This window comes from Pleurodeles waltl, chromosome 3_1 (genome assembly GCF_031143425.1).
Source record: "Pleurodeles waltl isolate 20211129_DDA chromosome 3_1, aPleWal1.hap1.20221129, whole genome shotgun sequence".
NCBI classification, from domain to species: domain Eukaryota; kingdom Metazoa; phylum Chordata; class Amphibia; order Caudata; family Salamandridae; genus Pleurodeles; species Pleurodeles waltl.
Window position 1 is genome coordinate 654,218,641 of NC_090440.1, and position 576,716 is coordinate 654,795,356.

The window sequence follows — 576,716 nt, forward strand, 5'->3', positions numbered from 1 at the left end:
ATTACTTCTAAGGGTATCTGGGTGCAGTGTCTCTGTCGAAAAGCTTCGTCTTGATCCTTCTTCTTAAGTCCGCCAGGGAGGAAGCTGTTCAGAGATGGAGGTACAGTCTGTTCCAGGACCTGTCTGGTGTGTAGGAAAAGGAGCGGCCTTTGCTGTGGCTGCGATGGATGCTGGGTGTGTGTGCAAGGTTGAGCATAGTTGTCTTGCTGGGACATAGAAGCTCAGTCGATGGTTGAGGTAGGAAGGCCTTAGGTTTTGGAGAACCTCGTATGTGAGTGTGAGGATTTGGAAATGGCATCTCTTCTGGGGAGCCAGTGGAGGTTCCTGAGGTGTTGGGTGATGCTTGAGCACTTGGAGAGCTTGAGGGCGAGTCTGGCTGTGGTGTTCTGTATAGTTTGGAGTCTTTTGAATAGCTGGGAGGACACTCAGGCGTAGAGAGCATTGCCATAGTCGAGGCGGCTGGTGCCGAGGACATGGGTGACTGTCTTTCTGGTGTCGGCAGTGATCTATTTGAAGATTTGGTGGAGCATACAGAGGATGTAGAAGCAGGATGAGGCAACTGAGTTTACTTGTTGATTTATGGATAGTTGGCAGTTGAGGATGACGCAGAGGTTTTGTGCATGGTCCAGTGGGGAGGGCATTGATCCGAGTTGTGCTGGCCACCAGCTGTGATCCCATACAGAGGTGTTTATTCTGAGACAGCTGTTTTTCTTCCATGTTGCTACCTTGGTCATGGCATTGGGAAAGTTGGCTTTGGTGTGGGGGTGTTCGGTGAGTGAGAGGATTAGTTGAGTGTCAGTGGCGTAGGAAACTACATTGAGTCCATAGGATCTGACAATGTCTGCAAGTGGGGGATCATATAGATGTTGAACGGGGTTAGGCTGAGATAGGATCCTTGGGGTACATCACAGGTGATGTTCTTGGATGTAGAAGTGAAGGGATGAAGGTGGATGCTCTGCGTGCGGCCTGAGAGGAAAGAGGCAACACACTTGAGGGCGTTTTCTTAAATGCCTATATTGTGGAGTCTGTTGAGGAGAGTGTGGTAGGAGTCTGTAGCGAATGCTGTGGAGAGGTTGAGAAGGATCAGAGCTGCCAACTCTCCTCGGTCGAGGAGGGTCCTGATGTCGTCTGTGGCAGTGATCAGTGTACAAAGAAAAATGGAGCTCCAAAAATGGAAGCAGTGGATGGACACAAGTACTTAATCCATGTTCCAGAGGAGGGACAATCACAAGAAGAGGAATTGACGCCCCATGCTGTAACAAACAAGGACAAAGGAAATAAGAGCCACTCTGAAGCTAACAAATGGTAAGCTATGGGCAAGCTGTCATCCCACTGTATGTAAATAACATGTTTTGCATGGGCTGTCTAGGCAAACCTAAAACGGAATATTCATATACCAACACAAAGTAAAATATGGCATTCACAAACTATAAATGCTGTCCCTGAGGTCAGGTGTTTCAATAGCTGGTTTCTGAGTCCCACTATCCTCTCGCTAGCAGTAGTGGTTATTCCCCATTCACTACAGGGGATATTCAGGTTAATCTCCACCAGTAGTGTGAGTCTCAGGAGTTCCACTCTGACTTCAATTAAAGTTAAAAGTTTTTTTAACACCTGAGCTCTGTATAGCAGGCAGGCTCCCACAGGGCCTTCTGGCCCATTTAATCAGTCTTATCTGCACCTGCAGAACTTGCATGACTGGAGGCTCCAAGAGCACTGTCCTCGTGGGCAATGGAGCTTCAGCATATTTCTCCAGTGAGCACCGCACACAGCCCTGCAGGGGCAGTGATTGAGTGTCCTCGAGTTCCCTACATGCGGTCCTGTAACGACAGCAGCCAGGGATCCTTCATCTTCCTCTGATACTGGGACGTTTCCTTGGTTTCTCCCCACAGGTGTGGGGGGAGGAATAAGACACTCCTGATGCAGATCCTCAGTCAGGGTTAAGGACTCCTCAGGTTGCCACTGCGGCCTCTTTTTCTCAGCGACAGTCTCAACCAGATCACGCTCCTTACCTGTTTTCCTACTGACCCAACCTGGCATAAGGGGTCACCATCCTTGCACAGGCTACAGCCCAATCGGCAAGCAGCAATCTTCATGGTGGCTACACCTGGCATACAGGGTCACTGATTTTACTACACACATAGCTACAGTCCGATCAGCATGGCAGCAATTTTCACAGTGGCCACACCTGGCATATGGGGCTGCTGACTTTACTCTGCGCATGGGCTACAACCCGACTGGTGCAGATCCAGATCACACTTCGCTTCAAAGATCTTATTGCTATGATCTCCCACTGGACTGTGCTCCCTTCAGAGTGCTTCTTTTCCTCACAGAGCACATTGGTCTTTTCAAGTAGGCAGACACCATGCTCCACGCACCAGGCTGGGAAACTGGTAGACCTTACCATTCAGTCCTGGTCACAAGCAGAAGATTTGCAGAGCTACTCTTCCTCGCATATCCCAGCTGGCAACTTAACAGTTGGCAATTTTGGGGGCCTTGACCTCCACTAGTTATAGAGGGGCAGCAGTTGGGTGTCCTTGGGGCTCCTTACACATGATCCTGCATGGGCAGTGGCTAATGGTCCCTGATTCTCTCCCGACGCTGGTATATTTCTTTGGATCCTCCCCACAAGTGGAGACGCAAAGCCCGATTGGCTGCTTGGCAGTTGACAATTTTGGGGGGCTCGCACTGCCCTTCTTTTAGTCCTTTTTCACATACCAAATGTGATTTATGGTCTGGGTTTTTTAGATTTATCTTGGGGATCTGCTTCCTTTTGATGTGCCCTCTGCTCTGCCCTTCATCCAGAAAGCAATCTGTCTCAACAGGAGTGACTCCAAATCTCAACACAACACAGGCCGTGGGAGTGGCTAAAGGTTCACCCATGGGGACAAGTGTATAAAATGGTTCCCCCAGGGCCTCAGCCCTACTCTTTATGATTCTCTTATCAGTCCCATCTTCTTCCTGAGATGTGCCTGGGCTCCTTTTCAGTGACCTCTTTATCTCTTAAGTATACTGAAGAGCGTTGATCTCCCTTCTTCAATTTTTCCAGTGTGTCCCACTCAGCTCACAGGAATGCAGCAATTCAACAGTCAGTTTGGGGGAGTCCTCAAAACTTCTTCATGCTCCCCAGTCAGTCCTTGTGTCTCTAAATGGAACCTATAATCTTCTATGTACTATACCATTCTCAGGCACGTATGTACCCAGCTTATGCCTTTAACACACATGTTCTGCACAGCACCTTCCATGTATTGTTCTAGTCACAGGCGCGTACAAACCCGGCACGTGCCTATAACACATATGCACAGCACTACATCTTCCATGTATTAGACCATTAACAGACAGACGTACTCCCACCCAGCACAAGCATATAACACATACACACTGTACAGCACTACATTTATAATTTATTGTATTATTCACAGGCTCGTATACACCTAGCACATGGATATAACACACATGGACTGCACAACACTACATCTTCCATGTATTAGACCGTTCACAGACACACTTACACCTCCCCAGTACATGCATATAGTACAAACTCTGCATAGCATTGCATACTAACCTGATGTTGGCTAAGTGTGAGTTAAGCACAGAGCAGTAGAACTTTGTGACAACAGAAAGTTCCTGTGCATCAATTAAACCACTAGCCTCCTGCTAGTTCCTGGCTCAGGGTTCACCAGATCACTATAAAGTAGGCCATCCTCCCAAGCCAACACAGTGTTTCCCAACCCCTCCTTTGATGACCTCTGCCTGGGCTTTCTTCTTTAGCACAAGCATAGAGCACTCTTCCTGTGCCTTGTGTAAATCTTCTGAGGTAGGCCCTTCAGCAACCAACAAACTCTGCAGCTCTGGAAGTGACCCAGACTTCGGCACCTGGTCCACTTTAGGAGCCCCATCCCCCTCTCCCTTTGAGCAGAAGCAATTACCTACATGGCTACTTCCTTCCAGAAGTCTGTCCAATTCTTCAGCCTACATTGTCCTGGTCCCTGCAAATCAGAAATGATCCCAAACCCCCTCTGAGGCTGATATGCAGCCTGTGCTCTGGTCAACACAGTTGTCCAAGGCATAAAAGTTTCTGGTCCTGGCACTAAGCCGGGGGTAATCAAATCATTGCCTGAGACATCTAGAACCTTGCTTTTCCTCTACTCTGCCAACTATGGCCGTACTTGCTATATAGCTTAATCCCAACCCTTGCGAGTTAATACTCCATGCCCTCTCCACAAGCTACCAAACCTGTACCCGTGGTACCAGGCTGCAGCCCCTCAGGCTTAAGGTACTTCCTCTCAACCGTAAGGCTCCAGTATCCTCAGGGCAGGCACCTTCCTCCCAATTGATATTAACTTGCTGCACAAACCTCATTGTGTTGGGATGAATGTGCTTCATAGCATATGGGTCCCTCTCCCTGATCTCCATTGCTAATTGGAGCGCAACCAGGCAGTCTCTAGTCCCTTCATCCACATGTAACATGCTTGCTATCAAGGGAGTCACTGGGTAAGGATATTTTGCCCGACAATCCCTCTTGAAGTGTCCCAGGTCCAGTAGTTGAAGCAAGTCACCACCTTGGACTTTGAATAACTACAGTATCCTCTCTTCTCATGATGTCCTTCCCGTACCCACCATTACCATTACCATTTCACGTCAGCCCTCCTTGAGTCCCATGGGAATTTCCCTGGCCTTTACCCTCTGGTTTGGAACCAGTCTGTTAAGCGTTCCTCTCCCCTTTGACTCAAAACTGTGCTGTTCTGGTCCATTGTGAAACCTGTTAGCTAACAACTTGTCAGCCATCACCACAAGCTTCTCTGGACCCCTCTCTGCCATATCAGTCAGGTATTGTCTAAGTGGGGTAGAGTACTCCTCCTTGAGTCCCTCTGTAACCATCAGCTGGTTAATGGACTGTGTTAGAAATTGGCTTTTTAGTTGGCAGAGGCATGCACCCTGTCCAAAAAGGGACGACAATCCTAGTCAGGGCAAGTCAATGACACAACATAAATTAGCCTGTGCTCATCCTCTGGTAGGTTGGCGCAGAGCAGGCAGGCCTAACTTACAGGGCAATGTGTAAAGTATTTGTGCAACACACACACAACAACCTCAGGAGATACACCAAAGAAAAAGACTTCACACGGATGTAGAAAAATAAAGCTTGTTTATCTGGTTAATTTTAAGATCAGAACGGTAAAGATCCAATTCATAAATAGGGAAATATTTGTTTTGCGGACTCAAAAATAAAGTAAGGTTGATGAACAATTGCAGAGATCAAAGGGGACTTGTGCTGGGGACTCCTTGGCATGTGTGCATGATGTTTTGATGGACTCCGGTACTGTCCTAGTTGCGGTTCTCTCGGGGAGCTGTGTACAGGTAAGTTGGACAAAGTCGCTTGGGTTGACTGAAAGTAGCGAGTGGAAAAGGGAAGGAGGGTCGCTCCTAACCGTTCACAGGTACAAGCGGCAAAGTTTGGCAAAGTTGCTCTGGTTGACTGAAAGCAGCAAGCTACAAAGGAAAGCAGGGCCTCTCTGGACGGTTCACAGGTACCAGCAGCAAGGTTTGGCAAAGCCACTCGGGTTGAGGGGAAAGTAATGAGTGGCAAAAGGAAGCAGGGCCACTCCAGGCAGTTTACAGATGTGAGCAGTAAAATTTGGCAAAGCTGCTTGGGTTGGGTTTGAAAGTAGTTAGCGGCAAAGGAAAACAGAAGCCGCTCTGAGTCACTTTGGGTTTTACGAGTCTTGGGCTACCAGGAAGAGATCAGCAGGCAGCTGGGCAGTCCAGCAAAGCAGGGCAGCAGTTTCTGAGAGTAGTCAATCCTGGCAGAGTGGCAATCCTGGCACATAGTAGTCTATTCTCCAGCAGAGTTCTCTTGAGTCCAGAGGTGTATGGGTTTTAGTGGGTCAGGGATCCAGTACTTATACTAAAAATTGCATTTATTGTGGGGGGTGACTACAAAGATTTCTTGTGAAGTGCACAGGTCCCTCTTTTTCAGGTCAGCCTCAGCTCCAGACTATCAGTGGGAGGTAATCAGCCTATTGTAAGGATTCTGGTTACTACCCTTTGGTGAGCCCTTCCCAACCTCCTCTCCAGGAAGACCCATCAGTATGCAGATGCATGAAGATACAGTTGAGTATCCTGTGTTGTGGGTGTCTGAAGGGAATGCACAAGTGTAGCTGTCACCTAGCCCAAGCCAGATGTGTATTGGAGACAGGCTGTGGGCACACAGGGCAGTGAGTGCAGAGAAATGCCCACTTTCTAAAAGTGGCATTTCTAAAATAGAACTAACAAATCTGACTTCACCAGTGAAGAGAATTTATTATTCCAATGGTACTAAATATGATACATCTACTCCGCTCAGATCAGGAATTACAACTTAAAGGTAATATAAGAAAGTCTCAGTGCTTGCCTATGAGAGGGACAGGCCTCACAATAATGAAAAACAAAGTTAGGGGGTTTTCATTACTAGGACATTAAAAACTTAAAAGTATATTTCCTGACTTTTGCTTACATAGCGCCTTGCCCTCTGGGCAACATAGGGCCTACCTTAGGGTGACTTATATGTAAGAAAAGGGGAGTTTAAGGCTTTGCAAGAGGTTTTAAATGCTAAGCCAGGGTGGTAGTCAGAGCTCTGCAGTGGCAGGCCTGAGACATGTTGGCAGAGCTAATTAAGTGAGTGGTACAATCAGTGCTGCAGACCCACTAGTAGCATTTAATTTAGAGGCCCTGGGTATATCGTATACACCTTTACAAGGGATTTACAGGTAAATTAATTATGCCAATTGTGGATACACAAATGTAACCATGTTTAGGGTAGAAGCACATGCAGTGTAGCACTGGTTAGCAGTGGTAAAGTGCTCGGAGTGCTAATGCAATCAAAAAGATGGTCAGAAAAATAGGAGGAGAAAGGCATAAAGTCTGGGGTAATCCTGCAGAGAGGGCCATTCCCAACAGACTGAAAGTCATCAGCCTCCGTCCCTCCCACCCACTCATTCCAATCAGACAATACACCTTGAATCCAAGTCTCAAACAGAGCACCATCAACTCTTTTGCAGTCCTGGGGTCTCTGAAGGTACTGAGCTGGCTTCAACCCAAACCATCTACTCAGATCCTTTTTCGTTCGCTAGTAGACCATCTGATCTGCTACAGAAAGCCTTCCATTGACGGCTGCCCCTTCCAATTGCATGTGCCCCATTAAGGGAGCTGCCTTACACAACTCATTCATTACCTATAACTTACAAATAACCTTAAAACTCACAAACCATTTCTAGATGTCCTGATCTTCTAAATACACCTGCACAAGATCTCTTTGAACCTTGGCCACAACCTGGCCTGAACTGGGTATAGCCTCACATATCCCAGATGGAGTTGTCATTGCTGCCTTCCTAGGTTTTTCTGCCTTTCAAGAACTAATCTTTTCTTCTCCAGGTCTCTTTTCTTTTCCTTCTATTTGTCTTCTCACTTGCTCTGTTTTTCATCTCATGCTATTTCTTTTCATGTGCCCATCCCTCCTGTCTCTCCTGCCTCCTCTGCTCTTGTTCCTAGTAAGTTAGTCATAGCTTCTCCTCCTTAAACTCTCTGGCTTTCTCATCTTCCTCAGACTTAGCTTTTTAAAGAGCCAGCCGCAAGCTCATGTTCTCTGCTAGACTCAACCCACCCAATGAGTTTAATCTTAGAATTATTAAAAATGGTACCTTGGAAACTCAGGGTGGTGCACACATCTGGGGCATTCTAGAAACTAAAGTGGTAAGTGTCCTGTGGGAATTCTGTAAAATACATTAGGGGACACAAACGGTGTGTGTGTCTGGGATAGATCTGTTGTAAGGGCATCCTAGAGCCTGAGTCCACAGTGTTCTCTTCCTGGGATGCTTACATGATTTAGTCCTCAGAGTTAACTGCAGCCTCTTCTTTTTCACCGAGTGGCTCTCCCTGGTTCCTATTGAAATGAGTAAGGACTTCTCTGTCCCCACTCTTTGGAATCCTCCAACCTCTGTCCCAACATAAATACTTCATCTGATCTATGGACTTGGTGCTGAGGTCTATTCCCAATCCTGTGTTTTCAATCACCTATGTATGCCAACTTTGTGTGTAAAAACTGGACTTGTTTTATTAATGGCGTCAATCAGAAATGTCCAATGCCACTCCTGTATCCAAGGCTCTTAAACATCAGGCATCCCACCACTTGCCGCCAATTGTCAGAACCCTGTTCAGAGAGCCACAAGGCAAGCAGGAGCTACTGGGCCCTACCACAGGGGTTGAGGCCTTTTACTCCTGATGTTCCAGAGTCCGATCTCTTCTGGATCTTGAGCAACTGGACCAAGTAGTCCTTCAGCATTTGGCTCACAGTGGTAGTGCAGTTGAGCAGTCAAAGGCTTCTCTGGTGGGAGGTAGGATGAGGTGATGAACACAGGCTCACAACTCAAAATATGTTCAATAGCAGCAATAAATTATTGTTTTTTCAAATACTTGCTTTTATAGAAAAAGATTATTTATATACCAAGACAACATAAAGTAAGGCATTCACAAACAGTAAACACGGTCCCCCAAAATCAGGACTTTAGTGTTTCAATAGGCATTTCTAATTAAAGTCAGAAGTGTCACAGCGCAAAATAGCTAGCAAGTTCCCCTGAGCCTTCTGGGTAGGCCTTGGTGGTATTTCAATTACGCTGGAGTAAACGGAGAAATTCTGGTAATTCCATGTTACTCTTTGATACAAAATTACAGTTAATAGCGCGATTATGTCCACCCAAATAACTAAGAGCAATTTGGGGGGAAATATGCTACAGTGAGAGTACATTTAGAAAGTATGAACAGCTGCTCGCACCACTATTTATATTCTTTTGCATTTAGGGCTATTTTCTTAGCGCAAAATGCATTCTTGCTTTCAATTTGGATGCAAGAGTGGATTCTGTAATAAGAAAATAGTGCTGGATGCAGCATTACTCTTGTTGCGTGATTTCATGTAATCTCTCTGAATTATGGGGTAATTTTACGTGATTACGCTACATGGAACTACGCAAGTTATGTCTACCCTATGTCTGGCCCGTTAATTAGCCTTACACACACCAGCAGGACCTGAACGGCCGGAGTCTCCAAGAGTACACCCTCACAGGCAGTGAAGCTGCACCAGCTGTCTCCAGTGAGTACTGCACACGCAGCCCTGCAAGGGCATCAGTCTGATGTCCTTGGGTTCCTCACACACAGTCCTGCGTGGGCAGCCACCAATGGTCCTCGACACTCCTCCGATACTGGCAAGTTTCTTTGGATCCTCCTAGCAGATGGGGGTCCAAAGGCCAACTGGCGTCTTGACAGTTGAGAATTCTGGGGGCCACGCATGGCCTTTGATATACTCCATTTCCAGACACCAAATGTGATTTAGGGTCTGAGTCTTTAAGTTTATGTTGTGGGTCTGATTCCTTTTCAAGTGCCTCTCTTCTGTCCTGTCCTTCCTCTAGAAGGTAGTCTGTCAAAGCGGGAGTGACTCCAAATGTGACAGCTACACAACACAGGCCATGGTAGTCACTAGAGGTTCACACTTTGGTGACAGCCACAGTGTTTTGTGTATTTATGTTGCAACACGATCTCAGCCGTATTGATTCTCTAATCAGCCCCATCTCCATCCTGTGATGTGCTCTGGCCCCTTTCCAGGTACCTGTCTCTGAATCAAAGAGCACCCTTTGAAGTATACTGAAGAGTCTGGCTCTCCATTGTTCCAGTTTGTCCCACCCAGCTCACATGAATGCATCAATCCACAAATCTGTCTGGGGGATTCCTCTCCATCCTCATGCTCCTCCAGTCTTCCCTGGGTCTCCCAAAATGGAACCCATAATTTTCTATGTATTGTATCATTCACGGGCACACATACACCCAGCACATGCATATAACACACATGCAGTGAACCGCATTACATGCTAAACTAGTGTTGGCCAAGGAGGAGTTAAGCACACAACAGAGAAACTTTACATGAGTGAGCAATAGGACTCACTCCAGTGACACAGGTAAAAAGGCCTGTTTACTTCTATTGGTAACTACATGATAGGCTGCCACCACCACACTTGTTCTACTTAACTCCCGGCAAAGGCAGTAGCCTTTCACCACTATGAGCGTAACACTTTGGGCACCTGGCACAGTCCAGTAGGACTGCAATCAGTGCCTAGCATGGACCTATATCATGCTGCACACACATGATCTGTGTTCGCCTATGACAACAAAAATTAGCATCATGGGGTCCAGACTTGATTGCAGTTGGGAGGATTTATGGCAGGGGTACACATTCATCACTATGCAAGGAACTTTTTGGTTGCAACAGTAACCACCAAGTAATAGTTTCATTTGGATTCATGGAGCACAAAAGGCTGCAGCTGCTGATCAAAGTCACCATTTTGGATCCACAGTTCTGAATTAGAAAATTTTTAGGTCTATGATTAAGGGCCATGTGCAATGGCTTCTGCTCACACACGGGCTCGCTGCAGGACCTGAACGCATTTTCTGCTGCACAAGGCTGAGGGCTCTGCACAGCAGCTTGTTTCCATGTGGGGGCTTTTATTGTTTGTTTTCCAGTTTGGAGCTTGGAAGTTGGTCTGTCTGGAGACTGGGGGCAGATGGGTGGCTACACAGTGGCTTGATGAAGGATGTTGCCTAGATTAAGCTTTTACCATACTCAGTAAACTTTAGGATTGGTACTGCCTTTGAACTAGTCCTGAAGTCAATGCGAATGGTTGCTGAAATCAGAGCAAATTTTACTGGTAACCAATAGGCTATGGGTATATCCTCCTTGAGATCCATGGTGAAAAAATAACACACGCAAAGCCTTTTCAACTGGTACTGGACATTCTTTTTAATCTGAGATGCCCAATTAGGAATCAGATTTACTTTTTTTTAATTTCTTGTTTATATATGGTCAGCCTTATTGCTTTTCTGACCCCTCACCAGCCTACGTTTTCTCCTAATCCTTTTTATGGCAACTAGAGCACTAGTACTTCTGGGCTTTATGCCTCACAAAATGTCCTGTGTGTGGGCCCACAAGTCCTTCTACTGGATCCGCAAACCCCACTTCACAAACCAAACAGGATTTTATTCACTTACAAAAGGTGACTGTGCACTTCTGGTATCCTCCACCTTCTCCCAGGGGATGCTCCCTTAGGTTCCTCAATTTTGAGTTGCTCAAATACCCATGGCTGCGTCACGATGGGTAATGGCAACCCCAATTACATTTTTCAGTCACATTTAGCTAATCAAATAACTTGAATCCACAGGCTCTAGATGATCTGGCCCATGATTCCTTGCTCTAGAAGCCCTTGGAAACACAACACAAAGACAAGCTGCATGTCTCTATGATTGGAGAAAAACCGAAACATGTATGAAACTGCCATATTTGTTGGCTCAGGCTTACTGCATGTGCCCCAAAGTGATGATAATAGTTCCTTGCTCACTGTGCCACTGGATGCAAGCTAGCCTGGCTGATGAGGGGTGATACCCTGAAACTGGTCCCTGGATGCTTTTTTGCTGTCCAGGGAGGACCTGGCCTGGCAGTTTGGGCTGGAATGGTCCCATGGGGAGCAGGGTCAAGACTGATTTGCATATGACTGGGTACAAACTGGGGCGGCATAGTGAGCAAAAGAGCGATGGATTTCACTTGGATCTTTGGCTGGAGGTGATTGCTTGAAAACTTTCAACACTCCATCCATCATCCTTTTGTGTTGCTAATAATAGTGGGCCTCCATATCCAGTGAGTTATGTAACCTTTTATGCATCCAGGTCATTCTGCACCCTGCAAGGCAGGCCTGTTGCATGGAACTAAACACCTATTGCTTCCTAGCTTTACTATGCAGCCACTGGACAAGCTCGGACCCACTACCTTCAGGATGCCCGTGCCACCTTTTCCACAGAGATAGATAGACCAGAAAGCCATACGCCTTTAGGCCTCTGACATGGGATCTGGGTGTATTGTCTATGGTAGATTAACCTGATTCTATGACATTCTGAGCCATCTTTCTAATCCTTGCAGAGGTTAAGAGAGCATCACTTATAGTTGCAGTTGGCCCCAAACTGTATAGTCTTGTTCTCAGAGGCAACTGGTGAACCCTGGGATTCAGTCAAATATATGTGTAACCCTGTGAATAGTAGATTATGAGATGCACTCACTTGTACAGTTTAGGACTCGGTGGTGGATGACATCCACTTTACACCCCCCCCCCCCCCCCCACCCACAATTATTCTTAAAAAACAATTGAATATGCCCTGTCTGGATACCGGAAACTGGCCTAGTCACCAATTACTGAGATATTCACACTGAGAAAGAACTCTAAGCTGCACTATTGCCTCTACAGGATGGGACCCTTGTTCTTTGGGACATAATACAACATAACGTCACATCCTCACAGCATTTTCCACTGTGATGAAGGGGCTTGTATAAGTCATCCTGATGAGCCCCCTAAAAGTGAAGTGCAGAAACAAAACTCAAACCTAAAGATAAACATAGGCAGTTAGCACTATCTCTGCAGAGGGTTGTCTTTGTCCCGCACCCTCTATTTAAAAGCGATTTCCAGAGACGCGATATACACAACAAAAAAGAAGTCTTATGCTTCTGTTATCTGGGGAATCAAATCAACTCTGCTCCAAAACAACCGCATTTTAAGAATCTCTAGTTTTCGCGATTAATGAAACAGAACGAATACGTGAGGTTAAATGCAATGTAGAAACGTTGATATTAGATTAAATATCGGATTTAAACATCTGTTGCTATTGGAGGCTAAAAGTGAGTATGACACTTTTTTTGTAATGGTTTTAAGTAATCATATAATAAATATTTGCCCCCTATTTTGACAGGGGCGTGTATAAAGGGAGATCTCTCTGCTGGAACAGAGCCTGAGAAGACCAGCTGTCACCTTAAGGAAATCCACAAATAGTTCCGGGCTGTAAAAAGAGATGTCTGAGGTCTGCACGCACTTCTCTGCCTGCAACTAAATACGTCACCTGCAGGTGGCGGTAAGTCCTCATCTTTCTAGCCCTGCTCCGTAAAACTATCTGAGAAGAAACACCCCTGCCTATTTGCGTGAGTGTGTGAGGCAACAGATCAGATTGCATTTTAGCTATTACTACTAGCCAGTCATTGCGACTAGGAGAATCGAAGCACAAGCCCTCGAACAGCAGCAAGTTGCCGCTCGCAAGGCATACGTGCTATCTCAATGTAGAAGATGACTTGTTTACAAACTACATTAGGCATGGATTTAATTCACAGGAACGTAACAATGGCCACTGCATCCTCGCGGGAGGCACCGAGCTCCTGGGCCACCCTCAGCACAGCACCTGGCCCAAGTGAGTCCTGGCGGGGGCCCTCCATGTTCTGTGCAGGTGCCCCCACCCTCCAGTTTTCTTATGCCACTGGAAACGCACGAACCTGCATCCCCCACCATAGGCCCTATTCCACCCAAAGACTATTTTTGAGATATGGGAGTCTCGGGGCCCCTCGTCTAGGGGGGACCCGATTTTGAGCAGCAAAAACTGGAACAGGCCAGACATAAAAGTAGGACTAACCCTTTAGCCTTACTTCCATGTCTGACCCGTCTCACACACACACATACTTACGTTTACATAACATAATTTATAAATATATGCATATATATACACACACATTTACAAGCTACATATTAGCTGTTGCAGGACCATGACCCTGAGCCCCCTGCCCTCTTCCCCGCTCTGCCTCACCTCTGCTGCAGCATGTATGTAGCCGACCTTCTGCGCTGCCTGAACAAGAGTATATCTTTCAATTCTCCTTTGCAAAAACTGGGACATTTATTTAAAGTTTAGGAAAACACCGGGACAGTCCTCTGAAAACCGAGACTCTCCGAGGAAATCCGGGATGTCTGGTCACCCTACCCTCATCACATTCTACAGGAGGCCACCTCGCTTTGCGTTACGCCACTGTGCATATGTAGGTAGATAATTAATAGTTACTACGACAGGGGTCTCCAACTTTCTCTGTAGTGAGAGCATCTTCTGATCAGTGAAAATCATTATGAGCTATTGAAGGCTAAGCAACTCATGCATTGTTACCTGCAGGGGCGGCTCATCCATTAGTGCGGAGGAGCTTCCCCCCACCCACCTGCAGCTGCAAACCTTTTACCAAAAAAACTATAATAAACTGTGTTTATTATAGTTCTTTGGTAAAAGGGCGGACCTTCGGGGTGACGAGCAGTAAGGGGGAGTGCTCAGCACTGCCCCTCAGAGCACATGTGTGTTTGTCTTGCCGTCTCGGGCCAGCAAAACCCACATGCGCAGTAGGCTCTTACCAGCCCAGTAACACAGTTGCCGGGCTGGAGAGAGCCTGCACAGTCTGCCTGGGAGCGTCCTGGCTTGGAGCTCCCAGCCAATTCTGATGCTACTTTCAGCAGCATTAGGATTGGTCACAGGGCAGGCCGGGAGTCTGTGCCTGCAGCGAGGAGACGGAGGAGCGGAGAGGTGTGCGACGTTCCAGTAAGTGTTTTAAAAAAAAAAAATAATAATAATTTGAATTCCCTCCCCACCTTCTCACCACGCCTGCTGCCCACCCCTTCTGCTTGCCTCAAGCCGCAAATGGTTACCAGACCCCCCACACCCAGCTTCATTGACTTTAAGCCTATTGTCCATCAAGCCAGAATACTTTGAGTAGCGGGCACTATGACAGGGCTATTGTGTGTCAGAGAGTGTGGTCTGTTGGGTTGTATGGAAATGCGTGTGTATTCAAAGGCAACACTCAGAAACATAATTTTGCTCTCACGCCCCAATATTGAATGGACAAGTGCTTTTAGCTAGCAGTGAAATACCTCAGTGCTTCAGTTCTTCACCCCTGGACCCCACACTGGGACATAAATCTGTGTCAAGCACAGCTCATTATCAGGACCTGCTTTCTGCAGCCTGATGATAATAATGTAGAATAAACACAGCCTTCCCTTAACTTTAAAAGGAAAATGTGACCTGGTTCTTATTTAAAAATGAACTCAAGGCTGCAAGTTACTCTGAAGATGTTCCGCAAGCTACTGGTAGCTTGTGATCGACCAGTTGGAGATACCTGGTCTAGGAACTTTAATATGGCCAGGCAGTTCTAGCCAGTCACCTACAGAGCTCAGAGCTTGATTGTGAAGAACCATCAACTATAGCCCAATTGTCAGGTCGGGAGCAGCATAAAGTAATTTCACCTTGAAGGACAGCAATAATTGCACAGGACTTATTTACAGAATAGAAAGACTCCCTGAAAAAATACAAAAGAGATTGATGGTAAATCTTGAGACAGTCTGTAAGAGGGTTGCAGTAACACTGCCACAGAATAGTGACACGGGGCCGATATTATCGTACCCTGGGGGTCCCAGTGAGGGAAAAGAGGGCCGGACCTTTTTTGAGATCTCGGATATCCGGGATACCGAGGAGAGAGTGGCAGAAGAAGGCGCAAGAGAGAGAGAGAGGAAAGCTGGAGGAGAAAGAGACACCAGCGAGAAGGAGAAAAAGGAAGCTATCGGAGACCAAACGGTCCGCGGAGGAACAGGAAGAGAGGGCGGACACATCGGGAGACGCGAAGGAAGCCACCAGAGGTCAGGAGGAGGAAAGGAGAACAGAGAACGCCATGCTGAGTGAGGAGCCCAATACGCATTGTGGTGATACCAGCGCGGGACAAAGCGAAGAACCCAGCTCCTGCAGTTACTTGACTATATTCCCAACACCCCGAGATTTTGGTGGAAGTGGGGAGGCGGGAGGAATAATTTGTGAGACAAGGAGCAGCAGAAGGGCAAGGAAATCCTTTACACCCGGGTTTGCCCGAAAAAGCACTGATATGCTTTAAAATTGATTCAGGCACACAAAACAGTGACTATGCGGGGTCCCTCCCACATTCATGCAGGATTTTCCTTTTCTGTTGTTTCTTTGTTTATTCTCCTCACACTGTTTTGACCGCTCCTCCCCACTCTATTATTTCTACATAAAGATAAAGAAAATGAACGGGATTCACTTACCTTTTCTTTCCCTGGTTCTCCCTTCCCTCATGGTCCCGCCAATCTGGGAGCTGAACTCCGGATGAGATATACCTAAAAAGGAAGAGATGAAAAAGGAGGATTAACAGAAACAACAACCAGGAGAAACTGAATGACCAAGAGGATGACAGAATCAAAACAACCAGAGAGAGAGAGCGGGGTAGAGAGAGACTATGAAAAGATAAAGACAATGAACTAAGATTTATTTTTTTCTTTACGTATGAGACATCACCTCAAATAAACTAATTCAGGAAAGCAATGGGTCATAATAATTTCTGTGTCTTCCCTGAACAAACCCCAAAGAACCCATCACACAGTCAGACCACTGATAATTACTCTGGGGGCATTTCATTCTCTGAAGTTTTTCGTCTTGGCCAATACAGAAGACCAACCATGCATTTTTTTACTTACTGCCATGTAATTTTATGCTGTGGTTTTTCTGTTATAGTGGTTAATGCTGCCCTAAATTGGCCTCAAAGCACAGGGGACAAGATAGATGAAGGGAGATCACATACAGGGCAGGATATGCAGGTGGTCTGACCTTGCTGTTTCATGGAGGTTCTTGGTAAACCTCACTGATGAGGACGTTGTAAGACATAAGTAGTCTGGTGTTGCTCGGGTTCCCTCTCAGAGGAGGTACTGCTTAGCTGGCCTAGACTAGACTGCTTATTTTAGAAAAAGAGCCAATAATAATTTGGATGTGATTGGTCCCCTTCTGTAATGGAATATAGCCTAAATGAACTAATGGAATGGTATGCCACACAAGAAATGTCCATTGGACAGTGCTTAAAGTAAGATATAAAAAGTTGAAGGCCTAGGTCTCTTGAAGGAGTGTGGCCAAAAACATCTCCATTTTACAAGAGGTGTTGCCTATGTAATTAAGAAACAAACATGAAAAGATGGAAAAGAATGCTTGAATTGAGCTCAGGCACTGCCCCATTGGCTCCACAGAGTGTGACCCTTGTTGTTTGAGAAGTAACATTATACAACATAACATAACATTACATCCACATGTGACACATTTTCCACGTTGGTGAAGGGACTTGTATTAGTCACCCTGCTGGGCTCCCTAAATGAGAAGTAAAGAAACTGAACTCAAACCTCACTCGGGCTGTATCCCAGGCCATCATTCTTTGCCTACTATGCCAATTCTCGAAACACTGATGAGACAAGGAGCAGGAATGGGCTAGTGGATCACAACTGTGATGGTGGGGGTCATTTGCCTCTGATGTCCTGTGGCCCGCCCTACTGCTGCTCTGACATTTTGGGCCAAATACACCCTTTTTGTACTTGATTCTTAGGATAGCGAGGTCCAGCAGTCACCAGTTTCTTAGGGAGGTATTGTAAGGGACATAGTTAAAACGTAAACAGACACATTTACTTCCTTCCGGACCAGTGCCCATCTTAATCAAAATAAGTGTTTTAATGTCTCAGCTATACTAAATACTACACTGAGTGATGTGGAATCGGTTACAATCTCATCTACATGATCTAATCATGCTTTCTTAAAGACAGAGCCACTGGAATTATATGGCACAAGAGCACCAAATTGTGCAGCAGGGTTGAATAAATTATGTGGCAAGAAAATGCAATTATGCAGTGTAATGTGACATATTTTGTGACAGTATCATTTCATTATTTTGTCATTTTTACACATGGCAACACTGTCTGGACAAAGGTTTCACTCCATTGTTATTAGTTTAACACCCAAATACAGGATTAACCAGCTGAAAAGTGACCAGTCAACGTTTGGAAAAGGCCTTACACTGCATAGCAACACGAGTCACTGTTTTTTAGCAACTTTTCATCCGTTTGAGCTAAAAGCAACATATTTTGTTTGTTAAAATCTGCAAATTGTGCAGCAAATGATGGATTATGTGGCCATTGCTACAATCCAAAATTATCCTAAAAATGATGCGGCCGCAGAATCACATAATTCCTGTGTTCCTGCTTATAGTGGGATTGTAGTGTCCTGACAAAGATAAAAGGTCAGAGGGAATAACTAGGACAGGTGCAAGTTCAATATCAGTTTTGCATATCTCTATAATTTTGTTTTGATCTTGAGCAAAAGAGTTAATGCTACCAAACATTATACGCCTAACAGTGGATTTATCTTTCATGAGTTCAAAATTTGTCTTTCAATATTTGTTTTTTGATCATATGCCCCTTGTTAGCTGTTTGTATGGCCGTCACTTGGTGTGGAGGTCTGTTGTACATTCATTGTGGTTTCACTGTAGGTGTCGTTGTCAGAAGCACAGGATTGTGGATGGTAGTCTCCCTTCTGTGCCTGGCCAATGGGAATAGTCAGTGTCACAGACATGATTCGAAGTTGTTTGCCTGCAACAGTTGTGGCCTGTGGCCCATGGGGCAGGTCACTTACTGTGCCAGCTTGGGGCTTATCACTGAATGTACCATCAATCAAGGCAGCAAAAGCAGAGTCGCCTTTAGGCACACAGCAGGAGTGCTGGACAGAATGCTGTTACGTAAGAGTTCTGATTATTTCATGTAGTTCACCGCATGAAAAGTGCTGGGAGCAAGGATGACCCCTCATCTCGACTCAGCACTGGTCATGCTTCTGGGTAACTTGTCTTCTCCTGAGTGCTCCACACATCAGAAACATGGCTGGGCTTCTCTTCCTGAGCAGTATCTTCTCATGTATGGCCAGACACCACTCTCGTTCCCTCTCTGAGCAGGCAAGCAGGCCGCCAGGTTCTAGGCAGACAAACAGCATATTGCACAGACTTAAGGTGATATCCCCTCACTTTTGGAACCTGGTTGTGTTGCAGGCACCAGCCCTGTTTCACAGCAACTTATAAAGTTTTCTGCATAGAATTCCCTTCCTTGCTCAAAAAGAACTTGGAACTGGAGCAAAGTGGGATAGTTTCGATTATACGTTTGTTCTAATTATACAAATCGTGACTATTGAGCCACTGTCTAAATTCCTGGAATCATTTTGAGGTGGTCCATTTTCAAATGCCCTTTTCCGGACGCAGTACATACACAGCCTTTTGCAAAGTGGTTGCTCTCACATCAGGTAGTGATAGTACTGCTTTCAAGTAGGAGTATGGAAAAATATGAGCACAATGAATTGTGAAGACTCTGCGCCTGGCTGCCATTAGCCTTCATGAAGCAGCCGTCATGGAAAGATAGAAGAGCAGGGCCTAGAAACGTCCTCACCCTTAACAACATAACATGTTGTCTTGCCCCCTCTTCCAAAATCCACTCAATATCAGTGCTCAGGAAGGAATAATGAACAATCCATTGCTCCAGATGTTTTCATTGGATTTCTAAGGGCAACCCTGTCTCCATCCTGCTACACCTCAGTGTCTGGGTCTCTTCAATACAACTCCTGGAATGCAGACAATATAGTTTCACTGCCTGGGAAAGCTGCATCCCTTGCTCTGTCTTGTGCTGTGTCAAAGCCAAAGGGTATCCAAAATAGATCCCACTGGTCCCACCAGCCAGACAATCATGACATATTCGAGTCCTTCTACCAAGCACTGCATAATACACTCATTTGACATACACAGAATGACATCACCAGGGTCTGGGTGGGACTTTAGATGAGTGGGGCTGGTAACCCACAATCCTCAGGAAACAGAAAAAAACAGCTATCTATCAATTCACAAAATAGATATGCTGCTACCACATGGACAATAGTTCCCTGTCAGCAGAGAGGGCAAGCGTGGCGCACCCCTCCAAGTCACAGAAAAGATTCTGGACCTTGAAATCACCATGGGTAGGTCTAGGCCTCAGTGCACACCCTGCATTGGCATGCTGGCTGGGCCACAAAAATTAGAATACCAGTTTCATATGCCATTTACAATGCGGATGCAGTTTCCATTCCAACTCAGCTTTAGAACGAGATCAGCTGTATGCAAATCAGTATTGGCACTGCTCCAATTTGAACTACCCAGCTTGAACGGCCATGCCAAGTCCCCTGCAGATGGGGCACAAGCAATCCCAGAGAGGTTTTAGCATACGTAATTAAGTATACTCCAAAATGTCTTTTTTCAAGGGGTTACATCAAAAGAAATATTTTTATGTGTAACACAACCCCTTTCAACCCAGCACTGGCTCCAGCCATCAGTAGGGGGTAATTCAGCCCTTCGTCTGAGGGCATGACACAGCCTATACAAATGTAAGCTTGTCCCGCCTCCCTCTTTCCCAGCCTAGGAAGACTGTCAGTATGCAAATGGATGCAAATGCCTCTCCTGTCACACCTAGCCCCTATTGTGTTGTGGCTGCCTGGAAAGTATGCACAAAATATAGCTGTCACTCTGCCCTAAACGTGAATTGGAGGCAGGCTGCAAAACACTAGAGTTATAAGCATAGAGAAATGCCCACTTTCTAAAGGTGGCATTTCTAAAAGGAAATAGACTGTTTGTCACTAGTAGGACCTGTAAAACATAAAGGTACATGTCCCACTGTTTACTTAAACAGCACTCTGTCCATAGCATAGGGCTACCTAGGGCCTACCTTAGGGCTTACACATGTGTACTAAAATGGCAGTCTAGGCCTTGGCAAGTAGGTTCACTTGCCAATCATTGTGGCAGTAAACTGGGCACACAGGCACCGCAGTGGCAGGCCTGAGACAAGTTTGAAAAGCTATTTCTGTGGGTGATGTAATCAGCGTTGCAGGCTCACTAGTAGCATTTAATTTACAGGCCTTGGGTATATGGTATACCACTTCACCAGGGACGTACAGGTAAATTAAATATGCCAAACAGGTGTAAGCCAATCATATCAAGTTTTAGGAACGTGAAAGCATGTGCACTTTAGCACTGATTAGCAGTGGTAAAGTGCCCAGAGGCTGAAAGCCAACAAAACGAGAGTCAGAAAAATAGGAGGAGGAAGGCAAACAGTTTGGGGATAACCCTGCAGAAAGGGCCATTTCAGATAGTCACTATTTCAAGAGATGTCTACTACAGAATCATAATGACTGTTGCTACATACATGACCATTGTTGCTCCGTACATGCTTCTGAGAGGCCAGGGTTTTGAAGACCAGGTGGGATGTCTCATCCTCATAAACAAAGCACCTTTATGAGCAGTTCAGTTTCTCATAGTGCAGTGTAAGACAGATGTAGATTTTATTATAAGGTGTGTAAGGTGTGTCTTATGTGTTTTCCCTGAAATGCTGTCTAAGCAGCAGTCAGTAGAACATCATAACACCAGTGCTCCCTTTGTGTAGTATAGGCACTGCATCAGTGTGTGCTGCATTATCAAACTAGTGCAGTTTCAGAGCAAAACACTCATAAAGTCCCTAATATGCTGTCAAAAGAAGTATGAGCCTGTTAAAAGTAGCATAACTCTTATATTTGGCTGAAGGCTAATAGGGAAATAGTACTAAATAACTGCTCAAGAAAATATGCTGCTTTGTGCATAGCACATGCCAATAACAAGTGCATAAATCACGTTTTGGTATAATTAATACTAAATATTTAGGAACATCCATTACAGAGAATATGTATATTCTCCCCAAAGATGTTTTGGATAAATGAATAAAAGTGAAGAATTGTATAACCAACACCATTCCTGCAAGCTTTAAAGACAACATTGATATTTTAGTGGACCTAACAATTTCTGTGCTGTGAGCTTTAAAATAGATTTGAAAGCATGGTGGTTGCTGTTATAAAGTATGTTGCTAAAAGGCATCATTTCTGTTTCTGTTGGAGTGACCTGCTCTTACAATATTGCAGAACAGCTCACAAATTAAACATTTTATGTGCCCTAGACCTTGAAGGAATACTTGTATCCTTTGCACGTTTAAAACAACATTGTTTGCAAAGTTATTTGAAGCTCACTATTATTTTGCCATCTCTTGAGGCCTGGCGGCTGCCTGCATGGATTTAGCTCAAATATGCATTACATATGAGAATGGCTCAATACAGGTAGGGTAGCCACCGGGCCGGTTCATACCAGTGATACTGGTATTTTACTGTCCCTACCGGTACCAAAATCAGAAACATCACCTACAGCTGGTAATTTTCCACTTCTCTTTATTTACTTTAAATTGTAAGGACCTCATTATGACCCTGGTGGTCTATAGACCATGGGCAGTGTGGGGGCCCCCCTGGCTAGCCCCGTCACGCAAATCTTGCGCGCCGGGTGCTAGTGCACCCTACGCACTACAGCATTTCCTCTGGCTCTATTATGAGCCAGAATCAATATTGTTGTGCGTTTCCCACTGGGACAGTGGTGGGAAACTAAGTTTCCGCCTGCTGACCCAGCAGGAAACTCATAATAGGGCTGGTGGGAAGAAGACTGCACTCGTGGTCTCCTGACCGCGGGAGTTTGGTGGGCGGCCTTTTTCACCTGCCAAACTCGCAATTAGGGCCTAAATTTTAGAAGAAAACACTTTAAAATGTGTGCTACAGCTGCCTGGATGATCTCTGATTACTCATTAAAGTAAACAAACACAGAAATGGCATGTTAAAAATGAATACAAATGATTTCATATACAGTTCTACTTATTAATCATGCCTGGGCCTTCGCAGAACCATAAAACATAAACAAATGGCAGTTATGTTTCTCTGGTAAAGGTGGCAACCCTAAATACAGGGTGCTAACAACTATTTTGTTTTTATTTAGTTTAGAGGATAGCTATGCCACAGCAATTAAGAAGCAGTCTTATTTACAACAGAGTGGCAAACAATCTCAGTAGGAAAGAAAGATGAAACAGGAATCAAACATATGGCATGCCAGTCACACAACCTAGCAGCAGGTCTGTTGACCCACTCAGCTCTATATTCTTTAAGACCTGCATGTTCATGTGTAGCCAAACAAATATAGGCTGCAACAAGCAAAGAGCAGATTCAAACATTCTTTTGGTTAGTGCAGGAACACTTTTCTAGGCATATAATGATATATTCTTCATGACCACTGTGGCTTTTCACAGAAGGACTTCTCTGAGCACTGGCAAAGGGTTGTTCTCTTGAAATAACTTTCTGAAAACTGGTTCTCGTGTGTTTTCCTGTGGGTTTTTCCATTATGCTTAAAATCTGCAATCTGTCACTGTGTTTTTTTTTGTATTGGCTCCGATTATAGCCCCTTTGCTTGAAGCTGTAGCACTTCCCAACGTATAGGCGTAGTTGTGACCCCGTTTAGACACTTCTACAACCAACAATCTGCATGTGTTAAAAATACAGTACAGAGGTGGGAAGTATATCCTGTTCTAGGATGACCAGGCGTCTCAAATTTGCTGAGACAGTGCTGGTTTTTAACCAGCTGTCCTGGCGAGTCCCAGTTTTTTTTAGAAGATTGACTGAAAACATAGAGAGGCAGGTTTTTAGGTGCTCGAAGGCAGGAGGAATTTTCAGTTTTCCGTTTTTCTCAGAGCTCAATTTAAATAATACCCATGCTACTGAGTTGAAAAGTTGCTTTTAATTTAGTTCCCTGAGTGCCTCATTGTCTGTATTTCGGTGTTTATGTGCGCTGTCATTTAAGGAGGGTCACTGGAATTATGCGATTGTGCGGCCACAGCTATTTTTGCATAGTTACAGATTTGCTGCATTTGCCATGTAATCCATCATCTACCACATTATCTGCAGATTTTAGCAAACAATGTTTGTTTCTAGTTCAAAAGGTTCAAAAGTTACTAAAAATGCAGTGACATGTGATGCTGCTGTAGGAGGCTGGCATGATTTGTAGTTGGTACCTAAGGTATATACACCTTATACAAGGTCCAGTTATCCCTTATTAGTGAAATGTAGGCAGTGTTCTAGCAGCTTAGGCTGTGTAGAGGTAGCTGTAGCAGAGTAGTTTAGGCTTAACTAAGGGACATGCAAAGCTCCTGCAACAAGCCTTGGTTCCCGAAAGTTCGGGGCTTGCCTCAACATGGAGCTGCCTGGACCCAGGAGGGACCTGGGGGTCTCAACTCAGACTGAGGAGACAGAGGGGGCTCTCAGCACTCTAGAGGGCCCGCAGAAGACCAGGCAGCACCCACAGGAGTCCCAAGACACGGGGACAAAGAAGATCTAAAGTGCGGTTGTCGCAGCACAACAAAGGATGGTTCCCCGCCGCCGGGATACAACTCAGCAAGTTGGTGTGCTGGGGACCTGGGCTACTCTATGCACGAAAGATTCTTGGAAGAATTGTACAGAAGCCCAATGAGCTGGAAATGATGTGGAGCACAGGGGTACTGTTCCACCAAATTTGGACAGCTGGACCTTAGGACAGTCTGGGTCACGTCGGTCCACCACCTGTGTTCCAGGGAGCACGCTCTTGGTCAGGAGAGGAGTCACAGAGTACCAGTCGTTGTCACAGAAGGGTGCCTGCAGAAGCAGGGAAGTGACTGTCACTCCAGGGGAGATTCCTTCGGTTTTTCTGGTGCAGGATGAAGACAGGCAGTCCTCAGAGTGTGCACACCTTGGAGACTGATGCAAATGTTGGCTGGAACTGAAGTTGCAGGTCACAGGAGTCGTCCTGTATACTTTGTTGCAGTTACAGCGGTTCCTGGAGTAGTCTGCGGTTGATCCGACAGTCAGAAGCTGAAGCAGAGGATGAAGAGGATTTCTGGAGGAGACTTGCAAGCTGAATCTGAGGAAACACCCAGAGGAGAAACCCCAAATAGTCCTGAGTAGGGGATTGGCTACCTACCCAGGTATGCACCTATCAGGACTGGCCACTCAGAGACCTCCAGAGTGTTCCCACAATTTGGAATCCAAGATGGCTAATACCAGGGACACACTAGAGGAGCCCTGGGCACCACCCCCGGGGTGGTGATGGACAGGGGAGTGGTCACTCCCCTTTCCTTCATCCAGTTTTGTGCCAGAGCATGGACTAGGTGTCCCTGAACCGGTGTAGACTGGCTTATGCAAGGAGGGTACCATCTGTGCCCTTTAAAGCATCACCAGAGGCTCTGGGAGGCTACCCCTCCTAAGCCTGTAACACCTATTTCCAAAGGGAGAGGGTGTAACACCCTCCCCCAAAAGGAAATGCATTGTTCTGCCTTCCTGGGTTTGAGCTGCTCAGTCCCCAGGAGGGAAGAAACCTGTCTGTGAGGTGGCAGCAGCTGGGGCTGCAGTGGAAACCTCAGAGAGCTGGTTTGGCAGTACTGGAGGTCCATGGTGGAGCCCCCAGGATGCATGGGATTGGCCCCCCAATACCAGATTTGGAATGGGGGGACAATTCCATGATCTTAGACACTTCACATGGCCATATTTGGAGTTACCATTGTGCAGCTACATATATCTATTGACTACATGTATGTAGTGCACATGTGTAATGGTATCCCCGCACTCACGAAGTCTGGGGAATTGGCCCTGGACAGCGTGGGGACACCTTTGCTAGTGCAAGGGTGCCCTCACACTTAGTAACTTTGCACCTAGCCTTCAGTAGATGAAGGTTAGACATATAAGTGATTTATCAGTTACTTAAGTCAAGTGAAAATGGCTGTGAAATAGTGTGTGCACTATTTCACTCAGGCTGCAGTGGCAGCCTTATGGGTGGCAAAAGAAATACCACAGCCCATGAGGATCTCCTGGAATCCTAATGCCTGGGTATCTAAGTACCATATACAAGGGACGTATAAGGGGGGTCCAGTGTGCCAATTGGAATTGGAATATGAAGTCACTAAACTATAGTGACTAATTTGGTAAGTAGAGAGAGAATAAGCCCTGGAGTTCTGGTTATCAGAACTTTAGTGACACAGTTAAGCATACTGACAACACACACATTAGGCCACAAACTATGAGCACTGGGGTCATGGCTAGCAGGATCCCAGTGAGACAGGCAAAACACACTGACAGACAGGCAGAAATTGGGGGCAATATGCCAAGAAAGATGGTACTTTCCTACTGCTGCGCACTGGGAGGCCCTTTGCACAACTGCACTGGTCACCTTTCTGCTGCATATTTCTATATTTGGGTGTTATTGTGATACTAATGAATTGCAACCAATGCCCAGACAGTGTTACTAAGTTTAAGAATGACGACATAATAAAGTAATATTACTACAAAATGTGCTGCTATGCCGCATAATTTTCATTTTGTTGCTGCATAATCTACTCAACCCTGCTGCATAATTTGGCTGTCTCCTGCCACATAGTTCCAGTGGCCCTGCGTTCGTCTCATTTTGTGCCCCTAACTCATGAAAAAGTGTAGTTCTTCTGTGTTTGCTAAAATGTCCTGGTTTATAGTTTTCAACATCTGCTCACCCTATCCTATTTGCAAATATTCCATAAACATCTTGGCTGTGTCCCGTTCTAAGGACAAGCAGATTTAATTTTGGGTGGGACTGTGGGGGGGGGGAGGGGGTCAAAGGTAGACAGGGCTGACTTAAAATGGCGCTATTCAGACCGAGTTCGGAGTGCGGCTGAAAATCTGAGGACTTCGGAGCCTTCTAAGACCACCCAGTGGCGTAACAGAGGCCCCCCGCTGCGGGGGCGAGCTCCAGGGGGGAGGGGGGACTCGGTCCAGCACCCTGGGCGGAGAGTTGTTGAGTGAGCACGGAGAGGGGTCCCCCCGTGTTCTATGCGGGGGGGACAGAGAGGGGACTCAAGTTGAATTACGCCACTGGACCCACCTCCCGCGCTTCTCCACCCTGCTGCCCCTCACGGAGCTCAGCTGCTTCGTCTCTCCAGCCGAGCCTGTGACGGAGCGGTTCAAATTCCAGTCTTCGCCCGCGAGGGGCCGGAGTCAGCACAATCCCCTACATAAATAGACCCCTTTTTGGAAATTGCCTGAATTGTATTTTTATCAACAGGTCGTTCGTTACCCTGTTCTAGAGAGACATTGGGTCTGTGATAAAATACGTCGGTGCTCTGCGTTTTCACAGACACCAGCACTGCACCGCTCTTTTTTCAAAACAGCCTTTCAGGGCTTCAAGTCGCTAACTCAGCATCCCTCAACTCTCGAGAAACCAGTGCTGGAAATGGATACAAAAATACCCTAGCACCCCATACAATGGGGGAGTCACGAGGGGCGTAGTCAAGAAATGTGGAGTCTGACAGTCAACCTATATATTTGTTTTTTTTAATCTCCACCCCCAAAAAATGAGAAGGACAAATTGGATATATTTGTCAGGCTTACTTAATTGGTCACACAGATGCTTCACTTTAATATGTCGTTTACGGGTAGGGCACATGCTGAAGAGAACTTTGTGGACCCAACGAGCTCAAGGGCATAAATGTTGTGGGGGTAACTGTAGTGCTTAATGCACTTTCTGGAGAGATGTTACTTTTACTGACAGGTGTGATTCATCATAAAATAAAATTGATAGTCAATGTGTCTGCTGCAAATTACTCTGTATAGCATCAGGCCTGTCACTTCAGTGTCACCGTGCCACAGGCCATCATCTCCCTCCACACAATATTACATGGTGGGTCGAACGGTGAGATGGAAACCCCTCCATAGAGCGGGTGTCCAGCTCGTGTTTGTAGCCTCTGCAGAGCCGATGTCTATTACGGGCAGTGCTTAATTTGTGCTTGTTGTTTCCGGTGCTGAGCACCGGCACTTATTTGTGAGGGCAGGGGCTTATTCTTATGCCTCAAGCATTTGCTGCGAGCAAAAGACACATATGGGAAAGACGGAAGAAGGAAAAACGAAAAAGCGTCATAAAGGGAGAAAGTAGAAAGTTGCAGGATGAGCTGAAGGGGCAGGGGTGGCCGTAAATGGATTGAAGAGGCCTGAGATGGCTTCAGGATTACGCTGCCTCAGTATTCAGTGCTGGCAGATTTAAATTACAGCAGCCTCGTGTTTAAGAGAAGGGCTTTGAGCACCAGCGCCTCTTTTTTTTTTTTACAAATTAAGCAGGAGATTGGTGGCACACTGAGAAGCTTTTTTTGAGGGTGGGGTTTCGAAGTGCCTCACAAGCAGTGTTGGACACAAAACTCCGTCCCTCTACGGCCCCGCCCCCTCATACAGTGTGAAATGTTTAGAAGTTGGCAGGCCTGTAACATGCAGGTCGCAGTTTTATAGACAGCTCAGTGGGTTACTTGTTTTGCCACAGAGAGCCATGTGTTGTCTGCAAGTTACTGTTTATAATTCTTTGCAGTATAGCTGAACAAGCTTAGAGAAGTATTCATCCACGTCAGGAAGCTACATGTAAACTGCAAGGTATAAGTTTACAGTACCTTTTTAAAAATCTTTAATTATTCTAAGGTTTACACAAAGGGTTCCTCTCAGAAGTAATAAATATTCATTAGTATGTGTTTATTAGTGTAATTTTCATAGATGAAACTGACATTCTTACAGTGCATATCTATCTCTTACATATATAGCTTGGAACTTAAAATAAGAGTGCACTGTCACAGGCGTAAAAAGGACAATAGTAGGGCTTTTATTATTTTAAACTCCCATTTACTTCTGCAACCCGGAACTACCACTACATGGGTCTGGATAACTCATATCGTGTGAAGATGATGTGGGTTGTATGTTTTGTGGAGTGACTGCTGCAAGCAATGTGGTTCCATCAATGAAGTAAAGTCTCATTGTCCCTTTCAATCGAGGTGGTCTTCTGCATGGAAGAGTTAGTTTGCTGATTTCCATTGGGCCCGACATTTTCTGTTACAGTCACAAGACGTATACGCCTCTATTCACTCATGGTCCTCTAAACCTTGCAACCGTCCACTATAAGGAAACTTTCAAGCATAGGCGCTACAAGTAGGAGTACAGCACCCCCAAAACATCCATGCTAGAGTTCAGAAGGTGAAGGAGCCATAAAGATGCCTTTAAATTTTGTTTTTATCTCGTCAAATGTCCGGCTTTGTCTTCTGACAAACTGCTGCTTATTGGAGACTGGTGTTTACATTTCTTTCTTTGATGTGAACTATGTAACAATCTTACTCAGTGTAGCAGGAAAGGCTGTAGGATGTGTTTTTTTCAAACACAAAAAAATGTGAACTGTACACATATTGCAAACTACAGGGAGTGCAGAATTATTAGGCAAGTTGTATTTTTGAGGATTAATTTTATTATTGAACAACAACCATGTTCTCAATGAACCCAAAAAACTCATTAATATCAAAACTGAATATTTTTGGAAGTAGTTTTTAGTTTGTTTTTAGTTTTAGCTATGTTAGGGGGATATCTGTGTGTGCAGGTGACTATCACTGTGCATAATTATTAGGCAACTTAACAAAAAAAAATATATACCCATTTCAATTATTTTTCATTACCAGTGAAACCAATATAACATCTCAACATTCACAAATATAAATTTCTGACATTCAAAAACAAAACAAAAACAAATCAGTGACCAATATAGCCACCTTTCTTTGCAAGGACACTCAAAAGCCTGCCATCCATGGATTCTGTCAGTGTTTTGATCTGTTCACCATCAACATTGCGTGCAGCAGCAACCACAGCCTCCCAGACACTGTTCAGAGAGGTGTACTGTTTTCCCTCCTTGTAAATCTCACATTTGATGATGGACCACAGGTTCTCAATGGGGTTCAGATCAGGTGAACAAGGAGGCCATGTCATTAGATTTCCTTCATTTATACCCTTTCTTGCCAGCCACGCTGTGGAGTACTTGGACGCGTGTGATGGAGCATTGTCCTGCATGAAAATCATGTTTTTCTTGAAGGATGCAGACTTCTTCCTGTACCACTGCTTGAAGAAGGTGTCTTCCAGGAACTGGCAGTAGGACTGGGAGTTGAGCTTGACTCCATCCTCAACCCGAAAAGGCCCCACAAGCTCATCTTTGATGATACCAGCCCAAACCAGTACTCCACCTCCACCTTGCTGGCGTCTGAGTCGGACTGGAGCTCTCTGCCCTTTACCAATCCAGCCACGGGCCCATCCATCTGGCCCATCAAGACTCACTCTCATTTCATCAGTCCATAAAACCTTAGAAAAATCAGTCTTGAGATATTTCTTGGCCCAGTCTTGACGTTTCAGCTTGTGTGTCTTGTTCAGTGGTGGTCGTCTTTCAGCCTTTCTTACCTTGGCCATGTCTCTGAGTATTGCACACCTTGTGCTTTTGGGCACTCCAGTGATGTTGCAGCTCTGAAATATGGCCAAACTGGTGGCAAGTGGCATCGTGGCAGCTGCACGCTTGACTTTTCTCAGTTCATGGGCAGTTATTTTGCGCCTTGGTTTTTCCACACGCTTCTTGCGACCCTGTTGACTATTTTGAATGAAACGCTTGATTGTTCGATGATCACGCTTCAGAAGCTTTGCAATTTTAAGAGTGCTGCATCCCTCTGCAAGATATCTCACTATTTTTGACTTTTCTGAGCCTGTCAAGTCCTTCTTTTGACCCATTTTGCCAAAGGAAAGGAAGTTGCCTAATAATTATGCACACCTGATATAGGGTGTTGATGTCATTAGACCACACCCCTTCTCATTACAGAGATGCACATCACCTAATATGCTTAATTGGTAGTAGGCTTTCGAGCCTATACAGCTTGGAGTAAGACAACATGCATAAAGAGGATGATGTGGTCAAAATATTCATTTGCCTAATAATTCTGCACTCCCTGTATATCAGCAGATGGGAAAGCACAAATAAATCACTTTATTTAGAAATTCTGAAGTGTGATGGAAACAAATAGGATTAAAACAAGACCCGTTACTTGGTGATGGGTAAATGTTAAATATTCACTGAGATCTGATTACCACGTCTCACTTGTGTGTTGCTTAGTCTTATCAGTAAAACTGCATGTCTGTGCATATTTAGTGGCATTTTCAAAGGAAACTGCTGCCTATATACGACAGTGTGCTACCACACCACGTTTCTGTAATATATTGGTAACAGTGTGCTCACTCAAGCACCAAAAGCTACAAACCACATGCTTACCATACCCCTGCTCAATGAGCATGGCACATTTGCTACACTTTGAGTGATTCTTGGATTTTCACAATCCCTATGACTTCAGTGATGTAACACTGATGGCAGCATCCACACTATAAAGATTGTTCCAGCACCACTGCTTTCAAGTCATTTCTTGTATCTCTGCTCCCTTGGTGATACAAATTGTAGCCCCTATACACTAAGAAAAACATGAAAGTATAGGCAAATATATTTTTAACTCACCCTGAGTGCCCTTTTATGTTTTAGGGGGATTCACAAACAGGGGGAAAGGAAACAGGCCCAGAAGTATACTTTAAAAGCTTTGTTAGGTGCAGGTTTCCAAGCATAATTCTGGGAATATCAAGTCACATTTCCCGAAGGCTCCTATTGCTCCTGTGCAGAGTTCGCCATAGCTAAGAACTCCACACAAGAGGAGAGGAAACCTCTTCTCAAATGTATTTTTTATCTGCAGGGTAAACATTTTTTCTCCCAGTAGGGAGCTCCTTCTAGGCCCTCAGCTACTCAGGGGGCGATCCATTCCCACTCACATCTTGGAAGGGCAGTTTGCGGGCTTTCCCAAACTCTGTTCTGGCCCCTTTCAGCCATACAAATGGTCGTGGAGGAAAGGAGACAGAGTTAGAGAATCACCACAAATGCACATATTTGTGGGGGTTCTCAAACTTCCAAGGCAAACCATTCCTACAAATGCCTGCTTCTCACCCTTGAGTATAATTTACTACTGCACACTCGTGGCTTAGAAATCTGCAGTAATAAATGGAATTATGTCCACCAGGAACCCCTTTGTGGATTCTTGGCAGGTGGAAAATGGTAAATTTGTTTAATATTGACTTTACGTTTGTGAATAGGGTCCTCTGCACGTTTCCTTTCCACACGTATCTGCGGAAGTGTCTCGTGGTACTGAAAATTTATAAATATATATCTCTAAAACTGAAATATATTTCTTGTGATCAGCCAATAAAAGTTATAGTTTCTTGTATTAAAACAGTTCTGAAGCTGTCTTCTGTACTTGTTCTATCGGTAAAAGGCCGACTGGCTGCGAGGAAAGAGAAGACTTTACTGTTCTCTGACTTCATGGAAAGGTTCTAACTAATATTGTAAGCTGAAGAGAGCACCACATTAAACCTGACAATTCACTAAAGAACAACCAGGGGAGGTTCGTCAGTCACAGATGTGGGCATCGTCAGTGTGAAAGCTTCTCTACGCTTTAAGGAGTAGCAAGTATACCACAGGTTTTTACTAAAGAAAGCTACAAATAATAAATAATTATCATTTCAAGCAACTTCAATTTGTGGCGAGTCAAAAATTGAAGAAAAAAAACCTGTGAAATGGGTCGAGGGGCTGCAGTCGTTCTCAGAAAAAAATTAAGAAAATATTTTCCGACAGAAAATATGGATGGCTACAAATAACTAAATTAAGAGACACTACGGTTAGATCTTTAAGAGTTTAATTGCTTGACTAGTGAATCGAGAATCTTAGACGGGTTTGCTACTCAAGGGCATTAGTGGTCGAGAGCAGAGGTGCTGTCAGGCAGAGGTCTCCTAAGTTTTAAAGGGAAATAGGTCAAAAGGAGTGTGCATGAGTGGTTGCTGATGGGGGCACTTTGGGAATGATCTCTCAAATTCTGAAATGGTGATGGCAGTGCTCAGGTATCAGGACACTGGTCAGGACATTCAGTGGTGGCCAGGGTCGGACTGGAACAAAAATAGTCCCATCCACCAAAATAAAAGTGGCCCCATTATCAAAGTAGATAGCTATAAAAGTGCCAATATCAGGGAAATCAGTGATACGGCCCACCTGGCCATAAAACCAAGCCACAACTTCTAAAAAAAACAGCAAACACAATGATCTGTCAGACCAGCCCATGGGGCACTGCCTGATTGCCCTGTAGGCCAGTCTAACTCTGATGGTTGTCACAGCAAGAGCTGTGGACACGTAGGAATATGCCCAAATGTGAGAAGGTCAGAACCCACTGAGACGGTTCCCACCCAGAGACTACAGGTGCCAGGAGCTTCAAAGTCAGCTTTGGAAGAGGTTAAGGATTTGCCTCTCACCACAGGGAACTGCCTGACCTTCGAGTAGGAGTGGCCCCCAATGGTAGCTTCCTATCGGGTTCAGCAGGAGTTAACAACCTTAGATTTGTGTAGCTAGGCAGAACCCTGAGGCAAGAGCCTTGGAAGTATAAAGCCTATGGAAAGCTTATGCATAGACATAGCAGGTTGAAACCCTGAGTTCAGCAGTTAGAAGGAGGCTGGTAGTGCCTCTGTGTCACTCGAAGAGGTAAAGAAAGAATTGTCCAATCACCTAAACCTAGCACGACATTGTTGGGCATAAAGGAGAAGTCATTTTGTAGCTGCCTTTGGTGTCTGGTTGGAGGTGGGACTGAAATAAAGGCCAAGGCATCTGACAGACTGATAGTGATGAGTGACTTGTGATACAAAATGGAGATGGACATTGCTGGCATCGTGGGCTGATGAAAACAAATTTACATTTATAATTGTGGGCCACTCAATTCCTGCTTTCATTTATTCGGGTGGGGCGCAGCACACTCGTTTTTGGGAACCAGGATGTTTTTCTTCATCAGACTTTAAATAAGAACAAGATTGAAAAAAAGCAGAAAATGGAGAAAGGAGAGACAGTTAGGAATACATTGACAAAGGGAGGAAGCAGGAATACAAAACACCTGCAAGAGTGAGACAAGGAGACAGGAAGTGTAGGGTGGTGGAAGAAAGTGGCATGAGGTGGATTCTAAACTATGCAGCATTGGTATTCAGTAACCCTGGTATACAGCAATGCCTGATGTTGACTCCTAAGAAAAAATGTGGGCCTTTTCACTTTTTTTATTTTTATTTTTTTTATTTTTTTTTACAAATTATGAATTGAGATAATGCCACTTATTACCTAGTGTCAAACCCATTAAAGATGCTATCACCGGTAGTAAGAAAAAAGCCTAGTAGATATATTAATTGAGCACAGCTCAATCTTTTCAATAAACATATTGACACACTTATGAAAAGCTCCTGAATTAAATTGAAAGTGTGGATGAAATGGCACCCCCAAAACATTTATTTTTTGTTGAAATAAATGCTTTATCATGATGCTTTCAAACTCGCGGCTCGCAGTGGTAAATACGTGTGGGGTGGGTCACGGGTAAGGGATGGCGGGGGAATAAATTAAAAAAAAAATACCTGTGCCGCCACCACCATTCCCACCGCGCTACTCCTGTCCTCGGCTACAGACAGGCTGCAGGCACAGGCTCCCAGCCTGCCCTGCGGCTAATCCTGACACTGTTCAGAGCAGCGTTAGGATTGGCTGGGAGATCCCAAACAGGGCACTCCCAGGCAGACTTGGAGCCTGTGCCTGCTCTTTCCAGCCTGGCAACACAGAGAGAGCCTACTGTGCATGTGTGTTGGGCCAGCTGGAGAGGGCTGGCCAAACATACATGAGAAGTGAGCACTCCCCCCTCGGTGCTCGTCACAGCCTGTGGCCCCACCCATTTTACCAAAAAAATCGATAATAAACATAGTTTAATATCATTTTGGGGGAAAAGGTTTGCAGCTGCTACTGGCGGGGGGGAACGCTCCTCTACCCAAGCGGAGGAGCCACACCTGGTCACTTGACACATTGTTTTACCAAACTACCATGGCTGACCAACTAATACATACACTGTTCCTCCGCCTATCTTGCATAAAATGCTCACTTCTTGAGCTTACTGGCCTACACACTACCAATCAAGCTGTCAGCCACTCCGTCAGGGACCACTGAGTCACTCCTCTGTTGTCCTCGAACTTCCAGTCCTCCCTCGCCACCCTCTGATTACCAGTTATTCTTCCCCAGTCCCAACGTCACTGTAAGGATAAGCACAGCTTTTGGGGTCTCTATGAAGGGGAGCTCTCAGTCCCACTCGCCCTTCCTGCTGACACAAGAGAACAAAGGCTGTGGCTTGAACAGTTTTAGAGGAATATACAAAGTCAGAAACCACCTTTAAACCTGCCCCAGAGCTGGGCATGCGGAATACACAATTTCTCTCTACAAACTGAGTATAATTGTGGGCAGAATCCTTCAGACAATGTACCACAATTTGTCATCAGCCAGTGTCAAGGATCGTACACCAGTAGAGGCTAAGAAAGACTTCTGAGCTCTGGCTTTGGGGTCACTCTCTGTCAACACCCTTTGCCAGCTTTGCGAATATAAATCTGAAAGTTCTGCAAGCTTCCAGGAGGAGTTGCATTGACACCACAATAAGCTGCTGAAGAAGGGTGTTGGGGGTACCTGTGTTTGGAAGAAAGACTATCTAGAAAAGGACAGCCGTGAAGAGCTGTGACAGAAGAACTTAATTTGGTTTACTGTAGCACAGAAAAAGATTTGCACCACCAGACCAAGTAGTGAGGCCTTGTGACCCTAGTTCCGCAGCAGAGAACCCCAAAGCGAGTCTGCCTCTTCGCTTAATCAGTGCTTGTGTGTGGATGTTGTAATGAGGGCTTTCATCTGTAGTGAGATATGGAGTAGAATGTTGTAGATGTAATGGGTGATGTACGGGTGTTCTGGGTGGTGAGATCATTGGCTTCTGTAGCGGTTGGGATGCTCCTTGTGAAGGTGTCTAATGTGGCAGGCACAGGTTGTTCATCTGTCATTAAACTTAAGAAGAAGACCCTCAAGTGTTGGGTCCAGATTACAACACTTGGAGCATCTTGTCTAGTGAACTACAGAAGGCCTCTGTGATTACTAAGGAAAGACCACATCACAAAGCACCTTGGATTACTTGGCACTGAGAAGAATTTCAAGCACAGTTGACAGTTTTACCACAAGACGACAAAGAGCCTCTGATCCATTGGCACTATATAGGATCTTCAGTTCTTAAATCTCTATCTCTGACTTTACCGCTGCTTCGACTTGAGTGGGCTATTCATTTTGTTTAGGTGATTGGTTTGTGTTTGGCCCAAGAAAATACAACAAAGAAGTTTCCCCTGCCCTAGCTTAGAGAGAGCAGAGGGTGTTCTCCCCTACCTGTGCATATGCAGCCCTGTCTTCCCTGACTTAAATGTGTGTGCCTGCATAAAGCAGCAGGCACCAGAGATGTTGATGAAGTCAGTAGGGTCAGGTCAGAGTCTGTGGGGCCTCTCCCTGTGGTTCATGCGCACATTAGGCCTGGGCAGAGTTCACAGGTGACCAAAAAACTCTGTTGCACTATGGGGAATTCCGCAAGTGGTGGAGTGCGTTAGGTTGCGCCATTCATGCTGATTTTTAGTGAGGGTGTTTGTCCTGTGTTGTAAAATCAGTGAGAACAGCACCATGCGCATCAGAAAAGGGTGCTGCTTCTTTTCTGCCGCTCGAGTAGATTTTCTACTCGAGCAGCAGCTTCCTCAACGGGAACAGAAGGTTTCTCAACGGAAGCGGTAGAGACCATCTGTGACTGCCTGCATTGAGAAATGTCGCAGAGAGGTGGTCTGGAGTAAGATTTTCCTTACTTGCGGTCACCAACTTAACATTGGTGTGCAGAAACAAGGAAAAAACTCTGCTCCGTTTTGCTGAGTTTTTCGCAACTCTGTGCTCAAAGCGGAGCGTGGAGTGGGAAAAACTCTGCAAACTCCGCGAGCGGAGCGGAGTTCACCGCCCACCCCTAGTGCAGATACAAACCAGTGCAGCAGTGCACCCCAGTCCTTGCCACATGTGGGCTAAGCCTGCGCTTGACTTCTTAAAGGTACACTTCACAATTGAGACATTGCAGAGGCTGCAACATACACTGGGACATACTTTACCTATATAACCACTACAGATACATGTTGGGGGATAACTACAATGCCAGAGTAGTGTTAGGAGATTACAAACAACCAATCCTCTTGGCCAATTCGTTCTATTCGTATTGACTATGTTATACCTTTGGGAGCCTGGGAACAGACTCCCAAGGGTTGCCATGTCAGCTTCATTGGTTGCCATCTCGTCGCCATTCTTTGCGGTCTTCTGAAGCCATCCTCTATTGGTCCTGCGTTCTCATCACACTTTTCTTCCCAAGATATTGACTATTCCACTAAAATGGTGAGTTAATTCACGGCATGTTTTTTTTTATTTGCCTGTATGCCTCTTTTTGTTGAAGAGGGAATGCACAACTTGAAAATCAGGCAAGAATTACAGTTTTATTTGGATAGAATAGGGGCAATGCTTTACTTGTGCAATCTAGGGAGAATGGTAAAAGCAAAGCTGAAGCTAAGCTGCACCAATGTCATCATTAGTTTATTGCTGCTCTGCATGGGACTGATGCACCATCCTCTGTCTGAGCACGCCCTTCCTGAACTAAGATGGCCGCCGTGGAATTATCACCACCCTTTGTCAAAGCACACCCTCCCTGAGCTAAGATGGCCGCAGAGGCATTTTCTCCCCACCTGAGGTAAGATGACATCACACAGATATGCAGAGTGACTATGATGTATTCTGTAGGCACTACGCTTTTGGGGTTTTCTCGAGGAGTGATACACAATTTAGCTTGAAGTTCTCCTAGGCCTAAATTATCCTCCTCCCTCATTTTTTTGCTTTGAAATTTTTGCTGGGGTTGAGCATATCTCAGTTTCTGTCAAATCACTTAATTTCCCTGCGCCTACAAAAAATGAATGTGTCCTTGTGTAATGTAACTAGGGCTCATGTAAAGCAAGATTGAGCTACATAAAAAAAAACTGCTAAAAAAAGGAAATCTGTACTACTATACCCGAGTATAAGTAAAGTCAGTGAGACTTCTAGCGATATTCCAGTACTGGTTTATGGGAACACAATGCAAATTGGAATTAGACGTATTTTAAGGCGATCGCATAATGCAAGTCAGAAAGGAGGTGCAGTGTGAGAGTAGTGAGGTGTGTCAGTAGCGCCATACTAGAGCATACTGCAAGACGGGCGGGGTGTTTTACAGAGTCCGAGATATCTCAGCCCTAGTGTACTATTGAGTGACGCACATCAGGATTGATTGAGATATGTTGAGACCTGCGTAGGTGACTAATTTATCGTTATTTTAGTACATGATCAGGTCATGTGGGTGCATTGTGAGTTGCATTGATGTCCCGGTATTAGTATACTAGCGCATGATGTAACATGGATACATGGGTAGATGGACTAAGCATGATGCATGAGGATACTGAGGTGCATTGTGAGAGCTGTGCTGATTCAGTGAGGTGCTGAAGGGGGCGTCTATTGCAGGTCTGAGTAGGTGCGCGTGATGGTCGCCATGTGAGGGTCTCTGTGCACCAGGCGGCAGGTCAGACTACAGGTACATTGAATGAATTCTCTTGATATCTCGCTGGTGGGATAGTCGTAAATGTCGCGGGGGGCATACTAGAGCGCTTTGGGGGCCCTGCAAAGCTCCCGTGACTGTATGATACCTCTGCATAGTGCAAGCCAAAATAAAGAGACAATGTACATTTACTAAACAGGTTTACGTTGTAAACGGTCGGACTATGGATATTTTGTCACGTGTTAAAATCTAAATGTATTCCATTGTAAAGTACGAGAAAACTCTAGCACCTGCTATACTGTCTTTTGTATACGGATAATACATAGCATATGGGTGCTCTGTGTTTACCTGGGTTGCATCTTGTGCTGCTATATGTTAATGATGCAAGGAGTATCTTTCTGTTTCAGAATACAGGGTCTCCTCCCAGTGCTGCGACCCACCTCCCTTCTGTTGACCCAAAACCACCTCTGCTCGCTCGTCGCGCCCTCCATTCACAGTGGTAACGCTGAACTACTGGTGGAATCTGAAAATGACCCCTTACCGAAACCTCCCTGAAATACACCCGACTCCTGTATGTTAATGCCGAGGTGCATTGGCAGAGCTTCGTGTCACCCTCGGTGCAGGGACAGGAGGGTTCAGAAGGTTAAAATATGGATTCTTTGTTGGGGTCGCGACTGGCTTTCCGTGCGGAAACGGCAGGGGTGCCGTGAGTTAATCGTGACATGCTTCTTGGAAAGGGTACCTCAGAGTCTCGTTACTGGAACAGCAGGGGACTGCGTGCCAGTACTGGGGGGCATTGGAAGAGCTGTGTGTGTGTGTCACAATACTGGGAGGGCAGCGATGCTCAAACGATGTGGCCGGCATGGAATGGCTGAGCCACTGATTGTGAATGAGCTGCGCCGCTTCAGCCCCCGTAGAACAGGCCCGAGCTTGAGATCCATCACCGGAGCTGGGAATGTCTCGACTCTGCCCCACGGGCTCCTTCTGTCCCCTCCGGCCCCTCCTCTGCCCTGCTTTAAGGCCCTTGCTGGGATGCCTTCACGGGGGGCGGGGGCGTCAGTATTTCAGGACTCCAGCCTCCATTGGCCTGAGGAGCCTTCCATGCCCATAAAGAGAGGCCGGCCTCTGCTACCTTCTCGGAGGAGTCCATTTATACCCCCCCTGCCCCCCAGCTGCCCGTGCCTCCCAGTCTCTCCGGTCTCCACCAGCGTTGGGCTCTTTCTCCTGGGGCGAGGTGAGCCGTGTGTGTGTGCCAGCTCCGGCTGGCATCGGGGGTCCTACTGGTGGGGTGCAATTAGGGGAAGTACAGTAGAAGTAGAGGGGCCACTTATAAGGGTTTTAACGAGAGGGCTGTATTGGGGTGTCGCTAGAGCACTGTAGATGGGGCTCAATAAGGCTGTCTTTACAGCGCTATAGAGGTACGGGCTCTTAAAGGTGTTGTAAAGCGCTATAAGGGAAGGCGGTATAGAGGAGTCCTGCAGTGCGTTAGAAGGGCTGTCGCTAGAAGACGAGAGGATAGCAAAAGGAATTTGAGCGGGTCACAGCACACGGGAGCTTTTACAGGCGTAAGAAGCTTTTACGGGGCCCAGGTAGCTAACCAGTTTGTGGCCCCGTCTACTTAACCTGCGTCATCATTAATTTATCAACAAGCAGGCTAAGCTTTTGTGAAGTAGAAATACATTTGATATTGGCAGGTCGAGCCCTGAAATGAGACGCGGGCAAACAGCCCCCCACCGAACCCCCCAGGGGTTCCTTAGAGTGCCTCTTAGAAAGGGGGTGTTCTGAGGGGTCGGCTGGAGTCCCAGGGCTCTGAAGGACTTCGCACTGAATGTGAGCGGCACGGGGCGCCTCTTAGAGGTGGCCCAGGCAAAGCATGGCTCTGGGGGCTAAGGTCTTCGTAAAAAAAGTGTGCGGCGCTATGGGTGGGGGCGGTGGGCTCTGAGTAGACGGCTTTGGAGAAAAGGATTTCAGCTGACGGGTCCGGGAACAGTGAAGCTGTATAAAAGGAGCCAGGGGAAAAGAGATACTGTCTGGGGATCCAAATGTAGGGAGTTCAGTGCACGTGCAGAGGGATCATAGAGGTGGGGTGTTTTACAGGAGAAATGTCTGATTTGACTACAAAGGAGGGTGCTTAGAAAAAATTGATATATGGGTGGGCAGCCCCACACAGGGTGTGGGGGGGGGGGGGGGGCGGGGGGGGAGTTTGCCAGGAGCGGGGTGGCGAACAGAAGAGGAGGGGGCGTATTAAGCGGGTGCTCCTAACGATCGGACCTCTATAAGGGTGTTGGTCTAACCGGACCCTTGAGTGTTGTGTTTGTATAGAAATCAATTATAGATGAATCGATATTTCACAATTTATCAAACCTCCCTTGCCCCATAGCTGCCACTCATCCATACATCTCATCTCGTTCCCTCTTTCCTTACTGAATATGGCTAATCTTGCTGCATGATAAAATACGTATTTCTCTGTTTTCTTGTGCCTCTTGCCTGCGCCATTCTCTTGCTTTTCCTGTTTAATCCGAGCATTTGCCTCTCCCACCGTTGTCCCGCCCCTCTCCCAGAGATCCTCTGGCCCACGTCCCCTCCCTTCTTATTTGAGAAGCTCCTGGGGCTCATGTGGACATGGGGCCCCTGGCTTTTTCGAGAATCTTCCAAGACACACCTAGAGATTCCCAACAATATATGAGACTTAAGCGTCATTTATAGAAAAAAAACGTTGGCCTCCCACCTCGAGCGCTGCTTGTCAGCCAACTCGTCAGGATCTGCCATTTGAGGTGTCTGTCAGCTGTTCGCAGCGCTTTACCCTCAACTCCCTCGCAAAGTAAATAAATAAGAAACGCCACATACGCCAGAACTAGGCGTGGAGCAGTATTCGGTGGCGGAATGAGGGGGAGTCACAGTGGGCGACAGCAGTGGAGTAACAGCAGCCCCCGCTGTTCGTCGGGGGTGGAGGAGCTCCAGAGGACCCGCTCTAGCGCTGTGGACGGGTGATGGGCCTTGGCCTGAGAGCTCCTGACTGGGTTCGGAGTGTGTGTGTGTGTGAGTGGGGTGGGGGTGCATGTACTTTGCAGGGGGGCTCAAGTCTCGTTACGCCACTGGGCGGCCAGTCTGAGGGAGGCAGGTGTTTCACCTGTCGCTCTTGGTCAGTGACGGAGGGAGGCCTCGAGAAAGGCTGGAGGCTATTTCAGCCACTCCAGTCCATCTTGGAACCTCTGCGTTGGTCCAAAGATGTGCCCAAACCCCTCCCCGTCTCACTGGGGAGTAAGCCTAAGGTCTGGGGCTGTGGAGTCAGCTGCTACTCCTTGGAAGGGCTGGGGTCATTTTTAGAAGCAGCCTGAGACTTCCAGCACATTGCGAGAGGCTCGAGTTTCACCCAAGAGGGCAGCAGACTTGTTCTTCCATCAAAGGGAATAGGATGAGATGCATTCTCACCATTCTCGAAGGGCCACAGGAATTATGCGGCAGGGGAGGGCTAAATTATGAGGCAAAGTTGGCACCAAGGAAAGAAAAGTTATACAGCATAATGATGCAAAGTATGTAATAGTATTCATTATTGTGTCAATTTTTTACATGGTAACATCTGGGCAAGGATTTCACCTTATTAGTACCAGTTTAACATTCCAATGCAGCAATAAGCAATTGAAAAATGAGCAGCCACCCTTGCAAACGGTATTCCACTATGGCACGTGTTGCTAATCTTTTATTAACTTTTGGTCCATTAAAGCTAGAAACTATTTTTGTTGAAACATGTATACTATGCAGTAAAGGATGAATTATCTGGCACGTGTGAAAAATCTACAATTATGCGAAAAACGCAGCTGGCACAGAATTGCATAATTCCAGTGGGCCTCTATTCCTGAAATACATGCTGCTTTGAACGGGAGTGGTAGTCAACATTGATACTCCGGGTGATGTTCAATCGTGTGGCCTCTCTGGCACGTCACCAGGCCTCCCTGAAGCCTCCAGTGTAGTTCCTGGACACCCATGAGGCTTTCTTGTCACTGGGCCTCTGAATGAGTCTCCTGCCCTCTCCAGAATTGTACCTTTCTGGAAGCTTCTGCAGCACGAGGCCTCCCTGGAGCCTATTTTGTAAGATCTCTCTAGTCGGCCCTTGCCCAGGCCCGGCCTCTTTTGAATGTACTACGCCACATAACTTTTTTGAAGGCTTCAGACTTGTACACTGGCACTCTGTGACGGCTCTTGCATCACCAGCCGTCTTTGGGGGCCTTTCCTTGTCCAACATCTACCCTCTGGACGTCATGCCTTGCCCAGCCACAGGCCTCGCTTCTCTGTCCTGTTTTCATAATCCATTCAACACCCACTGCCCCACTCTTCTCACCACTGTCCCACTCTTCTCAATAGTCCTGCATGAAAACCCACTGCCCCACTCTTCTCACAACTGTCCCACTCTTCTCAATAGTCCTGCATGAACACCGACTGCCCCACTCTTCTCACAACTGTATCACTCTTCTCAATAGTCCTGCATGAACACCCACTGCCCCACTCTTATCACCACTGTCCTACTCTAATCAATATTCCTGCATGAACACCCACTGCCCCCTCTTATCACCACTGTCCTACTCTAATCAATATTCCTGCATGAACACCCACTGCCCCACTCTTATCACCACTGTCCTACTCTAATCAATATTCCTGCATGAACACCCACTGCCCCACTCTTCTCACAACTGTCCCACTCTAATCAATATTCCTGCATGAACACCCACTGCCCCACTCTTCTCACAACTGTCCAGTCTAATCAATATTCCTGCATGAACACCCACTGCCCCACTCTTCTCACAACTGTCCCACTCTTCTCAATAGTCCTGCATGAACACCCACTGCCCCACTCTTATCACCACTGTCCTACTCTAATCAATATTCCTGCATGAACACCCACTGCCCCACTCTTCTCACAACTGTCCCACTCTAATCAATATTCCTGCATGAACACCCACTGCCCCACTCTTCTCACAACTGTCCTAATCTAATCAATATTCCTGCATGAACACCCACTGCCCCACTCTTCTCACAACTGTCCCACTCTAATCAATAGTCCAGCATGAACACCCACTGCCTCACTCTTATCACCACTGCCCTACTCTTATCACCACTGCCCCACTCTTATCAATAGTCCTGCATGAACACCCCCTGCCCCACTCTTATCACCACTGTCCCATTCTTATCACTTCCGTCCCACTCTTATCACCACTGTACCACTCTTATCACGACTGTCCTACTCTTATCACGACTACCCCACTCTTATCAATAGTCCTGCATGAAAACCCCCTACCCCACTCTTATCACCACTGTCCCATTCTTATCACTTCTGTCCCACTCTTATCACCACTGTACCACTCTTATCACGCTCTGTCCACTCTTATCAATAGCCCTGCATAAACAACCACTGCCCCACTCTTATCCTCATTGCCCCACTGTTTTCACCACTGTTCCACTGGTATCCATAGTCTTGCTTGAACGCCCACTGTGCTGCTGTTTTCAGTCTCTGTGCATAAACATGCTCTGTTCCGGTTGCATCATTATTTCTGTGCCCAAAACCTTCTATTTAGTGTTCGGTGTTCCATTCTTCTGTGCACTATCACGCCTTGTCCTGTGTTCTCCAATCCCAGCGCATTCCCACCATATGCCCTGTCCTGAATATTCACTTATCCATTCATAAACACCCCTTCCTTGCTCTCACCGCTCTCGCCTGTGTGCTTTTGTACACCTCATCATGCTCCCACCGCTCTCGTCTCTGTGTCTTTGTACACCTCATCATGCTCCCACCGCTCTCGTCTCTGTGCCTTTGTACACATCATCATGCTCACGCCGCTCTCGTCTCTGTGTCTTTGTACACCTCATCATGCTCCCACCGCTCTCGTCTCTGTGCCTTTGTACACATCATCATGCTCACGCCGCTCTCGTCTCTGTGTCTTTGTACACCTCATCATGCTCCCACCGCTCTCGTCTCTGTGCCTTTGTACACATCATCATGCTCCCACCGCTCTCGTCTCAGTGCCTTTGTACACCTCATCATGCTCAAGCCGCTCTCGTCTCTGTGCCTTTGTACACCTCATCATGCTCAAGCAGCTCTCGTCTCAGTGCCTTTGTACACCTCATCATGCTCAAGCCGCTCTCGTCTCAGTGCCTTTGTACACGTCATCATGCTCCCACCGCTCTCTTCTCTGTGCCTTTGTACACGTCATCATGCTCCCACCGCTCTCTTCTCTGTGCCTTTGTACACGTCATCATGCTCCCGCAGCTCTGGTCTCTGTGCTTGTGTACCAGTCTTCATTCTCTCACCGCTCTCTTCTCTGTGCTTTTGTACACGTCACCATGCTGCTTTCTTCGCAGGGCATGTGCTTTTTTAAATCGGGTCTTATGATTTTCTAATTTTCTTCTTACAGGTTCTAGATCAAAGAAGTCAAGATGGGTGAAGAGTAAGTATCTTTCCCCTCCTGTTTCATTAAGGAAGTCACGTGGTCCGTGGTTTGCTAGCTTTTTCCGGCAGCGAAAGACAAGCGCTGGCTCTTGCAGGCGCCAGCCTCTACCTCTGCAGGCGGGATACTTCAGAGCCTTGTGCAGGCAGTATGCTGTCCATCATATGCCTTGTCTCAGAGGAAGGCAGAAGCCTGTTTATACAGGAAAATAGAAGGCCTGTGCAGGCAGAAGAACCTCTATCTTGGAAAATGAAGGCCTGTGCAGGCAGAAGGCCCTCTATGCAGGGAACAGGAGGGTTGTGCAGGCAGAAGGCACTTTAGAGGCCTGTATAGGCAGAATGTACCCTGCCTTGGGAGGTGGGGACCTATGCAGACAGAAGGCTGTCCCTTCTAGGCTTCGGAGGCCTGTGCAGGCAGAAGGCACTTTAGAGGCCTGTATAGGCAGAATGTACCCTGTCTTGGGAGGTGGGGACCTATGCAGACAGAAGGTTGTCCCTTCTAGGCTTTGGAGGCCTGTGCAGGCAGAAGGCACTTTAGAGGCCTGTATAAGCAGAATGTACTCTGTCTTGGGAGGTGGGGACCTATGCAGACAGAAGGTTGTCCCTTCTAGGCTTGGGAGGCCTGTGCAGGCAGAAGGCACTTTAGAGGCCTGCATAGGCAGAATGTACCCTGTCTTGGGAGGTGGGGACCTATGCAGACAGAAGGCTGTCCCTTCTAGGCTTGGAGGCCTGTGCAGGCAGAGTGGTGTCTCCTGTGGGCCTCGGAGCCTTGTGCACACAGAAGACTGCTGCTCTTACCCCTCAGAGACAATGAAGGCTGAATACTACCCCTCCCAGGCCTCAGAGGGTGGCTTTAGCTGAAAGCTGTCAGTTATAGAACTCAGAACTCTGAAGCCAAAATAATGTCTCTTTTTCAACTAAAGTGCTACCTGTGAAACTGAAAACCGTCTCCATGGGTGGCACGCTCTGTCACTGCAGATATATGACGGGCGGTCATAGGGCTCTAGATTTGACTGTAGGCAGGTAACCGGCACACAGCCGCAGATGTAGCTGTCTGTTTGCATGTTGTACATGGAACCTACACATCCCAGTAGGCTGCTACTAAGAGAGAAGATGAACCACATCCCACATTCTTGGCTTGGGTTGGAGGCCCTATGGATGATATGACTTTACATTGGCTAGTCCAGCACGATGAGCGTCAGTTGTACAGACAAGAGCTTGCTGGCATATCTTAGGATGCAGGGAAATTTGCTCAGGTGGAAACTCTCGATCCTAAAATCTAATCTCCTGTGCGGGAAATGCTTCTAAATTTACTTTCCTATGGTGAGCCCAGTGGCATTCTGCTACGGCAATGGCTTCAGGGTATATCTGGAGCTTCTGCAAACAATCAAGAGCAGAGTCCCAGCTAGTAGACAAGCTGGAGATGAGGAACGTTGTTTGGATTTTGGGCCGGTTGACGCCCAAATGAAGATAATATACACAAGTTCTAGGTGGGTTAGGGGATTCGTGCAGGAGCTGTGAATAGGCTAGGGGGTGGAAAGGGTGTTGGAGGTGGCTGGCTGGGTTAGTAGAAAGAGATTGGGGTCTTCATCTGGCTGAAGTCTTGTCTCAGTCAGCCAGGTTCTGGTGCACACGTGTATTTTTCTGATGTATGGATGCTGCCTTTACTTTCAATGTGGGGTGAAGAATGTGAGCAACCAAATGAACATATCATGACGATGATTAAGATGATAAAATGATACCCTTCTCTCTCTCTTTCTCTCCCCCTTTCTCCTCACGTTCTTCCTTGCAGCGATGATGTAAGTCTTCCTTATTTCTCATCTTGTCACCCGGGCATTGTTTAAGGGGCGTCTTGACCCTTGCATAGCACCTTAAGTCCTAGTTCAGCATGAACACGCACATCTGGGTGGTTCCTCCAGTGCCCTTGCATGCATTTCTTTCAACCAGGGCAGTGCCCCTACAGCAGCTCTTGGTACCTCCAAGAGCCGCTTTCCTTGTTCTTGGTGGGGTTGTGAAGGATCTGATGCATCAACACTCTCCTAAGAGTGGTGGCATCATTCTCCCTTTGCCATCAGGGGATTCTGAGGGTTGACCTCTCTGACACGCTGGCCGGGGTGCCTGGGTGGGTAACATGCGAGCATGAGCCTCTCTCCATGGTGCTCCCTTTAATCCATGCTTTGACTTTTGTTTTTCGATCTGCAGAAGAAGCCCAAGATCTCCAACCAGCGCAAGCAGCATCTTAAGGTGAGTTAGATCCATGGGAACGCTTCACCCACTGCCAATTCTACTGTTCCATATAGCACGATGGCCACAACAGCATCCCCAAGAGCCAGAACACCTTTGGCTTCTTGAACAATATCATTCGTACAGCACGCCACAGAGCCAGCACTCCTCTGCCTCCCCCAAAGTTAGTACCCCAACAGCAGCATATGTACAGCATGCCACACAGAAAACACTCATATATCATGCCACATAGTGCTTCAGCTACATCCCCCCCATCCTGTCACCCTGCACCGTCCTCACAGCCATTTCTCTTGCAGCATCCCCCACAGCCCACACTCCTGCAGCATCACCAGTCAGTTCTCCTGCAGCATCCCCGCAACTAGAACTCTCAACAGCACTCGTGCAGCATCCCTCACAGCCAGCTCTCATGCTGCATCCCCCACAACCAGCTCCCGTGCAGCCTCCACCACAACCAGCTCTGCTGCAGCATCCCCACAGTCAGTTCTCATGCAACATCCCTATAGCCAGCACTCCTGCATCCACAGACATCTGTCCTGCAGCATCCCCACAGCTAGAACTCACAACAGCACTGTTGCAGCATCCCCCACAGACAGCTCTTGTGCACCATCCTCCACAGCCAGCTCTCATGCCGCATCCTCCACAGCCAGCTCTCATGCAGCCTCCAGCACAACCAGCTCTCATGCAGCCTCCACCACAACCAGCTCTCATGCAGCCTCTACCACAACCAGCTCTCATGCAGCCTCCTCCACAGCCAGCTCTCATGCAGCATCCTCCACAGCCAGCTCTCATGCAGCATCTCCCACAGCCAGCACTCCTGCAGCTTCCCCCACAACTAGCTCTCCTGTAGCATCCCCACAGCCAGCACTCCTGCAGCTTCCTCCACAGCCAGCACTCCTGCAGCTTCCCCCACAACCAGCACTCCTGCCGCTTCCCCAACACCCAGCACTCCTGCAGCTTCCCTACAGCTAGCACTCCTGCAGCATCCTTCACAGCCAGCACTCCTGCGGCCTGCACCACAACCAGCTCTCCTGCAGCATCCCCAAAGTCAGTTCTCCTGCAACATCCCCATAACCAGTACTCTTGCATCCACAGCCATCTGTCCTGCAGCATCCCCACAGCTAGAACTCACAACAGCACTGTTGCAGCATCCCCCACAACCAGCTCTCGTGCACCATCCTCCACAGCCAGCTCTCATGCAGCATCCCCACAGCCAGCACTCCTGCATCTACAGCCATCTGTCCTGCACAGATATCTGTCCTGTAGCATCCCCAAAACTTGAACTTCCAACAGCACTCCTGCAGCATCCCCCACAGACAGCTGTTGTGGAGCCTCAACTACAACCAGCTCTCGTGCAGCATCCCCACAGCCAGCTCTTCCGCAGCATCCCCCAAAGTTAGCACCCCAACAGCAGTATATGTACATCATGTCATACAGCAAGTGCTCCTATGTCATGCCACAGTGCTTCAACTACATCCACCACATCTGCACCACTAGAACATCACCCACTACTGGTACTGGTATAAGCAGTGTTCCTTCAGCATCCACCAGGAGCTTGTTTATTGCATTTCACACAGCCAGCACATCTACTTCATACCCTAGAGCCACCACTCCTGTTGCATCCACCAAAGCCAGCACTCCTACAGCATCCCTCACAGTGAGCACTCCAATAGCATCCTCCAGAGCCAGCAGTAACATCCCTCACAGTGAGCACTCCAGTAGCATCCTCCAGAGCCAGCAGTAACATCCCTCAGAGTGAGCCGTCCTGCAGCAGCTCCCGCAGTCAGCTCTCATGCAGTATCCCCCACAGCCAGCTCTCGTTAAACATATCCCACAAGTAGAAGCCCCCACAACCAGCTCTCCTGCAGCATACCTCACAGCCATCACTACAATAGCATCCCCATGCAGTACTCCCACAGGATTCCGCTCAACCACCACTACAACCATCACTACCACAGGCATCCCCCGTAATTAGCCCTTCACCTCTGCTGAACTCACTGCAGCAAGCAGTCCAGCAGTGTAACAGCATTCACACTCCTGCATCACCCCCTCACATCCAGCGCTTCTACTATATACCCTACATCCAGCATTACTTCAGCATCACCCTCAGCAAGCACTGCTACAGCAATAGCGTCCTAACAGAACCCCTAAATCCTTACCCATGCAATCATTCCTCTAGCACTCCCCATCTTCAGCACTACAACAGAATCATCAACAACCACCACTCTTATTACACACCCCTCATTTAATATTTCCGAAAGTTTCCCTCAAGTCACTGGATATACGTCACCTCTTCACAGCCAAAACTCCTTCAGCACCCCCCACAGTCAGTGCTCCTACGGCTCCCCCTACACCCACCACCCCTACTGCATCCCTTCGTGGCCTACTATATTCACTGCTGCTATTACACCCACCTCAGGAACAACTCATCACGCTTCTTAAGCCCCTAAATACCCCCACACATAGGACCACCTTCTGCATTCCAAAAGCCGCCCCTAAATCTTGTATCTCACCCACTACTCTTGTCCAGCATCCCTAATATGGCTTCCTGTCTGCTTCACAGAGTTTGATGCTGCAAGTCGCTAAGACTGCACTAGAGAAAGAAGAACTAGACATCGCTGCTGAAAAGGAGAGTTACCTGGCAGAGCACTGCCCGCCCCTGAGCCTGCCAAGCTCCCTCCAAGATTTACAGGTTAGTTAAGTCAGTCAAAGCCTCCAGAGCAGAACTACTGCAGACAGAGTGCAAGACCAAGAAGTCAAGATATCTACAAACGAATATGGGCTGGGCCTTTCAGTGCATCAACCTATAGGGGCCTGTCCAGACTTCTCGACAGAGAGGTCTACCACTGTAGTATGTGGACTGCACCAACTACCAGGGATGCTTTTGTCATGTCCCATATGGGTATGGTAGTTTCTGGAGCAGCACATGGTTAGACCGTAGAGATGTATGAAGTCTTCAAGCCTTCCAGAGATGTCACTGATGGAACCCTGATTCCTAAATTTTGTCAAGACTCGCATTTGGGTGAATTTGTTTACCTTTTGGCTAGGGTATCAATGAAGGATGGGGTGGAGGGAGAATACTGGTCAAGCTGCGTGGATGGTGGAGACCTCCCTGAAACAATGTGGATTAGATTGAATGTTGGAGTTCGAGGGAGTGTGGGCCAAACTGATTTTTTTGGCTTCTTTTCTTTCAGGAATTTTGCAAAAAGATGCACGCCAAGATAGATGTGGTAGATGAAGAAAGATACGACATGGAACAGAAGGTTCAGAAGAGCACCAAAGAGGTAACTTCTGGATTCTTAAGCTCTTCTCATCATTTAAGGGGACCATTCCCCTTTGGCTGCTCTCATATCTAAACAACTCCACCCCACTGACTTGCTCCCAAACATACTATCCCATGTTATACTCCCTGCAAGAAAATCCTATCTCCACTCTGCTTTCGCTCAAACTATGCCCCGACCAGCCTGTATTTCCAAACGGATTATGCTTCGTAAACTGGGCTCCATTACTAACTATTCCCTACCTTGCCTTTGTTTCCAGCCACAGTACCTAAACTATCCCCCACATTGGTCATGCTTCCCAACTGAATCGTGCTCCCATCCAAACTACCCCTTCCATCAGCTGCCATCCAGAATATACCCCCAGACATCCCTGTCCACAGCCTGTGATCCTGGGAATGTGCTTCCACACAGACTCTTCTTCTCCATTAACTTTTTTTTAGAAACTATGCAGGCCAGAGGGAATGCCACTGGGCTAATGAGTGTGGGTTAAACGAGGTGAGGGGAGCCTTTAGCTGGATTGGGGCAGAGGATTCCACAGTTGAAAAGGGTTTCCATTCTAAGAAGATGTTGCCAGGTTGGCGAGACTGGGTTTCAGATGTAAGGCGAGAGGTTCCTGTGTTGAATACAGTTTGACTGACTTGAAGAGAGTCATTTAATGGGTTACGAATAGCTGTTTGCAGGGTTGAAAGGGGCTTACTGGATTGGCAACAATGGTTCTCCCGCCTGAGAAGGTTTTGCCCTGCTGATCAGACTAGTTTGCTTGTTTGAAGACAGGTGTTAAGGATTGATTTTTACAGACTTGAAAAGAGCAGTCACTTATGTTGAGAATGCGGGTGTGCAAAGCTCCCTGCAGTGACAATGCTTTTCTGATTTAAGGAAAGAGTTTCCATAATTTGAGGACGGTGATTTAGAGGGTGGCTTTCTGGGTTATAAGGGATTTGTCACTTAATTGCGCCTAAATACCTATTTTTGAGGGTTGCATTCTTCTGTTTGAGTGTGATAAAACGCCTGTTTCTGGGTGACAAGGTGAATTTCTTATTAAGTGCACTGTGCAAGGATAGCCTCTGTTAATAGTTGATGTTATGCCTCGGTTGGTGGGGAGTTTCCTGGATTTTGACAATACTAAGTATTTTGCTTGGTAACTCAGATAGTCTCCGTGCAAAGGTGTACCCCTATCCTTCTTTGACATGTCTCTTTCTGACCTTCTTTACTCCTTATTCAGCTGGAAGATTTGAACCAGAAGATCTTTGACCTGAGAGGCAAGTTCAAGAGGCCACCACTGAAGAGAGTGCGCATGTCTGCTGATGCCATGCTGCGCGCTCTGCTGGGCTCCAAACACAAGGTCAACATGGAGCTCCGTGCCAACCTGAAGCAAGTCAAGAAAGAAGACACAGACAAGGTACAAAGCCAGTCATTTGTCTTGGCATGGTCCTGAAAATCTACAAACACTGCTCTGCCTTTCTGCAGAGATCACCTCTAGTAATCCTGTCTACCAGAAAAGTCACTCCATGTCTTGGTATCTGTTTGTCACTAGTGTTCAGCTGTCTTTACAGCACTCCATGTCCTGCTAACTCCATGTCACTCCATGTCTTGTCGGGTTGGGAGTAAAAAAGAGCAGTCTGAAGGGTCCACATGGTCACTCCTATTCCCAGTGCCCCAATGCTGCTGCACTTTTGCCAGCTATGCACTCAATGCTTGTTCTGCTAGCTAAGTATTGCTGTGTGACCTCATAGCTCTGTCACTTTGTGCCCTATTGGCTCAGTGGCACTCCTTTTCCTGCTAGCTCTATGCTAGTCTGTTCAGAGACGTTTTAAGGCATGCGCAAAGTGGGCTGTGGCTCAGGGCCCCAGCCTTTCAGGGGACCCCCTGATAGAGTCTTGCCCTGATGACCTTGAATAATTCTTAAACTGATTAGGACTGATTTAGAATTTGGCAAAGAGGGTTTCTCCGTCACAGGCGTGAGGATATCCTGTCCGCCGTACCACAAGTTCCATTGGCTACAATAGAATTGGTATACGGCGGACGGTTATCCATCACGTTGTGACACTATAACCCCCTTCGCAAGACTTTTAATCAGGCTCATTGTTTTAAATGTTGTTTTCCTTTGAATTATTTTTTATGTGTGTGATGTTTGGGAGTCCATTACAAACATCGTGGAGAGAAATGTTGTGTTTATGTTTCATGCAACACCCATAAAAAAGGTTCTTTTAGATCAAAACAGGACTTCACATATGAGAAATGGGAGGATGTAACATATATTATTTGCAGTAATAACAATATTGAAAACACATCAACATCCCTGAATATTAAATGTAAATGCTTTCAGAATGTGTATGTGTGTGCATGTGCACTATCAGTGACCTGGTAAAAGAGGGTGTGAAAGAGCTGAAACTGGATCATAAAGTCAACGCTGTTATGAACAGGGGGCCCCAGACTACATGTGCCCTAGGGCCCCTAAAATCCTTAGGATGTCCCAGAGTTTGTTTCCTGCTTGCTCTGTGTCATTTCATGCCCTGCTGGCTCTGTCAGCGTTTGCCCTGGTAGTTCAGTGTCACTCCTTGCCCACTCGCTTTCTGCTTCGTCACTGCTTTAGCAAAACTCAAAGACATTGCATTTTTTATAATATTTATGTTTCTACTAACTTTATGTTAACTCCAAATTAATTCTTGACTCGCTATATTCTAAATGAGTGTATGTCCTCCTAGCTCAGGCTTGTTAGCTCTGTCACTCAGTGTCTCGCTAGCTTTAAGTCTCTTCTTGTCCTGCTAGTTTATTGTTATTCTTAGTTTCCCTACCTCTGTGTCATTGTTTCTGCTGGTTCCATGTCACTTCATGCCTTGCTAGCTCTATGTCTTTCTGTCAGGGTCGGACTGGGACATAAAAATAAGCCTGGGCCATAAAATAAAAGTGTCCCCCATTAGCGAAGCATACAGCAAAAACGTTATAATATCAGAGAAATGAACAGTAAAAACGGCCCATCCTGCCCACAGAACTAGCCCACAACGGCTAAAACAAAACTACACACACATACAGCATCCATTTTAGGACATCCTCATTCCTCACTCCTCATCCCTACTTCTCATCCATCATCCCAGCTTCTCTTCCATCATCCCGACTTCTCATACATCAACACTACTTTTCATCCATCATACATCATCCCTACTGATGAGTGAGGAATAAGGATGTCCTAAAATGGATGCTGTACACACACTTATTTGTCAGACCCGCCCACGGGGCACTGCCTGATTGCCCTCTAGGCCAGTCCAACCCTGCTTTCTGTGCCCTGTAAGATCAGTGTCACGTTTTATTCTGATGCGTCATTCCGTTCCCTGCTAACTCTACGCCACCTCACATCATGCTCACTCACATCTCTCACTGCTCCGTGCTGGCTATACCAAGTCTCACTCTCTCTTCATTTCTCTCCCTCTCAGGAGAAGGATCTGCGCGACGTTGGAGACTGGCGTAAGAATATTGAAGAGAAGTCTGGCATGGAAGGCAGGAAGAAGATGTTCGAGTCCGAGGCCTAAGTTTGCGTCTTCCCACTTCCTTCATGTATTTATTATTACAGTCTTACGTCCCCCCTTGGCCCCTCCCCGTTCAGCTGTGCTCTTCAGAGGCCCCACGCTGTGCCCTGCCTGACCACCAACCGGTGCCCTGCCACCCGGGTCGGCCTCATGTCTTACTGGGCCTTTGGTGACACAGAACAGCCCTGGAGCTTGAAAGAACTCTTGCCCGATGAAACGCTGTCGTTTTATAGGATAGTGTTGTTTCAAAGTGAACTTTAACGGTGTAAATAAAGCTTTGACAGCACGGTTACATTTTTAAGCCTTGGTTACTTCCTGGAGGCTGTCTTGTTTTCTCTTTTCACGTCGTCTCTTCTTCTGTCTTGCTCTTTGTCTCTCTAAGACCCTTTTAAAACGACCCCATAGTTGGTGTGATATGTACTGCACCTGATAAAATTTGACTTTGCCAAGTCGGAATTTATCGAGTACAATACATACCACACAACTGTGAGTTTTGGGGGGATAACATGCAGAATGTGTTGCTTGCAACATCAAATTCTGCATGTTCTGGTAAATGGGCTGGTTCGGCCTGACGACATTTATGTACACTTAGTAACTGCAGTTGTTGCAATTAACAGGGTTGCTCATAATCAGGGAGTAAGTGCCTGATTTCGGTGTCAGCAGACGGGTTACTCTTTCACAACGGTGACAGATATCTCGTCCATCGAAATCGAAATCCCCTTATTTCCTATGGGATTTAGAGTTTCATGGACTGATTATCCGTCACTGTTGGGACAGAGCAACCAGTCCGCCAATCTCTAAGTCAGGCCCGTAGTCTTTCACTTTTACTCTCTCACTCCTCTCTCTTTCTTTTCCGCTATTATTTGTTGCTGAAGCGAGTCAGCTGTGCTAAGGGTTTCCCCCATTTTAGAACTTTTTCTTTCCTAGTATTTGGTATTTAGAACTCGTTGTTTTGCATTTCCTGTGATTATTGGAGTCCAGAAGTTTCCAGCCATCCCTTTGTGAGATCACAGCGCATTTAGCTGACATTGCGTTTCTTTGTGGCACTTCTCATTTAACTTTTCCTATCAATAATGCATGCCAAGAGATATTAAAAGTAGTAGAAATAAATGTTTCTGCTCATTGGAGGCACCTCTGTTTATCATATAATCAATAGCTAAATTCAGGGGTCCCAAGATGCACACTATTGGTGCCGGAAATGCGACATTGCCTCCAATTAGTGCCATAATATCAAATTGTGGAATGCTTCTTATATGTTCCCTGTAGCCCTTCTATGGGAGCATGCTGAACTGTCAGTATTAAGATAAGCAGAGTTTTACAATTAATAAAAGAGAAATACATTTGACTCCAGGGCAGCAGTGGAAGAAGTCAAGTCTTAAATATATGTCCCTGAGTTGGAACAACTTGGGGGGGATGTGAGCCTCACATACGCATTGTCACGTCCTATGCTGGAAGATCAATCCAGAATCTGGGCTGTGCCAATGTGACCTGATTTCACAGTTGACGGCACTAGCGAGTATGAAAAATGAGATCTCAGAACAACCTAATAATAGGAAGCATAAGTTCATAGAGTGCAGGTGTACTGAAGAGTCTCTTGGCGCTGGACTGTGGGGAGTAAATCATATGATTATGCAAGCAGTTTACAGAGAAATACAAAAGGTCTCTGGAAAAGCCAGCTTTTAAGTGCTTGGCGGAAGCCGAGGTGATTTGTATGTGATCTATGATCACGAATGTTGGGGATAGGTTAGTGTGAACGCATGTCTTTTCCCATAAAATAGTCTAAAAAATCTAGGTAGAGCACATACTGAGAGGCAACGGCACCGTAAGAGGAATAAGGATTTTGCAGCTCCCTCCCAAACTATAAAACCAAGCACTTACATAGTTTGGCTCTTCTTTGCATGTGATTAGATAAGTTGAGTGTGGGTCAGTGGGAAAGTGCTGTGGATCGGAATCCAACACAACCGAAGAGTGACCGCTATCTTGTATTTTTGTAAAGATGGCATAATGCAGTAGATGGTAGATCAAAAAAGTCAAGGAATCAGATAAAAGTTTTTTTAGGGAGAGCGTATGTAATTGTGTCCATTTAAGGGAGGATTGCTGTTAAAATGTGAAATGCACAGTTTATTAACCATTGGGGGAGAATTTATTGGTTTTAGGAAGACAAGTTGTCTGTTTAATATACCAATTGTTACCCCCTTGAACCAGGCTGGCAGGGTGAGAGTTGGTGACAAGTGTTCCTTATATAAAAAATGCAAATACCTCAGATGTTTCTGAAATATTGGATGGCATGCAAACTCACTTGAATTAAGATGAATAACTTATGCAAAAGGTAATAATGCTTGAATTGGAAATATGTGCGAGTGAGCTTTCTGTGGGGGCTTTCCAAGAAGTTAGCAAACATTTCTATAATATTTAAGAGTATTATTTGTTGTTGAGATGGTTGTTACAAAGCTTGAAAGCTTGCCATGAATCACTAATACATGTTTCGCACTACACCAGGCTGACTGAAAAAATGGATTCTATGTTGTAAACCTTCTCTTTCATGCACTCTGTGGAATCAAGGTGTCTGTTGGGCCTTTTCCCCAGATTACGTTTCAAAGGTGATATTGCCTTTTGTGTTTACGTGCCGAGGACCACAAACACTAGCACTGCAGGGATTAGAAAGACTCTTGTTTGCTTGACTCCCCAGTGCTAGCTATTGTCGAGCAGCCAAGACATAGGTCATGGGAGGAGGTGTGAAGGTTGGTGTGGACACAGAGTAGCACATGCTATTGCAATCAATAAAGATTTTCAATCTCAAATATTGTTTTTAATAAAAATGTGTTTATTGTGCACCTGTATTAATAGAACAATTCAAACGATTTGTAGTGAAAACAAAAGTGTCTCTAGTATATGCTGTTCACATGATGCCCCTCCAAGCTGTTAAGCCACATCTGCGTCTTCTAAGCAGGCACTTCCACAGTGTTGAGAGATGGGGTTACCCGCCAGTTTCCTTGGCCCAGGAAGGCGCACTGGGCGGTTCCACCTCTCTCAGTTTGACTTGCTCATGTTAAGTCATCGTTGGTTAATGGTGTCTTTTGTCATTGGGCTAGAAGCCAGGCTATGAGAGATATGGAAAGCCGGGTTACCCAGAGATGGGCAGGTGCATTTGCAGCAGTAAGGCCATGGCGAGATAGAAGCTGCTGATTAGATGTCATCCCGCCCCTAGCTCTCCTAGGTTCAAATTAAGTAAACTGTGAGGCTTTAAGCTAAGGTTTCAAACACGCTCCAATCGGGCAGGTAAAAGAATCAAAGAAAGCACGACAAACAAAATAACTATCCTCTGAAGTATTTCTAGCATATCAAACTCTACTATCTGGTTTTCCTGGAGAAATAAGGTTTGACAGCTGTGGTTGGTCCTGAATTTTGCTTTACTGCTAGTCATTATGCTATGACACCAAATCCAATTTTCACTCCCAAGTACCTCAGTTCCCAGACAAATAAGAAGCTAAAAGAACCAGCTGGTGAGGATATTTTACTCCTTAAAAGGCTGCTGGTTACACATCCAGCAAGGAAGTGCTTGCAACTTCAGTGGAGCTCATCCAGAACTGTTCTCATATTAGACCTCTGAGAGTCAAAGCCTGCAGAACAAAGCATAGTGATTCAGTTTGGAGAAAAACAATCCCACTTACGATTGTGGTTTTGTTTTGGTAGTCTCAGATTTTGGTCCTCATCTGTATTCAATCAGGCTCTAATTCACGCCAATCCATTTAAACATGGACCTTGTAATTAACTCCCAGGGCTTCCAAATGACAAGGCAATGCTCAAATATTAAAAATCACCTTTGTTTGATCCTGATGGAAGACAAGGATCATGAATGAAGATCATCAGGCATAGGCATCTTATTGGCTCTAATCCCATCCCTTTTATAGAGGAATGTCTCTGCCCATATAATACCCACCCTCAAATGGCTTTATTGCCTCCAAGTCAAAGAGAGATTGCAGTTAAACGCTGTGCATAGTCCACGAGTCTCTCAACAGCTGATCCTGGTTTACAGAACCAAAAACATTTAATCCCTACCACTTATCGAGGCACAGGAGATATACTACTATGAAGTTTTTAGCAGTCTGCCCAAGAAGGCTTAAAACAATTCACAGCAGATGTCTCCATATCCAGAGCTGTTTCCTCTAGAACACTTGATAATGTAAAGGCCTGGAGAAACGTGAAGACACAGCTCTTCTCAGCCTAGTCCCAGGACACTTGCCACTTGGCCAACATACTATAAGAATACACATTCACCAGCTCTACCAAACAAACTGCCAATTACACAACTAAGATTTGCCTTTCAGTCTTGGATCAAGGTATGCAGAGCTTTCAAAAAAATAATTTAATACATTTGATTGCAAGTCACCACAGAAAAAGGTCAAGTCTTGTTCCCACCTGTGGCATGAATAAAAGTAGGTTTTTTGCATCCGGACATAAGGGCAGAGCACTAGGTTAGCCTCATGGTTGAGTGTTGGTGCTTCCAGGCATCGCAACAGAAGTATCAGAGGTCACAGGTGCACCACGTACTCATGGTGGCTGAGAGTATAAAGGCAGAGAACCCTGCGGCACCGGAGAAATATCTAACCAGGACAAGAAAGGGCTTGAGTTGGCCACCGTATTGCTTATAAATGAAAGCAATTGAACTCACTTTAAGGTTCTTTCCCCCCACCATGTAGCCCAGATTTGCCTATTGACAGTATATCGACCTGCAGTGATGCTGGAGTCATTTTCTGTGAGGAGATGCTGGCCTGAGGCGACACCACACAATGCAGGAGTCACCAAATCTGGTATCAATGAGTAAGTGAGCTTAGCAAGGCACCTAAGCCTTTCCAGGAGAGCCTACATAGAGTTTCAGGGTCTAAAAGTAATAGTGAACTTGATCTTTGGAAGTATATATGCGTCAAATAGACACTTTTAGTGTTGCCTCGAATCTACAACCTTCTCCCCATTCCTCACTTCGCCCAGTCACATCACTTCAGAAAAGAGAAAGACATTCCTGGAAGTTGCTGGAAGATAATGAAGGGGCGAGGCTGGGCAAGCTCATCCACTGTTCAGCCAAAGTAGCTACCACTGGTTAGGGAACCACCCGGCTGGTAGTTTAACACGATGGCCAACATTTTAATGTTAAGTCCAGTTAAAGAACAAGCAATGGCAAATCCAAAAGATCTCACATATGAGAGCTAATGGCTTTGCCAAGGTTTTGTAGCTAGAATGTACAGCAGGTTGGATGCTTTGCAGAGTGGCTGAAACAAATTTAAAAAAAGTTCTATGGCACAGCCCAGGCTAATGCACTTTGTTTTATAAAATTGCATTAGCGTTGGATCCATCATAGTCCCTTTTCTATTATTATTTTAGCCATGCTGCACCACAGCCACACTGCTACACAGCATGGCTACAATTAATTGCCAAAGTCAGCAATGCCAGTGCTGTACAGCAAGAAAAAAAGGTAATGGCAGAGCCAATAGCCCGAAAGGTAGGAACTATTCGCTTTGCCTCCCTGTGGTTCTAAGCAAATCAGTTAATCTACCCATCCGTGAAAGGGAAAAACCTATGACATTTGGCAAAAAATCCTATCACATAAAGAAAGCAATTGTGTTCATGCACATATTTTAGTGAAATACATTTGGAAGCAGATAACATTTGTTATCATAATAAAGCATGGATAGCATCTGTTGTCTCAATAAGCATCCATTTGAAAGGAGAAAATGGCTTCTTTGAAGTATGTGTGGCATAGAAAAGCATAGCTACAAATAGCAAGAGTTTCAACAATGACAACAGGAAATTAAAAAAAAAAAGCACTACCTCTATTACATCGCTATCAGTAGGAGGAGAACAATAAAGTTGAAGCAATCAGTACTTGCTCCATACTCCAGCTGAGAGAACAGGAAATGAAGCCAGCATGCAGTGGCCACAGTCACAGCTCGCTGCAAGCAGAAGGGTGGGGTGGCACACAGGGGGTGGGAATAAATAAAAATTAAATTAAAAATAATGGGAAAAAAAACACTTACCTCCTCCATTGCTGCTGCACCGCTCCTCTGTCCCCCGTCGCTCCAGGCTGCGGGCTCTTGTACCGTGGGTCTTGTACCTCTGAGCCACGGTTCCCAGCACGCCCTGTGGCCAATCCTGATGCTGCTCAAAGCAGCGTCAGGATTGGCTGGGAGTAGCTGTGCATGCTCTCTCCAGCCCGGCAACTGTGTTGTACGGCTGGAGAGAGCCTACTGTGCATGTGTGTTTGGCCGGCCCAAGACTGCCAACTAAACACACATGCGCACTGAGGAGGAGTGCTGTGCACTCCCCCTCACTGCTCGTCACCCCGTGGTGCCACCTCTTTTACACAGTTTATTATAATTTTTTTGGGTAAAAGGTTTGCAGCTGTTGCTGCTGTTGGGGGTAATGCTTCTCCGCCTTGATGGAGCAGCCGCTCCTGATTGGCCAATTAGAAGGCAGCAAATAAGAGTGACAATGAAGCCAATGAATCCTAAGCAATAGGTGGGCTACAAGCCCCTTGTAAACAATGTCTCTCGCAAGCGAGAGTGCATGCAGAACATGCACTGCCTCAGGCGAGACCTAAAAATGGGGAAAAAGGGAAAAGTCAGGTAAAGGTGAGTTTTTCACTTTGAAAGTTTATCTAAAATACACAATACAGGATTAAAAAAAAACTCTTCAAAATATTTTAGAGGTGAATAAAATAAACCCAAATGATCATTAATCCTAACAGATTTTGAATTGACAGCTAAGAGTCGGTTTAGAGGATTTTATTTAAAATCATATCCTAAAAGTACCAACTCCTGTCTGCTTCACGAATTTAAACATGTACAAATACCCAGTATTTTTCTCAGAGAATACCAACCCCACCTTGGATGCACAAGGAAGTATTCTAGTGCTTTCAGTTGCAAAAAAAAAAAGTTTATAAAGGAAACATAGAACAGGGATGTTTTACTCCTGATATATTTACCATATATTTCAAGGAAAAATGTTTGAAGTTTGAAGGAACAATGATTAAGAAATCAAATGAAAAAAGAAATGTGATGGAAACCCATTTGGCATTTCTACATGTGACATGCCCTTGTTGTGCCGCACCCCTACTTCAGTGCCACTGTCGGCCTGTTGCAACCGTTCGGAAAGCCAACCCAAAACTGACCTGTGGATGGAGTGATGGCAGAGTAGGCGCTAGCAGTTTCCACCACTGGCATCGCTCGAGGTGGGACAGATGGTGCTCGTACCCCATCTCTATCCCTGCCCCACTTGGGCCTTACTGCCGAAGCTGTTGAACGTGTCACAAGGCAACAAGAAAAAAACAGACAACGCACCTTGCCTCAAACATTTCTTTGTCCATTTACCTTTTACTACAAAGCAGTGTTTGACCCAATGCACACGATTTTATGCTTAAAATGTTTGAATCTAACTTTCTATTTTTGTGTGTTTATATGTGTATCGATATATACACACTAGATCCTAACTACAACTACCTAGTGGCGATGGCCACTAGGTAATAAAGATCTTTATACACATCCATTCAAGATAGATAGATAGATAGATAGATAGATAGATAGATAGATAGATAGATAGATAGATAGATAGATAGATAGTTATCAAAACAATGCCCTTTTAGACTCAGAGTGCTGCAAAAATTATGCAAACAAAAGAAGCAGGGAAACCTGGGTAGTTTACAAGTTTTAGTTGCAGAGCTGTTCCTTTATATGGAACACACTTCAACACCACTAACACTCCAAATCTGCTCACCTCAAATGTCTGTCTTCTAGTAGAGGTTTTAAGCCTAGGATTAGCACAGGGCCATTTGCACCAAACTAGAAAGTGACACAGCTTTTCACCATTTTTACAGCAAAGTGTTTAAGCATAGGATTAGCAAGTGCTATCCACACCTAGCCGAAAAACAAGCGTTTTACCATTCCAGGTATTCCATTGTATTTTAAAATTTCTTCCAAGCCAACCTGGATGTCTTATTTACTGCCTCCTAACTGACTAGTGAGTGCCAGTTTCACTTCCATTTATTTTGTGTGGAGCAGGGGCCAAGTCCTGATTGCTTCATTTTGATTAGTTTCTTTTACTGTGCTCACGCTGTGATTGAAGTGCTATTTTTTTTCTTATTGACCTATCATTCATCATTGTCCATGTTGCTTCTTCCCTCTCACCCTCATCCGTGTTGCTTCTTTCCTCTCACCCCCTCCCTCTCACCCCTCTTGTCTGTATTGCTTCTTCCTCTCTCCCTGCATTGTCCATGCTGCTCCTTCCCTCCCACCCTCCAGTTGCACGTGCAGCTTCTTCCCTTCCACCCTTCCATTTTCTGCGTTGCTTCTTCAAATCATGTTGTCACTGTTTCCCCCCTACATGTAAAACGATGTGCTATGATATGGCAGCGCTTGCTACGTCATAGCTTTTTTTTGTCCCCTGTTTTCTGTGTTGCTTGTTCTCTCCCCCTATTGTAAATGTTGTATATACCCTCACACATTCCCGTCTGTTGTCCCGTTGCCCACCCCCACTCGCCATAAGAACAAAGCACTATGACGTGGTCAGCACTGGCCACGTCTTAGCACCTTTTTTCTTTTTTTTTACTTTCAGCCAGGCTGCACAGCATGCCTTCTGCTCTAGAATATGGCTAAAAGCCATTTGCAATGCTAATGGCACTTGCATAGGTGAGACCTATTGTCTTTGCCAATGATTGTTTGTTTCACAGTCTGTTGTTGGGTATAGCAGCGCGCAAGCGCTCCTTTTCCGACATGTTGGTATCTATGTGGCTTTTAGCCATGCCCATCACTTTCACTCGTTCGTGGTCTTGCCTTTCAAAAATCCTTTGTTATCATTGGTAAATGCTTTAGGTTTGTCCCTCCTTTGGGCGGTTTTGTAACCACCCTGGGGACCAACCTTGTTACATGGATAATTGCACGTTTGCCAATATTTTTGACTGCAAGCAAACTTTTTTTTTTTTTTGTGTGTCTCCTTTGCGCTCATGGCGGCCGTGGCGCTTTGAATCGGCTTGCTTATGTAAACGGTTTTACTTTTATTTATGTAGCAAGAAAAGTCTAGTTAGGAATTTACAACGTTTTCTTTTGCCTCACAGCTAGATTTTGATTTCTTAATTATTAAGGTAGGCTTAGTTTCTGTTCGGATCTGCAATATAAATCCATAATTTTCTCATTTCATTCTAGGAATGTGACTTTTGCAAACATTAGTGAGTCCGTTCAAATGTCTACCGAGCATTTTTCTTCCAGCTCGCATTATAATATTTGCACCTTTCTCAGCCAATCGCTGATCGAGGAAACCTTTAATTAGAATACAAGCTAATGCAGAACTGGCTCCATTAGAGGTAATTACATTTTTTTTTTTTTTGCATTCTAGGTGTTTAAGCTATCCGCGCCGCCTCTCCCCGTTACCCAGGAGACGTCTGATAATTTGAGGCCTGGTTATTTTAATGTTCTAACCTTTGAGTGCAGAAGATGCTTAGAGTAGCACAAAGGTGTCATGGCAACCACTAGAGACAAAGAAGAAGGACTGCGCGAGACATAAGCTCGAGATGGGCCGATGTCAGATTGCTATAGTGTCACATCAGACTTCCAGGAGCAACAACAGAGAATGAGTTTACTAGGACCTCCTACATCCTTGTTAAGGAGAGTGTCAACAACCTCTTCTTTCAAACAACACACAACCCAGATCCATACTTAAGCACCGAGAATCTGATTTCTTCATTATTAGAATACGCTTAGTTCCGGTTCGTACTTAGAATACAAATCCATCATTTTTTCATTTTATTCTAAAAATTTTACTTTTGCAAAAATGAGTGACTAAGTTACTAGTCTACTTGGCATTCTTCTCCCAGCTTGCATTATAATATAATATTATATACGCACCTTTCTCAGCCAATCGCCGATCGAGGAAACCTTTAATCACAATACAAGCAAATTCAGAACTGGCTCCATTCGAGGCTATTGTGTTTTTTTTATTATTATTGTACGTATACGCAGGGCAACTGGAATTATGCGGCAAGGGAGACCAAATTATGCTGCAGGGTTGGCCAATTTATTTGTCAAGAAAAGTCCAGTTACGTATTACAACGCCAATAGCTCTAACCGAAGCAAATGCAAGACCTGTTGCATTTCAAATGCTTTTTTTGTATGATGCACGACTTATGGTTTCCATGTCGAAAGGGAAGCTGCTCATCGTTCTAGGGCTGTTTACATGATTAAACTTAAAACGGGGCAATAGTAGTAACAACTGCATTTATGATTTGCAATAAAATGGTACAAATAAAAAGTAGAATAGCAAAAAAGTAGACACAAAAAGTAGAAAATGCGAATACAAAATATAAAATATGCAATAAAGTAAAACTTATGTGGAAATAAACTCCATAGGTAACAGTTATTCTGAAGTATTCGGTTAGCAAGAATTTTCATTTCGTTATTTAGAGGTTTACCAATTAAGGTTAGAGTATATGAAAGTGGGAGGGGTGATGGAACGCATGGTGTGCAGGTTAAAGTAGCCAAAAAGTTAAGGTTAGACTTTCGTTTTTTACATACAATTATATTTTCATTAGCACCAGGCAGCAAGACTGCGGTGGATCCCACTTTAAGAACTAAGCAGTGTTATTAGAAGGAGAGAACTACTAGATGGAACAGGACTAGAAACAAACTAATGGCTGTAATTAACGGGTTACCTTGAGTTCTAAATGAAGCAACAGGTATCAGCACTGGTAGGATGAACGGCTAGTTTAACGTTGCAGGGATTTGAAGCTGAACGTGCGTGTCTCACAAAGGTATGCCCATCGACACAAAATGTATCAGCTATATTTTACATACTACCAAAATATGTAATTTGGTGGTTTAATGAGCCTGATTACATTCCAGCGAACCACGACTACGTTTCCCAGAATGCTACATTGGTTATGAGAAAACCCATGGCTGGCATTACAAAACATAGAAGCAGACTGTCGCTTGCCTGCTAGCCTTGATTAGATAATTTCCACGAAAATTGTGAAGCAGAAGAAATCCATCCAGTATTACACTAGGAAGTTTAACAGCCCAAAACGTGCTCCTACCAACGGACCCGAGACTCAATGAAGCAAACTAATTCCGAAGCCAATATGAGCACTTCTCTCTGGATGGCTGTAGTAGCACTGACAGAGAGGAAAGACTTTCACACTGGTTAATAATTTTATTTGGCGTTGAAAGTGCACGTGCCCGCGGCCTCCATGCGGTCAGACTCCACTTCACTTTAGGAATGGACGTGAGACATCCAGCTTCTGGGCTCACAGGTACGATAGTGGCAACACAAACACACGCTTAGAGGTTACATGATTAGGGAGAGTTCAAACCAAAACGCAGATTTGAGCATCCATGGCAGGGCATTACCTCCCGTCCCTCCCTCGCCTTCCTTTTAACCAATGAGGCCTCCCGCCTCCCCCCTAGACCCTCCCTTCCCCTTTCAAAACCCCCCCCCACCCTTATCCCCTCCTGTTCTTTTGTCTAGCCCACGCTAGACGTATCTCTTTCTCTTTCTTACCTGCACGGCGGGGCCTGGAGGTCGTCGGTGGAGGCACTCCTCGGGACGCGGAGCTCCGCGAGGAGTGCGCCGGCTGGGTCGCGTCTTTGACGAAGCAGCATGGCTGCTCGGGAGGCGTGTACTGGGGGCCGGCTGACGGAGTCTGCCGGCCCTCTGTGGCTGGGGCGTCGGTTTCCGGGTATCCGCGCCGCGGAGCCGCGGGGAACTGAGGGACTTCGATTTTGAGCTGCTCTTCAGGTAGGACGGGCGTTCTGCCCGTGGTTTTTATGAATTTGGCCACAGTAGTTGACCTTTTTAGGGATTGGTGGAGCCCTGTTGGGGGTGGACCAGGTGCCTATATACAGGGTAGTTTTTTGGGGTGAGTGTCAGTGTTATTTGGTGGTTTATCATGCCTAAAGTTGCAGCAAAAAGACGTAGGATTGTATCTTCCTCCTCCTCGGAGGAGGGAGGTGAGGCTAGCATTGCTACTCCTGAGACCTCACAATTACCAGACAGGGGTACTCCCCTCATGTCCAGAGAGGAGGTGCAGGATATGATTGAGGTGGCTGTTACCAGGGCACTGCAAGCAGCCGTGGCCAGGTCTGGTCAGCCTAAGCCTGCGCACTCATCGGTAGCGGCAAGGAAGTCCTCATCGGAGAGTGAGGATGAGGCCCCATCAACGTCATCTGGGGGGAAATATGTTTCCAGAGAAGAAATGTGGGAAGTGATGGCACATGTTCGGGACAATTTGGGTTTCCCAGTGTTTCAACCTAAAAACTCGGATTCTCATTTATTTCCTCAATATCAGACGCCTTCGAAGTTTGCCATGCCTTTTCAGGGACCTGTGAAGGATATGGTGTTTCGTGAGTGGAAGGATGTGGATAAGGCTCAGGTTCCAAGATTCCTTCAGAAACTTTACTTGCTTGAGGGTGAGGAGGTTTTACCTCCTTCAGTACGCCTGGATTCTATTTTGGCTACGCTGATTGGCAAAACGGCAGTCAATCTGGAGGATTGTGTGCCTACGGATGCCACAGACCGTAAAGTGGATTCAGGTCTTAAGAGGGCTTTTGCTGCGGAGAATCTGGCGCTGCGGGCAGGGATTTATTCTGCTTATGCGTCACAGTCATTGGTACAAGACTTTGATAAACTGGCGGTGGCTGTACAGGAAGGGGCGGAATGTTCAGAGCTCCTGGCTGGTATGGAGCAGCAGGCCAGATTGTTGGCTGATGTGTCTTCTGATGTGGTCCGTACTTCGGCTCTGGCGTCTGGGTCTTTGATTGGGGCTCGTAGGTCCCTCTGGTTGCGTTCCTGGAAGGCTGATCCAGGGGAAAAGGCAGCCTTGTTGAGACTGCCGTTTGAAGGTCGTACCTTGTTTGGAGATCAATTGCCATCCATGCTTTCCAAGGCATTTAAGGAGCGGAAGCATGCCTTACCTTATAAAGGGGGTTCTTCTTCGGGTAAAGGGTGGAAGAAGCATTCCAGAGCTTCTCCTACTAGGGATGCTAAATCCTTTTCATTTCGGAAAAGGCGTTTTCAGCCGCGTTTTTCGCCTAAGAAGTCTGCTCCTGCGTCCCGGGGTGGTTTCAAGAAGGGGTCCTGACAATCACTGTGGGCCTGGCAGAGGGCCGGTTGGGGGAAGACTGAGTCACTTTCTTTCGGCTTGGGAGGCCAATGTAAATAATCATTGGGTTCTAGACATTGTGAACAATGGTTATGTCATAGATTTTGTGAGGGTTCCTCCAGATTCGGGGGTACGTCCCACTCCTCTGCCTTCAGAGGGGTCACGGAGAAGAGCATTATTGGACGGAGTGAGGGACTTACTGGTCAAGGGAGCCATTTCCCCCGTTCCGCTAGACGAAAGGGGCCTGGGCACTTATTCGGTCTTGTTTCTTGTGCAGAAAGTTTCAGGGGGATTTCGACCGGTGCTCAATCTAAAGGAGGTGAATACCTGGATCAGGACAGTGCATTTCCGCATGCTGTCCATTCAGACTATTTTTCCATTGGTCAGGCAAGGGGACTTTCTGGTGTCACTGGATCTACAGGATGCTTACCTACACGTACCGGTGGCAAGATCCTCTCAAAAGTTCCTGAGGTTTGCTGTGGGTCAGGACCATTATCAGTTTTGCGTTCTACCTTTTGGTCTGAAATCGTCTCCTCGAATTTTCACAAAGGTGCTGGCTCCTCTGGTGGCTTTGCTTCATTCAGAAGGGGTGTTTCTGCATCCTTATCTAGACGACATTTTGATTCATGCTCAATCACGAGACCTGTTGCTGAGGCAGGTGGACCAAGTTCTGGGGGTCCTGCAAAACCACGGGTTTTTAATCAATTGAGAGAAGTCAGACTTAGTGCCGTCCCAGGATCTAGTTTTTCTGGGGGCTCGGTTTCAGACACTTCCAGGGTTGGTGACTGTGTCAGAAAATAGGTTGGGTGTACTTCAGGCTTTGGTAACGAAGGTATTGTTGCTGTCTGCTCCCCGAGCTCTTCTATGGTTGCGGCTGCAGGGTCATTTGGCATCGGTGATATTTCTGGTTCCTTGGGCGCGTTTCCATCTCCTGTGCTTGATGACATGGTTCTTGAGAAGGTGGGCACCAGGGTCCGGTTCTCTGGAGGACAGGGTTCCAGGGTCCGGATTGATTCACAGAGAGTTGCAATGGTGGTTGGATGCAGACCACCTGAGGGTAGGGGTGTCTTTATCACCTCTGAGACCCGTGGTGGTGACGACGGATGCCAGCCTCTCCGGTTGGGGGGCATGGATGGGGTCGGCTCAGATTCTGGGGTTTTGGTCCCCTCGGGAGGCGAGTCGGTCGTCGAATTGGCGCGAATTGAGGGCGGTATTCCTGGCTCTGGTCCATTTCCAGGATTCCCTGAGGGGATCAGCGGTTCTGGTTCGCACAGACAACTTAGTGGCCAAGGCTTATGTCAATCGGCAAGGGGGGACCAGGTCGAGGGCTCTGTTCAATTTAGTCAGAGAGATTTTTGTGTGGGCTCAGGAGTGGGTTCCTTCTCTCAGGGCTACGTACATTCGGGGGGTGGTAAATGTTCGGGCGGATCTGCTGAGCAGAGTGATTCCTTCCTCTCAACTTTTCTCTCTCCGGAAGTCTCTGTTTCACCGTCTGGTTCGGCTTTGGGGTCTTCCAGTGCTGGATGTGTTTGCGTCCGCAGGGAATGCGAAAGTGGGTCGCTTCTGCTGCCGGTTTCGGTGTCCCCAAGCATGGGAGGTGGACGGGATGTCGTGTCCTTGGCCGCAGGGCCTTTTGTATGCGTTCCCTCCTTTTCAACTACTCAGGGCATTTCTGTTACGAGTGAGGGATCTGGGGTCCAGGGTTATCCTCATTGCGCCACTTTGGCCGAGGGCGAATTGGTTCCCGTTGTTGAGGCTGATGGCGGACGGGAGGATGTGGCCTCTGCCCCTTTGTCCGTCTCCCCTGGAGTTTCCCTGCCTCCCATTGGGGTCATTGAGGAGGTTGCACTTGACGGCCTGGAAGTTGAACAACAGGGATTGACAGGTCTGGGGGTGCCTGTGGCTTTGAGTTCTACCTTACTGGCTTCAAGGAGACGTTCCACTTTGCTTTCTTATGGTCGACAGTGGAAGGTGTTTTCGTCATGGTGGCTAAGTCGGGAGTTGGATCCTACCTGCGCTTCTATCTTTGAGGTGATGCAGTTCTTGCCGGACGGTGCTCATTTAGGGTTGTCAGTGGCTTCTCTTCGGGTACAGTGGGCAGCTATTCAGGCTTTCAGGGGACCATGGCGTAATCTTCAGGATGAAGGGCGCTTGATGCCTAGATTTTTTCAAGGGCTTATTAATTTATTTCCTCGCCCGGTACGTTCTTTTCCTTCATGGGATCTGTCCTTGGTTTTGGATGTGTTGACGGAGCCACCTTTTGAACCATTGGGGGACTGTGATTTGCGCCATCTATCTTTGAAGACGTTCTTTTTGGTAGCCATTACTTCGGCTCGTCAGTTGGGGGAATTGGGTGCATTGGCTTGTTCCTTTCCTTTTTGTAAGATTTTTCACGATAGGGTGGTTCTGGTTCCGGTGCCTTCTTTTATTCCAAAAGTCAATTCTTCTTTCCATTCACGGCAGGAGGTCATCCTTCCTTCATTTTGTCCGAATCCCTCCTCAAGGGAGGAGGTCCGTTTGCATTCATTGGATGTACGCAGGGTTTTGTTGGAGTATCTGCGGGTGGTGGCTCCTTTTCGTAAGGGGGATTCACTGTTTGTTAATTTTGGTCCGGCTCGCAAAGGTGAAAAACCTTCCACGGCTTCCTTGAGTCGGTGGGTGAGATCTTTAATTCTATTGGCCTATTCCTTGAAAGAGGTGGTTCCTCCTCAAGGGATTCAGGGGAGATCTACTAGAGGCATGGCGGCTACGGTGGCGGAGCTTCAGGGGACGTCTGTGGTGGAAATTTGCAGGGCCGCCACTTGGGCTTCTCCTTCGACGTTTGTGCGTCATTACAGGCTGTCGGACTTGGGTAGTTTGGAGTCGGTGTTAGGTCACCGGGTCTTATCCTCTATGAGGTGATTTGTGGGATGATCTTGGTGCAGGATGTTAAAATAAAGGTCTTGCAACTCGATGTCCGTCTCCTGTGTGTTTCTTGCTATGTCTCATTGGTTAAAAGGAAGGCGAGGGAGGGACGGGAGGTAATGCTTCCATTTTCTTACGATAATGGCATTACTCCTAGTCCTACTCCCTCGCCTTCCTTTTCCGTTCCCTCCCACCCTCCTGGTACGGACTGTCCGAGTTGCAGCTTGGGCTTGGTTTTTGTACAGGAGGGGATAAGGGTGGGGGGGGGGTTTGAAAGGGGAATGGAGGGTCTAGGGGGGAGGCGGGAGGCCTCATTGGTTAAAAGGAAGGCGAGGGAGTAGGACTAGGAGTAATGCCATTATCGTAAGAAAATGGAAGCAATACCAGTTCTGCTAATCTCATTTTTATTGCTCCTTTGTAACCCGCGTTTGTTGAAATGTAAGTCAAAGGGGAAGTTACAGTCAACTCCGTTTTTGTTTCTGAATCTCTTTTGAGTGTCCCGAGATGTTAACCCTGGCCACGCAGAAATAGAACCATTTGTAGGGAGACCAGGTGACTCCATAACACATTGTGACAACTGTTATCACCTTCTGTGCTTACGTTCAACAAATTAGTGCATTCTGGGTGTTGTGGTTTAGGTTTGCTTCATTTCGACTAATGCGCTTGCCAACAATAATTTGTAAAGGCATTTTCAGGACTGGAGATCATGGACGTCATTTAGGGGTCACTGCCTTGGCCCTTGGCCTCATAGGTGGCAAAACCAGTGCCAGGAACATAGGGGCAGCTCGGCTGGTGCTCCACGTCTTGTTTTCCGCCAATTTATATTATTACAGTAATAGTGAATAATATTACTTTATTCACGATTAGTGTAATCAAAAAATGAAGTACCACTGCATAAGTCTTTAGTAGCTGAGGTAAGTAAAAATTGCTTTTAAATGTATGTTGTGTGCCTGCTTGCCGGTGAGCGTGTTTATGTGAGAGACGTTTTGAGTGTGTGTGAATGTGTATGCATGTGTAAGCATGTATGTGCGTAAGTGAAAGGGAAGGTCAAGGGGCATGTGATGTCACTTTCCACCACCCCTGGCATTTTGGTGAATTGAAGTCCACGCTGGAGATGCAAGGTCCCATCTCACCATCCTACAAACTTTAACACGTCTGGAGGCATTAGACGCTGGAAGTCAACAAATATGGAGAGTGAGCAGTAACTCCTGACGTTGGGTCCAGACTCAGAATTCACAGGTTTTAAGGAAGCAGAGCAAAGCCTGATAGATAAATTGATAACCAGAGAAGTACCTTATGTGGTAGCAGAGAAGTGAATGCTAAGGGGCAAGGGTTGCCACCTTAATCCTCACTATATTTTCAGTCCTAGGCGACCATTGCTATCAGGTGCGTAGATGGTTCCGGCTGCCTTGGTTGCAGTATATGTGTGTGAAGGGGACACATGGGATTGTTTGGTCTCCAGGGCAGTAATTGTCAGCACAGAGCTCATGCTGACAGCTCACCTGAGTAGTTCACACAAATATCTCACAGGCTCTTGTACCTCTGAGCCACGGTTTCCATACCCCTGCCTGTGGCCACCAAAGTCTTGGAGTGGCCTACAGAGCAATTGGGAAGTGCCAGAATGACTGGCCTGATGGCTCAGTGTGTAGGTCAGTTTTTTTGGCTCTCTGAGGGCCTGTTTATGGTCTGTTGCACCGATTTTTACTGATTATTTTCCTGATATTAAAACAAACATTGTCTGATTAACTCCATGCAGTCCCCCATACCTTGCAAAGCACTTACACAGCGTGTTTTTACCGGTTCAAAACTGCCCCAGTTTACAAACATGGGCCACCCTTTTTAGCTATAAATAATTCAGTAATGGGGCCACTTTTATATTGGTACTTGGGCCTGTTTTAGGTCCCAGTCCGACCATGAGCTGCCCCTAAAGGCGCTAAGTCGTCCTCTAGTACTTCCTTTCAATTATTTCATTTCTTTGATGATAATCATGATGGCTAAGCAGCAAACACCAGAGTGGAGCCCGCTCTACTCGGCGTAAGAAGCATATCCTGTCCCTCTTAATACTACAAACTAAACAAATTATTAGTTAGCTATACACATGTAGAAACAATGACAAATAGACATATTTCAATAAAGAATATTGCTGAAAATACAATGGTCAATATATAGACCAGAAAAGATAAAATGCATAAAGGAGGTGAATTATACAAATATTAATGCAAAACTGAACTAAAAAAAATGCACAAAACCGTCTTTAAACACAGTTCATAAATTAACCCCAATAAGCACCAAGTAAATGCCACCTGACTGTCCTAATAGTTGAAAACTCTTGGATGCAGGAACCTATGGTATGTCTCTCCTTAATCCGTGTTGTGCGGGTGAGGAAGATCTGGTCCACCGTTTCCAATTCTTTTTTGGGATATTTAGCAATAATGCTGATTTTGTAGTCCTTTGATGTTGGCCTGGTGTTACACATCAGATTAAAAAAACTTGAAACAGAATTTCATGATCATCGTTCTAATGCTAACGGATATTGCGTTTGATGCAGGCACACAACTGTGACTTAGAAAATGCCCTAATGACTGACTGCTTGTACTTCCTCATACTCTTGCTCAAAAGGTAATTGTTTCAGTTTCCGAGTTAATAACTTCACCACATCCTTTGTTCTTCGGTTAAAGACGAGGCGCTCTAATGTAACCATGGCTCACATTAATAAAAACAGAATTAACATTAGCAGTTGGATCATTTTAGTGACGTGTGCCAAGGCTTTAGTGCAAGAAGTGCTTCCTCTGCCAGGGAATGAAGTAAGTTTACACATGCACGTTCTGCATAACACAGTTTTGTAAGAGGTGGTATAAAATAAGCAACTTGGGCGTCACTATATATTTTAGGAGGCACTTCAACAGAGTACAAGTTCATGATAAATCAAATAGTTTTTTTTATGGGTTTTAGGGTTCAGGATGTTTCAGGCTAAGGCAAGCTTATTGACTGAGACCCCCATCCCCTGTTTCTTACCACATGGAAGTAACATGTCATGCCTTGATCTAGTAGCACATTTGTAGCGCCAGTGGTGGTGAGTCAAAGGCAGAGTTGATTTATTTCTGTACTCTGGCATCTTGACACGTGTTGGCCATAGATTCATAAGATAAGTAATGGAAGAGACTTGGGGCACGATGACCGGTGTTTAAACTGAGTTTACAGGTGTGGTGTAAGCACACTTAGACAATCCTTTCACTGGTTCGGTATTTCTAATGGCTGATGTAAATTATAGGAAGGATTGGGAAGGACGTGGCTGTAGGAAGCTCATCCACCCATCTATCCCTGCTGTCCCACCTTACCTTTGGCCCACCCACCCTCATGACATGGAGGGAACTATGGTGCACGTTCCATCTCGTTACCTTACGACTTGCTCCAGCTTTCAGCACTGTTGCTGCTTAGGAAGTGGTAACTTCCTAAAATTAAGAGTCCACTGTTCCTCTTGAGCAAGCTGATCTGCTCCTGTAGACAGCTGTAAGCCTGTATTCACAGGCACCTAATACCCATATCTGCAGCGGGATGCCAAGCCTGCCTCCCTAAAGCTTGCATTCCATTCAGACACACGCAAGATTCATTGGCAAGCCCTACTGCTATGTTTCAGGTGAACATATACTGGATTCTAGGTAATGCCGAAGAGATGATGCACCTCTGCTGCCCCAAGGAAGACCATGCAATGGCGCATGACATATACTCTGTATTACACAATATTTTCCCTGTCACTTTGGAGGCCACTTACTTTTCCATTTTGGTTGACGTGGGGCACCACCTCGACATTTTGTGGGGGTGGATGACTATGCACCCCTTGGTTCTTGACTTGAGTCGTCGTGGCTTCTGCTGTATCTTTCATGTCCTGATGGTGACCCTGCCAGTCAGTCTGTGCCCGAGTGGTTGAGACGCCGTAGATTACTTTTAGCTATTGATAGTCAGTGCTTTCCTTAAGTAATGCTATGAAGCTACTGTAACTTTGTCTCTTTTCTTAGCTGTGTGTTTTTCACGAGTGCACACGGATCACTGTTACACCTGGACTAACAACCTCCTTTACATATTAACACTTGACGAGATGTACAGGACGCATTTTCCAACCCTGCCGATTTTTTTACATTGTTTTTACCTTTTTTATGCTGGGACCATAAAAATAAATGACGAACTTAAAGCCTCTGTGACTAACAATAAACGGTTCTAGGGGCAACTTAGTTTTTCTGTTGTATTTATGAGGCCATAGCTTGTGAGTTATTCGTAATTTAAAGTCCATTAAACGGTCTCAAACACTGAAAGCTGCCCGCAGTGTGCAGGTACCCACGGCCCAGCAGGTGCTTACCGTAATAAAAACCCAGAGGAACAATGTCATGGCTAGATTCCTATTCTGGCCAATCCCCTCTCGCAGCACCGCCACATTGGGCAGAGAAGAGCTCTGGCACATAGGCAGCTCCGTGCAGGGGCACAGTTAATAGAGACTCAAAGGACATCCAGTTCCACCAGGTAAGAATGTGAGTCCAGTTTTGGTGACGGTGACCACCTACCTTTACGTCATTAGGGCACTGTTTGCAGTCCTGGACGTTTGTGTGATAGCCTAATGCATTCTGGGGGTTGCAGTCTTCTTTTTTGCTTCCATTGCACTAAGTACACCGATACGTCGTAAAGCTATGATTTGTAGATAAAAAGTTTAGGACTGGAGACGGCGTTTTTTGTGACCTAATTACCAATTTTGAGGGCTAACAAGTGACAGAACTGTTGCATATGCAGAAGCACTGGGTGTCCCACTGACATGCTTTGTTTCTCGTCATTTGAAATGGTTGGCCTCTTCTTTATGGAAAGGCTTCACCCATTGTTACAAACAAGATCTTGCCTTTCCATGTTTTTTAGTGGTTAGGCCCAACTTTTCAGGTAGAGAGAGTAGAGTAAAAGCATCAGGAAGTGAAAGGAGGCGAGTTGTCATGCCAACCGCTGTCTTGGCAACGGCACTACCTATGACTAGAAGGTCAGTTGAGTTTCAGGTTGGACTGTGCGGTGGGCGCCAGGATACTGAGTGTTGGCGCTAGGAGGGCCCCGAGCCTCTCGCGTATGCTCTCTTGCTACGCCTAAATTTGGTAGGCTCTCGTATGCACTTAGGGGCGCAAAAATAACAAGCACTGGAAAAACCAACACATCATAAATACAGTCAGCTGAGAAAAGACTGACTCAGTGAGTTCTAGGGCGGACTTAGCAAATTTATAAATATTTATCACAAATTTAAAACTGTGATACGAAAGGGCACAGTGTGTGCTGTAATAGGCAGTGGGCTGGCTGCGTACGATTGTCCTGCAAGCACTAACTGTCCCTTTAGTCTGCGGACCCGTAGAAGTCCCGAGTGCAGGGAGGACAGAGTGTAATGTGCGTCCCTGCTGATGTTGCTGAAGCTTTTGGCTTTCTAACAAAGGAACGTCTGCCTGTGCATCGCGATCATTTGCCCCGGGCGATGCCCTTCGCATACATCAGAACATGAGAACATTTGGCCTATACAGGAATGATTAAGGGCAACAGATTCTGATGTAATTCAATGCGTTTTCTGTATAGCACACCTTCACCAAATATTTGGAGAAGGCACGCTGCACCTCTGCCTCTCTACGAAATTGCGGTTGTAGTTTGCTATGGGTTGGGGGATGTCCCCGAACATGCTGTAGCCCAAAGAGTAGCGTCATTTCAGCGAGTGTGCCGGGTGTTTCCTGCAGAATGGGACCATAGGGCAGGCGGTTTTTGTGACCTACCGTCCAAACCCGTGGGGGGTTGTGTCAGGGTTATTTTTCCAGTACGCAGTTGGGTGTTGGTCTATCGAGACTCCACCTACCCCCTCCCCATGTAAAACGTGGACTTCCAGCCCAGTGCGGGGGTATCAACAGAAGAATTACTGCAAGGAGTAGTTTACTCCTTTCCCTATGTGTTGGTATGTGAATAAGCTGCTGATAGATTGGTGGGTAGTTCTTGTGTAGGTGTTCTTTGGCTGAGCCTAGAGCTGGCATATGAATAGGGTGGGGTAGTAATCTATGGGCAGTAATAATACCCGTACAAGGAAGAGCTTATACATAATTCCTTTAATTGAAGACACCTTGGTACTTGAGTATCCCCTGCGTTCAGCCAAGCAAGGATGCCGGCAACATTCTTAACTTCTATATTTATACACGGAATATAGAATATGAAATACGAGTACACATTCTTTAAGCCCACATACCTTACCTTACAACACATTACTACACAATGTCCCCCTTTTTTTAATTATAGCAGAATTAAATATACAATTTAAATTTAAAACAAAAGAAAATGTAAAATTTCAGTCACAAATAAACCTTTCTAATTGTTTGGTTTATTGATAATTTTTCCTTTTGAAGTTTTAACCACTATTGTCGCTAGAGCAAGTCTTTCACAATTGGTGTCTCTATGTTTAACTTCAGGAGAGGTTTGTTCGATCCAGGAGTGCAGCCACAGGTAGGTCCCATGCAGGGGATTGACGCCTTCCAATAATTATGCTTTCCCCTTGGCTCGTGTTTTCCTAGGGAGCTGGATCCTAAATGTGGAACGGTTGACCCTTACATTAGACTAGCCTGACCTGCAGCCTTTTTGTAGTAAGTGACTGAAGTTTAATATGACTGACAGTTTTGGGACACATCAAGGTCTTGAGATTTAGTCAATAGGAGAAGTGTTTAGTTGAGTTTTTTGGTCCTGATGAAGTGTCAGTGGATCCATTTGGACCGTTTAGACACGAAACATGTTGACCCTGTTTCCAGGGGTGTAAGACAATTCCTTATCCCCTACTTTCACTTGTAATATGAGAGTGTGTGAGCATTATCTCATTCCCCACTCTCCTGTATATGTTTTTATTACCTTGGCCATCACCCTTTCTAGATCATTAAAATTTAGTGTCCTGTCTGGGTTTTGAGCCAATTTTATATGTTTTCCTTCTTTCTCCTTCTCTCTTTAGTGCCCATAAGTAGACATTGATCTCTCTACCTTTGTTTCATCACAACACAGTGCTACTAAGAAAAGAGCTCCGGCAAAGAGCCCCCTTGTAGGGGTGCCCGTCAGACATTGCAGCACCGGTCTGACGAGGAGCTTGCCTGATGATGAAGCATGACATCCAATTGGGTGCGTGAGGGCACTTGCTTCTAGTATAAGGGTTGCCCTGTACTCTTCTTCTCTCTAAGGAACAGTGTATCTTGTATTTATTTTAAGAGGTTTGTTCAATACCAAGACTCAAAGTTGTACTTTAATTCACATCAGCATTACCATTTTAATCTGAACAATTTCTTGGGCTCCCATGATTCAGATTTGTACTTGGAATTCACATCAGCTTTAACATTTTCACCAAAGCAATTTCTTGGAATAATATTACTCTAATCCAACCACCAATAACTCTTGTTTCCTTTCACCCTCACACATGCTTTTTCTAGCCAATGTATGGCGACTTATATGCCATGCTTCACCATTGCCTAACATAATAAGTGCAGTATTATTCATCACTTTCACAACTTTTTTTGGTCCACTAAATTTACTTTCTCCTTTAGCAATCTTCCTTGCACTTTGTACTTGGACCAATTGACCAGCTGATAACTTTACTTGTCTTACCCCATGTTTACAGTCATAATGCAGTTTGTTTCCTTTGTGAATCTATGATGCATTTCCTTACTTGCTGAATATCACAATTAACCATTTCACTTTTCTTCACCCACCCTGGATTTTGTAGTCATGACTGAAAATGGCCTCTTACCAGTAGAACCATGGTATGTTGTTGTGTATGCCCACACCATTTTCTTTATTCCATTTCCCCACATGACATTAGTTTTATTAGAAACTTGTACAATGCCTTTAATGCTTCTGTTCACCCTTCCATTTCCACTAGGATGATATATGGCAGTACGTTTTTGCTCATGGCCAGAAGCTTTTAAGTACTCTTTAATTTCTGTGGATTTAAGTTGTACTCCACTATCAGAAAGTATGAATGCAAGAAAACCTTCCCGTAAAAATATTTAATCTAAGACTTTTATCACAGTGATGGTGTTAACTTTGGGCCTCATTTAGATGTTGGTGGTAACAGTCCCGCCCTCGACTTTTTAACTGAAAACCAGTCTACTGCCATGACGGTTCACCCACCGTATTAGATGTTGATGGTCCCATAGCCAAAGGCCCACATTTGGACTGTCATCTCTGCCAAGAAATATCGCCCACGTCGACTGCGAGAGAGGGAAAAGTGGATGCCAGACAGAACTCAGGCACCCATGCCGGAGTGCAATTTAGATGCCTTACCACCAAGAAAAAAGTTGTGGTTTGACCTCCTCTTCTGAGTTGGTGGATTGGAGATTCCACTTCTGTTTTCAATGGACCCGACTAGACAACACCTGCTGTCACTGCTGCCACCAACCCACCGAGAAAACACAACCCCCATCATCAGGCTCGAAAGAAGGGATGCTGTATTGCCAGAGTACTTTGGGTGGACAATGCATGGGAGATCGGGACTGCGGGCATATACATGTCACAGCAATTTTTTTAAATCACTGTAACATGCATATGTCGGGGAGACAATTGTGTCACACATGGATGGGAACACACTGGCACAGCACGCATATCGCACACATACACAACTGTCATTGTGGTGTCAGTATTCATTGCCAAATGAATGCTGGCACTACAATGACAGTACATTCACACTTGTCAATGGTGTCTGTGTGCGCAGCGCAAGAGGACCTGTACTGGTAGGTTTGTCTCATCTGTTGTGTATGTGAGTCAGTACGTGTGTGTGTATGTGTGTGTGGATCGGCTGGTTGAGGTGGAGGGAGCTGGAGTGGGTGGTGTGGTTGTGTCTTTGTCTCTTGCATGTGAGATCAATGTTATTGTGTATGTTGTGTTACTGTGTGACGCATTCAGGTGAGTGTCATTGTTATGTAATGGACTTTGTCATGATGTGTGTAGTTGTGCTTGTGTATGAGTTTATGTAGATGGGTGTGTAGTTGTGTTGGTTGTTGTGGTTGTCATGTGTGGGTGCAGTGTCAATAGCGTGTGTATGTTGTGATATGGATGTATGTCAGTGTGCTTTCAGCATGTACATATTGTGTTGGAATTGTAATGAATAGTGGTGTGTTGTGTAGTGCAGGGGTTCACACATGGCTAGGGGACAGTGTGTGTGTCACTTACCTCTATTCCATAGCCCCTGCCATTGTACCAAGTCCATTGGGTCCTGCCGCCGCCTCCCTCCCTCCCTCAGCAATCTGTCATCAGTTCACCGCTTGCAGGTCCGTAACATTTAAATAAGGTGGGCAGAACACTTTTGACTTTGGGGTCTTTTGGGGTCTGCTGCCGATGTGTTTTGACAGTAGCACCCCCAAGATCTAAATCATGTCCTTTGTCTACAATCTCCACCTCCAACCAGCGTGAGAACATGTCCACTAAGATTAAAATATGTATGTATGTACCAACCTGCCAATTAATATGTACCGTTCTATACAAAGCTACCTCTTCCCAGGATAAATCCAGACATCCGAAGGAACCTAATAGTGGATTAAAAGTTTTGAGGTTTATCTGGCACTTCACAGCTTGCACAAGATCTGACAAAGCTCTTTCAATCTCAGTATCCACCTTGGGCCACCAGTATAAATCATTCTGTCTTCTTTTTAGTATGAGTGATAATAGAATGACCTTTGTTGGAAATGGGTCTTTTTTGAAGGGGTATCCCCAAACATTTTGCCTTCTCCCTCCTATTTTTTCAGATCTGTTGTTGCTGGTTTATGGCCTCTGCACACTTTACCACTGGTGATCAGTGCTAAGGTGCAAGTGCTCCCTATAGAAATTGTACTGTTGATTGTTTCATCCACGGTTGGCATATTTAATTTACTGGTAAGTCCCTAGTAAAGTGCACTAGAGGTGCCTAGGGCCTGTAAATCAAATGTTACTAGTGAGCCTGCAGCCCTTGTTGTGCCACCCACATTAGTAGTCCTGTAAAGATGGTTCAGACCTGCCACTGCTGTGTCTGTGTGTGCAGTTTTAAACTGGCAATTCGACTTGGTAAGTGTACACACTTGCCAGGCCTGTACATTCCCTTCTACTACATGTGAGGCATCCCTAAGGTAGGCCCCAAGTAGCCTCATGGGCAGAGTGCAGTGTATTTTAAAAGTGGAACATGTACTGATGTGTGTTACATGTCCTAAAGGTGAAATACTGCCAAATTTGAGTTTCACTGGTGCAAGGCCTATCTCTCTCAAAGGTTAACATGGGGGCTGCCTTTAACACCTTCGCTGCCAGGCCTTTCCCCCCTCAGGTGCAAGGCCTTTTTTTGGCTATTTGGGGCAGTTCGCGCTTAGGCCCTCATAACCTTTTGTCAACATAAGCTATCCACGCCAAATTTGCATAAATTTTTTCCAACATCCTCGGGATTCTAGAGGTACCCAGAGTTTGTGGGTTCCCATGGAGGAGACCAAGAAATTAGCCAAAATACAGCAAAAATTTCGCTTTTTCCAAAACAATGGGAAAAAGGGCTGCAGAAGAAGGCTTGTGATTTTTTTTTCTCCCTGAAAATGGCATCAACAAAGTGTTTGTTTGTGGTGCTAAAATCACCATCTTCCCAGCTTTTAGGAACAGGAAGACTTGAATCAGAAAACCACATTTTCAACACAATTTTGGCATTTTACTGGGACATATCCAATTTTTACTATTTTTGTGTGCTTTTAGCCTCCTTCCAGTTAGTGACAGAAATGAGTGTGAAACCAATGTTGGATCCCAGAAAGCTAAACAGTTCTGAAAAGTAGACACCATTCTGAATTCAGCAAGGGGTCATCTGTGTAGAGCCTACAAGGTTTTCCTACCGAAAATAACAGCTAAAATAACAGAATATGGAAATTGAGGTGAAAAAAACAGCCATTTCTCTCCACGTTTTACTTTGTAACTTTTTCCTGCGATGTCAGATTTTTTAAAGCAATATACCGTTACGTGTGCTGGACTTTTCTGGGTGTGGGGATATATAGGGCTTGTAGGTTCATCAAGAACCCTAGGTATCCAGAGCCAATAAATGAGCTGCACCTTGCAATGGGTTTTCATTCTATACCGGGTATACAGCAGTTCATTTGTTGAAATATGAAGACTCAAAAATAGGTATCAAGAAAACCTTTGCATTTCCAAAATGGGCACAAGATAAGGTGTTGAGAAGCAGTGGTTATATGCACATCTCTGAATTCTGGGGTCCCCATACTAGAATGTGAATTACAGGGCATTTCTCAAATAGACATCTTTTTAACACACTGTCTTACATTTGGAAGGAAAAAATATAGAGAAAGACAAGGAACAATAACACTTTATATTCTGTGTTCCCCAAGTCTCCCGATAAAAATGGTACCTCACTTGCGTGGGTAGGCCCAACCCCCACGACAGGAAACGCAACATGGACACATCACATTTTAAATTGAAAACTGATGTGTTTTTTGGAAAGTGTCAAACTGTGGATTTTGATCTCTAGCTCAGCTGGCACCTAGGAAAACCTACCAAACCTATGCATTTTTGACAACTAGACTCCTAGGGGAATCCAGGATGGGGTGACTCGTGGAGCTCTCACCAGGTTCTGTTACACAGAAACCTTTCAAAACCTCATTTTGACCAAAAAAACACTTTTCCCTCACATTTCAGTGACAGAAAGTTCTGGAATCTGAGAGGAGCCACAAATTTCCTTCCACCAGCGTTTCCCCAAGTCTCCCGATAAAAATGGTACCTCACTTGTGTGGGTAGGCCTAGTGCCCGTGAAAGGAAATGCCCCAAAACTCTATCTGGACACATACAAATTATCAAATACGAAACTACCTTTTTTTGCAGGGGTTGGTGGGTGGGGCACCTGTGTTTTTGTCCTGGGCTCAGTAGCCATACAGGGAAACCTACCAAACCCAGACATTTCTTAAAACTCAACACCCGAGGGAGGCCAGGGAGGTGTGACTTTAATGGATCCCCTAGTGTTTTCTTACCCAGAATCCTCAGCAAACCTCAAATTTAACTAAATAATCAAATTTTTCTGACATTTCTGTGTGGGATCACAGCACTACCACCCAACGTTCCCCTCAGTCTCCTGGTAAAAATGATACCTCACTTGTGTAGGTAGGCCAAGTACCTATGACAAGGAAGAGCCAAAAACATGTCAAAATTGAGGGGGAACCAATGCAGGTCAAAAAGGGCAGTTTGGAAAAAAAACATTTCTAGGTTGACAAGTGGGGCCGAATTTTTATCGGTATAGATGAGACAATGCTGGGTGGTAGGAATTTTGTGGATTCCTGCAGATTCTGGAAGGTTCCTTCACAAAAATGTAGAAAAAATGTGTGATTTCCTGCAAAGTTGGAGGTTTGCAGGGCACTGTGGGTAAAAAAATGGTCCGGGGAGCATGTGAAGCACACCACCCTGGACTCACCCAGATGTTTAGTTTTCAGATGTGTCTAGGTCTTGTGGATTTTTCTACATGGCAGCGTCCCAAAGTCCAAAAAGTGCAGCCCTCACAATTCCAAGTTGGACTATTTTGATAGTTAGCCAAGGTCTCATGGCCTGTAAAACCAAAACCCAAAATAATCAAATGTCCTTTTGCTTGCCGTTGGATAAAATGTTTTAGTGTGCCGGGGGAGAGCTGAAAGACTGTTACCCCCTTCAGTTGGGGTGGGGGCATAAACATGCCCTTACTGGTTGGTAGCCACCGCCCCACTATTTTTTCTTTTTTTTTAATTCTGTGGTATCTAGTAGACTTTCAGCCCCCCTTCCCTGGGGTGTGGATCGGGGATAATTACCCCATCTACCCACTGGTGGGCAGAAAAATGTTGGCCCCATATATTTGGAGAGAGGGTGGGAGCCATACCCCCACCCTCTTATTTTGAAAAACAAAAAAGAATATTCCCTGGTCTCTGGTGGGCCCGTTGGGGGCAGATGGGCGTTCCAAAATAGTCCCCAAGGGGGGGGGGGCATATATGGCCAATAGAAATGTGCCCCCATGATGAGCGACCCTTGCCCAAGGGGCTGCCCCTACAAACAACACACACACACCATCCCTGGTGCCTAAATGGTTTCTGCGCCCCCCCCCGGGGGGCAGATCAGCCTAATAAAAATTGGCCGCCCCCTGGGGGCAGAAATGGTCTAAAATTAATTTGCCCCGCCCGCAAGGGGAGCGACACTTGCCCAAGGGGTCACTACCCTTGTGTGAAATAGGCACAAAAAAATACCCAGGGCCTCAGCGCTGCAGCCACGGACGTAACCATTTCGTCCTTGGTGCCCAAGGGGTTAAATAACTTTAAAGTGCAACTTCCCTTTGAGAGCAGATAGAAATGTAGAGTTTAGGACCTCTGAACTCACAATTTAAAAATACATCTTTTAGTGAAACTGGTTTTTAGATCGTTAGTTTGAAAATGCCACTTGAAGAAAGTAGGCATTTTCTTGCTTAAACTATTCTGTGACTCTGCCTGTTTGTGGATTCCCCGTCTGGGTCAGTTTGGCAGTTGGCCTGTTGTGAATCCCCTCTAAACAGTGACATAAAGGGGTGTGGGGTGTAGCCTGCATATCCTGATGGGCCATCTGAGCTAGAGAGGAGGGAGGAGTGGTCACTCACATCTGAAAAGGCTGTGTCTGCCCTCACACAGTGGAGACTCCAACCCCTTGGTGTGTGTCTGGGGCCTGGCCTGGACAAGGAAGGATCTTACAAACACTTGAGACTTTGCTTTGAAGTTTGCCAACTTCAAATGCAGAAAGGGGTATAAGTATTGGACCCAAAACCCCAGACTTTTAGAATCTTTCTAGAATAAAGAGGAACCTGTGCCCAGGAGAAGAGCTGGAGGAGGAGTACTGTCCCTTTGCTGCGTTGCTTTGCTGGACTGGGCTTCAGTTGCTGCTTTTGTCTGAAAAGAGTGCAAAGGGTGAATGTTGCTGTGTGTCCTGCTTGAGAAAGTTCTCCAAGGGCTTGGAGTAGAGCTTGCCTCCTATTGGAAGTCTCAGGGACACCAAAGACTTCAGTTTCCTCGACCTGCAGCACTGGGAACTGTGTCTTTTGTGCTGTTCAAGAGGAGAAACCACTGCGACGCCACCAACAACGCCACTGGCCTGCCGACGCCGCACGGAGCCGCACAGCCCCACTTCGCACCATTACCCTAGTCTCACCAACGCCGTCATCGGATGACTTCACCGAGCCGCTGCTCTCACCGTGACCTGTGGGCCACGCACTACGGCATCACCTGCTCACACCGGAGCCTGGGCATCCCTGACGCCGCTGCTCCTGCTGACACCGGTGCCGCTGCCTGCACCATGGCCTTTGGGCACCACTTGTGAGAAGCACAAAGCACCATCCCGTCCTGCATTGCAGCCCTGGCATACCGACGCCAGCACCATCGACTCCAGTGTCGCCACCAGGCATCCCTGCCCGCACCGTGGCCTGTGGACACCCCTCGTGAGGGTCACAAAGCAACATCCCATTCCACACCGCCGGCTTGGGCCTACCGACAACAGCGCTTTAGCAACAATAACTCTGCTGCCTGTACCGTGACCTGGTGACACCGCAGGTCGCACTGCCCTGCTTCACACCGCAGCCCTGGTCTCACCGATGCCACTGGACACCTTCACCGAGACGCTGCCTGCACCATGATCTGTGGGCACCACTCGTCTCATTGTCCTGCTTCGCACCTCAGCCCCGACGCCGTCCACGCGAGCGCTCCTGACTTTATCAGCCTGGAGTTCGATCCAAAACTAGTGTGACTTCAAGGGCCTGAGGACTCCCAGACCAACTCAGGAACCAAAACCGCAACGCCGCTCTCCGGAGCTAACTGCAAGGATCACGACAGCCTGCAATTCTAAAGGGATTGTTTTGCAGCTCTTCCCAACACCATAGCTGGTCCGCAATGCCGCTGCCGGCCTGAACTATTGGTCTTGTTGTTCACAACTCCGTGATAGCCCCAGGTGGAGCTATCCACTTCAAGGAACTGTATTTTTGAGTTAAATCGTGCAGAATTCATATTTTTATTACTGTAAAACTGGTGTGGTGTCCTTTTTTAGTGTTTTCACTGTTACTGTGTGTTATGTGCAAGTACTTTACACATTGCTTCTGAGATAAGCCTGACTGCTTGTGCCAAGCTACCAAGAGGGTGAGCAGGGGTTACCTGAGCGGGTATCTCCTTTACTCTGACTAGAGTAGAGGTCCCTACTTGGACAGGGTGCACACTGACTGCCAACTAGAGACCCCATTTCTAACAACCTTCATGCCACAATTTGATTTTTTTCTCACATAAACCTTTAGGTGGTATTAACTATTCCCCACATAATATTAAAACATCGTTCACACTTAACTCATCTCTCACTTCCCACAATCCTCAGTGTTCATCCCTTTGACCTATCTTTTCTGCATCACCCCATCCATTTACAATTTTCTCTGTGATTTCTTTCAAAACATCAATCTTTAGGCTTCTAACCACTCACTTCTGTCAAAAGTGTCATGGGGCACACTAAGTTGTGAAACATTAGCTACTAGAAATGTGTTTCATGGATGTCTATCAATTCTGTTAGAGGTAATCTTACCCAAACAAATCCTCTGTACAATTCTTTATTCCTTTCATCTACTGGATATTATACCTATAATCCTGTAACCTCATGGATAATATAGCTATTCTTCCTGTAGCTCTCAGGAGTCCTTCAGTTTTGAATAGTTTCATCAAATGTTTGTGGTCACATCTTAGTTTTAACTTTCTTTCCCACAAGAACCTCCTAAAGTGTTTCAATGATCAAATATTTTTCTTCAGTAGGAGTGAGCAAGCATGATGCAAAAGCAATCACTACCTCTTTACCATTTGTGTTCATTTGTATTAATACACCTCCCAGACCTTTGCCTTGTACATTTGTGGTGACAGTTGTGCTTGCATTAGGATCAGACCCTTGAAGGTTTGTCACTTTGCTAAAAGCATTCTTTATTTCCTACAAAAGACTGACTGACACTCGTCACTCCACTCCAATTGTACATTATTTTTCAATAGGGCTCTCATAGCATGAGTTTTTTTCTAAAAAACGTATCAACACATTTTGCATGAAATTTGCAAAGACCCAAGAACGATCAAAGATCGTCTTTGGATTTTAGTGAAAGAGGTTCCACGATAGCTTTTACTAATTTTTCTTTAGGTTTAATTCCACTGGCACTCACTTTGTGACCTAAGTAAGTAACGTTTTCTGAAAACCTACATTTTGGGATTTCCTACGTCAATCCCTTATTTGGTAGCACATTCAATATCTTTCTCAGTCTGTCTTCATGGATTTTTTATTACAACTTATCACCAGGATATCCTCCTGAAAAACACTACTCCTGGCACATCACCAAATATTTCTGTCATAAGTCTTTGAACACTGCAGCTGCAAATGCTAGTCCAACAGCATATACTCAAATTGAAAACATTACATACAGAATGCTGTCACACTTCTACTAGAGTGATGCAGGTGCAGGAACATTTGGTGAAGAGAGGTCTATGGTGGAGAACCACTGAGTATTCCTAGTCTCTGAGAGCATTTCATCAATTTTCAGAAGAGGCAATTGATCAACAAGTATATTGTCATTTACATATCTAAGATCAACACAGAGTCTGATATTACCATTGGCTCGTCTTGCAACCACTACTGATGAAATCCACTCAGAAGCTTCAACTCTCTGTAGGATGCCAGCATCTAGTAGTTTCTTGAGTTGATTCTTAACTTCTTCTCTAACTATAATATATTTTGCACTTTGTGAATCTTAGGAGATGCAGAAGGCTTTACCCTAATTTTATGTGTAAAATCTTAGAGTTTACCAACTTTTCTATTAAACACATCAGAGAATTCCTGAAGGATTCAATTCTTTGTTTCCTCCCAATCACTAGCCACCAGCACTTGTTCTTGACTGTTAGGGTTAGGAACAATGTGTAATGCTCTTTGATCTTTCCACCCTAATACTGATGGGCCATCAACTGCTACATACAATTTGCAAGTCGCTCTTCTGCCTTTGAATTAAAAACAATAGTAAACAGTATCACAACATGTCCATTTTTTCACCTGTAAAATGTTCAGGATTATCATCTGTACGTTCTAAATGGGAGACTATGACATTTACAAAATTTACTTTCTGTACCAAAATGGCAATAATAGTAAATGAAGAACCTGAATCAGCTGCAACCTGTAAAGGAATGCCACCAAATTTGATTACACATAAGGGTTTGTCACATTCAAAACTGCACTTTTATTACTACTACTTTTCATATGCTAAGATCCTTCAGATGCAACATCTGAGTCACTATCAGACGAATCCGAGCCACTTTCAGTAAGACAATCTGCTCATTTATTTTTCTTATCCTTCTTCCTGCAGACTCTTGTGAAATATCCTATAATTCCACATTCAAGACACTTTGCATTTTTAGCCGAACACTTGTCAAATCTGGCCGTATGCGTGCTACTCCCACAACGGAAACACTTACAAGCCAGAGCTACTTCCTTGAGTAGCTCTTTCCTTTCCACCAACTTTGTTGTTTTAAGCACCCATTGTTTTGGACGTCACTTTTACTTTGCTACTCCATTCTGAAATTTTGTTTACCGATGCATTTTCAGATGCTGGAGTCACAGCTTTAGCACATCTTTGCGTAAGTAATGATGTCTTTAAGGCTAGATTCACCTTACATCCATAACCTTTCTTGGAAACCATTGTTTCTTTTGCATATCACAACTTAATCTCTTATCAACTCGTCATGTAAGTTGCCAAATCTGTATTTTATCAACATATGTTTTTATTGCTCAGATGTGGTCTTCAATAGATTCGTTGTACTACTGCTTGCATTGAAAGAAAGCACATCTAGTAGCAGCAACACATACAATAGGTTAATAATGTTCTTCCACATCTAAAACGGCAGATTTAAACAGATCAAAGGCACCACCTGTTTCAGGCTTTTACATTTGATTGTAAACTCTGAGATTCTCAAGTCCCAAATAATGCAAGAGGCCATTTAATGTTTGCTTCCCCCCGGACTTGTTAGAAATTCATTGGGTGTGTTTAAAGTTATGCCAACATTTACTGTACTGCTTGAACTTCCTTCCATGTGTGCAAAGGATTTAAAATGCAAAACTGTTGAAGGACTTCAAACCAACTTTAAAATAAAGTACCTCAAAAGTGCTGGAAAACAAAGTAATAACGATCTCTTTCTTCTTTTCCGTTTTGCTGTTCTTCATTGTGTTTGATTTAACAGCAATGATTAATTAGGGAGATCTACTTAATTTCACAATTTGCATGTTTAATTTAATGGCATGAAGAAGCATCACACTGCGTGAGTAAACTGAACTAGATGCTTCCTACAAATATGACCAGTCTTCAGGTCACGTTGCGTGACCTTACGTCTTGAGAGGTGAGAACACTTAGGACAGTATACTGAGAGGCGTCGCAGTGTTAGCACGAGACAGGCGAGGACCCATTTGAAGGTAAACAAAACATTTGGAACGAACCGCAGTATTTTGTAGAGTACTAAAGAAATGCTTATAAAAGTACATCACCCACAAACGATCCAGACACATTTCATCTCCTTTCTCAATTTTCTTTATTTTCCTCCTTCTGCCATATGAGCTTCCCATAGCTGAGTTGTAGCATTGTCTAAGTTTGTCACAAATGTTTGCAGGTTCGGAATCCCATCCTTGTTGCCAAAGTGTAGTAATCTCTTGGCAGTAATAATATCCATACAACGAAGAGCGTATAAATAATTCCTTTAATAAAAGACACCTTAGTACAGGGGTAGCCCCAATGTTCAACCAAGCAAGAATGCTGGCAACATTATTAGGTCATATATTCATACATGGAATATAGTTGTTAGCGCACCTGGTCCTTAATAAGTAAACTTACAAGGGGACGTGCATAGGTCGATGAACCTTTTGATTTGCATGGAATATCCTAGCTAAGGTATGGTTGGTGTTTTCTAATAGTCAATACACAAAACTCAAACATTAGTCATCATCAATCAGAATCAATAAACATCACACCATGACCTTCCACTCATTGAATAACCTCAACTCGTTATACGTTTTAGTGTTTTTATTTCCCTATTTTTATTAGTTACAATACTAAGTCATGAAATTAATTCAAACTCAATTCAATTCAATCAAAATCCATATTAATTTATTAGAAGGCGCCAAAAACATAATCCTATCAAACCTTGCATCATAACATATTCTAAAGCATTAGCATAGGTCAACGGAAGAAACAAAGGCAATAGATCTTTTCTAATCATAGAGTTCAGCAAAACAGTCCGTCAACCATTTGTATCTGAATCTGTCAATGTCATGTAAGGAAAACCTCATCTAATCCAGATGAGCATCAGCATGTGGGACTTCATGCAAAACAATTTAGAAACATCTATCTAAGAGTACTATTTAGACAGCGCAGTTGGTACCTAGAAAGGAAAGGCACAAAAATATAATTCAGTCACATTGTCATATCTACCTATCCTCGGTATGGATCAGCAACAGAGTCAGTCTTCGTCTTCAGGTCATCAGTCGATCAGCATCACAGCAGGCTCTCAAAGCATATGAGCCCAGTGACAGAATCTCAGATCACCTCTACGATCTCCTAGTCTCGCTCCTTAGCATCTAACATCTTCATCTAGCATCTCTCTTCTCATCTCTCTGCCATGTTGTTATATGGAAGTTACCCAGACTATCCCCCAATTTCCAATTGGTCAATTAATCACAAGTTAAGACTCTACCCAATAGATGTACTATTCCAAATCTATGTATTCTAATATTTCACAGTACACATGTCGATGATTGGTCAGCTTTACAATGTCCTCATTATCCGGCTTGTCAGGTATCAAAAATGTTGCATCTTCTTCTCCAGTCAGTGTCTTCATTGTTCACGTCCTGGGAAGGTACATGTCATACATGTTATACACAAAAACGTTACATTACTTATAGCCTTGTCTCCTGTCCGTCTGTTCTCATGAATACTAAGCATTTTACTAAGACAATGAGCAGTTCATGGTCAGGTCATCTTGTCAGCATTTTTCTATTAGACACTAAGAAACCCAGCTCTGTGCATGAGGCCTGGCAAGACTAGGCCAAGACACTCGCTATGTTAAGGCCTACGATTATTGCAAGACATAGGTTATAACTCTCAATATGACATATTACTTCATAATTGTAATATGTTTTCAACATTTCATGTCTGTTAATAACTCCTTTAGTACATTTCGTGAAACTGGTGGCCATTCTCCGAGGTCACAATTTCAAACGTGCACATTATTTTTCTACGTTAATAATTTTCTATCATATTCATTATTCAGAACATATAAACTTCATTAATAATTTTCAATTATGTCATTGAAGTTAACATTGTGATATGAAATATGGAATAAGAGTAAACATTCTTTAGACCAACACACCCTACCTTACACATTACTACAAGTGGCCTGATTTTTCAGTTTTAAATAGGATTAGTTGGAGGGCTGGACTGAAAACCCAAGCAACCCTGGCAAATTTTGTCAGATCAGCCCCCAGAGTGTTTGGGGGAAAAAACAAACGCGGTGCATTCTACAACACATTTTTCATTATCTGTTCAAATGTATTAGTATTTAAAGCATAGTAAATTATGACTTTACAGTGAACCAGGATAGAGCAATCTTTATTGAGGTTCTTCAAAGATTCCCTCCCCATTACTCTCTAACAGTGCCTCTCATCTCTCCAAAGCCCCTTTCACATGTATTTAATTAGTTTTATAGCACCTCGATTTCCAGAGTAGAGCGTTGGAACACTTTACATCACACACACACAGGCAATGAATCGTAGGTGGGTAAATCAGTGATTAGAAAATAGTGACAAAGGGACCACAAGGTGTAGGATTCACCTGTCATCCATACTGGTAAGCATTTTTTATGAGTGCTTGATCTGGGGCAGCATAAACTCAGTATTTAGAATGAAACATAGTGGTTAGGGTTAACTTTACTAATAACAACTTATTTCTACTCAAACCATTTTAAACAAAATTATGATAATCAAATAATGGGGAAAACAAAATGTTTTAACCTGTACCATGCAGTTTGCATGCAGCTCTTTAATGGCAAATCATGGATTGCTGTGCTAGATTATGATTGCATCTTACGAACTGCACAGTAACAAAAGGAGCTCTGTGCCAAAAGCAGTATTCCACTGAGCTGTGCACAAAAAATACTGTTCTGTGATCTGCACAGTACACATTTTTTGCAGTAGGAATATTAACCTTTTGCACTACGTTAGGATGAGTCAAACTTTCCACTAGACAAAACCCATATGTTATAACCTGTAATGGTTGTAATGCATTCTATGCTCAGCTTCTCTGCTTGCCTCCCCTGCTCACCCAGTGTATGATGCCATAGAATGTTGGTGAGAGACTGAAGGAGTGAACAGTCGGGAGACAAAATTCTGCTCTTGGTGGGGTTTTCCATTAAGAAACCTGTAACCAAACCTGTAAACTCTTCAATAAACCTACAACCTTTTATCCTATATGAACTGGCTGCTTTACTCCTACTTACCAAGAAGGAATCTTCAATTACAACACTGGTGATGTCCTGAAAATGAACCGAAGTGTGAAGGGAACTCATGGAAACAAAGAAATGAAGGTACATTGAAGATGCAAGAAAAGAAAAAGAGATGCAAGAAGAGAAAAAGAGATGCCCTGACCCCACCAGTGTCTTTTCCATCGGACAGCCTACAGACAATGAAACCAAAGACTGTAAAACATAATAGTGTGGCCTACTGAACTCCGAATATACACAGGTGACAATTATGTAACCAGTGGCATCATTTTTAGACTTGGATTCAGCATTCGTCACTTTTCCAAGACATACTTGCAGTGAGTGTAGACATACCGGTGGTGAGTGAACCAGCAGTGAGTGAAGACACACTGGCGGTGAGTGAACCAGCAGTGAGTGAAATGCGGGCTCTTAGCTGTCAAGTGTTAAGCCATAGATGATTATTGTTGTCCTTACCCCATTGTGCATGTTGCTAGGAACACAAGTATTTGTAGCAGCATTTGAAAATGCCCACAAGACTGGTGGGTGCTGCTGCCAGTGATTTTCACTATGACGATTAAGTGTGGCGCTTAAAAGGACCGCAAGGCAGCGGTGCGCTACTGCTGAGAATTTAAGGGGGATAAGGGCATTTCTATCCCTGACACGAGTGCAGAACATTCACCCAAGCCCATGTAAGGTATGCTCATGCGGCTAACTGGTGATGTCACAGCTTAGTGACTGGAACCCGCACTGTTTTGTGTGACCAGGAGGCATTTGGCAGCGTTTTGTCCAGGACGTGCACAGCAGTGTATCAAGCGTCAGAGACAGTACAGATGGACAGAGGAGTCTTGCATCAAAATGGACCACCAAGGTGACGTTTGTATTGCTCACTGATTTATGGTGATTTCTACTGTCTGAACTGTGAATATTTTTTTGAGGTAAGGTGTTAAGTACAATTGGGCCTTGGAAGGGCCAGTGACCAGTTAACATACTTTCAGAAAAGTGAAAGGACTTCTCATGAGTTTAATGCCAGTACTGTGTAATTTTGGATCTACAGTCAGTGTTAATATGTGAAGGTTCGGGTGAGACGTTTCTCACCAGAGAGGAGGACTCTGGGTTTGCTGCCAGAGATTCTTTCAGTTGTATTGTAAATGTTGCTCATTCTATCCCTATTTGTGTGGAGTGGTCCGGAGAAAGTTCTTGTATGCAAGAGTCTTGTGCAGAGTTAGTGCTCCTTGTTTGAGTCTCTGCTCCTGTAAGATTATGCAGGAGTCTTATGAGGGGTAGTGGCTATGGGTGAGCCCATGTTTTTGTGGTGCTGGTCCTGTGAGAGTATGCAGTAGAAGGTGAGTGTCTAAAATGTACCATTGGTCCTGCAAGAGTGCACAGTAGAGGGTATGTTGTAGTGTAGTAATTGTAGACTGCAAGAGTATGCATTGGAGGGTGAACATGTATTATTCACTCCTGGTCCTGCAAGAGTATGCAATAGAGGGTGAACATGTAGTGTTTATTACTAACCCTGCAAGAGTACCCAGTAGAGGGTGAGTGTAGTGCTTGCCCATTGTCCTTCAAGAGTGGGCAGTAGGGGGTGTGTGGCATATATGTATTTACTGTATGTCTTCTGCTGGATGGTCTTTCTGAGTTTAAAAACACAAGGAGAGAACAAGCAGACTCCTAGGGCCATCCATACACAATGGACCACAGACATCTGTACATGAATAAATACAAGGGCAAGGAAATCCAATGTACATAACCAACCTGCTTAGCAACGAGTGCCCCAGACACCTGCCACCTGAAAGTGCTGCAGTTCCCAAGCTCCTTACTTGGAATTTGTAGATGCATCTATTCCCCTGGCCACCTCCAGGTCCCAGTTGATCTCTATTATCTACACTGATCCCCATGGGTTTCACCTTGTCCCTAAGCGTGTCCTCATGGAGTACCCCTGAAACTCTACTCATCGAATATAGCATCAAAATTTAGCAACACATAAATTAAATAACTATATTTGAAAAGCCTCTTTGCTCCAGAAATCTACTTCCTCAAACACTACCTTTGTCTCAGCCAGACCTGGATATTTAGGATCTACCTAAAGCGTAAAAACACACCAAAGAGACATTTCTTCTATTTACCAAGAAGCAACAGCAAGTGTGAACATGAATAAACAACATAAACCTGGATTGATTGAACCCTGTCTTTCACTCATTGCTGAGTCCCTTTAATTCACCCTTGACATCAGCCTCACCTTTAAGGTACATATCAACAAGAAAACCTTGATGACCTGATAACGTCTCTCTTTACTGAAGAAACTCTCAACAGTGCTGTTTGCGTGGTTGAAACAGTTTTGCCTCTTCCAACCAGTCCTGATACTCATACTCTTGACTCCTTTTTACATTCACTCTCCACTTCTTCTCACATTTGCTCTCCCTATAACTCCTGTCATACTTGCATTTCTGTCAAACTTGCTTTGTTTATGGTCACCTAAACCACAGTTCCACCCAACAGATGCCACAAAAGAAATATGGTAGCCACGCAGTGAGCAACCGCATTGCCACTGGGAAGGCCCTCACCCCCAAGTACTCTTCACACAAAAGTCCAGGCTAAGTGAAGAAGCAAGTACTACACCTCTCTGTACTATGGTAGTCCTAGGGCTATGTCCATGTCTTGGTCATAGACAATCAGCAACTGAAGGATGAAGAGTATCCGAAAATACAACCCACAGTGCAAGGCTCCGGACAGACCACTTCAGACGACCAATTTTTTCAAACAAAAAGACTCAGTAACTCCTCTTTGAAATAGCAAACATTGCACCCCTTTATCACTCCAGCCCCTACCCCCATCGCCCCCCTCACTAGACAAAACTGCCTTCCAGCCCAAGTAGCTAAGCACATCTCCTAAAGGGAGGCGACCTAGGTCTGGCACTGACAGAATACCAGGAATGGGAAAGAGCCAAGAGATCAGTCAGGAAAACCTGCATATGGCGAGGGATCTAAACTTACTGTAGCCCCCCCACCATAGGTGATCACCAACTTTCCACCATCAAACCTAGTTGCTGGGAGGCTCAGCTCAGTAGTACCACCCCTTTCTTCTGCTTATCCAATAGTAGTACTATCCCCTTTTCCACTTATCTGATGCAGGCTGAGCACCGACCCCCATTGGCTGTGATCAAAAATCTAAGTTCAGACACTGACCCAACCATCCTACCACATTATAGGGTGTCCCCGTCCTGCCTCTTCTAAAGGTTGCCACATGAAGCACCTGGGCTCCAGAAACAGGATAGTTGTGCCTCTTGTATTCTGAACATCCTCTCCTACCTAAACCAGTCTCTGCTCAGGGGCAGTTTCTCAATTAGGACTCTAGATCTGACCCCTCTGAAATTCCTACATGTTTACCTCAAAAAATACTAAACAGATTGATTTGTTTAGAGACAATTGTATCGCTAAGCAAATTGATGTATTTAAGTTTGGATTGTCTGTCCCAGGCTGCCTGCCTCACCCTTCTTTGAAGAAGGAGATGAAAGCCAGGCAGTAAATCAACATTCTTCAATGTGACGCACAATGCAAGGTTTACCTTTCTAAAGCCTTTCATTGTCACTGCCGTTGTAGTCTATGGTGGTACCCACTGTAGGCCAGTGATGCTGTCAGTGTCACGGTTTTGGGCGTTGGGGTCTGCATCCCTGCTTGAGGCCAGATGTTCGTCATTCACAGGCATAGATCCCACCCTTTCCCATTTGTCACACTGTAGACTGGATGCAAGCACATGTGATTTGCCGCCTTGTCCTCTGTAATGGTAAGTGGTATAACGCTAATCTTGTTTTATGTATGATGTGCTGTGACCTCTGGTCACGCTAACCTCGCCCGCTGTGACACACAAGGCCCTTCGGTTCACTGACCCCTTTAGAAATTGAGCTGCTGTATTTTTAACCCTTGATTCAAAAGACAGGAAGAGTTTTTGTTCCCTTGCAAAGTTGATCCAAATATCTGAGTATAGTGCAAAGGCAAGGGCGGTTCCTCCTTAATAGCCGAACAGCATCACTCCGTCTGATGCTAGCGCAGCAGGTAAACATAAATAAAATGGCACAATAATGCCATTTTGGTTTGCCCTCACGCTATGTACAGTATGAGGGAATGGGGCAAGGCTGAATCTTGCAATTTCAGGAACACTGCTGCCCCTTACAGTGCGCATGTCTGTTTGGTGGACTGTCTAGCTACAGCCAGCCTGACATGCTCACTGTACACCCAGCAATCCCAGGGCTGTCTAACTGCTAGGGGATTGCTGGCACAGGCTTCCAGCCTCCAAATGAACACAGTTAGCTTGCTCCCACCAGTTCTGGAGCTGCAGTCGTGCTGAAAACAGCATGAGAGCAGCTCCAGGATTGGTTGGAATCCCATTCCACTGAGCAGGTAGGAAGTCCTTCCACACCTGCTTGTGGACATAGGAGAGAAGTGCTGAACCAGGAGACCCTGAAATATAGTGAGTTTGGCGCCATTGCACCCGACAATATTTTATACCTGCAAGCTCCCACTGCGCAAAGGAGAAATATGTGCTTCAAGTAAAGATAGTTACATGCTGCATGCCATTGACACAGGCCCTGTCTTCATGCCCTTAACATTAATGCTAAAACCATGGATTAATTTATGAACAATGAATGTAAAAAAAGTTAAGGTAATGCACGTCAGTGATTTACTTCCTTTTTTATTTCACATGTTTTACTTAATCTTGCATTTCCCAAGAGTGTTAGGTATTTCATCATGTCGTGTTTCTGAATTTTTTTATGCATCTTATTACTCTTGTATAGTGCATACTTTGAGTCGTGTTAAAGGTTTGAGGGGCTTTGATTGAAAGCTCTGGTGCTGATGCTGAAGCCATAGCAAAGTGCCTGTCAATGAGCTGGCTTGCCTGCAGAGCACACAGAACAATAGCCATGTGTTCCAGTTTCAATTGAAATTCTGTGTAAATGTGTGTGAATGGGGTACACAGATGTCAAAATATTTACTAGGCAAAATTAAAAGAAATTAAAGTGCTTCAATGTGAGTGAGTGAAGAGTGTATTTTTGGGGGTGGTGAAGTCGGGGAGAATGAAAAGAGGATGCTGCAGAGGAAAGAGATGAGGTTGAAGATATACAGATGGACGAGATGTGCAGAGGAAAAAGGTCATACATAGTGCACTTAACTGAAGGACAATACTCCTTCCACAGGCCTCAATAATATTTAATTCATGGTCTCACAATTTCAGAATTGAAACATTTCCAATGTTAATTATTTACAACAAAGCATTGTTGTTACTCATTTATCTTAAACAGCTCACAACCATTGACCACCACTACTACTGGCAGGTTTTAGGTGTATGTCAGTTGGGGGAATCACAATGTACAATATGCACATTTCAGTTACTCTTAAACATATGAATGCAGTAAGATATGGAGCAGTTTTAATGTGTTTAAAACTTCAAGACTATACATTCCCATTGCTTTATAAACCTTGCTCCCCCTGAGATCCCATGTTTGTCCATTAAGCGTGCTCATTTCACTAGCTACATAAGTCATACCCAACCTTTACGTCCCTCCACTTTCAAATGTCACCAGCTGCCACTCCCTGATGGCTAATGGGCCCTACCCTCTTTCCGGCACAAACACACCCACACTGCACACCGCTTTACATCTGGCCATTGAGTACTGTTGTCCTGTCTACTCTTGCCAATGCCGAATCGCCCATTGGATGGATCTTGCAGGTGCAACCTAGGGTTTCCTACCCAGTTCTTCCCCTCTCAATCAATCAGTCAATCAATCAGGGATTTGTAGAGCACGGCTACTAATCCGTGAGGGTCTCAAGGTGCTTGGTGAGGTGGAGGGGGGTGCTGAGGATCAGTCGAAGAGCCAGTTCTTGAGGTCCTTCCTGAACTGTGACAGGGTGGGGGACTGCCTAAGGTGGACGGGGAGGGTGTTCCGGGTCTTGGCGGCTATGTGGGAGAAGGATCTTCCTCCGGCTGTGGTTTTCCAAATGCGGGGGACGTTGGCAAGGGCATGGTCGGTGGAGCGGAGTTGTTTGGCGGGAGTGTAGAAGGAGAGTCTGTGGTTGAGGTAGGCTGGTCTGGCATCGTGTAGGGCCTTGTAGGCGTGGGTCAGGAGCTTGAAGGTGATTCTCTTGTCGATAGGCAGCCAGTGTAGGGGTGGAAGTGTGGCTGTGTCGTGGGGCATTCTTGATGAGACGGCGGAGGCATTCTGGATGTGTTGTAGTCTTTTCCGGGTCTTGGCAGTCGTTCCAGCTTAGAGTGCATTGCTGTAGTCGAGGCGGCTGCTGACGAGGGCCTGGGTGACTGTTTTTCTGGCTTTGGTGGGGATCCACTTGTAGATTTTTTGAGGCATGCGCATGGTGTGAAAGCAACCAGAAGAGACAGCGCTCACCAGTTTTTCCATTGAGAGCAATGCATCTAAGATGACGCAGAGCTGGTGGGCGTGGTCAGGGGGGTGGGGGTGTTTCAGAGGGCAGTGGGCCACCAGGACTCGTTCCAGGCAGAGGGTGTAGAGCAGAGGATGAGGATTTCTGTTTTATCCGAGTTCAATTTGAGGCAACTATCTTTCATCAAGGCGGCGACTGCTTTCATTCCTTTGTGGAAATTGTTCTTGGCGATGGTTGGGTTGTTGGTGAGGGAGACTATCAGTTGGATGCAGTCGGCGTAGGAGACGATGTTGAGTGCATGGCTTCTGATGATGGTGGCCATTGGGGTCATGTGGAGGTTGAAAAGGGTGGAACTCCGCGAGGATCCTTAGGGGACGCCACAACTGATCTTGGTGGCTTCCAAGATAAAGGGGGGAGTCGGACCTTCTGTTTTCTGCCGGTGAGGAACAAGGAGAGCTATTGCAGTGCTGAGTATCGGATGCCGGCGTCATGGAGACGGGTGTGTAGCGTGTCATGTGAGACTGTTGAAGGTGGCAGAAAGGTCAAAGAGGATGAGGGCGACGGTCTCCTCTCTGTCGCGGAGGATGCGGATGTCGTCTGTGGCAGCGAGGAGGGCGGTCTCGGTGCTATGGTTGCTTATGAATCCTGACTCAGAGAGGTACAGGATGTTGTTGGCTTCCAGGAAGGTGGAGAGTTGTAGTTTGTTGACTGCCTTCTCGATGACTTTGGCCAGAAAGGGGAGCAGGTAGATGGGTCAGTAGTTCTTGAGGTCTGTCAGGTCGGTGGTGGGTTTCTTCAGTGCAGGCTTGATTTTGTGTGTTTCAAACTCTCTGGAAAGGTGGCAGTTTCGAAGGAGCGGTTGATGGTATGCCGGAGTTTGGGTGCAATGATTTTGCTGGCTTTGTTGAAGATGTGGTGAGGGCAGGGGTCGGTGGATGCTCCTGAGTGGATGGTTGCCATGATGTTGTGGGTCTCATTGTCGGTGATGTTGTTCCAGCGGAGGAGGGCGGGGGCCTTGGTGATACTTCGGTCAACGGGCTGGTGGCGAGAGTCGTGGGGGGACCCTGGGTGGTGAAGCTGTCGTAAATGTCTGTGATCTTGCGATAGAAGTAGTTGGTGAGGTTTTCGCAGAGTTTTTGCGACGGGGGGATGTTGGTGGAGTTGGGGTTGGTGAACCCTTTGACTGTGAAAAGTTCCTTGCTGTTGTGGCTGTTTTTATTGATGCATTGTTGCAGGGTGAGTTTTTTGGTGGTCCTAATGAGCTGGTGGTGACGTTTGATGGTGTTTTTGAAAGTTTCGGGATTCGCGGGGGTCTTGTCGGTGTGCCATTTCCTCTCTAGATGTCTGCAGACCTGCTTTGATTCTTTGAGTGCGGGGGTGAACCAGTTTGCTTTCTTGGCTGTGCCTCTGTGCCTTGATGGGGGGCAAGGGTGTTGATGCAGTTGATCGATTCATGGAGGTTGTGTGCAGCAGTGTTGGCGGCAGCTTGGGGAGGTATTGCGTTGAGGCCTGCGGTGAGCTGGGCTTCAGTGACCTTTTTCCAATTTCTGCGGGGAAGTTGGGGAGTGTGGTGGTCGACCAATGGGTTTTTTGAAGGTGAAGTGAATGCAGCGATGGTCGGTCCCTTGGAGTTCAGTGGTGTGGCTGATGGAGATGTGGTTGCTGGTGGAGAAAATGGGGTTCAGCGTGTGACTGGCAGAGTGAGTGGGTGCGGTGACGAGTTGCTTGAGTCCGAGGTTGGCAAGGTTTTCAATCAGAGTGCTGGAGTTGTTGTCATTTGGGTTTTCCCGGTGGAAGTTGAGGTCCCCCACTAGGATGTAGTCCTTGGATGTAAGAGCGTGGGTGGTGGCTAGGTCAGCGACGGTGTCGCAGAATAGGGGGCAGAGGTCCGGCTGCCTGTAGATGAGGGTGCCCCGCAGGGTGGTGTTAGGGTTGGTTCAAATATGGAAGTGGAGGAGTCCCATGTTGGTTGTGGAGTCTTCGGTGCTGGTGGAGAGGCCTAGGGACTCTTTGTGGATGATGTCAATGCCTCCCCGGGGCAGTTTGTGCGGTCTTTACAGATGATCTTGTAGCCGTCTGGGATGGCGATGTCAGGAGCGGAGGAGGGGTTAAGCCATGTTTCTGTGGGGAAGGCAACGTCTGGGGATGTGGAAGCAGACAAGAAGGCAAAAAACAGCCATGATATATTTTACATCTAGTACAATATTTAATTTGATGTGCTTTGCATTGTCTTACTTCATCTGAAATCCTACTCTGGAACAAGACAGAACGGTGCCCCATTCCAGTCCCACAGTTTTTCAGGATTCAGTTGCCCACCTCTTGCTCAGGATTTTAATTGTTCATCAGAATATGAAAGCATGCTGTTGGGCTTACCTCAAGGCCTTAGTGTAGTGACTCCTTATGACAGGAGGAATAACACTGTTACCACCCAATTATTATTTCCTGGGTACTTCTGCTGTTGTACAATGCTTTACGCTTTCCATGTAACTCTGCCTTGTTATGCTATTGAATAGAAAACTGTTAACCTGGTACAAGTGAGAATCGTATTTATACACAAATGGAGAGACAAGGGAGACAGACCAGGCCGTGTTCTCCACATATTAACATAAACAAACAAGAATGGCCAGGTCACTAGTATGAGGAATGCTCCACCTGAGTCAAAAAAGATTTTGGAGAAATCGCCTTACCCACAACTTCTTGTGACATGCTTCATCATAGACGATTTTCCACACTGTGGTAGGTAAATACCACTATGGCAGACTCAACCACTGATGGTAGTTCTTGGATAAATAATTATTGGATAATTGCAGGGATCCAATTACAGATACAAATATCTTGACGTATTCAGAAGGGTTTTCCTTTATTATCGGTACCTCAGACTTGCTGGCTCAATGGAGATTAGCATTTGCATTATCTGTGCCACAACATCACTTTCTCTATGCTAACAGGTTATTTCACCCTTTCTCCTGTTCCTACCTCCTTGTTTTTGTTTTGTTTTTGTCTTCAGTGTATGACAACAGGAGAGTGCTTCCTTGCTCCGACCAGGAAGATTTTGAACGAGCCTAATTTTAGGGTAATTGTATGTTGCACAAGCAAGTAAGTGTATGAAATGTACATCTAAGCATGCTCACGAGTGAAGTGTGCTTAGTAGTGGCTTTGCAGTGATTTTTTTTTTTGCATGTGACTCACTATTTCACCAAGATGGGTTCAACAAGGGGAAACACCCGGAACAACGACTCCCAAACCACGAAGTCGTGGAAAACGAAAGTAAAACAACGGTTTCGTTTTCCACGACGTCCTGGTTTTCGGGCCTTAACCACGCATGTGTGAACCACAGTAATTTTTAGGGGTGGGGGGCTAGGGGGAACTCATGCTGGAACCATGCATGCTGATCACTAATGCCTTTACCAGGAATGCCTTTACAACGAAAAATCGTTGCAAAGGCATTCGTGGTAAAGGCATTAGTGATACCAACGAGTTTGTTGTTCCAAACTCGTTGTTGAGCCATGGGTGCTTAAGCACTCGTGGTTTCAACAAATAACCTTCAACAAGTATTTGAATGGGGTTTTCTGCTGATCATGTCTGAAGAACAGGAAGAATGTACTGCAGTGTCTACAGAGTTTGGATGAGCATTCTACCTCCATGAGCAATAATTCACTCATGTTTTGTGTCCCCCTGTTTTGTAACTTTTATTTTTTTACAGGTTTATCTCTTCCCCTTACCCCCCCATCCCCATGGATTGATTTTTATTTATTTTTTCCCCAAAACCCTTAACTTCCCCACGCTTTGCCTTGTTCCACTCCTCCCTTCAGCTCATCTGTAGATTTTCCCACCTGTCTCAGTCAGGCTTTTTTTAACCAGCCCTCCCCTGTGCTCCCCGCTTCTCTCTGTGTATCTCCCCTCCTCACTGGTATAGACTTCTCTCCCTAACCTCCAAACCAGTATTCAGTTATTACCTCATCCCTTTACATTTGTATTTAGATGTTTATTTATTGGCCTTTTTTTACAGGACTGAGCAGCAGTGATTTACTACTTTGGCACTGCTTGCTCTTTAGTGGGCTTTTGTGTATATTTTATTGCTTCCCTTTAGTTTTGGGTTTGGCCAAGACCTTTTAATTTTACTTAAAAAAAATGTAAAATCCGTGTGAGGGCTCTCTGCCAGAACTCTTCATCCACTGGTCTACTGTTGTCATTTTTAGGGTTGAGTGTGCGAGCGCTCTACCCTGCTGCAATCTCGCTGGGGGCTTTTAACCACACCCACTGCACGCCCATCAGTTTCGTTGGTTCGTGTGCTTGCCTTTTAAAAATCGCTTGGTTTTATTTGTGAAAGGCTACATACGTTATGCCTTTTCCATGGTGTAGCCCTCCTCCAGTGCCACGGCATTGAAATGCGAGACCTATGGACTTTGCCAATGCTTGTTTTATTTGCAACGGGCGAGGCCTTAGGATGGCGAGAAGGAAACACTCTGAAATCAATCAGAGAACTGCTGAAAGATGGTGTTTTGTAATAATCTTTTTGATACTGTCCCGTTAATTTGTCATGAAAAGAGAGTTTGTGACAGTTTTCACGTACATCGAAAAGGGAACCGATGGGGACAGAAACAGCATGATGTAGGCTGCTTGGGCGGTGGTTGTTTTATTTTCACGTCTGCAGCTCAGCAACAAAAGACAACGCAGGCAGGTGCAGAGGCGAAGAGGAAAGGGAACCTCGTGCGAAGCCACACCGCAGCATCCGTTGTTGGGCCAGAGCACTTCTCTTTTTACTTTAACGAGAGGACTCCAGTGAGCGCCACGACTGCTGAGACTGCCAGGCACCGCCCCGCCATTGCAACAGCCCCCGCAAGCTAGAGCCAAGAAAGTGCAGTCGAGGCGCCGAAGCATAAAATGGGCGACAGTGAGGAGAGACCCACTGAGCAGAAGATTAACGAGGAGGAAAGGTGAGAGTCTGCCGCCACACCCCCACCCCTCCCTCCCACGCCCTAACCCCACTCTCCCCGGCAACATCCAGCCCCTCTGTCCCATCGACGCCTACATTATCCTTTGTGCATCCACCTGTAGTGTATTTGCATTTATATCGTGCTTACTAACTTTGACGAGGCGCTGTACCGCTTTACGACACGTTGCTCTGGAAACACAAGGTTGGTGGGTAATCCATTAGTTATTGTTGCGTAGTGTTATTATTTCTGTGCTTTCAATGAAGCAGTCTAGCAATTTACTCCAGTTTCTTTATGTAGTTTGCGTGGTGAGGCGTGACAGTGTATGTGAGTTCGTGGGAGTAATAGGCGAGCAAGAGTAGATTATTTTTAGGCTGCTGGGGTCTGACTTTTAAAGAGGGAGATGTGACCTTAAAATAAGGTGTGAGTAATTTACAATAATAGGCATTAAAGCAAACATGCATGTGACTTAGAGTAAACTGCGCTTAAGTAAAGGAGACATACAGGATGGAAAAGAGGGTGCGGTTTCAGAGAAAAAAGATCATCAACAACTGAAAGTTTTAAGTTGGGGGTCGCTTTTTCATGCAGTGTTTTTTTAGGAATTTTGTGGAGGCGTTTTGAAATAGAATTCAATCTGAGGATGGAAAACTGTAGAAAAACCACTGCTTCAGCAAGGGCAGCTGATCTGCTCAGTGCTGGAAGTGTAAAGTAATGGCTGATCGCAGATGCAGAGAGATAGCAAGAGTGCGCGCAGAGCAAGCGGTAAATTCATATCCACATGAGATTATGTGCAGAGTAAATAATTCAACATTGAGAAGGAGATCCACCTGCTGCCCGCTTCCAACGAGAGTGTTCTGGGTAGGGACCATCCTCTGATTTGGGGTGAACTTGTGTTGAGGGGGTGATGTATAGAACGACTTACCACCCTTTGAGTCGTTGATAAATAAACTGGATGTCCCTCACCGAGACTGTCTACATGACAGAGTTTGCCAAAAAGTGATAGGCAACAAAGTCTGGTTGTCTGCTCGCACTGCAAAGTAACGTGAGGTCTTAAGCAAGCACTAGGAAAAGAAGCATAAATAAATAGATTAAATGTGTGAGGTAGGTAAGAAGGTCTAGATCCAAGTCTGGCCTGCAAGCTGTGCCTGTACACAGCTCTAACCCGCAGTGCCCTTGGCTATTTCAGTACTGGAGCGCACCCACAGCTCTGCCAATGTGTCCTAGGCTGGACCCGCAGCACCCTTACTATGTTAGTAGGTGGATCCACATGAAGCATTACTACAAGTTGTTAACCCTGACCAGGAGCGCCGCTTGCTGTTTTCATACGTGTGCAGGCACACAGAGCTCTGGCACACATAGATAGATTTTTATGAAGGACAATCTGGCAAAGATGGGGATTATTTCCCCTTTGTGTGATGTCCCATTGGCCATTTAACTACTGAAACTAGATGCCATGTTCTGTGTGCACATGAGATAGCAGTATACAGGTCAGGACTGGAGGCACGGTCGGAGGAGTAGTGTGACTTCCACTACTCCCTCGTGAGTAGACAGGGTATTGGTGCCTCCCTACTCACCTGGGTAAGGAATAGGGTCGGTGCATGGTCAACAGGACACCATGTTTGCAGTCCTGGGAGTGTAATTTAAGAAGTCTATGTTAGCCATTGTCTTCCTACAATAGAAGGAGCCACAACCTCAGCTTACCTTTTGTTCTCGGGGCAACTAAAATGGCGCTGGCTGCTCTCTAGCAGAGAACAGTGGGTGGGTTGCCTTAAGAAGGCCCCTTGGGAGGAGAGGAAGATTAGATTACACCACTGGAGCGCATAGTGGAAACCATTCTGATCTATACCACCCTGTTTGGCCGAGGATAGTAAAATGAAGAAGGTAGATGCCGTGTGTAGTCTGGATTGCATTACTCGGAGTAGGCGAAAGCACACCCGGCGCTACCCCTTTGGTGGTGGAAATAAGGATAGATCGCAGATTCCTATTTGGCGCAGAGGGCTGTGGACTACCACACTGTGGCAGGGGGCAGTAAAAGCAATATACTGCTGACGTAGTCACACTGTTGAAAACCTGCATCTTCATACTGGATTAATTACCTAGTGTTAGAAAAACATCTTGTCGCACGGCACTCCAGTACCTCCTGCCCATACTCTGCTAGTGAAAACACCATAAGAAAATGAACATCTTGGCTTACCCTACGTTTGCCTCTAACTCTATTTATAGGAGACCCCACATCACAAAGGAAAGATGCGAGACCACAACTGTATAAAAGTTGGGGTTGACAATAAGGCACCTCAGAAGGGCAATAGGAGGGGAAACGGGAACGCGGGGGGGGGGGGGGGGTGGAAGGGCTGTATACGGCGCTTTAGATTGAGAGGCCTGTCTGGTTGTTCATAGGTGCATTGGAACGCACTTTCGCCTGCAAATTGGAGACTAAAGAAATGCCCTTTGTATTGATAGGAGCGTTTTTGTTTTCACCAGGAAAGATGCCGCCTTAAGCTGCTTAGGACGTTTGCTGGCAGAAAAGAGTTAATAGAAAAGGGGAAATGGCTGGAACAGGACGCACGAGTTCAGCAGAGCTATGTTGCAACTTGCAAAAAGCTTTCACAGTAACACTGTTTTAAGCAGTGAAGTGATGGACTATTTTAGTCAATTAAAATGAAAATAAATTCCAGAGAAGTGGATCCATGACAGCAGGGCTTTGAGAGGACCAGGTCTTGTCGGTGCTCAGCACCAGCAGTCCTAAAGACCAGGTGCACAGACAGGCCCCTGTTGGGCTTTCCATATGTGCTCTCATCCTCAGAGTGAATGACTATCTGGTAACTCGGCAGCAGAACCAGCCTTTGATGCAACTATAAAGAGACTCGTTATAGTTATTTCAGTCTCATCATTTTAGAATTTAAATATTTGCAATATTATATACAACAGAGTAATTGTTACTTATTTTTCTTATGCAACCAACAACCATTGACAAAGCCTATAGTCTGGCTTGCCTTAGGTGTAATGTCAGTTGCATTATATATTTGGATGCAAAATACTAGTCGGGCCACACACTATGCTAAGCACAGGTTTTTAGCTCACGTGTTTAAGCAACTCCCTTAATTACACTGGCCACGGCCGTTGAGAACCCCCCTCCCCAGTTTTTCTATCCCTCTTATGCCTCGATATAACAGGTACTAAATAAACTCAAACCTTAGACGGTTGTAAAACAGATTGAGGGGAAACTTCTTTTCTTCTTTTCCGAGTTAACGCAATGCCACGTGCACCCCGCCTATAAGGTGCAGCTCTGCTACAGACTTGCGCCATTTTGCGGCTTAGCCTGCCTTCTCCCGCCCCGTCCCTCTGGGCCGTTCCATTGGCCAGTGGTGGGCGTGAGTGGTGTTGGAGCGCAAGGGCTTTAGGGTCGTGGGTCCCGAAAGCTCCTGAGGCCCTGCATTTTCTGAAGTTTGTGCGGAAGTCTGTGTCTCTTCCCGCCATGCCGCCTGGACCTGTTCCACGTTGCTTTGTATTATCCCACCTCCCCTGCCCTCGTTTTTTTCATTTTGAGATTCTTTTTATTTTAAAAGGACTCCTTTATTGTTCTCAGCAAACGCTGGCTTCGTCCTGGTGTTGGACTATTATAAAAGATGTCTCTCTTAATGCAGTTATTAACGATATTTTTCTGTTTTATATCGCACTTTTGATAAGTATCTACAGTAAATAGCTAATGAAAATCTCATTTTGAAAGACAACTGCAAAAGAGTTCTGGGCCAATATCAGACATGTAAAAGGGCTTCTTGATCATAGAACTCTTGCTTCTGTTGAAATTAATAAATTATTTCAACAACTCTTTTACGTATATCAGAAAATGGGTAGCCCGGTGGTGGCATTCATAGAATGTCCACTACGGGATTCTTCTGGCAGGTGGTGCGAACCGGGCAGTCTGGAGATGACATTGGTCAATTAGGTCGTGGCGCGGGATTAAGGTGACAGTTTTCTGTCACTGGGGTTTAGTTCCTCTCTAGTGCATGTGGTATCGGTAGGTAGATAGTGGTTAATCATTGTCCCCTCCTTCCCTAGAATTTAAGTTAAACACGTTGGCTTTGCTGTGGTGAGTAGGCAGACTTTAGTTAGTTGTCGCTTAGGACAGGTTGCAGAAAAGAGTGGAGCTCAAGACAGGCTGGAAGGGTTGGGAACTTGTCGGTTACGCATGGCAAAAGGAATGCAGGGAGAGATGGTTGAGTGGAGTTCAAAGGACAGCGAAGGACGGAAGGGAATGAAGAAGAATGAATGTTTGGATGAAGGATGGGGGACTGATTACTGGCAGAAGACAGGCTAAAGGCCGGGGTTTTCGAACAATACATTTGTAAATAAATAAAATTGAGTCGGCATTCCTGTCGTAATAAAGCAGCCATTCGCCCTCAAAGATGGTCTGGTTATTTGCACCTTCCTGCCCAGATCAAGTTAGAGCATGGTAGATACCTGAATGTATTCCTGAAAGTGAAACAGACTTGCTTCTCTTCGGTATATGCAGCATTTTCTCACTGTCATGTAGGTCGTTGAGGCGCCAGTAGTCTGTGATGCCTGCTCGTAGGTGAAGGGCCCTGTTGTGGGCCTGGCTGTCACTTTCACCGTCCCTGCACAGACTCTGTGGCATGAACCTTCATGGTGAGGGTGCGGGAGCTGATGCATGCTTGGCTGCGAAGACCCATGGTGGTGAAGCATGTTCATCAGAGGATATCAGAGAGGGCTCGGGCAACGTCGCTAATAAATTGCTGGATATGGTTCTTACAGGGCCCACGGGAAGTTCTGTAATGGTATTTGTGATACCAGTGACTCTCCAAAATTTTCCATCCTCCATCAAAATATAGCGTGCAATAAAATGTGCCTAAAAATGTGTTCAATCAATTCAAGATAATTTTTCTGAATTATTTTTTCTTTATCTGGCATTCTTTCCAGGGCACTGTAAAATGCAAAGAAAAAGGAGCTTCTTTATTTGTACAAGCTCAATATTAATATTATCATAAAAAATGTGCCTCAGTATTTTAGACTATTGCTATTTAAGTTTTCTTATGTAATAGCTGTGACACCTAGGATAGCTCAGTATGGTGAATCTTGCAGAAACCTTCAAATTCTCGATTTTCGCTGATTGATCTGCTATTGAAAAGACAAGCGCAATTTGGGAATTGTAAATCCTATTTTACTTTGTCTCGCTGTTTTTTTATTTTCCACTGTTCACCTTTCCCATGCCTGTTATTAAAAAAAAAGCCTTAATGATTAGTAGTATGAGATTAGAATAATTTATAATCTGCTAAATATTATACACTGCAAGTCAAATATGCGCATCATTAAAATTGTTATGAGAAGCTCTACCAACCCATCATTTGTACATGCATTTTTTTCATGTTTCACCACATGAAAGCCAAAGCTGCTGGCTTTGTTAATGTTTGTTTTAATAGCTGCAGCAAAGTTGAAAATACAACTTGTTTGACCGTTTTGTCTGCTGGCGTTTAGAGATGGCAGGCTATGGGTATTGTGTGGCACGTGAATTAAGCGATGCAAAAGTTATCTTCCTGAGTCTCAGTGGCTCACTACCATGCCAGCATCCTGAAAACCTAAACATTTGTCTCCCTACTCGCCAATACCTGCCAACAAACGCGTAAGCCTCACTCCATCCAGAGCAATTTCCATTGAAAATTATACCCTATGTGAACTGCTGGAATGTGCCCCATTGGGTGCATGCAAAGGGCACCCATACACATGCTTGCTCCTCTGCACACCCTACTGCTCGAGCAGTGATGGGGCAGGGTGTGTAGCCTGGCACCAAAGGTCAGAGTGGGTGAGGTAGGAGGGGCATGATGTGCCCATATTTTTTTAAATTTAATTAAAATGGTTCCCCTACTTTTTGTGAATGGACAACCGTCCCGGTAAGGTTCATTCTGACAGCTGAATGCTTCAGCTGAAGAGTAAACTCAGGAGTCTTCTGTGCTGTGATCCCAAGGGAGGGACAGACAGCTAAACAACAAATAAGCCTTCCTGTCAGTGTGCCTGCTTGCCTGAAAGAAATGTATATGTGCATAACTGGTAAATCTTCAAAAATACCGCCTGGAAGACAGTATTGGCTTTCATTGATAGAATCACTTGGAGCTTCCTGATGCCACAGATTTAGGGCCTGATTATGACCCTGGCGGACGGCAGAGGCCGTCCGCCAAGGTACCGCCGCAAAATGACCGCACCGCGGTCAAAAGACCGCAGCGGCCATTTAGACATTTCCTCTGGGCCGGCGGGCGCTCTCCAAAAGAGCGCCCGCCGGCCCAGAGGAAATGCCCCTGCAACGAGGACGCCGGCTCAGAATTGAGCCGGCGGAGTTGCAGGGGTGCGACGGGTGCAGTTGCACCCGTCGCGTATTTCAGTGTCTGCTTAGCAGACACTGAAATACTTTGCGGGGCCCTCTTACGGGGGCCCCTGACGTGCCCATGCCATTCGTCAGGGGCCCCCAGGGGCCCCGCGGCACCCCCTACCGCCATCCTGTTCCTGGCGGGCGAACCGCCAGGAACAGGATGGCGGTAGGGGGTGTCAGAATCCCCCATGGCGGCGCAGCAAGCTGCGCCGCCATGGGGGATTCTAAGGGCAGCGGTAAACCGGCGGGAGACCGCCGGTTTGCCTCTTCTGAACGCGGCCGAACCGCCGCGGTCAGAATGCCCTGCGGGGTACCGCCGGCCTATCGGCGGTGCTCCCGCCGACCCTGGCCCCGGCGGTCTTAGACCGCCGGGGTCAGAATGACCCCCTTAGTCTTTTTGAGTGGTATTGCAAGGATGTCATCAGCTGAGCTGTGAAGTGTGAGCTTTTAATGGGCAGTTGTTCAAAAAAATAGCACTACGCAATTGAGTGTTACTAAAATCTATATTTTGGAAGTACTGTTTTTTTTTTGTTTTGTTTTTTACCTTAGACCTTTTAACACATTTTGCAGTAGCCCATCTTATACTGTGTGAAATGCAAGATTAAATGAGGACATATGTTCTCAATGCTTTCTGTCACAAGCTGGGACAAAACTCAGTACTCTCCATTGCATCAACCAGGGTTCAGTTCTATGGCTGTCTGGTCACACACACAGACCTCTGCAGTGCATTAACTAATAGATGTCTCATATTGTACGTTAGTGCATTTTCTACTCTTTTCCTTGACTTATAATTCTATTTCGTTTATGCTGTGTGATATTATAAGTGTAGTTGCCTAAAAGTGAAAGACTAAAAAAAAAGTTACACAATATTTTGTTTTTTAACCTGCGTCTGTGAAGGGGGCCCATGCGAAAGTGAACCTTTTCTCTATTTGACTTATGTTTATTCTATTTTTCTATGTAAACCTCTTTCACTCTCTGCCTTTCCCTACCTCTGATTTTGTCTAGGTTATGCCATCTTAAGGATTTTTCATGACCTGGGCAAGACCTATTTCCCCAGTTTTTGTGTGGCTTTGTTAAAGATTAGCATAATTTAGTATTGATAGTCATCATGCGGAGTTAAATTAGCAGGAAATGGATAATACATTTCAAGGTTGTTCTGTACAGGCCCCCTCAAAAAAAATGTTTTGCCCAAGTCCTAAAAATACTTAAAATGACACTGTATTTCCCCAATACAGAGGTCTGCAATGGGAAAGAAAGGCCCCGCGTTCTCGAGGGGATGGCTGAAAGGCATTACCTTCGGTTGTTCCTGAGGTGCCTTTCTCCAAGGCCCGCCGTTACTGCCGCGATTCTGTTCAGGTGCTTCGCATGCAGGGATGCTGCTGCGCCCGTCTCCTTCGAGGTCATGTGCTAGCCACTTAGGAGGATGCCTGAGTTTCAGTAATGGATTTTGAACCTACTTCAAGGGCCCTTGCTGTAAAAAAGTGGGCCTTTCTGAGTGCCCAGAACAGAAAGTGCACTTTGCAGCTGCTATTTAGTACATCTTTAACAAACCATGCAAAACCGCAAAATCTGCTCGGAGAGCCTCTGTCCTCCTACAGCTTGACGGCCCCATTCTCAACGTGTGCGCACCGCACCACCTAATGGCGGGATCCAGAAACTGCTTTTCAGAGCTGCCAAAGTGTGACGTACCGACAAACTTGTAGAATGCACTCAATGTTCACGTCCCTTCCGGTGAAAGTAGTCACCTTCTCTAGTTCCCTTTGTCCCTCCCCCATTTGTGTGGACAGGAAACTGTTTCTTACAGGTTCAGTGTTAAGTTGTTGTGAAGCCACAAACACGCCTTTTCTTTGAATTTGTACTATATTTCATCTTTTTTTTTCTAGCTCATATAGTTTATGCTTCAGAGCTCCAGGTCTGAGCTTGCTGCATGCACAACCTGTCTCGAACAGATCTGCCAACTCACACAGTGCTATCTCGTGTCCCATGATATCTGCTCTCTTCTAATGATCCTGGTGCAAACCAAGTTCCCAATATGCCATTGATGTAACCCGTCCGCCAAAATCTAAACCAGGCCCTAAATGTGGTCTGTTTGCTGGTCTAACTGTTGAAGTCAACTAACCCATAAAGTGCTGAAATCTAGTTCAGGCGGTTAGACTATTGTGACAATATTCAATGTGTAGTAAAAAACCCCAAGTAATTTGTAATTTTAATAAAAAACAATGAAGTACGTATATTTTCAAGTAATCTATAATTTTAATTAAAAACAATTGAGTACACATATTTCCAAAATAAATGCTATCACAAGCATAACAAATGAAACAAAAATATTCAGAAGTTGGTAACAAATACCTCCTCTAACATCATGCATTGCCCCCCAGGCCTCATGACGCACACTGGATTTCCAGCTATTCTGGCGGGGCAGTAGCACTGAACTAGATCTGCCCCTTTCAAATATAGTTTGCAAGAGTGAGGGTGGAGTGCATGTATGCCCCCTTAACGTGTAAATGTTCTTGTCCATTCGCAGCCATGGCTTCATAGGCATCCAGGACTGCCACAAGGGTCGTTAGAGGAGAAGGTATGCCTTGGTCCTCGCGCTTTCCAGGGCCATGCTCTCAAACATCAAAATGCATTTATAAATTTGTAAATGAAAGAAAACCTGTACTATTCATTTAAAATGAAACCGCTTACATGACCATACCACTGGACTGCACCAGATACAGTGTTTTTTTTTTGTTCTTCAATGAACTACATTTATTGTAATAGGTAGAAACAGGTGCTTATTGTATCAGACAGAAATGAAAGGAGCATCAAGTTAGCCCTTCATTGGCCTCATGCTTAGTTTTTGTCCCAGGCCTCAGAAAAACTTCTGACAAGCCTGCATGTAATCAAAAGATTAGATGTTCTGAGTCTAGGATGGAAGCCCACCAAGCGGTCACAGGACACAAGAAGGCAGTTCCCCATGAGGGAACCGCCCTTGATGGGGATGGGTTAAAAACGTCAAGGAAGAGGCAGTGACTGGTTGTTCACACATATACAAGTCCAGGAAGGGTCACTGCTTTCTGAAAAATGGCTTTGTACCGGGTCATCCACAGTTGCAACACATTATCAAGACACTTCCAGACACCTCCTAAGTTCTTCCACTAAAATGTGGTTGTTCCCTCCATTTGTTCAGGAGGTACGTGCATGAATCCAGGGTGCCCCCTCCAGCATGAACAATGAGGTGCCTTTCCTTGCTACTACTTTCAATACAACCTGCACCACATGGTATGATCTCAGAGATGTGCTGATCATGTTTCTCCTTCAGATCTACATTAGGCAGCAATGGAATACACTAATGCTACCAGAAACTGAAAAACTTGATTAGCCAAAGTAGAAAGATGCCTCATTTGTGACCGTTCATGACCTTGACATCTTCTCGACACCTTGTTCAGCACAATCGCATTTTATTAAAGCTTTCACATTAGAGCTCACCTATAGCAATACACTAAACCCACACACCATTCCATGAACAACTGCTGTTCCAGCATGGCATAAACACACTGCAGTCCTTCAGTTTGAGCACCACCTAGTCCCTCACATCCTCTATACTATCCGAGCCCTCTCTGTAGGAAAGTACCATCTTGCCTGGCATGTTACCCCCATTTTTCACTGTATATATGTTGTTTTAGTTGTATGTGTCACTGGGACCCTGGTAACCCAGGGCCCCAGTGCTCATAAGTGTGCCTGAATGTGTTACCTGTGTAGTGACTAACTGTCTCACTGAGGCTCTGCTAATCAGAACCTCAGTGGTTATGCTCTCTCATTTCTTTCCAAATTGTCACTAACAGGCTAGTGACCATTTTTACCAATTACATTGGCTTACTGGAACACCCTTATAATTCCCTAGTATATGGTACTGAGGTACCCAGGGTATTGGGGTTCCAGGAGATCCCTATGGGCTGCAGCATTTCTTTTGCCACCCATAGGGAGCTCTGACAATTCTTACACAGGCCTGCCACTGCAGCCTGAGTGAAATAACGTCCACGTTATTTCACAGCCATTTTACACTGCACTTAAGTAACTTATAAGTCACCTATATGTCTAACCTTTACCTGGTAAAGGTTAGGTGCAAAGTTACTTAGTGTGAGGGCACCCTGGCACTAGCCAAGGTGCCCCCACATTGTTCAGAGCCAATTCCCTGAACTTTGTGAGTGCGGGGACACCATTACACGCGTGCACTACATATAGGTCACTACCTATATGTAGCTTCACAATGGTAACTCCGAATATGGCCATGTAACATGTCTATGATCATGGAATTGCCCCCTCTATACCATCCTGGCATAGTTGGCACAATCCCATGATCCCAGTGGTCTGTAGCACAGACCCTGGTACTGCCAAACTGCCCTTCCTGGGGTTTCACTGCAGCTGCTGCTGCTGCCAACCCCTCAGACAGGCATCTGCCCTCCTGGGGTCCAGCCAGGCCTGGCCCAGGATGGCAGAACAAAGGACTTCCTCTGAGAGAGGGTGTTACACCCTCTCCCTTTGGAAAATGGTGTGAAGGCAGGGGAGGAGTAGCCTCCCCCAGCCTCTGGAAATGCTTTCTTGGGCACAGATGTGCCCAATTCTGCATAAGCCAGTCTACACCGGTTCAGGGGACCCCTTAGCCCTGCTCTGGCGCGAAACTGGACAAAGGAAAGGGGAGTGACCACTCCCCTGACCTGCACCTCCCTTGGGAGGTGTCCAGAGCTCCTCCAGTGTGCTCCAGACCTCTGCCATCTTGGAAACAGAGGTGCTGCTGGCACACTGGACTGCTCTGAGTGGCCAGTGCCACCAGGTGACGTCAGAGACTCCTTCTGATAGGCTCCTTCAGGTGTTAGTAGCCTATCCTCTCTCCTAGGTAGCCAAACCCTCTTTTCTGGCTATTTAGGGTCTCTGTCTCTGGGGAAACTTTAGATAACGAATGCAAGAGCTCATCCGAGTTCCTCTGCATCTCTCTCTTCACCTTCTGCCAAGGAATCGACTGCTGACCGCGCTGGAAGCCTGCAAACCTGCAACATAGTAGCAAAGACGACTACTGCAACTCTGTAACGCTGATCCTGCCGCCTTCTCGACTGTTTTCCTGCTTGTGCATGCTGTGGGGGTAGTCTGCCTCCTCTCTGCACCAGAAGCTCCGAAGAAATCTCCCGTGGGTCGACGGAATCTTCCCCCTGCAACCGCAGGCACCAAAAAGCTGCATTACCGGTCCCTTGGGTCTCCTCTCAGCACGACGAGCGAGGTCCCTCGAATCCAGCGACTCTGTCCAAGTGACCCCCACAGTCCAGTGACTCTTCAGTCCAAGTTTGGTGGAGGTAAGTCCTTGCCTCACCTCGCTGGGCTGCATTGCTGGGAACCACGACTTTTGCAGCTACTCCGGCCCCTGTGCGCTTCCGGCGGAAATCCTTTGTGCACAGCCAAGCCTGGGTCCACGGCACTCTAACCTGCATTGCACGACTTTCTAAGTTGGTCTCCGGCGACGTGGGACTCCTTTGTGTAACTTCGGGTGAGCACCGTTTCACGCATCCTCGTAGTGCCTGTTTCTGGCACTTCTCCGGGTGCTACCTGCTGCTGAGAGGGCTCCTTGTCTTGCTCGACGTCCCCTCTCTCTCCTGGTCCAATTTGCGACCTCCTGGTCCCTCCAGGGCCACAGCAGCGTCCAAAAACGCTAACCGCATGATTTGCAGCTAGCAAGGCTTGTTGGCGTTCTTCCGGCGGGAAAACACTTCTGCACGACTCTCCACGGCGAGAGGGATCCGTCCACCAAAGGGGAAGTCTCTAGCCCTTTTTGTTCCTGCAGAAACCTCAGCTTCTTCTGTCCAGTAGAAGCTTCTTTGCATCCACAGCTGGCATTTCCTGGGCATATGCCCAGCTCCGACTTGCTTGTGACTTTTGGACTTGGTCCCCTTGTTCCACAGGTACCCTAGATTGGAAATCCACAGTTGTTGCATTGTTGGTTTGTGTCTTTCCTGCATTATTCCTCTAACACGACTTCTTTGTCCTTAGGGGAACTTTAGTGCACTTTGCACTCACTTTTCAGGGTCTTGGGGAGGGTTATTTTTCTAACTCTCACTATTTTCTAATAGTCCCAGCGACCCTCTACAAGGTCACATAGGTTTGGGGTCCATTCGTGGTTCGCATTCCACTTTTGGAGTATACGGTTTGTGTTGCCCCTATCCCTATGTTTTCCCATTGCATCCTATTGTAACTTTACATTGTTTGCACTGTTTTCTAAGACTTTACTGCATATTTTTGCTATTGTGTATATATATCTTGTGTATATTTCCTATCCTCTCACTGAGGGTACACTCTAAGATACTTTGGCATATTGTCATAAAAATAAAGTACCTTTATTTTTAGTATAACTGTGTATTGTGTTTTCTTATGATATTGTGCATATGACACTAAGTGGTACTGTAGTAGCTTCACACGTCTCCTAGTTCAGCCTAAGCTGCTCTGCTAAACTACCATTATCTATCAGCCTAAGCTGCTAGACACCCTATACACTAATAAGGGATAACTGGGCCTGGTGCAAGGTGCAAGTACCCCTTGGTACTCACTACAAGCCAGTCCAGCCTCCTACACTCTCCTTCTGAACGGAACCCCCACTCTACACTCATTTCCAACCCCGCACTGCACAGTCCTTTTTAGGTCGAGCATAGCAGTGTGCCAGCACTGCTTTTCCGACGTGTTGGTAGGCATCTGGGCTTTTAACAACACCCACCTCACGCCCATCACTATGACTCGTTTGTGGGCTTGCCCTTCAAAAATCCTTTGACATTGGTAAATGGTTTACGTTTGTCCCTCCTTAGGGAGGGTTTGTTACGCCTTGGCCATCGTCCCTGTTACATGGCTAATTGCGCTTTTGCCAATAAATTTGAGCGCAAGCAAACTTCTTTTTCTTTTTGTGTCTTTCCTTATCGCTGATGCTCCTGGCATCCGTGGTGCTGTGATTCGGCTCGCTTATGTGAAACAGTTTTACATTTCATTTTCAATTTATGTGGCAAGAAAAGTCCGGTTAGGAGTTTACAACGCTAATAGCTCTACCTCGAGCAAATGCGAGACCCATAGCATTGCAAATGCTTGTTTTTCCTTCTCTGCACCCATGTGCAGTGCTGTAATACCACTTGCCTCTGATGTTTTGTATTATTATCTACGATTGGCTCTTTATAGAGTGTTATGTTGTTGTGGCATCATGGCACTGTACCAGAGTAACTTGTTAAACTGCAGAGCCTAATTGGAAAGTGAGAATGAAAATGTTTTTAGAAGTATGTTAAATTGCAGCGTATTTGTTTCTGCTCATAGACTGAGAGCAACAGAGTCCCAAATCTTAGAAGTGGCAATCAAGAAGGTTGTATGCCTAAAGGTGACTGTGCAGGTTCATGTGACAGAAACTAGACATAGCTGAGTTAAGCAAAGTGTGTGAATAGGAGTATTCCAATTGAACTTCTTGGCAAAGAAGTCAGGGAATGTGTGTATGGCTCTGTGTACTATTACCATAGCTTTGAAGTCTGCTTTTGTTGGGTACCAATGAGTTTGTTTCAATATATGCGGACTGTGTGAATGCTTTGGCATAGTAGTGGCAGCATTTTGCATCATTTGGAGGTGGTGTGTAAGAGCTTCAGTGATGGCAAGATATTACATTGCAATACTTTAATCTAGATTGAATTCACATATAGATTGCCATCATACAAACGTGGCTGTCAATGAACTATAATAAAGTCTTTAAAATTTTAAGTTTCCAAAACCAGACTTTTGATACTTTGGCAGACTTTCTCTTTAAAGCTAAAGTAGGGTTAATGTGCATGCCCACCAGGTAAACAGAAGCTGAGGGGGCGGGTCTAAGACCCATTGTAGGAGGCCAGATTAGAGAGTCAACCACCAATGGTCTTTGGGGAGAGAAAAAGAGTTCAGTTTTAGATGGGTTACATTTCATAAAATTAAAGGCCATTTACCAAAGGGTGATAGATAGGCCTTCCATCATAGATGACTGATCACAGCTTGGGGGTCCGGTGGGTTAGTGAGATTGAAGTTCACCTGAGTCATCTGTCTGGTATAAAAGTTCTGCCCCCCTGACAATGGAATAAAATATGTCTCAGAATCGGTGACAAAATGGAGTGGACCCCACAAGTGAGGATACTAAGTTCTCCTCAAGAAGGTAGGAGTGGTATAATTTACTTATGATCTTTCAAGAAAGAGTTAATCTATTTGAGAACTACTACTCTTGAGACTCCTGCCAACTTCTGAGAGCCTGGAGGTAAGCATGGGATCGTTGATGGTGTGTAAGGCAGCAGCGAGATCAAGCCGCAATAGTGATCCAGCACTGATTTTGTTTTGTTGCTTAGATATAAAGTTATGTTTTTGTAAAAGGATGGTATAGTCCACTGTTTCCACCAAAGAGTCATTGAAACTTTTCAAAATGTTCTCGTTGTTGGAATTTAAAAGCACTTCATAATGTGTTGGACATCTGATACGCTATTGAGCTAGTGTGTGTATCTATGTATATCGGTGCCAAAGTTAATAGCAAACATCAAAAAAATCACACTCTCGCTGATTTATTATATATATATATATATATATATATATATATATATATATATATATATAAGCTCTGACTTATGGTTCTAGCTGTACCACGTAAAAAGTTCGTCAGTTATGGTCGTCACTGCAGACAAGGCATGCCACGACTTGTAGCATTTGACTGCTTTATTTATTTATTTTGCTGAACTTCATTGGCTTATTTGCTTCTTTCTGTATGACCTAACAAGTAACAACCCCGGCTGCGATGGGGTTAACCCGCTGCGAGAGGTTATACCACGGATAGGGTGAACATTTTAATGTGAAATACCGGAACGTTTCATAAAAATAGAAAAAAGGACTACAATTTTACTTCAACCAAGCGAGCAGAATTACAGCTCTCATTAGCTCAGAAATGCAGCAGAGGCACTAAGAACATAACTAAATAGCATTTTTTAAAGCCACTATCATTCTTGTTAATGAAATTGCTTTCTTATAACAACTCCTAACTACCCCGCTTTGGAAAACATAAAGAGACACCTCCCACCGTTTTCAGTCAACCCTCTCAAAAAACCGGGACATGAGCTAAATTTCAGGAAATCTGCCGGGACTGCTGGTGAAAAACCGGGCCTGTCCCGGCAAATCCGGGACGTCTGGTACCCTAACCGTGGAGGAAGAAGAAGAGACGAAGAATGTGCATACTTTACAGCACCTTAGCACAGGGTATACTTTTTTTGTTAGCTAACAAATTTCACATGACACGCTTTTATAACTAAAAGGAATCTTTACCGAAGCTGCCATTGGCAACAAAGTGCGTTTGTTTTATACTTAGGGCTATATTTGCTCGCTTCTCTTGCTATTCACTTTGTAAATGTTTTTGCACTTTGGCACAATTTGTGCGTATAAACTCAGAAACCGACTTCCTTGGTGACAGTACTAGCAGCATGCCTCAGTACATCCCGAGCCTCTTGGCCGCTGGCTTCCGCTTCCGTGCACTAGGGCGAGCCTGCACGCGGCCACGGAGTCTCACAGTTCAGATGCATTGGCTGGAGGGGGACTTCGTGCCTCACTACCGGTCCTCTGCCCCCCATCTAATGTTTCTTCTCGCACTTGGCTGCGGTAAGCATTCCTCAGGACAGGTGTCTTGCAGGGGGCGGGGGGATGAGGGGCAGGGGTGTGATCCCTTGGTCCGCTTCAGAAATAGCAAGTGCCCATTTTCCTCCCCCTTGAAGTCATGACGAAGCAGGGCGTATTTTTAGCGTCGTGCGCTCCGATCTCCAAGGAACTGCTCGCCACCGTTTTCCCATCTCGTGAGGACATTGTCGACACAGTAGTCAGAACCACTATTTAACCTTTTCTGCCTATTTCAGTTGCATTACAGATTACGGCTAACCGGTGTACAACTTTGCGTCTGATAAAAAATAAAATAAAAAAAACTGAGCAGATATTTGCCTGAGTGAAAAATGTTGAAGGTGGGTTGGAAAATTGCGTGCTCAAGCTGGTTGGCTCAGTATTTGGGTTCATACCATGGAGTCTGTTAAAGGGGCTACTTGTTTTTCTAGTTGCAATGGTGGGATGAAGAATCTATCTCACGGTCATGCCATGCCCACCGGTGGATGGAGACGACTTGGTTGTGAATTAACTTAGACAAAACTGAAGTTCTTTTCCTGGGGCATGTTAACGACACCCCCTTCCTATAATTTGTCTAGTCGAATTGGGTTCTCTCCCAGTGCCTGTGGATAACGTTTGAAGATTAAAGTACCCTTTTATAGTGAACCATCATTCATCCCCCAAAAAAGGTCTCCAAATCCTCATTCCACCATCTCTGCATGTTAAATGTGGGGGACCTGTCTTTTCGACATAGCTACCCGAAAATCTACCTAAGCTTCACATTGGTAGTGACCTGTTTGGACTATTTTAAAAGTTGTTTCGGTGTGGGGCACCAGGAGTCATTTTTGCGGGCCGGCACTTATTTTTCTGCCTCAAGCATTTACTGCAAGCAAAAGACGCATATGGGAAAGCCGAGGAAGAGAAAGACGGAAAAGCCTCAGAAAGGGAGAAAGCTGCAAGAGCGGGTTGAAAGGGCTGTAAACAGATTAAAGAGGCCCGAGTTCGCTTCAGGATTATGCTGCCTCACTATTCTGTGCTGGCACATTTAATTGCAGCAGCCACGTGTTTCAGAGGAGAGCCATGGGCAACGGCACGTTTTTATTTACAAATTAAGCACTGTCTAAGCTTATACACTGGCCATGAAGAAGTGGGCGTTTCAGTACTTGAGACGCTGCCAGGCTCTTGTTTGATTTGAATAGACAAGACTACATCATACCTGCACTGAAATCTATTTGTGGTTCCGGTATAGGAAATGGTGGGTACAAGAGTCTTTGCACAGTGCCTAAGGTACTCCACAGTCATGCACCCAGCTACCTCACAAAACTCTTCACTCAGCACATTCTGTCCAGAAACCCCTGTTCGCAAGAGACTCTTGTCAACTTAGATGACCAGGTACAAAAAATATAGTGGCCAATCCGTCCGTGTGGGATCCCCCTGTTGAATATCCTACCCTTGTTTTTTTGTATTAGGGCGGGGGTTAACAGTTCCTCCTCACTCCTTTCTTCAGACAGTCATAGCCATTTTGGGCAGATGCCCAAAACTGGCACAATTTTCCTCAGGTAAACATTTGTACTTTTTAAAGATTTAGGGCCTGATTTACAGTTAGGAGGATGGGTTATTCCATCACAAACGTGACGGATATCCTGTCTGCCGTATTACGATCTCTGTAGGATATAATGGAATTGCAATACGGTGGACAGGATATCTGTCAGGTGTGGCAGAGTTACCCCCTCTGCCAAACTCTAAATCAGGCCCTTAGTGATTTTAGGAACCTCTCTTGGCAGGTATCCTTATTACTCCATTCGGTTGAAGTACCACTGACTATAGGCTGCCATGTTTTCAAAAAGCACAGCCCTGCAACCTGCCACCATCCGTATGTTTTGAGACTGTCAGCATTCTGATGCCGCTGTTGCGTGGGTAACAGTGCGTTATAAAAACATTACAAAAATATATAGACCATACAACAGGGAAAATATAGAGATGGGGACACATAAGAAGATTGTAGGAAAGTGTTCTCACTTATTTAGAGATTGTGTTATGTGAGGATTGAGAGTACACAAAGAGTCCAGCAATCAGAGTGGGGACAGAAAACTACAGGACAGAGCATGTTTTTGATGAAATTTTTATGGGCAAACGGGGTCATTTATGATGTGCAGGTCTAAAATATCGTTGCACTACAAGGAATGAAATAACTCCGCAAAGACCTGTGGCTAATCTGTACATGATGATCAAAGACTTGACATAGGTGGCCAAGTGTGAAACCTGTGATTACTTCTCACTCACTTTAATGTGAAATGCTGTGCTACAGTGAAACTCCAGTACTGAGAGCTGTGTCATTTGAGTCAGATGAAGACCAGCCTGTCCAAAAAACGGATGTTCGTCTCTGACGATATTGTAATAATAATGTATAGTTGTTTTTAATTTTGGCAAACGCACCAGTTGTAAGAATTACACTGGTCTGTTTCCCAATCTAAAATCCCTTGTGCCAGAGTACTTTTTCACTGAAAAATGCTGCCTATTATACAATGTTAATTTCCTACAGTGCTGTTGTTGCCTGCATCACAGCTCCAAATCGCTCATTCTCGCTGTACATGGATACATTCTTGCTCATCCTCCTGTGGGATGTGCAGTTTAAGCCAAGAAGCAGTCTGTGCATTATCCCCAGTCGCACTCTATGCTTCTGGGATGCGGCATCTGCCACTGGACACTGTACTGCAGATAGGTCTTTTAGACTAGAACGAAACACAGTACTTCAGCGCAGGGCTCCACCGTGGGACACAGGACTGCAAATGAAACTTAGGGCCTGATTTAGATCTTGGCAAAGGAGTTACTCCGTCAGAACGGTGATGGATATCCCGCCTGCTGAAACATAAATCCCATAGGATATAAGGGGATTTATATTTCAGTGGATGGGAAATCTGTAATTGTTGTGACAGAGTAACTCATCCGCCAATATCTAAATGCAGGCCCTAAGTCTTTTTGTCATTTAACTACATCATTTGCAGTGTGTCCTTAGGGATCGGCCTTATGGCGGACCTTCTTTATCATCTATTTATTACTGTTGGCACAAATCCTTAGCAGTTATACTGTAGACTTTCCACACACCGAAGAGCCCAGAAGGACTTTTAAAAGTTGTGAATGGCATGACCTGCCTTGTGCACATAGAGGCTGAATGAATGTCAATCTCCTATGGTTATTCCAAGCTGAGGCTCCGCTCCACAGGCCTGTGGGTCTCTGTCCCCTAACATTCTTGTGGTTGCCTTCAAAGGATTCCACCTTGGTCTCCCAGCCCTAAGTGCATAATCTGAGAGTTCATTCCTTTCACTGCCTTTGAATTGAAGCTGATCAATTCATCTGGCAACCTTTAAAATGTGTCAGCTATGTTGCAAGTCATCGCTCTTGTCATGTCTCATCCAGAAAACGGAAGAATCAGTGGTGGACCCAAAAGCCAGCCGCCTACCCTGTCTTCATTCCAGATAACTGGATGTCCACACTGACTGTAAGTAAACCATACATTGACTATGCCCCCGACTGCCTTACTAGAGCACCCAGTTCTGTCAGCTGACCATACACTGAAGGTCTACCTCCAAAAGGTGCTGACTGATGCTTGCTGCAGGCAGCCATTGCGGTAAAGAGCCCTTCATTAACCGACTTGTTGCTCCCAAACACCGTGCTAGCCCACCTCTGCTTCGAACCGGATCCTTTGATGTCACAAGGGTAAAGGCCCATCTGTGCGGCTCAATTAATATATGAAGCCTAAATCACTAAATACATACGTATAGTGGCGTAACAAAGCCCCCCGCAGCCCCTGTGGTGCAGGAGCCCCCCGAGTTGCCGGGGTCCTGAATGGGGCCAGGTGGGAGGGGACCTCTCCGGGTACTGTGCAGGGGGCCCCCTTCAGTTTAGTTACGTCACTGCATATGTATCCCCTCGGCGCAACTCTCAACACGTCTCTCTTTAGTCTTAATCTGGACACATTCTCGGTGCTCCAGGCCGGTACTCTGACGAGCAATAAAAAAATACCGCCCTAGCCTCCTGGACCGGATACAGTGCTTCAACCGAGCTCTCACTGGTGAGTAGGATGGGCCAAGCAACAGAGCCCCGCCCTGTCCGTGTGGGAGCCCTGCGGTGCACGACACATACCGAAGCTGGTGAGACGAGGCCCAGAAAATAGCATCCTCTCGCGTCAGACGTGTGAAGGTTCCTTCGTTCGACGCACCTGCTGCGCCTTCAGGGCCCTCTCCTTGTAGGGGCACTCGGCCCGTCTTGGCTCTGTCGTCACCCCGAGCCTGTGGTGCTGTCAGTCTCCCCGAGCTGCCTCCTCGAGAGTGAGTGCATTACTTTTGCTATATAGGATGTCTGGAGATGGAGAGGCGGTGGGGGCTGTTCTGAGAGTGTGAATGACTCCCTTCCCAGGGAGTAATAGAAGGGCGGAGCGGGCAACTCTTCGGGGCAGATTTTGAGTTTGCAGTGAAAATAAGAATGAACAAGACAATACAAATGTAGAAACAAAAAAGTTGAACATTTTCAATAAGTTTATTTGGAGAGCACTCTGTTACTCTTGAAAATAGCACTGTGGAGCTATAGAGGGAGTCTTGAGTCAAACAGCCTGGGTCGCGAGCCGCAGTATGTGAACATAGTGAGAGATGTTTCCTGGCCTTCTATAACGTCGAGAGATAAAGGAACGGAATTCTAACGACTGGCTACCTACACCCGAAATTATCTTCTGGCCCAGGACACAACGACTAAAAAAAAGAAGTGGCAGGACTTACCAACTAGGCAGTATACAAGTGACATCATTGCACATGGCATCACGGTGCTTGACATCCCAGGAAGTGGCATTACAACCCATTGCCTTCCAGGAAGTGACATAACAAGAAGTGACATCAGATCTTGACACCTCAGACATAAGTGTAGCAGTTGTAACACATGTACATTGGGGCGAATTACAAGGTTTAACAAGTGAGATTTTTCCATTGGGGTTGTGCCAAAAAAGTGACACTACATGACCCACAATCTAGGCCTCAATTTATACATTTGTTTTTTAACAACTCTACCTCAAAGAAAATAGCAGCAAGGAGAAATGTGGCAATCAATCTGTTCTGCCTCATTGGTTGCAAAGTCTGCATTTTAAATTCTCTTATGGAGTTAAGGCACCAGCTGCAGAGATCCTTGCGTGTCAAGTCTCAGGTAATACTAATCATGGTAAGATAACACTGGAGGTTAACACATTTGCTGGAGATATCTGTGTTTTGTCTAGCTCAAGCTTTGAACCAAAGTAGCATTGAGAGTTAATGTGTCTCCTACTAATCAGATAATTTAACATGCAGATGGCCGCTTTTTATTTTATGAATCTAGATAAGTGGGCTACTGCTTCTAAGACAAAGATAATTTTCTTACTTGCAGTTCATAAACTGTCATCCTTCTAACATAGCACAGTGAGCTAGAAAGGGAATATGACTCCTACACCTTGTAACACTCCCTGTCTTATGGAACATATCCTGTACATTGATTTACACACACATGATTTATTGTCATCATATAATGTTTTCTTATATGCTTTAAAGTGCTCTGATACTCTGCCTTGGGATGAGTAGTGCTATAAAAGATATAAAACTGAACAATATTTATATTGTTAGTTGTGTAAATACTGGGACAGACCAACTCATCTGACATCCATACAGTGCATGCATTTCTCTTATATACAGGGACTGAACAAAGTCAAAAGCATGCCTCTCTTAAGTACCTGTGAAGGGATAAGCTGAGTGCCTTTGTTTCCCCTAAATTGCATTTAGATATGAGCCTCCAGATAGCTCCTAGCAAGGCCTGATGGCCCCTTACATTTGGTCTTTGTTTTAAATAACAAAGCCCCCTCATCTCCTGCACCTTGCTGCTCAGAACAAAAGGAGACAATGTGCAGGCGCTGCTGAATGTGTCCTAGTGTCTAAAAATATTATGCCGGGACAAGTTCAGCATACTTCAGTGGCGCCCAACTTCTTGGCATGGTGGAAAGTGGACGCAATCTATCCCCATGTAACCCCAACTTGTCACATGTTCCGCCCCATGTCGGGAACTTGGATCATTTTACTACTAACTTAAGTTTACCCAAGCATTTAAGTAATCAGGGAGAAATATATAGGTCACTGATTTTTCAGAGAAGAAATTTGGACTATTTCCATAGAATTCTTTATATAGCAAGCTGGCAGATTTAAACCGAATTCTCTTCCTAATCTGAAGCCAGTGCATTTGAGGGAGGCAAAACATGGTCAAACTTTTCCAAGGTGGGACATAATTCCAACAACTTCATTTCTTATTCTTTGTAAGCAAGCCGTGCTTTTCGTCAGGAGGTATAGCTATAGTGATTTGCTGTTATCCAACCTAGACTAAATGTAGGCATTTGCAACAAAAATCCTAGCTTTAAAAGGTAAAAATGAGAAAATTCGACAGAGTTTTTAAGAGATTACAGGATTTTGACTCTGGAGATTTAATTTTTCAAGAATAGCTAAGAGCCCAAGATGGTTCCTAAATTCTGAACTGCTTCCATTGATTTCTGGTAGTCACCCAGTGAAGGTGGCCCCAACACAGGATCCCGTTTACTGAGTTATTGCGAATGGACAAGAATTCAGATTTTAAGGAGTTCAATTTAGAAAGTTTTTAGCCATTCACATTGCAGTAGCTTAGAGAGGGCAGTGGAAGGTTGGAGAATTTCACTTGCATTATCACTTAGTTTGAATATGAATTTGGTGTAAGCACAGAGGCTAAAGTCACAAGTAAAGGCTGAACAGTAAGGGTGAAATCATAGGTCCTAGTGGAACCCCCGTTGTAGGGTTTAAATGAAGATCAGAAGTAATTTAGTTGAACTAATTTTGGTTCCCTCGGATAAAAAATGGGAAAACTACAAAACATTTTCCCCAATGGCAAGGGGAGATAAACAGGAAAATAAGATAACTGGATCACTGGTGTTGAAGACTGTGGAGAATTAGACGAAAAAGTAGTGTAGATATAAAAGTAATGAAAAAATGAATGAGTTGGCATATGTAATACTACATACATGGTTACCTTTAGTTTTTGTTTAGGACTTTAGTTTTTGTTTAGGACTTAGAGTGAGAGAAGGGTAAGATGAAACCAATAATGCAATATAAGATGTACAGGTAAGTACGGGGGTGTTAAGGTTAGGATTTGGGTAACCGATAGAAGGCAAGGGACTGGGTTTTTGTGTCCTTAGAGGTTAGGTCAGGATGAGAGTAAGGGATGGTTGTTTTAAAATGTAATGAAATGTGTCATATGTAGGCATGTATCGATTACTGTAATGCCCTACACATCATCCTCCCTAAGAACCTTTTGACTTGGCTCCAATGGACCTGAAAACTGTAGTGTGAGCCATGTGCCTGCATTTGGAAAAGGGACCATGATTCGGTGACTTGAAGGATGATATACGGGTTGCCAGTTGGCAGTCCCGTAACCTTTAGGAGTCTGTGTTTACTTTACAGATATCTGCGCCAATTAACATCTTTGTATTTGACAATCAAACTGCAGGTTTTACACGGGAACCTATGCAGAAGCAGCAGGTTGTCACTCCATATTATCAGTTGCAGTCTGATCACAAGAGAGATGTGCAGACATTAAACACTCTTGCACATTTCTAAGCATCAGACACAGGAAGACCACTGTACTGATGTGTTTGGTAGTTATGTAGACCAGCGCCAAGATATCCTGGTTGGTAGGCACTTGAAAAATTCTGTCAATCAATCAATCAATTAGGTTTGTTTAAGGGTTAGTGTTAGGATTGGGATAAGATTTATTGCAAGGATAAGGGTTGGTTAGGGTCAGAATATTGGAAGGTGTCAGTAATGGTGTGAGCAATAGTGTAAGAAAGGTGTGCGGGCGAAGGCTGGCACAGGGGTGGTACAAAATTGATTATTTTACCTCAGTATGTTTGTAGTTTTCTTAGACATGAATGTTTACGACCAATGTGGTACATCTACATTTTGATCTCTACTCTTTTGTATTCCAGTCTTTTACATAGTCATATTTCTAGTGCAGTTTTAGAAAACCTTTCCAAAAGTTGTTTTAGTCTACAAAAACGGTTCCCTTCGGGAACATGCTGGGACACAAGGGATTTCCAGGTGGAAAGGTGGATTTCGGTCAGGTGGAGTATACTCTTGCAAAGGCGAGGCTGAGGCTATAGACTGGAGAGGAAGCTGAGTAAACCAGCCATCCCAGGTCACGCCATCCATTTTTCGGCAGCCAGCCTTTATGTCCCCAATATTTACTCTCCAAGAGCCTATACAGCTCCCTTAGTGAAATGAGTGAGACACAGCCACCGACTGCGCCAACTTGGGCTGCTGTTTGCACAACAGTCAATAACTTGATATTTCAAGAAGAGAAGCACTATATGGGTCTCTCCTTACTCACTACTCATCTTTGTGGGCGTGCCCTGCCTTGGGTACTTTGCTGGGGCAGGACAGTGCAGATAGGGATGCCATGAAGGGTCACTGGTCCTTGCTTATGGACTCCGAGCTAGGTGGCTCACTATTTGGTTTCTCCTCTCAGTTTGGCTAACCTTGGGAAGTTGTCCAAAATGGCAGAACTGGGTCCAGTCGTTCATCTGCATTTGTGTCATTCCCATGTATCTGAGCTGGACCCACCATGCGGTCTCTCCGTTTATCTGTGTTTGACCCACACCCTCCCATTTCCTCCCCACCTCCGACTCTGTCCCTCTCTCCCAAGGCCATCTCTTTGGCTTACAAGAGTCAAAAATGTTTTGCTTCAGCTTACATCTTGTGTTCGCAGACCTGAAACAACGGTATCGAACTTTACTGAGGAATAAAATGGTGAGGTCCTGTGGGGGCAAGGTGATCTCACTCCACCCCTCATGGAGGATTACGTCAGAACCCACAGGAATACAAAATGACACTGGCTAAAAATGAATCTTTATAGTTGCAGGGTTCGCTACCAGGACGCTCGGTTCAGAAACTGATACTCACATTTTAAGTCACCCTTTCACTTACAAAGGTTAAAAAACACACTTCTAGGTCTCTTCAGCTAACACCAAGAAATCACTGAAAACAAATAAAGGAGGGGGTCCTTGGCAGTTACCACAGCAGAAGACAGCGTCCTCTGTATAGTACCTGCGGGGCATGGCCAGAGACTGTGCTCAGTAATTGCAGAGCATGCCTTAAAGCCCGCTGCATACTTTGGGCATAGGTAATCAGTCCAGGGTGCCTCCTTTTTCCGTGTCATCTGCGAAGTGTTTGCAAAGGGACAGGCTTGCCCTCCTCGTACTTTGGATCATGTAGGGGCACACGACCTGGCCATTAGCCACGTTAAAAACCAGTAAACCTGCTCTGTTGTGTACCCATGCCCAGAGTAACACCATGGAATAGTGTTCAGCCAGGCAGTATACCTTGCCCCAGTACCCATAAGGCACAGGCGAGATCTATTCCCTGTAAGCACTGAGTGAAAGGTATGGCCGATGGTCATGCCTCAAGCCAGTGCACGTGGCCCCAGAACCTGCAGTCTTTGGTTGTGCGACCCTGCATGCTGGTGTGGGTACATATCAGAGGGCATATCCAAAGCTCCTGTACAATTGTGAAATGATAGCTGCTTCCGCTGCTGCACTGACGTCAACTGCTCATGCACAGGGGGGTAGCTTGGTCAGTAAGACTGGATGAGTGCGAGCTTCAGATTTCCCAACAATCATGCTGACACATAATGTTAAAATGCATTGCACATACGCCACTGGAATGATGCGACTGTGCGCCGTGGTGATTTTCTCATAATTATACATTTGCCATGTAATCCATACCCTGATGCAAAATCTTCAGATTTTAACCCCAAAAAAATAGATTCTAGCTCAAACAATTCAAAAGTTACTCAAAATGCAGTGACGTGTTGCTGCGCAGTGAAAGGCCCTTTGCACAGTTAGAGTTGTCACCTTTTTGTTGCTTATTGCTATACTTGGATATTAAAATGTTACTAATGAGGTGCAGCCACTGCCCAGACAGTGTTACCAAGTTTAACAAGCATTTGCAATGCAACGGGTCTCGCGTTTTCTCATGCTGGAGCTGATCGCGTTGTAAACCCCTAAACCGACTTTTCACCTATCGGCAAAAGTGCTTTTATGTACGTAACCTGAAAAAGTGAAATTAACTGTGTAAAGCGCTTGACTTCTTCCAAGCGAAATCGTGCTGGGAAAATAGAGAAAAAGTAGTCCACGAGCTGGACAGAAAACAGCGAGCCTCGCATGTTTTCTGTACTTGGTTGCTGCGCTGGAGGAGGGCTAGCCACCGGAAAAAGCATAACGTATGCATGCCTTCGACTAATGAAAGCAAGCAGATTTTACTAGGCAAGCCCACGAACCAATGAAACACATTGACATGACGTCGACAGGGCTCCGAGCCCTTTTCTAATAACTAAAGCATCTCGCTGCGATACGCGTGCGCGATCGCATGCAACGCAGGCTCAACCCTAAAAATGACAAAATAATGAAGTAATACTATCGCAAAATGTGCTGTGTTATGCCACATAATTTGTTTTCTTGCCACATAATTTACTCAACCCTGCTGCATATTTGGCAGTTTCCTGCTGCATAATTCCAGTGGCCCTGGTTGTACAACAAGGAGGGCAAATGAAAGGGGCTTAAGAGGCAGTCAAAGGTAGAGGAATGCAGATTGGTAGTGGTACTAAGTGAGCATAAGCACATTCATTTGTGAAATATCCAGTTGCGGCTCCTCCATATGGGCGGAGGAGCGACGCCCCACCTCTAGCAACAACCACTGCAAAAACTCTGTTTATTATCCTTTCCATGTGAAAGGAGGGGCATTGGGGTGAGGAGCTGAGGGGAGTCCACTGTGCACTCCCCTCAGAGCGCATGTGTTTTTGGCCGGCTGGCTAGGACCAGCCAAACATACAGGTGCACAGGGCTCTCTCCAGCCCAGCAACACAGTTGTTGGGCTGGAGAGAGCTTGCACAGGCTCCCAGTCTGCCTGGGAGCGCCCTGGCTGGTTGATCCCAGCCAATCCTGACGCTGCTTTGAGCAGCGTCAGGATTGGCGCAGGGCAGGCTGGGAGCCTGTGCCAGCAGCAGCGATGGGAGAGGAGCAGCGCGGGAGCAAAGCAGGTATGTGTTTTTATTTTTTTTATTCACTTTCTCCCGTGCCTCTCCACGTCCCCCGATCCAACAAAGCCACGCGAGCCGCTCTGGGAAATATGCAACATTTTTTAAGTTTTCCCAAAAGAAACGCACCCACTGTGACCTGAGGTTGAGGAAACACATCCCTTGTGACCAACATTCATCAAGGACTGGGAAAACGACATACTAGTTTGTCATAAATAAGATCCTTCGTAGATCAGGGCACCTGATACCCTAATGGGAGACTGAATCCCCAGGGCAAAGCCAGCTTCCTTGTTGGAAGCAGACAACACCCCAGGATAAAGGCAGAACAAGCCCTAAACAATACAGAGAGAACCCTAGCTATAAAGCCCACTCTGGCCTTATACAAGACGGAGAGACCCTTGGGGTAAAGCCATCTCCAGCCTTGAACAATATGTGGTGAGCCCCAGGTTAAGGCCAGCTCCGGCCTTCGCCAAAACATAGAGAACCCCACTGTAGAGCCAGCTTGGTTCTGTTTAAGGCCAGTGCTGCTTTTACACTGGGGTTCTCTCTGCAATGTTTAAGGCTGGAGCTGGCTTTACCCTGGGGTTCTCTCCGTTTTGTTTAAGGCCGGAGCTGGCTTTAGCCTGGGGCATGGGCGTCCGCAGAATTTTTTTCACAGAGGGACGAGGTGGGGAATGGGGCATCCGGGACTGTTTTTTTGGTGGGTGCCGCGGCCGTACTAGTGCAGGCAGCGTATCTCTACGACAGCCGTCGTGTTACGCTGCACTGTGAGCCTGCACACCCAGGCAGTACCTACAACCAGGGGGTGGGTGGCATGACGCCCCCCCTTACCCCCTCCCCCTCGCTCCCACCCCTGCCCGGGTCTGTTTAAGGCCAGAACGGGCTTTACCCTGTGGCCCTGGGCGTTCTTTTTTAACCCCTTCTGTGCCCAGGACGTAATGGTTACGTCCTGAGGCACAGTGCTGCTGTGCCCAGGACGTAACCATTACGTCCTGTGCACAGAGCCCAGAGGGAGCGCTAGCGCTCCCTCTGTGGGGTTCCTCCCCACCCCCCCAAGTCAGGGATGGAAGGGGAAGCCCTTCCCCTTCCACCCCCAACCCCCCCTGTGATGTCAGCGCGCGAGCGCGCGCTGATTAGTCACAGGGTCTCCCCCATCGCGCTGGAAGCTCTGAAAAGAAATGCTTTTGCATTTCTTTTTCAATCCCATGGGGGAGGCCCCGAGAGGCTTCAAAGGGAAGGAAATGTATTTCCTTCCCTTTGAAGTCTCTCACAGGTTTCAAAAACCGGATTGCTTGCAATCCGGCTTTTGAAACCCCACTAGACACCAGGGATTTTTTTTTTTTCAGTGAAATTGGCAAAAGGGAGCGACCCCTTGGGCATGGGTCGCTCCCAGGGGGGGCATTTTTTTAGGAAGGCCTTTTCTGCCCCCCTGGGGGCAGATTGGCCTATTATTATTTTTTTTGTTTGTTTTTGTGATGATTTCTTTTTTTTTTAGGTGGGGAGCGATCCCTTAGGCAAGGGTCGCTCCCCTACGGGGCAATATATATTTAGGCCATTTCTGCCCCCCTTGGGGGCAGATTGGCCTATTTTGATGAGGCCAATCTGCCCCCAAGGGGGGCAGAAACCATTAGACACCAGGGAGTTTGTTTTTGCGCGCGGATTTCACGTAACAGGAGCGACCCCTTTGGCAAGGGTCGCTCCCAGGGGGGGCATTTTTTTGGGAAGGCCTTTTCTGCCCCCCCTGGGGACAGATCGGCCTATTATTAGGCCGATCTGCCCCCAGGGGGGGCAGAAACCTCTAGGCACCAGGGATCTTTTTTTTTTTTTTTCTTTTTGTTATGTTTTCTTTTTTTTTTTAGGTGGGGAGCGACCCCTTAGGCAAGGGTCGCTCCCCTAGGGGGCAAATTATATTTAGGCCATTTCTGCCCCCCTTGGGGGCAGATTGGCCTATTTTGATGAGGCCAATCTGCCCCCAAGGGGAGCAGAAACCATTAGACACCAGGGAGTTTTTTTTTTGCGTGAATTTCAAGTAAGGGGAGCGACCCCTTAGGCAAGGGTCGCTCCCTGGGGGGTGGGGGGGATTATTTTAGGCCATTTCTGCCCCCCTGGGGGGGGGGGTAGATCTGCCTATTTTGATTCGGCTGATCTGCCCCCAAGGGGGGCAGAAACCACTAGGCACCAGGGATTTTTTTGTTTTTCTGTTTTACAGATGGGGAGCGACCCCCTTGGACAAGGGCCGCTCCCCTGGAGGGGCAAAATGTATTTAGGCCATTTCTGCCCGCTTTGGGGGCAGATCGGCCGATTTTAGGTCAATCTGCCCCCAAGGGGGGCAGAAACCACTAGGCACCAGGGATCTTTTTTTTGCGCCGTCACACAAGGGGAGCGACCTTGTAGTCAAGGGACGCTCCCCGGGGGAGTGGGGGGTGGGGGGGGCAAAATTATTTTAGGCCATCTCTGCCCCCCCTGGGGGCAGATCGGCCTATTGGTATTAGGCCGATCTACCCCCAGGGGGGGCAGAAACCTCTAGGCGCCAGGGCAAATTTTTTTTTTGTGTTTTTTTTTGGGTTTGGTTTTTTGTTTAGAGATGGGCAGCGACCCATCAGGCAAGGGTCGCTCCCCTGGGGGGCAAATTGTATTTAGACCATTTCTGCCCCCCTTGGGGGCAGATTGGTCGATTTTAGGTCAATCTGCCCCAAGGGGGCAGAAACCACTAGGCACCGGAGATTTGTTTTTTGGTGCCAATGTCACGCAAGGGGAGCGACCCCGTAGGCAAGGGTCGCTCCGGGGGGTGGGGGGAGGGGGTGTTCGGGGGGCAATTTTTTTTTAGGCCATTTCTGCCCCCCCTGGGGGCAGATCGGCCTATTATTAGGCCGATCTGCCCCCAGGGGGGGCAGAAACCTGTAGGCGCCAGGGCAAATGTTTTTTTTTTTGTTTGTTTGTTTTTTTAGAGATGGGGAGCGACCCATCAGACAAGGGTCGCTCCCCTGGGGGGCAAACTGTGTTTAGACCATTTCTGCCCCCCTTGGGGGCAGATTGGTCGATTTTAGGTCAATCTGCAACCACTAGGCACTGGGGATTTGTTTTTTGGCGCCAATGTCACGCAGGGGGAGCGACCCAGTAGGCAAGGGTCGCTCCGAGGTGGGGGGGTGGGGGGGTTTGGGGGGGCAAATTTATTTTAAGCCATTTCTTCCCCCCCCTGGGGGCAGATCGGCCTATTATTAGGTTGATCTGCCCCCAGGGGGGGCAGAAACCTCTAGGCGCCAGGGCAAATGTTTTTTTTTTTGTTTTTTTTTGTTTTTTTAGAGATGGGGAGCGACCCATCAGACAAGGGTCGCTTCCCTGGGGGGCAAACTGTATTTAGAGCATTTCTGCCACCTTTGGGGGCAGATTGGTCGATTTTAGGTCAATCTGCCCCCAAGGGGGCAGAAACCACTAGGCACCGGTAATTTGTTTTTTGGCGCCAATGTCACGCAGGGGTAGCGACCCCGTAGGCAAGGGTCACACCTGAGCAGGGGGGGTTTGGGGGGGTGGGGGTCAAATTTATTTTAGGGCATTTTCCGCCCCCCCCTGGGGCCGGCTGAGCTAGAGGCCAAAATCCACATGTAGGCACTTTGCAAAAAACACCTCTGTTTTCTGTGAAAAAATATGTTGTGTCCATGTTGTGTTTTGGGCCATTTCCTTTCGTGGGCGCTAGGCCTACCCACACAAGTGAGGTACCATTTTTATGGAGAGACTTAGGGGAACGCTGGGTGGAAGGAAATTTGTGGCTCCTCTCAGATTCCAGAACTTTCTGTCACCGAAATGAGAGGAAAAAGTGTTTTTTGGCCAGATTTTGATGTTTGCAAAGGATTCTGGGTAACAGAACCTGGTCAGAGCCCCGCAAATCACCCCATCTTGGATTCCCCTAGGTCTCTAGTTTTAAAAAATGCGCTGGTTTGCTAGGTTTCCCCAGGTGCCGGCTGAGCTAGAGGCCAAAATCCACACGTAGGCACTGTTTTCTATGAAAAAATGTGGTGTCCACGTTGTGTTTTGGGCCATTTCCTGTCGCGAGCGCTAGGCCTACCCACACATGTGAGGTATCATTTTTATCGGGAGACGTGGGGGAACGCTGGGTGGAAGGAAATTTGTGGCTCCTCTCAGATTCCAGAACTTTCTGCCACAGAAATGTGAGGAACATGTGTTTTTTTAGCCAAATTTTGAGGTTTGCAAAGGATTCTGGGTAACAGAACCTGGTCCGAGCCACACAAATCACCCCATCTTGGATTCCTCTAGGTCTCTAGTTTTCAGAAATGCACAGGTTTGGTAGGTTTCCCTAGGTGGCGGCTGAACTAGAGGCCAAAATCAACAGGTAGGCACTTTGCTAAAAACAGGTCTGTTTTCTGTGATGTGTCCACGTTGCGCTTTGGGGCGTTTCCTGTCGCAGGCGCTAGGCCTACCCACACAAGTGAGGTATCATTTTTATCGGGAGACGTGGGGGAAGGCTGGGTGGAAGGAAATTTATGGCTCCTCTCAGATTCTAGAACTTTCTGCCACAGAAATGTGAGGAACATGTGTTTTTTTAGCCAAATTTTGAGGTTTGCAAAGGATTCTGGGTAACAGAACCTGGTCCCAGCCACACAAGTCACCCCATCTTGGATTCCCCTAGGTCTCTAGATTTCAGAAATGCACAGGTTTGGTAGGTTTCCCTAGGTGGCGGCTGAGCTAGAGGCCAAAATCTACAGGTAGGCACTTTGCTAAAAATAGGTCTATTTTCTGTGATGTGTCCACGTTGCGCTTTGGGGCGTTTCCTGTCGCGGGCGCTAGGCCTACCCACACAAGTGAGGTATCATTTTTATCGGTTGACATGGGGGAACGCTGGGTGGAAGGAAATTTGTGGCTCCTCTCAGATTGTAGAACTTTCTGCCACAGAAATGTGAGGAACATGTGTTTTTTTAGCCAAATGTTGAGGTTTGCAAAGGATTCTGGGTAACAGAACCTGGTCCCAGCCACACAAGTCACCCCATCTTGGATTCCCCTAGGTCTCTAGTTTTCAGAAATGCACAGGTTTGGTAGGTTTCCCTAGGTGGCGGCTGGGCTACAGGCCAAAATCTACAGGTAGGCACTTTGCTAAAAACAGGTCTATTTTCTGTGATGTGTCCACGTTGCGCTTTGGGGCGTTTAATGTCGCGGGCGCTAGGCCTACCCACACAAGTGAGGTATCATTTTTATCGGGAGACATGGGGGAACGCTGGGTGGAAGGAAATTTGTGGCTCCTCTCAGATTGTAGAACTTTCTGCCACAGAAATGTGAGGAACATGTGTTTTTTTAGCCAAATTTTGAGGTTTGCAAAGGATTCTGGGTAACAGAACCTGGTCCGAGCCACACAAGTCACCCCATCTTGGATTCCCCTAGGTTTCTAGTTTTCAGAAATGCACAGGTTTGGTAGGTTTCCCTAGGTGGCGGCTGAGCTACAGGCCAAAATCTACAGGTAGGCACTTTGCAAAAAACACCTCTGTTTTCCTTCAAAAATTTGGTTGTGTCCACGTTGCGCTTTGGGGCGTTTCCTGTCGTGGGCGCTAGGCCTACCCACACAAGTGAGGTATCATTTTTATCGGGAGGCGTGGGGGAACGCTGGGTGGAAGGAAATTTGTGGCTCCTCTCAGATTCCAGAACTTTCTGCCACAGAAATGTAAGGAACATGTGTTTTTTTAGCCAAATTTTGAGGTTTGCAAAGGATTCTGGGTAACAGAACCTGGTCCCAGCCACACAAGTCACCCCATCTTGGATTCCCCTAGGTCTCTAGTTTTCAGAAATGCACAGGTTTGGTAGGTTTCCCTAGGTGGCGGCTGAGCTACAGGCCAAAATCCACAGGTAGGCACTTTGCTAAAAACAGGTCTGTTTTCTGTGATGTGTCCACATTGCGCTTTGGGGCGTTTCCTGTCGTGGGCGCTAGGCCTACCCACACAAGTGAGGTATCATTTTTATCGGGAGGCGTGGGGGAACGCTGGGTGGAAGGAAATTTGTGGCTCCTCTCAGATTCCAGAACTTTCTGCCACAGAAATGTGAGCAACATGTGTTTTTTTAGCCACATTTTGAGGTTTGCAAAGGATTCTGGGTAACAGAACCTGGTCCCAGCCACACAAGTCACCCCATCTTGGATTCCCCTAGGTCTCTAGTTTTCAGAAATGCACAGGTTCTGTAGGTTTCCCTAGGTGGCGGCTGAGCTACAGGCCAAAATCTACAGGTAGGCACTTTGCAAAAAACACCTCTGTTTTCCTTAAAAAATTTGGCTGTGTCCACGTTGCGCTTTGGGGCGTTTCCTGTCGTGGGCGCTAGGCCTACCCACACAAGTGTGGTATCATTTTTATCGGGAGACGTGGGGGAACGCTGGGTGGAAGGAAATTTGTGGCTCCTCTCAGATTCCAGAACTTTCTGCCACAGAAATGTGAGGAACATGTGTTTTTTTAGCCAAATTTTGAGGTTTGCAAAGGATTCTGGGTAACAGAACCTGGTCCCAGCCACACAAGTCACCCCATCTTGGATTCCCCTAGGTCTCTAGTTTTCAGAAATGCACAGGTTTGGTAGGTTTCCCTAGGTGGCGGCTGAGCTAGAGGCCAAAATCTACAGGTAGGCACTTTGCTAAAAACAGGTCTGTTTTCTGTGATGTGTCCACGTTGTGTTTTGGGGCATATCCTGTCGCGGGCGCTAGGCCTACCCACACAAGTGAGGTATCATTTTTATCGGGAGACTTGGGGGAACATAGAATAGCAAAACAAGTGTTATTGCCCCTTGTCTTTCTCTACATTTTTCCCTTCCAAATGTAAGACAGTGTGTAAAAAAGACGTCTATTTGAGAAATGCCCTGTAATTCACATGCTAGTATGGGCACCCCGGAATTCAGAGATGTCCAAATAACCACTGCTTCTCAACACCTTATCTTGTGCCCATTTTGGAAATACAAAGGTTTTCTTGATAGCTATTTTTTACTCTTTATATTTCAGCAAATGAATTGCTGTATATCCGGCATAGAATGAAAACCCACTGCAGGGTGCAGGTCATTTATTGGCTCTGGGTACCTAGAGTTCTTGATGAACCTGCAAGCCCTATATATCCCCGCAACCAGAAGAGTCCAGCAGACGTATATTGCTTTCGAAAATCTGACATTGCAGGAAAAAATTACAGAGTAAAACTTAGAGAAAAATTGATGTTTTTTTCACCTCAATTTCAATATTTTTCTTTTTCAGTTGTTATTTTCTGTAGGAAACCCTTGTAGGATCTACACAAATTACCCCTTGCTGAATTCAGAATTTTATCTACTTTTCAGAAATGTTGCGGTTTCTGGGATCCAGCATTGGTTTCATGCCCATTTCTGTCACTGACTGGAAGGAGGCTGAAAGCACAAAAAATCGTAAAAATGGGGTATGTCCCAGTAAAATGCCAAAATTGTGTTGAAAAATTGGGTTTTCTGATTCAAGTCTGCCTGTTCCTGAAAGCTGGGAAGCTGGTGATTTTATCACCGCAAACCCTTTGTTGATGCCCTTTTCAGGGAAAAAACCACAAGCCTTCTTCTGCAGCCCATTTTTCCAATTTTTTTAAAAAAAACGAAATTTTCACTGTTTTTTGGTTAATTTCTTGGCCTCCTTCTGGGGAACCCACAAAGTCTGGGTACCTCTAGAATCCCTAGGATGTTGGAAAAAAAGGACGCAAATTTGGCGTGGGTAGCTTACGTGAACAAAAAGTTATGAGGGCCTAAGCGCGAACTGCTCCAAATAGCCAAAAAAAGGCTCGGCACAGGAGGGGGAAAAGGCCTGGCAGCGAAGGGGTTAAGGCAACAGAACGGCCAGAACCCCAGGCTAAAGCCAACTCCAGCCTTAAACCATGCCGATAGAACCCCCAGGGTAAAACCAGCTCCGGCCTTAAACAGAACCGACAGAACACCGGGGTAAATCCCACACAGGCCTTAAACAATGCAGAGAGAACCCCAGGGTAAAACCAGCTCCGGCCTTAAACCATGCCGACAGATCCCCCAGGCTAAAGCCAACTCCGGCCTTAAACCATGCCGATAGAACCCCCAGGGTAAAACCAGCTCCGGCCTTAAACAGAACCGACAGAACACCGGGGTAAATCCCACACAGGCCTTAAACAATGCAGAGAGAACCCCCGGGGTAAAGCCAGGGCATGCCTTGTGGGACTAAGAATGCCCCTCACAGTAAAACCATTTCAGTTTTATGGGAGGCAGAGAGTCAACGTTTCTTGAAAATGCATCAAATGGAAATTAATAATTCACAAAAGATCTCTCCTATGAACTGATATGTTTGCTTTCTTTTTTATAAAGCACCAAGGCTGCCATGGGGCATTTTAGAGTGCTTTCCAGCATCTGAGTGTACTGATGGGGAGGACACGAACTGGGCAGGAGGAAATGATATATAAGTACAAAGTCTGGACTATAAGTAAGGTAAAATGGGTGGCTTCTCAGATATTTCTTTAAAAAAAAAAAAAAAAAAAAAAGTCAGGTTCCATGGGAAAGATGAAAAGGAGGACGGTCTTTAGAGAACAGTATTGTGCATTAAAGGAAATCCCGATTAAATCTGAAACGTTTTTGGAATAGTGGTGATAAGTTGTGGCAGGCACCTGGTCAGCAGAAAGTACAGAAGAATTTTATTCACCTGCACAAAGTCCTCGGGCACAGGGACAGACTTTATGGCAGGCTGAACTTGGGCATCTGATCAGAAGGTAGAACATGGGTACTTTAACCAGGTTTGCATCATGCTTACGTCCCCCGATAATATCTTGAAGTGCTCCATTTAGAGTTGTATTTCTGGCACTTGTCTGGTGGTTTGTGTGCTATGAAGATGCTGAGGTGCACAAGTTCCAAAGATGTGCTTCCGGTATTGTGCTTTGAACCGCTAGCTCCAGTTAACACGATGTGTTGCAGAGAAGCGTCAGAATCGAAGCATGTGCGTGCACAGGCACCATGACATACGGACGGAAACTGCCAGGTTTGATGCTTTATCACACGCTATACAGTTGTTGATTCTGATAAACCTCGAGTTCCTCCCTACGTCAGTCATTAGAATTCATATATATATTTACATACTCTCAATACTGAGTTCATGTAATCCGGTTAAGTGGTGTTTTACATCAAATAAGGCCACTTCTTTAAATTGTATCAGCTGGTCTTTGTGTCCTTATTGGTCTATTTGAACTCCTGTGATCCTGTATATAAACTATATCCGACTTAAGTAGTTTTTTTATTTTTTTTATTTTTTACTTTTTGCACTTTATTGCTGCTAAAAAGATGTGTACATTTGGAAATATATCTTTATCTATGTACAGAGTGTGCCTGTTTGATTATTTCTGTCAAGTTGAACGTTTTCATTAATTAACATTTCTGAGTTATGTGAATCATTCACCCATCTCCCCTGAAAAGACTGGGTTGCCCTAGTATATTTGTGCAGCGGTATTGGTAAGCTTGAAGACAATTTGGCGAACGTTATTAGACTCCAGGTAACAGAAAATGCATTTGGGTGTATTTCCTTGTCAAAACAGGACTTGATGTTCCCCAGTAAGGATGCACTGAGACATTATAAGGCCATTTGTGACACAATATCCAGGAGGGGGTAGGTGGATACTGGGTTGGAGGACATCTATAGATCCCCAGCATTGACAATGGGAAGGTTTGCGATAGAGACCTTTGTAAAGGTAGAGACTGCATTCTGGGACAGTATAGTCTTGGAAGTCCATGGTCAAGGAGGGTTTTTTGTAGGCAATTAACTTGTTCACTAGTTTAGTCGGGCAATATCCTGGCCTATTGCTTCCTGACTGCTTGGCGCTGCACCATCATGTTGCCAGGTTTCTGTGAGAAAAGGCCAGGTGAAGAGTGGACATAGATACTCAGATGTTCAGCCGGTTCTTCATCGTTGATTTTGCACCGAGGAGCACACAGGAGAGAAAACGAGCAGGTCTGAGAGTTGGTTGTGAATGAATAGTGGTGGGGTGGGAGGTTCAGGCGCGATCCAGGAAGGACCCATTTTACATGGGTTAGGAGAGGGGGAGAATGTTGTATCGAGGGGATAGTAAGGGATGAGGTGTTGGCAATAAGGCACAGCGCTAACGTAGAGGAAAAGTCTATAGATTAAGGAAAGTGCATCTAGGGCAGAGGTCTTCAAACTGGGGGGCCTCAAGTGAACCCGGGTGGGGGGGGGGGACGGCGCCAGACTCTGGCCAAAAGAAGCATTATGCAGATAACAGGCCTTTTTTAAAAAGCAGAAGCATATTACTGCATTTCTAAAAAGGTAACAGTACTTAACTGCAATGTTTAAATAGGTCTAGACATATTTAAACATTCCCATATTTATAAAATAATTGTGAAAAATTCTGAGGGGGGTGCAGTAATTTATATTTTTCAATTGGGGTGCACGGCATTAAAACGTTTGGAGACCACTGATCTAGGGGAAGGAAGAGGGAGCTTTTGGTATGTATAGGGAGGTAGCTGATTAGATCTACAAGCGAGGGGAGTAGGAAGGTAGCTAGCTGAAGAAAAGAAATATTTGCATACTAAAACTGAAACAATTCTTGAAGATTGAGCAAGAGCGTAAATGGAAAATGAAGGAAATTATTTGTGTCTTTATGGAATCAGGACCGATCATCATCGTTATGTTTTCCATCATTTCATGTACAATTCTGTAGTTGTGTCAAGCACTTTGGAAAAAGATGCTGTAATAAATTAAACAATACACGTGTATAAGTAAACATTACTCTAAATGTAAAAAAATAAATATCTGAATTGTTCTCTATAATGTGAAGACCACACTACTGTATTCTCATTCCCCAAGTATGGTTTGGAAATATTGTTATAGAAGTTAATATCTTCATTTCCCTTGTAAAATAAAGCATTATTAATATTTATTTGTCCATTTTGCCGATAACATGTAAAACTCACATTTGCATACACATATCAACGCTATCCCCGGTATGTAAGCACTAATATCACTCGCCTTTTCATGCTGCCTTGCCAGTTAAACAGAACCATGTTACTACTGCGGTGTTTTTGATTACCCTTGGTGTCTTCTTTTTATTATTTTTTCGAATTAAGTACGTTTGCCTACAGAATGAGAAGTACGTTTCCTGAATGCTCCAGTTTTAATAATTTTTTTCAATATTTTTCTCATCTGCATTTCACCTTTGGCACAATATTGACAAATTACTGACCGTCTTGAGTTTTGGTGTAATTCACCAGCCAGCATCACTTTTCAGTCTGCATTCCTATAGTCTGTAGTTGGTGGCTGTGCGGTGTGCACTGCTGAATACTCTGTCGATTTCCATTTGTAGGGTATTTTGTGAATGTGATCTGTGACATTCTTGTTTGTGGTATTGAACAGGGTGTCTCCCACTAAGGTGTATTTGCTCCGGTGTGCCTTCCACTAAGGTGTATTGGCTCCGGTGTGCCACTTATGGGCCCATATGCTGCCCTGTGTGTGTCCTTATTAAGTGAACTAATGGTTGTCATGGACTATTTTATATTTTTGGTTGATGCCTCCACTTTCCTGTGACATATATTTGTTGCTTTTCACACACTCCTTTGTTAAAGACTGAGGTCAGGATTCACAGAATCACACTAATCAATATAAAAAATAACTACTGTAATTGCAGGAGTAAGTCCTATCAAAAATTGGAGTAAGCCACTCTCACTGAGAAAACTCTGGCCTTGCCTGGTTTTGATGTGCTAAGAGGTTTTAACGATTCCTTGAAGTGTTTAGCTGTACTTTTCTGCAGTGTATGATAGCGGTGGGTGCTGGGTCGTTTAATAGGGTCCCAGAGTCTATAAATGTGTTTGAGGTGAGTGTGGTAAAACGAGCGTGTAAGTTGTTTCTTGACACCTACCTTTGGTGGATGTGTGACTACAGGGAGATGTCTCGTTCTGACGATCACAAGGCTTGCTTTCCCCCATCTTAGGGGAAATGTCGATGAGTCACATCATAAAAAGTGAGTATATGAGTGTGCTTGAAAACGTTGTCATTCTGTCCACTACACTTTCATGCTTCTCAGTTTAGAGCTTAGTTAGGGATCTGATACCCATGAGGAAAGCCGCTGACCCTGATTTTCTTGCCTTACTGAAACATGACTCTGGGACGAGGGGGTTCATTAATATCCAACCTTTTATTTTATTCTTATCAGAGGCGCCCTTAATAAAGCTAATCTGGAGTGTTTCTCTCGATAACCTTACATTTTTTGTTTTCCATCTTGGATCCCTCCTCAAGACACAAGGAGCTCCCAATGATGTTTCAGCTCCTGCTGACAAAACATTTGCTGGGAGAAGATACGACCCTATGAGGAAGCTTGCCACAATGTACTGGGGACGGTCCTTTATCTAAGAAAAGGGATAGCCTTCAGAGGAGATGTTGCTTGGGGACCGAGTGATGGTGAGGATCGTGATCTGGTTTTTCTGGTTGTGTTGCTTTTTTGAGACATTATGATGCTGGGGATTGCTCTAGTTAAACTACTTGTCCATGAATTTGGCAGTGTCTGTGCCCATGTAGTATCAGTTTGCTAAAGGAATCGTAGGGTAGCATTTCCTGTTTGCGTTTAGATCGCAGACGTCTGTCATGTACAATAAAAGTGTTGAAATGAAGCTGTCAAAGTGGCCCCATTGGAATTGTGGAGCAGTTGAATTATACTACTTACTATCAGACGCGGCTCGTCCTTTAGGGCGGACGGGCCACGCCCCCCCACCTTTTGCCCCTCATGAAGAGTGTCTGTCAGGCTGAACAAAGGTCGGCCTGACAGACACTCTTCATTTTCAGCTCAGACAGCCAGGAGTGAGACATGCATGATTTGCGCAGACTCCTGGCTGCCTGAGCTGAACTTTGCTGGGCTGAGGAGATCACAGCTCCTATGGGCGTGAGCTCTTGGCTAAGCAAAGGTACCTTGAGGCCCTCCCCTGGGTGACGAGGAAAGCGTCACTCATTGACTTCGACCTAGGCGCTTCAGGTTTAAGCCCTGAAGCGTGCAGGGCGAGTGTCAATCAGTGACACTTCGTCACAGAGTGTGGTGGGATCAGCAGTCTCACTGACCCCATCCCATTCTGTGATGAGGCTGGGACTGCTGCAATGAGGGAAGGCAGCAGTCCCAACCCTCCTGGGAACTCGAGGCTGAAGGTAAGTGGGTGTGTGATGTTGTAAAACGAATGTTCGGTGCGTGCGTGCATGTTTGAATGTTATGAGTGTTGTTAATGGATGTGTGTGTGAAAGAATGAGTGTGTGAACTTTTAAAATGAATGTTTGGTGCCTGCGTGCATGTTTAAATGTTATGAGTGTCAATGGATGTGTGTGCCTGCGTGCGTGTCTGTGTGTGAAAGAATGAGTGTGTGTGTGTGCGCTTCCTGCCCTTTCCCCTCCCTCCTAAATCTGCCGGCCGCCACTGCTTACTATTTCTTGTGGGCATAGAAACGAATAGATGACTGCATACGGAGTTTTTCATTGTCATTGTAAAACTCCCTGGTGCGGTTATTTTAAACCCAAGCACTTTCCTTGTTTTACTATTTGCTAGTCATTTGCACCACTGAAACCCATTTATTCTCGTTGTATTATTTTTCCCTGGGTCCGAGTTAGTTCTGCTTTTAGTCTCTGCACAGATCTCTTGTTTTGCAGAGAAGTGTATTAGGAGGTCTGCGAACTGGTGGCGAGATTCGCGAGTCTATTAAATATTGCATTTACCGTCTGTGGGCAGGAGACCCGATACCTCCAAGCCGTCACATCACTTCCGGTGGTCCCCGCAATCTGCAGATCTAGCGTACCAACTGTACTTCCAGCCGGCTTTACAAGACATAATCTAACATGGCTGTTGTTCTTCAAACCACCACAAGAGGGAGGTCCCTGCACACCCATTCCACGTCCCAGTAACATGACCTGCCAGGACCCACCTAATACGTACGATGCATCATACTATTACTTTAGTTGTCTATTTCTCAGTACATTACCAAAGCTAGATTGTGTACATTTTTTCTCTCGCATAATCCTGAGACTGTAATTAGACATGAAGAAAGAGTAGCTGCTTTTTATCGTGCATCTTCATATTGCTGAGTAAAGGCTTTCTGACTGGATGGTGTCGGGCACTCTTCTTTCTCTGGACTTTGGGTGTCTTACCCTGCGCGAGCTGATGGGTATTTTGGCAGCTTTTCTGTCATCTCACAGTCACTTACACTGGAATTATTTGGTAGTGAAGAGCGAAGGTATAAGGCCGATTTGAGTGAATTATGTGGCAAAAATGCCAAATTGTGTGGTGTAATGCAGCACATTTTGTGATAGCGTTACTTCATTATTTTGTGATTTTTACCTTGTTAGCACTGTCTGGACATTGGTTGCAGCTCACTAGTACCACTTTAACACCCAAATATAGCAGTAAGCAACAGAAAGGTGATATGTTAAACTTTGGATAGGGCCTTCCAGTGCGTAGCAAGGCATGTCAATGTGTTTATAGTAACTTTGGAGTCATTTGAGCTAGAAACTATTTTTGTTATTAAAATCTGCAGAGTATGCAGCAGGCAATGGACTGTGTTGCAAATGCGGCAAATATATAATTGTGCACAAAACAAAGCAGCCACACAATTGCATAATTCCAGTGGCCCTGTTTATAGTTTTCACCCAGTCATATGTGCATGTCCTGTTGATCACTCAGTTTCTGATAGTATAATTTTCATTGAAGCGGCTGTGAAGCCATGTCTCCTCTAGCCTCACATCTCTATCCATCCCATGGTTGCTCACAACTTTAGGCCAATATGGCTGCTCCCACTACCAACCCCCATTCTCGCTCACTTTTTGTGAGTCTTCCACTCTCCTTCTGCCTTTAAGAGTATGAACTATTACACCAGACGCAGGCTGGGTTGAGACTGTCCTACAGCAAGGCACTTGGAAGTAGTCCATAGTCTGAGATTGCTGCTGTACAAGGGGAGTGCTGCTTTCCAGACTTTATTGGACCTCTCGGTGGCATTCGACATGGTGCGCATTTCAGCCTCTTGGGATGATTGTTCAAGGCAGGGATAAGTAAATCGACCCTTAAATGGCTGAGATCATTCTTAACAGTAATTTCTTGGTCAATATTCTTAAATCCTAATTTTTCCAAACAAGCTACACGTTTATCCAGCATCCCCAGGGATCCTCCCATATACCACCGTTATTCAACATTTCCATGACCCCATTTGCAACACTAGTCTGCTGTTTTGGCTTCAATCTCCTATCTTACTCAGACAACACTCATAATATCTGCTTAAGAAAACATCATCCCTGCACCACAGAACTGTGGATCCTGCATGTCTTTAGTGCCTCATGGATGTGCCAAACAGAACGCTGAAAAAAACACGGGGGTTATATTGTTCGGCAAACAACCAGTGGCCTACGGAGTTGAGTAACTTCCATACACCTATGATATCAGCTAGAAATCTTGGCATCAGCTTTGATAACACTCTTTCAGTACCCATTTCTCTTCAGTAGCAGCTACCTGTGTATGTGCTCTTAAAATGTCTTTGCAGTGACAAAAAACGGTAGTCTGCGCACTCATACCATCCATCTACACTGGACTATGATCATTTATTGTTCATAGGCTTGCCGCATTATTTAATCAAAAGGCAACAGCGGGTACAGAATGGGGCAGCCCAGCTCATTCTAAACTATCAAAGGACTGAATCACAATCCCATCTTTGGGACTTAAATTGGCTCCCAATAAGAAAAAAAAACATTATCTTCAAAGTTCTTTGTTTCGCTTCCAGAGCTGAACATAAGAGAGGCCCCATCTATCTGCAACAGCTCATCCCTCCATATGCTCCAGGCAGGGCCCTAAGACCTTCAGATGCCTGACCTTGAGGGTTCCAGGCTATCACAAAGCCAGATTAGGCCGCATATACTTCGTCATCATGGCAGCTATACACTGATGTCTCCCTCTGTGTTCTTCTGTGTTCTTCTCTGTTCTTCTGTCTTCCTCTGTCTTCTTCTGTCTTCCTCTGTGTTCTTCTGTATTCTTCTCTGTTCTTCTGTCTTCCTCTGTGTTCTTCTGTCTTCCTCTGTGTTCTTCTGTATTCTTCTCTGTTCTTCTGTACTCCTCTCTGTTCTTCTGTGTTCTTCTGCGTTCTTCTGTGTGTCTTCTGCTCTTCCGGTCTTCTGCTCTTCCGGTCTTCAGTCCTTCCGGTCTTCTGCTCTTCTGTTCTTCTTTTTTTCTTGTCTTCTTGTCTTCTGCCTTCGGCTCTTCTGCCTCCTCCGTCCTCTTCTCCCCGCGCCTGCCCTCCTGCTCCTGCCTCATCCCCCTCCCCCACTCGCATCCCCCCCTCTATCTCCCCTATCTAACCCGTTCACTTTCTACCTCCCTCACTCCTCCTATCTACCTATCTCTCCATCTCTCTATCCCACTATCCAACTCCCTCACTCTCCACCTCCTCCTATCTTCCTATCTTCCTATCTCTCTATCTTTTCCCTATCTATCGATTTCTCTATCTACCTTTTCTCTCTACCTATTTCTCTATCTCTCCCCCCCTCCCGCCACCCCCTCTATTACCTATCTTCCTATCCCCTCACTCTACCTCTCACCCACCTCTACAACCCCCCCTCCCCTATCTTCACAACCCTACACCTATCTTTCTCCCTAATCTCCTAAACCTCCTAACACTCTCCCCCCTCCACCCTTAAACCCCCCTCCCCCATCTCAACTCACTCTACCTGTCCCCCCCCTCGCGCTTTCCCGCCGCGACCTCCTGCACGCCCCCGCCCCCCAGCTCCCATTCGCCCCCAGCTGACCCCTCCCCCCCTCCTACCTCATATGGCGGCCGCTGCGCGACAGTGGTAGCGACCCTTGACCCAAGGGTAGGTCGCTCCCCCTGCCGCTGCAGCTCCTCCAGGTTCCTGAGTTCCTGAGACCCACCCCACAGTAAGTACTCCCCACCTCCCAGCCCCTCGTTCTGCCCCGCGCTACTCACCCTCTCTCCTGCTCCTGCTTCTTTTCCTCTTTCCTTCTTCTCTGTTCTTCCTCCTCGCTCCTCGTCTGTATTCTTCTTCTGTACTCCTCTTCTCCCCGTCTTCTCTCCTCTTCTCTCCTTCCTCATCTTCTGCTGTGGTATTCTGCACCCTGTTTCTTCGTTTTTTGTATCTCCCTCCGTGTTCTTCTGTGTTCTTCTGTGTTCCTCTGTCTTCTTCTGTCTTCCTCTGTCTTCTTCTGTCTTCCTCTGTGTTTTTCTGTCTTCCTCGGTGTTCTTCTGTCTCCCTCTGTGTTCTTCTGTATTCTTCTCTGTTCTTCTGTCTTCCTCTGTGTTCTTCTGTCTTCCTCTGTGTTCTTCTGTATTCTTCTCTGTTCTTCTGTCTTCCTCTGTGTTCTTCTGTCTTCCTCTGTGTTCTTCTGTATTCTTCTCTGTTCTTCTGTACTCCTCTCTGTTCTTCTGTGTTCTTCTGCGTTCTTCTGTGTGTCTTCTGCTCTTCCGGTCTTCTGCTCTTCCGGTCTTCAGTCCTTCCGGTCTTCTGCTCTTCTGTTCTTCTTTTCTTCTTGTCTTCTTGTCTTCTGCCTTCGGCTCTTCTGCCTCCTCCGTCCTCTTCTCCCCGCGCCTGCCCTCCTGCTCCTGCCTCATCCCCCTCCCCCACTCGCATCCCCCCCTCTATCTCCCCTATCTAACCCGTTCACTTTCTACCTCCCTCACTCCTCCTATCTACCTATCTCTCCATCTCTCTATCCCACTATCCAACTCCCTCACTCTCCACCTCCTCCTATCTTCCTATCTCTCTATCTTTTTCCCTATCTATCGATTTCTCTATCTACCTTTTCTCTCTACCTATTTCTCTATCTCTCCCCCCCTCCCGCCACCCCCTCTATTACCTATCTTCCTATCCCCTCACTCTACCTCTCACCCTCACCCACCTCTACAACCCCCCCTCCCCTATCTTCACAACCCTACACCTATCTTTCTCCCTAATCTCCTAAACCTCCTAACACTCTCCCCCCTCCACCCTTAAACCCACCTTCCCCAGCTCTTCTCACTCTACCTGTCCCCCCCTCCCTCGCGCTTTCCCGCCGCGACCTCCTGCACGCCCCCGCCCCCCAGCTCCCATTCGCCCCCAGCTGACCCCTCCCCCCCCTCCTACCTCATATGGCGGCCGCTGTGCGACTGCCCGCGCCCAGCGCCATGACCCCTGGTCCCCAGCGCTCCCAAGCCCCGATGATCCGCTATGACCCCACCACCCTCCATGCCCTCAACCCAGGACGCTCCAACACCTGCTTCCAAGCTCACCCCAAACGCACCCATGGACCCTTCGCCTGCAACTCCTGCAAACGCATCTTCCACCACGCAACAACTACGACCACAAGCCCACGCGCCATCAACCACCTCAAGTGCATCCTAGTCAACGCTCGCTCCGTTCACAAACACGCCGTTGAACTCTGGGACCTCCTAGACTCCACAGCACCGGACGTCGCCTTCATCACGGAGACCTGGATGAACGCCTCCTCTGCTCCAGACATCGCCACCGCCATCCCCGAAGGCTACAAGATCTCCAGGAAAGACCGCACCAACCAAGTAGGAGGAGGCATCGCCATCGTCTTCAAAGACTCCATCAGCGTCACCACCTCCACTGAAGACTCCCCTCTTGCCGCTGAACACCTGCATTTTCAGATTCGCACCGATCCGAGGACCACCCTCAGAGGATCCCTCGTCTACCGTCCTCCCGGACCCAGCGCCCCTTTCAGCGACACCATCGCCGACTTCATCTCCCCGCACGCCCTCGCCTCACCGGACTACATCCTCCTAGGCGACCTCAACTTCCATCTGGAACAAAACAACGACCCCAACACCACCACCCTGCTCGACAACCTCGCCAACCTCGGCCTCAAACAACTGGTGAACACTGCCACCCACATCGCCGGACACACACTCGACCCTATCTTCTCCGCCAGCAAACACGTCTTCTTCAGCCACGCCTCCGCCCTTCATTGGACCGACCACAGCTGCGTCCACTTCACATTCCGACGCGAGACCCGCCACCTCCGCACTCAACCCATCCCTCGCCGACAGTGGAACAAGATCCCTGAAGAGCAACTCTTCGCCTCACTCGCCGCCAACCAACCCACCCTCACCACCGACCCCAACGTCGCAGCCCTCAACCTCACAAACTGGATCTCCAACTGCGCAGACAACCTTGCTCCCCTCAAACGCTCGCAGCGACAGAACAACACCAAGAAACCCCTCTGGTTCTCTGACACCCTCAAAGAATCAAAGAAAACTTGTCGCGCACTTGAGAAAGCCTGGCGCAAGGACCGCACCGCTGACAACATGACCGCCCTCAAGAACGCTACCCGCAAACACCACCACCTGATCCGTACTGCCAAAACGAATTTTTTCACCGACAGACTGGACAAAAACAGCCACAACAGCAGAGAACTCTTCAGCATCGTCAAGGAGTTCTCCAACCCCAGCGCCAACGCCAACGCCGTCACGCCCTCACAGGATCTATGCGAATCCCTCGCCACTTTCTTCCATCGCAAGATCAGCGACCTCCACGATAGCTTCGGACACCAGACCCAACCTAACACCACCGAACCCACATCCCCGACCATCACCCTCAACAACTGGACCCACATCAGCACGGAAGAAACCAAATCCATCATGAACTCTATCCACTCCGGCGCCCCTTCGGACCCCTGCCCGCACTTCATCTTTAACAAAGCCGACAACATCATCGCCCCGCACCTCCAGACCGTCATCAACTCTTCTTTTTCTTCTGCTACCTTCCCCGAATGCTGGAAACACGCCGAAGTCAACGCCCTACTAAAGAAACCTACTGCTGACCCGAGCGACCTGAAAAACTTCCGCCCCATCTCCCTTCTGCCTTTCCCAGCCAAAGTAATAGAGAAGACCGTCAACAAACAGCTGACCACCTTCCTGGAAGACAACAACCTGCTCGACCCCTCACAGACCGGATTCCGAACCAACCACAGCACAGAAACCGCCCTCATCTCAGTCACAGACGACATCAGAACCCTGATGGACAACGGTGAAACAGTCGCCCTCATTCTTCTCGACCTCTCGGCTGCCTTTGACACCGTCTGTCACCGCACCCTAATCACCCGCCTCCGCTCCACCGGGATCCAAGACCAGGCCCTGGACTGGATCGCTTCCTTCCTCGTAAACCGCTCCCAAAGAGTCTACCTCCCTCCGTTTCACTCAGAACCCACTGAGATCATCTGTGGCGTACCTCAAGGCTCATCACTCAGCCCGACACTCTTCAATGTCTACATGAGCCCCCTCGCTAACATCGTACGCAAGCACGACATCATCATCACCTCCTACGCCGACGACACCCAACTTATACTCTCCCTCACCAAGGACCCCGCCAGCGCCAAGACCAACCTACAAGAGGGTATGAAGGACGTCGCAGATTGGATGAGGCTCAGCCGCCTAAAGCTGAACTCTGAAAAAACTGAAGTCCTCATCCTCGGCAACACCCCGTCCGCCTGGGACGACTCCTGGTGGCCCACGGCCCTCGGCACCGCACCGACCCCCGCAGACCACGCCCGCAACCTCGGCTTCATCTTGGACCCCCTTCTCACCATGATCAAGCAAGTCAACGCCGTGTCCTCCGCCTGCTTCCTCACCCTCCGCATGCTCCGCAAGATCTTCCGCTGGATCCCCGCCGACACCAGAAAAACCGTGACCCACGCCCTCGTCACGAGCCGCCTGGACTACGGCAACACCCTCTACGCTGGGACCACCGCCAAACTCCAAAATCGCCTGCAACGCATTCAAAACGCCTCAGCCCGCCTCATCCTCGACGTACCCCGCAACAGCCTCATCTCCGCACACCTGAGACACCTGCATTGGCTCCCAGTCAGCAAAAGGATCACCTTCCGACTTCTCACCCACGCACACAAAGCCCTCCACGACAAGGGACCGGAATACCTCAACAGACGGCTCAACTTCTACGTCCCCACCCGCCCCCTCCGCTCCTCTGGCCTCGCACTCGCCGCCGTCCCTCGCATCCGACGCTCCACGGCGGGTGGGAGATCTTTCTCCTTCCTGGCGGCCAAGACCTGGAACTCCCTCCCCACCAGCCTCAGGACCACCCAGGACCACTCCGCTTTCCGGAGACTCCTAAAGACCTGGCTGTTCGAGCAGCGATAACCACCCCCTTTGTCCCTAGCGCCTTGAGACCCGCACGGGTGAGTAGCGCGCTTTATAAATGCTAATGATTTGATTTGATTTGATGTGACCTATCTATAGAACCCAGATCAGAAACATCTGAACCTTTCTTCAGAAGAAAACACAACACTTGGTTGTTTTAAAAGTGTCACCTCTGGTAATTCTACACATGGAGCCCCTTTTCAATTCAGCATCAGGATGCCTGAGTGCAGGGCAGCAGCGCACTTTACAAATAAATTAAGGTAACATAATGTATTTTGTCATTACTTTCCTGTATTTTTTTTTCTCTAAGTCGGTATTTGCACGGTCATGGCCAGTGACCAGTGACCAGTAGCCTTTCATTTTGTATTGCCCTTATCTGATTTCCCCAGGGGTTACAGAGTTATTACACTTTTTAACCCATTGGCACAGAGATACATTTTCGGAATTCTGACCTCCTGTTGAGTGTTTTTGGCGTTTAAGGTAAAGGCGGTAGTGTGACTTTTTGTGCAGGCAGTCGGATTTCCACAAACTTTTCACACTTCTAGAAATCCTGATTGTCTTCCAAAATCTGCTCAGCATACAATATTGGGTACACTTCAGTTAACTTTGGGGACCTATTGTAGAAGAGTTTGTTGTTTTTAGGTCTGGCTTGACAGTGCAGTTATCTGCAAAATCTATTACCAGTTCTTTAAATATAGAGATAGAGTCGCCTGTCACCTTATACAATTCGCTCTTTGGTGTATCATTCCACCTTCTATGTAGTGCTTACATTGCAATGTATGAAGGTGTAATTAGAATTCAAAAAGTGCACTGATTCATCACACATTAACCCTTTGACTCATAGATGCATTGCCCACAGGAAACAAGCATTTCTTGTTTTGTTTCTATCACTGCAGCAGACTTTTTTCTTTCCAAAATGTTTTAGTCAGCATTGAAAGTGAAAGCTAGAGCTATTGGCTCTGCTAATGTTTGTATTTCTGTTAGGTTCATGTCCCACTTAACTATTTCTTAGGCTAGCCGTAGTCGTACAGTTGAGCTGATAAAGAGCACGTTGGATTGCATTGTGCAACGTGCACACGGTGCTCTTTCCTGCAGTGCTTCGTGGCCTGTGTGAACTGTTCAGAGGCACTGAAAACCACGCGTTTGGTAGCTGTCATTTAACACATTTTAGTGGTGGGCTGTTGAAATAAAAAGTGTGTGCTAACTGTTGTTTCTAGCCTGTTTTTCTTAAAAAAAAAAAAAAAAGGTGTTTTAGTTTTTAATGCGTTTATTAATGGGAACAAAGAATTCCAGTCCCTTTCAAAAATGTCCACACTTTACAGTAAGTCACAAAAAGAAAGGAGCCCTCTGCACCGAAGGTGATAGTGCTTCTGAAGCCACTCAGTCAGGTAAGTCAATTAAATAACATAAATTAGCCTGTGCTCGCCCTCTGGTAGCTTATCGCAGAGAAGGCAGGCTTAACTTAGAAGGCAATGTGTAAAGTATTTGTGCAACACACTCTCAGCAAATACAGTACAGTGATAACACTACACAAATACTCCACACTGGATTTATACAGAAATAGAGATTCTTTATCTTAGCAAATCAGGATTATCACAGTACAGTCCTGATTAATGGATCAAGCAGAGTGCAAGTGGATGAATCTAGGTCGGAAAGCAGTATTTAGCAATACATAACAAGACTTCACTTACAGCTGGCACTCCCCCCTCCGATCTATACTCTGGTCGCCTCCTACGCAGACCTGGAGGGGCTCGAATGTCTAAAATACTTTACTCACTGAGCACGTTGGCTGGTTTCAGGGCCAGGAGTCTGCTGGGCCATTGGGAACACTGGTGCATTCCCAAAGGCAGTCTTACGGTAGCAGCTCATCTTGTTGAACCACACAATGGCCGAGCCAATCTGCTGAACAGCTTTCTTCGTGCAGCTGGGTTGATGAGCCTGTGTCTCTCGGTTCGGCACATGACTCCCTCTGAAGCAAGCGAGCAGGCTGCGCGGTAATTTATGTAGGGCTGGTCGCTCAGTCCCTCCGGCCTTTGGGGGAAGGTCCTCTCTCTACTGATCTCTGCAACATGGGGGGAACTCCGACCCAATAAACGGCCTCATGGTAGGCTCCGGGAAGCAGGGACCAACCCGAGGGCACCCGCTCAGTCTCCCAGTGATGTTAAGCCCAGTGATGTCCTAATGGGGCAACGGGGACTTTAATGTCCTGGAAATCCTCAATTAAACCGGAGACAAGTCAGCAAGCCCTTGTCAACACTCTGGAGAGATGATTAGACCTTGTGGGGAGGGCAGAGATCAGCAGGCAGTGGAGCAGCACAACAGGGCAGAACAGCATTTCCTGGAAACAGTCAGGTCTAGCAGAATGGCGATCCTGGCACACAGCAGTCTTTACTCCAACAGTTTCATTTGAGTCCAGAAGTGTACCATTTTGAGTGGGTCAGGGACCCAGTACTTATACTAGAAAGTGCCTTTGATGTGGGGGGTGACTACAAGAATTCCTGTGAAGTGCACAGGTCCCCCTTTCAGCTCAGCCCCAGTGGGGGGTAATCAGCCCCTTTGTGTGGACTCTAGTCACTACCCTTTGAAGTGTAAGTGTGAGTGCTTTCCAACCTCTTCCACAGGAAATCCTATTAGTATGCAGATGAGTGCAGATGCAGTTGAGTATCCTGTGTTGTGGGTGTCTGGTGGGAAGGCACAAGGGTAGCTGTCACCAAGTCAAGGGCAGATGTGTATTGGAGATAGATTGTGGGCACACAGGGCAGTGAGTGCAGAGAAATGTCCACTTTCTAAAATTGACATTTCTAAAATAGTAATAATAATAAATCTGACTTCCTCAGTAAAGAGGATTTATCGTTACCATTCCAATGGTACTAAACATGATGCAGCTACCCCACTCAGATCAGGAATTACAGTTTAACTGTATTATAAGGAATTCATAGTGCTGGACTATGAGGGGTGGGTCTCACAGTAATGGAAAACAACTTTGGGGAGTTTTTCATTACCAGGACATGAAAAATTTAAGAGTGCATGTCCAGCCTTTTGCTTATATGGCACCCTGCCCAATGGGCTACCTAGGGCCTACCTTAGGGGTGACATATGTGTAAGAAAAGAGGAGTTTAGGGCTGGGCAAGAAGTTTTAGATGCCAAGTTGGAGTGGCAGTGAGACTGCACACACAGGGTCTACAGTGGCAGGCCTGAGACATGTTTACTGGGCTACTTAAGTGGGTGTCATAATCAGTGCTGCAGACACACTACTAGCCTTTTAATTGACAGGCCCTGGGTACATGGTATACCACTTTACAAGGGACTTACATGTAAATTAAATATGACAGTTGTGGATACATCCATGTTACCATGCTTTAGGGGAGAAGCGCAATCCCCTCTAGCACTGGTAAGCCATGGTAAAGTGCTCAGATTCCTAAGGCCAACAAAAAGATACAGCAACAAAATAGGAGGCAAAGGCAAAAGGTCTTGAGTAAGGATGCCATGTCTAACATACATTAAAAAGATTCCCTTGAATCACATATCATAAATACATGCATGTTAAAAAGATATTCCACAATTAAATCATAGTACTTCCCATCTCACTTAAAAGTTCATTATGGCTCATGCAATTATTTTTTTCAAATAAATGGAATTGGAATAAAGGAGGGGATAGAAGACAGGGGTATAGATATGATCTCTCGTTCTGCATTTGGAAAGAAAATCTATTATTGGTTTATGTAAAATCTATCCACCAAAGTTGAAAGTGCTTTATTTATTTGAGTATGATGTGTTCCTTGTGCTGCTCAAACAAATGCCACAATGGCACCAACAGGAAAGAGGCTGCAGGCTCGAGGGAGCAATTCTCTCCAAAGACACACCTTCATATACCCTGGAATATGTTGAAGCTCCAAATAGTACCCTTAGACCCTCGTCCCAAGTAGAGTTCAAACTGCACATTAACCTGGGCACAAGCTGTGCACCCTATTAACACCATTAGCACATGGTACGGTCTTTCACTGCAGCGCAGTTTGCACCCATTTCTGATTTCCTTACACCAGAATGAGGGATAATGCACTAATAGCACTTTATGGTGTTTTCTGAGGGATCTACTTCAGAGTTGTGTGGTATAGAGACAAGGATGAACTCAAATAAAAACAGGTTAACCATATATATCTATACATAGTGTGTATATATATATATATATGTATATGTATATGTATGTATGTGTGTGTGTGTGTGTGTGTATATATATATATACATATATATATATATATCTATCACCACACAATTTTGACACTAGGTCAACGACTCGGCACTCACAGGATTGTCAGTTCTTCTTTTTAATGTGCAAAATGATACCTTCAACAAACACCAACGTGTTTCAACCTACACGGTCTTGATCACAGTCGTGCCTTATATGGGCCTTTTGGAAGGAAATATATATATATATATATATATATATATACACATACACATAGTACTTCCCTTGTAAGAAATTTCAACATGACATGCGACCATAATAATATCTTCTATTTCCACAAATATTAGTGTTCCATACAGCTATTGGGTAATTCATAGGTCGAGGTCCAAATATTTCATTGTCAACAGTGTTCTGACCCAGGGAGAATGTCATCATCATGTTCAAATGTTTTCCCTTTTATATAATTTAAAACTGTAGGAAATTGCCCCTTTTGCATTGTCACTCCTACCTTTTGTTGTATGTTTCTGCTGTTTTTTGACTTTGCACACTGGAACACTACTAGTCAGTGCTCAGTATTTGCACGCTGACCCCTAAAACATGTCAAATTGGTATAATTCTGATTCGTACCATATACAAGGGACCTATAAGTAAGTTAAGTATGCGAAAGAGTACCCACGGCTTGTACGGTAAATGTCACTGCAGCACATATTATGCCCTTACTAAAGTGACCATGCAAAGAATGTGCAATTTTAAAACTGCCAATTAAAAAGAAAACTTTTGCAAGGCCTAAACCTTCCTTTTTAATATTTCGAAGTCAGCTAAGGTAGGCCCTAAATGTCCTAAGTGCAAGGTCCACAGTATATAAAAAGTCGAACATGTGTATATTTTATATATTCTACATGTCCTGGCAGTGAAGAAACCCCAGAATCATTTTTTACTGTTGCAAGGCCGGCTCTCCCATAGCAAAGCACTGAGGTACATCATAACACTTAATAATGCCTAACCGGTTAGTAGTAATTGAAATCCAACTTAATGGTTAATTCAGATGTTATATTACTCTTTTAAAAAATGACACTTTTATAAAGTTGTCATATTCCCGACTGAGCCAAAAGTGCCTTTCTGCTGATGTTCAGTGTCACCTGACTGTGAATGGCTTCTATGATTAGGTGTGAAGCGGCTCCCAGAGCTGAATCAAAGGACGAGGGGTTGGCCAGCCCCTTACAGGATATCTATCTGGGCTGAAACCAGGAATTTAATTAACTTCAAAGGATTCATGCCTTTGTCACAATCAGATGTAGCTCCCACTTGAGCCTGCTCCCTCTATTGTCCTGCTAGACAGTCAAGCACCTTTCCCAGTGGAGAGGAGCTGCCCCCAGAACCAGTTTTGAACAACCACAACAGAGGTTGTGCCCAATATCATAGCTACACTTTCACATGGGCAGAGGCAGCTGTGCACAGGGGAAGGAAGGTTCTGCCATGCAGGTTTTAGGTAGAGAGGGGCACTGTGGGATAGTTTAAAAAAAAACGCACAGGAAGGTCACCCCTCAGAACTTTTACCCTATTGGTTAGGGAGTGGTAAGGAGTTTTCCCCCACCCGCAGGCTGGCACTGGCATAAAGGTGTCGCTCCCACTACTCTCTTCAGAACACCTTTGGATCCGTGAACGACAGAACTAGGATTGCACCTGCTGTTGTGACCTGTGAGGAGAATCGTACGGTCTGGACCCGCTCTCACTTGTACCCAGGACTGAGAAGAGGACTCAGAGTTATTTGAATGAGCCCCTGATAAGCTACAGGGAAGCAAAGGCCGCAAGAAGCTAATTTTCCTGAAGACCATTTCCAACTGGACTGACCCTGCTAGTGGCTTCTACTGGAGTGAGCGCTGACCCCCTAGGTGGTGCCCCTGAGATCCTGGGGTCTTTAGATGGGTGTCCAAATGAATTCCTCCTACCTAACCCTAAAACCTGGGACTGAGATACGTTTTTCAAGGATTTTTGCATGGGGAGATACCAGAAGACCAGGACAAAACCTGCCAAGTCAATCTGACAAAGGTGCGTTACTGCTGTGCCAAACATTCTGATTGCTCCTGCTTGGAGATTTTCTGCATCCGTTTGAGGGTAATGTATTGGAGAATTTATCCAGCCTCGTGGAGCCCGGTTCAACTACATCTTGCAGCCTTACTCCACTGGAAAAATCAGAGTTCCAAAAAAGTGACAAAGCCCGCAGGTAGAAATCTTTACCGGGTGCAGGCACCAAAAAATACCTTTTTGGGTGTGAATTTTGAATTTCTCCTGGTCAGAGCTTTCCTGACAAAAGTCAACAGCTTCACTAGGACTCCGTCTAGTGGCTCTCCGTCCTCATGGAACCCATCACAGCCACATACTGCTGACATGCCCTGCTGAGGTCTTTTTACTTCCATTTCAGAGACTAACTCAGAAGGTAAAACTTCAGACTGGGACAAAAGGATGTCGACTCATTAAAATGCCTAGGGTAGTTGAAGTGGCATCACACTCTTTGACACACCATGTGAACAACAGGTTAATAGCATAAAACACAAACGTCTGTGTTTTCACAATCAATATCACAGGCGCACTGGATATACTTGTGTGTGGAAAAAGTACTTCACATGTTGATACTTCCTCAATGGGTACCAAGTTGCAAAGAGTGCTATTGGCCCATGTTATGGAGGCTCGTTCTAAGGCATCGACTACATGTTGTAAGTCATGAGGGAGCATATTAACTGTGTGTTCACGATTGACATGCTCTCCGCACAACACCAGTTCACACAGACCTATTTTATTTGTTTTGCATATATGAACACACCAGCCTTTGAAATGGTTGTTTGTTTGTCTGTCTCTGTCTGTTACAGACACTTATTACTCTGCCAGCAGGTACTGTCAGGCAAGTCTCAATATGTTATGCAAGATGTCAACACTGCATACTATTTGCACGTAAATTACCTTTGGTTGTAATAAATCTGGGGCTAACATATGTCCGGCAAGTCCTGATGAAAGCCCAGGACCTTGTGTAGGCCAGTATTGGGGCTGAAACATGTTCACAATATAAGTGAGGGTCGAAGAACCATAATATAGCTAGATACCCCTCCTTTTGCATTTTTAACCATACCATCGAGGGTTGCCAATAAAGGGACACCCTTGACCCTCGGTAGGTATTTTTATCTTTAGACCCCCTGGTAGGATCTCTTAAGTGCTCCCTGAAATATTGTTGAGCCCATCCCGGCTTTCAGGGGCCGAGGCAGACCAGATGATGAAGCATGCCACTATTAGAGTGGGTTTAGGGTCATTTATAAAAAAATAATTACTTTTTCTCATACATGCTAAGCAGGAAACGTCCACAATAAAGTTTTTTTATGTTATTTCAGGTATGCTAAGAATACTTATATTGTGCAGACCTGCAACTCTTAAAGCCTTTGCCCTTTGGTCTGCTCCACGCACGTTTCGGCAGACACACCCCCATGGGATGAAAGCACTGGGAAAATGAGGACACATTTTTCCAGGGATACATACACTGAGACCCCCTTCTCTGTGGCGTCAGGCTCCTAATGATTGTTTATTTACTGAACTTGTCACCTATCAGGACACTACGTTTTTGCAACACTGCGTTTAAGGACATAACACTGGCTGAAAACAAAACCGAAAGCTAAGGTTATAAACATAGCTGTAGCTTGCTTAGTGCTTTCAAGACAAGCAGGCCGCACTACACTTGTTGCTCTTTCCCATAAATGAAATATCACACAGCAAACCCTGTAAGTCAGGGGTCCAGGGGAGTCTGCCGGGGTAGCAAAGGGCAAACCAGGGGTCGCAGCTGCACCCCGATGACCCCTAATTGATGTCCATGCTGGGACAAACCTGGCCTCCAAATCTGACCAGCACTCCATCGACCTTAAAGCTTACCCATGTCCCGCTCCAATAAGACCAGTGTCCATGGTTGCTGCATTGCAGTTTTTTGCATTGTTTTTTCCTAAAACTTTAACAATTCATATCTCCAGTTCCCCTATCTGGATGTTTTGATGCCATTTTGTTAATTAAAGAAGTCCATATTTTTATAAGTTGGAGTATGATTTTTATTGTGTTTTCAAATTGGTATCTGTTTTTGGTACTTATAAATGCTATACACCTTTTCTTTTGTTAAGCCTGTCTGCTCTGTGCCATAGCTACCAGTGGTTGAGCTCCAGCTTAAGCTACTGAAAAATGTACTGGACCTAACAAGAATTATAACATTATTACCTGTGAAGGACTTCCATCCACGCCAACTAATAATCCTTCATCTCACAAAACCACTCTATGATACACCTTTCTATGCACTGAGCACCCCCTTCAGTTTCTTTGTTTCACCAGTTTTATACTTCCAGAGAAAATGAATGTCTGTTTTTTGCAGTTATTGAACTGTTTATTTTTATTTCTAAATGTGCTAAATCAATAGCATTCACCCATTAGTCAATGTTTCATTAAGTATTTAAATTTCTTACAAAGGTATTGTTATTCCTCTATGCACGTTATGCAGCATTTGTCTGCAAGATTTGTGCCAGATTTTTCCTTCTGCAAATTGTGCAGGCAACTCCCCCACCCCCTCCAACCACTACCCCAAAGGCCCAATTAGCACCAAAGTTAAAATCCAGATTCTATGCTTCATATGCTGCCACTAGTACATACCGCTGCTGGAAATTTCCTCTATGTGTACAGAACTCAAGGCACAGGTCTCACCACATCTCCATGCTGGTGTATAAACTTCATTTTTCTGCCCCCCACTGAACTGTTTCACTAACTGTTGCTCACCCTTTCTACAGTTCTGTGTTATACTAACCACCATAATAACTCACAAAGGCTTCTCCTAAGCGTGTCCGCTGAAGGCCAAGATGGTACGCGGGTGGGGTCTGATCGCCCTTCTGCTCGCCTGGGAGATTTGATGTACCAAGGACTGTAGTGTGAGAAACTCATACCTGACTAATCTCAGGACTCTATACGATTAATTTGGCACCTCTTACCAGGTTGATCCATTCGTCTAGAGGTGATTGAGTTCTTAGTAGGTGCTGTACTTTCTTGCGGCTTATATTTGTCCTCTTTCCACTCATAGTCCCTCCTTTTCCATGACATCCTTAGATCTTCACAGTCCTGTGTACTATGTACATTTGTTTTTCGTGCTGCCCTCACAGAACACTGGGCAACCATTTCTAGCACTGGGTGTTACTGAAGTGGTCCATCTGCAGTGTCTGAACGTCGGTGCTAGGTGGACTCCTGGCCATTTGTGTAGATCTAAGTTTAGTTTTGGGTTTCATGGTGAGCCCGGATGAGGAGCCATGGGTCTTGTTCCCTCTTTACACTGGTGGGGACATCCTGCCAGTGCTCTCTTAGCACCTTGTAGGCTGACCTGAGTCTTTGGGCGCAGACCCTGGGTGTGCCAAATATGTATGCCATGTGACCTCTCTTATTTCTTCGTCGGGTATTTGCATTATTGTTCTGGAACTGTCAGATCTGAGCTTCCGGCTAAGGGTGTAGTGAGAGGTCAGTGGTTACAGGTATTCCTAGTCTGGGCTTCTGACATCGGCCTTAGCTGCAGTGTTCACAATAGTTCACATTTACTTCTAGATTTTAAAGCCCCGGCACTGCACCAAGATCGAACAGGTTTATTGATACAGTGCCGTGGCTTCTTTTGCTACAGATGCTCATACTGCTGCCATTTTTTCAGTGCAGTGTCACACAGGTACTGGCAAGTGTGAAGTATCCACATAATGCTTCAATCAATATCACTGAGCCCCCTACAGATGTAGCAACTGAGGCCTCCCCTCTTTTGGGTTTATGGGGATAGGTTCACTACAGTACAGTAGAGATACAGTCAAGACATTTGTCCTGGAGAAGGATCAGAGTGGGCAAATGAGAGAGATACACACAAGGACAGAGAGAAGACATGGGGGGGGGTATCTTCAATACCCTGATGGGGGTTGTGCAATACAACCTTAAATTACTGGAAAGATTGGGAGCTCAAGCAAAGAAAAAAAGGCCAGAAGGCCAATAATGCCATCTGCTACAAAATTCGTCATTCTTTTTCTCCTTGTTTAATTTAGAATCCTCTACCCCCCGGGTGTCGAATGTTCCAAGAATCATATGTCCCTTCTGCCTCTGGCTTTACTGGGAATTAAAAGCCCTTGCCTTCATTCTAGGTCCCCATCAGTGGCTCAGGCCCTTAATGACTAGTATAGCCCTCTACAGCTTTTATGTATTGTTATCCCAGGTAGAAGCTGAGCGCTTTTCAGAAAACATTTATTGCAGAATGAGCCCTTGAAAATTTGAGAAGCCTGCTATGTGAGGGTTGGCTGAGGCTAGATTACAGAAAACATGACGTGGTGGTTGAAGGAAAGTGCAAATAACTGGAACAGTACAGCAAGGCACACCGAGTAGCTGCTATTACATACCTACAAGTCACACATACTTGTAGTGTACAATTTTGCTTTGTATGGATTTACAGTCATGCACAGTGGGATAAGTAATCTTGCTGGAAACTCAGTCAGTTTTATGGATCAAGTGTCTGAACTGGGATTAGAAATTAGATTTTTAAATTTGAAGGTCCGCACCTTCAGCCAGCGAGGTTTCGTAGGGGGGTCAGAACTGGTTGTATTGCGACCTCATATTCTGTCTTGTTGTCACAAAGTTACCCAGTTGAAATAGCAAGTACAGGAAAATCTACTGACTGGAGTAAAGATGGAAGGCAAAGAGTTGCTAAAATCCAGAAATAGAATGATGATGTGAGCAGAGTAAAGAGGGACCAAACCAAGATTTTCCTGTCTCTGGAAGCAGATCTACAGTCACAGCCAATTTTTTTCAAGCTCCACAGAAAAGGGTAGTGTATCAGTCCGTGGTAGGAAATCACCCATTATTAACTGAAGAGGCATGGAATAATAGAAGACATCTGCCACATGCCGCTGGCCAATGGAGGGTTTTCATTTAGTCTACCCCTGCAGGTCTCAGCTAGCTATACAATAAGCATCCTCATAACAATGTCCCTCCCAGCAGATCTCCCCACAACTTCTCTCTCAAATCTATGCTTTCTCAGAGCCATAACCTTTAAACAAAATATTTCAGAGTGGACAACCCAGTGCAGTTGCCAGCTAAGTGTCCTGTGATAAGAAATACCATAAAGGGACCTGCATAGCTACTCAAAGCTGCCAGCATACTGAAAACCATAAAATGTGTGCCTATCCATAGCACTTCTTCTTCCATCACACTGTTAAACACTGCTTCCCATCACATGATAACCACACATCTGTGATCATCCCACACGTAATGGAAACACTTCCCACATAGGAACAAAACAAATGTGTGGAGGTGGAGACTTCCAAAGCACATCCTGCACAGTGAAGCATACTATCCATGTAGGCAAGCGTTTCAGCACCCCACCTAGAGGCAGTAAGTAAACTATAAATGTTGCAATACAATAGATGCAGGTAAGAGAACAGCATCTCATTGGGCCACAAACTACTGTGGGATAACCTCTTTCCAGCCACTCTGTCCACACCAGTGCCTAGCTGCTTTTGCCAACTCCACATGGGATAACTTTAACCCACAGGTCTTCAAACTGGAGGGTGTGCCCCCCTCTCCCCCATGGGGGCCTCAGGTGATCCAAGGAGGGGGCGCCAGGCTCTGGTCAAAAGAAGCATTATACGGATAACAATGCTATGTGTTAAGCAGAAATATGTTATTGCATTTTTAAAAAGGTAACAGTACTTAACTGCAATGTTTAAATAGGTCTAAACATATTTAAACATTCACATCTTTATAAAATAACTGTGAAACATTCTGAGGGGGGGCAATGATTTTTATTTTTCAATTGGGGGGAGGGTGGCGGCACAGCATTAACAAGTTTGAAGAGCACTGCTTTAACTAGTCCAAGGAAGTGTGGGCTGTCCTTGCTACTTTAAGTGGTTACCAAACAGCTAATCAAAATGTCTAAACACAGACGCAGTATTGATTAGTTGAAAGGGGGGTTATCAGGATAGCTTAAACAGCCTCCCTTTCTAGCTGATCTGATTCCACCAATCACAAGCGGCTCCTTTGTTTAGTTCATTCTGACTCACTTCTCGCGTGTCGAGCAAAATAGCTGGGAGGGAGCCAGCAGCTTCAAGCACCATTTTTTCCAGTCCTTGGAGGCTCTAGCAGCCCACGCATGGCCTGTACTCCATGTTATGGCACAGAATCCATCCAGTTAAGACCATCAGTGCAGCAGATGTTTGTTCCGACGCAAACGAAGCTGCGAGTGCAAGAGCAGTCACAAAATGAGGAATCAAATAGCAGCCCATTTGCACCCCTTGGAAGAAAATATTGCTGTCTCGCTGCTACTTTCTGCCCCTTCAAGTACACGATTGAAGTGTTTGGAGCCTCCTCTTTGGCTAATAAGATACCCAGTTAGTGACAGGAAACACTAGAAACCCATAATAGTGTTAGGACATCCGTCCAATGCCTGTTTCTGTTACACTGTCAAGGGGTCGGATCGCCTGGAGGGTAACAGGCTAATCTACCGCCTAGTGCGTGGTTGGAAAAATGTAGGGAACCTGTCTCCATTTTGCTAGATTGTTCCACAGAATGCTAATTTGTTTTTGTCCAGGTCTAAATAGGGATAGAAATGTAAATGGTGTGTTATTTGCAGCACTGCTCCCGAGTAGTAGCATACCTTCAAGTAAGAGAGGTCATTTTGAAGGACCGCTCGGTAATGATTCCAAGACCGAGGCTTCTTTGGAGATCGGTGCAAGAAGTTGAGTCACTTAATAGACCCGCTTACTAAGTGAACTGTTTTGTTCATGACTCAAATCATTTGAGTGAACTTGAAACCATGTGTAAATGGGCCTTTTGGAGGTGGAATGCCTCTGTCGTTTTTTACCACTAATCTGCCACTGTGGTATTTCTTTTAAAAGGGCCTACAAAGCAAGGGCGTTGGGGCTGGGTGGAGAAGGAGTTAACTCTAGTATCGGCAGAGGTCGAGCCATCATGGATTTCTGTAGGAGTTTGGATACAGTTTGGCACAGTACTCCCACTCCACGGACTAAAAATTCAGCCAGAGCGGTAGCTGTTTAAAAGAATTATGGCCTGATTTAGAATTTTGCGGATGGGGCTGCACCGTCACAAACGTGATGAACATCCCATCCACTGTATTACGATTCCGTCATATCCTATGGGAATCGTACTACTGCAAACGGTATATCCGTCACGTTTATGATGGAGTAACCTGTCCGCTAAACTTTAAATCAGGCCTGAAGTCTTTGTTTATATGTAAGAAAGATAGGCCAATGAAAATAACAACCTCTGCCCATCAGCTCCAGTGTTTTCACCAGTCTTCATGCTAGAGATTTTACTGGCCTCTGCAAAATCTGCCTGTCCCTGGTCCCTACATCTCCTAAAACCAACGCCTGTGTTTTTATTTTTTGTTTATTACAATTAGTGGTTCACCTTATCTCATTCTTGTTCATTTGCACCCCGCAGCTTGCTTTAACAAATGCATGACCCAGTGGCACCTGACTAGTTTGACCACAACTGGATAGTTTTAGTACGCGGGTTTGTGGAGGTGGTACTCAACTCTGAAACCTTAATGTAAGATCGCAATAGCTCAACAATTGAATTTAGTGTTTTTGTGTTTCCTTTATCTCCATCTGACAATCGTGAACCAATCGAGGGACTTTATGCTTATCTGTGACCCTGAAAAGCACTCTTCTGCTGCCTAGCTAGGGCTCATTCTATAGAAATACTATAGACATACATACAAGAGAGTCTGTGCTGCAAACGTAAACATAGTGGACTGCTGGCTGTCATCCCTTGCTTAAGGTCAGTTGCCACCAAAATGCATTGTCCAAGGGCATTTTAGTTGACTTTTGGCCAAAATCTGTTTAACAAAAAGCAAACCTGTTAAGCTGTTTTGAACCTTTGTGGGAAAATATGAATTGATTATAGTGCAATAAACACTCATAAACCCCCAAAAATTAAGCACTTAAGAGTCCCCATGAAGCTCACTCTCAGAAAATGCCACCCATGTAGGTTGTAGACAGGGCTGCTGAAAAAACTAGATTGCGCCTTTTTTTCCTAAGTATGAATTTACCACATCAAGCAGGTATTCCTACAACCACTGCATAACAAGGGGGCATATTTACTAACAATTCACACAATGCAGGGTAGCAAGAAAAGTTGCTGAGTTGTGTGGAACTGAGAGAGCATAAATTACCATCTCTACTAAGGTTCTAAGATACACAATTCTGCTCCCTCATTGCACTGGTGCACTTGAGGTTGCCTAGTGCCAACTCAGGCACCTTTGCACCTTGCTGCAAGGGTAACTGCCTTATGAGCAGGATTGCCTTCCTGCACGAAAACAATCCTTAGGGGTATTTGAGAGGCAACCAGAGGTTGAGGGATCTTCTTGTGGATCAAAGTTTTTTTTTTTTTTGTTTTTTTTTAAATTTATCATTTTATTGAATTTTTAATCGGGATCCACCACAAAAAAAAAAAAATACGAAAACATTGCAATTCGAAACTTGTCATAAATAACTTTCCCAATGATTCCCAGAAAGAAAGCTCTAGACAGATATAATGAGACTGAGTAGCTACGCAAATTCATTCAATGGGTGATTTAACCAACAGCAGATTTACCCATTCTTATCTAAAAAGAATTCGCCCCAGATCAGGGAGAACTTTTTACCACTTCCTATTCTGCTAGCATATCTCATTTCCTGATTTCTGACTTGCATCATTTTGCTCAGCCATTCTTGAGGGGTGGGAGATAACTCAGATTAGTTACCAGAAAAAGGTATGAGGTTCCCCAATGATGTGGAGCTATGTTCACGAGAGATTATCCGTGGGCTCCTAGACCTCGCTGAGTGTAGAAAATGCACAGTGTGTGTGCAGTGTAGGCTAAGAGGGAGAAGGGGGGATTTCCTTTTACGGACTAGGTGGTCTCACACACTATATAGTGTTGTGCTTCATCATTTGACCACCTAGCCCCACCCAGGTAGGATAGTAACACCTGGGCGAACTCAACCTCACCGTTAAAAGAAGTGGGAGGGAGTGCGTAAATATTTTTTTTTCTGGAGATAATGGGATCCAGCTAAACTAAGGGAACATAAAAACACCTAGGCAGCTACCTGTGTGTAGTCTACACTTCTAATAGTGGTATCTGCTGGTGCAACTAAAAACAAGGGCGGGACACCTCGGTGAGAATGAGGACTCACTGGGTCACCTCTCTAAGAATTGGCCGACATGTTTCTGCCCTCTAGTATGAGCCATGGAAGGTCTGGGGGCATTCTTCAGGGCCTAGGATCCCTAACCATCATGCAAGGTGCAGATAGATGAGCCTCCCCTCATAAAAGGAGGGTGGGGGGGGAATTATTGATTGAATGGGCCTACCTGTGGCAAGGGACTACCTCACAGAGGCCTGAAGGAGTAGAAAACGAGGGTGAAGTTAACTCAACAACACAACATAGCAAAACACACTATATAATATAATATAATATAAAATAGAAAGGGTGCCACAGCAAGCCAAAGTCATGCAGAGCACGCAGTGAAAACACAGTTCTTTTGAATGAAAGAAAAAAAAGTAACCATAACCTAATATCTAAGGCAACTGGCCTCAGATTCCAGGAGGGGGATTGTCCCCTTATAGTCACACTCTAGAAAGGGGGGGGGGGGGGGAGGGAAATTGAGACATAGACAACATGTGTCAGGAGATTAAAAGTTAACAGTCCGTGGGAGGGGGGTGGTTCCCCTAACACAGGGGTTAATGCAGAGCACACAGCCTGTGGGACACAGGATGTGCCCTTAATGCTGACGGATAGAGAAGGAGAGATTCAGCCCTAGTTGGAAGCTGGGGGCTGAGGAGGTACCTTAGGTAAAGTATCTGAAACAAAACAACTAGTTTGCAGTAGTAGTATTAGCCAGAGAACGTTAAATACAACAAAGTTTATTGAGTTCAACTGCCCCAACTATTAAAAACTAAGAAAAAACTAATAATAAAACACACGCACTGAAACATGCATTATCTCTCTGTGCAAACAACCATGCACTCAGTCTTATCTGTGGTGTAGCTGGAAGTCCAGGACAGAGGAAGAATCGCTGCAGAGTAAGTGCTGCTGCACTTACTACATCAAAGGAGGTGCTCGCTGTGCTCCTAGACCGACCCCTCGCTGGACCGCTTGAGGTATGTGGTCCAGCGCAGGGGCGGCATATGTACCAGCAACCAAATTGAGCGCACCTGATTGTAGTTAATAGAACCGTCAGCAGCCGGTATTGAAGACCTGGGCGCCGGTGGAGTGACGCTGATGGCATTCCAGGATGCTGGGAAACAGTGGGATAACTCAGATTGCCAGTTTAACAGGAGATCTGGCAACTACAGTGGCGATAAAAATGAGTTTCTCCCACCTAGAAGGGAGCCTTGCCTCGGGGTTGAAGCCGAAGCACATCAACCGAACACTGGGAGCTATAATAACCTGAGCCATAATTGATAGCATCTTGAATATTCCATCCCAGTATTCATGCATACATCGACATGTCCCAATCACATGTATCCAACCTGCCACCCCTACTGCCTTACATCAAAAACAGAGATCAGGGCAGCTGGGCACCACACGGGATAAGGCTTCCGGGGTTCGATATAATAGCCATTTACTAAAAAATATAATTCGATGCCAGTTCGCACCGCTGAGTACTGAAAAATTTAAATGATTAATTCTCTCCCAGCACTCACTTGAAAGGTCGAGGTCCTCCTGACGAGCCCATTTTCTTTGTGCCTTTGCCCCAAGATCGACCTTATCCCTGTCTAGCAATAGCCTTCTCCGCGCCCCCGCACGCCTTATCCCAGGAGGATCCACCAATTCAGAAATTAACGCCTGAGCATTAATGATTACATTGATATCCAAATCCCTTAGACTGTGTAGCATAGTATTATCGGATCCCACCAAAAGAAAATCATTTTTGACAACCATCTGTCATTGATGTGAAAATCCCCGATTTTACTAAATCCTGCATGCTCCCATCTCCTTACTAAGTCTGCATTGAGCTGAGCGCTAGAGCGTAACGTGAACTGTGTAAGAGGGGTGTCGAAATTCAAATATGGGATTGAATATTTTCTAAAAAAAAAAAAACGGTTTTCCCTTTAAGAGCCATTTAAGAATCTTATAGCGAACTTTTTTGGGAGATTTCACCAAAAGTGCTGGATTCCGAATATCGTGCTCCCTACATATTAATTCACGAAAGTCATTAGAGAATACATAACCTACAGATTGATCTGCTTTAAAACTAGTGAGATAATGTTCAAAAAAGGCAAAGTAATAATCTTTAAAATTGGGCAAAGCTGCCCCCCCCTTTTCTTTATCCACATATAGGGGGTCATCAGGGACTGCGGAAGCACCGCCAACAGGCTGGCGGTGCTTCCAGGGCCATTCTGACCGCGGCTTTAGAAAAGGGCAACCGGCGGTTTCCTGCCGGTTTACCCCTGGCCCAAGGAATCCGCCATGGCGGCGCTGCTTGCAGCACCGCCATGGGGATTCCGACCCCCTTCCCGCCATCCTGGTCCTGGCGGTAAATACCGCCAGGAACAGGATGGCGGGAACGGGTGTCGTGGGGCCCCCTCACAGGGCCCCATAATGATTTTCAGTGTCTGCAAAGCAGACACTGAAAATCGCGACGGGTGCCACTGCACCCATCGCACACCAGCAACTCCGCCGGCTCCATTCGGAGCCGGCTTCATCGTTGCTGGGGCTTTCCCGCTGGGCCGGCGGGCGGCCTTTTGGCGGTCGCCCGCCGGCCCAGCGGGAAAGCCAGAATGGCCGCCGCGGTCTTTTGACCGCGGTGCGGTCATTCGCCGGTAACCGCATGGCGGGCGGCGGCGCGGTTGGAATGACCACCATAATGTGCTTAATGCGGCTCAGGCCTTCTGATTTTGTCAAATAAATGGGCGAAACATAGACTCCAATTTAAAAAAAATATTTTGTGTTAAAACACACGGGATGGCCGAGAATGAAAAGTTAAATAATGGTAAAACTGACATTTTGATCAATGCAATTCGACCTAATATAGAAAGGGGGGGACCCCCATCAGGCAGGCAAAGCCTGAGTTTTCGAGACCAACAGGACGTAATTGAGGTCATACAGGTCTCCTATATCGGCTGAAAAGTTAATCCCAAGGTATCTCTTTGGCCTAGCATTCACACAATGTCTTAATTCGGGGAGCAGTTTAATAGAAGAAGTGCCACACAGAATAATATCGATCTTACTCATATTAATCTTGTAGCCACCAATTTGCTCAAATTCGGCAAACACATTAAAAGCCGCTTCCTGGGAAGTACGCTCTTCATCTAAAAATATAATTATATCACAGCATAGAGTTTAATCTTCCCCATTGACTTTAAAGGGGGTTGAATCTGGTTATTTTGTCTGATTTTAATGGCTAAGGGCTCAATGAAGAGAGCAAAAAGTATAGGGGATAAAGGGCAACCCTGCCTAGTCCCCTGTTGTACTTGAAGTTGTCCGACACACGAGGAATTAATAATTATATTAGCTTCAGAGTTTGAATACAACCTTTGAATTAATGCAGAGACCTGAGAGGGCACCTTATAGCTAGACAATACTGCAGAGTGTATCTCATACAACCAAATCAAATGCTTTTTCTGCATCTAATTAAAGAACGATGGCAGAAATTTTATTAGAAGCGAAATAATCAAGATCCTCAGCCAAAAAATGCGTATTAGTTGAAAGTTGCCGACCAGCTATAAACCTGTTTTGATTGGGATGCACCAGTTTATTGACAGCCCCGTTGAGCCTATTAGCCAAAAGTTTCTTAATAATTTTATAATCTGTATTTAGCAAAGAGATTGAAAGATATGCATTAGGATCTTCCCTGTCCTTATTCTTTTTGGGAAAACTAACCACATTCCCTGAGTGCCAAGAATTGAGAATCTGTTCGCCCCTAAGTAGACCATTAATTAAAAACAAAAAATCGTCAGTGAGTGCTTTAATGAAAGCTTTATAAACTTCAGCCGGAAAGCCATCAGGTCCACAAGCCTTCCCCGTAGGGAGGTTCTTGACAACACTCAAGGAGTTCTAACTTCATAAATGGCTGTATTGGAGCATCGCTGTCTTCTTCCGTAAGACTAGGAATATCCAGTTTCCCCAAGAATTCCTTAATGGACCTAGGGTCAATATCCGGAGCATTGCTGTAAATTCGCCTATAATGCTCTAGCATAATTTCATCCACAGCTCTGGGGTCAGTATGCCTAACCCCAGTGATGGGGCATCTCAATGCATATATCATATTACCAGCAATTCAATCCTGAGCCTGCCATGCTAAGAATTTCCCTGTGAAATTACTCTCTTCATATACCTTTTGTTTATAAGTCTGATATCCTCTATCAACCTTCTTGAGAAAATTGTTGCCCAGTGCATTTTTAGCTAATTCAAAAGACTGTCTATTATTTTCCGTAGGGGCATGTAGGTAAGCAGTTAAACACCTTTGCACTGCCTCTTCCAGAGCCCTGATTTTTGTCTCTGAGAAGATTTGTCTTCTGCTTCTTTGGCGATTACCGAGCCCCTGAAATAGGCCTTAAACGAATCTCAGATTATAGCCGGAGTCGAAGATCCCTGATTACGTTTGAAAAATTCACTTATTTCGTCGTTGGAAATCTGTACCCATCCCTCATCTTGAAGAAGCTGTTGGTTAAAGACCCACGTTCTAGTCTGAAACTTGGGGACTTCCGAATAAAGAGACACTTCCAGCACCAGGGAGGCATGGTCAGATAAGCCAGAGTGCTGCACCGACTGAGTCTTGAAGCGCAATGTTTTAGATATCAGAAAAAAATCAATGCGAGAGGTGCTTTTGAACCGGGTTGGGATGCATTTATACTCTCTCTCGTTGGGGGCGCTCATTCTCCAAGGATCACAAAGCATCAACACTTTGGCATAGTCTTTAAATATTTTGGCAACTCTAGGCTTATGTTGTTTCTTACCCCTAACAGTAGTATCCAAAATTGGACCCAGAAGAAAGTTAAAATCCCCTCCAATAATAATTTTACCTGATAATTGCAAAAGGGATTGAAACAATCCTACATAAGGAGCTGGTTCATCTTGCAGGGGTGCATAAAAGCTAACGAAGATAGATCTTTCTTTAGCAATTAAACAGTGCATCCAGCACCATCGTCCTTCGGGATCGCAAGGAAAGTCAAGTGGCCGAGTATTGAGGCCTCTAGCTAGAAAGACCACCACCCCTCTATAGGCTGCTGGGGCTGCGGCAACAACCTTAAAATCGGCCAACTTTTTAAACTGGAGTATGAGTTTCCTGTAAAAGAATAACCAAGGGATTTAGGGCAGTTATCATTTCTTCAATTACAGACCTTTTCCTATGATTATTTAACCTGTTGACATTCCAGGAAGCTATTCTTAATGAAAAATTCAACCTTGTCATTGAGTTCTCATAGAAGATCGCTGAGGAAGTGAATGATCTAAACCCACCAGGCAATTCGAACTACTATTTAGTGTGGAAAACCAGGATCATGCACCCCTTACCAACCTTCCCAACCCCCACCCCCAACCCTTGGGTGGCCGAAGCCTGAGGCCCTCCCGTTTGAGCAATCCGGGGCCACCCCAAACCCCATCCTTCCTTAATCTGGTGCCTTGTCATGGCGCCCTACACCGTAGACTTGAAAAGGACTGGAACATAAGTACCATAATGACACATTTGATTTACACTCTGTGAAATCCACCTTTCTGAAGCATCATTTCCCCTCCCAGTGCAAAGTCTATCCTCCTCTCCCACTCTCCTAATCATAATTACCCCCTGTCTCCCTACCCCCTCCCTCTGCCGCGACTGCTTCTGACCTGAATGCAACAAAGTCTTAGCAGCATCAACTGCATGAATTAAATTAGAATGTCCCTGAAAGAACACTTTAAGTTTAGATTGCTGTACAAGCCCTGCCGGAGCGACGGCTTTTTGGAATGCCGGAATCATCCCTTTCAATTCTCTCCTCCGATGTGCAGCCAGCACAGACATATCTGAGAAAATTTTGAAGGCGAAATCGCCAGGGACCTAATGTCTTTTTACTCTTAATTGCTTGTTGAATGCGTTCCTTGACACGAAAATCACAAAAATTGACGAGAATAGTTCGAGGATACTTTGCATGAGGTGGCTGTACTGCGGAGACCCGATGGGCCCGCATGATAAGATCCAAATGTTTATCCGCTGGTTCTGAGAGAACATGCTGCAGGATGAGGTCCGTGATTAAGTTTGTGACAGTCTGTCCATTTTCGCGTCCTTCAGGGATTCCTGTAAATCTCAAGTTTGAGCTGCGTGAGCGATTCTCAGCATCATCTAGCCAGACCTGTAAGTCTAACAAATCTGCTTGACATTTTGCCACTGACGGTTCCACAGAGACGTGAGCATCCTCCAGGTCAGATACTCGCTGTTCAACCTCCTGAATACGTGAGTTAAGTTTCTGTATATTACTCGAAATTTAATTAAATTGCGATTCCGTTCTCTGATTTGCCTCGTTTTGCGTAATTTTCAAAGCTTTTAACTCAGATAAAATCTGAAGGAGCACACTTTCTGAAGGGATATCGGAGCTTGCCTTGTCTCTGGGTGCATGAGAAAACAAGCCCACTTGTCAGTTCAGCTGATCTTGGGCCAATTTGAGGGTCCATTAACGGAGGAGTTCGGGGGGTGGGGGGGCGGCTGTAGTGCTTATCCCTGATGCAGAAATTGACTCACAGGACTGGTGGAAAAGATCAAGTAGGGAGCTGTTTGCCTTAAGAGCAGAGGCAGAGTCACTAGTCAGTCCAGGAACACCACCCTTTTGGCCCTTCACCAGTCCACCAAACAGAGGATAGAGTAGTTTGGAGCCTGCACCCGTATTCAGAGCCCGGCTGTGAGTAACTTCGGAGTTGCAGCTCAAGGCTGATTAGTGCAGAGGTGGGCTAACTTCATTCATTGACTGCAAATTTAAATCCAAGTCCGGGTTCCTAGCCTCTGCAAGCGGAGAGTCAGAACCAGCATTTTGCGAGCTAGTCATAGAGGGAGGTAAGCTGTGCGGAGAAGTATCCCTAAGAGCTAAGTCGATAGTCGGCGGAGGGAGTATTTAAAGACAAATCCATATTTAGGTGATTGACGGATGGGGCTGGGTGCTTTGTTTTAGCAGTGCGAGCAGCTTTAGGAGCCCTAAAGGCAGGATATCCTTTGCACTGAAGAGATGCGGAGATCGGGGTATTATACAACGTTGCTCCTTGCCCTTGCCCTTACAAGCGATATGCAGCCCCTTCCTCTCCCCCCCTGTGCAGCAGACTTCTGGGGGAAAAACTGGCCTGTGCCAAATTTGCGCTAGAAAAAAGATTTTTGCAGGGGGGCAGTGTCCTTTTAACCAACCGCTTTCCAGAACTCACGTGTTAATGTGCTAAAAATGTACTGCACCAGCACCAGGCAGTGCTCACAGCAGTGTAACTTATTTCATGTTCCGTTTGAAAAAGGGAAAACTTCCCTCAGTGAAAAAGAGTATTGCAGTCCATAGCCCCCACCTAACCCCCATTTCCAGTCCTCCTCTCCTCAGGGATGGACTTCAAATATGCAGTATCAAGCCCTTTTGGGACTGAAAGTGGATTCCACCGACAGCCAGAGTATCCGAGGTCACAATATCAGAGGGAGAGTTCTCAAATTCACTCCAAACGGCGAAAAACAGGGGGGTGGGGGGTGGAAGAGGGATCTGAAGCCTCCTAGACGACCTGTCTTTCCGCGTTCAGTAACGCGGTGCCGCCATAAATGCGTCTGTCTTCTAGCGAGCGTCCTTCCCGAGCCGGTGTTCAGCCGCAGCCTCCTCGATCAAAGTTGTTTACCATTCGTGCCCACAGGTCTACAGTACTGTTGCACTCCAGTTTACATAGCCACATACTCCTGTTTAGAGCTTGACTCTTTCAGGGTAGCAACAGACCTGCCAACTTCCCAAAAAATCCCACGGTGTGTGGAGTGGACAGGGACTTGGAGGGAGTATGGCCTCGTGCCGAGAAGCACCTAAGAGGCACTTTTGCCCCCACCTGGGCCCCAAACCCCCTCCTCTAACCAAAAACAACAAAAGCTTGCTGAGGCTCCAGCCAATGTCCTGTGGTGTTTTCACACCCATTAATGGACATCGGCATTTAAAAGCCTCAGAAAACGAGCTGAAAATCACTGTTTGCAGTGGTTTTCAGTTTGTTTTCCCTGCCACTGTGTGATATTAGCTCCTCACTGGAAGACGTGTGAGGGAGCCAATATTCTGTGTTCACACAGTGTGAGTATTTAGGTCTGTAGCAAGGACGAGCAGTCAAGGCTTACTCACGAGATTGGAAGGCTTAGAAACTTCGAATGCAGTGTAACACTTAATAACTTGGCTGGCCAGTGAATACTTTAGGTTAAGTAAAATGACTTTGCCATGTTAGGATCTACAGAGAAAATGGAAATGCCTAGTGCTTTCTATACCAGAAACCCAATCACAAATCTTTTTATGCCATGTACGTGTTAGAAATACAATTAAGGTGTAATCCTAATGCCAATGTTTTCCTGTACGGATGAGGGTTGTTTTGATTGCGTCAAAGCATCTTAGAAGTGTTCAGGTTACAATTCTAGACAATTCTAGTAAATGTCAGTGGAGCAGAGATGCCAGAGAGGAAAATGCAATGTATCGGTCTGGCTTTCTGGGTCAGTACTAAGATTACAGGCTATGCAATTTGAGGAATGTAAATAAACCCCATTGGTCCAAAAACCTACTGCTCAAATAAAACAGGTTTCATCCATTAGAACTTGATTTTTCTCATAGGAGTTGCCGCAGATATTTTGGTGGCTTCTGAGGGGAAAGAAGCCATCTGATTGGGTACTGACCAGTCACTGGAGTCCAAAACCCAGTAGCCAAGTAGACATTCTGTAGAAGACAGTGGGTTCTGTTGGGCCATAATCACTCGGAACTCATTTAGATGGTAATGTGGATCTGGTGACCCATTTCTCGAGAACCATGCGTTATGTCCAAGAGTTTCCAGTAGTATTGGGACCCAGGAGTCAAGGGACTCCCACAGAAGTCTTGAAGGATTTCCACAAGCAGCGGGATTTTTAAGGAGGCATGTTTACAACCATAAATTGCAGGGAGATGACTGTCCTCCGCTGGACAGCATGCCAACACGCCTGGTCACAGAACACTGTTGTGGGGTGCATTTTTACAGAAGTTTGTTGTCCGCTAATTTGCAGTCTGCGTGTTAACATATAGTTTAGAGATAAAACCTTCAAGGGTGAGCTGCTGTGCTAACACTGAAAAACTGTCTGCATTTCATGGGGGCTTACATTGACCTATCTGTACGCAAATCGTGTGTACCTTTTCTGAAATGTATGGGAAGGGTAACAACTGCATCTTCGCATATGCCCTCCCCCCTTTGTCTTTGTTCACATTTGCAATTACACATTATTTAAGTAACGTTGTGCACAACCTGCTTTAGAGCGTAACAGGTTTTTCTACTTCCAAGTTTCTCCCATTTTGTGCCATGAATCAAAATTAATGAACATTTGACCTTATCTCTTCCTTACATCTCTCCTCCCTCCACTCTGGCCCGTCATTTCTCCCAGAGTCCTCGGACTCCTCTCCTTAAAACCCTTTTGATCATGCAACACAGAGGGCCTGTTATGATCCATAATACCAGGATGATGGAAAACATGAAGATGCATCATTAAGTCGCAGCCTACCAGACAACGCAGCTGTCTGGTTTGCTGAAGACATCTTAGGGACATTCAGAAAGTTGACCTAGGAATGTCTTCCGTTCATTGATTCCCCAGGTTCAGTTTGTTGCTCCTGTTGCCTAAACTGTGTTTTCTGTATTCTTCCACGAACTTGCTTTCTGTTAACAGGCCTTTAAATCTTGTTCTTATCTCATAACATTTGCTGTGTTTTCAAAGACTGAGGTCAAATGTTAGGCACTGTCTTCTGAGGGCACTTGTTTGTGTCCTTTCTGACTTCAAAGTGAGAAGATTTATGTGACAATCTTGCTGGAAACTGTGGAGTTTTTTTCCAAGCACATGACAACATTTAAATGAACTGTGTAAGTATTTAAAAAAATATCAGAATTAGGAACGCACAAACAAAGCACTTTTTTGTCCTTTCTGAAGTGTGTTGGAACCAAATACTTTAATATGATCAAAACGAATCATTAAACTAGGTGATGCAATTTCCACACATTTTTGTCTGTGCATTGTATATTCTTATTAGTAAAATTGTATATTTATGCAAATGTAATGGTAATTTCAATTGAAATGTGTTGTCCTTAATGGTGCTACCACACCGTGAATACTCCACTCTATGCCACTCCACTCTACACCACTGCACTTTACACTGCACCTCTCCACTTTACACAACGCCACTGCACTCTGCACGACTCCAGTCTATGCCACTGCACACTATGCTACTTCACACTATGTCAACCTACTCTACTCTGTACCACTCTACTCTATACCAATTCACTCTTCTCCACACCACACCACTCTACTCTAGACTGCTGCACTGGTCACTGCTGCATTCTACGCCACTCCAGTCTAGGCCACACCAATCTACTCTGCGCAACTCCACTCTATGCCACTCTGCACCACTCCACTCTACTATGCACCACTCTAATCTACGCCACTGCATTCTATGATGCTGCAATGTATGTGCTGAATTCAATGCCACTGCATTGTATGCCACTATATTCTGCAATGCTAATGCACTCTACACCAATCCACTCAATGCCACTCCATTGTATGCCATTCTACGCGACTCCACACTATGCCACGCCAATACACAAAACTCTGTTACTCCACTCTACAACACTGTACTCCACACTTTTCCATTCCTGTCTACGACACTCCACACCACTCTTCTCTATGCCACTAACTTTTAGCCATGCTGATAAACAACATGGCTAAAACACATTGGCAAAGCCAAAGGCTCTTGCATAGGTGAAACCTATTGGCTGTTATGTTATGTTACACGGTTTGTAGAGCGCATGGATACCCTCGGGTTTCCCAGCGCTAATGGACCCTAACCACAGAAAGAACACAGGAGGAAAAAGACCAGATCCGAAACTCAAGTTCATGATTCATCAGCCAAAGTTTAAGGGGCAACTGATTCCAAAGTTTGGCTCCTAAGAACGCCAATGTAGACCCACCCCATCTGACTTTCTTTATTTTAGGTGTAGTTGCTAAAGCTATTGTAGCGGATCTCAAGTCTCTGTTCGGCTTGTAAAAAGTGGCCAAATTCTTAAGGAGCGGGGGTCCTCTGTCATACAAAGATCTATGTATATGACAGAGTCCCTTGAATTTGATCCGTTGCTTTACCGGCAACCAGTGCAAGGAGGCTAACCCAGCTTGCACGGATGACCGTCTCGGGATGTTCAGCAGTAAACAAGCTGCAGCATTTTGTACTCTTTGTAATTTCTTCTTCACATAAGCTGGGGAGCCTAAGAAGAGGCCATTCCCATAGTCTAACCTTGATAGGATGATGGCTTGCACAATAAGTCTTCTTGCCAATGCCGGGAGGATGGCAAAGACCTTCCTAAGAAGTCTAAGTAAGCCGAAGCAAGTTGTTGATGTGTGCCTAGCATGAATGTCTAACGTCAAGAGGAAATCCAAGCTAATCCCCAAACTCTTAATCTGCTTTTTGGGAGGCGGGAACTCACTAAGTGCCAGAGGACAACTGCGAAGGATTCTAGGTGTAGGTTCTGGCCCCAAAGTCATCAATTCAGTTTTCTCCTCATTTAGTTGCAACTTATTCTGGGTCATCCAGCTAGAGACCGCTTGCATGCACGTGGATAATGCGACTCCTTCCGCGGTCTCATTAGTAGAAAAAGAGACCACCAGTTGGGTGTCATCAGCATAGGACACCAACGCTAGACCAAATGATTCTACCAGGGTAGCCAGCGGGGCCATATAAATGTTAAACAGTGTCGGACTCAGGGCAGAGCCCTGAGGTACACCGCACCTACACTGTAGTTTGTCTGACAGAAAAGATCGGTCAAGGACCTGTAAGGATCTGTCCTGTACGAAGGATATGAACCAAGCCAATGCCTGATCCCTAATTCCAATATTCTTCATTCTCTGGATCAGAACTTGGTGGTCTACAGTGTCAGATGCTGCACTCAGGTCCAGCATAATGATCACTGTAGTATGACCCTGGTCAACCCGCTTCCTGGCTTCTTCCATAACTGCAATTAATGCAGTTTCCATACTACGACCCACTCTGAAACCCATCTGAGTGGGCTGGAGCAGCATATTCTCTTCCAAAAAGGTGGAAAGTTGTAGATTAAAATATTTATCCAAAATCTTGGCAGGGGTAGGCAGTAGGGAGATAGGTCTAAAATTCTTCAACACTGTAGGGTCAAGGGGGCGTGGCCTGATGCCATGGCAGTCGCAGCATCTTCGTGAGGCTCCCGCTCCACTCTCCTGGCCCTCTGGAATACGACAGCAAAATCTGCCCCAAACCGTAACAACTAAGAGCGGAAGGGGAGGAGACCCCCCCCCCCCCCCCCCCCCCCCGGCCGCTTCAAGATGAGATCTGGTGTTCGGGAATCTCATTTTGGAGCTCCGAAACGAGACGAGGTGGTTTCGTGGCAGAACATAAGATGGCGGCCGCCATCTTCTTCGCATCCCCGCCGCAAGCATAGAGCTGAGGGAAAGAGCGGCCTACACCGCGCTCAATGCTAAATCTCCGACACATCTCCAGTCTTCTGCGCCAGAGGCGTCACCTGGACACAGCGAAACCCGTAAGGGAGACGGGCCTCCAAGGGAGACTTGTCCCGACAGACCCAGCCGCATCAAGGTGAGCAGCGCGTACCTCTGGCCCCCTGCAGAGCGCGAGAAAGCGGAGCGCCGACAAATAAATCGAAAGCCGGGAGCACAGCATACGGTGCCCCCACCCTGGGGCCCTTGGTAAATAAACTCAGAGGGCCCCCATCTGTGATCCAGGCCGAGCGCCACTGGGCGCACTTGAAAGTAAGGCCTTGCAATCATGATGCCTGAGGGAGGCCCCTGATAATAAAGTGAAGCACCCCCAGCGCTGAAAGCTACCCAGAGGACATACAGTGATCCGGACCCCAGCGGGTAGATCCCGCCGCACCTGGGTGAGTTGCGCGCACCTCTAGAACCCCGTGGGGAGAAGAAAAGCAGCGTGCCGGTGTCCAGATCGGGGGGCCGGGAACGAAGTTGACGGGCCCCCCTTGCCAGGAACCCCTGGAAAATAGACTCTGAGGTCCCCTACCTGTAGACCCAACGGAACACCATTGGGGGCACTTGAAAATCAGACAATTCAAACGCGTTACCAGGGTGAAGCCACTGGTAATAAAGTGAAACACCTCCAACATTGACAACCACCTAGGGAGAAAACAGTGATCCAGATCCCAGAGAAGACTACCTCCAGGGCTCAGCACAAGAGGGGGGCACCGGGACCAAATAAGAACTAAAGCGACCCACCCAAATCATCTTTGACCCCAACGGTGGCTTGTGGGTTTTGAAGGTAGCTCCAACCCTGCTCCCTCTCTTGGGCAAATAACAGCGACCAGCAGGAAAACCACTCACATTGGGCGCACCTACGGCTCCTTAAAATGGGCAAAACGGGCAGACGCCGTGACACAGACTGCAATACTGGCCATCCCGCCAAGGCGATGTCGGAACAGGAGAACCCGACTAAACTTGCCCCAGGGGAGGAGAAAGAAAAGGAAGCTCCTACCCTCCAAGACGTGCTGCAAGCCATAACAGCCTCCAGAGTCGCCCTAGAAGGGAAAATAGACGCATTGGCAACTGACCTAACAGTGCTCAGGGATGACCATCGCCTCCTTGCAGAAAAAGTGAATACCACGGACAAGCAATTGGAGGAACTGCGGCCTGAAATAAAAGACAATACCAAATTAACATATCAAATGGAGAAACGAATCAGAGAACTAGAACTACGGGCTGAGGACGGCGAAAATAGATCATGGCGAAACAATATCCGCGTCATAGGGTTACCTGAAAGAACTGAAGGGTCCAACCTAGTAGAATTTCTTGAAAATTGGCTTAAGGAGAAAGTAGCAGACAACGGCTTATCCCAGGTCTTTGCTATAGAAAGAGCTCACAGGGTCCCAGCATGCTCCCCCCCACCAGGAGCTTCCCCTAGACCAGTAGTAGCCAGATTGCTCCATTACAGAGATAGGGATTACCTACTAAGTCAAAGTAGGAAGAAAGGAGACTGCATGCTTGACAACCACGTGATCCATATCTTCCCTGATTTCTCTAAAGAAGTGCAGAAATAGAGAGCCTCCTTTATGGAAGCCAAACAAAAACTCTGCAAGATTGGGGTCTAATTTGGGATGTTGTTCCCGGCCAGATTAAAAATAGTAACCAAATCTGGCGCGCAATTCTTCAGCACGGCGGAGGAGACCTGGAGCTGGTTCGATGAACAAACGACAGGAGACAAGAACCACAGTCCTGAAAATCATCACTCATACCGTAAGGGGAAACACAAACAAAATAATTCCAGTAGAGTGAACAACCCGTCCCCACTAGAAATTTTGAAAGAAAGACAAAAAGCTATGGAAGCAGCTGCTTCCCTCAGCGGCTCAGATCACGGATCCCCCAAACAATCCCAAAACGACATAGAACATTCTGAATCGGGGCAAGAATCAGAATTCTTGCACACATCCGGTAAACAGGGCACAGATGTGACTCCGGGGACCTCCGACATTATCATCTGATGGAAAATCAGGAAATCACAGCAGCGGGGACACGGGAACCTGAGGAGAAAAAACGTTCCACGCCCGTAACCAAATCAATGAACGTTGACAACCCTGCGGTGTAACCCACCAGGCTGCAAACAACTGAACAGAACACAGATTTGGGACTATGAAATCCCCGTGTGATAGTCTCCCGAGGGTCGGGGAGAGGACGCTTTGCTATGCTCTCTAATCCACCCAGAGCACCCCCCACATTGATGGACTGGTTAAAGTTTTTCCACTAGTTTGGGTGAGAGAGGTTTCTACTTTTGTCCTGGGGTTGGGTAACCACAGTTTTGGGGTTTGCTATGGGTTTAGATAAGTTTTCAAGAACCCTTACTAAAACGAGGGCGTTACCCATGGATACCAATACCATGAAGGAGAGATATGCAAGCCTCTACCTCCTAGGGCTCGCCCGAAACCGGGGGGAAAATTTTCAACATGACAATGGCAAAATCCTACAAGTTCCTTACGTGGAACATCAGGGGCATGCACTCAGTGGTTAAGAGGTATAAGGTCTCTTCCTACCTACAGAGGAGGGGAATTCAGATAACCATGCTCCAAGAAACCTATCTAACACAGACAGAGGGTAAAGCTCTCCAGAAAAGATGGAGAGGTCAGGCATACTATACCTCCTATTCCGCATACTGGAGGGGCGCTCTGATTTGGATCCGAGCGGGAGTTCCCTTCCAAATGACAGACAACTTTATAGATCCCGAGGGGCGATTTGTGGCAGTCAAGGGCAGATTAGAGGGCAGGGAATTGGCTTTGATTAATGTATACGCACCCAACACTGATCAGGGAGAATTTCTTACACGACTAACTACTTTCCTAGCCCCATACCTACAATCCTCAGTGATACTGGGGGGAGATTTTAACTGCGTGGGAGACCCTACTATGGACAGATCACACCCTCCTCTACCCAGCTTCCCCCCTGGTGAGAACAACTCGACAATTCACCACCTGGCAAACAAATTGGGGCCTAGTTGATGCCTGGCGTAGATTGCACCCCACTATTAGGGACTACTCTTTTTTTCTCACATCTTCATGAACTACATGTTAGATTGGACGCATTCCTCTGATCACCAGATGTATACTCACAAGTTCCAGACACAGAATATCTGTCCCACACTATTTCTGATCACAACCCTCTCTTACTGACCCTGAAATGGGAGTCCATTGTTCCCCGTATCCCCACGTGGAGGCTCAAACCCGAACTCTTAGAAGATGTCCCCTTTCGTGCTGAGCTACGCCAAAGCGTGGTGCAGTACTTTGAGGACAATGACGCAACCACTGTTATCCACTGGTAGAATGGGATGCCTTTAAGGTGGTAATGCGTGGGAAGTGTATAGCAGAGACGGTGGGTGTACGCAGGACACTACTGGGTGACACGGAACGGGTAGAGGACAAACTACGGGAGGCGGAGAAAAATAGACCTGGGAAACCTCAATTACAAAACACAGTGCAGGACCTAGGACCGAGGTAGCTCATTGCACTGAACGTCTTCGATGCTTTGATTAAAAAAATTACCTCACCCAGGCACATGGAGAGAGGGATAAGGCAGGCCGTCTACTCGCATAGGTGGTTTCACAGTCCGTTAGATCTCCCCCTATTATGGACTTGACCACAGAGCTGGGGACCCACCTGTACGAACCAGAACAGATTTACTCCCAGTTTATGTCATTGTATGAGGGTTTATACAAAAAAAGACTCAATCATATTAGAGAACAAACTGAAGACTATTTAACGGAACTGCATTTAAAATCATTGGAACCTGAACTTACAGAACCATTAGAAGGGAACATCACACTAGCTGAAATCAATGAGGCCATGAAAGGAATGGCCAGAGGAAAATCGCCTGGCACAGACGTATTCCCCATCAAATTTTATGCTACCTTTGCGGATATTCTTTCCCGGAGGTTAGAAAATATATATAAAATCTCTAAGGATCAGGGCCTACTGCCGGAATCCACCCGCGAGGCAGTCATAGTTCCCCTTCTCAAACCGGGTAAGGACCCAACAAAGGTGGGAGCTTATAGACCTCTATCCATGCTGAACCTTGACTATAAAATCCTTAGCAAGATCCTGGCAACCAGACTCCTCCCGCTGATGCCCTCCCTGATACACCCAGACCAGGCAGGATTCATACCGGGGCGAAGTACAGCTGGGAACAGCTGTAGACTAATAGCCATCATGAGAGACCTGGCTCCCAATGCCACGACTTTGGGTATTTTAGCAGTGGACATAGAAAAAGCTATTGATAGCTTGGATTGGGATTTCCTTTACACAGTTATGTCCAAACTCTGACTGGGACCCGAGTACGTCTCCTTGGTGAAATTACTCTATACTAAACCCTCAGCCAGAGTCCGCACAGGACACACAATATCCAACAAGTATAGGGTTGAGCGCGGAACGAGACAGGGTTGCCCTCTGTCTCCTCTATTGTTTGCCCAGGCAATGGAACCACTGGCTGCTGCGGCTAGGGCGGGAGGAAGGACCCGGGTATACTAGCAGTGGGCGAGAGACACCATATAGCCCTTTATGCAGACGATATTTTAATATTCCTAGAAGATATCCAAAGAGATCTACCCCTAGTACAACTAATGCTTTCCCGATTCGAGGGTCACTCGGGATTAAAAGTGAATTGGGATAAAACAGGACGGTTTCCGCTTAAAGGACAGAAGCCATCTCCTCTGAACTTAGGTTTGGTTAGATGGGTGCCGAATGGTCTCCCCTATTTGGGAGTGAAAGTTTACCACGACTCCCAGGACATCCTAGATGGTAATATCGGGCGCACAATGCGCTCCATAAAAACCTGTATGGCATTCTGGCAGACCCTGCCATTATCGGTAGCTGGGCGAATAGCGATCCTCAAAATGATTGTACTGCTGAGGTTGCTATACCATTTCTCAGTGCTTCCGTTCTGGATTCCTAGGACCATTTTTAAGGAACTGGACACCAAGGTAATTTCATTCATATGGGGGAAAGGACAGAAGGAGGGTTGCCCTGACAAAGCTCCAAAGACAATCAACAAATGGAGGCATGGCAGTCCCTGACTTCGAGACCTACCATCTGGCGGTGCAACTACAGTGGTTGGCGCATTGGATCTCAGACAGATTACTTACAAAAACGAATGCGAGGGCATCCACCCCACAGGAGGCTCGGCTGTTTGAGATACTCTTGAGGACCCGTGGGGATGGGAAACAAGATTCTCCAGAATTAAAAATCCTAAATCAGTGCTGGGAGACTTTTTTACGCAGGAATAAGTTGGAGACTCCTTACTCTACGGAGCTTCCCCTTCTATCCTTACAGGCAATAATACAGGGGGGGCATTCGGATTGATCTTGGGGAATGGATGGAAGCCGGGACTAACACGGTGGGCACCCTCTTTAGGGATAACAAACTGATGTCCTTCGAGACCCTTAGGACAGAATATGACATTCCAGCGGGACACTTCTTAATGTATGAGGCATTAAAGGCCAACATACGTAAGCACTGGCGAAGGAAGGGCGCAGAGCCCCCGTCACAAGAGATCTGTACATATCTAACATCCCCAAATGACAAATCTAAGGTAGTTTCAATACTTTATGGGCTGATGAGAGCGGACAGTATAACACCCTTGATCTCTCTCAAACAAAAGTGGGAAAAATAACTCAACCGGGATATCCCAGCAGAAGAATGGGGACACATCTTGAGCAACCTCCCCAAAGCGACTCAAAATGCTAGATTTAAACTTCTTAACTTCTATGTGTTGCACCAAGCTTACCTGACCCCAGCCTGCATAAATAAATACTTTGGTAAAGTTACAGAGTGTTGCCCGAGATGCGGGTCGATCGGCTCTGAGTTCAGCCACATGTTCTGGGAATGTCCCACCCTAGAACCCTTTTGGCCAGAGGTATGCCGGACCCTGGCGCATCTCCTGAGTAAGGAAGTGACCTGCTCCATGGCTAACTGTCTCATACACGCCTTTACTCACTCAGCCAAACACAAAATCACAGATAGATTCCAGGACTTGTCCTTAACACTGGCTAAGAGGGCGATCGCATCTAATTGGAAAAATCCCAGGCGCCCCAGGGTACCAACATGGAACAGCGAACTACTTAAATGGGCAAACGCGGAGGGAATGCTTCTCCAGCGTGAATCCAGGAGAGGGATTAGACTTCCCAAAATGGCAGAGGGATGGGAAGTAATAATTGACACACTTAGAGCAGACACCGCATCCTAAGGTTCCCTCGGATGGTAATACACGTTGAAAGGGGACATGGCACTCATCCATTAATCAGATCCCGGAACATATACCCAAAAATTAAGACGATGGAAAAGTAGACCAAACTCAACCTAAACATATCAAATTTCACTTAAAACATTACATGGGACACTTCGAGAACAATACCAACGTTCGAACATGGTTCTCGGATGAAGGGGTTAGGGAGGGACCGGGAGGGGGGATTGTTAGTATTATTATTAGTATTAATCTTGCAAAACTTCTGCTGGACCAGCTCCTTCATGTTCCTCTGGCAACAACCTGTTAAACAGGAACTTAACCAGGAACAACTGCACAAAGTGTCGCTCCTTTGAAAATGCAATTACCTGCATCCTCACTCTTGTTACTGATCTGATCCTGTAATAAGAAAAGAGAGTTTACATAATACCTACAATCCACGTCAAGACGTAAAATGGGTGGGTGTACAGTAACATTTAATTCTTTAACAATGTATATTGCAAATATAACAATTTGACATGAACTCTTGGATTGGAAACGTTTCAATCTTACAATGTACACAAGACCCAGGGTGGGATAATCTTTGCCTATGTATCCTAATAGAGTTGAAAATTCTTGGTGCCAATGCTAGCAAATTTTTCATTCTGTGTCAGGACCAGAGACTCCAATTATGTTATTTCAAAGCTTATTCACCACCACTGATGCCACCTCCACAATGGGTTTATAATGAAACTGTTTAAAAGTTGAGTCTGATTACCAATAAGCTAGGTGGAACCTAGAGCAAACTGCTTAGATGCCAAGGTACCCCTGTCCAAATGAGCACCAAACACGTGGTTTTCAATCCCAGCTTAGACATTGCATTCCTCAGCCACCAGGCTATGGTGGCCGCAAAAACAGTTTAAAGGGTTTTTGCAGAGAAATCAACAATTGTCCATTAAGATCATTCCTCAACAATCTGGTACAATCCTCATATACCTTCAAACATTTCACAGCACATAACTGATCGTTAGAAGGAAAGGCCGGATAATCAATACTTTTGGTAAATGATTTAGTTCTCCTAGTGACAGAAAATAAAACCTCTTCTGGAGTAAATACTCTACCTGCAAGATCCAGAGCTTTTACATCTGAGGTTCTCCTGCAGGATATTAGATAGTCTGCATGAGTCCCACTGAAATGGCCGAACAAAAATTATTTACTGACCTCTAAGATAAACCTTCATTGTCTTTTGAGATAAGAATTCACCATTTCTGTCATGCGCACGAGTATAACGCAGATACTGACCTTGGCACTCACATTAATTTCCACAATTTCGGGATTTAACCCGGCATCTAATTATAAGACCATTCCACCTGTATTTCTGAAATACTCATACTGAAATGCTGTCTGAAAATCAAAAGATGTTCAATCATATGTACAAGTCATTTTTGCCTATCTGAGCCATGAGAAAGCCCCAGACTCTCAGCCTTTGAGGCTGCAACATGTGTCGGCTGTTTTTCTACACCTTGTAATAAAGAGTAACTGGATCACCAGTACCACACTACCACATTGATCTCTTTTTTTTTTTTTTTCAACAAATTGGAGAAGTTGCTTTTGAGGAAAATCACCTTCTAACAGCTATCATGCTTAACTTTAATGTTTAACCTTGAGTGGGCTCACTTACTTATCTTCCAAACAACAATTGATGTCATGTCTGTCTCCACGGGATCCGGATTTCTTTCCAAGCACCAACCTACCCAGCATTTCCAGGAATATCATTTTCGGGTAGAAGGTGCCCATCCCCGAGTAAAGAATTATGCCACTTTACTCAAAATTCGTGGCAGACATCATTGTGTTTGGAAAGCCTCCAGGCCATCAGGCACAGCTGTACCCATGAAACATTGGATGCATCTCCTCCAAAGGACCGCTGACCATCTCTGGAAAGCAGGGAAGGGCCAACGGAAAATCACATGTCCGCTCCAGAAGGACTGGAAACCAAGGTTGGACACTTCCATATCGTAGTGGTTAACACTAGCTCTGCTGATGCTTTATCTGTGCTGCCACTAGCGATATCATCACAAAGGGGGGAAAGGCATAGTTCAAGTCTTTCAACCAGTCCTGAAGGAAGGTGTCCGTTGCTCTTGCCAAGAGATCTAGCCTTCAACTGAAGAATTCCTCTAATTGCGGATTCAACCTGGACTCGAACAGATCTATCTTGCAAGGACCCCATGCATCCTGAATGAAGCTGAATATCTTAGGGTGTAGCTGCCAGTCTCTGGGATCTGCTAGGCACATGGAATACCTGGAATTCCATTCCGCAGTCGCATTTGACTGCCCCAGAATGTATTACACAATCACTGAGATTCTGTGATTCAGGCAGAAATGTTAGAAGTTCTTGGCTATCTCTGCCAGTAACCGTGACCCGGTACCCCCCAATTTGTTTGTGTCCATCTTCAGCAGAATGCAGCATGACATTTTCTTGAGGGAGAATGTCTGGACTGCGAAAGATCCTGCTCTCTTAGAGATATTCTGTCATCTGTAGAGACATTGCCACAACGCACGCCCTAACCCCACTGACTGGTATCTGATTTTATGAACACCATGCCTCTAAGTTCTAGCCACCATACTAGCTTCACTTTCGCTTCGTCTGACAATGGAACCTTATCCTTGAGCTTGTGTTTGGGGAGTAAAAGTAGAGACTTCTCTGAGTCTACCAGAAAACCCAGAAATGTTATGGCTCAGCATGGGCAAAGAAGAGATGTTGCTTCGTTTATCACAAATCCCAGGTCCCGCATGAGATTTACTGTCACCTGAAGGTGGATCAGCAAAACTTCTGGGATTGTGCCATTATCAGCACATAGTGTATGTATTCTGTCATACGTACTTACTTTTCCCTGAAATGTGCAATAGCTGGCTTCATGACCTTGGTACAACACCAAGGAGCAGAGAAAAGAATGAAAGGCAGGACCAAATATTCATACCATATGTCCCTCCACCTGAAATATGAGGAGCGAAAATGGGAATGGTAGGATAGGCATCTTTGAAATCCAGACAGACCATCCAATCCCCTTCTTGCAAAGTGTCTCTCAGAAGATAGATGCCCTTCATTTTGAAATGCCTGAAAACAATCCAGTGATTGAACTCCCTCAAATTCAAAACCAACCTATGCCTTCCACCCTGCTTTTGTATTAGGAAAATGTTCCTACAGAAACAGCTGGGATGAGGACTACAATGGGCCATGGCTAGTTTCTGAAGCAACTCATCTATATCTAAATTTATAGAAGCTACTTCTTGATGGGAAAAAGACAGTTGAGACTGGAGTCTGGTCTGACATTGGGTTTGATAAAATTCTAGTTGGAAACTGAGGACGGTCTGTAACATCCAAGCATCTTTTGTCAACACCATTCAATTGAGGATAAACAATCTCACTCTGCCCCACAGGCGGAACTGAGACAAGTCTTCGAGTCTTACTTGAAGCAGAGTTGTTTCTAGAGGTGCCTTTGCTGAATCGTCGCCTCTGCTGAATTGTCTCTTCTGGTAATGTGCTCTTGAACAGAAGAAGGTTCCCGCACTGGTGGAGTCCTGCCAGCCTCTAAATCTATGGCTGTAGTATCTTCTCTGGGTGCCTTGGAACTGTTGATGGCCTGGCAAGTGGCTGCAACCTAGCCCGACCAAAAAGGTTGGCTTGAAAGACTTTTTTGAGGGATGATTGCACCTTGTCTAAGGCTGAAAAGGTTTGGACATATTGCTCAACATCCTTAACAAATTTAGTGCCAAACAACAAACACTCCAGAAAGGGTCCAGCTTCATCTGCTACAAGTTCCGTCAGCTTTGGGTCAATTTTCATGAGGAGTGACTTCCTCCTGACTCTTGAGAGGCACAATTTGCATTGCACAAAAGGCAAAATGCCCTCTGGGCCCAGCCGGCCAGAATATTCTGATCAATTGGAGTACCTCCATCCTCAGCCCGAAGTGCCATTTTGAGAATCTTTACCAGTGGGCCCGACAAGTGTATCACTTTATCTTGGTATGCGCACTAAGCCCTGTCAATCACTTTTTTTCGTGTCCTTGAAATACTTCTTTAGGGATGTGAGCATGCTGGGATCAATGCCTCTGTAATCTGGAATGGAGGCATTCCGCCTCTGCCTAGGCTGGGGCCCAATCCAAAGACTGGTGATAAACGGTATCTTCGGGACTGAAACAGAAAGGATTTGTCTGGCTGGAGAATGGGCAATCCTGCCGGTCAGGGGGAAAAGACCTCTTCCTTTTGCGTTCTCCAACCGATCCATAATCAGACGGAGTAGATGGATCTGAATCTGTTCCAGTGGTGGAGTTTTGGGTACTGAGATGGTGATAGAAGTAGATGCGCATTATTTATGATTGTTCTGAGAATACTGGGGCAATTTTTACAGCACCTCCCCATGAGGCCTGACTCTGGACTTGGGTTTTGCCTTATAATAGTTATTGAGTCTGATAACGCCTATATTTGTGACCAACACTCACACTACCTCCTTAATGAAGCCTTTACAGTCCAAAAGCAGCTAATGAAAGTTACAACAGGGAGTTGTGGTTAACCTTTGCAAGCAATTTAATCTAGGAGCCTGGAACTTTTGGGAGAAACCACAGCACCAAAATTGATACTGGGCAGTACACCCCATCTGCAGCAGCAAGTGTTGCATATGGTTTCCCTGCGTGGGAAGTAGTGTTTTTGAGTCCAGTCAGGCCAGCAATAACACAGACAATGGCAGAGTCCGGGACTTCCAACCAGAGGTCTTCCTGTGCATCAGAAGGTTCCTGATTCTGACAGATGTAAGGTATGGAAAACATAATTGTGGTGTTAGGGCGGCTGTGAGAATTGGTCCAAAACCCATCATCAAATGCTCTGGCAGACTGCATTGATGCCAGCACCAACAGAAGTAAAGAAATCTTCGCCATTGTGAAAGATTTCACCTCACCGTTAGCTGCCTCCAACTTGATCACTCCCTCACAGGACCTCTATAGCAATCTCTTTTGATTATTCAGCAACTAAATAACCACCATTTACAGCAAGATCAGCCGGCAACAGGACCCCACAGACCTTGTGAGACACCTCCCACTCTTATCCAAAGAACCAATGCTATTTCTACCCCAGAATAAACCACCTCCACAGTGAAGTTCATCCACTTAGGGGCCCTATCAGCCCACTGCCCCCACCATGCATGCTCCAGAAAATTGCAAGCCATCAGTGCCATGCTCACACCTATGCTAAATGCCTCCACCTCTACCAAAACCTTCCCGGATACTGGAAACATGCAACTGTCCTCCCATTGCTGAACAAACTCTCTGAAGTCCCTTCAACACTTGCCAACTACATGCCAATTTCCCTACTGTCATTCCCAGACAAGGTCTAAAAGAAAATCATCAACTGATAGCTCACTGAATACCTCAACAGCCATGAACTCCTCAACACCACTCAGTCTGCTTTCAAACCCAACCACAGCACAGAAACTGCCCTCATCGCTGCCATGGATGACATCTACATGACTGGACAGAGGAGACATGGTGGCCCTCACCCTCGTAAACATCTCTGCAGCATTTGACACAGTCTCTCACCCCACCCTCATCTAAAGCCTACACAACATTGAGATCTAAGGAAATGCACTTTAATGAATCTGCTTGTTCCTGACTGGAAGGACCCAGTCAGTCAGCCTAGCACCATAGACCTTGGACGCCTGCGACCTCATCTGCTCAGTTTTGCAAGGATCCTTCCTGAGCCAGACCCTCTTCAATGCATAAATGATCACTGTAGCCAGCCATATCTGCTCTTGCGAAATCAATGTGCCATCCTATGACAGCGATATGCAACTCATTATTTCCTTCATGGAAAAAACGCCGAGTACCCAGATCAAGTTCATGCTTGCATGACTGAAATCGCCCACTAGATGAAGACCAACTGTCTTAAGCTGAACACTGACACAACCACAATTGTGATCTTCAGGCAGAACACATCACATCACTGTGGGACTCCACCTGGTGGCAAACAGAGCTAGGACCAGAGCCCCTCCCCCCCCCCCTCAACCCACGCCAGCAATCTCAGGATCATCAACAGCAACCCGTCCAAGTCAATGCCGTGACCATCTCAGCTTCTGTACCCTGATTTTCAAATACCTCTCAATAAGCACCCTCAAAACAGTCATGCACACCCTGGTCACAAGCAAGCTGGACAACAGGAACACCCTGTATGCCGGGGTCAACAAAAAACTCACCCAAAAGCTGTAGACCATTCAGAATTCGGTAGCAAGAACCACTCTCAATCTCTCCTGCCACACTCACATCACACCACTCCTTACTATCACTTCCAAGGCACTACATAAAATTGACCAAGCATACCTCAACAATCACATCTGCTTTCACAAACCAGGCACCTACGCTCGACCGGACTTCTACTTTCACAAATCCCACACAAACAGAAAAACAGATCCAGTGGTTGAGCCTTCTCGTACATCACTACTGAATGTATTTCTGGTTTCCCAGTTTCGAGATACATAAGATACTACATGTAAGAAGCAAGAAGGTGTACACCTGGCTTTTTGAGTAGTCCCACTAGGCCCCATGTGTGCCTCGGCTCATACCTGCTCAGTGCCAGGATGCCATCCCGGGTGACAGTGCAGTCTACAAATCTGCATAACATAACAACAGGGAATTGCCCGTTCATCTGAACCACAGCCTACCAGCCAGCCTATACAGACACCAACAAGTCTTCTAGTTTTAACTGTCCCACATAATCTGTTCTTCAGGGCATGTTTTGGGCAGTGGTGGGTATTCAAGAACAGGTATCAATTTTAACATTGCGTCTTCTCTCAATTAATAGGGTTGGAGGAACTTTTTGTGTAGGTGCAAGTTTTGTTTTAAATAAATAGTACACAGTGATTAATATAGAAATGGTGATTCTAACTGTAGAGTACATGAATGTTGTAAATGTATACACATCCGAGTGTCTACTGTCACAAATTTAATATGCTTTTTTTCTTAGTCACTTGAGTGAATGAATATGACCAAGGGACTCATAAAGCAAGGAATGGCAATGCCAGTATACCTGGCTTATAACAGAAAGTACCCGGATGCTTCCAAGCATTCAGTCTATCATCCATCCGTCCCTGCAATCAGTCACCCATCATTCATGCAGTAGGTCACACTCATCCTTGCACTCATGTATCTAGCCAATCCACTCATTGGCTCATTCTAGTATTCATGCACTCGCTCACCAAAAATACCATAGACATAAACTAATGAATGAAGAGGCACTTTCAGTTATTGGCCAGACCTTATCAGCTTGTTACTAATTTGTGAGAGGGGCGAGAGTGCTTCCTATAATGTGTGGCTGCTAGTCTGTATGGTTTGTGTGAGCGCTGTTGGTAAAGTATCTGAGGGGTATGAAACTACCGTCAGTAGTGTGTGACTACTTGTCTGTGAGGGATATGAGTGTGACTGTGGTAGCATCTGACTGTTACTCTGACTGGCGTAGAAGTGCTGTTGTAGGTACTGTGAGACCGCTAGCATGTGAGGATTTTAAGATTGCTTTCAGAAGTTTGTGTCTGCTAGTCTGTGACGGGTGTGAGGCTGTGGTAGTTTTTGCGGTGTTTTGATTTTCCACCATAAGTGCTTTAACTATTTTCCAGTTTTAACAGTTTTCATTGAAGCTGCGTCTGAAAACAATTACATATAAATGCTTGCACACGATATACCAAGTCTCTTAGTTATTTATTACATGTTCAGTGTCTCCAAATGTGACGATAGGAAAAAGATTAATCCAAGTTGTTTTGATAGACTCGGCGTGGTCAAGTATTTTTCCCTAACAATAATCCTCTTTGTTAACTTGTAAACACGTTTAATACAGCCAACACGCGTTCCATTGTACATTCGTGAGGCCTTATGACTTGCTCAGTACTGAAATGGGCATATGAATATCATTAACATATTGGTCTAAAGTGTGTTATGGTGCCCGGAATCCAACACCACGATGTGTTAGATAGTGTAGGAAAGTACCATCTTGCCTGGCATGTTACCCCCATTTTTCACTGTATATATGTTGTTTTAGTTGTATGTGTCACTGGGACCCTGGTAACCCAGGGCCCCAGTGCTCATAAGTGTGCCTGAATGTGTTACCTGTGTAGTGACTAACTGTCTCACTGAGGCTCTGCTAATCAGAACCTCAGTGGTTATGCTCTCTCATTTCTTTCCAAATTGTCACTAACAGGCTAGTGACCATTTTTACCAATTTACATTGGCTTACTGGAACACCCTTATAATTCCCTAGTATATGGTACTGAGGTACCCAGGGTATTGGGGTTCCAGGAGATCCCTATGGGCTGCAGCAATTCTTTTGCCACCCATAGGGAGCTCTGACAATTCTTACACAGGCCTGCCACTGCAGCCTGAGTGAAATAACGTCCACGTTATTTCACAGCCATTTTACACTGCACTTAAGTAACTTATAAGTCACCTATATGTCTAACCTTTACCTGGTAAAGGTTAGGTGCAAAGTTACTTAGTGTGAGGGCACCCTGGCACTAGCCAAGGTGCCCCCACATTGTTCAGAGCCAATTCCCTGAACTTTGTGAGTGCGGGGACACCACTACACGCGTGCACTACATATAGGTCACTACCTATATGTAGCTTCACAATGGTAACTCCGAATATGGCCATGTAACATGTCTATGATCATGGAATTGCCCCCTCTATGCCATCCTGGCATAGTTGGCACAATCCCATGATCCCAGTGGTCTGTAGCACAGACCCTGGTACTGCCAAACTGCCCTTCCTGGGGTTTCACTGCAGCTGCTGCTGCTGCCAACCCCTCAGACAGGCATCTGCCCTCCTGGGGTCCAGCCAGGCCTGGCCCAGGATGGCAGAACAAAGAACTTCCTCTGAGAGAGGGTGTGACACCCTCTCCCTTTGGAAAATGGTGTGAAGGCAGGGGAGGAGTAGCCTCTCCACGGCGAGAGGGATCCGTCCACCAAAGGGGAAGTCTCTAGCCCTTTTCGTTCCTGCAGAAACCTCAGCTTCTTCTGTCCAGTAGAAGCTTCTTTGCACCCGCAGCTGGCATTTCCTGGGCATCTGCCCATCTCCGACTTGCTTGTGACTTTTGGACTTGGTCCCCTTGTTCCACAGGTACCCTAGATTGGAAATCCACAGTTGTTGCATTGTTGGTTTGTGTCTTTCCTGCATTATTCCTCTAACACGACTTCTTTGTCCTTAGGGGAACTTTAGTGCACTTTGCACTCACTTTTCAGGGTCTTGGGGAGGGTTATTTTTCTAACTCTCACTATTTTCTAATAGTCCCAGCGACCCTCTACAAGGTCACATAGGTTTGGGGTCCATTCGTGGTTCGCATTCCACTTTTGGAGTATATGGTTTGTGTTGCCCCTATCCCTATGTTTCCCCATTGCATCCTATTGTAACTATACATTGTTTGCACTGTTTTCTAAGACTATACTGCATATTTTTGCTATTGTGTATATATATCTTGTGTATATTTCCTATCCTCTCACTGAGGGTACACTCTAAGATACTTTGGCATATTGTCATAAAAATAAAGTACCTTTATTTTTAGTATAACTGTGTATTGTGTTTTCTTATGATATTGTGCATATGACACTAAGTGGTACTGTAGTAGCTTCACACGTCTCCTAGTTCAGCCTAAGCTGCTCTGCTAAGCTACCATTATCTATCAGCCTAAGCTGCTAGACACCCTATACACTAATAAGGGATAACTGGGCCTGGTGCAAGGTGCAAGTACCCCTTGGTACTCACTACAAGCCAGTCCAGCCTCCTACATTGGTTGTGCAGCGGTGGGATAAGTGCTTTGAGACTACTTACCACTCTTGTCATTGTACTTTTCATAAGAGAAAAATATACAAAACAAGGTCAGTGTATATACACATAGCCAAAAAGTTTAGCATTTCCTCTTTTCACTCTTTTCTAAGTGCTGAAAAGTACTTCTAACTTTCTAAAAAGTTCTAAAAAGTTTTAAAAGTTTTTTTTCTCTGTCTTTCTAAAAGCTCTGACAAACTTTTTATCTTTTACTATCACTTTAACTCTCTCTAAAAATGTCTGGCACATGCCAAAATGTTGATCTGTCCAAACTTGCATATGATCACCTTAGCTGGAAAGGAGCAAGGAATCTCTGCATAGAGAGAGGTTTGAGTGTAGGGAAGAATCCTTCCTTAGAACTGTTAATTAACATGCTTAGAGTACAGGATAAGGCCATAAGTGCCCAATCTGTAGAAAAAGTAGCTAATGGTTCTCAATCAGATCCAGGGACTCCCCCAGGAAAAGATTCAGGAAAGAAACTTCCTAGCCTGCCCATTACTAGACAGTCTAGCATAGTTGGTAATGATGATGAGCCACACCATATAAATAGTGTTGTCTCACATCATAGCAAAAGCATTTATTCTCACCATACTGGTAGTGATGTTTCTGTTAGCCAAGCTGTTAGGGTGGCTTCTGTAAGGGACAGGTCTCCTTCTGTCCATTCTCACCATACTTCTGTTTCAAGGCATGTCCCTCCCACCCACCCTGATGACAGATTGTTAGAAAGGGAGCTCAATAGATTGAGAGTGGAACAAACCAGACTGAAGCTCAAGAAGCAACGGCTGGATTTGGATAGACAGACTTTAGAAGTAGAGAAGGAGAGACAGAAACTGGGTTTAGAAACCCATGGTGGCAGCAGCAGTATTCCCCATAGTCATCCTGCAAAAGAGCATGATTCCAGGAATCTGCATAAGATAGTTCCCCCTTATAAGGAGGGGGATGACATTAACAAGTGGTTTGCTGCACTTGAGAGGGCCTGTGTTGTACAGGATGTCCCTCAAAGGCAGTGGGCTGCTATCCTATGGCTATCATTTAGTGGAAAAGGTAGGGATAGGCTCCTTACTGTGAAAGAAAATGATGCTAATAATTTCCAAGTTCTTAAGAATGCACTCCTGGATGGTTATGGCTTAACCACTGAACAATACAGGATAAAGTTCAGAGAGACCAAAAAGGAGTCTTCACAAGACTGGGTTGATTTCATTGACCATTCAGTGAAGGCCTTGGAGTGGTGGTTACATGGCAGTAAAGTTACTGATTATGACAGCCTGTATAACTTGATCCCGAGAGAGCATATTCTTAATAATTGTGTGTCTGATTTCTTGCACCAGTACTTGGTGGACTCTGATCTGACCTCTCCCCAAGAATTGGGAAAGAAGGCAGACAAATGGGTCAGAACAAGGGTGAACAGAAAAGTTCATACAGGGGGTGACAAAGATGGCAACAAAAAGAAGGATGGTAAGTCTTCTGACAAGGGTGGGGAGAAATCTAAAAATGAGTCTTCATCAGGCCCACAAAAACACTCTGGTGGGGGTGGTGGGCCCAAATCCTCTTTTAATCAGAACAAGGAAAAGAAACCATGGTGCTATTTATGTAAAATAAAAGGCCATTGGACGACAGATCCCAGTTGTCCAAAGAAAGGCACCAAGCCTCCCACCACTACAACCCCTACTGCTACACCTAGTGTCCCTACTAATAGCAGTGGTGGTGGGAGCAAACCTACTAATAGCCAATCCAAGGGAGTAGCTAGGCTCACTATTGGTAACTTAGTTGGGGTTGGCCTTGTTAGGGAGGCCACAGAGGCTGTGTTAGTCTCTGAGGGGGCTATTGATTTAGCCACCTTAGTTGCTTGTCCCCTTAATATGGATAAGTACAAGCAGCTACTCTAATAAATGGTGTTGAGGTTCAGGCCTACAGGGACACTGGTGCCAGTGTGACTATGGTCATAGAGAAACTGGTCCACCCTGAACAACACCTACTTGGTCACCAGTACCAAGTAACTGATGCTCACAACAACACACTTAGCCACCCCATGGCTGTTGTAAATCTCAACTGGGGGGGGGTTACTGGTCCAAAGAAAGTTGTGGTAGCTTCAGATTTACCTGTAGACTGTCTATTAGGGAATGATTTGGAGACATCAGCTTGGTCAGATGTGGAGTTGGAGGCCCATGCAGCAATGCTTGGCATCCCAGGGCATATTTTTGCTTTGACAAGGGCTCAGGCCAAAAAGCAAAAAGGACAGGGAAGCTTGGATCCTGGAACAATGGACCAAGTGCTCCCTAAAGCTAGGGCTAGTAGAAGCAAACCACTTCCTACTATCCCTCCCTCTACAGTGGATTCTACTTCTGAGGAAGAAGAATTCCCTCCCTGTGCAGAACCTACACCAGAGGAGCTGGAAGCAGACACTGCTGAGCTTTTGGGTGAAGGGGGGCCTGCCAGAGAGGAGCTGAGTGTGGCACAGCAAACCTGTCCCACATTAGAGGGTCTCAGACAGCAAGCTGTCAAACAGGCTAATGGGGATGTCAGTGACTCTCACAGAGTTTACTGGGAGGACAACCTCTTGTACACTGAGCATAGGGATCCTAAACCTGGAGCTGCCAGGAGATTAGTGATTCCTCAGGAGTACAGAAAGTTCCTCCTAACCCTGGCACATGACATTCCCCTAGCTGGACACCTGGGTCAAATGAAAACTTGGGACAGATTGGTTCCATTGTTTCATTGGCCTAGGATGTCTGAGGACACAAAGGAATTTTGTAAGTCCTGTGAAACCTGTCAAGCCAGTGCAAGACAGGTGGCACCCCAAAGGCACCCCTTATTCCACTGCCTGTGGTTGGGGTTCCCTTTGAAAGGGTAGGGGTTGACATAGTTGGCCCCCTTGACCCTCCTACTGCTTCAGGCAATAGATTCATCTTAGTGGTAGTGGACCATGCCACAAGATATCCTGAAGCTATTCCTTTAAGGACCACTACAGCACCTGCAGTGGCAAAGGCCCTCCTGGGAATATTTTCCAGGGTGGGCTTCCCAAAGGAAGTAGTATCAGACAGGGGAAGCAATTTCATGTCTGCATACTTAAAGGCCATGTGGAAGGAGTGTGGTGTAACGTACAAGTTCACAACACCCTATCATCCACAAACAAATGGACTGGTGGAGAGATTTAATAAAACTCTCAAAGGCATGATTATGGGTCTCCCTGAAAAACTCCGCAGGAGATGGGATATCCTTCTACCATGCCTCCTTTTTGCCTACAGGGAGGTACCCCAGAAAGGAGTGGGCTTCAGCCCCTTTGAACTTCTTTTTAGACACCCTGTTAGGGGTCCACTCACACTTGTAAAGGAGGGTTGGGAACAACCTTTAAAAGCTCCTAAACAGGATATTGTGGATTATGTACTTGGCCTCAGATCAAGGATGGCTGAGTACATGAAAAAGGCCAGTAAAAACCTTCAGGCCAGCCAAGAGCTCCAGAAGCAATGGCATGATCAGAAGGCTGTTTTGGTTCAGTACCAACCAGGGCAGAAAGTGTGGGTCTTGGAGCCTGTGGCCCCAAGAGCACTCCAAGATAAATGGAGTGGACCCCACACAATTGTTGAAAAGAAGGGAGAAGTCACCTATTTAGTTGACTTAGGCACTGCCAGGAGTCCCCTTAGGGTGCTCCATGTCAACCGCCTGAAACCCTACTATGACAGGGCTGATCTCACCCTGCTCATGGCAACTGATGAGGGACAGGAAGAAGACAGTGATCCTCTACCTGATCTCTTCTCTTCCACAGAACAAGATGCTCTGGTGGAAGGTGTAGTTTTGGCTGATTGTCTTACTGCTGAGCAGAAAGACAATTGCATAAACCTCCTAGATCAATTCTCTGAACTCTTCTCTACTGTGCCAGGTACCACTTCTTGGTGTGAGCACACTATAGATACTGGAGACAGTTTACCTGTCAAAAGTAAGATCTATAGGCAGCCTGACCATGTCAGGGACTGCATAAAGCAAGAGGTCCAGAAAATGTTAGAACTAGGAGTGGTTGAGCACTCTGACAGTCCATGGGCTTCTCCTGTGGTACTGGTACCAAAACCCCATTCCAAAGATGGAAAGAAGCAAATGCGGTTTTGTGTAGACTATAGAGGTCTCAACTTGGTAACCAAAACTGATGCTCACCCTATACCCAGGGCAGATGAGCTCATAGATACACTGGCATCTGCCAAGTATCTAAGCACTTTTGATTTGACTGCAGGGTATTGGCAGATCAAGTTATCAGAAGATGCTAAACCTAAGACTGCATTTTCTACCATTGGAGGACATTACCAGTTTACTGTAATGCCTTTTGGTTTGAAAAATGCACCTGCCACTTTTCAGAGGTTGGTGAACACAGTCCTGCAAGGGCTGGAAGCTTTCAGTGCAGCATATTTGGACGATATAGCTGTCTTTAGCTCCAGCTGGGATGATCACCTGGTCCACCTATGGAAAGTTTTGGAGGCCCTGCAAAAGGCAGGCCTCACTATCAAGGCTTCAAAGTGCCAGATAGGGCAGGGTAAGGTGGTTTATCTGGGACACCTTGTTGGTGGGGAACAGATTGCACCACTTCAGGGGAAAATCCAAATTATTATTGATTGGGTTCCCCCTACCACTCAGACTCAGGTGAGAGCCTTCCTAGGCCTCACTGGGTATTACAGGAGGTTCATTAAGAACTATGGCTCCATTGCAGCCCCTCTTAATGACCTCACATCCAAGAAAATGCCTAAAAAGGTATTATGGACAGCAAACTGTCAGAAAGCTTTTGAGGAGCTGAAGCAGGCCATGTGCTCTGCACCTGTCCTGAAAAGCCCTTGTTACTCTAAAAAATTCTATGTCCAAACTGATGCATCTGAATTAGGAGTAGGGGCAGTCCTATCACAACTTAATTCTGAGGGCCAGGATCAACCTGTTGCTTTTATTAGTAGAAGGTTGACCCCTAGAGAAAAGCGTTGGTCTGCCATTGAGAGGGAGGCCTTTGCTGTGGTCTGGGCTCTGAAGAAGTTGAGGCCATACCTGTTTGGCACTCACTTCATTGTTCAGACAGACCACAAACCTCTACTTTGGCTAAAACAAATGAAAGGTGAAAATCCTAAATTGTTGAGGTGGTCCATATCCCTACAGGGAATGGACTATACAGTGGAACATAGACCTGGGAGTAGCCACTCCAATGCAGATGGACTCTCCAGATATTTCCACTTAGACAATGAAGACTCATCAGGTCATGGCTAGTCTTATTGTCCTTCGTTTGGGGGGGGGGTTGTGTAGGAAAGTACCATCTTGCCTGGCATGTTACCCCCATTTTTCACTGTATATATGTTGTTTTAGTTGTATGTGTCACTGGGACCCTGGTAACCCAGGGCCCCAGTGCTCATAAGTGTGCCTGAATGTGTTACCTGTGTAGTGACTAACTGTCTCACTGAGGCTCTGCTAATCAGAACCTCAGTGGTTATGCTCTCTCATTTCTTTCCAAATTGTCACTAACAGGCTAGTGACCATTTTTACCAATTTACATTGGCTTACTGGAACACCCTTATAATTCCCTAGTATATGGTACTGAGGTACCCAGGGTATTGGGGTTCCAGGAGATCCCTATGGGCTGCAGCAATTCTTTTGCCACCCATAGGGAGCTCTGACAATTCTTACACAGGCCTGCCACTGCAGCCTGAGTGAAATAACGTCCACGTTATTTCACAGCCATTTTACACTGCACTTAAGTAACTTATAAGTCACCTATATGTCTAACCTTTACCTGGTAAAGGTTAGGTGCAAAGTTACTTAGTGTGAGGGCACCCTGGCACTAGCCAAGGTGCCCCCACATTGTTCAGAGCCAATTCCCTGAACTTTGTGAGTGCGGGGACACCACTACACGCGTGCACTACATATAGGTCACTACCTATATGTAGCTTCACAATGGTAACTCCGAATATGGCCATGTAACATGTCTATTATCATGGAATTGCCCCCTCTATGCCATCCTGGCATAGTTGGCACAATCCCATGATCCCAGTGGTCTGTAGCACAGACCCTGGTACTGCCAAACTGCCCTTCCTGGGGTTTCACTGCAGCTGCTGCTGCTGCCAACCCCTCAGACAGGCATCTGCCCTCCTGGGGTCCAGCCAGGCCTGGCCCAGGATGGCAGAACAAAGAACTTCCTCTGAGAGAGGGTGTGACACCCTCTCCCTTTGGAAAATGGTGTGAAGGCAGGGGAGGAGTAGCCTCCCCCAGCCTCTGGAAATGCTTTGTTGGGCACAGATGTGCCCAATTCTGCATAAGCCAGTCTACACCGGTTCAGGGGACCCCTTAGCCCTGCTCTGGCGTGAAACTGGACAAAGGAAAGGGGAGTGACCACTCCCCTGACCTGCACCTCCCCTGGGAGGTGTCCAGAGCTCCTCCAGTGTGCTCCAGACCTCTGCCATCTTGGAAACAGAGGTGCTGCTGGCACACTGAACTGCTCTGAGTGGCCAGTGCCACCAGGTGACGTCAGAGACTCCTTGTGATAGGCTCCTTCAGGTGTTAGTAGCCTATCCTCTCTCCTAGGTAGCCAAACCCTCTTTTCTGGCTATTTAGGGTCTCTGTCTCTGGGGAAACTTTAGATAACGAATACAAGAGCTCATCCGAGTTCCTCTGCATCTCTCTCTTCACCTTCTGCCAAGGAATCGACTGCTGACCGCGCTGGAAGCCTGCAAACCTGCAACATAGTAGCAAAGACGACTACTGCAACTCTGTAACGCTGATCCTGCCGCCTTCTCGACTGTTTTCCTGCTTGTGCATGCTGTGGGGGTAGTCTGCCTCCTCTCTGCACCAGAAGCTCTGAAGAAATCTCCCGTGGGTCGACGGAATCTTCCCCCTGCAACCGCAGGCACCAAAAAGCTGCATTACCGGTCCCTTGGGTCTCCTCTCAGCACGACGAGCGAGGTCCCTCGAATCCAGCGACTCTGTCCAAGTGACCCCCACAGTCCAGTGACTCTTCAGTCCAAGTTTGGTGGAGGTAAGTCCTTGCCTCACCTCGCTGGGCTGCATTGCTGGGAACCGCGACTTTTGCAGCTACTCCGGCCCCTGTGCACTTCCGGCGGAAATCCTTTGTGCACAGCCAAGCCTGGGTCCACGGCACTCTAACCTGCATTGCACGACTTTCTAAGTTGGTCTCCGGCGACGTGGGACTCCTTTGTGCAACTTCGGCGAGCACCGTTTCACGCATCCTCGTAGTGCCTGTTTTGGGCACTCCTCCGGGTGCTACCGGCTTCAGAGAGGGCTCCTTGTCTTGCTCGACGTCCCCTCTCTCTGCTGGTCCAATTTGCGACCTCCTGGTCCCTCCTGGGCCTCAGCAGCGTCCAAAAAAACGCTAACCGCACGATTTGCAGCTAGCAAGGCTTGTTGGCGTTCTTTCAGCGGGAAAACACTTCTGCACGACTCTCCACGGCGAGAGGGATCCGTCCACCAAAGGGGAAGTCTCTAGCCCTTTTCGTTCCTGCAGAAACCTCAGCTTCTTCTGTCCAGTAGAAGCTTCTTTGCACCTGCAGCTGGCATTTCCTGGGCATCTGCCCATCTCCGACTTGCTTGTGACTTTTGGACTTGGTCCCCTTGTTCCACAGGTACCCTAGATTGGAAATCCACAGTTGTTGCATTGTTGGTTTGTGTCTTTCCTGCATTATTCCTCTAACACGACTTCTTTGTCCTTAGGGGAACTTTAGTGCACTTTGCACTCACTTTTCAGGGTCTTGGGGAGGGTTATTTTTCTAACTCTCACTATTTTCTAATAGTCCCAGCGACCCTCTACAAGGTCACATAGGTTTGGGGTCCATTCGTGGTTCGCATTCCACTTTTGGAGTATATGGTTTGTGTTGCCCCTATCCCTATGTTTCCCCATTGCATCCTATTGTAACTATACATTGTTTGCACTGTTTTCTAAGACTATACTGCATATTTTTGCTATTGTGTATATATATCTTGTGTATATTTCCTATCCTCTCACTGAGGGTACACTCTAAGATACTTTGGCATATTGTCATAAAAATAAAGTACCTTTATTTTTAGTATAACTGTGTATTGTGTTTTCTTATGATATTGTGCATATGACACTAAGTGGTACTGTAGTAGCTTCACACGTCTCCTAGTTCAGCCTAAGCTGCTCTGCTAAGCTACCATTATCTATCAGCCTAAGCTGCTAGACACCCTATACACTAATAAGGGATAACTGGGCCTGGTGCAAGGTGCAAGTACTCCTTGGTACTCACTACAAGGCAGTCCAGCCTCCTACAGATAGTCCCACAAATCTTCACCTAACATATGAACAGAGGACTATATGTAATATCAAGAATTAACCATGTCAAGAACAGCTCACAACATTAGTTACATGATGTGTATGTAACAAATCCATCAGTACTAAAATACAGGAACCAAAATCGAATGTGATTGCAAGATTGTTGGAATCCTGAGGTGATACCCAATCCAGTCCTTGCAAACACATATAAAGAACTGAGACTCCATATTGTTTGAAGAGGGTGTATTGTCTGTGCAAATAAATATTATATTGTATACCTTATCTATGCTCTGTGTACCTGTAAATGTCTGTAAAGCACAATATCTGTCTCTGTGTGTCTATATATATATATATATGTGTGTGTGTGTGTACAGAGAGAGAAGTGCCTGCGATCTCAGTTTTGCAAAATTTGCAAAATAAATATAAAAATGGTATTACCTATAATGTTCCAGTAAGAAACCTGTCCCACGTTAAATACAATTGTAAATAGGCACCTCAAAACAATAGTAAACCCATGCTCCTTGACTGATATGTTTTAAAGCGCTAAGTATAGGGGACATGTTAGTAAGTGACGTTGTCATGATGTGCCAAACGTTGCACGCCTTGCGAGGTAACCAGGATGTTGTTTTAGTTCCTTTCGAGAGCCCTAGCCCCTTGCCCACTAGCAGGCGGCCTCCACCCACCAATCCCCGAACGTATTACTGACCACCACGTCGTGCGCACCACACGTTGTGGTTCCTGCCTCAGCAAACAAAATTAACAGCGAGTGAACAAAGCCTCTAACAAATTCAGATGTGCAGAGGACACTGGCATACGAGGCTTTTTGTAAATACTGAGTGACTTCTAATAGAAGCAGACATACGTCGTGTACTACGTTAACGGACTGTGCTTGTGCTTAAACCGAGTGCATCCTCTCCAGAGGTCGCTGTGCAGAACACAGAGGGTTAAGGGACTGCGGCCTGGATCCTGAAAGATCGCTCCTAATGGAGTCCAGATGTGCAGGACACTGCTGCCAGCAAAAGTCTTCCACACGGGTTCTGCCAGAGCTTTTCTGTCCCTTCTCCCCTTTCCTTTCGGTCCCTCCCTTACGCATTTTGTCTGCTTCTTTCCCTTTCTCACTGTTCCATCTGCCCCCTCCCTCCTTCTATGACTGCTCATTGATGACCCGTAAGGTCTCGTTGCTTCTGTACAGGGGGCGGATTTTGGGGTTGAACTCGTGTGAAGAATACCCGCAAGGCCAGTGCATATACTGAGATGTGCAGGGATCCCCTGGTTTACGTGCATATACAGTGCAGAAAGCGTGCTGCCTGAGGGCAGGGCGGGAACAGGAAGCGTTCCCACAAGAAACTACCCTACTTCCGGCCTACATCCCCCACAGAAGAAGGATCAACAGAGGGTAAGGAATCTCGAAACTGGGAAACCGGAAATACATTCAGGACCCGAGGGCCAGAAAAGAGGCAGAAAAGGCTTGGTACAGTTGAGGAAGAATCAGGGGACCAGGGATAAGGACAACAGGGGCTAATCTGGAGAGGAGTAAGATGTGACGCGCGTCCCAAAAATGAACTCATCCAAAAACCCACCATTAAAAAAATGAATAGGAGTCCTACAAAGCCAATAAAGGGCTTTGGATGTATTTGAATGGGTGACGAAATTTAATGCAGGGACAATTGGTAAGGGACCAAACTAATTATAGGTTCAAGGTTAATTCAGTACCCGTGCGGTTACTGAAAGAGGGTTAGCACCAAAGGTAGAACCATCAAGGGTAACAAAACTTCAAAGTCCGCATCACAACACTAGTTGGATACTGTCCGTATCTCCCCATGGCAAAAGCGCTCAGGAAACTAGGACACTGATTGAGTAGTTTGAACTGGGACATGTACTTTAGAGTGTCTACACACTTATGGGAAAAAGGCACATGGTAAACCCACCCTCAACACATAAGTTACTTCAAAAAGGAATTAGCAGCAGAACTATGTTAAGATACACAAAACATCTGAAAGGGGTGATTATCCATGGCTTTTCCTAACCACCAGCACTTTTGGTTCTTTATTCTTTAAATATTCTTAATCTCTTATCAGTTTCCAAAGTAGAAGATCAAACAGCAGGATATTTGAGGGCCTGTCTGACAATACAAAGGCATATACAAGATGCACATGCACTTTAGAGGCAGAGTCCAATCACAATTTTAAAGTGTGATAACTTTAGGGCTGTGGGGACTCCCCTATTACAACACCTTCCTAAACTTTCTCTGTTGGTGCTGGAAGGACCAGGTAAAGGCTCTCACACAGTGGCAATATGGGGGGAGCCTGGGACGACACAGGGCCTCAATCTATGAGCCTTGGAATGTTCTTTTACGTCAACTTATATGTTGACACAAACATGATCTCTTGTATCTTGAGACAACACACCAATATGCTTTAATCCACTGTGTAGGAAGCTGGCTCTGTATATACTATATCAAAATGAGATATAGTGCGCACAGAGTTCAGGAGTTCCCCAGAGGCTTAACAGAGGCTAAAGTAGATAATACTAATGCTCTCTTTTGTGGTAGTGTGGTTGAGCAGTTAGGTTCCGGGAGTTAGGATGTCCTCTGGTCGGGATTCAAGATGACCTCAAACATACACCACCAGCAACACGGGGACGGTCAGGTGCAGAGGTCAAAGTTGGTACTGGATTTATAATGAGATCCTTTGAAGACTGGGAGCACTCGGAAATTGATCTGCTGGCAGGTACGTAGCTGTGACTTCGGAGGGCAGACCTGGGGGGTTTTGGTGACCACCGGGGGGGGCACAGGATAACACCAAACATACACCCTCAGCAGCACAGGTGTGGCCAGGTGCAAGGTGCAAACACAGCATCAGGCTCCCAATGCTTTTCAATAGATGTATCCATGGGGTCACAAAGATGTTGCAGGCTGGGTCCAGGGGGTCTGTTCTGGTCTGGACAAGGAGGAGGTCTGCCTGCTAAATGTTGCTGGACTGGTGATCGGATTCCCCAAGGCCAGTAGGCTGCGGGTGCCAGGGGTACCTTGAGTTGTCGGGTACCTTCGTCCGGTTCTCTCACGGTCAAGGGAAGTACCCTGATTTTAGGCTGCAGGTGTCATCATGTTGGCCAGGAGGGGTCAACACAGGGTGGACACAAGGTCAAAATCACCTGTAGGCCCTGCTCTGGACCAGTGAGCCACCTGGACATGGGCCATGGGAATTGGGTGCATAGTGGGCAGGAGTCTCAAATCGGGGCGATTTGGGAGTCCTTCTAGGAGTTTCTTGTGGACAGGGCTGCTGTCCTCTGGAGATCTTGGTCCTCTGGTGGGCAGGAAGTGCTTTGGGGGTTTGTAGAGGTCCCTGGTCCCGCAAGATGCATTGCCTTTTTGTAGCAGGGCTTTTGAAGCTGCAGACAGGCTGGTAGGTCTGGGGCCAAGAAATTTGTCGTCTGGAGTCTTCTCTGCTGGGGGATCGGCTTAGCAGTCCTTCTTCTTGTTTCTTTCTTTTTGTCTTAAGGTCACCAGGGATCTGGTGAGCTAGGTTTCGGGGTGCCCCTAAATACTAGATTTAGGGGCGTTAAAGGGGGCAGTAGCCAATGGCTACTGTCCCTGAGGGTGGCTACACCCTTCCTGTGCCCACTCCCTTTAGGGAGGTGGGCACATTCCTAACCCTATTGGTCCCTGTCTTCCAAGCCTGGTCAGCCTTACACTAAACGGTTGGTTAAAATAGCCAAAATGCAGGTTACGTTTTAAAATTCAAACATTCCATTATATGTTTTTTGTATTTGTTTAAGGCTCTCCTTCCCTTGCAAACTCCAAAGCACATTCTGGGTCATCTAGTAATTAGCTACAACAATGGTATGATGTATATATGATGCATAAGGCTACTAGGCACACTTTGTGACCATGGATGAAAGGGTGTTGGTTGACTAGTACGTGCACATGAGGTGCATGGGGTGTGAAGATGTGGATTAAGCGTGATGCTATAGGCGTTGTGTGCTGTAGAAAATAGACATAATTGTGCGTCTACCCAGGAGCAATAGGAGTCCAGTGCACTGGAAGAACAGTTAGGCACAGGGGAGTAATACATGGATTTCACTTAGCAATGCAGGGCCCAGTCAGACAGAGGTGTTGTTAAGCCATTGGGAGTACTGTATGGAATGTGCCCAGGAGCAACAGAAACTCCAGCTCCGGCACAGCTAAGCCACTCAGGAAGAAGAGTTGATTAAACAAAAATACAACCTGTACTAGTACAAGGAGTGAGAAGTACATTCAGAAGTGGAAGAAGCAAGTAATAGGAGCGGGCATTATATGTGAAGCTGTGATACAATGGCTGTAAGGTTGGTACAGGAGAGTCACTAATACAACTAATACTCCTAACTGGTTAACTAAACCAGCAGGGAGGGTGCAGCCAATGATTTCAGGGCAAGGATGTTACGGAAACAAGTAAGGTGAATAAATATAGAAATAGGATGAAAAGGTATGCAAACTGGGCAGGGGCTCCGACCTAGCCCTTGGCCTTACCTGGCCCTAATAGGCCCAAAAAGGGAAGGAAAGACATCATAGAAAATGCACTCAACCTCTCCACCCTTTACCTGGACACCCTGTCTGGATGTTCTTGGATGCCCAGTAGGCAAACAGCTCGCAAGTGTGGACAAGTGAGCCAAAAGAGCAGAAGCTTGTCCATTCGCTGCACCTCAAGTCGCCTGGTAGGAAGGAAAGGACGGGGAAACTGATTTCCACCCAATGAAGTGTTTCCTGGAGCCCAAGCAAGGCCAGTTGGAAATCGGGGAAGGAGCTAACCTCTGTTACTGTAAACGAGAGGCATTATTCAAAGGCATACTTTACATGAGAATGTAATTATTGCAATTTAGAGTTGTATTTATATAGCACTTCATACCCCTGAGGAGGCATTGAAGCACTTTGCAGAGAGTAGCACACTGCTGTCCTCTTCAGCAAGCAAAAACAGAGGTTGGGGACAGAAAGTGTCTAAAGACGCATGGGCGTGGAGAAAGAAATGACAGGGACACGGGGAGTGGGTTTAAAATCTTTGCAAGTCGGACACACAGTATGAGAGTGGAGGCAGGTGGAAACAGGGTGGCATGGAGTACAGAGATGTAGACCACACGTCAAGGTATTGGAAATCCATCAACAGCCAGTATAGTTCTTTGTTTTGCTACATAAGACTCAAAGTTTCACGTTTTCCAGCAACAATCTGGCTATAGGCTCCAGCAGACATGGAGCTAGGATATATGCCTGCATTTCACTGCTGACAGGGAGCACTCAGTGCAGAAACAAAGGTGGTGTTGCCAGAATCTAGAACCACGTATTAGAAATGGCGGTTCATTAAGTGTGCCTTTGGAGATGTGGCCTGCCGCAGGGCTCCCTGCTATACCCTGTCACGTTATTATTCTGTGTAGCTGCATTTGTGTGTTTTTGGAGAGCAGTCACTGTATGTTCAGTGTGCTGTCTTGTCAGGGTTTGAGCCCACAGACCCTGGTGTGTTTCCCACAAGTGTTGGAAGCCTCCCACCACACTGAGGGGCAGATTTAAGAGCACCTAACGCTACAATAGTGTCATATTTTTGTCCCTAAGGCGGTGCTAAAGTGGCATTGTCCCCACACCTTATTTACAAAGTGGCGCAATGCAAGCATTACACCACTCATTAAACTTTTGCGCCACAATATGCCTGCGCCAAGAATAATGTATGGAAGGGATGTGTTTCCCCCATGGGGGGAAGGGGTGAAAAAATGGCGCAAGGAAATCTCAGAGCAGGCGTTAAAAGGGGACTTCCATTATTTATAATGGGCCCCTATGTACTCTGCAGGTAGCCAAAAACCTGCAGAGTTCATCAAAAGCGTTAAAAAACAAAAACAAAAAGAATCTATTGCCCCCTAGCCTGCACTATGGTGCGCCATATTTTAAATATGGCACACACATGGTGGCAGTAGGGGGGCGCTAAGGGGCGCAAGGAAAGTGGCGCTGCACTAGGTGCAGCACCACTTTTCTTAAATCTGCCCCTGAGTGTACTAGCTTAGAGTCCCTCCTCCTCCCAAGCGTCCCACTGTAGTCGAGGCCTGATTCCTCACAAGTACACAACCTGTAAATCAAAGAACAATAATTACTAATCTACCCCTAATAAATCTTTAATGCACAAGTCAAATACGTCCTAAAGTGCAATACTGCTATAATTTAAGTAGTGTGTTTCAGTACAGCTTGTTCGCAGTGGAACTCAACATCCATTCGAATGATTGACACTAGACCAATAGTTGCTTGAACTCTCATACATTTAAATTAATGAGACCCATAAGAGCGCTCTAGCTTCCACGAGTATTCCAAGATATTTTATCCAAGCAGGACAAATCTGTCCTCTGTCCTGCCAAGACGAGCAGGAAGCAGATCAGCCACAAGATGCAATGTGGTCTGCAAGTCGAAGGCAGGAAACCAGTCCTCCTTTTATGGCCAAAGATGGGAAGTATCCTTTTCCACGCAGTCTGTACTACCCACGCCTTTACTACGCATGCTTTTACTACTCAGGTGACTGTCCCACACACACCTTAACACGTATTGTAAATATAGGTAAGAATAAATATCTATCTGTAAAGGGAGGTAATTTTAGGGTTTATGGGTGGGTAGTGGTAAAGGGAGGGAAGGGTAATTTTAGGATTCAAAGTTGGGTAGTGTTAAAGAGAAGTAAGGATACCTTTAGAGTTTAGGAGTGGACAGTGGTAAGGGGGGGTATGAGTAATTATAGGGTTTTGGGGTGGGTAATGGTATAGGAAGTTTAGGAGTATATTGAAAACATGGTAGGTGTTTTTTAAGAAGATCTAAGCTTTATTCAAATGAGCTTGTTCAAATCCCAAAATCAGAGCAATCACGATCCTCTTACCAACATTTCTCCCACACACATGTTAGATTCAGTAAGGAAATGCTGTTGTTTTCAGGTGTGCAAGGATATACCACTGCTATATAACCCAGCAGTTGTATTGTATCCGTTGCATCAACCTAACCTCTTCATTGCATGGTATATTATAGGTAAAGGGAACTAGAAGTGGAGTTAAGAACAGTAAATCTATACCTACCTTGACAATGTAGAGAGAGGTAAAGTAGTGGGTGCAGTATCTTCCTACAGTGATAATATTGACCTCTATAGAGTGTCAAACAACAGCTGAAAGCTTTTACAAATCATTACCTTTAAGATGTAAATGGAGCTTCCACCTTACACATCCAACAGCATCCATGCTGCAGGTGCTGCACCTTAAAGAACATTTGTTGTTCAGTTTCTAAGTCGACTAATTAACCGGTGGCTGATTGAAGTATCCTTTAATACACAGTGTTCTCTAAGAGTTTATACCGGGGCAGTTCAAGTGGTACCTGTCCACAGCCTTCAGCCTTACTTGAGTCAGAGTCCAGAGGAAAGAGGCAGTTTAAGCCAGCCCCAACTGTCTAATGTATACAAAAAATTGATGGATATAATCTTTGATTAATCTAGTAATTACTCGGACTTCAAGGTAATTACTTGGACTGCATCACAGTTGATCGTTATTTTATACACCATGCCACCCCAGTTTGGACCCAGCCATTTGCAAATGAGTCTTGAACCTGTTTCAATAGGAACACTACAGCCCGAATAGCCAGGCTAGGTCCTCCTTGAACCAGAATGCAACTAACCCAAGACCATGATAATCTACGAAGGTTGAAAATCCCTACAATAGCCTCCTACGGAGTAAAACCGTTACATGTCTAAAACAAACCGGATTACCATTGATGCAGTTTTAGAGGGCATCTGGCCGAAAGGAGTGCATGTTTCTACACTTGGGGAATCGGCCTATCCATCTCGATTTGCTTTGTGTGTAAAGCCTAGAGTGGCGATCTTACAGTTGGCACCTTCTTAGCCCAAGACATGGAAGAACCATAGGGGGGGTGGAAATATCTGAAGTTGTAGATTTCTCATCACCCTTTTTGCTAAACTCCCTGTATAGGTAAAACTCAATACATTCTCTCAGTGGAAAAGGGCATCCTTGATTGGAGATACTGAATAAGTCAAATATGTTCTTGCTTCAACTCCCAATATCCTTGCTTAGGTTGCCCTTCTAAAGAGGCTAGTTGTTGACATTCTTTTTCCGGAAAGTGTTACTATGGGGCCTCAGCTTTACTCATGAGCTGAGCTGCTTGCCATGCCAACATGTCCACTAAACTGACCATGTAAACTCGCAGTGGAAGGTCCACGGGTGGAATGTAGCCTCCATTTTGTAACAACCTCTACAGATTAGGAGTGGCCATCCTTCCAGCAACGATGTAGCCTTGTACTTGGTTACTGCCAGCTCGACCTGCATATCTCTTACAATGAGCTCCAGTCATTGTTTGCTCATCTCACTTGTGTGATCACATAAATCGAGGTCAGCTCAGCAATGATAAACCACCATTTTGCAAGGTGGAAGGAAGTTTGTGGACCAAGCTTCCCTTATAGTCTGTAAGCTGGCAGTACGTCTTCACGAGCTCTGTATATCATGCCATTGCTGCCAGTTGGCTTTACGAAACTGTTACTGCAAATTATGGTCGACATTTTATGTTCAAACTGCCCACTTATTTATTTAAGTATTTTCAAGGAGAACCTAACCACAGGTAGCCGCATCAGTGACCCAGTTCTAACTCTATAGGCTCAGTTGTGGGCAGTGTGCAGCAACCCTCGATAAGCTTTTCTATAAGCTTATAAGGATCAGTCACTTTCTGAGCCTATATTCCCCATGACTTTCAGTCAGTGTAAATAGGGAAGGGGCTGCCTAGCCATAACCTTCCTCTTTCTACCAGAATCCCCAGGTTTGAAAACAAATCGTGAATTAAAATATTTGATCATGATAACTTAACCAATAAACATTATATTCAGTCCAACTCATTGATTTATGTGGACAAGGCTTGGGTAATGCAAATGTTAAAAGTGTAGCTGCAGAATGCAGTGAAATTAGACTATTCAGAGACCATATGACCACCAAAATCCAGATTGTTGGATGCAAGGAGGATGGCTATAAAATCCAAGAACATGGCATGTCAAGGTTCTTTTGGCATACGCTGAGGGAACACTAGGGGGGTCATTCTGACCCTGGCGGCCGGTGGCCGCCAGGGCCACCGACCACGGGAGCACCGCCAACAGGCTGGCGGTGCTCCAACGAGCATTCTGACCGCGGCGGTTCAGCCGCGGTCAGAAGCGGAAAGTCAGCGGTCTCCCGCTGACTTTCCGCTGCTCGTTTGAATCCTCCATGGCTGCGGAGCGCGCTCCGCAGCCATGAGGATTCTGACCCCCCCTACCGCCATCCTGTTCATGGCGGGAAAGCCGCCATGAACAGGATGGCGGTAGGGGGGGTCGCGGGGCCCCTGGGGGCACCTGCCGTGCCCATGCCAATGGCATGGGCACGGCAGGGGCCCCCGTAAGAGGGCCCCGCAAAGTATTTCAGTGTCTGCCTTGCAGACACTGAAATACGCGACGGGTGCCACTGCACCCGTCGCACCTTCCCACTCCGCCGGCTCGATTACGAGCCGGCATCCTCGTGGGAAGGGAGTTTTTCCCTGGGCTGGCGGGCGGTCTTTTGGAGACCGCCCGCCAGCCCAGGGAAAAACTCATAATACCCTCCGCGGTCTTCTGACCGCGGAGCGGTATAATGGGGGCGGAATTCTGGCGGGCGGCCTCCGCCGCCCGCCAGAATCAGAATCACCCCCTAAATCTCGATGCTTCTTGGTAGTGCTTATAGTTTGAGCACATATCTGACAGGATTTCAAGCTTAAGTTTCTGGATTCATCAATAGACACCAAACGTGGCATCTAGTTGGCAACAAGGTCTTTCATGATGGTACAAGAGTGTTTGTGACCCAAATAAGTGTCTCACTATGAGGCACTTCATGGGTAAACATATTTGTATATACATTGCTTACGCGGTTTTACAGTATTCATTTTTATATAATTTCCTTCTGAATTTATTTTACTTTAATTTATGCTCATCTTACATGTATTCATATTGTGTTCCGTGAAAAAGCAAACTTACAACTGCTATATTTCATTGTTTATTTACCTGTTAAATGCATTGTCACAATTGGTACCTTTGAAGTTTTTGCAATATAGAAATCCATATACAATAAAACGGTACACTTGTCTGTACAAAGCAAGGAAGCACAAACTCAGGAGTACATCAGCAACTATTTAAGGACACCTCATCCAAACTGTTAATCTGCATAAATATTGGCATGACGCCATGATCATAGTATAGAGAAGCAAATTAAAGTAGGCATAATTTATGTACTTTTTTACGTTTTTCAAAATAAATACAAGTGGAAAGCCTAAATTATAAGTAAAATGTTAACTATTTCTTCAGCAATTCCAAGGACTCTTATGGTAGCAGTCTCTTTCTTTTGTGTTTACCATTCAGTAAAACAAACTGAATCATACCCATTTGTCTCACTTGGCTGGGAGTTGGCTCTGTTGGCCTGCTAATCATCTTGAAACTTTACCTCCAACCTGATCTTGCTAGGCCTTACTAACTGTGCTGGAGGTATGGTGTCATACATGTGCATCTGGACCCTGACCTTAAATACCAACTCAGTTTTCAGCTGGCAAACTGGTGGACCAGTTGGTCCCATGGGATCTTGGCGTGCCATCTATGTTTTAGTGTTTGTCTATAGTCAGCTTTAAGCAGTCAGTTGTTGAAGAGCTAGTCTGGACAGTACCAATACTTACGGTGGAGCGATGTGTCAACCCACTGCTTTCCATTGGTTGACATTCCTTACAATACCATTTGCTTGCATATTATTCATTGTATTTCTTCCCTCTTCTGTTGTTTGTCCCTCCCCTTGAGCCTACTTTCTTTACAATCCTTTTGACTGGGTGACCTTTATCCTTCACAGTTCGACTTCAAAGAACTTCTATTTAGTTTTAGTTTAGCAGTCCATGTTGAGTGCAGGTGCGTTCTTGCTTACTCCCCGCGTGCTGTTTCCATGCACATCTCCATCCCCAATTTTGTTTATTGCTTCCCTCCCTACTCTTCTTTTTGCCATTTTTTAAAAATAATTTAAGTCCTACACCCATCCTCGATCCCATTACCTTGCTTGGCATCAATATCACCACTTGAACGCATTTACTTTACTGTCAGTCCATGCCTGCTCGCCATTGCTCACCTGCCCCTCCCCTTTCCCCTTGCATCTAATTTATTTATTTTTCCCTTTTTTGCAGAGTTCGGCAGATGCAATTTTGTGCCGAGACACATCTTTTTGAAAACGCACTTTAGAGTATGTTTAAATCATATATTTGTATTTACCTCTTCAAGATTAGCATCTGCCATTTTAGAATGATAAATAAAAATAAAAAAATGGTAGCAACAACATGCCGTATACATGTGCATTTATGTTGATGTATGTGCGCAAATACATTATTGCACATTTTTTTAAACACTCGTTTTTAGTTTTGCCAACGCTGGAGAGTACTGGCAAGCAGAATGGGCAAAGCCAACAAGTCTGCATTGTCAGTGTTAAAAGGCAAGACCAATTAGCTTTTCTAGTGCCATAAAAAAAAAAAGAAAAAAAAAGTCTCACCTACCTGACAGCACAAGCTATCTGTCTTGTAGAGAAGTAGTGTGGGATTTCCAAAAACTTAGTGACCATAAAGCCCACCCACTGCTTACCTTTGGTTGGTTTTTATTGTCACTCTTATTTGTTTGCTTCTTTTTCAATGGCCTGCCTTCCTGACTCCTCTTATGTTCTGCCCCTTTCCCTACACTCTACGTTACTTACTCTTACCTGTGTGCTTGACTCCCGGAGAAGCTGGGGATATTTGGAACTGCTTCACCGGGGATCAGCTTCATCTAGGAACAAATACTGCAATTTCACTTTTAAAGGGGCATGACGGCTCAAAGAGCTCTGGGACCTAAAATCGCAGCCTGTGGTGTCAGTGGAGTAGGCCAGGCCCTTGGTTTTCTTTCACTGAAATGCACAACTCCTTCCTCTGACGGATAACACAAGTTGTGCTTCTGCCTGCCCAAAGACTCTGCAGAGTGAGTGGTGCAGAAGAAGAAGAAGAAGGTCTGGTCGGATTGAAGCCTAACAAACACCATGGCACTCAGCCGTTCGCGAACACATACCTTTGGACGTATCAGGGTCCTTTACTCAGACTATTGTGTTGTCGTGATTTTTTTCTTCCAATTAAGGTGTATATAATGTACACCTTTACTAGTTTCTGAGACGATGAGTTACCTTACGTGGTGTTCCATGCACTAAGCATATTACTTCACTCCATGCTGTAGCCTTGAAAAAGTCACTAGTGTGACGAAACACGTGTTGGCTGTTTCTGGAACAATCACTTTCTCTTACTGGATGTATTTAGTCTTTCAGTAAAGAGACTTTCCTTTGTGAAAAGATGTGAACACCAGCATGCCTACTCTCTCCTATTCAACATCAACTATGCATTACGGAGCTGAAATCCTTGTATCACACTGTTGTTAATGAGTGCTGTGGTCTGTTCTTGTGTAATATAAACTGAGGTAGCATGGTGGGCAAAAGAATGATGGGTTGGAATGCTACCCCAAGATATTGCCAGTGGTTAGAGTTATTGCAAGCATTCCTCTCATCACTTTAATGTGATTTATGTACCGTAGAAATGGGGCTGGAGACTTGATAATTAGCATTTCACTGTCTGAATTCTCTGCCCTGTAGACTGTCTGAAATAAACTGCAGTGAAGCTAAACTGCCCTGAAGGCAGCCAAGAACAAAACTGATGCTGCTTACATGTAAATACTGAAGCGTTTGATGTCTATTAGCCCTAGAAGTTGGCAGCAGCACCAGGTTTTGTTTTGTGGATCATAACTTTAACTGCTGTATTTAGTTGGTGTTGTTATTGTTGTTATTAATAGCGCTAGTCATTGAATCTATTTTGTGATTCTCACTGTGTCGTGTTGAATCTGAGTTTCTAACCCACTACCACCTCCTCCGTTGAGCCTTGAAGGTTGGACTTCAGAGTCCAGCGCCAAAAAGGAGTAACCTGGTTATGCAATTGGATTGCAACAGTATTTAGTCCTTAGAAGACCAGTAATAAATTACACTACCCTTCATGCAGATCGCCCCGGGACCCAAACAAAATGAGCGTCACTGTGTGAGTTACTAAATGAATCTGGAAAAACTCAAGCAGCCCAGGAGGGTTTCTACTAAAAAATGAGTAAAACCACCACCAAGGGGGAGCGCAAGTGATTTCCCCCTGATCGATAGTGCTCAGTGCCGTGGGAAGGAGGACTCCTTCTTGTACTTATCTATAAAGGCCTAGATCATATGTCAAAGAGAATGTTGCACAATCACAGCTGGTGCTGTGAACTAGTGCTCCTAGTGGTACACTGAGAAGTCTTTTGCTAAGAGATCTGTGAAGGCGACGTCGTGTGAGAAATTTTACAACACAGAAATACCCCCGTTCTGTAAATAGATCTTCAAAAGACCCCTAAAATGTGTTTCTGTACCGAAAATTAGCATCAGGACCAAAACTGTGGTCCTTTGCCTTCTGGTCTACATTTTCCCCTCAGTAGTGTGAGTGCCTTTGTTTCAGAGCGAGTGAACTATTGTCCTCGCTCTCTCTCTGGTTAGGTGCTCCAGTCTGAAGGATCATTGAATTCACGCTTGGGAACGTGCTCCACTGACGTGGTCCACTGGCTGTTTGCTGCTGGGTAGCTCGCAAAGACTAGACCAGCCCTCTCCCCCGACTGAAGACTGACTGACACAGAGGGACAGCCTACAGGAAGGTAGAGAGGGGCTTAGAGGTATATTTTACCTGTGGTGAGTACAGAGTCCACGTGGTAGTGAACAGAGAAGGTGTGTGACCTCTGGATGGTCTCTATGGCCCAGATTTACTAATGTGAAAAATGCTGCACTGTGTGAGAAAGGATAGCGCCTATTTACGAAAATATGGCTTTCTCCTCCCGTCTCCCGATGCTGATTTTAGCTGCTGTGTGCCACGCACACACCTTTGCACCATGGTGCAAGGGTGTATATGTGAGTCTAGCAAAGGTTTTGTACTGGAAGGTTACTCTTCCAGTACAAAGTACTCTGACTAGAGGCACTTAAAAACTTTTCCTAAGTCCTATGTGTATGTGTACTGCACGGTGCAGCATGCATGCAAAGTCAGAAAAGAAAGGAGAAATTAACATTTCTCTTTAATCTTTTAGGGCAAAACCCTGTCTGCTATTGTTTGTAGACAGGGTTTTGCGTGAAATGGATGGTTGGTTGCATGGTAACGCCCATTTACCACACATGTAACGCCCCTTCCCTTGGAGCTAAGTAACGCAAAGCAGTATTCAGTGCAAAACATGTTTTGGGCTGGAAAGTAAATAGGTAAAAAAAAAACATTATGAGTCACTTTTGTGACACAAACACGGTGTAAAATCTTAGTAAATATACCCCTAAGGGTCAGTATACAAAGACTTTGTTTACATGAGGAAAGCACTGAGGACCGACAGAGGTTGTGAAGGAGGTGCACAGTGGTGACGTTTGTAGTAGTAGTTGGACATTATAGGAGTGTGTTGGAGGTAGGCACAGAAGTAGTTTGGGCCACAGGCATTTGATGGTAATAATGGAGAGACTGTATTGTAACCAATCATGTGGCATGTGGCCCCATTAAGATCCGTGGTGTGCAAAGCTATCTCATGAATATTAATTGTGTAACTCCTCAAAGCCCTGAAGCCACCACTAAGACACGGTTTACAGGGAGATGGACAGAGACAGTATAGATTGGAGGTGCAGTGGAGCAAGATGGACACAAGGGAGGGGTGTAGAAGTGGCAATGGTGTAGAACAGTGGTTCCCAAGGGGAACCCTGGGGGTCCACAAAGCCTCCTCAAGGGGTTCGTGACTGCTTAGAAAATGAAATAATATTAACTGGTTAATTAAGCGTATATACATAAAGTGGCTAAATGTACAAATGCAAATTTTACAATGTATTTTAAATGTCAAGGGATTCGAAATTAGAGGCTACAAATTAAATGAGTATCCTCAGATTGGTTCGTAGGAGCAGTGCAGGTGCATCAAAAAGAATAAAGTATGGAAGATGTGTGGCTTTCATTGTTCAACCTATTAAAATTACATTGTTTATTTGTATTTGTTTGAAAATTAAAATGTGTTATCATTTGTGTATGTGTTTGATGAAGGCTTGTTTCTTTATTTTTTGTGCATTGTTTTGCGTTTCAGATCATGAACAATGTTTAGGCCGGGGACCCTGGCTTCCAGTAATGACTCAGTGGGGGTTCCGTGATTCCAATAATTATTCAGTGGGGGTCCCCGGATTCCAGCACTGGTAAAGTGGGGGTCCACAGAAGTCAAAAGGTTGGAAACCCCTGGTGTGTAGCGGGTTGAAGGAGGTGGGTGGGTGTGTGGTAAAAGTGTGACCGGAAGACCAGGTGAATGAACAGGTTAAAAGGGGTTCAGAGGGAGAGCTGGAGATAAGTGGGTACGCTGACCCCATGTGGTGTGCGCACACGCAGTGTGGAGGAAGGTGGACGTACAGTTTGTATACTGAGGTAGGTACACCAGGTACCTCAGGTAGCAGAGTATGAATGAACGTTTGCACATGGTTAGTGAGTGGAGAAAGGGAAACAGGAAAAGGGCGAAGTGAGGTGGAGGGCAGGTAGTAGGAGAATGGCGCAGAGGTAAATTATGGAGAGTGGTGGGCACATACTTGTCATTGGATGTAGAAAATATCATAAAGAAAATAAAACACGGGGCGGAAGCGACGGGGGAGGAGATGGGGGAGGTGACGCTGTCATGGTGTGTGAGGTGATGTTCACATAATGGGTGCGTGTACAGAGAGATGTGCAATACGTAAAGAATGATGAGCACACTGTGGAGAGCGGCGGTCACATTTCCCTGCCTTTCGCTAGTTTTAAAACAAGTCTAGTTGCATACTGGTTCCGTGCAACCAAGAGTCCAAATGAGTGTACGCAAGGCGCTAGCTCAATTAATGTGCAGTAGCTGTAGTGAAAGAGAAGTGGGCGTGTGGAATGGGTTCTCGGGGTGCTCCTGAGGAGGAGCAGGCGGGAGTGATAAGGACAGCGCAGACAAAGGGAAATGGGGTAAAAGACCAGAGAGGGGTCCTTCGGCCCTGAAGATGGGGACAAGGGACCAGTGCGCAGTGAGGTGGGCACAGAGAACGCGTGGAGAAAGTGGCACATGCACAGCCAGGTGTCCACAGATCGAGGGGGCGCTTACATCGCTCTCAGCGGGATGACTGCAGAAGCAGAGAACAGGGAGGAGAGACGGCAGAGAGGGCGAGCTACGCAGAGGTGGGCGTCTCCGGGGGCGTACTGGGGGAGGATTTTCGTGTAGACTTGCATCGATGGAAAGTGTACTGGAGGTGAGCACGAGGAAGGGAACACGGGGAGGAGGGAAGAAGGTGTAGGTGAGCACATCCACCGGAGGCTGTACAGGGGCGTATAAAGTAGGGGAAGGGTGTATGTGTAGGCTGGCAGAGAGGGTATCTACGAAGGTGTACTGGCGGAAGGGTGATACCTAGGTGGGCACAGAGGGAGAGTGCCCATCGGGGAAGAGTGTCCTGGTACACGCCGCGAATGGATGCCAGCTGGAAGCAGATGCTCCTGGCATGCTGACACCTCCCAACACCCTCAGCTCAGAGGAAGAAAGGAGGAAGCCGAGAGGACACTGCGGTAAAGGTGGAGCATGGAGGAAGGAAGCACTCCAGCAGTGACTCAACTCCGCTCCCACAGGCACCGTGGGCAGGGGAGGGACACTCGGCTCGAACAGGAGGGGTGGGGGCGGAGGAGGGTCGGGGGAGGGGTGGCAGATACACACGCTGAGGGGGAAACAAAAGAGAGCCCCGAGCAGACTCAACTTCCTGAATCCAAGGGAGGAAGGAGCCAAGCGGACTCAGCCGGAGGGAGGCTGGGAGAGGGCTGTGGGGCAGACCACCTGGAGCAGAGGTCCCAGACGGAGCGAGGCGCACATCTGCTGTCCTAGAAGATGTCTACCGTCCTGGTGAGAAGGGACTCCAGCAAGAGGCTGCAGAACCTCCTGAAGTAAGGGCGTGGGACTCCACGTGTGTGCGGGGTAGACGTAGTTATGTGGTTTGGGAAATTAGGAAGGGCGAAATCGTGCGTCCCTCACCCCAGCCAGTTGCGCAATGGACCTCCCCTCTCCCGACAGGACAGTTGGCTCGAGGGGTGGTCTCCGAGTACCCAGGCCCTGTGGCCGCGCCAGTGAGGTACCGTTTGCACGGGGAAGCTGGGAGTGTCCCCTTTGTCTACATTGATGTCGGTGCACCCCCACCTCAGCCAGGCACGTGCCTTTGTGGGCGGTGGTCTTCCATTCACTCCCAGTGCGCAGAGCTCTGTTCAATTGACTGGACGTATAGCGAGTCTCTTGGTTTCTAAATGACCCCTCCCGCGTCCTCACAGACATGGTGATCTCACCAAGGGAACTTGAACTCATTCTGTCTGGAATTTCAGTAGCGCTTGGGATGTGCTGTGGGAGTGGAGGTGAGACGGGGGATGGCGATGCTGAAACAGCCGGCGAGGAGGAAGGGACAAAGCATGCCTTTTCAGCTGTTCTCTTCGCATGCCTTCTCATGGGCACGGCTGGGTGTGTCTGAGGCCCTCGACCCTCATTCCACCGCGGAGCAGCGCGTTCTGTAGTCTGCATCCTGTCACCCTGGGTAGAGGGGCGCCCTGGCTCTGAGGTGGCCTCTTACCCTGCCATTCCACAGAGCGCTCCCAAGGCCCTAGCGCCCTCGGGTGTGCTGCTGTAGAGATCGGGACTAACACGGCATATTAAAACAATGATGCAGCTACTCGTGAGTCAGATGGCAGTCTGCGTGGTGTGACGCTTTCAAGCGTGAGGAAATATCAAAGACCACAGACCCACCGTGGCGTGGCAAGGGGTGAGACTCAACAAGTGGCCCTGCTCTGACTGGGATTGAGACTCACGGAAGTCTAGATAAAAGTGAGACTCCGTGAAATACCACGGGACCACTAAGAGTTGCTGAGAGCAAATGAAGGATTGATCTGAATGCCTGGCTCTCGCTTAGCTCGAGACTGCCCTCAAACCTCGAGCCATAACAAGCCAAGCCATTGTATGTATAGCTCCACAAACAAATAAAGAAAAAAGTTAAATCTTTGATTTAAAATGGGAGAGAGAAAGAGAAACCCATGTAGAGTGCTCGATTGCACAAACAAGGAATTCTGGAACCAGTTTCGGCTTCCCTGCTTGATCAAGTCTTGTGATCTAAGGCAATTACCTTATTTCACTTTGCCTCTTCCCCCCTTTATCATCACCCTTGAGAGCACCTTGGAATTTGTTCAGGGTCGCCCTATACAAAAAACTCTCGTATATGTTTTAATGTTTTTTTAGTGTTGCTCTATCTATAATAAAAAAAAGAATCCAGGCCGCTGATAGGCACACTTCAGAGCTAACTTGACTGTTGGTTCTCTAAAGGTATTGTAATATGAGTGGTGGGGTGATTGTTTCGAAGTTCGTTCAGAATATCATTACATAAAAATTCAACTCAGTGCAGTGATACAATCGAATGCTCGTAAGTCAAATTTTCTATGTGTGTCAAACATGTATTTTGTTAAGTTTTGAAGAGTCTTTATCTTATTTTTGTGTGTCATTCCCTGAACGATTTACACACCAAAGATGTGGGCTCAGCTCGAGGTAGGGCTGTTGGAGGTAAGCCTTGGCGCTCCCTGTTGATGTTCTGGCTCGTCCACATCTGAGACTGTCTATGTGGCAGGAGGGGGTCAGAAGAGCTACTAGAATGGAGGCACAATTAGACCTCTGGGGCGGCGTTACAGAATCACTGAGACTGGTGGGGGCAGACTATGGGACAACCGAGAGTGACTGATGGGAGACTGTGGTACCCCTGAGACTGGTGGGGGCAGACTATAGGACAACCGAGAGTGACTGTGGTACCCCTGAGACTGGTGGGGGCAGACTATAGGACACCTGAGAGTGACTGATGGGAGACTGTTGTACCCCTGAGACTGGTGGGGGCAGACTATAGGACAACCGAGAGTGACTGATGGGAGACTGTTGTACCCCTGAGACTGGTGGGGCAGACTATAGGACACCTGAGAGTGACTGATGGGAGACTGTTGTACCCCTGAGACTGGTGGGGCAGACTATAGGACAACTGAGAGTGACTGGTGGGAGACTGTGGTACCCCTGAGACTGGTGGGGGCAGACTATAGGACAACCGAGAGTGACTGATGGGAGACTGTTGTACCCCTGAGACTGGTGGGGGCAGACTATAGGACAACTGAGAGTGACTGATGGGAGACTGTTGTACCCCTGAGACTGGTGGGGGCAGACTATAGGACAACCGAGAGTGACTGTGGTACCCCTGAGACTGGTGGGGGCAGACTATAGGACAACCGAGAGTGACTGGTGGGAGACTGTGGTACCCCTGAGACTGGTGGGGGAGACTATAGGACACCTGAGAGTGACTGATGGGAGACTGTTGTACCCCTGAGACTGGTGGGGGCAGACTATAGGACAACTGAGAGTGACTGATGGGAGACTGTTGTACCCCTGAGACTGGTGGGGGCAGACTATAGGACAACCGAGAGTGACTGTGGTACCCCTGAGACTGGTGGGGGAAGACTATAGGACAACCGAGAGTGACTGGTGGGAGACTGTGGTACCCCTGAGACTGGTGGGGGCAGACTATAGGACACCTGAGAGTGACTGATGGGAGACTGTTGTACCCCTGAGACTGGTGGGGGCAGACTATAGGACAACTGAGAGTGACTGGTGGGAGACTGTGGTACCCCTGAGACTGGTGGGGGCAGACTATAGGACAACCAAGAGTGACTGATGGGAGACTGTGGTACCCCTGAGACTGGTGGGGCAGACTATGGGACCAATGAGACGGACTCTGTGGGACCACTGATCCGGGGGGGAGGCAGACTATGGGACCACTGATACTGACTGATGCGTAGCTCTGTGGCAGCACTGAGACTTTTGTGTGTGGTGGTAGCAGGGGCAGACTACGGGACCACTGAAACGTGTGGTAATTCTGTGAGGGCCACAGAGCCCGGCTGTGCTTTAAACTCGGAAAGCCTGATGGGCCTGTGGCCGTCATTGAGAGGTTGAGCCCCAACAGTGCTGCTTGAGTGACATTTTTTATGAAGAAACCCTGAAAGGCCACGAGGCTACTGAGGTTTGGGAGGAATTCAGAATGAGTCTGTGAGTCCGATGACCATCAAGTCATTGGCTGAGAGAGATATCATGGACGTGGCTGGCAATGGGCGCAGGGTCGCTTGTTTGAAAGCTAATGGTCGCGTCAGGCCTGACCGGGAAAGAATCTCCATGAAAGTGAAAAGGGCTTTTCCTTCTATCTGGGCTTGAGAATTTGCTTTAACCATTAGGGCTGTAGAATCTGGTTCGTTTAAACCCATGGGGTCCGTAGAGCTGTCGTGCTAGGCGTGGGAATATATTTTCACATGTTCGACAGTATCCCAGTGTGTGAAACTTGGGGTGTCGGATCTTTCAGTGCTGAAACAGGTCTGTTGCCCTAGAGGTGGTGGTGGTTGATTCGTAACCCCACACCCTCCTCTTGGAAATCTAATCCTGCCTTTCCTTGGGCGGGTGACCCGAAAAGCTCACATAACCCCAGGACCCTCCTACTGTTTCTCTTCACTTTCTACTTGACTATTCACCCAGCTCTTTTCTGTGTGTCCTGTCATTCTGGGAGAAGCGGGTGGGGGGACAGGTGGCTACACGATGATACAATCCTCCCTATCACTACGTCCAGGGACCCCTTTAATATGCAGTCTCTGCTCGTTCAGTTTTCGGATATCAGTCCCCAGGCGAACATCCACAATTCTGGACTCTTGAGGTCTTTCCTGTGGAGTTGCGAGTCCGTGACTGTGGCCCATGTGCCTGCTGGGACTTGTAGTGTTTTCTGAAATGAGCACAAGACCGCACAGGTGCTATGAATGTGATTAGGCGGAGCGGGCCAGGGAGGCAGGTGAGTGTGAGCAAGCGATGGCTAGACAGTGTGTCTGGCTGTCAGCGAGCCTCTCTGAGGTGATTATACCTTGCCATCCGCACCAGTGCTTATAGCAGTGTGTTTGCACACTACACACCTCAGAGGCAGACGCATTTTACACATAGATACCAGTGCCAGGGTCTGAGGGTGTGTGTCTGCACCTCAGAAGCAGGAAACTTCTTATACATAGATACCAGTGTCAGGGTCTGAGGGTGTGTGTCTGCACCTCAGAAGGAGGAAGCTTCGTACACATTATACCAGTGCCAGGGTCTGAGGGTGTGTGTCTGCACCTCAGAAGGAGGAAGCTTCGTACACATTATACCAGTGCCAGGGTCTGAGGGTGTGTGTCTGCACCTCAGAAGGAGGAAGCTTTGTACACATAGAGACCAGTGTCAGGGTCTGAGGGTGTGTGTCCGCACCTCAGAAGGAGGAAGCTTTGTACGCATAGAGACCAGTGTCAGGGTCTGAGGGTGTGTGTCTGCACCTCAGAAGCAGGAAGCTTTGTACACATTATACCAGTGCCAGGGTCTGAGGGTTTGTGTCTGCACCTCAGAAGGAGGAAGCTTTGTACACATAGAGACCAGTGCCAGGGTCTGAGTGTGTGTGTCTGCACCTCAGAAGCAGGAAGCTTTGTACACATAGAGGCCAGGGTCTGAGGGTGTGTGTCTGCACCTCAGAAGGAGGAAGCTTTTTACACATAGATACCAGTGTCAGGGTCTGACGGTGTGTGTCTGCACCTCAGAAGCAGGGAGCTTTTTACACATAGATTCCAGTGCCAGGGTCTGACGGTGTGTGTCTGCACCTCAGAAGCAGGAAACTTCTTACCCATAGATACCAGTGTCAGGGTCTGCTTGAGTGTCTGCGCCTTACAGACGGGAAGCTTCTTACACAAAGATACCAGTACCAGAGTTGACGGAGTTTGTCTGCACGCCTCCGGGCACAAGCTTCTTACTCATAGATACCAGAACTGACGGTGTGGGTCTACACATCTCAGAGGTGGGGAGACTTTTACACATAGATAGCAGTGCCAGATTCCGATGGAGTGTGTCTACACACCTCAGAGGCAGAAAGCTCATTACACACAGATGCCGGTGCCAGGGTCTAATGGAGTGTGTCTACACGTCTCAGGGGAAGGGGGCTCGTACACATAGATATCAGTGCCAGGGTGTGATGGAGTGTGTCTACACACCTCAGAGGCAGGAAGTTCCTTACACATAGATACCAGTGCCAGAGTCTGCTAGAGTGTGTCTGTAAGCCTCAGAGGTGGGGAGCCTTTTACACATAGATACCAGGACCAGATTCTGATAGTGTGTTTACACACCTCAGAGGCAGAAAGTTCCTTACACACAGATACCGGTGCCAGGGTCTGGTGGAGTTTGTCCACACACCTCAGAGGCAGAAAGCTCCTTACACACAGATGCCGGTGCCAGGGTCTAACGGAGTGTGTCTACACGTCTCAGGGGAAGGGATTTCGTACACATAGATGTCAGTGCCAGAGTGTGGTGGTGGCGCCTCAGACGCAGGACGCTTCTTTCGTTGTGACCTTTCCCTGTCCTTCTGATACTCAGTCCCGGGTTCAGTGGAGCTGAACTTGGTTGGAATGCCCCCGCCCCTCTTTCGAGCTTCCTCCTCTGTGGCACTGGCCCGTCCCATGCAGGGATTAGGAGCCCAGTGTGGAAGGAAGGGGGAGGGGGCGTAGCGGAGACGCACAATGGGGCTCAGTTAGCTGTGATTAAGCAGGTAATGGGAGTCCAGCTCGGCTCATTGTTCATATAGTTGTTTAGTCTGGGCAGGGGGAGGGGTCTCGGTTGCTAGGTAATTAACTCAAGCTAACTTCATCCCTAAAGTGGGTCATTAATTACAATCGAAGGCTGTCGGCGATCGGCTCTGTCCCGCCATCAGCAGCTACTGCACGACTGCCCCAGACAGGCCACTGTACAGCTCAGAGCTGTCACTGGTGCGGGTTGACCTCCTTTCCCAGTGACCAGGGTGAGGCCGTCTGAAGCCCCCGTGTAGACCAACGGCGGTGGGAACATGGGCTGGAAGCCATAGTGCAATCAGCAGAGCTCCCAGGGAGGCGTGTAGCAGGTCTGTGGAAAACAAACCCTCTCAGATCTCCAGGGCTGGGGGTAAAAGGCCGTGCTCTGAAATGCACAGACTGGTCCGTAGGCCCGTGCGTACCTGAGCTTCGCATGTACCCATGATGCAGGCCCTGGAATGTAGGGTCTGAGCTTTAGGGATGTGGGTAACTGCTGTTCATGTACACCCAACTCAGGGTTTTAATTGGGCAGGAACTGTCAGGTACTGAGTTCCCGCACTTCCTTAATTTTAAAGGGAGAGTACCTGCACTTCTCAGCGGCAGTCAAATACTTTCAATATGAGAGTACCGGCAACGCCAAGTAGTAAATGGGTATTCTGGGGTACTGAGCGCCTACACTTCTGTTCTGCCATTCGAAGCACTGTGTGCACTGGCTGAAGACACAGGAACGTCCAGCCTGATCTGGAGGGATCCGGGTAAGTGCGCTGTGCGTTTGCCCGTGATGTAGCCACAGGAAGGTGTGTGGGCACCGCTGCTGTTCGCGTGCACTGGACGAGGGCACAGGCCCCTACACCCAGTGCTGTATTCGTTAGTTCGTGACAACCATTTCTCCCTAAACCTTACACCTTTGTCTAATTGGGTTTCCTGTTTGATTGCGTCAGCTGTGTGACCGGATAACTTCATGGCACTGTGGCAACGGCGAGTAGATAAACGGTCCATTTCACCCCCGGATCTGTGGAATTTCGCCCTGCCTCCAGTCCTAAAGCCACATCTCCCAGGCTCTCTGTCTGCAGCCGCCCTGGGGCCGTGCCAGTCTGCCCGCATGCACAGGGAGTCGGGTGCGTTGGCAGCTGGCACTCGATGGGAATGTGGGAAGCTTGCGCGGGAGGCAGCTGTCCGTAGAAACGGTCCCTGGTAGACACCCCCGCCGAGAAGCCCTCTTCTTCCCTCTGTATCTAGTTCGGGAGCCAGCTAGGGCCATCGTGCAGTGGGCAGTACCATTTTTGAGGGATGTTGGCCATCCTTTGGGGAACTAGGTAGATAAGTCCACTGTTGTGGTCGGCCCGGCTGGGGCAAGGTCAGGCTCAAGCCAGGCGCTTTTCACCCCCTATTAGCGTGCAGCCTCCCACGGACTGCCCGTTCTCCACAGGATCACACAGTCAGTGTGTGGCAGGAACTTGAAATCTAATTGTCACCTACTTGAGATCTCACTAGCACTTCTGAAAGCCTGTTATGCAGCTCTACAGATACTTCACTGCCTTATCTCACTCTTGAAGCACCCCGGAGCCGTGACGTGCCAGCGGGGAGGTGTTAAGCCGCCCCCACGCACAGCAGCCTTCCTCTATACATCCACGTCATCTCATTGCTGTCTTTCCTATTTCACCCCTTCGCTTCAACTGTTTCTCTCTCTCTGGCTCACACTGGAATCTTCTCCATTCCTATTACTCCCTCATGTTTTCTCACACCCGTCCAGCTACCTCGACCTCCCGTTTCTGCCTAACTTCTCACACCCTTCTCCTTTCAAAGGTACGGACTGTCCTTCAGTCTCGGATTTCTCCACGTTCGTTCTTTCATTCACTCGCTCTCCCTCATCCTATAACTCCACCCTTCTCCCCCTGCCTCAATCCACCCCTTCCTTTGTCTTCCACTCCATCCACCCTGCTTTCTTTTTTCCGTACCGCCCTTCTTTCATTTGCAATGTTCCCACTCCTGTTTATTTTTGTTCGTCTTTATTTCCTGCTTTATTTCGTTAATCCTCGGACATTGTTGCTCTCTTTACTTCCCTTTTTGAAGAGGATGGCGAAGTTCTCCATTTCCCACGTGTCCCTTTTTCAACCTTTTTTCCTTTCCTCAGATTCGTTCAGTCTCCGTTTAGTTTTTCCTCCTTTCTCTACCATCCTTTCTGTTTCCGTTTTCTTTCCTCTTTCACTCCTTTCCACCTCAACATTGCTTTCATGCCGCCCCCCTCTCCGAATCTTTCTTTCCTTCCATAGTCTCATTTATTTTCTTCTATCTTTCACTTCGTTATCCATTTCTTTCCTTTGTCGTGTTTCATTTTCATCTTCTGATTTAATTTCTTTTTTCCGACCTCTCCTACTATCCATCTCCCTTCACCCACTTTTTACCCCCTTTTTTGCTCCTTATGTTTCTTTTTAATTATAATTAACTAAGTCTTCTTTTTAATTCCATTTATTATGAATTCATTCTTACCAACTTCTGTCGTTTCATTCTCCGTTCCTTCTCCTTCATATCTTTCACTCTTTCATCTTTGCTTTCATTCTTTATTTTTATTCCTTTTCTTCGTGTCTTTCCAACCTTGCTTAATTATTTCTCAATTTCTTTATATCTTCTCGTTTTTCTTTTCATCCACTCTTTTTCATCTGCATCCGCTTATGTTTTTTCTCCTCCTTCCCTTTTATTTATTTCCATCTCCTGTCTTTTCTTTGTACATTTGATTCTTCCACTTTCCTATTTTTGTCACCCTCTTTCTCTTTTTTCCTTTTTGTCACTGTATTCAAATCCTCTCCCTCCCACACTTGACCCTAGCACTTAATTTTGTAATACTATTTTCTTACACTGTTATACATAAGGTTCTGCCAGCAAAAGCTGAATATCTGACCAAAGGTGATCAGCACAGCAATAAAGATTTCAAAGGTTTAATATGACCCAGAGTTGCTAAATTGTAAGATGGCTTGAGAACTCCCGAGCCTCTGACAGTTGGGCTTATAGTTTGAGGACCTGCTAGTATCTGATTCCCTCAAGACCCGGAGAGATATTACCCTCAGGGTAGGGGCATAACATTTTCTTCGCAGTTAGAGAATACAGAGCCTGACCTCTTTTTGGAGGCATACAGTGTCTGTGCTCATGCTGTCCTTGGACTCACCGGTGAGAAGTATTTTATACAGCAGACCTAAGCAATGTTGTCAAGCATGGAGCGAATGGAAGGGAAACACCTGCGAGTGTAAGGGCACCACCCTGGACCAGTTCCACCTCTACCAGACCTCGAGGATTGGCGCACTCGCCCATGCTAAGCACACACAGTATCAGGGAGACTGACGGCACTGACAATAAAGCCCTCACAACCTTAAATGACACATGGCACAACACTGTATTCCCCATTCCCATCTCACAGGTTGATAACTGTGGTGCGGACATACAGCGAGAAGTTAGCAGACGAGAACACACTAACCAACAAAAACTCAGATAATAGGAGACGAAAATATACATGAGAAAAATAGTGAGACACACTTAGCGTTGAGTTCAAGGCCCTACGTCTGCCTGTTGTCAGACCCTTCTCTAGCCCTCTGGGACTGTGGCTATTTACAACCATTTGACACTTGTAGGTACTCTGCAGCTTTTTGTTCCTTTCACTTTTCATAAGGGAAGGTAAGCATGTGTTGTTCAACGTAGTTGGAGTGTAATTTGATACTGTCCTAGAACAGGACGTGCCTCGCTCAGGTGCTGATAACTCTCGGACATAATGTTATCTATACAATTTAACAATGTGAAGCATCATCAAAACTACTCGGATTCACAAATTCCATAATTTCACAATAAGGAGTTATGGCCTGAAAAAATGTTTGTCTAGTCCATCATAAAAAACACTTCCAGCAGATTTCCGAAAAAATACAGCCAACCCCCCGTTTCTCGATACTCGGACCACTTTTCCAAGGCTGAAAATACATAAATCACAAATAGGCAAAGATAAAATACACTGAACAAACATCACCTAAATTAACCATAATATTTCAAACAATAATACCCCATTGTTTATAACACCACTATTGTGTGCAAACAAATCAAATGTACAAATGATCTTTGAAGAAAAACTTAACAGTATATAAACCCATCTGTATGTCTAATGGAACTGGACACATGCTGTCTTCCTGTGATTTAAAGGTGGGCAGCACCGTGTAGGGTGTGTGGCTGGAAGGATGTTTTCTGTGTTTTGATCCTATGTGGGAAGTGTTTCTTTGTGGTTCGTGATAAGCATCGAGATGCAGTTATCGTGAAATGGGACGTAGCACTTAGCAGTGTGATGGATAAAGAAGTGGGAGTGATAATCACACAGTTTATAGATTTCAGTAAACTGACAGCTTTGGACAGCTCTTCAAGCCCCTTTATTGTATTTCTTATGTTCATAGTAGATTTAACTTGTTGCGGCACTGGGTTGTCCATTCTGAAATATTTTGTTTAAAGTTAATGCCCCTGAGCAGGCAAAGGGGCGAAATGGTGGAGGGATCTGCTGGGACTGCCTTAGTTAACATCATCCAGTATGATATGTACAATTACAACAGATTCAACAAACAACACAGTGGGCCATGAAACAATATAAACTCATAATGGAGCATCATTCACATTCATAATTTTTCTTTGCACGGTCCACTGTAAACCTAATGTTTTAATGTTGATGTTTCTATTCTATGGTCATATGTCAAGGGTCTCATCAAGACTCATCAGTCATCTGTATATGCAGAGATTATGCTTATTGATTTATTGAAAATAGTGATGCAGACTTGAGTATTCCTCATAGAATAGATCACAACTCAATAGACATATGGCAGGAGGGTGGTCCTTGCTCATAGGATCAAAGTATGATGGCATTGACCAAGTTATTAACCTTCAGTAATGCCTTGTCTGGTAGAGACTCTCTCTAGCTGCAGATTCTCCCCCCTCAGAACACTCCCCAGAGTGGGCCAGGCAAATGCCGAGCAATATCTGCACATGCTGGCTGACCGCATCCATGTGGAAAGCATCTCGTGTGGCACCCACACTGGCGCCACTCCAGGACACCCACACCAGGCTCTTTTCGGGACACCTCTGTGCCAGAAGTCATGGGGCCACAGCAGAAAGCTGACGAACTAGTGTGCTGACACTAATGACCTCCAGGATCCTTTCTTGGAGAGATTTATAGAACAGCAGGTACATCTTTTATGCGATAGTTGTGAGTCACCCACTTAAATAAGTTTTGTTCCATGTAGGTCAACCCATTGTACGTCCATGCAATAGAAATATAGGACTGGCCGATGGCAAAGTCTGTTTGTGCAAACCAAAGTCCTGAAGAAAGATTCATGTTAAGCCATTGCCACTTCGTAGCACGTTATGCCCACATTGCTTGTTCTTGGAGATAGTAGTTAGGCCATGTCACACATGCCATAAAACTCTCTTTTACACTGCAGAAAATTATTCCTGGTAGGTCGTGTTCATGGTGGGTTTCATCAAATCATTCACCTAAATAAGAAGTTAGTTACCGTTTCTGGCTTTGTGGGGGACTGGAGGGTGGATACTTCTTCCTTTACCATAAACACGTGTAAGATTTTAATTTTGTGAAAGTCTGTTCACACATATTTTATTATATAACTGCTTACTTTTTATACCTATAATGTAAAACAATTAGATCCCAAATGTTGTCCAAGAAGTCACTTTTTTTGGGCCAAAGCTCATTAATCTGTGTTTGCATTGTACATGGAACAACATGCTTAAATGTGGTATGTAATATAAAGCACTGACATATGCCATTGAGAGCACGGATGAACACATAATATACCAATTCAAAATAGAGTACAAAGATCAGTTACAGCTAGGATTGGGGACCGCTGCATGGTTTAAAACTGTGCGAGCTGGTTAATTAGGAGTACAAACCCTGTCTAGGCTTGGTTGGAGCCTATCCTCATGTGCTCCTTATGAAAGTCCCTGCTGGGCAGGTCTGATCAGCTGTCCTGGATTCCCCTCCAAGATGTGCATCAGTAGTGCGGACTCTGCCTTCAGGATGCACGCGGTGATAAGAGAGGGAGGGCTGATGATGTCCAACAGTCTCCGCCCTATATGCTGGCCTCGACTGAGTACCACGCAACAAATGACCTCAGAAGAGCTATGCTCCTAGGGAAGCTGAGACATATCATCCAGCGGCTCTTGCCTCACCTGTCACTGCCCAGGGGTATGAGTGAATGTTTAGATTACTTATTGGTAGTCTTCACTATTCTGATTTCAAATTCCTCAGCCCATTATATATTACTGCAGTTGTGAGGCCACGCCTCACCCTAGGCACTCCTATCAAGCAACCTTCTTTTCTTTCCATTACAATTCCTATCCCTTGAACTGTTAAAGAGACACATAATCCCACTTCACCCTGCTGCTATGAGGAGTGTAGTATCCACCCAACCAACCAGGGTGGGTGGCAATGTGAGTAATGAGATGAGGAATTAGAGTAATGTAGATTACTGGTAAGTAATCCAAACATTATCACCTTCTTCCACATTTCTCATTGCATTCCTCACTAATCCAGTTATTCAAAAGTATTACTTTCAGAATTATAGACACATATATCCACATGACACAGCTCATGCTACACACATTTAATACTATAAACATAAGGTTGTCAAAAACCTAAATATAAGGCACATTCTTTGCATTCAGCATCTTTGTACTAAACTGTGATTCAGAACCGGTTGTCAACTTTAGTCAGTAATGTATAACAAAGGTAGACTGCATTGCCCAAGTGACTGCTGCACAGATATCAGTCATAAGAGAGCCTTTCAGCCGATGAGGCGGCCACTCCCCTGGTCTAACGAGTCTGAAGTGACCTTGAAAGCTCATAACCAGAATTAACATAGAAAATTGAAATTGGTTCTTTAGCCCAGCGACCTAAAGTGGAAAGAATCTTTTTTCACTTATCCCCCTGGAGTGAATCATGACATGAAAAGAATAGGCCAATGTGCAAACACGGCGTGGTCAGGCATTGCATCTGTTAGTAACTAAATAGTGTGAGGGTGGGAGAAAAGCACATACTGACTGTTGTACACAGATGCAAAGAAAGGAACACCCACATCTTCTGTTAGAGGGGGCCAAAACACCACTTAAAAAAAGTTCCCCACGGGACCAGGACTGTCGAGCATTCATTAGCACATCCACCACTGTGTTTAAGCTGCACGTTGTAAAGTACTGCTGTGGCATAGTTAAGGATTTCTTTAAGTGACTTTCCTGCACCGTACACTTGTCTTCCACCGACCTCTGCACATTCAGCATTATTGATGCCTGAAGCGTACCTTGCTTACGTTTTATCATAGTGGTGGCGGATTGTGCTGTTACACACCTAAATCCCAGAAACTTTTTTTAAAATCAGAAAGTGTTTGAGAGTCCATGCCATAGTCATTAAACTCAGAAGCCTCTAATAAGGCCCTTTCTGCCTGCCCATGTCCTGCTTTCTTTTAACACACAGCCCCTACACTAAGTCTTCATCTTGCCTCTTAGCCAATATTAATGCAACCCTTCCTCGTCCTCCGTGTCCTTTTCAGGCACTTTGGGATCAACACACTGTTTGTGTCTCCTCGCTTCTGCTGAAAGACCTTGAAATGTTTACTAATGTTGCTTCTGGGTCATCCCCTGCAGCCTCACCAAATTGCTTGTAGTTCTGGGAGTACATTTATACAGAAGTAGCCCCTTTTCTGCTATGTTTATTCCCTTGAAACTGTGTATATTAGTACGGCACACCCTTGCTACATTACTGCCTTACTTCCTTTAAATTGTATATATTACTACTGCACACAAATGCCACATTACCGCCTTTTTCCTTGAAACTGTGCTGTGTATATTGCTACTGCACACCCATGCTGCGTAACGCCTATATTTCCTTTAACTGTTTATTGCTAATGCACACTCCTGCTTCATTACCGCCTTATTTCCTTTAAACGGTGTATCTTCCTACTGCACTCCCCTGCTATCCCACCCTCAATGTCCACATGCTTAGATTTTGAAAACAGTCCTCACAGTACTTGTAGTTTAACTCATGCACTTTTGTGTTTGCTCGTCTCTGGCTTCTTGCATTCTCAGCGTGTTGCTTTGCAATTGTGTCCTCCAGAAATGGATACGGAATCCTGGCCAAAATAGCCCATATGATCTCCAGAGCTGGCCATGGTATTGTACGTTTAGCCTAAAGATATTAAAGATGTGGCCCTCAGAAAGCACCACAATATCCTATGCGTGGCCTCCAGCTAAAATACTCCACTTTTATCCTTTTAACTCATGCGTACACAAACTCACAACCATCTTTTTCTTTGGCTAGGTCAGAATAAAGCACGTTTTTGAGCTCTCGGGTGCTCACGTAATCCTTTTGTGTAATATTTTCTCATTAGTATTTGGTTTGGCATTAAAGAGTCCTAGCTGACGCTGCCCATTGAAACCCCAGTCCATCCTCAACCTCCAAGTTGATTCACAGGCATTTGGACATTGACTGGGGTCAGTGAACAGCCAATAAAATAATTAGTATCACTAGGTGGGAGCACACTGAGACCTCCGGTGCATTTATGGGGTACACAGTTCACACAAGTGTTTGTACTATCAGTTATTTTCATAAAGTGCATGCGTTAAAGGTCTACTACATTCCTTGGCACATGTTTACTCAAAATTCTAGGTGTTGGGATAATTAGGACCAAAAGTAAGTTCACTGATTTTACCCGGAGCCCGCTCCCTGAAAGGTGTCGGGAGCAATTTTGTGTTTTTAACCCCCAAAGTCTGACAACTGGGATAAAGCCCTTGCTTTGAGCGGAGTGTGATTAAACTCACTCCTCCTGAACATAGGAGAAACCTAAGTAACCTTCACACAAAACACTGAATGGTGGTGGCCTTCTGGGGGAACTCTGCCTCAGTCACATCCCAGTCAGTCTCTGATATGCACACATGCCATTTTGCATCTAAATGCGCACACACACACAGTGTAAATATAAGGGTTGAGTAAATGTTGTATCTACTCTGGATGAATACATCAGGACTAGAAACATCTCTCCTTGAGGTTCACGTGAAAGGATATACCATAAATACTCTTAATTCATATAGTCACCAACCTAAAGGTCATCCTCCTTGATAGTACCTTATAATTGTCACTAGAACATATTTGGTCATACATCACCCACTGAACATGCACCAGAATGTGGTGCTAGAAGCTGAAAAAGAAATACTCGTAGGACCTCGGCAGCAGTAGGACTAGACTCCTGTCCTCCCACCTTCCCAGGATCTTGAAAATATAAAAGTTTTTTTTAGCAAGGCTCGCAGTTTACGTATTTCATGGATCCTCCTAGGATAAGAAAGAAAAAACAGCCATCAGTCCAATCTATCCCACGCTAGTATCCTAGCCAAATCAATGGAAGCAGGGGATGTCCTTGGCCACACATGGCTTGCCTTTTGTTTGATACTACATCATTTACTCGTGGAACGGCAAAGTCCTCTGAATTTGAAACGGAGTGTAGTACTTGCCCAGACGGCAGAGCAGAGAAGTGTGATAGGATCCAGGCCTAATCGTTGTCAAACAGGAACCCTCAACACACTGTATTAGTTACACCTGCTAAAATGTTGTCAAGATAATCTAATATTGATATAAAACTTTACAGTTCCGCTTACATTATTTTCATACGAAATGTATTTACATCTGCCTAAAGGTCGTCATTTTTCCGGCCCGAACTAATTTCAGTTATTTGATGGCCAACTTGTCAAATGCTTGACAGGTAGCATGACCTCTCAAACTGATACACTAATATGGAAAGCTTGTCATCATGCTCGAGTGCCCGTACTTCCCTAACACACACATTCTACGGTCGATCCAGGGCAACCATCAGTAGACACCCCACTTTTTGCATCCTCGTCACCTGTGTTGTATTTAAAGGCGAGGCGTGGAAGGTTAGTCAGTCTTTTATTTCTAAATACTCTCAATGGCATCGTCAGTGTTCTCACTAGACTCTCCTCGGTCTAATTGTCATTTAGAATCTTCACAGACTCGACGGAATAACACGAATAGAAATGGGGGGTAAAAGATTGGAACAACCAGAGAGGGCAAATATAGGTCAGCGGGGGTAGAAAATAACAGGAACAGAAATGGACGGGGTTAGAGGTGGAATGAATCACAGACAGCAAATAGAATAGTTGGAATACAACAGGGTCTGACAGGTCAGCAATCCTATAAGACTGTTAACAGTGGAATCTAGGCTAACACATCCTTGCAATAACATGCTTAAAGCATAGAGACAGGCATTGGCAATTGATAGCAAAGGTGCAACAGAACTTCAGAATAAGCCAGCTGACAGAAATGAATGTTTATGCCTCTTTCGCAACGCACCCTTAGCACAGTCCGTCTGATGCCACCATTTTGATCTCAGTTCTGATTTAGGCAGTGGGGTCACATGGGCTTCGGTGGCTATCAAAACAGCAAGGGGATTTTTTGAGAATAGAAAGAATCCCTTGTTTCTACATGCTGTCAAAAATTCATAAAGAGGCCAGTGTTCCACCAGGGATGCAACTTAGAGCTCCTGTTGTGGTTCTGTGAGTTTTTTATGCCCTCTTCTAAAGGCCACCAAGAGTGTACTAACCCTGATAAGATATTGAATATCACCCTAATCTTAAAGTCGTGGCCACCATGGACATCAAAGATTTATGTACAGTATCCCCCAGTAAATAAGCAGGACTGAGGGTTAGAGGGAATGTTGAGAAACAAAAACAGGGACTACCAGACTATGAACAGTCTTGTAATGGCCCTTGGAAAAATACAGCTGACAAAAAAACCAAGCATTTGCAATGCAATGGGTCTCGCTTCTGCTCGAGTTAGAGCTATTAGCATTGTAAACTCCTAACCTGACGTTTCTTTTCTTGTCACATAAACTGAAAAGTAAAAGTAAAGCAGTGTCACATAGGCTGCCATGAGCATGAAGGAGACACACAAAAGGAAACAGAAGTTCGCTTGCAGTCAAAAGTATGGGCAAAAGTGCAATTAACCATGCAACCCGCAAAAGTGAAATCATCTATGTAACAGAGTCAATGTCATGCAAAACGCTCGACTACTGCCCAGCGAGATTGTGCAGTATGGGAAATAAAAATAAATAGTCCAGAAGCCATGCAGAAAACACAGAGCTTCGTCTGTTTTCAGTAGTTTTCCAGTGCCTTTGAGGAGGGCTAAACACCGGAAAAGGTATGGCGTATGCATGCCTTTCATTAATGAAATCAAGCAAATTTTAAAAGGCAAGCCCGTGAACCAACCAAAAAGATGGGCGTGGTTAAAAACCCACAGAGAGATTACAACAGGGGCCAGAGCGCTTGCGCGCTCAAACCTAAAAAACTACTTCCAGTTAAGTCAAACTCTCTGCTGTTGTTTGACAACCATCATTCAAGGACCCTAAGAGAAAATCTCTTTCGAAAGGTTCTCTGCATCAGGAGAAACTAGGCAGAGCTTCGCTTTACTAAAATCTCATGTCGCACAAACCTTTTTGGACAATAATTTTTACATATGCACGGCAAAGGCCTACAATAAAGTGCGATTATGCTGTTTTGATGTAAACACAGAAAGCGTTTTGCTACTTCTCTGGCTAAACGTGCACGCAGTAGATGCCTATGCAGTAATGACCCAAGCGGTAATGAATGCTAAGGCACAGGTGGCAATGAACAGGAACTTACGATAGATTGCATTAGACCAACGTGCATACACCTAACACTGTACGGATGTGCAATATAGACCATAGTTGGCTGCCATTACTACATTTACAAAAACATAAATTTTTACTGTGATGTCACATACTGACGTCTAACAAAACGTTTTGGACATATCTCCTAACATACATCAGACATGGCCAAAATGGCTGTTATAGACAACTAGTGCGGTACCCAACAGCACATGCCATCAAAATACATCATACGTTATCAAACAAAACATACACATCTCTATCACAAACATGCACACATATAATCTCCATCTTCTCCCTCGGACACACACTCGGATATAAACATACATACATATGTAATTGGCAACACACTCTTTGACATTAACTCTTGAAGAATAAATGCAAAGTTATAGAAGTCTGTATATTTAAAAAATAAACTGGCTACGTTAGCACTTTTGTTGCAATGGGAAATACGTCTGGCTTCCTTGAAAGGCCACTTAGTGCATGCAGGTGGTGGGCTACCACCACTCAGTGGCAGCCCTCAGTCCCTGGAAAAGTTCACCTCTTTGGTGAAGGGGAATACCTGTTTCAACTGAGAGGTGCTGGTACTTCCCCCATTAAAGGTATTGCATACAGCTGATAAATCCGGGTACTTTCCTTTTCCAATTCAATAAGGGCAGGTTCTCAGTGGCTGAAAGTACCGGCCCATTTAAAGCTCTGGGTGTGGTTGCTGGCACTGGTTGGGGGGTATAGCTGGGTACCTGGCTTTGCTGGAAGGGAAAGCTGAGATTTTAAGAGGCCCTGCTGAAGGTGGAGGGGGCGGGAAAGGGCGATGGCAGATTATTAAAAGTCTGCCTCATGGTATCGGTATGCCAGGAATGTCCTTATCGCTTCCTGTGAACTATGGGGTCCTGCAAGGGCGGGTGAGAGGGGGATGAGGCAGCCTCTGAGGTCATGTAACGAGGGGGCGAGACTTGGCTGCAGGAGGCATGCTGCATGAGGGAGAACCTTTATAAAAAAAGAAGCCAACTGTATGTACCCTTCATGTTCACAAGCTGAGGTTCATAACCCCTGTGTTTTTTCATCAAAACTTACCTCTAAACCCCAACCTGTTCACAGGTGCAACGGAATCAAAAAAGTGCAAAGGCCAGCTGAACACATCGTGAGAAAAGTACTGCAAAAATGAGGATCTTGGAAGCTCAGTTTTATCTAAATCACACTGGTGATGGGTTTGACACGGAGGAAACCAGATCCAGCTCTCAAGAATGGCCAGATATGGACATTCTGCTTTAGACACAGACACCAAAAACACTCACAGCCAGACAGACAATATGACAACATGTAATATCCTCATGGAGATCTTTAAATGCCAGCACACGCTCAGAGGCAAATGAGTAACGGCGACGGGTGGGGGAGGCAGGGGGTAGGGAATATGATCAAGGTGAATATTGAAAAAGAAAAGAAGCCATGAGCCTCAAATAAAAAAAATAAAGAAGGTACTCAAACCTAGTTCACACCAAACTCAAGAAACAAAAGTATAGCTTTGTAACATTGTAGTATCTGGACACATCCGAGACTCCTATCCCTCCTATCTACAATAGCAGTGATGCCTTCGATCCAAATAATTACAGCAGAATCCTAATGTAAAATAACACTTCATCGGGATCCTGAAAGGCTTCCTAGTCAAACATTAGCGTATTCACATTAGACTTTAATCAGCTGTCATGTAAAGGACTAGAACTGGGAAAACCTTTCTTTGTGTTGACGTCTGAAAAGCATTTAATTTGTTCTGGACCCTAGAACTAGGCATTAGTAGTTTACTACATACTGGATTGAGGAGAATCATACAACATAATAAAATTATATGTGTCAGAAACCCCTTTCAGAGGGCCATAGAGCAAGCTGGGGTTACTGGGCCCAATCGTGGGGCTGCGGCATTTTACTTCTGATGCCTGAGGGCCCAACCTACTACTGGTCCTGAGTAACTGGGTCAAGTACTACCCCTTCAGCACTTGACTCTCTGTCGTAGCGCAGGCCGAGAAGTAGAAGCCTCCTGGGAGTATGGAGAGGAGGATGGAGGAGGGTAGATGCAAAGTGTCCAGAAACTCATAACTCAAACCATGCTCCACAACCCCAATATATGAATGCCCGGCCAGATACTTGCGTTTATTACAAACGTGGTATTTATATACATACACAAATTGAATACAGCATGCAACAAATAGTATACATAGTTTACTATGACAGGAATCTAGCATTCTTAAGGTACGTCCTGGGTCCCCTCTCTTATATAAGGGCCGTGGTTTGCTCCGAATCACGTGAGGGGATCATTCAGGTTAGGTCCCCCCTAGAAAGTATAAGTTTAGAAGTTCAAAGATGGCATTGTAAACATTAAACTACCCAGTGCAGTAACACTTTTAATGAGACCAAGTTCTCCCAGAGTCTCGATGGCCCGGCCATGAGTCTTACCCTCTCTCGCTTGGAGCTAGGGTTAGGTAGGTCTGAAAGCAGCCCAAGGGTGAGCAGAAGTATGGATGGTGCAGAAAGGTGACAAGCATCCTCGGTGCACCTCTAATCATGCAGTAAATCTTCCTGAGTTCACCAGCCGGACTCATGTGCTCCTGGTTTCGAGTGATGGAAGCCCTGTTCTTTTCCTGCAGCTTATAACCTCCTACACTGCTCTAGCGCAAGCTGCTCCAGGGCGATGGCACTCCTCTTTCCCAGAGGCCCCACTGATGGTGGACATTTCAGAAATAAAGAACCCTTTTGAAGTACACAAGAGAACTTGGCTCGCCCTTCCTCCAATGTGTGGAGGAGGCAGAGCCGATAACATAGACAGTACTAAAATCAGTCTTGGATTGCTCCTCCACATGTTCTCTGAAGACCAAGGGCTTCCAATGTGGTACTGCCCACGTACATCACAGCAAGCACACACAAAAACATAAGCACTCCACTTCTCTACATACTAACATGATGTAGGCCACGGGTGAGTTAGATATTCAGCAGCGGAACTTTAAATGAGTGGGCCCTCAGTCTTCATTCCAGTGAGACAGGTAGAAAGACCTGTTCACTTTAAATGGTATCCTGCCCCCACTGTGCTCATGCCACTCAACTCTGGGTGAGAGCAGTAGCCCTCTACCGCTACCAGGGTAATGCTTTGTGCATCCCTTCCGGTCTGACAAGACTGCAGTCTGTTAGACAGGGCTAAGTCATGGTGCACCCGTATGATCCGTGTTTACCCATGACAAAACTATTGGTACCAAGGGTCCAGATATCTCCACTCCTAGGGGAACATGTCCATTACCATGCAGGAGACTTTGGTGTCCCAAAGTGGTGGGGTTAAACTACCTGCAAACAGGGACTTCAAACAGAGCTGGGGAGTCTGATATAGGTGCAACCACTGCCCAGCCTGGTTCAACATTAATATCAAGCATCTAAAATGGTTACCTCCGGCCCTAAAATCTCCCATTACTGAGCACCTCGTAATATATCCCAAGGAAGTGCAATGCAGGTAAAGTCCTCAAAAAGCACATATATAAAAATACTTAAAATGATGGTCCTCAATAAAAAAAAATCTAAGAACAGAAACCAGTTAAAACCTCAGCTTCTCAATGTTACCTTAAGGGTGTAGCACCAAAAAGTGCATGTAGACAGGACGATCTCCAGATACAAGCATACATCTCCAGGACAGCAATCAGGTTCTGTGTGTGCACAAAACTGCATAAATCCTGGATGCAGATAGGAACTGTCAAGATATCCCTGCCTGCTTAATATTCTAAATAGCATACATACGGAAAGTGACACAAGTGCCCTTTGCTACTAGGCAAATGCTGAAAGACCTATTAGCCACGCCCTCCACGTAACCCCAGCATCTCACAGCTGTGCAATCCCTCTGAAGCACCACTTTTCCGAATCCTAACACATGAATCTGTGCACAGAGTGGGGGTGGTGGTTGTCTACGCCAAAAGGTAGCACTGTACATTCGTGGACTAGGAAGGTTTCGATTGCAGAATCCACATATGAATGTTCTTCATCTTCGCCCCCTACCAGGAAGTGACTATCATCTGGGTAGTCTATGAACTGCAGTCCAAACCAAGCTGGACATAGATAGGGTGGTTCGGCAATAGATGGTGCATTCATAGCAAAACCATTTGCCTAGATTGTAAAGTTTTCTGACCCTTCTGCTTTTTCTGCCATTTAATGTAAAATGGTGAATGTGTTGTCTTTGTTCAGAGCTCCATAAATCTTTGGCAAAGTGTGTTGTGTAAAAGAAAAACGATATCAAATGTATATGTTATGTAACAGGAATGATGGGGAGAGGAGTCTGGCTGTGACTCCATGTAATTATGTAATGGAAAAAGGGGTGAATGATGAGCATGCTCATCAGATCATGTATTTGGAATGGGAAAGGCAGTGACCTCGGCTGTGAGATCATCTGATCCCAGCAGGAAGTGAAGCTTGCTATCAATCATATCATCTAGAGGTAATGGGGTGGGACTCTGTTGTGAGCTCATACAGTGGACTGAGTGACTGGATAAGTTCATGAAATGGAAGGTGATGGGTGAGAGAAGTGAGACTGCGAGGTCTGTGTGGTGGGGGAGGGGTGAATCTGAGCATAGAGAGGAGTAAATCTTTTTGTACCAATATCTGCACATACTGTAGATTACATAGAGGCTACTTGCACATTAACTTGGTCTTTCTGCAGAAATGTGTGTAGAAATCCTGCAAGTTACCTGCCCACACCCCTTAAATTAACCAGTGTGTCTTCTGTATTTATTTGGTGCTTCCAGATGTATTTAGGGAGGCGGCCAGTACCAGTGCAGGTCACCAGGTAGCATCAAGTTAGCTGGTATACAACAGCTGGGAAGGCTCAAATATGACCAAAAAAACAGGATTAGAACTCAAAGCTAAAAGGTCAAGGATTGCAGACCTTTAAAACCCAGGGCAATTTATTTCCTACATGAACACAATAGGTATTCTCCATTTTTAGGTTGAGCGTAAGCGTTCGACCTCATGTATACTTCTTATGGCTTAAAGCAATTTCATTTGTTGGTTGCGGCGTCCTTCAAAATTATGTGACAGGGTTGACCAATTTATGTGGCAAGAAAAGTCCAGCTCTGTATTTACAATGCCAATAGTTCTAGTTTAAGAAAATTCTGCTTTTTAGCTTATGTGGTAACATATTATGTTCTTGATGGTTAATTATCTCTTTACTTGTCTTCACAGACTGACAACACAGTGGAGTGTGGAAGACGAGGAAGAGGCGGCTCGTGAACGGAGAAGAAGAGAGCGAGAGAGGCAGGGCCAGTCCCAGGAGGACGACGAACTGACTAGCCCATCAGTGCAGAACGGAGTGACAGAGGTGCTAGACAACCGGTAAGAGGATGTATTGCGTGTGAGGTTTTGATTAACACTCAACTAAGTATGAGTCTTTGTCTAAGCTCAGAAAAATACAAGGCCAAATCTCTTCCAAAGAAGACATGTGAGTCCACAACCAAGAGGGAATATTGGCTTTATCAAGAAACTTATATTTCCTGATTGTAGCTGGCAGAGAGAAGAGCTCACATGTGAATACAATTCTCAACCCACACAGCCCACAGAGGTGATTGCCTTAATTATGAAGCATATGTTTATAGTCTACCTTGCCTCCTTCTATACAGTGAATCAAACAAGCATTGTCAAAACTAATAAGTCTTGCCTTTTGGACCGGTTGACTTTACCAGTGTTCCTTGTAAATGTTGTACAGCATCATCAAAAAAATAAATTCAAATAAAAACAAAAATGTTGAGATAACTCAATCATGTTGGTCCATGCCATTCTGTAGGTGCATGCATGCTTTGAAAACATGTGCACACCTAATGGATAAATCATGCACCATTTTCTTTTTTATTTATTGAATGATCTATGATGGTGGTTGCCTCTTAGATTAGTCAATAATAAAAAATGTGTGTAAGCACTTTTTTATAGGGGATTAAACTTATGAAGTGCTTTCACAATAATGCAGTACAATGCGAAATGTAAATCAAATCATGAAGTAACTTTATAATAACTTAGACCAAGCGCTAAAAGGGTGAAAATGTTCTTTTAGCCGGCAACAGCAGGGGTGTAGATCATGAATGGAACTGACAGAGGGGGGCAGAACTTTCTCATTCTTGTTAAGAATATATACTGGCAAAGCCAAAAGGTCCCACCTTTAGAGGGTGATTCTAGACATATTCGCATTTCCAATATGTTTTTTTTATTGGCACTGACAACAAAAATCCACAGTGGGTGCCTGTGAGTCATGCTGCATGCTTATGCCGGAAAGTCCATCTTAACATGGTTTTTCCTTAAGAGAAAAATCATTTCAAGGTGGCTGCTGGTACGTCACATGCCCGAGCATGCATGTGCATGAATTGCCTTCCATCTTGGAATTGTTTTCTATATGAGAAAAATAATTCTAACACGGCCCTTCCCTTTGTGTCTCAAGTAATAAGGAGGAAGCCCGACAAAGATAGAGAGTCAGTAATCAAGTGGGAAGAGGACAGTAGTTGACTTGAGGACTGTGGTAGCATGAAAAGCCAACAATAGAAGAGCTGTGTCTGAAATCAAAGGTGACACCCAGGTGGTGGACAGGAGTTGTCAGTGAGAGATGTGTAGGAATGGAGGGCAAGCCTGAGTGTGAGGGGACGAGCCTGGAGAGAAAAACATTTAAGGTTTAACAGGGCTGAGCTGGACAGAGTGAGAATGCATGGCCTCATAAACAAAATAAAGATAATAAGATATTGTCTTTGAGTGAACGGTCCTAAAATTAGAAGAAAGAAGCAAGCATTAGCAAAACGAATAGGTCTTTATTGACCACCAGCCTTTTGGATTTGTCAAGGCTTGTTAGGTCTGTGTTTTGCCATGTTTTTGCAAAAAGTTGTTTTTGAGGAGACTGCCAGGCACTCATCAATTTAAAAATTAAAGTTCACTAAAAGCAAATATGTTTTTCAAAAAGCACACATTGTCATAGTATTCTCTGGCACGTGAGCTAACTACTCTGTGTCAAGTTGTGATCCTTGTGAAATGGCAGGATGCCATCACTCACAGTGAAGCTAGCCAGTGGCTAAAGTGGGCTGACCCACCTCCAATGCTGGATGCTGCAATGGTCAGCAGAAAAATGTGTGCGAATGACTCAATAACAGACTAATGGTTGAAGAGGGCTGGCTAAAAGCCCTTATACGTAAGTATACTAGACACGTTTAGTAATGCCAGACCGAACAATAGATTAGAATCTCCATTATTGAAATGAAATGAAATGATAGAATAGAGTGACAAATGATAAATGGAGTTATTTGGATCTTGGAAATGTCCAAATCGTGTATTGAACTCCGTGCAAGTCAAAATATTTGAGGCCCAGATTTTATTCCTAAGAGGAAGTGAACATTTCCTCCAACCTATGCCGGAAACCTCCCACATCAAGAGCTTCTTTCCCAGTGGCATCATTCACTGTGATTTCCGACCTTGCACTTCAAGCTGTAGGATGCTAACCAAGACCGCATTTTGCAGGATGCACTTAAAACTGAAAGCACAGGAGGCCTGCTGCCCTATATTAATGTGCTATTGAACAAACAACTGAAGTTCTGTCCACTTAAAGTCACATCCTCTCCGTTACCTTCAGTTTTTTCTCTCTTTTTCTTCTAATGTTTCTTTCATTCTGTTACATTTCCCTCCTTTTCTCATTGCTCTCCCCTTTTCGCTCTCTCTAATCAACCACTGTTTCCCTCTATCAAAAGAATGCAAGAGATCATGAAGCACGATAAGATCTGAGTGTTTTCGTGTCTATTCTCCTTGACGGACTGAAGTGACTTTTGAGTCTAGAACTCTCACACAGCCATATGGATCTTGTCCGTAGAACCATAAGTCATTGCAGTGTTCCTGTATGCCGCACCCTTACTCACTTGAGCTGTTCCTGTGTGTAGAACCCATGCAAACTAGAATTGGTCTTGCAATTGTAACTTGATTATTCCTTGTTTCTTCTAACAAAAACATCTAAATGTAAGCTCTGCGTCTGGAAAGGTGCAGTTTTTTTTGTTTTGTTTGTATCTCATGTCCTTCTTTAGCTCTTTACGAGGTTCATGTTAAGACTATGTAACCTTACTCTGCACCCCACATGTCAATCCTTTTTTAACCCGCATGCGATACTTTTTCTTCTTGCATACTTGATATCATAAACTACATAGCTGTGAGGTACTCTGACACCCTCTGTGTCCTTGTTAGCACATTTATAAAAGTTTCTACATAAATATGTGGAGCCTTCACACATTGCAAGAGTTTCTGGATGGACAATCCTCTGTCCTGGCGCAATTCTTGTGTGTAGAAAACTCAGGTGCTCGTGGTTATTACATGCAGACGCATCACACACTCGATTTTTGTATTTCTTTACTGTGTGTGCCATCTCCAGGCTGGAGTAGTTCCTGGCTGTGGTAACCTAAACAAGATTGTGTATGTAACACCCTCATGCTTTGGGTCACCTCTTCGTAGAGTCCTCCATGCTGCAGACATTATCGCATGGGTCTTCAGCCATCCAGTATTGGAACGCTCTTGAATGTGGAATCACACAAACTGGAGGAATACCAACTTGCACAGTACTTACACATTAGAGTAGCCATTGGATGATTTTTGAATAAATTTATTGCGTTTGAGCGTTCCTCCGTTGCAAGTAATCTCATTCTGACAATTTGTTCTACAAATGTGCAGTTATTACAAAGAAGGTGAGAGTAGCCATTGGATGGGGTGTATGTGTACGCTATAAAAACCAGCTAGCATAACCTCAAAACGTGGAGGCCTTATTGGTTGTGGTGCCCTCACTTGCTTCTTTTATGTACAGATTTCACACAGCGGAACCAGTGGTACTGGAACAATTTTCAGAGTGGGGTTGTTGAAATCAGTATTACATCACTGAACGCATAGGGACCATGAAATGCCCAAGTTTTGCAGAAAGATCAAGTGAAGCAAATGACACTCCGATCCAGTAAGAGAGCTATAAGGGTGCAGTATGTAGGTGGTGGTGAAATTTGGATTACACTGTATTACGAAAGCATGATATGGTAGCCCACTTTCATTTACCAACAGCACAGTTTCCATTGAAATGGCCACTAATTTTGCACCAAAATAGTATTACCCATAAAACTGTACTCATGAAACTACAAACAATAATGTGTGGAAATCAGATTTTATTAAATATTTGTTATTTGGGCATTACCCAATAAAGTGTCTTGAACTGCTTTGATGCTATTAAAATATTCCTTTCCATCACACTTTAGAATTATCAAAAAAACTCTTAATTTGTGCTTTTCTAAATGCTGACAAATTTGTGCAGTTAATTGATAGGTAATTACATTTTATTGTGTGTTGGAGAAAAAACGACATCCTTCAGCTGTTCTTTTCACACCAGCAAGGCTGTCCACATTATTCACTTTACAAAGTCCTCTCACTGTACAATCAGAGAAAGACAAGTAAACTCCAGCCTTCATGTTTAAAAGAATAAGCAGCTATTTGTCAGAAGATTAGCCTTAAGTTTGACTACTTTCTTTGAAGCACAGCACATGTGAAAAGATAAAAACAAAATTTAAGGACATCTTTATTGCTCATTTACCTTCCGAACAGTGCCATGGTTATTTTGGGGGTGCTGCAGCACCCCTACTTCCAGCGCCTCTGAATGGATCCTTCTAATATGCTCATCTCCTCACACGTGTATGCACAGCCTCACACAGTGCAGCGGGCACTACTTGTGGTACCCTCCCGCGCTGTAGCTCCTCTTTGATGCGCCACATCTCCTCACAGGATGGCGGACCCTCGTGCTCACTTTGACCTGGGCTGATGGTGCCTAGGAAGCGTCAAACGCACATGCACGCCCCGTCTCTCTCCCTCACACGCCCCCTCCACCTCAAAATCTCTTTTGTTCCGGATCCGCAGCCTGCCGTTCCCTCATGCCTCTGGAATGTGGGAGCGTGTTCTGGGAGTCGGGGAGGCGGGATGGTCTGTCCGAGTCGGGCCTGGTGCCAGGTCTGTCTGTGCGTGTGTGTCAAGGAAGGCGGCGCCTGATCGCTTGTCGCTTAAACCCCGTTTTCAACCCACCCTCTTTGGATTGTATTTCTGTGCACCCAGCTGCTCCTGAGCCCAGTCCAGGATGGCCCTTGCCAAATGTCCCCTTCAACTTGAAAGCCGTGACGTCTTTTTCCGGGTGTGGTTACCCAGCTACGTTTTTGAGGCAATCTACAATTTCATCTTCTTTGCTTCCGTGGATGTCTTCCACAAACCCGGAATTTGTTTAAGAAAAAAAACATAAAGGCAACCCTGACCGAGATTGTTTTTACTGTAGTTGCTAAAAACCCAAATATCCCTTTCTAATTCTCGAAATCAGTTCAGGTTTCCGTCTCGTTAACATATTTCGGGTTTACGTGTGTGATTGCAACAGCATCAATTAACAGTGGATTTAATTATTTCTATGGCCACCCAAATGTTCCCTCAAATGTATTATAAGACAGGGCACTGGATGTAGAGGGAAACCCCACGAATTCACGAAGACTCATTAGTAAAACACATGAAGAAGGAGTGACCCCAGATAGCCGGCGTTTCCATTTAGTGACTCTGGCAGTTCTGCCGTTTTTCAAGGTAGGGTAGGACTTATCACATCAGCCCAGGTCCATCAGTGTAACTCATACCCATAACTTTATGCACTGGGCTTGTCTGCCAGGACTGCACTGGCTGTAGAGTAAATCAACACATTTCCCATCTTCCATTGCCTCTGAAAGGAACATATGGCTGGGAGAGATTTCATCTGAAAAATTTGGCGAACCTTACCACAGTCTTAGGCCCTGGAGCCCTTTTAAAGTTATTGGCATATGGCGAAACCTGCCAACTCCCTCCTGTGTTTCCAGCACCAGCTTTTGACCAACAAAGCAAGCTGCAGACCTGGAGCTCTGAAATGCCCCTTCTCCTCCGCAAAGCTAGTACTGGTACTGAATGAATTTTGTTGAGTGCAGCCAAATGTGCATCCGGATGCTGAGTAACGTTTTCGGTTGGACTGCCACTGGTGACCTCACTTCCTTCGGGCTGGAATCACTTGCCAACACCGCTTTCTGTTTCTGTGCAAGGTCCAGGGCAGCTCCAGCTCTGCACACAGAGCACTGGCGATAAAGCACTTTTGGTCGAGGAGAGACTACCATCAGGCCATTAGAGGGCTCCAGCCTCTGCTCAACTAAGCTTTGGTCCTGGCCTGTTTTTAAGGGGACGCGTGTAGAGGTGAGGATGTTTTTGTGCTTCCACTTGCAGTCCTGAGCCACTCTGAAGGGATCACTTGTAGCAGTCAGAGGGGAGTCTGACTGTGCTTGCACATTCTCCCGTGGTTCTTTCAGACAGCCCTTACACTCACGGGTCATGCATGCTTCTTTCTCCCATCTCAGGTGTGACTTCAAACCGCTCGGCTCCTCAGAGCTGGAGGAGGACGAGGGATTCAGTGACTGGTCCTTGAAGCTTGAGCAGCGGAAGCAGCGCATCGGGGCACAGGAGGCTGCCAGCGTACCCACTATGAGCGGAGCAGACGCAGAACCCCAAGGGGGTGAAGATGTCCAGGAGCAGCAGGTAAAGAGAGTGGCTAACAGAAGGGACCAAGAAGGGCTGAGAGAATAAACTTAAACCTGACACTTCCTTTAAAAAAAACTCCTCCCACTCACCTGTGTAATCCTATGGTCCCATTTTCCCTCACAGTTGTTCCGTCTCACTCTGCCTCTCCCTCACCTATATGCGTATGGGGCGGAGACATCGCCTATCTCCTCTTCCTTCTCACCTTCTCCTCCTTCTTTACATCAAGCCTGCCTATTGTGGAGGAGACATCTCCTCACAAACGACTCTTCCACACATTTTGTCATCTTATTATCTTCTCCCCACTTTCTCATTTTCCCCTTTCACAACCCTAAACCCCTCCCCCAGTGTAGAGGTGAAATCTCCATCCCGCTCACCTAGTAATCTAATTTTCTTTCTCCTGTTGCCCGTCACACCTACCCCGACTCCCTTTCCCATGCCCACATCCATTCACTGCTCAAACTCATCTCCTTCCTTCCCTCATGTCTGCTTTCTTTTGCACTCCGTTAACCCTTTGTCCACTAAATCGGTCGGTTACATTTCCATTTTACCTCTGCTTTCTCTCTCCCACTTGTCTCTTATCTTTGTCCTCTCTTGTATTTTTACTGTCTAACATTTTTATAGCCCCTTTGGACCTAGTGAGTGCTTTACAGAGAACAACAAAGAGCAAACACAGTTACATCGAGATGGAGGAGTGGGTTAACATGGCTGAATAAATAGGCCAAGGACCGTGTTGTGGAATAGAAATAGCCTTAAAAAATTAGCCTTGATATGTTTCCTAAATTTGATGAGCGGAGTAAATTTTTTAAGACTGAGGAGGGAAAAAAGTTCCAGATTTGGAGAAGGATTGCTTTTGTGCTGTAGATGTTCTATAATTTGGCACTTCAAGTAGAGGTGCGCCATGACTCCTGACTCCTCTCGATCCGCTGAGCTGGTGAGCAGGCTAGCTAGCTAGGGAGGGTTTTGAATTGTCATCTGTCCACAGTTTGGAGTCTGTGGAGATCAGGGTGTATGAGGCTGATGTGATCACATTTTATGCAGAGTGGAGCCTTGCCACTGTGTGTAGTACAACTTTGAGGGTTATAGATGTTTTGTGTGCACCTAAAAGGACAGCATTCCCAAAGTCCAGCCTGGCCATGATTCGTTAATGGATGCAGTTTTGAGTTGAATGGAGAGCATGGAATCGTGGTCTTCCTCTTAGTGTGGTAAGGAAAGTTTGCTTTTTTGCTACTTTGTTTATGTGGGAGAGCTTGGGATTTAGCGGAGAACGTAAGTGTTATGGGAGAAGAGAGGCATTTGCTTTCTAGGGGTTTAGTAGAAGAAAACTCTCTAATGTCAAGTTTGCAGACAGGATAAGTAGCTTCTCAGTACAGTGATGTCTTTGATTCTTGATGTTTTGTGTACATTTTAGTGTCATTTACATATTAATGCAAAGCAGCACCTGAGTTGTTTAGAATATAACCCAGTGTCTGATTCTAAAGATTGAAAAATCTGGCAGCTCGGATTCAATGCTAAGGTACACCACTTACTGTTTTGGCTGCAGTGGGTGTGTGGTTGTCCATCTTCACAAGTTGATGCCTGTTGAAAATAAAAGGATGAAAACCAACTGATATAGATATAGAACCTCCCTGGAAAATACTTCCTTCACCATACATCAGTTGGGTTTTGTCTCCATTCACACCAAAGCTATTGTTCTACAACAACAAATATCGGGGGGGGGGAGGGTGAAAGGCCTGAAGGATGATGTACTGTAGGCTAGGAGTATAGGTGAATCTAGGGGTAGTAAACTCAGCATTCCTTATACACCTGCTCCCCTTCAAACCGATACAGTGATTATCAAATATAACAGCAAGAGTCAAGTCCAGAATAGGCTCAGGTTTCGAGAAAATATACTATTAAGAATTTCACAAATTAGTTTTCTATATTGCGAGTGCCAGCTTTCCCAAAATGTACATATGTATCCTTCTCCCTGAAATGTTCTCTCTTCTTTTCCATTCTGTAATTTCTGACTCTACAAACTGTAGTGGTCTGTCACGTAGTTTTTGGTTGCACCTGGGGCTAAAAATTGTCCTTTTTCTGTGTTATTGAACTAGTAGCCTCCCTGAATGGTTGGTGGCCATGTGATCATGTTTAGGGGTACCATATTTTTAATGTAAGCTTGGGTGAGGCCTACTGGGCCCGTAAGTAAAATCCAAACAGGTGTCTGTTAAAGGGCTTTTGTATTCCTTACATAGAGAACACGGTTTGTTGTGAACTCTTTGCTGTACACGTGCGATCCCTCTACAAGGGTTTATGCTTGAAGTTAGCTAACTGGCTGCTTGGCAACTATGTGACTTCCTCCCTGGTGAACTACTGCTTGACACATCCTGGCCCTTCCATGGAGCTGTCAATATAACTTAGGCTTATTGATCTCCCTTCAAATCAGGTCTGGAAGAGGCCAGCCAAAATGATCTCTCTTCATTCACTGGTAAGATACTTGTAATTTAAGATCTAGATCCTCCTTGAATGGATGCTGGACCATTAAACAGCTGCTCCGGACAATGTGTATCAGAATTTTCCGAATGGTGCTTTAAGGTCGTTTCACGGCCTGAGAGAATCGGGCAAGGCTTTCCAGGATTTGGCACCAGCCTGGTGCTGTTGTGTTTCCCTTTGCATCTGGAACAGACGAGATGGGATGCAGAAATAGGTAGACCACTCTCTGATGTTAGAGAGGCTGTCCCACATTAGAACACACACCACTGCTTGACCAACCATGGCTGGGGAGCCGGTGGTTTAAAGTTCCACTTTCTGGTATCACATACAAGAAAAATGAATGTATAGGACAGGATCCGGATCAGATAGGTGCCGCAGGGCCTGTGGAGGTTAAAGGATACTTAGATGTTTGATGTAGCTATCCCTAAAACAACAGTCATAGTGGAAGGAGGCATGCTACGAAATTGACCACATGTTCCACACCACAATTCCTAGGCTACAGACATATATAATATTGAGCAATGCCAAAATGTAGCCATATCCTCTAAACTCCAGCAGGGGCAGGCACTTGGCGCTGATACTCTGTGCTCACCCGGTGGTTGAAGGCAAATGTATGTGTAGCTCTGGCTCCTGGGTTATTATAAGCCATTATGACATTGATGGCTTTCAAACAGCTGGGCCTGGCTCTGTGTTCTTTTGGTCAGGGGTCCACTCCTTTTCTCTCTCTGATTCTTTCGATTTTTTTCCTTTATCCAAAAAGGACACAATGGCTGGGATTGTTCTATGATCTGCTAATTATTGTCAGCCCTTAACAGAGGACAGCAACATACAGGACTATGTTCCTGCTAAAGGGCCTCTCTTTGTTGGTGCAGTCTCCCTGAAACCTGGAGGAATACACTTCTTTTGGCCAAGTAGGGTAGTCTTTATTTATCAGTGGGTCCACAGGAAAGAAACCATATTCCAACCACAGTGTGTTCTTCATCCGAAATTTAAAATATTTCTGAAATTTTAAGAATTATAGTTCAGACTGACTAGTCAAGAATGTTTGTATATTCTAGCCAGATGGAGGGAGACCAGTTTGCTTAGTGATAGGCAATGGTCAACAAAATACAGGACGAGAGAAAGGTTGAATTTCAGTGTAGAAGAGGGCAAATTGGTTTGCCAGATAATGAGTTGTCATCCTTAGCTAACAGACAACAACAGTTTCAGGCAGATACCAAGAAACAAAGGACATGCTGGTTGTCACGTCCACAGTGGATGAAAATGGTCTGCAGGCAGACCGCCGTCTTGTTGGACCCACATTCAGCATCCTCTATGGAAACCTGCCATTTTGCAAGCAGTCCCTGATATCTTGTGTATAAAACCTTTGTGAAACCCCACACACCACATATGCTATAGGAAAGGCAGAGACACCTGATATAGGGCCTGGTCAGAAATGACACAGAGAAGGACAGTGGTCAGCTTCTCCACCATGGCTGCAGGTAAAAAGGCAGTATGTTTAAACTAACAGTCAGCTGCTGCCCACCTGTTGTCACTACAAAGTGACATCTGGGTGCAATAGCAATAATTGAGTATGGTGAGGTCTCGCTTTAGGTGTGCTCCCTGGTTTTATCACCAAGTGGTTCACAAATCCATTGGGTGCCTGCAGTTAATTGTCTGTCTGATGTCACGTACCCTGAGAAGTCCAGTGGTTGCACCCCATCCTTCATAATCTAGAAGAGAGAGGAATCCTACTAGGCAATAGGACTCTGGGACCACCAGAGAATTTCTTTCTCTTACCAGGTTAAAGCTGCAATGATTATGGGTTGGTCTCCTGATACATAGCTGAGCAGCCCAATCCCTGAAGCGGGCAAATGGAATTCTTGAATGCAGGAAGCCATTTAAACTAGCCCCCAGGGTTGTCATTGACCTTGAAGAAATTGACAGCAGTCTAATCCAGTGATTCGCACCACTGCTGAGTTCGTGATTCTCCGTCCTGGCATTGAAGTTATGATTCAGTTACCTCCTCTTTCGTTCCTGCCCCTTGGCCTCCTGAAGAAATGCAGCAGTGGGGGTTAGCCTAGATATACCCCTATCAGTGCATGGGGGGAGGGAGGAATAGGGTTCCTGTGCTCCAGTAACGCCAGATGTTGCCCTTATACACAATATATGTCTTTGGGTCGTAAGGATACAGTATTTAAATTAGTAGCAGATGTCTTTCTAAACCCCATACATGACAGAGTTTAAGGTCACGTGCATTTTCATGGGAATGAATCTGTGCCCTCCTTTAATCATGCATTATGAAGGTACATAACAAAACTTTGTGAAGCACACAAACAAAATGCAATGCACTTTCTTGAGAGTCATGACCTTTGTTATATTTTGCCCAGGGACCCCAGTTTGCCTTTAGCCATCATCCTGCCAAATTGAACTACAGCTTGGAAGTCTCGAGATGGCCAGGGAGCCAGGGACTAGTTAGAACACACCTGAGCTAAAACCTAGTGTACCAATTAACTTTTCCATGGTGGTTGAGATGACACACGCAGCTCCCTCCACGTGCTCCAGATCATCACTTCTAAAAAAAATAAAAATAAATAAAAAATAATAAAGATACAAACTGAATGTATCCCCAATGTCAAAATCCATTCAAAGCCTCTTTCTAGATGTTCAAGGGCTTCTGGTCCGAACCAGTGGGAAGCAGTAACGTCAAACCTCCCTCTTTGGTTGAAGAATGATCAGTAGTTGTGAGTTCTATCGCTCCCATCACATCATCCATGACTGGATGGAAGATTTAAACGTGGAAAAATATTCCTTGCCAATTTCGCCTTGATCCTGCATCGGGGTCAGTATTCATGTCCCAGTGACTAATTATATAAGGAGCTAAAGTGATTCGAAACTCAATAGGCGAGCTGCCAGGCATCCTTTCCCATTACTCCCTTTTATCTCTTCAATCCTCATTCCTTTCTCACTCCCTTCCTCCTCTACCTATAGCTGTACGCCCTCCTCTAGATCCTTATTCTCCTTTTTCCACTCCCGAATCTTTTCTTCTCAGTATAGTTCTCTCTTTCCCCCTTCAGTTGTCTGATTCACTCCCACCTTCCCTAATTCAGGGCTGATGGGCTATTTCTGCACTTATTGGGGCACTAAATTACAAATCCAGTGAAGAGAAACCTAAGCATCTAAAGCGTGGGTGGATATAAAGTTGACATAGTAATTCCAAAGGAGAGAAACAGTGAAAGTGATGCATTTTTCAGTGAACACGTAATCCTAAAAGTGAAGGATACAGTCTGCCAGTATAAATGGGAGACACAAACTATAAATTAATCTCAAAAGGCTTGAAACGAAACTGGAGACTCTGGGGGAGGAGACATGGCTCTGACAAAGCGATGTTAAGGCTGGTGGCCAAAACGTAGCCTGTTGTCAAGGGAAAGCGGGAGTGGATACACACAAAGAGCCACATTAGCAGCTTCTGAGATTAATGACAGTAGCATGGACTCGTTAAAAACACTTTGTGAAACAAAAATGTTTCATTGATTGGGAAGTCCACACGTACACTCTGCCATCACTGAGATGAAGCATGACTTTGCAAACGCTTCAGGCCTGAATGCAATATGTAAAAAGACTGGCATATCAGAGTGACAGATGGTGAAGGGTAATAGCTTGCAACAATCCATAAATGCTCAGGGTGGGTAATCTACACATTGTGCGACAACACAAAGGTGAACGTGCTGATAACATGCTAATAAATGCTTGCTCACTCACGCGGACTGGACTGTGAACCAGAAGTCACCCATAATATAACTAGCAATGTATCCAGAACACGTGCTCTGGAATAGGACATCCCAATGTCACCTTCTCTACCCATCACCTGGATACCTGTGGGCACAGTCAACAGCATTGATCATACCTCGGACGGCAATCTGGTCCAGCAGCTGGTGACACGCGCCCTAAAGGAACCTTCCTGCGTGGCACATTAGAAAAGGCGGCGGCTTGGCCTAGATATCAGCCTCACTTTCCCGGCGTTCATTGAGTGTCTTCTCACTGCATTTTATGCATCCATGACTAATGCTGCGCGCCTCTTGCACAAGGTCATCGTCTTTGTCAGACTGCTGTTTCTTCTCCACTCTTACTGTTTTGTAAACAATCCCTGGCCTTTCTTTTTTCATTCTTTGAATGATAAATATTTGCTTTTCCTGGATTTCGTGTTCTATAAACATGTTTCCATCTCTCCATTTGGCGTGGGGTGGAAGGCTCAGAGATATATGTGTATATATCCCATCTAGCAGGGTGAGGAGCCCTTGCCAACCACAAAAAACAGTCCAATAATGCGTTCTCGGAATGACTAAAATACAGATATTGCCAAAACTGTCTTGCTGATGGAATTTATTTGATGGCACATACTCTGGCTCATCACTTCAAGGTCTGGCCTTTCTCAATCCATCATTCAGTTACATCTTTCAAGTTCTGGCCACAGGCAGCATTAGTTGTCTGTCGAGACCTTATACGTTCCAACAACACATATGATACAACAAAACCTACAACATATAACTTTCTGAAAGGGTTGTGGGTCAGCTGTCTTCACCTAGGGGCTTGTTTGGGTGAGCCCCCTTAATTGGCTTGGTGTGGTATCCACTAGGTTTTAGACCAACCCAAGGGTTTTTGTGGATGGTTGCATTAAGATGGAGTCCCTGTGAAAACATTTTCATACTGTACAAATTAAAGGAAAAAAAGTAAATCAGCATTCAGCCCCCATGACTTCATACCTCCCTCTTCTCTGACTGCCCCCGGGAACTTCACTGAGCTTCTGATAGCTTGTGTGGTGAGGAAGACAAAAATTAGTTCTCCATTAAAGCTTTTTTTTCTTCGCATAAGCTGCAAACCTCAACTTAAATGTGCTAAAAATGCATCAGTGCTGACACAAGAACCTTTCAAACCTGCCCTTCTCCATAATGATGCTACCACCACCTCACGCCACCACCATCGTGGAGCATTTGTCTGCTGGCGCAATAAGGGAAGCTCCCACCTGTCACAAGTGCAATAATCCCGAAGAGCAGAAACACACCTCTGGTGACCATTCCAACAATTCTGTCAAACATGCACACTTTTTCACCTTAACTGGAGCTGTTGTATGCCTTCTCGACTCCAAGCAATCTACTGAGCATGCCTGGCGGGATTACTAAAACTATGCTTTGTCTGTTTGAATAGTACATCCGGGATGAGGTGCAGGCAGTGACAATTCCAATAGGTTGGACTTTTTAAGTGCTAACGTATGAAAACACAAACATGTGTTTGTGCTTTTTTGTGTTTGCAGCCATAACACTTTAACGCCAACCCTACTAGCATTGCCAGTGCTTGTTAAGTCTCTACTGCTAAATGATTACAAAGTTTCCTCTTCTTCGTCTCTCATCGTACTGTCATGTACCACCAGCTACTCCACAGCTTTTTCCCTTATTTAGCCTATCACAGGCCTCGAGGTATTCTGCAGCTTTGTTTTATCCATGTTCTACTCCCACATGATGCCAGGTATTCAGCAGTTCTGTCTCTTGCCTTACTCTGTGAAATGCTGCCAGGTATTCTGCAGTTCCATCTCTGGTCTGACACTGCCGCACATTCTCAGGATTATTTATAGCTTTGTCTCTCATTGTGCTATATCACATGCTTCCAGGTACTCTCCAGCTCCCTCGTCTCCTATTGCATGCCAGCAGGTATTCTTTGGTATTCTCTCTTCTCACTGTACTGCTAGTGCAGATCACATCAAATGGAATTGCCCAAAGGCGCTTAGTACAGCCTAGACATCAGCGTTGCTAGCACAGATGGGAAATGATGGTGAAGGACTAATTGGAGGCTACATAGAGGAAGGGGTTGGGTTGGTAGAGTCTGAGGTGAAAACCCCAATGAGAGTACCAAGTGCTGAAGGGGCAATAGTCTCTTCAGGGGTATTATTTAATATATTTATTTTTTATTTTTGTGATGTTATATAGCGCAGACCTGGCGCAGAGGCATCGGAGCGCGTTACAGTATAGCCCATGGGTACTCGCAAACATTTCTCCGGGGGCCATAAAATACTGTCTGTGGCATGCCCGAGGGCCACACTGATGTCAGCAGGCCGAGAGTCGAGGTGATGAAAACTGGGCATAGGAAGTGGGTGGTGGGCAAATCAGATACATGGTATGAATAACAAACTGTGAGAGAAAAAGAGGTCTTCATCTGGTAGCTAAATTGCAAAATGTGATACCAGAAAGCTAGGCATCAGTCCCTGCTTCCTGATTTGACCAAACTGTGTGATCCTAGGCAATTAGTTGATTTCATTTGCCTCCCTTTTCTTCAATACCACATGAGAGCCCCTTGAAATACACAGGTTTAGGATGTGTGCTATACAAAACATTATCTTAATAAACTATGATGTTGTTTCAATTCTATAACAACCAAGGATACACACAAGGTGCACCTGACAAATTACTTGTCTCTGGGTTCACTGATGGCGTTGTTTTCAGAATGGGGACGGCCTGGATGTTTCCAAGATCATTTTTTAAAGTATTACTTCTAATAAATGCCTCTCAATGCAGTGATATAATCTGATTCTAGTAAGGTAAAACGCTCATGTATTTTAAAAAATGCACTTTTTTGAAGTTTGCAGACAGTTTATCACATTTTTACTTTTAGTGCAAGATACTTTTAAAACTAAAGGTGTTCCTACAAATAAGTTGTCTAGGCCACTTAATGTGTAAATAAAGTATGACCGTTTCTGAATTTTTCTGCTTTGTCAAGTGAACAGCAGCCAAGTGCTGCTGTTCACCAGGGGGCCGCAATTAGAGGCCAGGAGGGCCACATGCGGTCCCCGGGCCGTACTTTGAGTATCCATGGTATAGCCAAACCACATCAATTGCCAATGGATACACCCTAGGAGAAGTGAGTGCCAGGATACCCCATACTGAGAAGAGAAGCTTGGCAATTGTTACAGGTCACGGAAGGCGGGACTTTGTGAATGGTACAGGTGCTTACTGGACGGGCTCGGCGAGGTTTTTAAGTACTTAAGGGAGACTTAATCTCTTCTTAGAAAACAGTTAATTTTCATGCGGGGGTGGGGCATCTGCTCTGGAGAGGGTTATTGTATTCTTTTGTTAGGGATGTGGTATGTGTCCAGGGAATTTCCGAAACTGAAGAACAAAGGACAGGAGCAGATCCCAGGGGTGGGTGGTGAATGTGCCAGAGCGAGGTGGCTTGCATAGAGAGTATTCTGTCGTCCTTCCCTGCGTGTGGGGATTGGCATGCGACCAGAGAGAGATGGTTGGCACATAGCTGGAAACTTTGCAGAACTTCATTTTGTGCTGGGCTTTTTGCCTGTTCAGCTTTGACACCTGCATCTCAGTCAACATATCTAGAATGTCATCACTGCTCCCAGTCACATCATGAGGTGTTTACTCAACATTTGCGATATGCAGTCTCTTCAAGTAACAGTTCCTCTCTTTCCTTGGGTTGCAAAGACCTAAATTAAAAAGTGGGCCTAATTGTTCCAGCTAATGTAGCATTAATCAAACATTGATCAATACTGGAGATGCAATTGGTATTTATTATTCCCCCTGTGCTAGCTTTCCACACCAGCGAAGCTGGCACATGTTCCAGCCGTAGGGCTTTTTCAAGGTTGATGGGAAAAAAATAAACATCACAATAGGTAAAGATGAATGACGATATAATTGGTTCACTAGGTAGTTGATGATTGTAATCATAATAATCAACTGATGGTAACAAAGATGTATAGGATACATGAATCATTCCAAGTTACGGCCGATGGATAACCCAGATAGTATTTGCGAGGGTCACTGTAGTAAAGTACCCTCTTTCTTGGCATGGTTACCCCCATTTTCTGCCTGTTGTCAGTGTGTTTGATTGTCTCACTGGGATCCTGCTAACCAGGACCCCAGAAATGATGCTCTCTCCTTTCTAACTTGGTTACTTTCATCCCAGGTTTGGCGTACTGGTGCCCCCATGTAAATCCCTAATGTATGGTACCTAGGGCATTGGGAAGCTTTGGTCCCCTTCCACGAATGGCCTATGGTGTGACATTACAAGTGCAGATTATTTCTCTTTACTGAGGTTTCACATTTTTTTTACCCTTGGAGGGTTTCCTGCTTTACGTTTCACAGGGATTAAGTGTTAACAAAGGTAGTTAGTTCCTAGTGGTTAATGTGTGAAAGAATGAGTGTGGTCATTGCAGCTAAATGTCGTCGCGCCGAATACAAACGTTGCTAGTATAACATCCACTTCATGCCTCTTTCATTCACCACCAGATGCTCCCTCCTCACTTTCTTACTCTTACAGGGTCCTACTTTCTCCCTTTGTGACTGCTTTTTCGTATTTCTTTCCTTCCCTCTCTTGCTGTCTGTAAATCTCTGTTACGGAAACATAAGTGCCGGTCACCAAAAATGAGTGCTGGTGGGTCCCACCAGATCAAATTAAGCACGGGTAGCTCCCAACGGGCCCGTGGCCATGGTGAGAAGGATGCCAGAAGATGTGTAAGCCACGTAGTAGTTATAGACACTTAGGGCATATTTTCGTTTTTTTTTAAGCAAACAGATCATCATTGCCTTGAAACAATTTGTGTACTACATAATGAATGCACACTACGCGAGGAACTTCTTAGTATATTTAGAGGGCGTGGTCTGCTCGGCCCTGGATTTCATGATGGTAGCATGCCTGAGAAGCCCGGTGGGCTGGGCCCTGGATTCTTTCTTGGTGGCAATCCTGATGGGCCTGGCCTTGGATTTCCTGTGTTTAGGGCCGCGTGCTCTCGAGGCCTGGCTGTTAGAGCTCTGAATCACCCATCTCTATGGCAGCTTCGAGGCCTGGCTGATTGGGGTGTAAATTCCGGATTTCTATGGTAGCGTGCCTTCGGGGCCTGCTGGTTCAGATCTGAATTCCCTGTGGCTACAGTAGCGTGCCCTGGAGGCCTGGCTGGTTGGAATCTAAATTCCCTATTTCTACAGCAGCGTGTCTTCGAAGCCTAGCCGAGTGGGCTTTAAATTCCCCTTATCTACGGCAACTGTGGCTGTTTGAATTAGAGGATTTGTTGGTGGCTTTTCTGTGAAGCCTTATTCATTGGGTATTTCACACACAGCCCCATAAAAGGTTCTTTTCTATCTGTCCTCGTCCATTATGGACAGAGAAAGTGAACTGCTTAATTAGATGCCCTTCTTCTAGTGAATGCTTGATCTCCAACAAGACTTCTTTCAACAAGGGGGCTTTTGACTACTTGCTTTAAATGTCAAATTGAGTAAAGAGATGGATTTTGTTCGTGTTCACGTGATGGTTCCTTTGCAGTAAGTATTGGTTGCAAAACCTGCATTACCTTACAAAGTTCCTGCAGCGGCCTCACACCGGCAAATTGACATCCATCAAACGAGACCTCACCAGCACCAAGGACGAGAGGCACAGACACGCAGCTGTCTCCACCTTGGACATGTACAGCTTCTAAGCACGTTATCGATTTATTCCTTTGAAGAGGTGGGCGCACGAGCCAGCCACGCACTGGACGTCAGCGTAGGGGAACCTAGATCTGGCAGATGTTACTTTAATAATGTGAGACACGCAGCTGCGCCGAGAGGCTATGTAAATAGCAGAGCTGGCGCTATAGAACTGTTTTGCATAATCTAGAATCTGGATGCGGGCGGAACGGTGGCGCCCTGGCCCCAGACCTTGCAAGGCTTCTGTGGAAGCAGCAATGAGGTAAACGCTACTGGACACCGAATGCTGCGTCCAGAGTTTCAAAGATACGAAAATCACACTGCAAGAACGATGTATCCCAGTGTCTCTCTTCCCGCCCCCGATCTTTTTTTCTGTGGAAAAAAAACGAGTAATATGCCTTAAGCCTGTCTAAGTGTTTCCTTTCTCGCCGCGTAAATCAGAACCGTATGTCCAGGGAATTTGTTTTTAAACTTCATCTGGGAAAAATATGACCTCAGCTGGCAGTGATTGCTAGAGGACAAAGTACCTATTTTGCAAAACAAGTTTGAGATTGTCCCGGGGAAGGAGAGGGAGGGCTCGTGGTTGAGGAGTGAGGACGAGACAGAAAATTTACTGTATCTAGAAGAGTCGCTGTCCCCGCTTCTTCTGTGTTTTCTAAAGGTGTTGTGATATATCAGCCAGAAAGGAAGGTAGTGGCGGGCTAGGCATGCCTAATTCAGCGCTTTATATGCCAAAGTGTCTGCTTCTATGCGCTTTTAGCCACCATTGCCGCCTTAATTTAATTTAATTGTAGCTGTTAAGTCTAATGCAACAGTTGCAGAACGTGCGTGCTGTAATTAAGTCACGGGATCGGCTCTAGCTGGAGCCTATTCACCCTTTCATCCTTCTGAGGTTGATATTGACATTCCATTGGGCGATAGGAACATCTGTTATGTACAGTGCTGCAGATTTAACTTTTTCACCCTTTTGAAATTTACAAAAACATGATTGCCCTGGTTAATAGGATAATCTGTAATTTAGTGTGATAGGAAGCCTCAAGACTCACCACAACAATAAAGCCACATGGATAGTTGAAGAACGGATCCCGAAGTTCCCAACCGTGTGTGTGTGTTTGGAGAGTACCTATAATGCAGCCCACCAGTTCGGTGATTTCTACGCACGCACTGATGTTTGCTCTCTTTTCTCTCACAGAGTTTGGGGTTTAAGCCTTTCGCTGCTGGGTTTGCGAGCCTGAGGATAAACCCGGCGTGTGATTTTGAGCCATCAGATGACAGCCGGACCCTGGAGGGCCAAAGCCCCGAGGAGGGCCTCGAGGATGACATGCAGGCGAGGATGAGAAACAGGTAGGGGCGCCAAGCAGGGGTGGAGCTCCCCACATCTGCTTGTTACCTGTGAGTCACTGTACTGTGTGTGCTTTGGGTGCAGTTCGGATGGAAAGCCACGCTGCCTTTTCAGAACTCTGTGTGAGGTAAGCACCATGATGTTTGGTTTCAGTACCACGTCTCTTTCTGCAATTCGTTCTTATTCACCATATCTCTCTCTTCTTTTCCTCTTAACCTGTCTTTTTTGCTTCTCGCTATTTATACCCAGATTATTATCCATTTTATTCTTTTACTCGCCCCTCGCTCCTGTTTTCGCCTATTCCTCCATTTCCGACCTTTTTCAATCTTTTATTTACCAATTGTATCTTACTCTTGCTCTCTGATTCTTTAATAAGGAGAAAGCCAGTCTTGAGCTGGTTTGTGTTGTGGCTCATGGAGGACCTCGGCTGGCAGGTCCGGCCGAGCTGTTCCATTGGAGCAAGGTGAAGACTGATTTGAATATGGCTGGGTCCAAATTGGGGTGCCATAGTGTGCAAAATAACAATGGACTTGGGCGCGGCCCAAGTAATTACCAGTGGCTGACGTTAATACAAGCATTTCCTCCATTTTTGGTATACTTCAATGTCGTATTTAGGCAGCAGCATACTTTCGTTTTCCACTTTTATTCTTTTAATTTATTTTGAATGTGTAGTTAAATTTGTGGGAGTTTATCGTGGTGTGCAAGCAGATGAATGTATAAAAGAGTCAGTGCGTTGAAGAACAGACACATGCGCTCTGAGATGAGTGACAGTATGCATGTATGATGACTTATTGCATGCCTAAATTCATCACTGACTGAGGAGATGAAACGTCAGACCTACTGGCATTGCCAGTGCTGCTTCTTTCTTGCGCCTATTGCCATATTCCTCTTTTTCATCACTCTCCATCTTTTTTCTCCACCTTCCTACTTAGTTTCCTTCGTCTTAATCTGTTTGCTTGCTAATTAGGCTCCTTTCTCTCACTCTTCTATTTCATGCCGTCCCGCTCATTGTTCTCTTTCCATTCCTTTCTTCTAATTTGCTCCCCTCCTAGTTATTCACGTCCGCCCTCCTTGCTGCGTAACACTCTCATTTGTCTTAACCCCAGTATTCTCTTTAGTTTAGTCTACCGCCCTTTCCCGCCTCTGTGTAGGCATTTTGTCCTTCGTATGTCTCTTTTCTCACTCCCCTCCTGCTCTAGACACCCCATCTCTATCTCCACTCTAGCTCTCGGTTTTATGTTCCCCTTCTAGCTGCCCTTCCCTCACTTTTCTCTGGCTCCTCCCTTTCCCCCTCACATCCGTTACTTTTATTTCCCCCGGTTTTACATATTCCATTGCTGTGTCGTCCTCGTTTCTCGCGCCTCCCGCTCCCTCCCCCTCTCGGCTCCTCCTCTCCCCTGCAGCTGTGTCCCGGTGATGTAACTTCGCCGCACGGAGGAAGTGTCGGCACGAGACCCGTGAGCACATTGGGAAACAGAGGGCCGCGCCCCAGGGCCGAGGGGGGTGTGAGGAGATGCTAGGAAGGGGGGCTGGCCTGGGCCACCATGGGCTGTGTCCAAGTCCATCCGGCCAGCGCGGCACTCGGTAACGATTCCTGTCACCTCCAAGAGTCCGGGCTGCCGGGGCAGCGCAGGGGAGGCTCCCCGGGCGGAACACCGTATAATGTCCGAGATGCCTCTGAAGGCTGAAGAACCGGAGCATTTATTATTGTTACTATATGGTTTTCATGTAGCGCGGTCTGAAACCTAAGCCTGATCCTCGGTGTGAGAGAACTTTGCGCATTGGATAAAAAAAAAAAAGAAAATATGAGATATATATGGAGGAAGTGACAGGAACCATTTTCGAGTTCGTAGACACTCATCAGACCTGTCTTGCCTGCAGAGAAGTGTTCCAAAGGGAGTGTTTCCCGGAATATTCAGGTTAAGACTGGCTTTGAACGGAGAAATTGTCAGCCGTGCGTATCCTGGTAGGGTGTTACAGATCTTTGTGAGTTTAAGGAGAAGGCGCACTTTACTGTAAAATGTACGTTGTATATAGGAGGGTCGCGGTGTATATAGGCCTTTCCAATCAGATCTACTTCCAACTGGGGCCAATTTCTTAGCAAGGTATTTTGAGATAGTGATGTGTAGTAACTTGCAAGTAGTGAAGGCGATCTTGTATTTGCTTCATGACTCCGAAGTAGCCACTGTTGTTATACCAGGACTGGACTGATTGTTAAAATTTCCTAGTTCTGGAAATGAGATGGGCAGTGGAGTGCAGGACTGATTTTATAGGAGCACGTCTGGTTTGCAGGAGGCCTATCAGTAGAGTATTACTGCACTTTGTAGAAAGCTGCTCTGTGTATACTATCTCAAAGTGAGAGAGTGTGCAGAGTACAGGGGTTCCCCAGAGGCTTGACAGAGGCAATAATAGATCATACAAATGCTCTATTTGTGGTAGTGTGGTCGAGCAGTTAGGCTTATCAGGGTAGTGTTAAGCATTTGTTGTACACACGCAGCCAATAAATGAGAACACACTCTCAATGACTTGACTCCAGGCCAATAGGTTTTATATGGAAACATTTTATTTTCTTATTCTAATTTAGAACCACAAGATTCAAATTGTAGGTAAGTACATTAAATGTAAGGTACTTTGCATATAGATAGGACTTTGAATCAAAACAGTAATGTATACAGTTTGGCATAAAATGGCATTAAGCTATTTTAAAAGTGGTCACTGCAAAATTCAACAGTTCCTGGGGAGGTAAGTACAGTTAAGTTAATGTGGTAAGTAAAGCACTTACAGGTTCAGTTTCTGGGGCATAGGTAGCCCACTGTTAGGGGTTCAAGTCAACTCCAAACACCCAGCACCAGCAACACAGGGCCGGTCAGGTGCAGAGGTCAAAGAGGAGCCCAAATAACATAGGCGCCTAAGGAGACAGGGGGTGCTCCGGTTCTAGTCTGCTGGCAGGGAAGTACCTGCATCCTCGTGGAGCAGACCAGGGGGGTTTAGTAGAGCACAGGGGTGTCCCAAGTAGGCACATAAAACACACTCTCAGCGGCACAGGGGCGGCCGGGTGCAGTGGGCAAACAGGGTGTCGGTTTGCAGTAGATTTCAATGGACGGACCCAGGTATCACTCAGACGGAGTGTTGAAACTTTTCAAATACTCGCCCCCAGTCACAGATCTGGGTTTAATCCATCGTTATTAAGCTCGCCACGTCACCCCAGTTTGGACCCAGCCATATTCAAATCAGTCTTGACCCTGTTCCCCATGGGAACAGTCCAGCCCGAACTGCTAGGCCAGGTCTTCCCTGGACAGGAAACAAGCATCCTGGGACCGGTTTCAGGGTATCACCCTTCGTCAGCAAGGCTAGCTTGAATCCAGTGGTGCAGCAAGCAAGGGACCCCCGTCTGGGCATACACCTGCCATTTAGGGCGCACAAAGCAACATCACAAAATAAAATGATGGACAGAGTGTTGAAACTTTTCAAACACTCACCCCCAGATCGGGGTTTAATCCATCGTTATTTTGCTCGCCACGTCATCCCAGTTTGGACCCAGTCATATTCAAATCAGTCTTGACCCTGTTTCCCATGGGAACAGCCCAGCCTGAACTGGTAGGCCAGGTCTTCCCCGGACAGGAAACAAGCATCCTGGGACCGGTTTCAGGGTACAGGGGGGCTTCCCGGGCCAGCCACTGACTGAGCAAGGGTGAGGGCCGCCTGCTGGTCACTGCTGTACTGCTTGTCGGTTCTTCACAGGCCTGCGGGTGCAGTGCTTCTTCCAGGCGTCAGGTTTTTTCGTCCCCGGCAGTTGCGATCAGGGGGTCCTCGGGATTCCTTCTGCAGGTGTCGTCATGGGGGTGCAGAGAGGTTAGCCCAGGGTGGGCATGTCATCATAGTTGCCTGGTGGTTTCTCCGGACACGGGCCAGGGGCGTCAGGTGCAGAGTGGTGGGGACTCATGCTTCTGGAGTGAGGTAAGAGTCCCTTAAAAGATGGTTTCTTCTTGCTTAGTTGGACAGGTCCGCTGTCCTCTGGAGTTTCTTGGTCCTTTGTAATTGCAGGGCAGTCCTCTGAGTCAGCAGAGGTCGCTGGGCCCGCAGGATGCGTCGCTGGTGCAGGTTCTTTGAAGTTGGAGACAGGCCGGTAGGGCTGGGGCCAAAGCAGTTGTCATCTTCCTTCTTCTCTGCGGGGGTTTCCAGCTAGGCAGCCCTTCTTCTTTGTAGGTCATCAGGATTCTGATTTCCTGGGTTCAGGGTCGCCCCAGGGCTGGAGGGCAGTAGCCAATGGCTTCTGTCCCTGAGGGTGGCTACACCCTCCTTGTGCCTCCTCCCTTTGGGGAGAGGGGCACATCCCTATTCCTATTGGGCTAAATACTCCAAAACAAGATGGAGGATTTTCTAAGGAGGGGGTCTCTTCAGCGCTGGTCACCTTGGGGGTGGATCTGGTTGAGGGGGTGACTCCTCCTTGTTTTTCTCATTATCTCCCCGGACTTGCTGCCAAAAGTGGGGGCTGTGTCTGGGGGTGGGGGGCATCTCCACTAGCTGGAGTGCCCAGGGGTGCTGTAATACCAGGCTTGAGCCTTTGAGGCTCACAGCCAGTTGTTACAGTTCCTGCAGGGGGAGGTGTGAAGCACCTCCACCCAGGACAGACTCACCCCATGTGCCATTAACTGGTCTGGAACTGGCAGGCTGGCAGAGACCGGTCAGCCCAGCACTAGCAGTTGGGCTGGCATGCAGGGGGCCTCTCTAAGATGCCCTCTCTGTGCATTTCTCAATAAATCCCACACTGGCATTAATGTGGATTTATTGTGCTGAGAGGTTTGATACCAAACTTCCCAGTATTCAGTGTAGCCATTATGGAAGTGTGGATTTTGTGTTTGACAAACTCCCAGACCATATACTCTATATAGCTACCCTGCACTTACAATGTCTAAGAATTGGCTTAGACACTTTAGGGGCATAGTGCTCATGCAGCTATGCCCTTACCTGTGGTATAGTGCACCCTGCCTTAGGGCTCTAAGGCCTGCTAGAGGGGTGACTTACCTATGCCACAGGCAGTGAGTTGTGGGCAGGGCACTCTGAGGGGAGTACCATGTCGACTTAATCTTTTTCTCCTCACCAGCACACACAAGCTGTGAGGCAGTGTGCATGTGCTGAGTGAGGGGTCCCCAGGGTGGCATAATACATGCTGCAGTCCTTAGAGACCTTTCCTGACCACAGGTCCCTTGGTACTAAGGGTACCTTTTACAAGGGACTTGTGTGTGTGCCAGGGCTGTGCCAATTGTGGAGAGAAAGGTACAGTTTTAGGGAAAGAACACTGGTGCTGGGGCCTGGTTAGCAGGGTCCCAGCACACTTTCAATCAAAGCTGGCAACAACAAAAGGCAAAAAGTTAGGGGCTAACCATGGCAACAGTGGCATTTTCCCATTTTCCTACATACTTTGTTATTGTATTCAAGGTATCACCTTGGCTTTGAGAAAGATTTTTCAACTCTCATTTGTAAAGGAAATGTCAGGGTTGGACTGGGCCAAGATTAGGCCCGGACACCACAGTGGCCTCCGTTAGCAAATCATATGGCTAAAATAGTGACCCATATTTGCAAATCAGGGAAGCTTTCAACTTGTAAAGACAAGCTGTACAGTTGTTTTGCAATGTATTGAGTCTTCATGCATGTATGCTTCCTGCAGGCAATGTTTGTGGCAACAGTGGAGAAGTCAACAGTAAGCACTGGCCCAGCAGACCATAAAACCTGTGCAAAAGCAGTCAGAAAACCAATCCACACACTGATCTCAATTCAGTTCTTCAGGCACTGCCAGAATGCTCTATAGGCCAATGCGACCCTGGAAATGTTTGCTATAAATACATTTGGGCTCAAAAGTGCTTCCCTTTGCTGTACCCTTTATGTGGGTGTCCAAGTTTAGTGTGGTATATTGAATGATACCCAAGTGTTTTGCTGAAGTAATGGCTCTAGGTGTACACCTTTTTGTTCAACTGTCCATTCCAGTTCATGGAGAACTTGCAGTTTTGTTTAGGGGAAAGGACAAGGAATTCTGTTTTCTGGGAGTTCAGCTTTACCTGTGTATTTTTATCCATGTTTGCATTTCCAAAACAACTGTGCTTAAGTCACGGAGTCTCTTTGGGCAGTCCATTTTTTGGAATATCTGTGTGGGTGTCATCTATGTATGGGTTTAAGGAGACACAAAGTTGCAACAGGAATTCACCTAGTGGGTCAGTGTACAAGTTAAACAAGAAAGAGGTTGATAATGTAGTGTTTCAACATGGTAGAAGCTGCAAGGGTGAACCTTGAGATAGATTTTTCAGTGTGTACTTGATGGAAACTATTTTCGACCATGACTGGAACCACCTTAGGAGAGTGTTCTCGAAACCCATGCATTCCATAGGAGACTAAGGATCTCATTGTCTATAGTATGAAGAGGGTTGTTTCTGTACAGTGTCGAGCTCTAAAGTTACATTGGAAAGGTCAGAGAAAGTGGCTGTCATTGATAATTGAGTTGACCTGCAACAAAATTCTTACTAATGTTTATGAGCTGCTCTCATCGACTCACAATCCGTAGCAAAGTAGATGTAGTCTGGAATCGCACAGGCTTTGCCCCCTCACATGGTTTGAAAAGGCACACAGAGTTGACAATCGCTCCAGTAATTCAAAAGAGCAGCATGTTTCTTAACAAATTATTTAAAAATGCTAATGTTGTAAAGACTTAAAATTCACAAAATGGAACATTTATTGGTCACTCAGACCAGTATAAGTCACAAGATGTAGGGGAATCACAGGCAAATTCCTTGTCTGATCAGTAACAAAGGACTGGCACTTGTTTTTCAGGAAGTTACACACTCACCCCCACACATACACATACCCTCCCCCATGCTCATGTCACAAAGATTAAAGTGGTCATAGAGGCTTGAAGCTACTCAGAAAGACAACATCCCTTTCAAAACATATCGTCCTATATTTACAAATGTCATAAAGTGAAACACAAAAACAAGAAGTATCTTGTACAACAGTCGTCAGCTACACTGTACAATAAGTATCAGAGAGTTCTTGGTACTAGAGATACAGAGTTGCTTGAAGGAGCATTGAATTCTACCGCGAGGCTGCTTGAGAAAGATCAAAAGACATAAGGTTATGTTACATGCAGTTGGTTAGCTTTTTTTTTTTTACCATTGGTATAGTTATGGGGTGCTATAAGAATCCTAGGGGCCCCTTAAGTTGAAATACTTTTGGGGAGAGGATCAGTTAAGCGTTGCACATTTTACTTGTCCTATGTATAAAAGGCCACCCTCGCTTTGGAAGGCAGAGGTGTGCTGCACAAAGAGGCTAAAGAAAACGTGGGGGATACGGTTCAAGAAGCATTTGAGTTGGTACTGTGGAGGCGGCATGTAGAGTGCAGCGAATAAGGGGCTTCGAAATGTTGAGAGTGGGGAAATTCAATACCATCATGACCAGTTGTAATCACTGTACTTGCAGCCTGCGTCGATGGTTGTATTTCATCCTCATGCCTTGTTGCATAGAAACAGTATAGTTCTGCAATGCGCAACACAAGAAAAATAAACACGGGTATAGTTTGTAGGGCTGTACGGTGGAGCAGGGAGGAAAGGGCTCGAGAAGGGGCTGTTTTGTTTGAGGACGGTAGCCTCAGAGGGCCACAGGTGCTCCTGGAAGAATGTTGTGAGGGCGTTTCTTTAAGCCCATAGTTCTTTTGCTGATCTCACTCTGTTCACAGTCTGTTGTAAGTAGAAGATCACAGTTCCAGTGCATCATACACTGCATGAAGTGTTGAATTTTGAGGTCCTTTTTTGGGCTTGCATTAATGTTTCTTGCATAGCTCTGATGTTTATTTCAGGTAAGCCTATAGACATCCCCTCTGAGGTGGGTCTTTCATCTAGCATGGTTCCCTCCCGGAATACGGCATACCTCATGGGAAGAGGATAGCGAGTCGTTGTCTTTGAAGTACTACACTCTTTTGTCACTTATGGGTCATTCCTCCCCACATCTCTTTTCTCATCTCAGGAGGGAACTGTCATTTATTGTGGATCCTGCTTTTTCTGATGTCCAGGTATCATCCAATATGGAAGTGCTACATGGGAAAGGGGGCAACCAGGGGCCATAGTATAAACAGGGCTCTTGGAGCGCAACAGGCGTGTGCCTATGTTCAGCACACGAGCACTCTGTAGTATTAGAGAACCCAGGCGCTTTCCTCACTCTTCTGTAATACAGATAGTGCAGATGCTTTATGTGCCATGATGCTATCTTTAGTGGGCATTTCTTCATTGGCTTGGAAGCGTGACCTCATACTAATAAGGAAAACATTTAGCCTCTCTGCCTGCACCCTAAAATGGATGCGGGGGTAAAGGCAAAGAGGCCATTATGAGGCACACTGATAGCATGCCACAAAAAGGTGGCACACACTCAGTGTGCGCCTTGAGTGCAATCCATGCAAGGGAGGAAACGACATCCCCGGTTAGGCTGGTGCAGTCACTCACTGCACCTGCCTTCTGGGGGATCTCTATTCCCACTTTAAAGTGCAGGCGCGTGCTGTGTATGCATAGAAAGATGGAGCCACTGATTCAAACACCAGATCCGTAGTTCATTAATGCGCTTCCCATGGGGCAGTGCAAGTTCATGGCTGCCCTGGGGGTGGTGGGCAGCATATTACTTGTAATAGAGTACAGTTTCCCTGTTTGAGTCAGGCGCACCTGTTTTAAGGTGTGAAGTGGCACAGGTAGGGACAGTGTGCCCATTATGTAGTAGTGGCTCAGTTTTTTGTATCCTAGTGTACAGCTCAATGAACAGCCTGAACACCTGTTGCCGTATTATACGTTATTCAGTGGAGATGCAACGAACATGTGCTCCCACTTTAACTGCCCCAGGGACACTATGGTATTACAGAAGGGGCAGCAGATGCTTGTGCGGCCAGTTCTGTCATACTGATGGCGCTGGCGCACATTTAGCGCCAGCGCTATCGCGAGAGGGTATTCTCTCATTTGCATGGCCGTATGGCCCTGTGTAAATAAGGGAATATCTTTGTCTCTGCTTCGAGGCATATTACAGATACGGGTTGACGCAAACAGGCCCTTAGGAGACAGACTGACAGTGCACTCTATGTGGGCAGCACCCTGGAGGGGGCAAAGAGGGTCACATGGACCCGACTTCCCAGACATCCACCTGCAGCTAGGTGCAGTCCGTACACCCGCCAGCAGGGGGATCTCTGTCTCCTCCTTTAAATACAGGTGGCTGCTGCCTGCACTGTAAAACACTGAGCGGCATCATAAAAAATGCAGTTGATTCCCTTACAAGAGAATACTGTACATGTATTCTAAGTGCAGAGAAATGTTATTGTATGTTAGAATTTGTTGTGTCCAGCACATATCCACAGTTTACAGTGGCACGACAGTGCTGTATGCTATATGGATATTTTTAGCATGATGGTGGGAACCAAAAAGAAAGGTTCTTCCGTCGAAGATACAAGGTCATGCGATCCTCAGCCTAGGTCTTTGTGTTTGCACCCTAAATAAAGTTGTGCTACTTCGTCTTCAGAGCACGGGCTTCTATTGGTTGGTGTGTGTTTTGTTTACTTTACTTGATAGCTGTGTGCTCTCACTCTCCGTTAGTCCCTTTGATGCTGGCTTCTGTTTGTAGGTTATAATCATGTAAGTCTCAACAAGGGTGCTCATACAACTTATTGCTGGTCTGTGTGAGTGTGTGGAGAGATGCGGAATGCATGTTATGGTATGTGTTTGTGCCATTACAGTACATGATGGTATTGTCAATGGTGGTGTTTGGTTCATTGGCTATTTCTGTTCCCTGTATTCTGGTATTTGGGGCCTTCAATGTCTAAGTTCTAAGCATACATACATGGGCATGCCTAAGTTTCGAATTTATGATTTCGAGAAGCAGTTCAGTGGGATAGTGCACTACCAAACAGAACTTACTATTATGATGGTTATCAAAGTTCGTATTTGCTGTAAAATGTACAGAAAGAACGCTGAAGGACTTTTTTCTTTGCTCTTCATAAAGTAATATCACACTTTCCCAGTTACGAAGTGGTAAAATGTCCTTACGTTTTATTCTTTCTGACCCTGGCATTTGCACTGCAGTCCTGGCCAATAGTCATCATGCAGGCACATTCTTGAACAATCAATTGCTGTTTCGAGGTGGTAGTATATAACAGACGAGCAGAGAAAATGTGCAGCATCTTTGTAGGCTTGTCCACAATGGTTCCGCCCCACCCCATTGTTATCCATTGGCGGATGCCATGTTTTGAGTTCCGCAACTGTCAATGGGGAAAGAGGGCCTTTTCTGTTTTAATATGGGGCTCTCTATCTGCAACATTTTCATATCCAGCATAGTGATATGAGATGTTTAACGCTGAATCGCAGTAACTTTGGCCAGGATCCTAGTTACTAAAGGAGTGTTTGCAAGTGGTCCTCAGGAATTAACAGAATGGTCGAAACTAGATGGAAGGACAATTGTTTATCCACAAACTGTAAGATGTAGGTGTTTCAGGGCCATTTAATCTCTTAGAGTTAGAGGCTAAGAGAAGGAGCAGTGGAGGGATGGGGAGGAGTGGGATGTAGAGGGAGAGTTTGCCAGAGTGAGGCTTTGATGGAGGTTGAGTGTTTTCATGGAGATGTAGATGATTAAACCATGTTGTGGTCCATCTTCACCTTCTTCTGTCTTCACGTTTCAGTCCACCCTCAAGCCTGTCTCCTTCAGCCAATGAGGAAGATGATGCCGGGCTGGGAGAAGCGGAAGCCCTGTTGGCTATGGGTACCCTCAGCCGGGATGAGGAGGAGAGTCGGGACCTAGAGAGGACGATCCAGCGTGAGGCTGAGCTGGAGGAGCTGAAACAGGAAGCACGTCGAAGGCAGCAGGAGGAGGAGGCCGAGCGGCAACGCAAGGAAGAGGAGCAGCGTCTTGAGGAAGAGAAGCGCCAATGGGAGGAAGAGGTGTGCAGGCGAGAGGAAGAGAAGCGTCTGCGTGATCAGCATGCACGGCGGCTAGAGGAAGAAGAGCAAAGGGCATTGGAAGAGGTCAGTTCTCTAGATCATACACGAAATATGAGTAATCAAGTGAAAGATCTACTGTCTCTAGCTTTCTGGAGTATCATTTTACCCTCTGTGCTCCTCTAAAACAGGATGGAAATAAAGCTTCAGCTATTTTGGGAGAGCTCTTAATTCAGTTATGTTGTATGGTGATGAAGTAACATATGTATTAATGTAAACAGAAAGGTATTAGTTATACTAGACTAGTCCAACAATTTATGTTTCACATAATATAAATACAAAAGGTGTGACGTATGGTACCATGCAAGGCTGTTGTATGCTGTCAGGATTTTTCTAAGAGTGGTACTTGATCATGAGACTTTCGAATATCCTCATTCGACATATGCTTCTATTATGTTTTTTTTTCCAAGGCTTAAATTTGCAAATGGAAGCACTGATGCAAGCAAGTGTAATGTGTATTTAATCCTAAAATTTGCAATCATCGTAATCAAGATTTCTTTGAATAAAAATCAGGGTGGACTGCTTTATCACTTAGTATAGTAAATATAACTTTGTAGGGGCAAAGCAGAAAGGGTGCATGAAGTGTAACTAGACTGTAGTAAAATATCAATCCTTCATGATTCAATGCAGCAGATCACTTTTGTAGTAGCAATCAGTATATTGGACACATGCTATCGCTAGAAGGCCTAACCATCAAATATTGTAAGGCTGTCTGTTGCGATGTGTGATTTGCCCTCAGAACTCTTGTGCATGTGTGATCTAGATGTGATTGTCCCAGACTTTTTTTGCCTCCATTCTCTAAGCCTCTGGGCCACAAACCTCTACTGGTCAAACCCACTCAAAGCAGGCTTTGGTTTAATGTGCTAACAAATGCAGCAGGAGGAATCCAGCAGGAGCAGACCAAGAGGACTATAGTTATAAAGTTGTGCCTCATACATCTGAACGCAAGCACTTGAGGGGAGGTGACAGGATACACAAAATAGTCCATAGCACTAGGTTAGAGAGGAATTCTCCACTGTGCTGATCCGAGACGTGACTGGCAAAGTGTCAATCCAGTGGCTGAAACTGTCTTTTTGAAAAAAACTGACCCAAAGCCCACTCTGTATATATTGCTAACAATGTCTGTTTGGCAGCTATGCTGTCAAAACCCAGACCTATAAATGTCCCTTGGTAATAAATGCGGATTGCAGATCCATCCAGGATTCCAGTGAGAGTTTTATTAACCAAACTGCCTTCTTAAAGCACATTAAACAAAAGTACATATAATAGAGTCCCCATCCACATTTCACATGATCACAATAGAAAGTCTTCTTTGCTATAGAAAACCTATTCTGTTAAGACCAGACTCTATGACATGGCTTGAGATTACTAAATAGCACAAGAAGGTACTAGCAGGAAAGGGTCAGAGCTCTCTTTTTATATGAGGGGAGTTTGCAGAGCTCCGGACGTTTCGGATCCAGACTGTCTCAAAAGCCCACCTTAGTGTAAATCATCACAGATAAACTCGAAGTTGTTCCTTTTGCATATAAACTCGGGACTCATGATGTATTCATCTGTGGGCAGATGGCAGGGTGTGGGCTGTCTCCTTTGATTTGCTATTGCCCTTTGTCACTGTCTGAAGTTTGCCTCGATTTTGCTCCTCGGTCTGCATTTCAATCCCAAAATGAGGGATGAAAATAAAACACGTGTTACAACAGGTAATTGTTAATCTCATGCGCCATCTTGTTCGGGATTGTTAAAAGGCTGACAGCAGTATGGCTTGAATCTGAAACACGAATAGGGGGAACAGACAATGGAAGGAAAGGGGAGAAATTTAACATACAGCTACATAAAAAAAACACTGGCAAAAGCCAATTGGTCTCGCCTTTTGGCTTTGCAAGTGTAGTTCTTATTGCTTTGCAAGTGCTCTTTGCTTATACTGTTCAACATTAGCAAAAATACATAAGCACTGTCGATGCCAATAGGTCTCGGTTTCGTTGCTAACCCATACAATGTCAGCATACTAGCACAAGGCACATGGTAGGGAGTCAGTGGAGTGGCTAGTATGGCCTATAAATGTAAAGTAACCCCATCGTACTTCACTGCAAGCTCTCCAGTGAGGGCAGAAGGATTTTCTCAAGCAGCCAATCACATTAAGTGTCAAATTAATAATCCACTGGGCCTTGCCAAGACGTGATTGATAAAGTCTCAAGCTAATGGCTGAAAAAGGCTGGTTGAAGAAAGCCAGTAGTTAAAATAGCTTTAAGTATTTTATTAGCAGTAGGTCTGTTTGACAGTTGTGCTTTCAAAACTCAGACCTAAAAGAGCAGTTGATGCCAATGCTGAACAGCATTAGAAAGAGGGAAGAGTGATGATTTATGTGTACGCAAGCATGGTGATGCTATGGCAGCCCCAATGTGCTGGTGCATGCTCGTGTCGCAGCATGGTGGACATTTTATTTCTATTTTAATTTACCATTCCAGCATGGCAAATGAAAAAAAGTGCCAACCTGCATTTTTCTTTTGCTAAAGTAACAGCCCGGCACAAAAGTAAATGACAATGGCTGCCCAAAAAAAGTTAAAAACACTAACAAAAAAAACCACTTTGTGGTGAGAGAGCAACATGGAGCGGATGCAGTGGGAGGGGGAGAAGAAACATCGACGTGCGGTGGAAGCAGCAGGGGCAGCAACAGAACAGAAGTGTGAAAGTGTGCAATAAAAAAAGACAAATTAAAGTAGGACATAGAACGGTGGGGGAGCAGTGGATGAGTTTGTGGGAAGCCACAGTGTTGGAGGCAGGGATGTGAGGGGTATAGTAGCACATGGGAAATAGCTAGAAAACACATGCTCTCTAATGGCGTACAGGAAGTGAAAGAAAAAAAAGTAGTTTCTGCAGTGGAACTATGGAAGGATACAATTCATCTAATCAAACGTTTGGTAAAGAATCTATGCTCCATGAGATGGACAAACTCCAAAAGAAGGAACGCTGTTGAATTAGATGCCGGGAAATGAGACTAACCAAAAAGCCAACCAATTGCAAGCAGTGGACTGCTTCAAAGGCTAGTAAGTATTGGTAGTGTCCTCAATAGCTCCTTGACAACAAACAGCTAAAAGCTGCCTTAAGACAAGACCTAAAAAGTAAGCTTGAATGAAGCGGCTACCTGAATGTTGAATGCCACCTATAAACACACCTAGCAATCCTTTGCCATCAGGCATCTTTAACTCTGTGATCACCATTGGTTTCACACAGAGAGATTGCAGCGTGCCCTCTTGGAAAAATCTGTTTATACGTTGCCACAAAGCATATGCACGAGCTGTTCTACAATGACCCTTCTAACATGTTTTGTTACTGTTTTCTGGGTTTGTTGTCAACTTAATCACAGTGCATGTCAAATTAAGAAATGTGTTTTGTAGTTAAAGGACCAAAAGCATAGTTTCACCCCCTGGCTGTAAAAATAAATTAATAAAGTAATGTCACTGTCCTTTGGTTTGGAATGTGCAGCTCTTCCAACTACAGGAAAATCGGGGATCCCTCATTGTGAGGGTCTATCAGCTTATTGTATGTATTTTGACAGAGCTCCGGGGAGTAAACTTACACCTTCAGCTAGTTCTCTGCATTGAATTATAATACCACTTTGTATTTTAAGAGGTCACACACAAAACCTTCTAATGTGTAATATGTTGGAAGCCATTTTAGGACATAACAACCCATGCCTCAGCAGCTTACTTAACTCCGGTATTGCAAATTAGTGAACTCAAATTATTTGTCATTTGCAATGTGGGTATAGGTAATTTCAATAGCAGACCAAGTTTAATGCCACACCAGCCTCAAGAGGTTTCATCAATCCAAATATTTTCCTACTGCTAATTTATATGGGAACATATTTTAGCCATATTCTCCCTTTGTGCCAACATAATGTTAAGTGGCACTAGTGCAGAACAGAACTGACTATTAGTGTGCAGGAATGACTTCTCAAAAAGTAATTCTGGTGCCTACTATGATATATGGGATCTCTGTAAAATTGAACAGCAGGAGCGGCTTGCGGCCAGTAGAAGGGGTTGGGCAGTGCGCGGGAGTTTGGAATTAAAATAACAAAGCAGCGTCAAGTTTGGCTGGGAGAGCCCAGCGAGGGCGCTCCCCGGCAGACTGGGAGCCTGTGCTGGGCTGGAGTGATCCTACAGCGCATGTGTGTTTGGCCGGCCCGAGACGGCCGGCCAAACACACGTGCTCTGAGTGGCCCCTCACTGCTCATCGCCCGTGGCTCTGCCCTTTTACCAAACAACGCTAATAAACAGTTTATTATCGTTTGGTAAATGTTTTGCAGCTGTTGGGGGGTGGGGGGGTGTTAGGTGCAACGCTCCTCCGCTGTAATGGAGTAGACACCCCTGCTTAAAACTAGCCTCTGCAAAAAAGTTTCCTTCCTACTATACTGGACTAAGCACACATAGGGCACATTTCTGCTCGCTCTGGGAAAATATTGCTGCTTCAGACATCTGTTCTGGAAAGAGACTCTTAAATCTTTCGTCACCCACGGTGCATAAAATTTTTGAGAGATGTAACATTTAGAAGTGAGTGGAACATAACATACCCAGTCCTAAACCTCACTTCCTGGTCAGAACTGTCATGCTCTCCCTTCCTGCGCTCTTGTGTAGTTAACAGTGCCCTATGGCACAGTCTCAGAGTTTGGTTGTACTGTGCTTTGTTCATTGAATATATATTTATTCTGGTGACTGTAATTTACATTGCTGTTAAGAGCTCAGCCCTCTGATCTAGCCGTGTGACCTTGCAGCTTGTTCCAGATAAATAATAAACAACAAACGTGAGTCGAATACCTTGCACTCTTCCATACTGGACAGGGATGCCCCTGGTCAGGAACCCCGGAAAGAAGTTCTTCTTCAGAGCCAAATTTTCCCTATTCATTATTTACGTCTGCCAGTGCCTGATTTATTCAGATGCCAACTATTACCTCTCTGTCTTCTCGCCTCTGCTGCTAACTGGCAACTGCTTCTCAACATGGCCTTTATCACAGTAACATCCGTAATCTGACCAATTAGTTGACACTCTGCCTGTTCCATTAAAGGCAGACTGAAGCCCTCTTGGGCACCCTTGTCTGATGTGCATATCTTATGTGCCTCACCGGCTTACATGGAAAAGCACAAGCATAATAAACACGCTAACACAATACTGTAGAAACCAAGCACTTCTATATACGCACGTCACCTTTCATACCATTTATACAGCTGTTCTTATTAAAAGCAACCCCTGAAACTAAAAATTGGCCCTGCAGTAACTCATCGGAGGATGCGTGGATTTATCGGATTCAGTACCAACCCCGGTTTTTGTCTTTCATGTACCATTTATAACATTTCAGAATAGTCACAGAAATCAGATCCATTATCTGGACCACAATGCTCAGGAAACGTGCAATTAAAATATAAAACGCAGAACCCACATTCAGTGTGCAAGTCTGTTGAAATCAGAGCACAGACTGCAAACTAAGGCACAAAAATGGGAAGTACTATGCCGGAAGCGAGAGAGGCCTTCCGTTGACTGTTGATCTGTTTTTAAGGACATTGTGTTTTCAGGAAAATTTGTAGAAAAGGTTTAACATATATTTTATGCTTTTAGTTTGTCATAGAATGTCTCGTGTTCTAAATATGTTTATCTAGTTCAAGCAAATTGACTTAGCGGAAATTGGTAGCTTTCTCGAAGAACTGACGCTTTAGAAAGTTAGTAGCAGGTCTGTTGCACAATCAGTCACATGTGAGTATGACTGATGAATGAGTGACCAAGCCTAGGCACACCAGCCTTTAATGGTTATCTCCATATCGGGAAATCACATCAATTTCCTGTTGACTACTCGGCCTCTAATTTGGTATCTTTAGGTTGAGCATAACATACGTGTTGGTATGTATCTGTGCTTTTAACTACGCCTACCTCACACCCATCACTAGCACTCGTTCGTGGGCTTGCCCTTCAAAAATCCTTTGATGACACTGGTAAATGGTTTGTTTGTCCCTCCTTGGGGAGGTTTTGTTACCACCTTGGCCATTGCCCTTGTTACATGGCTAATTTGCCGATAAGTTTGACTGGGAGCGAACTTTTTTCCTTTTGTCTGTTTCTTCACGCTGATGCTCATGGTGGCTGTGGTGCTGTGAATCAACTCGCTTATGGTAAACTGTTTTACTTTTAATTTTCAGTTTATCTGGCAAGAAAAGTCCTGTCAGGAGTTTACAAGGCTAAGAGCTCTAACTCGACCAAATGCGACACCTATTGCATTGTAAATGCTTGTTTCAAGGGAATATAGCTTTCTTTTCAGAGGAGAAAGTGGTAACCTGATGCTAATTTCAGGGAACAGCTTTATCCTATGTGGCCTTTTCTATCACTGGAGTGCCCGAGGTTTAATGGTTCGTCAGGTTACCTTTTATAGACAACCACTGATGCTGGATCCATCTTGAAGTAGCGGCATCACTAGGAAGGTGACACTTAATACACATCATTCTAGACTTTACAGGCTTGAGATGTTAATATATTTAAAAAAAAAAAAACATTAAACTAGGAAAAATAATTGTTGGTGGTTTACTGCGGATATTCTTGGCTCGTTGTCCTTAATAACTGTACACGGACACACTTTTGTGTAAACTATAGAAAATCGATTTTATCAACTGACTTACAACATCATTAATTTTATTCTCAAAGTATAGTTATTATTTAATTGTTAGAATTGCTAGGACATTTTTAATGTGTGCACCAGAAGCCAGTGAGATAAATTCACGTCTCCATGCGAGTGGTTTTCTTAATGTAGAATAAGACAAGGGAGTGTCTGATATTATAATTTTGCAGATCAAGTATTTTGAAGGTGATCAACAGTACAATTTAAGAAAGCATTTCACCTTTGCAAAACTTTACTGGCGAAAGTTTAATAGAAAAAGATTTCACAAGAGATTTTTTTAATCCTCCAAAATAAATAGGTTTTGCAGTCATTTTTTTCCTGCAAACCTGCTTATTGCAGAATTGTATCCGTTATTTTTAACTTCGTACATTTCATGCAGTTGCCAGCATTTTCAAAACAATATAAAGAAGTTGTTAAAACCCAACTTTCCTATTTTCTTTCCACACCATCAGATAAGACCCTTTGCTCCAGAGTCCTTCTTCCAGGACCAATGTCTTGCCTTTCCTGTATAGAAGCCTTTGTTCAGCATATACTTTGCACACCTCGGCCTCTAATTTGTGTATTTGTGTGTGCTTTTTTTTTTTACCAAACCCCAAGCTTCGACTGCCATCATTTGTCATCACTAATAGTTTCTTTACACTCCTGGGAAATTGCTACTTATTCTGTCTCCATTTACAGGCCGAAATACAGAAGGCAGAAGAGGAGGAGCGCGAAAGACAAAGATGGGAGGCAGAAGAACGACGACAGAAGACATTTAGCAGCTCTGGGAGCGATGTAGATGAGGCAAATCGCCCTCTGTCTCCAATGAGTCCCACAGTCAAGGTGCATGCTTGGAATGGGTCAGGCGCTGTGGAAGTGTTGGTTTGGTGGGAAAGGGATGAATCTATTGTTCTCCACAAAAAGATTAAGCATTCTAGAAGGCCAATGTGCACACTAGGGAAACCACTCATGATAGTCTTCTGTGCATCCACAAGGGGGAAGAATCAATATTTGATAAGCATATGAATCATAAACCCGAGCAGGACCAGCGTATAGATTAGGAAGTAGTCATAGTGCTCTACTGAAAGGATGCTAGATGTGCTCAGTGATGGAGGTACTGTGCGAGACATGCAGAGGTCAATGTGCAATCTTCGAAAGTGTGAAGTTGATCTTTCAAAAAGGGTCAATGAGCCTTCTAGGAGGTGATGAAGGTAATCTCTTTAAAGGGGAATCATTGACCTTCAGAAAGAGGTCTGTGTAATTGCTAAACTCAGTAGCGGTCGGTGGTAATTATTTAAAAGTACATAATGGCGGTAACTTTGCCCCCCTCAACATATTATTCCCTGGTACTTTCAACATTTTCCCCTCACCCTTCAGACTTCATCCTAGACCACACTTGATAAGATCCTTCACTTATTGAACCCTTCCTGGGACAATGCACTGTGGACAAAGACCTCCAGCACTGATACACCTCCCTCACAATGGTCTTCACCCCTCCTTCCCTCCCCAGGTCCATTAAGAAGGACTCCTGCCTGTTACACAGCTGTGAGCAGTGAACCTCAGTCCTACCACAGGTATCTCTATGCTCACACACTGCTTTAAAATTGGATCCTGTCTCTCCTGCTGGTGGATATCTTACATCTCTCACACAAGTCACATCATAACCCATGTATGTTGTGGATTGTTAGTAATTTGCTTTCAAGAGAGGGGTAATTTATGACCATGTCTTAATAATGGTATTGTGTCCTTAAAGCACACAGTGTTGCCAGTTAGGTCCCATGCCAAATTTTACCTTATTGGCCACTTAACTTGTCCAGACTTTTACCCATGGTGTCTTATTATTTTTCTCTCCCTCAGATCCTGGACCGGACAGAATCCTTGAACCGTTCAATCAAGAAGAGGTGAGTAAAGGCCTGGTCTTCCACCTGAGCATCCTTCCATCATGCTTCCTAAAGAATAGCAATGGATATACCTGCTCTCCTGTGATTATGTGGGTTGCTTGTGTCTACGCATGGCCGTATAGATTTATTCAAGGATACTCCCTTAACTCCCTGTGAATACAGAGCTTGGTGCGGTGAGAAGCACTTTCAAACTGTTCACAAAAGAGAATGTTTGGTGCTTTTCATCATGTAGAAGGCTCATAAACGAACAGTGGTTGCTCAGGCACCATACCCTGCTGATTCTTAACCTTAAACACTTTGTGCAAACACTGTTTTTTAAGAAGTGTAGTGTGTTCTACTGGTCAGGAACAACCTTACCTGGGGTTACTCGCTTCTGACAGCACCAGCCTGCATCAGTGACCAGCTGGTGTTGATGTAGCATAGGATTGGTGCTCTGGTGTAATATGATCCTTTATAACCAGTGTAGGAAAGTGTCTCTTTTTTACATGGTTACTCCCCACTTTTTGTCTGGGACCTGATGTGATTTTGACTGAAAGTCCACTTGGTTCCAACTAATCAGTTCCCCAGTGCCAGATATCTTTCCGAAAACTCCACAATTGTTTCCCCAATCGGCAAACCCTTTAGCACCCTTTGTAAGTCCCTAGTAAATGGTACCTGGTACCTAGGGTCTGAGGTACTAAAGTGGGTTCCTAAGGGCTACAGCATAAATTTTGCCTCCCTACGGGACCCCCTTACCAAAGCTTATGCCAGGCTGCCATTGCAGGCTGCGTGTCTTGGTGCAAACAAAAGTGAAAACAAAACATGTCAGATCCCTGTGTGCCATGTCTCCTAAGACAGCATGCAATATATGTAAGTCACCCCTACAGCAGGCCTAACCGCACCAAGGCAGGGTGCATTATATTATATGTGAGGGCATATCTGAAAGAGCATATATATCCCTGCTGTGTCTTTGTTGATTCTTAAGACATAGTAAGAGGACAGGGAAGCCATTTTAAATGTATGGACTGGACACTGGTCAATACGAGTTCCCCAGCTACATGATGCTTCACTGAAGATAAGGATGTTTTGTATCAAACATCCATATTGATAGGCCCACACCGATTGCAGTGATGGATTTATCAATATATGCACCAAAGGACACCTTAGAGGTCCCACCTAGAAACCTACCAGCCTCTGGTGTGCTCGCTGACTAGTTTGAGCCAGCCACCACCAGACATGAGTCTGACCCCCTAAGGTGAGAGCCTTTGCTCTCAGATTTTCAAACACAAAACCTGCTCTGTGAGGGGGGTTGCACACTCCCAACCAATAGAATGACCTGCAAATCTATATTTCAAGGTCAGAAGCTTCAAAGGAACCCACCCACCCTTGGGATGTAAATCTGGCTTCCCCCAAATGGGAAATGCCGCCCCCCGCCCCTCCCAATGCCCCAGGGCCGATATGCCACCTGGACAGGCAGGACATTTTGTATTTAGAGAGGTGTGTCTACCCCTCAGGTCAGTCCCACCTCTAAGATGAGCTGCCTGATGTGGGCACTACATTTCAATATCTGCCATCTAGGTGTTGGTAGATTTAGGAACTCAGGGACAGTGTTATGCCCACTTCCCACAGTAAATGGTCATATAGGGGGTGTAGTGACCCCATTGGCTACTACCTTAACTTCCTGAAATGCCCCATAAATCTGTATTTAGGGGAGCCCCTGGCAACAAAGAAGCAGATCCTGATGACCCAAGAAGCCCAAGGACCCTGAGAAGCCGCTAAAGCAGAATAGGAGAGAAGAAACAGCTGACCTGGTACCAACCCCACTGGCCTGTCTGCATCCCTCATTGACATCTGCACCAAAGTCAACTCGCCCTGCAGATGTGTCTCCAGAAACCTGGGAGACTGCCTTTGAAAAAGACTCAAGACCTCCAGTGAATAGTGGACCTGTTCTCCAGCAAACTCCAAAGAAGGGACTGTGAAGCCTCAGGAACCACCAAAACCCAACACCTGAAGTCACCACTGCACCCGCCGTCTCTGACCCAGGTTGAAGTGGACCCCCAATGCCAATAAGGTTCCCCAGCCCTCGATTCTGATTCCATCATGGTTTCACCCCACCTGGATGATACCTGCAGGATCTGTACACAGCTTCCTACAACCAGGCAGTCAGGTTTCCAGCAAGATGACCCACGACCAGTTATTGGAGTTGCCAGAATGGCACCAACTTAAGCACACCACCTGACTGGAGCACATAAGGGTATACTTAGCTTTCAAATTCTTAGTGAGTTATTTGTTTGTATGATGGTTCTTACTGTTGAAACAGTGGTTATGTGAGAGAGCCTGTTTTTGGTCATAAGGGAATGGGAGTTGTCGATGTTTAAACTACTAAATTGTTGTTTTGTACGGGTATGTAAGGAAAGGAGGTATACTTAGTAGTAAGCAGACTCTCACAGGCTCTTGGTAGTATAATGGCAGCTTCAGAACATGCTTTGCATCTACGTGATTGGATAGAAGAGCATCCAGTCAATATGGCTGCACTAATTGGAACATGGTTAGATGATGTGACGTAATGAGATGGACCTACACTGATACACATTGCATGTGGAGATACAGCAGACAAAGTTGGTGTATTAGAGTATTGGGACTCCCTGGGAAATTGCTTATGTGCCCTTCTTTCTGATACTGTCCATCATGTTCTCTAGCAAGGGACTCTGTCATCTTTTTCACTCCCTCACCACCCTTGTTAGAACACTTTTTCTTCCTCGCTGTTTTTACTGTCACTTTAAACCACTTTTTTGTTCTTATTGGTTTTTTTTTCCCCGTCTGCCTTTCTCCCTTTCCTTTATTTATTTTCCGTTGTCCTTTCCACCATGCTTCTCACTGTCTATCTGGTTTTCTTTTTTAGTAACAGTGTTAAGAAGACTCAGCCTGCACTGCCTATATCCAAAATTGATGACCGATTGGAGCAGTACACTCATGCCATTGAGGTAAGATTCTCTTGTAAGGGGTGTACTGTGCAGGGGGATGTCTACCATTCAGCAGGTTCACAAACATGAGCGCACTCTGTGACTTTGGCTCGAAGGAGATACTTACGCCACAGTAAAGGCAATGTGCACTCTTGTGGAATGCAGAACAGGTGTGTGTAGCAAGCCTACAAACCTAGGAAAAAGAGTGGCCTGCATGCCCACACTCAAAAGGCAAGGGGCATATTGGACACCTAGTGTGATATATAAGCTTTCTTACTGTCAACGTAGGAGAAGCAGTCCATAGACTTGGAAATCTATGAGCGGGTTTGTCTGAGAGCGGAGCATTTAACCCACCCATCTGCTTCAATCTCTGACTTTCTCACACCAAAATCTGAGGTACTAGCCAATAGCTGCTCTGAAGATTTCGAAGGGTGTTGGTACCTTAAGGACAGATTGTTTAACCATGGCTTTCTCACAAAGCATGCTGCAGCTGAGGTGGTAACCCACTTGTTTGTGTAGCAGCAGGGGCAGGTGCATTTAACCTCTGCTCCCCTCAGCTCTTGATTTAGACGTAGAAGTCCTACTTTCGGTGCAGGATACAAGCAACCAGCGAATCCCCACCTCTCCAATCTACTTACATTCCAGTGGATGCCTCTGCTCACACTGTGGAACACTTATTGACGCTGGTAGGCAATCCCTGCGACCCTTCTCTGGATGGATGAAAGATAATATGGCAAACACCCTCTGCTGGGACATAATCCCCGGTGGAATTTTTTACTCATCAGCTACTCGTGCTGCAGTACAACAGGACCACTCACTGAAGGCTCAAGTTTGACAGTGAATTTATCTGCTTCTGAAGCACCGGTCCTGGGTGCAAAACCCTCTTTTGGAGTAGATAAGGTATTACTCAGCAAGCTTTTAAAGGCAGGTGTCCTGTTACTCCTGGATGAAACTGCACAGTTGCATAATCTTTCAGAAGTAAGGGTGATGGTGTTTACCCTTTGTTCCAGGGTGACAAAGCTTCTTTGCCAAATCTATCTAGGAGAATATACCCAGGTGACCCCCACTTTGGTGCATGGCCTACAAAAGAGTAAGGCAGCCAGCCCTTCTCTTTGTTATCTGTTCTTACTTGGTTAACCTCATGTGGGCCTGGATCTACTTTGTTCCTTTTGTCTTGCTAACTGACCACATTAAATAGCTGCACCTTCCAGGTTCTCTGTGATAGTGTTGTGTAGCATTTTTTCATGAAACATGTTGTTAATGCTTTCCTGTCTAAATAGATATAGCATGGCAGCTGGCTGTGCCTTTTCCATCTTAGTTACCTACCTGTGGTACAGTCTGCCAGTTTCAACCCGTTTTTTATGAGAGAGCTGTGAAGCCTTCTTGTTAGTTTCCTGAGAATCGTTGCCATCTGGATCACTTTTACACCAAAAAAATCTCTGTCAGCAATTCATTGGCCATAGGAATCCACAGGAGCTCTTTTGTGGTCGTGTGCTACCAGACAAATGAGGCATTTAACATTTGTGGCCAAAGGGGCATCATTGATTGCGCCTGGTGGTGAATCTTGTAATGTCAGTCACAAGGGCCTGTCAGTGCAAGCGATCCAAAACCTACTTACAAACAAGGTCAGAAGCATAGAACACTACATAACCAAAATGACTAGTTATAGAATGTTGACTTCTGAATGCCAAATATTCAAGTACTTCTTTCTCCATACGCAGGGATTCTACTTCGTATTGACCAGAATCGCAGGTGTGGGTGAGGTCAGCAGCAGTGTACCTAGTAGTGGTGAGGCTCTAGTGGTTTGCTGGGGCACCACAGTCCTCTAAATTGGGCTAGAGGTCAGGTAGTAAATGACGGCATATGTGCAGCTCCAGAAGTCAAATCATGCATTTCTATTGAAGATAAATCCCGAAGTGAAATCCAGTACTATCTTTCACCGTGGGTTAGAGGAGTCCCTCCAATCCCCACCAGGTAGGACTATCCAGAATTCTGCAAACTAAAATACCTGACACACGAAAGACAGCAGAGGACTGGGATCCCTAACCTGTGGGAAATCAACCCTCCCAGAGGGGGCACAGAGAGGGGTACTTTCCTTAAAAATAACGAAGACAATCACTCACTGAAGTGACATTCTATTCTATTCTATGTAGCTACCCATGGGCATCCCAGCGCTGATAGTGTGGCATAGACTAACCAGAGAGTATTAGCGGGGACTACGCTCAAATAACCACGTCTATAGAAGTTTACAGAAGGAGAGTTCCTTGTTAGCTATCCGTAGGGGATGGCGGTTCATAATTTAACCACATTGTGTCCAAAAGACTGCCCTCCATATCTCTGAAAGTAGGAACCATAGCCAGGCGTACATTGGTGGATCACAAGGTTCTGCTTGGAGTGTAGGGGGGAGATCAATGGTTGAGAAATCAGAGGTCTTTTGTCTAGAAGTGCCCTATGAGCCATACAAAGGGATTAGAATTTGATCCTCCCCGAAGCCAATTGAGGGAGATGAAGGCTTGCTGGGCAGATTTGTGCCTAGGAATATTATACAGAATTCGAGCTTCGGAAGTCTGTACTACCTGCAATTTCCTTATTTTGTTTTTAAGAGCTCCCATGTAAAGAGTTACCATAGTCTAGGAAGAAAAGAATAAGTGGCCGGACCACTATCTTTTTTGGAGGATGAAGGGAGAAGATGAAGAATTTGCCAAAGCATCCTAAGGATGCCGTAGCTGGTTGCCATTGGCTTTAATGCTTGGAAATTCAAGTTCAAGGCTTTGTCCTGCCATATCTTTAGACTCTTTATAACTCTCTTTGGGGCAGGAGGGGGTCCTAAGCAGGCCAGCCAGCCCAGATCATTAGCTCAGTTTTGTCCCCATTTAGTGTGAGGCATTCTTCATCATTGGTCCCTTCTTCACCTTGGTGACATGAAGCTACACACAGCACCCCCCCCCCCCCCCCCGGGACCTTTGTAGTTGCCTCCGTCCTATGAAAGGAACAGCCTCCTCTCTGTGTACTCCCTCTGCATGGGTTAACTTCCCACTGGTAATTTCTATACTCTGCTGTCTCTCGTATCAGGCACTTTAATTGGTAGAATGGTTTGGAGGATGCACCTGACACAGTTTATTTTTTGTAATCCTCCCTCTTTTTTGATAATCACAACTGTCCAAAGCAGCCGTGCCAAGCACCATGCATATGGGATTAGACTAACACATTTTAGTGCTGGAGTCTGCATCATCACACTAAAACACATTAGTGATGCAGCATGGTGACTCAAGAACCACTGCGAGGCGCGCTGTACGGTTTAACCAGCGAGCACGCTGTGCTGCCCAAAGGCGAGCTACATGCTCTGGCCTCCTAGCATTGGAATTTTCTTGTTTTGTATTGACTAGCTGGCAATCAACACTCTGTTAGGGGCCGTGCTGCACCACCGGCCGGGGAATTAATTTTCTCTCGCTAGTTCAACAAAGTTGAGCTCAGAGTGTGTTGACCACCTTGTCTCTTTATCAGTGAAGAGACAAGGGCTTGGCTGCTCCCATAGGAAGCAGGGTCAAGACTGATTTGCATATGGCTGGGTCCGAACTGGGGTGACGTGGCAAGCAAAATAACAATGGATTAAACCCAGATCTGTGACAGGGGGTGAGCCTTTGAAAAGCTTCAACATTCCGTCCATCATTTAATTTTGTGATGTATTCTTTTATGGGCCATAGTTCGAGACAAGCGTCCTTACAAGGCTCTGTATTAATCTGACCACAGCCCCTTTCATTGTTCCTTACAGTTTTCATATGCAAGAAACATTGAAATTGGTTGGAAAGTTCAACACCTTAGATTACTGTTTTGCATTCAGTGGTGGCTTTAAAAGGGAAATATATGGGTTGGGGATTGAGATAAAACTGTACAAGGCTACTTTACTGCATATAAAATGTCTGATTTTTTCTGGTTTCAGAGTTCTGCAAAAACTCCAAAGCTACAGCGCCAGCCATCCATTGAGTTGATAAGTACTGTGGAGGCCGTGGCCAACAAGAAGAGCCTGTTTGAAACAGGAGATATGTCTGCTCAGACTGCAGGGAAGGTCACACCATGCAAGGTACCGTCACAACTTGGACTATACCTTGAACATACCATGTCAGTCTCATCATGTCTCAGGATATATTCAGAGTACACTGCTCAAGGTACTCCTATAGCCCCTGAAAACACCTACAGAAACCTTCTGAGAACCAATGACACCCACAGCCGTACACTCAGAAAATATTAGGCAAGGTACAATCATAGCTCCGGCTCTACCTGAACACACTATGCATTGTCTGGTCAGGCCTCATAAGATATTCAGAGTTACTACTCAAGATCCTTTAAGGAAACCTAAAGCAACCATGCAATAAACAACTAAAACTTCATGTACACCCAGAGTATACCATGTAGTATATGACCATAGCTCTGTACTTACCCATGTTAATTTTTTTTTTCTTTTTTTTTTTTTTTACTGGTTAAGCCCAAGGCAAAACGTTCCCTCACCTTTGTGATATTTGATGCCAAGTACTAAAAGGAAGCATTGCCACAAAGTTTCTACTATTGGAAGAGCCACGTTGTCACCTGGTCCCTAAAAGCAAAATGGGTCTTGGTGTTTTGAACAGCCAAAGGCAGAAGCTCACACGGGTTGGGAATAGCTAGAGAAAGCTCTTCCTGGCCTCAGAAGATTTAGAAAAGTATAAGGTTATTGTTTGCAAATCTAAGGAAGAGAAGAATGGTAATTCAAATTATGGTATAAGGAAAAACTTGCATTATCTTTCTGGAATTTCAGCATAGACATGCGCAGAACGCTGAAGGTGTGAGGTTCGCATGGTGCCAGTGCAGAGCAGCCAGCACTTGAGTGGAAAAGTTTCGATTTTGTTACATTTTCAACCTCATGGTGGACGAATTTTGATAAGCAGGCAATCTGAAGTGCAGTAGCTCTGGCAGGAAGGTACCAAAAGATATTGTCAGACATTTTGTGAGTTTGTGTTACAGATGTCTTCTACCATTTCAGATAAAAGAAAAGGGAACTTGTCACAGCATTAAGACCTGGAAAACCTGACTTCTGCTCATCCAATAAGAGCCATACAATCTTTAAAGCATATACAGGAATGAGTGGAGTATGTTGAACAGATGGCCAAAATGAGTCACAGTTTCCAAAGAGCAATTCTACCGTTGTTGGTGCTTTCAGGTCCAGTCCTTTATCCCACAAGCAAATGCTGAAGGCTGAATGGCAATGTAAGCTGTAGGTGCATAGGCACTGTGATCATCATCTCCCATGACAAGTTGTTGAAGATCTGTAGAATGCACAATTCCAAAGAGCCAGTTAATACTGTTGTGAGCAATGTTTACGTTGAGTTGCCACAGGAGACACTACAAAACAGGGGAGCCAAATGTGAGCAAAATGGGAAAAGATCTACAGCTTTGCATGAACATGAAAGAAAGAGTGTAGGCACTCAAATACCTCTCCTAACCCCCGGGTTGTACAAGCTGCAGACCTTTGTATGCTCGCCCATGGAAGGCGAAGGCTAATAAAAGCAATTTGCCATGTATGTCATCCTGGAGAATTACAAATGCATGGCCAAACAGATTGTTGTCTTCCACAATCTTTATTCCATTTAGTGGTCACGTTGACGTATACTCGTACACCATGCAGTGCACGGTCATGGCTTGAGATGTACCCAGCTTCTGATCCATCCAAAGTTCACTATGGAAGGTGCAGCACAGTGTGTCAGTCATTTAGACTATACCATACAAGGTAGAATTGCAGTTTTGTATACACCTCACTAACCCCTACAGAGAAAGTTAAGATTCTGCGTCACATTCAACCATGCAATCTACAGCCACAGGCCGAAATACAATACATATGCAGTATCATATCTGACGTCCCCAAGAATACACCATGCAACACAAAGTCACATTCTGAGACCTATAGTATACCATGGATATGGTATAGAAATAGCTCAATTCACTCAAAATTCAGTGTTTTGTAATGTGCTCATGCTCACCCATTGCATTGATGTTCCTACTTGATACTGTTCACTTATGTACTCCTAGAGGAGCAGGGAAAAGTTTACAAAATGTTACGTACAGTGTCTCTCACCCAATGTTTACAAAAATTAATAGCCTCTAAGGAACTCAGAGTATACTCTACCACAGTGCTTTGCAAACCTTTTCAGAACTACGACCTACTTTTTAGTATTAATTTTTTTTAAATGTAACTAAAGCATTGTGTGGTTGCCAAGTGTAATTTACAGACCGCATATTTTTCATTGAAATGGTCACATTTTCAGACATACAGTTTTCCTGACAAAACCTTACTGCATACAAATGATAATGTGTGGAAGTCAGGTTTCAGTGAATATTTATTATTTGTGCCTCACCAAGTAAAGTGTCTTGACTTGTTCTGATCCTTTTAAAATCTCTGTTTACATCACACTCCAGAGTTATAGTAAAAAGCGCTTGTTTTGCTTTCCTAACTGCTGAATGTGAATAGGTATTTACATTTTGTAGTTTGTCTCGAAAAAATGAAATGACATCCTATAGCTTTTTCTTTCACGTTTCATGTACCCCAGCAAAACGATCATAATTTGTAGGAACGGGCCTGGTGTGTGGTGAGCACCTATGGTGTTATCACCCTGTATGAGGTCCAGGTCACCTCTGCTTCTTCAGGGGTACCTTTACCCAAAGGTACTTGCATCCTGCCCTCTGGGCTAGGAGGACCTGCCATAGGGGTGATTTACAGTGACCTGGTGCAGTGACCTGTAGTGAAAAGGGTGCATGCACCCTTTCATGCAGGCTGCAATAGCAGGCCTGCAGACACACTTTGCATCTGCTCCCATGGGTGGCCTAATACATGCTGCAGCCCATGGGGAACCCCTGGTGCCCCAGTGACCTGGGTTACTAGCTACCACATGCTAGGGACTTAAATGGTGGCACCAGTATGCCAATTGTGAGGTGTAAAATGTTAGGGACAACCAAATCTAGAGGGAGAGAGCACAATCACTGGAGTCCTGGTTAGCAGAATCCCAGTGAACACAGTCAAAATACACTGACATCAGTCAAAAAATGGGGCTTACCATGCAAAAAACAGGGTATGTTCATAGATAACCACCCCCCCCCCCCTAAAAACAAAAAAAAAACGAGACAATGAGGCTATCCTTGTCCAGATGAGTCTTCATTGTCTAAGTGGAAGTATCTGGAGAGTCCATCATAGTTCTTAATAAACCTCCTGTAGTATCCAGTGAGGCCTAGAAAGGCTCAACTGCACCTGAGTAGTAAAGGCAATCCAATCCAGAATAGTCTGGTTCTTCCCCTGTAGTTGCTGAACCTGGCCTCCACCTACCAGGTGTCCACAATATACCACCTTCCCCTGCCCTATCTGGCACTTAGAGGCCTTGATAGAGAAGCCTGCCCTTTGCAAAGCCTCTAAAACATTCCCGAGGTGGACCAGATGATCCTCCCAGGTGGAGCTAAAGACAGCTATGTCGTCCAGATAAACTGCACTGAAGCTTTCCAACCCCTGGAGGACTTTATTCATCAGCTTCTGGAATGTGGCAGGTGCATTTTTCAACCCAGAGGGCATCACAGTAAAGTGATAGTGGGCACTAGGGGTGGAAAATGCTGTTTTTGGCTTAGCATCCTTTGATAATCTGATCTGCCAGTAGCCAGCAGTGAGGTCAAAGGTGCTAAGATACTTGGCAGATGCCAGTGTATCTATAAGCTCATCTGCGCTAGGGATAGGATGAAGATGTGTCTTGGTAACAGTGTTAAGACCGCTGTAGTCTACACAAAACCTCATTTCTATTTTGCCATCTTGGGAGTGAGGTTTTGGGACAAGCACTACAGGCTATCTGAGGGCTCAATTACTCCCAAGGCTAGCATCTTCTGAACTTCATATCTGATGCATTCCCTTACATGGTCAGGTTGCCTGTAATTCTTGCTGTTAACAGGCAAACTGTCCCATGTGTCAGTGGTGTGTTCACACCAGGTGGTCTGGCCAGGTGTTAGGGAGAACAGTTCTGGGAACTGTCCTAGGAGGTTTCTGCTGTCCTCCTTTTGGGACTCAGAGAGGCAGTCAGCCAGTACTACCACATCAACTGAGCCATCAGTTGCACTTTGAGAGAAGAGGTCAGGAAGAGGGCCACTCTCTTCCTGTGTGTCACCAGTAGCCATGAGCAGAGTCATATCAGGCCTGTCATACCAGGGTTTAAGGCGGTTCACATGAAGCACCTCTTAGGGGCTTCTGGGAGTGTCAGGGTCTACCAAGTAGGTAACCTCACCCTTTTTCTCCACAATGGTGTTGGGGGCCACTACACTTGTCCTGGAGTGCACTGGGAGCCACAGACTCAATGACCCACACTTTCTGTCCAGGCTGATAGACAGTTAGGACAGCCTTCTTGTCATGCCATTATTTCTGTATCTTCTGGCTGGCCTGAAGGTTTTTACTAGCCCTCTTCATGTACTCAGCCATCCTTGATCTGAGAACAAGCACATAATCCACTATGTATTGTTTGGGAGGCTTGAGAGGTTGCTCCCAGCCTTCTCTAACAAGAGCAAGGGGACCCCTAAAAGGGTGCCCAAACAGAAGGTCAGATGGGCTGTAGCCCACACCCTTCTGAGGGACCTCCCTATAGGCAAGGAGGAGGCATGGCAGTAGGACATTCCATCTCCTTCTGAGTTTTTCAGAGAGCCCCATGATCATACCCTTAAGAGTTTTGTTAAACATCTCTACTACCACTGTGGTTAACTACCACTAGTATAACCCTGTTCCCAGACAGAGGCTGTTGGAGGGTGTAGGAAGTTGGCTCTGTATGTGCTATTTCAAAGTAAGGAATAGCATGCACAGAGTCCAAGGGTTCCCCTTAGAGGTAAAATAGTGGTAAAAAGAGATAATACTAATGCTCTATTTTGTGGTAGTGTGGTCGAGCAGTAGGCTTATCCAAGGAGTAGTGTTAAGCATTTGTTGTACATACACATAGACAATAAATGAGGTACACACACTCAGAGACAAATCCAGCCAATAGGTTTTGTTATAGAAAAATATCTTTTCTTAGTTTATTTTAAGAACCACAGGTTCAAATGTAACATGTAATATCTTGTTTGAAAGGTATTGCAGGTAAGTACATTAGGAACTTTGAATCATTTCAATTGCATGTATACTTTTCAAGTTATTCACAAATAGCTATTTTAAAAGTGGACACAGTGCAATTTTCACAGTTCCTGGGGGAGGTAAGTTTTTGTTAGTTTTACCAGGTAAGTAAGACACTTACAGGGTTCAGTTCTCGGTCCAAGGAAGCCCACCGTTGGGGGTTCAGAGCAACCCCAAAGTTACCACACCAGCAGCTCAGGGCCGGTCAGGTGCAGAGTTCAAAGTGGTGCCCAAAACGCATAGGCTTCAATGGAGAGAAGGGGGTGCCCCGGTTCCAGTCTGCCAGCAGGTAAGTACCCGCGTCTTCGGAGGGCAGACCAGGGGGGTTTTGTAGGGCACCGGGGGGGACACAAGCCCACACAGAAATTTCACCCTCAGCGGCGCGGGGGCGGCCGGGTGCAGTGTTAGAACAAGCGTCGGGTTCGCAATGGAAGTCAATGAGAGATCAAGGGATCTCTTCAGCGCTGCAGGCAGGCAAGGGGGGGCTTCCTCGGGGAAACCTCCACTTGGGCAAGGGAGAGGGACTCCTGGGGGTCACTTCTGCAGTGAAAGTCCGGTCCTTCAGGTCCTGGGGGCTGCGGGTGCAGGGTCTTTTCCAGGCGTTGGGACTTAGGTTTCAGAGAGTCGCTGTCAGGTGAAGCCTCGGGATTCCCTCTGCAGGCGGCGCTGTGGGGGCTCAGGGGGGACAGGTTTTGGTACTCACAGTCGTAGAGTAGTCCGGGGGTCCTCCCTGAGGTGTTGGTTCTCCACCAGCCGAGTCGGGGTCGCCGGGTGCAGTGTTGCAAGTCTCACGCTTCTTGCGGGGAGATTGCAGGGTTCTTTAAAGCTGCTCCTTTGGATAAAGTTGCAGTCTTTTTGGAGCAGGTCCGCTGTCCTCGGGAGTTTCTTGTCGTCGTCGAAGCAGGGCAGTCCTCAGAGGATTCAGAGGTCGCTGGTCCCTTTGGAAGACGTCGCTGGAGCAGAGTTCTTTGGAAGGCAGGAGACAGGCCGGTGAGTTTCTGGAGCCAAGGCAGTTGTTGTCTTCTGGTCTTCCTCTGCAGGGGTTTTCAGCTAGGCAGTCCTTCTTGTTGTTGTTGCAGGAATCTAGTTTCTAGGTTCAGGGAGAGCCCTTAAATACTAAATTTAAGGGCGTGTTTAGGTCTGGGGGGTTAGTAGCCAATGGCTACTAGCCCTGAGGGTGGGTACACCCTCTTTGTGTCTCCTCCCAAGGGGAGGGGGTCACATCCCTAATCCTATTGGGGGAATCCTCCATCTGCAAGATGGAGGATTTCTAAAAGTTAGAGTCACCTCAGCTCAGGACACCTTAGGGGCTGTCCTGACTGGCCAGTGACTCCTCCTTGTTATTCTCATTATTTTCTCCGGCCTTGCCGCCAAAAGTGGGGGCTGGGGGCGGGCAACTCCACTAGCTGGAGTGCCCTGCGGTGCTGTGACAAAGGGGTGAGCCTTTGAGGCTCACCGCCAGGTGTTACAGCTCCTGCCTGGGGGAGGTGTTAGCATCTCCACCCAGTGCAGGCTTTGTTACTGGCCTCAGAGTGACAAAGGCACTCTCCCCATGGGGCCAGCAACATGTCTCTAGTGTGGCAGGCTGCTGGAACCAGTCAGCCTACACAGATAGTCGGTTAAGTTTCAGGGGGCACCTCTAAGGTGCCCTCTGTGGTGTATTTTACAATAAAATGTACACTGGCATCAGTGTGCATTTATTGTGCTGAGAAGTTTGATACCAAACTTCCCAGTTTTCAGTGTAGCCATTATGGTGCTGTGGAGTTCGTGTAAAACAGACTCCCAGACCATATACTCTTATGGCTACCCTGCACTTACAATGTCTAAGGTTTTGCTTAGACACTGTAGGGGCACAGTGCTCATGCACTGGTACCCTCTCCCATGGTATAGTGCACCCTGCCTTAGGGCTGTAAGGCCTGCTAGAGGGGTGTCTTACCTATACTGCATAGGCAGTGAGAGGCTGGCATGGCACCCTGAGGGGAGTGCCATGTCGACTTACTCATTTTGTTCTCACTAGCACACACAAGCTGGTAAGTAGTGTGTCTGTGCTGGGTGAGGGGTCTCTAGGGTGGCATAATACATGCTGCAGCCCTTAGAGACCTTCCCTGGCATCAGAGCCCTTGGTACCAGAGGTACCAGTTACAAGGGACTTATCTGGGTGCCAGGGTGTGCCAATTGGGGAATCAAAAGTACAGGTTAGGGGAAGAACACTGGTGCTGGGGCCTGGTTAGCAGGCCTCAGCACACTTTCAATTCAAAACATAGCATCAGCAAAGGCAAAAAGTCAGGGGGTAACCATGCCAAGGAGGCATTTCCTTACACAACCCCCCCCCCCCAAACGAAAGAGGATGAGACTAACCTTTCCCAAGAGAGTCTTCATTTTCTAAGTGGAAGAACCTGGAAAGGCCATCTGCATTGGCATGGGCAGTCCCAGGTCTGTGTTCCACTACAAAGTCCATTCCCTGTAGGGAGATGGACCACCTCAACAGTTTTGGATTTTCACCTTTCATTTGCATCAGCCATCTGAGAGGTCTGTGGTCAGTCTGAACTAGGAAGTGAGTACCAAAGAGGTATGGTCTCGGCTTCTTCAGGGACCAAACCACAGCAAAGGCCTCCCTCTCAATGGCACTCCAACGCTGCTCCCTGGGGAGTAACCTCCTGCTAATGAAAGCAACAGGCTGGTCAAGGCCATCATCATTTGTTTGGGACAAAACTGCCCCTATCCCATGTTCAGAGGCATCTGTTTGCACAATGAACTGCTTGGAGTAATCTGGAGCTTTTAGAACTGGTGCTGTGCACATAGCTTGTTTCAGGGTGTCAAAGGCCTGTTGGCATTCTACAGTCCAGTTTACTTTCTTGGGCATTTTCTTGGAGGTGAGTTCTGTGAGGGCTGTCACAATGGATCCATATCCCTTCACAAACCTCCTGTAGTACCCAGTCAAGCCAAGGAATGCCCGGACTTGAGTCTGGGTTTTTGGAGCTGCCCAGTCCAGAATAGTCTGGATCTTAGGCTGGAGTGGCTGAACTTGGCCTCCACCTACAAGGTGTCCCAAGTAAACCACAGTTCCCTGCCCTATCTGGCATTTGGATGCCTTGATAGAGAGGCCTGCAGATTGCAGAGCCTTCAAAACCTTCTTCAGGTGGACCAGGTGATCCTGCCAGGTGGAGCTGAAGACAGCAATATCATCAAGATAAGCTGCACTAAAGGATTCCAGCCCAGCAAGGACTTGATTCACCAACCTTTGGAAGGTGGCAGGGGCATTCTTTAAACCAAAGGGCATAACAGTGAACTGATAATGCCCATCAGGTGTGGAGAATGCTGTCTTTTCTTTTGCTGCAGGGGCCATTTTGATTTGCCAGTACCCTGCTGTTAAGTCAAAGGTACTTAAGAATTTGGCAGCCCCTAATTTGTCTATTAGCTCATCAGCTCTAGGAATGGGATGAGCATCTGTCTTGGTGACAGAGTTGAGACCTCTGTAGTCCACACAAAACCTCATCTCTCTCTTTCCTTCTTTGGTGTGAGGTTTGGGGACTAAGACCACTGGGCTAGCCCAGGGGCTGTCAGAGTACTCAATTACTCCCAATTCCAGCATCTTGTGGACTTCCACCTTGATGCTTTCCTTAACTTGGTCAGACTGTCTAAATATTTTGTTTTTGAAAGGCATGCTGTCTCCTGTGTCCACATCATGGGTACACAGGTGTGTCTGACCAGGGGTTAGGGAAAAGAGTTCAGCAAACTGCTGCAGGACCTTCCTGCAGTCAGACTGCTGTTGGCTAGAGAGGGTGTCTGAGTAGATCACTCCATCTACTGAGCCATCTTTAGGGTCTGATGAGAGGAGATCAGGGAGAGGTTCACTCTCAGCTTCCTGGTCCTCATCTGTTACCATCAACAGATTTACATCAGCCCTGTCATGGAAGAGCTTAAGGCGGTTCACATGGATCACCCTCTTGGGGCTCCTGCTTGTGCCCAGGTCCACCAGGTAGGTGACCTGACTCTTCCTTTCTAGTACTGGGTAAGGGCCACTCCATTTGTCCTGGAGTGCCCTGGGAGCCACAGGCTCCAGAACCCAGACTTTCTGCCCTGGTTGAAATTCAACCAGTGCAGCCTTTTGGTCATACCACAACTTCTGGAGTTGTTGGCTGGCCTCAAGGTTTTTACTTGCCTTTTCCATGTACTCTGCCATCCTTGAGCGAAGGCCAAGTACATAGTCCACTATGTCTTGTTTAGGCTCATGAAGAGGTCTCTCCCAGCCTTCTTTAACAAGAGCAAGTGGTCCCCTTACAGGGTGGCCAAACAGAAGTTCAAAGGGTGAGAATCCTACTCCCTTCTGAGGCACCTCTCTGTAAGCGAAAAGCAGACATGGCAGGAGGACATCCCATCTCCTTTTGAGTTTTTCTGGGAGCCCCATGATCATGCCCTTTAATGTCTTGTTGAATCTCTCAACAAGGCCATTAGTTTGTGGATGATATGGTGTAGTGAATTTGTAAGTCACTCCACACTCATTCCACATGTGTTTTAGGTATGCTGACATGAAGTTGGTACCTCTGTCAGACACCACCTCCTTAGGGAAACCCACTCTGGTAAAGATACCAATGAGGGCCTTGGCTACTGCAGGGGCAGTAGTCGACCTAAGGGGAATAGCTTCAGGATACCTAGTAGCATGATCCACTACTACTAGGATGTACATATTTCCTGAGGCTGTGGGAGGTTCTAGTGGACCAACTATGTCCACACCCACTCTTTCAAAGGGGACCCCCACCACTGGAAGTGGAATGAGGGGGGGCTTTGGATGCCCACCTGTCTTACCACTGGCTTGACAGGTGGGGCAGGAGAGGCAAAACTCCTTAACCTTCTGGGACATATTGGGCCAGTAGAAGTGGTTGACTAACCTCTCCCACGTCTTGGTTTGTCCCAAATGCCCAGCAAGGGGAATATCATGGGCTAAGGTCAGAATAAACTCTCTGAAACCCTGAGGCACTACCACTCTCCTAGTGGCACCAGGTTTGGGATCTCTTGCCTCAGTGTACAGGAGTCCATCTTCCCAATAGACCCTATGTGTTCCATTGTTCTTGCCTTTGGACTCTTCAGCAGCTTGCTGCCTAAGGTCTTCAAGAGAGGGACAGGTTTCTTGTCCCTTACACAACTCTTCCCTTGAGGGTCCCCCTGGGCCCAAGAGCTCAACCTGATAAGGTTCCAGCTCCATAGGCTCAGTTCCCTCAGAGGGCAGAACATCTTCCTGAGAAGAGAGGTTCTCTTTTTGGTGTTGTGTTGCAGCTGGTTTCCCAGCTGACTTTCCTTGTCTCTTGGTAGGCTGGGCCATTTTTCCAGACTCCAGCTCTACTTTTTCACCCTGTGCCTTGCACTGTGCCCTAGTCTTGACACACACCAGTTCAGGGATACCCAGCATGGCTGCATGGGTTTTCAGTTCTACCTCAGCCCATGCTGAGGACTCCAGGTCATTTCCAAGCAAACAGTCTACTGGGATATTTGAGGAGACCACCACCTGTTTCAGGCCATTGACCCCTCCCCACTCTAAAGTTACCATAGCCATGGGATGTACTTTAGTCTGATTGTCAGCGTTGGTGACTGGATAAGTTTGTCCAGTCAGGTATTGGCCAGGGGAAACCAGTTTCTCTGTCACCATAGTGACACTGGCACCTGTATCCCTCAGGCCCTCTACACTTGTCCCATTAATTAAGAGCTGCTGCCTGTATTTTTGCATGTTAGGGGGCCAGGCAGCCAGTGTGGCTAAATCCACCCCACCCTCAGAGACTAATGTAGCTTCAGTGTGACACCTGATTTGCTCTGGGCACACTGTTGATCCCACTTGGAGACTGGCCATTCCAGTTTTAGCTGGATGGGAGTTAGAAGTGGTATCTTTCTTGGGACAGGCCTTGTCTCCAGTTTGGTGTCCAGACTGACTACAGTTTCGACACCAGGCCTTTTTGGGATCAAAGTTTTTACCCTTGTACCCAGGATTGTTTTGTGAAGAGGCTCTGGGCCCACCCTCCTGTGCAGGTTTTTGGGGGCCTGTAGAAGACTCTTTACTATTTTTATTTTTGGCTGTCTCACCACCTTTCCCCTGGGGAGGTTTTGTGACCCCTTTCTTTTGGTCACCCCCTGTGGAAGTTTTGGACACCCTAGTCTTGACCCAATGGTCCGCCTTCTTTCCCAATTCTTGGGGAGAAATTGGTCCTAGGTCCACCAGATGCTGATGCAGTTTATCATTGAAACAATTACTTAATAGGTGTTCTTTCACAAATAAATTGTACAGCCCATCATAATCATTTACACCATTGCCTTGAATCCAACCATCTAGAGTTTTTACTGAGTAGTCTACAAAGTCAACCCAGGTCTGGCTCGAGGATTTTTGAGCCCCCCTGAATCTAATCCTATACTCCTCAGTGGAGAATCCAAAGCCCTCAATCAGGGTACCCTTCATGAGGTCATAAGATTCTGCATCTTTTTTAGAGAGTGTGAGGAGTCTATCCCTACACTTTCCTGTGAACATTTCCCAAAGGAGAGCACCCCAGTGAGATTTGTTCACTTTTCTGGTTTCACAAGCCCTCTCAAAAGCTGTGAACCATTTGGTGATGTCATCACCATCTTCATATTTAGTTACAATCCCTTTGGGGATTTTCAACATGTCAGGAGAATCTCTGACCCTAGTTATGTTGCTGTCACCATTGATGGGTCCTAGGCCCATCTCTTGTCTTTCCCTTTCTATGGCTAGGATCTGTCTTTCCAAAGCCAATCTTTTGGCCATCCTGGCTAACTGGATGTCCTCTTCACTGGAGTTATCCTCAGTGATTTCCGAGTTGTTGGTCCCTCCTGTGAGGGAACCAGCATCTCTGACTATTATTTGTGGAGTCAGGGCTTGAGAAGCCCTGTTCTCCCTAGATAGGACTGGTGGGGGGGAATCACCCTCCAAGTCACTATCATCATCCTCTGTGTTGCCATCCTCAGAGGGGTTGGCTCTTTCAAACTCTGCCAACAGCTCCAGGAGCTGTAGTTTGGAAGGTCTGGAGCCCATTGCTATTTTCTTTAGTTTACAGAGTGACCTTAGCTCTCTCATCTGTAGATGGAGGTAAGGTGTGGTGTCGAGTTCCACCACATTCACATCTGTATTAGACATTATGCTTCTAAAAGTTGGAATACTTTTTAAGAAACTAAAACTAGTTCTAGAATCTAATTCAAACTTTTACCAAACTTTTAAACTCTAAAAGAAAATGCTAACAGGGACTAACACAAGGCCCTAGCAGGACTTTTAAGAATTTAGAAAACTTTTCAAATTGCAAAAATCAATTTCTAATGACAATTTTGGAATTTGTCGTGTGATCAGGTATTGGCTGAGTAGTCCAGCAAATGCAAAGTCTTGTACCCCACCGCTGATCCACCAATGTAGGAAGTTGGCTCTGTATGTGCTATTTCAAAGTAAGGAATAGCATGCACAGAGTCCAAGGGTTCCCCTTAGAGGTAAAATAGTGGTAAAAAGAGATAATACTAAGGCTCTATTTTGTGGTAGTGTGGTCGAGCAGTAGGCTTATCCAAGGAGTAGTGTTAAGCATTTGTTGTACATACACATAGACAATAAATGAGGTACACACACTCAGAGACAAATCCAGCCAATAGGTTTTGTTATAGAAAAATATCTTTTCTTAGTTTATTTTAAGAACCACAGGTTCAAATTTAACATGTAATATCTTGTTTGAAAGGTATTGCAGGTAAGTACATTAGGAACTTTGAATCATTTCAATTGCATGTATACTTTTCAAGTTATTCACAAATAGCTATTTTAAAAGTGGACACTTAGTGCAATTTTCACAGTTCCTGGGGGAGGTAAGTTTTTGTTAGTTTTACCAGGTAAGTAAGACACTTACAGGGTTCAGTTCTCGGTCCAAGGTAGCCCACCGTTGGGGGTTCAGAGCAACCCCAAAGTTACCACACCAGCAGCTCAGGGCCGGTCAGGTGCAGAGTTCAAAGTGGTGCCCAAAACGCATAGGCTTCAATGGAGAGAAGGGGGTGCCCCGGTTCCAGTCTGCCAGCAGGTAAGTACCCGCGTCTTCGGAGGGCAGACCAGGGGGGTTTTGTAGGGCACCGGGGGGGGACACAAGCCCACACAGAAATTTCACCCTCAGCGGCGCGGGGGCGGCCGGGTGCAGTGTTAGAACAAGCGTCGGGTTCGCAATGGAAGTCAATGAGAGATCAAGGGATCTCTTCAGCGCTGCAGGCAGGCAAGGGGGGGCTTCCTCGGGGAAACCTCCACTTGGGCAAGGGAGAGGGACTCCTGGGGGTCACTTCTGCAGTGAAAGTCCGGTCCTTCAGGTCCTGGGGGCTGCGGGTGCAGGGTCTTTTCCAGGCGTCGGGACTTAGGTTTCAGAGAGTCGCGGTCAGGGGAAGCCTCGGGATTCCCTCTGCAGGCGGCGCTGTGGGGGCTCAGGGGGGACAGGTTTTGGTACTCACAGTCGTAGAGTAGTCCGGGGGTCCTCCCTGAGGTGTTGGTTCTCCACCAGCCGAGTCGGGGTCGCCGGGTGCAGTGTTGCAAGTCTCACGCTTCTTGCGGGGAGATTGCAGGGTTCTTTAAAGCTGCTCCTTTGGATAAAGTTGCAGTCTTTTTGGAGCAGGTCCGCTGTCCTCTGGAGTTTCTTGTCGTCGTCGAAACAGGGCAGTCCTCAGAGGATTCAGAGGTCGCTGGTCCCTTTGGAAGACGTCGCTGGAGCAGAGTTCTTTGGAAGGCAGGAGACAGGCCGGTGAGTTTCTGGAGCCAAGGCAGTTGTTGTCTTCTGGTCTTCCTCTGCAGGGGTTTTCAGCTAGGCAGTCCTTCTTGTTGTTGTTGCAGGAATCTAGTTTCTAGGTTCAGGGAGAGCCCTTAAATACTAAATTTAAGGGCGTGTTTAGGTCTGGGGGGTTAGTAGCCAATGGCTACTAGCCCTGAGGGTGGGTACACCCTCTTTGTGTCTCCTCCCAAGGGGAGGGGGTCACACCCCTAATCCTATTGGGGGAATCCTCCATCTGCAAGATGGAGGATTTCTAAAAGTTAGAGTCACCTCAGCCCAGGACACCTTAGGGGCTGTCCTGACTGGCCAGTGACTCCTCCTTGTTATTCTCATTATTTTCTCCGGCCTTGCCGCCAAAAGTGGGGGCCGGGGCCGGAGGGGGCGGGCAACTCCACTAGCTGGAGTGCCCTGCGGTGCTGTGACAAAGGGGTGAGCCTTTGAGGCTCACCGCCAGGTGTTACAGCTCCTGCCTGGGGGAGGTGTTAGCATCTCCACCCAGTGCAGGCTTTGTTACTGGCCTCAGAGTGACAAAGGCACTCTCCCCATGGGGCCAGCAACATGTCTCTAGTGTGGCAGGCTGCTGGAACCAGTCAGCCTACACAGATAGTCGGTTAAGTTTCAGGGGGCACCTCTAAGGTGCCCTCTGTGGTGTATTTTACAATAAAATGTACACTGGCATCAGTGTGCATTTATTGTGCTGAGAAGTTTGATACCAAACTTCCCAGTTTTCAGTGTAGCCATTATGGTGCTGTGGAGTTCGTGTAAAACAGACTCCCAGACCATATACTCTTATGGCTACCCTGCACTTACAATGTCTAAGGTTTTGCTTAGACACTGTAGGGGCACAGTGCTCATGCACTGGTACCCTCACCCATGGTATAGTGCACCCTGCCTTAGGGCTGTAAGGCCTGCTAGAGGGGTGTCTTACCTATACTGCATAGGCAGTGAGAGGCTGGCATGGCACCCTGAGGGGAGTGCCATGTCGACTTACTCATTTTGTTCTCACTAGCACACACAAGCTGGTAAGCAGTGTGTCTGTGCTGGGTGAGGGGTCTCTAGGGTGGCATAATACATGCTGCAGCCCTTAGAGACCTTCCCTGGCATCAGAGCCCTTGGTACCAGAGGTACCAGTTACAAGGGACTTATCTGGGTGCCAGGGTGTGCCAATTGGGGAATCAAAAGTACAGGTTAGGGAAAGAACACTGGTGCTGGGGCCTGGTTAGCAGGCCTCAGCACACTTTCAATTCAAAACATAGCATCAGCAAAGGCAAAAAGTCAGGGGGTAACCATGCCAAGGAGGCATTTCCTTACAGAGGGTATCCACCCAACCCTCTCAAAGGGAACCCCAACCATAGGAAGTGGAATTAGGGGGGTCTTTGGGGTGCCATCTGTCTTGCCACTGGCTTGACAGGTGACACAAGAGTGACAAAACCCCTTTGTGTCTTCTGACATGTGGGGCCAGTGAAAGTGTGGGACAAGCCTGTTTTACTTAGCCCCAAGTGACCTGCCAGGGGAATGTCATGTTCCAGGGTCAACAGGAACTTCCTAAACTGCACAAGGATCACCAATCTCCTGGTGCCGCCAGGTTTGGGATAGCTTGACCCTGAGTAATGGAGACTGTTTTCCCAGTACACCTTATGAGTGCCACTGACATCCCCTGCCTGTTGTGCTGCAGCTTGCTGTCTTAAGCTCTCTAGTGTAGGCCAAACTTGTTGTTCCTTACTGAGCTCTTCTCTGGTGGGCCCCCTGCACCCAACATCTCAGCTGTGTCAGCTTGCAGCTCTTCTGGGGTAGGCTCTACCCAAGGAGTGAATTCTTCCCCCCTGTCGAAGTGGAATCCTCACTGGAGGCTGAAGCAAGGGGTATCTTCTTACCCTTCCTGCTCTTGGGTTTAGGAAGCTCTTTGGCCATTGTTCCAGGCTCCAACGTTCCTTTCTCGTTTTGCTTTTTGGCCTGTGCTCTTTTTAGGGCAAATATATGCCCTGGGATGCCCAGCATTGCTGCATGGGCCTCTAACTTCACCTCAGCCCAAGCTGTGGTCTCCAAGTCATGCCCTAGTAAGCCTTCTATAGGTAGATCTGAGGGAAGAACAACTTTTTCAGGACCAGTAGCCCCCCGCCCCCCCAGTTGAAATCAGTAACTGCCATGGGTTGGAACAAGGTGTTATTTTGACCATCAGCCACTTGGTATGTGACCAAGTAGGTGTTGCTCAGGAGCCACCAGTTTCTCAGTCACCATAGTGACACTTGCACCTGTGTCCTTGTAGGCCTCTGCCTCAACACCATTAATTAGGGGGTGCTGCCTGTACTTACCCATGTTAAGGGGACAGGCAGCAAGGGTGTCAGTCAATGCACCCATCAGGGACCAAGATAGTCTCAGTGGTCTCTCTAACAAACCCAGACCCACTACAGCCCCTAAGGTGAGCCCAGCTACACTCACTCTTGGACTGACTACTGTTAGCAGTCCCATCACTACTGCTATTGCTAGTAGAAGTGGAGGAAGGCTTGGTGCCTTTCTTAGGACAGGAGCTATCCCCTGCCCTGTCGCCTTTGTTTTTGCAAACATAGCACCAAGGCTTTTTGTAACTGGAGGAAGAGGAGTATTTGTTCCCACCTCCAGAGGAGTTTTGTGGGCCTGATAAAGACTATTTTTTAAATCTTTGTCCCCACCCTTCTTTTTGTGGTCACCCCCTGTGTCAGCCTCAGTACTCACCCTGGTGTGGACCCATCTGTCTGCCTTCTTTCCCAATTCTTGTGGAGAGGAGAGTTCAGAGTCCACCAGGTACTGATGCAGCTGATCAGATACACAGTTATTCAAAATGTGCTCTCTCAGAATCAGGTTATACAAACCCTGGTAGTCACTAACTTTGCTCCCATGCAACCAGCCTTCCAGAGCCTTCACAGAGCAGTCCACAAAATCAACCCAATCTTGGGAGGACTCTCCTGGTCTCTCTGACCTTGTTCCTATACTGTTCAGTAGTCAGACAAAACCCATCTACCAGTGCAGATTTCAAAACTGTGTAATTGTCTGCATCTTCTTCTCTGACAGAGAGGAGTCTATCCCCACGCTGGTCAGAGAAGGAGAGCCACAATATTGCTGCCCACTGCCTCTCAGGGACCCTCTGTACCTTACAGGCCCTATCCAGAGCAGTGAACCACTTATAGATTCCATCACCCACCTTGTAAGTTGGGACTACCTTGTTCAGTTTCCTTGAGTCAAAAGAGTCCTCCCTGACCCTGGTGTCCCTGAAACTAAAACTCCTGCCATCATGGGGCACTAACCCCAATCCCTGCCTTTCTCTCTCCACTGTCAAGGCCTTCCTATCTAGGGCCAGCTGTTGCTGCTGCAGCCTCAGCTTGGCCTCCTCCAGTCTGCTGCCTGAGCTCCCTGTCTAGGGAGTCTTCACCTGAAGTTGAACAGTGGGTCCCCTCAGAGACTGAGGAGATATGAGAATGGGAAGGGGAGGATTTGTTCCTATTCTTGGAAACCCTCTCAACCACCTCTCTAGGGACAAAGGTGGATCTACTTGTGTGCCCCCCCCCCTTTTCCACCATCAGTAGTACTCCTAACTAACCGGACTGTGAGTGTTTCTAGGATTCCTCTGACCCTCCCTGTGTACTTCCTGACCCACCTCAGTGTCTAGCTCTACTCTCAATAACACTGGGGGTCAGATTCTACTTCTTCCTCCTCCGGCGACCAACATGGTCCTGGTCATCCTGGAGGAGCAGGCCCAGAAGCAGACTCTTGCTGGGATTTCTCCCAGTCTTCAGTTTCCAATCAGCACACATCTTCCTCAACTGCTTAAAGTTAAACCCTCATATTGAGAGTGCAGGGCCTGAGATGTGAGCTCTACTGAAGACATTCTGTCTAGCTAGATTGGTGTAGGAGTCCCTAACCACTCTAACTCTAGGCTCCCAAAGAGGTTTGGCGCACGGCTATGCCAGACCCTAGCGTACTCAAACTTAGGAGACTAATCCCTAACAGTAAGTGTGTAGTGTACCTAATAGTTAGCAAATGGTATTTCCTGGGGAAAGTACTCAGTGAATGAGTGGTAAGGCATTTGCAAGTGCTTATCCCATCGCTGCACCTCCAATGTAGGAAGCTGTCCTGGTGTGAGGTGAGCAACTATGATGTTATCACCCTATACCAGGTCCAGGTATCCCCTATTAGTGAGGTGTAGTCAGTGCCTAGGAAGCCAGGCTCCCTGGAGGTAGCTGTGGGTGAGCAGCTAAGGCTTATCTAGGAGACGTGTAAAGCTCATGCAATACCACTTATAGTCACCCAGTACTTATACACATCAAAGAACCACACAGTGTTACAAAAATAAAGTTACTTTATTTTAGTGATACAAATACTAGAATACTATATAGCCAATACTCTACTAGCAGGTAAGTAAACACACTATTATATACACCTTAGTTGTCAGGAATGAGCATAGAAAGTAATAGAAAACAGTGCAATAACAATAGACAATGGTGACCCTAGGGGGAGACGAAACCATATTCTTTAAAAAATGGAATGCGAATGATGGTCCCCCACCTAGGTAAGTGGAATCTGTAGAGGGGACCTGGAGAAACTAGGAACCCGAAAAGGCAAGTACAGGGATGCCCCCAGCAACCAGTAGAGAAGAGGTAAGTACCTGTTTTTTCCCAAACCCACTGAGAGAGTTTGTGAAAGGACAATGCAAGACCCAAGCAAGACTGCAAGAAATAGAAGAAGGACCCAGACAGAAGAGGACCTGCAAATGAAAGGGACTAAGTCCAGTTCCAGTGTCTGGTTGGGGCAGGAGCCACTACCCACCCTTCTGGAGATGCAGGACCAGGTCGACGGTGAAGACCGGGAGTCAGCTATGTAGCACAGGAGCAGAGGAAGAGTTCCAGAAGTGATGCAGTCGATGTTCCATGTCGAAAGAAGAGTTGCAGTCCGTTGGTGGTGTTGAAAAACCACCAACAAGCCTTGGCAAAGGCAAGAGTCGCGGAAGAGAAGTTGCAGAGCTACTGGGGACTAAGAAGGTCCGAGGGGACTCAACCAAAGGAGGGGAGTCTCAGGTGACCTCTAGCAGTTGGGAGAACAAGAAGTCATGAATGCAGCCCCCACAGGCAACTCACCGGCAGCAGACACAAGAATCGCCGTGAGACCCACTCAGCACACGTGGAAAGGAGACCCACGTCGCAGAGAAGAGTGCTGGAGGCCGGGGCTACACGGAGCCTGAAGATCCCTTGGAAGAAGAGCCAACAAGCCTTGGTAGCTGCAAGAGTCGCGGTGCGCAGGGGTACCATCCTGCAAGGAGAGGCAAAGACTCACCACCTCCAAAATTGGTCAGCTGGTAAAGGGGCCTAGGGGACCACTCAAGACCACTACCTTTGCTGCAGGATCCAAGTAGAGTTGCAGGAGAGCGGATCCACGCATCCGGTCGTCGTTGCGGTTGGTGCCTACGGATGCAGGGGAGTGAATCCTTCACTCCAAGGGAGATTCCTTCTTGCTTCTTGGTGCAGACAGAAGACTTGCCACCCTCAGAGGATGCACAACTAGGGAAATGTTGCAGTTGCTGGAAGGAGACAGAGAAACAGTGTTGCAGAGCAAAGTCGTCGCTGGAGCTGCAGATTGTAGGTTCCTGTGAAGTGCAGGTGCGGTTCCAGTGGCCAGAGCTTGAAGTAAACATTGCAGAGGAGTCCTGCAGGAATCTTGCAAGTCGAATACAAGGACCCACCCAACAGGGCGACCACATATAGCCCCAAAAGGGGAAATTGGACACCTATAAGAGCACTGGGCACCACCCGTGGGATGGTGATGGACAGGGGAGTGGTAACTCCCCTTTCCATTGTCCAATTTCGCGCCAGAGGAGGAACTGGAGGTCCCTGAGCTGGTGCAGACTGGTTTATGCAAAGAGGGCACCAAATGTGCCCTTGAAAGCATTTGAGTGGCTTGGGGAGGATATCTCTCCCAAAGGAAATCCTTTGTTCTGCCTTTCTGGGCTTGAGCTGTTCAAGCAGCAAGAGGGCAGAAACCTGTCTGTAGGAAGGCAGCAGCGTGGGCTGCCCCTGAAAACCCTGCAAACTGGTAGGAGCAATGCTGGGGGTCCTCTAAGGAGCCCCCAGAGAGCATGGAATCAGAAACCAATACTGGCAACAGTATTCGGGTATGATTCTGACATGTTTGATATCAAACATCCCTAGGTTCGGAATTACCATTATGTAGCTGGACATAGGTCATGACCTATGTCCAGTACACAGCTAAAATGGTTTCCCCGCGCTCACAAAGTCCAGGAAAATGGAGCTGGAGTTTGCGGGGGCACCTCTGCTCATGCAGGGGTGCCCTCACACACAAGTACTTGCACCCTGTCCTCTGGGCTAGGAGGGCCTGCCCCAGGGGTGACTTACAGTGACCTGTAGTGAAAATGGTGCATGCACCCTTTCACGCAGTCTGCAATGCCAGGCCTGCATACACACTTTGCATGGGCTCCCATGGGTGGCATAATACATGCTGTCACCCATGGGGAACCCCTGGTGCCCCTATGCCCTGGGTTCCTAGGTACCATATACTAGGGACTTATATGGGGGCATCAGTATGCCAATTGTGGAGTGTAGAAGGTTAGGGACAACCAAATCCAGAGGGAGAGAGCACAGTCACTGGGGTCCTGGTTAGCAGGATCCCAGTGAACACAGTCAAAACACACTGACATCAGGCAAAAAGTGGGGGTAACCATGCCAAAGAGAGGGTACTTTCCTACATAATTCACTTTACTCTTTTTCTCTGACTGCAAAGTGAGAGGAGTTTGTAAACACCAGTCCCCATGCTAAAAAACATAACCAGCAAAAGCTATAGTCTGATATTTAAAGCGCAGCAAATGTGACAAGATAAATACAGATTTGACAGGCATCATTATTTATTGCTGAGACTTTCATGACCAACCAGAAATCAGCTTGGGGCCCACCAGTGGGTCATGACCAGTGCTTAATTTGAGCTGCTGGTTTCCGGTGCTTGTCACTGGCATTTAATTGCCTGCTCTGGCACTTATGACAGCTGCCACACTGTGGCACAGTTTGTAATTTTAAGATGAGCAGAATAGTTATTTATTACTTGTACATTAAACGCAATTAATATCTGCCACCTAAGTCATTCTTATAGGTTTGAGGCCCTCAAACAGTCTGAATTGTCAGACTTGTAGTTGTGTGATTGTGTTTTCGTAGATTTCTCATTGGCAGCACTGACAGGAAAAATGGGTGGTGCAGGCGGCAGTGGCCTCCTATGGATAGCCCTGGCACTTACATTTTTATAAATGAAGCACTGGTCGTGGCCCACAGCTTGGGAAACACTGCTATACCATGTATGTCCAGTTCCTCTTGCACATAGTAAAATTATTTGATGTGCTATCACAGTTCTAGTACTGGGGATGCATTGTGCCAGGCACAGACACAACCCCCACAATACCACAAGCGTGGTCTTGTCACAGTCCTGGTTGCATTGCAAGGTACAATCACACTTCATTCACCCAGAGTTCACTATATAATACAATAGTCACTCTTTCTCATTACCTTGAGTTCATCATGTAGAGGACACTCAAGTGCACCATAATTCAATTCATGCAGTTACAGCCCTTTCATGCCTGCACATACCTGGGACTCTTTGCACACTGTAAGGGAAGCAGCCACATTTTTTTGTATCCGTATTTTGTAACGTCTCCATTTCGTGTCCATCACAAGAAAGTGCACTACCTGTTACACAGATAATTGAGTCAAAAAGATGCAGCGACCTATAGGAGCATCTTTAGACTTTTCGACAGACCTGTGCCTGCAAAGGGCTGATAGCCAGATGGCACAGTGAACCCCCTCCAGGAGAACACTGCATGTAACTGGCTGTTCCCCACTCATACCAGTCTTTTGAAGGCTCTATACTGATAAGAACCTTGCTGAATTTGCAACGTTTTAGTCTTGTTTTGGAAAGAATCAGCCTTCTAACCACCGCTTCTCCTGTTACAGGACACTGAGGGCTTGAATGTTGGTGTGTCCGATCTTATCCACCAGTTTGCCAAGGGAACACCGGGGTCAAACTCCAAGACTTCTCCTCACAAAGCATCGGTAAGTTTGGCTCTTCGGGGGATACATACTCTCCCTAAAGGTCAAACCTCCTACACTTGAATATGTGTCTTTTTTATTTGGGGTGATAACAGTCCAGCGTGACATCCGTGCTTGACAGTGAAATGGTCAATTACTCTTCTAGATTTGTCTAAGTTCCTAGGTTGTCTACATCTCTTGGCTGCTTCTTGTACTACACCCTTGTATATGGTTTAGGTGTAAGGAGTGTCAGGAAGTGGTGTGCCCGTGAGCATGAACTTCTACCAGTAGACTTGCTTAGTCATTACCTGGATTTGCATTTATAGTTCTTACTACCCTTGATGAGGGATTGAAATTCAATGACTCCATACCTATCAGACCTCTAGATGCCATCACAGCATCAGGCAATCTTGCCAATTTGATAAGCCAAATCGTGGACAAAAGTCAGTAAAGGGTAGAGTCTGTAGCCTTAATCTCATATAGATTCAGATGCTGTACATTTTTGTGCCATCCAGTGGTTGCATCTAGGAGTGAAGTTGGTATTCTGTAAAAGCCTAAAATTGTATGGATGTTGCTGTAATGAGATTCCCCAATGCCACTGAAACTGTAGCAGTGGCGCATACATCAGTGCCATCCTTAGGTAAACTGGGTCATGTAATCTAAGCCTAACGCATATTTGCTTGCTTTGCATTATCAGACAATCAAAAGATTATACTCAGAAATGTCTTTGATAGTTTTTTCAAACTAAGAAACACCATAATTGAGCACAAGTGTAGTATGCCTGTAACAAGACCCCATGCATGACATTGCACTGAAGTCCTGAATGCTCCTTGACTTGTTCAGATTTATTTTTAGGTAATTTTGGTTAGACTGGAAACACTGCAAATTCAGACATGGTGAATGGTGGGGACCTTTGCGGCCTAAAATCCAATAGACAAAATAGGTTGAAGTCAGCTCCAGGACCGTGGAGGTAGTTTGACAGTGGCTAAGACCCCAGTCAGTTTTTCTGCAGAATGTGAAATCTGAGGACACCAAGGGAACTCGTGAGAGACTGTCACGAAAGGCACTGCATGCATCAAAGGGCTAACTGTTGGGAGTAAAGCACAATGAAGGCAGTGAGACCATGTCTATGGTCTTCAAGGTAGGATAATCTAACACTAAATGTACTGATTAAAAGCGTTAGGACGTCTCCAAAAAAAATCACTATGTTAAATTCCCTAGAAGTGGCTTGGTGCTGTGGGCCCTCATGTAGGAAAAAAAAAGAAACATTAAGATGGTCATAATTGAGAAAGCCAAGCTAAAGGATCCTACAGTATTCCATGATTATGTACCTTCTGCTTTTGGGATGTGCATTGGGTAGTTGTTTGCCGTCAGTGTAATTGTTATTGATATCAGCAAAGCCTTTGATCTCGGACAACCCCAAAAGGACACAGGTCTAAAGATCAAAGGTGCCCAAAAAGAGGCTGCTTAAAAACCTGGCAATAAAAGTTTCAGCTGTATAATGACTTGAACCAAGATTATATGTTGGGAACAGTTTCAGACCAAAATAAAATCAGTCTTAAAAAAGATTTTTCACTTCTTAAATTCCTGAAGAGCAAGATTTTTCTCTTTTCACCAATGAGACAGGTGTCCTGAACCTGGTTTTGAAAACTGTGCCATCTAGCCCTAATTGATTTTATTCTCTGGTATTCCTTACGTTTTTCCCACCCTTTACCTGACATTTTCAGTCCACTGGAAAGATACCACATTTAAACAAGGACCATTTAGCTGCAAAACGGCTAAACGGGAGTACCCCACAGTGGTCTCCCGCCTATAGCCATGGGCCTCAACTGCTTCCTGATAGTAAGCTATGGCATGAGGGAAAAGGACAAGGACCACAGTGCACTTCTTCAGGTTTTGAAAAAGATTTAGAAATTTGAAAAATGTCAGCATTTTAGTTGTCTTATGGTCAGTGCTTCCAAAGTGGAATAAATGCAGGCGCTCTCTGCTTCATCAGCACAGAGAGAAACTTGCCATAAACATACATGTGCTTCTACTGCTGGCTTTGGTTAAAGGTGGGGACAAACTAAGATTCTGAACAAATCGTGCTACTTTGACCTGCTGAGACGTTGATCTGTCTTGGCCATCGACCACTGTACAAGGCCCAGCTGACTTAAAAACCTCTTGGACGTCGTCTCAGGAACACAGATGCCCATAAGCAACAAAACCCACCATGAGAACTCGTATCTGGCCCCTAACTAGCCTCTTAAGGACATAAGCTCTTCACCTTCGCCCTCCATTACCTAGGCGACTATGCATTGTAGTACGGAATTCAGATGGATACAGCCAGCACCCTATGCACAAAATACATACAATAAACATCCAACTAGCATGAAGAGCTTTTACCTTCCTTACCTCATAGTTCTCCCCTCATCTGGCCCCAGACTATACATTGGCCATGGCACACCCTCAACCCAGTCCGAGACTGTGTGCACAATCATGCACAAATGCAATGTCCTCAGCGCATGCGCAAACCCAGACAGTTCACACCTATGCTAAGGACATTGCGTCAGTGAAAGACAGATCTGCAGGTTGAAACTGCAGCTCCAACATTACTGGAGACCTCTCCACTTCAGCTTAAAAAGGTGACAGGCATCCCCTTGCAGGCGTGTGCAGTGTAGCACCAATAACTCCCTTCCAAGGAACTCTCTCAAGAGTCTTGCTGCCTGTGCACCAACTTCTAAATGCCACCCAGAGTGCCCCTGACATATTATTTACCACTGCGCCTATGTTGGAAATGAAGCGTGGGTGCAGATAGCAAGGGGTTCCCTCAATTTTACAATGGCACGCCCTCATGGAAATGAGGGAAACACCCCCTTGAGAATGTGCATGCATGATAGCTATTATCGAAGGGGCCACATTAGAGGCTACAGCACCTTATTAAATACCAAAGTACCCAAGAGAAGCCAACACCCTATGCACCATACAGATGCCATATCTGCAAATACACAAAGGTAAGGTGGCTCTCAGAACCACCCCCAATTCCTACCTAAGGTAGTAAGCAGGTTTCAAGTAAGTCAAAGCATACAACTACAGTGTTCTTCAAGGAAACACAAACACAAATGGAAAGAACTCTGCTCACCTTAATATAAAATCTGCAAAAAACAAGAGTGTTTCCCAAGATAAATTTGTTGTGTGTATCCTTTGAAAAAATAACCAAATGGTCACCAGTAACAAACGGAACAATCTCAAGATGGACTGTAGAAACAATACAAACCTACTACTCAAGTACAGCAATAACACCGCCTACACGCCCGAAAGCACATTCAATAAGAAAAAAGGGTGCAACATTAGCGTTCGTAGCAAACACACCCATTGACACAATCTGCGCAGCAGCAACATGGGCATCCCTCCACACACATTTCCAGAACATTACTGTGTGGATGCGCAAATAAACAAGGAAGCACAGGTAGGACAAAAACTACTGCAGCACCAGTTTGCAAACTCTTCCTCATTTCATCCCAACCAACCCAAGGGAGGAGATACTGCTACATAATCTAATGCACAGCATGTGAATCCAGAAAGGATTCATACTGCAAAACAAAATGGTTACTTACCAGTAGGAGTAGTTTTGAAGCTTGGAGTTTTTTTTGGGATTCACATCCAACCCACCCGCTTTCCCAGAAATGGGTAATAATCTAGCCAGGCGGGAAGAATAGATAGAAGAATAGAGAGAATACTAACAAAGAGGAAAGCATTCCAAAATGCAGAAAAAAGAATCCAAAGATGGTGACTACACTTGGGAATATTCAGGGCGATGTCTGACGTCATACAAGGAACAGGCATACCACCAAATGGTGGTCTGTGATGCCCACAGGGAAAAAAGACAATTCCGGACCCACTAGATGGTGGAATAATGCACAGCATGTATGTAAAGAAATGGCTCCCTGTTGCAATTACCCCCCACTTTTTGCCTGATACTGATGCTGACTTGACTGAGAAATGTGCTGGGACTCTGCTAACCAGGCCCCAGCACCAGTGTTCTTTCACCTAAAATGTACCATTGTCTCCACAATTGGCACAACCCTGGCACCTAGGTAAGTCCCTTGTAACTGGTACACCTGGTACCAAGGGCCCTGATGCCAGGGAAGGTCTCTAAGGGCTGCAGCATGTCTTATGCCACCCTAGGGACCCCTCACTCAGCACAGACACACTGCTTGCCAGCTTGTGTGTGCTGGTGGGGAGAAAATGACTAAGTCGACATGGCACTCCCCTCAGGGTGCCATGCCAACCTCACACTGCTTGTGGCATAGGTAAGTCACCCCTCTAGCAGGCCTTACAGCCCCAAGGCAGGGTGCACTATACCACAGGTGAGGGCATATGTGCATGAGCACTATGCCCCTACAGTGTCTAAGCAAAACCTTAGACATTGTAAGTGCAGGGTAGCAATAAGAGTATATGGTCTGGGAGTCTGTCAAAAACGAACTCCATAGCTCCATAATGGCTACACTGAATACTGGGAAATTTGGTACCAAACTTCTCAGAATAATAAACCCACACTGATGCCAGTGTTGGATTTATTACAAAATGCACACAGAGGGCATCATAGAGATGCCCCCTGTATTTTACCCAATTGTTCAGTGCAGGACTGACTGGTCTGTGCCAGCCTGCTGCTGAGAGACGAGTTTCTGACCCCATGCGGTGAGAGCCTTTGTGCTCTCTGAGGACAGAAACAAAGCCTGCTCTGGGTGGAGGTGCTTCACACCTCCCCCCTGCAGGAACTGTAACACCTAGCAGTGAGCTTCAAAGGCTCAAGCTTCGTGTTACAATGCCCCAGGGCACTCCAGCTAGTGGAGATGCCCGCCCACTGGACACAGCCCCCTCTTTTGGCGGCAAGTCCAGGAGGAGATAATGAGAAAAACAAGGAGGAGTCACTGGCCAGTCAGGACAGCCCCTAAGGTGTCCTGAGCTGAGGTGACACTTACTTTTAGAAATCCTCCATCTTGCAGATGGAGGATTCCCCCAATAGGGATAGGAATGTGCCCCCCTCCCCTTGTGAGGAGGCACAAAGAGGGTGTACCCACCCTCAGGGCTAGTAGCCATTGGCTACTAACCCCCCAGACCTAAACACACCCTTACATTTAGTATTTAAGGGCTCCCCAGAACCTAGGAAACTAGATTCCTGCAACCTAAGAAGAAGAGGACTGCTAAGCTGAAAAACCCTGCAGAGAAGACGGAGACACCAACTGCTTTGGTTCCAGCTCTACCGGCCTGTCTCCCCACTTCTAAAGACACTGCTCCAGCGATGCTTTCCACAGGGACCAGCGACCTCTGAAGCCTCAGAGGACTGCCCTGCATCTAGAAGGACCAAGAACTCCCGAGGACAGCGGCTCTGTTCACCAAAGACTGCAACTTTGCAACAAAGAAGCAACTTTGAAACAACTTGTGTTTCCCGCCGGAAGCATGAGACTTGGCACTTTGCACCTGATGCCCCCAGCTCGACTTGTGGAGAACAGTCACTTCAGGGAAGACTCCCCGGCGACTGCGAGACCGTGAGTAGCCAGAGTTGCCCCCCCCCCCCCCATGAGCACCCACAGCGACGCCTGCAGAGGGAATCCCGAGGCTCCCCCTGACTGCGACTGCCTGCTTCTAAGAACCCGACGCCTGGTAGGGACACTGCACCCGCAGCCACCAGGACCTGAAGGATCCGACCTCCAGTGCAGGAGCGAACCCCAGGTGGCCCTCTCCCTTGCCCACGTGGTGGCTACCCCGAGGAGCCCCTCCCTTGCCTCCTGCATCGCTGAAGAGACCCCTTAGTCTCCCATTACTTTCTATTACAAACCCAACGCTTGTTTGCAGACTGCACCCGGCCGCCCCCGTGCCGCTGAGGGTGTACTTTCTGTGTGGACTTGTGTCCCCCCCGATGCCCTACAAAACCCCCCTGGTCTGCCCTCTGAAGACGCGGGTACTTACCTGTTGGCAGACTGGAACCGGGGCACCCCCTTCTCCATTGAAGCCTATGCGTTTTGGGCACCACTTTGACCTCTGCACCTGACCGGCCCTGAGCTGCTGGTGTGGTAACTTTGGGGTTGCTCTGAACCCCCAACGGTGGGCTACCTTGGACCCAAACTTGAACCCCGTAGGTGGTTTACTTACCTTCAAAAACTAACAAACTCTTACTCCCCCCAGGAACTGTTGAAAATTGCACTAAAATAGCTATATGTGATTTATGTGAAAACTGTATATGCTATTTTGCTAATTCCAAGTTCCTAAAGTACCTACCTGCAATACCTTTCATTTGAAGTATTACATGTAAATCTTTAACCTGTGGTTCTTAAAATAAACTAAGAAAATATATTTTTCTATACAAAAACCTATTGGCCTGGAATTGTCTTTGAGTGTGTGTTCCTCATTTATTGCCTGTGTGTGTACAACAAATGCTTAACACTACTCCTTTGATAAGCCTACTGCTCGACCACACTACCACAAAATAGAGCATTAGAATTATCTCTTTTTGCCACTATCTTACCTCTAAGGATAACCCTTGGACTCTGTGCATACTATTCCTTACTTTGAAATAGTTCATACAGAGCCAACTTCCTACAATGTACAACCAGAAAACTCTTCAAACTGCAAAACTACTCCTACTGGCAAGTAACCATTTCACTTCGCCAGTGGTTGGCTTTTAATATGATTTAGAAACCAACTGCTTTTATGGTTTAAACCAGTACCTTACTTAAACATGACCTAAGCAGCAATAGAACTGAGACTACAAATCCTAGAATGCATTAGGATGCTAAAATGAAAGGCTGTGTCTGGAAAATGGTGTACCTGATGACATGGAGTCACTTAGTAACCGCACAAATATACATGTCTCAATTTGGAAATGGCCTTCCGCAAGGTGGAGCATTTTAAAATAATATGGATAGTAACTACAAAGTTAGTGAATTTTTGTGCACTCTGCTTCTTCTCTTCCATGTTGCAACTGTGTTGCATTTCTAAGTAACGTGTAAGCCTCTCTGCTGTGACATGTTAGTAAACAAAACCTCCTTATCACCGAGCTGAGTTCATTGGCCTGCCCAATTTTCCTTCAGTCTCCATGTACCATGGCTCAGAAATCAAAACTTCTGGACTAATACCTTCTTTGCAACTACTAAACGTAACTCACCTAACCAAACTATGTAAAAAGTAATGGCAGTAAATAAATAATGTGCCGCAAAAAAAACGCAAGCACAGGGACAGTAGCCCAATGTCCAATATATGAGGGCATACTTGGTATTGCACTCCATTTTACAGGACAGGTCCTGGACCCCACATTGTCAAGGGCAGGCCTTGGGGCCCACGCTAAATTAGAATAATGCCGGGACCAAAAGTAAGTCATGATACTAGTTAAAAATGCAGGTGGACACTGAGGACAGGAGAACATGCCCATTTATGACTGGGGGCATTCTCGTCCAAACAGAAGGCAAGCCTTTTGTGTGTCAGATGTAGTCCCATAAGGAGAGTCCAGGATATGGTGCTATGGTTCTAGGGCTTTCCACTGCAAAATATTTACTGAGGCAAGCAACATGTAAGTGTCTTCCCTGCTGTTAAATTAACATGTTTAACTTTCAAGGCATTTCAGTTTTGAGGCAAGAAAATTTCTACCAACAAACTTCCACTTATACTATGGAAGAGCAGCTTTGTGGGAAGATTGAATGGGGGTGGGTGGCAATCCAGATATGATGCTGTAATCGTCTTCTGTGTCCCTCCTTTTTTTATTTTGTTTTGCAGGGGTTTACCTTCGTGCCTGTGCATTTTTTTTATATAAAGGGAAGGTGACCCTGTACCAAAAAAACTCACCTAATGTTTTTGTTTTTCTGCCTACTTCACCATGGTATGTAAACTCATGGCATGGTGCAGGTGTGGCAAAGTCCAGCGACATGGTGTGGGCACAAGTAAAAATGCATATCCATTGATAGTTGTATACCAGCATCCAAATGTTGTGCATGTGCGCTCGGTCATGGTGACCAATACACCGTTTGCAACAGTTTTAAAGTACCTTACAAAGAAGTAGAGGCGAGAATAACTGTTCTCTGACATCGGTCGCGCAGGGGCCCAATCTTAGTCCGGCTGAACTTTTGCCACCGGAGCCCTGGTGTCTCATTCCCTGTTCCCAAAATATCATACTTACAGGAAGGTGCTGGCTGAAGACTCCTGAACCTTCAGTGGAAGGGCCGACTAATGGCACCCAAGGAATGGCACACACACCGACTACTTTTACAGGCACTTCTGCGACCTCTATGTCTTGTGCATATTGTAAGGGATCCGATAAGGAAGTCAAATGCTTGTCTTTAACCTAGAAGTTTCATAGTGATAACTGCAGTAGCAGCTTAAATCCAAACAAACTCTGACTCAGTGTTTTAGCCTTCTGGATCCAATAAGCTGAGTAAAGTGAGCCAGAAAGTAATAGTGAATATTAAAGTGTCAAGAAACAATTCATCTTGTGGGGAATGCTATATAAGTAGCCAACATTATATTATTTCCTCCAGTACATAAAGTTTGGGGCTTCTATAGCAAGTGTGTGCCAGAAATTCCCATTCCATGTCATTTGTGAGAAATAAGGGGTCAAGTAGATGTGGAGGTTAATCAGCAGGGATGTTAATGAAGAAACGCCGAAAGAAGGGTTTGTGATGATATTATTGGCTGCACCTTGAGTGAATTCTGTAGGTTAATAATCTAAAAGACGGATATGATTTATTTCTTACATATTAGTTCTCTGTCACAAGACTCTAAATGGTGAAGCCAAGATGAGATCACAGGTCAGCCATTTTGCACGAGGCCCTCCAAATGATGGCTCAGAAGAAAGGCACTTATTAGCTTGGAGAGGTGTTGTAGGCGCAGAGACTGCAAGTGCAAGTGCAACGTGTCCTTAATGAAGCCTGTCCATGATTTGTCTGCCTACTGTGCATCTTTTGTAGTTTCAAGTTGGACTGTAGCTGGAGAGTTGGTTAACTTAGGGAGCTCAGCCAGCAGCAGCCCATCTGTGGCAAGGGCACGCGCAATTGCAGTTTGCCTTCTGGTTGGCAAGGCTGCACTAACACTCCCTTCTCAAGCATGTGGAATCCTTTTCCACTGAGAGAATACTCCATTAGCTATGATGTTGGAGTGGACCAGTGAGCACATGCCAAAGGTAAAGACTTAGGCCATGCTACTTGTATGGTGCAGCAGGTGAGGTCATTGTCAAGTGGCATCCAAAGGACTGTTCTTTCATTATCCTAGCACACTCTGTAGTAGGACTGAGGTTAATTCCTTTTATTGCTTTGTGCCAAGACTAAAACACAATAGACTTCTGGAATGGGAGAACTTAATGGTATACCGCAAAAATTAAGTACAATTAAAACACTTTGTGGCATGATCTACTGACTGTCTATCTTTAAGTTTTTCATCTTCCCAAACTTTCCTCTTACTTTGTGTTCAGGGCTCCAACGGAAACAAGAAGTACAAGTTTGTCCCAGTAGGTCACGGAAAGTATGAGAAAGTGCTCATAGATGATCACGAAGACCACTAGCTGGACCAAGGTGAACAACACCCAGGTGAGAATGATATGTACCTAAGTATAGAAAACAGAGGATGGTGAGAAGTTAGCAAACACCCTTTAATTAGAATGGTTTTTGGTTTACAGCCCAGAAACTATCTGTATCCAGTTATCAAAGTGAGGAAATCGCCTCTATCAATTCTAACCTCTGAGTTCTGAAGTGTACATGTTGAGGGTAAATGAGGAGTTCAGAGGAAATGTGTACGGGGTGTAGGTGATGTAGTGGGCCTCTGGGAGGATGTGTAGCTATAAAGTGAATGGGTAATATAGGACAGAATGTCCGAAAAAAAGTTTCTTTGTATTTAAAAATGTGTACAGATAGCACATCGCATATAATAAAACATCATGCTTCAATATAAATATACACACTTTGTTAGCATTTTCAATTAGAATTGATTTGCCCATAGCATTTAGACCTAAAGGCAGATAGGAACAGAGAGTAATTGTGTGGCTGGAGTGGACACAACACTCTGCAGACTGTAAAAATGAAAAGTGAGGCTGACTACCAGGTGATAACGTATTTAGTACGCATTTTCCTAATGATGCCACACATAGTTTATCGGTGTTTGGCACAGGGCTCATCTGTTACTCTCACGTTCACTTAACTTTTTTACAGCGACTTATAAACTTTCAGAAAACACAACTATGGACAATTATAATTTGTTCCACAAGGTACTCTGCCATGGTAGACCCTGCTGGTGAGCCCTGATACAGACAACAGAGGAGTGTCCTGCTCTGATGTCCATGTCTCACAGATACCCATACCAGAGTTGATGGGTTTTGTTAGTAGCCCAAGAGCGTGGATGGAGATTAGTACATCGGATCGCATCTTGCACACTTCGCCCCCAGTGTTTCCCATTGCCCGTCTTCCTGAAGAACGTGATGGTTCTTGGCCCCCTCTGAACATAGATAATTGATCTGTGACCAGCTAGAACTTCTCCATTGTTGTTCACCCACTATCCTCCTATGCTTGTGCCTTTTGTTCTGTCCCTCTCTTTCTGGGATATTGTAGCAGGAAGGCTTTGGAACCACCTTGTAGCCCTGCTACTTTCACTAGCTGGGACAGAGCGCCAAAGGTAGTTTAATACAGCAAGGGGCGCCACACAGGGTGGAGTCATAACACCTGCTTCACTGCAGCTGGCTGCTCATCACAGGCTCAGAAAACCGTGATCCCTGCAAATTCAGGCGCCCAATGCATCACCTATAAGCCATGCAAGGCCTGTATGAGTGCTACACCCACTGGTGCTGCATGTGCTCAGCTCATTCTTCAATGTTTTGACTGGCTATAGTGCACCCTTGGAATAAGTATTTTGCTGTCCTATCCGCCCGCCCAATTTCCTCAGCAAAACAACATAAACCTACTACTGTCTGCTAAACATACAATACTGTTGGACCTGTACTATTATTTGTAGAGACCTGCATCTACCTGGTTCCAGCCTCCACAGACACACACTGACCGCTCATTTCACCCTTCTGATGTAGGGGGCACCTCTAAAAATGCACCACATTGTTATCTAGTGGGCCCTCATATATGGGACTTTAATCACGATTCAGGAAGTTGTTCCCTCTCCCAAAGGAAGACCAAAGAGTGCCAGAACTTGCAGTGGTGATTCTCAGTAACCCATAATTTAAGTACTTCGGGAACTGTGTGGTCAAGTATATCTCTAAAACGCCTACACAAGCTCAGTGTACTACACTCTTTATTAGGAGATTACACCAGGGTGGGTATAGACAGCGCTCTCAAAGCAACATGCAGCCATTAAGACCTGTGCATCTACATCACTCGAGAGGCTGGGAGTTATCCTGCACCAAAAAATACCATCCAGCAACTCGGGAGGGCTTTTGTGCCCACTTTTCTTGAGTACACCTTGCAGGGCCCTTTCCACACTCTTGGATATGGGAGGGATCTGACCCCTAAGAGACTTCTTCTTTCACAAGGCTTTCCATGCAGTGTGACTCACTCTCTCAGAACATCCCAGAAGTGAGAGATGCCCATCACATCACCCAGCAAATCGCACACCTATTCTGGGTAACTGGCAGCCTGACCATCCCTGTACAATCCTCCAATATCTTCCCCTGTTGCGGGGAAACATGTTCCCTTCCACGTTATGTCATACCAGCTTTGCAACCTTAGGAGACCACTGGCAGTAAGTGAACAGGACACGTTCCCTGTGAGTAATGCAATTCACACCTAGAACCTGCATTCACTAATACATTCACTGCACAGGCAGTGACCGCTGGAACACTTCTACTGCTAGGAAACTACCATTCTTTATACTTCTTTTGGCTAAAGGCCATCACTTGTGCTTTAACATTATAACCGAGCAGTGTAAAGCTTGGTACAACATGAGGTCAGTCAAACCACATTTATGTGGCGATGTTCGGAGTGTGGATGATCGACCTGATCACTGAGGAGATAATAGTGTGTGTGTGTGTGTGCGCTCACAAAAGGAGATATCTCCTGCAGATGTACAATATGCGGTTGATGGATAGGATGGGTGTTGTCAGTCATATCAGGTTCTTGGACCTGCGTTCCCTGGAACCGGTCATTTGTTGTCTGTAGCTCCTTCATTCTAGTTGATATTCCAGGAGCTGTAGTACTCCCTTTCTGTTCATCATCTTGCACTGGTTCTTCAGGAATCCAATCCAGGTACTTGAGGAGCTCAGCATTGCAACAGTTTCCCTCTTTTTAACCCAAGTACATTGAAGGGGAACTGCTTTGAGGGCTGTAAAGATCAGAATGGAGAGATATTGTTAAAGACTTCCCTGCTTTCGTTTTCTATATTGTAGCATGATGCAGCTGCACCTCAGGCTTCCTTCCAGAGGGATATGCACCTTACTTTCAAAAGCAGAAAACACGCAAACAAGTCAGTTTAATAACAAGACTAAACAACAATCATAACAATACATAGTGCATAAAACTTGAGTGTTGGAAGCGGTTATTCAGTGGGTGGGTATTTAGAGATGTTTGTGGAGATTGACAGAAAGACTGAAAGTGTCCTTTCCTCATCACACGGGGTGGCAAGCATAAAAAATGGTTGCGTTTTGGACAACAACAAAAAAATACAAATGGATGACTAAAAGTCCAAGTATATTCAACACTTTAGTTGTTGAAGGATCTCCTGGAGAAGAACGACAGTTGTCAGGCCATCATTGCCTCATCCTGGGGATCAGTCAGAGTGAAGAGATTACAGTGCATTTCAGGGTATCAAACATTTCTTGTTGCCACATGCTTCTTTAGTCAGTTTCTTTCATTACTAAATAAGAAGGAAGGCATTAAGAGTGCCTCAGGAGGCATGAGAGTGAGGACACATCTGAACATGAAGGAAACTGACTCTAGGTCTAGCTGTTCAGTGGAGGGCCCAGAGCAGGTCTCGGGTCTGACCTAACGGTGGAAGAAAACCAGCAGGGCACTAGAGGGTCCACACAAAAAGCAGCTGGGAGACAGTGGCTGCTTTGCAAAAACTTGGCCTCCACTGTGCATTGTGTAAAATGGCAAACTGCAGGCTGTAGGTGATGGAGAAGGCCTCGTATAGGAAATACAGGGTGTGGGTGGTCAATGCACTATACCCTGAGATGTACAGAATGTGGGGATGGGAATATTCATCAGTATTTCTGTTATATAGATGGCCTAACTAAGACTAACTAAATCAAGGGCTTTATTATAATTACAATACATATAAATACTAATATGGGCATTCATAATTGAGTGTAACTCTGGCCTACTAGGCTGCTTATAGCTAGCGTGAAAGGGTGTGATCCAGTGTTTGTAGCACGTGCAGTATCATTTCAGTACAACTTTATATTAAGTCTTGCTGTAGTGTAACATGATTATGACTTGAGTGTAATTTAAAAGTACACCACTACCTGTGCTGCTGTTCTCCCGTAGCACTGGGTACAGCGAGGTAAAGAGTAGCTTTTCTGTACAAATATAGTATAACACTGCATACTGTTAAAAGCAGCACATAAGCCGCTCCCCCATGCCGACCCACCTCCGAGGAAGAAGGGAGCCTAGGGTTCCGAGGGAGGGGGCTTCTAACACCAACAGCTACAAATGGATTGGTATAATGAATCTTCTGCACACGATTCCAACAGGTGAATGCAGAACTCGTCATGAGTTTCTGGTGTGTAACATGCGTCTGCCCTCGCCAGTGGATAGTGCTTCTAGGATAACTCAATAATACTCGAGGGTGTGCCGTACAACATGTAACTACACATCTCTGGTGCCACAGATGCACAGGATCCAAGAGAGGGTAAGGAAATATGACAGGGAGAGGTAGTTGTAGTATGGCCCCCAAAGTGTATTTAAAAACGTGCCTCGAGTCTGAAAGAGCTGACGGCCAATCACAGCAGTCACCACAGCCCCGCACGGTGCTGCCTGCCAACCAGTGCGGCTGTGACATTGGGACTCTGGAGCAGCCTGCGCGCGTAAGGCGCCCGTCATGCCTGACATGTAACAGACTGGGGTCAAGCGCCACCTGCTCGTTAGAGGCCCGCGCTGTGTCCTGTCAGGGCTCCTTATGGTCGTTTCTCTTTCGAGTGCGAAACTCGCTTCACTCGTGCAAACTGCAGTGGTGCCGATGTTGGGTATGATGGATTTCTCCCTTTACCTCCCCATTAGTACGAGGGACTGAGACTGTCAAAACCTTACCCTCCCCCCCCCCCCCCCCCCCACACACACACACACAAAATCCCCATCTCCACCGGGGTGGTTGGGGGGGTGGGGCTGAGACTGTCAGAACCTTACTCCTCCACCCCCCGAAATCCCAATCTCCAACTGGGATTTTACTCCTTCCTCCTGCATTCACATGACGACCAGTAGGAAATTTCTGCACACCACTGCATCTGTTCATTTCATTTGGAGTCTCTGCCGGCTGCGCCAGACCAGTTCATCATTAAGATCCCCTCCACGGCCTGACTCGGTACCTATGGAGCAACACACCAAAACTGCTGACTGAGTATCCAATCACTCAATGCAGTTCTACTTGCAGCATGCTGCTGTGCGTCACTAGGCCGACCTATACTTTCTTCTCTGTGCATTTTCTTTTCAGCCGCCTCCTACTCTCTCTTATCTTCCACTGCTACACACATTCTGGTTTTCCTGCTATTTCTTCTGCTTTCCTATGTCTCTTTCCGTGGTCATGGTTCCACGGCTCACATTTCTTGTTATTGTCAGAGCCAGACTTGCTTGTGAGATCGGACTTGTGTGCTCCGCATCTGCGCTGGGTCACAAGACACGCCCACCTGTTCCCGTTTGTTGTGCCACAGTTCAGGTATCACTTTCTGAGCGTAGTCTGAAGCGCGTAAACGTCAGCAAAGGATTAGCGTCACCACTGCCAGCCGTCTCTTGGTACTACGTCATTGTTCGTTCGTGTGCTAAAAACTACTGTGCACATTTGTGAGAAGAAAGCAGGCGGCTCTCCAATGATTAATGGATACAAAGAGATTTGCAGCATGATTTTGCTGGATTCGCATGGTTTGCATTATTCCGCCGTCTAGTGTTTGGGTCCGAGGTAGAACAGTCCGAAGCGTTTCTGTAAGCAGCAGAGGCGTAACAAAGGCCCTCGAAGCACCCCCGGTGTTGGGGGGCCCTGAGCTCCAGGGGACCTGCTTAGCACAGTACACTGAGCAGAGGTGGCAGCCCCCTGAGTGAATCCAGCCCCTCGCCCCCCACAGGTACTTTGCAAGAGGCCCCTTTAAGTTTTGTTATGCCACTGGTAAGCAGCCTGCCTCAGTGGCGTACGGCACTCCTCAGGAGACATGAAGTGCTTCTATCCAGTGTGACACTTGATGGGTGAAGGTTAGGAATGAGTTTAAGCTTTGGGTCAGTGGCCTGTTCCTCGTCAGATTTAGAGACAGAGTTACTGCCAGAGTCCTGCGACACTAACATTTATTTGCTCCTTCGGAGGATGATAATGAGTTCCAATAGCTGGGTACCTCCTCACAGGGACTCTGTCTGCTTCTGCCTGGGAGCGTTTCCTGTGGTTCAGACTTGCCGTCGCCCTTGGAAATGAGGAGAGCTGCAGTACGTGCTCACCCTCCCATGCAGTGTGTGTTCTTGCACTGGCTCGGACTTTATAAACTGTTGGGCACACGCTCAGCTGAAGGGGGCAATACAACTTTGCTGTTTGCCAGGTCTGCACCCCAGTCCTAGGGCAGCTCAGTGCGCACCCTCTCCTGCGGGGGGGCATGTCTTCAGTGCTCCATGTTTGGTCTTCCTTTGCATTTCTCACATTCTCCTGCAGGGGGCACTCATGCACTGCTCTGTATCGGTGCCCTTTCTCACATCTAAGGAAAGTTGCTTTGCTCACACTCTGCTGCTGGGGGCAGCGATGCAGGGCTGCAGGCCAGCTCCCTCCTTTACACTCTGCAAGAGCCGTAGTGCTTTCATTAGCGAGTGCTTTTATGAGATGGCGCAGCACATTACCTTCCCACGGAAACTGTGGAAATTAAAGCGCTTGCTCACCTTCTTCTACAAGGAAGGTGTTTGCCCTGGTGCATGTTTTACAACCGCTGTCCTCTCGCACTGCTGAAGGTGCTCACACAGTGCCCCGGCTTGGTCTTTTGGAAGCTGCAGTACTCTGATCCTGCTGAAGAAGGCTGTCCACAGTGGCTCAGAACCAACCATTGTCGTAAGGACTGTGAGAGTGGCAGTGTTTAGGCTACACTCCAGGGACAACTCTTGCACAAGCTTTAGGATTTGTTGTGCGGGCACATCTACAGTGGCACAGGTCTGGTCCTTTCTACAGGTCATGCGAGTGCATCAGCGTTCACACTAGGTCAGAGCTTTCGCATTTTGTGGAGTCTTCATGACTACTCCTGACGTGGTGCATCCCACTCCTCAAAACTGTTGTGCCCGAAGTCCTTGCTCATACGCCATTTCAGGAAGTGATGTTGCACCAATATAAGCTTTAGAAATTGCAGTACTCACACTTGGCAACATAATGCACTTGTTTCATGCAGAATCTGCAGGACTCACACTTGGCAGTAGTGGGCACTAGTCTGACAGCACCGGCTCAGTGTAAGGTGCTCATCTCTGCAGGAGGGCGCTTCAGTGGGACAATAGAAGTCTCACCCATTCTCCCCGGGGCCAAAAGAAACCACTTAAAAATGCAAAAGCCGCAGACCTCACGTATCTACTCTTGGCTTGACCTTTTGTACCCATTAGGCTCCCCTTGCTTTACCTGGTCCCAGGAGACTCGAAGGAAACATATGGCATAGAAAGTAAAAGGAGTCTCGGAAGTTTAGGAACCCTGTTCACTTTTTGTACTTTCCATTCCTTGTACTTTCTTTAGTCTCAGCAGCAGGTTGGAGGACGTTGAAGGCCTACTGGTGAAAGAAAGGTTCTCCCTTGTGTTATGTGTTGCCAAATGGCACATATCATCGCTCCCGCTAATTCTGGCATAACGATGATCTCAAATCCATGGCTAAATCCTCAGATCTATGCATACAGAAATGTCTCGCTCAAGCTCCTGACTTGCTGACCCTAGAAATAATCCCAACAATATGCCCTCCACAAATTCAGTTACTCTACTAGACGAAGGCCTTGTAGTTTGGATGTTCAGCTCTGTTCTACTCAAGTCCACATGACACATAGCTTAACACCTCCCTCTGCAATTATGAGCCCCTTCTCACCCAAATTATACTAGCTCCTGGCACTCAATGACATTCATGTCACCTAGTACGTGCTGAGTTACTTTGAATAGATACTAAGTCAAGGCACAGTACCAACAGTGATGCCATAGCAACACTGGCTCTTTTCTGATTAGCATTAACTGACCTCGTAATACTGCCTTGTTGAAAGAAACGGCTCCACAGGGAACACATACGTTGTTAGCTGTTTGTAGCTGTATATCATCACACAAAATAAGCATACATGCATATCTGATAAGTGAATTTACAAGACGACTAACATCCCTCCACACCCCAATTTACATTTCCTTTCCAGTAATTATTTGATTTCGCTTTATTTCAACATTCCCAGAAGACAAGACAACGCCACATGTAGCATCTTCCCTTCCAGGGTGTTGAAATGCCTTACTCTTAATAGGAGGAGACCCCCCCTCACCAATGCGCAAACACTGCAGCCCCTCGATCACTTGAGCTGCCAGCCTGAGGCAGTCCTATTGAAGTCTTTAGGCTCCTCTTCCGGTGTCTTACGATTCAGCCGGCCTAGATCGAACATGGTAGTTATCTTCTTCAGGGGCCTGGATGCTGCCTCTCGCAGTTTGCGAGCATCAAATCGTGGTCGGTACAGGAGGAGGGGTAATCGGCACCGGAAGAAAAAAGAAGGCTTTTCCTCTTTTTTGGAGGACTGCTCTTTGCCCTCACTGCTCATCTCCTTGTCCTCCTTTCGCTTTTCGTCCTCCCTGGGTGGTGACATCTGATAGAGTAGGGCATCCCACATCTTGTTGGCTCGGGACTCTTTGGGCTTTGAAGTCTTGTTTACTGGGCTGTTTTCATCCCCTGTCTTCCCCTCTTTCTTCTCTTCTCCTACTGCCACTTCTTTGTCTTGCGTGGTCTCTGATTCTGGAACCGGGAATAGAGGTACCTCAGGCTCCACCACCAGGTGCTTCTTAAGCCTGGACCAGCCACTCAGCTTGGTTCGTGGTGGCTTCACCTTCTCAGCGTGCTTCAGCAGAGGTTCTGTCTTGGTGTTTGGTCCACGGCTCACAGATAGATCTGGGGTCACAGGTACCTGTTCAGTTGTGTTAGCTTTTTGGGTTGTGATATTTACCTCTACCAATCGCTCACGTTGTTGCGTGGATTTTGTATCTTGCTGCGTTGAAGTTAATAGCTCTGTGTTTTTGGGGGTCAACACTGTTGTGTTCTTTTCAGGTGGTTTAATTATACTCATTTGAACACTGGTAGCAGTAGGACTCGACACGGACTCCGTGGAAGGCTTGTCTTTTGGAGCAAGGGTTAACAAGGCCTTTTGTGGGTTCTTGGGTAAAGTGATATTTGATATTGTCTGAGAACTTGTCATTGATGGTGCGCTCTTTTGACTGGCTTCGGGTCGACCCAACTCCGTGGGGATGTTGTCCTCTTTTTTCCTAGCCATTGTTTCCTGAACACTGTCTGAAATGGCTGTGCTTGCTCTGATAGATTCGGGTTCAGGAAGTGGTGACTGCACATAGTTTACTTGCACCTCCTGCACTGTGACATCAAAAGCAGGCATGTGAGGATTAGCTGTGAAATTGGATTTTGCCTCTGGTTCGACGATCTGTGGTATGGGGCATGGAAAATGAGCCTGATTTGAGGAGGAAGGCCCCAGACTGGGAGCAGTGGGTCTGCTCTTTGGAGGCTGTTGGAGTAGCAAGGGTGGAATTACGGGCTTCACTGAGGGAGATGGTGGCCGGGGGGATGGTGTTCGCCGGAGACATTCTGAGAGGCTGCGCTGCTCGGTGACGGTGAAGGTGAATGACCGGTGTTGCGGGTACGGCGATGCCACATGGTGTACTACAGGCTTAATGAAAAAGCGAGGTGGCAGGGAAAGGCCAAAGAAGTACGGGGTATCAGGGGTACGTGGTGGTTGTGGGGACCGCTCACAGTGCTCGAGATCTGGACTGGCTTCGCTCACTGGAGACAAGGTCGAGCGGAAGGCCTTAGGCGGTGCTGAAGCAGCTGGTGGATTCTTCTTCTTGGCAGCCTTTTGCAGCACTTTCTGTAGCCGGATATTTTCTTTGCCTGGTTTAGGCAAGAGTGGAGGTGGCTCATGGGGATGCAGTTGCCCCGCTTCATTGGGTGTTGGCAGTGGAGTTACCGTCATCACCATGTTATCCCCCTGTAAGGGAACAGAGTTAAAATGAGATTTCTAACCTTCTTGGTCCATAATAAGTGCACAACCCTCCCAGTCTGACTGTATTTGTGTGACACATTCCTCACCCAGGTTTATACTCAAAGCCCCATTGGTAGGTTGTATTAAATAGTTTGCATGGGGCCTTCTTTTATTACCCAGTAATGCTGCAACAGTGTACCCGTGGCTCCTGTAAATTTGCTCTTAAAATCTAATTGCCTTTCATACAATAATCATGTGCTATGACTTTTCTTTTGTAAACCGAGTTTTAAGTGTTGGCAGAAGTCACTTCTCTACAATCACACAATACTTCTTCCCGCCTTAAAAAGGTTGTTATTGGCCACCGTGAGGAGGTAAGCCATTGCTATAGCACGAACCCCCCCTCCAACCTCCCCCCCCAGCATCTGTATTATCCTCTTATTCCTGTCATGATGTACGACCTCCTCTACTGAAGCCAGAAACCTTACCATAAACATCAGACTAATATGCTGGCAGTCACGGCCTTGAGCCACAAAGTGAAGTTACGCATGTCCCTTGGCAATCTTAATCAAACATAGGGCATTCCATAATGTAAGCACTGCAAATTCACTGAATGATATATTATGTCATTTATGATTCATGAATGAATTAGTGGACAGTGTATGGGGTTGAATGTAAGCTTGTATTGCCACCTTAACTGTAAATATCAACACCGTCATAAGAGCTCCGTTTCTGTTTGTTTACATCATCTGCATGTATCAAATATTTCTTTAACTGAACCTTAATTGTTTTTTTTTTCAGTGAGTTTTAATTTTTAAAAACAATATACCATTTTCCTCTTACTACAGATCCCACTGCTTGCGGCATTTAGCCATGCTAAGTGAATTTCAACTACATTGTGTGTTTCAATATCCGCTTGTCCCTGAATTACCCCTGAATCAAGAGTCCGCATCCTTCTGCTCTAAGGACTGGTCATTGGGCTTCTGACCAGCACTCAGCTTCCTTGTGCGAGTCTCAATATTGCCCCGGATCTTGATTTTTTTTTTTTGTTCATGCAGATTTTATTGGCTTTCAAGGTAGCAATGAACATCAGCCACACAGTGGCAACATACTATGTAATATTAATAATACAGATCCAAAAATGGCCTCCCTCAACTACCCCACCAGGTCATCCCACCCACCTCCCCGAGTCGCGCCATTGAACATACAAGGCAAATACAGTGTCCTATCATTATCTGTCCTATCCCGCAAGCCAAGTGCAGGGTGCAGCCATAGTCCGTGCCGCGAGGGCAGTATAGGGGGAGCACCCAACTACAGGAAGGGTCTGTTTGGGGCGGGTATATTCGTATACAACTAACCAATAGGGAATACCAATGGGATCTGGCTGTCAGGAATATGCTTGACCCACGCAGTAATGAGCATGAAAGGCCCTAGACACCACAGACCATTAAGTCATTGAGCCACAATAGCTTCAGGCAGTGAGGTGAGTGAATGGCCTCAGTCATTATTTAATGTGAGTGAACCCAGGCATTTATAAAACATCAATACTTACAACAGACATTATTAAGTATCAAGATCCACGGCAATATTAAAACTCGCATAAGGAACCTGAATGCTGAACGTTAATTTCTCTTTAGTGCTATTTAGCCTTATTTGAGCCGTTGATGTTCATTTTTTAGGGTGATTGAGGCTGGTTACTGTTGGGAGCCAAGATGCTCATTGGTCACTGGGCTTTTGATGGTGATTACTGCCTGGGGCTTATACTGATTCTAGTCATCATCCAAAGCAGTTCATGGCTATTACTGCTTGAGCACATTAGTGTTCATTACGGATTGGCTCCAGTCGAGCTCATTGCTTGCTGTGGCCATTGATGCAAATGAATCCCTGTAGCAAATGAGGCTTCTTCCTGCCTAGACGCAGTAATGCTCATTTCTGCTTCTGCCAAGTGATAACACCAGTTTCATCAAGTCAGACATTAGCTCAGTTATTAATTGTGCAAATGATTGTGTACGTTAGTAGGACATAATCCGTAAGTTTGTTTAAAAGATGAGTAGGTGCCAACCATGCACAGTAAATGGCCAATACATGACACTGTGTGAGTCTGTGTTTGGTATTGTAAGGTTATTCCACTTCCTTTCTGTCTCAAAATGTGAGTCAAGATCTGTGCAATCAGCAGAGGCTACTCCCTGTGCCCGAAAGGCCATGCATAATGGGTTCAGGAGTTGAAGTACTGGGCGTAGGTATCAGCTGCTGGCCACACCCTGCATCCAGTAGAGACTCCTTATGATTTAAGACCATGCACAGTACTTCCAAATGTATCAGGACTGGGTGGAAGGGATGGTCAAATGAAATACCTTGCATGCAGTCACCTAATGGACATTGTTCATGGCTACAGTTTTCACCGTTTGGGGCAGGGGTACAATGGCTGGGTGAAGAGCTCAGATGCAGGACAGGCGCGTTCACCCCTGACTGCTGCATATGTCCTCCGGCCATGTGCACTCCATTTAGGAGCAAGGTGATACTGACATGCTGACCTTGTAGTCTGACAACACTGTGTAGGACCTTTGACTCCTACATGCTAGTCACATGAAATACAATTAACACCAAGTAATGTAGCCAGTGTTCTCCCAGGTGTAGGTTTTAGAGTTAGCTCAGGGCTTCTCAGAAGCATCTGAGTTGCAGTTCTCTTCAGAAAGAAAAGCACAGTGCACCAACTTACATTGACAAGCCTAGCCCTGTGAGTTAGTGGCTGTGACTGCATTTAATGATTTTGACGAAGGTAAGCACACCGCTCTACCCCAAAAAAACACCGCCCAAGCAAACTAGTTTCACAATAATAAAGAAAGAATTCCTTGTAGGTACTTAAAAGGATTCTTGGGGCACTGTCTGATGCCTGCAAGGACACTGTGCTGTGATCTGGTGTTCTAGTCCAGTAGACCACTGAACATACTGTCGGGTGCTAGTAGCAAGCTGGTGGGACTGTACTCACTGGATGTCCCTATAGGTGTAAGATGCAGCACAGGGGTGTGCAGCTTGATAACTACCAGGTGCAGTTAAGGCTTCCAGGTGACAGGGCCACCCATGGTGTGCACTGGATTCTTTGCTCTTGGCCTACTGGTAAGCGGGAGAGTCCTCTTTCTGCCAGCCTTTGCATGGTGGTCTCACTGCAATGCAACGGCTGGCGGAAAGGGGGCATTGGCGGTCCCTTGGGGGCCCCTGCACTGCCCATGCATTTTGCATGAGTAGTGCAGGGGCCCCCATGGACAGCCCAGTCGCGCTTTTCACTGCCCGAATTACGGGCAATGAAATGTGGGGCGAGTGCTGTTGCACCCGACGCACCACAACATTGCAACCAGCTCGGTTACGAGCCGGCGTCAATGTTGTGGTGGGTTTTCCACTGGGCCAGTGGGCGGAAACACTATTTTTGCCTGCTGGCCCAGCGAAAAACTCCTAAATAGTGCAACCAGCATACAACAGCATTGGCGGTATGCTATCTGCAGCAGCATCGGTGGTCTTTGAAAAAGACCACAGAAGCTTTATGAGGGCCTCAGTGTCTAAACCTGTAGAGCCGAAAGCCATAAGTAGTAAACCTGCTACTTCTACAGAAGAATCATTGGATATGCAACCCATTTTAGAAGTAATGGACTCTAAACATCGAAAATTGCATATTCAAATTGCTTTTCCTCCTGTGACTATTAAGAGGAAATTAATTTTTCAGGAGACTTAAGATTTAAAAAGACAAGGAGAGAAAAAAACAAAAACAGCCTTCACCACCACATTCTCCTTTCCTTCCACACCACCACCATCACCCACATATGAGAGACAGTTTCACCACAAGCATCCTCAGCACCACCACATAGGGATGGTCTTAGTGACGTTCAGCAGGATATGGATCCATTGCATCTATATGATCCTGATCCTGTTCTTTCAAATGATCCAGACTTGTATACTGCTAGACCTTCTCCACCAGAAGACACTACTGCATATAACCAGATCATAGCCAGAGCAGCTGCCTACCATAATGTGCAGATGCATTCAGATCATATAGAGGAGGAGTTCCTTCCTAACACATTAACGTCTACACACAAGGAATATCAAGGTCTCCCAGTGCTCTCAGGAATGCTCCGACATTCTTCTGACATTTTCAAAGAACCAGTGAAGATAAGAATTATCACTCCTAGAGTGGATAAAAAATATAAACTGGCACCCTCAGACCACGTTTTTATCAGGACTCAGTTACCACCTGATTCAATAGTGGTTAGTGCAGCAAGGAAAAGGGCCAACAGTCAGGCAACAGGAGATGCTCCTCCTCCAGATAAGGAGAGCAAAAAGCTAGATGCAGCAGGTAAAAGGGTAGCCTCACAAGCTGCAAATCACTGGAGGATAGCCAACTCACAAGCTCTCTTAGCTAGATATGATAGCGCCCACTGGACGACATGGAAGAACTGTTGCAGTATCTTCCACCAGAGCATCAGAAACTGGTACAACAAATAGTCACAGAAGGGCAAGCAATATCTAATAAGGCTATTAGATGTGCAACAGATGCGGCTGCTACAGCAACCACAGGAGTCAACACCAGCGTAGTCATCAGAAGACATGTTTTGTTAAGATGTTCAGGGTTCAAATCTGAGATACTACAAACTGTCTTAAATATGCCCTTTGATAAGGAACATCTATTCTGCCCAGAAGTTGACAACTATACAGAAACTTAAGAAAGATTCTAAGACGGCTAAGGTGTTGGGTGCATTATACACCACACCGACCAGAGGGATTTTTTGTAAGCCACAGTTTAGAGGTGGCTTCAAGCCATAAGCCACAGAAACATCAACTTCCCAGCAAAAACAGACCTCACAGTACTACACAAGAGGATCATTCAGAGGTTCCTATAGAGGATCCAACAATAGAGAAAGAGGCAAACCATCCACTTACAGAGGTTCCTCTACCTCAACTAAACAGTGAGTTACCATTCCCACACTGCACACATCTCCTGTAGGAGGAAGACTGGTAAATTCCTATCCACAAAGGCACAACATCACTACAGACCAGTGGGTTCTGTCCATTATCCAAAATGGTTGTTGTCTGGAACTCATTTCCACTCCACCAAACATTCCCCCTCGTTCACACGGACTCTTTCAGGACCATCTCATTATACTGAAAGAGGAGGTACAATCACTGCTACTCAAAAGAGCCATAGAGATATTACCTATATCCCAACAGGAATCAGGAGTAGGTTCACTATACTTTCTGATATAAAAGAAAGACAGCACATTAAGACCAATTCTCGGTCTCAAGCCTCTTAATCTATACATCCTTTCAGAACACTTTCATATGGTCACTCTACAAGATGACATTCCCCTAGTACAAAAAGGGGATTACTTGACAGCATTAGACCTCAAGGATGCCTATTTCCTCATTTCCATACATTTAGCACATCGCAAATACCTAAAGTTTGTCATTGCAGGAAAGCACTACCAATTCAATTTGGAGTAACAATAGCACCTTGGGTGTTCACCAAATGTTTAGCTGTAGTAGCAGTATTCCCATCATGTCTTCCCATTTCTAGACCACTGGCTCATAAAAGCCAGTACAATTCAAGTTTGTCATCAACACACTCAGTATACCATAGATCTCCTACACAGCTTGGGATTCAATTACCTCAAATCCCACCTGCAACAATCACAAATACAGCCGTATCTGACAGCAATTCTGAACACTCAGTCAGGGTTAGCATATCCAGACCCAGTAAGGAATCAAGTATTTCACAGTTTAATATCTCAACTACAACACAACCACACTTATACAGTTAAGTTAGAGATGAAACTCTTAGGGATGATGGCTTCATGTATAGCCGTAGTTCCACATGCAGGACTGCACATGCGGCCACTACAGCAGTGCTTTTCCCAATGGTAATCTCAGTCACAGGGCCAACTTCAGGATCAAGTGTTGTTGGACTGCCAGACCCGCCGCTCTGCAACGGTGGAATTACACCAACCTCTCAAAAGGACAGCCCTTTCAGAACCCTATGCCTCAGACCACTATCACAACAAATGCATCACAGATAGGTTGGGGAGCTCATCTTAACAACCTCACCATGAAAGGGGAATGGGACTCCAACTAACAGACTTATCATATAAATTACTTGGAATTACTAGCAGTATTCCTAGCACTGAAAGCTTTTGTGACACAAATTGTACACAAGCTGGTGTTAATACGTACACATAATATGACAGCAATATATTATCTGCAAAAACAGGGGTGGGGACACTCATCTCAATTGTCACTTTTAGCCCAGACAATTTGGAAGTGGGCAATTCACATTCAATTAGTGACAGAGTATCTCCCAGGGTTGGACATTCAACTAGCGGACCTGTAAAGCAGGGTTCAGCAACAAGTCCACGAATGGGAAATTCACCCACAAGTAATTAAAAAATACTTTCAAATGTGGGTAACCCCAGACATAGACCTTTTCGCCACAAAATAAAACTCAAAATGCCAGAGCTCTGCACCCAGGTACCCACACACCCAATCCAAGGGCAATGCTCCATGGATGAACTGGTCAGGGATATTTGCTTATGATTTTCCCCCTCTCCCACTCATTCTATTTCTGATAATAAAGATAAAACAAACCTCACTCACTGATTCTCATAGCTTTCACATGGGCACGTCAGTACTGGTACACAACACTATTGGATGTGTCTGTGGTACCACATCACAAACTGCCAAACAGACCAGATCTGTTGACTCAAAGGAGAGGCCAAATCACACACCCAATCTTGCGATAAGGCTCCTGGTGTCATAGAGTTTGGTTACCTACAGCATCCACCTGAATGTATGGATATTCTAAAGGAAGCACACAAACGTACAACTAGAGAATGTTATGCTGCTAAATGGAAACATTTTGTGTATTATTGTCAACCCAAAAATATTTTGTCCACTTAAGGCTTCAGTACAAGATATTGTCTGCTATTTGTTACACTCACAAAAAGCAAATCTGGCATACTCCTCTATTAGGCTTCATTTAGCAGTTATAGCTACTTACCTTCAAAACAGACAACATATTTCCCTGTTTAGAATTCCTGATATAAAAGCTTTTATGGAGGGCCTTAAGAGAATCATTCCACCTAGAGTTCCTCCAGCTTCTGCATGGAATCTTAACATTGTACTCACAAGACTTATGGGCCCACCATTTGAACCCATGCATTCTTGTATGCTACAGTTTCTCTCATGAAAGGTTGCCTTCTTAGTGGCAATAACTTCTTTAGGATGAGCTAGGGAGAATCAAGCTTTTGCTTTAAAATTACTTTTTTTAAAAATCCATAATGACAAATTAGTTCTTAGAACAAATCCAAAATTCCCACCGGAGGTAATTTCTTCTTTCCCTATAAGTCAGTGGAATTGCCAGTCTTCTTTCCACAGCCAGATTCAGTTGCTGAAAGATCTCTACACACACCTTGGTGTTAAGAGCTCTCGTATAAAACATAGAAAGAACAAAACATTTTAGAATATCAAAACAACTCTTTGTAGCATTGTCAAAGTCACAAAGGTAATCCTATTTCAAAAAATGGATCAGCCAGATGGAAAGTGAAGTGTATTCAAACTTACTATCTTAAGAGTAAAGACAACTACCAGTAGCTCCTAAACCACATTCCACTAGGAAAAAAGGAGCTTCAATGGCATTCTTAGGGAACATAGCAATAGCATATATGTAAAGCTGCTACATTGTCTACACACACACAATTGCTAAACACTACTTTGTAGATGTGTTAGCTCGCCAACAAGCAAATTTGGATAGGCAGTACTTTAGGACATTATTTCAAGCTACTCCAACTCCTACAGGCTGACCACCACTTACTTTGGAGGGGACTGCTTTACAGTCTGTGCAAAGCATGTGCGTCTACAGCTACACATGCCGTTGAATGGAAAATGCTACTTACCCAGTAGACATCTGTTCGTGGCATATAGTGCTCTAGATTCACATGCACCCTCCCTCCTCCCCGAGAGCCTGGCCATTGCAGTACAATATATTGTAAATATGTATATTCATTGCATGGACATCTCATTTCTTTACTATCTATCTACATATATATGTACAAACTCTTTACGTCACCCGCCTGCGGGAAAACAATTTAACAAAGGAATATATGCCCATGTGCAGTATCATTGAGAAGAGGAGTCGCTCGATCTCTCGACTCGAAAAACTTCCTAGAAGAAAAACAACTTGTAATACTCCGAGCACAACACTTCATGGCGGACTTATGCAAAGCATGTGAATCTACAGCACTATATGCCACGAACAGATGTCTACTGGGTAAATAACATTTTCCTTCTCCTTGTTAAGCCTTACCTGATGAGGTGCAGCACCATTCTGATGCATTCACAGGCCTACCACTAATGGTAAATCTGGGAATGTACCAAAATCCATGGGTGGATGCATGGGAACACCCCTGCTTCATAGTAACGCGAGGCAGCGATTTACACTGCCTTGCTTTACTCTAGATTTTTCAAGCCATGCATGACCACTTTGGGTGGCCTCGTGTGGCTTGATAAATCTCACTTAGGTTTTGCGCCACCCTTGCGCCCCCTTACATGGCACAAGGGTGACGCAAAACCTTGATAAATATGGCCCTGAGTCTGGGTGGCCATGGAGCAGGGTATTGCTACTATCCAGATGAAAAAGTGCAAGAGCTTGAACAGCAGTTATGAAGTCGCTTTCTGGGAGGAACAATTTCACTTTCTTAAGTAGAGAGTGCTGGCATCTGGCCATTTGATTTGCTTATCTCCCCTCTTGAGTGGCCCTGCCCCAAGGACACCCCATCCTGCTCCCTGCTGTAAAACATGTGCACCCAAATGCAGCTGATAATTCCCTGCCTTCCTAGCTCCGAATTAAGTGGACTGCTGACCGATGTAAACGGTGGGTCGAGATCATCGGGTGCACTTGCAGCTTTTCCTAGAATGCTGGCTGGAATGGCAGAGTCAGCTTGCTCTGAGGCACTTGGGACCTGGCTATCGAGTGTCCCCTTGGCAGGAAACATGGTCTTACTATGTATCCGATGGGAAATGGAATGTTTTAGTTAACTGGATGCATCAAATCCCTCCACTGTATAATGATAAATGCTGAGAATATCAGACTAACCGTCTTCTCTCACTCGGTTCATGGCTGCCCCTGGTTGGCCCTTTCTGGTCTGGACTTGAGTTAGATGCTCCAAACTTTTATCTGCAAGAACATCCCCCAAACACACATTTGAAGCAAGGTTAAAATATGGTCCTCACTATGCAAATGGAAAGTCACACTATCAGGCAGTTGGTATGCTAGTCGCCAGGTAGAACAAAAAAAAATCACCTATCAATCCCAGCTGGGCCTCAATTGCAAGGGAGGATGCCCTATGCTAACCGGGCCCAGTCCTTCCAGCAGAAAATGCTGATGTGCCTTTGAAGCTGCTGCCTCTGGGGAACAAGCGAACCTTCGGTGTTTGGGGGGGCCTTTGAGAGCCAATATCACCCAAATGAACGAAGTCACAAAGGACATCTTCCTTGAGGGCGGCACCAGCTATCCCTCACCACCCCGCTTTGGACAAAAAACGACTCAAAATGGCTTGATTATCAGATAACAGACTACTCTTTTCCCTAAGCATAGCAGGATTACTTTATATAACCCATCTATGTGCAGGTATTTTTCACCTGGCAGAACAATGGGCAATACATGTTACCTAATAAGGGTCGAGATTGGATGTGGAGGTTGGTTATCTCCCAGTACATCTCTTTCTGGTTATTCCTAAAGAACAGGGATGTGAGTGTCATAGTTTGGACTCTTGCTCTGGGCAAGACTGCTGGTTAAAGGATGACAGTACTTTTGTTTGTAGGCGGCTATGCCTATCCTACAACAAATCGCAACTGTTGTCCCAACCTTACCGGCTCACTAGCAGCACCTCACCAGAAACACAATAGTAAAAGGTGATTTGTGGCAGCCTTTACGCATGGACTCAAGAATAAGACCTCTCAGGGAGTGTTGTAGTTAAACGGAGATTACCCCTTTATCACAGATATATTGTATCTCATAAAAACACAGGTAATGACAAAGATGCAGTAAAGTTTCAATAGTTTTTATTTAACATAACTGCAATTTGCGATAAGTTGCATGGGCTGCAATCATTAGGATAATGAATAATGCAAGGAACAGAATTGTGAAGACGAGAGTCATTATTACAAAGACCCCCACCATCTTGCAATGCATAAGAAAGACATACAAGATATAATATGCCCTAATACCCTAATGTGATAGGCCTAACCTCCTACCTAAAGGAGAGCTGGGTTTGCTAAACCTAATCTGACAATGCCATGTCCATGAGAGGATCCCCCAACCCTCGTTACCTTGGAATGAGGTCTCTATCTCAGACTCCGCAGGGACACGAAGACTGGGTCAGCGTCAAGACGATGTGCAGCATCGATATCAGCGATGGTGGCGATGCCCTCCGGTCGGAATCGCTCTGATTATCTGTCTAAAGTGCGATGTATTTATACAGATCTACAAGGACCCCTGACGTAGGTGTGTTCCCAAACAATAGATAACAGACATGCTTGGGACGGCAATTAATATAAACAATCCCTCAAAAGTATAGAGAGGGAAAATCCCTAAGTGTGAACACCTACTATTTGTTTGTCTTTGGTGCTTGATCTTGACGCCTTAGCGCGGTGACACTGATAATGTAACTCATAACAAGTGGCCTAACTATAAACAAGGCAGCCATCTTAGAAGAATTAAATAATTAAATGGGCTAAGACCGAGCAAGCTAAATAGGTTAAAAGTCACTAGGTGAAGGGGGCACGAGTCTGCACGCTAAAGGCTAAGTTAACTCCTGTTTTCCCATTAAAACGAACTAGGATTCACTACAGGAGATTGTACAGAAATATGAAGGAAGGGTGGAAAATAAAAAGGAGACGTATAGGAGGGATGCAGGAATGTAAAAAAAAAGCTGGAAGGGAGTGTGGTGCTGAGGTGCCCTGGGGAGAACGATGTACGTACATTTTAGTGGTTCTCTTGTTATCCACTTTTTGGCTGGTCCTTGTGAGTGAAGCGTCTCTAGTAGAGGTTTGTCAGGAAGGCAGAGTAAGTTCACAGCTAGGTTCTCATTGAAAGAGAACGTGGGGGAGTCGCAAGTATTGGGGGCATGGAGAACCTCTGAGACTCTGCTGCAGAACCTGCTGCTCCAGGTGTCAGGCAGAACGCAGACAGGCTGTAGCGAACGTGATAGTTCTGACTTGGGCCTGTGTGTGTTAACCAAGACTCGAAGCATTCCTGTACAAGTCATGAACAAAGTACACGCTCTGTCAGGTTACCCTTCCCAACAGGAAGCCCTTCCTCTTAAGACATGTAGGGCCACAAAGTGAAGAGTAGGACATAATACGTGTTGCTGTCCAAAATGACTTTATTTTTTCTGCCTAGAAACACCCCCCAATTAAGGATCCACCTATTTAAGAGGCTTGCGTTGTCAGGCCTAGGCAGATGAATGCTTCACCACACAGCAAAGATGGTAGCAAGTCAGTAACTCGAAGTTGGTTTCCAGACCAGAAGAGTGAGTTTCCCTTTTATGTGACCGAGCGCTGGGCATAATCTCTCAAATGAATTAGGCTCGCTGAGGCCCATTTCCTACACTGCTTTTTATTTTGGAAAGCTCTGACCCATCAGCTGAGTCCCGAGCCCTCTTCTTGCTTACTCCCTCAGTACACACCAACATTCGTTTTATGGTACTGTGTCGATACCAGAAGACCAGCCCTCTTGTAGGAAGGTATCCAGGTCCCCCCGTTGTATTCCAACCCAGTTTTGCACATTGTACACAGTACCTATGTTTTTTAGGTACATGGATGTGTTGTCAATGCTTTACAGTGGAGGAAGCCATCAGCTCTCAGTGACTTTGCTATTTTCAGTTGAAAGTGAAAAGACTTTTGCCCATATATACAAAGAAACCCATTAGCGAATCCTAAATTGCGAGTCATAAGAAATTGCAAATGGGAATGAACAAAAATTACCATGTCCTAACAGTGATTCCTACAGAGTGGAATCGCTGTTAAAAAATCGCAATTTAGGAAATGCAAAACCTTCCCTAACTATGGGACTAAGCCCCCTCCTTAAATCAAAGAGGCAAGTGCATGCTTCAAGGCATTGCAAAAAGTGCAATTTGCAAAATGCACATGGTTACCTTCAGATTGGATTCAATGGCATTTAGGAAATGCTTTGTACATGTGCTTAGGAAATCGCAAATAGGAAATCCGTTTTGCGATTTCCTATTTTGGTAATCGCAAATTGCGATTACTGTGGGGTAGAAATCGCAATTTGCGATGCCACAGAGCTCTTTGTACATGGGAAAAGGCTGTATTGCACTTCTTAACAGCCCAAAATTGCGATCCGGCCCACTACGAAAAGCAAAATATATTTTTAAAGGCCTAGGACCTTTCTGCAGTGGCAGAGTGTGTGCACTTCTTAAGGGAGGTGAAATACTTTCAACCAGAGCAGATGTGAAGTATAAAACATGCTTTTTTGGGATAGGGGTGTATGCACATCGAGTTTTCTATTTCAAGCACTGGCTATAGTGTAATTACTGTTGTTGTGCCTGTTAGGCCTGTCAGGGTGAGACATCTGTGTGTGCTGAGCACTGCTCGCATCTCTTGAAGTAATGGCAAGGCTATAGTGATGTCCCCGACCACCTTTAAGGGCAATTACTTGTCTGGGAGGAAAGGTGAGAAAAAGGCAGAGAGGGGGAAAGTGATAAAAAAAATATCTGATCCCACCAAGTAAGCTATCACAGGAAGTAAAGTGCCACTAGTAACAGCTGATCTAACAAAGGAATCATGTTGCTCATTGCCTCTAGACATCGAAAATTCCCTGGCTCTCAGTGCCTCCCACCCTTATGTTTTCACACTTGCGTTTGTTCTCAGAGCTGTGCATGGTGTCAAGTCACTAAGGAACAGGTGTATTCACTTTTCATCTTTCTTTCCCAGCTTCCAGGGTCACAACTGGACATTGCAAAGGATGACTTCCACGTCGCCTGCATGATGACCTCTGCCTAATCTGTTTGGTGACCGGTGCCTCATCTGTACAATGACGCCTGCCTGGCCTCTGCAAGGACTCTCACCATGCCTGTATGATGTCCTCTTCTGGTTGATGCCGCCCGCTTCCCCTTTGCATAGACCGTGGTCTTTCTAGTATGATGGTCTCTGCTTCACCTGAATCATGGTCGCCATGCTGGAATTTTAAGTCCACTCCACTTGCACAATTTACCTCTGCTTTGCTTACATGATGACCGTTGCCTTGTGTTGGTGGTCACCTCAGACCTGCTTGCACAATAATCTCTGCCTTACACACACAAAGGCCTCAATCGCTTATGTGCGATGCCATCACTCCAAGGATTGCACCTTCTGCTATGACTTTTCTCACCATAGACTGCTCTAAAGCTGCTTATTTTTGTATGACCTGCAGATGACTAGGCCCCACTACCACCTTCCTTACCACGTCTGCTTGAAATGCCATCCTTGACAGCTGAGCTGTGCTTGCATTTCATGGATGGTTGTCACATTCTGAGCTTCCACCACCCAGTGTCCATGGGCATGCATAAGTGAGGTACTAGACCAGTCTAACCACCGTCCAGAGCATTTCCCAAACATGCCTCATCCTTTGCTCTTAAGCAATTTTGTCACATAGAATAATAACGTGTTCAGGCTCCTGTAAAATATTTTTGTAAGGCTTGCAATGGGAACCTAGACTTTATGGGTCTTTTCACAGACTCCGAACCTGAAAGCAGAGATATTCGAGTGAGGCTCTTCATCCAGGAGCTGTATCCACAGTTCATTCGAGGGGCAATACAACTCAAGGGTTGAGCTTGTCCTTTCCAGGAACAACATGAATCCAGTTTAGACTGCTCTGTTTAGATGAGTTTCATGAACATTTCTTTCCAGGGGCACATCCATCCACTTCAGGTTATTGTCCTGGCAAAGCCCTCTAACCCATCTCATGACACAGCAGTACAGATATAAACAGGCATGAAACATTCCCTGCATGGCCACAATACAACCCCTTTTAGGTCTTAAATTGTCTAAATTGTATATCCAATAGGTCTATGTTGGCCCGTATTTGACGGTCCGTGTGCCAGCAATAGTGTTCCTATGATGCCATTTAAAGTCATGTCCTTCTGTTCTATTGGTACATGGTGCAGTCACCGTGAATGTGAAGATTCTAGCTTCCAAGTGGTTTCAAACCAACACTGGGGCAGTGGGTTTCTTTTACCTATGGGCAGCGTACAAAGCCCTTTCCTGCTAGCAGTTCATGGGATTAGGTACTTGTGCTCAAGTGTTTGGGACAGACAGTAGCTTTGCTCACTGGAATTGGCATAATGATACTGTGGCCATATGACCACACTGCATGTTTCCATCCTTTCAGTGGAACAGGTATTATGTGTCAGATGTGGTGTTATAATCAGTCACCTCATCTTTTACTGCAGAACCACAAACATTATACCTAAATACACAGATTTAGAATCTTTACTGGGTCTGCTGTTTGCTTTTGGCCATTTATATTCCCATTAATGCTCAGACATGCCCCTAACTCCTCGCGAGGCAGTGTTCCCCCTCCCCTCCCCCCCATGTCCTGCCAGCTGACTGCCTATACTTTTTACTTGACTGTGCCTAGTGTACTTTGTTTTTGTATATGCGTTTATTACAAAACAAATAAAGTTTTGGGAATGTTTTCTCTTAACTTTTTTGATTAACGCCTCATTCTTTTTTTCCTTGGGGTAGATGTGGTTGGGAAAGTAAGGAACTGTTTTCTGAATTCTACCGTGGCAGGGTGTGACAGGCTGTCAATAAAGAGATCTTTTACGGGTATAAATAACATACGTCACATGAAATTATTTTTTCTCAGTCTAGGACTTCACGAAAGGGATGTCAAAACTGTGGTGAGGTGTAACCTGCAAAAGTGCTTTATATTGACAATGTTTGTATAGGACCAGCTGAGATTATGCTCACACTGCATCACTCTAAAGACGTTTGATATCGTAAGTTGCTTAATCTATTTTCAGCCAGTTTAATGTTCACCCCTCTCCATTTATAGGTTGCCCTTCTTTGGCTACCCTTGCTCACCATGTGCTCAGTAAATATAGAACTTTAATATCTCTACTCTAAGTTCCTGTATTTCTTCAGGCATGCACAGGGCAGAGGTCTTCACTCCCTAGCCGACATGTCACTACGCTGGCAAGTCGAACCTCCAATTATTTACTAATTAAAAAACTCACTATTAACAAAATCACATGCACGCCTTTGGTGGGGTTAGCCCTTAAAATGTCTGTCTCTATAATATATTCTTAACTAACCACTAATGTAAGTGCATAGTCTAGATGTATTACTGGAAATACTTGGCACCAAGACTGCTCCCTAAAAATACAGTATGATATGAAATATTTGCATATGCATAGGATATCTTTTCGAGTCTGGCTGAGCAGAATTACCACATGGAATTCCGTTCTGCCTGATTCCACGTGGGTTGGTTTTGCCACATTGAGTCTCTCCTAGATTCACATGTTGCGCCTAATATCGTCATCTACTGGTTGGGTCTGGAAGTGATATAGTATTAAAAACATTTTTCTGTCTTTGGTGGGTGTCCACATAAGCTGGGTCTATGACGTCGACCATAAGCCCCCAATACCCCAGTATATGAACACTACTGTAGAGTCTGTTTTCCGCCATTGGGTTCGGAGCTGTACTGAGGGATCCACACCTGGTTTTACCGAGTATGGAAAACCATACCAGATTTTTCAGGCTGGTATTCCTGCCGTACAAATCACATGAGGCTTTGGCTGCAGCCTCAGCCAAGCCTCGTACTGATTTTTTTTCTCCTAGCATGAGAGTAGCATACACTGCTCCACCTGCTCTAAAAAACGTCCTCTTTCCTCCGTTGCAACCTCCTCTCTCACACCTCTCCTGCAGGCCAGCGCATACATCTACCACCGGCACACCAATTGTTGTTTTCTCAACTAAGACTCACCTTGTTATACTGTTAGTTCCCATATTTCACCTACATTACATTATTTTCTTACGGGTACCTCTGAATGCAGATTCCTTTCCTTTTGTATTTCTACCAGTAGCTTTTCCGAAAATTGCTCTTGCGCACCATCATGAGACTCCATGGCAGCCTCCTTCTGCCTCTGGATACAAGGGTACAGAACCTTATTTAGTGGCCACTGTTGCAAACTCACATGTAATGGTGTGCTAGGGAAGGCCATTAGCGAGTGGGAGATGAAGCTTTACGTCCTTGACCATAAGTAACAAAACTGGTCACGCTCCAAATCTTGGGCCCGTTCCCACTCCAAATTCTGGTTCCAATCCAAGTCTTCATCTTCGCATAAGTCTAAGACGAAGTCCAAGGACAAATGTTGGTGCAAACACAAGAAGCCCAGACGAGAGTCCCCATCCATCACTGACACTCCAGGTAGAAATGGTGCACTCGGACCCCTAGATGTTTAATTCCAAACACTATTCCGCAGCTGGAGCTGGTGCGGCACAAGTTTCATGGGCCATCCGCAACTCCACAACTGGTAGAAACCTTCATACAGCCAATGCTGCCCCACTTCTGGAATATTCTGGGTGCTCCTGTAGCACCTTTTGGACCCAAGACATCAGCCAGGGCTCTCAGTTGGACTTCTTGCAGCAGGGACTTTCCTGGCACTGACTTACCCAGTTCTACCTCTGTCTGGCAACCTGCTGGTGCCTGGCCATGCTGCCACTACCTTGCTGAAGGCCACATCAGTTCTGATAGGGCACAGTTTTGCTCCAGCTTCAGGGACATTGGTGTGGGATCCAACCCAGATGCCGATTTCTGGTTCAGAGCAGAGTTCTGACAGGTCTCAGCTAATGCCTTGCAATTAGACTACAAAGTTTTCTCAGCCAGTACCTAAAGCACCTTGAGGCTTTGTTGGACTCCAACTCAGATTTACAGAAGATTCATGATGCTTCATATCGCAAGGGTAATGAGAAAGGGTCTGAGAATATTCCCCATCACTATACAGATGATGGACTTTATAGAGACTGTAGGAAAGAACCCTCTTTCTTGGCATGGTTACCCCCATTTTCTGCCTGTTGTCAGTGTGTTTGACTGGGTCTTCTGGGATCCTGCTAATCAGGACCCCAGTAATTTTGCTCTCTCTTGTAAATTGTGGTTTTTCTTCCCACAATTGGCATACTGGTCCCCCCAGGTAAGTCCTTAGTATATGGTACCTAGGTACCCATGGCATTAAGGTTCCATGGGATCCCTATGGGCTACAGCAGTTATTCTGCTACCCATAGGGAACCCATGCAAAGGGTTCTGCAGGCCTGCCTTTGCAGTCTGAGTGAACCGGGTGCACACACCCGTTTTCACTATAGGTCACTGCACCAGGTCATTGTAAGTCACCTTTATGGTAGGCGCTCTCAGCCCAGAGGGCAGGGTACAGGTACCTGTGTGTGAGGGCACCCCTGCACTAGGAGAGGTACCCCCCACAACTACATATCCATTTTCCTTTCACTTTGTGAGTGTGGGGACACCATTTTACATGTGTACTGGACATAGGTCACTACCTATGTCCAGCTACATAATGGTAACTCTGAACCTAGGCATGTTTGATATCAAACGTGTCGTAATCATACCCCAATACTGTTGCAAGTATTGGAAGTATGATTCCATGCACTCTGGGGTTTCCTTAGAAGACCCTCTGCATTCTTACCACCAGTCTTACAGGGTTTTCCAGGCAGCACAACCTGCTGCCACCCCTCAGACAGGTTTCTGCCCTCCTGCTGCTTGAGCTAATCAAACCTAGGAAGGCAGAACAAATGATCTTCCTTTGGAAATAGGTGGGACTGGCTTGGGAGGGATAGTCTCCCCAAGCCGCTGTTTTGCTTTGAAAAGCATGTTTGGTGCCCTCTGTGCATAAACCAGTCCACACCGGTTCAGGGACCCCCAGTCCCTGCTCTGGCTCAAAAATGGACAATTGAAAGGGGAGTGACCACTCCCCAGTCGATCATCACCCCAGGGGTGGTGCTCAGAGCTACTCCAGAGGGTCCCTGGGTTCTGTCATCTTGTTTCCAAGGTTGGCAGGGTACGCTTGGAGCATCTGAGTGGCCAGGCCAGGCCAGGAAGGTGACATCACAGCCCCCTCCTGATAAGTGCTTACCTGGTTAGGTGACCAATCCCCCTTTCAGGGCTATTTAGGGTCTCTCTCTTGGAGGGGTCCTCAAATTCGGTGTGCAAGACTCCAGCAGGATTCCTCTGCAACCTCCACTTCAGCTTCTGGCCACTGGAACTTCAACTGGACCCCCCAGGAACTGACAACGCTGCAATCAATGAAGTAGACTCTTCTGCAACTTTGTTTCAACAGCTCCTTCCAACTTTGCAACATTTCTCCGGCAGTGCATCCTCAGAAGACAGCAACTCTTCAGCCTGCACAAGAAGAAGGAACGTCCCTTGGAGTGAAGGAGTCACTCCCCTGCAACCACAGGCAGCTACAGCAAACGATGACCGGCTGCGTGGATCTCCCCTTATCTTGAGCTGTGTGAATCCTGCATCACAGGTGGTGGTCCAGAGTAGTCCTCTCGGTCCTCTCTGCCAGCTGTACAACTTTCGTGGAAGTAAGCCCTTGCCTTCCCACGCAGGACAGTACCCCGTGCACCACATCTCTTGCAGCTGTCAAGATTTGGTTACATTTTCTCCAAGGGATCTTCAAGCGATGTGTAGCTCCAGCCCCCCGCACTCCTTTCTGCAAAGCACAGCCTCCTGCGTGGTTCTCCAGCAGCATGTGATCCTCTTTTATAGCATTGCATGGGCCTCTTCTGTCCCTCCTGTGTCCCCGTCCTGTGGGACTCCTGCTGGTGCTGCCTCTGCTCTTGTGGACTCTCTGTGATGCTGTGACTCTCCCTTCTGGGTTGAGTCCTCCTTTGACTTGCTGGTCCCCGGCAGCACTGCTTTTTCACTAACCGCAAGTTTGCCTTTGGCAAGGCTTGTTAGTGGAATTCCTGCCCCGACACCCATCTGCAATCTTCACTCTAGCATGGGACATCATCTGCATCCATCAGGAATTCTTCTCCGGCTCCAGGGCTTCAGTGCTGACCTGTTCTTCATCACTGTCAACAAACTCCTGCAATTACAGCTGTGTGGGTAGTAGCTCCTACTCCTCCTGGACTCCACTGTGACTCTTGGACTTGGTCCCCTCTCACCACAGGTCTTCTTCATTCAGGAATCCACTGCTGGTTTTCTTGCAGTCTTGTCTGGGTGTCTTCTTTATCTTCTTTCCTCCTTTTGGGTGGATTGGGGAAATTCCAGTGATTTACTCCTGCTTTCCTGGTTGCCAGGGGGTACCGTGTTACTTACCTCTGTGGTCTTCTGGTAGTCCCAGCACCCCTCTACACATCCTATTCACCTAAGTTGGGCTCCTGTGTCCACATTCCATTTTTTAGTATATGGTTTGTGCTCCCCCTAGGGTCACTATTGCTATTTTGCACTGTTTACTGGCCTTTTTTATGCCTATTTCTGATTACTAGTGTATATATTTAGTGTATTACTTACCTCCTATTGGGGGATTGCCCTTCGAGTATTTTGTGGTATTGTGTTCGAAAAATAATGTACCTTTAATTTTGTGCAACTGAGTGTTTTCTTTCATGTGTGAAAGTGCTGTGTGACTACAGCGGTATTGCATGAGCTTTGCATGTCTCCTAGATAAGCCTTGGCTTCTCATCCACAGCTTCCTATAGAGAGCCTGGCTTCTAGACACTGCCTACACTTCTCTATGAGGGGATACCTGGACCTGTTATGAGGTGTAAATACCTTGGGTACCCACCACAAACCAGGGCAGCTTCCTACAGAGACCTTCAGAATGCAAGAGGTCTTGATACCTATCAGAGATGGAATTGGACTCCCTACTGAAGCCTCCCTCAGAGGAAATTGCACCCATTGCTGCTGTAGTACAGAGGGTAGTAGTAGTGCTGCAACTTTAGTTTCCAAATGTAGAAACTCAGGGCCTGGCATATTCCATCATACATGTGGCAGATATCCCATTCCAGGTACTGCAAGTGCATTATAGCCTATGGCACAAGGTATAGTGATATCACCTATTAGGGATAATGCGCTTGAGCAGTGGCTCCATTATTGGGTTGTTTTTTTTTCCTGCCGTTGGGTTTGGACATGTTTCACCGAGCTCCAGGTCGATGCCTTGGTTGTGATCTTTGGGCCCACTGGGATCCTTTACTGCTATCAGTCTTGCGCAACTGTGTTCTCCTTGTTCAGTTCAACACGTTCCTCTACTCTGGTTCGATGATGTAGACTTCTTCAATGCCCCACTCGGGGCCTTGCCCCTCTGAGGCCCTTTTCCTGGCCGTTGAACACACAACAAATTCCCTGTGTGTAATGGAATAGACTCCATTCAGAAACTGCCCTCATTGTCACCACAAGTATCATGGGCAGACCTACACAAAATACGTAATCTTTGTCCGTGGAGCATGAAGAGTCCTCCTGTGCAGTTTACCTCCCTTTCCATAGCAGAAAGGCACTCTGCTACTGTTGAGACCAGTGACTTGCACCCACTTATATGGGGCAACGTCAAGGTGATGACACTCCAGATCTGTTCAGCTAACAGGACGTCGAAGCCGATCCCCAAAAGGGGACATCTGCCAGTGGGGGCACAGTTCTTCTCACCTGAGGTCAGCTCTGACTCCAATGCAGAGGTTGGTGAACAGTCATATGCATAAGGTGACCAACTTAAGACGGCTGCTATGAATACAGCCTCCCTCCCTCTCTGTCAACCTCAGCACCGAACGGAGGCCCAGCACCGTCTTCGAGGGGGTCAGGCATCGAACCTCAAAACCAGATACCAGGCTTTCCGGTCAACCACTGCCTCAAGGCCATGATCTTGAGTTTATTCATTCTATCTTTCTTTTCTTGGGTCTAAATCTCTTCCCACGAGCACCCCCTTCTTTTTAGCACTTTTTCTTTACTTCTTTGGAGCAACTGTATATACTTGAAATGTATTTATATTGATTTTCAAAATAGAGAATGCTTTACATATATATGTGTTTCTCTTGTGTGTGATGATTGATTTGATTATTGAAGGAAGATGTTCTCTCCTGTTGGGGTAAAGGATTTTTATCCTTTCTCCGGAATTGAAGGAATAATTACCTCAAAACATACTTTCTAAGTATTTTCCCATTTGACCATTGTTTTTTATCAAGACCATGGTCAACGTTGAGCCAGCTCCCAGCGCCAAAGTAAATCCTAGAGCCCTGCCTCCCAGTGCCGACCGCACCCTTAGCGGCAGCATCAAAAATTAATGAGAAGCCCTCATCGGATCCAAAGCCTTTGGTGCCAGCAACACCCACACACTCTTCGGTGCCAAACCATTTGGCATCCAGGGCACCATCTTCCTTCAGCAGGTACAACCTATCTTCAAGCGGCTGCAGGAGTAACCCGATACCCAGCAAAAGCGGATCCATATCCACTATGAAACTGGTCAGGTCCTTGCTCACCAACCATCTAAGGCCATGGACTCCGTCCCTCTGAAGTGGAAATGCACCTTTGAGGAAGCCCTCGACCTGCACCCAGATACTGTACCTAAGATGAAGTAGCAACATGACAAAGCTCCAAGCCCATCAGCTTTGCCTTGTCCTCTCCATCTGTCTCCTCCTCCTTCTGTGCCTATCCTCCCTCCTGACCACTGGGACTATTACAACATTCAGCCCCCAGGAGATAAATACCCTTATCTGTATCTTGCATAACCATCTCAAATCAAATCATTGACATTTATAAAGCGCGCTACTCACCCGTGCGGGTCTCAAGGCGCTAGGGGAAAAAGGGGGGGTTATCGCTGTTCGAACAGCCAGGTCTTTAGGAGTCTCCGGAAAGCGGAGTGGTCCTGGGTGGTCCTGAGGCTGGTGGGGAGGGAGTTCCAGGTCTTGGCCGCCAGGAAGGAGAAAGATCTCCCACCCGCCGTGGAGCGGCGGATGCGAGGGACAGCAGCGAGTGCGAGGCCAGATGAGGCGGGTGGGAACGTAGAAGCTGAGGCGTCTGTTGAGGTATTCCGGTCCCTTGTCGTAGAGGGCTTTGTGTGCGTGGGTGAGAAGTCGGAAGGTGATCCTTTTGCTGACAGGGAGCCAATGCAGGTGTCTCAGGTGTGCGGAGATGTGGCTGCTGCGGGGTATGTCGAGGATGAGGCGGGCCGAGGCGTTTTGAATGCGTTGCAGGCGATTTTGGAGTTTGGCTGTGGTCCCGGCGTAGAGGGTGTTGCCGTAGTCCAGGCGGCTCGTGACGAGGGCGTGGGTCACGTTTTTTCTGGTGTCGGCGGGGATCCAGCGGAAGATCTTGCGGAGCATGCGGAGGGTGAGGAAGCAGGCGGAGGACACGGCGTTGACTTGCTTGGTCATGGTGAGAAGAGGGTCCAAGATGAAGCCGAGGTTGCGGGCGTGGTCTGTGGGGGTCGGTGCGGTGCCGAGGGCCGTGGGCCACCAGGAGTCGTCCCAGGCGGACGGGGTGTTGCCGAGGATGAGGACTTCCGTTTTTTCAGAGTTCAGCTTTAGGCGGCTGAGCCTCATCCAATCTGCGACGTCCTTCATACCCTCTTGTAGGTTGGTCTTGGCGCTGGCGGGGTCCTTGGTGAGGGAGAGTATAAGTTGGGTGTCGTCGGCGTAGGAGGTGATGATGATGTCGTGCTTGCGTACGATGTTGGCGAGGGGGCTCATGTAGACATTGAAGAGTGTCGGGCTGAGTGATGAGCCTTGGGGTACGCCGCAGATGATCTCGGTGGGTTCTGAGCGAAACGGAGGGAGGTAAACTCTTTGGCCTTGGATCCCGGTGGAGCGGAGGCGGGTGATTAGGGTGTGGTGACAGACGGTGTCAAAGGCAGCCGAGAGGTCGAGCAGAATGAGGGCGACTGTTTCACCGTTGTCCATCAGGGTTCTGATGTCGTCAGTGACTGAGATGAGGGCGGTTTCAGTGCTGTGGTTGGTTCGGAATCCGGTTTGTGAGGGGTCGAGCAGGTTGTTGTCTTCCAGGAAGGTGGTCAGCTGTTTGTTGACGGTCTTCTCTATTACTTTGGCTGGGAAAGGCAGAAGAGAGATGGGGCGGAAGTTTTTTAGGTCGCTCGGGTCAGCCGTAGGTTTCTTTAGTAGGGCGTTGACTTCGGCGTGTTTCCAGCATTCGGGGAAGGTAGCAGAAGAAAAAGAAGAGTTGATGACGGTCTGGAGGTGCGGGGCGATGATGTCGTCGGCTTTGTTAAAGATGAAGTGCGGGCAGGGGTCCGAAGGGGTGCCGGAGTGGATAGAGTTCATGATGGATTTGGTTTCTTCCGTGTTGATGTGGGACCAGTTGTTGAGGGTGATGGCCGTGGATGCCGGTTCGGTGGTGTATGGTTGGGTCTGGTGTCCGAAGCTGTCATGGAGGTCGCTAATCTTGCGATGGAAGAAAGTGGCGAGGGATTCGCACAGATCCTGTGAGGGCGTGACGGCGTTGGCGCTGGGGTTGGAGAACTCCTTGACGATGCTGAAGAGTTCTCTGCTGTTGTGTCTGTTTTTGTCCAGTCTGTCGGTGAAAAAGTTCCTTTTGGCAGCGCGGATCAGGTGGTGGTGTTCGCGGGTAGCGTTCTTGAGGGCGGTCATGTTGTAAGCGGTGCGGTCCTTGCGCCAGGCTTTCTCAAGGGCGCAACAAGTTTTCTTTGAGGGTGTCCGAGAACCAGAGAGGTTTTTTGGTGTTGGTCTGTCGATGCGTGCGTTTGAGGGGAGCAAGGATGTCTGCGCAGTTGGAGATCCAGTTTGTGAGGTTGAGGGCTGCGTCGTTGGGGTCGGTGGTGAGGGTGGGTTGGTTGGCGGCGAGTGCGGAGAAGAGTTGCTCTTCGGGGATCTTGTTCCACTGTCGACGAGGGATGGGTTGGGTGCGGAGGTGGCGGGTCTCGCGTCGGAATGTGAAGTGGACGCAGCTGTGGTCGGTCCAGTGTAGGGCGGAGGCGTGGCTGAAGAAGACGTGTTTGCTGGCGGAGAAGATGGGGTCAAGCGTGTGTCCGGCGATGTGGGTGGCGGTGTTCACCAGTTGTTTGAGGCCGAGGTTGGCGAGGTTGTCGAGCAGGGTGGTGGTGTTGGGGTCATTGTTTTGTTCCAGATGGAAGTTGAGGTCACCTAGGAGGATGTAGTCTGGCGAGGCAAGGGCGTGCGGGGAGATGAAGTCGGCGATGGCGTCGCTGAAAGGGGCGCGTGGGCCGGGAGGACGGTAGACGAGGGATCCTCTGAGGGTGGTCCTCGGATCGGTGCGAATCTGAAAATGCAGGTGTTCAGCGGCGAGAGGGGTGTCTTCGGTGGAGGTGGTGACGCTGATGGAGTCTTTGAAGACGATGGCGATACCTCCTCCTACCTGGTTGGTGCGGTCTTTTCTGGAGATCTTGTAGCCTTCGGGGATGGCAGTGGCGATGTCAGGGGCCGAGGAGGCGTTCATCCAGGTCTCCGTGATGAAGGCGACGTCCGGTGCTATGGAGTCCAGGAGGTCCCAGAGTTCAATGGCGTGTTTGTGGACGGAGCGAGCGTTGACTAGGATGCACTTGAGGTGGTTGATGGCGCGTGGGCTTGTGGTCGTGGTTGTTGCGTGGTGGAAGGTGCGTTTGCAGGAGTTGCAGGCGAAGGGTCCATGGGTGCGTTTGGGGTGAGCTTGGAAGCAGGTGTTGGAGCGTCCTGGGTTGAGGGCGTGGAGGGTGGTGGGGTCGTAGCGGGTCAGCGGGGCTTGGGAGAGCTGGGGACCAGGGGTCGTGGCGCTGGGCGCGGGCCAGGCGCGGACGGAGGTAGGGTGGGGGGAGGGGTCAGGTGGGGGTGAATGGGAGCTGGGGGGCGGGGGCGTGCAGGAGGTCGCGGCAGGAAAGCGCGGGGGGGACAGGTAGAGTGAGAAGAGCTGGGGAGGGGGGTTTAAGGGTGGAGGGGGGTGAGTGTTAGGAGGTTTAGGAGATAAGGGAGAAAGATAGGAGTAGGGTTGAGAAGATAGGGGAGGGGGGGTTATAGAGGTGGGTGAGAGGTAGAGTGAGAGGATAGGAAGATAGGTAATAGAGGGGGTGAGGGAGGGGGGGAGAGATAGTGAAATAGATAGAGAAAATAGATAGGGAAATCGATAGATAGGGAAATAGATAGAGAGATAGGAAGATAGGAGGAGGTGGAGAGTGAGGGAGTTAGATAGTGGGATAGAGAGATAGGTAGATAGGAGGAGTGAGGGAGGTAGATAGTGAACGGGTTAGATAGGAGAGATAGAGAGGGGGATGCGAGTGGGGGAGGGGGATGAGGCAGGAGCAGGAGGGCAGGCGCGGGGAGAAGAGGACGGAGGAGGCAGAAGAGCCGAAGACAAGAAGAACAGAAGACAAGAAGAACAGAAGAACAGAAGACCAGAAGGAGAGAAGAAAGGAAGATCAGAAGACCGGAAGGAGAGAAGAAAGGAAGACCGGAAGAACACAGAAGAACATAGAAGAACACAGAAGAAGATACAGAAAAACGAAGAACAGAGGGCAGAAGACCACAGAAGAAGATGAGGAAGAAGAGAAGAAGAGTGAAGACGGGGGAAAGAAGAGTACAGAAGAAGATTACAGACGAGGAGCGAGGAGGAAGAACAGAAGAACAGAGAAGAAGAAAAGAAGAAAAGAAGCAGGAGCAGGAGAGAGGGTGAGTAGCGCGGGGCAGAGCGAGGGGCTGGGAGGGGGGGGTACTTACTGTGAGGTGGGTCTCAGGAACTCAGGAACCTGGAGGAGCTGCAGCGGCAGGGGGAGCGACCTACCCTTGGGTCAAGGGTCGCTACCACTGTCGCGCAGCGGCCGCCATATGAGGTAGGAGGGGGGGGAGGGGTCAGGTGGGGGCGAATGGGAGCTGGGGGGCAGGGGCGTGCAGGAGGTCGCGGCGGGAAAGCGTGAGGGAGGGGGGGACAGGTAGAGTGAGAAGAGCTGGGGGAGGGGTGTTTAAGGGTGGAGAGTGTTAGGAGGTTTAGGAGATAAGGGAGAAAGATAGGAGTAGGGTTGAGAAGATAGGGGAGGGGGGGTTGTAGAGGTGGGTGAGGGTGAGAGGTAGTGTGAGAGGATAGGAAGATAGGTAATAGAGGGGGTGAGGGAGGGGGGGAGATAGAGAAATAGATAGAGAAAATAGATAGGGAAATCGATAGATAGGGAAATAGATAGAGAGATAGGAAGATAGGAGGAGGTGGAGAGTGAGGGAGTTAGATAGTGGGATAGAGAGATAGGTAGATAGGAGGAGTGAGGGAGGTAGATAGTGAACGGGTTAGATAGGAGAGATAGAGGGGGGGATGCGAGTGGGGGAGGGGGATGAGGCAGGAGCAGGAGGGCAGGCGCGGGGAGAAGAGGACGGAGGAGGCAGAAGAGCCGAAGACAAGAAGAACAGAAGACAAGAAGAACAGAAGAACAGAAGACCGGAAGGAGAGAATAAAGGAAGATCAGAAGACCGGAAGGAGAGAAGAAAGGAAGACCGGAAGAACACAGAAGAACATAGAAGAACACAGAAGAACACAGAAGAAGATACAGAAAAACGAAGAACAGAGGGCAGAAGACCACAGAAGAAGATGAGGAAGAAGAGAAGAAGAGTGAAGACGGGGGAAAGAAGAGTACAGAAGAAGATTACAGACGAGGAGCGAGGAGGAAGAACAGAAGAACAGAGAAGAAGAAAAGAAGCAGGAGCAGGAGAGAGGGTGAGTAGCGCGGGGCAGAGCGAGGTGCTGGGAGGGGGGGGTACTTACTGTGAGGTGGGTCTCAGGAACTCAGGAACCTGGAGGAGCTGCAGCGGCAGGGGGAGCGACCTACCCTTGGGTCAAGGGTCGCTACCACTGTCGCGCAGCGGCCGCCATATGAGGTAGGAGGGGGGGGAGGGGTCAGGTGGGGGCGAATGGGAGCTGGGGGGTGGGGGCGTGCAGGAGGTCACGGCGGGAAAGCGCGAGGGAGGGGGGGAACAGGTAGAGTGAGAAGAGCTGGGGGAGGGGGGTTTAAGGGTGGAGGGGGGTGAGTGTTAGGAGGTTAAGGAGATAAGGGAGAAAGATAGGAGTAGGGTTGAGAAGATAGGGGAGGGGGGTTGTAGAGGTGGGTGAGGGTGAGAGGTAGAGTGAGAGGATAGGAAGATAGGTAATAGAAGGGGTGAGGGAGGGGGGGAGAGATAGAGAAATAGATAGAGAAAATAGATAGGGAAATCGATAGATAGGGAAGTAGATAGAGAGATAGGAAGATAGGAGGAGGTGGAGAGTGAGGGAGTTAGATAGTGGGATAGAGAGATAGAGAGATAGGTAGATAGGAGGAGTGAGGGAGGTAGATAGTGAACGGGTTAGATAGGAGAGATAGAGAGGGGGATGCGAGTGGGGGAGGGGGATGAGGCAGGAGCAGGAGGGCAGGCGCGGGGAGAAGAGGACGGAGGAGGCAGAAGAGCCGAAGACAAGAATAACAGAAGACAAGAAGAACAGAAGAACAGAAGGAGAGAAGAAAGGAAGATCAGAAGACCGGAAGGAGAGAAGAAAGGAAGACCGGAAGAACACAGAAGAACATAGAAGAACACAGAAGAACACAGAAGAAGATACAGAAAAACGAAGAACAGAGGGCAGAAGACCACAGAAGAAGATGAGGAAGAAGAGAAGAAGAGTGAAGACGGGGGAAAGAAGAGTACAGAAGAAGAGTACAGAAGAAGATTACAGACGAGGAGCGAGGAGGAAGAACAGAGAAGAAGAAAAGTAGCAGGAGCAGGAGAGAGGGTGAGTAGCGCGGGGCAGAGCGAGGGGCTGGGAGGGGGGGGGGTACTTACTGTGAGGTGGGTCTCAGGAACTCGGGAACCTGGAGGAGCTGCAGCGGCAGGGGGAGCGACCTACCCTTGGGTCCACCTCCTATAATGAGGTGCTCAACAGCCCATGCGCGCTCTATACTTTTGAAAGTGTAGCACGCGGTATCAACTCCAGTGTCCTCATGCCTCCAGCTTCAAGCTAGAAGTGCAGCAGCATCTGCTCAACCTGCTCTTCGATGGGGAGCACTTCTTTAGACCACAGGTTCACCGGATGCTGGAGAGTATAAAAAAGTGCACCAGTAGCACAAATGCCATGGTAGCTTTGCATACACCATCTCCCCCCCAAGGGCCCCCCCCCCCCGGCTCCTTTCGAAGATTTTAGTACCATGGAGACTCCAAGACTCCTTATCTCAAGGCATCAACTTCTTTCCAGAAGCAATAACCTCAGCAGACCCCTCCCTGGGACTAGGTCATAGAGGATCACAGAGTTCATAACTCCAAGGGCAGGGGCAAGTGTGATGCCACCAAAGGGTCCTCCCTCAGCCACGCATTGACTTGCTTGCCCTTCCCTCCTGGCCACATCACACCTGTCAGGGGACGACTCCAAGTTTATTTCCCATGGTGGGCAGAAATCAACCAGTCCCAGGGGTCCACAACATTATTCACAAGGGTTATTGTTTCGAGCTAACAGCCAGTCCCCCAAGCATTCCACCCTGCAAGCACACTATCTCCCTTCAACACAAACGCCTCCTTCAAGATGATGTAAAAACTCTCCTTTTAAAGGGAACTATAGAGGCCGTGCAGTTATACTAACAAGACAGGAGGGTATACTCCCTCTGCTTCCTCTTTCCCAAGAAGGATGGGTCCCTTAGGCCTGTACTTGAACTCAGGTCTCTCAACAACTACATCCTGGCAGAACACTTTCACATGGAACCACTCCAGGATGTCATCCCACAGCTGCAGCAAAATTACTTCATGATTGCCCTAGACCTGAAGGACACCTACTTGCACATCCTGGGAAGTGGTAAGCATTATCAGTTCAGTGTGCTGCTTTTTGGGGTCGCCACCACCACCACAACAGGGTTTACCAAATGTCTTGCAATGTGGTTGTGCACCTCAGGTGTGCCAGTGTCCATGGTTCCCTTACCTCAACGGCTGCCAGATCAACAGCGTAACCCAGCTCCAATGCTTAACCCACACCCAGGCCACCATAGACCTGTTTCATGGTCTAGGGTTCACCATCAATAACAAAAAATTCCACTTCCAGTCCCTATAGAGCCAGTCCTTTTTAGGGGTGGTCTTTTACTCAGTAGCAGGGAAACCCTTCCCCCAGTCCAGCAAGAGTTCAAGCCTCGTAGGCGCTGCTCCCTCCCTTTTAGCCAGATTGCCGGGTAACATAACAGTCATGCGCCTCCTCAGCCTGAAAGCCTCTGGTACTTCCATAGTCCCTCATGCCAGGTTACATATGCGCTTGTTGCAGTGGTGCCATGCAGCACAGTGTGGTCACAAGCAGAGAGTCTCTTGGACAATTTAGTGTTGATCAAGGGACACATACATTGCTCACTATGGTGGAGGAACACCAGAAAACTATTGCAGGGACAGCAATCACAACAAATGCTTCCCTCTTCGGCGGGGAGATACACTTGCACAAGCTCACTGTCCATTGTCTGTGAGCACCCCTCCAACAGAGTCCCTACATCTCCAACCTCGAGCTGTTGGCCATTCAGCTAGTGCTCAATACTTTCCTTTGTCACATTTCGAAAAAAGGTAGTCCTCATGTGCACTAACAACATGACCACCATGTACTATTTCCAGAAACAAGGCAGGACTCACCACAGTTGTCAGTGCTGCCTCAGCACATATGGCGTGGGCACGCCACAACAGAGTCCACCTAACAGCGGAGTACCTTCTTGGAGTGGACAATGACTTTGCAGACCTGCTCAGCAGGATGCAGCAACAAGCCCACAAGTGGAAACCTCCCCTGCAAGTTCTGCTCTGGTACGTCTGCCTTTGGGGGTTTCCCAACATACATCTCTTTGCCACTGCTGAAAATGCTAAATGCTCAAGCTTCACCTACAGGTACCCACAACTGCAGTTCCTGGGTAATGCACTATGGATGAACTGGTCATGGACATTTGCCTGTGCTTTTCCTCATCTACAAATTCTTCAGAAGCTCCGGCAGAAGTACCTTACCCTCACTCTACTGGCTCCCAGAAGGGCAAAGCAGGCTTGGTTCACCACGCTCCTCGACCTACCTGTGGTTCTGTAGAATAGGGCTCCTCCACCGGCTGGGCCTCCCCATCCAGAGCCAAGGGGAAGTCAGGTACTTGAACCCCAGGCAGATCAATATTGCGATTTGGCTCCTGAGGTCTTAGAATCTGGTTACTTTAACCTTCCTTCGTAGTTCATGGTTATCCTCAAGGAAGCACGCAGGCCCATTAGTCACTCCTGCTATGCTGAAAAATGGAACAGGAACATCCACTACTGTCTCCCCAGGTGCACTGATCCTCTACATTCAGCTGTTCAGAAATGTCTAATGTCTGCTACATCTGCAGGCCTCACCTACACTTACATCAAGTTCCACCTGACTGCTTTGCTGCCTACCTTAAGAACAAGGGTACACACCTCACTGTTTAGGGTCCCCGTCATCAAAGCCTTTCTTGAGTGATTCAAGTGAGTCATCCTGCCTATGGTGCCCCCAGTCCCAGTATGGAACCTTAATGTTTTCCTTACAATAATTATGGGCTCACCAGTAGAGCCACCACACTCTTGTCCTTTACAATTTCTTTCGCAGTAGGTAGCCTTCTTCATGGCCATTACTTCCCTCAGACGTGTCAGGGAGCTTCACACTTTAACTACGGAAGAGCCTTTCTTCCAAACCCACAGTAATAGTAACCCTAGATTTCTCCCTTAGGTGGTCTCCTCTTTCTACCTTAAGCAGACTATAGACGTTCCAGTATTCTTATCCAGATTCAATAGCCGAGAGGGCCCTTTATACACTTAATGACAAAAGGGCCCTGATGCCCTATGTAGACAAGACAAACTTTTATGTACGGCAAAGCAGCCACACAAAGGCAGTTCTCTCTTTCCAAAGGCAGTATAGCATGTTAGTTACTCAAATGCTTTCAAACCTGTTACACCAAAGCCAAACAACTTTTGCCTGCACCTCACAGACCCCACTCTATCCGTTAAAAAAGGGCATCTGACTTTTTTGGGTAACATATCTATAGCTGATATCTGCAAAGTAGCTACATGAACTACTCCAAGGACACTCACACATTCACTAAATATTACTGTGTAGACATGATAGTACGCCAGCAGGCTAACGTTGGCCAGACTGTGCTCTGCACCCTCTTCCAGTCCTCTGCAGCATCCTCTGGCTAGCCACCAGTTAGGGCAGAACTGTTTTACAGTCTATCCATGGCATGTTTATCTACAGCTACACATGCCACACATTAAAAAAGTTAATTACCCTGTAAGCATATGTTTGTGGCATGTAGTGCTGTAGATTCACATGTGCCCAACCCCCCTCCCTGGAAGCTTACATTTGTTGCAGATGCCTTTTTCTATCTTCACCTTTATTCTTGCATGGACATCTTCTTATGTATCTCTGAGCTCCATTTCCTTCTCAACTGCTGTGCGGAAAAAACAATCTAACAACTGAGCCGAATCCCATGAGCATTATCACTAATAGATGAAATCACTATACCTCATGACTCTTAAGACTTCTTTGGAAAAAAAACATGCTGCCCATGATTAGATTGCAGGAGTATGCGCAGCATGTGAATCTACAGCATGACATGTCACGAACACATACTTGCAGAGCAAGAAACATTTTCCATATAGATACTAAAAAAAAAAAAAAGACTAAAGCGACCCAATAGTTAGGTATTCAAAAAACTCTGAAATTGACCAGTTATCATTTACTAGCCTAACTATAACTTGCCCCCCTGCCATAGTTGACCACTACCCGCTTCTACACACTAAACACTCTTTCCTACACAACCCGCCCCTGAATTCTAAAAACCATTCATCTCTTTTACCTCTATCCACCCCTGAATCCTAAAAAACCCTTACCACCCTTTACCACTACCACCTCTAAGCACTAAAAATCCCTTAGCTCACTTCACACTACTTGCCCTTCAACCATAAAAACCCTTAAATCCCTTTACCACCACTGGCCCCTGAGCCCTAAAAAACGTTTATCCCATCCCTTCAATCCTTCTTTTGAATTGTATAATAAAAAGAAAAAACACTTACCTGCATGGTAAAGCCCTGTGTTGTAAAAAGCCTGAAAAAGCCCTTCGTGGTACTTAACTTCACAGTAAAATCTCATGCCATGCCCTGTGTAGTACTGTACCCCAGAAAGTCTTGTAGTGCAGACTTCGGCCGGCAAAGTAACCCTGAATGCTTTTCCAATTGTTCTACTGCTAGAAAGTCTAAGGCCCATAATTATACTTTTTTAGCGCTGCATTTGTGCCATTTTTTGATGCAAAAATTGGCGCAAACTTACAAATTACAATTGTATTTTGTAAGTTTGCGCCGCTTTTACGTCAAAAAGCGGTGCAAATGCGGCGCTAAAAAAGTATAAATACGGGCCTAAATGTATTGATGTTTTTGGCAAAATGATGTTTCTGACCAGCTTGGCTTTTCTTTCTTTGAATGAGGCCTGCCTGCTAGGCGGCTAGACCTACACACTCTGAGACATGGTAATTGAGATCTTGTCCCCTCCCCTAAGAGATTCAAAATAATTTTGGACACTTGTCAACTGTGGACAATGTAGGAACCTGGCCTGATGTGTGGTGAGCACCTATGGTGTTATCACCTTATACCAGTTTTGGGTATCCCCTATTAGTGAGGTGTAGGGAGTGTAAAGGAAGCCTGGGCTCTCTAGGATGTGGATGAGCAGCCAAGACTTACCTAGGAGACATGCAAAGCTTATGCAAAACCACTATTGTGACACAGCACTTGCACACACATGAAAGAACCAGACAGTGTTACAAAAATAAAGGTACTTTATTATGATAACACAAATACTAAAATACTGTATAGGCAATACCCCAACTGGAGGTAAGTAAACACACTATTATATATACATTAGCTATCAGGAAATACCATAGAAAGCAATAGTCATTGGTAAATGCAATAGCAAATAATGAAGGCCCTAGGGGGGAGACCAAACCATTTGCTAAGTGGTATGTGAAAGGCAGTCCCCCACCCAAGGAAGTGGAATCGATAGAATGGAGCTGGAAGATTTAGGAACCCCAAAAGGTAAGTACCAGGATACCCCCCCCCCAGCGGTAAATACCTGTTTTTTCCCCAAACCCACAGGAGAAATTTGGAAAAGGACTGTGCAAGACCCAGACAAGACTGGGAAAAAAACAAAGGTTGATCCTGACAGAAGAGGACCTGCAAAGGAAGCGGACCAAGTCCAGTTTGAGTTGGAGTGTCCGGCTGTGGATGCAGGACCAGGTCAACAGTGGACGAAGAAAGTCAGCAGTGCAGCACAGGAGCAGAAGGGGAGTTTCAGTAGTGATGCAAGTGATGTCCCATATCAGCAGTCGTGATGCAGTTGGTCAGTGGAAAACCACTAACAAGCCTTGGCAAATGCAAGAGTCGGAGAAGAAGGTTTGCAAGACTGAAGAAGACCAGCAAAGTTCAGGGAACTTGATCCACCAAAGGGAGTCTGAGGTGACCCTCAGCAGCTGGGAGAGTCACAAGAAGAGGAGGCCTCCCCCACAGACGACCCACTGGCATCAGGCACAGGAGCTGCAGTGAGGCCCGTTCAGTACACCTGAAGAGGAGTCCCACGTCGCTGGAGCAGCAAGCAGGAGACTGTGCTTTATAGGAAGGAGTGCTGGGAGCTGGGGCTACATGGAGCCTGAAGATCCCTTGGTGGAGAAACAAACAAGCCTTGGAAGCTGCAAGAGTCGCAGTGCACAGCGATACTGTCCTGCAAGGACATGTAAGGTCTTATTGTCTCCCAAGTTGGACAGCTGGTAGAGAGGACCACTCCAGACCACCACCTGTGATGCAGGATCCACACAGCTCTGGAGAAGAGAAGATCCATGTAGCTGGTCATCATTGCAGTTGGTGCCTGTGGATGCAGTCACCCTCGAAGATGCACAGCCAGGGAAATGTTGCAATTGCTGGAAGGAGCCGGAGAAACAATGTTGCAGAGCAGACTCATTGCTGGAGTTGCAGATTGTCGGTTCCTGGAGGGTCCAGTGTCAGTCCTGGTGGCCAGAAGATGAAGTATACATTGTAGAGGAGTCCTACTGGAATCTTGCTCGTCAAATCTGAGGACTCACCCAAGAGGGAGAACCTAAATAGCTCAGGAAGGGGGACTGGTCACCTAGCAGGGTGACCACCTATCAGGAGGGGGCTATGACGTCACCTGCCTTACCTGGCGACTCAGATGCTCCCAGGGGCCTCTGCCCACCTCGGATTCAAGATGGCAGAATCAAGTGGCCACCTGGAGGAGCTCTGGGCACTGGGGTGGTGATGGACAGGGGAGTGGTCACTCCCCTTTCCATTTTCCAGTTTTGCACCAGAGCAGGGACTGGGAGTCCCTGGACTGGTGTAAACCGGTTTATGCAGGAGGGCACAAAATGTGCTACCCCTCCCAAGCCATGTAATACCTATTTTCAAGGGAGAGGGTGTTACCTCCCTCCGGAAATCTTTTGTTCTGCCTGAGCTGGTCAAGCAGCAGGAGGGCAGAAACCGTTCTGAGGGGTGGCAGCAGCACAGGCTGTCCGGAAAACCCCAGAAGACTGGTAGGAGCAATGCTGGGGGTCCTACGAGGAGCACCCACAGTGTATGGAATCATACAACCAATACTGGAAACAGTATTGGGGTATGATTCCGACATGTTTGATACCAAACATGCCCAGATTCAGAGTTACCATTATGAAGCTGGACATAGGTAGTGACCTGTGTCCAGTACATGGGTAAAATGGCGTCCCCGCAATTATGAAGACCAGTGTAATGGAGCTGGAATTCATAGGGGCACCTCTGCTCATGCAGGGGTGCACTCACACACAGGTACCTGAAACCTGCCCTCTGTGCTAGGAGGGCCTACCATTGGGGTGACTTATAGTGACCTGGTGCAGTGACCTGTAGTGAAAGAATGCATGCACCTTTTCACGCAGGCTGCAATGGCAAGCCTACAGACATATTTTGCATGGGGGGCTGCGGAACCCTGGTGCCCCAATGCCCTGGGTACCTATGCACCATATATTAGGGACTTATATGGGGGCACCAGTATGCCATTTGTGGGGTGTGCTAAGGCTTAAGCAACCAAATTTAGAGGGAGAGAGCACAGTCACACTGGGGTCCTAGTTAGCAGGCTCCTAGTGAACACAGTCAAAACACACAGGCAGAGTGGGGGTAACCATACCAAAAAGATTGTACTTTCCTACAGACAGCATGCAGCAAAATGTATCTTGAAGGCTGAACTGGAAACCACATACTGTGTATGCTTTGTCATGGGCACTAGTGTGTTTATTTGCCATCACACCTGGAAGCGCTCCTTGGGTTTCTCTAGGGACATGCAGGCATCCCTCATGGATATGCCCTTTCATGAATCCAGGCTGTTTTGGAGGCAGGGTGGATTCTGATTTAGAGCTGTTCAAAGATAGCTATATGATGGCTCTCTCCTTAGGCTTGCTAGGGCTGGTCTGTCAGTTCTGTCAACCCCAGGGTACATCCATGGCCTCAGACGTTGATCCTGCATGTTGTCATAACAGCTCACTCTTCCCTTTCTGTCAATGATGCATTGCAGCCTCTTCTGGAGTTTGGCTGTGGTTCCTGCTTAGAGGGCATTGCCAGAGTCCAGTTTGCTGCTTACTAGGGCTTGGGTGATTGTTCTTCTGGTTTTGGTGGGTATCCATTTGTAGATCTTTCGGAGCATGCGGAGGGTGTTGAAGCAGGAGGAGGAGATGGCGTTGACTTGCTGGGTAATGGATAGTGAGGGGTCCAAGATGAATCCTAGGTTCCGTGCGTGGTCGGTGGGAGTCGGAGCGTTTCCGAGAGTGGCAGGCCACCAGGAGTCATCCCATGCGGAGGGGGGGGAGCCAAAGATGAGGACTTCCGTCTTGTCGGAATTGAGTTTGAGGCAGATGCTCTTCAGCCATTCGGCAGTGGTCTTCATTCCTTCATGGAGGTAGGTCTTGGCGGAGTCCTTGGTGAGGGAGAGGATCAGCTGGGTGTCGTCGGCGTATGAGATGATGTTGAGGTGATGGGATCGGGCAATGTTAGCGAGTGGGGCCATGTAGACGTTGAAGAGGGTTGGGCTGAGGGGCGAACCCTGGGGTACGCTGCAGAGGATTTCAGTGGCCTCTAAGCAGAATGGGGGAAGGCGGACTGTCGGTGTTCTGCCGGTGAGAAAGGAGGTGACCAAGTCCAGGGCTCTGTTGCGGATTCCAGCATTGCTAAGGCGTGAGCATAGAGTGTGGTGGCAGACAATGTTGAACGCGGCCGAGAGGTCGAGGAGGATGAGAGCCATGGTTTTGCCTCTGTCCAGTATGGTTCTGATGTCGTCGGTGGCGGCGATGATGGCGGTTTCGGTGCTGTGGTTGCTGCAGAATCCGGATTGAGAAGGGTCCAGGGTGCGGTTCTCCTCGAGGAAGCGGGTTAGTTGTTGACGACCTTCTCAATGACTTTTGCCAGGAAGGGGAGCAGGGAGATAGGCTGGAAGTTCTTGAGGTCCTTTGGTTCCGCCTTGGGTTGAGGAGGTCGTTGATCTCGATGTGTTTCCAGCTCTCCGGGAAGGTGGCAGACTAGAAGAAGCTGTTGATGATCTTCCGTAGTTGGGGTGCGATGATGGAGCTTGTTTTGTTGAGGATGTGGTGAGGGCGGGCGTCAGATGGAGAGCCGGAGTGGATGGTGTTCATGATTTCGATGGTGTAGTTGTCGTTGAGAGGGGCCCAGTAGAGCAGGAGGTTGGTTGGAGGTGAATCTGTGCTGTTGGTGGTTGCCGGGGGGGGTCTGGGTTCTGAAGCTGTCGTGGATGTCTGCAATCTTGCGGTGGAAGTAGGAGGCTAGGGAGTCGCAGAGGTCTTGGGATGGCGGGATGTCGTTGACGTTGGAGCTGGGGTTGGAGAGTTCCTTCACGACATTGAAGAGCTCCTTGTGGCTGTGTGCATTGTTGTTGATTTGGTCTTTTAAGGCAGTTTTTTTGGCGGCTCAGATGAGTTGGTGGTGTCTGCGGATGGTGTTTTTGAAGGCTGTGTGGTTGTCCAGAGTCTGATCTTGGCGCCACTTTCTTTCGAGTCTTCGCCAGCTTTGATTAGATTCATGGAGGTCGGCAGTAAACCAGAAGGCCTTTCTGTTGGTGCGTCTCCAGTTCTCCTGTATGTTTTTGCCCAGATTTCAGCAGAACTATGCCTCCATCCTTGCCAGAGTTATTACCGACAAAGGGGCAATAGAGAGGGTGCCTAAGAGGCAACATGTGCTATTCCTGTTATTTTCCGGTCCCACAAGAGGGCGATTATGAATCTTTAGTTCCTAAATGCTTTTCTTCGGAAGCACAAATTTGAAATGCTACCTTTGCCCAGGATCTATCTGCTCAAGACCTGAGGGATTGGATGGTGTCCTTGGTCGTGCAAGATAATTAGGGCCTCATTTAAGAGGGCGTATTAGCACACTGTGCCAGCGGATTGTCCGTTTTTTTTTAACGCTCCAGTGGCGCAGTGTGCCAACCCATATGTACAAGGCCACGCAAAGCCAGCTAGCATGTTTTTTTATGGTCTTGTAAATATGGACCCCTTTCACACAGAAAACTACGTGAAAGGAGCATTACATGGGTGTTGCTGTGGGTGTTCCTATGCAACACCCATGGAACGCTAAGGAATCTGACGCATTCCTTAGAGTTCAAAGGGTGACACCTCAGAGGTGGCGTAGAAGTGGTGCAATAGGGAGAAGTATCTTTATTTTTCCCCTTTTTTCCTCTTTCTATGTGTTCTGCATTTCGCAGCACACAAAGGGGAAAACACCTCTAGTAATTATTTTTGTGCAGGAAGGTGTCTTTTCCTGCGCAAAAACAGTCATCCCCACAACACAGGCATCCTTGCACCATGGTGCAAGGGCACCTGCATTGGCGCTAGGCAGCCCATTTTGCACCAGCACAGGGGAAGAGAACAGAAATGTGCCCTATCTCATTGATATGGTGCATTTCTGCCCTTTCCCGTTGCCCTATCCCAAGTGCGCCACAGGTTGTATATAAGCCCCTTAATTTCATGTGTCCGTCTTGCAGTCTTTTAGGGACTTATCTTTATCGCAGGAAGGTCCAAGAAGGGGGCGTGGCCAACCGCCCAACATGGCGGACGTTTAATCTCTGAGCTCCTAACCGAGCTCACCACGAGAATGAAATTCGGCATGAATCAGGACGTGGATGCGCCTGGAACGACAACCGTGAAATTAGGAGCGAGGTGTGGCGGTGATATGCAATTTTGTGCCTTTCAGGTACCCACGGTGTGTCCGCATTGAGCTAAGAGGTAGCAGGCCAGAGACAACGCAGGAGATCTGCGCTGCGACACGACCGCGAGACGGTAGAAGGGGGCGCAGGGGTGGCGCTGTTGCGGAGGGCTGACCAGAGCTGTCTCATGAAGCCTCTCGGTGGGGCCTTGGCTCCCTCCCCCTCCTCTCTCCCGTCACTTCACTCTCTCCCGACGACGAAGTGCTGCGGACACCCGATACCACCCTCGACTGCGGGCGGCTCTCCCAGGCCGCTTGCGGTAGCACGCAGCACAGCGACGGCTGGAGAAGGAAGACATCGGCAACCTTTGAGCAGAGGTGGGGACTTTTCGTGCTGCAAGTAACGTCCACAGCGCGGCGGTAAATCATCCGGTCTGCCGACGGCGCTGCAGTGGGACGAGGTGTGGGCTACACTGCGTAGTTCACTGAAAGGCCCGACACAGCAGTCCTAACACGCAGTACACCCTAAACGCCTTGTGAGCGACGTTTGCTCAGACATAGACGGATAGGAGGGCCGTTAACTCACAGACACTCTGATGGGCGGTATTCTGATAGTCAAGCACCGCACTGTGGCATGAACTGGCGGTTTCCCTGCCCCACTCCGATGTTTGACACGGCTCTCCCCTCATAAATGTACACTGGGTTCCCCATCATGGCTCCCTGTGGGTAGTCAAATTCATCCTGCAAACAGAGCAGTGCAATAATATATGACCTAAGTATTCTGAATCACTCTCCACTACTGCTCAATACACACGTTTGGCCCCAACGCCTGCCTGCTTATACCGTGCAACAACAGCCTCTGTGCTGTGAGGGTGGTCAACGCATAGAAACCGCAACATGGGCTGCACAAAAGGAAAACAAATGGAGGGTGGAGACCCTCAGACCCCCGAGGACCACGTCCTCCTACGGCCAGCAAAAGATAGTGTGGACAAATTAAACATTATTTTGCAAGAAATTAAAGACTCCAGACAAGCCATAGAAAATAGACTGAGCTCGATCACAATAGAACTGAATATCCTAAAGGATGAACAAGCGAAGTTCTCAGAACGAACAAGCACACGGAGTCTGATATTACTGAAATCCTCCCACCGGATAACACATACAAAACTACCATTGCAAAACTGCAACAGCAAGTGGAAGTTCTCCAAGAAAGGGTTGAGGACGCGGAAGGGCGCTCATGCCACAATAATATCCGCATTCTTGGACTTACGGAGGGCTCAGAAGGAAGAGACCCAACACGTTATGTAGAGACATGGCTACAGTCTCTGGCTACAGACAGACTATCAGTGCACTTTAGTTCCCCGGCGCGAACTTTGATAGCACGGATACTGAATTATAGGGATAGAGATGCTATTCTACAGATGGCGAGAGAGATGGATCCTATTTATAATAGACTATGCCCGAATCTCATTTTATCCTGATTACACCTTGGCAGTCCAAAAACGTAGAGCATCTTTTCAATCAATAAAGCAGCGGCTACGTGCGGAAGGCATACCATATGCCCTGCTGTTCCCAGCAAAACTCCGGCTCACCCACAATCAACAATCTCTTTTTTTTGTTAAACACCCGAACTGGTATGCACGTGGCTTGATGAAAATTTTCCGTACTCGCATCCTCAACCCCGCAGGGATAAGCGAAATAACCCTTCACTGCTGTGGAAAAAAACAGGCCCGACACCACAGCAAGCCTTAGAAGGTCAGAATGACGCACTCCAGTCTGCCTATTTTATGCAGGAAGTGAACTCATCCCCTCGCGATGCCGCTTCTTCCATGGATAGCGCTGCGGCATCGGACTCAGAGGGAAGCTTGGCTTTATTCCCTGCCATAACTCCACAACTCGCAAGGGATTTCTAAAACGCGTGTTTACAAATTGTTGTTACTATAATTGTTTTCCTCCGCTCCTTACATGATGTGGTGGGCTAGGTCGGTAGAGCTCCCTGTTGTACCTAGACCTTTTCTTTCTTATTACAGATAGGTGACCCGCTAGCCGCGGGATAACAGCTATTGGCCACAACCCCATTGCGTAGGCCCCCTTTAGTTTGTACATTCATCTGCTTTTGTCCTAGCATGATAGCTATGTATTATATAAATGTTTGGCAGATCTGGTTTAGGCTTTACCTGGTATTTCAATTATTGTTTAGAATTGTTTATTGTTTTTTGAGTCAGACATCTACATTAATATCACCTACACCTTATGGTAGGATCTGCTGGCTGAAATGGGGCACACAACGGATAGTTCTAATTTTATACCACTATGTCTACACAACGTCAATACAATATTATCACCTGGAATGTAAGAGGGATGGGGACGATTCACAAACGACACAGAACTTTAGCTCAATTAAATCGCCGCAAAACGCACATTGCCTGTCTCCAAGAAACACACCTCACCACACACGAAGCAACAAAACTCTGAAGGAAATGGCGCCGCCGCATAATCCATACCTCATATTCAGCATTTGCTCGTGGTGCAGCTATCTGGATCCGGGCTGGCGTACTCTTAGAAGTGGCAGACACTAGAATTGATGATGAAGGATGGTGCGTCTTAATTAAGGCCAACTTAGATGGGAAATCTATAGTACTAGGTAGTATATACGCCCCAAACACTGGCCAGGACCTCTTCCTTGAGCGCCTATCAAGGGCATTACTACCGTGGGCGCATAGCCCCTGGGTTATCGGTGGGGACTTTAATGCGGTGCTGGACGTGGCTATGGACCGCAACACTCCACCACTGTCGGGTACTAATGGACGAAGACAGGCTGACGCGTTGCGGAGATGGTTGCAGGGATGGTCTCTGGCGGATATCTAGAGAGCCCAAAATAGTGGGATGAAAGAATACTCCTTCTACTCACACCCCCACAAAGTGCATATGAGGCTAGATCGTATAGTATGTACAGCATCGCTGCAGGCACAAATGACGAAGGCCACCTACCTGGGGAAGACGTTGTCAGACCATAACCCTCTGGAACTAACCGTGAGATGGGGGAGGGCGTCCACACCTATTCCCACATGGCAATTGCAACCCACAATCTTAGAAGACACTGTTTTACAGGAAGATTTAACTCCGGTAATTAAAAACTTCTTCCATAATAATGCAGGTACAGCGTCCTCTCCATTGGTAGAATGGGAGGCGTTCAAGGTAGTGAATAAGGGGAGTAGTAATGAGTGCAGCATCAGGAGTACGAAAGACACTAATAAGGGAACTTACGCAGGCGGAAGACAGATTGAGTACTCTGGAGAGGGAGGCTATCTTGCACCCTTCTAAGGCAGAAGCTTTACTAGAACTCAAAACTGAACATGCACAGCTGGTTGAAAGATTACGGAAATTCGACTATGCTCGATATCGTAAAAGGATACATAAAGAGGGGGACAAGGCAGGTCCACTTCTGGCACGACTTATACGTGAAGAATTGGCCCCTACTCCTATCCTACATATTACCACCCCACAGCATGTGGTTCTAAATACCCAACTAGACATTAACACAGCCTTCAAAGATTACTACACTATACTATACTCTGCCCCACCCGTGGTGGCAAAGGAACGAATTGCCTCCTTCCTGGCTAAGGTCACACTGCCGACATTGTGTCCCGAAGCTAGACAGAATTTGGGCGCACAAATCACCCAAGGGGAAATACGTGACATTCTTAAAACAATGGCGCACAACAAAACACCGGGATTGGACGCTCTCCCAGCTGAAATTTATTCGCTGTATGGTCTGCAACTAGCTCCTCACTTGGAAAAATTATACCAGATCTCCTTAAACATGGGGCGCCTACTGGATACTACTAGGCAGGCATTAGTCACATCTCTTTTGAAACCGGGTAAAGATGCAACGGATTTGTCATCGTACAGACCGTTGTCTTTGCTAAACACGGAATATAAAATATTAGCAAAGATCTTAGCGCAAAGACTTCTCCAATATGTTGCTGATCTCATACATACTGATCAATGTGGGTTTGTCCCGGCCAGAAGCACCTCCCTCAATATTAGTAGACTGTACCATGTGATGGACGCCGCGAGGATACGGTTCCCACATGCGGGATGCCTCTCGCTAGATCTCCGCCAGGCCTTGGACTCCCTTAGTTGGTAATACATGTTATTGGTTTTAGAGAAGTTTTGCGCCCCCCCGGCCTATATCCAGTGGGTCCGCCTACTGTACACAGCACCAACGGCCAGAGCACGCCCAGGGCAAAATATCTCTGATGTGTACCATATATATAGAGGCACCAGACAGGGCTGCTCCTTGTCCCCCCTGCTGTTTGTCTTGGTAATAGAACCCCTAGCACAGTTGTTGAGGCAAGAGGGCAATATGTGGGGAATTGACATAGACCACACAGCACATGCAGTTTCCCTATTTGCGGACGATATCATATTATACATACGTGATCTCAGACAAAACACGGTTACAGTTTCACATATATTCGAGGAGTTTACGCCCTTATCCGGTCTAGCCATAAACTTTAACAAGTCTATAGCGTTCTCCTTCTATGAACAGCTTAATGCTACCACCATGCCATTTGGGGTTCACAAATTACAAGTAGTAGCTGACACCTTCTGCTACCTTGGTATCCAAGTTTATAGCAAAACTGCGGATCTACTAGAAGGTAACTTAAAGAAAACTCTCACCGCACTCAAGACACAAATCCAATTCTGGGTATGGTTGCCAATTTCCATTGCGGGCAGACTAGCACTGGCCAAGATTGTAATGCTGCCCGTTTGTTATATTATTTTACAAACTTGCGGAGGAAAGTACCAGAACTCTATTTCACACTGATTAATTCTCTGCTACTTGAACTTATCTGGGGACGAGGGAGGCGCAGAATAAGCTTGGCTAAATTACAGGTGCCAGTGGAGCAGGGGGGCATGAGTGCACCGGATTTCAAAGCCTATTGTATAGCGGGCCAACTGCAATGGCTAGCATGCTGGCTCTCTGGGAGAAACCTGCAAGAAATAGAATATACCCAGCACATGCTGAACAGGGGAGGTCTGCATTCCCTGCTCTGGCTGAGACCCCTGTCTCCGGAGCCTGTTTCCCTTCTAATACGGATCGCATTACAATACTGGAAATTGGCGCTCCGATACACATCCAATTTGATTCCCTATTCTCCTAATGTTCCACTACTGGGCCTGCCTGTGACAATAGGCACATTAACATGCACACACCTGCGGAGCTGGGCTCAGGAAGGGATTGACTCTATTGGTTCTTTGTTTAAGAATCAGCACTTACTTACATACACTGACTTTATTCAGGAGCATAACTTGTTGTCATCACTCTTCCTCCTACACGCGAATATTGTACACTATTTTAGGAAGCACTGGGCCCCGGACAACATTGAACCTGCTACCCATGCACTGGTACATGCTATATATACTACATGTCAAGGCCCGCACATGATCAAATGGCTTTATAAAAGTATAAGAGCCCACTTGCCCAGACCTCTGACAGCTCTCAAAACTAAATGGGAAATAGACGTGGGGAGAGAGCTACTAGACGAGGAATGGAACGGTATACTAAAGTACCCCAGCCAAATATCACGCAATACGAGATTTAAATTCATCCAATATGCTATACTTCACAGGGCATACCTCACTCCACACAGGTTACATATTTTGTATCCAGGGTTGTCTTCGGCATGCCCCAGATGCGGAATGGAGGAAGCGCAGCTTTTGCATATGCTTTGGAGCTGCCCTAATATTGCTGAATACTGGAAATATATTGCCGCCATACTAAATAAGTTATCCGGGAAAGATGTGTATTACAAAATGGAAGTGTGTATACTGGGCATACTCCCCCGCCCCAAAAAACAGAAAGTGTTTTCAAGACTGATTAACCTTGCACTTCTATTGGCAAAGCGCCTCTTGACTAGACGCTGGAAGGCTGCAATAGCAGCTACAGTAACACAATAGAGCTTGGAAGTGTTGGACTGGGGAAAGGCAGAGAGTGCTGCCCTTAGAAGGGAGGAGAGTAAAGGAGTGAGGGCCCATCCCATAGCCCAGAAATGGGATGAGCTACTAGACGTGTTCTCATCCCGGACACAAGAAGACAACTAGCGAACACCACTAAACTGCCATAATTAGAGCTCAATAATCCGTAATAGCTCTCTTGCTATGCAGAGGTGATATGTATGTCCCTCTTTCTAACCTAGTTAATTGTGTACATGATGTATTATATGCTGCAGATGATAACTGCCAACAGTGAAATGGAAATTCCCCTACCAAATATCTGCTGATGTCTAGCTCATAGTCAAATGGTTAATTACCATTGTTCATTGTAGAGATTTGTAGTCATGTCAATCGCAGATGGTGGCAGACAATCCTACACGCTGATACTCTTTTATATACCCTTATAGGATACCTGCTATAGGATAATATGCATAATGTACGATACTGCCTCCTACTATTTCCCATGTATACTGTTACTCCAACTGTATCGTACATTGGCTATCTGACTTTAATTTTTCTTTTTTGTTCGTTTTTCTGGAAAAAGAATAAAATATGTTTAAAAAAATCTTTATCGCAGGAAAGGAAAACTTTCAGTTTGCTGTCTGCCCTTTGATCTTACCTCAGATTCCCTCCCCCATCATCACAGTCAGTTACAGGAAACATGCAAACACCAATCTTCCTACTTTTGTCCCTGTGGCTCTCCATCAGCTAGCCGAAATCCCACCTCTGGCCGATGCATGGCCCTTCCTTTATAAGTGCAGTTCTGTAAAAGATGGCACTCAAAGCTTTTCCACCACTGCAATGAGTTCAGGGTATTCAGGATATTATTCTAATGTTTGGCCTCGACTATCCTGTTGGTGCCTCATGTCGGTTGGCACATGTGGGCCCCCACAAGTGGATACTCCAGCTTCAATGGGCTCAGCACATAGGTGTCTCCTGGGCAACATCTGAATGTCAGATGAGGGTGGATGAAATATGCTTACCTGACAAGCATAAGACTGCTCCATCTGCCCCATCTGGAGTTTATGGCATGGTGGTGACAGACCGCTCAACCATGGGCTGGGGAGGCACTAGACAAGGTCAGGGAGGCCTCTGGACTCTACTGGAGCATAGGCTCACATCACGCTTCTGGAGCTGTGTGCCATTCGGGTAAACCCCCACAGTCTTTCTGTCTCCCTCCCACATCAAGGTCATTCCCTTGCTGGTTGTGGCAGACAACTTGATTGCCATGTGGTACTGCAATGAACAGGGCAATATGGGCTCGTGTGCTGCACCAGGAGGAGCTGACACCGTGCAGCTAGCTCGACATTCAATAGAATTTGCATGGTCCCTAACCACTAGGGGAGATAAACTCAACCTCTGCACATGGAGCTTCAAGGCACATTTGTCCATTAGGATGTGCTACTGGTAGATATCTTGACTCCTATAGATATCTTGACTCCTACAGAGAACGCTAATTATTGCGCCTTTTTTGCTCCGTAGAATGTGTTCTGCTTTCTGTGGGACTAAGCAGGGCTGTTTGCTACTGTTCCAGTTGCTAATAATAATTCCCACAAGCTTAATCTGTAAATCATTGTGGTAAGGAGCTTTTTGACACCTGTCAGTCTCTCCATTGATGATTTTCTGCGTGGACTGCACTACAACCAGCTGTCTCCCAGACACACAAAGATATGTCACTGCTACTTCTGTTCGTGATATTGTGTTTCAACTGCATAAATTGCTGGCCTTCGTAACCACTGGAAGATACATAATTAAAGTCAAGGTTTAAAAACAAAAGCATATCTAATAATTACCATTTAACAACTACCCGGTCTGGTGCACACTGACTTTGTTTTAAAGCTTTCATTGCACTTGAAGTAACCAATTAGTTACTGCTCATTGGTAACTTTAATGTCTTTTTAGAGGACCAACACAACCTCTTTACCTAATCCTAACGGTTTATTTTTTATTTGAATGGCCTCCGATCTTACCCCCATCAGAAGCCACACTTTAGCCAGTGTTCTTTAATTGTAAAGTCCCCTTGGAGGAGCCACATATTCAAGGACTGGCAGACCAGTGCACTTCCTTGTTTCTATCAAATTTGAAATGATCAATATACAGATAGACTATCATCCAAAAGCATACCACAAAGAACCAGTCATCCTGCAATTCATAAAAAAGTCCACACTGTATCAAAAGCCAGGCGGTGTACCTTCATCGAGGTTGATAAAGTGTGCATCATATGTATAAAGAAAGAACAACGTTTACATCGAGAAATTATATATATATATATATATATATATATATATATATATACATACATACATACATAAAGGAATGTTGAGATAATCTGAACCGCAACAACCCCAGACCACGACAAAGCTCACCTGCTAAGAGTTAGAAGACCTTCAATATGTCTTCCTTCCAGACTTGAAAGCCTTCCACTGTTTAAGGAAAGGTACTGAGTCCTACAAAGGATCTGATGCACTGAACAGCAGGTATCCTCCCATTATTGTAGTGCTGTCACCAGCCTCACAAAAATAGTGTCAAAATGCCCAATAATTATCCAATAAAAGTGTCCTTGATGGAGAAATAATCTTTACAAATAATAATTCAAGTGCACTCATGACTGACACAGACTTGAAATCTACTCCACCACCTATATCAGATGACCATTCCTCAGTTTTCATCCTCAACCAGTAAAGTCTGCAGAATCATTACAAAGATAAATCCATTTTTTTAGGTTGAAGCCTACCAGACAGCCGATGCACTCTACCCCACTCTACTCTACTATGCACTACTGCACTCTACACCACTTCAGTCTAGGCCACTCCACTCCACTCCACAACACTTCACTTCACTCTATGCCACTCTTCTCTACTACACTGCACTCTATGCCAGTGCACTCTTAGCTACTACTCTATGCCACTCCACTCTAGTCCAGTGCCTGGATACTTTCGTAAGTGACCAGCAGCGCTCCACAAATCCACCTTACATTATATTACCCTGCACCACTCCACTTTACTCTGCACCGCTTCAAGCCACCTCACTTTGCTCTGAAACAATCTACTCTACGCCACTGCACTCTATGCCACTCTACCCACTCTGTGCCAATGCACTCTAAGCCACTGCTCTCTACACTGCTCGACTCTACTCTGCACTATTCTACTCTACTCTAAATCACTGCTCTCTCCCTCAATGCACTCTACACTACTTTACTAAAAAACAATGCACCCTACACCACTGCACTCTCAACCAACTACTCTAGGCCACTATACTACACTCTGCAACAATCTACTTTACGCCATGGCACTCTATACCACTCTATTCTACTCTGCACCACTTTACTCTACACCACTGAGCTCTTTGCCAACACACTTTACACCACTTTGACATTCTACTCTACAAGACTGTGCTCTCCGCCACCGAAATCTACGCCACTCTACTCTGCAGCCCTGCACTCTTTTCTGCACCACTTATCTCTATGCAAATCTACTGCACTCTATGCCAGCACACTGCACGCCACTGCACTCTGCAACACTGCACTCTCCGCCACTGAACTCTAGGCTACTCTACACCACTGCACTGTAGTCTGCACTGCTTTACCCCAATTCACTCTACACCACTACACCCTATGCTCCACTACTCTACTCTGCACCACTCTACTCTGTCGATGCATTCTAACCTACTCTACTATGCACCACTGCACTTTTCACCACTCCTTTCCACTCTACACCCCTCCACTGTATGCCTCTCTACTCTGCAACATTGCATTCTATGCTACTACTCAAAGCCACTGCACTCTACTCAGTACCTGGATACTCTCACGAGTGGCAAGCAGGGCTCTATAAATCCACCTTGTATTACATTTCCCTGTACCAGTCCATGCCACTTCACTCTGCTCTGCACTATATGCCACTCCACCCTACCCCACTGCACTCTACGCTGCTCCACTCTATTCTACTTTGCGCCATTCTACTCTACACCAGTCTACTCTAAACCACAGCACTCTCCATCAATGCACTCCACACCTCTTTACTCAAAACCAATGCACCCTACACCACTGCACTCTACACCACTGCCCTCTATGCCACTATATTCTACTCTGCAGCAATCTACTCTGGCACTGCACTGTAAGCCACTCTATTCTACTCTGCACCATATGCCAATGCACTCTACACTACACCACTGCACATTACAACACTCTAGTCTGCAAAACTGCACTCTCCACTCTACTCTGCAGCACTGACCTCTATTCTGCACCACTCAACTGTACAACACTACTGCACTCTACACCAATGCACTCTACTTTGCTTCACTCCACTCTATGCAACTGCACTCTCTCTCTAATCTACTCTTCACCACTGCATTTTACATCACTCTACTCTGGATCATTGTGCTCTACGCCACTCTATTCTACACCACGCTACCCCACTGCACTTCACGCAATTATACTCTGTCAGTGCACTGTACGGCAATCTACTCCACTCTGACACTCTACTCTATGCCACTCAACTCTAAAACACTCTACACTATTCCACTCTATGACAATCTACTCCCTCCACAACACTCTGTGCCACTCCACACAACTCTACGCTACTCTGTGGCACTCCACCCCGCTCCATAACACTCCATTCACTTCCACACCACTCTACTTTACAACACTCCAAGACAATCTCCTTTACGCTGCAAACTTTTATCCATGCAGAACAGCAGCAACACTGGTGTGTAACATGGCTAAAACATATTAGCAAAGCCAATAGTTCTTGCATAGGTGAGATCTATTAGCTTGTCCAATGCTTATTTAAATCTGGCAAGAGACAGCTCATCTGTTTGCTAGAGCTCATAAAGCAAGAAAGTGCATACAGGAAAATTATTTCAATGTTGATTTGTGCAGTTATACATTTTGCCTTGTCTTTTGGCATTCATGAGGGGGATTAAAAAAAATATAGGGCCTCATTCTGAGGCCAGCGGGCGGCGGTCGCCGCCCGCCTGGCGGGAACCGCCATATGGCCGCTCCGCGGTTGAAAGACCGCGGAGGCCATTCTGGCTTTCCCGCTGGGCTGGCGGGCGACCGCCAGAAGGCCGCCCGCCAGCCCAGCGGGAAACCCCTTCCCACGAGGAAGCCGGCTCCGAATGGAGCCGGCGGAGTGGGAAGGGTGCGACGGGTGCAGTAGCACCCGTCGCGAATTTTAGTGTCTGCTAAGCAGACACTGAAATTCAAAGTGGGGCCCTCTTACGGGGGCCCCTGCAGTGCCCATGCCATTGGCATGGGCACTGTAGGGGCCCCAAGGTGCCCCACGACACCCCTCACCGCCATCCTGTTCCTGGCGGTCGGAACTGCCAGGAACAGGATGGCGGTGAGGGGGTCGGAATCCCCCATGGTGGCGCAGCGGTGCTCCCGCCGACCCCGGCCCCGGCGGTCCTTGACCGCCGGGATCGGAATGACCCCCATAGTCTCCTCCATGAACATACTAAACAGCTTTCCTGACATAAACGCCCCGGCACTTTCTGTGACTTTGATGCACATCTAGAGTAGGGACTACAGCAGTCACATCTACCACTGCAGCAGCGAGAGAGACTATAAAGTCGGTGACCACAGCTACCAACATACAGGGATAAAAGCAGCTGCAGGTGCAGATTGGACTACAGCAGCAACCAATGCTTTAACCATATCACTGACTACACATGCCACCCTGGCTGGGAAAGCCGGAACAGCAATATTTGCAAGGAAGGGAGGGCCAGCAGCAGTGGCCACAGCTGTAACTAGAGTATGCACAACTGCAACACCAGCTGCCACCACAGCAGGTACAAAAGAAGCAAAAACGGTTGGCACAGGAGTAACAACAGCTGAAAACACAAGATTGAGGATATACGTGATCAAACCTCTGATGACATAAGGGACCACAGCAGTGGCCAAAGCTGTGATCACTCAGGGACCAGAACTGTGACTACAGCTGTAACCATAGTAGAGTCCACAGCTTCAACCGCAACTACAACCAGCAACAGCAGCCACAATATATTTACCCACAGCTGCAACAAGAGGAGTCAATACTAGCGGAATCAAAAGAGAGGGATAGGGTGATTTTCAAAATGGTCCAGGACAGAACCTCCCAAAATCGAATACAATATAATTAGGTACACTGTTCCAAGGGGGCAGCCACAGGTCAACTAGGCACTTCTATAAGTAGAAGCAAGGGCCCTAGCTACAGTCACAATAACATCTGCAACAATAGTTTCAAGAGCAGCAGGGGCAAAAGCAATAATCACAGCTGCGACCATGACAAGGACAAATGGATCCACAGCTGTAACAGCATAAAATACCACAGCTGTCAAGCTGCCACCATGTCCAGGAAATATCAGCCACAAAAATAGGAACCACATCTACCACCAAAAGAGAAACCACACCTGCCATCATGGCAAAGACCAACCCAGCTTCAGCTTCAAGCACAACAGCAACCATTGCAGTGACCACATCTGTGTTATACAGTTCCTATTAAAACATTAGGAATGCATATTAGGACGCAAGAACTTCAGAATGTTGGAGACTATGTCCGTCCACATCATCAGAAACCACCGTCCCAGTTCCTGGCTAGCTCACAGTGCACCACCTACACTCTTAACCTGGCCAGGGTGAAAGGTGATTATGGCAACCTGAACATGACACTCTGAGCCCAAGGAAGTAGATCTCACCCTTTCATTGTACTTCTTATGCATTCCCAGGCAAACACAAGAGAGATAGGAGATATGTTTTCAAAACATTTATTGAAACAATCATAATCTTGCATAAAGAGAATGAGCTGTGATAATTAGGCAGATGAGACAATGCAATGCACCTATTATTATGAACATGGTAAAGAGGATGAACTGACAGCATAGCTGGTGTATCCTCTGCCTTTACCCGATCAAAGGGATTAGCCTCAGTCCCATACCCTGAAGCTGCATCAGGAGTCAGCCTGTAGTGTGGATGGAAATCCTCTTGGGAAGCTGGTAGATTAATGATAGCAGAGCTGCATGCTGATACAGTATTCGTCCCAGGACGGTCGCATCTGGAGTGCCCCTCAGCCCCTTCCAGATCAGTGCACCATTTATCTAATCAAAAGCCACTGTGTCAGAAGCATAGCAGAAGCAAGGTTTCTTGAATGGGCAATGCAAGCACAAGGATATTGTGTACTGTATTCCTAGCCTTGAACAGAATGGACTAATTATATGGTGACAAAAAGGCTAACTAAAACAAGCAAATCATTTAATGTATTCCTAGGACAATCTCATGCAAAGTGGGTAAAATGTTATTGCTAAAAAGTCATACTAAAAACAATGCTGCTAAAACTTGTAAAATGTGAAATATAAAACACAGCTAATATAGGGAACCCAATGTGGGCCCAAGAGGGCATCACTACAGCTGCACCAAGACAGAGACAAAAACTCCAGTGATCTCATGTGTAACGAAAAGAAGGACAACAACAGAAACTACAGCAGCAACTACCACCACAGTAGCCATAGCACCCAGAAGTCATCAACACAGCAGAAAACACTATAATGACAGTATGGACCACATGAGTGACAATAGTTGTATTGACAAGTACCACACCAGGGACCACAGCTACCACTGGAACAGTGACCACAGATGTAACTACAACAGAGACCAAAGCCTCATCCTGAGTTGCAACTACGGCAGTTATAATTATGTTTACCAAAATAAGGACTACAGCAGCTTTGACTACAGCCACCACCACAGTTGTAACAACACAATAGTTGCAAGCCCAACAAGCACCAGAGTAGTGACTACAGCATCCATCACAACTGCAAATACAGCAGGACCAAAGCTACAAACACAGCTGCAATATGACAGCTACAACCACCGCAAAGACAACAGCAACCACCATGGAAGGGGCAATCTCAGAGGTAAATGCTACTACAACATGTACTATGACTGTAACCACTGATGTAACCTCAACAGGGACCACAGCATTGGCAACTGCAGTTGCAATAATTACAGAAACTGCAGGACATGACCCTGACATGGACAGATAGAGTACGAACAGCTGCCAGCAAAGCTGGAGCAAAAGTATTGACAACTGTAAACTCCTCAAGGATAACTGCAACAACCGCTGCCAAAATATCAGGCAGTACAGCACTGCCAACAGCTGCCAACGCAGATGGGAGATCAACTACAACAACAGCAGTGAACAGCGTTGATACCACTGAAACAAAAAATAATTAATGGAATACCTAATTAATCTCAGCCACTGGTAGTCACTGTATACTGCATTCCTTTCCATGATTTTTGTTTTGCTCACTATGCCCCACAGATATGGACCAATACTATGCAATTCAACCTTGATCCTGCTCCAGAAGGAACAGTCCAACCAAGCTGCTAAGCTGTGTCCCCTCTGTACGGGAACACAACCAACCACAGAAAAATGCTGTTCTGTAGGGCTTCATTACTGAGGTACTGCTCAAGTCCTGTGGTATAGTGAGCACAGGGCCTGCCTAAGCATATGTTTCACTCACTGTATCTCACAGAGAAAAAAAATAAGCATTGTAAAGGTCTGATTTAAATGTGCTAATGTGAAAACTCGTGCAGACACAAACCGTGCCTTATCTCTACGCAACCTGCCTTTTTTGTTCCTCATATGTCTGTTCCTGCCTTTTATACACCACGTTTGCAGTGCTATGCAGCAGGTTACACAGAAACATTGCATAGTCTGAGCACGTGTGTATGCCAATGTTTGCATAATAACACATTAAAGGCAGATGTACTGGCTTTGCCAGAGCTTCTCATCTTCAACAACGCACTTCCATATTTCCTCATCAAGTAACAAGTTGCCACAGTTTCTGAATATTACCTATCTCCCACTATTTAAAAAGTCCACCCCGTCCTTTGCTCTATGCAAGTTATAAAACCATATGCAATATTCCATGTGTAGCCAAAATCTTGAAACGCCTTCCACTATTTAGCCATGGAATCTTTGAAAAATTCATGGGGCATTCTTTAGTCGGCGCCATTGCAAGTGGGTGCCTTGCTGAATGTAACATAACACGTGTCTACTGCTAGTAATCAATCGCCCGCTAACATATTACAGATAACTACCCAGTGAATTCAACTCTACGCCAAAGAAGTAACCCAGAGCACCTGAGAATTCTACTCTTCTCTAATGCTCTATAACTATGGGCCTCATGTACAAGTCCTGTGGTGCAGGGTGCAGCAGAAATGCTTTGTATCTACAAGATATGGTGCATGGCTGTCCTCTCCCCCTGTGCTGGCACACAAATTGCTGCCAAGCGGCAACGCAGGTACCCTTGCACCATGGAGCAAGGATGCCTGCGTTGTGAGAAAGACTGTTTTTGTGCAGGAAGGGATAGCTTCCTGCACAAAAACAATCAAGAGAGGTGTTTTCCTCTTTCTATGTGTGCCTGATTCTGCAGCACACATAGGAAGAGGAAGAAGCGGGGAAAAATAAAGATGTTCCTCCCGTTGCATCACCTCTACACCACCTCTGGGATGGCATAGGAATCTGACGGATTCCCAGACTTGTAAATCTGGGAATGCATCAGATTCCTTAAGGCTCCATGGGTGCTGCATGGGAACACCCACAGCAACACCCATGGACCCCCCCTTTCACACAGTTTTATGTGTGAAAGAGGCCCATATTTATAAGGCCATGAAAAGACAAGCAAGGTGGCTTTGGGTGGCCTTATTAATATGGGATGACACACTGCACCAACGGAGCACGGAAAAAAAATGACGCTCTGGTGGAACAGTGTGTCGATAAAAGTACTCCTCCTCGTTGCGACTTGCTAACACCACCCCTGGGGTGCCGTTAGATTTTGGCACTGCCTCAGGTTTATGAAAACTCGTAAATCTAAGGCAGCGTAAAAATGCAATGGGTGTTGCTGTGGCACGCCCACAGCAAAACCCATTGTACGCCCCTTCCACGCAAAGTGCTGCGTGTGATGGGGTCATATTTACAAGGTGGCATTACGTCACAAAAAGTGGCTTAATGCCATTTTGTAAATACGGTGCAGGGCAAAGCGCCACCGGAGTGTCACGAAAAGTGACACTCTGCTGACAAGAGGGGCTCCTAAATATGCCTAATAGTGTCAAACACTGTCAGTTTCTTGGCCGGAACAAAAGCAACTGTTTGAACAATAAGACTTTCTTCAGTCAAGATCTCCTGTGAACATAAACTCAGCTGAACGTGAGCATGCATTTCTGATATCTAAAAAATTTCCCATCTACAGGCTAATGAGATTGCAAAGGTAATTTGTTGATAATTCCGGCCTACATATCCTCAATAAGTCATTAGGTCGGGCATAGCAGAGAGCAAGCGCTACTTTTCCAACGTATCGGTATGTGTCTGGGCTTTTAACCATGCCCACTGCACGTCCATCACTATCACTAGTTCATGGGCTTGCCTTTCAAAAATCCTTTGGCCCTGATTTATAGAAGTTTAATGCCGACTACCACCATTCCTAGACGCCAGCCGGACGTCATATTTAAGGAATGACGCTAGCCAGCACTAAGGCCCGGTTAGCGTCAAAATAAATTATGCTAACCGGGCAGCGGAGGCGTAGGGAAGAATGGGGGTTGTGCATCAAAGAATGGTGCAAGTCAGGTAAGCGTAAAAAATGTTGCCTCTAACCTCACTAGCGGCATTTTCTGACGCACAACCCCCATGGACATGACTCCTGTCTTAGCAAAGACAGGAGTCATGCCCCCCTGCCCAATGGCCATGACCAGGGGACTTGTGTCCCCTGGGCATGGCCTTTGGGCACCGTGCCATGTAGGGAGACCCAAGTTAGGTCCCCCTATGGCACTTCTTAAAAAAATAGAAATACTTACCTGGACTTACCTTGGATGGGTCCCCCCGTCCTTGGGTGTCCTCCAGGGGTGGGTGGAGGTGCCAGGGGGTGTCTCTGGGTGCTGGGAAGGGCACCTGTGGACTGCTTCCATGGAAATACTTGGTTTTGTCCTTGTTTTTCTAAGGAGCTAGACCAAGACTCTTGTGAGAGCCGACTACTAGAATTCCCTTTCCAGAGCTGGTTGGTTTATTGCAGAAGGAACACAGTGGCCAGAACAGCAATGGTAGCTAACGGATCACCCCAGCCTTGGCCTCATGCATTGGCTTTTTGTCCAAAAACGATTATTACGTTCAAGCTGCACTCTGTGCACACAGATCTAGTTTTAATTTTCCCAAACTATTTGAAAAGGTTATCTGTCACTTGTATACATAAATTAATTATTGTTTGGAGTGTGCGTTGGAGCCTCGCCAAGAAGTGGCATAGGGATACAGAAAGCTGACAATTCATTGTTGGCGAGCCACCAGCAGCCATTTGGTAAAGATGCGGTGAGACTTCAGCACTGTACAAGTCATTTGATTTTGCTTTAAAAGGTGTTATTCTCTTTTATGCCTGTCTGAAACAGCAATAACTTACCCGACAGCCCCTTTTAGGTCTCACCTAGAAACGGCCTTTTAGCTGTATGTTGTTGAACTACCTATAATGTACATTTGAAATTGCCCAGAGCACTATCCCCATGAGGAACAGGCCTCAAAAAATCATAAAAGGTTACCAGTTTCCCAGGTCTACTGACCTGAATATTTTATTTGACCTAACTGTAATGCGCTTGACCCATCAACTGGTCTCAAATTGTGTGATCCTAGGCAAATATTTTATTTCACAGTCGCCTTTTCCTTCATTATCACGAATGAGAGCACCTTCAAAATATGTGAGTTCAGCGTGTATGCTGTAGAAAAACTATTTTGTTTGATTTAGTAAACTCCTGCTCCATGTATAATAAAATTATAGTCCCTGTACATGCTTCCTGACTCGCCTCTTAGGTCTCTAATAGCATTGTCATCAGGGCGGAGGCAGGAACGTTTCTGGGTTCACGTTTAAAAATTCTCACTTTTAATAAATATATTACTAAAGAATGACGTACTAGTGCACTGTTGTTTACAGTCAGCACGTCTACTGAAATAGAAACAAACTCTCCAGCTGACATGCAGTTTACCGATAAAACTATATGTAATAGACATTATAACATGGGAAATCAGGGTTCAGCAAATATTTATATTTTGCACAACCACCAAGTAAAGTGCCCTGCTTTCTTTTGGTTCTATTAAATTCTTTGTTTCAATCACACTTCAGAGTTTCCAAAAAGTGGTTTCCTAACTACTGAAATATATTTTGAAATATTTATACAGTTCATTTACAAGCTACTCATATGTTGTGTGTTAGACATGCTATTGTCTTTCATTTGACACTGCCTGTATCCCAACACGATTTTCAGACTGTTCACTTTACCTTTCTTTCTCTAACTGCAACATTAGAGGATTCTGTAAACATCGGTTTCCATGAAAAAATAAGCAGCAGTTTGTAAGAAGACATGAGTTGGCATTTGACCTCCTGCTTTGAGCACATAGCAAATGCGACAAGGCTAAAAACCAGATTAAAGAGCATCAGCCTAACATCCCCTAAAATCACATTCTTATTTATCAATGCACCTTCTTAAAGCAGGTGAAACATACCCTGGATACATTTCTATGAATCGTAAATACCTATGTAAAAGGACCTGGTAATTCTGTGTCCAGCTGGCAATTCCCCGTTTCACTTATGAATCCCATTATGTCATGGGGAATACACAGTTCTCTCCCTACGCAGCAAAGGGAGACCTGCAATGGATCTTGCCTTTGTCCCTTCCCTGGAGCACAATATCTTTATCATACTTTCGATTGGACGACTTTTGGCCTTCCCCTGCTTACATTCCGGAAACTACTTTTTTCATGTCTTTCAGCACTCCATGGATGTGCTTTCTTGCTCTCTCACCCATATTCTGCTTCCACCTTCACGGTCCTGCCCCCTTATATTTTCTGTGTTTATCTGCTCACTCCCCAGCTCATCTATTGCTTCCCTTCCACCCGCCCGCTCAGGTTTTTTATTTTATTTTTTAAAACAACCAATCACCCAGCTCCTCCGTTGCTTACCCATCCCTCCATGCCATTGTTGTTCTACGCCACTGGGCAGCATTCAGTTGCTTCCCCCACATCACTTCTCCTCTGTTGCTCAATATCATCCTGTTTTTATTTTATTTTTTACTTGTTTGGTAACTTGTTTGGAGAGCCTAGCAGTTGCAATATGGTACCATGCCAGTTTTGTAACCATTTGTTGTGTTTTCTTAAATTATCACTATCTTGAAACAGTTAATTTACAGTAAAGGCAAAATGGCTGTGCTTCGTCATGATACATGCACACGCATGCACTCACGTACATCATCCAATTGTCAAGGACATTTTGGCTTTGTTTGCTGATGCTGTTCAGTATCTGCAATAAAGCATTGTTTCCTTATTGCTGATTCTGTTCAACACTGAAAAACAACCACTGGCAACGCCAAATGGTCAGCTTATGCATTTGAACAGCAAAACCGACTGGCTTTGCCAGTGTTTAATTATGTCACCTACAACAACATATGTCTAAGGAGAACACTTTAGACGAGTATTGTTTTACACATGCAAAGCTGCTGCTTCTTACACCATGGCCAAAAAGTACTTACTTTTGGTGCCAACAGCTCAAGTATAAGTGGTAGGAAATTATCGCACCATTTTGTAATCTGCGACAACTTCAATTGTGGACTTGCATTCGGTGAGAATTGAGAAGTTAGTAAACAGAAACGGAAACACTTTTGTATGGAGCTAAAAAGGCTACATCTCCTGCGATGCAAATATTAAATCAAACACAATATAAGGATATAAATCTACAGTAAAAAACAGCAGTACTATTAGGCAATTGTAGACCTAATTAGTTCGACAGGCAGAATGCTCTGTCACAAATGTGGCTGATATCCTGTCCGCTGTATTACGAGGGTATGGTACCTGTAATACGGTGGACGGATTGACTCAGTACCCCTTCTGCCGAACTCTAAGGCCCTTACCTTCCAAACCAAGAAGTATGATTCTACTGTGTAGAGATTTTTCTTACTACATTAGCCTTCAACCTTTCTGTTGCTATAGGCTGTGCACCACCCACTCGAAGGCACATGTTTCAATAAGTGGGAGCTCACTACACACTTGACGAAATACGAGCAGCAGGCGATCAGCTTTCTCTGAAGCCATCGACTCGAGTGACGATGGAAGTCTGGGTGCCTTCGGGCTATTTCTGACATCTACGTGCTGCCCACGTTTGCCTCCAACAGATGGAAAGTTCATCCATTTAAAAATAGAAGAGAGAGGATGGGCGGGTCCCTGTAGCCACACCAGCTCTACACTCTGGTAGCACTCTGAAGAGTAAAGCTCGGAAAAGAGAACAGACTGGTGAGAAAAATATGGGGGGGGCAGAGCAGCTGGAGGAACTGAATATTACCTGGGGCAGCATGAGCCCTTAAAATATTAAACAAATCCTGACTGAAGCATACTAGCATATTTTACAAATCTATTCAATAAATATAGGACCTACAAATAAATTACTGAAAAGATCTAGCAAAGGCCATCATACAGCAAATATGCATTCTGCCACAAAACCAGCAAACATCAGGTTTCAACTTCAGGTTCGGAGGAAGCGAGTTCTACCTCTTTGGACCTACACTCCAATGCCTGTCCATCCAATGTTACACGGTGTTGCTGGTCGATGCATCCATAAATCCATGCCCTTACGTGCACCCACATTTTTTGACACTCAACTCAGAATGGAGGGCCGTTCCTCTTGTTCTGTCCTGATATGCCTTTGTTGCAACAGACCAAATTTTCACTACAGTGGCTTAACCCTCTCAACAGTGGCAAAGGGCGGGTAAGCGGGACGCGCTTCCTTGGTTGTATGTGCAGTTTTAGGGGCAAATTTAGGAGCCCGTGGCACCATTCTAACACCACATTAGCGTCATTTTTTTACGCTAATGTGGCGTTAAAAGGCCAAAAACGCCATGCCATATTTACAACCCTTTGTGCTACATCATGCCTGCGCCAGGCATAATGTATGCAAAAAGGGCGTTCTCCCCGGGGGTGGGAGGGGTGAAAAAAAAGGAAATCTGAGAGATTTCTTAGCACTATTTTTTTTGGCACTTTTAACACCTGCTCAGAGAAGGTGTTAAAAGGAGGTTTCTATTGGTTACAATGGGCCTCTGGGTGCTTTGCAGGGTTAGCGGCAACATTTTTACGCTAATCCTGCAAAGCGCTGGACTAGCGTCAAATATTTTGACACTAGTCTTCTAACTACCGCCATGGTGCTCCGTAATTAAAATAGGGTGCACTCATGGTGGCGTTAGGGGGACGCTAAGGGGCGCAAGAAAAGTGACGCTGCACTGTCTGCAGTGCCACTTTTTTTTAAGTATGCCCCTTAGTTTTACAAAACTCAGGAAAAAGGGCTGCATGTGTAACATCAAACAGCCAGAACTGTGTGTCCACAGTTTTTCATTTAGATGGACAATGACAACCTACTGTGAATTTTCAGGCTCAGCATTAACCAAGGCCTTTAGATTTTCCTATAATATTATATAGTTATATGCGTAAGTATGGGGCTATCAGCCAGCCCTCTTCATCTATTGCTCTGTTACTGTGTCATTCATATTTTTCCTCCGCCCACTACAGCAAACTGCGTTGGGCAACGGGTCAGCCAACTTCAGCCACTGGCTAACTTCACAGGGAGCACATTCACACACAAATTTCGTGCTCTTACAGAACAAAAACACATGAAAAAACGAGCATTGACAAAGCTAAAACACAGGCAGCAAACGGTTGACATAATGGCTTTGCAAATGCTCGTTTTTCACTGCTAGTTTGTACGAGGTAAGGTGAAAGTAATGTGAGGTCAGTTTATGTTTTGTGCATATGTGTGTGTATGCCAAAGGATTTCTCTGCTTTTCTCATGTAGGGGATCATTGTCCATTACCTAGCCAGACCGTAATGCTTCCTACATATGCACCACAACCTTATTATGGCAATGTTGTGCGCATGATGTTAGGCTGATGCTAAATGTATCTGTGTGTTTCTACGGTGTACCTTGGTGTGGTGTGCAAAAGTGTCACTGAATTAGCAATTTGCTACCTATGTGGCTTTGGAGCCATGTTGTGTGCACAGTGGTGACGGCACTCGGTCAAGCAATATTTTTTGAATCAGGCCATTTAAAGGCGCTTCAGGACGATGGTGTATTGCTATTTTTCCATAGACTGCTTCTGAATGTCCAACGAATCTCAAATGTGGATCACTACAAGTGTTTTGGATCAATGTGTTAAATGCTGTCTATATCTACACACTATGGGGTGATTAGGTAAGACCCATCATGTGGATCCAATAGCCCCATGTAATGCTTTTGACTCTGGAGATAGCGGTTGTCCTTCCTGGAGATGTTTCATTGCCTCCATCCTGCTTTATCAAGGTTTCTCATCAAGCTGGCTTGAGGCTGCGGAATCCTACCGACACGATCTTTGACCAGCCACTGCTGGAGAGAAATTAGCTCTACCCACAGGCCGCCCTAGTTCAATATCGACTCGACAGTCCCTCTAAAAAATTAAATAAGCAAAATTTGAAGAATCTCAGACCTGCATCTTCACTTTTCTTCCATTATAACAGCAGCCCAAATGACTTCAACTTAAAAATGCCTATTTATTTTTCTTAATGGAGAAATATTTTATTTTTAAAATGTTTATTGGAGGTTTTTTTGTGTTGTTTTTGTGTGCACCAAAGAGCAAGTGGACAATGAGGATTAGAAATGATTAAACCTACTGTAATGGCATTAGGTCAGTTTATTTGAGAATCCTGGTGCCAATGTCAAGAAGCATCCAGTCGCTGCTCCCGGCATGCAAAAGGGGAGGGGTGGTGCGCTGGTTGGCTGGTAAATAAATGAAAAATAAAATAATTGAAAAAAAAAAACACTTAGCTTTGCCACCGCACCGCTCCATCCGCTGGCTGCAGGCACAGGCTCCCACCCTCCCCTGTGCCAATCCAGACACTGCTTAGAGAAGCATTAGGATTGGCTGGGAGCCCCCAGCAAGGGCGCTCCCAGACAGATTGGGAGCCTGTGCAGGCTCTCTCCAGCCCGGCAACTGTGTTGCTGGGCTAGAGAGAGCCCACTGTGCATGGGTGTTTGGAGGGCCCGAGACGGCTGGAGAAACACACATGCGCTTTGAGGCAGAGTGCTGTGCACTCTCCCTCACTGCTCGTCACCCCTGAGGCTCCGTCCCTTTTCCCTTAAAACAATAATAAACACAGTGTTTTATCGTTTTTTGGGAAAAGGTTTGCTGCTGCTGCTGCTGCTGCTGCTGGCGGGGGGTTGGCGGGGGACACGCTCCTCTGCCCTAATGGAGGAGCCACCCCTGGAAGCATGCCTCATTAGCCTAGACATCTTTGATTCGAGATCAGAGGAAGGAAAGCACTCTCATAATTGCTCTATCATCAAAAACGAATTCAACTTTGTAAACAGACACACACATACACATACATAGAACCAAAGTAAGACCACCAATGTCACTTGATATATTTACAAGGGACGAACACTGACAAAGGTTACGATTCTATCCGCTCAACTAGAAGTAAAGGCTTCATAGCACGTTACCAACATGTATGGAAATGTCACTGCTTCCTCTTAACTATATTTTCGTTTTGACACTCTGTTGTGCTGCGTGACCTTTTTAGCGATACCTAATTATCTATTGTTAGTAATTCTACTTGGGTTTGTGCCTTAAGACGTCTATCCTTTAACATTACAGCATTTTGTTTTTGACTCTGCACTCCCGTGCATCTCTAGTGGAGTGCAAGGATGAGACAAGGAATCTAGCCTGGCCATGGATAACTCAGGTTTCACCTACCTCTGTCAACTATTGCGCTAAAGCTCTAGCAAGCCTCACTCCTACCCTACCAGCAGGCTCCTCACGGATTATTGTTAGAACAATATTGATGCATTAGTCGTAGTATGCAGCTCTTTGACAAACCAAACATGCCTGCAGATAATGTGGTGAAATTATGTTGAGACCTTTACAACCTAAAACCAGCTGAAAAGGAGGATCACACATTAAGTACTGCAGAGTGGAAGTAACCATAGGTGGGAGGCACACTACTTGCAAGTTGCCAATGTTGTTTTGTTCTACCTAGGAGTTCCTGAGTGCACCCTAAGTATTACAGTTTTCCTTGAGGCAACTGTGATTAAGTGGGGAACTTTGTGGCAATACAAGGCTTTTTAGGCAACCTACATCCACTGTGGATCTCTGAAGGAGTCTAGATGAGATGTAGACCTCATTGGAACAGACTTCTACTCTCACATCTAGTGTGTAAGATAAAACTAGATGAAGAAGGGTACCCCAGCATATATGGTATTTCATCATGAGCATGCTCTGTCTCTCAGCATCTCTACCTGAAACGAGGTGCAAGACCAGGCATCGAAAAATCTACTCGCGAGTCATATTTTATAAGGTTGAGCTATTTTTAGGACCTACTAGCCCCTTCCTGTGAGTTGACAAAGAATGCGTGTTCTGTTCACTCAAAAAGTAAAAGAGCAATAAAGATGCCATTAAGTCTTTTTCCTGTCACATTTGCTATGTGTTCAGAGGCAGAGGTCAAAGGACAGTTTGGCTTGTTACAATTACTCGTCTTTCTGGCTGCAGAGTTCCAGGATTTTGTAAGGTGAACTGTCTGACCTGCTGTACACAGAGTGTGAAATGAAAGGCTGTAGGGTGTCAGGTTTTTCCTAACACACATTTAAATAACCACATCAACTGTACAAATATTTCAAAATATATTCAGTAGTTGTGAAAGCTCATTTTTTGTATCTCTGAGTGATAGAAAAGCTATATTAGGATGAAAAACAAATCAGAACACTTTACTTGATAAGTATGTTTTCTGAGTCCTGATTTTTACAGATTATTGTTAATACACTGTAAGGAAATGCCTCCTTGGCATGGTTACCCCCTAACTTTTTGCCTTTGCTGATGCTAAGTTTTGATTGAAAGTGTGCTGGGACTCTGCTAACCAGGCCCCAGCGCCAGTGTTCTTTCCCTAAACTGTACCTTTGTCTCCACAACTGGGACTCAGGTAAGTCCACTGTAACTGGTACCCCTGGTACCTCTGATGCCAGAGAAGGTCTCTAAGGGCTACAGCATGTCTTATGCCACCCTGGGGACTCCTCACTCAGCACATGCACACTGCTTCACAGCTTGTGTGTGCTGGTGGGGAGAAAAAGACTAAGTCGACATGGCAGTCCCCTCAGAGTGCCATGCCAACCTAACACTGCCTGTGGCATAGGTAAGTCACCCCTCTAGCAGGCCTTACAGCCCTAGGGCAGGGTGCACTATACCACAAGTGAGGGCATATGTGCATGAGCACAATGCCCCTACAGTGTCTAAGCAAAACCTTAGACATTGTAAGTGCAGGGTAGCCATAAGAGTATATGGTCTGGGAGTATGTCAGACACGAACTCCACAGTTCCATAATGGCTACACTGAAATCTGGGAAGTTTGGTATCAAACGTCTCAGCACAATAAATGCACACTGATGCCAGTGTGCAATTTCTTGTAACATACACCCAGAGGACATCTTAGAGATGCCCCCCTGAATACCAATCCGACTTCTAGTGTAGGCTGACCAGTTTCTGCCAGCCTGCCACACACCAGATATGTTGCTGGCCACATGGGGAGAGTGCCTTTGTCACTCTGTGGCCAGGAACAAAGCCTGTACTGGGTGGAGGTGCTTCTCACCTCCCCCTGCAGGAATTGTAACACCTGGTGGTGAGCCTCAAAGGCTCACCCTTTTGTTACAGCGCCCCAGGACATCCCAGCTAGTGGAGATGCCCACCCCTCCGGCCACTGCCCCCACTTTTGGCGGCAAGGCTGGAGGAGATAATGAGAAAAACAAGGAGGAATCACCCACCAGTCAGGACAGCCCCTAAGGTGTCGTGAGCTGAGGTGACCCCTACCTTTAGAAATCTTCCATCTTGAGTTTGGAGGATTCTGGCAATAGGATTAGGGATGTGCCCACCTGCCCACAGGGAGGAGGCACAAAGAGGGTGTAGCCACCCTCAAGGACAGTAGCCATTGGCTACTGCCCTCCCAGACCTAAACACCCCCCTAAATTCAGTATTTAGGGGCTACCCAGATCCCAGGAAATCAGATTCCTGCAGCCTGAAGAAAGAAGAAGGACTGCTGACCTACAAGCCTGCAGAGAAGTAAGAAGACGACAACTGCTTTGGCCCCAGCCCTACCGCCAGTCTCCAACTTCGGAAACCTGCAACCAGCGACGCATCCAACAGGGACCAGCGACCTCTGAAGCCTCAGAGGACTGCCCTGGACTAAAGGACCAAGAAACTCCTGTGAACAGCAGCACTATTCAAAACCAGCTAGTTCTTTGCAACAAAGAAGCAACTTTCCAAGACTGCATGTTTCCTGCCGGAAGCGTGAGACTTCTCACTCTGCACCCGATGCCCCCGGCTCGAGATTCAGAGAACAAACACCGCAGGGAGGACTCCACGGCGCCCGCGAGCCCGTGAGTAACCAGAGACGACCCCCCTGAGCCACCACAGCGACGCCTGCAGAGAGAATCCAGAGGCTCCCCCTGACCGCGACTGCCTGTAACAAGGGACCCGACGCCTGGAACCAACACAGCACCTGCAGCCCCCAGGACCTGAAGGAACCGAACTTCAGCACAGGAGTGACCCCCAGGCGACCCTCTGCCTAGCCCAGGTGGTGGCTGTCCCGAGAAGCCCACCCCCTGTGCCTGCCTGCACCGCTAGAGTGACCCCCGGGTCCCTCCATTGTTTCCTACCTGAAACCCGATGCCTGCTTTGCACACTGCACACGGCCGCCCCTGTGCCACTGAGGGTGTGTTTTGTGTGCCTACTTGTGTTCCCCTCAGTGTTCTACAAAACACCCCTGGTCTACCCCCCGAGGACGCAGGCACTTACCTGCTGGCAGACTGGAACCGGAGCACCCCTGTTCTCCATAGGCACCTATGTGATTTGGGCACCTCTTTGACCTCTGCACCTGACCGGCCCTGAGCTGCTGCTGTGGTAACTTTGGGGTTCCGTTGAACCCCCAACGGTGGGCTGCCTATGCCCCAGAACTGAGACTTGTAAGTGTTTTACTTACCTCCTAATCTAACCTTTACTTACCTCCCCCAGGAACTGTTGATTTTTGCAGTGTCCACTTTGAAAATAGCTTATTGCCATTTTTACAAAGACTGTGTATGATATTGCTTTTATTCAAAGTTCCTAAAGTATCTAAGTGAAGTACCTTACATTTAAAGTGTTTAATGTAAATCTTGAACCTGTGGTTCTTAAAATAAACTAAGAAAATATATTTTTCAATATAAAAACCTATTGGCCTGAAGTAAGTCTTTGAGTGTGTGTTCCTCATTTATTGCCTGTGTGTGTACAACAAATGCTTAACACTACCCTCTGATAAGCCTACTGCTCGACCACACTACCACAAAATAGAGCATTGCAATTATCTACTTTTTCCACTATCTTACCTCTAAGGGGAACCCTTGGACTCTGTGCACACTATTTCTTACTTTGAAATAGTATATACAGAGCCAACTTCCTACATACACTATAAAGCTGTGTCAGTAAAGCTACAAGTTAGTGGGAACGTTTTTGGACACTCATTGAAGATTTACTGTCTGTATATGACAGTGCACTACCACATCACGCTTTACTCAGTTGCGGCTCGCGGCAGGGAAAAAGGGTGGGGCAGCACGTGGCGGTGGGGGTGGGACAAAAAAAGAAAATATAATAATTTTGAAATAAAAAAAAAAGTACCTTTCTCGTCACACCCCGCCATTCTGATCCACTCCTCTGGCTCCCAGAAGTTGCAGGCACAGGTTCCCAGCCTGCCCTCCCACCAGTCCTATCGCTGCTTTCATGCTGCCTGCAGCATGAAAGCAGGGTTGGGATTGGACGGAGCGCATTGGCTGGGCGCTGCAAGGCAGAGTGGAAGTCTCTGCCTGCTGCCTCCAACCCGGCAACACTGTGCTGGATTGGAGAAAGCCTAGTACGCATGTGTGTCTGGCCTGGCCAAACATAGATGCGCACTGAAGGAAGTGCAGTGCACTCCCCCTAGGTGCCTGTCATGCCCTATTGCCAACCGCTTTTACAACAAAACCATATTAAACATAGTTTATAATGGTTTTGTTGCAAAAGCTTTGCAGCTGCTGGCGGGGGTGACACTTCTCCCCCATAGCAAAGGAGCCGCCCCTGGCTTTAGTAATATATTAGTACAAGTGAGTGTTTAAACATAAACGGAAAAACAATCCTGCCCTGACGGCAATGCTATTATAGTAAGCTAAAAGGCAAATCATGGATCATGCATTCCCTATATGTAGGCTAGATTCCTATTATACATGGAGCAAACAGTTAAGGCCTCATTTCGAGTTTGGTGGATGGGAAAGCCCGTCTGCCAAACTCCCGACAGGGTGGCCACCGCCTACACGTCGACCTCCCCATCGGAGTCATTATGAGTTTCCTGCTAGGTCGGTGGGCAGAAACCTGAGTTTCCGCATCCAGCCTAGTGGGAAACAGGCTACAGCATTGTCTCCAGCTTGCAATCCAGCTGGTGGCAATGCTGTAGCCAGAAGGATGCACCAGCATCATCACAATGTTCACTGTCTGCACAGCAGACAGTGAACATTGTGATGTTGCTGGGCAGCGGGGCCCCTGCACTGCCCATGCCAGCTGCATGGGCAGTGCAGGGGTCCCCCTGTGGCCCCCTGCACTTGCTCTCCACCAGCCTTTTCATGGCAGTGTTACAGCCATGAAAAGGCTGGTGGAGGCTGCCGGGATCCATGATCCTGGCGGAGCTGGCGGTTTTCTGGCGGTCTACCCGCCAGGGTTGTAATGTTGCAGTCAGACCGGCACATCTGCGGCGGTCCTGACCGCCACTACGAGTGTGGTGGTCTTAAGACCGCCACACTCATAATTACCCCCTTAGTCTATTTAATCAAACAAAAGAGGGTTTTTTTTGTACAGCAGAAATGCTACTCCCATATTTGAAGGTGTACTCATATGTCAGAAAGAAGAAAAAGGTGACTGTAAAATAAAATATTTGCCTAAGTTCACACAATTTGAGACTCATTTACGGGTCAATGACATTACAGTTAGGTCGAGTAGATTATTCAACTTACTAGACCTGCAGATCTAATAACATTTTATGATTTTTTGAGGCCTGAAGACCTTTTCATGGGACCCTGGGTCAGCCAGTGGTTACTGAGCAGCATCAGCTATGGATACTGTTGTTTTCCTCTGGTGTCCCAAGATCACAATACTGGAAAATATAATTAGACTAGCCAAAGTACTCACATTAGACAATACATTTCAAGGTAGCAAATAACTTGTCCAAGGAGACTAAGAGGGTTTGCTTACGACACATTCACTGACACTGAATAGCATTATTGTATAGCCAGCAAACACTTTAAGGGTTTTTATTAACTAGTATGTGAATTACAACAATTAAAAGTGGGGTACACACAAAACAACCAGAAGGAGCTAGGACCTACTGGGGCTGAGAGAGAACCCCCAGAAGTTATTGTAGCTCGTTAGTTTTACGCACTTGTTTTGTGTGTACATGGCCTTACAGCCAATCATATGAGTGGTGGTAGAGGTAAGAGTTCTCAGATCTCTTTTTTTATTAGGGTAAGCTCCCACAAAAAGGAATGAAAGGAGTCCAAGGAGAACTATGGACCTTGGAATCTACTTTGGTACCAAGGGCATGGAACAAAATGTTTCACCACTAAAAATAGGTGTGGCCCATATAAGAGATGTTACCCCAAACACCCACAACCCAAACAATGAGGTTCCTGTCCAGAAAAGGTGTTCCTAACTGAATGTTCTAGAGGTCTTGTGTCCAATTACCTGTGTTTGGTTAGGGACTTAGTTCATACTTAACTGGAGTCCAGGGACCAGTAAGGGATGCAACTCATCTTTTTTTAAAGTGACAGGCGGAAATAGTGGCCAAGTTCCCACTGTTGAATACCAAGGGTGTCATTTCCTTGATGACTATGTAGCTCACAAACTACCAGTTCCAGCAGATCTGGCACCCCCACATAGAGGATTTGAAGCCTCATAGTCCCTATGCGGAGTGGAAGGGAGAGAAACAGGCACTCTCTTGCCAATGGGTAGGTCGGGCGGTGTACATCTATTCTTGCATCAACAACAGTGATGCATCAGTTCCATGAATGGGATGCTCTTCTTGCTTTCTCCTGGGAATGTGGGTCTGTTGACTCTGAGGCATTGCACAGGCTCCGTACAGTGAGCTGTATTTATGCAGCTCAGCTGGTCCTTGGGCAGGTCTTCCGGAGGGTCCAGTCACCCTTCTTGGAAACTGAAATCAAGTTCATCAGCAGACAAGCACATCTTCCTTCTCTCCCCAGATAACAGCAGCAAGGGAGTTCTGCAGGTTTTCCCAAACATTGGTCCCATCTAGAGTAAGAGTATCAATCTTGCGAGATTCTACCAGATCCCCAATGCCTTCTCTTCTAGAAATCTGAACAAGCCGCCTTGGTGACAAGACAGAGATAAACCCAGTACTGGCTGAAAGGTACAGCACTTACAACCTTTCAGAGGTCAAGGCTGGACACTGCAGACAACAGAGGTTCTGCAACATTTGAAAACTAGTGTGCAGAAGGTGCATCCTATCCTTGTAAGAAGCTAGAGTGTTATGGCTTCTGAGCCCGGAGTCACCAGACAGAACAGAACAAATTGGGATGGAGTCCATTCAAATGAATTGCCTGTTGTCTAATTTACTAGACTGTTACTTTAAAGAAATCAGATTGTAGTTAAGCATACTATAAGCACAAGGAGAACATATTTTGCAGAACAAGGAGACTTGTTCCTCTTTCATAAGGTAGCTTCCATGAGCAATAAAGCTAGATAGTTAAATACTATATTGGGCAGTATAAGTGATATAAGGGGTCTTTAAAATAGAACATGTACAACTTACTAATACTATATGAGAATATGATGTATAAAAAATCTAAATACAAGCGTCAAAACAACCAGATAAGGTAGGTATTATCTCCTTTCAGAGGTATTAATAGGACTGTTGCCAATGAATGGGGCAGATTTTCTGAAGAGACACCTCTTGTGTGCACAGTGACATCCAGTATATTTTCACCTTCTGTTACATATGAACTACTGCTATGGGAATACATGCAGCAAATAACTCTCTTTAGACTTTATCGGTCCCAAACTACGATTATCTACTTCAGTTAACTCGCAGAACTGCAACTTATCTCCAGCTACATTGTTGTGAAATTATAGGAACTCAGGCCCTCATTATAACATTGGCGGTATACACTGCCGCGGCGACGGCGCCAAAAGACCGTCGCTGCAGCTACCACCTGTCAGCTGTATTATGACCACAGCCAGATTTCTGCCAGAGGAATGGCGGAAATCTGGCTGTGTCCATGCCGGCGGGTGGCAGTAAGGTGGCGCTGCTGCCAGCAGCAGCACCACGCCAGTAACTCGCCGCCAGCCGTATTATGGCACATGATACGGCCTGGCAGTGTTCTGCTGGCAGCAGTACCACATCCTGTCTCCTGCCAGAGGACCCCCTCACAAAATATAAGTCGGGTGCTCTGACAGGAGAGGGGGTGGGTGGCATTGTGTGTGTGTGTGTGGCGACGTGTGTGCATGTCTGTGCGAGCGTGAAAGTGGGTTTGTGTTGCGTGTTGTATGTGTGTGCATGTATGGATGTGTGTATGTGTGTATGTTGTGTGAATGCGTGTGTGCCTGTATGTAAGTGGGTGTGGATGTGTGTGTGTGGATGAATGTCTGCATGCGTGGTTGAATGTGGGTATGAGTGTGTGAATGCGTGTGTGCGTGTATGAATGAATGTGCATGAGTGAAGGGGGGCCTGGAGAGGGAGGGAGTGTGGGGGGGGAAACCAGGGGAAGGGGAGGAGGAGGGGATGGGGAACACCCCTATCAGTGACAGGGAAGGGATTCCCTGTCACTGATAGTGCCTACCGCCATAGTTTTCGTGGCAGTAAGGAAGCCACGAAAACCTTGGCAGTAGGCAAGGTCATAATCCCGCAGGCAGCCTAGTGATGGCCGCCGGGCTGGAGAGTGAAGTCTCCAGCCCAACACTCGTTACCGCCATGGCGGACAGTGTGGTACATTGGCGGTTTGGCTTGAGCCAAACCGCTAATGTCATAATATGGAGAAAAGTACCACCAGCCTGTTGGCAGTAGTTTTCTACATTTTTCAGCCATCCGCCGGGGTCATAATGACCCCCTTAGTTCCTTTTTGAAATGATGTATTAAAAAATCATATGGAATTGGTGGTTGGTAAAAACATGGACATGCCTCGGCTGTTGATCTATTGACACTATTTCCCAACAAAAAAAAGGTTAATTGACAGTAGGATTACATGGGTAATAAATAACCTTAATTGTAGATGCATGTAGTAGGATATTATGGATAATATTTAACTTAATTGTGGCCAAAAATATTTGACGTTAGACCTGGATACTGGAAATGTCTTTACTTTTCAAATGATATAGTTCCAGAAAACAGACATGAAAGAAAATATAAGGAAATCTGGTAGCATTTCAATGACCTCAATGATTAAAGCTAGCAATCTATTTTTTAACTAATATTGAGTTATCTGCATAGGAATAGATAATTCCATTATTCACAGAATTATTATTTTATTTTAAGATCAATACATAAGACTATGTTTATGATTCCATAACCTAGAGATGTTCTATTTTTCATATACATTTTAAAACTGTTGTCTTGCAATTGGTGCGGATGCAATATCAATATCTGATATGGTTGAGAGAAAGTGGATTATTAGATGAAGTATTTGCGAAACCTCACCAAAAAATTATGTCACTATTCTGTATCAGGTCCAGTTTGGTTACTTTAGTTTAAACATTAGGTCAGCCCTGGGAAGCTCTAGCTCATAGCAGTCTTGACTCCAAGGAAACAAGTTTAAAGCATTTATTAGCACCAAAATAATTAATAAGAGAAAAAAACACCACAATAAAAATATCATTCCAATTTATAAAAATAGTATAAATTATACTGAACAAAAAATCGGATCATGATTTTTAAGAATTTTAGAGTTTTCTAGCGCCAAAAAGCACAAAGCGCCAACTGCAGTTCTAGAACAGGACAAACTCAAACGGTAAGGCCGACCACAATGGAGCGCAGGTCAGACACATGGACCAGGTTCCTAATGGTGTAAAGTTTACATTCTGATTTAGTGCCTCATTTAGAGTTTGGGGTTTGGGTTACTCAGTCACAAACCTGATGGATATCTTGCGTGCCCTATCACAATCTCCAAAGGATATAATGGAATCGTAACACAGCGGGCAGGATATCCGTCACGTTTGTGTCGGTGTAACCCCATCCGCTAAACTCTAAATCAGGCCCTTATTGTTTTTTTCTGGAGGATTTTACTTGTTGGCGGGGTGGGCACCAGGCTGAATCAGATGGAGTGCCAGATAGACAACCACAGAGTGCTGCTTGGAGTTGGTCCAGGAGAAATCCTCCATGCTGAGACTTAGAAACTTTCCTGGAAATCGAGTTGCTTTCAATTGAACAAACCAGCAAGCTGAATCCAACTGGTGATGCGACAATGGCGGCTGTGGTGCGGCAGAGGTACTGTGGTAGTTTATGGTTCTTTTAGAAATATGTTCAGACAAAGTTTCTAAGTGTTCACTTTTGCAGTATTGAGAGGAAGAGAGTACACTCTTGCACCAGTCAAGGGTGCAGGATCTCTTGGGCGACACTTTGTGAGTTAGAACTCAATCTTCTAGAAGCCACCACCAGGGTTCAGGGCAAAACTAGTTGGAACTGGTGAGCTGGACTCTTCTTTTTTGCAGGCATCATGTAGAAATTGTGTTCTTGGTGACTAACAGAAGGCAAACCAACTAACCCTTTGAGTCCACTCTTCTGTCATGGGTTCAAGTGGGAGCAGGTACAGCCCTGGGGTTTCTTTCCTAAGGTAAAACAGCAGGCTCAGTTGTTCTTCTGAGTTTCAGTCTTTTGGTTCAACAGGTGCAGTCCTTCATCTATTTTCCACAGTTCAAGCAGTGTTCTGAAGGAGGTAGCCAGGGGTGCCAGTTTTATGCCTGGCACTAGTTAGTGGGTGGGTGGGGAAAGACATCCTAAACAATAGAAGTAAATGACCCAACGTCAACCCCACCCACTCTTTTGTCACTTCCTGGGGGTTTGGCATTAAGCAATCCCATAATGCATTTCTCTGCCCAAATCCAATACATCAGAATCTTCTGTTCCAGGGTCAAAGCTATGGGCACACCCCAGTGTGTCTAGGGAAACAAGGAACTCCCAATTGTAAAAGCAGTTATGGGACAGGGTTCCCCCCACTGGAATTGGTGCCACTCTGGCTACTTGGACAATGGCAGAGGAAGGCCTATATGTGAGTTACATCTGCCTGTGACAGGGGCTGCCCCTTTGAAGCTTATACGGTTGGTGGCCACGTCCCCCAGGCCATACTGTCAGGAGGAGGTCACACCTCCCCTCCAGTCCCACTAACTCCACATCTAGGGCACAAGGAGGGCACCAACCCCCTGACTACCTACTACAAACAACAGTTAATAATTAATCAGTCCTGTCTGATGCCACATAGGCAATCAGAATCCTTCCTGAAATATTCCATCAGAAATGCGATGAGTTTTGTCATGAGGGTCTATGGTCGACGTTTCGGTCTCCCGTGACTCAAACAGTCCCTGAGACCTTCCTCATGACAACGTGTCATGAAGGAATTAATTACAACAATTGCTGCTCCCTGTTTCTGAGACACTGTATCAGGACACTATTAATTCATCCAACTTCCCATTGCGGTCCAAACATCCTCTCAGCTCAACAAAATATGCCTCAATATTTTCACCTACAGTGAGGAATGCGTGGGAAATCCTTAATACTGCTTCTACAAAAAGGTATCCGGACTCTGTTAATTTATCCAGGTTACAAGTGCGGTACACCGGTCCGCTGCGTTCCTGGGACAGGCCCAATCTTCCTTCAACAAAAACATCACGCAAATTGCAAAACAAGATCTCTGTACTCAAGGCTTTCCCCATTCTGGAAACTCCTTTCTGTCTAAGGAGCTAAAGTGTGGAATTCAATGACTGTGCAAAAATGGAGTATTGATAATCACCTCCAATTCCAGAAGCCTCTTTGTACTTGCTTCTTCCGTCACTACAAACGCAAGGTAGTGACTCAACACTTTGAAAAACTGTAAGGTTGAATGCATGGCTGCATCTACTCTTACACACAGCAACACCCCACATGTATGGAACATGAGATAAGGTGCATCCAATATGAAGCATGCATTCGAAACTCATGCACCTCAACCAACCTCTCCCACACAGGACTTCAGCCAGCGCTCTTCCAAATACATACCTCTGAAAAGATACACAGAAACTAATGAAAATATGAGTGCACCAAGGCCTTATCAGGAGTAAAAGAGCAAATGCTCCAATAAAATATAATCCCTACTCGTTTCATCCCTCACTTACTCAGATCTTTCGAGTTTTTTTTATTTTTGTGCTACCCAGATGGCCCCTAACTCCTCAACCTGCCATATGATATGCTTGTTCTTACTCCAGAGCACTATAAGCAATGTTTGTGTGCTGTTGCAAACTGGATGAGCACCAACTTGTTGAGACTTCCCAGTAACATAAGTGAGGTTCTAGCAGTTGTTGTGATGTACTTTTGATGGGACTTTGTCAATTCAGACCACATACATTCAAATCCACATGCTTTTAAACTTTGAAATATTAGACATATTCTTAGTTATTCTCATTCACTGTTGGAAACGGTGGTCCAGACAGTTATCCTCTTTTATCTTTGGTAACACATTATACGCGGGTCTGCCCACATTTTTTTATGTCGAAAGTAGAACCCATTCAAATCCCTGCTGCGAGGCTTCCCCTTGGTCCTTACAGAGAATATATCACCAACCATCTCTCTGAGCTCTAGTCGCTCACCAGAGTCACTTCATTTTATTTATGTGTTTATAAATGTTTGTGCAGTGCTAAAATTGGGCCATTATTTTTGCCAATCCTAAGTTATGTGGTCCTCCCCATTTTCTCGCGCTCTGCACACTTCTGTGTTTTTGTTGTCTGTCTGTACCATCAAGGTCTGCGAGTACAGCCTTTTGTCGTATCTTGTCTCAAAGGCCTGATGCAAACTCCCTTTTAGTCTTTAGAGCCAGACACACTTGTTGCTTCTGTAGATCTTTGAAAACTCGGCCTTTCACTTTTTCAAGTTAACAATCTATTGCTGGTAGTTGAGACGGCGAGGGGAAGCCCCTGGGCCACTGTACATGATGTGGCAGAGTGGCAGGCACTTCACTGGCAGCAGAAGGATAAGCAAGGTCACCGTATCTGGCATTTAAAGGGATCATGTACTCTACCTGATATAGGAGGAGAGTTGGGAGCATCTTGCGGGTACACATAAAGTGGGAGACACCTCACCTTCGATAGTAGGGGAACGGTAGGCACTTTAATTAGTTAATGGCCAGCGGCGGGCACTGTTCCTAAAGTAGGAGGATGCCAGGTGCTGCACCGGTTGTAAGAGGACAGCGACACTCTGCCTGGGAATGGGGACACACTGGGCACTAGCTTGCTTTGGTAGAAATATACTGGCACTGCATCTGTAGTAGGACTATCAGAGGGCTTTGTACCTAGGCGAGGGAAATGGCCGAAGCCGAGGTTTGGGTGCAGGACTCCTGTACCTGGGGTAGAAGGAAGGTGCGCATTGTACCTAATGTTGGGGATTAGAAATTGGGCTATGCCTAAGGGCAGAGGGCATTGGACTCTGTAACTTCGCTAGACGGAGGGCTGGCGCTGAGGCACGAGTAGGGGCGGTGGGCACTGTACCCGGGGTAGGATGTAAAGACGGCACTGCAACTGAAGAAAGAGCAGTGGTGGGTGAGCATCCGGGGTGGTGTGACTGTAGGCACTGGGGTAGAACCAGATGTGAACAGTGCACCTGGGCAGCAGGAAGTTGGGCACAGTATCTGAGTTAGGACAGCAGCAGACATTGAAAATGGCGATGGGCGTAGCTGTGAGACTGGATCCGGTTGGACCCAAGCGTCAGACAGTGGAAACGAACAATGCAACGTGCACTGTAAATTGGAGTGGGAGAGCCTAGGGTACCTGAGGCACAGACATCGCCACAACTGCACATGGTGGCAGGCCTGCGGGACATAGCCACAGCTCTAAGGCTGCCTAATGTCAGGTTTCAGTTGCTCTCATGATCAAGGTTTTAACTTTGCCTTCTGGGACTAGTAATGTTACTTTCCCTACACAACTGCAGGGCAACAATTGCCAGAAGGGAAATAATTAAATACTATGGCTACTCGCGCCTGGCATTGGACAATGTTAACGCCTGGGATAGCAACAGATTTTCGCTTTAAGTAGTGGGCCCCATGTCTTTGTAGTCAGACTCTTCTATAAACTCCAATATTTGGGCTGAGAACAAGGCAGGCAATGGAATCTGGTAAATCTAACCCAATCTTTTAAGAATGAGCAAATAAATGTTCCCTTTGACTAAATAACGTAATTGCATCCCTAAAGCGTAATTTGTTACATATTCTACCAACATCTCATGACTGAACAATGCCCTACACCTAGATAAACAGTCTAATATGAAATATGCTGACTGATGTCACGAGCACCTCATACGTCAGAAGCCTACTCTGTAACTTCACTGTTCTCACTGTACTAAATCCTTTCTTAGGAAAGTTTTTCATCCTCCAGTCCAAGCGCTTTGCATTGTTCTGTAAATGAACAGGTGCTCTGCTAAAACCGAGATGTTCCATTTACATCATTCTAAAGCTCAGTCAGAATCAACACCACCACCACACACAGAGCCACTGCATATTCTAAAGCATTTGTCCACCTGCAATTTGTGTATTTAAAGAAAATGAACGTTCGTCTTTGAAGACTCACAGAGCAGCATATAAAATGATCTCAATACTGTTGCTCACGGTGAACCTTAAAACACCCGATTTGCAATTAAGTTTCAGAAAAAAAACTTGAGAGACCTCCTCCACTTAATATTCCACCACCACCCACGAACATCTGCAATTGAAAGCCTAGATCTGGCCAATTGTTTGCCCTAAATTTCTTTGAAATACCAGAACCTTTCATAAACATTATTTGGGGAATTAACCTCGTGCCATTGAATGGCCATTCGCCACTCATACGCAACACAATACCTACCTACCTACCTACCTTCGCACCTGTGTCTGAAGCAGTGGGCGGTCGGTGAGCACAGTACCTGGAAAAGAACCCTTACCACCATCATACTTCTACAGTACTTTTGAGAAGATGGGAGCTGGGCGGAAGGACGTACCTGGGGTATGGCCGGAGGTGATCTCAGGAGGCAGCCGCTAGCTCATGGAGCTGGCCGCTTCGAAATCCTCCGCGGTCCCCCTCGCCTGAAGTCGCCCTTCAAATGGAAGGAGGCGGAGGACCCGCAGCCAAAAATAAAGTCTGCAGCCGCCAGCCCGGTCCTAAAAGCCCCCTCGGCTCGGGAGAGGGCTGCGAGAGCCGCGCGGAAAGATAGAACTAGGGTTCCCTGGTGTCGGGACCGGGGCCAAAAAGGTGCTATCCTGTGGTGCGTGCTCCCTCTGATGGCCACCACGAACAACTGCACCGTCGCACTGGCGGCAAGGCTACTTTTGCTAAAGAAGCACTTGGGGGCCTTGATTTATATTTTTAAGCGCCGCATTTGCGTCATTGGTTTGAGGCAAAAGCGGCGCAAACTTACAAAATTCCATTATATTTGTTAGTTTGCGCCGCTTTTACGTAAAAAAATGATCCAAGTGCGGCGCTAAAAAAGTTTAAATCAGGCCCTTGGTATTACTTCACGGGGGGTTGAATACAATGAAAACGGACACGGACCGTTCAGTGAAATAAAAAGTAGAGGTGGGAGAGCCAAGGGTCTGTCTTGGCTCTAAGAGCAAGGTCACGAACCGAGGCCAGAACATATCTGGCATGTAAATCTTGCAACGAACATTACGCAAGAATGGTAAAAAGTCTCTTTAAAATAAAAAATAAAAAATACCACGCGAAAGCAATTAATCGAATTATGCTATCGGAACGAGAGGTACTTACTATAAAAGCTGCACTTTTGAAAATTAACTTCAAAACATTCCTGCCCTACCAACCTGACAATGTCATTGGTGAACCAAGGCAAGTCAACTGCCATGTGTACCCTACACTTGCTGTTGATTTTTATTACAGACGGAGCATCATTAAAGTGTATTAATCATAGTACATCCGGAACACACGTATTTGAAAGTGCTCTTACATGTGATAATTAGAAAAAAGAAGGATCTGCAAAGAAAATAATATGCTTAGGATCACACAATTTGGTCAAGCTGGAAAGTATTTTTTCACTTTGTGCAATTCAGTCTAAAGATGGGTATTTCTCTCGACCGTTTTACATCAAAGGTCACTACTATGTAATGTTTGGCGCCTAAGGTTACAGCTTGAGTGGCAGGCATAAGCCACATAAAAGCTCGGCTCATTTTGGCCTCAAGAGTTTAAGAGGATCTCGAAATGAACCACAGCCAGGAATCCAGCTGGAGCCTGGCTCGATCGTTCAGTGGTTAACTCGCCTCTAAATAAAACCTAATCAAATGAACACTTGGCAACAGCCCCTTGGGTGACGTCTCCTTGAAAGGTTCAGGTGTACTAATTCACAGAGCTGCTATTATCAGCAATTACTCTAATTGATTAGCTTTAGCCTTTCCCAATTATCACCCACATACCTACTTCATACACAGACTTGAACTTTTCAAAATAAGCCTTTCTGGAGATTTCTGCAACAGCTCACACAGAGCTGAATATGCACCAATATTTCACCAAAACCAGAAGGCAAGCACTTACATTTGTACTGTATTGTAGTGTCACTCCGAAGAGAATTCTGACTATTAGAAGAGCTATTTCCCTTTTAAAGTAATTTTTACATGTAATCTGTGAGGCACTTAAACCTACTGTACTCATTGATTTTGCTGTGCTGTGCTGTGGTAACAAAGTGTAATTTAACCTTTGCAAGGTAGTGATATATGAGTGTGTTTATTAGTACAGCTGTTCCAAATAATTATGTTATTGTGCCACATTTACTTTCACTGTCATGATATCTATCTATCTATCTATCTATCTATCTATCTATCTATCTATCTATCTATCTATCTATCTATCTATCGATCTATCTAGTGGGATGCTTCTCACCATCTTATACCACTGCTATGGTAATAAAATATATTGCTCTGACCCTGTCCTGCACGATTTGCCGTACCATCATGCAATTTGTATATTGCAGTGCTTGCACATGCTGTTCAGTGACACACTTTTTGTTTAAACAAAATAAAATAGATTTTTTGGGGGACAATGGTGCGTGTACTGTGCATCATTTAGATGAAGTGAATGCAGTGTGACAGACAGGGTATGACTTGATTCTTTAAGTACACCTTTTTCAGTCTGGTGTTAGACAAGACCTTTTGATTTGAATAAATGCTAAACATTTTTGCTTACTTTTGGAACTTTCAGCCAGTTCTCTTCATCCACTGTTATGTCAGTCACACTTATGTTTTGTCCCCAGCAGCACGCAGGAAGGGGAGAGGGTCAGCTCACTTCAGTCATTGGCTTACCTCTCTTTGAGTGACGGCATACTGTTTTTGCATAATGTGTACTTACACACATAAAGTAGTTCTTTTGTACTGTTTTTAAAAAAACAATCACAAACATAGGCAAAGAAGAATGGAAGCCATTGACAGACCCCTTGCCAATGCTTGTTTTAAGGTCTGGTGTGAGCCCAAACCTTTTGATTCTACTAAAATGATATCATGACAGCACAAGCAGCAAGAGCTAAAAGACTGACAGTCAATGCCTTTATCAATGTTTGTTCTTTTGTGTGTGTAATCCTATTTGGTCTGTTATTTTTCTGAATCCTAAAATAAGACTGGCAACACTTCACTTCATATCTATCCCGAGGAAGACGCTGGCAATCCCACCACTGGGGTTAAACTGTGGTTACTGTTAATAAAGATCTACAATTATTTTTATATATTATTATATATATATTATATATATTTCTGATTTTGGGTTTTTAGTTTTTTAAATATTTGATTAATACTCGCTTCACATTACCTTACTGCATTTTTGTACTTTTCTTCTTGCCACAAAAGTTTTTTTTTTTTTTTTAGATTTAGCCTAAACACTGTATATTTGAACATTCCATGTTCGTTTTGCCATGTTTTGATATAAGAGCATTAATAGTGCCTAATTGAATTTCACTATCTCTTGAACAGATCAAATCTAATGAGAAGCAATTCTTGAGGTAACATTATCTTTTATCATGTAATACAAACACACAGGTTCCCTCTTGGAATGCAGGTAGCCCAATGGGTAAGCTTACAGGAGGCTTCTTCCAGTGTATGGGATACATTTCTGCATTTTAGGTCTGTCTCGACAGCACAACCGTAGCCTCAACTTACGACATCAACAGAAAATATCTTTAAGAAGCACTATTGAGAGCTGGCTTTGACTCAGCCCACTTAGAGATACCCTTGAATACACCACCTTATTGAGCAGAAGCTGTGTGCATCTGCTGAAATATTATTTATACTGCATGTTTTCCCCTGTGAGAAAGCTTTCTCTCAATGCAGCAGGGCTGAGTTGGTTATGGTGATAAGCCAATAATCAAGACTATAGGCCTGATCTTTTATTATGAAAGGTTACCACAAGGGCAGCAGATCTGACACATGTACTGGGAAAAGTATATGTTCAAGCTAATGTGCTTTAGGTATGGAATGTTATTATACTGTGTTAAACACTCTAGTCTAGACAGATATTTTATTAAATTTTGTTACCATTGTTTTACCAGTCCAGGATGGGCTCCACATTAGGAAGCATTATATCAGTCATTTTTGATCATTACAGCAATTAATACACTATCCATAATACCATTTCAAGATGTTTACTGAGTTGCCATCTTGCAATGATATCCTGCAAATGAATAACAAGCAACACATTAAAAACAGAATTTGATCTCCCTGTTGTGTACGCAGATACAAAGAAAGACACCTTGCATTATCGAGTGGACTAATAATAAAAGTATAATTGGATGTTACGCATTGGTAGTGATAGTGATGTGGTTGTTTTCACGCACCAAGATTCTTCTAAACGTGGTGTCATGTTGGAATTTAAAACAATAATACACTATGTACAACATATTTGCATACACCTGCCACATTTAAGTGGTGACATGTTTCTGTTTTCTACTTTTATTCTTTTTTTTGCATATGCTTGTTCATATTGTATGTGTACAGTGTTGTGAATGTAAAAGTGCAAAACAGTCAGTGGGTGGATGAATTGAGGCATGAGTGCAAGGCTGAGAGACAGAGTTCATGTATAATGACTTACTGAGTGCCTACATTCACCAGAGCCCATAGAGGCACTTTCAGTTATAAACCAGACCTATCGCAATTGCCAATGTGTGTTCATGTTTAAGTCCACAATGCCTGTCATGACACTTGCAAGCAGGAAAACACAGTATCTGCACAGAGCAGGTGTTAAAAGGTGGCATATAATTGTTTGCAATGGGCCCCTATGTACTGCACAGTACATCAATAGCATCAAAACTTTTGACGCTATTGCCCCTACCCTGCACCATGGTGCACCGTACATTAAATACGGCGCACACATGGTGGCAGTAGTGGGGCGTTAAAGGGGGTAACAAAAGTGGCACTGTATTGGGTGCAGCACTACTTTTCTTAAATTCTGGCCTATGTGAGTGAGATCGGCTTGTAGTTTTTGTTGGTATCTCAGTTACTGAAAGATACAACACAGTGTTTTCATTGTGTAGAAGGAGCTGTTTGTGACATTGTGACATGATATCAAGGATAAGTCTGAATCTATGGTTACCCCTAGGTTTCTGACTTCTCTTGAAGTCAAGTTCCTTGGACCATATGGCGATAGGTTTGAATTTCTCCCATTATCCCCTGGTCAGCATTTCTGTCTTTGCAGTGCTGAACTCTAAGTGGTTACTCCTCATCCATGTTTTTAAGGCACAAATGTAGTCGTCAAGTTTTGAGTTACAAAGGTCTTCCAGACCATCCTTTTTTAGGATGATTTTCATGTCAATAGCATAATTGTAACATGAGGTTGAATAATTTAATCAGGTTTGGTAAGGGTGTTAGGTACATGTTGAATAATAGAGGGGATGTAATGGACCCCTGAGGAAATCCACAGTGTTGTATGTGAGTAGCTGATGGGAAAGGTGGTAGGTAAACTACACTTTGTCTCTGAGGTAAGAAGCAAGCAAGTTTCAATGAATTGTATAGCATTTCTGAAATAATTTGAGATAATGAAGTCTGTGCAGTAGCATGTGGTGGTGATGACTGTCAAATGCAGCTGATAAATCAGAAGCAATGGAGAAGCTACTCTTGAGCCAGATGGATGAAAACAACTGCCTCAAGCTCAACATAGACAAGAAGGAAGCAGTAATTTTCAGGAAAGACATCTCACTCTGGAACTTCACCTGGTAGCCTGTCGAACTCGGACCCACATCCCTCCCAGCAACCCACGGAAAGAACCTCAGAATAGTAATCAGCAATCAATTCACAATGACGGGGCAAGTGAATGCTGTCACCACTTCCTGCTTCCATACACTCAAGATGCTCAAAACGATCTTCAAATGGCTCCCCACCATCACTCACAGAACCAGCCCCCAGGACCTCATCACCATTTAGCTGGAGTACAGCTACACACTTTATGTTGAAATTAATGCTCGACTGACCAGAGGACTACAGACCATACAACCTCACCCTCAATCTCCCTCCCTGCGCTCACATTACCCCATCCCTAAAAGAGCTCCACAAATGATGACTCTTCAAACTCCTCTCACATACATACACACAACATGGGCTCCAAGTACCTTTCTAAACACCTCTGCTCAGTTGCACTCCTAATCAAAAACCCCCGAACACGTCAAACTAAATCCAATGGTTGCGCATTCTCCTACCTTACTCCTAAAGCCTGGAACTTCCTACTTTTAGACATCTGAGCCTCCTCCTCAGTTCTTAAATTCTGCTGGAGACCTGGAGGTTTGAGCTACCTGTCCTTTTTAGCTTTCAGAGACACAAGGCCATAGTCACAGCTCTCTGAGCTAGAAAAATCTTACTGGGTTTGCTCCCAAAAAGTGAGTAAGCAGCAGTGATGCCCAATGTAAGGCTGGTTCAATGAGGGTCTTTAAGGGCCAGTTTCCAGTTACACACTGGTACCATACCAGAGACATCTATAGGTACTAATAAATCCCTGTTAGGATTGGGAAAAGAGTTCTCTTGTCACCCAGCCCTGGCCCCGGTTCATCTCAAAGAGCTCCTGCTTCAGCACCAGGATACCTGCCCGGGTAAGATGTGCTCTATACAAATACACATAACATAGCATCCTCTGTTCTTGTCCACTGTTAGTTTGAGGCCATCCAAAATGGACATGGTGGCTGACTCTGTGCCTCTGCCTGGTCTGAAACCAGAATGTTGGTCTGACATGAAGCCATTTTCTTATGCAACTTTTGAAAGCTAAGTAAACATTCTTCTTTCAGATATTTTACCTGTGAATGGTCCACTTGTTGAGAAAGAATTGGCAGGTTTGCACAGATTAGGCTCCATAGTGGGCTTATGACAGGAGTTCCTTCCCCTGCTTCCATCCCGAAATAACTATTTTTCGTAAGGACCACTGAAGTTTTTTACTGCATTCTAGTTTCTATTAGAGATGAGCAATTATTCAAAGTAGAAACTGTGGGTAAAACAAATTGGTAATGCTTTAAAGACACCCATCATGCCATTTTCAAGAAGTGAAGTGCACACTGGCTTACATATACACAAACAAATACAAAGCCAGAGGCATATGAACCATCAGATTCTGGAAAGTGTGAACAAAGACATCATGAAAGTAGATCATCAACTGAAACTCCAGGAAGAGTACAAACCAGGTAAAAAATGTTCCATTTGTCCCAACTCATAGATGGCTTCCTATGTTGAGCTGAGAAGAAAGGGGGTTCTGTGATGTTTTACATGGTACCAGAAACAGGGGCTATGCACTAAAAAATAAGTCAGGTGTGGTTGACGATGTGTAAATAGTAGATGAAGAGATGTTACTTCTTTTCTTGCCCTTGCCAAGCCTCACCACAATGCAACAAGGTCATTACAACTTAAATGTTCATTGAAAAAAGTATTTGAACAGGCTTCCAAATTATAGATTGTCAAGTGCGCCTGTTACTGTGAAATTGCTTGGTGAAAAGAAGAAATAGAGCCCAGTGCAATACTGAACTCATCCTCTTCTCTACCCTCTGCCCCCCCCCCAAAAAAAAAATACAACAGAGCAGGCAATCTATAGATGGCAGAAGTGTGACTTTAAACCAGGAAGGTTCCACAATCACTTTAAAGAGTCTGTAAAATATAGTAAACGCTTACATCCAGAATGGAATATGCAGAGAAGCGCCTAGAGTGACATCCTCATCCCTGCTCCTCATCCCTACTTCTCATCCATCATCCCTACTTCTCATCCTTATTTCTCATCCATCATCCCTACTTCTCATCTATCATACATCATCCCTACTTCTCATCCATCATCCCAACTTCTCATCCATCATCCATCAGCCCTTCTTCTCATCCATCATTCTTACTTCTCTTCCATCACCCCTACTTCTCATCCCTCATCCTTGCTTCTCATCCATACTGTTTTGCCAATATCCCTACTTCTCTTCCACCATTCCTACTTCTCATCCCTGCTTCTCATCCATACTTCTCATCCATCTTCCATCATTCCTACTTCTCATACCTGTAGTGCTTTCCTCTTATCTAGTTTCTAAGCACTAACATAACACACCAGAAATGCACTTCTGAGTTCAAAGAAGACTTTTATTGTTGTTAATTCTTCCCCAACCACACTTTTTATGAATGACGAATTAGTAGCTTTCAAGCCCGCGTTAATCAGACAAAATATATCAGTTTGCAATATACACAGCAGGTTATATTTATAAGATATTGAATGCAAAGCAAAACAAATACTTCACCGTGTGGGAGACTATTTACAGCTTCATCTTTCTAAGGTCTGCAAGCTGATGACCCCTTGTCAGCCGCGAGAAAGAGATTCATCTACCCACACGGGATTGCTGGCAGCTGGCGCCAAGCTCCAGCACGAGGTCCGGCAGATTCGAATCTGAATCTCTGCAGCCTGTGACATTCGTTACAAAGGTGTGCCCCCTCCTCTCAGACCCGGAAAACTGAGCAAGCCTTTTGGAGACTGGCCAGGTCTCCAAGACTACTCCTGTTCCCAAGCTCAAGCGGAGAGAAAAACACCCATGTACTCTCTCTTATCAGGTCTAGTCTACTGTGAGAAAAACATCTTGTGCAAAAACACAGCTTGGAAAAATACAGCTTGGATTCTCAACTGCAATGTCTAACTCCACGTTAAAGGCAATGGGCAGCTAACCTAAATATCAAATGCAATGTCTAGTGTCATGTCAAAGCCAATAAGCATCTAAGCTGAATACAAAATTCAATGTCTTATATCATGTCAAAGCCCATAGGCAGCTGAGCTGAATACAAAATGCAATGTATAATATCATGTCAAAGCCAATAGGCAGCTGAGCTGAATATAAAATGCAATGTATAATATCATGTCAAAGCCAATAGGCAGCGGAGCTGAATACAAAATGTAATGTATAATATCATGTCAAAGCCAATAGGCAGTTAAGCTGAATACAAAATGCAATATATAATATCATGTCAAAGCCCATAGGCAGAATATCTAATAGCATGTCAAAGTCAATAGGCAGCTAAACTGAATACATCATGTCAAAGCCAATAGGAATGCAATGTCAAAGCCAATAGGCGGCTAGATTGGATACAGCATGTCAAAGCCAATAGGCAGAATACAGAATGTAATGACTAATGCAATGTCAAAGCCCATAGGCGGCTAAACTGAATACAGAAAGTAATGGCTAATGCAATGTCAAAGCCCATAGGCGGCTAAACTGAACAAAACATATCATGTGCTACTGGTGAACATTGAGCAACTAATATGCGCAGTGGTGAAACACAAAGTCATTGGTCAAAACAAAATTTAACAAATGGCAGTACATTCCGCCCTTTGACCAATGAATTTTTGTTTCACATATCTCTTGTTTCAAACAAAAACAAAAAAACATCAGCACAAACAAAAAAAAACATTATCAGCAAGTCAGATTTGAATGATCAAAGCAATCCCTGTAAAGCAATAGAAGTGAATTAACACATTGATTTCATAACCTTTCACATCAGATACATCTACATAGAAAAGACTGGGCAATTTGTACTCTGAATGAGTCTCTAATTCAACAGTGTTAGCAATTTGATGTGGCATGAGTTCTACTCATGTAAAGGTGCACGGTCCACCTGAAAGGTTTGCTGGAAGAGGGAAAAAAAAAAAAACACAGCTTAGTTCCAGTGGAAGAATGCAATCAAACAAGTTGAACTTGAACTGAAGGCGCAGTTTGCGCAAAATGGATCCATGGTGCTGGCACTTTACTCAGCCAGGTTCAGGTTGGGGGTTCGGACCCTTCCCCGACCCCACACGCACACACCGCAAGGGGGACCACACAGCACACTCAGGGACAGTGGCGAAACGTGGTAGGATCTGCAAAAGAAACAAGTATGACTTTTCTTGCAAATAACATTTTTCATTTAAACTGCACCCTTCCTCTTTCTTTCCCTGTTTTATAATCAGCAAGACGTTTTTTGGGGCCCTTTGTTACATTCGCTGCAGGTTCTGGAGGATCACTTGGGGCTTCAGCCCACACATCAGCACTGAGGTTTTTATCTGCTGCACCACAGCTTCCCTTTTCTTGCACTGTCAGAAGGGCTGGGGCAGACTCCTTCTTTAACAAACCTCCATTCACTGCACTTTTGCCAATTTGGGCCATTCTGTCTCCAATTTGTATGAATGAATCAGATTCTTTTCTAGGTATCAGCATAATTTCGATTTTTCCTTGGTAATCTGCAGCAATCACTCTCCCTAAAACCTGATCAATTTGCCATTTCTGTCCTGGTAACTTTCCTCTCCCCAACTGCTCTGTGACTGCTTGCATGACAGATTGCTTTTGTGCGTGCTGCACAGTTTTTATCAAATCTAGGGGAATGTGCATCCCTCTCATCTCTGCCCACCTGTAAGTGGCTTTTTCTCTCAGCTGTTCACATTTCTGGGGCACCCACTTAGCCATCCCCACTAAGGCAGAATTCTGGGTGAACACTTCTCTCTCTGAATTTTTCTCATTAACATCTGCAAGGTAATTGAACCAGTTAGGTGCTAAAACATTAGCAATGAACCAAAAATCAGCGTAAAAATGACACATCTCACGTAGCTCTTGCTTTAAAATCTGACACACATTATACAACGCTGTTCCTTCTACTGTGCCAGAAAACAACATTTCAGTCAATGAATCATCAGTAAAACAAACATGCTTTTTATCTTCAGTGGACACGAGTTCAAATGGTGCACTCAACTTCATTGGTAACTCTTTTACCTGTGGTACTCTAGCTCTGTCTTGCAAGTACCAGATCCATTGTATGATTCTAGCTAGGGGCACTATTTTCTTTCCTTGTTCTTGAGTTACATGTACATAAGTATTTCCTTCTTGCACTGCGCAGAAACCTAAAGTCTGCATTATTTCATTTGCCAAATCACAAGCGCGCAGCTGCATATAATTTTTCACAGTGACCATATACAAAAGTGTTAGGATTTCTCTCAAATGAGGGCTATTCTTTTTCCAAAAATCAAACAAGCTAATGAAACTCGGGGTGTCTTGCTCTAAAATCCTTCGTTTTACTTGTGCATTTTGCAACGGTAACTCGTAAATCACATTCTGGTCTCTCTCGTCCATCTTATCAGTTAAGGAATGCGCTTTCACTGCCAAAAACCCTGGCTCACACGAAAACTCAGTGCAGCTCGGAGCTGTCTTAACCCCCTCATTACTGGAATGGGACAAGAAAGATTCTTCTACAACAGCAGTTTTATAACTTTCAGTCTTATTTTGAATTATTGTATCCTGGCTAATTTGCTCACGTAAATTCCTATTTTCATGTTCCAACTTCCTACATTTCTCCTGCATTTCTCTGTAAGCAGATAAAGGTATCCAGACCTTTCTGTCATCATTACTTCCAAAAGACAATATCATGTCAAACACGTTTTCTACATATGTACAACAGGAATTATTTCTCAAAGCAGTATCAGGCAGTTTAGCTACACATGCATTTTCAGACATGGTCTGCCGTGCTACTGTAATTCTCCAAACAACAAAAACAATTACACTTTTAAAGTGTGCACTTAGAAATCTACCAACTCGTCAACACCCTCTTAATCACCTCTTAATGACCGACCCCACTCCTGGTACCAATTGTAGTGCTTTCCTCTTATCTAGTTTCTAAGCACTAACATAACATACCAGAAATGCACTTCTGAGTTCAAAGAAGACTTTTATTGTTGTTAATTCTTCCCCAACCACACTTTTTATGAATGACGAATTAGTAGCTTTCAAGCCCGCGTTAATCAGACAAAATATATCAGTTTGCAATATACACAGCAGGTTATATTTATAAGATATTGAATGCAAAGCAAAACAAATACTTCACCGTGTGGGAAACTATTTACAGCTTCATCTTTCTAAGGTCTGCAAGCTGATGACCCCTTGTCAGCCGCGAGAAAGAGATTCATCTACCCACACGGGATTGCTGGCAGCTGGCGCCAAGCTCCAGCACGAGGTCCGGCAGATTCGAATCTGAATCTCTGCAGCCTGTGACATTCGTTACAAAGGTGTGCCCCCTCCTCTCAGACCCGGAAAACTGAGCAAGCCTTTTGGAGACTGGCCAGGTCTCCAAGACTACTCCTGTTCCCAAGCTCAAGCGGAGAGAAAAACACCCATGTACTCTCTCTTATCAGGTCTAGTCTACTGTGAGAAAAACATCTTGTGCAAAAACACAGCTTGGAAAAATACAGCTTGGATTCTCAACTGCAATGTCTAACTCCACGTTAAAGGCAATGGGCAGCTAACCTAAATATCAAATGCAATGTCTAGTGTCATGTCAAAGCCAATAAGCATCTAAGCTGAATACAAAATGCAATGTCTTATATCATGTCAAAGCCCATAGGCAGCTGAGCTGAAGACAAAATGCAATGTATAATATCATGTCAAAGCCAATAGGCAGCTGAGCTGAATATAAAATGCAATGTATAATATCATGTCAAAGCCAATAGGCAGCGGAGCTGAATACAAAATGTAATATATAATATCATGTCAAAGCCAATAGGCAGTTAAGCTGAATACAAAATGCAATATATAATATCATGTCAAAGCCCATAGGCAGAATATCTAATAGCATGTCAAAGTCAATAGGCAGCTAAACTGAATACATCATGTCAAAGCCAATAGGAATGCAATGTCAAAGCCAATAGGCGGCTAGACTGGATACAGCATGTCAAAGCCAATAGGCAGAATACAGAATGTAATGACTAATGCAATGTCAAAGCCCATAGGCGGCTAAACTGAATACAGAAAGTAATGGCTAATGCAATGTCAAAGCCCATAGGCGGCTAAACTGAACAAAACATACCATGTGCTACTGGTGAACATTGAGCAACTAATATGCGCAGTGGTGAAACACAAAGTCATTGGTCAAAACAAAATTTAACAAATGGCAGTACAATACCTCATCCATCATCACTACTCCTCATCCATTCTCCCTACTCCTCATTCCTCATTCCCCCAGTCCTCAGTCATACCAACACATTTTCAGTTTTTGAAACACACCTTCACACTGATTGGTTGGCAACAGACAATCAGAGTAATGAGAAAGAGCTACATTCTATTTCAATGAAAAACAGCCTTCTCATTGCATGTGCTGGGTGAACATGGAGGAGAGGAAATGCAACTGTGTTTTTTGTTTCCAGTGATTTCAAGACTGTACAATGTTTCATTTTATTTAACTAAGTGTTTTTCTGTTTAAACAGGCCTCTGCAGAAAGCCCTGCTGGTTTGGGAAACACAAGGGGCTCACAGCTTGGGGCATAAATCAGCTCTTGGAGAAATGGTTATACAGTTCATCTATAGTTCAACCAAAAACCTTTCTGGTTACAGTTTCATATGTAGAAAGAAAATGTTTGAAATCGACTGTGGTGACAGTGCATTCTAATTCATCCAAACCTTTTCTGGTTTCATTTGTCTTCCTAACAAAATGCTTAAATCTGAGGCTGCTTTTATTTCTGAGAGCTGTTTTTTTTCTTTTCTGAAAGGCTGGTTTTCAGTTAAATAGATGGCAGGCCTCTCTCATAACTCTGATTGGCTGTTGCCAACCAATCAGTGTGAAGGTGTGTTTCACAAAACTGAAAATGTGTTGGTATGACTGAGGGATGAGGCATGAAGAGTAGGGATGATGGATGAAGTATGAGAAGTAGGAATGATGGAAGATGGATGAGAAGTAGGAATGATGGAAGAGAAGTAGGGATGAGAAGCAGGAATGATGGAAGAGAAGTACGGATGAGAAGGATGGATGATGGAAGAGAAGCAAGGATGATGGATGAGAAGTAGGGATGAAGTATGATGGATGAGAAGCAGGGACTAGGGATGAAAAGTAAGGATGATGGAAGAGAAGCAGGGATGATGGATGAGAAGTAGGGATGATGTATGATGGATAAGAAGTAGGTATGAGGGATGAGAAGTATGGATGATGGATGTGAAGCAGGGATGAGACGCAGGGATGAGAAGTAGGGGTGATGGAAGAGAAGTAGGGATGATGTATGATGGATGAGAAGTAGGAATGATGGATGAGAAGTAGGAATGAAGTATGATGGATAAGAAGTAGGTATGAGTGATGAGAAGTACGGATGATGGATGTGAAGCAGGGATGAGACGCAGTGATGAGAAGTAGGGGTGATGGAACAGAAGTAGGGATGATGTATGATGGATGAGAAGTAGGGATGATGGATGACAAATAGGGATGATGGATGACAAATAGGGATGATGCATGATGGATGAGAAGTAGGGGTGATGGATGGGAAGCAGTGATGAAAAGTAAGGATGAGGAGCGAGGAATGAGGATGTCCTAAAATGGATGCTGTACTCATGGCACCTAGATTTTCTCACAATGACACCTTAAGCACCCAGGGTCACGAAAGGTGAAAGACATTTGAGGTTATGTAAACAGCGGGTGGATGCTAGTGTCACAGTGAGGCCCTTAAAACATGTAAACCACCACCTTTCAACCCCACAAACACCACCTGAAATACATTAAGCAGGTTTTCATCATCAGGATATGTACGTCAACAGTGATCTCCTCCACCACCCAGAGAATCCTCGACAGTATGAAGCACAATCTCCAGGAAGAAAAAGACCTTCCATTTGTGGTGTCAGCAGTTGTGCCGAGATGTGTTATGCTACCTCGTCCGCTCAAGAAGAATCACAGAGAAGCATTTTGGTTCACACAATGAGTAATTTCAATACACCTCACCCACTCCACTCCGCCCAACCATCTACGGTAGAATCTTCCTCCCTTAAATACATTCCAGAATCCGAAAACAAACCCCCCAAGAGATACCTGGCGGGTGCACAGAAGAAACATGAGAACTAAAACACCACACCTCCATACGTAGGCACAAAGGCCATCTGGGAGGCAACATATTGGGCAGGAAGCCTCTTGTGTTACTAGCTGAGCAGGGCCTTTGGCCTTCACTCACCTAACTGACTTTGATCCTTTCCAGGTAGGTGGAGATCTCCGTGCCTTCAGTGAAAGGACTAATGTGACAGCTTCACTGAAAGCACTGCAAATTGTAGAATGGGTGTAATGTTTGTGGCAGCAGCTCGGCAAAGTCTTTCGTTTTCCAAAAGCAATAGTTTGTTTTTTTAAAACAAAAACTCATTGAACCTGACGTGCAGGGAATTTTCACCCTGCTCTTTGGGGCCATTGAGCTAAATGCTCTCCTCTGGTCTCCATGCCTTGCATGGCAGACTGGTGCTGGGAAGTCCGGTAACTATCTCCCTGCTCTAAGTAGTGTGGGACAACCACCACTATAACTGACAGCAAGTATTAGACGAGCTGCCAACCAAACCAACTAGAGGCAGGATATGCAGGGGCTGAATTAGGCCGTGCATATCCTGCCTCTCATGTGACAGTGGAAAGACAAGCATCACATTCAGGAGCGGGGCTTGTCCCAAGGGCATTCCCACCAATATGCCAGCAGCCAAATCATGTAGGCCATACCAAGTTATGCAGGAAAACATTTACATATCTCAGCAGATCTATTTATGCTAAGAATCTCACTAACAAACTATAGTGTTTGGTATTTTATTCTTTGTTTGCCTTCTCTAGTGTTTGAGTTATACTCACAATGATTCAAATTCATATTTTCTACAGTACATTAGGATATATTAAGTCCACACCAATAAAACAGTCTATTGAATGTGTAATGATTTGGGGAGATGCAAAATGGAGAAGGCTCCTTTTATCCACTGCAAGTCCTATGACAGGTCTGTTGTTTTGCAAATACCTTTCTTCCAAAGTGTATAACCCACAGAGAGAGAGATTTGAGATACCTGTCCATTTTAGCCTTCTTCAGAGACACATGGCTATAAACACAGCCCTGGAGCCTAGGGAAATCTCACTGGGTGTGATTTCAAAAGGTAAGTAAGCAACAGTGATGCCCATTGTGAGGTTGGTCCATTGAGGGTCCTTAAGGGCCAAAATCCCAATTTTTAGTTTAACGTTGAGACGTAAACTAAAAAGTCATCTATGTATACTAAGAAATCCTTGTTAGGATCGGGAAAAGAGTTCTCTTGTCCTACGGAGTTGCGATAAAGTTACCTGATACAAACGTCAGAAACGATGTAAATCAATCAATCAGTTTTTATAAAGCAAACTACTCACCTGTGAGGGTCTCAAGGTGCTGGTGGGGGTTCTGGGCCTCATTTGAAGAGAAACCTGAAATCCAGATCCAACTAGAATAATGAACTCTTTCACACTTCTCTGTATATAAAGCCAACAATACACAATAAGAATGTGTTGACTAGAAGACCCAGGTAAAGAGGAAAGGGTTAAGAGAAAAAACACAGACAATGAATGTTACCACTCACACTCGTCTTTCTGCTGGGTGATGATGTCTACTGTGTAGTAGTGGACATCTCCACATTATATGTATGCGTCAAACTTTCTAAGATATTGGTGGAACTCTAGCATTCCCGAAACCTCTATTTTGGGAGTAACAATCTCTCTGGTTCTGGTATGTATACAAGGTTGTTTCTTTAACCTAAGCATAATGTATACAGTGAACATTTTAACCAGCTATTAAGATGAGGCTCCTTCCAGCTCTTCGTACACTTTAGTGCTAAAATGTGCAACACAAAACACATATATATCCCAACACCCCCCCTGAGTTATCTCCAAAACATTCATTTTAGTTTGTCTCCACGTAGAATACGTCTCGGTATTCAGCTTCCAATTTTAACAGGCATGAAAAAACTTATCTCAAATAGGTCCACAATGTCTAGTAACAAGACCATGCCTCCAATAACAAATAACAAATTATCTTGTCTCATTTACCAGACAATGACAGTCTGGACCATAAGGAAACTTATATTGGATGCTGCAATATGGCTGCTGACGTTTCCAAATTTGGTGAGAGTTTGGTGGCTTCAAGGGAACCGTAGTATACGAATTGCATTTAGCTGCCTATACCTAGTGCTTCATTCCAAAGACTCAAAACTTTTTGCTATGTGACTCCAATGTTCTAAGTGCGCCATTAGCTTTTCGTTCCCCAGTACTAGTGGAGAGTGTGTGAGTTCAGAGTATTGTGCTTGCACATCCGCCAGTTGTGGAAAGATAGGTCTGTGGCACAGTTCATGATAGCAAAGGAGATTGACTTGTACCTATGACTTTGTAAACAATGGACCCTGGGTATGTCCACCTTACGCTTACAGCCCAATTAACAAGATGAGCGTTCCCTCCGACAAAGGGCGAGGTCAGGTACAGTATATGGGCAGATCCCTTTTTCACTACTAAAATGCATTGCTAATAGGTAATCCAACTGCAGCAGTTGATAACATGGGATTCTTTAAACCGAACACCTGCAGAGGCACCTGACCATTATGATCTAGATCAACACAAAGAGGTGATCTTATCATATTGAGAGCAATGAATTGGTTTCCGGATAGGCTACCACATGTCATAGAACCTGTGTGAATGGGTCCCTTAATGTTAACAGGGCAATCATGCCCAACATTAGTACATCTCTTTTGGCAATTATAGTCCAGAATAGCTGTAGGGGAGATCATATTGTGCTGTTGGTACGAGGAACTTAGACCTCTTTCTATGACCCTACTCTGGAAATCAATTCACAAATTGTATTAATGATAATGGGGCACTGCACAGCTCAACAAGACGAGTTTCAGTTTTGGATAGCTCACAAACACATCATTTAGACACTTACACCCTTACACACTTACCTTTGCTCAGCCTTACAGACACTCTTCTTGAGGAGCAAAGGTATGGGGAGTTGGCCCCTAAGCCCCAATGGACAGGCCGCAGCTGCATAGTAGGTTACCCCCTCTCTTTGATTATGGGTGTGCCTAGTAGTGTGTTAGAAGAGCATAAATAGTAGACTCTGGTGAACACCATCTCCAGTAAGACTACTTCCTACAGTAACAAGTCTGCATATTACAGTGAATTCAGAGATCAGCTATTCCTTCCTATTTGTCCAGATCCCACCAGAGTTCTGCGAGATTACAACATTAAAAGAAAGAATTAACCTTCCACTCGTCACAGTACTTATCTCTTATACAGTTACTCTCAATAATAAGGAGCATAATACGCATTCCTACTAGTAGACTATATTGAGAACTCACCTACTCCTTTTTACTATTCATTTCTCTACAAGATTAATGCAAGATCATAAAACCTTTTTATAAAAAATATACATTTATTTTTATTACAGTAGTTATCTCTTTGCGACCTCCTCTTTAAAGCTGGGAAGACAGAATGCATTTCTGCTGCCCATTCATATAGCTTTTTTACTTCATTTCCACAACACCTGCAATTTTTCAAAGTAAAGAGTAATGGTGGCCATTTCATTTAGAAAACTCCAACAGCCAGTCAATCAGAGTGCTCTCTCTTGTGGGAGCCTCTCACTACTGCGAGAGAATGAAGGTTCACAGGCAAAAAAGGCCACTAGCCCAATCACAGGGCTCAATTTTTAAATGTGCACTTTCGCAGGATGCTCGCAAGGCTCTTGTGAGCCAGACTGCCAAAATATACAGTTATATTTTACCCTTCATTTTTCAGAAACTACTGAACGGATTTACACCAAATCACATAAAGCACATAAAGCACAATCTGCAGTCCAAGATCTAGCTTCCTGCTAAATTTGGTGTAATTCTGTTCAGCAGTTTTTGTTGTAGCCCATCTTAAAGAGGTCTATAGAAAATACATCGGGATTTTGAGTTTTGGGCCCTCCCTTTTTTCTCGGCCTCCGCTTAACAGATCACCCTGAAACAAACTAGTCAAAAAGTAGCGCCTTGTTGGAAAGTTTCATGGAGACTCTTCAACCGGTGCCAAAGTTATTAGCAACACAAAGAAACGCTAGTTCTATGGAAAAGCAGAGCTAACTATAACTACCTAGTGACGACCGCCATTAGGTAATATAAAGGTAGGGTTTTTTACTTACCTTGCATGGTAAAGGCATGTGTGGTAAAGGCATATGTGTGGTAGACAAAACAGCCTGGGAACTTTTTCAGGAATCCCAGGTAAGACAGAGGTTACTGGGCTTAGTTTGTTACAACAAAAGCCTTTTACAACAGAGGTTCTGGGACTTTCCCTTAATATTAAGTCCAAACCTGAATGCCAACTGCATACCTTCACACCACTGGGTAGCAAAGTCGAGTAGTCCAAGTCTTACGCAGGGAGGTTGTGTGGGTCGAAGCTCAGGACTCAGTAAAATATATAATGGTAGTCAATAATCAATATTGAGCCAGGGCTTTTACATAGAAGAACATGTACTGTACTTCCAGCACACAATGCAGGCTAAATATACAAAATCCAGAGGACATAAATGGTACATGATTGTCAGGGTATCAATCACTGTGCAGGGACACCAATTGTTATTAGTTCTGTCTTCTTTCCATTGAGAAGGAAAATACAGTGAGTGCAAAGTACGGCACGCTTGCCTCTGGGGAGACTAGATGGTCGTGCCTCTGTTGAGCCCCCACTGGGATCATACTTATTTCAAAATATTTGTAAGGGTTATGTTTCAGGAAGCATTTAGAAATGGTCCACATAGTTCGCTGTCTTCACCTTTGCCCCTAGTTGCCACAAATGCAAAACTGTTGCACTGTACCTCATGTTCTTAGTCATTAGTAGGTCGGACTTCTTGTGAGCTGAGGTCAGGGGCAGTGTCCCCCTGGTGGTATGTTTTCCCTCACAGCCCACCAATAGCAAGCGTACTGACTCAGCCCAGTCCTGGCTAACCAGATCCTGGGCCTGATTTAGATGTTGGCAGAGGGAACACTCTATCAGAAATTTGATGGATAATCCGCCTGCCGTATTATGATCCCGTAGGATAGAATGGGATCATAATATGGCAGTCAGGATATCCGTCACGCTTGTGATAGAGTATTCCCCTCCGCTGACTTCTAAATCAGGCCCTCTGTGTCTCCAGCTTTGTGTCTAGTGTGCTGCCAGGTGCTCGACACTGAGGAGGTAGGGTAAGGCACTCACAGGAAAGATAAAGACAGCTCTCCACAGATGTGGTTCATGCTTAGATGGGACTTTGTGAATGGTGCTTCCTCAGGTCCAAGCACAAGCCCACCACCCAAAAAACATGAGGAGCAAACCCCAGATTGCTCAGGTAGTCCAATGGAGCTTGATGAAAACTGCTAATTAAGGTATGCAACCTAGTTATAGATTTAACTGTTGCTAGGTGTGTCAGCTTCTGTTGATGTGATGTGTGGCCAGGGTCCATCGCTCACCACATAGTCACAGGTGATTTTCTCAATAAAAGAAGACAACCAGAGCCCTTCTCCACACCCCTGCCCTCCCACACTGCAGGTAGAAACAAAATCACAGAGACCCAATGGACCAATGCCCTCATTACCAACAGACACAACCCCATGGCAAACTTGAGCTATGCGCTTGCAACTTCTTCGACTGGCTTCAGGTTTCTACACCAACCACAGCATCAAGACCACTCTGATCACAGCAACGGACGACATCAGAGCCCTCCTTGACTGTGGAGAAAAAGCAGCCCTAATCCTTCTTGACCTTTCAGCGGCTTTCGACACCGTCTCCCATCACACACTCATCACTAGGCTCCACCAAATCGGAATCCGGAGCAATGCCTTCAAGTGGATCCATGCCTTCCTTACAGGATGCACCCGAAGAATCTGCCTACCTCATTTTACTTCAGAACCCAAGAACATCATCATTACTCAGGGGTCCTCACACAGCCCCACCATCTTCAACACTTACATGACACCACTGGCTGGCATTGTCGCACTCACAGACTCAACATCATCTCATATGTCGATGACACGCAACTTATCTTGTCACTCTCTGAGGACCACGCCACCCCCAGAGCTAACTAGAATGCCATGACCAGTGTTGCAGAGTGGATGAGATCCAACTGGTTGAAACTAAACACAGACAAGACAGAAGTGATCATTTTTGGAAACAACACTGCCCCCTGGGATGACATCTAGTGGCCTACTGCGCTTGGGAAAACCCCGACAGACCATGCCCGCAACCTCAGCGTCATCATCAGTAGCAAACTCACCTTTAGGCAACAGATAAACACAATTGCGTTTTCCTGCTTCCTCCTCCAAAAGATGCTATGAAAGATTATCAGATGGATCCCCATCGACACCAGAAAAACCTTAACCCAGGCCCTCATTATGGAAATGCACTCTATGCCTGAGGCACCACTCACCTCCTCAACCACCTCAGATGGATCCCCGTTGACGCCAGAAAAACGGTAACCCAGGCCCTTATTACGGAAATGCATTCTACGCTTGAGTCACCACCCAACTCCACAACCACCTCCAAACTATACAGAACTCTGCAGACGGACTCATCCTAGACCTCCACAAGCGTATCAGCATCACCCCCTCACCTCAGAAACCTCTACTGACACCTGTGCATAAGAGATGCAAGTCAAGATTCTGACCCTTGCCAGCAAAGCCCTCCACAATATTGGACCCAAACACATTAACCATTAACTACCGTCTGACCTTCCACCAACCCACCAGAGAACTCCAATCAATCTTCCTTGCACTCATACACATCCCACGCATCTGCCAAAGCTGCTGCAGAGGCCGTTCCTTCGCCTACTTCACCGCCAAGTCCTGAAACAACCTCCTCTGCCACCTGCACACCGCACACACCCTCCCCGAGTTCAGGAAGAAGCTCAAGACCTGGGTTTTTAACAAGAGGCCGTCAGTACTCAGCGTTGGCCCCAAGAACCTGGTAACCGCTCCAGGGTGAAATGCTACACTCTACAAATACTGATTAATTGAAAAAGATGTGGTTGTAATCTCTGAGCACCAACCCACCACAAGAAGTTCAGCTTCTGGGCATGTTGCAGGGACCAAAGTGTCTCGAAGACTCACCAAACGCCCTGATAGTGAAAATCCTTCCCTGGGTTTTAGTGGGCTGTGTTGCACTCTGCCTGCCTCTGCTAACAGTCCACTACCTATGGGTAACAGTTTTTTTCCTACTAGTGTATCTCCGGCACCCATCTTCAGCAGTAAGTCAGTACCTTCCATCAAATAAAGACCAAGGCACCTCCTCCTGGCAGGTTACAAAACTTCCAAAAACCTGGCAAAGAGGAGTTGGCTTTCGTCAACACCCTAACATAGACCAAAGAAAAGTTTTGCGGTTACCTCTGGTGGGGGACCCGCATTCTCATAACATTGGTACATGGGCTGATAGTTTGTAACCCATACTTATAACAAGTTAGGAGACAGAGTTTGTGTATTTCACATGTCCAGCTCTGGGACTGGTTTCAGACAATTCCTGACTTTTGTGTATTGCTCCCAGTCTGGTCCAGCCATCATATTTGTCTCACAGTGTCAGTAGGTAGTTGGGTGAATCTGAGAGTTTTCTGTTAAGGAAGACCTGTAGCAAGGAACAAAGGAGAGAGGGGCTGACCCATTTAACTATCAACTATTCCACTCGGTGGGGGTAAAACCTCTGCTGAAGAATGGAGCAAGAAAGAGCAGGGGACTCCCCTCTTCACTTAAAAAAATCCTCTGTCTTTTATCATTCCCATCCTACAGTCTGGCCACTGCACTTCAAGCGGCCGCCTGGCCTCTCTCTCTCTCTCTCTCTCTCTCTCTAACTTCCAGCTTATCTGCCACTCTCGTTCAGGAAATCAAAATGGATTCCTGGGTTGCCTAAATTCACCAATAGCACACTCACTCCATTAACAGTCTACTGCACTTATATAACTTGCACAGACTTGTGTATTCAATTTCCCACACAAATGGAGTGCAAACCCTGTTTGCAGGGACCTGACAGACCAATTTAAACACAGTAGAAGCCAGCAAGTGACTCACCCTTGGCGGGGACAGGTAAAAAGGCCCGTCTGGCCCCTACAATTCCCTAGTGCCACCACTGTCAATCTTGTACAGCTCGGTGAGTTGATGTCAGTCATGATCAGAAAAGAAGAGTGCACCTCGTGTGCCCCTCCAGACCACAGAGCTCAGCTTTAAGTCTCACCCTGCTTCACCTGGCGCTCTCTGGGCACACACCTAATTAATATGTGCGCTGAGTCCAAACAAATCCAAAACCCAACAGAAACCTGCAATGGGAACTCGCGGTAAGGGTGCACCCTCTCCAAGCCGTCCAGGGGACATTTTCCGTCCCAACAAGCACTGAATCAGCAAATTTAAATAGCATCCTTATAGGGTGACACATTGGAGATTTTATTAACGATACGCAGAATATTTTAGAAGCACACTAGTGTGATTGGCAGTACATTGGCACTAAAGAGCAACACTGAGAAATACATATTACGAGTACTGTAGAAAACAATGGCAACACCATGGCATTTCATTACAGGAGATTTTTGGACAATTTATTTTCTGACGCACAAAGGCCTACTAGCTGAGACCTCAGAAACCGTGCATTATGTCTCACTGTACAGTATTTAGAGCTGGTGTTTGTTGTCATATGATTTATGAGTTGCATTTTCTTGAGGAGAAGTGACACTGGCATCAGATATACTGGGAGTGGGTAGGCTGTACGTGAATCTGGGAAAAACAAACTCTGAGACTTTGGTTTTGCGATACTCTTTCCTTTAAATTGCTTCCCTCAAAAGTTAAAAAAGAATGACATTGGAGGGGCGTGGCTGGAGGTCACGCAAGATAGCCGCTGCTCTTTAGAGCTCCATGAGGCTTCAGCACTTTCTTGTGGTATTCTGTCATGCCTGTTATGAGAGAATAATTTAGGATTTTCTATTTATATATTTTTTATTATATTTTGCTCTGTTGTTGGAAACTTCTGGCAGAAGTTTCTCATCGTAATATAATTTCATCAACACCTCACATTGCTGGCTTCCTATTACCAAATTGCTGCTGGCTTTTATGGGGAGACCACATAATTCTCAGAGCAGCCAGTCATCATCTTCCTCCAAGTCTAATAATCCTCTTTGAGTGGTGCGCACACATATAACTAAATCTTCTCTACCATCAGCTTTAACAATGGGTAGTGCTACAGTCTTTTTAAAGGATAGCGCCTCTTCATCTCATGCTGCTGGCGCAATTGCAAAAAAACCATCTAACACCTCCTCCATCAAGCGCCCAAAAAAAGACCTTGATTCTCCCTCAAAATCACCTACACATCTTACTCTAGATGATGTCATGGAGAAATTGCGTGCATTAAAGCCCTTTATGATGGACACTAATGCCTCTTTGCAACGTATTGAGGAGCAATGGTCCCAACACGATCAACAAATTTGTACTCTGGAACAGAGAGTCAGTAACCTTGAAGATTGTAAAACTGTCAATCCTCAGATCTCCAAGAACATAGCTCAACTTAAAAGGCTTACTGAAAACTTAGAAAATAGAAATAGGAGAAATAATCTTCACCTTTTTGGGATTCCAGAAGGTTCGGAAGGCTCTAACATGATTGCATTCCTTCAAACAGCAATACCTTCAATTCTTCGCTTGCCTTCTACCTCTCCCCTCTCTATCCAACGGGCACATTGTTTAGGTCCACAGACTTCAACTGGCCCTCGTGCACATCCTAGAGGCATTATTATTCTCTTTCTGCAATTTACTGACTTGATGCAAATACTCTCGGAAGCCAAAAAGATGGGTTCTTTGCTATGGTCAGGTCATAAAGTGTTTTTCACACAAGACTTCTCTCCTGCTACAGCTGCACGTCACAAACAGTTTTTGGACTTATGTCCACAACTCAAATCCTTGAATATTCTATATGGTCTTCTTCACCCATGCCTTTTCAAAATTACATTCAAGGACAAATCTTACTCGTTTGAGTAACCTTCAGCACTGCAAACTTTTATTAACCAACACAAAACAGAAGCAATGGAACTAGGATCATCTGCAATTACTTGAAGATATAATTTAATTTGTCTTTAATGTCCTTTCTTTTTTTCTTTTTTTCTGGACAGTTTAATAGTAATGGTTATGTTTAGTATTTATATCCATGGTTTTCCTTCTCTGCATCTTCTTATTTTCTTTTTTTTTTTTTTTAGATAGTGTTCTTTGTGCAATCCTCATGTTCCTTTCCCAACCGGATCCCTTTCTCACCATCCAAATTGTTCTCCTACACGTTCCACTGGTAAGCTTTGATTTTTGTTGTTCTTCATGTCACACTCCTTTACTGTAGTTATTACGTTATTTGGTCTCCTGAATGGTACATTTTTCGTTTGTATGTTTTTTTTTTCTTCCATGAAACTCGCCTTCATATGTTTTAATATCTAATATCGCTTTTCTTGTGCTGAAGCCACTCTTGCCTGTCTTTTCAGGTTCTCCGCTGTCCCTCTACCTTTCGGGGTATTCACTTTCTATCTTGTCTTCTTTAGCCTTCGTGGACTTTAGTCCCTGTATTGCCACATCCATGTATATACAACTTCTGGAGGTCATCTTCCTCCTTTTCTTTTTCTTTACTATATTGTTTCTTTCCCATTTCTTTGCTTTTTGCAAAATTGATATGCCTAGTTTTTTTCTTGTTACAGCAGTTGTTTATTAATACTTCTTGTTATGCAATTTAGAACTGTTACTTGGAATGTTAAGGGGCTTAAACACCCCATTAAACGTCAGCGTGTCTTATCTCACCTAGCTCGTTTGAAATGCCACATTGCTTTGTTGCAAGAGACTCACCTCAACGACTCTGAGGCAATTAAGCTTAAAAAACAATGGGTGGGGGACATTTTCTACTCCCCTTCCACCACAAAAATGGGGTCATTATACTCTGTCATAAATCTCTCAAACCTACCATAATTTCACAGCATCAAGATACAGAAGCTCGCTGGGTACTTGTTACATTTACAATTGACAATATTTCTCTTACTATCCTAAATATATACAGCCCCACACATCCGGATCCAAATTTTGGGAAGAATCTTTCACATATTGTCTCTGAACATTCCTCAAACAATTTACTAATAGGTGGTGACTGCAACCAAATTCTCGATTCATTTTTGTACAGACGTTCCACGTCACGTTTCATTCCACATGCCTCCCACAAAGCTTTTAAAAACTTTATTTTACAGCATTCTCTCTCTGATTCCTGGAGAATATGCAATCCCGACTTCTTGGAGTACTCTTTTTATTCTCCTACCCACCATTCCCATTCTAGGCTTGATTATATCTTTCTGAGTAAAGGTTTATTGCAACATATGGTCAACTCTGAAATCAGTGCTATTTTGATCTCAGATCACGCACCTGTGATTACTGACCTTGATCTTTTCCTTAATGGTTCTAAAACATCTTCATGGAGGTTTAATAACTCTCTACTTTCAGATGCTACTTTTATCGCTTCCTACAGTAACTTTATAGAAGAATACTTCCACATCAACGATAGTGATCAGCTATCATTTCATTTTGTGTGGGATGCACTCAAAGCAGCCTCTAGGGGTTTCATCATAAGTTACGCTCACTCAAAAAAAAAGTCTGCTCAACAAAAATCGACTTCCATCCTTGAAAATAGAAAGGCCCATATTTATACTTTTTGACGCTAAACTGCGCTAACGCAGTTTAGCGTCAAAAAATTTAGCGCCGTCTAACGCCATTCCGAAGCACCATGCGGGCGCCGTATTTATGGAATGGCGTTAGCCGGCGCAAGCAGACCGGCGCTGCCTGGTGTGCGTGGAAAAAAACCACGTAGACCAGGCAGCGCCGGCGTAGGGGGAAAATGGCGCTAGGGCGTCTTAAAATGGCACAAGTCGGGTTGACGCTAAAAAATCGTCTTAACCCGATTTGCGCCATTTTTTCGACGCCCAGACGCCATTTAAATGACTCCTGTCTTAGTAAAGACAGGAGTCATGCCCCCTTGCCCAATGGCCATGCCCAGGGGACTTATGTCCCCTGGGCATGGTCATTGGGCATAGTGGCATGTAGGGGGGCACAAATAAGGCCCCCCTATGCCACCCCAAAAAAATTGAAAAATATAAAAAATTATACTTACGTGAACTTACCTGAATGTCCCTGGGGTGGGTCCCTCCCTCCTTGGGTGTCCTCCTGGGGTGGGCAGGGGTGGCAGGGGGGGTCCCTGGGGGCAGGGGAGGGCACCTGTGGGCTCATTTTGAGCCCACAGGCCCCTTAACGCCTACCCTGACCCAGGCGTTAAAAAGTGGCGCAAATGCGGGGTTTTTTGACCCGCCACCTCCCGGGCGTGATTTTTGCCCGGGAGTATAAATACGACGCATTTGCGTCGCCGTCATTTTTTTAGACGGGAACGCCTTCCTTGCATCTCATTAACGCAAGGAAGGCGTTCACGCTAAAAAATGACGCTCTTTGCCCATACTTTGGCGCTAGACGCGTCTAACGGCAAAGTATAAATATGGCGTTAGTTTTGCGCCGAATTTGCGTCGAAAAAAACGACGCTAATTCGGCGCAAACGGAGTATAAATACGGGCCAAAGTCTCTAGAACATGAATACTATACTCACAAAACTAATAAATCACATCTTGAAGCACTAGTCTCAGCTAAAATGGAGTTTAACCAATATACCACTGAACAATCATGCGCCACCCTCTTGAAAATAAATGCCAGATATTATGGCGGTAACAATAAAGCAGGTTCTCTTCTAGCTCGATATTTGAAACAAAGAAAAGAAAAAACAACTATTAGATCTATCACAGATAACAATGGTGTTAAACACTTTAGAGATAAAGATATAGCATTGTGTTTCGCTTCTTACTATAAGGACCTGTACACTCCAGAACACATACCAACAGTTGAATCTCTCAACCAATATTTCTCTAATCTCAAACCAAGAGACCCATTGCAGATTGACCTCTCATCTTTAGACCAACCCCTACAATTTACCAAACTATATACAGCTTTACATTCTCTCCCCAAGGGTAAGGCTCCAGGCACAGATGGCTTCACAGTAGGATTCTTTATTCAGTTTGCTAAGTCTCTCTTCCCCAAACTCTTTCAATTACTTAATCACTTTATAATGTCAGGTTCTGCATCTGGCTCATTTACGGAGGCCATGATTTGTCTTATTCCCAAAAAAGATTGGGATGTGACTGACTGTAAAACTTATAGACCCATATCTTTAATTAATACTGATTGTAAACTCTATGCCAAAGTTTTAGCTCTCTGTTTACTCCCATATATACCTGACCTTATTGATTCTCATCAATCTGGTTTTATCCCTAATAGAAATGTAGCAGATAATCCCCGTACTTTTAAAAATATTATTAACAAGGCATCTAAACTTAAGATTCCTCTGGCAGCTTTATCATTGGATGTAGAAAAGGCCTTCGATAGGGTCTACTGGGGTTTCTTGTCAAAAGTATTGGAATGGCATGGACTAGGTACTAAATTCCGACATTTTATATCCATTCTTTATTCCTCACCATGTTCCTCGGTTATAACAAATGGTATCCAATCTCCTTTTTTCCCTCTTAAAAGGGGTACTCGTCAGGGATGCCCATTATCTCCTTTACTATTTATTTTGGCTCTCGAACCTTTTCTATACCAATTAAAAATGTCGGAACAATTTACGGGGTTTCAAATTAATAATGCACACATCAAACTTATGGCATATGCTGATGATATTCCTTTGTTCATGTCTCATCCTGACACTTCTCTTCCTGCATTCCTGCATGAGCTCAACTCATATTCTGATGTATCTGGCTATAAACTTAATATGGACGAAACAGTGGTCTTACCACTTAATGCTCATTGCACTGGCTCTGTATTCCTTGATGCAGGATTATCTTGGAATTCTTCTAAAATTAAATGCCTGGGGGTAGGGTACTGCACTACTCTAAAGGATACATTAAAGACTAATTTAGAAATCTTATCTGCAAAGCTTGTAGATCTCACACAGAAATGGTCTCCGTTATATCTCACATGCTGGGGCCGCTTGGACACCATTAAGATGATGCTTCTCCTTATCATTAACTTCTTCCTTATGATGCTTCCTATTAAGATACCTAAACTATTTTTTAGTTCAATTGATAAAATTCTATCCAAGTTCCTGTGGAACGGTAAACAATCTCGAATCTCTCTCTCGAAATTAAAACTTCCTAAAGTACAAGGTGGAGTTAATTTTTCCTGACTTTTTAACTTATCACAAATCTTTTGGCAGTAAGCAAATACATCCCTATTTATCTACACTCAATGATGCCGCTCAAAAGCTATGGTTCTCTTTGGAAGAAACATTTATTTCTCCCTTTTCCCATAAACACATTATATTTATGTCTAACCCCCACCAAAATTCTGGTTCTCCAGCACTATCTCCCATTCAGTCAACTTACTGAAACCTTTTTTTATTTCGCATCTTACCCCCCATTAACCAATTCTTTAACAGTCCTATTTGGCACAATAGTTTGCTTAGGAAACAAGGTAAAACCTTGTGTTGGAAGGCTTGGATGACTAAAGGTATTCTTCTCATTTCCCAATTATATCATAAAGACTCTCTCATCCCTTTTACTACTCTCTCAGCAATTTATAATCTCCCTATTTGCATGAAATCCCAATATATCATTCTTTCTACTCTGGTCCAAGAGGCCCTCAATAAACGTATACATCATAATCATTCTTCTTTTGCATCATCTCCACACCAATAGTAACTTCTAATTATCCTAGGGCAGCTGGAATTTATAAACTTTTAAGAACGTCTGTTTCACCTAGACTCAAATCACCTATTGAGACATTGTGGGAATCAGATCTTGGTGTTGTTTGGCCAACTTTTTTATGGGATAGAATATGGTATAAGATACATTCCACTGCACGCACTGCTAGCCTCACACAGACCCTACATTGTTTTTATAATAGACTTCTCTACACTCCTGTACGCCTTTACAAACTCAAACTTGCACAAAATGACAATTGTTGGCACTGCCACACTCAGCAGGGTACATACTTTCCCATTTTTTTTTCTTGTCCATCCCTATCTACTTTTTAGTCCTCAATATGGTCTCGCATTTCAGCAATAGCTCATATCTCCTTACCAATGTCATATGAGTTACTGTTTTTGGGTGGCATACACGATATCTTGAGTTCATTCAGGCCTCTTGGAAAATTGGTGGACCTTTTGCTTTCTATTGCAATCTCTATTATTACTTCTAACTGGAAATCTTCGGAGAACATTACTCTCAGACAGTGGTGGAATTCTGTATGTTATCATCATAGACTTGACAGCTACAAGCTTGATTCAACAGGAACTTTCTTCAAACATCATCAGCTATGGTTGCCATTAAGTAACTATCTCTCACGCACTGCGAAGGAAATTGATTTTTCACCTCCTTATTAAAAAATTTCAATATATTTCCTGTTTTTCTTCTTATATATACTTATTTCATCTTACATTCGCTGTAACTAATGTCTATTACCTCTCTCTCCACATGGCTATCACTTGATTCCCTTTTCTATCCCTATAGCTCTTCTCCCTCTCCCTCTCTCTTTCTTCTTTCTTTATTCAAACTTGGAGTCTTCGATACAATATTGCTGTATATGCCTAATACATTTACATGTTTAATATGCATTTATAAGTACAATAATCTTTATGTATATATATTCACAACTGCATATCTCTGTCCTGGCAATGTTAAGTTAATGTTCTTGTATTTGACTCAATAAAAAACATCTTACATTTTTTTTTTTTTTTTTAAATGACATTGAACAGAACAAGAACCAAACCTGGTGAATGTCTTGTCACGCTTTTGCTACCTCAGGTTTGATTCGCCCTATGTCCAGACAGCCTAATTTTCTTTACCAGTTTTTCAGATTCGGCCCCCAAACTACCCTTTTTCAGCAGTCTCACAAATACCCCTTTTGGCCTATTTTGTTCTTCCTTTTGGGAGATGTACTTGCCAACTCCGCCTCTGCTTGTTTGTTTTCTCTTCTACCTCTCCCTGTATGTTGAATAGTCCTTCTGTACACTATCTCCTTTCTGCCCTCGCCCCCACCCCTCATTATTTTCTTGCTTTCTTTTGGTAGGCATACCTCCTGTTCCACTTCACCCCTTTACCATGCTATTCAGCTCTGTCCCAAAGCAGTGTTGTTTCTTTGTGATTGTTCTAGATCCTTTCTCTCTTCCCTACCTGGACTTTTCCCAACCACATCCTTCTTTTCTCAATTACCCCCTTTTCTTCGTACCTGCACATAGTAATGCTGTCTCCCCTTTCCCTCCTAGTGGATTTCCTTGCTTATTTGTTTGGCCTGCCCTCTTTCGGTCCCAGTTAAAATGGTACACACACAATTGTGGTCATTGTCGTGCTTGCTCCCTTATCTCTGTTCCTTATTCTTTCTTGTAACTGTTTTATCTTACCATTCTCGTTTGTTAAAAAATGCTGGTGAGTTCAAACGTTGAATTTATTTATTTTTTCTAAAAAAAAAAAACTGTTTAGATATGAACCTGGGATTCTATAATATGTTTCTGTTTTATTGCCATTTTTGTCATTTGAATGACTTGCCAAAATAGCTTTTCGCTAGGTCTGACTTTTTGTAAGCCCGTTTTCATCGTGCCATACTAATGGAACACATCCTTTTTAGAACTGCTTGCGACTCCGGTGTATATGGAATAGTGTTATGTAAAACGCACTGTTTGGTCTGATTTTCCTTCCAATATATTTTTAGAGGAACCCTCTCCTCTAACCCATAATGCCCTTGATAGGTCTATGCCCCACAAGCATATTTTGGGATTGCTCGTCATGTTACCTGCTCATGCTCATTCGGTGCAGTTAGGGCTGGTGTCAGGCACCGTTTGCCTCAACGTTCAGCAACCTTCACTGGTGGCTGTATCCTTTTTCAGGGGGCTGTATCTATTTTTACTTCCCTAGAAAGTGAGCTGTCCCAGTCGGCCCATATATCTGTGGCTGCCCTGTGCTCTCGTTAACTCCCAGTGTATATTTGATTGCAGTATTATCATAAATCAGTTTCCTGCTTTTCTTTAAAGTGTCAGATTCTGATGTGTGTATATTTCGGACTTTCATTTATGCAATTTACTGAATGCTTTGAACATTACTTTTTTTCTTTCAATATTCTCTTTATGCTTTATATTACTTTTAGCTTGCTTTTTAGAAGTGGGAAACTGAACAGGAGGAGACATTATGATCAACCCTGTAATGTGCTGAACGCTGCACATTTCTTGTGTTGTGATTCTTCGAGGACAAAGAAAAGACGTCCAGCTCCTGAAGGCTGATGTAGTGAGCAACATCCTCCCATGTCTACTGGGCTTTGAAAGATTACGGAATCCCGTAGACTCACACCAGGAGAGACCTATAGTGATCATGGTGGTTAAGTTATCTGGGTGAAGAACCTGCAACGGACTCGCCAGAGAGTTTTGCGGCTTGAATCTTACAGTGTAGGGCCTTTGAGAATGTCAGGACATGAGATCACTGGAATGATTCAAAGACAGCTCTATAGGTGTCAAATGACCACAAGATGTTTTCCAAAATCTAGGCAAAGAGTCATGATAAGTGGCTAACTTTGAGAAGAGTTGCAAGGCTTTGCGGCCCGAGCTTGGATTTTTACTTTGGAGTCTAGAACAGGCTCAAGCAAAAAGCTGGTGGTAGGTACCTTCTAACAAACTGCTTTCCCGACATCCTGAAATTTTCTATTTAGATAAAGGGTAGATTTCTTTGTTCTGCCCTTTTCTGTTGTGATGACAATGAGGCTTAACCATGGGTAAATACAAACACTCTCACCTAGAGTATCTGCTTGATTTCAATGGGCTTGTCCATGCCAAGTATGTAATATAAAAGGCAACTGGAGGTAACCGAGTTAGACAATCAAAGGAATTCAATTTTATTTTGCGTTCCAATGAAAATAACAATATATTTATCCCAAGAATTTACGTAATGTAAAGCACTTTTGCACCAGTCTAATCCAATTATTCTTCCTGTTGGCGCACAAATCAGGGGTCTGGTAAGGGAACATACAGATGGTTGCTAAATCTTCTTTCTCAGTATCACGGGCACATCCACGCATCATATTTATTTAATTATATGTTTTGTTAAGTGCTGGCCTGTGGTGGGAGTCACTATGACTTGCCGTTGATGGTAGGAGAGATGTTTGGGTGTACTTCTGTCTCCTTCCTCAGTGGAGGAAGAAGAGCGAATGTGGTGGGACAATTTCAGTTCTTGAAACTCCACTGTGGTGTATTTGAGCTCTTCTGGACATTCCCTTGGAAAGGGTCTAGGGCCAAAAGTTTTGAAAAGCGATGTGAAAGCCTCTTTGGAATGGATTGGTTTCAGTATATTTTTCAACAAGGACAGTGTAGAAGAGATCATGAGTTCTGGCCACATTGCATTTCAGAGCTGAGTAGCATGTACTCATATCAACCTCCCTCCGCGTTTCGTGAGGTAGTACCTGGCTTGTTCAATCCTGTGTGATTTACTAGATCTCAGTTTGAGTTTTGGCACATGGAGGGGCTGTAAATATTTGTCAGCGACCATCCCCTTCTACAAAGGCTGGGCAGGGAAGTTTGAATTTTGTTCTCTGTGCAACTGGACGCCAGTGCTGTTCTTTGAGGGCTGATGAAATGTAATCCAGTTAGCAGCGTCTAGCTGCTTGATTTTGTGGACTGTGAAGCCTTGCAATCTTCTTCTTGTGGCTGCTAGCAGAGGAAATCATGCTGGCATTCAATTCACAATAGCAATGATGCTCATATCAAGTCAATGCTATCGATGTAGGACATAGACCCCTAGAACAAATGGAAGAGCCCATCTCATTAGCATGATGTAGAAACGTATGTTTTAAACTACCAATGAGATTTCTTGATGGAAAGAAGGCTGTGGCCAAAGTATACTCCAAGGTTCTTTAATGACTCTTTAAGAGCTGAATGGCCAAAATAATGACATACTAAAATCAATTGTTTTCCCACACTCGGGGCCTCATTTACAAAGAAGTTGAGCAGCGTGGTGTTGCGGCAAAATTTGCAGCGCCGTGCTGCATCATTTCAGAAATGCAGGAATATTCCGTATTTACTACAATACGGTGCACCCTTGTGTTTTCCCTCACACTGGCGCTAAAATTAGCTGCCTAGCGCCAATGCAGGCACTGTTGCACCATAGTGCAAGGGGGCCTGCATTGCAGCGAATGATTATGTGCAGGAAGGTGTCCTTCCTGCACATAAACAATCAATAATGGCAATTTGTTACTTCTATTTGTGCTGCAGAATGCAGCACATATAGAAGTAGCAAATCATCATTATTTAATGATTTAACAAGGAGAAATAAAAGTAGTTTTCTTCACCGCTTTGGTGGTGTTAGTTTTTGGCGCTGCCTTAGGTTTATGATTTCTCATAAATCTGGGACAGCGTCAAAATGCAAAGGGTGTTGTGGTGGAATGCCCACAGCAACACCCATTGTATGCCCCTTTCATGCCATATTTACAAGGTGACTTTAACCCATAAAAAGTGGCTTTACCCCTTCGCTACCAGGCCATTTCCCCCTACTGTGCTGAGCCTTTTTTTGGCTATTGGGGTAGTCCGTGCTTAGGCCTGCATACCTTTTTGTCAATAAAAGCTATCTTTTGCGTCCTTTTTTTCCAACATCCGAGGGATTCTAAATGTACCCAGTGTTGAGGGTTACCCAGGTGGAAACACATTTTTCAACACAATTATGCCATTTTACTGGGACATACCCCATTTTTACTATTTTATGTGCTTTCAGCATCCTTCCAGTTAGTGACAGAAATGGGTTTGAAACCAATGGTGGATCCCGGACAGCTAAACATTTCTGAAAAGAAGACAAAATTCTGAATTCAGCAAGGGGTCATTTGTGCAGATCCTTCAAGGTGTTCCTACAGAAAGTAACAGCTGAATTAAACAAATATTGAAATATGAGTTAAAAAACCAGCCATTTCTGTCCACCTTTTCTTCTGTAACTTTTTCCAGCTATGGCAGATTTTTGAAAGCAATATACTGCTACGTCTGCTGGACTCTTCTGATTGCGAGGATATATAGGCCTTGTAGGTTCATCAAGAACCCTAGCTACCCAGAGCCAATAAATGAGCTGCACCTTGCAATAGGTTTTCATTGTATGCTGGGTATACAGCAATTCATTTGGTAAAATATAAAGAGTGAAAAAGAGGTATCAAGGAAACCTTTGTATTTCCAAAATTGGCACAAGATAAGGTGTTGAGAAGCAGTCGTTATTTGCACATCTCTGAATTCGAGGGTTGCCATACTAGCATGTGAATTACAGGGCATTTCTCAAATAGACGTCTATTTTACACACAGTCTTACATTTGGAAGGAAACAAATGTAGAGAAAGACAAGGGGCAATAATACATGTTCTTCTATTCTGTGTTCCCCAAGTCTCCGGATACAAATGGTACCTCACTGGTGTGGGCAGACCAAGTGCCCGCGACAGGAAATGCCCCAAAACACAACATGGACACATCACATTTTTCTAATGAAAACTGACCTGTTTTTTGCAAACTGCCTAACTGTGGATTTTGGCCTTTAGCTCAGCTAGCTCCTGTGGAAACCTAGCAAACCATTACATTTTTGAACACTAGACACCTAAGGGAATCCAGGATGGGGTGACTTGTGTGTCTCTCACTGGGTTCTGTTACACAGAATCCTTTGCAAATCTCAGAATTTGGCACAAAAACACTTTTCCCTCACATTTTAGAGCTGCAAAGTTCTGGAATCTGAGGGGAGCCACAAACATCCTTCCACCCAGCATTCTCCCAAGTCTCCTGATAAAAATGGTAACTCACTTGTGTGGGTAGGCCTAATTCCCGCAGCAAGAAATGTCCCAAAACACAACATGGACACATCACATTTTCCCAAAGAAAATGAACAGGTTTTATGCAAAGTGCCTAGCTGTAGAATTTGGCCTCTAGCTCAGAATCCTTTGCAAATCTCAAAATTTGACAAAAAAACACTTTTTCTTCAAATTTCAGTACTGAACTGCAATGTTCTGGAATCAGAGGGAAACCACAAACTTCCTTCCACCCAGCATTCCCTCATGTCTCCCGAGAAAAATGGTATCTCACTTGTGTGGGTAGGCCTAATCCCCGCGACAGGGAAGGTTCCATAACACAACATGGACACATCACATTTTATCAAAGATAGGTATCATTTTACTTGGGAGACTGAGGGGAACGCTGGGTAGTAGGAAATTTATGCCGGCACTGTGATCCTACAAAGACAAGTGAGGAAAATGTGATTTTGTTTAGCTAAATTTGAGGTTTTCAAGGGATTCTGGGTAAGAAAATGTTGGGGGATCCATGCAAGCCAAACCTCCCTAGACTTCACCGGGTGTCTAGTTTTAAAAAATGTCTGGGTTTGGTAGGTTTCCCTAGATGACCGCCGCACCCAGGACCAAAAACACAGGTGCCCCCCCTGCAAAAACAGGTAGTTCTGTAATAGATCATTTTGATGTGTCCGCATCCTTCTGTGATGCTCCAAACATTACAATTGTGAAAAGAAACGCCTTTAGGTTATGCTAAAAAGACCCCTCACCCACCAACTTAGTTGGTGGCATGCTTCATCATTGGGGTCCCAACCGAGACACCTAGCATGTCACAGGTTTGCTTGGAAGCCTGATTACAGCGGAACGGTTTTTTTCATTTTCAATTTTACCACACATACTGGTTAGATTTGGCACGAGGGTGAGTGATGGTTCAATAGATCAAATTTTATTAACAAGAGATTTCACAAAAATGAAATGCACTGTTAATAACTGAAAGGCCAAAAAACGGAACCAGTGACTCACAGCTCGTGAGCTGTAAAGCCGCGTCAAGGCACCAACCGCTTCACAGTCCATTCGCACACCTTTCATACATGACGATTCACGCCGCCAGCCGTGGGCCAAGCACATTATAACACATCAACAGACAGTGTCATTCAAGGGCCCATCACTTTCATACGCCTACATGCCTGACACAGCAATCACATCAGCTGACAGCATCTGTGGTCTGGAATTTAGCTAGCAGTGTATTGTAATGGCCACCATCAAGTCACTATTTACACCACCAGCCAAGTGCCACTCCATGCATACCATGAGCCAAGCGCCACTCCACGCACACTGTCAGCCAAGCGCCACTCCACGCACACTGCCAGCCAAGCGCCACTCCACGCACACTGCCAGCCAAGCGCCACTCCACGCACACTGCCAGCCAAGCGCCACTCCACGCACACTGCCAGCCAAGTGCCAACTCCATGCACACCGCCAGCACTTTCTTTTTAACAAAAAAGAAAACACTAATTAATTATAAGTACAAAACTACAAACACAAGAGCTCTAACTAAATACATGACAGTAATGCCAACTGTGAACCTGAACAAAAAATATAAAACAATATAGAACAGGCAGTTTACCCTCACAGTAGTTCCCAATAATTCTTTTGGGTGTGGTAACTTCTGAAACAGTTGTCCACACCCAGCCCGGGCTTAGAAGGACATTCAGGATAGTACATACGAGACTCCCTTCGGATACCTCTTCGGGCGCAGACTCTACATTTCTTAGAAGGAAAGTATTTTTTGGGCATGGGAGGAATGTGATCAGAAAAATGACAATCTTTCAATCTAGCCACACCCTCCACCACTGCTACTCTAGGAACTCTTGCCTAACCCACCACAACAAAGCTCTCTATCACAGACTCCTGAGATTTAACAAATGTCATCCTTGACTCTGGAGAACAATCCTTGAACACAATAAATGCATTAAAAGTTGCTAAATGGAAAAGATGAAGAGCTAACTTCTTATACCAAATGTAAGAATTACGAACAGCAGTGTAAGGTTCCAATCTCTGATCTACTCTATCTACATCACCCATGTGCTTACTTTAGTCCAAAATGCACGCAGGTTTGTGCACTATGGCAATCTGACACTAAACAGTCACAGGGGAAGTTCTCTCATCATGGATGGTAGTCAGCATGTAGACATCCGTCATGTCTGCAAATTTCATAACTAGCAATCATTACGCAAGGCACTACATTGTCCCCTCTCAAGTTTTTTACACACAAGCTCCCTTGAATAGCCTTTATGGTTAGAGCGGATTGTGCCACAAGCAACCGTGTCCACTCTGAATATTTCCCTGAACAATTGCACTCCAGTGTAGAAGGTATCTAGATACAAATGGTGACCTTTGTTAAACAGTTGTCTATCAAGTTCCCACACAATTTTCTCAGTAATTCCCGAAGTGGGCGGACAACCAGGGAGGTCAATACTGGAATCCCTACCAGTGCAGACCCAGAAATTATAACCATATCCTGTGCTACTTTCAGATAGCATATACATCTTAATTCAATACCGTGCCCTCTTGTTAGGAATGCACTGTCTAAAAACTAAACAACCCTTGAACAAGACCAAAGACTCGTCCAAAGATATTTCTTCCCGTGGAACACAGACCTCTGAAAACCGATCTACAAAGTGATCAAGGACAGGCCTAATCTTAAAAAGATGGTCAGAATCAGGGTGATCTTGTGGCAAGGCTAAAGCATTGTCAATAAAATGCAGCATCTGAAGCAGAAGCAAATACCAATTATGAGTCATGGTTGCAGGAAATATAGCCATTGCCATCAAGGGACTAGTAGACAAATAAGAAGACAGTGACGGCTTCCTTATCAACTCCATCAAAAAAGTCAAACTCAAGAACTTTTTCAGCTCTTCCAGATTTGTGGAAATCCACTGGGTAGATCTAGAGTGTGGCCTAAGTCTGGCACTGCTGTCCCTCAAATACTGCTCAGCATACAAACTGGTCTGCTGAACAATCTCTTCCAAAAATGCATTGTCCATAAACAACTGAAAGAAATTGATAGGCAAAAAGTTTTCCGTATTGACTCTACACCCTGGGAGACCAGTAAAGGCAGGCAACTCTGGCTGCTCCATGTTAGGGGCAACTCAGAGTTCAGGTCTTCCAATGGGAAGCCTTTCAGCCCCAGGCTGCTGCACTATTGGCACATGAGTGTCCTTCTCTAAAACAGGCACTTTACCCACACTAAGGGCCATATTTATACTCCGTTTGCGCCGAAATTGCGTCGTTTTTTTTGACGCAATTTCGACGCAAAACTAACGCCAACTAACGCCATATTTATACTATGGCGTTAGAGGCGAATAGCGCCAAAGTTCCCGGAATGTGCGTCATTTTTTAGCGTGAACCCCTTCCTTGCGTTAATGAGATGCAAGGGAGGCGTTCCCGTCTAAAAAATGACTCCCAGGCCTTTACGTGGTATTTATACTCCCGGGCAAAAGAGACGCCCGGGAGTTGGCGTGGCTAAAAACGGCGCATTTGCGCCACTTTTTAACGCCTGCTCAGGGCAGGCGTTAAGGGGCCTGTGGGCTCAAAATGAGCCCACAGGTGCCCTCCCATGCCCCCAGGGACCCCCCCTGCCACCCTTGCCCACCCCAGGAGGACCCCCAAGGATGGAGGGACCCACCCCAGGGACATTCAGGTAAGTTCAGGTAAGTATAATTTTTTATTTTTTATATTTTTTTTTGGTGGCATAGGGGGGCCTTATTTGTGCCCCCCTACATGCCACTATGCCCAATGACCATGCCCAGGGGACAGAAGTCCCCTGGGCATGGCCATTGGGCAAGGGGGCATGACTCCTATCTTTACAATGATAGGAGTCATGTTGATGGGGGATGGGCGTCGAAAATAAATGGCGCAAGTCGGGTTAAGACGATTTTTTCGACGTAACCTGACTTGCCCCATTTTAAGACGCCCATGCGCCATTTTCCCCCTACGCCGGCGCTGTCTGGTCTACGTGGTTTTTTCCCACGCAAACCAGGCAGCGCCGGTCTGATTGCGCCGTCTAACGCCATTCCATAAATACGGCGCCCGCATGGCGCTTCAGAATGGCGTTAGACGGCGCAAAACTTTTTGACGCTAAACTGCGTTAGCGCAGTTTAGCGTCAAAAAGTATAAATATGGGCCTAAGAGTGGCTTCATCATCAGATGATTCCTCTCGGACCGAAAATTCACTGCCAGAATCTTGCACTTCCTTAGATTAGATTCAGAGTCAGTGTCATAATCATGGTCAGAAGACGGCTCAAAAAGCATACCAACAACCTGCTGAGCGGTCACTCTGAGGCTAGCCATAATCCTTTCCAAGAAGTGTAACTTGACAAATGCGCCAACAACAACCAGCACTGTGTAAAATAAGTAATAAAGAAAGTGTGGCTATATCACAAAGAGTTACATACTCAAAATCTATACCACTCACTTGCCTGTAAAAGCTAGACTCACCAGCAACTATTCTGCACAGACATAGCAATCACCAATGATATCCCATAAAAAGAAAAAAGAAAAGAAAATTAGACATAAGACAACACAAATATCATCGTGCAGAAATCTAAGGACAATTTCAAACACAATTCTGCATTTAGTACACCACTTACAAAAATGTTATTTATGTATGGAAACAATACTTGTTTGGAGTAAATTGCTTTTTCTTACCTAAAACATGCAACTACGCAAACTGCAGGTCAACCACTGCCAAAACCACAAGGAGGCACAGCAAAGGAAGCAAAAGCTTTGAACTAGAACAAAAAGGAGAAATAAACCGTTATAATCACACATGTAAATATTTCGCCAGTTAAAAAACACCCGCCACCAAACATTTAGAAATTTCACCTGGTGTCTAGTAGTTTCTAGGCCCCTTGGAGGCAGATGAACCTAATAAAAATAGGCCGATCTGCCAACAGTTATGTGCCCCCTTTGGGGGGGTGACCCCACCACACAAAAAAACAAAACTAATAAAATCCCTGGCACCTGTTGGGCCTAAAAATAATAAGCCAAGGCGGGCAGAAATGGCCAATAGTCAAGTGCCCCCTTTGGGAGTGTGACCCTTGCCCAAGGGGCTGCCCCCCCATAAAAAAAAAACAGAAACAAAAACTATTCCTGGAGCATTAGTGGATCCTGCCCCCTTTGGAGGCAGATGTCCTTAAAAAAATAGGCTGATCTGCCCACAAGGGGGCAGAAATGGCCAACAGTCAAGTGGCCCCTTTGGGCGGCCACCCTTACCCATGGGGCCACCCCCCCACACAAAAAAACAAAACTAAACAAATCCCTGGCGACTTAGTGGGTTCTTCCTCCCTTGGGGGCAGACAGGCCTAAAAATAATAGGCCGATCTCCCCCCATGGGGGGCAGAAATGACCAAGAGTCAAGTGCCCCCTTTGGTGGGGGGAGTGACCCTTGCCCAAGGGGCCGCCCCCCACACAAAAAAAATGTAAACAAAATAATCCTTTGTGTCTTCGTGGCTTATGCCCCCCTTGGGGGCGGATGGGCCTAAAGAAATAGGCTGATTTGCCCCCCAGGGGACAGAAATGGCCAACAGTTGTGTGCCACCCTTGGGGGACAACCCTTGCCCTAGGGGCCTTCAACCAAAAAAAAGAAATCTCTGGTGTCTTCGTGGCTTCTGCCCCCATTGGGGGCAGATGGGCCTAACAAAATAGGCCTATATGCCCCCAAGGGGGGCAGAAATGGCCATTAGTAATGTGCCCCCATGGGGAGCGACCCTTGCCCAAAGGCCCCACCAACAAAAAAAAAAATATTGAACAGTAAGGGTGACTGGTGGGATCGGAACCTACATGATATTCGAAGACAATAAATGGTCTATTGCAATTTGTTCACCTCTGTTTGATGAGAATGATTACAAGCATTTAAGAGCTGTATCAATGAGTCTGAGACAATTTTCCAGTTAGTCTAGCAGCATTGTGTGGTGCACCATGTCGTATGCTGCTGATAGGTCAAGAAGGATCAGGATTTCTATGTTCTTGTGTCATATGAGGCAATCAGTTCTTTCTTATTATTCACAATTGCAGTGAGGCAGACAGACAAAAAATCTTTCTTCGGCCTATTTAGCCATAAAGGCATAAACCTGTGTGCACATAACAATAAAACAATATCTTTAATTCTGTTGAGAAATCATGATAAAACAGCAAACAGGTTACCTAAAAAAAAAAAATATTAAAATTAACATATACAAATCCTGCATGGGGTGCAACTTACAATGCAGAGTGGGTTATCTGTTCATATTGATTTCACACTTGTAGCGAACTCTTGGTAAAGATCAGGACCTCTTAACATATGTCTATTGTAGAAAGCCTTTGTAGAATATCCATTGTGGGCAAAAACTATTTAAAACCAGCCTGACACAGTAAGGCTCTGATTTATACTTTTTGATGCTAAACTGCACTATTGTAGAATATCCATTGCGGGCAAAAACTATTTAAAACCAGCCTGACACAGTAAGGCTCTGATTTATACTTTTTGATGCTAAACTGCACTAATGCAGTATAGCGTCAAAAAGTAGACCGCCGGCTAGCACCATTTCAAGACGCTGGCCGGGCGTCTTATTTATGGAATGGCACAATCCGGCGCAAAGGGTGGGCTAACATCATGGAGAATGACGTTATCCGGGTGGGGGTGACGGTATCAGAGTAGTGGGTTTAGAGTTAAAAAATGATGTTAGGCTGGTTAGAGTGAAAAAAGATGACTCTAACCAGCCTAGCGTAATTTATTGACACTAAAACATACCATACCACATGACTCCTGTCTTATAAAAGACAGGAGTCATGTCCACCACCCAAATGGCCAGCACAGGGGACAAGGGTCCCCTGGGCATGGCCATTGCACCCAGTGCCCCATGTGTGGGGGCCCATTTCTGGGCCCCCTATGGCACTTTAAAAAAAAGGTAAATACCTATCTTTTTTCCTATACTTACCCGGAATGGGGTCCCCCATCCTCCGCTGTCCTTTCGGTGTGGGTAGGGGTATCCCTGGGGCCTGGGGAGATCACCTATGGGCTTATTCCATGGTGTTCCACCATGGAATTAGGCCCAAGGGTCCCCTAATGCCTGCCCTGACCCAGACATTAAATAATGGCGCTAAGCATGGTTAGCACCATTATTTAGACCTGCCTCCCTCCCATGCACCATTTTTTCACAGGAGGATAAATAAGGTGCTAGGGCCTTTTGCCCGAGAACGCCTACCTTGCATCTCATTGATGCAAGGTAGTTTTCCGCAGCCAAAAATTGACTTTAACTCCAATAGAGCCAAAATATAAAGATGGAGTTAAGTTTGCGCTGAATTAGTGTAAAACAAAATGAAGCTAATTCGCCACAAACAGGGTATAAATATGCCCCTAAGGATCTGAGACTTGAATACAAAGAGCAAAATTAAATTAAAAGGGTTGTGCTTTGCTTAAAAGCATGAGTACAGCAGCATGGTGGTAAATCATGTTTCCATGTACATTCCATAGGGAAAGTTACTTTAAAATGTAAAGATTTTGGGGCTCATTATGAACTCGGCGGGAAACCCCGCTGTGTTCATGCTGGTGGTCTTTTCAGACTGCCAGCCCCCTTGAGACCCGGCTGGCCGCATTCCGAACATTCTGCTGGCCGGGACATTGCCGACGGCTCCACATGGAGCCGTCGTCAATGCCTCAGTGCAGCGGGTGCAGTAGCACCCGTTGCGCAGATAACTGCCCGTAAATCGGGCAGTGACCTGCCCGACAGAACACTGCACGAGGGCCCCGGAGCACACCGGGAACCCGCCAGGGAAAGGCTGGGGGAAACAGGGTTCATTATCCAGAGGGCGGCGCTGCTTGCAGGGCTGCCCTGTCGGAGTATGATATCCGCCATCGTCAGGCTGCCTGTCGGCGACCGCCATGCCGGTGGTAGTCTTTTCTGAACCGCCGGGTTAATAATGAGCCCCTTAATCTGAAAAGGGTTAAGTAAAAACGATAGGAAGGATTCTCAAGCCAGGATAAATAGGGTTTGGCATTTTTTGACCATGGCAATGGGAACATATGCCTCAACGGTCTTCAAATTCAGCACGTTACATAATTTTAATTTGTATTAAATTCTGCATAACGGGCTTTCACAATATACTTTGCATCCCCCGTAATTGAGGTAGGTTGTGTAAAAATTTCAGGAAGGCCTACTTTGCAGAAACTTGTTTTTACATATGGCAGCCAGGGCATCTTATTTACGTTTTGTACAGATAAACATTCCAAGTTACACTTTCTCACCAGATCTACTTCTGGATTCAGCCAGCATTTGATCCATAAAATAAGAGAGACAAATTTAACCCAACTCTTCATGGCAGATAAAATTTGCAGTGTTTTTAGGAACTGCCAGTAACCTGCAGGCAAAACCATTCTCAATATGATGCAGTGCATCAACATTCTGGTATTCCCAAACGCCAGCCCTATAAACCACAACCGAAATACACTTTGACTTAAAAAAGTTATAATCTCTGGCAACTGTTTATGTTTTAAGGTACTTAAAAAACGGAAAATAGCTTACGTATTTCTACCCATTTGTTGCAATCTCATTAAGATGTGTGCTTTCCAGCTTACATTTGAACTAAAAGTAATACCCCAATAGTTGAAATCTTTTGTCATATTAAGTATAAATGGCCCCATTCTAAGGGGCTTAGTTTTTGTGTTTTTGTGTCCACATGTCATGATGTAAGATTTAGACTGAGTTACTTTTAGGTTCAGCCGCTCCATAGACTCCATACAATGCTCTAGTAATACCTGTAAACTATTGTGTGTCTGGGTGAGCAAGACTGCATCATCTGCATATAGAAGTATAGGAAATAACTGCTCACCCAACTTTGGTATATCCCCCCCTGCTTTTAGATGGTGTTCGGTTATACCATTGATATATACCAGGAACAAAAAGGGGCTAAGATACCCCACTATGAGATTCTACCTGTAAAGTTAGTTCCCCCTGCCGACCATAACGAACAGTGATCTTTGAATCATAGTGCAGGTGTTTTAACAGGGAAAGGAGATCTAGTTCAAACCCTATCTTCTGCATTATTGCCCAGAGTTTTTCCCTGGTAACTAGATCAAATGTACCTAAAAGATCTATAAAAGCCATGTGAATGCCCCCCTTTTGACTTTATGTACTTACAAATGTAGTCGAATTTTTAAGAAATAAAGAAGTGACACAATTCTGATAGCAATTGCATATGTTTATGAAATTAAAAATAATACGTCCTGGAGTACAGTCCAGTTTCTGTTAATGAAACCACACTCAACTCAGCTCTTACAAACAGCATCTTTAATAGTCTTGGTCTACCAATGAAGTTCCACTTATCTCTTTGTTTCAATTAGCACAGTAGCACAACTCTCTGTTATCTTTATTCATTTTAGCAAAAGCAATAATTCTCTAATAAGCATCTGACTACTTGTCACTAAAATGCAGCTGTGGTGCCGATAATATTCATATGCATCTTCTAACAATCACAGTGTCCTTTTGACCTCTCTTCTTTCGTTTTCTTGAGGCCTATTACATTCCCCCCTCTCGTTGAATCTTCAACTACTTGCTCACCTTCCCTGGCCAATGTACCTATCTTAGTGTATGCATTCTGCTTCTCTTTCCACACTTTAATAACTAATCTACTAATAAATATCCCTCCCCACTTCTGGCTACTGAATTTACATCACCCTACGATAATCTGAACCAGACAATACATCAAAATGAACAACACAAGGATTGGAAGAAGTCCTTTAAGCAACTCTGGTAACCAGGACGGCATCCACAAAAACAACCCTGGAAACCACTCGTCAGGGCACCCCCCTCTTCCACCATTCTCTTCTGCAGATTATGCAAAGTCTGCATGGCCTCTGTTATTGTTCCACTATCTGCATCATTAGCCGGGATGTATGTAAAGCAAGCCGTACCGATCTTGGCACAAACCCCAGCCTCCATTGCCGTCGTCAAGTCTAACACATACCTAGGTTGCATAAGCATTACTAGCACTGCCCGCAACTCTTCTTTGACTGCATTGAAACCATCTTTTGTGGCATTGATGGCTTTCATCAGTTCCCATTGAGTTATTTGCAACCAACGAGCAGTGGCTTTCACTTGGATAAATGGAAGGAAGCTAATTGAAAACAGCTACTCCTAAGGTATTTCTGCCCAAGTTGCAGTGGCAAAGTACTCGGCAGCTCTTCTCCTCTGATGATGGTGCAACAAGGTCGTTGGATGGCTCATGGGATGGTCGTGTAACTTCAAAACGTCCACTCCTAGAATCACCAAGGAGGGGATGTGCACAGTAACTAAGGAACAAAGACCACTCCATCCTGAAGGAAGTCACGTATATAGCCATTCTCTAAACTGGAGGTGCCCCATTGCATATCAGCATTATACCTTGTGGTGATGCAATTGATGTTCTTCCCTACCGAAACCGTTACATTTCCCCTGAAACATAAAGAAAAGACAATGGGTGTTCAGCCCACTCGAAGAGTTGAAGGTGCTTCTACCCAGGTTAAGCTTTGTATGTTCTCACCCCATGTAGCCTGACAGTTCTATTGTGTGTTAGTGTTGTTTTTACTCCCTCCTCATAAGGAGAGAGCTCTGCATGCAAATGTTGTGCCATGGTGCCATTGAGCATGGACGTATACCGAGCCATTTACCTTGAGATATGGCCTCACCTGACAATCATTGGGCCTAGGTGTGGCTGAATAGTCCTTACAAAAAAGGGTTGGTTGTGATACCCCTAGGAATCCCTGCTCTAGTATTCTAGCCTTCCACCTATCCCCCTTGTACCTTAAAACCCCTGTCCCAGCCATTGCCTCTAGCTTCGCTTCTATTTCTTTACGGTGGGTAAAAACATCAGTTATGTCAGCTATCTCTTCTTCATACTGTGTGATGTTTACTGAAAATATTCCCTGTTATACCTGTGGAGGTTGCATCCGTGCCCGCAGGAAAAGATGTAAAAGACACTGTGTGACATTAGGAAGTAATTCTTTAGATGAATGTAATCTATCTGAATCACTGGCATGAGGAATTAAGGAGCATACTAGGCAAGATTCGTTAGTACTTTGCATGCCTACTTCTGTCATATGCTGATACCACATATTATCTGTAATATTAGCATGAATATTATGAGATGCATTTTTATATTCAAATGCTTCTCTCTGCAAGCACACAATATTTGAGCATGATACTAGACATGAATCAAAATCCCATTGTAATATTGCTGTAAATATGATAAAACATAAGCACGAAAACAAAACAGTGATCCATAAATGTCTGTTGACCAAGCCAACAAAGTACTCCACTCGCTCTTTAAAAGAGAACAGTGTTATTCTTCCTTCTGTTCGCTCTTCTCTAAATGTTCCTGTACCAATGGTGATGTTTGACACAGAGCAGGGGCCAGTCGAATGTCTGACAAATGTATCCACGGTTTGCTGCCTTCCACTTTAACTACAGTGGGGGTGCTCCTGGTGACCAGATAAGGACCCTCAAACTTGCTGTTTTTCCATCAGCTCACAAAATTGTGAATGTACACTTGTTGACCCACAGGAATTGGACTGATCTGCTGGGCTACGGTGGTGCACTTCTGCTGTCGTGTCACCTGTTTAGAGAAGAATTTAGCAGACTTCAGCAACTGAGACAAATAGCAACTCATTTCATTCCCCGAAACCTCAGCTGTTTTATGAGCATCTGTCTTTTTACTTGAAATTGTTATTGGGGTCGGCATAGCCCTGTCACTATCTGAGGCAGGGTAACGTGATGATCACTTCCTGGTTGAATTCTGAGGGCATACAAGGCTAACGGAAGGCAGTGGAGCCAGTTCTTATGCAATGTAGCACACAGTTTGCTTATTTTATTTTTCAACAAGCCTTTAAGGCGCTTCACTATACCATTACTTTGGGGGTGATAGACAGATGACAACTTATGCTTTATTCCCAGGAAGGTGCAGATGTGTTAAAAAATGGCATTGACGAAGTGGGTTCCGTTATCTGAATGGACGGCTTCTGCGATTTCCCACCTAGGTATTACTTCTCTTATCAAAAAGTTAGCTGCTACTTTGGCATCATTATGTGCACAGGATCCTGCCTCGATCCACCTTGAGAAAAGACAGCCCACAACTATTAGGTGCCTGTAATTGTTACATCTATCAATCATGTCAACAAAATCTAAATGTAGATTTTTAAATGGACCTGTTGAGCGGGGAATTGTTGATGTAATGACTTTTAGTGTGGGTCTTTGGCTGTTGTTGTTGGCATACTGCACATTCAGCAATATTTATAGTAATCATTTCCAATAGTTGTGGGAGAGCAATCTGCCTGTAGTGTAGCAAGAAAATATTATTTGGCTGTGTGTGCGGTGAGATGCAATTACTCCAGCGCTGTATACAACAGGGCTTGTGGCATTACAGGCTTCCCAGTACTTTCCTTCCTATAAATGACATCTGTTGGTGATTGTATACATCCTCGCTGTTCCCACAGCTCCCTCTCATGTGGTTGTGCTTGCTCTTGCAACTCATGTAGATGTAATTGTGCTGTCTCAGTGTACGGGGTGGTAATTCAGTATCATTCTGTTGCCTGCTCATCATCATTTCCAATGTGTGCTCTTCTGATTCTGTATAACCTAGAGATGTTTTGGCTGCCTCCTTAGCCAGTCAGCCAGAGCATTACCCCTTGAGACACGGTCTTGCTTGTTTGTATGTGCCACACATTTTATCACTGGTACCTTAGATGGTATAGTTAAAGCCTGTATCAATTTTGCCAGTAAATCTCTGTGCATCACAGGGGACCCATTGGATTTAAGAAACCCTCACCTTTCCCACTTGTGAATACTAGAATGTACAGTGGTGGTGACATATGCTGAATCTGAATAGATGGTGACTCCTAACCCCTCAGCATGCTACAGCGCTTCAATAATGGCCACTAGCTCTGCAGCTTGTGCTGAAAAATGAGAAGGTAGTGGTATATGACTCACTATCCGCAACATGTCAAATGATCCCTGCTGTTTGACTCTTACAACTGCTGCTCCTAAATGTCTAATTCCTGTTTCCTGATCTATGAAAGAGGATCCATCCACAAAGAGCAGTATGCTGCCAGGGATGAGGTCCTCTCCCACCTTGCTCTCTTCTTCTGGCACATAATTGGCACAGTCATGTACTTGTTCGTCATCAGTAACTGGGTGTGCAAAGAATGTTGCTGGATTAACTGTGTGACATCTGACCACCTGCAAGTATGGGAATGAAAGTATTACTTCGTACCCAGATATTCTCTGAGTTGAGAGAGTGCTTTTGCTTCTTTGCAAGATAGCGAATACCGAGATAGCGAATACCGTATGCTCTACATACAGTGTTAAAGGTGATCCCATCACTATAGTGGTGCTCTTCTAGACTGCAAATGCTGCTGTAGCCAGGGCTTGCTCACATGGATAGTGACCTTTCATGACAGGATCTAGCAGCCCACTGTAGTAGGCAATTGGCTTATGTCCCATAGATGTCTTTTGAGTCAATACTGCAGTCATCGTCATTCCATTACAATGACGAAAGAGGTAGAATTGTTTATTGTAGTCGGGTGTACCTAACACTGGAACATTCATGATTGTTTTCTTTAGCTTCAGGAATGCTATTTCTCCTTCATCTGTCTAATTTATTTTGTTTGCAGTTGCATGGGACTCCTTTAATGCAGTGAGAAGTGGTGCTGTCAATGTAGCATAATCAAATACCCATTGCCTCACTTAATTACAGAGTCCTAAAAATTGCTGCATTTGTTTGGTGGTATGGGGCTTGGGCATTTTTTAATGCTTTCTACTCGGTTAGGTGTCACCTTTCCCCCTTCTTTAGATACTAATTGTCCCAAATAGTGAACCTCTGTCTGCACATTATAATTTATTTTTGTCAACTTTGTATCCTTCGTCTGCAAGCGTGTACAGCATGCCAATTGTGCCATCTCTACATAAGTCTTCAGTGGCGCCACAAACCAGAATGTTGTCTACATATTGTAAAAGCGTACTCTTGCATTGTATGTTTGCTAAGTTTTTTTAACTCTCCGATTAAAAATGCTCGGAGACACGCAAAAACCTTGTGGGAGCCTCCTGTAGTAATATTGAATATTTTTAAATATGAATCTGGTCAAATATTGGCTGTCTGAATGTAATGGGATGTTAAAAAACACATTTTTCGATTACAAAGAAGAAAGAAGCAACTTTGGGGATATTTGTCTATATAACTAACAGATCGGGTACCACTGGAAATTCTGGAATGACTATATCGTTCAGAGAGCGCAAATCCTGAATCATTATCCAAGTTCCTCCCTGAGCCTTTTTTATCAGAAAAATCGGAGTATTATATGGTGTCGACCTTTCATATATCACCCCTTGCTCAATTAACGCCTGAATTGTAGGTAAGATACCTTCTTCCGCTTCTTTGGACAAGTGGTACTGACGTATCCTGGGCAATATGGCTCCAGTTTTCAATATAATTCTCATAGGCTCAGCTCCTTTGATCAGTCCCATGTCATGTGGCCCCTTCATCCATAGCACTTCTGGTACTTTTGCCAAATCTCTCTCCTTAATTGTCATGTCTTGTGCATGTTTTGGCACTGTCCTATATTGCAACTGCATTCTAATGGAGAAATTCATCTGTAATGATATTTGTATTTGACCACTGACTCTACTTCATGCTTAGCTTAGCCACCAGTGTGTCGTCACTTGGCAGCCACCAGCTCCATTTTGATTATAGACTCCATGTTGCACTTAACTTAGCCCTAGCTTCATCGCCACGTTAAAGGTGCAAGTATTTTTCCATGCATAGTTATGCAATGTGTTTTAGCAATGTATTTTTCGCTCATGTTTTGACTCTGCATGTTCTCTTTTCACCGAGGGCCAAGGCATGATATAGGGGCGCTGCATTGATAATGATGTACTAGGATGATGTTTATGGTACAGCAGGGAACGGTTTGGTTTTGGGAGAGACATCTTGGAACCTGGCCAGTTCCAACATGTTCTTTTCAAAACTGACCTGAAGTAGACAGCATTTTTGAATAACAAACTTACAGAGCGGGAGGGAGTTTCTAGAATTCTCCTCTCTAGTATATAAGAGACCCAGGATTGGCGGTGGGGGATGCAGAGGCCTCAGTCAGGATTCAGACGTGGATGCCTTACATTTCCTGTGAGGGTGGCTTTCTCTCTTCACAGTCCATCCGGGGCCATGACTTGTTGCTGGTAGAGGAGAGATGCAGCAAATTCAACTGTGCCCCATGGTGATGCATTTTTAATTCTTATTATCTGCTTTGCATTGTGCATGAATATATATACGTACACATATTTATATATTTGCTGTGTATATTGCAGTGGAGAATCATTTGTACATGTTTTAATTTCATTACTGTGACCATTTTTTAACCCGAATTTTCAGCATTCTAATCTTCCTCTACGAACCTCGCAGAGTGGTTTAATAAATGTATTCCTTGGACTAAGAGTTGCATTCCAGAGATTTCTTGTCAGTGCATGTGTGTTTTATCTTGGTCCGTATCAATTAGTACTGCTCTGACCTGCTGTGACTATGAGGGGCATTATCCTGCCTGATGTGATGTCGGGTGTTTAACACACAATCGACCCATCTTCCAGAAACAAGATGGTCATATTCAATTTGCTCATTAGGTCGCTCCCAAGGAGGTTCACGGGTGACTCAGGGGAATATAACAATGGCCCGTCAATTTGTGCGTCATCCACAGGCATGTTTACTGATCCTCGTGAAAGGAACCTGTCTGATAGCCACTGAAAACCCGTGTGTGTCCATTGAGTTGCACAAAAGTGGTAGTGTCCCTTCCTTTATTCAAGATTTTGTGGCCCCAGTGTTGATTAAAAACTGATAGAGGTAACCTTCTATGGTTACCGTCACAGTGGGTTTCTTTTCTGACCTGTGGGTTACCAATAGTATTTGACACATGGTTGTTACCTGTGGGCTTTGTCATTGGACATAGTTAGGTGTCAGTGCTCCACTGGAAACTTGGGGCGGTGCGTAAAAGGCGTTACCTCCTTGTACCAATACTCCTCTTACTTGAATCTGTGCTTGTCCTCCCATGGTGTTGCTGCCACCCTGGGGCCCACTGTGCAGCAGTGGCTTGTGTGGTGCAATCCACTGAGTTTGAGGGGCCTTGGGGTACTCTTGTCGTACATATTGTTGTGGTCCCCATTGCATCTGCGGTGGCCTCACTGCCTGTCTTTGCGAGGTGGGCCACCCTTGCATGCGTTCATCATTTCTCTTAATTCTTCATTCCCTTACAAAATGACCCAACTTGCCGCAATAATAACACTGCTGACCCACTCGGTATCCTCCTTGTCTTCCCCCCTGCGTTGCTCCTTGCTCTCCCGATGGACCTCCTTGTTTCCTTCCCATATCACTTGCTATCTGCCCCTGCACTAGCGTAGTGACTGTTGCTGGTCGTGCTGTCACAAGTGCCCCTTCTGTGCTCGGTTTCTTTTTTTTTTTTATTCTTTTTATTGAAAACTCAGCTCAGCATACATTGGATCTCATATCAGTTACATAGGCTTGGTTGCTCAATCAAGGTACACAATAATATGTGGTCTGTGACCAACATTACATGATCATTTATCTTATTTAGTCGTCCTTTGTGGTACAGTCAATACCTCATCCCATCCCTCCCTTCCTGAGAGCCCATAAAATAATCCCTCCTTCCTAGCTAGTTAACTGTATCCCAATATGCCTCCCATTTTGCCAATATTTTTCTGTATTTCTTCATGCATCCCCTGCTTTTGTAGATCACTTGTTCCGCACTTTGGCACCAGTCTAAGTCCCTCTCTCAGTCTATGACTATAGGAGGTTCTCTCGCTCCATATCCCCGTGCAATATTTCACATAGCCACTCCGGCCACCAGTTTTAGCCATATTGTTACGTCTGGGCAACCCTTCATCGCCCGTAATGCCCAATAGTAACCATTTTGCATCCAGGGTTATGTGTAGCCCAGTTACCATACCCATTATATGAACCACCCTTTCCCAATATTCGTGAACCTTTGGGCATCCCCATAGGGTGTGGAAGAAGGAACCCGCCGCATCGCATCCCCTGGTACATCTATCGGAGTGTAGCCTATCCTAAACAATAGTGTTCTGGAGTAGTATGCTCTATAGAGGACCCTCAACTGTATGAGTCGGAAGCGGGCCCTTATGGCCACCTCCCTGGGACATTGTAGCGCCTCCACCCAATCTTCGTCCTCAAGCATTCCTAGGTCGCTTTCCCAGGCAACTCACAGTGTCTTCAGAGAGTCAGGGGAATTGTTCATCATTTTCTTGGTTATTCGGGAGATAGCCCTAATCGTCAATGGTTCCGTCAGTAGTCTATCCTCCAGAGGGTATGACTCTGGTAGCTGCTCTCCCTCTACTATATGTCTGTGGAGTGTGTGGCCAAGTTGCAGTAGCCTATAATATTCTGACTGTCTCATCTCATAATCCCGTTACAGGTCCTCAAAGGTCAAGAGTTTTCCTCCTCTCCATACATCGCCCAGGCACTCTTCCGATGAGCTCCCACTTCTTAAAGCCCTGTAGGTTCCCCACCTCACGTAACAAAGCGGAGTTCTGTTTGTAAGTTTCCCATCCCATCCTAGAAATCTATTGGCTGCCCTCCAGCCTTAACCACTGACTGCATGTGACACAGCAGTCGACCCAACCGATCTCCCCATACAGGATCACCTGGAAGCCCAGAGGTCCCATTGCCTCTCTGTCCACCCGAAAGGCCGGGTCGTCCAATGCTGTGAACACACAGTCATTGACCATGCACAGCTGTGTTGCCCAATAATATGAATGTATATCAGGGACTGCCAGGCCTCAAACACTCCTCTCTGGAGTTTCACCAGTGAAATACGCGAGCTACCCCTGTCCCACAGCAGCTTCCTCAATTCGCTATTAATATTTTGAAATACTCTGAGGGGCACCTCAGTTGGGGTATTTTGCAGACAATAAAGCAGCTGCGGGAGGGCCATCATTTTGAAGAGCACCGCACGGTACATCAGAGAGACCGAGGCCCCCTCCAATGCAATGCATCCGCGTGAAGTGCCTCAGTTGCACCAGCAGGTTCTCCTCCAGGAACCTGGGCACATCACGCATGACATAGATACCCAGGTAGCGAAACCCATCTGTGTCCACTAGGGTGACACACCGCGTAGGCAGTTCCAGGGCACCCCCGTAAGCAGGAAGACCAAGGATTTGTCCCAATTAATTTGGTATCCAGAGTAACTACCAAATATTTGGAAAATATGGAGCAGCCTGCCCACGTCACTCTTGGTCTCGTCACATAGAGCAGGATATCATTGGCGTGTAAGGAGATTTGCTCCTCCCATCCCCCTTTCCCGTCTATCCCAAGTACCAGAGGATCCTGCCGTATCCAACCCGCGAGCGGCTCAAGCGCCAATGCGACAATCATAGGGAACAGGTGACATCTTTGCCTCATCCCCCTGCTGAGCACAATCGGGCAGGATATTGACCCGTTCACACGCATCTGTGCCAGGGGGACACACTCGCAAAAAACAGGGCCGAATCCCATCCTGGCCAGGGCCGCAAACAGATATGGCCAATCTATACTGTTGAACGCCATGGTCTGCTTTCTTGGTCATGTGCAGGACCCCATACAGGCGACGGAGGTTGAACCAAGTCCCCCGCTGGGGCATAAACCCCGACTGATGCGGGTGAATCAATTTTGTGATCACCCTCCGCAGTCTATTGGCCAGGATCTTCGCCAATACCTTAACCTCAACATTTAGCAACAAAATGGGCCTATACGAGCTGCAGGCCGTGGGTCCTTCCCTTTCTTCAGGATTATTACGATAGTAGCTAATCTCTGATCCCGTGGCAGGATCCCTTCTGTCCTTGCTGTCCTGAGCATTTGCAGCATATATTTTGCCGCCTCTTTAACTGTACACTTGTATAGTTCGACCATGATGCCATTCGGCCCAGTGGCCTTTCCGGACTGTAAATCTCGGAGGGCCTGACTAACCTCCTCCTCCGACAGTTCCTCTTCTAACTCAGTTTGGTCCTCCGTTGTGAGGGTCCATAGGGACACATCTTCCAGGAGTTCCGCACATTCCTCACTGGAGTACCTGACCTTGGACTAGTATAGCCTCTCATTATAATCCATAAAGGCCTCAGCAGTGTCCCCACTGGTCTTGCACTCCTGCCCCTCTGCATTTTGAACTGACACAACCCAATTCCTCCCTCTGTCTCTCCTCTCAAGCCAGGCTATTAATTTGCTGGCCTTATCTCCCACATCATAGAGCCACCGCTGACCTGGGAGTGCCTGTACCCTTGCCCAGTCTTCTGCCAAGTCCCTCAGCTCTTGCTGGCGAAGTCTAAGTTGGTGACATTGTTCTGCACACGGCTGCCCTCTCGAGTGACTTGATCTCTGCTTCCAGACCCTCTATTATAATCTGTTTTTCCTTTTTCCTTCCTCCTATTAGCACCCGCACCTGGCCCCGGATCACTGTTTTGTATGCCTCCCATTGGGTTACTGGTGATGTCACTGACCCATCGTTTTCTTGAAAATACAGAGTGATTTGCTCTTTTACTTTATCTCTGAATTTTGGATCTAGGAAATGCCAAGGGTCCAGCCTTGGAGGCATTCCCCTATCCTTCCTCTGACCCCCAAGTACTCCCATCACTGAGGAGTGATCCAAGATCCCTCTTGCTAGATGAGTCACACCTTCGAACGGTCCAGCCTGGGAACATAGCGTGAAAATGTAGTCTATCCGTGAAAAACGGCTGTGTGCTGTGGAAAAATATGTGTATTGGTTCCCTTCTGGGTTGTGTTCCTTCCATAGGTCCACCAGGCCCATCGCGTCCACGAACCTCCAGAGGGGATTCTCTCACCCCCCCACCACCCTGGGCCCAGACAGCCTGTCTCTCTGCGCATCCATAATATCTTTCATATCTCCACCCAGGATCAGGGTACCACTGGGCAGGCCTAGTAGCTCTCCTCCAAACTCTCAGAACGTGTCCCCTTGCATCCCAGGAGGCACATATAGCAAGCAAATGTTTAGCGTTTGGCCCTCCCAAGTGCCTGTCTGCAGTATGTATCTACCTAGGGGGTCTGTACGCGTGCCACCCAGAGTATATGCCATCTTTACACTGTCCATTATAACAAACCCCCTTGAGCTAGTAGTGTAGCCCGCGTGTGCAACCAGGGAGTAGCCCATTCAATCTAATGCCTTGTATCTGTTCCCTTTCAAATGAGTTTCCCGAATCAGTATAATGTCAGGTGCATGTCGCTGAATGTATTGTAGGACTTCAGTGTGCTTGATTTTATTGCCAAGGCCATTAACGTTCCAGGTCATCGTCTTGACCTTTGCTGCTGATTGTTGTGGCATGTCGTGTTCTTGTGTATTGCCCCCTCCTAAGCCTTGAACCTGCCTCTAACTTGTAAGTGTTGTATGGCTGAGCTAAAACCATAGGATACTACTGCTCCGGGAACTGTCCCGAACAACCCACCCCAAATCCCCCCCCCACCCTGCTACCCTGTATTGTGGACACAAACTCGCCCATCTCCCCAACTTGCAGAGTGCCTGTCACCCTAGAACTGTCTAACGTGTAAAGGACTGGCTGGCGGCACCAGTCGGTCATTTGAAAAGTAGATGCGCAAGTCCTACACCCCTTGTTATCTTGGTATCCAAACATCAGCACTACTAGATTGTCGCATAGTCACCTCTTTTTTCCCCATGATACCGTGCTCGGTTTGTTGAGCTTCTATTGCACCGACTTAGCTGTGGCTCTCTCTACCTGCTCTGTTCTCTCTTTATCCTTTTCTTGTTTTCTTTTAAAATAATGTATTATGTGAGCCTGTATTTCTGGCCATGGTTTAGCCTTAATTCCCATTACTCCATCTAAATTGGACTGTATTTCGGTCGGGAGACCTCTCTTCAACACACTTTAAAATAAAAGTGCATTTCCTCCCGTATTTTCCCAAGTACATTCTACCTCCTGTATCCATCGTTCTTTCATTATCATGATAAACTCTGCAAAGTTCTCAGTCTGCTTAATGCTTTCTGGCATAAGAGCTCCAATGTCTGGTCTGTCTGGGTATGTCCGCCAAAGCGCATCCCAAATATGCTGGTGGACATTGTTAAAGGAGGACCCGTCAAACTGCGTGGTTGTCAATGTGACTTGAGGGAGTCCTGCTCTCCCAAATATGGTATTTACCTCATCTCCCACTAGAGAACTCACCAAACGTTTAACGTCGCCCAGAGCAAAGTTAACTCCAACAGTTTGTTTTTCAAAACTCCCTATCCATTTTCCTGCACCTTCAGACAGCGGGGGCAGAGCTCTCTTTAAGTTCTCTTTGTCCATCTGTGGCCAGGGCACATATTTTGGTACTTGCCCTCCCTTAAAAATGAGGGGCAGTTGAGTGATGGCCTGCGACTTAACCTCCGGTCTGGTCTGTTACTACGTATTACTTCAGTCGGTTTGTCCTTGGCATACATCTCCCAGACTGAAAGGCATTCCTGCATGTATGGATAGTTCCAGCCCGGGGCGTCCCGTCCCTGCCTTATGCAGTCTTCTGCCGTGCTAAGTCATAGGGTTGGAAAGACCCCTGTCGGGGCCACGGTTTTCTCCCGTCTCTTTCAGTCCATATTGCCAGTTTGTCTGAAAAGGGTTGACAATAATACCTAACCTCTTCCTGTTCTATCGTTTCTATTGGTGTCAGACTCAATTTGGTTGTTTTTAAAACTGACCTTCTCTTCGTCTCTCCTGGGTCTCTTGCTATCAATGATAGCTTTCGTATACAGCGCGGTCGAAAATTATTCAGGTTTCTGTCATTTTCTTGTGCATCCTCATTCATATAAGACCCTTTATTCCAGCCCTCCTCTTCCGCTTCTGCCCCTACTACCTTCTCTGTCTCATTTAGGTGTTCGTCATATCGTGATCTCTCTACCTCGTCTTCCCAAACCCTTTCTTCCAGCATCCAATCCCCAGCTGCCTCTCTCAGTGTTTCTGCAGATGTGTCTCCCAACTTAAGAACAACCTGCCCAGTAGTCCATTGCCCTCGAAGAGGGTAAAAGCTCCTGGATCTTTCTGACTGTTCTCTAGTGTGTTGCAACTTAGGTATTGCTCTGTATTTTCTCTTCTGTTCGTGGTCCGCCCGAGGAGCTGTCGGGACGGAACCAGGCGTTCCCTCAGCCCCCTTCACTTCTGTCCCATACTCCTCGGGTCCAACCCATACTGGATCCTGATATCCTGAATCTGGCAAAATGGGGTAGAGACCATAAGGTGGAGGATCATCTAGAGCCTTTTCTGGGAGTTTCTCTTGCGCCTGAGTCGCTGCCTTTTCAGGCCCTGTCAAGTTTACATTTGTCTTCGTATCACAGAAGACCCGCCATAATGACAGAATGGCTTCCCTCTTCTTTCTTTTTTTCTTCCGATATTTAGATCAGTAAGTCAGTGTATGTTCAACTATGTCTTTGTCAAATATCCCTTCCTTTGGCCATGACTCAGCATGGTCCTTAGTATCTTTGTGCCATTGTTTACAATTTTTCTGTATTTTCTTTTTGTCTGGCGGAAAAGTTTTTATCATATGTTCCGGGGGGCATCCATGATTTCCCCCAGGACATACGCTTCGTATATATGTATATATATATGTACTTTTTATTACTGTCCACTCTTTGTGTCCCTTCTCTATCCTTCGTCTCCCTCACTACTATATATATGTCTTTATCAATGTTGCTAACCTGTAGCCGTGTGCTTGGCGAAGAAGTATTCTCATAGAGTGTTGCCTGACTTGACATACATCATTGTAAAGCCATATTGGTGAACATCAGCGATACTAATCACTAATCTGTGCAGCACCTCTTCTATGCCGATATCAGGTGCGGGTGCATTTATGGGGAGGAGAAGTGGATTGTTGCCTGTTCAATACGCGTTATAACGTTATCATGAATGAAAATTATTAGTAGTGGTGTCTGGGGATGTGGCCTCCCTTCCATCATTTAAAACCCCAGAATCAGGCCGGTCTGTGAAAAATTCATCAAGAAGGGCTTCTAATACAATAGGTTCCTGAGTTATTATGTGGAACCGAGGGGTGTCACACGGACATAGGGGTTGGCCATGAGCCCATTTAAATGTTAGACCTAGGTCAAGGGTGTCTGTTTCCTGCCACAGGGAATTATGAATCTCACTCATAAGATATTTTATTTATTTCCACTAGTCTTGGCGTCATCTAATTTTAATTATTGGGTTTTATTTGCACTAGTGTTTCCATACTTCCAGGACACTTCAAGTTTTTCTATCGGGACATGAAAAATATGGCAGAGATCTCGAACTCTCTCTTCCTCACTTATTTCAGATTGTAAAACCACTGGCGAGAATCCTTGCGTCTTTTTCTTATAATTGGCCCACTATGGTTGTGAAGGATCACACTCTTCTTACTACTCATTATTTACCCCAAATATTTATTCATTAATGTTGTGCTTTTTCATGTTTGCAATCAAGGGTCTGAACCATGCTCAGGGTAAAGTCAATCGACACCGACCATTCGGTCGTCCCCTTACCTAAATGTCATTCTTCATTGATGCCTCAGCCTCAATTGCTCTCCCTCAAAGACGCCTTCCCAATATTTTAAATCAAGGAATTAGTGAACCAGGCATCTGACTTTTTGAGAGTGAGGCCTGACGGCACCAGTAAAGTGACCGTCTCCTGGCACGTCAGACTTGATATGTGTTACCTGATTCACCCCACTTTCTCTACTCTAGCCCTCCGGATCTCACCGGGATATCAGATGGACACGAACTGTCAATTCCAGGAACTGCCTCCTGGGTAATTCACTAGTACCTTTTTTTCCAGGAGCTGTCCCCAGGGTAATGCATTAGTACATAACTATCTCTTCCAGGAGCTGTCTCCTAGGTAATACACTGCTATAAAACTATTTCTTCCAGGAGCTATACCCTGGGTAATACTCTAATATAAACCTATGTCTTCCAGGAGCTGTCCCCTGAGTAATGCTCTAATACATAGCTATGTCTTCCAGGAGCTGTCTCCTAGATAATACACTAATATACAACTATTTCTTCCAGGAGCTATCCCCTCGGTAATGCTCTAATACATAGCTATTGTCTTCCAGGAGCTGCCTCCTGGGTAATACACTACTACTCGATGCCTACTTTCCATCACAAAAGGGAATCCCTACCAGCTAGTCTTCCAGCCTGGCAGGGAAATCACATTTCATTTCTGCATCAACATTGTATTTCAAAAACCCACACAAATCCTGCATGCACTTATTTCCCCTATACCACTACCACTGCCACAGAATCACACACTTTAAACATTAAGAGTTCGAAGCCCAACCCCTCCTCATCCTTTAGGACAGCAGCCTATGGAACCCCGACTGCCCGCTCGAATAGGCAGGTGTAATGCTCACCTGGTTTGCGTGCAGTGTTCTATTCAAGCGTCGCAGGTGGTGTTTCCTTCAGCCGCGGTCCAGGGAGTTGAGGAGAAGGAGGGCTCCTGTCTCCGGCTCACCAAAATGTAGTCAAGTTTTTAAGAAATAAAGAAGTCACACAATTCTGATAGCAATTGAGTATATTTATGAAATAAAAAAAATACGGCCAGGAGTCCAGCCCAGTTCTGTAACTGAAACCATACTCAACTCAGCTCTTACAAACAGCATCTTTTATAGTGTTGGTCTACCGTTGAAGTTCCACTTATCTCTTTGTTTCAATTAGCACATTAGCGCAACTCTCTGTTATCTTTATTCATTTTAGCAAAAGCAATTATTCTCTAATAAGCATCTGGCTACTTGTCACTAAAATGCAGCTATGGTGGAGATAATATTCGTATGCATCTTCTAATGAGCACAATGTCCTTTTGATCCCACCCTCTGAACCCTGTCAGTGTATCCTCCTTACGCTACTACCAGGCTCTGAAGTTTTACGGTCTGTCTTCCTCTCCCTGCCAACCTTGACTTACACAAACATCTTGTGTCTCTGCTTCAGGTCTGCCATGATTTACACCTCCTCCTAACCCTGGTTTCAGAAAAGTGGCTCAGGCTCTTGTGTGCATGTGACCTTCTAAATTATCTGTGGCATGCGAGGACTGACTGTAACTGCTTTGCCCTGCACCTGGCCTCTTTCTTCATTTTCCTTCCTGTCCTTACATTCCAGTCTAATATTGTACCCAGATTGAGACCTGTACTTATCTCGCACAATGTACATTTCTGCATATTTCCCTTCTAAGTCATGTGTTAACCAGAGTGGGCCTTCTTTCGTTTTCTTGAGACCTATTGCACTAATCACAAGGTGCAAATTTAGGGATTGCCTCTATGTGGCAATGCCTTGTCTAAAACCAGACTGCACAGGAGTCAAGATATTGTTCTCCTTGGCCCAGGATTCTAAGCGAGACAGAATTGCCTGGCCCAGGACCTTAGCAGTAACATTGATCAAGGAGATTGGCCTGTAACAGGTGGATGATAATTTATCACCTTTTTTAAAGATGGGGACAAGAATAGCAGAACTCCATGATTCCGTTATCTTACTCTCCACTGCGCTTCTCAGAATATTTGTTAAAATCGGTCCACACAGCTGATTATCTGATTTGAAGAGGTCCAATGGGACCCCATCAGGACCAGGGGTTTCCCATGAGCTAAAATGTTCAAAGCCCTAACTACCTCATCCGGTACAATAGGTGGGGATAGAGGGATGATTACGAGTAAGACTACAGAAGGAGCCCCCAAAATGGCCTTCTCGGGGACACTGATCTACCCCACTCTGCTGGAAAAGTCCCAAAAAATGAGTTACCCACTCTGCTGCAGGAATCAGGGATTCCACCTTGAGAGAAAAAGTGATTTATAACCTCCCAAAACTTTGTACTGTTCCCTGAGACAACTGCGGCTGATAAATCTTTCCAGTCTTTTTCCTTATCTCCCTTTTTCTTGCCTCCACTGTTTCCTTATATTCATGTCTTGCTTTACGCACTTCCAGGGGACAACTTGGCACAGATTTTAATGCAAGCTTTAAATGCTTATGGGCTGCTGAACATGCCACATTGAACCAGCAATGTAAAGGGGCATTCTGTGAGGATTTATAGGCCGTCAGGCCTTCTCTAATTGCTCTGTATACGTGATCCTCTGCCAGGCAAGCTTCTATGGATCCCATGTTCTCCCTTACTATTTTATAGGTAAAGGTTACAGGATCTACATGTTCCCATCTCATTCTAGTTCCTTTCTTCTTATTAAACACCTGACTGTGCCCAATATCAGAAGAATTGACCGTAGTGTTTAAATCAAGGGTAATGCAATTGGGATTATGATCACGGAGGAAATTGGGAATGGTTTTATGCTCTAAAACCAGAGGTACAGCAGTTGCCGAGATAATCATAAACCCTATGGTTCTCCAGATGGACTCTCCTGAAAATGTAGGGATATTATCACAAAGGTCTCTCTTGTGTCATATAATATTTGTGGGCCTCATTTAAGAATGACTGTGCTCAATGTTTTGCCCAGTGAATTATGACTACAATCACAGTCTCTGTTACTCTTCCTAATCTAAAACCAGATTGTCAGTAGGTGAAAGTGTTTTTTGCTTTAACAAACTATTCACTTGATGTGCAGCACAGCATGTCGCCTTGATTTTACTGATTTAGGAAAGGGTGGAAGTGGATCAATTGTTTGCATGTCTTGTTGATTGGCTGAAGGCCACTTCAGTAGGGGTAATAATAGTATGTTTTATGTAATTTGCACTACTCTGAATACAAGTGGTGCTAACAAAACAAAGTAACTCTATGCCCAGTGGTGATAATTTTTCATTCACAGTAGCAACGGAGCATTGGTCTCTAAAACTGTTGGAGGTTTCAAGCAAATAATTGAGGCAAACAGTGGTTACAGCTGAGAGTGTTTCTGGGTTAACCAAGATGTTGCAAAGTGCCTGAAAAAGGTAACAGGAGCCCCACTCAGTGCTTTTGCTTGGGCAAAGTCTTTGACAATTTCGCCTCCTCTTATTTGATGGTTGATACACTGGGTTATGTGATACTCTTCTTGTACCTCTCTCTGGTATTCATTCCCTTGAACGTTTTTAAGCCCTACTTGTCAAATACTGGTTAGATTTTCTCCATCTTCATTCTAGTTTCCATCTTACCCTTCATGAAGGCTAAACCTATGTGTAATCACTTGTTGACGTTCTTCTCATCTACCTTAGGTGTCTCATCTACTTTAGACTTTTTGAGTTGCAGTTGGTGGTGAATATTTTATGTAGCATAATCTGTGAGTCTTTCTTTCTGAGCAATAGTTTATTTGGGTTAGCAATGTAAATGTTCATGTGACCCTGGCCCAGCTCCCCTTTGCTGCCCCAAGCTGCAGGTCTTCCGTTTCTGGTGTTTGCCCTCTCTGCCATTTTTGCTTGCTTTCTTGATTTCCTGTTTTCTATATTTTGTATTTTGAGTTGCATATCTTTAATTGTTTTTTGCCTCGTTTGTTTCCTTCTATTGTTTTTGCAGTTTTCCTGCCCGTTTTGCCACCTCTCTCAAATTGCTTCCCGCCAGCCCCGCCCGCTGCTACTCAGTGCCCCTCACTCCTACCAGGACCTACTTAATGGAGACTGCAGTGCGGGTGCGCAGAGAGCATCCTACTGGGGGGCAAATGTCGTGCCATAAGCAAGCCTGTCTGTGCATGTTCACATCTGGATCGCGCCCAGCAGCAGGAACCCGGGTTTTCCTGCCTCACGCAGATAAACTGCCGCTGAGCTCCGAGCCCTGGACCCCAGACACTGCAACAACTGAAGCTGCACTTCTCCACATCAACTGTAGGATCTTTTACCTGCTTGCACTGTCTTTTCTCTTGCAACACCACAGCGCCCACACGCATGACTACCACCATGCTGACCACCTCAGAGCATCTCGACTGCCTCCTCCTCAACACACAATCACTCTACTAGCATGTCACCACCATCTGGAACATCATCACCAACTCACCCTCAACATCATCTTCCTTAGCAAGACATGCCTCACTCCAGCATCGGCTCCCGACATTGCCTCAGTGACACCTGCCGGTTACAAGTTAGCACACAGGGGCCGTATCAACAAAGACAGAAGTGGGATCACCATCTTCCACAAAGAAACATCCACAGCACCACCACTGACTACACTACCCCAATCATGGAACACCTCAATTTTCAATTTTAAACTCCAAATAGATGACAAATTCACCATCAGGGGCACCAGCGCTTACAGACCTCCAGGATCACAGCCCCCAGCTATTGCCATTCCAGACTTCATCCCCTCTCTTGCCATAGTCTCCAAAGATTACTTCTTCCTGGGAGACCTCAATTTCCACCAAAACAACACCAACACCGCCAACCTCCTCTAAAGAATGAACAACATCAGCCTCACTGAACTAATCACCAGCCCCCACACACTACGCAGGACAAACACGACCCCAAATCCAGGGTCACAAAGCTCTCCTGCAAAGACGTCACCATTGTCCACTTTGACATCACCAGACTCTACCTGCACTGCCCCGAGCCACCCAGTAGCCCCCACTGCAGCTGGAGAAAAGTGTCAGAGAGCCAGCGGACTGGTACCATCAACATTTTCCACCCTGCCCCCCTCCCAACCTGGAACAGGCTGTCAAGAACTTCACTGCCTGGATCATCAACTGCAGCAACAGAATCATCCCCATCAAACCAAGCCAAGGCATAAGATACACCAGACAGGCCACATGGTACACCATGAAGCTGAGAACCACAAAACACAACTACAAGCAGCTAGGAAAAAAACGTTACAGCAGCAAGGATTACGGAGATAGAGCCACCTTCAAGACAGCCGTCAACAACTACTGCCAGTTCCTTAAAGAAAGGAAAAAGAACACCCTGGTGGACCGCATTGAAGCCAGCTCTAAACACAGCAAAGAACTCTTCAACATTGTCAGAGGCTTCTCAAACCCCTCAGCCACCTAAACAACACCCCTTCCTAGGAACTTTGCAACACCCTGGCAGACTTCTTCCATGACAAGATCTCCACTATCTACTTGAACTTTGAACCCCAGTCCACCCTCTCCAACACCTTTGCCCACCTCACTCCCACAGAACCAACCCTTGACCACCAACTCACCACCTGGGACCAGCTTACCACACAGAACACCACTGCTATCATGAACTTCTTTCAATCAGGAGCACCCATGGACCTCATTCCTTACCACATTTTTAACCTCAGGAGCAAGAAGATCAACAGCAAGCTCACCTTTTTCAACACCTCTATCACCATGGCCACATTCCCTGAAGAATGGTAACACGCAGAAGTCAAACCCCTTCTGAAGAAACCATCCGCTGACCCCAGCAAACATAGGAACTACCGTCCCATCTCTCTGCTCCACTTCTGTGCCAAGTTACTTGAAAAAGCCATCAACTGTCAACTCGCTGAATACTTGGAGTACTGCCATCTACTGGACACCTGCCATTCTGGATTACAAACACAGCACCAAACTTGCCCTGATCATTGCCACAGCTGAAATCAGAACCCTCCTCGACTACAGAGAAACAGCAGCCCTGATCCTCCTCGACCTCTCAGCAGCTTTTGACACTGTATCCCACCATACCCTGATTAAAGCACTACGCAGCTTCAGAATCCAAGGAGACGCCCTCAAGTGGATCATCCCCTTCCTCAATGGAAAAACCCAGACAGTCTGCCTACCACCATTCATTTCGAAACCTAAGAACATTTTCTGAGGCATTCCTCAAGGCTCATCCCTTAGCCCCACGCTGTTCAACACCTTCATGACCCCCTTGACCAACATCGTCAGAGCCCATGGATTAAACACCATACCCTACACAGACAACACCCAGCTCATCCTCTAGCTCTCTGAAGACCCCGCCACCACAAGAGCCAACTTCTGCAGAAGTATGATGAATGTCTCCGAATGGATAAAACTACCTGAAACTCAACACAGACAAAACAGAAGTGCTGATATCTACTAGGACCCTCACTAACACCGACAGACCATGCTCTCAACCTTGACATCATCCTGGTCAGTAAACTCGCCATGAAAACTCAGATAAACGCAGTGTCATCTGCATGTTTCCTCACTCTTCGCATGCCCCGGGGAAATTTTCAAATGGTTCCCCACCAACACCAGACAAACCGTCACTCAAGTCCTAGTCACCAGCCACCTGGACTACGGCAATGTACTCTATGCGAGAATCACCAGTTATCTCCTGAAAAGACTGCAAACCATCTAGAATTCAGTGTCAAGGGTTATCCTCAACCTCCCCAAATGGCCCATATCACCCCTTACCTCAAGAAACTCCACTGGCTCCCTATACAGAAGAGATGTCAATTCAAGGTGCTGATCCACACCTACAAAGCCTTGCACAACCAAGGACCAGCCTACATCAACTGCTGCTTGAACTTCCACCAACCCTCCTGAAACCTTGCTCCCCCTCCCTCTCCCTCTCCCATGCACCCCCCCGCATCCATGAAGCAACAGTAGAGGACACTTCTTCTCCTACCTCGCAGCTAAATCCAAGAACAACCTCCCCTATACCTCTGGACCTCCACCCGCCTCCTAGAATTCCAGAAGGCACTCAAGACCTGGCTGTTCAACTGAATCCACCTAAAGCAGCAAGGCCCTCAGCACCTGGCTGCCTTCACAGGTGATTAGCCGCACTTTATAAATCATATTTGATTGATTGATTGATTGATTGTGTTCTTACATCCAGAAACAAATTCCAGCGTGGAAAAGTAGTCCAATTCTCTTCTTCACCTTTCTTTCTTGAAACAATGATCTACAAACAGTTGCTCAAGGTGACAATGGGCATTTTTGTAACATCTGCATGCGGCGATGTGGTCAAGATGGTGATGGAGTTGGAGCTTCCTCCTGCTGCTGCATGCTGATTCCATGCTGCACTAGTTCCCCACTGAGCAGGAACCAGGAGAGGTGCAACCAATCACTCCAAGGCTGGTTGGAGGCATGAGGGGAGTAATCTTGGGCTGCTGCCACTCTCCTGAGACGTAGCAGAGAATAGCAATTGTGGCAGCCGCTCAAATGAAGATTTAAAATAGTGGCACAGCACTCCCAGGTCCTAGAGAGCCTGGGCCCTATGCAGTGACCTCAGAAGATCAAGAGATGGTCATCCCCTGGACCTGAGATGGGCATGGAGGAGGCCAGGCCACGTCGATGTGAGCTAGTCACAAAAAGGTTGTGGCGGGGCCACTCGCTGATGCGGACACCTGTGGAGGAATGATAATGGCTGCCTACATTCTTCCCAGGCTCACTTTCCCTGACCTCCTTGAAGAGCTCCATGTATTGGGGCATGTTTAGGCTGCCTGAAGAGCTGAGGCAGGGTATGAGCAGCATCAAGGAATTGAATGGCACATATACCAGTAGCGACCAGCAACTAGGAATCAAGAACTAACCCCTCTGAAGAAATGAACATCCGTGACACATCTTTGGGGATCTCCCCCATCCGGTGTGGAGCAGGCACCAGATACGTAGGAGCCTTGGTGGGGTAGATTTGGGTTAGGTGTAGTCCAGGCCCCAGAACAAGTAACCAATGGAGGAGCAGCATTGAGGGGTTGTGCCAGTAGAGCACACAATACTCAGTAGGACTATACCCCTGGACATAAACGAGCATAAGGGCTCTGCACCCGCTGGTAATCACAGCATCGCCAGCAGGAGAAGAGACATGAGACCCTCTAGGGCAGAGGTCTTCAAACTAGGGGGGCGGGCCCCCTAGGGGGGCCTCAAGTGATCCCTGGGGGGGCGCCAGGCTCTGGCCAAAAGAAACATTTTACAGATAACAGGGCTTTGTTTTAAGCAGACGCATGTTATTGCATTGTTAAAAAAGGTAACAGTACTTAACTGCAATGTTTAAATAGGTCTAGCCATATTTAAACATTGCAATCTTTATAAAAATACTTGCGAAGAATTCTGAGGGGGGGCCAAGGATTTTTATTTTTCACCTGGGGGGTGCAGTATTAAAATGTTTGGAGACCACTGCTCTAGGGGGATGACTTGAGGAGCCCCACCCACCCCTAAGGTGGGCGTCCTGCTATCTCACAAAGATCTGCCCCACAGTGCATGAAAGGGGGTGGGTTGTCCTGTGACTGCCTACTCATTGAAGCCCCATTTAAATTGTTTGGTGCCCTTCTTGAGTCCGACTCCCTAGATCAAACTACTGCTGTTTGATTCAGCAAGAACCAAATTTATAAAAACAAATGCAACACCACTTCAAAAGAAACCTCACATAAAATCAGCTGCAAAGAGACAAGACTCAGGGGGCATGAGACGGAAAAAACTAGCAACAGCCCACTATGCTCATTCATGGAGTACGTGTTCAACAAGTTAAGAGGTGATTTTCCATGCCTTCGAGAAGGCATCACCAAAGACCTGAAGGACGTACGGTATGAGATGATCTGGGCAGCGAATATCCCCCTTGGAAAATTCTTGAAACACCATGGAGGCTGAATTAGAGTTGCTTAGACAAGATATGCTTGACCTCAAGGACCCAAACTTAGATCTTTGAAACCACCTTGAAGACCTGGAAGACTGATCCAGGAGGTCTACAATCAGAATTGAGGGTGACTGCTGGGGCAGGACGGGAGATATTGGGGCCTTTATAAAAGCCCTAAATACAATGGAGGACATTGCTGGGTTGGCTATGGCACCTTACTTGGTTGTCCCTGCAGTACCATTGCCGTTCCTGGCCTTAGCAGAGTCCCTTGAAAAATATATCACCATTGATGAAGTGATATTTGCGATCACTAAACTTAAGTACTCCAAAGCAGCGTTTTATAAACCTCCTGTTTCACGTTAACCCTAATTCTGACATGCCAGCACAGTCTTGTGACACCATCCGGCATCTTGCCCACAACCATGAGGGAAACTGTTTTAACAGTGATCCCGAATCCCGGGAAGAACCCAATATAATACACCTCATATTGACCTATTTCTCTCTTCAATATCAATGATAAAACCATCACAGTTATCTCAGCGCAGTTCATTAACCTATTCATGTAGGGGCTAATAGAATCGGATACGTTTTGATTTATTCCAGAGAAAGGGTTTAGCAAAGGGTGTTCAAAATAAATCTTCCACATTATAGGTAATGTTTCTCACATCCAGAAACTGGCCCTCTTATAATCAATAGACCCTGAGAAGGTATTTGGCTGCGTACATAGTCCTTCTTGCAAAAGATACTACGCACGTTGGGACTTCCCATGCAGTTCAGAATGTTAGTCCTGAACTGCTACTCTCAGCTTCTGACCAGGGTCAACTGTGTGCTCTCTGACCCTTTTGCAGTGTTCAGAAGTACACAACAGGGCTTCCCCTATCTCCCTTTTATTTGCGCTCTACACAGAACCCCTGATTGAAAACGCATATCCAGTCCTTAGATTGCGTGGATCTTTATTGACAGACATTAAAACAAGCTGGCACTATAAATCGATGACATCCTGGTCACGCTGTCTGAACCACTGAGGTCTATCCCGTCCTTCCTGGCAGAGCTCAGCCTCTTTGGGGGGCTGGAGGAAATCAGACTGCAAGATTAATCCCCCAAAATTGCAGATACTGAATGTATCTTCCCCAAAAGACACACAAAACACGTTTTTCCACTGGCCTTGGAGAATCACCATATCCAGTACCTGAGAATTAAAATCTGTTTGTCCCTATACATAACAGCTGCCCTCACCTATGCAGAATTGCTCATCCTAATCCGTAGGGACCTACAATCTTGACACATGTAAGGTCTCTCCGGGTAGAGTACAATATCAGAGTTGAAATTATTTTTTACCTAAGATACTGTATGTGTTTCAGACTCTTCCACTGCGACCCCATCTGAAAATCATGACTAGGATACAGAAGCTGATGAGGATCTTTATTTGGGAGGGCAAGAAGCCTCGCCTAGTAAGGAAACGTGCCTCCCTACCCCATGAAAGGGGGGCGTTGGATCCCTAATGTCAATAATTACTACTTTGCAGCTAAACTTAGATATGTACTGGAATGTAACAGATGCAAATCTGAATAGCATTGGGGCTTTACAAAGTGGCACGTTATAGGGATCCATGTATGTAAGATGTGAGGAACGTGGTTTATTATATGGTGTAGTTGTGAGAGCTCACTGTGTAATAAACTCACTATCCGTACTGGTTCCAGTCATTTTCTTTTGAAGAAAAACCTTAGCACTGAGCAGTCCAACTTTATCAAAGGAAAAAGTGTAAACCAATAATAAGTACCAAAAGAGTTAAAAAAAGAAAACAATGGGACATGATAAATAGTTTGTATTTTATTCTCAGACGTTTCAATGACAAAAACCCACTACAGTTTTACAGAGAAATTAATTTTTAAACAATAAACCACTGGTTTTTCATTCTACACAATAAATCATTGTAATAGACTGCACTTGTGGTCAAACTTTGCATACTTTTGAAAACTTTTATATAGTTATAAGCTACTACTCTGGCTCGCTTTGGGTGACCGACTCTAATGGGGAAAAAGTCAGAGGCCAAAGAGGCTTGTTTGAACAGTTACTTCACAGTCAAAGCAATCTCCAGTCCAGTTCCAGGCTTTATGGGTAAACAGCCATAGATTTTAATGGAGTAGTACTGATGAATGGGATACAGGACACTAAGGATACTGATGATACTGAGCAGGGGCTACTCTTCAGTCCACAAACATGATGGAGTAACTTTGGCCACAGGAGTTGATGCACCTCGAAATCTGGTTGAAATCCAGTTATAAACGGTTTCCAATGGCCTACTGGTCTCTGGTTGCTGCACAACCAGTGCCTCATCTTGATGATGGTGATGACGTCCATCTTGGGTGATCAAACTACACTCCAAAGACTCTCCCAGGTATAGAAGACTCTGTTACAACTTTTAAGGTTTGGGACTCAGTTTCCCTGGCTGCACCTTGGTGGTCAGTGGCTGTCAGGCATTCTTGGCTACTAACTTGCCAAGACAAGCTTCTTCTGCTTTTGTGCCTTTGTGGCCATGATAGGAAGTCAGCCAGCTAACTCGTGGAGTCACTTCTCATGACTGAGGGTCAGGGACAACTTTTCCTTGAGCATGGCACCACAGGCACAGTCCTCTTTGCTAGGCCAAGCAGCAGTAGATGCAGTCCACTATTGGTGAAGCCTCTCTTTGCTGGGTCGAGGGAACAGGGCAGGCCTTCTTCGATCCACTCTTCAGTAAGACGTGATCTGAGGTCCTGGTTTGTTCCCTCAAGGGATGTGGCAACTACTAGCCAATGGGCTACTAGGACCCTTCCCCCATAGTGACGACTTCCTGTGAAGTGTAGCATATAGCTAACCCAGAATGCACTGTTCTGCCCACTCCTAAGATGGCAGAACCCTTCTCATGGTGTGTAGATCTAAAACAAACCAGCAGCATCAGCTGAAAAAACTTGGAGGTGGTCATGCAAAAAGAGGCATTTACTTACAGAAGGTGTCAAGGTTGAGCAAAAAACACATGGGGATTTATTCCTTCCCAGTCATTAGATCCATAACACAGGTCTGAGATCGAATGGTTAGTGAGACAAGACTTTCTTTTAATGCCTGCGGTGTCTGGAAAGGCCTACAGGAAAAGGCAGAAAGTGAACCGTGATGGGATTGGAGACCTCCATGACCCAGCAGGTATACAATCCTTTTGACAAATTATAGCAATCTTTGGGGTCCCTGAAAAAGAAAAGCGGAGGTAAAGCCACATAAGGCACTAGGATACAAATGTCTCAATTAAACACTTCCTCTTCACCCCTTTGAAAAAATGGGTCACAACCAATAAGGATGCAAGGCACTTGTTATCCCATATCTAGAATTTCCTCAGTAGCAGCCCTCCATCTGGGAAAACCGCTGCACAAAAGAGATGTGAACTGGAACTGGAGCACTCCCTTTAAGAGAAGAAATGGGCCAGTATTTACCACAGCAGTCACACCACTGCACCAAATTCAGAAGGTAAGGGGGGTATATTAAAAACAGTGCATTACTTGTACTATGCCCCAGCATGAATACACACGTGGAAGCCTGGAAGATCAAAGAAATGCTAAGAGTGTGGCAGGACAGCATGCAACCCATCTGTTATGGCAATCCCCCAAGTTCCAGGCCAGAGCTTTCTTGCCTCAGAAATTTGAAATCCTACAGAAACCTAGGGTCAACATCTGGAGACCCCTAAAAGTGCTGGCTGACCCTTTGCAGAATCATGAGGCTTTGGGGGTCACCACAGGAACAGGAAAGGAAAGGACTGTGAATAATGAAGGGCGTGGGTAACATCAATAAATCTGGATACTTCAAGGCGTGAAAGGGATGGGGCCTCACTAGATTACTTTGAAATGTTGAAGACATTTTGTACTCTCCTTTCGTTTCTTGTCATAACCTGGGTTTTGTCCCCACCGGCAGTTGGTTGTAGATGAGCAAGTGTTTAAAATAATATAACAATAAAAAAGAGTTAAAACATAAAATCTGCATTTGGTAGTTTTGGAAGTGATTTTAGGGATAAATGTAAATTTGTACCGCTTTTGCGTCAAAAAATGACGCAAATGCGGCGCTAAAAAAGTATAAATATGGGCCTTTGGGCCAGATGTAGCAAGCATTTTGCATGGTGCAAACTGTGAAAATCGCAGTTTGCGTCATGCAAAATGCCCATCGCGATGCACATTCACAATTTGTGAGTCGGTACCGACTCGCAAATTGTGATTGCGACTCGCAAATAGGAAGGGGTGTCCCCTTCCTATTTGCGACTCGCATCGCTATGCTAAATTGCTTTGTGACCGCGAATGCGGTCTCAAAGCAATTCGCAGTTACCACCAGTGTCACACTGGTGGTAACCCATTCGCAAAAGGGAAGGTGTCCCAATGGGACCCCTTCCCCTTTGTGAATGTTGCCCAAAATGTTTTTTCAGAGCAGGCAGTGGTCCAAAGGTCTCCAGCCCAGCGGTCGTCTCCGCCCTGGTGGGCGGAACGGCCGCCATGGTCATAATACTGAAAAAAAGACCGCCAGCCTGTTGGCGGTCTTACCGCCGCTTTAACATCGTCTGCCAGGGTTGTAATGACCCCCTTAGTTCCACTTTGAATGTCTTGCATGCATCATCTGTGCACATCAAACACTGTATTTTGTTGCTAAAGTAGAGTGTAATCACTAGCACATGTGAGTAGAAACATTCCTCTACCATCTTTCATGAGTACCGATACCAATGAGCAGCGGCTTTGAGAGCACCAGTCCTTGTGGGCACCAATAATGGTATGATACATGTTTCTGATCATTAATTCATGTCACTACCAATTTATGTGGTCACGAATCTATGTACACCAATATATGTGAGCAGCAAAGAGGGCCTCAACCTATGCGCGCACAAAGGTATGTGGGCACCGGTATATGAGCACCAATCAATTGGAGCATCAATATATGTGAGCACCAGGCATCCGGAGCAATGTATAGGTGCGAATGTATATTAGCACCAGTATAAATGAAAACTAATCAACCTGAGCACCAATATATGTGAGAACCAACTATTGCGAGCTCCAATCTATGTGAGTGCTAACAAAGGTAAGCAGTAATAGATAAGAGTACCCATCTCTGTGAGCACAATCTTAAGCGAGCACCAACCAATGTGAGCACCAATCTATGTAACCACAAATGAATGTAAGCACCAATAAACATATGAGAGCAACAAATTATATAAACACAAACGTATGGCAGCACCAATATATATGAGCACCAACCAACATGCGCATCAATCCATGTGAGTGCAAATGTATGTCAGCACCAATGTATGTGAGAACAATGAATGTGCTCAGCAATATGAATGAGCACCAATCTGAGCATAAATGTATGTTAGTAGGAATATGTAAGCAGCAATTTATGCGAGTACCAACATCTTTGAGCGCCAACGTATCTGATCATAAATATATGTGAGAACCAACCAACATGAGCACCAATCTATGTGAGTGCAAACGTATGCGAGCACCAGTATATGTGAACACCTAGACAAGAAACAGGAGCACCAATCTATGTGAGCACCAACAAATGTTAGCAGCAATATACCTGAGCCCCAATCGATGTGAGCACCAATCAATATGAGCACAAACATGTATGGTCACCTATCTACATGAGCACCAACCTGTGTTAACACAAACTTATGAGAGGACAAACCTGTGCGAACACCATTCAGTGAGGGCACAAAGGTGTGGCCCTTAGAGCCATTTTTGGTGAGAACAAACTTGTGCGACCATCATTCAATGGGTGCACACTGCCATGCGAGCACCCTTCTATGATTGCACAAATACACGTGAGCACCAGTCTCTGGGAGCACTATTCTCTGGAATCGCCAGTTACAGTGAATTTGTGCTGCACGCTCAAGTGTAGCACTCATTATACACTGCGTTCCCACTCTGTGTGACCGGATACAACATGTGCTTTTTTCTAGAATACAACACCATAGACATTGCAAGCACACTTCGTGTGCCTGTGTAAAGCTCTCAAATCTCTCTAGTGTACAGCACCGTACACACTGCAAGCACGCTCGGTGTAACCTGGTGAAACCTTGCTTCACTCTACTATATGGCACACTCTGTATGTCCGTAGTGTCTACTGCCCTTTAGTGTACAGCACATCTATGTAATTTTAATTGTATTTATATAGTGCTTACTACCCCTGATGAGGCGTCGAAGAGCTTTTCAGCGAGTAGCATGCTACTCCGGAACCCAAGAGGAATTAGTGGTGGATTAGTATAGGGAAATCTGAGTACAGTATTAGTATTATTATGAGTTAATTTGAGCAGAAGATATGTGAGTTTGTTAGTTGGATTGACTAAAGTAATGGAGGGATAGAGGAGGGAAGAAGCCAGAAGTGTTAATTGGGAGTTTATAGTAATAGGATGAGGCTTGGGATGAGTAAAGGAGAAATGGAGGAGGGAAGAGTCTGTGGAAAGAGTTAGGGAGATCATAGTAGCAGGAGGGGTTTTGGATGAGTCAAAGGAAAGGTGAGATAAATGAGGGAGAATTTAGTAGGGTTGTTTGGGAGATCATGGTAGTAAACTGAGGTTTGGGGTGAGCTAGATGCAGTAGAGGAGGGAAGAGTTTAGGCACAGTTATTTTGGAGATGTAAGTAGTATAATGGGTTTGGGATGAGTCAGAGTGGGGATGGAGAATAGAATGATAGAGACATAGGCCCACATTATGACAATGGTGGTATAAACTGTCTACTACCGCGGTGACGGCCACCAAAAGGCTGTCATTGCGGCTACCATCCATCGCCAGATTTAGACCACAGCCGGACTTCCGCCACAAGAAGGGCGGAAATCTGGCTGTGGCCATACTGGCAGATGGTGGTAAGGTGGCGCTGCTACCACCAGCACTGCCACGCCAGTAGACCGCCGCCAGCCGTATCATGACATATGATACGGCCTGGCGGAGTTCTGCTGGTGGTAGCAGGGCCCCGACCCATTCCCTGACGGACGACCACCTGGATGCAGGTAAGTTGGGCTTCTACAGGGGAGGTGGGTGGGGAATGTTGTGTGTGTGTGTGTGGGGGGGGTGTGCATGGATGTGTGAGTGTGTGCGTGAATGCGTCTGTGTGTGTAGTGTTGTTTGTGTGGGTGTATGCCTGTGTGTGAATGCGTGTAAGTATGGAAATGTGAATGCGTGTATGCATGTCAGTGTGAATGTGTGTACGGATGTGTGCAAGCATGACTGGATGTATGCATGTATGAATGCGTGTATGCCAGTGTGAGTGAGTGGGTGTATGCATGGTGTGTGTCTGCAGGTGTGTGCGTGTATGGAGGGGTCAGAAGGGGGGGAGACGGTGGATGGAGGGGGGTGAGGGCCATCTTGGAAGTGTTTGGGGGGATGGGTGAGCCTCCTACCAGTGACAGGGAAGGAATTCCCTGTCACTGGTAGGGTCTACCACCATGGTTTTCGTTGTGTTGATAACGCCACAAACACCATGGCGGTAGGCTGGCTCAACATGCCGCAGACAGAACTATAGCGGGTGCTGGGCTGGAGATTGTTCGCTCCGGCCCTGCGGCTGCTACCCACATGGCGGAAGGAAAGGTAAATTGGGGAGTTGGCTGCAGCCAACCCGCCAATGTCATAATGTGGTGGTATGTACCACCAGCGTGTTGGCGGTACTCCTGCCACATTATCACCTTCCGCCGGGGTCATAATGACCCCCATAATGTGATGGGGAGACAGAGTAAAGCTTACAAGAGAGTAAATTTATATTATTTTTATTTATTTATTATTTATTATTTTATTTATATGCGCATATATTTTTTTATTTTAATTTTTCATTTCTTTATTCATTATAGTTTTTTAATTTAACTTAATTATTTGTAATTTGAATTTTATTTATAGATTTTATCTTATTTATTTTTATAGATTTTATTTAATTTATTTTTATTTAATTTTTCTCTAGTACAGTAGGACTAGAGTAATTAATAAATAGAAATGTAAATACATAGTAAGGGAATATATGTGCAAGGAATATAATAATGGGTATAATGATATGAGAAGAAAAGTAGTATTGTATAAACACAGACTTTCCTTTTCAAGATTTGTAATATTTGAAGTTAATTAATAAGTGTACTTTTCTAACATTCATTTATCTTTCCTCAATTTTTGAATAGCGAACTGCTTATGATAATAAAACATTTGATCATTGTGATATAAAAACAAAAGCAGAGATTCATAAGTATCTGATATAACAATTTATCTAGGAGCTATGCAATGACCTATGAGCATGTATATATATATTTTATTTTTTAAAACAAACAATTGAAAGCAATTGTAACGCTGCACTCCAGGAAAGTTGATATGCTATTTAATTCAGTCGTGTACATCACCAACCATCAACATAATTAGGAGGAAAGGTCCATTCCCTACGCTTGCACCAGCATGAGATGCACGCCACAATGAGGACCGCATTGTTGGATTACATATATATATATATATATATATATATATATATATTTAACCGTGAGTAAATATACATTTGTGAAACAGGCTTAAAGAGTATGTGTATAATTTATTATTATGAAATAGTAACTATACATATTTCTTAAATAACTATACAGATCTAGTATATACACATAATCAGATTATAATTTTTTATCAACAGTCATTTGCAGTCCATTGCTGTTTGAATATGGTGGTTATGAAGACAAGAGCCAACTCTTGAGTAGTTTTCTGAAGACAAGATAGTTATCCGTGGATCTTATATTTTGGGGTAATAAATTACATAGTTTGGCTGCGTGAGCGAAGAAGTATGTACCACCTATTGTCTTTTTCTTGTATGGTGGTGTTCTAAGGCAGGGTGCCAATTTTGAGCAGAGGTGTGACCGGACACTGGCCTTTCCCGGGACTACGGAAGACATTCGGCTGTCCGGGCCAAACAGTGAGTTCCCGGGGGGACAACAGAAAGCAGTACACCAGAAACGTCAGAAGTGCGTGACCTCTGTAATAAGGAGGAGACACGCAGAGGGGGCGTCGCAGACTGAAGAAGCAGCGCGGAAGGCGGGGTGACAAGAAAAAAGAGGGACGCGAGACCAAAGCAACAGGGGAGGAGGAGGAGAGACAAGAGTAAGTTGACGGCGAGAACGGAGGAAGAGTAGCACATCGGAAGGCAAACTCACCGCCTTCCAACCAACTGAGCGGGGAATCGTTGAAGAGGAAGAAATCCAGAGCAGAGAAGAGCCTAGAGACCCACCACCTCCCCAGGAGGGACGTGGCTTCATCAGGTACGGTCCCGGTTGCGGGACAAGTTTTCCTTTAGGTCGAAAAGGTTTGGGTCGGCAAAAGAGGTGGGGGAAGCCAGAAGGGGATCACAATCACCAGGGATCGGGCACAGGGACTCAAAAACAACCCATTCATAGCACAGAAGCCCAACAACATTAATTAGGCACATACTGTGTGTTGGTGTATGGGCACAAGATACACATATGTTGGATCACTCGGTGTGCACAATACCACTTCACGACCCTCCCCGTTTTGAATGAAAGTAACCTAAAGAAAGAAAACACTTACCTGAGTGGTTCCTCTGTTCTCTTATTTCACATGTCCTTGGGGCACGGATACACGGTGAAGACCGGATAAAATCCCTAAAGAAAGAAAAGGAGAGAACAAGAAAACATCTGTGAGAAATAACCTACAGAGAATCTGGAACAAAGACAAAGAAAGAAAGAAAGAACACATGCTGAACTGATGCATAGGGAGCTCTATATTAGTTCCTAGTTGTTCCTGTTATTTTCTTTTGTCTTCCTCGTGCTGTGAGACTTAGAACAGCACTGGAAGGGTGACCAATCCAGAGGACACAATAAACATTGTTTGCCCTATTAGATCAATTACCTGGTCTCTTTTTATCCCATGTAAGACATGTAGAGTAGGTATATCGCAGAGACCCTAGTACAGGAGGTTTCTTTGTTGAATGTATTTAGTTATTTTGTTTCTGATGAAATGTTGTCCTGTTCCATGTATAGCTTTGTGGGTGATACAAAGTAGCTTGAAGGTGGATCTTCTGGCAAACGGGTAACCAGTGTAGTCCTCTCAAGGCAGGGGAGATGTGGGCTTGTGGCTTTATATGTCATAGTAGTCCAGCATCTGAGTTCTGAATATGTTGTAGTTTTTTCTTAACAGATAGAGATGATCCATGGTAGAGGCCATTGGCATACTCCAGTTTGGATAGTACAAGAGAGATAGTAGCCTGCACCTTGTGTGGAAATCCAAGGTGGTTGTGAACACCATCAGTAGCTCTCATAAAGTGTTAGTAATCACTGGTGTAAAGCACGGTAAGTGGACTGCTCTGGTGTTATTACGCAGTACAATACACATTAATGCAAACAGTTTTGGGATAACCCCTATACTGCCCTCTAGTGCACAACACTCCGTACAAACTTTAAGCCAACTCGGTTTTCCTTTCAGCTACACTCAAGCATACAACACAGTGTTCTTGGTGAGTACACTCAGGTCCTCATTTACGAGGCCCTAGTGGCACACTTTGGCACCAGAGCGTCATTTTTTTGACATTCCGGTAGCGCAGTATGCCAGTCCATATTTACAAAGCCACGCAATGCCACCTTGCGTGGCTTTTGATGGCTTCTAAATATGGAACCCTTTCACCCATAGCACTGCGTGAAGGGGGTATTCCATTGGTTTTTGTTAGGGTGTTCCCATGCAACACCCATGGAACCTGAAGGAATCTGACGCATTTCCAGATTTACAAGTCTGGGAATGCGTCAGATTCCTACGCCACCTCAGGGGTGGCGTAAGAGTGACACGATGGAGTGAAATAACTTTATTTCATCCCGTTTTTCCTCTTTCTGTTTGTGCTGCGTTCTGCAGCACACACAGAAAAAGGAAAACGCCTCTTATGATTCCCAGTGGTGCAGGGGGCCTTGTAAATGAGGCCCTCAGTGTGTCTGAATATCTCCATTAAGCTCTGGTGTACAGCACTGTGAACAACGTGGGTGTCTCTGGGTAAATATTTTGCTGCTGTCTTGAGAACAGCAAACTTAAAGGCCTGTGTAAGAATAATTCAGTCAACGTCTGAAAACTGAAATTTTCGAGGTGGCGTTCACCTATGGGCTACAGTCACGTACACCCTTTATTATTATTAATATTTATTAGTACATGCACAGTTAATCAAAACCATTGCATACAAAAATGTTTAAAATAGTGCAATAATTCACACCTGTGCAACTCTTATGGAAATACGGCCCTCATTATGACCCTGGCGGTCAGCGGTAATATGGTGGAAAGTACTGCCAACAGGCTGGCAGGACTTTCCACCATATTATGACACTGGCGGTTTGGCTAAACCCAACCACCAATGTACTACACCGACCGCCACAGCGGTAACGGCAGCCGGGCTGGAGATATCAATCTCCAGCCCGCGGCCGTCACTGTACCGCCTGTGGGATAATGACCCCGCTTACCACCATGGTTTTCGTGGCTTCCTTACCGCCACAAAAACCATGGTGGTAGGCACTATCAGTGACAGGGAATCCCTTCCCTGTCACTGATAGAGTTCTTCCCCACCCTCAACCCCCTCCCCAGAGTTCCCCCTACTCCCACCTTCCTCTCCAAACCCCCCCACATTCACACCCCCTTCACACACACACATGCATACACACACCCATTCCCACATTCATCCACGCATGCATACATCCATTCACACAAACATCCGCACACAATTTCATACATACATGCAGACACGTATTCACAGAACACAACATACATCCACTCACTCGCCTCCATACATGCACACACATTCAACACGCAACACACACCCGCATACATGCATGCACAAACATACATACACACCCCCATACACACGCACGACACCCCCACCCCTCTCCCCTGTCGGGGCAACCACTTACCTCCGGCAAGAGATGGGACGGGGCGCTGTTGCCACCAGCAGCGTCCGCCAGCAGAACACCGCCAGGCCGTATTATGGGTCATAATACAGCTGGTGGCGGTATACTGGCGTAGCACTGCTGGTTGCAGCAGCGCCACCTTACCGCCATCCGCCGGCATGGCCTCAGCCAGATTTCCGCCATCCTTCTGGCAGAAATTCGGCTTTGGTCATAATACGGCAGACGGCTGGTAGCCGCGGTGACGGTCTTTTGGCGGTCGTCACCGCAGCGGTAGGTGGTTTGTACCGCCAATGTCATAATGAAGGCCTACATGTCTTACCGAAGAAGTTCGTAAAACCAAATCACTAAGAAGAAGATGGAGGCAGAGGGTTGCGGATGACCACGCTGTCAATAAAACCATTACATATAAAAGTGTTAAAAAAGAAACATGTAGTTGTTTACATGAGAGTGACTCTTATAGTACTACTTACATTGACACTATTTCATAAACTCAAGTCACTAAGATTTGAAAATTATGGATAAGGTGCAATTGGTGGGGTGCAGAAGAGCAGGCTTTGTATCTGGGACGCATGTCTATAATTATGTGACAGTCGTCTTTGATCAAGGATTTATCCAATCCAGTTGCTGGGGGTTAATTCACTTAAGCTGTTTACCCCACACCAAAGATCGAACCTCCCTTCTGTCCCTCCTGTCCACTTACTAATATAAAATAGATAAGCCAAGAGTGCGCTAACAGTTTTGGTAGCCAGAGTTTGAGGGTTATGTCTCTTTAGATTATTGATTATTATTCATTATTGATTTTTGATTGAGATCTATTGATTTTTTTGAATTGATGAAAAAGATGGAGAGGCTGTGCCCTCAAATGCCCAAGGTGACTGTCCACGGTCCTTGGAGTTTGGCTATGTTGGTGGGGAATGTTCTCAACATTCTATTTTTAGGTAGAATGAAATAGATTCTTCTTTAGCTAATTTGCAGGTGATTGAGGTGTTTGCGAGATTTTAGGGGAGTTGGCGTATTCCAAATGTTGTTAAAGAAGGGATTTGCGTACTCCAAAGTGTGAGAGTAGGGATGTTGGTGAACTTCACATGTGTGTGGTGCTTTGTGCTCAAAAACTGTCCACGCAGTTGTTGGTATACGGACCTGAGGTAGGTCTAAGACTCTGGAGTATATAAAAAATGTTTTTAGACAGCTGGGGCCTGATTTATACTTTTTTAGCGCCGCATTTGCGTCATTTTTTGACACAAAAACTGCGCAAACTTACAAAATTAGATTATATTTTGTTAGTTTGCACCGTTTTTGCATTAAAAAATGCTGCAAACGTGCTGCTAATAAAGTATAAATCAGGCCCTCGGTTTTTGTTGTAATTTGTGTATTTAGTAGGCCAATGGGGCATGGTTGGCAAGTCAAGTTTGTAAGTCGAGGGGAGTGTAACGTCTTTTTGACTGAGATTTGGCAAGTCCATCGTGTGTCAGGACAGTATCCATTGATCAGTTCAGAGTAAAATTTGCAGGTCAAATTTTGAATGCTTATCTGGGGTACTGAGAAAGAAGATTAGCTGTTACAGTGAAAAGCTGTCAGTGAAAATCCGTAAGGTTCCAGACGCAATTGTCTTACCCTACCCGTTTGAATAGACAAATTTGTTTTTTTTGTTTTAATGAAGTGCTCACAAATAATATCGCATTAGTTTTGAATGTTTTTGAGTTTAGGAGGACAAGCCGCAAGACTTTGTCAGCTGCTGCGTGTAAGTGTGACGTCATTTTGTGCTGCACTGAGATAGGTTGGTTAGTGAGAAGGGTCGCACATGGATTGGTGGACAAGCGTGAAGCGCAAGTGGTTGAGAAGGTAGACAAAGAGGATTGTGGGATTAAAAGTCACTTCCTGATTATTGATTTTTTACATATATTTGTGAAAATGACGTTTTTCAAAGCTTTAAAAAGTGCTCTTAGAGGAGATTAATATATTCCAGCTAGGGTAGGAGAAATGTGTCCACCAGAAAGTATTCCAGCATATATTGTAATTGAAGAGGAAGGTACTGGAGAATGCCTTTGGTTAAAACATTGGCACAAAATCACAAGAAAAGAAGGGAGCTTTGTGTTTCCTGAAAATGGGACATTTAATTTGAGAATTTTAGAAAATTTGAGACAAGTGAGGTATGGTCTAAGACCTCCACCAAGACCAGCTCAGTTTGAGGCATTAGCGATCTGGAAGTTAGTAGCCAGACAACAACAAGCGTTGAAATTTGAGAGAAAAATGAGAAGAGCAGAGAATTCACTAGCATAAGCTAGGTGGGACAATGATCAGCAACAGTGGAGACTCGATACTTTACATGGTATTGGGATATTTCCTGCAATGTTTAAAGACGGTGAGAAAAATGCAAAGAAAGCTTTAAAGAAATCTAAAAAGAGCTTTTCTTCATCAGATGAAGAGCAGACATGAAAAGAACCTGAAAGGTCTTTGATTAATAATGAGGAATCGGATTATGATGAGTTTATTTTACAGATATTGAGAAATCGTCCACCATATGTGGCACAAGAGAACGGTCCAGGTACTGGAGTGAATCCTTCTGCACCAACAAAGGTTAACATATCACAGAGTTCAATAAAGAGTAGTCGTAACATGATTGAGAGTTCCATACAGGTTAATCCTAACGTGACACTGAACTCAGTGCAGACTAGTCATTTAGTACAAATAGCGATGCAAAGTAGTCTAAAACAGTCAACAGATCTGTACAGTTGCTACAACCTAGTGCTCCCAGGATTTATCCAAATGTACCAATTGTGGAGGCAACAACAAATCTAATAGTACCAACAGGACAGGTTTACCAGAAACCAATGTTGATTCAGTCAGAGCCAACCCCGATGTTGCTACCTCGAATGCAGAACACAGGTGTAATGCAGTCTCAGAATGTAAATGCCAGAATAAGTCCAGATGCAGTGTCTGTACCTGTCACTATTGGTCCACCTATACCGTTGTATGCCCAGGGTAGCAAAGATATAAATGGACAGGAAATCCTGAATCAGAATTTGGTGGGAGGAAGAATCAATGAAAATGCCAAAATAGGTACACCTGTGACACAGACAAGATCTGTGACACAGAACAAGGTCATTGATAGATTTAAGTACTTTCAGAGTTCCTCTGAATACTGGAGCAAGGTCACCTATTGGTGGTGATTCGAGGCTGACGATACCTCAACCTCTCAGTCTAACTGTACAACAGCTACCTAGTACTCAGCCCAATAGCATCTCATTACAAGGGTTGACAGCTCAACAATTAACACAGTGGTTAGAAAAGCTGAATACCTCACAAGATGCTTCTAGTGGAGAGAATTATATTAACTACACTAGGCTTTCAATGGAAGCAAGTGAACTTGTTGAGGGAACCATGGGTCAAAATAGGTTAGAGTCCTACACTGAAGAAGAATTGAGATACTTGTGCCCAAAGATTACAAAAGAAGCAGGTGAGATACATTAACATTTATCTGTTGTAGCAGACAAATATAGGATAGATTTATCAAAATGTAAACATTTGAAAAGAAGTAATAGGTTAGATTTTGGGGCAAAAGATTTTAAACACATGAGATATGCAGGAATGAAAAGGCACCTTAGAGAATTGCTTTAAGGCATCCAGATATGGAGAACATTAGACAAATGGGAAGGCAGATGGGTGAAGAAAAGAGACAAGCCAAAAACAGGTCCTGATAATTTTTCTGCAGAAACACCGCAGGATAGAGAAGCAATAAATGTTTCACCAATGAGAGAAATTCCAGGAGGAAATTTAGTACATGTCCCTTGGAGCAGATGTGACATGTTGTCATTTACAAATGATTACCCCAGGTTAAGGGGGAAACCAGTGGAATGGTACCAGCAGACAGATAGGTTTCTGAAAATTGCATGTGGGAGGATTTGAGCACACTTTCAGAGGTAGTTGTTCTAGCAGATTTATGGATTGAATGCAAGAGGAGTGTAGATTAGCCAACAAGGGAGCCGCCAGGAGATCCAGCAACAGGTGCACCATCTCCTGAAGTATTTTAATATTACTATAAAGTCATTGGATTTATGAAAATGAGAATTTTGCCCAAAAATATTGATTGGCAGCGCATAGATAGGACAGCTCAGGAAGCGAAAGGATCAATTCATGCATACTATGAAAGATTGTTAAAAGCATTTAAACATTACAGTGGTACAGAAACAATTGAGCCGAAAGACATGATACATTTTGTGTTCAGATTTGTTGAGGGACTCAGACCAGAAATTAGTCAGATGATTAAGAGTCATTTGATTTGTTGGCAAGCCAAATCGATTAATGAGGTGCTGCAGTTTGCAAAATACTGTAGTGATGAGATTGAATTGAAACAGAAAACGTTGAAGGAGAAAGCGATGGTGATGCAGATTAAGGCTGCACAGACAGGGATTCAGGGAAGTTTTCAGCCTCAGCGGCAGGGAAATGGCATGTTTCAGAATCAAGGTACATTTCAGAATGGAGGTAGAGATAGAGGTTGTGGTGGAATGGGAAGTGTTAATAGTGGTTTGGATTTGAATACAGTAATGGTTCAAGGAGAGCAGCAAGGAAAGAGAATGTTACCTTGTCACACTTTCAGGGGAATAGGGCATTGGAAACAGCAGTGTCCGATGGTAAGTCAGGAAGGTAAGATTCAGCAAATGAATGATGTCAATTCATTTCAAAATGTGAGAGGACCAAGAATGATAGGTCAAAATCCAAATTTCCAGAATAGTGTAAACCTGATGCAAGGCTTTCAACCCATGGAGCCCATGCAAAATGTACAGCCTTTACAAACGGGAATGCCCCACTTACAGCAGATGGAGCCACAGGCGCAGATGGTGCCTGCATAACAAATTCAAATGCCTAGACAACAAATTCAGATACCTAAAGCCCCTATGGATCAGCAGCAGGTGATGCTTTCGCAGATGGTCACAGGTCCAAGTGTGATTCAGAGTAACAATACAGTACACCAATTTCCATTCCAAAGTGAGGATGGAATAAACAATGAATGGATGTCTGAGAATTCAGATGAAGAAGAATGCGTGATGGCAGCTTCTTTAGAAGAGTTTCATTTTTGGTTGGCACTGGAGCTACACGCTCGACAGCGAGATCTGCAGAAGTTCCAGATTTGCCCTTGTCAGGGAAGACAATTCATATTGCGGGGGTTGCTAATCAATATTTGACAAACCCAATTATAGAACCAGTTTTGGTTAAAATTGGCAATTTTAAAGGCGTGTACAAGTTTGTGGTTTGTGATTCAAGTCATAAGTAGCTATAACCTGACTGCCTTATGAATGTTTTTTTCTTTCTAGGTACCAACTGCGCTGTTTTAAAATGTTTTTCTCTTCTAGTTCGATTTTTCCAAATTAATGATTTTGACTAAATTGTTTTCGCATGAAGACCCACATGCTGATGCTAATTGGAAATAGGTAGGCTGACAAAGGTGACTTAGGGTGACTTAGACTGACTGACTTATATTGCTGAATTATTGATTGCTCATGAATTGCTATGCTTTGTTTAACGTTGGTTGCATATTAATAAAGTGCTGAGAATTCATTGCTTATGTTGTTAATAAAATTTGGAAATCAAGATATTGTTGAATATTGCTGAATAAAGGTTTATGATTAGAATTGTAACTAACAGGGAATAAAACAAACTAACTTTCATATGAGTGACGGTGGTTTTTCTGATTAGATTAGTTCATGGTATTTTAAGGTGATTGGATTGATTTGTTGAAACTGTCTTTTACTCGCTATACTTGACTAGGATACCCTATGCGATCCAAAAGATTCATCGACCTATATGCGTCCCCTTGTAAGTTTACTTACTAAGGACAAAGCGTGCTAGCAGTTTTTGGTAGCAGCTTGATGGTTTGTTTCCTTAGGGAACTAGTTAAGTAACGAGTAAGGGTTATGGTGGTAGTTTAAAATTGAATATAGTTGTTTGGATTTCATGAGGTTTAAAACAGAATTTTCTGAAATAATAATGGTAGCAAAGTTGATGTTCCCTTAAGCCCAGAAATGACTTTCCCAGATCCTGGATCCTGTGAGTAAGGTTGGGTATGTTCCTGGCGTATTTGAGATAGTATGAAAGTGGTAGAATTGCGCTTGCCTAAGCTTAAGCAGACCGCAGGTGAATTGTGATGTATGTGAGGTGAAAAGTAGGGAGTTTGCATTGTCCAGTATAGAGTTAGTTTAGAGTTAGTATGGGTGTGCGTACTCCTAAATGGTGTGCGAGTAGGGAAGTCATCGAACTTCACATGTGTGTGGCGCTTTGTGCTAAAAAATTGTCCACGTGGCTGTTGGTGATGTATGGACCCTGCGTGGTGTAAGACTCCGGAGTATATTGACAAGTGTAGGAGACACTTGGGTATATGTTGTAATCTGTCTGGTTTAGTAGGTTGATCGGGCGTGGTCAACAAGTCTGAATGAATATACACTTCGACTGAGATTTGGCAAGTCCTATGTGCACCAGGACAGACCCAAAGATCAGTTGAGAGTAAAGTTTGCGGGTTGAATTTTACTTGCGAAGGGGGGGGGCTGAGAAAGAAGAATAGCTAAGGTCCCAGAGAGTGCCTTTTAGTGAAAATCTGTAAGGTCCCTGAAGCGATTGTGTCCCTTCCTGTAGTATACCAGCAGATTTGTTTTAGTTATTATTTGATGAAGACGCTTGCAATATAATTGCATTAGTCGAATGAATTTGAGTTGAGGAAGGCGAAGCCGCAAGACTTTGTCAGCCGCTGTGTGTTAGTGTGACGTTACTGAGAAGAGCCGTGACCGGATTGGCAGCTGTCCGCGCGAGCCAATTGATTGAGCGAAAGGGTGAAGGGAATCTTGGGAGTAAAAGTCATTTCATTTATTGAATTGTAATACATAAATAAGGCAAAATGAAGCTTTTCAAGGCTTTTAGGAGTGCGATGAAGGGTGAATCTTACATTAAGGCTTCAGTGGGGGAACCAACCCCCCCGGAGGATAGTCCAGCACATCTCATAATGACAGAAAAGGGCATAGCTTCTTGTCTTTGGTTAAAGCAATGGAGCGCATTGAATAAGAATCAAGGAACCTTAGCATTTCCAGAGCATGGAACGTTTAATCTAAGGGTTCTAGACCAATTATCATTGTATGACATGATACCGCTACCCAGACCAGCACAGTTCGAGGCTTTAGCAGTTTGGGAGCTAGTGGGCAGACAGCAGCACGAGCTAAAGACGAATAGAAGGGTAAAGAAGATAAAGAAATCACTAGCCGAAGCTAGGTGGGATTGGGAACAAAAAAGATGGAGAATGGCAACCACGAAGGAGATTAAGATGTTCCCTGCAATCACGAAAGGTGCTGATTCAGATAAGGGAGACGATAACAAGGAAAGTGAGAATGGGGAAAAAAGAAAAGGGAAAAAGACTTATGTAGATGATGACGATTCTGTTGTAGAGGATTACATTACGCAGTTGCTGAGGGATAGACCTCCGCCTATGACGACTTATGCAGGAGGTCCAGGGAATATTTCTACAGCCCCTCCTGCTACTCCTGGAACATCCCAGTGAGCCGTGGGTGCTGTGCAAACAGAAGGAGGACAGATACCAGGGGTAGTGCAGAGTACGCCAGTTGCAGGAACGAGAGCGGAAGCTCAAGTGCAGGTACCTACACCTTCAGCACCAGCAATTTACCAGAATGTACCAACTCTTGAGACTGCTTCAAATGCTGTGGTGCGAAGGGAGCAGGTGCATCTGCAGCCAATACTAGTTCAGACAGACCCAACACCAATGTTACTGCCACCAGCACAGATACAGAAAATGCCAAGGCCTAATCAGTTAACTGGGACATCAGTGGATCTCGCACCAGTTATGAATCAGGCAATGGAAGTACCACTTACACGAAGCGCAGGCTCTAGTACAGCTCCAGATGCAATATCGCTACTGATTACTGTTGGTCCAGCAGTACCCTTATATGCTCAGAAGAAATCAGAAGCAGGGGGACAAATTGAGATATCACAGAACTTAGGGAGATGGGGAGTGGGAGACTCAGCACCCATGACATCATCTTCAAGTATTTGTCCGAGTGAGCTTAAATCTCCTGTGGGATTCAGTCCTCTTGTGGCATTGCCAGATGCGAATCAGGGTATGAGACTTTTGACACCACAAGATGTGGGGACAGGGGTACAACAGCTGCCAGTGGTTAGTGCGAGTAACATTTCATTACAAGGGTTGACAGCACAGCAGTTTAATAGTTGGCTGGACAGTTTGAGTTCTTTGCAAGGTGCCTCAAAGGGGGAAGAGCAACTGAATCGAGTAGGACTAAATATCGAGGCAAATGAATTGGTTGAGGGAACAATGGGATTGAACAGGTTAGAATCCCATACTGAGGAAGAGCTAAGATATTTGTGTCCGAGGATTACAAAGGAAGTGGGAAAAATACACCAGAAATTAGCGGAAGTAGCAGAGAAACATGACATTGATCTTAAGGCAACAAAACATTTGAGACGAAGCTACAGATTAGATTTTGAAGCAAAGGATTTTGAACACATGAGGTCAGCCGGAATGAAGGCACATTTGAGAGATTTGCTGCAGAGTGCGCAGATTTGGGGAGCATTAGAGAAGTGGGAAGGCAGATGGGCGAAAGAAAAGATAAACAAAAACTAGATTCAGAAGGGGAAACAGAGGGAATAGAAAAGGGAGATGTTGCCGATGAGGGAAATTCCAGGAGGACAGTTTGTTCATGTTCCTTGGCATCGAAGTGACATACTGTCTTTTACCAAAGATTATCCTAAACTGAGAGAAAAGCCAGTTGAATGGTACCAACAGACTGAGAGGTTTGTGAAGCTCTCTAAGTGTTTGTGGGAAGATTTAAACACTTTGTTTGAGATAATTGTGCCAGCTGACTTATGGGTTGAGTGCAAAAGAGCAGTAGATTGGCCAACAAGTGAACCTGAGAGGCACAAGATTACAGGCGCACCGTCACCTTAGGTAATGAAAAATTATTACAAGGTGATTGAATTTTTGAAAACTAGGATTTCTCCGAAAAACATTGATTGGCAGAGAATTGACAGGACGGTGCAGGAAACCAAAGAGTAAATTCATACCTATTATGAAAGATTGCTACAGGCTTTCAAGGAGTTAGTGGTAAGGAAGCAGTCAAACCAAAGGACATGTTGCATTTCATGTTTAGATTTGTTGAAGGGTTGAGACCTGAAGTAGAGCAGATGATAAAGAATCATTTGATTTGTTGGCAGGCAAAGCCGATTGATGAGGTGTTGCAGTATGCAAAATATTGTAGTGATGAGATTGAATTAAAGCAAAAGTAGTTGAAGGAAAAAGTGATGGTGATGCAGATTAAGGCAGCACAATCAGGAGTGCAAGGAGCTTTAGTGCCGCCGATGCCGCCGCAACAGACAGCTATTGCGTTTCAGCCTCAAGTGAGGGGTAGAGGACGTGGTATGGATGTGATGCGTGGTCCGGATCTGAATACAGTGGTTGTTCAGAATGACATGCAGGGGATGAAAAGAATGTTGCCATGTCACCTGTGCAGAAACGTGGGACACTGGAAGCGGGAGTGCCCATCAATGGTGCCGGAAAGAATGATTCAGCAAGGTGATATCAGTACAGTACAAACAGTAAGAGTCCCGAGAGTGAGGGTACAGGTCCCGAATGTTCAAACTTGAGGTCAAAACTATTTACCAGTGAAACAGATGCAGGTGCCAAGAGCACAATTTACTCCTTTAGCACCGGTACAGCAGCAGATTTCTATGGTGCCTAGACAGCAAATGCACATACCTCAAGCCCCAATGGAGCAGCAACAAGTTATGCTTACTCAGCAGGTCAATGGTAGTGATCAGATAACAGTAACAATACAGTACACCAATTCCCATTTCACAGTGAGGATTAAATAAACGATGAATGGATGAGTGACAGTTCGGATGAAGGAGCCTGTATTCTTGCCGTATCCCTAGAGGTAGATGAGAGAGGGCCTTTTGTGAAGGGAAAGGTAATGGGACATAAAGTGTCATTCTTGGTCGACACTGGAGCCACGCGCTCCACAGTAAGGAGTATAGAAGTACCAGATTTGCCCCTTTCCGGAAGAACAGTGCAGGTTGTGGGAGTGGAGAATAGACAATTAACTAATCCTATCAGGGAACCATACAGATTGAAATTGGGAACTATACAGGACTGCATGGATTTGTAGTTTGCGACTCAAGTCCTGTATCTTTGTTAGGCAGAGACTTATTATGCAAGACCAAATTTTCCATAAATTGTACGGATGCAGGATTAGAAGTCCAGACAAACAGTGATGATCAAGAAGAGCAAGCATCAGCCATGGTTCTTAAGGAAGCATTAGAAGAATATCCCTTGATTGAGGTTTTCCCAATGTTCACTTTGAAGAAATTGCATGCAGATTTACAGGGAACAGTGAAGGAGAAGGTTTTGGATTTGACAGGGAAAGAAGTGGGTTTGATCAAAGATGTGGAGCCAATTAAAATCACTTTGAAGCCGAATGTTGAGTTTCCAAAACTTCCACAGTACAATATGCCACATGATGTGTTGATGAAGGTGGCACAAATATTTGGGGATTTCTTGAAGCAGGGTGTTTTGAAGGAAGTGTTGAGCAGTCCATGTAATTCACCAATAATGGGATTGAAAAAGCCCTGTGGGAAAGTGCGAATTGTGTAGGATTTGCGAAAGGTGATTGACATGGTGGTAAAGTGTTGCCCGATTGTGCCCAATCCAGCAGTGATACTGTTTCAGATTCCATGTGAGGCAGAGTGGTTCACAGTAGTCGATCTGTCACAGGCTTTCTTTTCAGTACCACTTCACGAGGATAGTCAGTTTCAAATTCCTAGATAAAGTCTACAGCTGGTGTAGGCTTCCACAAGGGTACACGGAGTCACCGTCCTTGTTTAACCAGATTTTGAAAAAGAATTTGGAGTCATTGGAATTACCTTGCCAGTCGACTCTTGTACAGTACATTGATGACTTATTGGTTGCGTCCAGGACAATGGACGAGTGTAACCATGATTCAATTGTCTTACTTAATCATCTAGGAGACTTTGGTCACAAGGTCTCACCTGCAAAACTACAGTACTGTCAAATGTCTGTCAAATACTTGGGTCATCAGATTGAGAAAGGGTTGAGAAGAATCTCCCACAAGAGAATTACAATGATTTTGCAGACAAATCCGCTGACTTCCCAGAAGGATGTACGCACGTTTTTGGAATGGTAGGATACTGTAGATAATGGATCCCGAATTTTGCTGAGATTGCCAAACCTTTACAACAATTGACAATCAAGTGAGTTACAGACCCAATCACTCTTGATGAAAATCAAATGAGGGCCTTCCCTGAATTAGGAGAGAATTTGTGCAGAGCTCCAGCGTTGGGAATGCCTGATTACACATAGCCGTTCACACTGTTTTGTCATGAATGTGATGCCTGTTCTTTGTCTGTATTGACACAGGTCCATGGAGGTGCTTATCGCCCAGTAGCATATTTTTCAGCTACCTTGGACCCGGTTGCAGGAGCTTTACCAGGTTGTCTGCGAGCAGAAGCCGCAGTTGGTCAAAGTCTTTCCCAATGTGAAGGGGTAGTCATGGGATACCCAGTGACGGTAATGGTGCCACATTCAGTTGAAATTTTGCTGACAAGAACAAAAACACAACATTTGACGGGGGCCCGATTGACAAGGTATGAGACAAGTATATTGGGAGCTCCAAATGTTACTTTGAAAAGATGTACAGGGTTGAATCCAGCAATATTACTGCCAAGTGATACTGTTGAAGTCGAAAAGAGGAAGACATAGAGCATGATTGTCTTGAAGTTACAGATCTCTGTACAAAGCCTAGACCTGATATTAGAGACACTCGACTAGAAGAAAATGACCAAATTGTTTTTGTTGATGGTTCATGCCTTAGAGATGGAACAGGTACATTGAGAGCAGGGTATGCTGTGTGTACAATTACGGGGACCCTACTTATATTAGGATTATGGGAGGCATGCAAATTATGGCACAAAATTCAATTAAAAAGAGCTAAGAACAATCAGAGGAGGGAAGAATCACCTAGAAGAAGAATCTATAGGGAAAATGGAAACAGAAGAAGTCAGAATGTAACTGAAAGTAATTTGTAATGTTTGACAAGGAAAGGTGTGATGACATATTTAGTAATCAGAGGAGGGACTGTTGCAGCAGATATGCTAATATGAGAATATGCTAATGAGTTGCGTATATTGACTAATGACAAAATTTGACATTTGATTAACAGTAATTGAAAATAACGTGTAATGTGCAAAATCTGCCCAGTGGAGTGGTCACCATCTGTGATAACAGTACTAAATAATGTGAATGTTTAATAATTGTACTAATGTGTTATAATGAGAGATATCAATTTATGTTATGATGCTTCATATCCTTAAATTAGCTATACCAGATGCCTAGTTGGCACTGGGCCTTGCTTGCTTAAACGTGGAGACGCGATGAGCTGCTGCAGACTGGAACTGGAGAAAAGAGACCTTGAACTGTACAGAGTTCACCATGAAACACTGCTAGAAAAATCTGCAAATTCATCAGCGGACAGGAGACGATCAGAACAAATTAATACAATTATGTGTAGAGTAGGCTAAATGTCCTTTCCCAGGACTCGAACAATAGAGCTACAGACTAAGAGTTTGGAGAAACAATTTTGTTACCTGAAGAACCGGATGATGTACTCATCGACAAGAGGACCAATCATGTTAATGGAACTTGACTCTCAAAATAATGTCGACAAGTGGTAAACAAAAATTATAGGTTAGAGTCATAACCCCTGATAAGGTTGACCAATGGGCAAATTGTGGGACGGACTGAGAGACCCTTATAAAAAGTCATGACATGAGGGGAAAAATCAGAACGGAGAGGCGAAAGTTGATGACGTCAGGAGACGCTGTCCGAAGTGCTGAAACTTGGGCTTGCTTCCTGCGAGCCCGGGTCTTATTGAAGACTGATGACCTGGAGATGAAAACTGACTCATTGCTGATCTATCTTGGATAGGTAGCTATAACCTGACTGGCTAATGAATGCTTTTTTCTTTCTAGATACCAACTGTGCTGTTTTAAAATGTTTTTCTCTTCTAGTTAGATTTTTCCAAATTAATGATTTTGACTAAATTGTTTTTGCATGAAGGCCCACATGCTGATGCTAATTGGAGATAGGTAGGCTGACACGTGTGACTTAGGGTGTCTTGGACTGACTGACTTATATTGCTGAATTATTGATTGCTCATGAATTGCTATGCTTTGTTTAACGTTGGTTGCATATTAATAAAGTGCTGAGAATTCATTGCTTATGTTGCTAATAAAATTTGGAATTCATGATATTGTTGAATAAAGGTTTATGATTAGAATTGCAACTAATAGGGAATAAACCAAACTAACTTTCATATGATTGATGGTGGTTTTTCTGATTGGATTAGTTCATGGTATTTTAAGTTGATTGGATTGATTGGTTGAAACTCTCTTTTACTTGCTATACTTGACTAGGATACCCTATGCGATCCAAAAGATTAATCGACATATACGCGTCCCCTTGTAAGTTTACTTACTAAGGAAAGGCACGCTAGCAAGGTAAATGTTTGAATTCTGTGCAATGTTATTTCTCTTTTGTTTTTCAGGTACCAACTGCTAATGTTTTAATACTGCTACTAATTGTTTTTGATAGCGCCATAGCTAGGTATTTTCTAAATTAATGTTACTAAAATGTTTCCATGAAGTCCAACATGCTAATGCTAATTTGAGGTTAGTGAGGTGTTTTTCTCTATGCCTATGATTTGACATGTGTTATTGCTGAATCAAATGTATTTTACCTCTCTTACACAGATATTCATGTCATTGATTTGTGTTCTAACTATTAAGTTTAATGTTTTATTTGCTCTGTTTAAACTAAGATTCTTCAAGCCAATCCGTCAGCCTGTGATGCTTCTTCCTTTGAACCAATTATTGTTGAGACTAATTTTCGTGACCTTACCAATATAGGGAAATAAATATTTCAATTGATATTAAAACGTGTGGTTATTTGTGGCCAAATGGGTCATGGTGCGTCGTATATCGATTCTTTGGTGATTATTATTGTTTAATGTTATTGTTTTATGTGTCAATAATCAATATGTTAACCAATATAACTTAAATAAGTCAAAAGGTTCATCGACCGTAAAGCAGCATCCAACCACTTACAATTATGAAATAGATAAGCCAAGGGCGCTCTAACACTAACAGTGACCTTTTGCTTCGTCAGCATAGCAGCCAATAACAACTGTTTACCAAATGTCTTGTCCACTGGCAGACAGAATCCAGCTCAATCACCAAAAATGAAATAGTCTCAGTCTGACCCACAGTTTTTTCAGGTGCCACAGGCACCCCCACATCCTCCGTGAGCTCCTGAAAACTTACCAGTAACTTCTGGCACCCTGTGGAACCAGAGATTGTGACAAAGAAAAAAATTGTCCAAATAGTGAGTCATGTCTTCGTGACCTGTGCACCTTGCGAATAACCATTGAATGAAACAGCTGAAGTGCTCAAAAAGTGCACAAGATATAGAGTAGCCATAGGCAATGCCTTAACCACATACCATTGCCCCTCGAATTGGATGCCAAGGAGCTGGAAGTCATTTGGATATACTGGCAGCAGCTGAAATGCTGACTTAATGTCACACTTTGTCATATGTGCGCCCTGTCATGCCTGTTCCATCAATTCCATAGCCACATCTACAGATGAATACAACACATAGGAAATCTCCTTGTCATTAAAATCATTGACTGGCATACCTGTGTGCCATGACAAATGGTGTATGAGCCTGTATTGTCCCGGCTCCTTCTTTGGGACCACCCGAATCGGAGATACAAAGGCCCATATTTATGCTTTTTTAGCGCTGCATTTGCACCGCTTTTTGATGCAAAAATGGCACAAACTTGCAAAATACATTTGTATTTTGCACGTTAGTGCCGCATTCGCATCAACAAACTACACGAACGCCGCGCTAAAAAAGTATAAATATGGGCCAAAGTGTCCATTGGCAAGGCTTCAAAAGGCCCTGCCATCCTCCCCTCTCTGACTTCTCTGTGAAGCTTTTACCGCACCGCCTGTGGATGTGCTTTGGCTGATTTGAAAGTCTATGCCCACCTTCTTTCTCTGGGTCCTTCATGACCTAATCTAATCCCCATGTGAAACCCTCCACCAAGAGTGTGGCATCCACCTTCTTGGGGTAAAACTGTAACCAATACAATAACCTGTCTTGTTTAACCGGCGTACAAGCCCTTCCCCTGAACCCTATGTTCTCCCCTGCCCCCTGTAGCTGCCCTGTGTGGAATTAGGCCATCCTTGCCCACCTGACTGCTGCTGACCCTGGCCCACAGTATTTCCCGCCTGACCACCCTGCACTCCCCCTGTGTTGCCATAGCATTGCGCAGGGGCGTGCTTTCCTGCACACTTGGAGCACTCATGTTTAAATTGACAGTAGTCTTGTGTGCAAAGGCTTTTATTGAAGTCCCAGCATGACCACAATGCTCCCCCTTGACTCTTCCCTGTTGATTCCACCCCTCCCCAGGTGGCATGGGGCTGAAAGGGCTGGTACACAACCGCAACCGAATAACCATGAACACTGTCTTACCAAACTTTGCTAGGCCCATTGTCTGCTGCCACAAATCTGTGTCTATTTCGCCCATTTCAGTTACAAATACACTGCTATTCATGCCCTAAATTCATAATCAAACTGAGCCCAAGCAATACTTCCGAAGGATATCTGTGCCTTCTAAATCATATTCATGTACTTGAATAATGCCACACTCCTCTCCGGATATTTTTCACAGTAAACGCTGGCGTACATGAGAAATGCGGATGTTCAATTTTCAACAGCCACTGGCATAATCCTGTTCCTTCTAGCCCTCTTCAGCCCTCAGTTCCTTATTTAATAACTTCAATATCTCAACATACTCATCCTCCAAATCTTTTCCTTTGTAGGTAACATCAGGTGAGCTCCCAAAGACTTGGTCACCCCTTTGTAAGGGAGATTTTTTTTAAGCTCCTTACTCTCCTTGCCTTCAAATCCTGATTTGGCAGCCACTTTATCTCATTCTGTAAACCTCAAAACTCCCACCCAGCTCCTTTGCCTTCCCCATGAAGTCTTAACCTATGTCTCATTCGTGTATGCACTCGCCTCAACTCGAAACCTCAACGCTCATTGTGAAGGTATGTAACCGTCACACTGAGCTATTCTTTTCTTTTTAACTTCCTATTTTTTACCTCTTTATGGGCTATGTGAGACTGCAGGGGGGCCTGTTCCTACATGTTTTTTTTTAATTATTATTCATTTTATACAATGCCCTTACGGGCTATCTGAGACCACGGGCAAAGCCTCAAGTCCTTCCCTGCGGTCCCATTGCTTCAGAAACCAAGGAGCTGTTTTAAGAACAGCTCTGTGGTTGCTGAAGCAACCTTTCATCTCTGTTCCCTGCACACATACCTGTGTTCAGGGAACAGAGATGAAAGCTCAGAAACCCAAGTGTTTGCTGTAGCTTGGCTGCAAAGACACAGCAAACAGCTATGTCCCTGTGGCGGGCACCCCAGGACATAGCAGAAGCAGGCCGTGGGGGGTGGTGGTCCCCAGGGCCATCAGTGGCACCTCGAGGGGGGCTGTGTGCCCCTCCTCCAATGTAGAGATAGCACCGGGCGAGGTGGTGATCCCTGGGGATTGGGGGTCCAAAACAGATCCCCTTTACATTATTTAGTATTTGCCCTGGGAGGAGGTGATTCCTGGGGCTGCGGGGACCCCAGGGACCCCCACACCTCTGTTAATTGCCCCAGGGAGGTGTTGGTCCCTGTTGCTGCTGGGGGGCCCGTGTACCCCCACACCAGATTTCTATAATGCCCTGGGAGGTGGTGGCCTTAGGGGCATGGGGGGGGCATGCAGGCCCACGCACATATTTAATCGCCCCTGGGAGGTGGTGATCCCTGGGGCTGTGGGGGAGGCCATCTGTCTTTCCCCACATATTAAAAGCATTTTGTCCCCGGTGGGTGGTGGTCCCCGGGGTGTGGGGGGGCTGCATGCCCTGCGCTTATTTAATTAATTGCCCCGGGGAGGTGGTGGTCCCTGGGGCTGTGGGGGAGGCCATCTGTCTTTCCCCACATATTAAAAGCATTTTGTCCCCAGTGGGTGGTGGTCCCCGGGGTGTGGGGGGGCTGCATGCCCTGCGCTTATTTAATTAATTGCCCCGGGGAGGTGGTGGTCCCCGGAGCTGTGGGGGTCAACAGGCCTCCCCACGTAATTTAAATAAAGCCCTGGGGAGGTGGTGGTCCCCAGGGCTATACATGGGAGCCGGCTCATTATTATTTTTTTTAATATTGACGGATTTGCGAAACCTCTGCGAATCTCGTCAAATTTCTTTTTTAAAAAAAAACCTTTTTAGCCCTGGGGGGTCTCTCTGGGAGCCGACCACAAGAGCTAAGGGGTCAGTGTGTCTGTACCCTGGCCTCTTTTCTTTATTTTTAACTTTATTTGTGGGACTCCGCTGAAGCGGAGTCCCAACATGGCTGACAACACTTCTTTGTTGAAGTGTTTCCAGCCAATCAGATCTCAGCACAAGATCTAGAGGGGTTGCAAATCCTTTGTGCACCCTAGATATAAAAATTTTGGTTTTCCTTAATTTCTCTAAAACTACTGTACAGATTTACATTAAATAACAAAAAATGGCTCTCTCTGTACCAAGAGCTACCTTTCTGCCAAATTTGGTGTAATTCCGTCTAGTGGTTTTGGCGCCATCGCTGTTCAATTTTTCCTACGGGAACTAACATTGGAAACTATCTAACTTTCACCCCACCCCTTTATCCCAGCCCCCACTTCACGGATCACCCCTGTTGAATTTTTTGGGAAATTTTCATGAAGATTAGTCAAGCGGTGCCAAAGATATAGGCAAGGAAAAAAAAGCTTATTCTATAGAAACTAGGCCCTAACTATAGCTACTATCACTAAGAAATTGTGTGTGTGTATATATGTATATATATATATAGATATATATATATATATATATTCATGTAAAAAACTAAAGGTTACAGTGACTGTATAGTTAGGCTCAGGTTTTAAACGTACAAAACCATAGAAATTCACCTCAAGGAACTGAACCTCGTGCCCAAAGGTAACTATAACTGGCACACCTGTCATGCCCAGTTTTTTCGTCAAAAATGTTACTGCAAATATAACATTGATATTATCAATGATGTTATCAAAGATGTCATGAGTGCCGTAATTTGTGGGGTAATTAGCAGTGCATGGCAAGGAGGCCCTGTACAGGCGTGGGTTGCAGTGTAGTGTAGAGTGGCCAGAGTCCCTGGGGGAATGACATGACCGATAAGGACACCCAAGGGCACCCACCCGCAAGCAACAGCTAATCCTCATGAGGAAATATATGAAGAGCCTGTAGGCCAGTGAGAATAGTCACCCCAGGAAGGGGCACTGATCCTGGGGGCCCGCCATGTTTCCAGTTGAATCCCACCCCTCTCAGTATCAATGGGAAAAATGTACATGGTAGTAATATCAAACCACCTGTGGGTGACAGAGGGTCACGGACTAGCCTACGTATGCACTAGAAAGACACAACATGAATGTTGCAGGATGGGACAGAGGGTCCCAGCACATGTGTCCCAGCACCAACCCCGGCATCCCCCCCAACATGCACACAGCACTGCAAGGACATCCCGTGCAGCTTTTGCCCACTTCAGCAATGTGGAAAACCAACACTTTATATCTGGGCCTGTAGGTGCCTTCCAGTGCATCGTGATTTGCCATTTGAAGAGTACAAAGGCTAGATCTATAAACTTATGCAAGTACTTATCTCCCTTGGTCTTATGTCTAAGGACGAGTAAGCATGATGTCTGTGAGGGTGTGATAAAGCACTCCACCACAACAGCAGGTACGTTTGGTGCAGATTGTTGAGTGTAGCGGAACCTCCTTGACATGTTGCAATACCTGGGTCGATTAATAACTTTCATCAGCAGGTTACGTGAAACCTCCTTGGCATGTTACAAAACCCGGGTACAAACAGTATCTGTGAGTGGCATCTCGAAATCCGTCATCCGTCTGTCCCTATCCTTGTCATTCAATGTGCAGTATGACAAGCGCAATGCGATGCATAGGACCATAATACATTTCTCTGTGTCTCTGTGTGACAGAATTGCGTGCAGTGTCAGTTATGTAGTCGGCTCAACTCTGCCCAAACCCCAAAGTGCATCAAGTATGTGCTGTATGTAGGAATATGCCAGGAATTGTCCTGCTGCAATGCCATAGGTGCCCACAATCTCCTGAAAGGGCATTAGGGCGCCTTTCAGGAGCAGGTCCCCCAGGTGTTCAATCTCCGCCTCCCTCCAAAGCAAGGAATCACCTCCTGGAGTGCCGGCAATCACCAAATGGGGATTAGTGGGGAATACGGAGGGTGGGCTCTATAACTGATTTAAATAAATAAATTAAGTATGGGGAAAGCAGGAGATAAAGCGACAACAACTCTTAAAGTCTGTTCTTTGGAAATATCCCTGCAAAAATATACCTGTTGCTATGCTTTTACAGACAAGCTGGGAGGATTGAGGAGCAATACTCAGAGTTCAGAGGGTGGGGTGTAAGAGAGGAAGCAGCACATGGAAGAGAGAGCAAGAAATTGCATGCACTCCCACGGAGTGCTGAAAGAAAAATAACAAGTTGATCCTTGATGTGAGCTATGAAAGAATACAAGTCATCCAATCAAAAGGAAGTTAAAGACTCTATGCTCCAGGGGAAGGACAAACATGAGAAAAAAAAACATGAACTAAGAATCAATCAAATGAGAATGACAAGAAAACCAACCAATGGTGATTTGAAGCAATGCCCAGTCTAAGTATTGGTATTGTCCACAAGACCTAACAAGCATTTTCAATGCAACGGGTCTCGCATTTGCTTGAGTTAGAGCTAATACCGTTGTAAACTCCTAACCTGACTTTTCTTGCCACACAAATTAAAAGAAAAAAAAAACACAGCACGATCGAAATTGAAAGTGGAAAAACCGAACACGATTGCGCTATGTAAACCCCAGCACAATAGCGCTGCGTGGAAAATAAACAGATAAAGTAGTCCGGAAACCATGCTGAAAACATCGAGCCTCGTATGTTTTTAGTAGTTTACCGGTGCTGTGTAGGTGGGCTAAACACCGGAAAAGGCATGACGTAGGCATGCCTTTCACAAATCAAAGCAAGCAGATTTTAAAAGGCAAGCCCACGAAACAATAAAAGTGCCTGACGTGACATGGGAGTGGTTAGAAGCCCAAAGAGAGATTCCAGCATGGGACAGAGCGCTTTGCGCTCACCCATAAAAATGATCAGTTGAACAGTAGTTCCTTAATTACATAACATTCAAAATGCCCTCATTTAAATCATGTGGCGATGCCTTGTTTGCTGGTGACATATTTTTGAGACATGGCTCTTGCTGAACTTCTCTCATTACCCTTGTGAAACTTCAGACATTTGCCTTCAGATAGCATTCACAGTCCAGGAACAATGCCTTTCTTTTGTGCTATCAGTTATTTTTACTGATATAGTTTCCCTATAAATTCCAACTCTTTTGCTGTGACTATCAGACTAAGAGGAGCTCTGGCAACCCTGGAGAGAAGGGGCTCTTGCCGAAGAATATCTTTATATTCAGAAATACATAATGACATCCCTAATGCATGATACCGCGGAGTTACATAATCTATTGCTATTGTTATATTAACACAGCTACTACTGCTAGAAATACTAGTAATAGCAATTATAAAAACAATAAAATGTGAACTGTTAATGCAACACACAGGGGAGATCGTCTCTACGAGCCTGAACACTAGGACTTATCACTGCGGACCTCGGCACTACTCACGTAATCATTTTACATTGGGTGGGGGTGATTGCTCCTGCCCAAAGGAGGACTTCTGGCTTACCTGTATGTGTGCCAGTGTTCAGTCCACTGAGCTAGCCTACCAGGTTATCAGTGCTATTGATATGCTCTCAAAATGTGATAAACGTCCATATGGATATCAACAATCTGGTGTACAGAGAGGTTTGCATCGTGGAATATTTTTTGTGTAAGCGCGATATCGCATTTGACTAGATGAATTAATGTGCACGCACTACGCACACGCAGACATGAATAATTGGAGTTGTGCTCCCTGAAATCCACCCACTCTGTTATAAGTGAACGCGCCCTAAGTCTTCTCTGCTTTTCTCCGTCCCTATGTGCCGACTCCTTCTGCAATTGTTATACTTCTGCACTGTTCACTCTCCTGGGATTTTTGCTTGCCTAGTTTGGTTAAAAATAAAGACACCGGAGCTGCTTGGATTTTTCTCCCAACATGTGCCTCTGGGCCTTGAAGTAGCCAATGCAGTTCCTTCAGCTGTTCCTATACTTGGTGTGGCTTTTTTAGCCCCCAGTCTGGCTCCTGGTTCCTTGGCTGGGAGGGGCGACGGTGCGCTTGGCCAATCAGCTTCCTATGAAGATCAAATGTCACTATAATTTGAGGACTTAATCACCTTGCGACGTTTGCAGTCCCCACAGCCAGTCCCAGCCACCCGGGCAGCTCGCTACTTCTCTCTGCTTTTGGACCTCAGGTAAGACGCAGCAGGAGCAAAGGGAAGGCTCTGACCTTGGGCCTTCGGGAAAAGTCGTCAGTGTGGCCTGGAGGAGAGGTACAGTCACAGCCTATGAACGGAAAAAGGTGCTGTGAAGGGTCACGGGGTGGGGCTGTGCCCCCCTCAGCCTCTCCGGCCCCTTGAGAGCATCCTAAGGAGTGAAAGGCCTGCCGCGCTCTGGCGTCTGGTGTGTATTCACAAGGCGAGGGCTGGACATCAGAGCCACGTGCCACCTACGCACCGCGTTGTGTGTGCACGCGGTCCGGGCGCAGGCTGGTTTACTTCTTGCACCAGGAGAGAATGAATATGGTTCTGAGCCTAAGTGTTTGTTTGTGGGGTGGGGCTACAATGGCCTTCCAGCCACTTAGACTCCTGGGGTCACATGAGAATAGGCTCAGGGAGCGGAGAGAAGCTTGTCCCTGGTGCCTGCAGCCCCAGGAGTCCCCGTCCGCCTTCCTTCTGGACCGGTGCAGAGAATGAGGGAGGGGGGAGGGGGTGCTGACACCGGAAAATCGAGAAGTGAAAATACGGGTTGTGAGCGTCAACAATCTACACGAGGAGAGTATGAGAGAAGTGGAAAGGAGTGAGTCGCCAGCACAAGAGAGGGAAGTAGATGGATGTGAGCCTTAACTGGATGTGAGCCTCAATAATTTCGACGAGGAGAAAAGTGGAAGGGAGTGAGCTACCCAGCACCAAGGAGGAAAGTGGAGGGTGTGCACACCAGGAGTTTCCAGTCTCCTTACTTCAAACCGATGAGAGTGCGAGGAAAGCGGAGACGGTTGTGCCCCAGAAGTCATCATTCTGTAGTCTAGGGCCGAGAAGAGGGCGTTTGCGCCCCAGTTACCTTTCTCTACCCTAGCGTGGAAGGGAGGATGGGGAGCGAGTGGAATGGATACGACAGGTGCCATGGAACATTGGGCGGTGCTATGGTACATGTTTCTAGCTGCATGGAGGGATAAGAGACACCTGGACTCGTGGCCCCTTACACGGGGGGCAGTGTGGTGCAATTGGCAGTGAGACAAGGCAGACTCCAATTCCCTGGGACGAATGTTTGGGGCGGCCAGGGTTTGTCTGAGAACCAACTCGCTCAGAGCAGTAAGCTGAAGATATGTACAGTAAGGGATGACGGGTCGGTTATGTCTCTCGAGGGTCTATCGACTGCTAGATCTACTGAACTTTGCCTCCGGGAATGAGGGTGTGGGGGAGTGGGGAAGGGGATTCACAGCCTGCACCCCTGACCCGATACAACCTGGTGTGATGTGTATCCCCGTTGCATTGCGCGTATCAAAACCTTCACAGTTATGTTATAGCGCAGCAGGTAGTGCCCCGTGGCCTTTAACCGGCAGGTTAAAGGTGAACAGCCACGTGCACCTTTCACTCCTGAGAAGGTGGGTAAACTGGCATTTGGAGTTTGTATGCAGTAACAACAAGACTGTCTGCAGGGAGTGTGACAATGGTTTTCTAGTCACCCGCCAACGTACACTTTCCACGGGACTAGCTCCAGATCGGGGTAGCAGCCGTCTGTGCACGGGGTGGGTCTCACAGTGCTGAGGTATGATAGGCCTAGAACCTTGTTAGGCTCCAGGTTAGGGAGCCATCAGGTGCACAACTTAATTTCACCCTGTTGTTCAGACCGAGGTCTGGAACCGCAGCCTCACAGCTCACTCACTCCGTCTCTTGGTGTGACTATAAAGCTGGATTTCTGGTCATAGACCACGTATCAAGGGTATGAGCCTCTTGGTATGAAGTAGGTCTGTACAAATCCGCCTGGGCTGGTGCCGCTCAAGAATACGTGAAACGCCGCTGATTCTGCCAGAGTCCCTCCGGCCTTTTAGCCGCGGGCTCATTGCTTCTTCCTCAGTCTGCCACTGAATCTCACGGTGGGGAGCGTGGCTCCCTGCGGGGAGAGACAGTCCACTCCGCAGAGGGGGGTCTCATCTTCTACCCTACTTTTGGAATGCCAGCTGCCGAGGGCGCCAGGTGGGCAGTGGCAGGCATCTATTTTGAGCCCACTGCTGGCACAAGTGCTACAGAGACTAACAGGCCCGCTTTGAAGCAGTGAGTGTCCCGAGGTCAGGGGGCCGTGAATGCCACCTCAGTGTGGAGCCAAGAGCCAGCCTGAAGGATCTTGCTAATGAAGGTCCAGGCTGCCTGGACGTCGGGGGCACAGCATCGAGTAGCAGTGCGAATATTTAATGGCCAGGATAATAGGGGCAGGTGCTTGTAGCAAAAACTGAGGGGGTACCGTCCCTTAAAGCAGGCAAACCAGCTGTGTACGTTGGAGATGTCAGGCTTCCCTGTGAACAGGGCCGTGTTATGTTTTCCGGATTCCAGAGCAATGGGTAGAGATGCTTTCTGCTATTGTGAGCCGTCGGCATTAGCAGCGGGTACTGTGGTGTGAATGTTGGTCGGGCGTGACATTGTTAAAGGCGGGTTATATAGTCCGGCCAGGACTGGTAGTGTTAAGTTGCTCAATAAAACGGACTTCAACAAGATGAGGGTACATCACTTCCCGTCTCGACAAAATAGTATCCAAAGGAATGAATAAAGCTGTGGTAAACACTTCCGGTCTTAGCACCTTAGACTCCAATTACATGAGTATTGACAACATGTGTTTCCTCTCTCGACACAGTGGCACTAACAAAAGTACTGAAGTGATACCACTTCCTGTCGCAATATAAGAAACTCTAAGGAGACGAATACTGCAGTCACGTCATCTCCTGCCTCAACGTATTGGACTCGAAAAAGTCAAGCTTCAACGTCTCAACAAAACGGACTCGAAAATGGAGGAGCTCTGCGGCGATACACTTGCAGTCTCAGTTAAATACATGTTCCAAACCTCGTGAGATGAGCACAGTGACACCAGTTCTCGTCTCAACAAAACCTACAATTTTACATGACCAGTGGAGTGGCGTTTCATTTTTTCTTACCAAATGGAAAACAGGCCACCCAATTAAGAGACAATGCAAGAGACAGTTCCCAGCGAAGCGCCCCTCCGGTTTACCTCATGCAAACGTCTTCTATCGGTTCATATTTCAATACTCGTCATCATTCTAATCTAGGCCTCCCAGTTCACTGTTTTCAAAGGTGCTGCTTATTATCTGCATTGTAAAAGGCATGTCGTGTCAGTGAACATCAGATATTTAATGTCACCCGACTAAATGGTACTCTTTCTATCGTCTTCATAAAGATGAACGTCTCAGCAGACTCGTAGGGATTCAAACCTTTAATCACGAGGTTAAATACAGATTCCCGCAATGGATATATTGCTCTACTGAGCCATCGGGAAAGACTACAGTACACTGTCCTGACTAGTCTCAGGGCCATCCAAAGTTGCCCTGGGATATGAAAATAGGTCTCACACCTTAGTTTTCCCTGCTATGTTCAGCGTTTTTCTGACTCCTACAATAAAAGCAATTATCTAACATTAGCCATTCTTACTGCACGGTACCAGGCTCCATCTACTGGTAGCTTTGGAGTACTGCAATGCCACATACAAATAAAATACTCTTCTCAACAAAGTTGCCACTCCAGTTCCTGCGTTTCCAGGGCCCTGTTTATAAGTGAACTTTGTATGTATGTCTCTGCAAATTAACTCCAAAGGCGCAGTCCAGTTACGCAGCTCCACGTGTAAATAATGTGTCGTAACGGCCAGAGCTGTCGACTTTGGAACTGAGGAACCAGTCGTCGGCGCATCTGTGATTCTGGGCAATCGCTTAATGCACCTGTGTCTAAAAATACAAAAACGAACGTGTCCTTGTATAATATACTTGGTGCTCATGTAAAGCGCCCCAATACCTGTCGGTCGAGTTAGCGCTATATAAAAGTACAAAGAAAAGGGACATAATTAGAGCTTGCTATGTGACATCCATTCTCCTCTCAATAAAATGTATTTAATTGAAATCATTACCCCAATGACACGACTCCCCCCTGTTCGACAAAATTGACTACAATGAAAAGGGCCATTACAGTTACCTTATCCCAAAGAGATGACTATTGTATGACATCACTTCCTGTCAAAACATGACATCCAAAAGATGAGCAGCCAAATCACGTCATCTCTGGGTTCCAGAAGGTGAGCCTAGCCGCGGACGAACAGTTTGACGAGCGTTCCTAAGGGTGCCGTCCAAGTACTGCACCTCACTCCCCTTTCATGGGAAGGACTTACGGGCCTAGGGTCACCACACGTAACTTAAATAGAATGCGCAGCTGTCTCTCTCAGATGTAAACGAGCCAACCCTGTACTCAAGACTCCTCTCACATGTCGCCTGAACAACGCAGGCCCTCCAGACCATGTCTGGAGTTTCTTCAAGGGGACTCCACTGCAGTGCAAGGAGTTTCTATTCTGGGACTTGACTGAGCCTTTCTGTGAGGTGCCCAAGAGGCAAGAATGCTTTCTGCCCTGGGTGTCGGGTCTCCAATCCCACAAAGGGAGACCAGAAATAATTCCCTCCCGACTGTCCACGCCCCCTCCTGCCTCTTATAAAGAGGATTCACGGTGCTAGACTCCTGCACGTCCTAGCGCACAGTAGGAGCCAGGCTGCCCATAACTGCATGTAATGAGACAATGTGAACCGAACAAGTAGCCAATATCTGGGCGTGGTGGCGGGGGGATGGGCTTCCTTACCGCTCGCTTGCATACTCCTTCAAGTTCTCCCTCTTTCACTGCGCTTGTCCTTTTCTCTTGTCCTCTCTATATTTCTCTTTCGTATCTCCTCAATACGGACACACTGTTTCTCCCTACTTTCCATCTTCCGATATTTGTTTCTCTGCTCCATTATTTTTCAGTGCCAAAGGCCACATATGTTTTTCATTGTGTTCTGAGTTCCTTTGCTTTGCCATTTTAATTATTCTTCCAGCGAATGTCCTGTCACTAATTCCCACCGTCTCTCTTTTCTTTTACAGTACTAATCAGCCATCATGTCTGACACCGAAGAAGTGTAAGTACAGACATCCTTTGCCCAGCGCCTGCTGAGTATTTACAGCTCACCCCAGTGTCATTCTGCCTCTACTAACCTTAAAGATAACAAACTAAGTAGTAGACTCTATAAAGCATAACATTAGTGGCCCTGGGATGAAATCTGTGGTGTTCAGCAGCATTAGCACGATTCTTCCACTTCTACATGTCTTAATTGTTCAGAAGTTTCAGTAGAGTTTTAAAGTTTCCACTGCATATTCCGCTTTTGGGTATGATTTGAAGCAATGGAACAAAATAATTTTTTGCAAAATCAAACGTTGTTAAAAAAACATAAAAGTGTGCCTGAAATTACAGTATTTTTCGTATTCATATCGCTTTTCCCTTTGTGAGATCCTACTATGTAGAAAGTGGAGGTTCCCTACACTCTGTACAGTTTCCCAGGGGTCTGCATTTTTTTATTGCTAATCAATAGTTGCGTCTGTGTAATGTGTAAAAAGAGGAGCGTTGTTATCTTTATTTTCAATGGACTGACTGTAGTTTTGTACCTGTAATATTTTAACTTAGCTGACGTATAACACATTTTTTCTTTGTCTCTTTTTTCTCTGCTCCCCATACTCTCCTTCCTTTCTTTCCATTCGTGTTCCCCAATCATTTTCCATTTCCATCTTGACTCTATCTCATGTTCCCCCACTCTCTAATCTGTACTTCATTTCTTCTGTACATTCCCTCTGGCCCGCCCCTCTTGCTTCTGTGTCTCTGGTCCCTTCTTACATTACCTCGGTGTACATTTCTTTCCCTCTAACAATCTCCCGGTGTCCGTCTCTCTTCCCAAATCCCCCTGTTTTTCCTTTCTCTGTATTCATCCTCTACCTCCATTATTCTCCAACATGACCCCCTTCTCTCTCTTGCATCCTTGTCTGTGTTCCCTCATCCTTTGTATTTCCTGCCCACTCGACTTTCCCTTCCCTCTTTTGCCCATCTGCTATTAATTCTCTGCAGTGAACAGGGTAAGTCCTAAAATATCTTACTTATGCATATAAACTGTCTTTTACAATGCTCTTGAAACGGAACATGAGCACCCCTCCATTGCAGTGAGTTCCACAAAGCTGTAAAACTGGCCTTTTGCTAGAAGCACCCACCTGTGCATAGTCTGATGGTTGCATTTCTGTTGCTATTTGGTGTATCCGGGATTTGTATTTTGTAGCTGATACTGCTGGTGCCTGGCTTCGCTGTTACCTCAGTGCAGTCCACCTTTCTGTAAATAGAATAACACTGGAAGGAAAGGGCCTTCAGTACTGAATGCAACATGATGGGGTGGGGTGGTTAATCCAGGAAAGATGGAACACAGAGTGGAGAAAGCAAGAAAACACATGCACTCGCATGGAGGGCTGTATGAAAAAATAGATTCCTGAATGTCAGCAGTGAAGGGATACAAGCCATGCTACCAAAAGGATGATAAAGTGGCTGTTCTCCAGGGGAGGGACAATGACATGAAGAGGAATATAATGTATAATAAACAGAAGAGAGCAACAAGAACGCCAAGCAAGCATGGGCTGCCACAGAGCCCATTTTAAGTTTTTGGTATGGCCCACAGGTGGTCTTTCAACAACAGCATAGGTGAGACCTAAAAAGGAGCAGAGACAGGGGGCAAGAGGGAAACAGTGATTGAAAGACAGATACATTGACAGCTTCTCTGTCTCTTACACACCACTTCCCCAACTGACTTCCATGAAGTCTTTCTGGACTATTGTACGTCAATTGCCCCTTGGCTACAGAGGTGTTTTGTGTAAAGGGTCAAAATAAATGTTTCTGACTTAAATATTTGAACAACACATCTTTAAGTTAGTTGTAAGGTGAAAAAGTGTTAGGCTACACAGTCAGTGATTACAGGGGTGGAACGCAGGCCGGTGCTACAGCTCTGTTGCGAGGGGAGGCAGTCCTCATGAGGGACCCCATTTAACTCAAAGACAATAAATATTTGTGATTTGGAGGGGCCCCTCATCACTTTCTGTTGAGAAGGGGGCATCATTTGGCATTATGCCACTGGCTGTTTGTGTGGGTTTTTCAGACTTTACCCTCACTCTGAGGAAAAGTCAGTTGCCATAGTGTGGGCAGGCTCACATGACTTGGGCTAAACATGCCCACATGTACAAAGACTGAAAAACAGAGACAGTACAGAAGAAACCGTAGTGAATGGTTTTGTGAGGCAGAGCAAAAAAGAGAGCACAGGAGGTAGGGCTTTTGGAGGTACACGGAGATCTTTAGAAAAAAAATAGTACTTGGGGTACAGTTAAGAAGTGAAAATAATATATATAGAGATGACACTGATGGACCATTGCCATGCATGGATGGAGACGAACAAGAACAAAAATAGGAGGGTAGAGTGGGAGATTTAAAGACAGGGTGACAGACCTGGCTGGATGGAAGTGATGATACACAGAGGGGTATTTGGCTTGCAAGTACACATCACATTGTATTGTGGGAGTTGTGTTCTAGTGTCTCGCTGCTTAAGCCCACCTACCAAACCTGGGTGTCCTATACTTAATGATAACAGTAGTATTTTTTTATCCATGAACACTTTGGAGTAAATGGGCGATACACACTCTAGCACTTTCTTTTTATTTGTGAATGTTTTGTCCAGCCTCTAGTCAGCGCCAAGGCTTTGCTTATTTGTATGTATTTATATAGAGTTTGTGCCTACGCTTCATGGTGCGGCACCAAAGGCTGTATGCGCATCTGTGTCTTTTTATGATATTGTTTGGCCTTTTCTTATCTTTCCATCTCTTTCACCTGATTGACTCCATGAAGAATACGAAGAAGAAGGTAAACGGGTGATCTCTCACTACCTCCATCTCTTCAGCCTCTCACTTTTACCCCTAATCCCGTAATCCTTCTGAGTCACTTCTTATTGGCTTTCTTTCCACCCCACACATAACTAACCAGCCAGGGGTTGGTGAAGTGGGTACTGCAAATCCCACCAAACCTTTGAAAGTTGGTAGGTGTGCAGAACACAGGTCATATAGGAGAATGTTTCATACATACCACTGAATACTGAAAGTCTTAGATATCAAGCTCTACGTGACCTCATCTCATGGTCTAGTCAGTGGAGGAGGTGGGGGGTTAGAGCAGTGGTATGCCACACAAAAGCTTGAGCTGTATACTTTCACCAATTTTTGACTCTCTCTATCCAGGTGATCCTACTTTTAAAACCTGTCTCCCTATCATTTTTGATTTAGCGGAAAATTCGGAAAATGCTCTCCACTCGAATGCTAAGCACAATATGGCAGAGAGGGAATGCTCTTTGTTAGGGTGGCTTTCATATGTATAGGGTGTTTGTTTTTGCTTACTTTAAGGTATATGCACGTGGTACTAAAATGTAATTGACACCATGTGCTTTCCATCAAAGAGAAACTAAAGCCCAAAAAGAGCTCAAAAACAGGAATAGAGTAAATAAGATGTGTTTTGTTGGATACCCAGAAGTCATCATGATGTCGACAATGACAATTTTTTCTATGAAAATTTTATGGGAAGGTCTCAAACTTTAAAAACCACAGCCTTAGCAGGACGGTCCCAGTGGCAATCAGATAATTGTGAAGGGTGGAGAAAAGGTTAATGAGAAGGATTCATCCCCCCACTGACCCCAACATTTGACTTCATCCTCTCCCCATCCTTTCATACTGTGTGCCCCTCCCATCTGACATAACCATCTTTTCATTCTTCATGTCTAAAAAATCCAAAAAAACTCATCAATGAACATTAATGTATCTTTTACTGTGCATGGTATTTCAGCTTGATTCTTGCTTTATATACAGATGATCACACTAGTGGTGACCCTTCCCTCCGGCAAAGGTGGAGACAAACAAGGTGTAGGTCATACAGGTGTGAAAGTTAACCAACATCACTAAAACATATATGCATCAAAACATTCAAACTGTGACATTCAGCAATATACCTCCAGCACACAGATGGTGATGACATACATACTAACAAAATTGACACACACAGTTGACAGATACAATGACACACAAACACACTGGCATGCATCCAAAATTGGTACACACACTGACTTAACTACAGGCCAGCCACAAGTCTTGTTCTAGCTTAAATTAAAAAACTACCCTTTATTTGGGGGATCCGTTAACCTCTGGCAGATATAACCATCCAACTAAAAAACAACGGATCCCTTATGCCTTTTAAAGGTGGGCTACCACCGGGTTTCCTCTGGAGGAGTCTCAGTTGGGTCCACTGGAGAAACCTTTGACCTGGCAGAATTTCTGCTACTTCACTGTCAGGACACTGCAATGGATGTACTGCTAAATTTTGGGTGAGCATCTGTGACTAGAATCCGTGTCCAGGATTGCAGTCTTGGGCAGAGAAATCAATGAATGGTCCTGACACTTCAGGGCCATTGGGGGACACAACGAGCCACTCCAATTCAATGAGTGTGATGCAAGTGAAGACACTACTGCCAGACACTTTTCTATCTCATCAAATGAATGTGATGTCATTACACTTCATCTATTTCATTGAACATTATGTGAACCATGACATCACTAATCAGCATACAGCAACCCAATCCAATAGGCCAATCCCGTCCAGTGAGTGTGAATGTAGTAAAGATAATGCTATTCAGGGTTGGCTGATCTCATCCAGTGATTGCTATGTCATTGACAATAGCAGTTTAAAGTATAAATTCCCATCTAATAGTTCTGATGCCCCTTTCTAACATAGGGTAGTCAATTCCATTATAGAGGCAAATCCATTATACACTGTTATTCTTGGTATTCCCTCCTAGAACGCAAAAGTCCAAGTAGTGGCTCTAACATAACAGCTACATAACACTAAGAATGGAGGACTTGTGTGGTGATAACTGCAAAAAGTGGCACATACCAAATGAGAGTTGCTTTTACACACCTTTGGTTTCTCATCTTCACCCGGGAGGAGTAGCAGAACAACTTTGTTATATTTTTCTTTGTTCAAGTAGTACCTGCCATCCTATCTGGAAGCACTGGTGCTCCACCAACTTGTTCTATTCTTTCCACCAATCTTAGACTTGCTAATGTTTGTTGTTCTAACACCTTCTGTAACCACTCCACTTGGCTCTAAAGAGATTCAAGTTTCACAGTGTGTTGTGTCTCTTTCTCTCTTCCCTCTTTTGTGTTCCTATGTCCCTGTCCATCCGGTGACACCTCCCGTCTGCAGAAGTAGTCGAAGGTACGTCTCTTTTTGACTTCCCCATTCCTTCCTGGAGTCCCTTGGCTTGCTTCTGCTGGGCTAGGGAATCCTAAGGATATGGAGGAGAAGGAAGGAAAATACCTGGTGGTCAGTTGGCTCCCATGACATGCATAGCTATAGGAACTGCAATCGATTTTAACATACTCAGTACACGCAGGGCATCAGACATCGACCCAGTGCCCCTCTGCATTCTGGTACTAGTTAAGGTATTGCAAACATCTGGAGAATAGATAGCCCTGATGGCCCTATTGCTTTTGATTTGTTTTAGATGCTGAGAGGGCAGGAGCAGGGAATGAATTTGTAATATGATAGTTATCCTAATGTCCAAGCAATAAGCACATTGGAACCCTCAAGGTGGGAGAAGCTTTTGTAAGCCCCTTCTGACTCCATGACACACAATTTATAGACAAAGCAATGAGCTTGTTTTGTAACAAATCACACGTACTGTATGTAATAAGAATTTGGAAGAAATCAAAGATGTGTTTAACAAAGCCTTTCCAGGGCCCAAGTAACTTTCATCGAATACTGACACCACATGAACAGTACCAGACTGCAGGGAGGGCTGGTAATTAGGACCATAGTGTTCCTTGCGTCATGGCGCCAGCTTGCCGATGGACATAAGGCTACCAACACGCCTGTCCCTGCCACCCGCATGTTGTTTTCTCAAACGCACTGCTTGCTTATCTCTCTTGCTCCTCTTTGACTCCTTCAGTCGCACTATTACCTGCACTGCTGGGAAATAATCTTCACTTATTCTCACCATAATGGATAACTTTCATTCTCTACTCTGACTCGCTCTGTGAGGATCTCGATGCAGCAAAACCTCCTTCTGTTTTTAACAATCTTCTTCTTTCCTTCCTGCCGCTGTCTTCCATGGTCCTTGCTTGCAGAAGTCCACGAGGAAGGTATGTGGACTTTAGCTGTTTTTTTTATTTCTTCTTTCGTCCTCATGCCTGATGGTGATGTGGCATTGTTCTCCACCCACGGAATGAATGGCACAATTTAACAGAAACACAGGAACACCCCCAGCTTGTGCAGTTGCTAAGACCTTTGTCATAATGCTGCAACCACACACATCCACTGAATAAGGGGTAGCACTTAAAGTGTCATATCAGAACAATTCTGTAGACTTGGCACTCAGTGGCAGACTGATATGTCAGTATTTTAGGATATTTCCTGATAGAATATTGTCTCTAAATGACGTCAGGTCTCATTAAGAGTCAGGTCTGGTAGGCATGCATGATGTGTGGTTTACTCTGTAGTCCCAGTGACCTCTTGGAGATGCTAGTCTGCAGAAAAATCTCTAGGTATCCCTATTGTGCAGTCACCCCTGTGGCTGGATTGGAATTTCTTGTGGATATCATTAATGGGGTGTCAATGGAAGTTGCCTTCAAAAACAGTATGGTCGCTACCCATATAGTCAAGCAAGTTAATTAAGTGCCCCAAAAATGTAAGTGAAGTTAGGGAGGTACTTCTCCCGGGCATTTCTGAAAGCATGCCATTAATTGTGGACCCAATCTTAATGATGACGTGTTCCATAAAGCAGGTGACATGGTACAATGGGCATGGTTTATCCCTAGATACTTATTGGGAGAAATACTCCTAAAGACTGGTCACACATGCACATTGCTCAGACATTGGGAACACTGGACACGTGGATGTTATTGATAACTCCTTACACAAGGTGATGCCTGGTCCAGTAACAGATGTATTTTCTGCTGCTCTGTGGATGCTCCAGCATGTCAGATGGCTGAGCAGTTCATGCACAGTTAGCACAATAGAGTCTGACTCATGTGTTGCATTCCGTTATTCTCATCCTAGTATGTAAAGGAGTACGGAGAGTGTCTCTGTCTCTGCATCAGAACTTCTCTCACTAAGAGGCGGATTTACAGTTTAGATTGAGCTCAGTGGGTGAAGTTGGGACAGAAATCCTTCTTCTGTCCTCGGAAAGGCTGCTCTAAGATGCTCGTTGTGCATGTTCCTGGGCTTGGTTCTCACAGCCTATCACCATGATGACCTCATTATTACATCCTTATGCATGATCCTCTTGCCAGTAGATTCTAACCAGGTGCTCAGCAGACATTTATATATCTCGAAGGAGGGCAATGATATGTATTGTAGGTTATTCCCCAACACACATATTCCAACTACAAAACAACCTAGGATGGAATCATATATGTGTTGGGGTATCTTTAATAACCCCAGCAGGGAATAGACCAAACGTGTATAACGGGTTGGATTACTCCATATCCTTGTACCTGATCTTGTCCAGATGGCAGATGGGCTTATTTTTGTTGCCATCTCGACAGGGTAAGATCTAGGATATACTGTAGATGAATTCAACCAATATGGCAATTTTTGGTCTCCTCTACTTTAGGGATATTAAAGATACCCCCAAAATGATTCCAGCGAAGGTTCTTCGGTAGTTTGTTCACATAACTCTGCCTTGTGGTGGAAGAATCCAGTAGTTGGTGTCCTGGAGAGAGAGTATTGGAATGTCACTGATGAGCACTGTGTTTTTGCCAAAACAAAATAACTGAAGAGTGCAACATACCGTGCTCAAGTGAAAAACATTGAGTTATGTTGAAGCTGGGGTGGGGCCAATACAATTATAAAGACATGTTCTGGAGCATGATATTATGGCACTATGCAGCGCCATATTGTGTGGATGTTAAAGTTAGCTCAAGATGTCCCATAATTCTCAAGGAGAATGCAGTTTAATCTCACAAAAAGGACAGCCAGCTCTCTGAAGGAATAAGACATTTCAGGACTTAGGGAGATGCATTCTTCGCATTGATGACAAGATACTGTACAGATCAGAGATATTGTATTCTTTTACACTACATATGCATGCTACCTTTGCAGTTTCCCAATAGAGGTGGATCGGTGAACAGTCATTTTGAGGTTTACTGGTGTATGCTGTTTCAGAAAGCTTGATATAGCTTGGGAAAGGCCAGTCACTTTTCTGTGAATGACTTTGCTGTATCAGCAGCTAAGATGTTCCACTGTGCAAAGAAGCCTATCGATAGACAGGCGATCTGAACATGTAATGAGACCCAGATCACAGCGTTGAAATAGGTATTTATTATTTTATGGTACAACGTGTGAATTTGGGCGATGTTAAATGGAAGGATATAGTAATAGTGTTCTTGTGAAGCTGCCCTGGGGTGCACAGGTGGACCAGACAGGGAGTGTGGGGATTGGACGAACCAGCAGAGGACTTGTGTCAGTGCTATGGCAGGCCATGCACTTGTTTGTTTGTGTGCTCTTGCTTGCGCCACGCAGCCGCTCTGGTTCCATGTAAGCCTCTGTTTTGGGGCATGTCTGTGATTTTGTGAATGTCTTCCTTCCATCCCTTTCCTCCCAGGAGGGCTGTCGAAGGAAAAGCATGTCAGCTTGAGTCTCAGTGGCCCATGGAACATAGACACGTGTGTCCATGTTACAAAGTTTATGACTAAACCTCCCCTCCTCCTCCCTCTTATCATAAAACCGACTTCCATAGGCCCAAGTTACTAGTGTTACCCACTTATTTAGGATGCCATGGAGCAAGGGGAAAGTAAGGACCTTGCAAGAAGTTTTTAAAGGAGAATATTTTTTCCAGTAGAACGGCCATTGCCCTGGAAAATAAGTGTAGCTGATCTATTGCAGGGCAGACTTAGGCTTTATAGCAAAGGCTATTTAGTTCCAAAAAGGGAATGTCCTGCACTAGAGGAGCATTCTGTGTCCTGTCTCCTATCCCGGAGGCTTTAAAATATTTTCCTACCTTCAGTGCCTTGACTGATTGTGTCCTTGAATGCCTGCCACTGTAGAACACGTGTACATAAGTTTCCTTAAACGCTTGTTTGCAAATATATGCAGCATTTAAGGAAAACTGAACCTGCCAGGTCATATATGGGCCTAGATGCTCACAGGTCGAAGTACAAATAAAAGGATGAGATATATTTTCATGTAATTATTTTAACTCAAGGAACAGTTGTCTTGCCCCAGAGAAAGTAACAGACCAGATAAACACTAATTTCTAATTAAATAAAATTGCTTCCAGGATTTCAAAAATCACCAAAACTAAGCATTTGTTGACTCCATTGAGGCACGACATTCCAAGTCTTGGTGCTATTTCTGAATATGATGGTCACCTTGGCTTTCATTTCGGGTCTCAGGGATGACAAGGGGTTGATTTGCCGATCTAAGTGTTAGGTTATACATGACAACCACTGTCCTCCTCCCCAGTTAAATGGCAGTAAGGTCATGCAGTCACTCATAGATGATGCATAATGACCTGAAGGACACCCCTCCCTCCACAGAGTGTCCCCGGAGAGCTTACCTCAGCTCTAATAAGTGGAATCATTTTCAGAGACCATAAATCGAATTGATCATGGAATTGTGTTCCACCTAGAGATGCTTCAGCTATTAGGCTAGTAGTAAAGGACATTAATGTTATGTACTGTATGTACTGTCCAATTGTAGAAGATTGGACCACTCTTGCATTAGGCTTTTGAGAAACTGATGACGTGTGTCCAGTACTATTCTGTATGATACATTACGTTAGTGAGAGTAGTTTGTTGGGCTTGGATTATTTCCTCATTGATAAAATCTGTGAAGAGGTGGGGGGAAAAATATACAAACTCAAGAGGAGCAGCTTCTCCTGAGGAATCCGATCAGCCCATGTCTGTAGTCTTCCATTATGCTTGAATGCTCTCTCCATTACCCCAGAGATGCTGTCTTCTCCTTCCTCCCGGCCGTCTAATATTTGTTTTGCTTCCTTGCATTCGCTTTCTCTCTTGCATGTATCTGTGTTTTGCCCTCAAGAGGAGGCTCAAGAAGAGGAGGAAGAAGTAGAAGAGGAGCATGTAGTAGCCGATGAGGAAGGTAAGATGGGACAGTCCAATTCTTTCCTGTTTGCTTTTTGTGCTAAATGCTTGGTGAGTTTTGGGTGTCTTTCTGATGCAGCCTAGGGTATCAATTGCACCTCCATGTGTAGAGGGGATAGGGATATGATATGACCAGTGAGAAGGTGCAACTTAAAGTGTCATACCAGTTCTAATGATCATGGGTTTATGGGCGCTTCTTAGGTGAGTTCAGCTTCTCTTGACGGTCCAGAGTTCATGTACACTCACTACAGGGAGGGTGAGGACGGGGGTTAGAAGACTGGTGACTGCTTGGTTATGTGGATTCAACCATATCTATTGCTTGGGCTGGGGAAGGGCATCACTACAAGCTGAGTGATGGAAGCCGAGGTTGAAACCATCACACATTTTTATACACCACATAGTTATGGGACACAAGCCCTTATTTCCGTGGGAGAATTCTCTCCGGCAACATCAGGAATTTGTTTTGGCAACAGCACATGAGCCTCACCCACCCACTTTGACATTTGTTCAAACAGTAATGAACTGCTGAGCATTAAGGCATTCACTAGCCCCTCTCTCCTGTGACTAGTCACAAGTCCACGTGTGCTCTCTAGGCGTATCTTGTAAAGAACAGAAGAATGTACAAACAGCTTTTCCAAAGCGTAGTTAATGTGAGTGAATTTCGAGTGTGAGAAGAAAGCGTGTCACGGGAGAAACCGATTCCAGTCCTGTGTATGTTCTTGGCCATGAAACATCTTCCGAGGGTAGTGGCGATGCCAAAATGGTGAGAACGAGCACTCCTGTATCTTTCTGGCCTCATAAGGCCTCACTTATCTCACATTATGGGTGGCATTAGCCAAGCTGCTTTGTTCCAATAAATACCTTGCAGAGTATGCTGGAGAGGAGAATGTGGGGCTGGATGGAGTGACTGGAGTGTTGCAGGCGTACCACTTTGGGCACCATCATGACTTCAGAGTGACTCATCCTAAATGCTTTCTTTGATTTGCTTTTGCTCTTTGATCCACAGAACACGGAGGAGACTATGATGGTAGTTTGGATTGGTCTTTGATAACATAACTGTTTTTCTTTTATCTAACTCCATTTTCTCTTTCCTTCTTGTGTTAATACCTAATTTTCACTATAACGAACATCCCTCTCTAACTCAGGGACTGGGCCAGTCTTCGATGTTTCCAACGTGCAACCACCGCCCTCTTTCCCCGTCTGAATAAGCATTATTTCAGCTACCCAATATGGACATTGTGAGGCTTTCCCAACAGATCAGCATCCCTGAAAAGCAATAGGGCTAGGATAGATTCAGTCACATGTCGCTCTGACACTCGACTTGACTCTGGCACAATCTTACCAACATGTGAGAGACACCTGCCTGTCAGTAGATCTCCTCATTTTGTTAAAACGCATTCCTCTTCTGCTTCTATTGCAAAGCGTGTATCAACCTTGGGATCTACATCCCATCTCTAGGCACTCCGTGTGCTTCTGACTCCAAAACTACGTTGGACAACCATATGTTGGCCCAGTTCCACCCTCCTGCCCACTTACTTGCCACTTTTTTGAGAGACAGTAGTCTTTTCAACCGCTAGTCTAACTTAGATTTCTTGCACTCCCAACAACAAATGACAGCTGAAATCTTAAGGGAGCCACAAAGCTAGGTAGATGCCTCTGCCTATTTCCAGAGGTTCTTAAGTGAACCCTTTACTAGTAAAATGTATACAACCTGAGCTCTACGGTCAAAGGCCTGAGCCTGTTGCAACTGTATAATTTGAGGTCAGCACAATGGTGTGACTGTATGATTTGTAAGTCAATAGTCTGACTGTCACAGTGTCAACAGTAGGTCTGCTGTCTAAAGTTCAAACCTATAAATAAGTGCAAAACAAGTGAAAACTCTATTGCGTGAGATAATACATATGAGGAGGCCTGAGAGATAGCTGTACTGCCCATGCCTTTGTCCACAGACAGGTGGATGCTGGGGTTACTTACTCTGCTCTGTACAGTCAAACAATCAAGAGAAAATAGCTACCACTCCATAGGTATCAGTGGTACCCATCATGTTGTCTAGTTAAAGCTTCAAACAACAGTTCAGTCTCTTTTATTCCAAAGGAGCGGGCATGTGTTTTTAGTGAGATCCAGACATACACATCAGCCATTTGAAAGACTACTGTCTGTCACACACTATACCATTTTTTAGTTTTACCTCCCTTTTTAACTCCTAGTCTACTCCCACATCCCTTCCATTGAAATCACTAACCTTTCTTCTTTCCCTAGCACACCCTTACCTGGCTACCTAATGTTACTTTCATGGCAGGCTTAGAGACCATGAGTGTCTTCAGGCTGTGTGGGTGTGGCAGGAAGAAGCAAGATAGGCTGACTTCATGTTGGTCCCCTCTCCTGTCCCTGCCATACAAACATCTGACTTGGGGTTTGCCAAACTGTCCAGTGCTCTGGGATAATATGAAAGACTAACCAGTCACTTGCTGCTCGTGGACCGCCACATAGTTTCTGGGTGTCTACGCAGTCTTTCTGGCTTTGCAAGGGGAGGGGGAGGCCAATGATTCTGCAAGGGTCACCATCGATGGTCGTAAACCCCCTGCAATGATGTAGACTTGCTCTAGCGGGCACATATTTGTGAATTCCATTATTAGCGGCAGTGTGATGTAGGTTCACTTATGGTTCTGCGATGGGAGCTACAGGGTCAACTTGTTTTCTGTTCTATTTCTTAGTTAATAGTCGATGACAGATAAGCATGGTTCAAGAGGTGGCACCAAAACAATTTAGTGATCCAAGGTCCTCTCCTTTCCACTGCAGCCAGGGCAGCGCAGCTTCAACAGACATCTCCCAAATCTAAACCTATTTAAGCTTTCACAGCTGGGAGTTCTTTTTAGCTACATTTTCTAGCCATTCCTACGAGCCTATCAGTAGAATCAGATGTGACCAGAAAAATGAACATTTTCTGGAAACTTAAAAGGCAAACATGTCATACTCAAGCTGGTGACTCAGAAGAGGCCTTGGGAGTTAGAGAAGAGCTGGCCACATGTCAAGCTTGAACATGGCTATTAGTTTTTCAGAAACCCAGATATCCTAAAACAAATCTACACATTTCGCTAATTTACAACCTGTGTCATCATAGAGCTCTAGCCAGCCTCAGAAAAAAAGGAGCTGACCCAGTGAGCTCGGTCTGATGGTGGCTTCCAAGACAGTATCGGGATTGCTTTTCTTAACTGTCATAAATTGTATATTCAGAAGGGTCTATAAATGCACTGTCTTGAACTTCTATAACGTTCTATGAAGTTCTGAAGCTTAAGGGTTTGAAGCACTAAACACCCTTGGCTTCCTAATCTCCAGCAGTGTTTTACTGGAGCTTAGGAATCAATGAGCAGGCAGCATCCGTGCAGCAACGATCAAGATGTGGCGGTAAGGCCGAGGTATCATATACCTTTGTCCTCTCCCTTTTTTTAGACAGGCGAGAAACATGCACATCAAGGCCTGTAATTAATTAAATTTAACCAATTTTGGGAGTTAAATTTCACAACCAGTATTATTTTCAATCTTTTAAGTCATTATTGTTTCATCTCCATCCCCTTCCTCTAACTTCCTACTTCTTTCCTTACTTTCTCTTTCTCCTTTTCTTACTTTTCCTCCAACTATCCCTTTCTTCGTTCCATTCTTCCTTACATCCTGCCTTTCCAAATATATCTCAACTGTCCATCTTTCTCCCCGATATCCTTTGTACTTCACAATTAAACATCACCTATTAATCATTGCAGTGCTCTTTTTCATCTTCTTAACCTCCTCCTCGCTGACCTTTATTCCCTTAACCAGGTTTTGCCTTTTTGCTCCTGCCCTTCCCAAGTCTGATGTGTGCAGTATTCACCTTTACTCACCATTTCTTCTTTTTCTATCTCGTTCTGTCTCTCTATGTTTCCCACGAACAGAAGAGAAGCCAAAACCAAAGTGAGTCTTCTGCATGTTTTGAATTTGAGATATTGATTTGCGTGCCAGAATCGTGTGGGGTGGCAACAGAAGTGTGCCATTGTGAGCCCACAGGCCCACGAATACTCATGAATCATGGTGTGGCAAGAATTTGTACATAACCATTGTGATCCCCACCATCCATGCCATTACTAGAGTGAGCCATAGAGAGCCCAAAGACCTATGCATACTCATTATTGAGGGTAGGTCATTGAGTGGCATTTAGCTACTGAAGACAACTTCCAACCAATTCCCATCACTGAAATTCCTTGTTAACCGGCTTTAAGTTATGGAACCAGTCTAGCTCCTGCAGCTGGTATAGGCCCTCAGATGCCCAAAGCTGGCACTGAGCTACAGAAATCCTGCCTGCCCAGTCCCACTACAGACATCAATGAAAAGCCCCTGTCTCATCTTTGCCAAGGCCCAGAGCTGGAAACAAACCACCCCAATAATCGACCTCCCTGGCTTCTGCACTTCCAGGGAGGTCAATTAATGAAAGCCTCCAATGCACTTCCTTCCCAAGTGCGAATTAAAAATCAGTCATTGAGAAACACCTTTACACTATGAAGACCCACAACTAGCACTGAGATATGGTAAAACAGCAACACTCCCCAACCATAACTCTTCCTGTGCCGCTGGTTCGCAGCAGGTCGTGGGAGTCTGCGGATTCAGTTGTGTATTCCGGCTCTTGCTTGTTAGTCAGCGCTGCTCTACCTTCTCCTACATCTCTGATGTGGGACCTGGAAGGTTCTCCTTTGCCATCAACACTCCCTACACCAGGGAGCAAAGACCTCCTCCACCACTCTTCCGTGCACTAAGGATGGATAAAAGACTGTTACAGGTTCTGCCAGCTCACAGGGCCCTTCCACCATGCACATCCCCAATCTGCTGTGATTTATCGCACACACTACTGCTGTTCAGCATCTAACCTCGACTTATTTATTTCAAAGTTCTCAAATAAGTCAACATACTAAACGCTTTTGTTTTGTGCTTTTCCTTCACAGAATGACTGCTCCAAAAATCCCAGATGGAGAGAAAGTGGACTTTGATGTGAGTAGACACTTACAAACCACTCTTTAACACAACGCCACACCCACATAAAATTCGGACCAGTTCTAAACCCCAGGTGCAGCATTGCTCAAAGATCAGCCAACGAACATCACGTGTACCTGCCCTTGTACTGCACAACCGGTGAACCAAGTATTGTTGAGTTAGGCACACCTTCCTAATAGCGGACAGACTCAGAGGAAGCTCAGGAGATCTTTCCAACAAAAGGGTGTCTCGGACATGCAAGTAGGGCTGCAGCAAGCCATTCTTGCAAAACATGTGAATGACTTTCCATAATCTTCTTTCACTTTCAAAAGCACTGACCTACCGTGACAATGCAATTCTAAAAAGTGCAATTCTTTCACTGTCTCTGTTTTAGCTCCTGGCAATATGGCGGCCCTTTGTGTCTCTCTATCACATAATATAAAATACTGAACAAACACCCATATTCAATGAGAAACTTGAATGAAGTTATGTGTAGTTATTGTCTTGAACTCTTTTCAGTCAGACACTTCTTTGTTCCAGTGATGATGTATGGTAGGAGGCCTTGAGAAGACTCAAGTATCTCAAAGTCCAAAAGACCTGGTGCTAGATTTCTTTACAGAATGGGGGTTTATGGAGGAGGAAGTATTGTCTGCTGCTAACCATTTTCCCTTCCGTTTGTAGGATATCCAAAAGAAGAGGCAGAACAAGGACTTGATTGAGCTGCAGTCACTGATCGATGCTCACTTTGAAGGGCGCAAGAAGGAGGAGGAAGAGATCATCGCCCTCAAGGACAGGATTGTGAGTCTGGCTGTGGGACAGATCGGGTTGGCGGGGAGGCACTTGTGACTGGCCAATTCGAAAGCAAATAGGAGGATGCTCTTACCTGCGATCTCTACTCGCTTCCTGGGCTGTCTCCTCATGCACAGAGACCATGACAAGGCAGCTGGGGGGTCTCCTGTCACCTAAGAGGTATGCTAAAGAAACTTTAAAGGTGGAGCTATGGGACTCCCCTCTCTTCTGAGATGTTTCATCGTGTGCAGAGACTGTAGACAACGGAAATTAAAGGCCCCTCACACTTTCTGTGAGATGTATTCGTGCACACAAGAGGTCTTCCTGTTTAAACAATGTTCAAAATCAATCTTTTTCATGGTAGAGGATCGAAACTCGCCTGTTTCCTCATTTACAAAGTTTAGAAAGCCCACACCGATTAAGAGGTTTCAGGCAAATATGAGAACCATGATACTTTCACCGTCTCTCCTCGGTCAATCTGAGGCCTAACCTGAAACTTTATCCAATTCCAGATTCACTGATAAAAATTCCAGTTGACCTCTACTAATTTCAATAACGAAAAAATACCAATTGGCTCTATTTGCATCATAGAACTAGTTGTCCTCGTCAACTTGTGCCTGTATGTATTTTTATTTAATCAACAGCGTGCAAACTCCGTAGTACACGAATAGACCGAGAAGAAGCCATTTGTAACTAGTCAACTGGAGTTTTAACCCGGGGTTTCGTCGTTATGTCTGAGGGGTTTTAGTGCAGCCTGGATTAAAGTGGGCATTGCCAGCCGCATGGGAAGACAGACTTCCACTGTACATCAGCCAGGCACACCTAAAAGAAGAGGTTTTAAGAAAATCATGGGCGCTAAAGTGAGCTGCAATCGCTAAAACTCAAGGAGTTTTCCTTTTGCTGCAAAAAATCAATAGACTTTGGCGCCTCAAAAGATACACATATCACCCATGAGTACTATTCAGGAGTGAGGAAGAGGAAAACTGGGTTGACCCTGCTATGTTTGCGACTGGGACACAAACGCTCACTTTTGAAAGTATAACCTGCCATCTAGTGTTTCAAATTCGATACTGCAGGGGAAGCACTTGAGCATGGTCTAGTGCAGTGGTTCCCAAACTTTTTTGATCCCCGGCTCCTTTGACCTATTGGCCGTGTTGGCCACGGCTCCCCGTTATGTTACTTTTTTTGGCGGGTGGGGGAACGTAATCCCAGCCTGTACCTGTACCTACACTATTTACCGTTTGTCTTCTTTATTCTCTCCTTCACGTTGCTGAAAACCATTTATTGGAAAAAAAATTGTTACAGGGATATTATTAATGGTACTTCGGCGCCCTCCGCTGGTCAGAATAATTAATGCAGGGTGTTTTTTTCCAATACCACGAGGAAAAGCTACCGATTCAAAACACCTCCGAGTGGTTTCCAGACTGTGTGCGGCGCCCCTGGCTAGTTTTGACGGCGCACCAGGGAGCCGCGGCGCACAGTTTGGGAACCACTGGTCTAGTGAGTTAACTTTCACGTTAAAGGAAGCATTGCAACATAACCGACAGTCCCAGAATCTATCTTGCGTAAAACGGGCGCACATATTCCACTTTAACTGAGAAAAAGAAAAGAATCTCGGTCAGTAGTTCTGAAAAAATGTTATTCGCTGTCTGTATTTGTGCCCTACCGATACAGTGGCAGCCACTAGAAGAGAGGTTCTCAAGGTGGACTGGAGCATAAAGAAACCGTCCACTTTTTGAGAAGCCAATAACCCTGAAAGGCTGCTAGGGTCGGTGTGACAGGGATGCGGATGGCTGACGTCAGCCACGCGCCCACACCCTATTTTCCTGACATTGACCCACGTGTGCCTGCACCGGCCTTTCAGAGTGACAAGCCAATGTAAAGTCTTTGTACGGACAGACAATCTGTGCTCGCAGAGTAGATGTGGAGGTGTGGGCTTTGCAGTCGCCCCAGTCACCGGGTGGGCATGCCTGCATTTGCTTTATGGACCCGCCCTCTGCTCACCTGTTCCTCTGTCTCTTGCAGGAGAAGCGCAGAACTGAGAGGGCCGACCAGCAGAGGATCCGAGCGGAGAAAGACAAGGAGCGCCAGGCCAGAATGGCTGTGAGTGACACCCGGCTCTAGCTAACACAAACTCCCTCCACACAGATACATGTCCTGGCCACAGGGGATCCGTGCACGTCCCCACGGCTCTCCGCGGCCAACATACACGCCCAAATTTATACAGCGCCTCACAGCCAGCATCAGGCCACTACTTCGTGCCCAATCACCCAGAGCAGGCAGCCTTGTGCCGTTACAGCTCCTCCAAGCTCAACACTCCTGCACTACTCACTATAGCTCCGTTGTCCCTATAGCCAGCATCACACACAACTCCCAGGCAGCCATCACATCTGCACCACTCACTACAGCCTACCCCCTCCGACCTCCTGCACTACTCCCAAAGGCACCCAGAGCCTGCATCCCTGTACTAAATCTCTATGGCGACCAGTAGTAAGAGCCCTGCAATACTTCAGACTTCCATCACACCTGGCCCCATCCCACACCCAGTGCCGCTGCACTTCTCTATGTAGCGACGCATAGTCCGTACATCTGACCATGTGGCAACATGTGCTCGCCTGGACTGGCAGCATCCCTTAAGTAGTTCTCACAGCCACCATCTCCTGCAGCCCCCTCCCCAGCCAGTATCCCCTACACGACCCTATCTAAACACGCAGCCAATACCCCTGCACATCTCTATTTTTCCATGTTTCCAGTCAGCATCCCCTGTACGCTCCAACATCCTGCACAGCTGCACTGCTGCTTACATCGCCCACACAGCGAGCACCCCTGCAGTACCCCCTACAGTCCCTTCCCAACCTGTATCCCTTGCACTTCTTCCTACAGCCCCCACAACCAGAACAATAGTCCCGGCTGCCCTGAGCCAGTATCCCTACACTGCTCCGTTCACCCCCACTGCCTGCATCTCTGCACTGCCCCCTACGGCCCCAGCCGGATTCTCATGCACTATGCCCCCGACCCTGCTCCCTCACTGCTCCCTGTACTTCCCAGCCAGTATCCCCTATACTGCCCAACGCACTCCACAGCATGCACCGCTCCCTGCAGTACCAGCCACCAACCCCTGCGCTGCCCCATCCTACCCCGGAGCTTACACTACTCCCTACAGCTCCAGCCAGTATCCCCTATACTGCCCCATCCTACCCCAGAGCTAACACTACTCCCTACAGCTCCAGCCAGTATCCCCTATACTGCCCCATCCTACCCCAGAGCTAACACTACTCCCTACAGCTCCAGCCAGTATCCCCTGCACTGCCCAACACACTCCACAGCATGCACTGCTCCCTACAGCTCCAGCCAGTATCCCCTGCACTGCCCAACACACTCCACAGCATGCACTGCTCCCTACAGCTCCAGCCAGTATCCCCTGCACTGCCCAACACACTCCACAGCATGCACTGCTCCCTACAGCTCCAGCCAATATCCCCTGCACTGCCCATCCTACCCCAGAGCTAACACTACTCCCTACAGCTCCAGCCAGTATCCCCTGCACTGCCCAACACACTCCACAGCATGCACCACTCCCTGCAGTACCAGCCACCAACCCCTGCGCTGCCCATCCTACCCCGGAGCTTACACTACTCCCTACAGCTCCAGCCAGTATCCCCTATACTGCCCCATCCTACCCCAGAGCTAATACTACTCCCTACAGCTCCAGCCGGTATCCCCTGCACTGCCCAACACACTCCACAGCATGCACTGCTCCCTACAGCTCCAGCCAGTATCCCCTGCACTGCCCAACACACTTTCCACAGCATGCACTGCTCCCTACAGTACCAGCCACTAACCCCTGCACTGCCCCATCCCACCCCGGAGCTTATACTGCTCAACCCTAGCCAGGATTCCCTGCACTGCCCCATCCCACCCCGGAGCTTACACTGCTCCCTACAGCTCGAGCCAGTATCCCCTATACTGCCCCATCCCACCCCATAGCTAACACTACTCCCTACAGCTCGAGACAGTATCCCCTATACTGCCCAACACACTCCACAGCATGCACTGCTCCCTACAGTCCCAGCCACTAACCCATGCACTGCCCCATTCTGCTCAGAATGTGCACCACTCCCTACAGCTCCAGTCAGTATCCCCTGTACTGCCCATCACACTCCAGCCTACACCACTCCCTACAGCCTCAGCCAGTAACCCTGCACTGCCCCATCCCACCCACAATCTCCCTGGGGGATGCCAGGCCCGGCCTCATTGTATGAACCCTGTTTGTGCAGGAGGAGAAGCAGAGGCGAGAGGAGCAGGACGCCCAGAGGAGGATGGACGACGACATGAAGAAGAAGAAGGCCCTGTCCAGCATGGGCGCCTCCTACAGCAGCTACCTGGCCAAGGTAGGTCTATTTTTTTCTTGCAAATTTACAGAACCAATTTACATTACCCGCCCCGAAGTCCTGTCCTATCAAATTCGCTCTGCAGCGCTGTAGCCCCTGGCTTTCTGCTACTGCGCGAGACACGCAATGGGTGAGAGGGTTTTGGAAACACAACAAGCAGAGAGGCCGGAGCTGTTGTGGGGAAGGGATGTAAAATATGAGTGGGCGTGGCCAGGTGGCTACCGTGCTGACCTAAGAACCACGTGACCGGGGTTCTTATCACAACTTCCCAGTTGGTCATTTTTCATTTCTCTGCGCTCCAACTTGTGATTATGGGTAATTTAAATGTAAAAAACACTGGTGAATAGTGTACTGTCTCAGGTGCCCGTCCCCCATGTCCAGTGGCATCCTGGCTTCTGACCTGTATATTCACCCCGTGTCTGAGGCGTTCCCGTGGACAGTCGAATGACCCTTCCCTCCCTCTCCTGTCCCCAGGCTGACCAGAAGAGGGGCAAGAAGCAGACCGCCCGCGAGATGAAGAAGAAGATCCTGGCTGACAGACGCAAGCCCCTCAACGTAGACCACATGAATGAAGATAAGCTCAGGTGAGGGGGTCTCCGCTCTCACCCCAGCCCATGCTGCACCTCACTGCCCTCTGGCGGAGCCGGGTCAGCAGGGGGTATACATAAGTACACGAGATTTAAGTGTAAAGGACGCTGGAATATGCTAGCTATCAGGGAACTTCATACAAATCACAACAATAATAAAACAATTTTGAAATATCGACTTGGAACGACATTAAAAGGAGTTAAGGGGTACCGGAGTGTTACATACAGCAGGGATAGAGGATGCTGGAAGTTAGACACAGAGGGAATATAGGACACCGGGGAACTTAAACATCGGGAGGATACAAGGCACGTTAAGAATATGGTGCATCAAAAGCTATTTAAGAGTTAAGTAGAGCAGAATACACACTTAGAGAGAGTTACAGTACTGTGGAACTAGAGGGCACAGGGAGAGGCTCTGGGAGCATCGGGGAGTTACATATGGCAGGGTATAGAGCCACACCAGTTGCAGCCGGGGCCTCCAGGCTTGGTGAGCTACACACAGAGGGTTACATGACAGTATCTTACATTCAACCAGCATAGAAGACTTTGTGGAGTTACATATGGCAGGCTATACTTCACTGGGGAGTTGAACATGGGGGAGGGGAGGGTAGTGGCATCAGGGACTTCTGTGCAGTAGGGAAAAGGGCACCAAGAGCTGCACAGAGGAGTATAGAGGATTTCCCTTCAGTGTGATACACAGCATCAGGGCGCTATCTGCCATGTCGTGCAGGGCACTATCGTGTTACACACGGCAGGTACATTGCACCAAGCAATACCAGATTCATGAGATGTCTTCAGGAAAACAGAAGCAGATTGCCAGGGTCATACTCTGATCTGTCTTTCTCCATGAACCAGGGACAAGGCTAAGGAAATGTGGGACTGGCTGTACCAGCTGGAATCCGAGAAGTTTGAAATGACCGAGAAGCTGAAGAAACAGAAATATGAGGTACGTTTAAAAGGATGGTCTGCTTGGGAGGAGATGTGTTTGTGGAGGATCCACTATGAAAGACTCATTAAGAGATAATGGGAAGAGTAGGATTGGTTTCTGGTAGCCATGGCTTTGGTGGCCTTCAGTCTTCTCTTAAGTCTAGGGCCTCATGATGCAGTGCAGGATGAGGACTCCTTTCCATGTCTATATGTGTTTCACTAAGGACCAGGGAGAGTCGTGATCTCTACATGGGCGAGGATGAATTCCCTAGGCAGAACCAGTGATGTACTTGTGGATAGACTGTCTGACTTCTTAAAGTGACTCATGGGGTTGGAGGCTCCTTCCAAAGAGACGCCCAATCGATGACATCATGGAAATAAGCTGTAAATTTGCCACATGGAACTAGACATGTGAATGCCTTGTGAGGATAGACCTCTCATGTGTAATGCTATGCCCTCAAAGCACTAGACATATGAAGGCTTCTTGAAGAGATCTACAAATTACCTTTATGGAATAAGACAAATGCTTTAGTCCCATAAAGCTATGTGATAGTTTTATGGGACTAGACATGAGATGGCTTCATGGGACTAGTCACGTGATGGCCTCACCTGAGTGATAGTTTGCTGGATTTATAGAACGAGATTTGTGTTGACTCCCTAGAACGCTACATGTTATATAGAAAATGAGGTGCACATATGGTGAACAACGTAACAGGATATGAATTAACTTCATGGGCAACGTACATAGAATTGTCCCAGTAATGGACTGTGTAATAATGTCATGGAACTGAACATTTGACAACCTCACTGGGCAAAGATATCTGACTGCCAGAGCAATAGACATGAAGTGACGTCATCAGATGTGACTTATGGCGACATCAAAATGTAGTACAAGTCTCATGAAAGTTAATGTATTATGACCTAGTACGAGTGGGCATTTGAGTACATTATCGAATTATTAGTCTGATATTTCCATGGGGAAGTGGAAGTGTGTGCTATGGTCTCAATGAATGGACATGCAATGACATCATTGGAACAGGACATTTTATTGTCCCATGAAAAACCTGTTTTGTCTTCAATGGACCGGCAATGTCTAGGTTTTGTAAAATGTTCATGTGTCGTTTCATAGAATAGAACATGTGCACCATGTGTTGGGGCGTGTCATAGCTTTATGGCAAGGACCATTGATAGCTTCACATGGGTTAGTGACTGGACCACACTACATTGTCATGGTCACATAGAAGGGGAAAATTATATTCTGATTAGATGGAAGATGCTAGGCACTAATAGGGCTGGCTGGGGTTCTGAGAGATCTCACACAATGGAAGATGTTAATGAAATCATAAAATAAACAATAGTATTTTCAAGGGGTGCAAGGTGGTGGTTTCGTGCAATTAAACCTCATGGGACTCATTAGATGAGACACTATCAGTATCGTGTGAGAAAGGTTGCCAGTTGCCACTTAGACATTTGGAATGCCTCTTTCCTACACGGCAGTAATTAAATCTTAATATGAAAAGACACACTAGAATTGTACGACCATTTTGGGAGGTGCAATAGGAATCCTTAGTTTCAGCATACACGGGGCAAAGGAATGATTTGTAACAAGTCATTCTGGGGGCACATAAACAAACAGTCTCCTTATTGAGCTCAAGTATTTTCCAGACTGAAGGTTTTCTCACTTTCCATGTGTTTTTTGGACCCTCTGGTTGCCAAGATGTCCTCTCACTTTTCTTTTGTAATGAAAAGCCTGCTGATCCTCCAGGATAATTATCTCAATTTTTCTTAGATTATATCTTTACATGGACGGGTGGAACAACTGGCAAAGTTGTAAGTAAAAACAGTCACTGGCTACAAAAAACGACCGCACAGGTTTCTGGGAATATGCATGCATCTCCTGCATGGTAGCAATGATGGAGACCCACAGAAACCATCGGGAACCTCCTTAACAAGATGGAGGCTCACACGTGCCTTAGCTCTTCCTCCAGTTTGTGGGTGAGGGTGCAGGGTGCAGTGCTGGAAAACGATACTTGTTCCTAGAGTGGACAGGATGCACAAGTGGAGCTACTGAGCCTAGTTAGGAGACTCCTATACCAGTTTGGTACTTGCTGTCCTTTCTTTCAGGGCTATGCCAAACCACACTGGGCCAGAAACATGAAGAAACTGGACATGCCTTAAGTGTAACTACAGAATATGGGTTAATTCGCAGTTCTGTTGTTTAGGGTAGTTTTCCAGAGATTGGTTCTTTCTTCCCATATTACGTCTCATCTATCAGCATTTACGTATGTGTCATGAATACCTGTTTCCCTGTCTATGAAGACAGTGCTTTGCATATAGTGTTGGTCGAGGCACAGTGGCTTAAGGGAAGTCATAAGAATTCTCTCTGAAAGGCCAAGAGTCTTGTGTTAGAGTTAGCAACAAGTTTGTTTCATCTGACAAGCGATTGACACCCCTATACCTTCTGGTATTTCAGATACCCAGGACTATTGGGAGTTATTTTCATTTCCTATTATCTCAGACTGTCTTAGAAAGTGGGCTCTCTATCAGAAGGTACAAGGTGCAGGATAGCTTCTGTAAATGTCCAAGGCTTAGCATTCTTTAGCACCCAAAGAAAAAACATGAGGAGTGAAGAAATAAAACCTAAGAAAAGGATAATATTAGCAGGACAGGGGAGAAGTGTCAGAGAAAGAAGGAAAAAAACTGACAAATGACACTGGGAGGCGAGAGATCAAATCAGCAGGAAAGCAACCCAAGAAAATGAGATAGGAGTAAAATGAAAGATCAGGGGCACAAGACAGAGGGAGAAAGTTGCAAGCTTGAGTGGCGACGAAAGGCGCAGGCTATACTAGAGAGAAGGGTGGTAGTGGAGAAAGTAATTAAAGAGGAGTTAGCAGAGGCATAGCTGAAGAATGTGGTAGGCCTGGGTTTTCCAGCACTGCTCCCTCACACCTATTCTTAACCAGCAACAGCACAGGAGCTGAGCCTGAGGCCCTGGGTGGCATGTCCTCCCATAGCTGTACCAGGCACAGTAGCGCAGGTAAGTGTCAGACTGTCATGCCAGTTGGCAGGGCATAAGAAGCTTGTTTTGTTGCTTGTTGGTGCTAGTCTCAAAACAGGAATACTTGACGACTTGCCAAGTGAGGGGTAGGTAGGTCAGCCTGCCCTGTCTGGTTCATCTTGATTGTGTGGGTTCTTGGAGGATCCTAATTCAGGTAACACCGTAGAGGAGCAATCTTTATACGGAGTTGAACGTAGGCATTGGATTTTGTTTTACACGTGGCATTCTTTCAGGAGGATGACGGGTATCTCATTCTAGTTCTCTGATGTTTCATTGATGTCTTTTTACATGTTTTCTTACTTGTCTAGGTCTGTCTCATGTGTTGCCAAATTCAACCTGTGCATTGCTCGTTCCCATCAGTCCCTAACAGTACCTCTTTACGTGGGCCTTATCACGGAGTCCATCAACATTGTCTTCAATTGATCATTTGATTTGTCCCCCCAAACCAATACAAAATTATTTCTGGTTCAACCATCCTTTGTGAAAATTGCCACCACAGTGGGAAAATTCTGAGACTACTCCCAGTGGCAGCACTATTGTCAGATTTCAATACTGCCACGAAGAGAAGCTCAACAGAACTTACCAGTAGTATGCAGTTTTGGGCCCCCTTATTGGAGCTCAATGAAAGGTTTGTTTGGCAACACATCTTTTCTTTCCCTTGACACAGTATGATCAATGTGGCGTTTCAGCAAAGTACTAGTTAACCTATGAGCCAGCAGAAGGTTATGCCTTACCTCATATCCGCCTTGCCACCACTCAAACATCTGGTGTGGTGGTATAGTGTGGTGGGTAGGATATATCCGGGTCGAAATCCCGCTGGAATACATAACTAAAACAGTCTGGTTCATCTGTGTCAATTTCAGGTTACCACACTCAGGAACAGAATCGATCAGCTCCAGAAGCAGTAAGTATTACCTGTACCCACTTAAAATGGATTGACCCTTTCCAACCCTACAAGATTAAATGTTCTTCAAGGTGGAATGGGGTAAGCTGGTTGCTCCACCTAGGACATTGCTTGTGAAAAATAATTATTGGAGAAGGACGCTTTTAAAAGCCCCTGGTGTTGCGTAATCCGTACTTAAGCGGGATTTGATTACATCTTGCCATGTAGTAACATCTGAGAACCTAATGCATGATTGGATTTTGAAACGTAGATCCAGCTCAATAAAAACTAAGCACCAAATTTCCCAACTGGCATAGGGTTTTCAGGCAACATACCAGGGGCATATGGCTTTTTGCATTGGTAATCTGGAAAAAAAAAAACATCTTGTTTTCTCATACAACCTCCCAATTCCCTCTTGGAATTTCTCTCTTTTTTTACAGATAAGTCTTTAAAACAAAGTCTTGTCCTGTTAGCAATCATTGGTTGGGGCTCTTTTAAAAACAAGTGCTCAGCCTGGTTAGCATGATAGAATAGTTCATTCCAGCACACCAGAAGTGTGCAAACTTTGAAAAATTCTGTTATCCAACCATCATGCCTTGATATTGAAAAGTTCTTTGCAAGCAAACCAAAAAGGGCCGGAGCATCAAGACTAACCATTTGTGGAGTACACTAGTGTTGTGAAAAGGTAGGGGAGAGTGTCGCCCCTTTGACACATTGACATTGATGTGACCTCTTCAGACTGTCCTTTTTAACAGTGCTATAATCACTTGTTTGGTGTTTTTATCACATGACATTTCTCCAACCCACTGTCCATCCAGATGCTTTCCACATCTGTGTGTGTGTGTTCTACAGCAGAGGCAGAGATGAAGCGAGTAATCTCAAGGGTCCACTTTTTCCAGGGGTGTGGTTTCACGTATGATACTAATAATATGGCCGCCTACTGATGTCATGTATTGAGTAGTTTCAAAGTAAGGGGAGACCCACACTTTCCTAATGCATTTGACTCAGTGTGAGCCTCATTTGGGGCAAGGGATTTGAATGAGAAAAGTTACATTCCTTTTGTTCAAATGGGCGAAGGTTAGCATTATCAACATAGCAATTTGGGGTTTAAATATCCCATAAATGAGAAAGAAGGACAACCTCACCTTTGCCTCTGCTGGCGAAAGGTCTGTGAGTGATATTGCTTGTTTGTGAACATAATTGATCCTGGTACCCTACTCTCACATACACATTTGAAGTCCTTCATGAAGCCATTGTGTAAAATATAAGGGGCATAGCAACTTCTGTTATTAATTGTGAATATCCACCCTGCTTTGAAATTCAGTAGTCACTGCTTACTTCAGAGAGGATGGTCCTTTTCTGCCTTTTGGAAACACAATGTCCTCTTTTATTTCACAAATCTGAAACCACCAGCACAGCATTTGTGGTAGGTGGTTTTGCCTTTTTGATTGTGTATGAACCAGGGACATAAAAGAGTTAGATGGTGAACTAGGCCCTTACAGTGGCTAGGCCATTTCAGTATGGACCAAGCCATGGAGATTAGCCCTCACCTAGGACACATGAACAATGGCTTCATCTTACAAGATCACCCTTCACTGTGGGTAGCCGGCACAATACTCAGGTGAGAGATGTGTATTACACACAACATGCATGTGGGCACTGTGCTCAGTTGCTAATGACCATCTCTGGGACACACTATGTGACTCTCAAAGATGCAGGTAAGTGTCTGCATGAGCTGCATGCAAAACCTATTTTGGTATTCCAACAGCTGTCCTTGTTAAACCTTGCTAAGCCACTGCTCTGTGGTGTGTATGTGGGTGCAGTGGGTGGAAGGGGCTTCCTGGTAATCCTGTGGGTACAGATTTCTTTAGTGTGTAGGACAGGGTGTTTCCCCACCTCCAGTCCTCATTACTGCAATCCTTGATGGGGCAGTTCCCCTCTCCCTTGTTTCACTAAAGACCTCTGTGTCGGTTATCATGTTGTCCAGCTCTCCAATTGTGTGGTTCTGATAATCACCCTCCTTCCCCCAAGCTACAGCCCTCGCCTCTTTTGCCATGCTGCCTCTTATTCTCTTCCGTTACACCTTTGTCTTCCATCTGCACTTATATAAACTTTAATTATTCTCTTCTCTCTGCTGTCTCCTTCTGTCACCCCTTCCACTTCTTCTTTCACTTTCATCTCTCTAACCTCTTCCTTGTTTTATTTTTTCTCTACTCTCTCTTCACGATAGATTTAGTCCCTAAAGTTGCTTTTAGGCTCTCCTGGCCCGAAATAAGCATTGCACTACTCCCGTCTGCAAATCTCCTGATTTCATAACAGGCAATTCCAAAAATGCAACAGTAAGCCCATTCCCATCACAACTGTTAGCCGCAAGCTGGCTTTGGACTCATACCAGGAGCCCACAGCTTGAAGAGCTCAGCCTGTTGGTACATGGGCCAATTGTCCATTCAGTGATTCCCAAGAAGGGGGAATTTTGTTCAGTAAAGCTTATGAAACAAGCCCACTGATATTTAATGCCTGACATTTTATGTCCCAAAAACCTGAATAGTGCTGATATAAGCAAAGAAACTACCTTCACAGACAGCCCGAAACTACTAAGGTCTTCTGCTGAAGAAACTGAAGGGTTTATTATTTAGTAGTACCTTAAGCAAGAGGAACATGGAGGATACTTTGGCAGTACTGACTGTCCCCTTTATCTCTTCCCATTTACAGCAGCAAGAAGGGAGCCGCAGGAGGGAAGGGCAAAGTTGGTGGACGCTGGAAGTAAAGAAACCACTGACCCCCTTCAACAGGCAGGATCTCTGGCGGTACATCCAAACTCCGTCGTTCAACTCCCCGTCTCCTCTCCAGCCACCTGTATTTCTCCGTGCACACATGAGTACATCCTCCTCGGATCTGGGATGCCAGCTGGCCCAGGCACCGGTGTTGAGCCAAGAGATGCCCAGACTAACACTGTCCATCCTTCACACAGACTCCACCTTTGCAGGTGCCATTCCATCACAGCTGTTCGCCTTCTGTGCGTGGGCACTTTACTCAGTTACTGGACATCTAGCCTGCTACCATGTGGATTACTGTGTACGACGATTCCCTGTTTATCTTTTGTAAATAAAGTGTGACACGCTACCTATTTCAACATATCCTTCTGCCTCATCAATGCAGTCCTGACATTGAATTTCTTTTTCCTGCCCATTGACAAATGCATGCAGTGAAGTAGAGGTTTACACAGGCTTCCATGTGGACATTTTGTAATGACTATGAATTTGTGTTGGACATTACATGGTGCGTACAAAACTGGTTAGTGAACCTGTTGCAGCCCATCCATGACCTTTCATTGGGCAGCATACGTTAATACCTGTTTTACCATTGTTCAAAATATGGTGCATGTACAGCTTTTAATTGGCTGTGGCATGCTTGACATGTAGCTTCCCAAGCACATAGCTAGCATGTCATTCCCTTTATGCAGGATTAGACTCATACTTGACTTTCCTGTGTCCGTGGTAAGATTGAAGAAAATGCCTTCCATTGGCTCAGGACAAGGTAAACGCACATTGCTTATTAGATGGTTAGTAAATGACTTCTCATCTACCAGGATGTGAATCTATACACAACTTTTCATTGGCCATAATTTGGCTGATGCATGACGTCCGATTGGCCTTGACATAGGTGGGCGACTCTTGAATGGGCCTATTGTAGTTGATCCACAACTATGTATTTATAGTGAGAAGAATAGAGACATCAAAGTAAGTTCGGACTGACATTGGATATTGATGGTGCTATCATGCAGTTTGTCTGTTCAAGCTTGTGGACTTGTTATTGTGAAGCTATGATCGCTGGTTGGCCTCAGACAAATGAAGGCTCTCTGGCTTCTACAGCAGATGCTGCTTGCAGGGGCTACTCTTCTGCCCCCCTGGCTTTGCAACAAAAAGTGTATTTTTGCAAGTGTAGAATTCACTGGAAATAGGAGAGAATTTCGGAAACCAGGATGTGGTTTTTGAAAAACTAGTTGGAAATATTTGCCTGTGGTTCATCAAGCAGTTATGGGAGACTGCAGGAAGAATGGCACAGTGGGAAAAGATCCACGAAACGGTCCAAAAGAAAGAGAATAGTTACAAAAGCAAGAATTATGTGGCGATAGACTGATGTCTGAGGCATGAAGGTGTAAAGTCATTACAAAATCATGCAGTGTTAGATTGCTGATAGCCTCCTGGAAGAAAGAGATGTAGGCCATAAACCATGTAATGTGAAAGTTTCATTTCCTGTCTTGTTTTTCATCGAGCTCCTTGTGGTGTGCATTTACTGCATTGTCATGTCCCTCTGTAATTACGTATACACACTTGTGAGAATCGGCCTTGCCTAAAGGTGATGCCCAATAAAGACATTTAAGTGAATTGGCTTTCATGTTAGTCATCGCGGCACAATAAGAGTTAAATACGTAATTTCCTTATGATTACCTCCTCATCTGATTTCATTTCCAAGCAATACCACAAGGATGATGCCAGACCTTTTACTGATACTTCTAGACGAATGGCTGGTCTCCCAGTTCGGCAGCTCACATTTCATGCAAAGGGTGACTGCCTGATCAGTACATTTTACGGCTGGTCTAGGACATCTCACTGAGAAGCAAACGAGTACTGCAGGAATTCCCATTGCATACTTAAAGGTGATGTATGGTGTTCTTTTGGACGTTCCATGGCTGTTTAGGATATTCTGTCTGACATTTTGAGGTTATGTAAAATTACATTTAAAAATATTGTTGGTCTGGCACAGGGCCTCCTCCCGAATAGCATAAAATGTGTTTAGGACATGCCAAAGGGCATCTACAAACGTTGTTCACTGCATACGGTCAGGCACAATCCACGCCTTTCTACTGCCTAGCAATAGAAAAAGCATGCATCGTGAGTTTGGTGTATGCATTCCATAATCCGTTATGAGTTTGCTTTAGAGCAGGTCTAGGAGGGATCAATTCCAGATTTTCAGGTTAGCCCCATGCAATGATTTTACGTTCAAAAATATTAAACGGAGTCAATGGCTGTCCTGAAAACCTGGAGTTAACTGGGCCCTTCCCAACCAACAGTCGAGTCCACTTATGTAGGGCTTGTGATTGGGAATTTAGGGACTGGCTGAGATTTATTGTAAGGCTTGTACTGGGGCCCTTTTGAGTTAGGTTAGTGGAAATCTTCCCAGAGGAGATAGTGGGGTGGGTCGTGACTTTCCAAGCAACAGGCTGCGCAGTAGCAATATATTTACCTTGTATGCTGAGGCTGGATATCACATCAGACACGGGACGTCAGAAGGTTGGGTGATACCACCTGTATAAATTGGTGTATATGTTATGCATGCGATAAGTGCCTATGCATTTCAGTACGGCCGGCAGATACTTTTTTACCCTGTGCCATGACACTTAAAGTCACCTTTAAGAGTGCACCTCACACAACTTATAATAAGCTATTGTCACACAGATTTTTACAAAGATACATTGAGAACTCTAATACAAAGAAGGTATCCCACGCAGGCAGGTTCACCACACTGCAGAGAGGAAGAGCCCTGAGCGGAAGTGCAACTGAAGACATGATATGGCGGAGACCGCAGCGATGTGAACATAAGTAAAATGACTACGTCAGTGCCGCATCTGCCACTGTACACTTAAAATAAACGAATTACTAGAAAGGATAAAATTAGGCTTTCCCGCGGTCGGACGGGGACACAAAATATACCTGGGCACCAAAATAACAGTGCACCCCTTAGAAAACCAGATAGTCAAAAAACAAGTGGCCAATATTTGCAAATCAGACGAGTTTCGAAATTGTAAAGGCACGCTGTATAAGTGGTTTGATGGGCATGGGAGACTGCATGCATTTGAGTTTGCTGCAGGCAATGTTTGTGGTATTATAGAAATCTACAGAAAAACTGTCCCATCAGGCCACAAAACAGGCCCGCAAACTGCTAAAAACTGGTCGAACGAGCCAATCGGGTAACTTCCTGACTCCTATTTATGCGAGTACTACCCTAGGTTTTCCATTATACAGAAACAATGCTTAAAAGTGAAAAACAAATCACGCAAAGTGTTTTTCTAAATAGGTGCTGTCTCACACTTACCAGAATGTGGGATTTTGAAGGGTCCTAGTAACAAAAAAAAGATCAAGGTATGCTCAAAGATTTGCTCTCTCACCTTTAAGCTTTTTTGGCACTGACAATTTTCCAAGAATTGGCTAGGAAATCTGCAGCAGACCCAGGTTTCTAAGTGCATGCCTAGGAAAGTCAAGTGACGTCTTTCTGCAGGAGAATTTTAAAAATCCAGAATTGTACACACAGCACAAAGGCAGCCCAGCAGAGCAATTATACCTTTTTTCTTTTGTGTTTTTATATCCATAGGGAAAGCATGTTTTCCCCATGGAGAAACTTCATCTCATAACACCACAAAGTTTGAGCTATTCTGTTGTTTTTAGGTCGAGTGCACAAGCGCTTTGACCTGTTCTAAGTATTGTGGGCTTTTAACCATACCCACCTCACGCCCATCACTTTAATTTGTTCCCGGGCTTGCCTTTCAAAAATCACTTGACTTCCTTGGTAAATGCTTTACATTTGTCCAGCCTCGAGGCTGTTTTTGTCACACCTTGCAGACTGTCTCTGTCACATGGAATATTGCATGATTACCGATATGTTTTACAGTGGGCAATTTTTTTTTCTTCTTCTGGTACGCTCCTTCGTGCTCAGTTGAAGTTACAAACAGCGCAAACCTGATCAGCGGGATTGGAGCGCTTTGCATGACCACTAGTTAAGTCACATTGCGGGCACTGCAAGCGTAATAAAACAAGTGCAAAATGCTGTTTTAGAATTCAAAGAGGATTTTTTTTTTTGTTTCGCAATCTTTATTTAGAAAATGGAGTAACATCTTACAAAACAATGCAACGAAGTGAGCTCATCTCACTGTAACACCTGTATCAATAAATATCAGTGGATGAATACATCGCCCCATATTACCACAGCAGGGTGTTCGGGACCCTGAGCAAATGTCAGTCGGGGAGAGTCAGATCCCAGTGTAGTGTTGAATTTGGCTGCATGAGGTGTGGCAATGTGAGGGTCAATGCAAAGTTTGGACACCTGGGAAACTAAAAAGACCCCTAATTTGCCGACCCGACGGTGGGCCTTTGCTTATCGTAGGTCAATGGGGCATATCACAAAGAGGAGGCAATGATGATGTTGAGAGGATGGGTTTGGCATGGAGCATGGTCAATCACAAGGAGCTCTTTTCCCATATCAGGAAGAGAGGGTGCCAGGAGGAAAAGAAGGAGAGGAGAGTAGAGAAGTAGAAAAGAAAAGAAAAAAGAAGAGATAAGAAAGAAAGAGAGGAAGAAGAAGGATAACGAGGAGAAGAAGAAGAGTGACCAGGGTTGGGGGATGAGGGCTGGGGGTGTGGGTTTGGGGGGATGAACAAAGGATAATGGTGGTGGGGGGAGGACAGAGGGGTACAGCAAAGGAGTACCACAGTAGACCCTGATGTAGCCTTGATGTGGGTTGGGAGGGCATACTAATGGTAAGGGAGGTGTAGACGGGGTTGGGAGGGATTTCAGTCAACCATAAGTGTTACAGAGGAAAGTGGCCTAGGTCTGAAGGAATACCTATGTCCTGTCCTGTAGGCTATAATTTGTAAGTGGGAGCCTCTTTGGTACATTGCCAAGAGCCATTTGTCATGGGAGGGGGGGTGTTATTGCGCGCAAGTGTCTGAGGATACAAAGCTCAGCAGTAGCCAGAGCTGTGTGTAAGAGGTGGTGCTGCGGGCAAGAGAGGCTTTGGACCTTGCCAGTATCATGCAGGATGAGCAAGGGTTGGGGGAGAGAGGGTGGGAGCGGCATGACCTCCCTCATCGTGTCCCCCACTGCTTTCTAGTATGGTTGGATATTTGGACAGTCGCAGAGTATGTTGAGTAGGTCACAGTGCGAGTGGGGGCAATGCGAGCTGTTCGCATGGGGCAGGAGTCCTTCAGCTCTAAGTTATAGGGGTGTCCAGTACCAGTCATGCAGGGTCTTGAAAAGGCAGAATTTCATTCTAGCCTCCCTTGCACCCCGTTCTCTTGCTTCTAATAGGTCAGTCCAGTCTTCCATCTCATATTCCACCTGTAGTTGCACCTGCCATTTAACTCTGAGATTGGTTTTGAGGGGTAGGGAGAATAAATGTCGGTTCAGGAGGTTATGCATGCCCAACACAACTCCCCGAAAGAAGCCCCAGGATTCGAGATAGGCAAGCACTGGGGAGCGCTGGAGCATCCATGGGCGGGTCGCCAAGCGGCGATGAAGTTAGTGTTGGAGTTGTAGGTAGCGCCATGAGTGGTTTCCGGGTAGGTCAAATTCTTCTGTAGGGCCGTAAACGGCTTCAGGTTCCCATTATCCAAGAGCTGATCAATATGTAAGGTGCCTTTTGATCACCATCCCTCCCAGTCAGCCATTTTCCCCCAATTAGCAAACCAGCATTATCCCAGAGTTGCACGCAGATATGAATCCGGAGGTCTACGCCTAACAAGCGGTGAGCCCCACGCCAGGAGTTCAACATGGCTTGTATCATTGGGTTGGCAGTTCGGGGCAAGTTAACTCTGGTGCTGTAGAGCAGAATGAGTCCTTGTGAGGTTTCTGACAGCATGCGTTCAGTCTCTACCCACAGCGGTGGGTCTGGCACTCCCGGGAGCACATAGGCAAGTTTAGAAAGGTGTAGAGCCAATGTTTCGTGCTCCACAGAGTGTAATCCCAACCCGCTGCATTCACAACGAGCTATGAGCTTAGCTCTAGATAACCGTGGTCTCATTGATCCCCATATGAAGGCGCGTATGCAGCCAGCCACTGCTCTCAGCATAGGTAGAGGGACTTGTAGTGGTAACATCCCAAGGACATATGTATATCGGGCTAGTGTCACTATATGGACCACTGCACCTTCCCCCATTTTTCAAAATCCCGCTTAGTGCGTGTGAGAAGTGGTTCCAGGCCTCCATTAATGTAGATTCCCAGGTATTTAAGGCATGACTGTTTCCAATGAATCAGGAATTCTGTTAAAGCCTTTCACGTAGTTACAGGGGACAGTGGAAGAGCTTCACTTTTATCCCAATTTATTTTGTATCCTGACAGTGCTTCAAATTTGGCCAAGATAGATCGAAATGCTGGGTGGGAGTGGGTGAGGTCTGTGAGTGTGAGTAATATGTTGTCGGCATAAAAGTAGGTAGTGGAGCGGCCGTCGGGGATGGGAATGCCGGGGATGAGGGGTGATCATTGAATGAGAGCTGCCAGGGCCTCGACAGCTAGGAGAAATAGCAACAGTGACAGTGGGCAGCCTTGATGAGTTCCTCGTTTAATGGAAAATACATCTGAAAGGAATCCCCATAGTTGACTTGCACCATGGGTGAGCCATATAACCGAAGGACTTTGTTTATGAACCTACCTCCCAGTCCGAAACATTTCAGGGTCTCAAAAAAATACCACTGTTCTATTCTGTTGAATGCTTTCTCAGCATCAAGGGAGAGGGCCAAGGCCTCGTCTCGTAAGTCTCTGGTGGTCCAAAGAGCATGTGTCAGGATGCGGAGGTGGTTCCTGGAAAACCGACCGGGTACAAATCCCACTTGGGTATGATGAATAAGGGACGGCATAACTTTCTTAAGACGGGCTGCCAGGACTTCTGCCAGTGTCTTGATATCCCCTTTGAGGAGGGAAATGAGGCGATAGCTGCCACACAGTAATGGGTCCTTCCCCTGTTTTGGCAGGACCGCTATGGACGCCCTATTAGTGATGGGGCTCAAAGAGCCTGTACTTTCTGCTCCTCGGAAGGCATCATACGAGTCCACCGTCTCTGCTCTCGACTATTAATAGAATTCCGCCGGAAATCCGGCCTCACCCAGAGCCTTCTGGCAAGGGAGTTTGGATATTACCTGCATTATCTCCTCCTTACTTATTTCCCCCTCTAACAGTCCTCTTCCCTCATCAGTGAGCCTAGATATACAAGCCTTCTCGAAAAATGACTAGTGTGGTCCCACCTCTGTTTCGGGAGTGTGTAGGGTCTGATAGAAGTGTCCAAACGCACAAGCTACTGCCTTGGGGTGTGTGAGTATTGTACCATCCATGTCCCACATGGTTGGTATGGCTAGCGCTGCTGGGCTACCAAGAGGTGGCCTACCTTTTCCCGTTGCTCCTAGTGACGCCCCTTCATCCTCTGCAGTGCACGTTACGCCTGGGAAGTATACAGGGCATTGAGTTCCATTTTGGCCTTTTCGACGCGGAAGCATGTGGGAGGGGAGGGGGTCACAGTATATTTGCGGGTACATGTCGCTATGGATTCCCGCAAGGCTTGTTGGTGAGAACGTCTTTAAGTGTTGGCAATGGCAGAGTCTCTCATGAGCCGACCCCTTATTGTTGTCTTCGCTGCCACCCACAAGACCTAGGAGGAGAAGACTGATCTTTTATTTTTCAGCATATAGGTAGAAATGTGGGAGCGTAGTTGGTCCTTACCCTGTGGCGTGCAGTATCACGAGGAGTTCAGATGTCATGACTTGCACCCCGGGGTAGCAAGGCCCAAGTCTAGTGCCAGGAGAACAGGAGAGTGGCCTGACAAAGCAGCCTCCTGTATCTGGGACTACCTGACCAGGGGAACCATTCAGTGGGTAATGAGAAAGTAATCCAACTAGATTGTGTCCCGTGGACCGGTGATGCAAAGGTGTACTCTCGGTCATGCGGGTGAGAAAGACGCCAGTGGTCTACCAGCCCATGGTCCAATAGTATGTCCCCCAATAATGCCCTGTCTGCATTGCTGCCTACGTCTCACTTGCCCGTTCGGTCAAGAACGACATCACAGGCCAAAGTCCAGTCCCCGCCTAATAGATATTGCGAGGCTCCAATCTCCATCAGGAGATGATTGAGAAGGAGGAATAATAGACGTTTGGAGCCTGTGGGGGCATTTATGGATCCAACGTATATTGTGCGATCCCCGAGTCTGAGTTTGGTGAGGATATAACGACCTACCGAGTCAGACCATGTAACGGGGATAAGAATCGCAACCCCGCATTTTCACGGTGAGCAAGAACCTCACTACAATGTCAGAGGGCCGCCACTTAAAAGCACCTGACCTACCCAGTCTTGTCACTGTTTCTCAGATTCCATTCGGATTGCAAATAGGACAATACCTTCTTTCTCTTAATGTAGCACATGAGGCCATTAACATTCCATGATATGGTCTTCAATGGGAGGGTAGTCCCCATTCCTGGATTGGGCATGTGAGTCTGTGGAGGTGGAGTAGCGGCTAACAGGTCTATGAGGCGCGAAGTGGTGGCTAAGGCAATCGAAGTCAGTGTAAGGGGGGGAAAGGGTGAGAGGGGAGGGAATAGGAGTCCACGGTCGTGCAAGAAAAGAAACAGACCAGTCGGAGCAGAAGAAAGAGGGATATAAAGAAAGGAAAAAAGGAAGGAGGCAGAAAAGGGGGAGAAAGGATTGGAACTTGTAAAAAAGGAGAAAGTAGTCTGGATCTGGGTCGAAACCAAGGGAGGTACCCCATGAGAGCAAAATACTGTTTATTCGCGGGTCTAATCCTGTGTAACCCATGAGCCGGGTGCGTACGGGTTGGGGGGAGAGCAGGGAGCCGATGAAGAGAATAGCTGGGACGAATCAGGGCCAGCTTGGAGAGGGAGTTGAGGGGCATATGAAGGGGAGAAGGGTAGGTGAAGAGGGGGTAGCTATCCATAACAGTCAGGGTGAGGAGAGGGGAGGGTTGCCCCAGGGAGTGTAGAATATCTGAGCCCTCACGAGGACATCGGGCCACCAAAGGAAGAGATGATATGGGCATGAGGCGTGCTTGTGATGGCGAAGAATACCAAGCCCTTGTGCATCCTGACCAAAGGCCAACAGTATTTCCCTCGTGCTCCCACCTGGGCCTATGGGAGAAGAGGTACAAAGGGGCATATTTATACTCCGTTTGCGCCGAATGTGCGTCGTTTTTTTCGATGCAAATTCGGCGCAAAACTAACGCCATATTTATACTTTGGCGTTAGACGCGTCTAGCGCCAAAGTATGGGCAAATAGCGTCATTTTTTTGCGTGAACGCCTTCCTTGCGTTAATGAGATGCAAGGAAGGCGTTCCCGTCTAAAAAAATGACGGCGACGCAAATGCGTCGTATTTATACTCCCGGGCAAAAATCACGCCCGGGAGAGGTCGGGTCAAAAAACCCCGCATTTGCGCCACTTTTTAACGCCTGGGTCAGGGTAGGCGTTAAGGGGCCTGTGGGCTCAAAATGAGCCCACAGGTGCCCTCCCCTGCCCCCAGGGACCCCCCCTGCCACCCTTGCCCACCCCAGGAGGACACCCAAGGATGGAGGGACCCATCCCAGGGACATTCAGGTAAGTTCAGGTAAGTATAATTTTTTTTTTTTTTGGGTGGCATAGGGGGGCCTTATTTGTGCCCCCCTACATGCCACTATGCCCAATGACCATGCCCAGGGGACATAAGTCCCCTGGGCATGGCCATTGGGCAAGGGGGCATGACTCCTGTCTTTACTAAGACAGGAGTCATGTATATGGCGTCTGGGCGTCGTTAAAAATGGCGCAAATCGGGTGGAGGCGATTTTTTGCGTCAACCTGACTTGCACCATTTTTAAGACGCCCTAGCCCCACTTTTCCCAACACCGGCGCTGCCTGGTGTACGTGGTTTTTTTCCACGCACACCAGGCAGCGCCGGTCTACTTGCGCCGGCTAACGCCATTCAATAAATACGGCGCCCGCATGGCGCTTCAGAATGACGTTAGCCGGCGCAAATTTTTTTGCCGCTAAACTGCGTTAGCGCAGTTTAGCGTCAAAAAGTATAAATACGGGCCATAGTGTTAACATCAACAGTGGTCCAAGGGGCTAGGAGGCCCTACGTTACCAAGGAGCCTAGTGGAGCAGCCACCACTGGAGTCAGCTGGTGTGTCTGGGTGTCCTTTAAAGGTAGTCATTAACAGGTGGACATGGGCATTAAGATGGTCTCAGGCTGAGTGCCAAGCTTGATTTGGATTAGGGTCGGGATAGGGGCAAATTTGAAGTAAACAAGAGTGGGAGGAGGCAGTTGTAAAAGAGGAAACGGGCGGTGATGAAGAGTGGGGGTGGAAAAGGAGGGAGGGGGAAGAAAGGAGAAAAGGGGCATACTGCGGCCGTCATGCGAGCCCCTATGTCTCAGCGGTAGAGGGCTTATGCCAGTGCGAGGGGTGGTGGTGAACCCAAGCGGTTCATCGATGGCCCCTTAGTTTGCGTGCAAGTCAATCAACAGGGGGTGAAGGTTTCAAGGGAGATCTTGATTTGTCCCTGCACAGGTCCTGAGTAAGAGCTACCACAGCTTGGAGGGCACCATCTTGATCCCATGGTGGTCGTTCAAAAGTCCTGCCTCTTTTTTGCATTATGGAATTGGTGCGATGAGCGCTGAGGTTGGTTTGTGAGGAAGAGTCACCTACTGTGGAGGAGTTCGCCAACAGCTCCGTGGGTGTGTGATCCATGGGCTGGGCAAGGGGCCGTCCAGGAATGAGCACAGTTCGGCCGGGTCCAAGAAATCCCAGGACCAGCTATCCTTTGTTATCCACATTTTGGCCGGCTCAAAGAGACCAAATTTAATATTCCAGTTTCTCGGTTGAGGCCAGAGAGCCAGGAATGCTTTCGCTTCTCAATTATTTACTGTGAGAATTCCCCAGCCACGCAGATTTCATGAACCTCATAGGTGTTTGGGCCATGGGCTCTTGCAGCTGTTAGCAATTGGTGCACTTGTTTGTGCCTAAAGAAGCACGCTATGACGGGCGGTGTTTCCCGGAGTTGTCCTTATGGAGGGGACCAATCCTGTGGGCCTGCTGGAATTCCATTATGGGGGAGAAGGCAAGGCCTGTGAGTTCAAGGAGAAGGTCCTTGAGGAAGGCTCCGACATCTGTGCCCTTCTTGTGTTCTGGTATGCCAAAAAAGCGGACATTATCTCTCTGGCTCCTATATTCTAGGTCTGTGAGTTTGTTTTGGAGAAACTGTAGTTCTTGTTCCCTGTCTGGCAGGACTGCTAGTCTGCCTTCGACATCAATTTGGCGATGATCTAGCTCCTTGACCTTGTCCTGGAAACCGGCTATGTCCGCCTGGATCAATTTGGAATCAATGAATAAGTCCGTAATCTTGGAGTCCATGGCTTCTAGACAGTGGCCCACTGCAGCAATATCCTGTAGTATGTGCTCCATGGCAGTGTTGGAGCGTGTACCTACTGAGACGTCTGTGGGGCCTGAGCCAATAGGAACTGAAGGAGAGGCCAATAGCTTCCGAAAAAAGCAACGGATGAGTAGATTTACCTGTCGCTTTGGCAGCGGACATCGCCGTGTGGGAGAGGGCCTCCGCCGGTGGCACCAGGGGAGACGGAGTCGGGCGACCCAATTTCAAAGGGCAGCCCATTGTGTGTTTTTCCTGTAGGCTGCACGGACCCCCTGGCCCTCCCATGCCAGTAAAGCAAAGTTATATCACATGCAGTCACCTGCAGCACGTCAGGGAGGTGGAACGAGGTGACTCAGCAGGATGTAGGGCCTCTAGGTCGACAAAATACGTGCAGTACTGGTGACAATAGCAGGTCCCGAGCGTGAGGCTTGAGAGTTTGCAAGCCTGTAGTGCCTTGTAAGGGGGCACAAATCACCTGTCCATTGGTTGTACGTTCTCCCAGATCTGAGGGTGTATTATTGAGTCCCAGCAAGGATCCCCAGACCTGGTAAAGCCTTACGTGGACCCCAGCAGCCTGCATAAGACCGTGGTTCCCACCATATCAGGGAAGGTGGGGCGTGGCAAGCTCCTGGTCGGGGCAGAGCCAGGGGCGATTCAGCCCCAGATCAGCCGGTCAGATGGGAGGTTATATCCTGCTTCGTGTTACATGGCCTCACTATCCAGTATTATGCGGGGTTGTGAGGTCACTCCTCTTGGTGGTGTATCGGGGGCTGTGGGGAGCCAGCCTACTCCAGACGGAAGTTCAAGCAGACCATCAAGCCCCCCCAGCAAGCTACTCAGCACCCGCGGTCTGTGGGATGCTGGCAAATCGAGCCTGTGGCTACGCACTTTGCCGCAGGCCCAAATGTTGGCTCCTGGATGATGGGGTCCACACCGATGATCCTCGCAGGCTCATGATGATTCAGTGCGGACTTCTGAGGGGGTGAGGAGAAGGAAGGTGTACCCCCAGTCATTCCGTGAGTCTGCCGTCTGCAGGCCACTCCTGTGGGCCCTCAGTGGCTGCGTGCGATGGATCACTGGGATGAGAACCCCACCAGCGGCTCCACATCTCATGGGCCCAGATGTAGGCTCCCGGGCTGCGGAATCCACTCCGGTAGCCCCCACCCACACGGGCGGGCTCAGCCCAGTCCTCTTGGGTGAGGGGGGTGCAGGGAGGAATGAAGTGTGCCTTCAATCGCCCGCCAGCCCTGCCGCCCGTCATGCCGCTCTGCCTGGTCCTCGATAGCCTGGGGGTGACGTAATGCTGAAGATCGGGCCCGCGGCTCCACACAACACCGCAGGCCCACTCAACTGCTCCTGACTTTCAGGGTCCACTCTGGTGGCCCTCTCCGACTAGTTAGGGCGTCCAAGAGGATTAAATGAATGCCAATTTGTAGTGGCTTGTTTCTTTTGTCTCAAATGTGATCATCTACTTCCCTTTCGGCTACTGGCTTCTACAAATCGGCATTAATTTAATCTTCTTAGAATTCTAGAAACAGCATTTCCTACTTGTTTTATTAAACTTGCGGAGCCCGCTTCACGCCCTCCACACTTCCCATTTTCTGACCCAGAAAAAACATTTACCACTGCACTGTGAACTGTTTCTCTATAACAACGGTACTCAAAGTACGGCCCGCGGGCCGCCAGCGGCCCCACGGACCTAGCTTGGCGGCCCGCGAGACGCACAACAACTTAGACCATGCCTGTGAATTCACCGTACGTCAGCAGCCTTTAATGTGCACATGGCCTTCATTTTACACCTCTGACGTCACGCGCTTTAAGATGTTAAAAGTACATATCTTATTTTGATAACGGTTAAACGATTCCACTGTACACCATTAATAGCTTAAACGTGCTCACACTTTACTAAATTTGCACCCCAAAAAGCCATCAAGCATTATACACACAATTGGACATTTTCGCTCACCACTTCCTGTAGCAAATATGTTTCTTTTTTTTTTTTTGGGCCTCGGCAACTACAGTTTTGAAATATAATGAAGATAAAAGTCTTCAAATAACCGGACACTGAATAATACATAATGGAAATGATCATGGTAGGTGCCTTATGACGTAGTAATGGGAGACTCAGATCACCGGGCACTTGTGAAGTCACACTCGCAGCCCACAGTCACAGGGCGAATGGCACAGCAGGTGCCCCCGCCCGGCTTCTTCACCAGAGTCTGCCCCCCTACCACCAGCGCGTGCTGTCTCTCCTCACTGGAGCCATGACCCGGGGCACATCAGCTCGCACCCAGCTGCACTCTGTATAAATAAAAGGCAAAGCGGTGCTGCCATTAACTCAAGGCACACACTGACTGCTTCCACAGTGCCACTCTGGTATTACACGGAATAATGTACCCCCATTAGGAACAATCCGAGGACAGATACATCGCTTTGTTCTTCAGGGCCTGCACCGATCTTCTTTTCGTATTTTAACAGAGTTGCAGGCACTAGTCAATACATTCGTAAATCCAACATACCACACCTAATAACATTAAATGGGTAGCTTTCCGACAAAAAAAGGAAAACGCTTGTAGCCTCTTTACCAATCGTAGCGAAATCCCAGCTCTAATTGAACACTGTGAGCCTCGGCTGCGACCCATAACCATCAGGAAAGGCCCTCCCCCCACCCGATGCTTTCACAACAAACTGATTTTCAGAGTGGAGGCCCAGTGGGCGACAGAGCTGACACGCATGTACTAGTGCCATTACTGGACCCGGGAGACGGCCATTAACCGATAAACCCGATATATAAGGCATCCCACCTAACTAGGGTCTAACCTAGCCCACTATTAGTCACAATTTTGTCTACTAACCGTTCTCTCTTAACTATACCTTATAAAATCATGCAAACAGTCTCCCCATTTTGATGGCGCTGTGTGTGTTACTGGGGTAGGGGTGAGAGCAGATGGCGCTGTGTGTGTTACTGGGGTAGGGGTGGGAGCAGATGGCGCAGTGTGCAGATGGCGCTATAAAAAGGGGGCGGGGTGGTTGTTCCCCCTCTAAGCCCCGCCCCCTCTAAGCCCCGCCCCCCGCTGTCACTTCAGTGCGGCCCTCGGCCGCAAACCATACTGCAATTTTGGCCCCCGAGAAAAAGTTTGTGAGTACCCATGCTCTATAACGACGGGTACTGCAACCAGGGATAAGCACAAAAATCTTCCATTGATTCACTTCTTTATATCTACTGCCACCTACTGGCACAACTCCCAAAGACAAAAGTGTCAATTGTTTTCAAACCTAAAAAATATGACAGCCTTGTCTAGTTCTGGTGTGCGTTTACATCGTATTCTTCGATGTTATTTTGCTGGTCTTTCACAAGACGTCTGTGGGTCGGTCCGTCCAAACTGCTTTACTTTTGTGTGCCTCACACTGATTAAAACAAAGTCGCAGGCCACGTGGAGGCTGTCGGATTGTTGCTGGAGATCTGAAGGAGCTGGAGGGAAAAGTGGTCAACTTGGGGTGGAGGACCCCAACCGATGCAGTAGCCAGGACGGCCCCCTTTCTGCTCCCTGGGCTGTAGTAACCCAACGAGCTAAAAGGACACCCATTCCCTGAGCTGTTCTAGAGTCAGACGTAAATAAGGTGACTAGTAAAAGTTTGGTGACATATTTCGTAGAAAGTTTTAAAACTGGCAATAAAGCTTCTAAGAACTCCAGCAGAGGGAGCAGGCATAACAGATATCAGCTGAAATTACTGGATTTTGGTAGTGTAGACAAATTCCACGTAAAAACCAAGATATTTGCGCTGTCTGAAAAGCGACATGGAGAGAAGAGCAGGGAAGAGTAGCAACATAACTCCCTCTCTTAGAGACAAGTCACAAACAGCCCATGAGAGCCCCCTTCCAAACCTTCACCTTGACTGAGGTCTTTTTTAGGTTCTCTAATGAGATAAGTGAGAAACAACTGAAAGGGGACAGTGATTCAAGATGAGCGGGGCTTGGAGCACAATACAGTAGAAATATTTCTACCATCAACAGTAGCGCCATCACCTTACTGTCATTGCCTTATGTCCCTGTTTCCCATGTGAGTCTGGGAGGTCCCCTTGGTATAGTGGGAACGGTAGTTGGGGGGAATAAGTTATTAAAGGAAACCAATATGTTCACATCTTCTCTAAAAATCTATTCTCAATTGGCCAGGTAGCTACCATTGGGAAGCCACTGCAGCCCCCAGGGGGGATGTCGCTCTCTAGTAGGTATGAGGCTCTAGCCCAGGTGTCTCCAACAAGCTCAGGAGCTACTAGTAGCTCATTACCACCCTCAAAGTAGCTCTCAGAGATGTAACTAAGCCCAATATCTTATTCAGCAAGTCTGTGCATTCTGAAGAAGGCAATGCTAATCTCAAGACCCTTATAGTGACAGCCAGGCAAACCAATGACACTCATGATAAACAAACACACACTGTGCCAGCCTACACGGTCTGCCACATCACCACCTCTCTCCAGTCTCAATCTAGCTATTTCCCAAGGAGACTGGCCATGCTGTAGGCCCTGCCGTATCAGTCACGCTATGTGTGTGAAGCCTGGGTCATGAAAGAAGAGTAACAGCAGTAGCCTGAGCAGTACCCGGTGCTGACACAGAAGGAGCCAGAGTGACATCTTTTTTATTTGGGTGCAGGATCAGTAAGAGCTGAGAAGAACAGGGAGTGGAAACAGAGCTGAGACAAGTAATAGCCCAATTCGGGTCTGTGTGTGTGGCATTGTGTCCCTCCCTAGTAAGCAGTGTCGCTCCCTGAAAGCTTTGCCTGGTGTCAAGGACAAGCAGACGTATGAGCTACCTCCTGTCGGTCTCGATGGGTTAATCTCTGGCACAGCTGTGTTCGTTCATGTCATAATAGGGCAAGTGGCATAATTATGTTCATCCTTAACTATTTCTGGGCATTCTTTGCTAGTTGTGGCATATTGGAAACCAACATTAGCATAGTAAGAGCATGACTGGCAAACTTAACTTGTAGCGATCTCTGACCATGGCGGCCGACTCTTGTATAATAAATGCCATGCCTGATAGTATAATGATAATTGAAGCTAAATTGGGGAGAGCTTTTGTCGTGGTTATGTCCGTTGTGCTGGAGGGCATATGATGCTTTGTCTGGTATTTCATTAATCAGGAGGAGGTATTTATTACTGATAACATCTTTCATGATGTTTCTTGTGGTAACCTCACCTGTATTGCTTGGGTGGTCACTACTGATGATCTTGCTTCAGTATTGTTATATCTGGTCACTATTTTACAGTGATAACATATGGTAGTAGCTCGTTGAGACTTTCCTTGAGCAGAAGTAGCTCTCACTACAGAAAAGACTGGAGACCACTGTTCAAGCCGCCGAAGAGACTGAAGTTGCAGGAGGCTTACACATTACTCCATTCACAAATCTGCTGACTACAGTAGAAGAGGGAGTATCAGCCAACGGGGCAGGTATCAACCATGATGATAAGCAGTCTGGAGTGAGGAAGGAGGATATTGAATCAACTTTGAAAGGGATTTCAGAGGGGCTAAAAACAAAGTTTACTATATCAGAGTAGAATCAGTGTCATTTCAGAGATAGATAAACTAGTTGCCCAAACAACATCCTTCAAAACTACCTTGGCAAAAACCATACAGGAGGAGGAGAAGAATTTAAGAGATTTGATTGTGCTAAAAGCCTGAGCTATATCTGCTGAAGAAACATTAAAAAGGCTAAAGAACTAGGTCAGGCATACCAACATCAACATATTGGAAGGTGTAGAATGTACAGAAATAAAAACCTTTGTGATCAACCTAGTACAAGTGAGTCTTTTTAATGGAAATATGTCCGAGACCTCAGACAACTTCGCCAGAGAAATTCAAACAGTGCATCGAGATCCCAATAAGCTAAACCCAAAGCAGAAGCGACCAAGGAAGATCTTGGTCAATTTTCCTACTTTTAGCTGAAAGATTTGATTCTATCCATGGCATCAAAAGTGAGATTAATACAGTGAAGGGATCAGTGCTTAATTTGAGCAAGTGGTTGCTAGTGGGGGGCACCAGCACTTACTTTTGTGCATCAGACATTTACAGAGAGCAAGAGATGGAAAAATGTAAAAAGCGGAAAGATGGAGGATGAGGAAGATGTCAAAAGTGTTGCAATGGACAAAATCAGGAACCTGCAGGAGTGAGATAAAGGAGAACTGGGGTGTCTGGCAGTGGATTAAAGAAGCATGAGGTGGATTTAGGACTACGCTGTCTTGGTATTCTGTGTGCGGATATTTAATTGCACTGGCCAAGTGTTTCAGAACAGGATATTGGGCACTGGCACTTTTTCATTTACAAATTAGGCACTGATAGGGATTTTACGTGCCCTATAAGGTCTGACTTGTGTCATTTCACAGAAGAAACACAATGGCTTCTCAGAAAAACAATGACAGACCTACAAGAATAGGGGGGCAAAGTGCAGTGGAAATTCCCAGCCTTTTGAAGGTCATGTGGAACAGTAAGATGCAGATAGTATGGTCTGAGGATGAGGCAAATAAATTAATACAAAATAGAAAATCTACCAAGAAAGCATGAAGAATAAACTTAAAATATACAGAGATGCACAGAGTAATGCAGTACGGTATAATTAGTATGACAAATAACTACATTGTCATCCTAGGATAAGTGGGACAATGCTAAGACTAATGCTTAGATGGGCACATGTTGGTGGGAGGCACTCAAATGGATAGACAAGGTGTGGCAATGACCGTGAGGATATGGGAGGTTCCCCGGGGTATAGGGGAGGGTGAGGGGGTTGCACTGGATGGGGAGCACGTTTGCGCAAAAAAATAAAAATAATTTTGTGCTCAGCCATATGTTTGCTAACACAGAGGAGTGATGCTCATTTAATCAGATATTCTAAGGCATCAGCCAGAATGAGTAAATATCTAGTTAAGTTGGTATCCTGAAATGTTATTGGGGTGAGGTCTAAGAGAAAACAAAGGAGAATAACTAGGCTCTTGAAAACAGTGCTGCACAAATAATCATCTTAGAAGAGACACATCATATGGACAGGGGAGTTAAAACTCTTAATTAAAAGCCAGTATTGGGTTCAGGGAATAATTTGTACCTCCACAATAGGACATAACAAGGGTGTGGCTATGTTGGTAAGTAGCAATGCCATGCAGAGTTCGACTTATGTGGGAGGTGAGAAATAGCAAAGCTTCAAATAGTGCAGACTTGGATACTATAGCCCCAACTTAGATGATCCATCTGTTTTGAAATCTCTTTTTGATAAAACGTAAGTCTAAAATGCCCCAATCCTCTAGGGGGGTTGAGGGAGAGAGGGGATTTTAACATTCTGTTGAATGATAAACTAGACCAATCAATTAATAGGCCACACTGTACCTCTCTTAGGATGACAGGCTGCCTGAAAACTACAGTGGAGGGCTTGTGAATATTTGATGTATGGAGAGCAGGAAAGAAAGATCAAAGGACATACTCATTTTATAGCAACAAATATGGCCATAACTGGTTGACAGATGATGGATCAGGGGTTTTTGTAGCTTGTGACACAAATCTCTTATAATCTATCCTACCTTGCGGATCATGCCTCTGTTGTTTTGGTTTTGAGGTTAGAGGTTAGAGGGGAAGGGTTTGAAGGTTTTGGCTCAAAGCTGGACACTGGAAAGGAGGTTGCTTGGTCAACCCTCCCTTGTTCAATAGTTAGAAGTTAATACATACATCATTTTTTTTTAAATACAACCTGGGAAGTTGCAGAATGAATACAGTCTGGGATGGGTCTAAAGCGTTTTAAGGGTATGTACACAAAGTGGGCTGTTAGACTTAATAAAAGTGAAAGGGAGGAAGATAATTTGCCCCTCAGGCACATTTAGGGTCTGGAAGATCAACGGTCTCCACCTGGAGCATGAGTTCGAACATAATCTCATAAGAGTTACATAAATATAAAGCAAGCTCTAATAATATGTGAGAATAGAAAATACATGGACAATGGCAAGCTAAAAATGTGCAAGATCATGAGTATGTTGAAAAGCTGGAAAAATTATTTCAGAGAAAATAAACACACAAGGAGCCCAGAATAATATGCTAAGTATTCATAGTTCCATAGATGGTACCCAGGCTAGTCAGAGTAAGTGTTGGAGGTATTCCAGCGTTTTTATCATAATTTACAACACAAGCATTTAGCCAGAAGTAATAAGAAAATAGAGGGCCTGGCTTGAGGGTCTGCAATTATCTAGTCTCAATCTTCACGATCAGGTTCTCTTAATGCAGGAGTTCTCAGAGGAGGGAATAAAAACAGCTATTGCCAGTATAAAGAAATCATAAGTGGCAGCCGCCGATGGGATGTCTGGGACAGTGTACAAGGTGTCAGGCAGTTACCATCTGGGCCTGCTGTTTTGGCTTTCTTTATACTAAATATATGGAAAGGTTTATTCAATAGTATTTTGCTTAGGGAGCAACTTCTACCTGGATCTTGGGTAGAGGCAATTGTAGTAGTTATCTTAAAGTCTAATAAAGATCCAACTAAGTGCAAGTCTTATGCACCAATTTCACTGCTAAATAATTATTATAAGCTTTTTGCTGTCGTACCAGCTAGAAGGCTCTTAATGGCAGTGGGGAAATTAGTTGGCAGGGACCAGAAAGGTTTTACACATAGAAAACAACTTGGAGACTTGGTTTAACACGTACTCAGAGCTAGAGATCTTGCTATTTATCATAACTCATCACCTGCAGCAAGGTATTTGATCAGATATTGTGGAAATATTGTAAAGTCTTGTAAGAGCTTTGGAATCCCGCTTCCTTTAATAGAGGGTAAAAGGCTTTGGGGGTCATTATGACCCTGGCAGAAGGCGGAGAAGCGGCGGTAAGACCGCCAACAGGCTGGCGGTCTTTTTTTTTATAATATGACCATGGCGGTTACCGCCATGGTCATCCACCGCTTCTCCGTTCCGCCCGCCGGGCTGGAGACCTGGGTCTCCAGCACGGCGTCCGTCACTATACCGCCGGCGGTATTTTGACCCGGCTTACCGCCGTGGATTTCCTGCGGTTGGAACAGCCATGAAATCCATGGCGGTAAGCACTATCAGTGCCAGGGAATTCCTTCCCAACATTACATCATTCATACACACACGACACGCACGCAGGCACCACCAACACACATACACGCACACACACACACCGACATACATGCCAACATCCACACACACACAGTCAGACACGCACACCCACATTCACACATACACGCACACATCCATAGACATACCTACAGACATACACGCACTCATTCCCAAACACACAACACCCCCGCAAGCATACACGCACTCACACACCCCCTCTACATACACACACCCCCATGCACGCACACAACACACAACGCCCCCCCGCCCCCCTCCCTTCACGGATGATCGACTTACCTGGTCTGACGATCCTCCGGGAGGGGACGGGAGCCATGGGGGCAGCTCCGCCGACACCACACCGTCAACAGAACACCGCCACGCCGAATCACAGGACGTGATTCGCGGGGCGGTGTTTTGTTGGCGTGGCGGTGGAGGTGGAGCAACTTCCACTTCCCCGCCTCCCGCCAGTATGGCTGTTGGCGGCTCTCTGTCCGTAAAAGGACGGAGAGCTGCCAACGGCCATAATAGGCTGAGCGGCAAACCGCCACCACTGGCGGTCTTCCGCACGGCGGTCCCTCAGCGGTCTTGGAAAAAGACCGCCGAGGTCAAAATTACCCCATTTATATCTTAATCCCGCTGCTGCAATCTTAGTAAATAATCTCTTACAAGTATTGTTTGTATACAAAGAGGTATACCCAGTAAGGTTGTCCCCTCTCGTCCATTCGATCTGATTTATTTATTGAACCCTTGGCAAAACAATAGGAACTGACGAACAAATAATCCCATTAGCAGTGCAGGCTTCAAGAAGAAAGTTGCTCCCTTCACAGACGATTTCTTATTATATGCCAGTGCAATATGGAGATATGAAGAAATAGCTATGGCATTTGGTGCTTTACCAGGTTACAGTATTACTCAGAGCAAGACCGAAAATATGACGTGGAATATACATACCAGCTTTGAGGCTGAACCCAAACGGTTGAGATGTTTGGGATAGAAATCTTCATGATCGAAATCATATTCTGGAAGAAAATTTAGCGAGAGTGGCTATGGAGATGAATACATTATTAAAGAAATGGCGAATTGTCTCTAGAACAATGTGTGGTAGAGAAAATCTAACTAAGATGTGTATCCTACCTAGAGTTACATTTCTATTTAACAGCATACCTCTAGAGTTTGAACAGTAGACATGTAAAAAACCCAAAACACATCCAACAGTTTTATCTGGGCCTCTAAAGATATGAGGATTGCTTGGGAAAAAAACTAAACCTTAAGCTTAAGAAAGAAAGCATGGAGCTCTCAGATTAAGTTTTAGGATGCTTCTAGGGGAACTTGGTATGTCAGATAGGAGTAATATGTTTCAGCTTATGACACAAACCCTTAAGGGAGAGGGCAGAGGTGACGGTGCTCATGAGGGAAGAGGCGCGAGGACTGCGCAAATACCTCATAGCAGCAGACTGAGAAGCGATATTACCTGACTTACGTACAAAAAAGAGCTAGGTGACCAACACCAGTGTCTACAACTGCAAGGATGCAACTGTCAACATTCCCCTTGCAGGCCCCCTGCTTCCTCTATACTCATTTCTGCTGTGACCCCACCCCATTGCCCACCCATGGGCATGTGAAGTCGGCCTGTTCAAGTACCCTCTGGTGCCCCCAAGCAACCTTCTAACGGCCTTGAAAGTATTCGGCTATCACTGCCAAAATTCTCAATGTGAAAACATTTCCTAAGATTAGAAGTTTAAATAACACTGCTGACACAACATGAGCCAACGCCACCCCATGACTAGTTTTCTGCCATTGTTGTTTGTTCTTGTTTCTAAGGACTGAACCAAGGACTTCTGCTGATATTGATGTGATACTATATTGCCAATTACTCTGCGATAGGAATACTGATTCTACCATTGTGAACATGATTTGCAAACGGTGATAATATAAAATGCAATAAAAATTGGTTAAAAAAATTACACAAGGCCTTAGAGCTAAGGGAAGCTTCCTGCATAAATTTGGGTCTCTCAAGTTTTTAAAAAGATAATATTAAAAATGTGGCGGCTGGAGCAAGAGTGTGGGGGTAAGGCTATGGCCAGGATAAGGGACCTTATACTATAACACCTATGCACTGATATGGGACTCTCCCTGCACCCTGGAATGCTAAAGGGATGCTCTGAACGTTCTGTTGAATTAAGCAAATATCAAGCAATGGGGTGACCAGTTATCTGGGAAAGATAGGAATCATGGAATTACCTAAAGTGTAGGGCAAACGAAAATCTCGACAGATTTAATATATTCAGCTCACCTCATAGAATGCAGCAAAAAGGTGGAAAAGAAACAACATAGAAGAATTTGTGGAGGAAATACATTCTTCACATGAACTAAAAAAAGAGATGAATAAATGGCATGATCATATATGTGAAGCCCAGGAAAAGAAAAGACCACCTAATGCATCAAGTTTGGAATATATACTTACCAGATGAGGTTCTGATGGAGCGATGGCAAATATCTTTTAACATGCTTTATTCGACTGTCATTGTAACCTCCCTGTTTCTACTTTACACACTGCACACTGAACCCCCTTAATATGGGAAAATGGACATATCAGTGTGTGCCGGCCTGTAAGAAATGTGACAGAAGGCAGAACATATGTTTGCAAAATGCACAGCCATAAAAATGTTCTTGGGAGGAGTAAATAGAATTGTTTCAGCCACTATCAGGCATGACATAGAGGTAAGCTCCACTTTATGTTTGGTGTTTGCCTAGAAACTACGGAGAATTTCGTGTCCAGGAGTGGAAGGCTTACCCCGGACAGAGGTGGTAGTGATGAGGAGCTACAGGGGCAGCATCAGAAAGTGGTGGCACAGCAGGCAAAAGAGGTAAACCCGGGGATGTTGACCTGCCAGTTAGCAGTGAGATGGCTGCAGGAGCAGTTGCAACAGAGGGTACAGGCCCACTGCCAGGCACAGATCCAGAAGTAGATGCAAAGACGCTGTTGTCTTGCGGATGACCCTGACTTAGAATCTGGCAGATGGGGATATCCTGTCCATCTTTTTACAAGTGCATTACATACCAATGCACTTGTAAATATGTTTGTGATGGAGTAACCATCCGCCAAATTCCAAAATAGGGACAATTTCATGAATAATCTCTTGACAACTGTGATCGCATCTGCACTGGTGCAGGGGTATGTTCCTACCTACCCTAAAAACACACAGGCTAGATCAAGGCATGCAAATAATTTGCACAACTTGGTACATTGCTAAAGTCATTCAGAATGTGATCAAAGGAGCACAGGGGAAGGGTGAGCAGCAGCGGTGGTCTTAATACTTTCCCCCCCATTATGTGACATGCAAATGGCACAGGACTTGCAATACTTTTGGGCTGTGTTAGAAAAGAATACCAGTGGGTTGCAGAGTCATGCAACTTGTCATCCCAACCAACGTGAGCAGCTCCATTATAGCAGCTGCCCCAGGTTGGGGAGTAGGAATGTCTGTAAGACCACATGCTCAGTGTTGTTTCTCCATACACCTCATGTTCTCTTTTACATTTCTGCTTGATCAAAAACTGTTTTTCATTTTTGGAAGCCTGCCCCTGTAATTGAGGCAGATCTTTTAGTGTGGGCACTCGAAATAAATACGTGCTTATAACATACATAGCATCCTCGGCAGTTTTAGACAAAGCATCTTGCTGAGCTGCTGTGTTGACAAGGGCATTAACCTGCGAGAACTCATTTTGAGAATGCTGGTGTGCAGCACACTTTACTGTTGCCGCCACCTTCTTAGATAATGGCAAAGCATTCTGAAAAATTTGGACATGTTGCCCACTCTTAATGGTGGTTCCAGCCAATGTTAAGAAACCCCTTTGCATCCACTGAAGCCCAGTGGCATACATCACTCCAAAAAATACTTCGAATCAGTGTACACAGTCACAATCTTCTCCTAGGTTACATGCAAGCTGTAGTGAGAACAATAAGCTCTGGAAACTGAGAAGACCTCACATCTGGCAGGTGATAATATTCAACTATCTTAAACACAGTACACACAGCATAACCGGCTACCAGGTTGGCATCAGTATTTCTGAGGCATGAAACATCAACAAAGTATGTTAGCTCACAATCAATAATAGGCATGCCATTTTCATGAACACAGGGTTTGTTTACATGAGAAGCGGTACGAATGTAATCATAGAGTTCTCCCACCTCACTAGAAGGCATTAGTGAAGCAGGGTTCACGGTCTGACACCTGACCAGGGTAATGTGAGAGGCATACATTAGCAAAATCTCATACTGGGACAATCAGGCTGTGGAGGTGTGTTGGGTATTTATAGTGACTGCAACTACAGAATGAGGCACAGCACCAGTTAAAGGAGAACCGAACACAGTATTTATGTAAGCTTCAGCCAGATTTGCAGCAGCCACCACAGAACATACACCTAGATTCGAATAGGCCTAAAGCTGAGAAGTAAAACGCTACAGGCTTTTCCAGATTCCTATCCCTCTGTACTCAAATCCAAAAGTGCAAATCAGTTACATTCATGCCAACACAAAGTAAAAGGTTTAACATAACTAGGGAGTCCCAAATCAGCAGCAGAATTTAGGGGGTTATTACAACTTTGAAGGAGGTGTTAATCCGTCCCAAATGTGACAGATATACCACCAGCCGTATTATGAGTTCCATAGGATATAATGGACTCGTAATACGGCTGGTGGTATATCCGTCACTTTACCGTCACTTTTGGGATGGATTAACACCTCCTCCAAAGTTGTAATAACCCCCTTAATGTCTGTTTTATTTTCACGAATGCATTTTTGGCTGCACTGGACCAGTGTAAGGGTTGGAGGAGGCTTTTCTGATATACTCTTAAAAGAGCTTTGCCATCTTGGCATAAGACAGGATCCATTCTTGAGGCAACTTATAGATGGCTTCTACTTGGAGGACAAGTGGCTGCAATTGCATTACCAAGGTATCAAGTGTGGGAAGATAAAACTGTATTTTTCCCTTTGAGGCCTTATGCCCTAATTTAGCCAATTCAGTTAACACTTTAACCTTTCCTTTTCTCAGGGAATATATATTTAATGTTTAATATACCATGTTCGTGCCAAATAAAACTGCCAAATAAAACTGCAAAAAACTCTATAATTTCAACAGAATCCAAATGGAAAATAAAACGATTTCTGCAGCAAAATCTCTCTTCAAAGTGCTCTTGGATGTATACAGATCTTTGAACAAAGCACATGGACAAAGCACATTGACAAAGGGCCCCGCAGTTGTTGGCCAAAAAGCTACTGACCAGGCTAGTGTGCTCGCAATACCTCTTTACCAGTGCTGCAGTCCCACCAACCCCAGAAAGATGACACAGAGCACATCCAGCTGTGTAGCCCGTGGTCCAGTGGCAATACATCCATAGCTGACCTTGGGTGTCTGCTCTCTAAGGCGTCTTCATATTTTGATACACAATTACAAGAGACTGCACTTCCCCTGTGTGTCTGATCACAGCTCAGGCTTTTCAGAAATATTAATATCATTATTATTCATAAACAGTTTCTCCTTCTTGTATTTTTAGTGCTGCTTTATTTGCAGAGTTCCCCATAAAAAGGGTTAACAATATGTAAAGCCATGGAGCCATACATATTTTCTGTTCTCTAGACTCTTCTTACTTCTTTGTGCCCAACAAACTTATTTTCCCTACCGCCTCCTACCCAGGCGACATTTATGCACGCCGTTTAGGCCAAATATTTACAACCATACAACAATACAGACCATGCAACGTGTGAGAGCTGTGATTTAGCATGAAATAATGATTTCTTATGTACTCATACTTATGTACTAATGTGAAATGCTTTAATAATGAAAACTAATGTTGATACAAAATGTGATGCTATTAGTGGCCATCATTAGAGTAAAAGGCCTGTACATGCTTATAATAAAAAACTAACACTGTAATGGAAATATATTCTGCCTCTTTAAGAACATGTTCTCTGCAAAAATAAATGCTGAAATAATACGAGTATTTCTTGTTCTCTGCTGTGTCTCAAGCAAGCAAAGTCACAGCATTTAGTCATCTTTCTGCCAAGCTTAGCTAAACTATCAACTGCATGAGATCATCACTGTAGAATTACAAACTTATTTTGTTTTAATCATGAGTTTATTCTGTGTTCGTACTAATGGACTGTGTTTCTCTTGAGGGAAAGAACTGATTTGAAAATGTTTCTACTTCTTTCTAACTATTGTTCGGCAGCAGTGTATTTGAGATGGCTGAACAAAGACCTTTACTGAACAGTTTGGAAATGTGCGTCAGATACAACAATCAATATAGTTTGGGCTTACGTAAAAGTAAAAAACAGAAAAATACAAAGCATTTAAGATACTTTCTGATGAGCTGATGTTTTGATTGGATGATTTCTGTCCATATGAAGTTTTTAGCCAATAGGAAAAGTTTAGTTTAATGTTTGAGAATCAGACATTTGGGGTTCATTGCTTCCTGGTTTCCAGAGACTTCACTTCTCATTCTTGTAATCTGTCACTCTGACCTTTCATGCTTTGCCAGTCAGTCTACTGACATTCTGGTATTTTATTATTTTAATTATTCTCATGCTCCACGCAATGATGCTGGTGCTTACTTTAGCGCTCAATGCTTAGAGCCTGTAGCGCTTTGCTGCCTGCTTTAGATAATTAACTTGCTGGTTCAGAGAACTTAGAGTCCAAATTCTGAAACTGTCACCCCTTTTTCTTGCCCCCGTCCCGATGCTGATGCTGCTGACCCCCTGATGAAGCTATGCTGTGTTGCTGAATTCTTTAGGATTGGTAAATATACTGCTCTGTGCAATGTTATTTGTCTTTTGGTTTACAGGTACCAGCTGCTACTGTTTTAATTCTGCTGCTATTTTTGATAGTGTCATAGCTAGATGTTTTCTACATTAATTTTTACTAAAACGTTTGCATGAACCTCAACATGCTAATGCTAATTTGAGGATAGTGAGGTGTTTTCCTCTATGCCTATGATCTGACATTGTTTTATTGCTGAATCAAATGTATTTTATCTCTCTTATATAGATATTCATTTTATTGATTTGTGTTCTAACTATTGAGTTTATTGTTTTATTTGCTTAGTTTAAACTAAGATTCTTCAGGCCAATCCGTCAGCCTGTGATGCTTCTTTATTTGTACCATTTGGTGTTGAGAATAATTTTCGTGACCTTAGCATTGTTAATGTAGGGAAATTAATATTTTAATTGATACTAAAAGGTGTGGTTAATTGTGACCAAATGGGTCATGGTGCATCGTATATTTATTTTTTGGTGATTATTATTATTGTTTAATGTTGTTGTTTTATGTGTCAATAATCAATATGTTAATCAATATAATTTAAACGAGTCAAAAGGTTCATTGACCTTAAAGCAGCATCCAACCACTTACTATTATGAAACAGATAAGCCAAGGGCGTGCGAACAAAAGCAAGCGAGCAGATCTATAGTAAACATATTTAGACTTAACCTTGGTTCATTCAAGTTAACGCTTTAGCCAATTGAGTGGGTCTAGTGCTGGGCAGTTCTCCTCCCCAGTCTCCCTGGACAAACTTCTTCCTTACCAATGGTTCCTAGTGTCATTGTGTGAAGTCGGGTCCAGTGTTTTCCCATCTTCAGAACTGTGGAATCTTCTTCCCGCAGACAATGCATGAGTTACAAGAACTGTGTGAAGGAGTTACGACTACTGTCATCATAGAGATATGATTCTTGGCACAAGAATTATCTGACAAGAGTATGACACCTGGCACAAGAAGTGATGGCAGCATGTCTTTTGGCATAAGAACTGTCCCATGGGGACGTGACTCCTGGCACTAGACCTTTCTGAAGGGGACATGATTCTTCTCATAATAGCTGTCTGAAGGGGACATGACACCTGGATCAAGAGCTATATAAAAGGACAGGACTTCTGTCACATGAACTGTTACATGGGGAACCAGAACTTTCTGAAGGGAACATCATTAGTGTCACAAGAAATGACTCATGGGGGCATTCCATGGAGACAGAAAACCTGTCACAAGAACTGTCTGAAAGGTGCATGCTTATTTTCTTGTCACATTCCCACGGCGAATGACTCCTGCCCCAAAACCCATGTCATGCAAACAGGACTCCTGCCAAACAAACTGCCTCGTGGGATATACCTCCTATCACATGAACTGTCTGAAGTCGGAAGAAAATAGGACTCCAGGCACAAGACCAGTTTAATGGGGCATGACTCTTATCGCAAGAACTGTCTCATGGGGACATGACTCCTGCCACAAGAACTGTCTCATGGGTACACAACACCTTTCACAAGGACTACCTGAAGTGGACATGGTTCATGGAAAATCAAATGTCTGATGGGAACGTGACTCTTGGCACAAGAGAAGTCTAAAGAGAACATGACTCCTGGGAAAAGAAGTGTTCCATGGGAGCATGAGTACTGTGACTGCCTGATGTAGGCATGACTACGAGCACTGCAACTGCCCGATGAGAGCATGACCAGGGACAGAAGAAGCACTTAATGGCGTAACACCAAATTATGCTCTCCCAGGAAATTTAAGTTAGGGGCCCTTAACATTCCAGAGTCTCATACACAGGAATATATGTATATTATATATATGTAAATAAAGACGACAAGAGATGTCCTCATCAGAATCTAGTGTGGAGAACGTGTCTAATATGGAAGAGTTATCGGGTCCGAGTATTCTGGCTGGGCAACCATTCACAACTTTGGAAGAGTGACGTTTTTTACAAATGAATCAGAGACCACAGAGGACGCCCCCAAGAGGCAGGGGAGAAGGCGGAGAAGTAAAAAGACCAGGGGAGGTGGAATGTCAGTAAGAAAGCGAGAAATTGGATGGCAGAAATATACGGCAGAACAGGAGAAAGAGGTAAACGATTAAAATAAACTGACGATAGTCAATATCTCGTCTTATTCCTTATCTCAGGATGAATGAACAGTACTGGAATTAGGCTTATCCTTCTGTCCGACAGCTAATTTTAATTACACTAAGACAAGTATTGATATTTTTCGTTTTGTTCGAAAATTAAAGTTAATGAAAATTTTTGTGCAACAGAAAGATCAACCTTTAACGCAGAATGTAAATGTGAATGTGGATGATATAGACGTTTCTTCAGAATTGACTATTAGTGACATTGATGGCTTAGCTGCTCTGAGAGAATTGGAAGTAGGAGAAAGAACATGGGAAACAGAAACTGAGTTACTGCAAGAATTAGATTTGAAAACAGGAAATATGAGTGGTAGTAAATTCAAATTGAAATCGAGATGTAATCCCACTATGCCACATGAAAATATTGATGCTTTTCATGAAGGCGTGACTTTTGATTTAGTCAGACTATGGAGTAAGGCGGATGATGTATTTGCACAGAATCTCACACCAGGTCAACGATCAGCTATAGTGTCTCTGAACAAAGCAACTTCATTTGTAATTAAACCAGCTGATAAGGTGGGCAATGTGGTATTGTGGGGTTTACAAACATAACAAAAGGAAGCAAGAAGACAATTGGTGTATTCTAACTGCTATGAAGTATCGACGGTAACAGCATATCGAGAATCGATAACTAGTTTCATGATTTGCACTCTGAAAGTTCAGATAGAGGTTTGATCTCAGATGAAGAGTTTAAGTTTTTGTTGGTTAGGAAACCATTGGCACATTGTTTCTATATGTTACCCAAGATACACAAGGATATCCATAACCCCACAGGAAGGCCTATAGTATCAGCAAAAGGTAGTCTCTTGGAGAATGCCTCAATATACCTAGATCACTTTTTATGTCCTTATGTATTTAGTTTGACCTCATATTGCAGAGACACCACAGATGTTTAAACAAAAATACAACATATTCCATGGCAAACTCATTACATCATGGTAACTATAGATGTCATATCATTGTATACTTGTATCCCACATGATTTGGGCATTCAGGCCTGTGAGCACTTTTTCAAGGATAAACCAATTAGACTCTTAGATTATTCTGAATTGCCTTTGAGAATGTTAAGATTTTGCTTGGAAAATAATTTTTTTATGTATGAGGATCAATGATATAGACAAAAAAACGGGACTGCGATGGGGAGTTGCTTTGCCCCAAGTTATGCCTGTCTCTTTATGGGGTGGTGGGAAATGCAGCATGTGATGGCAGACAAGAATGAAAAATTGTCCAACCATATTATTTTCTGGACAAGATATATTGATGATATATTTATGATCTGGGACGGTCCTGAATCTATGTTATGTGACTTTTTGAATTGGTTACCAAGAAATGATTTAAATGTAAAATTCACACATAAGACACATAAACAGGATGGAATATTTAGATGTTGAGGTCAGGGTTGAAGCAGGTACTTTACATACTAGATTGTTCAGAAAAAGCACGGCAGGTAACAGCATCTTAAATGCTCATAGTCACCATCCGCCTAGTCTGAAATGGAGTATACCCTATGGGGAACTACTTAGAGCGAAAAGGAACTGCAGCACACCTCAGGCTTTCGAAAGGGAACAAGAAACAATGATTCATAGTTTTAGATCTAGGGGATATTCAAACAAAGTTATTAAGGGTGCATGTCGTAAGGTAGAGGAAGTTCAGAGAGCCAATTTACTGGTTCCAAAAAATAAGGTGACTGATATAAACACCCTGAGATGTGTAACTACTTTTAATGCATATTCATCGCAAGTGAAAAAGATCTTGATCAAATATTGGCATCTGATGAAGGCAGATAAGGTGATTGGTCAGTTAGTTAGTCCTTATCCCAGGATAACTTACAGAAAAAGCAGTTCCCTGTGGGACATACTGGTACATAGCTATTCATTTAAAAGGAGGGAGACCTTCTTAGACAAACAACAAGGTTCTACAAATGTGCGAAGTGTAAAGCATGCAGATATAGTATGAACCGTAAAGACTATGTGCTACCAACGGGGAAAAAAGAGAGAATTAAAAAATTTCTGAGTTGCAATTCAGACTTTGCAATTTATGTCATAGTGTGCCCATGTGGGCTACAATATGTGGGCAGCAAGATTTTTCCCTTAAACATACAGATTCTTGTACATTGGAGCGCAATTACAAACAAAGATATAACTTACCCAGTAGCTCGCCACTGCAACTTGGTACATGCAGGAATGATAAAACAAATGTCATTTTTTGGAACAGACAGAGTGTTGGGCACCCCTGGGGGGGCGACACAGAGAGGCAATTAAGAAAGCTGGAATCCGTGTATATTATTCGGCTTAATAGCCGACATCCTTGGGGTTTGAACAAGGATGAGGAACTTTATGTACATATTGGTTAGTCAAGGATGTAGGTACATGGTTGTGAACAGTTGTTCAGGGCTTTATTCAATTCGGCTTTTTCTTAATGTGGCCATCCTACCAGTAATAGCAGAATTGTCCTGAATTTCAATTTGGTTATTTGGATGGAAAAGATGTTATGGTGGAATATAGATCATCTGATTATTTTTTTGGAGTAAATATAGATTTTCTGTTTGTATTGTATTACATGACTGAGGAGAGCAAGAGCAAAATATAACAACAAAATATGATAAAAAGATAAAAAACAACAACAACAAAAAAAAACTCTTCTATATCTATGATTTGTTAGCGATTATATACCAGAGTTAGGAGGGGACATATTGTTTTTGAATATTTTCTTTGTGGGCCAATGAAGAAGACCATGATGGTTGAAACGTGTTGCCCTAATTTTGTATTTGGAAAATTTAAAATATGACAAGGGTGTACTGGTTTGAATAAACATTTCGTTGCATGGAGTGCCAGCGTTTGAATTTTGTTTGGTGAAACATATATATATATATAAACAGTCTTAGGCTAGTGGTGCGGTAGGAGCCCGCCTTTTGACACAGTCTTCACCGTGTCAATAATAGGACATGGATATTGTTGTAGATCTTTCTTCAATACATTGAAAAGTAAATGAGGACTTTAACCTGGTAAAGCGGGGAAGAGGTGGCTAGTTAAAGTTTCTAATGACACAGAAACCCTCACCATACCCCTTCAAGGATCTTCTGTGGCGTAACATCCTGATTAGCCAACAATGTGAGTATGTGTAACCTGAAAAGGTATATCTATGTGAACAGAGTAGGCGTTTGCACAGCAGTGAACAAGAACACATGCCTGCAAGGTGGTGACACAGAAAAGGTGTATACAAGGTAATGCCCTAAAAGGCATGCTTGCTAGGCAGTGGTCAAAAAACATGCTTACAGGGGAGAGCTCCAGAACTTGGGTTTGCAAAGTAGTGATCCTTCGTACATGCATAAAAGTAATTGACTTTGAATAGGTGCTTGAAATGTACTTGCCCAGGACATGTGCTTTCATGATAGTATTCCATAAAACGTTGTTACAAGATGGTGACTCAAAATACTTGCATGTGTGATAATGGCACAGAACACGTGCTTCTAAGGCAGAGGCACAGAACAGATTTTGGAGGGTGCGTGGGAGATAATGACCTATAATACATTATAAAAAGTTAATGATCCAGGGCAAGTGCTTGCCACGCACTGTTCTGAAATACCTACCTGCAAAGTAATTATCCAGAAACACGTTTGCAAATTAGTGAACTAAAACAATCGATTGCAAAGTTTTGAACCAGAACTTGTTGGCATGGTGGCGGCCCTTAACACGTTTTTGCAAGATAGTGACTGAGAAAGAGTGCTTTTGCAAGGTGGGCCAGAAGACATGCTTTCACGGTGGTGACTTAGAACACAGGCCTGCTAGCTAGTTCACCCAAACACATGCAAGCAAGGCAGTGGTTCAGAACATGTGCTTGCAAAGTAGTGACCCATAATACATATATGTTTGGTAATGGCCCTGAATTGATGCTTCCAAAACAACGACCAATACAGGTGCTTATACATGAATGACATGGAAAATCTACTTAAAATGTACTGGCCTAGAATACATTTTTGCAAGATAGTTACCAAGGACATGTGAATTCGAGGTGCAGGCCAGAGCACATGCTTTCAACGTTATTGCTTACAACAGGCGCTTGCAAGATACTGGCCAATAACAAATATTTGAAATATGGTGGCCCAAATCATGTGCGCGCAAAGTAGTTACCCAAAACAGATGCTTGCAAAATAGTGACTCACAATTGCGCTATAGTGGTGGGGGGCGTGTGCTTGCAAGTTATTAATTCAGAACAAATATTAGTGAACAAAACATATGCTTGCATGCCAGTGGCACACAGCAGGTGCGTGCAAGACAGTGACCCACAAATTGGTCATGATTCATGCTTGCAAAGAAGTGACCTAGATCATGTGCCTGCCATGTAGTGACCCACAACTGGTGCTGGCATAGTAGTGAGAGATGCTTGTCAGTAGTTGGCCAAGAACACAAGATTGCAAGAGAGTATCCCAGACTACCTTCTAGCAGGAAAGTGACCCAAGAGAGGTGTGTCTGCAAGGGAGTGACCCAGAACAGGTGCTAACGATAAAGTGACTCAAAACTGGTGCTCGCAAGGGAGTGACTGAAAACAGTTACTTGCAAGCTATTTAACCAAACTCAACTGAAAGCTTTGTAAAACGAACCAGCTCCAGCTTATTAGAAACCACGGGCCTGTTAACGACTCAGGGGAAGCTGTACCCTCAAGTGGAATACTGCTCTGCCTGATCACGACCAGACCCGATTTTAGCGGCTGGTAAATCCAGCTAGAAAACCACGAGGATTTGTCAGTCAAGCCTGCCCACTGTCATTTTTTTTATACAGCAAGGGGGAAGCATTCAGTGCTCCCATCTGCCAGAACTGATCAGCCCTTTGTTACCGTACTCTCCCAACACCCTCTCTCTACCCAACTCCGCACAGACGGGCCTGTTCTCATTTACCACCTGCTCAAAGCAGTTGGTAAACGAGAGATTTCCGTGTGGTTTTCCTCTGCTAAATCTGAGTCTGTACAGTTATTACCCCTTCTGCAGGTCCGCTAAGCAACGCTTCAGCGACCCCCATTCAGGCAAAGGTCAATAACTATCTGTGAGATATGGAAGACTCAGGGACCCATCATTACATTCTGCAGGGGGCCCCACCATTTTGCATTATGTCACTTCCATTCGTTTGACGGGTAACATGACTAAGGGCCTGATTCTAACTTTGGAGGACGGTGTTAAACCGTCCCAAAAGTGGCGGATATACCACCTACCGTATTACGAGTTCCATAGGATATAATGGACTCGTAATACGGTAGGTGGTATATCCGCCACTTTTGGGACGGTTTAACACCGTCCTCCAAAGTTAGAATCAGGCCCTAAATCTTTTGAGATAGCGGTCAGTGAGGGTATTTCTGTCCACCCAGAATCTCTGCTCATGTTTACTCCTAATTGAGACCTCACTGTTTCTTCTATTCAGCAATGAGCAATAAAAATGTGCCTTGCTTTTGCGTTAAGAATTTTCAATTCTATTAAGGATGCTTCCTTAACACCTCCTCCTCACCAATCGCTGTCCTCCACCTTGCTGCCTCTTTCTTTGCGAGGATGATCCAACCATCGGCGTAGAATGTTGTGAACTGTAACTTCAACAACGGCAAACAACTCGGACATCAAGTGCCAGGACATCAACAGAGTTCACTCCTATTTCTGACCTGCTCCTGCAACATGTACAAAAATAGGCAAGTGCCAACCATCTTTTCCATGGAGCGTTATAGCACTTGTGTAAGGAGCACAGGTCTGCTGGATGTAGGTGAAAGTCTGTCTCAGAATTACTGGCAAAAAGCAACTTTGCCTGAAATCTTCCATGCCATGAGAGGTAGATGGTTCTGCAAAATCAGAGGGTAAAGAAATCGCAAGGGTTCTTGCAGGATTTCCAGAAACATTGGGAGTGCAATAGGGAGTCTACTGTAATATCCAGAAGAACTAGGAACCACAGTTGAGGCTTCCATATCGGGGTCACTAAGACCACTGTCTCCTCAACTGTGCTGCCACTCTTGCTATCATGGCAAAGGGGGAAAAGAAGCAATGCAATCCCCTGCACCAGCCCTGGAGGAACTTATCCTTTGCTTTTGGTAAGGGGTTGGGCCTCCATCTGAAAACGTCTGTAAGCTGTCAGTTCAGTCTGGATGCAAAAAAGATTGATCACAAAAAAGCCAGGAAGGGTCTGGCTTAGTTTAAATACTTGGGAATGAAACTTCCAGTCTCTTGCATCCATCTAGACTCTAGAATTCCAGTCAACAATGACATTCTTCTGTCCTAGAATGTACTTCGCAATCACAAAGATCTGATGTTCTAGGCAGAAGTGCCAAAAGTCTTTAGCTATCATCGCTAACAACCTGGTCTTGGTGCCCCCCAGTTT

General features: G+C 45.5%; 4 protein-coding genes and 1 pseudogene across 13 annotated transcripts; 3 read left to right on the top strand and 2 right to left on the bottom strand.

Moving 5' to 3' along the window:
• Positions 1–46,495: 46,495 nt before the first annotated feature.
• On the top strand, positions 46,496–53,738 carry TNNI2 (troponin I2, fast skeletal type). The gene is made up of 5 exons (XM_069223167.1): positions 46,496–46,635; positions 49,196–49,324; positions 49,827–49,916; positions 51,136–51,312; positions 53,345–53,738. The coding sequence occupies exons 2-5, from the start codon at positions 49,202–49,204 to the stop codon at positions 53,438–53,440; spliced, it is 486 nt and encodes a 161-aa protein (XP_069079268.1). The 5' UTR covers positions 46,496–46,635; positions 49,196–49,201; the 3' UTR covers positions 53,441–53,738.
• A 9,311-nt stretch (positions 53,739–63,049) lies between these two features.
• On the bottom strand, positions 63,050–63,121 carry LOC138286316 (U6atac minor spliceosomal RNA; annotated as a pseudogene).
• A 38,698-nt stretch (positions 63,122–101,819) lies between these two features.
• LSP1 (lymphocyte specific protein 1) lies at positions 101,820–344,698 on the top strand. Of its 4 annotated transcripts, none has more exons than XM_069223171.1 (12): positions 101,820–102,338; positions 242,525–242,674; positions 248,728–248,905; positions 262,010–262,161; positions 272,850–273,192; positions 280,496–280,639; positions 281,654–281,697; positions 284,579–284,660; positions 288,580–288,720; positions 310,550–310,648; positions 320,064–320,178; positions 342,949–344,698. In XM_069223171.1, exons 1-11 carry the CDS (start codon positions 102,286–102,288, stop codon positions 320,151–320,153), a joined length of 1,476 nt encoding a protein of 491 aa, XP_069079272.1. In that variant the 5' UTR covers positions 101,820–102,285; the 3' UTR covers positions 320,154–320,178; positions 342,949–344,698. The 4 variants fall into 4 exon arrangements, with proteins under 4 accessions (XP_069079272.1, XP_069079274.1, XP_069079271.1 ...); XM_069223170.1 differs by lacking the exon at positions 101,820–102,338 and adding an exon at positions 219,191–219,872; XM_069223173.1 differs by lacking the exon at positions 310,550–310,648 and having other exon boundaries at positions 102,122–102,338.
• PRR33 (proline rich 33) lies at positions 328,132–406,550 on the bottom strand. Of its 2 annotated transcripts, none has more exons than XM_069223168.1 (2): positions 406,433–406,550; positions 328,132–329,964 (listed from the first exon to the last, which is right to left on the bottom strand). In XM_069223168.1, exon 2 carries the CDS (start codon positions 329,953–329,955, stop codon positions 328,276–328,278), a length of 1,680 nt encoding a protein of 559 aa, XP_069079269.1. In that variant the 5' UTR covers positions 329,956–329,964; positions 406,433–406,550; the 3' UTR covers positions 328,132–328,275. The 2 variants fall into 2 exon arrangements, with proteins under 2 accessions (XP_069079269.1, XP_069079270.1); XM_069223169.1 differs by lacking the exon at positions 406,433–406,550 and adding an exon at positions 388,067–388,121.
• Positions 406,551–518,445: 111,895 nt separating this feature from the next.
• Positions 518,446–541,284, top strand: TNNT3 (troponin T3, fast skeletal type). Of its 6 annotated transcripts, none has more exons than XM_069223175.1 (12): positions 518,446–518,554; positions 522,456–522,515; positions 523,524–523,544; positions 526,444–526,462; positions 527,485–527,530; positions 528,194–528,310; positions 530,327–530,404; positions 532,579–532,692; positions 533,167–533,276; positions 534,135–534,225; positions 535,996–536,036; positions 540,860–541,284. In XM_069223175.1, the coding sequence occupies exons 1-12, from the start codon at positions 518,461–518,463 to the stop codon at positions 540,912–540,914; spliced, it is 846 nt and encodes a 281-aa protein (XP_069079276.1). In that variant the 5' UTR covers positions 518,446–518,460; the 3' UTR covers positions 540,915–541,284. The 6 variants fall into 6 exon arrangements, with proteins under 6 accessions (XP_069079276.1, XP_069079275.1, XP_069079278.1 ...); XM_069223174.1 differs by lacking the exon at positions 535,996–536,036 and adding an exon at positions 538,128–538,168; XM_069223177.1 differs by lacking the exon at positions 523,524–523,544.
• The last annotated feature ends 35,432 nt before the right edge of the window (positions 541,285–576,716 follow it).

Excerpts from the sequence above, each read along its gene's own strand:
- TNNI2 (XM_069223167.1), top strand. The coding sequence starts at position 49,202 with ATGCTGCAAGTCGCTAAGACTGCACTAGAGAAAGAAGAACTAGACATC. Across the intron at positions 49,325-49,826 it reads GCTCCCTCCAAGATTTACAG|GAATTTTGCAAAAAGATGCA; the intron begins GTTAGTTAAGTC and ends CTTTTCTTTCAG. Across the intron at positions 51,313-53,344 it reads AGAAAGAAGACACAGACAAG|GAGAAGGATCTGCGCGACGT; the intron begins GTACAAAGCCAG and ends TCTCCCTCTCAG.
- LSP1 (XM_069223170.1), top strand. The coding sequence starts at position 219,817 with ATGTCTACCGTCCTGGTGAGAAGGGACTCCAGCAAGAGGCTGCAGAAC. Across the intron at positions 242,675-248,727 it reads ACAGAGGTGCTAGACAACCG|GTGTGACTTCAAACCGCTCG; the intron begins GTAAGAGGATGT and ends CTCCCATCTCAG. Across the intron at positions 280,640-281,653 it reads CAATGAGTCCCACAGTCAAG|ATCCTGGACCGGACAGAATC; the intron begins GTGCATGCTTGG and ends TCTCTCCCTCAG.
- PRR33 (XM_069223168.1), bottom strand. The coding sequence starts at position 329,955 with ATGGTGATGACGGTAACTCCACTGCCAACACCCAATGAAGCGGGGCAA.
- TNNT3 (XM_069223175.1), top strand. The coding sequence starts at position 518,461 with ATGCAGCAAAACCTCCTTCTGTTTTTAACAATCTTCTTCTTTCCTTCC. Across the intron at positions 532,693-533,166 it reads ACAGCAGCTACCTGGCCAAG|GCTGACCAGAAGAGGGGCAA; the intron begins GTAGGTCTATTT and ends TCCTGTCCCCAG. Across the intron at positions 536,037-540,859 it reads GTGGAACAACTGGCAAAGTT|CAGCAAGAAGGGAGCCGCAG; the intron begins GTAAGTAAAAAC and ends TCCCATTTACAG.